Raw genomic sequence first — 446,049 nt, forward strand, 5'->3', positions numbered from 1 at the left:
ACTAATTCAGTGTCTGCATGAGTGATATTTTATTGAAAGTAAGACGGAAGCGCAAAGGTCATCAATTTCCTGAGGCAGGCCTCTGTAATGTTTTCTTCGTGACAAAGAACCGACGCTGTCGTGAATAATTGAACGCGTCTGAATCATGATAATGATTCTGATGTCTTCTCTCTCCCACCGGAAATATGGCGTGGCAGATTTCAAAGCATTCCTGAATGTCAGCTTGGGTCATGACAAGGGTAGAGATCTGCTATTTGAATTAACAGAAAGCGAAAGATTCCTGTGAGGCTCGTCGGCGGTGCCTTTTATTGTGAAGCTAAATGAAGGCTAAGAATAAGCGTGCACCCAAATCCCAAGCATTCAGCAGGGATGTCCTACCTCCCAGGCTTCTTTTTCTCTCCGACTTGCTGCCTCCCTTTGCCCAGTGACATTTGGCTTTTCTTTGAGTTTAGTTCTGCTTGTTAGGCTTGCAGAGCGCAGGGATCATAGTTCTATTGCTTTGTTCGAATGAAATCTTGTATCCTCCTTTGAAGAGGCTTTGAATCTTGTATCGAGACCCTGCTGGAGCTTTGTGGAAGAATGCGGGTCTCTGACTGTGTGTGTTGGCTGGATTGACATCCTCATTGATGAGTGTTTTTTTTTTTTATTCCCTCTGATGGTGCTCACTCTGCTCTTCTCTCTCTATTCCACAGCCTTGGCCCTCAGTGTCCAACCTGGCGAAGGACTTTATCCAGCGACTGCTGCCGCTCGACCCAGCCACCCGCTTGATGGCTGACCAAGCCATCCGTCACCCCTGGGTGGCCACCATGGCAGCCAGCTCCTCCATGAGGAACCTGCATCGATCCATTTCCCGGAACCTGAGGCAACGGACTTCCCGCAGCTCCTCCAGGTGCCTGAGCAGCACCGCAAGCTCGGGCAGTTCCAACAAGTTAACGTAACAACAAAAAGCTGCAGCCAAGGCAGGGCATCTGGAATGACTCAGCGTGCCATGCAGCACCCAGCCAGAGGGCTCCAGGAGCATCATGGCCATCCAGCTGAAGCACCAGAATCACAAGTGGGCTAATGAGGGGATCCAGCTGCCCTTAGCATAGTGTGTATTGCCGTCACAAAGCCAAAGTGTCTGGGACAGGTGTTGTGACAAAAAAATGCTTCCTCTCTTTTTGGACTTTAGTCAGAAATCTCCCCCCAAGGCTGAGCTCCATCCCCCATTAGTTTGTCGTGCTTGGGTTAAGCTGTTCGTGAATATCACTCAGTTTTAGAGTGCAAGGTTGTATTGAGACAAAGCTGTCCTCCTCCACAAGGCCTCTGGTTATTCACATAGCTCACACTAATGGGTTCAAGGTCTCATTTACATCGTCATGAGTCACCATATTACCTGCCTGGGAAAAAGGTTTGTTTCACAAATGAGAAATGGAAGCGAACTTTGTAAAGGAGGCTGTAAAAGTTGAGGAAAACTCAATGATCTCTTTCTTTGTTTGAAAAAAAGAATTTGCACTCCCCACCGACAAAACAAACAATTCCATTCGTTAACACTCGGAGGCAGGATGGAAAAATAAGCTGTAGTCTTTCCTTTGGTTGTCAGTCCTCCTACACAGCAGCACCCACAGCCCTGTGTAACCAATGAAAGCACAATCCACACACGATGACAGGCCTTTATCAAGTTACAATGAAACTCTGAGTTTAAGGAGCCCCTGACTCTCCCACAATCATTATGAAAGAAGATTTAAAGCAACCCAATTTTTTAGAGGAGTATAAATGGTGTAACTGGGAAGGGAATAAAGTTCTGAAAGTGCATTGAAGTATATAAAATATCGCTGAAGCGGTGGTAAAAGGAGAATAAAAGGAATGGAAACATCTCACGGGAAAGGGACAGGAATAGGGTATTTTGTCTAAGAATAATATTACATTTTATTCTGCCCTTTAGGGATGACTTTAATATTTTGATGTGTAAAAAGAGAAGGTGTGAAGGAATATTTAAAGTGAAATGAAACAAAACGTTTTCTCTTTTTCAAACTTCATCTCCTTTTTGGATCAATATAAGATTTTCCGTGCTATATTTTTTTGTCTCTAATGCAAATGTAGCTCTTTTAATAATTGAATTTGATAAGTTCACGAAATGAATGATGGGTCAGCTAGTTTCTTCTTCTTTGAATATATAAAGATAGTTTTGGAGGTCACTCTTTCACACAATCATTTAATGAAAAAGAAAAAGAGAAACAACTTGTGTTCCTCTTGCTTTCTTGTGCTCGTCAGAAGTTTCCACTCGATGCAGTCCGTCAGCGCTGCGGTCCTGCTCTTTCAGACGGCGTGCGCCCCGGCCACTCTGGATCCATTTTTAAAATGCGAGCGCAGCCGTGAGCTGATGTACACACACCACAGAAGAACAAGATCATGCGAGAATAAAGAGAAAAAAGTTCAGACAACATCTTACCTGTGACTTTGTCTTTGACTGTGACTATGCCCGTTTTGACGTCCCGTTGATAAAATGATGGACAATCTATCCTGAGTCTGTATATTGTTCATGTTCAGTCCATCTTGACGCATGCCTTCAGCATACACCGCTGAAAATAAACTTGCTGCGTATTGAAGAGGAAGCCAAGCGTAGAGCTAATGGCGCGCTCCAGAGAAGGGCCGAGGCGCTCGCTGTGGGAACACCATCATTGACTTGAGCGGCAGCGAACAGCGGCACAGTGCACAGTGACATTCCACGAGTTTAGCTGGACCTTTGCAATGAAAGATGACGAAAACAAATATGTGAACTTGATTGGCCAGTGTTTTGTTTTTCCAATAATTCCAGTGAAGTTTTTCCTCGTTAGCTAAATAATGATGGTTAAGTCCAGGGGTCTCATTTATAAATGGTTTATATGCACTAAACTGAAATAAGCCATTTCCAAGCCAAAGTTTTTGATGGATTTTTGATTTCATTGCCTTCATTTACATACAGAGTTCTGCTGATTTACATCTACAATTTAAGAGTGTGGGATGGAGCTGACAGGATCAGAATATAAGATAGAAGATGGCTTCTGTCTCTTTTTTATTTTCTTCTCAAACTTGTTAATTAGCATAAAAAAAGAAAAAACTTTCTCAGTATTTCAGGCTTTGGTTAATTACCTCCAAGAACAACTTCTACTCTCATCGGTGCAACAAGCCTTTATTTAGTACCTTGCTAAATTGTGAATATGGAAGATGTCATTTGGATGTGGCTCATGCATTATTTCTCCGGCAGGGTGCATTGGAGACTTGTTAAGGCCTTTCAATGGCTGCCCATACTCAGTGACCTGAGATCAGTGTCCCTCTGGGTAGGAGCTGGGAACTGCTGGTACTTTTTGGAAGCAACGTCAGCAAGCAGAGAGGCAGAGAGAGCACAGGCAGAGAAGAGGGTGTTATGGTGGGCAAAGAGCAAATCTGCGTACATTGCTGGAGTTAACAGTGCGTGGTCTTCCGTCTTTGATGAGAGCTTTTTATTTTCGCTGCGAAACGATCTTGTTGCACATGGAATGACATGTGGCTTTGAGAGAAAGTGGTTGTGCAAAATAACTCCATATCTGGTGTTATCAAATGATGTTTTACTGCACGGCAGTTGGGAGGTGATTCGTTATGCATTTGTATTTTAATTTCTGTCTGCAGACAAAATTCAGCTCGCAGACTGATAAAGAAGTTTGAGAAGTCAGAAATAATGGAAACTGGTCCCCCTCCCCCCCCTTCCTTTTTTTTCTTCAAAATGTTATCATTTCATTCTCAGTGCCATTATCTTTCAGAATTGGGAATAACAAACCAACTGTCGCTTCTACAGTCTGTCCATTTCTGCACACAGACTAATTCCATTGTCTTCTGCGGTTACAGTCGGTTTCGAGTGGGCAGTGAAAGCTGCTTGATCTTGAGGAAAAACACCCCATATTCCAGGCTTTAATAGAGTGCTACAGATAATCCCTCTATTATTTTCGCCGGTGATGCTATGTGATCATTGGCACAGTTTATTTACACGTTGCCCAGGGAACAGACTCCTCTGTGAGTTAAAACTGCAATACCCACAGATGGATGTAAATGTGTTTACCTGTGAATCAGCTTTCATATTTGTTTTACTCCTCCACCTTTTTTACAAAAGGACATTGTTTTTTTTTAACCAGGCATCAACCACCTGATCTATTTCCTGTAATAATACACTGTTTTTTTTTTTGTTTTTTTTTTGTATAAATCATCCACTCTGACATCTTAAAGTTCTGCATCATTAGAAGATTATAAGATGCTAGCTGCATGGTGCAATGGGTTGCATCATGATGGCTGCTTCCATCATTTGTATTGTCCAAGATCTGACTGTTGAGGTGCAAATAAAAATCAGAATTTCTTCTTTTTAAGGGGAAAAAAAAGCATCTTCTAAAGTCATTTAGTTTTAGTGCAGAATCTTTCTTTAAAGTATTAGTCTCGTACAGTGTTCACTGAGGCCAGATAATTGAGAAAGCAAAGCAAAGATTGAAGGAGATACAACACTTCCTTTCTTACACGAGCGCTACACTTTAAATTGGTGGACAAGTATGACAGGAAGTCTCCTTTTTTTCTCCTGCCTCTCTCAGCAGAAAACCAAAGACTTATTCTCTTTATCTTCGGCCTTACTTGGAAAGATCATTTGCTGCTCAGGACCCTGAAACATAAGCTGGCAGATCCACTTGTGGCTGCTATGAGAAAGAGGATAAGTGAAGCAGGGGGGAGTAGTAGTGGTGGAGCCCCCCGTCCCCCAGTTCATATTCTGTAGAGGATGTTAAGTGGAATTCTCTGGTACCTCCCCCCAGAGGATAGAAAACCCTTCTTCCCATCGCATTGAGCCACAGAACAGACGATGCAATACGATATGATGCACTTTGTTGTCCCCTTGGGGAAATTTGTCTTGGACTCAAAGGTAAAAGAAAAAAAAAAAAGGGGGGGGGGGATTGTAGATTGTGTAGAAGAGGGAATCAGGATTTTTTGGTACAACATACTATTGAAAAAAATCAATTAATGATACTATTTGTTGAAAAGAGATGAAACTAAACATCACACAAAAGCGCATTTATGTGCATTTGCAACACAAAAAGCATAAAATATAAACCACAACAGTCAATCCAATCCAACAAAATCCAGATCACAGAGCCTACAAAAAAGCAAATAAACCAAACTCTCTTCAAAAATATTCTGCCAAAAAAAGATTTGTCTGACATTATTGAGAAGTGCAATATCAGACTCCTGTTAGTTAGCAGCTGCCTGCCAGCAGTAGCTAACGTTAGCCGCGGGCGCACAGCTCATGACCGAAGCCGGCAACCCTTCTCATTGTCTTTCTTATCCATCTAATAATTTCATCTAACTCATTAATACCTTGTAGCAAAAAAAAAAAGTGTCAAACTAACTTCAGTTCAACATATTTACATCTAATCATTGTAAAAATTATACAAACATATATCAAACACCAGCAAATATTACAAGACTTTAGTTTTGTATAAGGCGGTTCAGTGACTTCATATGTATGAATTATAATTTTTTTCCTTCTAAAAATTACTGGCAGCTTATGGAAGGCTCAGCTTTTTTCAAGTGGGGCTAAAAACCCTGTTATTGCCTCCCTTTCAGCTGCTGCTGGATCCACACTGTCGAGTTATACAATCTTAGTTCCACTTCTTCGTTGTCTACTTCCTATTATATAAACCAATCAAATATTGAGCTTTTTTTCTGAGCTGCTCACGGTAGAGATTATTTTCTTTAAACAGCAATTACAACTCCTCTCCACCTTAATGGCTTGAGAGAAAAGAAATGCTCCGCATTTTTAGTCAGCAAATTGCTTTCTTTCCCCTTCTTTTTCCAGATGAGTCTGCTATTTACCGCTGTCCTGTTATTGTGCCGTGGATACAACGCCACAGGAGCCCAAGGTGGGTCAATACTTTTCTCATTGAGGATGCAATAAAAGTAAACCATCTCATTACTCTTCCTACTCAGAAATTCTCATTTAGATTGTAGCCTGGATGCCACCAGTTGTTTGCCACTTAAAATCTGCGGTTGTCATCTCCTCGGGGCTGAGTGGTTCTGTTTGTAAATGCAGTGTTGATGCAGACGTGATCAGACTACAGGGGGGATTCTCACTGTGGAGCTAATTAGCATATGTAACGGGTTTGGATTTGAAAGACAGAGAAAGAATAGTCCAACATTCTGAAAATTGCGCTTATTTGCATCCTATTACTCATTGGTTATATGTAAATCTACAGATAGCTACAAGAAAGCTAGTCAAAGTTTTATGAAAAAAACTAGCTTAGATTTGTCAGAGGGTACAATTTAGCTAACGCTTACACTAACGCTTACACTAAATACAAAAACTTACTTGATTTTACCCATAGCAGTAAAAGTGGACAGTCTTTTTTTTCTCAAAAGATACTTTCATGGATTAAAGATTGTCTATGTAAAGAATCTGCTCTCCACTAACTTACCTTTTAGAAGGCTGAAGGAGATTTTCTCAAAAGTTACCTAAAATTGGAGTCTGTACTGCAAACATCTTCTGCTATAGATGTGCATTGATTGTTGATACGACTCGATTTGGTTCAGAAACTTTCAGCAGTACAACTCAGACCACGAGCGTCTCTCAAATAGAATTTTTGAGGTTGTGTTTCACATTATGGAAAGTCAAGTAGTGCCTGATCTACATGGTTTTCAAGTACTAAATTGAGAGTGCACTGTTGCCAGGAAACTGACAACACATGCATTGATGATTGATGTCTTGTTTTTTTGCATTTAAACTGAATAGTCAAGAAGCATAAAATGAGAGGAAAAGAAAAACTAATCTAAACTTCAGTAACCTCTCTTGTGAACCGTTTATACCAACCCAGGAAGTAAGAAGGATAAAAAAAAAAAATCACATGCACAGATATGAGATGGTACATTTAAGTGGTAGAGAAAAGTACAACTTTCTGGATTGTTTTTGTTCCCCCTGCAGACCATTCAGATCACGAAAATCAAAGTCAGCGGGGTCAGGAGCCGTGGAGAGTATCTGGCAGTGGGGTCACACTGTATTTTGTGAGCTGAGATTAGTGACCTCACAAAAAAAACACTCTTCAAGGTATCACTGATAGCTGCTGTCACAAACCCGTTAAGAAGCCTCTGAATGCATCAGCTCAGTGCATTATCAGTCATTTTCAAAATGGATATAGACTCTTTGTGATGTCATTCTTTGTTGTCATTCTTTGTTGATGTGTTACAGTTAGAATAATTGACGGTAAACATCACATTATAGTTGTAGAATTTGGGAGAAAACAGATTTTAAGAGGAAAGGAGGAGCCCTTAGCAGACATACGTCATCCATGTTATTCGCTTGGGTGTCATGGGATTACACTAAATTAAATGTATTGGTGGATGTCTCCTTAGGGCTTTCGTAGGAGGGTTTAAAAATTGTTTAGGTCGCACATAATTCAATAAATCTTGTTTCATAAGATTATCTATTGCAAGAAAAAGTGTGAAGGCAGTGGAGAGTTCAATAAACTTTTCAAGCATCATATGCAAAAGCATATGCCAATATTTATTGTTTATAAGTAATGACAGACAGTTTGAATGTCAAAGAAAATGAGAACATAAGGATGCTTTAAAGCGAGCAAACCCATTTTGTTCCCAATGTGTTCAAGTTAAAGACCATATGGTTGGTATCTGTGATTGAAATTATATTTCACACATATGTTCCTGTTTCCGTGTGTGTATAGAAGTGTCACATTAGCGTGTTCCTTATTGTTCCGATGCGTAAACACCATAAAAGCCTTGAATAAATGCGTGAACTTATCAGAGTGTTGAAGCATGTGCCATTTTTAATTGCATGCATTTAAAAGATGGAGCTGTGTTTTCATCACCCTCAATTTCAACGAGAAAAATGTGCACACTGCTTTTCTTCTCCACCTTTACATGCTCTCTGTATTACTGGGATTAACTACATCACATACTGTATATGCGTGCAAGTGACTGTTCCCCATAAAAACACCAAGTTAGTAATCTATGCAGCATTTTTTATCTTGACTTTTCTTCTTCTTTTTTTTTTTTGCACGTTTCCTTAAGTTAATGCTTATTTCAGTTTAAATCATTCTTAACTGTGTCACACAGTTCTCTAGAAGTGGGTCACCACATGTGTGGGAGCACTGTGACACACACAGCCAAGGTGCTACTAAGGAGGGGCTGTCCTTTAGTGCGCCTGGAAGACCCCAGAGGTTTCACTGTCCTTCAAGAACAAAAGCACCAACAGCAGCACAGACAGGTCACGCAAATGCAGCCACAGACTCTCCCACTGCACCTCAGGCAGGGTGGGGGTCTCTTTACTCACTTAAAGGAATATGTACACACCACCTTTTACTTTTGTATAGATGACTACAACGTTTTGGGGTTTTTACACACAGGATATATCTTTCATATTCAAATCTTCTTCTGTCTGTCCGGTAAAATTCAAGTTCAAATATGTCACTTAGAAACGTGGGTGGGAAACAATGACGGGCGAATTAAAGTGCTGCAGACTGTGCCGCTTCAGGAATTGCAAAGTAATGTTTGTGCGATTGTTGGGGAAGTTTGTCCAGACCTTGGTCACGTGAAGGATACTGTTCTTGGAGGTCATAGTGGGGTTTTTTTTATTTTTACACAACAGAACTGGAGGCAAAGGACCTGAATGCAAACACAAGCAGAAGGCTTTTTTATCGTATATCTAAAACTTGCACTTCTGGTATAGATGGAGGTGAAGTTTTAATAAGCTTAGCTCTTAATTTTACTCCATCAGTATGTTTACATTAAGCAGAGCTATGGTAATAGCTTCATCAGGTCATTTAATTTAACTTACTTGACACAAGTCTATTTATATTCATAGTGGCTCCACAATGGTGTAACGTTGGTATTCGAGTCTGTCACTTCACAGTGTTACAACACTGTGGAAGCACAATGTGTGGAGAAACAGCAGGAGCTCCACATACACACAAACTGGACCCGCCACTAGCATCCTCTTGCCCTGTAACAAATCTGTTAATACCTCTGATGGGGGTGCCCATGGGTCCCAAAGCAGTCCCCACTTTCTTTGGATGACCTGCCCAATTTTTGAGCTGACATAATGGCAAAGTCTTCTTGTACCTGAAATGCAGGCAATTTATCTTAACCTTCTATATCTCCATCCTCCTTTTTATGCTATACTCCTGTGTCACATTCCCACAGTCGCACACCTGGGAGCTGCCCGGTGCAATAATAATCTTACCACTGGCCACTGAGCAGCATCACTGGAGCGATCGGGGATTAAGTGCTTTTGCTCAAGGACAACCGGTAGCTTTTCAGAGAAGGAGGGAGCATTAGTTATTCACTTTTCCACCCTTCAGTCACAAAATCACTTCCCAAAACTTTACACTTCGTATCACTCTTCTCCATTCAGTCCCACTCCAAAGGGATTTGGTGCAATTGTGGACAAGAGAGCGACACGGTATGTCAGCACTGCAAAGGACAAGCTAAAAAAAAAGAAACCTGTAAGAGGACGTTCTTTGCCCCATACCTCACCTTTCTTCATGTACTTAGCACCAACAACAACTGAAGCCTCTTCACACAGCTTGCCCAGGAGCGAGAGGATCCTGGGGAACCTGGATTTACCAGGGGGGCTCTATGGCCTGATGCAGAACCTGTGTTTGAGGTAGTGTTAGGACACTCGGCAGGGGAGCAGGACTGCAATATGGAGATTGCTGTTTTTTGCTCTGGTAGGCGGTATGTGTAGGAAGTGGAAAAAACTGTGGACAATAGATGAGAGGGGGGTTTAGAATACTGAGCTTCCTTTGGGATACTGCAGCAGACAGTTTTGGATGTATTTTAAAGTCATTATGAGTTTCCAAATATGAACATTTTACTTCAATAATTTCATTATGGCTGGTTTTAGTGATTTAAGCCCAAAAGAGCATGAAAACATAAAGTATGACTGATCCATAATCATTTGATTATATACAAAAACAGAAAGGTAATTTTTTTTCCAAAGCCTTTCAGAAATTCTTCAGTCTTTCATGTCTGCTTCTAATTTGCATTTCATTGACAGATGAATGTGACAGAAATGTTTGTTTTTTGATGGGGTTTTCTATTGATGATGGCTTCTACATTGACGGAGACAAACCAAGCATCATTGTGCTTGCCAACGGAAACTACCTCATGAGTGGGAACTCCGTTGGGTTCAGTTTTGAACATTTTTCTTTTAATAGCATTGTTTTACATTGCATTGCAATTTCTTTTATCCTAATTATGAAACTCTACTCTGCCCCTGGTGAGATGGTCATTCAAATAAAATCCTCCTGGGCATTTAAAATGTATTTCATTGTTAATGTTAAAATGGTGACATCACAAAGGGCAGTAACCCCTCCCCCAGGTGGATGACACTTTCACATGTAGGTGTTTGCTCTGTCGTCTAAGTGTGCCTTTTCACAGTAAACAATAGGGCTTAGTGCACGACAGGGGGCGTGGTCAGACACAGCTCATTTACTTAAAAGCTACAGACACAGAAACAGCCTGTTTTCAGCAGGGCTGAAACAGGGGGGTTTATAATACAGGGTCAGACCAAGAAACTTCACAGACATGCTTTTGGAGGCTCTGAGACTTATTTAAATTTGTTGAAAAGGTTTATGATATTTGACCTTTAAAGCTAAAAGAAGACAAGTTATGTGACTTAAATTCATTAAGTTGGACGGAAACTAAGTTTTGACAGAAACATGCTGTATGCAGGTACTTTACCTGCCTACAGTAGTTACTTTAGACACAATTTTTAGGGTTGACAGGGTGTACAATAATCATTTAGAATAGTTTATATTTAAGCCCTTTTTCTCCCCCTTGTTGGCTTCTCGAGCCTGCTGATTGAAACAGACAAATGCTTAAGATTTATCACAACAGAAAGAGCCATGTTCAAACTGTGGTTGTAGCATGCATCGGATATATAGCTACAGTCCCAAGGAGCGTACAATGCTTTTCCCATGGACCAGATATTGCTGCGTGTGCTAAATTGATTCCCGTCTGCAATCCTAGCTGAGAAATAGAGGTCCAGGCTGCAGCAGACAAGAGTCAAAGACAGTGATTTAAAGGTCAGAGTCAACAGCACAGATCCCTGGGTAAAGAAGATGCTGACAGGCACACCCTGATGGGAAACAGCTGGAGAGTCTGTGGAGTAATCCAAACTGGAGCTTTCATTTATTCATCTCACAGGGTTTGTGTATAGACCGCGAGGTTGGTGTCTGTGTGTGTGGAATTTATTTACCTGCTTGTGTGTCTTTGTCGCTGTGTGTTTCACATCCACACAGCTCCCTCATTAGATACATGGGCGTGTAATGTCATGACCTCTTTGCAGTCCAGGCAGCTGACGGCTGGAGTAAATATAGATACATGATTTATCAATTTCTGTCAGGATAAATGACCCCCCCTAGGCTGAAAATAAATGTGTTAGATGGGCTCTTCACTGAATGGTACTTATTTATCTATTTGGACTGAATGGAGAGTCTGTCAGGGAGAGAGAATGAAACGAGTCATAGAAAGAGAGAAAGGGGGAGGACATCCATAGGGGGGGGAAAGAGAGCGTGCTTAACTACTGATTACACTTTTGTATTCTCACCTGAGTTTTGCGCATCACAATCGACATCTGCCCTGACTCCCTTTCTGTGAGGACAAGTGGCCCACATCTCTAAAACAGAGAGAAGAAATTTGCTGTGGCTGAAGAAAGAAGTAAACGTACAAGTGTGATGTTTTTTTTTCCCCCTCAAGAGCTTGAATTGGTGTTTTGGATGATTTGGTTCTATTTAATGTTCAAGAAATACCGACATCCTGCCTTATCCTCAGACACCCAGAAGACCCAGCCGGGGGAAATCAGACCCCTGACTTGTGCCCAGATAACATACCTGCCAAGTGTTATCCCGTTATCCCGCTTTAACCAGAGCCATAGTGAAGCCTTCTAATTTGCTTGCACAATGTTTTTGATGGCTCTCCTCCTTCGCGGCATTTATACATGACGGTCGACTCAATCAAGACCACTGGCTTGGACCCAACGCACATCAAGACCATATCAGGCCTGAAGCCGGTAACAGCTATGATGTCTGGGAACCTCAGCTGTGTCCCATGTCAACCGAGAGCTGCCAGTCTCTCACTGGTGTTGATGGTGGGTGTTGATGGGTGCTGCTGTTTATTGTGGCTTCTGTCACAGCAAAAGTTGAAGTACAACTTAAAACTGAGAGCTTCTGCATTCAAGAGCTCTGCCAAGGAGTTCTTAAAATAAACTCTATTGCAGGTGCATGGGTGCACGACATACAGGAATAGGCTTTAACAGGCATACAAAAATAGCAAACACTTTTTTTTAAAATTATACATTATACATGTATCTTGTGGTCAATAAAATGGCATGGTAACATTTACAAAATATATTTTTTGTTTCTCCTGGATTTGCTTCATCCATCAGAGGAAGTGATTTTGCGACCATGCATGACCAATTCAAACATCCAGTCCCTGATGCCACATTCAGTTCCGTTTCCAGAAAGGGTAGCGTATAAATCAGCTGGCGGACTTTCAATAAGCACACATTCCTTCATCTATATCGAGGATATTGTTGCTTTGCCGCGGGGCAAAAGAAGAAGCATCATCCCAGAATGTGCAGGAAAAATGCTTTCCAACAACTCCCACAGCATCCTGCAGATAATAGCCGAAGCATCCAATGTAAGTGAGGCGGAAACTCCCTTCCCACAAAGGTCATTAGCCTCATGTGTATATTCTGCTGACACCTCCTCATCTTTAAGAGGTTAACTGCGCAATTGACTGAAGGCACTGACCTCTGGGGTTGTTTTGGAGAACGGCAAGCCGCCAGTGGTCTAAAACCATCGCCTATATTTCACACAGTAAGGACCACAAGCCAAGTAAATGATCTCAGTCGTAGACATGCGGCTTGCTCTGTGTGTGGTAAGTGCTGCTGTTAGCATGTGGCCATCAGGAGCTGAAGTAACGGTAATGCTAATTATGATTTCCTCATTAGCGGAGCATTACATTCATGCTCAGGGAAGTTTCACCTCCCCTCTAGGTGAGCTTTAGTGTAAGCATAGCGGCACCTCAGTGCGTGACCACGACACAGAGGCCACACTTGTGTTATGATGAGGCCCTGAGGCTGCAGTGGAGAGGGCTGATGCCCTGCTGAGCCATGTATGTGAGGGATCCTGTCAAAGGCATTTGGTCCCGGGAAGCCCTCTGTGAAGCCATGGCAACAGAAGTCTCGAGCATGGCACATGCAGGTAAGTAAAGTAGCTTGATGGCATCAATTTTGCTAAGAAGTTTGATCACAGGTTATTCAGGAAGGAGTCAAGCAGGAAGCATTTGTTCTTACACGCGTAACAGGAGGAGAGTTAGAATGATGTTAGAATGCGATTGAGCAGGGAGGGGGTTTACTCATGTCTGGCGGTATGATTACGCGTCAGATGTGCAGCGGACAAAGAGACAGTGTCCTTCATAAGATCAAGTGTTAAACAACAGCTGCTCTGTGATTTCGGCTAACCACTTCACAAAGGACTGCTGTATGAAGGTGCACTTTGCACATTATCCAACTTTACTAGATAATGTCAGCCAAATCTTTTCAAAATAATATTTTATTCAATATCATGTAATATTATGTTTTACAATTCCATACTTCCTATAGAAACCCCAGAACTTTGTTTGAACCCTCCCCCTTTAATTGATTTCGCAGCGCTGGATTTATGAGCTATTTTAGTTTCCAGAGCATCGTTTAGAGGAGCGCCCTTTATAACTCCGGCTGCCAGTGCTAGAGGGTCTCTGAGTGACGGAAGTGCAAGGTGATTGGTGCTTATGTCAATGTATGTCGACTGGTCGAACACAAGAACCAATCCACAACCACTAATTGGCTTTTATTCGTGTAAGTCGTGTGGACAGCGTTCGTGGACACAGTTGTAAGTCTCATGTACAGCACATGCACGTGCACGTCTGTTTGCCTGAAGTTGTATCTAAGCAGAGATTTGGGGAAAGAAAGTGGATTCTTCTTCGGATTGTTTGTAGTGCGCTTCAATAGACTCGAATAAAGCGCTTTTGCATCATAGTGTCTCTTCGGGTGTTTACTGACGCCATTAAAAATAGCTCATTAGATTGTTATCAAGTGTTTGTGACAGATTCCGATTGTTCATCTGGCACAGAGAACTTTTTTTTTTGCAACAACATGAGCTTCAGGAACCAGCTGGTAGAGACTCCCTTCAGGGTTACTTTTAACTTCTTTACTTTTAGTATCATTCATAGATTGAGCTTCTTGAACGCCTTAATAAAGAAGTTGAATTAGTTTGTTTATGTGCAGGCAAATGTTAACTTTGTGTGAAGAAAGTGTGCTTTCAGCTCGGGGACGGTTACCCTTCCATTCGTCATGGAAACCGTTTCCACAGCACAATGTGCAAGCTCTGCCCTTCATGCCACAGCATCTGTCCCTGACACTGGTACCACCACCTTTTACTGTTCTAGCAAATTATGTGGGAACTCCAATGGAGTGTAGAGGTGTTAAGTATTTATCGGAAAAGATAATTATCTGCATACATAAAGTCATGCAATGCGTTCCTGCTCAGCTAGGCCTGTCTCTGCAAGCTCGATTCAAGTGTCAGCCGAGGTGTGACCAGCAGAACCTCACTCTGGAGGGTCAGAACGGTGTCCTAGCAACCGTGGTCCCCTCTCCAGTCCTTCACATGTGTTATGGTGGCCCCGCAGGGCTGCAGGGTGCACTTTCTGCTGAGGACTGAACAACAAAAGTCTGTCCAGGTTCACATCTCTCTCCAACGTGGCAGGAAAACCAGATACTCCATCTTTCTTATTGTAATGTGATGATTTTGCGCCCCCTGTGGACAAAGAGGTTGGTCTCATTTATTTCCTTAATTAGAAATCATGTGTGGTGTTATTTAAAAAAAAAAAAAAAAACAATAACCTCATCTTGGCTGTTTAAGATGAGTTAATTACTTTGTTTGAGCAGTTTCTGGCATCCAAATGAACTTCTTGCTGACAGTGTTGCACGTCTTTGTAGCTTATAAATAGTCTTCAATAATAATTTCATTCTATTTCATGACCAAACTCCAGACACGAACTCTGAAATAGGAATCAAAAAGCATATTGTTCTGTTTCTGAACCAAATAAAAGATTACAGAGGTAGCATCATGCTTTCATATCCACTAATTGACTCCAAACTTTATGAAATATATCTTCCCTTCCAGCTACTCTATAGATGACCTGCTTACAGCTTGCCATTGAGCTTAGCACTTTTATCCATTCGTTAAAGGTGGACAAGGTGGGAGATTTCCAGTGGCGTAAAGTTATCCTGCACCCTGCTCTTTCCAATCATTTTCTAGTATCTCTTGGGCCAGATCCCTATGTCTCAACGTACTTTCAGACCATCCAGTTTTGGTACTTATGTACTTGAAATAAATCCATAACATGTTGCTGCTGCTCTGTTTTTATCTCTTACATTCTGTGACATTTCCTGAACTTCAGTTTCAGCTGAAATATGTTCTTTGTTTGAGAAAATGCAATGTCAGATCTGTTGAATTCTCCTCCTGTTGTCTTTCTTAAGATTGCAAAACTGGGCCTGAGCGAGGTCTCGATCACCGCAGTGATCAGCCTCTGTTGTGGTGCTGTGTGCGGCTTTTGTTTCTGCTATGCTGTACAGTAATTGACCGCAGGGAGTTCCCCACTTACAGAGAGGCTGGACCCTTCTGTCGATGGCTGAAGCCGGCAGCAACTGCACAGTAAAAGGCAGGGATTTGTCTCTGTGACATTGCTGCAGGAATATTTTTGACTACTTGCACTGCACTACATGCAGAGAAAACAGGAACATCGTTTCAGAAAAAGGGAGAAACTGGACAAAGGCAGCGGATACAGCTTCTTCTATGCAAATAAAGAGGCAGGATTGGTTATGGAGACCTCATAAAACCTCTTTGATAGTCAACTATTACTATTGTAATTAAATATCAATCAGCATTAATGTGAAATAAAATAAAGGCCTAAGGGTGTATGACAACACTTCCACTTGGTTGAACCCAATCTAAAAGAAAACTTTGTCTTTGAGGTTCCCTGTTGTGCAGCACGACACATCCTTCATCTGAACTGTCGTCAGCAGTCTGTCCAACATGTCCGTATGTTGCTGTCTGACTTATACTCCTCTGATCTTAATATGCAACCCTGCTCTGCCACTCTTCCCTTCCCTGCATGCTCTGCACGCACACATATTCAAACAACCTCTCCCACTTAATGGCTGTCTGTTGGATACATGCAAATCCAATGCCCTGGCATTATTATAATCCACAATAGCTTATTATATATAGCGTAATAATTTGCAAAGCATGTGCCAGGAAAAGCTCCCATATTTGCTGACGGTGGGCTCAACTGTGTAACTTGGGTCTCAGAAGGCACGAGATAGTGAGGTGAGCGTTCTGCATTATGCATTGTAATCCCACAGGAGACACGCGGGTCTATGCATGGGTGTGCACTGCCCTCTAGATGACAGAAGAAGAAATTGTCGTCCTGCTGGGAATGATGAAGCAACTCATATTGATTTGCAGTACACAATAGTCAGAGATGATGCTTTTTTTGGACACCTATATGAAAGCCAGACCCTTGGTGATTTAGTATTCTCACAGACACCTCTGAGTCGAGCACTGCAGACTCAATATGTTGCAATGTGGAGTATAATTTTAAGGGAGTAGCAAGTGTACGGTGCCAGCCACTTCACCAGAGCACTGGGCTGAATCATGTTAGTGCAAAAGAAAAACAATGGGATGTTCAAATCTAAATGGATATTAGGGGTTTTCCGTTGCCTACAGATGGCTGCTGATGACCTTGCTGGGAGAGTTGAGCAAAGCAATATCAATCATTGCACAGCCTCCTCCACTCCCAGAGTCACTGGGCAGGCGTGCATGCAGCCTTAACAGCAAGTTGGGGGGGGGGGGGGGGGGGGGGCATGTGAGAAAATGACTCCATATGCTTCCACTATGCAGCATTCTCTTTCATCTGTGTCTGATCATAACAAATGAACAGTGCAAAGCATCACAGCTTGCAGAGGAGGCAGCAGCACTGGCCAGAATGTAAAGGGGCAGAGACGGGTGGAAGGGGAGGGGGGCGGGAGGAGCAGGAGGGGGGACACAGTTACATAACAAATGCTGCAACCATGTTGATAGTGCTGCTTGTCACTTGTTGATCTGTAAGTGGCTTGGAGTCATTAGTGTCATTTTGTGTAGTTACAACTTTAATTAATAGAAATGTATGGACAAGGCATGTCTTTAACTTACACCACTCGCCTCAGCAATATGGCAGTATTTGGCCTTGTGTATATTAGTATTTGCTGACTGTTGATACATTATGGATATCATTTAATGAATTTACTTCAGTAAACTGGTTTGTTGTGTTTTTAATACGACAACACTAAAGGAGGAAATGATTTATATAAAGAAACAAATGCTTATGACAAATGTTAAAAATGAGTTTGTGTACAGAAAACGATCTTTGTGAAATAACTTTAATTAATTTTTCCTTGCATCTTATTATAAAACAATTTAAAACTGCAATATGCAGAGAGAGAGAGAGAGAGAGAGAGAGAGAGAGAGAGAGAGAGAGAGAGAGAGAGAGAGAGAGAGAGAGAGAGAGAGAGAGAGAGAGAGAGAGAGAGAGAGAGAGAGAGAGAGAGAGAGAACAACCTTTGATTTACAAGCACAAACTGTACAGTTACAAAGACAATATAACACTGAAAGTGTCCTCCAAGTTGGGTCTCTTTAACAAGGGATTTGGGTTATTTTGATGGGATTTTTTGTTTTTTCGCTGAAAGCTAAACTTGGTTTTAGCTTTGAAACAGTACACAAATTAAAAATGTACTTTGCTATGCAGCTGAGACATGCATCGTTATTCTCACTTGGTTATTTAACTTTTATTCATAACAGAATGTAAGCATGAAGATAATGCAAACATCAATTAAGTGTATTTATCAAATGCAACACAATACAAAATAAATGGGAATACAATAACAATATTAATAGTTATAATTATAAATATAGCATTGTGTTCACAACAAATCTGGAGTGCATCCAAACTCTGATATATAAGGCAAGGTGCATCAACAAACACAAGGAAATATAAGTTTTACACGTATACACTGTGTTCCTATAGGCTAGAACTACCAGCTATAATACACAGGGGCAAAAGAGGCAACTGTAAAAAATATGGCAGATTCTCTGGGTACATCTCAGACGCCCATGAAATTGATCCTGTTTTGAGACAGTGGCCTGGCGTTGAACAAAACTGTATCTACATTATTATTTCCTTTTAACTAATTACTCAATTTCTTTGTTTCTTGTCATTAAAAAGCTTATTTTGACATGCATACTGTCTCTTGTAACTGTAATTATCTTTATTTTGCTCTGTATCAAGATGTATGCAAACGTCAAGAAAGCAAGAATCAGAAATACTTCATTAATCCTATCAGGGAATTTACACTTGCTCTAAAACACAATACAGCAGTAGAATGTAAAAATAACATGGAGACAAACAAAGTTATGTACAAAGCGCAGTGACTTGAAAATAAAAACACATGAAAACGATATTTACAGTTATTAATATTTGCAATGAGTTAAGCATGAAGCGAATGAAGAGTTCTTCAAATGTTATTGTTTTAATGATCAATGTTGTTGTTGTTATTAGGAGTGGGCGGGGGTACTGGTGAGCTCTCCACAGGTGATTGGTGGCGTTCATCCTCCAATCACAATCCGCCTTCAAAGTGGCTTTTTTTTTTTTTTTTTTTTTTTTGTCGAAGTAACCTCAGAAACTCTCCAACTTTTACCCTCAACGACAGAACACCCCTTTCTCTGCGCCGGTTGTCGTCTCCATTTGAACCCCCTCTTCGTGAGTTGTCTGCACTTTCACAGATAAAAAAAAAAATCTCAATACTGTTTCCTCTTGAGGCGTCCTGAAGGGAGCTAACCAGCGTTAGCATTGAGCTAGCATGACAACCATTAGAAGAACTGCCATCATCATCATCTTCATCTTCATCCTCCTCCCCTGTGGCTTTGCTAGCAGCAGGTAAGTTGCGACTTCGACTCGGGATAAGTTGTGCTCGCGTTGTCTCGTTTGGAAATCGAAAGGGACGCATTTTCGTGTGCTTTTTTCAGTCCAGCTTGTTGTGGGTTCAGATGAAAGTGTTGTCTCTGTTGTTGGTAAATGGCGCAGGGTCAGTGGGCTAAGCTATCGTTAGCAGCCTGTCAGCTAGCCTCGGTGTCTCTGTGTGTGCAGACACAGCTGTTTCTGATCTCACGGCATCGACACGGATGATTTTCTTTCTTTCTTTCTTTTTTTTTTTTTAAAAGCTGCTGCTGTTTTATCAGCTTCGTGTTTGGTCGTCTACATCTGAAGAAAAGCACATTCAGATAACATGTATCCGTCCTCTCTTCTCTGTGTGTGTCTGCGTTAATGTGACATCCAAACTTGATCTACACCATGAAACACAGCCTGTGACTATTTGAACGAGTGTGTTGTAAACAAATGTCAGTATACGATTCGCATTTGATCCCTCATAACTCGGATTACTGCTGGTGTTAACATGACTCATATATCCTCTGCCTCTTGTACTGTTTCATCTACTTAAAAATGTGCTTATATGTACAGATGAATTTGATGTGATCCATTTTTAATTGAAATATATTGTACCCTATTATATAACATTATACTGCATTATTCAATATTGTAATGATAATGATATATGTTCTTTATTGCACTTATTTACAGTATATATATTTCTATAGCTGCTCAGCATTTATATATTTGTCCAGTAACAGAGTTAATCCTTTCTATTGTGTCTGTAATATACTGTTTACTGTTTACTTATGGATGATAATTACTGAACATGCTCACCTTGAGACTCTCTCTGTACCTTTCTGCACTCTTTTTCATGTTTTTATTTATTTTAAAGTTCAGTTTTTATTTGTTGTTTTATTGTCGTTGTATAATGTTTCTGTAAAATACGAAGAGGTGCTGAACTATGGCCTGTTTCTTTGTCTGACGGGGCATATAGTGAGCGTGTATTTGGAGTAAAATGACACTCTGATGATGAAGTATTTCACACTCCTGTGTCTGTCTGTCCACTATCTTTCTCTCAGGTCTCCATCATGCTCTGCAGAGGTGAGCCCGCTGCCCCCGAACGGATGATGATCATCCCGTCAGCCTTCAACAGCTGTGTCATTCTCTCACGCCCACAGGAGCTCTCTCCCACTCCTGCAGGTTATTGCATTTTTGTTCTTCTCTCTCTCTGGTCAGATTTCACATTGAACTGTGCGTCATCTGTGTCCCTGTTTGGACTAATGAAGAGGTTGTTTTATTTGGTGACTACATCTGTTAGGCATGTGTGTGGCTGCAAAGCTTTACTGAGCTCCTCACATCATTAGCACAGAGACATTTTGACAGGTGGAGTTAACCCACGGTTTAAAAGGGTGGTGGTTAAACCCCAAAAATGCAAAAATCAAACTTTATGATGCCTTTTTTTATCATGCAGAAACAAGAAGTCAGCATCAACTTCAATCTGAGGAGTTTGTCACTGTTTGCACAATCAGACTTTGAATTGCCTTATATTATATTTAAATTCTTGTTGGATGGATGTACTTGCTTGGTTTTGATAAGTGCTGAGTGTTTAGTAACTAAAGTTTCAAGAATTTCACTTTTTTTAAAGATGAAATCCTCCGGGGTGAAAGTTCAAGCTTCAGTAAGATGTTCAGCATTTTATATTCAGGCCAGAAAATAGCTGAACAAAGCCATCCCATTTAGTTAACCTAGAGTGTTGTCCAATCGTTTGTCCTGAAGACGTAAATGGGTGACAAGCATCGGTAGTCTGTGACTCATGAGACAATTGGGACATTAACTGGTGGTTGAGTAGAAATGAAGTTGCAGAGCATTAAAAGAATTTTAAAAACAGCCGCTGAATATCTCACGATTTTGAAAGTTGGGAGTAAAACGCTGAAGCTACAACATGAAGATACTCAACTATGTAATCAACGTTGTCATAGATCGATATCCCCCCCCCCCCCCCCCCCCCCAAAAAAAAGTAATTATCAATTTTAATAACGTAATTACATCACCATTTTTTTCAGCTTGATTGGATTCTTATTTAAGATTGTAAATCTGTTTTAGTCTATAATAAGTGCTCTCTGGTGCTTTTCAGCTGTATATTCACAGAAACAAGAATCTCTGGGTGGCCAAATGTTGTAATGGAGTTAGCTGTCTGAACAAACATGGCCACCGTCACTTAGTAATCTATTTACGTTTCCTGCATGTTAATATTTTGTGCATTTAAATCATGTATCGTATGCACTCACATGTTAAAAGCAACTGTATCTATACATGTTAAAGATAAGGCAACAATAACAAAGTTGTTGAAAGCATTTAAATGTTGACTGGCAGCACCGTCTGACTCATCACCAGGGGAGAAGTGCCTTGTTTATAACACAAGGGGGCGCTATTTGCAAAACAACTGTACCCATTAAGCAGAACAATGCATTTTTTTAATCGTATCCAATTAAAACACGTTATAAGTGTTGTTGTTTTTTGTCCTCGCATGGCTAAAAAACCCCCCACCCTGACTCTGTTCATGAGAAGCAATAGTGTTAAGCACATACACAAGATCTATTTTAGTGCTGTGTTGCAGCAGACAGCCATTCACTTTTTTTTTTTCCTTCATCACTTTTTTCCACAAAGAGAATAAATGTGTTTTCGTGCGTCAGCATCAGCCTGGCGTTTTATAGGATGAGAACATCCCGAGCCGGGAGAACTTCGCATCCCTTCATCAGCATCCAGCATCTCGCCCCCACCGTCGGTACACCTCCCTCCTCCGTTCCTCCTCCCCCTGGTACCCCAAGGGTCTCGCGAGCGCGCACGCGTGCTAAACTGCGTGGGAATGGCTGTTGGTGAGATCGAGGGGGTTGGGCCGGCTCGGAGCGAGCGCTGAGCTGCATGAGTTTGTAATGTCCGCCATGTTGGCCATGGCGTATTGAACCGTGGAGGAACAGCGGAGCCTAGGAAATAAGAGACCGACAGAGAGCGACCGAGACCCGGGCCTGCCCGGCTCTGTTCGCGCTTCTACGCCTGCCCTCAATCGACCGGCTGACTCCTTGAGACCGTCACAGATTCATCCATGAGAACTCGAGGCAGACCTGCTATCATTCCTAGCAGATCGAATACATTTATGCTGCATCTTTTCATATAAAAAATGAGTAAATTGTCGTTTCGGGCACGGGCGCTGGATGCTAGTAAGCCTCTGCCCGTCTTCCGCTGCGAGGATTTGCCGGACCTGCACGAGTATGCCTCAATCAACCGGGCAGTGCCGCAGATGCCAACTGGGATGGAAAAGGAGGAGGAATCGGTATGTTTTTTTTAATTGCTACTCGTTTTTCGGTGGATCATTTTTGGCGGTGTTTTCACATCGTGGAGCGCCGCTATGTTGCCTGCGCCAGCTTGTGCAAAATGGCCGCCATGTCTGCTTTTTTTCGTTGCACACGACGAAGCTCGACGAATACTCAAAATTACGAGCCGATTCTACCACACGTGTGTTTGTTATGTGACAACGCTGCGATATTGGGTTCGTTAACCGGGTTGTGTCCATTTGTTTCACTTGAATTTGCGCCCGAAAGCACAAAGAAGTCACGTGACTTGTTTCGGCTCCACCATTTTGTTGACTTTCTCCTCGGTGAAGGCAAAGCGGGACAGGCCTTGAACGGCGTGCACGTTCCGTGAACGAACGCCAGGGGGAGACACCGAGGCCCTCCCTCCAAGCCCGTTTTGACAGCTTGGTGTTGCGTGATGACAGCTCCAGAGCCCGCCATGTGTGCTGCACACGGCGGAGAAAAGAAAAACAACATGCCGTCCATTATCTGATCATATTCACCTGCAAGAGTTGCTCAACAATAGTGAATCATGATGTGTTGTGACAGGCATGGTATGGTGATATCACATTCATGATTTCAGGATAACGTGTTTCGTTGCTGCATGCACGATAATGAGAGTTGTTAATGTATGGAGAAAGTGAGATTTTGGTGCTAATATTAAAATAATGACTCCAAAAGCATGCAGCAGATAGAGGCACCCTTCCTCTCAACGTAAAGCTTGTAATAGTAAACATTTGAATGTTTCGGTAATTTATTGTGTTCTATCTGAATACTGTTGTAAGCAGGATATAGATAAAGAGCTGATCTTTACTTTAGTTTTTTAGTTTCAATATTAAGGCTTCAGTTTTTTTTTGCTTTAAGCTGGTTTCTTAAACTTGGGCTGTTTGTTTCTCCTTTAAGAGCTTTTGACTTGCACACACTGATTTTTTTTTATTTAGACATTTAGTTTGTTTTTCATGCGATCTGCTTCATGTCCCCGTGTTGTGTGAAAGAGGTCTGTGTTGCACATTGTTACCCGCTTTAAAACCCCGTTTGAATATCCAAACGATGTGCATCGTGCTGTCCTGATACTAGGATTTTAAAAGTTGATACCTGCTTCAAGATCACAGCAACCCAAAATAGAACAACTTAATTATCAACACTGCAAGTCAACTTGACAATGTTTTTTTTTTTATTTTTTATTTTTTTTTAAATTAGATTTAGACTGCGAGTGTTTACCACCAATTTTTGATGGATTTGTTTCCTGTTTTTAGTGGTTTTCAATGCTATTGATTATAACATTGACTGATAACCCTTTCATTGGGCGTTATCTATTGATTTATTTATTTTTTTAAGCCATCTGAGTGCGTCTGGTTTAACTGCAAGCTCACTGGTTGAATCCAGTTAAGAGGTAAACAGTTTGACGCTCGTTAGTCAAACTGGACTTTGGTCGGCCTATCCCACCGTCCAACAGGTTTACTAACGTTGTCTTGGATCGTTTGTGGTCAGTTGAGAGTGACTCTGATTGCTGATCATCGAGGGGTAGAAGTTGCTTGTGTGTGTTTGTTTGATCCCCTCCCCGGCCAGAACTTCTCCCCGTCACCTCATCAGCGGGAGACCCTCTGTGAGACGCCGCAGCAGACACAGACGCAAGGAAAGCCCATTACAGGGCCCCTGCAAAGTCAGCAGAAATCCTGCTCTCTCTCTCTCTCCCCCCACCTACTGTACACACATACACACACACACACACACGCACAGCGGCATTACATAACAGAGTGACAGAAGAGATAAAGAGGACAGTTTTACTACAAGGCTGTGCTTAGCTCCCTGACCCACTTCCTGTCCAGCAACAAAGGAGCGTCGGCTGCGCTGTGAGGTGACTGAGTGACCGCGTGTTGACCCCAGGGATGTTTTTTTCCCCTGTGATCTTTGAAGGTTCATCTTTCTGAACGGAGCCACACCAGTTTTCCCATACAGACGGTTTTGTGGCTCGATTTTTTTTAATTCGGTGCAAACAATGAGTCGTCTCACCTTTTAGTCGTTACAGTGGAGACGACACGCGTTCATCATGTGTGGCTTTCAGCAGACACGGGAAGTATTTTTAGTTTTAAATCTTTACATTTCTTAGAGGCAGCACACAGTCGACGTTGTACTAAGCTGATGGGAACATTTAGTCCACTCGTCTGAACGCTGACATTCGTGGATCTGAACGGTCTGTCAGGCTCGTCGGGAATCCCAAAGACGACGGCTGCAGTCTGTGATGTCAGCACATCTAAAGATCGTCTCTCACTTACTGAGCTGCTCTAAATTATCGGGGAGGTTGTAGAAACCACCAAACACACACGATAGACACCAATTCTGTCTCAGACAAACATCTTATAAACACAACAAGGATAAAAGGCCTCGCAGTTTGAATTTCCATTGTGCATAAATAGTGCATGGCATGTTTCTGCTCCTGAGTTGTCACCTTGGTGTAATACGATGGTTTATTTGTTGGGGTTTGATCTCTCTTTGAATCGTCGACGGTAACATGTTTATTTATTTATTTATTTTTTGCGTCAGCTGTTGAGGAATACAAACGGATCCTGACTGCCGCTCCCTGCTCTTAACCCTGAAAGCGTGTATTTTAGACAGCGTGTGAGCCCCAGAGCTGCTCTCCCTCCTGAGCTGGAGAGAAGGAAAAGAAACACCTGCTGGAGGCCACTCTCTCGTCGCCATGGCGACTTTTATTGGAGTCATCTATTTTTCCTGGGGAACCTTAAATGGAAGGAACACGTGCTGTGTGGAAAAAAAAAGGATCTCTCATTTGTCTCTGCTGGATCTGCGTCTGTGGAGTCTGAGCGGCCTGTGAATGGGCTGCGTGGCCAGAACCAATAGAAACGAGGCAGAGCAGATGAAAACCCCCTTTAAGGTAGAGGTGTCAGTATTTATGCCCACATTACTTTCCTATTATATTGTTTCTTAAACATTTTTTTTATTGGAGTAGATGGCATACACAGCTCTGCATGGTCAGACCTTTTAAATCTGGACTTTTTCCAAAACGTCTACCTCTCATTTTTTTAGATAAAAACCAACAGTTGCCTGCCTTCCTGTATCCAGGAATACTTGTGCCTGTTTGCCATTCACAAAAGCCCATTTATCCCTGCTCACCCAGTTCCCCAGGAGAGGAAATCCCAGCCTGTGAACCGCGGCTGCGAGGATCACAGGCTGCCAACGATGGCGACGTCTTGAGGTCAAATGTAGCCCGGGGAGGCGCGCTGCAGTCTGGCTGATATCTCCTCTGCATGAGCGTGCCGAGGGGTCCGGTCTGGGCCCGGGCTCGGGTTTTTAATTGGATCCGTACTCTGGCTCTTCTTGAAGGTTCCCTTCACTCTCCAGGGCTCAGGGTTCATCAGCGTGTCAAGACAGCGGGGTTCACACAGGGCCGGTGTGTTTGACAAATCCTGTGCCGTGTCGGTGACGCTTTGGTTTAAAGATTTAAAAAAAGAGAGAGAGAGCTCCTCGGTGAAATAAGAAGGCGTCCTTGTGTGGAGCACAAACATGCAGCTGGCTGTTTGTTCTTCAGCGATGCTGTCTAGACGTTTAGATGATACATAATTCACATTTCAAGCTTTAAACCGCAATGACTCAACAGTTGGAGGAACACAAAGACCCGGCCTTCGATCCACTGCGAGGTCAGGCTGTCTGTGTCATTTTAAAACTGTATTGAAGTTGGGTAAATGACTGCTTTGGTTTCCTCCCACTCTGTGAAGTGAGTTTAATATCACAGCCTGTATGCGTGACCTCTCGATCCCAAACAGTGGCTGTTTATGTGAGCGTTGTCTTTTGGATGTAGACGCCAGAGAAAACCTTCATTCCCCTGTTTTACCTTTCAAACCGCTCTCCGTTTGAAGACGCTGTGATCACGGGACGCAAAGCCCTCTTCACTTCTGAAACGGCGAAACAAATAAAGGCTCACATGAAAGCGCTACAAAAAACGCTGGCAGTTTTGTGCGTTTGTGGGCAGCGACGAGAAAGAAAGAGGAAAAAATCAGTGTGAAAAGTTTGAACACGCTCGGCTGGTCAGTCTGCACACATTGGAACAATCGAGGCCAAATGTGGCACTTTGTTTTTGTCCCAAACCCCGTGGTGTGTGTGTGTGCGCGCCAACATGCTAAATTCAGCTGTGTTTAGAAGTAATGAGTCGGCTCAAGTTGATGACACATCTCTCCAGCGCTTGTGTGTTTACATCCCAAACTTTCTTTGGAGCCAGCAGTGGAGCAGCGGCTGACGGCTGTAGTCCCTGAAGGTGACGCTAACAAGAAGAATCTGGGTTTTTTTTCTTTGTGTTCTGCTGGTAGAGAAAGTGTCCGACACGGGGCCTGTTGATAAGCTTACCGGGTGGGTGGGTGTGTGGGGTGGGGGGCAGATGGTTCAGCTCTGGACACACGCTGCGCCCTTTCAATGCCAGCTCACAGCTCTCATACTCTTCTCCTGTTACTCCACGCAGAGCTGCTCAGGCTCTGGGATTATCCTTCCATATTCCCTGAGCCTCTCCAAACTCCCACGCCGGCGTGTTGGCACCCCCCCCCCCGCCCCAACCACGCGATACACTCGCATGGTTTTTAATGGTCATAGTTTTCGTGCCTTAATGAGCGCGGCGTTAAACACTGACCCAGATATTTGCAAATCCACGAACGAAAGTGTGGCTGTGAAAAGAAGCGTGCGATGTGCAAAAAAAAAAAAAATCCGAGTAGGAGCCTTGTTGGAGTACTTGTTAGAGCAGAGACGCTTCTCACTCCGTTTGGCTGGATTGGCCATCTGTTGCATCAACCGCTGAGAGCCCGGCCTTCAAAGACTGTGTACTCTCCAGGGTGAGCATGCATTCGTCATGAACCGCAAGGCCTTTGATGCACATTTTATTTAGAAGGCTGAAAGTGGGAGGCCTTTGAAATGCATTTGAATGTTTTGCAGAAAACATTTAATTTCTCCCAAATCCAATTTTTTTTTTTTGCCCCCATTTAACTGGATTCTGTGCATTTTACAAAGCCAACCTGTCATCAGAATATGTCTACATATATGATGAAGTAATGTCATTTAACCAAGAGGATAAGACGTAAATAGACAAGTTTTGATTGGACAAGATGTTGACATTTCCATCCCAGGGATTGGTTGGAAAGTTTTTATTAGTTTAACTTGTGACTTTCACAGCTGATGCTTCACACGCTCAATGAGAGCTGCAGCATGCCTTCATGTTCTTGTGCTAAACCGCCTGCAGTGCCATCACTGTCTCGGCTCAACTTTGAGTTAGTCTGAATCTCTTTCAGACGTCTCGGAGGACCAACAGAGCACGCTCGTGTCCTGCCGAGGAGCTGACCCTCGCCTCTTGTAGAACACCAACAAATAAATCAGGACACTAAAAAGTGATGTTTGTTTTCGGTTCATTCGGCTTTCTGTGCTGTGAAACCTGGACATTCGTATACTCCTGTTGTTTCTTTAAGGCTTACTGTGTGCATGTGGTGTTTTGTTTTTGACTGATGTGGGATGTTTTGGTGTGGGATCACATTTTGGTGACTCCAACAGATTACATAAAGTAAAGTGATCCTCAATGACTCATCACTTTGTTCAGCCAATAAGATGAGAACAACTTTTAGGTATTTCCTCTACGTGGGTCGAAGTGCACAAGTTCATTTTTTATTTTATTTTTTTGGTAAACTTCTTTATTTTCATTCAGACTCACTTTGAGACGCTCTCAGCGAGTGAAAGCAGTGAGTCATGGTCGTGTCGGCACGGCAACCCGTGGAGAGCTTTTAAAAAAAAAAAAAGAGATGTCATACCCTGTGAGTGAACCAGAACACCTGCTGATGCTCCCGAGTAAAACATCAACATCAATACAAGTCCTCCTCACACAGCTATGCTGTATGATCTCTCACATGATTCATAGCAGCTTGCTTTGATTCGACAAACCTACAAGAACAGCGGAAAAGGTCACTGCGACACGTTGAGATGAAAAGTTTTCAGAGAACACGCGACCGAGCTGCCCAGTGCTGAACTGTTCTCCATCCTCTCTGCACTCATTGGACAGATACTGACATGTAATCCACAGCACACAAACAGGAAATGGATTTTTTTTTTTTTAATTCCCCCCATGGATTCAGGTTTTATGATTGATTTGACTAAAGCTTGTGCAGAAGGCGCTCAGCTCTTTGTATTACTGTGTGCTACAGGTTGATGTTGGTAATCTTTAGTTCTGATTATTAGTCCTCCCCTCCTTTGTTTGATATCAGGAAACAACAAATGGAAAATGGAATAAATGATGCCAAAAGGTTGTCTCTCCCCCCCCCCCAAATTCATAAGGAACCTTTTTCATTTTGTCCTTTTTCGTTATGCCCTCGTGTGCACCATTCATCGCCCTCTGGTTAATGAATTAGACGTTCAGTCCACCGTGCTTACAGGAGCATGTCTCGTGGTGAAACATAATGCAATACATTAAATCAGGGGAAAAAATCTGTTTCAAATGTTACTTAAAGAAGTTCTGCTTCATGTGCAGCATGCACAGTGAGCCTGCAGGATTTTTCAGTGTGGAGTCTCATGTTTTATGCAGCAAAAAAAAAAAAATCCAAAAGGAGGGACTACGAAGGATCATGAATCAGATATCTAAGATAGATCCTTTAATTTAGTGCGGACACGCGAGCAGAGTCCGCGTTTCACCTGCTTGTAAACATGCACGCTATGCTGCCGTCACAGATCGTGCACAGAGACGAAGCGTGCACGCTTTTCCCATCTCCATGCTCATCTCTTGTTGCAAATTAAATTGCTGCTACACTTCACGGCGCTACTGTGCAGCTTTATTTATACTTTCAGTAGATCCACCTGCAGCGTTCATGAGACAAAGATGTCTGAGTCCTGGACAAACGCTGGTTTTAAAAAGCTGTTTTTTGCAAATCTATTTCAGTGTGTTTGTTTTGTTTACAAGTCATTAGAGTGTACAGCAAGTGAATCACTCATTTTAATTGACCAGTCTTTTTGTAAACACCTGCTTCTCTTGTCTCTCCTCCAGGAGCACCATCTCCAGCGGGCCATCTCGGCACAGCAGGTCTACGGCGAGAAGCGGGACAACATGGTTATCCCCGTCCCCGAGGCAGAGCGCAACATCACGCACTACGAGTCCCTCTACCCCGGGGAGTTCAAGATGCCAAAGCAGCTTATTCACATACAGCGTGAGTACCAGCAAGGTCGCTCGCCACCAGATTGTCCTCAGGGAGCTGTGTTGGTGGTCTGTCGGCCACGCGGCGGTGACGCTTCACCGCGCTGTCGTCTGGCGGCTTCAGAGGGTTTATGTTGCTGATTGGCAGTCGTGTGTGTGTGTGTGAACTGGGCTTTGTGCATCAGTGCGTTGTTATTGTGGCTGTAATGTCAGTGCAGCTGGCTGATTTATTAAAAAAAAAAAAAGTACCAAGAAAAAAAAAAGAGCAGGGATTCTGTGTGTGGAAACTAGAAATGACTTCCCTTGGTGCACGCTGACAGCTCTGCTTCCTGTATGTTATCACACATGTCATGTTTCGCTGCGTTGTCCCTCGAGGGTCTGAACAGTGACAAAACATGTCTGCCAGACAAAGAGTCTGCTCTCCAGCGGGGAGAGGAAACAGGGTCAGTGGGTCATCTGTGCGCCCGTGCTGTCAAAGAGTTCCAGCACGCTCCTTCACAAACATGGAATTTGGCAAACTCGCACAGGTGAAACGATGGCTTCGCAAACCAGAACTGAAAGAGCCGCATCTGCTTTCAAACACAGCAGTGTTACTGTTCACACATCCCTCTGTGCACATATTTTTACAAACATGTCACCTGTGCAAGCAGCCTGCAGACTGTCCTGAGTTGGTGTGCAGTCCTTTTAGTAAGTGTGGTTAGCTTGTTACTTTATTTATGTGGACAGAACAGCGTCAAAGGCAAAGACCTCGTTTGGTTTTTCCTGAATAATTAGTAGCCAGTTGTATCTTTCTTCAGCAGAGGTTACAGGCTCTGTTGGTGCTGGAATAAAAATGTCCATAAAGCTGCTCGTCTTTTGGTTCACTCGAGCTGAGCTCTACACACCAAATGACTCTGCCAGCAGCCTCATCTCCGAAACAACCCCCCCCCCCCCCCCCCCCCCCCACTATTACAAGCTAAAGACATGCCACCATGTTTACATTGTACCTGGAACTACGTCCCTGTCCGGATGTTATCAATACATTACCCAGCTCAGCTTGGGATCAACGTACGTCTGGTTTGTTTTCTGTTGTCGTTGATTTGTATGTGGATGGAGTGGCAAACAAAGCGCAGGCACAAAAGCCTGAAAACTGAACTAAAGCTTTCTGGCTGAGCGGCAGGTGCGAAGCCTTTCTCTGCGCCGATTGTTTCCTGCCATGATGCCAAATAAGATTTCCACTTGACGTCTCAGTTTTTCTAGATTGTTCTCCAGGAGGGAATGAGAAAAGGCTCTCTGGAGTCAGTTTGAAGTGTTTCTCGATAAATAGGAGAACAAACTTGATGAGCTCCCTGTAGCCTGAAGATGCACTGCAGACGGCTGAAGCAGAGGGACAGCTGTGGCAGGCAGTTTCTACAGATGCTCTGCACCTCTGTTTTTGATCCTTTTAATGCTTCTCACAGTGACAGTTCAGTAAATATTGTCAACAGCTGATGGATTCAAACTGACTGCTACTGTCCCATCTCACCCGACTAATCTGCAAGTGTCTGCGGAGTCTTCGGGGCCGTGGCTGCAGATTCTGGCCACACTTACCGATATGGCAAAAAAAAAAAAAAAAGCACAAAGCCTCAGGCAACGTTTGTGAGCAAGTGGCTGCTTTAGTTCCCCGTCTGGATGCTTGTTTTTATCCTGAAGCTCTGCTTCATTAAGTCAGTGGAGGCAAAGAAATAAACACGAGCACACTGCTTCTATCGTGAGAAAGAAGTTTGACAGCAGTCGTCTGATGATAAACACGTCTCAGACCCTGCAGCTCGTCTGTAATCATAACATAACAAGTTTTTATGTTATGATTGATTATATGGTGGAATATATTTGATCTGTAAACATTTTGTGTCATGAAGTCCAGCCAACATACCGAACCCACTAACTTTGCATACTTACTTTGCATCATATAAAAGTGGATTTTGTTAAACATGCAGACTTTGGTGTCATACACTTGGTCGTGCTCCTCTCGGCTGGTAGTGGGGGAAGTGCAAGGTTCAGACATTGTCCTTTTGAATGAAGGTGCCCATCTCTGTGGACTAACTGGTGCCTTCTCATGTCACAGCTTTCAGTTTGGACACGGAGCAGCCAGACTACGACCTGGATTCAGAGGACGAGACGTTTGTGAATAAGCTGAAGAAGAAGATGGAAATCACAGCCCTGCAGTTTGAAGAAATGATAGACCGGCTGGAGAAAGGAAGTGGCCAGCAGGTATTTGTGTGTGGGGGTGGGGGGGGGGGGGAAATGACCAGTTTTCAGTGAACTTTGCACAAACACATCTGAGTTAGAATAACACAAAATAAATCAAACCCGCTGAGTCAGATTGAACCTTGTACTAAAGTGAATAATATCCTGCTTCTTGTCACGGATCGTTATATGAAGTTGGTCATCGACTTAACCCCTTGACGCCTGTTGTCGCGAATTTGCATCAAACCGCTTCCGCTCCAAATGCAGCCAAAACCGCAGTCCGTATTCCTCCACATACCTCGGAAACTTTTGCAAGCATTAGTTTGTCATAGGACCAGTTGGAGACAGAACAACATCAGTTTGATGTGCTATTTTTACGCAATATCTGTTTATGTGCTGTTTCCTAATAAACGATCTCAACTTAATCTAGCATCAACTTGAAAGCAGAAACATGTTAAAAAATTAATTAAAAAATGTAATACTTGGAAACAAATTCAGGCGTCAAAGGGGTTAATCTAAATTTTCTATAACAGTTATGGAAAGCTGCTTTTCATCATCGTTTTTAATAACGCAGCTTTCTTAACTTGTGTTCGTGGTTGTTTAAAACATTGTCCTGTAGTCCCTGTATCTATTTCGCCCTCTGCACACTCTGACCAAATTTTTCTCTCCTCTCGTTGCCTTTGCAGCTCGTCAGCCTCCAGGAAGCCAAGCTGCTGCTGAAGGAGGACGACGAGCTGATCAAGGAGGTTTTCGACTACTGGAGCCGCAAGAGGAAAACGTGCAAGGGCGGCTCCCTCATCCCCAACGTCAAGCAGGAGAAGAGGGACGGCTCGAGCACCAGCGACCCCTACGTGGCCTTCCGTCGCCGGACGGAGAAGATGCAGACCAGGAAGGTAAGAATCTGGGAAGAAGAGGAGGCCACGTTGTTGAATTTGGCGAAGGAGTCTTTCAGCTATGGACCCATAAAGTTCTCTAATCTAATCCTGTTGTTTCAAATTGGTTAAAGAAGTGTCCTCCAGTCTTTTGACATTTTTAATGCTAATGCCTTACTTTCAATGCTTCAATCCAAAACCTGAAGAAGAATACAAATGTCTTACTTGTTAAGTCTGTAGATCTGCTGACATCGGTGTTACGATCCGAAAATAAAATTTTGAGAAACAAATTGAAAACCTCCACTTCACAAACTCCGTGTTTAAAAGCCTCGGCGTGCGAGGGAGCGCGTGTGACTCCGTGTCTGAATCTTTACCGCTCCGTTTTCAGAACCGGAAAAACGACGAGGCGTCGTACGAGAAGATGCTGAAGCTGCGCAGGGACCTGAGCCGAGCCGTCACCATCCTGGAGATGATCAAGAGGAGGGAGAAGAGCAAGAGAGAGCTGCTGCACCTCACACTGGAGATAGTGGAGAAGAGGTATGAAATGGGCCACGAGCTCCTCTGAACGACCCCGTTAGGGAAGCAGCCGGTATGATGCAGGAGATGGACGTCTATGCGTGATTGCAAATGTTCCCGAGCAGATGTATACTCGGGTAAGAAATCTCTCCCGGAGCGTCTTGGGATTGAAGTTTTAAAGCCGGATTGTTTAGTTTGAGAAAGTTGACAAAGTCAGTATGTCAGTGTTTCGAGCAGCTCTTGTTTGATTTACGCTTTAACTCGTTGAGTTACAGTCTCAGGTTTGAGGCTGTGAGGACGCGCGTCTTCACGATTGATGGTGTCGAGGAGCCGACCACATGTTTCTGTATAGTCGGGCTCTGCTGCTCGTGTTAATTGGGAGCATGGCTGTGCTTTATCAATTAGTAGATCAGCCTGTTTATTCAGTATGGCAGGAGCAAATGAGCTCTTTGACGTCTATAATCCTGCAAGAGTCTTACACCCACTCTGCTAGGAAGAACACAGGACATTACTTTGTTTTTGTATGATTTATTTTTTCCCCTTGCTATCTCTCCCCCCTCCCCTCCCTTCGCCGTCAAGCCCACGACCAGCCATCCAAACATGACGTTGGAATGAAATGAATTAGTTCTGAAAGCAGCCGTCACTGTGAGCTTAAATTGGAGCCTTCTCCTCGAAGTGCTTTTGATTTGTAGTGACATTTCAATTTCCTCTCGTTATCCCGGCCTGCTTTTCTGCCCGCACTTCAAAGCCAGTGTTTCCTCCCAGACTGGACCACTCTCCTCTCAGCTGTGATAGCGTCCCTGCCCCCTTCATGATACGATGCTGCGAGAGAGTGACCAAGGTGGACTGTGTGTGTGTGTGTGTGTGTGTGTGTGTGTGTGTGTGTGTGTGTGTGTGTGTGTGTGTGTGTGTGTGTGTGTGTGTGTGTGTGTGTGTGTGTGTGTGTGTGTGTGTGTGTGTGTGTGTGTGTGTGTGTGTGTGTGTGTGTGTGTGTGTGTGTGTGTGTGTGTGTGGTCTGACAGTTGTTTATTTTGTCCCGTTTCTATGCAAGGGTTATCATCCTTTGACCACAGCTGCACGATGTCGGAGATTCAGCTTTGTTGTATAAATCATATTTAATGCACATAATTCATTTTTTAAAATTCCTGCTGTTATTTGCCGTATACGTCTGGCACTGTTTGGGAGGCGACAGGTGGGGAAACAAAGTCGGGCAGTAGGAGAACAGACTTTGGATAGATTCCTGAATTGTCTCTTTTCTTTTTTCCCCATCAGGAATGTGATGCCAGACTTTGGCAGCGAGGTGATGGCAGAGGCCCTCGTTCAGCGAGCTCTTGTGAAGCCCGTCTACACGATCCCTCTCATCCCTCTGTCGAGCAGTAACCAGTACAGACACCAGGACCACTTGGATATGAAGGACTACAAGAAAGTAAGGCCGGCTGCATTCCCAACACGCTCTGGCTCCCTCATGATGGTGTAGGGACACAGATGGGGGGGGGGGGGGGGGGGATGACTTCCATCCTCCTGGCTCGTTATTTGTGTGGGAGTTTGAACACATCTGCAGAAGTGGCAGGAAAATGTTCTCGACTTCCAGTCAGTGGCCACATCGATGATGAATCAACGAGCTGTCGAATCTAGAAAGCTGCTCCTGATGATGAACGAGCGTAACGCTTGGCACTTTAAACGTCGACGTTCTTAAATGAAATAACATCGACGTCAGTGGGAGTGTGCTGCAGCTCTATGACGGAGAACCAACGTTACACTGAATCCTCGTCATTTAGCTTCTGTCTGTCTTTTGACTTTTCAGACAAGACGATGATTTATTTTTTTCCTTAGAAAACAGAAATTCAATAACAATTCTTCAAATCTCTCTAGATGGATAGAAATGGTTTTATATCATTTTGCCTGATCAGTCGGACTTTATTTTACAATTACTGGAACCGTTCTCACACCCATTATTTGAGTAGAAAACAGAAGTTCAGTGTTTTTGCTGTTTTACACGAAAAGTGTATCAAGTTTATTTTTGATCTTGTGTTTGAATCCTCATGACCTTGACTACTGAAAGAATCCCACCCCAAAACAAGCACGGCTATCATTAAGGGCATGTTGGCTCATTGCCTTAAGATCAGTTCCTCATTTTTCCTTTTGTAGCTCCAGTCACAGACAAACTGTCTCTGCTGTGAGTGTTAGCAGCTGTTTGGATCTGCTGAGGCTAAGTTGTTTGTTTCAGGTGCTGTGTTGGAGGCACACGTGAAGCATTGATTGGACACTGTTTTGCAGTGATCAGGGAGCCTTCAGCTCAACAACAGAGTTGACTTTAACATCACTTTATTTGTGCCTCATCATCAGGGTTCTGTCACTGCACGTTGCGCTCACGCTGCGTCGCCACACGCTCCCCATAATGTAGAACTTCATTACCCAGCACTCTTGTGAACTCTGTGTCACCTCTTCTCATTACAACTTCATTAGCTGCAGTGTCCAACAGCCCCCCCCCCCTCCCCCCAGCCCAGCAGGGACACAACTACTTCCTCCTTCCCCCCCCCCCCTCTCCACCAGCTGGTTGACTTTCCCCTTTTGTTTACAGGCAATCAGTTTTTGCTTTACCTCCAGCCCCTCCTCCCCCCGTGACTCTGCCCCTCGCTCACTCCATTGATTTGACACATCACCTCTCCACCATAGACTCCCTGCCTCTGTTTGCACGCCCCACGTCCAGGCGTCTGAATAGGATCTGACTAATCCTAGTGGAGTTGGAGTCTGTTCAGACAGGGAGGGGTCGTCCCACTGGGGGAAGTCCGGGTGATCTGGTGGCACGGGAGGGGGGATTGAGGAGAGGGGGAGGTGGGGCAGCAGCCATCTGGCAAGGCAGTGGCATCTGGCACACGCTGCCATCTGCATATCAATGCCTCCTTTACTCACTATTGTTTCTACACTCTTCCTCCTTGTGCGTCCAACACCAGAGCCGCACTCACTCGCAGTGGCCGCCCCTCTTTTTTGGATTACACAGACTGTTGTCTCAACATTAACCGCTGTGTCTCCTTCCCATCTTCATAGCCGGAGAAGACGGAGGCGGTGCGAACCAAAAGGAAATACGAAAAGAAACCCAAGATTCCCCCTCTGTCGGCACCTCCACATTCAGGACCATCAGTGTTCAATCCCAAGGACCTCAACCAGTACGACTTCCCCAGCTCCGACGAAGAACCCTACTCGCAGGTAAACAGATTTCACATTAGCAGCAAGGAAGAGGAAAGGCCGTCATTGGCAGGTGTGACACAGGCATTGGTTCTGTTCTCCAGAATTGATGAATGTATTTTGTTTTGTTTTTTTCGTTTAGATTCATTCAGGTTCCTCAGAGGCCGAGGAAGAGAACGACCCCGATGGCTGCTACGCGTTCAGGAGGAAGGCCGGCTGTCAATACTACGCTGTGAGTGCGCTCCTTTGACTTCAACGCCTCTATCATCGGTGCCATCACAAACACCCACCTGCTTCTTTTCACTCGTTTTCACCTGACTTCATGTCCGTTTTCTCTTTGCCTCTTTCAGCCTCAGCCGGAGCAGAGCCGTAACTGGCCGTGGGCGAGCCCGTCAGAGGGCGGGCTCGGCGACCCGCGCTTCCGCTACTGTCTGACCTCGCTGAACGTGCCGCGTCGATGCATCGGGCTCGCAAGGCGCCGTTTGGGCAGAGGTGGCAGGTGAGTTCAGTCTGGAAATTTGAGCGCTCAGATTAATCTGGAGAAGCAAAAACTGAAACGTTGTTTTGATAACTAGAATCTTTGATTGATTTATTTTTGTTTTTTTTCACCCTTAATTTCTCTGTGCATTAACCTAAAGAGATTCCACAAGCAACATTTACACAAATGAAACCTACGTATCTCGAAAATAATGAAAATCAGATAAACAAAGCAAATATAATAGCAGAACAAAACCCACCCTTCTAATAAAAAATGGCCCTTAAATAGTAGAAGTAGACCTGAACAAAAACAGTTACAACACTCGTCGTGTTGATGATTTCAGTTGTGAAGCTTTGAAACAACGCTGGTGTTGTAAAGATGAGTTATTGATCAGCATGTCCGCCAGGTGCTGCGTGCTTCCGTCGTTTCAGCAAACACAGCCGGAGGGGGGGGGGGGGAATGTTAGAAATGTGAAATCAAATATGTGTGCAGGAATGCTGCCAGCGCCGACGCCGAGCAGGTGAAGCCGAGCCAAGTGTTGTCTGTGTCCGCCGAGGCTGTTTACCATCGCAGCTCTTTGGCAGGTCACCAGCGATCATTTGGCGGGCACGTTCCATTATAAATATCAAGCTGGCTGCGTAGATGATGAACACGGCGGCACATGCACACACACACAGTTCGGGATTCACCTGCTCCTGTGGCTCACAGACGAATCTGGAAAAACTTCCGCTGAGTGTCAACAGAACGGTGTCCTGCAGCTCTGTCTGATATCTGCTCAGTAATTACACACACGGTTGGGTCAAGCGCACTGATTGGAGGAGGTAGCCGGAGGCTTGCCATGGCGCCGCCTGATGCAGAGGAGAGAGACGGTATCTGCCACACAGACGCACATGCGACGTGTTCCGCATCCGACGGCCCCGAGGGAGGCGGACGGAGCCCGCCGTCCGTCTCTCTGTCTCTGTCCTCTTCACTATGACGTGCACGTGTGACAGCGACATTCGATCACGTTAGAAAAACACGGAGCGCCATGTGATGGTTTGGACAGACGTGCAGCGCTGGGTCAGTCCCGTTGTTGTTCTTGGCCGCAGGTGGGACTCCACATCTGAGCGAGTATCTCCATGAAATCCTGTACAAACATGAGTCAGCGATTCCTGACGTCTTCACTTAATCCCTTGTATTTGTTTCCACCACAGTATTTGTTACCAAGCAGCAGTCGTGCTTTTTTTTTTTTTCAAACCAATGTTCAAAAACACGCATTGTTCAATTGCAGTTTTCTCTATTTTTCCTTTCGAAAACAGGAAATACATCATGAACATTATCTTCAATTTGTATTTCAAATAAACCGGCTCTTGCTCAGTTAGCAGCAGCAGCAGGCTAAGTTTAAAGTGGTGATACCTTCTGAGTGCTAAGGACTTAAATTAGCCGAATCTTCTGGATTTAACAAACGCATGCGGCCTCGTGAATCTCCAGCACGGCTGTAAAGTTTGAGTTTTCTTTGTTTTTCCTCAAGTCTTGTGTTCTGTACTTTCTGCAGCACTGCACGTATTTGTCCTGTTTGTGCAACACTCGGCTGTAATTGGAACCACTGGCCCAGTGGGCGTTGTAATTACATGGCTGCTATTCACAGAACTTGAGCAATACTCGGGTCGCGACCACAGGATGTTGATGTTGTCATGTACCGCTCATGATAACGTGACCTTTAGTGAGTCACCGAGGGAGATTTCTCATTCTGCTCTTTGCTTTTGTTTCCAGGAGCTTATTGGACCGAGCGCACACGGACATAGACGGCATCTGTCAGGGCTTGGACTCGGACCCTGAGCCCGAACCACTCTCCTCGCCACTTCCAAGGTCTCCGCTCCGCAACTCCAACGCCAGTACCTCAGAAACCAATACCTCGGACCCAGCCAGCTCCTCCCGCCCTCCGTCCTCCTCATCGCCCCTGACGCCATCATCGACACCCGTGGACCTCCGGCAGATTCTTTTGAACATTAAAGCGTGCCGCTGGAGGCACTTCAGACCACGGACGCTATCCCGTCACCCGCTGGGTGAAGGAGACTTGTCTCGCAGAGGATTTAGGGATTTAAGCCGGACCATGTCAGGACTAACTCGGACCCTGTCTGGAGGAGCCGCCTCGCAGAACCGCACCGGCCCAGCCCTCAACCCGGTCAACGGTGAGTCCGGGGGTTTCCTCCGCTGTGCTGCTCGCTGCTTTTTCTTTCGCCTCGTCAACATGTGACATCCTTAATTTGTACAGCTAAATATTGACTTTGGTCTGAGCAAAGAGTGGACCTTATCTTGTAGATTTATTGTGTTGTTAGTGAAAGTTTGTTGGCACGACCAGGAGCAGATTTTAATCTGGTTTCATTAAACGTCAGTCAACACGGTTTGGCATTCTGGCAGGAAGTGGAGAAAGTAAATTGACTGGAGCTGGGCGACCGTGTGTTCACTCCTGGCTGTGATTAAAGCACTAACTGAATCCTGCCTGAGCTTGAATTAAAAAATAGTTTGACGTTATTTTTCAGCAGCTGGTTGAAAGTTTGTGGTCGAAACCACAAGAAAATCTTGTGATTTTTTTTCCTCCTTATTTTCCCCCTTTTGTTCAGCTTATTTTTTATGGCAAAAAAAAAAATCAGTATGGCCCACGTAGCAAACTGAGGAAAGCCTGACTCTTTATTTTCCTTGATCATAATTCCGATAGTTATGATGTGTTGCTGGACGTTCGTTGCTTTCTTGTTTTTGTCCCTACAATCATTTTAGAGGAAGATAAACGGCGCTGTAATGATTCCATCTCCTCGGTGCGTGTTTGGAAAAAAGTGTTCAAAAGGACTGTTGGTCATATCGCCCGACGTGAAGAGGTTTTAATGGACATAGAAGGACGGCCTCGGAGCGTGTTGTTTGGATCCATAGTCCAGGATTCTTTGCCCGACTTCAGCGCGTCATCGTTCAGTACAGGAGACCAAATAATGAGCAGAATTGTCTTTGTATCAGGCATGCAGAGAGGACCGTAATGGAAAAATTTATTCATGCATAAAATGACATGAGGTGCTGTTGAATAATTGATTTTATGCATGTTAAAATGCCAATTTGAAAAGGTGGGCTCTGTGTTGATGAGCGGTCTGCTGCTTGTGATGAGACACCTCAAAGGTAGACGGGCCGGGGCTCCCCACGCTGCTGGTAAATCAGTCACTTCCTGTTTACAAACCTCTCTCCATATTATAATACATGAATTCCTGCTCCCTTGGCCGGGGGGGAAGTCAATTAGAGAGCGTGCTGTATAAATAGATGGAGACGAGCTCGACTGTGTCTGAACACATCGAGTCAGGAAGAGAAAATTATCTCCCAGAATATGGATCAGAAACGTCTTTGACTGGATTCACAGCTTGATTTGGTCTTTGTGGTTTCTGCTGGGTTTTTTTTTGTTGTTTTTTTAAGCATTTCTTCATATTAGCTGAACTGAACAAAGTGCTGATGAGACATTTGCTCAACATGTCTGTTTGTTGTCTTATTAAAAAAAACCGATGGTACGAAAGAAATGCCCTGAAACGAACTGAAGCTGTCGAGCTCTCCCCTCTGATCGATTCCTGTTTGTGGAGAAATAATGTTTCCACCTGTTTGTTCTGGGGGGGGGGGGGTCGTTGGTCGTGAGGGGGGCATTGTTTTGCTTTTTCAGATCTAATCTCAGCACACTGATTCAGAAATTCACTGTTTTCTTTGCATTTGTTTCTTGGTTGGAGCAGCTGAATTCTTGTCACAAAGCCCCCCTCACACACACAAAACCTAATCAAACTCTTAATTCAGCTGCTCTCCTCAGGGCCATCAGTAAAGGCTTTTTCATTAGTCGTCTGTCTTACTTCTTTCTTTCTGAATCCGCATGTGGACGTGCACTGCTGAGAAGAACAGTAACAACTCGCTCTTCTGTTACTCGTCCTGATCTTCTTTCTCCTTCTCATCAGTGGTGAACTGGAAGAAGGTGCGGCGTTTAATGGCTGCTTGTACTTTGTTCAGATACTAGTGCAGCAAAGGAGTGTTTCCTGAAAGACATGCTGATGCTCCGCGTGTCTCTTCTGCATGTGCGTTTAGTGTTTGTCAGAGAAGACGAGAAATGTGGCTTTAGTTCAAAGGTTGACAACGTGATGGTCAGAAACTTTTTGTTGTGAAGACTTTTGGAGCTTTTTTTTTTTCATTAAGAAAAGACAGCTGACAGGTGAAGAAATCAGGACGAGAGAGAGAGAGATAGTGGGGGCTGACATGCAGGATGGAGCCGCAGGCCGTCCCGCTGTCTCATACCAAGCCATAGTTGTGATTCCATTCTGAAGAGTCAATAAATCAAAATCAGATGCGTCCATGTTACTCCTGATTTGACCGACTCCACAGATCGTTGACGGCAGGTAGAAGTCCTTGTTGCAGTTACCTTGAGCTGCACAGTGAAGCTTCAGGAGTGTTTCCAGCATGTAGTCTCTGTTTGATAATTCTTCAAAGTGGACCTCGTTGCTTCTTTTCACCTCTCGCCCACATCAGCCCGACCCGGCCTCGTGTTATATAGTGCCTCTGCTGTTCTTTGGCTTACTCTATCTGAATGACCGTGAAGTGTGATTCCACTTTATTCGATTGTCCTGTCTGTGCTCGCGCCTCACTCGCTGCATTGTGTCGGCCATGATTTGAATGTCATCATCATCATCAGCAGGAAAAATAAGCTTCTGACAGCTGTCGTAAAAGTCTCTACAGACGAGACTTCTACTAGGCTTCATAAAGTTTTCAGCCTGCGACCCGTGATGCAACGCTACAGACTGAGGACCCCCATCGTCCCCCCATTTAGCGCTGCACACAAACTGCCAAACACAATGTCAGACCTTTCCAAACACTGAGGCAAGGCAAGTTTATCCATACAGCGCTGTTCAGACACGAGGCAAATCACAGTGCTTTACAGACAGAAAAACATGAAAACAAAGACGAAAGAAAGACATCATTAAAAGACTCTATAAGGTAACAACTTTTAAAAACTATTAACTAGAGATAAGAAAGGTAAGAAACACTCGAAGCCGAACACATGGAATCACTTGAACTTTTCGTTCTGTTTTCATTTTCCCAATAATTGATAAAATAAGCAATTTTAAGGAAGCTTGAGGACCCCCCCCCCCCCCCCCACTCTCTCTCTCTCCCTCCCTCCCCAACTGGCTTAGACAACCTAAACTGAACTGAAGGAATTACTTAAGTATTGAAGTGGCTTTAGTATTTTGTTTTCTGAATGAACTCCGAACATTTGTGTGTATGCTCGTGACTTTGTATTCTTTGAATCTCCAGAACTGTTGCAGCCTTTTAGCAGATTGCAGGGCTCTTATGAAAGTGTCGCCTTCAGTAGAATTACAGCAGCTAAATGACATTTGGCTTCTTGGGAAGTCTTTTTTTTTTTTCTTCGAATGCTTCATGACCCCGCAACGTGCAACTCAAATGTTTGAATTCCATTTAGTTTGTGTTGACTCTTCTTCTTGCTCTGAGAGGACGCGTCACCATAAAAGGGCAGGCTTTGATTGGTCGTGCAGACGGGTGAAATGGCGTTCTTTCTTGACGCTGCGCTTCCAGTCGATAGTCATGTGAGGATGGATGAAGGACTCCAGAGTTCTGCTTTCATTAGAAAATGTAACCTCATTGTAGTTTATAACCAGCAGCCACACAGATGTTCAAGTGTTTGCATGTTTACACCTCACCAATCTGTTGTAGTTTTTGAGGAGCCATGTGCACGTTATTATTAGAAAAAACATTTAAAAATCACTTTCCAGAAGTTTTCTCGTGTGAACGTGACCTCAAGCTGATTCAGTCGTAAACCAGAGCGCCCAGTAAAGCCTCCTGTCCTGACTCTGACCTGTTGCATCCTCTCCGTCCTGTCCGCAGTGTTCACGGCAGAGCAGTACCAGCAGCACCAGGAGCAGCTGGCACTCATGCAGAAGCAGCAGCTGGAGCAGAGCCAGCAGCAGCAGCAACAGAAACCGCAGAAACAGCAACATCAACAATCCAATAACACGGCAACAACTACCAACACACAGGTCAGCCAGGACCAACACACAACCTCAACTGCATACAAGATGTCGACGTATCCAAAGAATCAGATTCAGATCAATTTTTAGTCGTCTTCCTTTTCTGATTTGTGAAAGCTTTCTCGTTAAATAGGGCGCTGTGAGTTTTTTATTAGTTATTAATTTTTTATTAATGTAGATCTACTAATCTGGAAATTATTTAAAGTGTGAAGGTCAGTTCACACGTCCTGAGCAAACGGGACACGTCGTCATTCCCGCGAGCGTGTTCCTGTTTGGCAGCAGGAAGTGCTGAGCGCAGCACATTTTGTCTTTTGGCTCATGACTCTACCTGTTTTTTCCTTTTCATAACCAGGCACTTGGGTCCAAGACTCTGGACCAGGCCAGCGCCCAGTTTGCTGCTTCGGCCCTCATCACTACGGACCAACTGCTGACCTTCAAGCCCAAAGAGGAGCTGGTGCTGGCGAGTGGAGTCAACGGCGTCCTGGCAAGTGCAGGTGAGAGACGCATCTCTAACCTGAACATGAAAAGGAAGAGGACTTTTGTTTAAATTCAAACTTTTCAAACTATAAACTTGTGGGGTTATTTTTGTGTGTTCTGAATTCCCGACTCTGGTCGGGTGCTTTTACTCCATGTTGATTTTCAGGGGTGTTTCGATCCTTTTTTTCTTTGCATTGACGACAGCGTTCTCTTCCTCAGGTGTTTTCAAAGGCCTGCACCTCTCCAGCACCACCGCCACCCTCCACCAGACCAACCAGACGACACACACCACGGCCCCCGCCGCCCAGACTTTTCTCCAACCCTCCTCCATCGCCACCAACCCATCATCGGTCAACGCCATCCCCACCTCCCTCACCTCCACCCCCAGCGCCCACGCAGCGCTGGGGATCCTGGGATGCAGCCCCGCCAACGCCGCCGCCGCCCCCGCCACCACTCAGGTCCTCATCGGGAACAACATCTGTCTGAGCGTGCCATCGGCCGCCACCCTGGCCGGGCGCCACATTCCCCGGACCCTCGGCAGCGTGCCGCCCTCTGCCTTAAAGCTGTCTGCCACAACCAACATGCAGATGCCCAAAGTGTCCGGAGCATCACCCATGGATCTGGGCTCAAGGTGACACAAGCAGAGAAAGTTTGTTGCCATTTCTGACAAAAAAAAAAAAAAAAAAACTTAAAAAAAAAAAAAAGAACACGTGTTTAAAATATTTATTTTAACAACTTGAAATCATTTTTAACCTCTGATACTGAGATAAAAACTTATGAGAGACAGTATATTCAGTTTACTCTTGAATCAAGGGAACATGTTAAGTTTCCTGCGTGGCCAATCAGACCACATGTTGACTCCTTAGCTATCATCAAATCTATCTATAGGAACACTTCTATAAGTCTGACCCTCCTCTTTCAGCCCTTATAGATGAACTTTGAACTCATCAAACAAACTGGTTTAAGTACCGTAAATTCCGGACTATAAGCCGCTACTTTTTTATCACGTTTTGAACACAGCGGCTTTTACAAGGATGCGGCTTATTTATGGATTTATCTTGGGGGATAATGAGCTTCTGCCGCAAAAAAACATTTGACCTCGTCCCGTCGGATCTTAAAATCAGTCATTTTGCGCTTCATGCATGCACCCTCATCGTGGAAAACACACGGAGAAATGTATATGACGCAGCTTAAAAGCGATCGAGCTGGCTGTCAACGAAGGAAATAGAGCCGACACTGACGGCGACAACGAAAAAGAGACGGAGGAAGTGAGTAATGAAGTCATTCTGAGGCAGTGAATGGTTGGACTTTTTCTTGTGAATTGTATTACGGTAATCTTTTTCATCAGCCGTGTTACAGACACTGTTCGATAAAGGATTTCCAGAAGGCTTCGTATTTGTGGATGTTACCGGTAGCCTACATATTTAATAACTTATTTTTAGCCGGTGCGGCTTATATCCATGTGCGCTTAGTAATCCGGAATTTACGGTAATCAGTATTCATATTTACATCCACTTGAATCTCTCTGAAAGAGAAGCTGATCCCCTCCGAAGGAGAAGAAATCTAAGACAGTTGAAGATGCAGTTTGGACCCTTGCGATTAAAAACACGCTTACAGGAGTTGAAACGTTAAATCTTTTTTTTCTCCCCCCCCCCCTCCCTCTTTCTCCCACAGGGATAATCACGACGAAGACAAGCCAGCACTGAACAGTATAGCAGACAACACAGTGGCCATGGAGGTGACGTAGTAGCGGTGCGGCGAGGAGTCCGCTCATTAGGTGCTGTGCATCGTAGCATCGGGAATGCAAAAGGGACAGCAGGACTCTGACGCAGACGGACAGAACCAACGAGAGGCCGCGGCCGCTCGCTCGCAATTCTCATCTCTCATACTTTTTAAACTTATTTTTGTTTTGTTTTTTTTGTTACTGTTAAAAGTACAAGATCGACATGTGTAAATTATGAATATGGCAAATTAGTATCTGTACAGTAACTACATATTTGTAATATCCCCCTTGTATATATATTACTTGAATACAGAACTGTCCATTTGTGATGTTTTGCACTTGGGAGTCAACTTAAAGGAAAAAAAAAAAGATAGCCAAGTAACTTGTGGCGAGTGTGAGAGATGTGGGAGTTGTATAGACAAAGAGTTTTTATCACATCATGTGCATGGTGCGGAGCCTGCTGTTTTTATCTATTTATTGTGCTGTGTTTACAGTTTTTTTGTTTTCGGTTTGTTTTTGTTATTTTTTTTTTATTTGTACACTGTACCTTTGTTGGTTCCTGTGCTGTAGTAAATGTTAGGTAGCTACGGACTCCTGGGTATTTTTGTATATTGTGAACACAAAGCAGGTCCCCCACCCCCCACCCCCTTTCTTTTGGGTCCCTGTGCTTCTCTCTCTCTGTGGATCATGTGAACATCAATGGTGAAAGACAAACAGACCAGGAGAGCCAGGAGGAGGATGAAGAGGAGGAAGAGGGTGACTTTGGTTCACTGAAGGAGAGGTGCTCCTCTCTTCCTGGGAGCTTCCATTAACATTTTCCCAAACACAAGTAACAAAACAGGGATGAAGTCTCTTCCCAGAAGCCTTTTCTGCTTCTGATTTAAAGCACTATATTTTTTTTTTTTGTGATGTTTTTTTGTTCATGGTTTTGATAAATATCAATGCTGCTTTTGTATCTTTTTTTTTTTAAAGGGGTAGTCCTTCATTTTTTCATGCAAGCAGAGTCTCCCCTTTCTATTTGATTTATCCCACCAACATTTTTGTAAAAAAGAAAAATCAGTTATTTTTGTATTTTTTATTTCCTCGTTCTTGTGGTAATCTTGATTGTAAACTCTTTGTTTCTTGAAAGACTTCATTCTTTCTGTTCCTTTGTTACTTGGTCATGCATAGGTGATAAGGGAGGTGAATGGGCAGTAATCGCTGTACGTGTTTCATCATTCCAGTTTTTAAAAACAACAAAAAATGCTAACGAGAGGACGGAGGGAGGGATTATGAAAAAAAAAACACATGAGTTTTCTCCCCTCTTTCCCCCCTGTTTGTTTTTTCTTTTGATTTTCTTTTTTTCTTTGAAAAAAGAATCTCCAGACGGCTGCAAGGCCAAAAAACCACAAGTATTGGGTGCCTTCCTTTGGGGAATTTAATGTTCTCTCTTCTGTGAAGAGTTAGGCACAAAGGCAGCATTACTTAGTAGTGCCTCTCGTCTTTGTCTGAATTTGAATGCCCAGTCCAATGGCAGGATATATCCTTGAGGTTTACTTGTCCCACCTGGAGGCTGAAAAGACTAAAAAAAAAAAATATGTGACAGAACTCTCACTAAAATAAGACAATAAAGCCCAGGGCATTAAATGTGAACTGTTCGGACTCTCGTGTCTTTTCTACTCCTGTTTGTGTTTCTGTGTTCGCTGCAAGGATCTAAAATTATAATCTTATATAATGTTAAGAGATATTAATATTTGTGATTACAAAACTGAAGATAAAATGAAACTTGATAACAGCGGTTTCATTTAGACGAGTCATTCATCCTGATTCATAGTCAGTGTAAGAAATCTCTTCCGTGCAGGAACATTATTTGGATAGGATTTCAGTGTCTCTTACTTCTTTCCAGTTAAAACGCTGTCATTGCTTTTGTTTTTTATTTTAGCTTAGCATCAAGGCTTACAACGCGGAGACGCCAAGGTCCATGGCTGGCTCATAACCTCCAGTAAAAACCACACGTTTTTAAGGTTAACACAGCATCAGCCTTGCTGCTATTCATGTGGATGGAAGCGCCATATAAAACATTTCATCACCTCTGTTGTTTTAAGATTGAATAAATGTCATTTATATCCTTCTAATTTGTATCAACCCGTTTTTAATGGAGTCAGTAAAGCTGGACTGGAACAGTTGGTTGTAAATCTGTTTCAGGAGGAGTACACAAACTACACTCATTCACAAAAGTCCAAACAAACCGAAATGTTCAATTCATCCTGCTTGAGCTCATCCAATATTACTCAACCTCCAAATATTTACTCTGCAGAGGAGAAATCCCTCAGCAGAAAGACGACTGCTCCCCCGTCACGCTCTGCAGAGTGGGCGTCCATCTTTATCAGATCGTATTCTATCATTACCGACGGTGGGCAATTTCTTTCTGCAAGAAGTGAAAGAAAGTTGTTTTTCTCATCAACTTTTCCGGGTGTTAACAGACGCTGTGTGTGCCTGGATTAAATCATCCATATCGTCTGGGAAAGTTTTCTGCAAGTTTAGCTCATATCTATTTTTTTCTCCATTCATCATCACTTTTTATCCCACAGACTTACTGGTTAAATGTTGAATAAACTAAGTTTATGAAGGCAACCAGCTTTGACTTCTTTCTCAGGCCACGTTCTCACCAGGAAAGTTTATCCAAACCTGCACGTTTACTCAAAGCCCCCTGCATCCACCACGACGAGCCTGGCAGTGGCAAAAACACAGTGCAGCTGCTGGTCACCACTGGATCAGATGACATGCAGAGAGAGAGAGAGAGAGAGAGCCAGGCGTGTTAACACTGAAGTCTCAGACAACAGGTGCAAGGCCGCCGCCCCTCCCTCCCCCCCTTCTGGTGCGCCTGCCGGGGTCAGCTCCGTCACTCTGACGTCTCTCCATCGGCGCATGTTCTTCTTCTTTACTCTGCTGTAGATAGAATCTGTGATCTACACGGTGGTCTCAATCAGCGCCTGAGATCGATTGCTTCTGTCTCCATCCACGTGCCTGTTGAGAAAAAGAAATCGCGGTTCTTTTTTTTAAAGATTAAAGCTGTTGCTAGGAAACGTCATGGAAGTTTACAGGTATGTTGTTGTAGTTTTGACCAGAGCACTTTGGCTTGGAGACTTTCAAAGTGTTCAGCTAACATTTAGAGTAAATTAAGCTGCATGTTAGCTGAGCACGCGCGAGGTCACGTGCTGAGTAGTGAGTGAACTCAGCCTGTTTTTCATTGACATAAATTAAATTAAGGTTATACAATGTTTTACAATTGTTGTCATGAAACATTTCAAAATAATTATTTTGAGTAAATACGGAGCTACTGTACTTATTATTAATAATAATAATAATAACAAATTAGTTTTATTTCTTTAATGTTTGAGAAGAATGAAGCAAAAAAGATAGCAATACCATACAAGACAGCATTTATAGCTGCAACATAAAAAATGTCCAAATCCCTCAAGTCCCAACAAGACTAACAAAGACGTAAACAAACTAACCCTGACAAATAAAAAAAAATAAAACCCCAAAGTAACATACCTCTCTATCTGAACAAATACAGGAGAACACAAGGTTGAATAAACGCAATCAAATCTCCTCTCTCTGAAGTAAAGGGAAGTGTGGCGTGGACAGTTGGTCGAGGGCGGGGATGTGTTTCCCCTCTGTGCTGCGCTGGCATCATTGTGCTTCTTCAATAAGGGAACTACCTCCTTTATAGACTATCACCTAACAAATCACCTCATGGGGCTGACACACCTATACACACAGTAAGAAAGCATATACAAACATACAAGCACAGCCGATCTGTTAAACAAAAGAATAAACACTATAAACAGCGGTAACGTAGTCAAAGCTACTTTTTCGCATTTCCTCCCTCTCCAGATCTTTGAGCGACATAGAAATAAAACAAAAAACAAAGACACGGTTCAAAACAAACTCATAAATCCTAAAGAGCAATACTTTGTTCTGAACAGTAATATGAGAAAAAAACTGATGTTTCATTTAAAGTGTAGAGGATTATAACTTCCAGTAAGTCTCCTCACTTGGCTCCTTTGTTAACTGACTGAAAAGACAAAATGCAGCTAGCTGTCATAGAGGAAACATCTTCCTATAACGCTTGTGATCTTTCCTCTACATTTCTCAGGTGTGTAACACACGGTGGCTGTGGTTGTGGAGCTCCTCTTCTACGCAGTCTTTCAAACGGTGGCTGAAGACCTCAGACCCTCTGCAAAGGAAATGAGTCATGCAGGCTGTGGAACGCGAGGTGCAGAGCGGCTGCAGAAAGGTACGAGTACAGCGGTTCACAGTAAGTCGAGGGTGAAGAGCTGCTGATAGGAGCTCTAACCACAGGTGACTCATCTCATCTCGAACGCTGAGAAGCACAGAGAGATACGGTGACAGTTCTCTATTTATATATCTATTTATATCATTACCAAGCAAACCCTACACAACCACTCACCTGTATCAGTCATAGACGTATCAGACACAGAGCTACATTTTGATCATGTGATATGCTGTACATCATCAAGACTTAGATGAGAAAATGTGTGTCGTACTCCTTTAACTCAGACAGAAGCGTAGTACCCAGTATTGAATCTGTAGTCATTGGGCTGGTGAAAATGAAATGGCTTTTTAGATACAGAAAAGAAAGCCAGTTTTTAAGACGGAGACATTTAAATTAGAATCAACAAACATTTCACCAAACAAGTAGGACACATTGCATCCGTAAGTATAGCTATCTCAGCTATGAATAGCTTAGCTTAGCATAAAGGCCAGATTTCCGACATCAATCATTTTTGATTGATTTGTGAAGCACCAATTCATAACAAGTGTTGTATTAAGGCGCTATCCAAAAGAGCAGGTATCAAAGTCAAAAATACTTCATTAATCCCAGGGGGGACATTGGGCTGTTGCCATTGCTCGTCCTTACGAGGAACAACCAAAAAAACACGCTTGTTAAGAAACTGGGATAGGGGGAAATAGAATAAGACCTCCTTAGTATTCCTCACCTTCCTGTTGTCCACACTTCCATGATGCTGAGTGGAAAGTCGGAGCAGGCCGGCCATGGTTGAGGACGGCGGGGATTGTAGGGTCGACAGAGTCCGATGGTGGCGGCTGGTTGTCAGGGACGCCGGGGTGCGAGTCGTGCCGGATCACCTCGCTGAAGGTTATCGACTCACTGTATGTTGTTCAATCCAAGAAGTCTCAGCCAATACTGTACCAAACAGGGTTGTTAATATCCCCTAAACATGGATTTATTATTTTATGATAAGGAAGTGCTCTTCATTTGATCAAACATCCTCGTAAAGCCCTCTCACTACCACTCAATGTATGTGTGAGGTTGCTGTGGTAGTGAAACAGATATCAGTATTGTTTGATTTTAGTAGATTTGTATCCAGTTTATGTGGTACCAAGTCATCAGATACATCACAACTATCAGTGACCTTTTTGAACTGTGTTCTCCTGGTACCAGTATTTTTCTCGGACCGTTGTCCATCCCGACATTGTGCCCAAAAAGATTGGAATGCGTCTTCAGATCTTCTCCTCTCGCTTTAACCGAGGCGGGATGAAGCATCCAAAATGTTCGCAAAATGTTAAATTGTTGTTGTGGTAAAGCTGCTTTTTCTTTACTTTTTTTCTTTTTTCTTTTTTTGTTTCTTTGAGGAACCCAGTCCAGACCCTGTTTGAACAAACCACCATGTTCAGCCTCTTCACTTGTTCTCTGCTTGATTCAGAAAAAGGGAGCCCACCCTCTGCCTCTCACACTTCATGCACCCACCGCCTGTGCTGCAATCTCTATTTTCATGCCACCGCCAGCGAAGTCTACAATCACTGCGGCGCTCTGCCTGCCTCCGAGTCAATAAAGTCTCGTCTCAATTGCTTCTCGTTTCAAACGGTGGAGGCAGTATGCTAATATCATCCCTCAGACACACTTCTTGTTCCAGTGTTTGGCCCGGGCTTAGTGTTTAGCTGTGCCAGAAATGAGCTGCCACTTTGATGACACATTAAAATATTCTGACATGAGTACAGGGAGATCCATCTCCCCCCGCTGAGCGCTGCCACTCGCAGTCAGGAAGGCGCATTGTTCAAGGTGACTGTGGGGAATGTTAATGAGAGCGAGCTCCTTTAGTTCTCCTCCATTATGCATCCAGAGGACTTTGAAGGTTGCTCCTGGAGCTCTGCCTCTCTGGTTCTTCATCTTGTAATTATGTGTTAGTTTAGTGATCAGGTCACACGAGTGGAACAGTGGATGTTGAGATGGAAGAAAAAGACAAACGTGGCGATGAGTTGAACGTTTTTCTTTTTTATAAACCTCGGTGCTGCCTTTGAAGCACCAGGGAGGAAAAAAACGAAAACAAACTTTTAACGTTGAATTTGTGGCTAAAGTCGCAAAACTCAGCATTAAAGTTGTGACAAAGAGAAATTCGTGGACAAATTGAGACTCATTTTATTCCTTCAGGCTGTCGACTTTTAAATGATAATCAAGCTGTGCGGCCTCTCCTTTTTAAAGCTTTCAACTTTTCAGAAAGGTGTGTTTGTCTTTTCCAAATGTAGTTTTGCCGCCTACGGATCGTGTCTTGTACTCACATTCTCTTTGCTCCGTGTCTGAGACAGCATGTGCATGTGACGCTGTTCATCCTGTTGCACAGCCATCGCTTTTCTGTCCAGAAAAAAAACAAAAACCCCAGAGAGCTTATCCCCCACCTTGTTGCAGAGAAATCTTCATGCAGCTCTCAGGAAGATAACAGGAGCCTGCTGTCCAAAAGTCAAAACTGCTCTACTGTATCAGTCCACTCTTTGCATCAGACCACAATCACTTAGCTTCAGGTGTGGTCACATCACATCTCTGAGTGTCCAATCACAGAGAGATCTCTCAGTTGTGTAACACTCCCCCTCCTCCAACACCCCTCCCCCGCTGTTCTCCTCTCCACATGATCCTTAACAGCTTAATTGAGCTCAGCATCATTAAGAGACAACACAGTACACATGATGGACTGTAGGTCAGGATGAACTTTAATTTCATCTCCCTCCTCACCATTCCCACAATCAATCACTCCTTCCACTCTGATTTCAAAAATATCAAATAGACTTTTTGACTAAAAAAAAAAACTTTTAGTTTCAACCTCTTACAAACTAAGCTGACAGCATGTACAGAAAGTGTGTTACTTGACTTACTGGCTTGATTTTCTTTGACCAAACTAGTGAATTTGTTCTTGTCTATTGAAGCAGCTGATGAGCTCACCAATACTGCCATGGAGTCTTGTGTGTCCTGTAAGTTTAACATCATATATCGAGACAAATCCCGAATTGTACATCACATCACTGGTGCCCAAAAATGATCTCACACTGATTTTCTAATAGTCGGTTTTAAATCCAATTAAATTGCAAGCCAACAAACACGTAAGCATTGCGAATCAAATCGAACCAAAATGCCGAACCTTGGAACTCAACTTCCACCTGCTTCGTCCCTGAACAGGCGGCAACAGTCGCAGCAAAGCATCACAGGACATAAAAATGACTAAACCCATTTTAAAAAAGCCAACACGGTAAAATGCAGCATTTGATAAACAACAGGGATCCTTGACTGAGGATCTTAGCAGCTTCTATTCAAAGAAACTGCTGAGTCAACATGAAATACAAACATCAATTTTAAAAGATCTGTATACTCTTGCAGCAGGTGCAAGGAGCATGCAGACACGTGTTAGCTGCTGCAGCCTCATCCTCCACTCAAAGCCGTGGTTAGCGCACCCAATCGACGTAATCAACTGTGAGATTAAAAAAAAAAAAGATCCAGGTTTGAAATCCCTGTTAAAACAGGCAGGATCAAAGTGAGTCATCTAACTAAAGGATGTGACATTAACTATCGCTCCCTTTGGCTGTGAAATGACTACGAGTCAAAGGTCAATGAGATGTCGTCATGATGCGTTCAAATGCAACAACATGAAAAAGAGAAGGAATTGAATATGTCTATTTAAGTGTTTTCATAGAGAAGTTAACTTTTACATGTTGGGGAACAAAAGTATCACTAAGTGGAAGTTCTCAGGTAAAGTCTCCTGTACTCAAAATCAATGCTTTCTCAAATCAACTCAGTTTCAATCCAACCCATAAATTGTCAGTTATGTGTACATACGACTACTCTGAGTGTGTTAAACAGCGTACAGGATCTATATTTGTCTTCAAAACCTGCCGCGCTCTCCTGTGGTTCATCCCGTGGGCTCCTTTCTGAAGCTCTTTCAAGAGTCGCCAGCTCGTTCCCACGTCTCAGCATGAAGTGGGTGAGTAAAACCCTCGTATAATGCCTATTTAAAAAAAAAAAAAAAAAGGTCCAAAAATACAATACTATGACCCAGTTTGTAACACAGATAAAAAAAGATACTTTTTCTACTGCATGACTCCACAGGGCCTCCGACCTTTTAAAAAAGAACAACAATGGAGCGGTCCAATGGGGGTCACATTCAGAACGGGATGAGGAAAGTGTGGCCATCATCGATCTGTAGAAAACCCTCCCTCCTTCAAAAGGTTCGATCGCTAAGTCTGTAGAGAGCAAACTGCTTCCACTCTGCCCACTCATCACTGAATGTATTGTACCCAAAGTAAAAAAAAAAAAACACACACACACGCTCTCCATAGAGTTTTGAGAAAAGACAATCTGTGTGCTGTCAGACACGGCGAGGAGTGAAGTGACCTTTCCATCATTCCTCCAGGGACAGAGAGGGGCGGAGCTTCTGCCGTCTGACGGAAGATTGGAAAAACGACTGCCAGGATTTTGTTGCTAGGCAGCCAGGCCTCGCAATGACAGTGTGTCAACAATGAGGAGAGAATGAGAAATAGATTGCGCCTGGTCGCGAGAGATGAGAGGGCATGTGATTCCTCGCTGTGCACGAGCTGGGCTCCAGTGTGGGATATTTGAAGCAGCTCCCTGACGCGCTCCTTCTGTTTATCACATCGGTAATTGTCATTTCTCCGTAATGGCAAACGGCCTTCAAATTACTGAAGTGTGAGTCACATCAAGAGTCAGCCCTGTGAAAATACAAGCAAGAAAACATGGCTAAAATATAAAAAAGGGAGGGCTTTAATTCACCTGAAGCTGAAATTCTTTACAAGAAAACAATTCATACACATCCATTATCCATTTTGTTTACCGCTTTTTCCCATTTTGGTTCGCAGGTGGACTGGAGATCCAAGCTTTTTATTGGGCGATAGGGGGGATACATCCTGGACTTGTCGCCAGTCAATCACAGGGCTGACATATAGAGACAGACAACCAGCCACGCTCACATTCACACCTACAGGCAATTCTAGAGTCACCAATTAACCCTAAGCAGCATGTCAGCAGCCACAGTGCAAATGGGAGAACATGCAAACTCCACACGGAGTCCAGGCTCCTGTCCAAACAGGGATTCAAACCAGGAGCCTCCCCCGCTGTGAAGCAACAGTGCTAACCACTTCACCACCTTATGTTACGTTGTGTGCTTATACATGTATAGGAAAAAATCCCCAGAGATAAAAGTTACCGCTTTGTCCACATGGAGCCAAAACTGACACAGAAATAGTTCCTAAGATCGAGAGAAACACATAAGTGCTTCATAAAGTCTCTAATAAACACTCTCAGCTTATCAGTTTCAAAGTCCATTGCCCAATTGTACCATCTCACAGCAAAGGTTTAATATGCATAATTGAACAATTTACCTCCATTGTTGAAGGGAGTATTCTGACATTTACACAAAATGTCAGAACGACTGCTTTGACATCACATTATTTTGTCCTAATTAGATTTTGCATAATGCATGAAAAGTTAATGATTCTGTTTACACTGATTAAACAGGAAATCAGTAAATAATGTATGTCAAATACATTCTGCACACAAGCCAACGCCCTCCTCCAGAAAATAAATGTGCTATTGATTTTCTGATGTTAAAATGTCAAACAACCTTTGAGAGAAAACAAAAGGACACTTTCTGTCCCGGAGGAACTCTGAGCTTTACGACGGCTTTGTTTTTGCAGAGGCATCCATCTGTGCTGAGACAACGCGCAAAAAAAAGAAAGAGCCGTACTGATGTCCTAAATGGGAATTTGATCACTTCTTAATAGTTCAACACCTCGTTCGGAGCCCATTACCCTTGAGGGAACCGTCACAGAATCATCTGTAGAGCAGGTTTTGTACATCGGCGATGACAGAACACACAGGGAATGATTGAAATAATATCTCAAGGAGACCTGAATAACAACGCTGAATCATTTTGGAATCTAATGCATACACTTTCATGCTGCGCTGGAGCAATGCCCTCATACCATTTTATGCTTGATTTTTGTCTAATTTTTGTTGCTGCTTATTTGAGTTTCATCCGCAGTAAAGACTGCATCTCGCTTAATGTATAAAGTAACTAGATTTCAAGCATAGGCTGAGTCACACATAGGCTGCAACCCTCCTTCACACCATGAATTCAAATGAGACTGATTAGTCCCTGTGTGTGCTTTCAATGCTCATACAGCGTCATATGTAAATGAACAAATCAGAATGTGTTTGGCCATAAATTGACTCTGTAGGTAAAGGTTATAAAAAGAAAAAGAAAAAACGGTCAGTGAGTGGGAGAAATCGACAGGCAGGGGGCAGGGAATCAAGCTCACACCTGTTTGTGATGACGGTGTGGGGTTAAAGATGAAGTGAATGTGGGGAGATGGCAAGAGAAATGGTGAGTGTGGAGAGACACTCAACCAAGCCACAAGTGGCCCACTGTTCCCCCGGCGGCAGCACCTGCCTCGCCGCCTCCCTCCTCTTCATTACCGGGCAACAGAACTTCTCTTAATGCCGGGCCATGGGCGATTCAGGGGGAGGGGTGCTGGTCGTATGGGGTTGTGTTTATACACTCAGAGGAGTGTGCATTGAAATTGATTGAAGTCAATCAAACTACCCTAAATGATTGAGCTTCATTCACTGCTGCATCTGTTTTAACAAAAGTAAATGTTTTCATCCTATATGTAGCTAGCTGATTTATTTTTATAAATCCTAAGTATTGTTTCAAGTCATTGCCCCTTCATTGCAAAAATAATATTTTTTACTTTGAATTTCTAGCCACCAGCTTTGAGTCTTTCTACTTTAGCAGTGTTTTATCTCTAGATTGCTAGCATGCTGTTTGAGCTAACACTAGCGCAAGCCACTGAAAACAGAACTGTGTTATCAGTTATTCCAGCAAACACCTCACACATTAAGCTACATAACAGTGCTATGACATTAAGACTAATATTAATGTGGTCCGTCATGTTCAATAAGTATCTTACTTTTATCAATAAGCTGTTCTTAGGAGGTTATTGAGGGCAAACTAATTTTAGCTATTAGCTAAAACGTTTTTGCATTTATTGAATTAGGACAGTGTTAATTTCAAATTCGACACCATAATGGTACTAATTAGCATGCTAACAAGCAAATAGCTAATGCGTGCCTTAATTTAAAGTGATATCATAGATTATTATTCTTATAATAACAAGCAAACGAATACAGTCTTCCGATTGGTCCAACATTTAGAACCTTCGTCCATCCATACACTTTTCTGTGACAAAAACTGACCTTGCAGGATTACAGCTCTTAACACTCGAGTAAAGCACTTCTTTTTGTGTCTCATTCTCCGCGTAAATCAGTGGTTGTTAAACCTTAGAATTGTTATTGACTTCCCCATTGTCCCCTGAAAATCAATGCGAGGAGGGAGAGGACGAAATTTTGAAAAAGCAATTTGCCTCAAGGGCGAATCCTGCCAGTCAACGGCCAATCAATGACAAGCTGAGTCTCTCCACATGCTGCCTGTTGAAGGTAATTATACTAACAATAAAAGGGTTTGTTGATTCAGATGCATAAGAGAATCAAAAAAAAAACTGCCTATGAATACATCCAAAGTGGAGTGTAGTTTGAATTTTTTTCAGTTATGAAACGTTCTCTTGAACATTGTTCTGGGAAACATCTGTAAGACTGTCTACGTGTTCCTTTGTACTCAGGCTGTGAACAGGTGTGCTTTAAAGAACAGGAGGGATGGGAAGCAAAAAAAAAAAAAAAAAAGGAGAAGTAAGGATGAAAGAGCTGCTCAGGGAAACTCAAATTTACAATTTTACAGAAGGCCCTGTACGTCAGCTTTTTTACAGAATAGAGAAACAGATTTCAAAATTGTAGTGGAAAAAGCTCATGTCAATCACCGTACAAAAGCTGAAAAATGGATGTGACATGCCCATTAAAAAAAAAGGTCTGGCTTTCATTCAAATTCTAGGAAACGACTTTAAGTGCGTTTAAATCTATTAGTAGAAACAGAAAGTTCTCTTTGCTCACTTGCACCCACGTCTTTTATCACTGGAGCCTAAACATCATGTATGTTCCATATAGCCTGCAACCACGAAGGCACCCACTCTGTACTTCTCTCAGCTCCTTCTTGGAATAACAGCCACTATAGCAGCTATAGATGCACTGATAAAGAGGCTTATGTAACAGCTATGAGTCATTAAACCTGACTGATGTTTATGCAAGTAGGGAAACCAAAATAAATTGTGAATTGATGTACAGTATCTTATTTGAAAGTGCCCAAATGTAAAAGAAGTGGTTTCGTATTCTATATCATTTTAACCCAGGTTCTTCATCTTGAAATGTTGAGGCGTCTCTCTTTTAATGGTCATCACACTAACGCAAACAAGTAATACAGAAACTCGAAGAGGACATGCTTTCATACATTTTAAGTGTCTCCATTTTTTTTCTTGATCAGGAGCACATTTCTGTTGTTTTCTTTACATGTTGACTTATTCATCTCGTCATTTTGGGGTAACAACGCTGTTTTTTCCCATTAAAACAAGCTATTATAGTCATTTTCTCAAGTTCTACAGAATTAACCCATCCCGTTGTTAGCGCTGTGATAAGCAGATTCATTAAACAGGATCTGAAGGAGGCATCCAAAATGTCCTTATTATCCCAGGAAAAGGGAGTAAAGTCAAATGTATGGATGTTTGTCCAAAATGGGCTTCTGTAAAGTTGTCCTTGTTTTTAAATGTGGTGCCGACCTGAAAGTCATGAGACTGAGCTATAGTCCATCTTCAGCTTTCTGCTAACTTTACTTCTTCCTGATTTTTTACGCTTAAACAAAGTTTTTTTTTTTTTTTTTTTAAGTTAAGTTGCTGAACTAACATATAAACTCGTGTCTGCTCCAAATCCAGTGGATTATTTTTTAAGGATTCCAGGATGATGCTCACTACTAGGTAGGCTTTACAAACATCCTTACAGTGCTGTATTTATTAGTGAAGTCAGGTTGATATCTGTTGAACTTCAATTTGAGCTTTATTACCATCCTATAGAAAAATGGCTTAGTGGTCAGGTTCACAAGAGTTCATAACAGACCTGTATTTATGATAAATATATTTCAGATTTTCAATTAAATGCAGGTTATTCAATGATATACTTTAGCAGTATAGCCTGCAGTCTCTGTATAGTTCAACGTAGGGTAATACTTATAATCCGTTAGTTTCAAAAGAAGGTTTCTACATTTCTCTTAGTGCCAAAGTCACCATGCATGCTTTGCATAAACACATACATTCACACACACGCCTCCTCAGTTAATGGGAAGGAGGACTCAGCCAGCTGGTGTACTTCACACACACACGCGCGCACGCACACACACACACACGCACCTAATCCCCTGTTCGATTTGTCACCCCTCCAAATCCTATTCACCCAACTTCCTATTCAGCGCTGTAGAGCCTCTTCAGTGGAGTCTCCTCTGTCAGCCCCTCATCTTTGTTCTACGTCTCAATAGTTTGAGCCTCACAGTCAGCGCGACAAGCAGTACAGGCGAACACATCATACACTGCAAAAAAACAAAAAACAAACATCAGACTTGGTCACTGAATCTGGTATATATTTCATTTTGTCATCCTAATTCTGATGCATTCAGTTTTACTGTGTTTCAAAGTAATAGGTGGAAATTATGATTTAAAAAAAAATGTGAATTAATTTTTTTAGGCTCATGTAGTCACTTGACAGGTTGCTGGTATAAATAAACACAATGACAATTTCCTGCATGGTTAAATCAATGCTGCTCTCCAATCAATACATCGAAATGAAAGCCTGTGGCAGTAGCTGGTCAGTTAAGTTTGGCATTAAGAGTAGGGACAAAAGGAAGAATGGCTTGCTCAGGTTTAATTGAGCAAACAAAATCTATCTAACTGAATATGCATTAAACTCACCAATAGAAACGATAACGCTCCAGGTGATGATAACACTGAGGCTGTGCTGGATTATATTCCAAACGGCTGGAATTAAAAGAGGATTTACTACTTAAGTAGCCAGAGTATTTACCTTGTGTGTTGCAGTGGAAAAATTTAGGTTTCGGACCAAACACTATTAAACCGGACTTGTTAGGTACAATTACATGCAATTGAAGCGTTTTCTTCTCCTTTTATTTTAGCTCACAAGGCTTAGTAGCTAGCTAGGTTGGCACCATTTGAAAAGCACCAAGCAGTTTCCACTGGATGTCTCCACTGTAGTTTTGCTCCATACGATGGTGCGTGCCGCTCCTCTGGAACCTTTCTGAAGCATACAGTCAAAACACTAGCAATGACTAGAGAGGGAGCGATTGGCCTCGCGCTGATAGCACTCTGTGCACTTTTGATTCGTGTGGAAACTGAGGGGTTAGCCTGGCACCTCCCTCATTAAAGGAAGTTCCGGCAGTAATGGCAGAGAAACATCAATGTGCCAGTAGAGACAAACGTGGATTTGAACATCATTTAAAAAACAGAAATGTATTCAACACAACATTTGTCTGGCCTCAGAAATGCATAAAAAACTAAATGTAAACATTCTTCTTTCCCCCCTAACCACAGGGCTTGTTTAACCCTCGCTTAAAGCTTAGCTAAAGCTAATTTTCTTTTAACCCCACCTACTCATGTTTAAGTCACCAAGAAGATTAATTATGCTGTGCTGCCTCTCAGAAATGTTCAACTCCATTCTGTTCCAATCTACACACTGTCTCCACAAAGCACTTAAGACTAATCTCGCCCCACCTTATGCCCACTGCTCTAAGACAGTCTCAGTCTAGAGGCTAATCGTACACTGGCACAAACTGCAGGCATGAGTGACCAATGGCAGCGCTCCAAATGAGATTGTGAATGCACTCCTGTGACCTCTTAATATCACACCAGGTTACCCACAAATGCCTTTCTGGGCGTTATTAAGATGCAGGCCAAAAAGAAAGAGGGCTGAGATACACACACACACACACTGAGCCAGCAAAATGTTTTATACATTTCCATATTTTTTCATTAAGATGCACTTGGTTAAATAATTGATAATTAAATATCGTTAACTTGTTTTGAGCTGATGCATAAAATTAATGTTGCTTTTTTTTCTCTTAATTTAACCAATTAAAAAAGTCTGCAATGTCATCAAAACAATTTTAATTTGACTCAAATCCACCAATTATTAAGTTCCAGTTTTTGAGATGAACATAAAATTTGTAACTCTTTGTTTTGGAATTTTTTTTTTTTTTTTTTTTTTTTTTTTTTTTCAAACATTGCCAGTCCTGAGTGTTCACGGCGTGTGATAGCATAGATTTGCAGCTCCACCACGTGGTAAATGTGGGTATTACACTCTGTTGACTTCTTACACAGAATGAATGTTGCACTTTATACTAATTTGTTCAGTCATTGTCATTTAAAATGGCATCATTGAATAACATTGAAAAATGTACTAATCAATGCAAACAAATATAAATGTATTTTTATTCACACAGAGCGATTCAGCCCGTTAATATTCACTCGCAGTGGGCTTGCAATAAAGTGGTTCCAAACATCAACTTCAAATAAAGACAAATGGTGATAGTACATCTGTAAGGTAAGGTAAGTTTATTTGTATAGCACCTTTCAGACGGCAATTCAAAGTGCTTTACGCAGGCAAAAAAAGTAATTCAAAATTTCACAAGCTAATAATAAAAAAATAATTTTGAAAGGCTAATATCTGTGATAGGGATTTGGTTATAAAAACTAAAGTTCACACTAAAGCCGTATAACCTGTGTGTAACCGGCTGTGTCACGAGTCCCGTGTTCGTCTCTGTTAGATTTTTTTGTCTTTCTGGAGCCAGCCTACAGTAGGAATCCATTTACCAACATGTACATTGTAACCCAACAGTTCATCGCTGTCATGTGAGGTCACACCCCGACCTGGCAAGCAAGAAAGGCTTTCCGACTGCTGCTCTCTACGGAGAAGTTATCAGTCTCAGCTGCAGTGACCAAAAGAGGAGACAATATGAACGAACATGAGCAAAGATCAGTGAAGTGATGTTCTGGTGTTACGGTTTAAAGAGTGATCATGTCAACTGATGAGTTTCAGACTAATGTGCCCGAAAGGGTCCCAACAAATGCTGCTTTGTTCAGTTTTTGTGTAATCATCAGACTTCATAATGGGCAAAAACACACAAAACAGGCAATGAACAGCATGAAAGTGCTCCTGTAGAAAACATGAACTGCTTTAGTAGAGTTAAAGAAAGTTTAATTTATTTTAAGACCTTTGAAGTATACAGATTTCAGATTTTCTCTTAACTAATCACAAGCATACCAGACCACACACACACACACACACACACACACACACACACACACACAGGGCAGGAAGAGCGTGTCTTTGCAGCCAGTAGAGGGAGGTGCTGTTTCACATTCACAGAGCAGAACAACGTGTCCCGTGGATTTTATTCGGCCCCCCGCCATTGTTCATAAAGTTCAGACACAAAAGAACTCAATAAAACATCCCGGGGATATCACTCCTCCTGGCATACGCAGAACGGGCTAATGCACATTCAGTTCATCCACTTTAATCCCAACACACGCAACATCATCTGCCACTCCTTTCCAAATCTCATGTTGTCCATTAAACTTAAAACCTTTCCTTTCAACAAAATGTAATCTAAGCCTTAATGTTTTCACATTGCTGCTTACACCAAGTTAGACCTCTTTGCTATACTCTCTAAATCATTTAGTTGCTTTAATTGTAAGCCCTCGTCCTTCCATTAGTCCCCTTGCCTCTGATCCTTTTATATTTCTTTCTTCTTCTTCTTCTTCTTCTTCTTCATTAACTTCCCATCTATTCCAGGTTTCTTCATTTCCATGCTCTGACTTTTTAATCATCTTTCTCATTTCACTTTTCCCCTGAAAACTTCTCTTATTCGTCCCACTTCTCTGCTTTAATGTCTCTGTTCCCTTTCTTATTCCCTCCACTTAATTGCCTCCTGTGACCCCTTCCTCCCGCCGAGTCTTTTTCTCTCCCGCTCTGACTCATCCCTTCTATTTCTTCTTTACTATTCCTGGACTCATATTTTTCTCCCTTCCTCCCCCTCCCTTCCTCCCCTTTCAATCAGATAATGACTCATCAATGCGAACGCTCCTCCATCACTTCCCCACTCCCCCCCCCCTTCCTCCTTTTATCCCTTTCTGTGTTTGTTTTGCCTCCTCTAAACGCTACTGAAGCTTTTATTCTCTCCTCGTCTTCCCTTCATTCTTTCCAGAGTGTGACTCATCCATAAATCTCTCGGTTTTTTTGTTTGTTTGTTTTTGTTTTGTTTTTTTCATTTCATTGTGTGTGTGTGTGTGTGTGTGTGGGGGGGGGGGGGGGGGGGGGGGGGGGGGGAGATTTATTAACACATAACACATATGCAACGTGGGAATAGATGAAAATGCGAAGATAACGCAGATGACTCATCTAATAGCCATGTGAACAGAAGTGGAGCGACGACTTGAAAATGACAGTAAAAACAGATGGGAATCGAATGAAAACACAAGCCTTTAAATGGCCTCGCAAACCGGAGCAAAATGGTTTTATTCTTATCACATCCCGGGCAAACCCCCCCCCCCCCCCCCCCCCCCCCCCCCCCAAACCTCCATTCAAATCAAACGCGTATCAATCAACGAATCAGCTCTCTTCTGAATTTAGGGGCTTTTATCCTGGAATGTGGCTCCCCCTAGTGGTAACACAGTTGAACTACGCCATCTGATCCCCGGTCTGTTTTGGTGGAGATGACTGCCATTTGTAAATATCCTTTCACTCCAGCCAAAAAATACATCTGTACAAAAGATGTTGGTGTTGTGCAAAAATACTGACATGAATCCCTTTTGTGGTGTAACAGCTGTTAAAAGGCAGCATTAGTATGCAATCAGCATTCTACATTGATTTTAATAGCAGATATTAAAATAGGGGAACATTTATTCTCACAGCTTTGCATGGCTGGTACATATGAAGAAAACACAACTGGCAAGTCAGCGAGGAAGCTTGTTTAGGGCTTCAGTCACTCAGGGGACTAAGCTCTTTTTGAAGCGTGCCCTCTTCCAGGTCAGGGCTCTGTATCTCCGACCCGATGACAGAAAAACAAAGAGTGGATTGAGAGGGGTCCTGGGCTTATGGTGAGTGCTCTGTGAGTCATGGCTGTGTAGTTGAGTTGTAGGGAAAGGAGGGCCTATGATTTTTGCAGAAAATACTTTATGATACAGGTGAGTTTATTTTTAGTGAGCGTGTTGAAGAAACAGTGTGAGCAGTGGAGGAGGATGAGTTGGATGTGTGCTTTAAAACAGAAGTAATAAAAGGTGAGGTGAGACGGACGGGGCTCGAATTTTTCGTAAGGCCGAAATCTGACGAGTTAACTCAAAGTTAGTCTCACCTGGAGTCTCTTGGCAATCCTCTCGGGTGAGGATACAATCATTTTTCAAAGCAGAAACAAAACCTGAGAAGGCAAAATGTGAATATGAGCTCTTTTACATACCTTTTACTTTTACCCAACAGGACTAGAGCCACCGAACTTTTGGGCATTTTAAAGCTGGATCACAACTTAAAAACATCGTAATGATCAATCAAGTTTGAGGACAGCATCCAGTAAATGAGAAATGCTCTAGAGGATCATGTAACCTACAGAAATGGACTTGTGTAATGTAAACTCCAGACTGTGACCCCTTACATGCTTAGTTGTACTTTAGTTGCACTTGTGCATCTTCCCTACTAATCTATTGTGACTACTTCTCCTGTGAGGGTCTGTTTACAGTTCTCTTTTCCAACCCCCGTCCATTTGGAAATGTTTTCGAGTGCTGTTTTGTCTGCAGACAGCCAGTGTATTCAGGGGTAACTGTAAGTGCTCACAGAGGGTTGGATGCCACCCAAGATTACAGAGACACCCTCGTTGTCTGCCAGCCAACTCTTTGGCTGGTTTCATTTAAACTGCCAGCTAGAATAAAGAGTTTTCATTGACAAACAAATGGACACTTACAGTCACGTAAACACACTTAGGAGTAAGAGCACATAGTATCCTTTAGTTGAAAGAATTATTTTAGCTAATGTCCACGGATAATGGGGAATGTATACAATGACCCGCCTTGGTTTCTTCTCGCTCCTTGTCCCCTGAGTAGTCCACCATGAGGAGAAACCAGAGTTGTTGGGGAACTGCTGCTAACAAGGTTTGTTAATTTGGGGTGACAATTTCCAACATGGTGACCTCCTTTGAAATCAGTGGTTGATGTTCTGGGACTTCCTCCATGATTTTTACCGTAGACGGAATTAAAAGACAAGCATAAAGATAATGAAACATTGCAAGAACCCAGAACAATACGTATTTCTCTCTTCTAAACGACGCAGCAAGTCCAGCTGTTGTTTCAAACTCAAGTTTTTGAGCTTCAAGAACGTTCTTAGCGGAAGGCCCGACTCATGTGGCTTGGCGAGTTGATGGCCGACGCTCTGTGGCAGCTCTTGGTTGCCATGAATACACAATCCAGAGAGAGTTGACAGTTTTGGGTCCGCATGTTGGGAGGTTCTTTCTGCAACTGTTGATGGTGATGGAGGTCTTAATGAGTGTGACATAACATTGTGAGAATGTATGAATTCACTGGGCTTCCTTAATAATTTCCATCTCGTTGTTTTTCTAAGTAGATGATGGCGTGCTTCAGCTGCCATTTGAACTGCTGGAAGTTAACGTCCCTTGTGTATCTATAGCATGGGCCAAATGCTTACTCAGCATGATGTAAGGGGTTTGGATTAATAACTGGATAAACAAGAACTCCGCTTCAAGAAAGGAACTGTGTGGCGTCGTGGCATTTTCTTGGCCTGTAGTGTTGTGGTTTCTTTGTTTTAAAGCCACAGTTGAGGCTGAAATCCAGGGATGACAATCTTTATTGTTCAGTGCGCATTCTGATTAAGTCCAGACCCATCTATATATATGAAGAACTATTGGAAGGATCGCCTTTAAAGTTTGTCTTAAAACTCATCGACCCCAAGGCACGAGTGCAACTGATGTTGCAGATCTCTAAAAATCTTCTCCTTACCAACATTTTTGTTTTGAGGTCAACAGTTTTGATAGCTGCTGAACACATTGTAATGAGCGTTGGTAAAGTCATTCAATGGTGACACCTTGACGTTTCCTGTATAGAATCTCAAATTGTTTCTTACTTTTTTTATGTGAATTTTTGCATCTTTTTGATGGAGTGAAACATTTTGTGTGCATACATTCATATTCCCCAGATGGTGTATCCCAAAGACTCTGCTCAAGATCTGCATTTAAAATGAATCTGGAAAACCTTGACGCCAAACTAAAACTATTTTCAGCTGCTGCAGTAAAAAATTCAAACTATGCAAACGTGACTTGTTTGACTGAAACTGGCATAAAAAAAAATCTTATTACAAATGTTGCAAAAAAAAACCTCGAAAGATTCAGGGACAAGTTTTCAAATTCTGTCAGTACATTTCCTTTACACCACTTTGTAACCCCCTCATTTACTTTCTAGATTTGCAGTTTTCTTTACATCACACTGAACCAATAAATGAACCATTAGTGAGTTATGATGGGAAAGAAAGTGGCTAACAATGAAAAATAAGTGGGCATTATCGGTTGCATCAAATCCCTGCATTATAGTTTCAATCGTGACTTTTGGAGATTTCTTTTTGATTCAGATGTGTAAAGCTTTCCCAACACCTTTTCTGGTCTTGTTATCTTTGTGAAAAGAATGTCTTTTATCTCCCATATAAGATGTTTTTCTTTCGTGTGAAGTTGCTCCCTGTAGGTTGTCAAAAGGTTCCCATGATAGGTTTGTATGAGCAAATCTTTCATCTTTAATCGACTCAGATTGGGTCTCAGAACAGGGTCAGAGAGTTGAAATGGTGCGCTGGTTCGTCATCCTGAAAATCTATTATGTTCCCTCAAAGGACCAAAATTCAACAAAAAAAGAAAATCATTTTCACATGAGTTGACTCCCTCACTTCACGCCCGGTCAGGGTATAAACACTAATTCAACTGGGTGGGGTCCACAAAGCTACACACAAACCAGCGACAGTGACCCTTATACATGCCTATATCTTCTGTTCAAACACACACAAATAGTCAAGTGGATACAAAGACAATAGAGGGATTCAACACAATAAGCAACAAAATCTTCTTTGGCCAGTCAGCGCTTTGGAGAGCTGTCATGGTTAATGTGTAATTTCCTCCATCACACACACACTAACACACACGTACTTCTCCTGGGTTCAAGTGTATTTGTGGTCATTAGTGTCATAGCAACACTGGAAAGCCCCGTACTAAAGGACTTCCTGTGTGCAGCTCTGTTTCTCTCTCCTCTGGCTAAGTGTTAAAAACCGTGGCGTGACGTTGATCTTCCACTGACCTTATCTGACATATAATTATCCATGAGAATGGTATATTTCATGCTCTGCTAATAGCGCTTGCTACAAACTTTAAGTGCTGTACAACATCTGATCTTTAGTGTTGCAGTGATGAAAAAATGTGTGCAAGTTTCCGTTTTTGAAACACGTCTTTTACAAAATGGAAAGAAAATTATAACCCAATATGATCAGTCCAATTCATCCATCCTACCATCAATCGTTAGGTCTATCCATCATTCCCTCTATACATCCATCCATCAAGTTCATAAGTATAGTATTAATTACACAACCTGCAACTACACATGCTTGGTACTGACTGTATATTGTTAAAAGTGCTCTCTTAGTGAATTAGGTAACTTGCAGTTTAATATCTTAAAGAGATTTGACCTTAATTCACCCGTTTTATTCCTCCTCTTGCTTTGTTTGCTGTGTTGTCATAGCAGGAAGCATCCTACAGACATCCTTGTACAGTCCACGGGAGGATTGGGTCTCTTAACTTGAGTTCCATTGGTCTTACACTGAACTCCCTCCTGCAGAGACCTGACCCCTTTTAGGACATTAAGAGGAAATGTTTACACAGAGGGTGAATCACGTATGATACACTGGAGGGAATTGGCTCAATTTTGAAGGTATGATATGCGGTCATTCATGCCATGTCTGAACATTCCCATTTTTGGTTAAAAAAGCAACTGTTTCTCTTAAGAGTCACACCGGGATGATAATAACCAAAGTCAAACCAGAAGCCCTTTTTAAACCAGTGCTGGAGAAATTGACTAAATGTAATGAAGACCTTCACATCACGTTGGATTGTTGAGGTTATGTCCTCTGAGGGAGGATGTTGGGGAAATGGGTGAGGAGGGAGAAGGATGTGGGGATTAAGTATTAGAGGGAGGATGGAGCACAGGACAGTTAGTCTAAAGCAACTTTCTTCATTCATCTCAGACTGCACACATTGTCCCAGTTTACATCATCCACCGCTCTAAATGGTGCAATTATAAAACCCCAGCACGCACGCTTACAAAATACTGACAAAACACTTTCTACTCAACAAACGGAGATACTTGGGTCTTTGGGCATTAACGCCAGTTTGTGAGACATTCAACTAGCATGAGTCACTCATTAATGCAGATCGCACTTGAGATAAAAATAAAAAAAAGAAGATGAAAAGAAAGCCAATTCATTTTTGCTTTTGAAAGATTAACCTTCACTACACAATGAAATACTAGTAAAACTGTATCTATGTTTCATTCCAAGTGATGTCCTTACTCTGAGAGGGGAGACAAAAGACTGACTCTGTCAGATGAAATGAATGGACTGACTTCAAGCCTGCGTGTGATGTTCAGAACGACACAATAATGTTCCTGTGGAACGCAAACGATTCGAGGGTGGTACGCTCGTGACCTTGAAACTGCAGCACTTCAATGCTGCTCAGGCTGACAGGAAGGTTACTGTTCTTTGGAGTTTTGAATGTAGGCAGGAACAGAGTAGTAGCCGTTGTTTTAACATGAACGTTCTTATTTATTGATAAAATGCTTAAGTCGAGTTTTTCACAGCACTTCTATAAAGCAACACTGGTCTGATTAAAAAGTAAACCAACTTAAAACAACACAGTCTGCTACAGTTGTGCAATATATTCTATGATTTGTCAAGGTTGTAAGGTTTAGCTTCTGTTTAAAATGTTTTAGAGACGGGCTGATTCACATTCACTCTTTCACTTTTTCAGTAATGTAACGTTTTTATGATTCTTTGTGTACTTAAAGAAATCACATAATGCAAAACAGTTCCCCCTCTATAGAGACTGATCCATGTCTTTGGCCTCTGACGCTCTCAGTGTACATTGAAGCATTGTTCCTGACATTGCACAGTTTAGCTGCACACCCGCCTTGAGTACAAGTATCCCATAAATGACATGACTCATTTTTGATTTAGCTTTCAGCGAAGGGTTCATTGTCACAGGGCTCGAGGCCTCCCCAGCTCCCAAGGAGCAACAGCAGGAGGAAACACGAGTATATCAGGATATTGGCCGGGAGGAAAGGAGGATGTTCCTCAGCCTGGCCTCTCTCTGTGGATCTTGGCGGTTTGAATGGGAGGTTTGTCTTCAGACCTACCACACCAGCTATACCACACATCCACAGTGTTGGGTTGCCCCAATACCACAAATATATCAGCCCTCTCAGAGGTTAGTGATATCCAGTTGCAGCTAGCGTTCATAGTTCAGTCTTAACTCTGAATCAGCCAAGCATTCTCACAAATACTTATGTGCTTATGCAATATTATAATATTATAATAAAGATAATCTATCTTTGATAAACTGGGATACTTATAACAACCCACAGAATAACCCAAAATGACTATTATCTCTGTACAAATCACTGTGTGAGTCATGCAGTAACACTGGGTGCTGCATGAGACAAAGCAAAAATGCTAAATTGCAATCGAAGATGTTCTAATGTCTACTTCCCCTTAGTCTTTGAAGTTTGTCTTGGGAAAGTACGCATTCCTTGCTGCTCTCTGCACTTACATTTGCACGCAATGTGTAAGGTCAGTGTGTGTTATCATCCTAATTGTGTTGAGTTGCATTTTCTTTCTTTCATCTGTAAATCTACCATTAAGGGCAAAGTGTGTCCAGGAATGTGCATCCCTGAGGCTGCGCTGGAGTTCACTTCGCTTCGGTTGGGAGTGATGGGTATACTGTTGGATGGTTTAACAGTGAATAACGACGAAATTACACTTTGGCTTTGACTAATGAATCTCACCTATCTTCTCATCCAATCATCAAGAATCAGGTTCAGAATAAGGCAGTGAGGTGCTTGGTTCTGGACTCAAAAAAAAACACTGACTTCTTCTGCAGTTTGGAGGTTTTACAATGGTATGTTTTGTCAATCAAACACAAAAGTGCAGAAGATGGAACTTGAGTAGAGTAGGCGACTCTCTGCCGATGTCATCAGGACGTCCGTTTACGTCTGATGGAGTGAGAGCTCCCACGCGTCCCTGTAACTGGATAACATCCGAGGCGGGAGTGAGCCCCCACAGGCCTCTTAAAACTCTTGATTTGTATTTAAAAAGGGAAATTATGCGCGTCTGTTCAGTTTCTTTGGATCAGAGTAGGCAGTTGACAGTTATTAATCCCACAGAGTGGGTGCATTCAAGATGGTGTCATTCACAGAGAGATATACTGTAGGTGTGTTTCTTTACCTTCAAGTTCAGACTGACAGACAAAACACATGTCAAACTCAAGATTGTGTCTGTTCAGCCCGTCAGCCTATAGGTTTAGTAGCTGCGAATCATCGCCCACATATTGAGGTAAATGTCAAAAACAAACGCATATAACAGGAGGATTGTTTAGAGGAACTGTTTGACATTTTGGGAAATACATTTTAAGAGGTTCAGTTAGATTAATGGTTCCACCTTTGTTTTTGTTAAAATCAATGTGGAGTAATTCACACCCTATCCTGGCCCTGACATTGTAAACAACATGCCATTTTCAAACTTAACCTTTTCTATTTGTTCCACAGAAAAAAATAACATTTAGCGTGTTTGAGAGGTCTCTATTGAAAGACAAGTATTTTAAAATGTGAAGCTACGCCCTGCAACAATATGACAACAACAAACAACTATCCTCTTTTGCCAACGTTTGCTTGTTGCGTCTTCGGCTAAATTATTAACAATCAAAAATTTGATTTACAATTTAATTTCCATAAAATCTTTTTTGTAAATCCGACCCTGTGGTTGGACGGGATGTGTTAGGCACGCCACTTAGAGCTAGACTATTCACACTTCAGCATACAGTGTTAGCAAGTTTCACCATGCCTCAATGTGAAGACAATTTTTACCATAACATCAACATATTTCTCCAGACTAGCACATCCAATCTTTGACAGACAGTTTGTGATATTTAATACAACTATCAAGTTATGAGATTCATTTAGTTACAGCTAAAAAAACATTATCTGTAGACGTTTAAAGGTGTGATATTTAACATTTTAACCAGTATTATCACAGCTATCCAATAAATCGTAACTTGTATAATGAATAATAACTTAAAAAAAAAAAGAGTGAAGTCAAACTCCCTCTGGGTTTGTTGTTCTCAGTTCTGTGTTTACATAGACATGATGGCGCTTACTTCAACTCGTTTCAGTTTCCCCCTGTCTAACAGATAACCCAGCCACAACATTGGGGGAAGAGAGACTGCCCCGCCCACTCAGGGAAGCTGTATATAGAGTATGTGGGGTGTTATCACAAGAAGTGTTTTTTTTATGGAGAACCAACAGACTTTCCGAACCAAAGAAAAGACATAAGAAAAGAAACAAGAAGTGAAACATCTTTGAGCTTCAACTCTCACTGCTCTCTGTCAGAGCACTAAAGGAGGGGTTGGGGGAAACGGTGCTCTGAAGGACAGAGGAGGTATGGCTAAAGAAAAGCTTAGTTTTGCTCTGAGAGACTGGTGCTAACGTGTGAAATCTACTGGACATCGACTCTGAGCTTGCATAGTATAACTTCATTCTGTGAAACAAATCAAATCAACCTTTGCCAGTGTTCAAGCAGCTGGTGTTTTTAGGTTATCAGATGTAATTTAATAGGAAAAAGAAATGACCTTCTCTCTGTTCGGTCTCTTAATTTCTCAGCAGAAAAATTAATATTTAAAAACTTTGAATCTGTCAGCTCCTCACATGATTCACCCCAGAAGTAGGACGACTTTCCAGAAGTCATTCACTGGAGATAACTCCGCCGTGCTGTTAGCCATTCAGACAACAGACACACACATGGATCAACACACACACAAACCTGGACACACACAGACATAGTAATCCCTGTGGGAAAGGAGGCAGGGGTTTATGTGGAGGTTTCGGGAGATAGGGGAAGCATTCATTACCTGTAAACGATATCCCCCATAAATGTAGCAGAGCAGCCACACAGGTCAAACCAAGCCCTTCGGACAGTCACAAATGACTTTTCTTGAGCTACTGGCTTTCATTTCCCTTTTTTTTTTCTTTCTAGAAAACCTGCAGTAATGCAAGTTTTACTATTCTTTAAACTTCTAAAAAGTGGATGATAAAAGGAGGAACAGTATGTCTGTAGGAGGGATTATTCTGCCCTTTAACATCCGTGCAGTAACATTAAAGAATGATAAAGTGAACGATGAGAGGTCACCTTTACTTCCTCCTTCCCAAAAGGTTTTTTACACTCTCTGGACCACAGCCAGGTCCCTTCTGTAAAATCGACCAGCTCTGGAAACTGTTTCTCTTGGAGAATTCCTTCCCTTAAAGGCCTGTGCTCTTTGCCTGCTTTCAGCTTGATTCATTCGGAGCGGGAGCTTACGTAACTTTGCTCTGAGCTTAGCAAAAGGCCTGAACGGGGGAAACCTGTCCTGATGACTCACTGACAACTTGACCGGATGTTCTCAGCAGCAAAAATTAAAAAAACAGGTTGATGACAAGGAGGAATATGTGACAACGTTTTCCATTACTTTAGATGAAGTGACAATGATTTTTTTATGAGTTGAAATCGGGTCAGAAAATACCCTTCTGAAAGAGCTCATTGTTAACAAAAGGAAGCAGGTCAACTGATGTGAAGACCAACAGGAAGTAAATGCCTCCAACATGCTAGAGACGCTACATTTCCCGACTCTTTCCTATCTGCCACTATCTGAGAGAAAATAAAGCTCTAATGGATTTCCTGACTCCTCTCACTACAGTTCATAGTGCATGTAACAGCCCCCCCCCCAACCCCAAATCACGTTTTAACTTGGCACAAGTGGTCAGAGGAAGTTTTGGATCCAGGTTTTTGGATAAGTGCTGATGTGCAATCTGACGGGTTTTTTTCCCATTTTTAGTTGGAGACATAAGTTGTTGGAAAATATGAGAAGTGTGTGATTCCATGTAAGTCAAAAATGATTTGAAGATATAAACCATGTGTTTCCCTTCTCCAGTCTCCATGCACTTAACAGAAAACAAGCAAGCATTTCTTCAACCCCATGATCTCAATTTTAGATGTTACGCAATCCTGATTTAATACATACGTGTTCAGTGCAGCATTAATATTTAGTATAACAGTGATCCATGAGTTACTGGGATCTCAAATTGAACTTTGAAAACAGAGCTCTCAGGGCGGCTGTGGCTCAATTGGTAGAGTCAGCCATCTTTGAACAAGAAGGTCAAGGGTTCGATCCCCAGCCTCTGCAGCCACATGTTGGATATGTCTTTGGGTTTGGTGTTTGGTATTAGTATTATAGTAGCTGTCTGCACTCGCTTTAAATGTAAAGGTTACATACATTTTATCGTGTTTCAGCATTGTATATAAAACTGACCAAGAAAACATCTGGATTCATCGAGTACTATCGAAGGCCACTGTGCTGCAGCTTCTTCCTTAAAAGGCATCTCAGCTCGGAGACGCTTTTGGGAAACCAGATTTTTCTTAATAGGAAAACTGCTAAGTGATTTAGGGCAGGGAGATGGTGGTTTTATCTGTTTTGCTGAATCCTGTCCAGGTGTTTGCAGCAGTCTGCCTTTAATGGTCTGTGCTTTTGGAGCTGCTCAGAGAATAAACAGGAACAAACAAAGTGAATGAAAAAAAAAAAAAGACAGAGGCTCAGCCACACTAACAGCAACACACACATGCATGTTGCTCTGCATACAAAAGTAAGTCAACGTTTGATTACAAGGAATCGTATTTGTCCCAGTCAAATTCGGGGTTAACGCAACAAAATAAAAACGCAGATTTTGGGCACGATTTCTGCAAAATCAAACAACGGCTGGACGAAGATGATGATTGATGGTTGTTAAGATTATCTTTCCAGATTTTCTTGCAGTGTGAGATCTCGTAAGAGGGCTTTTACTCCCCCAGTCTGCTCGGGGAAAGAAGCTGTTGCCGCAATGGCGAATGCCAAACACGTTCAATATGATCAAATATCTTGTGGAGTGATCGGAACCTCGACGTCAGGTGAGCACGCACTCGGTTGGTTGTCGCGTGAATGAAACGATTGGCATCTCGGAGTTGAGCTGGTTGTAGTCGGAAGCACAACAATCATAACGAATCAATCTTCTCTCACCTCCATCTTGAGGTCTAACGTATACAAATGTTCAGCAGTCTCAGAGACTTCATCCAGAAATGTCCCTTTTTTGTTTTTTAAAATATCTCACTCCAAAACTATTTTCAACTTTTCTTCCAACCCGTCGTCCATGTTAGTTTACTCCTAATTAGATCTTGACGCATTTAGCAAGATTTAAGTTTTTATAAAGTCAGAACTCTGGTGATGGAGAACTCATCTGTTAGCAGTGGTTTGCTGTTTTGGTCATATCCTGGCTCTCCACTCACTATACAAACAAAACCGTTCAATCTATCAGTATTTGTAGTCATGCAACGGTCTCTCATTTTCAACATCTGTTAATCTCTGAAAAATGTGAGCCAAGCTAAGATTTAAATGTGAAGACACGCTAAAGTTGAGCTCTCGGCTAGGCTAGCTGAAAGGTAAACATTGGAGTTAAGAGCTTATTTAATGAGTTCAGTCATAACATGATACACTCTACACGTGTTTTTGTGCGCTGTATTTCCACCCCCAGTCAAATGGAAGCACCACCTGTATCATCCCACTCTGTTCCTATCAGCTGCAGCTGTTTCCTCACAGGTTGGAAAACATCCAGCTGAAAAACAGGCAGTCCGATAACCGGGCAGTCATGAATGCAGTTTCCTCTTCGAGCAGATTAACCCTTCTTTTTAATAGAGCCTTTATTCTAAGTGTGTCCAGCTGCAGTCGTTTCTATTTTAAGTTCACCTCTGAGAAGATTATAGTTCTTTACAGACGACCATGTGTGAGTAAACACGAGATTCAGAGGTCTTTCAAGTCATTTCTCCATGATATTCTTTCCTCTCTGCTTCCTAAAAGAACAACATTTGGAGTCCTCTTAATCCCCCTCAAGAGGAGTTGCTCCTGAGGTAGATTTTCCACATGTCACATGTCCATAAACATCACTTCCAACATCACCAGTTTGTGCCTTTGTCACTCTGTTTTGTTACAAAGTGATTAACAGCACAGATGACAGTTGGGTCTTAAACCCAGCCAAATAGAAGTGACAGTGTTTTCACTCGTTAAAGTTGAGTCTTTATTACGGCTGCCAATCAATTATTGATGTATGATTGAATCTCCATAAATATTGAATTAATGTCAAATAAAAGTGTCAACATTTTACAACTCTTTAATGGAAACAAAAGCGACCCATCCTTGACCCCCAATAATCTTTCTCTCTTTAAAAAAAAAGCCTCCCTCCAAAAAGTCTATCTCAGCTGGCATGCATTATTTCCACTTATTAGTCTTAATGGATTTTTTTTTTTTCTTTGCAGTTCTTGGATTTGAGAACGCCGTGAAGACCTTGTGATTCACTTTCAATGTCATTTAACTGGGATTGAAAGAAGGCTGTATTCTGCTCTGGTACCAATTATGCTCTTCTTTTTAGTCATTGAAGTGCACTGAAGTTTTAAGGAGAAAGTGGGATTGGGCGCAAGAAGGCTTCTAACATAGTTGTACTCTTGAACTCAGCTGTAATTAGTGTGGGATATTTTTCTTGAATGAATTGTGAAGAAACGCTACTTCTCAGTTTTTTTTTTCCAGGTCTTTACAGTTTTAACTCTTCATAGAATTTCTTAGGATGGGGTCCATGCTTGTGTATAATCCTTTCCACATAGAGTACATGACTTAGTCCTAGAAATGTATTTTTTAGGGAATAAAAACTTCAGTCTGTTTCCATCACAGTCAAAAGACATCACAGTGAATATAAATTAGCCTGCTGATGTTTGCTCATTTGAAAAGTCACTTTGACAACAGTTACACTTTGACTCTATAGTAATATGGACAAAGCATCTCTGTCTCTTTCTGTTGTGCAAAAGTGAAGCCAAAACACCCCTGATACAGGCGGTGACATAATGTGCTGGTGACGTCATTGGCTAAGACATTGAAGGGATCTAGCTGGTGGAGCTGCAGCGTGGACGCCATGCTAGTTTAAAGCAGAACCTCAGTTCAGTTCAATGACTGTATCACATCTTCTCTCTCTCTCTTCCATTCTGCTCTGCTACCCAGCAGCTGTCAATCAAGACGATATAGCCGCTCTTTCCCCTTGAAATGACTACGGTATATATAAGGCCGGAATGTTGGGCCTGATTGGTTGAAACTGTCGTAATGTCTGTGGTCTCCCTCGTTTTTTAAAATCACTTAAGATTTGAACATTGTATTGTATGTAGCCAGTTTTAGAAAAAGTTTTAGTTTTAGGAAAAATACAATTTAAAAAAAAACACTTGGTTATAACACAGCTTGATAATAACCATCCATCATGGCAGATGCAGTTTAACCGAAATGTACTGATGGACATCTCATCTGTTATTATGGAGGAGGCCAGTCAGCAGGAGGAGCTCTAAATCTTTTGGCCTCACTCCCAGGTGGCTGTAGCTCAGTCCATATTACTATATAATCCATACTCACTCCTGTTGGTTATAATCATCACCTCAGTCTGGACCAGGCAGAGCTATAAAAAAGGGGACCAGGTTCCTCCAAAAGCTCCAGCTGCCTGGGGAAAAAAGTCTGCAATAAAAACAGAGAATTTATCAGATATCACAAATTAAAAAGAAGTAATATGAGCAGAGCAAAGACAGGAATGAGAATCAGCTCGATCTGTAAAAAAGTAAACCCACTTCAGCCAGCCTATTCCCTCTTCTTCTTTTACTCGTCAACATGAACATCAAAGCAAAGTTAAACACACAACCTTTGTTTTTGTCTGCCGGAAGAGGGTCCGTCCCTCCTGCAACCCAGCTGAGGTCTGCTTTACATCTGTGTGCCACCACTACTGCAGGCCTGACACAAAGGTGTGTGTGCTTGTATGTGTGTGTGAAAGTGTGCGTAGATTCCCTGGTGTTCTCAACAGTGGAGATTGTGTTTGTTCATGGTAGCAGCTTCCTAAAATCCTTAACACCCCCCCACCCCCCCACGCTCCCCCACTGAGGCGACCCAGACCACTCTGGTCGTTTGATATGGGGAATGCTTTCACCCAGACACACACACGAACACACACACACACACGCACACTCACAGCTTTCCCAGCACCCACAGCTTTAAACACACAATACAATTTTCTTCACTGCAGTGAAATGTATAACAATAACGTTAGCGAAGAGGGAGTATGGAGCTTTTCAGAGGAACTCCTGAGACATGCTTGTTATCTGTAGAAGCACAAGTTGTTCGGCAACATTGACGTCTTACATCTTCGTACATGTGCAGGAAGGTTTCCTGCCTGCAAAGCTTGCAATCCAGTGCAGCTGGGTTTGGACTTTGGTCCTTGGCGCTAAGCTTCACAATATGACGATCGAGGTAGTGTTGTCATCAAGACCACACCGACGGAGAACAAGACTTCTGTATTCAAATAACATCCTGGCATTTTGACCGTGCTACTTTTGAGACGGACGTGCAGGAGAATAAACAAGTGGAATCAGGGAACAGAAAAAGGATTATTTTAAAGGATTGAGTGTCTCAGAAGAAATGAGGGAGAAAAGATGGATTCACAGAGGTAAAAGGAAAGTCTGAAGGTGCGTCCAGACGTGATGAAGTGTTTTTTACTGATTCATAGAGGGATTTACTTTATGATCGTCATTTTTTAAAGGATTTGCTTTTGAGTCATATTCAAATGTAAAACAGGCTTTAGCTTTATATCTTATAGAGAGTGAGGAGGAACTTTTGTCCTGACTGGAGCTTTTGTTTCTAAAAATCCATTTTACCACTTCATAACAGAGTTGTTAGAGCTCCTACGAAGCAGTGATAACCTGACATTGCCTTTTGTTGTTTATATCCTTGGGAGTCATCTAAACTAAACCCTCAGGGATTTAAACAGGACTTCGGTTGAGTCCCTCGCGAATCGTTTGTTTCGTTTCATGTCGAAAAAGAGACGGCGCAGAGTGGGTGAAAGTCTCCGAGGAGTGGATTTGATGTTTCTTCTGTAAACAGTAAATGTTTTCCCTGTCGTAGGTAGGATCCCTGGAGGACAGGATCAAACACCGAGGAGGTGAAGCATTATGGGTAATCCTGTCACTAAGCAAGCAGATGTAGTGTAAAGGATGAACTGTAGAAGACTGTGAAATGGAGTTCATGGGAACAAATATGTTTCCCAAAGAATTCCCTTCTTTTCCCAACACAAGAAGGAACAGTTTAAGAAAGAAAGTCAGACGACATACAGACTCCTGCTTTTGGTTTGATATCTTCGCTAGTTTGGAAATACGATGTTTGGAGGAAAAATGAAGCTAAAGAAGCAGTGCATTAAATATGAACCTTAAGGATGCCATGGGGCAAACCCAATTGTTCCACTTAACGTTGGTCAAGTCTCTGGTAGTGACTGTGCACTTTTTCAGGGGCTGCTCATGTAGCTGCCGATTGTTGAGGGCGTCCAGCCATGACTTCCTTTTTTCCATTTATTGTCATTCCTCACAGTTAAACTTAAGCCCGGGTTATAGTTGTGCGTTGAAGGCATCTACGCCGTGATGGTCTCTTTTTAGATTTCAACCATGAAATTGAACCTTGAACTGGGGTGTAGACTGTTAGCATCCCTGAGAAATACACAACATTCATCTTTGGGTTCATCACAGATGCTACAGTTACCTCTCAGAACTCACTTTGACATCTTCAATTAATGAAATTAGACAAAGTGCCATATTTGATCTGATTAAACGATTCAATTCAAACCATTTGATTTAGTGAAAATTAAACTTCAGAGTTAGAGTTTGACAGTGAAAGTCCTTTTTGCAAAGTAGATACAGTAGAAGAAAAAAAAACATCGTTTTTTTCCCCCTGCTCTTCATCTTTTTCCACATCAGAGGAGCATGGTAATCTGCGGCAGCCATTAATGTCCTCATACACACACACACAGACACACACACCTACACTCACACACACTCACAATAGGTTATGATGACAGGACATGTTAAACATCTGTCTCAATACAGAGATAACACTGACTGATGATATGATTCCTGCCTAATGGAGATAAATAGCCTGCAGTTACAATAGCAGACACCCCATCTTTCCCTACATGCACACACACTCACACACACTCACACACAGCAGGATGTGGACAGTGACACATGCACTGAGGTATCAGCTTGTAGTGTGTGCAGTGTGAGATAAGATGGGATACAGGAGATTAATGACTGTGTTATTGTTAAAGCAGTGGAAAGTCTGGGTCACAGCAGGCGGGAACAATCACTCCTCTGTACCGCAGGTCCATCTGTATCCCTCACTCCCCTAATGCCTCCTTCAAATGGACTTAATTAAGTTTTAAATCTCTTTCCACTTGAGGAGGATTAGATAATAAAGGCAGCCTTTTTTTTTTTTTGTTTTTTTGTAATGAATACAAGATTGCGTTGAAAGGTGAAACTGGATTTTCACTCCACGTTTTCCCACTTTGATGCTGTTCAATTGACCAATATCTGAGACTGACTGGGCGATTGAACCACTTCAAACTGTCCCTTTCTTCACGATTTTAAACCTCTCAAGTTCTGCAGGTGGAAACTTAACATTTAACGACAGCGCACAGTGGCCTTTGCACCAAACATCTGTTTCGGTGTTACTCTGTGCCGGACAGGAAGAAGAAAAATGACAAGAAATCAAACCCCAGGCCTCAGTGATTGTTCTTTTTATACAGCCTTGTGAATTTCTGCTCACTAACTGGGCCCATGTGTGCTCGTTCTTAAACAACAGCAGCCGCAGGAGCTCTGTTTGATCAGCGCAGGAAAAAAGCATCAAGCCTTAATGTGGAGAAAAGAACGTGCAGAACCAGCTTCGGACCTGGCAACATGGCTCTCCCAACAAATGATGCCCCCCCCCCCAAAAAAAAGGAAAAATGAGGAAGTTTTGTTTCATTTGATTTACCCGAAACAAAAATATCCAGCTGACTGGAGGCGTACGTTCTCTCTTCTTTTATGAAAACACTCAGAGGAATCCAAATCCTTGCAAAGCAGAGGTTTAAATGGAAATATTTTTACATAATCCCAGGAAAAAAGCACGACGTCTGGCAGCACAGAAGCATGGATTGATTGGATTTGTTTGGGTATGTACGCCCAGTTCAATCCCAGACCTGGCAACTCAAAACGCAAAGAGTATTGGTCTAGCATTGAAGCCTCTCTGGGAAAGAGCTGCATGTGAAGCCAGCAAGACAGAGGAAAACTCCTGATTGAGACTGATGATCTGCAGTTTAAAGCGTTTCTCTGCTCGGAATCCTTTGACAGTACTAACGTAGTTTGATGCTGCCTTCAAGTGCTGACAAAAAAACAGCCCCAATGCAAGGAAGCAGTAACACAAGTGCATAAGTAGCTAAAAAGAAATGCAGGTTTAAACAAAACTCTGTGGATAAAGTAGGTACACTACAAGAAAACGGGCAGCAGATTTGTGGCCAGATTCACCTTCTCCCAACAGACCAAACCCAAGTTTTTGAATGGCTCCAAAGGGTCGTCTCGCCAGAGTTTCTTGTGAGGTAAAGTGTTTCAAGAAGGATCCAGTCTGCTCTGAAGCTTGTCTGGGATTACCCGATTTCAAATCCTAAACATTAAAATGGTCAATATTATCTTTAATTTTCCTTTATTTCAAAGCGATTTAAAGGTTTCTCATTCATCTTCAAGCATCATTTTTGCAGGAATGCTGTATTTGTGCTGTGATGCTTCTAAAGATTCAATTTAAGATTCAAGATGCAATCCCCCCCCCCACCCCCCTCTCTCTCTCTCAAATGAACTTTAGAGGGATATTTTGAGGAAAATAATATACAGCTTTAATTACAATCCACTTAGACAAAATGCAAATGTTGATCTATGATGTCAACTGTTAATTTGGACACCTTTTAAAAACAACGTTTTCCTGGTTCATAGATTTTCTCTGCAGACAGTAGGATAACTGTAAATAACTTAGAAGTAGATTAGCTTCATTGAAGTTTCTTTTGCTCCTTTTTCGGTAAAGGCCTGTGATGTAAATTTACGAGCACACCGGGCGAGAGGATTACATTTCATTACCTTTCCCTCTCGACATAAAACATGAACTCCACCGAGAACTTCGGTCCAGTGAAGACGTGTTTTCTTGTGTCCCTCAGTGAAACATACGAGAGAAGACAAACCTAACCTACTAAACCTGAGAATGACGTCCACTGAAGCTCTAAATGTTTCCATGTCCTGCCTGTTTTGAGTCCCTCTTCCTGGGATCTCTTTGTGTGTTTGTGAGTGTTTGTCATGGAAACTTAAAGCAGCCTGTCAGTGATGTGTTCATCAAGGAAAGAGGAGGTAAGTCAGCCACAGTGAAAGGGGCACAACCGTGTGTGTGTGTGTGTGTGTGTGTGTTCTCTGTGGAAAGAGACAGTCAGTTGATGTTAATTAAGTGTGTTAGTGTTATTATACATAAACATGGGTTACGTCAGGGTCATAATTCTGTTGCAAGTCCATCAACGGCTACGAAGAAACAAACAAGAACAATGTGGAAATTGTTTTGAAATTCAAACAAAACTCGAATGAACTCTCTTCTACGTCTTGTTTTGCTTTTGGTTTTCAGAATGTATTTGTAGAAATGAAACAGTAAAAAAAAATACTACAAATTTCATTCCGTATGGTGTCATGATGGATTCAAATAACACTCTAGTAATGGCTGGAACTATGACGATCTGTACGAGCCCAAATCGTTGTCTGTTAAATCTCGCACATTTTTTTCACAAGCTTTCTTTTTTTTTTTTTTAAATGGTCAATGATAACTGAACCTGCTTGTCTAGTCTTCTGACCACTTAAAGCGCATGTCACACCTACCCATTCACACACTGATGGCAGTGGCTGCCATGTAGTGAGACCATCAGAGGTAGCTAATCCCATTCATACGCCACATCGGACACATAGTTCATAGTTCACAAGCGTTTTACTGCAAACATGACATTGTTTTAACTCAACCTTTTATAAGTGACAACACTCTCAGTGAGATACCATGCTTTAGTTTGATGCTGTGAAAGTTCGATTTGGACTGTGGATACATTCAGAGATCTCCGTCTGAGTTTGTAATACCTTTGAGAATAACTTCCTACTTCTATGACCTCACAATGAGCTGTGGTTTGTGGGACTTACACAGACATCCCTCTGTGGTGGATGATCTACATGTTTAATTGGCATGTCCAACTCATGAAGTCATACAGTATGTGGTCCACCAACAGATGATACAGTGTTTTCAGAAAATGTTTATCAGAGTCCCCAGAAAGGAAAAAAGGGAAATCTGGATGTTTTGAAGATGATCTCCTTGCCATGAAACTAAGAATCTCCACTTACAACTAAATCACATTCATAGTTAACACTGGTAATTCCAGACTAAGTAAAATCAAGAAAATCTAATCTCTAATCTTCTGACCGATCAAACCATTATATTTTTTTCTGTCAATGAGAGTCAGCTGCGCTAATGAAAACCTTGATCCATTAGGGACCTTTATTCAAAAAGAAACCTTTGTCTGATCCTCCCACAACCAGACGTCCACTGTTATTGGCTGCTAAAATCTAAGACTGGAACTTCTTCACGTGCCTGTTGAGTGCATCAGGTCTGAGGTTGAGTGTCTTTTGGTGGGTTCAGAGTGACTTTCATCATGCTCTTACTTCACAGCCTGCACAATAACAGGCCACCATATTCACTCAGGCATGTCCTTGAGGAGCGATGTGGAGATAATGGGGTGTAATATGGTGCTGACAGTCAGCTGAATGCCTGTTAAGGTTTCTGCACTGTCTCTAAACACAACGAACAAAGACGACATCAGTCAGGGAGGTTGAAAGAAGAGGCCTCTTTGTTTCTGATGAGTTCCAGCTTCATCATTCAATGAACAGGTGTGTGTGTAGGTGTGTGTGTGTGTGTGTGTGTGTGTATAGCAAGCTTTTGGGGGGGCAATTTCTTCACGAACCCTGAGCTTGAACTTGTCTAAATCAATTACTTGACATTTTCTTCGATCAACACATTGCAGCATTCATTTCTTTCATTTTGCAGAAAAAGTCAATGTCACTGTAAATTTCTTCGACTGCAAAAAGGAATCCAGTATCGTAACATCTGCATCATAAAAGATATTATCTTCAATGAAGGCATCCCAAAGAAATTTCTAAATTGCCCGGGGTTTCCCCTTTGACCCGCAACTGCTTTCTCCTGTTGGGAAAGTTCTTCTCGTACGGTTACTCTGGTACTTATTACTCCAAGAATTTGACCACTTAAGACATTGTTTGCATCCACCCTTTGTTAACGTCATGCCTCCTACTTTGACAAGTTGTTGAATTCTTGCCGAATTAGAAGTAGTGCTGCATAACGCCTTCCCGGCCATAAAAGCCAACCACAGATGTAGATGTGGTGATGTTACTGAGGGCAAACTTTGTGGATGACCTCAGTTTGTGTTTCTGTTGATCATCAGAGTTCATTGCTTGGCAGGAACGAGAGTGACCTCCTTATTTTTCTTTTTTTTTAAGTTGAAAAAAGTAACTGCAAAACCTTTAAGTGAGGGAAATTTGGTGTGTCATTCTTCTTTCACTCAGTTTCAACATCACATATTCCATGAGGTGAAGGGTGTTGGTGGGTACTGAATAGAGCTAAAACTGCCCTCTACGTCAGTTTGGAAATACCCCAGAACTATGCCAGTGAGCTGATATTTGCCCAGGAATGAAGTAGCTAGTTCATGCAGAATCTTCACCAACACTAAAACCAAACCATGCATCTTTCCTGAACCAAGATTTTCTTTCCTGTCTTTCCTTTTGGGTCTTTTTTTAAACAGCTGGTATAAATGTGTTTTTATGTACTGGACAACAGCTCATGATGTTCCATTTTGTGCACACTGTGTTTGATGTTTTTCCAAGTTTACAAGTAAGTACGGTATGGTTAATTTTATCTAACCTTGAAAAAAAAAAATGAAATGGGACTGGGTCTCATGTATTTTAGAAAACGTGCGCCAAATAGTGGTGACACAGATCACGCTTGGATCTGTGGTCCATTGGGATCAGACGCCAACATTTGGGGCTGCACGTTGTCTGGAAATCGATGTAAAATATATCACTGTGGCTTACTGTTATTACGCCCCTGTATAAACCTCAAAACGGTCATTTCAAGTTCGAGTCAGCTCATTATGTTCTAAATCTTTTTATGCTTTTCAAAATGACTGTGCTGCAGTATAAAATCTTCATGAAGATTTCAAATGACCTTTTATATGAAGGCCTGCTCCCACTCTGGCTCATTCAATAACTCCCTCTTGCGCCCAGCTTCACATTACACATCACTGCATGGTGTGGAAGTCTGTCCTGCGTTTGGTTCTATAACAAACCTTTCAGAGAAAAGAACCTATAATATTTACTGAACAAGTGGAGGTTTTTTGGTTCAAAATGTGGTTCCCCATCTGGGGAAAAAAGGCTATTGATTGATGCTCAAAAATGCGATCCACCCACTGCTCAGACGTCTATCCTCAAAGATGTGAATGGAAACACTGGATGCAGCGATGGAGATTATTTATGGTCCAAAAGGGGCTTTTGTCCGGGCAGCAAACACGATAGGAGGAGGCTGGCTTGTTCCCGAGTCAGATGTTAATACCAGACATTTGGATGGGACGACACTGAGCACTCATACTTTGCACGCTTTGAGGAGAAAAGGTTCCCTGTAGACAGTTCCTCACATTGACAACATTTTAACCTCTGAAGAGTGATACGAATGATGCAATCTGGAGCAGCAACGACTGGCTCCAATCTTTTGTCTCTTCCTGAGCATTCTCCCAATTGTGTGTACAAGGATGGCTTCCCTCCCAAGATAACACATTGTAATCTCTGTGCTCTGTAATTGATTCATCATGTCTAGTTTTTGGAGACGTGGATGTAACGTCACTAGGTGTTCAGATGCAAAGCAGAAGAGAAGTGAAGGAAGCATGGAGGCAGTTTATTCTCCAAAAATCTTCTAGAGAACAAACTTCATGGCTCATTATCCCTTGATGCATCCGTTGAGATTATTGTTATGGACTCTTGTCTCCCCGGCATTATGAAAATTAGGAAATTTCTGGGCGTTAGAACTTGCACTGTAATTCAAAAATAAACTTCCTGATTGCACTGTGTATGACACGAATCCCTGCAGCCCAAACTTGTTAATGACCATGTTTACATGTGCTGATGTAGAAGTAAACCTCAAGCAAAAGGTTGCACTGAAGCATATTTTACATTTGTTTAGTTTGTAAATGATATGTGCAGAAAGTTACATGAACAGAGACACGTGAGAAGAAAAAAAAAATCTGATTCTGAATGCACAGTTTTACTCTTGGAGATTTCAACAAACTTCTTGACCCCGTTTCTCGCACAGGGAGGTGATGATGTAGGAAAATGTTTGAACAGTATTTGCTTTATGAGAAAAAAAAAATGGGGCAAATGTTGAACTTCTTGGCAGGCAGATGTCAGTCCGGAAAAAAAAAAAACAGTGAATATATTCTGCTGTCCACAGGGTGAAATATGGCAGCCGCTAAGTTGAAGGCCTTACCACGACTCTGTGTTTTCTTAAACATCTGAGGAATGGACCGATGCCGGGGGGCTTTAGGTGTCAGCAGCACCTGTACACACACACACACACACACTAACACACACACCCAAACATATGTATACATGTGCACAAACAAGCACCCTTGGATTTACTAAACACACAAAATGGTGTTCCATCAAAGTGTTAATATTGTAGTTTATCTTCCCAATCAGCCTCTGTAAGTACTCATCTTGCAGAGGTCAATATTTAGTTTTCATGCGCTGCTTTTGAGGAGTTTTCTCTGTCGCTGTTTAAGCGAGAGCTGGTTGTTTAACATAGGATCACGTCTTGTGTTTGGACAGCTCTTATCTAGCAGAAGTAGCATTAGCGCTAAGCTGTAGGAGGTACATGTGATGCTTTGATGAATTAGCTTTCTGGCTAGCTGGTAATTATTATATATCGCAATTTAGCATCAAACAAGTTATGATTAGCTTCATAAAACTTTAAGATGGGAGCTCCAATGAATCTATTTTGCAAACTGATTGAAAAGAACATTTGGAAGAAAATTTAAAAAACAAAGACAACTTTGGGACCTGCCCAAATTGACCCTCAGCACTTAGAAGTGATCATCAACACTGGTGTCATTTGCCATGGTAGACTTTAACCTATGTGTATGTTAAAAAAGAAAACCACACACTTTATTGTTAGAGTGAATTGGAGAGGGTCTTAGTTGCAGCCAGAGCTGGAATGCATCCATTATTTTGCTACTCATTGAAAGCAGCTGCTGCTCACCCACGCTCATCACCTACACATCTGAGTTTGATCTCATAGATCATCAAAAAAAAAACAAGAGGAACAACTCCCTCTGGTCACTGGGGACCTCCACAAAACAGTCTGTATTCCATGCTTAAGGCAAAACCCAACCTCAATTCATGTACATTTTTATCTGACATGCTCTACTCTTGTATCTGGTTCCAATCAGATGTTATGAAATTGCTACGTTAGTCCCTTATGCAAACTGGGAACCCACATCCCAAACAGACGTTTGGGTGTACAACTTACAACACAACTAACTCTTGAAGAGACATATGAAAGAAAATACCACTGTTAGGTTTCTATTTGTACAATTAAATGACATTATGCCTTATGTTATGTATCCTGTTTTAAAGATGTTGTTAAACTATCCAATATGAAGTGTTTGGAAAATTAGAAGAAAAAAAATGATGTTGAAAAATCACATGTTTTTATTTAAGAATATTAAAGTAAGATATTGATATTTTTTAAATTTTGTTCTAAAACTAATCTTGATTTTTCTTATCCTGGACTGAATTTGTATCATACAAATGTCACAATCCTCTTCAACCCCCATCATGTGAAGAGCTTCTTATTTTTCCACCTTATTTTCCCCTCCTTGCTGCAGCTGCAGCCGAGTGCACAATGAATGAACAATGTCTGGCTGCTGCTGCTGCTGCTACTGAATCCCTCCCTGACTGACGGTTCCATTACACACACAGGCTGCTTACATTTACCCTTTAAATTCCAAGGAGAGCGCTAACACGGTATGACAATTTAACATCATAATTACCATGCGGACTGCTGCCCAGTTTTATACATGCAATCAAACCCATCATCACCCAGAGTTTATATACAGTCAAAAAAAAGCCTTGTGCATTCTTTCAGAATCAAGGGCAGCCAGGTCAGAAGTCAAAGTTTCTGTATTTGGAGCCAGGAACACCTGTTAGGATGATTTCACCTGGAGATAGTAATCGCATCCGCACTGGAGCAGTAAATTCAAAGATAAATGGGATTTAAAATGCAACCTGACAACACTGGAATCTCTCCCTGTGTTGGCACGCTCTCTGCTCCAGCAGTTTAAACACCTGTAAGCACAGCCACGTTCCTATAAAGTAACAGGAGTGGAAAGGAAACATGGGAGTGGAAAAAACGCAATTTATTTGGCCTTATTTAAATTGCCATTTAAAATCTTGAGTTGAATATCTGCAGAGTCTCAGCTGACAATGAACGTTTATAATGATTAAGCTGCTTGTGTTTATTGCTGATGCTGAATGTGGTTAGTCAGGTTTTTGCACTTCCGCATCAACCTCAATTTTCAACACCGCTTGGTCATGTCTGACAATGGGATCTTACAGTGTGGACATAAATTGTGAACATTGATCGTGCATCGTAAACGATTCAGTCATACAATGTGAGCTGACTTTGGAACACAAATGTTAAATGAGTGTTCTGTGTACAACAGGCATATGAAAGAAAATTGCGTTGAAAAAATTGAAGACAGTATGATCTCCAAAGTATAAATATTTGGAAAAATGTTCAATTAGTTTGTGGTCTTGATAAAAAAAAATTAACCAATCATAAATGATTATCTAGGTCTGTGTTGTCTTAAGCTTATTCAGTGTCTAACCCCCATGCATTCAAAGCTTATCTTTCACTTTGAAAAGCAGCTTGACCTTGTGGCTCATGTCCCTGCCAATCACTCTGAGGCTCAATGGTGGATTCCGTGTTTGTTTTCAGTAGCAGGCCTCCCCCCTTTGTTAACACTGTTTTTGAAATTCAGCCTTAAAAACAGCAAAAGCACTTTTTTTTTCTTTTTTCTGTGCGACCACCTTCAGCAGCTCCACCATCATCCCACCCTCAAAGACCAAGAGTGACCTTTAAACCCACAAAGTCAACCTCCCAGGCTTTGTGAAGAGGCTTTATAAGCCTGCTGAATCCTACTCCAAATCTTGAGGGCTGGGGAGTCTGTGTCAGTCACTCTGCTTAGAGGGAGAAGAGCAGCTACAATACACGAAAGAAAGAAGATATGTAGGGTTTAAGATTGAGTGAGCACAAATGCACAAACTCATTTTCATTCTGCAATTGTGTAAAGCTGGCTGCCTTTCATTTTAGTCACATTTTTTAGAAGCTGTATTTTATACCCAGAACACCCTTTCCAGCAAGATTAGTTGTTTTGCATGGGCATTAGCAAAAGGGATAAGACCCCCCCCCCCCCCCCCCCGCTAATAATAACTAATCTACCCTACAACGAACTGAACCATAGAACTGTAATCAGAAGTAAACTATTATTAGTCAAGCCCACCAACAACAACTCACCAGCAACCACAACATTAATCTACACTTTAAACACTGCAGAAACTCCAATCTTATCCAGTGTATTTGTCAAACTTCGTCCTACATCTATCTCATTACACGTATTGTAAGCCCCATTCTCCTGACAATGTATTCCAAAATATATAAAGCATGGGCGCCAATGGCCTCGAAGTAAGTTTGTCATGGGAAAGGCCCCCTGTCGACACTGACTTTCAACAGATTGCATCAACTTGGTGTCGCTTCTTTGATGTCTTTTGAATGGCGGCATTGATTTGTGTGAGTTGAGCAGGATTATCATTATTCAGTTGGATGTGTCATGCTTTGAAATGTAACGGTCCCTGTTTTTTTATTGCCATGTACATTTACACGTTGCAGGAATTTGACTTAGTGTTTTGGTGCAAAACAATGAGCAAGCGTCATGGCGGCGTCAAACCTGCTTAATCTTACTTGTTAAGAAACTTCAGACATTGGAATACAAGAGGTTAATGGGTGAAAAAAGAACTTTTCAGGGACTATGAGATACCTCAGGACAAGACTTATTTCATTTCCTAAATAGTTGGAATTGATTCTGTCCAACAAAGCAGTATAAATTAAAGGCATAGATTTGAACATAATAACCCACTTAGATCTGCTCAGCATCCCTGTTTTCATTCTCCTCCCACAGCCTTTATCACTGCTCCTCTGACTGTCTGTTCTGAGTGATAATAGACACCTACACTTGGTCAGACGAGCTGTGAGCAATCCTGGCCTATGTGATAAGAAATATTTAAAATATGAGCGTCTGAAAACGCCTCTTATCTGGAATAAAGTTGATGCTTTGGCGCCTCATTCCTTGTACTTCATTCTCCATTCATCAGCTGTTTCTGACTCATTTTGCTTTGCTCTACTACACCCTAAATAATCTTCTGTCGAGATCAAATTAAACTGCAAATCCAGGATTGAGAGATCCAATATAAAAAAAAGTAGTTACCAACAAATGCTTCAAAAGACCACATTGTTTTGACTGAGTTTAATCGACTTAACTCTTTGGTTTGTCTTCAGCGACCTCCCTGATTGACTGTTACAGCCACAAGCCACTGAGGTCAAAACATGGAAATCCCCTTCAAAGAAATGCGCCCTTTCAGACTCAAAAGCGAGCACTGTTACAGATGTGTTTTCTTTTGGTGTGTTGATGCTTTTCAATGCTGGCTGGGGCAGCTCCGCCTGGCTCTCTCGACTGTTAGCGCAACAGCAAAGAAGACATTCATCCTGCGATATCATTACTGACTCACAGCAGCGAGACCTCTGACTGGACCCCTTTTAATCTGCTGCCACCCACAGACTCAAAAAGCCTCCCTCTCTTGTCTGTGTTACTGTTTTCTTTGCATAGACGCGCTAGTCTGTTTCTCTTTGTCTCCTTGTCTCTCTCCTAACAAAGAGTGGGGTCACTTTGTTTATCTCCAAATACACAGACTATGGCGATCATGAGGAGAACACTCATCAGACGAGTTGTATCGAGGGGGCGTAGAGTCATCTTTTTTAAATCAATCAATCTTTATTTGTTTGTCACAGATTTATTACAAAAGTTTTCTCAAGAGCTTTCTCCTTGTTATATTATTAACAAAGGCCCAACATTAATCTGTCATGAACACATCACCAACTAACAATTAGCAAAGTTAAAGTGGCAAGGAAAACTTAACAGGCTAAGCAAAACTCTTCGTATTTTAGAGTTTTAAAACTAGTATTATATCACCTTTTTTTTAAACTAATGAGACTTTTCTCTGGTAAATGTTTCCTAGGATTAATCTGTAATTACTGCTTGTTATAGGGAAACTGACATTGATAGTTCCAATGCATTGAATGTCACATTTCTTGCACAGACTTTACCTGAGGATGGATAAAAGTCAGTGTTTGTCAGTCATCATGAAAGCCAAACAACCAGGACAAATGCAATACGTGCATAAACACATTACATCAGCAACCAGCTGTGTTGGTATATATTAACATAGACAAGAGCACTGACTCTTCAAATGTGTGGACGTCTCACTCGAAACCTTATTTTGACTAAAACAGACCTCCATCATCAATCCTGACTCAAGAACAGTGACTGAACTGGACACCTGTGAGTCAAAGTGAGCACCTGCATCCCTCTTCCATGTTGGGTCAAAAAGACCTCCAACTGATCTAAACAGATTATTACAGGAAGGACTTATTGGTTGTGCAACAACCCCTAATAAGGCCAGAGGTCAAGCTGACAAACTCCAATTCCAACATTCCAGTCATCTAATTCACTGTGGAGAAGTCCTTTTATAATGATGGCCTACTTAAAAACACAAAAAAACTACATTTAAAGAGACCAAAAGTAACACCTGTCTGCCCGTGTACTAAAAAGAAACATGGTAGTCATCTGCACCAAGCAGGAAGACCTTACTTTGTTTGGTCTAAAATGGGATTGTGGTTGCATTTCTGATCGTCACTTCATGATAACGTTTTAGTGAAAAAATCAGTTTGAACTCTTTCCCAGTGGGTAAGGAAAGTCATTCAAGTAAGTATATTTTCCACTGAATTGTAGTGGTGTGGAACTACTTCCTTTGACTGAATATCTACCTTCTTAAATCTGAAGGTTGTCAGACAAAAACCTCCCCAAAGATGACTTCAATGACACCTCCTTTGGTAAACTTGCAATGTAGAAGGAATGTTACTTGACAACAGCATTGGTCAGCTCGCGCGAGGTCAGTGAAGTGAGGATGGCTTATCACTGATGCCGCCTCTCAAGCAGCATCCTTCACAGGCCGTGAAGGCTCTTATCTGCCTGAGCTGTCAAAGACAAGGTCTTAACACGTCTTTATCTGTCCTCCCCTCTACCACTCTGGCTCCTGAAGCTAGACTGCTGGATGACTAAGGATGTTTGTTGTCTGCAGATTCCATTTGGTAGCACTGCGGTATGCTCTTGAGTCCAGACATTGAGGCAGATTAGTCAGGGATGGAATTATCACCAGCAGAGATGTCTAACTTCCCCATATTTTTAATCATAATGTTTTTTCTTGGTCTGTGGGAAGCTTAAAAAAATGAGCTGGATACAATCCCAGCTGTCATTGGGCGAGCGGCTGGGTACATCCTCGACTAGTCGCCAGTCAAACACAAAGCTGACATCCAAAAACATGTTTCAGCATTTGATCAGTTTGCTTCATTGATGCCTATTTGGGGCCACAAGAAAGCCCTAAAGAGAATTGCAAACTCATATAGATACAATTTCCAAAATCGAATACCTCAAAACTTTCAGAATTAAATGGATTGTCACATTTTGGTTGGGTTGAAGGAAGTCACCAAAACTTGGATCCTGAAAAGGATCCATCAATAAAAATAGACAACATCGAAGTTTTTCCCGATGGTACATACAATACAATGATCATCAATCCCTACAAATGTCACTGCTTTTATTGACTAAACAGACTTCCAATATATCAAACCGTTTTATGACTGCAGAGCTTTATTACAAATTCACATTTCAAAAGTTGGAAGAGATTGAAAGTAGATGTCGTCAAAATTAAACACATTCCTGTCATACCATTGAGTATGAGCTTTGATCCACAAATGATTTTGATCCAATGATAACTTTTCAATTTAAGATGTACTTAAAAGAGAGTTTTGGACTCGATGTTCTGACGCAGTTCTTACCATCGGTCAAGGCCACACAAGAGAAGAGCCTTAAATCACAGAGAAAGTGAGAGAAAACACAGCAGCGAGGCGGGAGCTGGAGGAGCAAAGGGGAAGGAGGACTCAGCCAGAGTGTGTTAATTTGTATTTTGAGTTGTGGTGTCTGAGAGGGAGGGCCGGATTAGAAAAGCGGTGGTCCATAGAGAGACACGAGGAGTCAGATTTCAGCCAATGCCAGGGCCTCTGGAGTGGAGACTCACTGAAGCTGCCTTTGTTTGACTAGGAACCAAAAGAGAGAGAGAAAGAGAGAGCAAGGGGGAGAGAGAGGGGGGAGAAGGAGGAGGAGGAGAGTAAGAGGCTTTTAGTTTGGAGCTAGTGAGAGAGGAAGGCAGAGTGGGATCCATCTCTCTCTCTGGTACCAAAGCTCTCACACATGAACAGGACAAGTTTGGATCTAAACTCACTTCATCACTAAAGATGAATTCACGGTAAATGAAACACACCTTTCTTTTCTCTCAGCAACTTATTTGAGTCCACTTTTAGTAACTTTTCCAACTCTTTACTTTTGTTTTCATGCAGCATTCCTCCCTGGTTCTTTGGATTATTTCTACTCCATCTGCAGCTCAGCGTCCATTGCTCCTCTGCCTATCAGCTGTTAGAAGGTATGTGCTCCTCTCTCCATGTATTCCTCGTTGCTGGATGAGGTGTGATCTCTTTCTGTGACTGAACTTTTTTTGCTGGCTCATGACTTTTCAGCAGCCGAACGGTGAACTGTTGCACTCTGGTCCCGGACACTGTACTTGTTCCACTCTGGCTCGGGATGATGTAACTTTGAGAATGATGCTTAAATGGCAAAATTGCAACAAAACGTGTGCTAATATTGAGAGACCAAGACCATGTTTATGCAGTTTTGTCAGCTCTCTGTAAACTCTTCGAAAAGTCTTGATTCTTGATTTACATTTGGGGTAAACCTCTTAATCTTTTCCATCACAATTCCATAACATTTGTGCAGAGAATTTCAAAACATTATGAAGTTTAAAATACTTAAGAAATGAATACATTTTCTAGCAAAGGACATGTTGAACATATTTAAATTTCGAAAAAAAAAAAAAGTTATTGCAAAAAAGTTTGGCTCTTTATTCTCATATTAAACCAATTTCAGGTATGCAAGTTGGTCTGAGCTGCAGGCTCATCTTAAATTAGAGGAATGTTTAACTTTGGAAGATTTTTCACTCAGGAAAAACGAGTGAAACGAATATCTGACCATTGAATATTCATGCTTTAGTGCTGAAAGGGATTCAATTTTCTACTCCATTGTGAAAGAGATTTGGTATCTCAGTGGGAATATTTCTGGTAAAACTGAGGTTAAAAAAACAAAACATTGTTATGACATTGGGATTGTCTTCCAGGATTTTGGAGTCTGCGGTTCGAGGGAATATTTGCAAAAGACCCAGGTTTGATAACATCAGTGCACCTCTTGGGATTCTTAATGTTGTATTGGACTTGCTCCAAAGCCACTGTTTACACATGCAACAGCATGGTAACAGTGTTCAGAGAGAACGATGGCGTTCCCTCTACTATTTGGAAACTTTGGCAACTTTTGAAAGCTACTGTTTTAAAGGAGTTTCATGACATCACAGCTGAGATACCTGTGAGCGTCTTTGCAAGACGATGGTTTCGATTTATATCCTGACGTCTTTCTCTGAGCCCCTGTGTGCTGCGACGCTGTCTTTGCAGAGTGTTTTCACAGCTTAAATCTAGATTTTCACCCTGATGAATGAATCAATCAATCAGGGGGCTTCAACATGTTCCCAATTACTGTCTCAAGATGTGGATTTTCTTTTCCATTGCTGTTGGAAGCTAAACCTCTCAATGTGCACACTGCAGGCAGGCTGACTCTGTAATCAGTAGCACTGCATGATTAAGGTACAGAAAATGATGTAATCCTGCAGAATAAAGATGAAGGTCATTGTCAATTATGACTTCATTTAGTTAGGCCGTCACAACTTTCGTCAGTGTGCTGGAATCCAGATTGACATTTGCAGCTATTAGTGTGTGTTTATGTGTGTGTGGGGATATTTTGACCTAGGATCACCACAAAGGACCTCCATGTCACAGAAGCAGCATTGTGTGGGCCCACTGGAATAATTACAGGGTCTCTTTGGGTAATGTGGCCCCATGGAGCTTAACTGACAATTTGAATTAAACGCCACTTTGGATGTTTGTGGTACAGAAAAAAAAAAGAAAAGTGACCGCTTTGACAGAGTAATATGATCTTGTTGGAAAGTGTTTAGACCTCAAATCTGTATTAAATGATGGTCACAACACAGCAGAACTTGATATTGTCTATCTGTGAGGAGGTGGATACAGTTTGATGTTTGAGAACTTTGAAAAACGTGATTTCACGCTTTAGTTTCCTCTTCTGCGAATCTTGCAGATGCTTTCAGAACGCAGGCTTTGTTTGTGCCTTTGCCATCGTCATAATCCTCCACTATGATTCACTGTTTCAAGAAGAAGGGAAAAAAGAAATGTGTGTGCTGGCTCACTTGCCAAAAAGAGAGAGAGAGAGAGAGAGAGAGAGAGCACTTGGGACAAATATTTCCAGGCTGCATGCTGTAAATATTCTTGAAAACAGAGCTGTCGCTGTGGCAACATTCACATTTCTGTGCTCATGTGTTGAAATAAAGCTGAAATAATCCATTTCCTTTGTGTGGAGAGTGCATGCTGCAGTGTGTATGCATGTTTTGAGGTGGACACATGAGGACTGAAAGCTGGATCTGTTTTTTGTCACATTTTCAATTTAGCTGAAAAAAATGAAAATAAATGAAAATCAGCATTGGTTGGTGTCTGCCATATTGGGTTATTATATAAGCGCTAAGAAAAATGTCTTGGATGGCTCAAAAAGCCCAAGAACAATGCTTTACCTTCTTTCAACATATTTATTGTAGTGTTTGTATTGAAGATGACAATGTTGTTATATTTTGTAGCTAGTTTGTGTGTTGAACGACCGGTTACTTTAGTGGTAGCAGTAGACAGCTGAAGCTTGTGGTGTAGTAAAGGTTTCCATAGTAACAGCAGCTCTTCAACAGGAGCATACTAACATTTCACATTCAGGTAGCTCGTGGTAAGGCTTGGAAAACTTCAACACTACGCTAATAATCAAATCCGCTATGGAAATAACAAGAGTCATTTTTACTTCCAGTGTCACACTGTTGAGCTCTATATGACCTATGTGAGGGATGCATATCAACATGTATACATATAGACAGCACTTAAGAAACAACACACACACACACACACACACACACACACACACACACACAGCAGTGTAACTCACTATACTGTCGCTCTCCATCTGCTGCACACATGGTCATTACACACTAATTATAATGGTTTTAATTATGATGCAAGGACAATTTCAATATGGGAACACAGCTGCCTGTTAGGAATATCAACTGATGAATGACTTGATGATGTGGCTGATGATGAGAGTGTGGGAGTGTGGTGTGATGATGAGGATAAGGAGGGTGAAGATTGGGACCATATAAAGAAGGGTTATGATGTGCGAGTCCCACGAGGTCAAAGTCCTTGAAGAAGCTGTTACTTTAAAAAAGATGTCGACATGAAAGACCTTTGATTCACAAGAAGAAAAGGATCCAAGTTCATTTGTAGTTTTATTTTGAAAATAAGTCTCATGCTGGTTTGAGAAACACTTTTTTTTTAACCTGACCTTAAAGTTAAACAAAGTCTGTGCCATCAAAGGGAGGGCTCATTATTCTCTTCTTTTTTATCTGCTGTTTGTTTAGGGAAGGTCAACTGAGCGTGTTTGTTCTTCCTCTTTAACCTCTCCTCCCCCTCCTCAAGTTCTCAGATTTTCCCGCCATTGTAGGGTTCAGTTTATGGACCAACATACAATCTAATTCCCCAATCACTGAACTAAAGAAAAATAAGTGAGTGAAGAGTTATGTGATTGTTTTTATACAGGGGGAAATTACATGATTATGATAAATTATGATATTGTTCTTCAATCTATCTTTGATCTGTAGAGAGAGACTTCGATATACATATTTTATGTGTGGGTTACTAAAATGCAGTTATCTTGTACTTGGCTCCCCACTTGTCACTGGAGTTCACAAGGTTGCTTGTTGTAATCCATATATTCTGCACACTTTGCTGGTAAAACAGAGTTTTTAGTGAAATACAATGAAACAATAAAATGCCATTTGACTGGTGAATACATCTGATCGGCCCAAAGCAGTGAGAAAAGTACAAATGTAGCTGATATCAGCTTGATGTGCTCATATCAGCTGATATTATTGTCAGGCTGATTGATCAGTCAGGCTGTAGTTTTTTCACTGATATTAGTTACATCACATTTGTACCATGAATACACCTAGTTGGCCTATGTTTCTTGAATGTAACACAAAGCACATTGATTGTTTAACCTAGCCAAGTAGTAATGGTGCCAAAAACCAAAGGCTGAGGCCCCGAAACTACAGTTTAGTTTAGGAAATGATGAGGTTAATAATCTCGTAAATGATTCATAAGCTTTCTAAAGAGTATGACAGAAGACAGTCAGAAATGTCTTTCCAAAGCCATTATTCTCTGAAATATAAATGTCATTTTATATATTTATTATACATTTATAGGTCTTCATTTGTTTGTTTGTTTGTTGAGAGAGATGCAAGCTCTTCGTGTGTCCTTTTACACTTTAATATGTCAGCAAACACAAACTGATTCAAGATGCATTGCTGGATGTGTGTTGCACATGTTTCTCTGATTATCATCTGTTTACTTTCACCACCTGCCAAATTTGTTGCAATATGACAGCTGATGTGATCCTCATCTGCATCCTAATTAGTTTCTTTTAGACTGAAAGGATAGTTTGTTGTTTTAGTGACTAACTTCTAATGTTGAGTGTTCACCCAACCTTGAATAAATTGGCTGTATTCATTTATTTTCATTCTTTGTGGTCTTGAGATATATTGAAAACCTTTCAAATGGAAACAAAAGACGATATAAAAGCAGAAGGATTGACCCTCGGTTCTGCTGACTTCACTGCTCTGTAGTCTCAGGGCCTTTATAGTTTAATCTGAAATTTGAAGACAAAACTTGTAAGCAGAAACATGTGGGTTGTCCCTGAGGGAAAACAGGAATAGCTAAATATGTCCTGAACAAAACAAGTGACTATTTCGAGTGGTGGACACAGTGTGAGCACAGGCCCTGTTTAAAGGAGATAGGTGATTTATTTTAAAGCCTGAAAGCAGAGGACAAACACAGGATGTGTTAAATACAGGATGGATTCTGTGCAGGAAGTTTAAGGTGTGACGCAAAATGTCACTCTGACCTTCTTTGTACTCTTAATGTTATTTATGACAGTCCACTTTTGGAAAACTCTTACAAGTGTGCTCCTGATGACTTCAATCGAAGAACAGAAAAGGCACCAGTAAATTGTTTTCTTTCCAAATCAAATGGGATTTTTTTCAAAATAAATAGCTTTGATGGTGTATTGTTGCTCCCGAGATGACTTAGTTTTACTAATGAAGTCCTTATCTAATCATTCAATATCACTCAAGAAAATCAAAGCTTTTGCCTTCAAAGAGCTATTTAAGCCGATGTGCTGAGCACTTAGTTTGATGTCGACGACTGTTTTCTTTCGGCCTCCTTTAGTTTCATGTTTGATGATGCACATCAAACATAATGCTATTCTTTCATCCGGATGTTTTGGCTTGTCTCTCCCTTTTAAGTTCTCATTACAAAATATGTTGCATCTTTGTATTTAATTTTTTTGCTATTTTTTGCTATATCAATCACTTTTTTTGCTGCGTTGCACCTTGAAAAGATACCAACACATATCAGAATCAGGTTTTATAGCCAAATGCATTTACACATAAGGAATTTCACTAAGAAATATAGAAATGCATGACCTGTATGTTATTGACAGTGATTCACAGACCTCTTTCCTGGTTTGTCATGTAATTTATCAGCACATACACCATATGACATGTTATCAGTATATCACCAAAATGTATTTACATAAACCAGATGGATCTATGTGTATGAAATTGATTTTCTTCCGTTTAAGCTACTCCTCTTCTCATTTCCCGACATTTTGCTACTTTGTCCTTGAAATAAGCACTGTTAACTCTTAACTGTTAAGCTAACAAAGTAAAACAGGAATATGTTTTTTTTAGCCTAGTGTCATAATTGATTGATGATTGATTGTCCTGGTAAACCAAACCTACATAACTTTTGTCTTTGAAGTTTGGTTTGACTTTTTGTTTGCAAAAAATCTAATTGAGTCACGAAATATTTGTCGGCAAGTCGCGACCTCCGGTTTTAAAAGCTGATGCTAACGCAGAAGCACAAGAAAAACAGTTTTCCTCAAATGTCCACTTGAGGCCACCGTTTAAAGCCAAAGAATTCCCTTTGCGTCCCATATTAAAATGCCCATTTTTACACCAGAAATAAAAACGTTTACAGGCTGTTTAAAAAAAATAAATGGTTTCAATAGCTTATTTCTGTATTGAGGCATGGCTGAGCTGACTGACAGGTGGTAGCATTAGCTGTTTGCCTAGACGGTCAAGGCATGCCTCAGCTGTCCCTTTGCCTGTTTTCGACTGCATTTCCAAAAAGGCAAGAGACATTGTTGGGCTTCATGAAATGGGTGTTGTCACTGAGAGAATACGTTGATGTTTTATACAATATAAGGTCATTGGTCAAGCTAAAGTTTGCAGCAGACTTTGTGATAGTGTCTTCAATAGAGCATTTATGTAACATAAATCCCAGACCAGCAAAATTGTCTATCCTTTCAAAATCCACTGATGGTTGTTGCGTATGTACAGTAGGGCTGTTTAATGGCCAAAAGCAAACCGTTGAAGTTTTTAGAGAGTGCAACTGTAAATGGTACAAAGGATGAAAAGAACATTCCCCTCTGAAGCTGAGTGTTGGAACATTGCAGCACATAAACATGGTTACAGCAGTAAAGGGCAGCGTTGTCACTGAACCACAGTACAGTCTGTGTGCTCTGAGGAAACTCACTGAAAAAAATGTGACACAGTTATGAGTCCTTCTGCATTTCTGTAGGAAATACTGTGCTCACGCAGCATGTTTGCCATCAGAAGGGATTAAAGGTGCGTCAAAACTCCAATTTATGTTCATTCAAAGTGGTTTGAATTAGCTTGTTTATTTTTCTGGGAGTGGCTTGCTTCCTGACTATTTTGCACCACAGAAGCCTGGTGGGTAAAAAAAAATGGAATATCTTGCAGTCTGGAAAGTGTCTGTCAGAGAGGAAAGATGAAGTTGAAAGCAGGTGTGTGTTCAGCTGTGTGGAGGACACACAGAGAGCAGGATACATCGAGTAGAGCCGCGGAGCATCTGAGTGTCCGATGAGGTCATGGAGTGCACAACAGCTGTTTGTGGCTCTTAAAAATTAAACAGGCGTAATAAATTGATATTTTGGTTTACTTTTATATCTCGTCTTCAGGCTCTATTTTAATATTAAATAATTGAATATCGCCAAAAGTATGGGGGACATCTAAACATTAAATCCATATTTCCTTGTTGAACCTTTCATGTTAACATCGTATTTATTATCACGGTCCAATAACAGCCTCAGCTTTTCTTGGAAAGCGTTCTCGCAGTCTGTCTATTATTTGGCTGTTCAAAATCATCCCAAAGATGTGGGTTAGAGTTGAAGCCAGGAGTGACAGCGAGTCAAGTCGTTCCACCGCTAATTGTCCAACATATCTCAGTATGATTGAGATTAACATGTGTCCACATGCTTTGGCCCTGTAGTTCAAGGGCTGACAAGTTTTCCTTTCTGATTATCTTTAATGTTACTGTGTAAATCATAGGTTAACTTTTAATAAGCTGGGCCAAAACGGTGCATCTGTTCTCATACTTCCACAAGGTTCCCGCAGGTCAGAGCTCAGCAGGGTTGCTAGCATGTTGACCCAACCTTGAACCTTTTATTGCTATGGTGTGATCGCCTGTCCAGCTGACGGATTACTTCTGCTCATCAGCAAACCAAAAAGCATACTTCAAAGAAAGCCTGAAGTTTAGGCTTTTCAGCACAGAAATGTGAACTTTGTATAGTTTGATGAACTCCACCATGTCTCATTAATATGTTTACCAAGTCTGAAGAACACCAGCTTGAATCAAGGAGGAAGTATGAGTTCTTGTATGGTGCAAGTTCCCTTATTTTGTACACAATGGGTGTTGTCTAAGCATCTTGAAGTATGATAAAGGAAGACATGACAAGGACACGCATTTGCTGTTTGTTGTGAAAGTTACCAAATGGGAGGTGAGATTAGTGGTTGTATTTAAGGTGGATTTTTTTTTTTTTCTAGTTTGTCCCTGCGTGTGCGCTCAGCTGGCCTGCAGCTGTGTTGGTTTTTGAACACACTGCCAACTCAACTTCCTGAAACTCCCATCACAAATCGAATGAAGGGTTTTGCCTCCGCTTACCTGATTGGCTCACCACCACTTGTCAGTGACTTCAACAAACATGTTTGTTTATTGCTTTTTCTTGCTTATTTTTTGGGGGGGTTTCTCTTTGTCATACACTTTACTTTCTTTGCTTGTAAACTCATGCAACACCGTAAAGCTCAGTGGTGTTTATTCTTTGTATTTATCTTTGAAATGAATGAAACTACATAAAAAATCCCCAAATCCATTTCTCACATTTGTTTGTGGTGAGCTCTTTGCTGCTGTTTCTGCTGTTGGCTTGTCATTAGCACTACCACGTAGTCTGTGTGTGTGTGTGTGTGTGCGCGCGTGTGTGTGTGTGTGTGCATATTGAGTCTTTCACTTTCACCACTCCAAAACCAAAAGTATGCGGCATCTTTCCAAGAAAAAGTGGTGAATGTGCTTTTCTTTTTTCAAGATTAGACTTTTATTGTCACTGAAAATGTCTTACTGTTTCTTTTGCAAGTCTTGTGAACTTAACAAATCTTTAGGCGGCCACTAAAAAAGGAAAGAGAAAATTGTACTTTATAAATGTACTTTAAAATCTATTGCTGGTATATATATTTTTTTTCTCAGTTTTTGTCCAGTCTTTCTTCTTTTTATTCTTCTTCAGTCTTCTTGGTTGAGCAATGCTGTCATCAGTGCGTCCATCATTGTGACACCAGACATCCCCATCCAGTGCTCAGGACCATGAAGCTTTCAGCAGCCCCTTCTGACCAAAGTAGAAAGAAAAACAGAGCCATTTCCCAAAGAATTTCAAAGTTGAGAGTCTTAAAGTTCTAAATGTGTGATGGTCTGATGTTTTTATTACACTTTACTGGAAGCATATGGTTATAATGTGATTTTTTCCCCCATTTTTTGAGAATAAGAAATGGCAAAGCTAGGAGAATCACTTATTGGGATCAAGAGATAGCTTTTCAAATTAAGGACCACCCTTTGTTTGGATTGCCACCAAAATGTTGTGAAAAACCATCCTTCCTTAACCTCCCACAGACTTCGGAGTATCTATCCCTTTTTCTGAAAATGTCTTTTCAGTTCACTCAGCAATCCCTGAGGCATGGCAACAGCACCAAACAATGGGATTTGGCACACATTCTTTTAAATAGACATTGCAGCTTAATATTTTGACATACTCAGCAAAAAAAAAAAAAAATCACTATTTAGCAGAAGCAGTGCTGGTAGGAAGTGGTTTCCCTCACATAAAAACAGCTACTTTCCTCGTGGCTTGGTGACGTGGTACCAATTAAAAATGAATGAACTTTGGCAATGAGTAGTTGAGGGCTGTAGTTTTAATGGAAAATGTTGGTGGTTAGAAGCATGTATCTGGCAAGCTGAACCTGACATTAACAGCAATAAAACTTTAAAATGCTGGTAAATTTTGTCTGTGGTTTGTCTGCCAATGCTGGAGGTTTCTCTAGAACAGCTGATTCTGTTGTGTTGTATTCTTAATCCTTTGCAGATGAAAAGTACCCTCTTTTTGTTGTTTTGGTTTCAAATATTGTATGAACGGAAGGTTTACAACTGTTTTCATGTTTCTCATCTCTATAGCATGAACCCTGCTCAGAGGTCACATCCTAGGTCACATTCCCAGCACTTAATAAAACGTGTTTATCATCCTAACAATGCCCCCAATATCCCTTCAAAATAGTAGCACCTGGCAACATGGTCAAAGGCAAGGGAATACATTTAAGATGGTGTGGTTGCCTGAAGAGACTACTGATTGCTACAGCCAATTCTGCCATGAGAGCAGATACAAACAAACTCTGACTGAGCTCCCTTTCAGATATTGCAACCAGCTTGGAAAATGATTCAATTTTGTTTCATTTTTGAGCATCAACTCACTGCGAGTACTCGTGGTATAGCTTAAATTTTGGCCCAAGTTTTTCTTTTTCTTTCTTACTTTCCATTTTCTCCTTCAGGCTTAGCTAAACGCAACAAGACTTCTAAAGTGAATTTAGTTAGATGAATTGCAGAGTGGCGACGATACTGCCAGAAACTGAAACAATCTGAGTTCCCTTTTTGTCAGCAACATCCACTGATTGAGGTATAGGTCTGTCTTTGGTTGTAGGCAACAAGAGAAACCTCAGACAACTGTCAGTATTTCTTTAGGATTGTGTCTACAATGTGTACAAAGAATTAACACGATAAATAATGTGGGTTTAAAAATAAATATAAAAGTTTCCTATGTAAGAGTGATGATGCAGAGACTGTATAACTGGATGAAAACAGTGTCCTGGCAAATAAACTTCAAGTAATACCAAAAGTGAGTACCAGTGATTCTGAAAGACAGGTTGCTGTTACTTAGCGATAAATTGGCTGCCTGAAATGTCAAAACATGTACTCCAGCATTTTCCTTTCACCCTTCTTTTTACTCATCTAATTCCTGGAGACATGTTTTTGATGGTGGGATTTTCAACCTGACCGCTGACCTGACCAAGATAAAGGCTGCCTAGAGGCTTCATGGCCGTCATGTTAAGTTTCCAACAGATGATGTAAGTAGATGTAATGGTCTGGAACAAGAAAAGGGGGACATGCTGTATCATTATTATTACAGCTTTGGCGTGTCCTGTAACCCTGGAGCGCCAAAGTGGAGGCTAAGATGGACTTTGTCATGGTTCATGACTGTGGGCTTTGCTACTTTATGATGGGAAAGGATTTTGGTTTCAGAAATGGTTTCCGACATGTTCATTGAGCTGCAGCGCTCAACCATAACTAAAAAAGTTGTCTAAGAACATGAATTGGATTCCTTATGGACCTCATGAATTGTGTAGACTCAATCAAACATTATACTATTGGACGTTAACTTCAGCAAATGTTTGATTGCTAAAGGTTTAAAAATCCACCTCCTTATTCAATTTGACATTGTTTTGTGAAGACAACTCGATCAAATCCTACTTTGATTTGTAAAATAATATACACATGATCAGACTTGTTATTCAGTATAAATCTTGGTTAACACGATATACCAAAGAACCAGAGTCTATATAAGAAAACTGTAAACTAGACATTTAGCATTTTTAAAGTTGCATGGCATTGAGTTATCAGAGCAGTTGAATTGTTTAAAGGATGGATCAGTCCCAACTTTCATGGCTTCTAAACTGGTTTTGTATCTTAGCTTGATTATCACTGTCTTACCTGAGCTAGGCTTTGTTACATGTCATACCACTAAGACAAAAAATATTTGGGCTTGACGCTCTTTTAGTCCGAAATCCTACACGTCTGTTGAATTCGGGCCATCCTTCATCACGATACATTCCTTTTAGTCTCATTGCTGCCTTGTAGGATCAGTTCAGACTCTGGAGATGAGAAAGTCTTTTGCAAAGAAACAGATGGAAAATGGACATGTTTATGTTTAATCATCCCAGAATTAGAGTTGTACGATGAGATAGAGGCAGTGTCTGGATTATCTCACAAAGTCTCAAAGACATGGGCCTGTCCACCCTGAACTATCTCAACAGGTGTTTTGGTTTTTCAACATTTGGTAATGATTTGTACAAAATGTCAATACAAGGCAGAAGGACTGGAACCAATTTATTTTGAAATATCACATTTATATACGGTAAATCATGTAAACTGTCTCAGGAAGGAGTTTGGTAACGTTACAGCAACACTAATAAGAAAACAAACAAATCAAAGTCTACATCTTCATCTTACAATATCTCCAAAACAAAAGACAACCTGAGCCAAGACCTGATTATCAGTTATTGGTTTTTTTTGTTTTTTTTTTAAGTTTGTTTTAGGTAAATGAACTCCTGCTCAGATAGCTCAGCTCAAAGAGCCTGTCAGAGTGACAGCAGGTACTTGTTGAGTATTTTTTATGGAGGTTTACATCTATGTGTGATTTCCTCTGTTAGAGGATGGCTGTTAGCAAGGAGAGAGGCCAGCTTCTAAATCTGGAAAGCTTGACACCAATGCCAAAACTCTCACACATATTACCACATTCAGACGCACACCTCGAGGCTAACTGATCCCAACTGGATTTTTTTCTGAATTGCAGGACCCCAACCATGGCTCTGTACAGTTTAATTTGAAGGCTTGAATTGCAGTTGAATGACTGATATTTGTTGACATTTATATGATACAATGCAATACAATATGATTCAAGATAGTGCTATGTGGTGTAATACCACACCATACCATGCTGTTTATGTTTTACTACTGAAACATAATAAATCCACCTCCACAGATAGCTGACTAGAAATGTAGTTTCCACACTTTAGCTTACTGCTTTTAAACACATTTTGCATATTAAAGGAGACATGAGGATCAAGCTCTGACTTGACTGAGATGTTGGATTATTGCTTTCAGAAATAAATAAGTCGTCGTGTACATCTGTGTTGGTAGTCAAACATCAAATAAAGACAAGTCAGGCAAGCCTCACTGACTTTTATCCATGTGTGCCAATTACTTTAAGATTTATGGTCAAAAGAATAAAAAGCCATGTGTTGGAGCCAGTAATAACACAGTACTAACTTTTACTCCATTTGTTTCATCTTTGCTGTGAAAAATGTCAGCAACTGAAGTGAAGCAAACACCTCATGGTGTTGATTTTCTCAACAGTTTTCCAATCTGTCAGGCCAACACCCACGGAAAAACTTCCAAATCTGTCATCAAGCTAAAGGGAAAATTCACTGGAAAATTAACATTGTGGGGATGCACTTGTCAAAGATGTTCTCTGTGGAGATCCCAGTTTGAATATGGCTGAGATGATGATGTTGGAGACTACCATCAGTGACTGTAAAACAGTGCAGATGTTTCCAGCAGAGACCTCAGAGGGTCCATAGGGCTGCTTAGGAGCTGGACCGTTATGGAATACATTATAAAGTTATAGGACTTTTGGGAATCTGGGTTTAGATAGACATAGACTATTTGTCTGGGTTATTTCATGTGCTTGCTTTAAACCTCTGACCCTTTTCAATCCTCTTGCATTAGAGATGTTAATATCTCACGCTTCAAGTTTTCACCAGAATGACATGTTGGAAAAATGTATCTTTTAGTCCTCCCTCCAATTCTTCACTGGATTATCATTTTTACATGATTGATAAAAGCTGGCCAACCTACTGTAAGTGTTTGACCATTTAGATCATTAGTTTTTGCCTGAAACAGAACCAATAGTTCTGCTTTTATTGTCTTTCTCTTTATATTGATTGGCATTGTTATTATTGTTATTCATTTAACTCTAATCATTGCTGTCTCTTACTTCTGCTAATCTTCTTCATGCCTGTCAAACACAATGACAAGTTCAACACACCGCAGATCTGACCAGTTCTCTACTTTGCTTAGTTTACCCAGACAACCAGAATTTAGCATGTCCATCTGGTCCATTAAAAATCTACACTAATCTGTAAACAACTTATTGAATAAAGCCCTATAAACTCTAAATGAAAACTCCATTCAAACAATCAGCATTTGTTGTGACCACAGCACTCAAATACTTGCAAGATGAGGAATTTCAAGTTGGAGTAACGGACCAATGAGCTTGACCTGTTTTTGGCCTGACGGATGATGCTAACAGCTGCTGAGTGTTCTAGTTGTTGTTGGGCACTGAGGTCAAGGATTGGGATCATTTCCTTCTCCAGTGGTGAACCTGCAGTGCATTAAGCAACTAATTGACCAATTATCTATGAGACAGTGTGGATAGAAGACACATTGCATGATTTGCTCAGAGATCTTTCGTTGCGGCATTGTGCTGGGGGTTTGGAAATGAGGAGCAACTCCCATGGGTTTTATGTCCCAGCAATATCATTCGTGAGGCATTGAAGTTCACAGTTCACATTCCTATACATTTGAACAATTATTCTTTTAAAGAGTACCAATCAGCAAAAACCTTAACCCAAGATACTTTACATTTAGCCCTGGTCCACAGCTTTTGCAGTAGCATTTCCAGAGACCCATTGACATCCACTATGAACAAGCACTTGGCAAAAAATGAAAAGACAAATTGAATTTTTCAAGGTAAAATCCTTGAGGTAAACCAGGTTCATGTACTGAACAAACAGAACTTGAAACGAGGACAATGACCTCAGGTCATCCAGGTCATTCTCATCTTAGCCAGCCCTACAGGTCAAGTACCTTTAAACAGGGACAGTCCAGCGGCGCCGTCAAAGTGGCAACACTTGAGTCAACGAACAGCGGGGCGGCAAGTGGGTTGGCTGACAGCTATCTCTTTATACCGCAGCAAACAACTCACAATGCAGAGCCAAAGCAGATGTTATCACTCAGACTCCTCCAGCCCTCCGCCTTCCACGAGTAGGAACAGTTTGGATAAGCTACACGAGTATCTCCTATGTGATGAATGCAAACATGCCAAACCATGGCCTGCTTGCAAATCCTTGGCATTCATCACTGGAAAAGAGGGAAAGTGGATCTTAAAGGATTTTTTTATAGCTTAAAGAGCTACTATGGATGACGATGAAAAGGTCACACTGTGATGTTCAGTCGCAGATGTTGATCCCTCAGTTGCACCGAAGAACATTCGCTATGGTTATAGCTTTTCTCTCTCTTTTCTATTCTTTTTTCTTTCCCTCTCACTCAAGCAGTCAGCACTTTTCCATTCCTTTTCCTCTCCGTCCTTTTTTTTTTATCTTTTGGAAGGAGCCATGTCAAAAGGCGTCAGTTGCTTTTTTGATGAGCTGGAAGAGATTCTTTGCTCCATTCAGCTCCTTTAACTCATTGCCTTTTCCTTTCATCACTGACAGCCCTACCAACCCCACCTCATAATGATTACACCCTATTGTTGTATTAACTTATGTAGAGATATCCCCAATTGATCATTCCATCTTTCCATTGTTAAATAAAAAGATATGTTTCTCTCCAAAGGTCTCTTTGAAGGCTGGAACGAGTGGCAAGCTGCCAAGAACAGACAGACTTTGTTTTTAGTCAGCCAATGATTCCTCTGACACTTTGGTCAGAGGGCAGTTTCTACAGCTGGTTAAACACAGCTTGGGGTAAGCCGAAACAACGTGCCGTTTACACGGAGCCCCATGACATCTGACCCCTGTGGACATCCGCTTTTACCACCAGCCTCTCGTTGCTTTAATTAACTTGAAGGCAGAATAAGATTCTTCCCAACACCCTTTCAACACTATTCCACATCACATCATATATCTAAAGTTTCAAAGAGCAGCAGAGACAGGTTGAGAATAAAATAACCTTTTTTTTTTTTGAGGATGCAAGACCCTCTGTTTAGTGCTGTAAGTGAAGTGGTTAGTCCTATCCTATTGTTAATGTACCTTTTGTACCTGAAGAAACGTTTACTGTTATTCAAGTTTTTTTGTTTCCAGTAAGTAAAATGAACTCTTTATAAAGAGGACAACTGGTACTGGTTCAAAAGTGAATGTTCTGGAAAGACCAGCGTACCTCATTAAGCTGCATAAAATCTTATTCCCACTCGTAAGGATTCTACTTTATTTAATAAGCAACTCTAGATTTGGTGTGACCGCTTTGGGAATGTTATCACTTCACTGCTTTATCGTGCCTTGTCTAATTTAACCAATCTGTTTTAACTTTTCTAAATCATATTTAAAAGTCACAGCAGAAAAAAAAAAAAAAACACAAGTTCAGGAGAGCATAGGCCAAGGATGTAATGGGTCTATACTGATACAGATATTTCTGTATACTAGCAGTAAGATAGAAGGAGAACCTTCAACCCTTCTGTTATTTAATAGCCAATACATGCATCTAAAAACTGTGTGTAACTCAAATATTTTGCTGAAAAGTGACCTGAGGGGCTTTAAGTGAGAAATCAAGAAAAAACATGGCAAATATTCTGCTCCACAAAGGTAGCACTGTTCCCTCGCCGACTGTGCCAAGGTGGTACTCCATATTAAGATGGAAGATAAGAATTCTGAAGGAATGGGGAGCAGGCAACAGTGTGTGTGTGTAAATGTGTGTTTCAAGCGACACAGACAGAAGGAATACTTGGCTCCACTGGCTTTGCCGACTGAACTATTTGACCTTTGGCTCTCGGCAGCCTCGGTGCTGCCAGCTTGTCCAGGCCCAGAGAAATAAGACCCTTATCAGTGACCCCAGACCTGTCCAGGGTTGGCTTATATAGGCACACTCTAGAGCCACTTAAAATCTGCAGGACCAGTTTGGGTTTCAGTATTACTGAGCACAAATATTCCTTGATTCCGTTTTCACATTTGCTGAAGTGATGACTTTACTTTGTGTCTAACAGGTCATGGGAGGAGTGTGCAAAAATGCACAGTTAGGAATGTAAAGTTATTCATGGGTTATTTGTAAGAGGAAACATCCAGCTGGACACCAAATAAATCCAAACAGTTGGCCCATTCATGTTTGTACAAACTATTCAAAGACATTTAAACATAGACATAAATCTTGGCGCTACAAGCTTCTTCTGACCAGACCTGTAATGAACCCAACACTCCTGGATGCTCCACTTACTGTACGCTGTTGTCATTAGGAAGTCATTATATGCTCCTCTTCCACGCTCTGCTGAAGTCACACAGGGACCTTTAACCCCTCGTGAAACCTACAGCAGTGCCGCAGTTATTCACCTCTGTCGAATCAGCGAGTCTTGTCGGGCAGATCCCTGGATACAAAATATTCCATGTGTCAACAAAATGAGTATACAGCCATCCTTGGATGGAGTTTTCATTTCCAGTGAATTTACATCTGGTGTACGACCTTAAACTGCATTTTGCACAAAACCATGTCTACTATTACAGAAGGGAAAATAGATAGAAGACTTTATTAACACCAAAAAAAAAAAAAAAGTATATGTAATGGCTTTTAATTGTATAAATTTTCATACATTTAACCAACAGTATTCGTAGGGACCACCGGGTAAGGAGAAGCTGGTTCGCATCACTGAGAGACAGTCAACCCTGCTCCCTAAGATGAATGTTGGAAGGGACACAAGAATGCGCTCTGCTTACCACTCGGCCCCCTTTCAGCCCGGTCCAGACCTCACTTTACCTGTCCCACATAAGGCTCCTGTTGTGTGTGTGCGTATGTGTAGTGCAGTGTGAGAAGGCTAAAGAAAATGTCAGCAAACAGCAATATTTCTACGGAGTAATAAAAGCATTGTTGAAACTTTTCAGGTTTGCAGTCTCTGGTTGCCATGGCACAGATCATCAAGCACAAGAACAGTAGAATGTTCACTCGAAAGAGAAAAAATACAAAGACCTCATTTTAGGAAAATGTAGACGCTTTAAATGATGGATGAAATGTCAAAAAACACTCCCACAAATCATCAATAAGAAGAAGACAACCCAACATAATGACTTGTGATTCCTTAATCCTGTTGACGTACAGCTGCAAAGCTCTCTTACCTCTGTTGGAAGATTACCAAACATTAGGGCTTGCCAACGCAATCTCCGGACAGCAGCTGTACTGCTTTAATCCTGACAGTAGATCGATCAAAACAGCCACGTAAAAAACACCATCTTCATCATCTTTTGTCCACTGGAAACCAAATCAGCATCTTCCCTATTATGCTTAAAGCTGTGCACACGGAGTACAGGCAAAACGTCTTCTTCTCTTCATGGGTGATCTTGAGGAATTGCCTGGTCATATAGGATATTTAATCCCTCTATTGTGTTCTTTGGTTTCATAGGAGGTGTCTTTTTCCAGAAAATTATAGCATGCAGGAGCCTTTATGATCAGATGCATGAAACAACCAAATGCCACTTCCCTAAAACTTGTTAAATGATTCCAAGATTAAACTTAAACTTATGACCATAGGAGAGGTTTTAAATTATAATTTGGTGGGTATCGTTGAGCCAATATTGGCCTATCAGGATGTACTTTCCTAACATATGTTGCAGAAAACAATGCTTGGGGTGCATTGTCTGTCAATTAGAATGTGCTTGGTAATCTACTGTGCTTTAGAGCCAACAACACTGTACTGTATCATTGACAGCAATTAGATTAAAAGCTGAGGTCGCAGAACAGCTCACTTCTCAAACAGAGTCAATTACAAACCCCAGGATCTGTGCAAAAAATAAATCCCATACATCTTCTCTCCTGTCGCATTCGGTGGTTTCAGTCCTGCTGCTGACATCAATAACTACAGACAGGGCACTACCTCATTTGGCTGCGGTGGGTAAAGGGAGTCATTTGTTGGAGCGGAGAATGGCAGATGGAACCAGATTAGTCTCACTTGTCCTACAACAACACAAGGAGGTGGGCCTGATTGGACGCTGATTATATTTTGGTGCTCCCTCATTATTTCAAGGTGGGTCTGAAAGTTTTGCAGAGGAAACTAGTTGAAAAGAGTGTTCAAAGTCGATCCTTTGGCAGATGGCTGATGTTAAACCAAAGCATTACATTATACACGTGTAATTATTGCAAATAAAAGAATCGAGGTTGTGCAGAGTAAAGCACATTTTGCAAATTCAAGGTGTAAAAAAATGACTTAAACTGGGTTTTAAAATACTTAAAGAAACTCCTTAGTAAATGAGCTTTAAAATGTCCTAAATCCTAGAGTTTTGAAGATATTAACCATAGAAAATTGTCTCACTCGTTCTGCTACCAAGGCCACTAAACATTTACTCTGAATCCAGCTTATCATTTCCTCCCTGAAGGATTGCGTATTATTTAAAGTGCTTTAGCTACTGTGGAATTTCCCCTAAAACCTTCAATGTTTAGTATTCGTTTCCCTCTACCCGACAAAGTAATTGCACTTTTCTTGTCTTTTATTTATTTAATTTTTTCACCCTGGGAACTAATTGCTTGGGCCTGAATAATCAGCCCCTGGCATAATGCTGAACTGGCCTCTATTTTCTCAGTGTTGACAGGAAATCTGTGAAATGGGGTTAACTGGGGACATGGACCGAGTTTGGTTGAGTCATTCTTGGCTCTTAAGTAAAGCAGCTCGACTGAGCCAAGAGCAGAACATGTCATGGAAAACTGATAGAGTAATACGACGTGATGGGTGGTTAATGTCTTTGGTAACGGTATATTATGACGTAAAGCTCTTTCCCTTTCCTTACCTTTATCTTACATTTCATATTGTTGTCGTTCGTGTTCTCAGCAGCTGTATGTGGAGTACTTTGTTCAAGTGCATCGACTTTGCATCAACTGATAAGTAAGGCGTGCAACAAGGGGAATGATGTCATTAAGTTGGAGCAGGAAATACCCCAAAAACGATCTCCCTGACCGTGCAATGGACGCTGATTTGCTCCACAAATTAGAGCAGCTTGTTTTTAACTGCCAAGGCATTGATAAGCCGAATCTGCTGATGGATTTCAAAAAGTAAGAGAAACAACAGAAGATTTTATTTCAAATTTGAATTAAAACACCTGCTCCAGCAGAGACCAGAGAGATTCCCATAAACCCTCTGGTTCATAGCACGAGCACTTGGACTCTACATCTCTGTGAAAAGCTGTTTTTTATTTAGTGGTTTAATCAGCTGTGCTGTGTTACGTTGATGTCCTGTTGCAGGCCTCTAAGAGCATTAACTCATGCTGGCTTTATTGTGGAAAATGTCCTTCCACTTTACGAGGACTGCTCCAGCCAAATGTTTGCACTCAATGACACGTTAGGAACCAACTTTTTATACTGTACTTTATAGAATGGAGGGATCTTCTGCGTAACTCAAACTCTCTCGAATGTCAAAGCAAACTCTGTTCAAAGACTCGTACCATCTCTGCACGATAAGTGAGCTTCCTGGCGACTCTGACAGTTAACCAACACGAGAACAAGGTTCTTTTATACACCTACTGAACATTAAAAGCTGCACATGGTTAACTTCCCACTCTGGAATCCTGACATGGCAGCTCCTGATATGTATTTGCATTTCTGAATCTACAGTATGAAGGCCTTCTTTGTAGCTGTGCTTTCTGAGGAGTAAATTCATGGCTGTATTTTAACACTGTTGTTAATCATCGAAAGAAATGCACCCTTAAAACACAGATAGTTGTAGTCATCAGGTTTGTATAATGTCGGAAGTTTTCATAGAGAAACTGTCGTTTGGTAAAAAGAAATTTCAATGAATAATATCACATTATGAACTTTGCAAATAGAAATGGAAACTTACTTCACAACCAAACATATGAAGACATTCACAACTAACATTATTTTTATCCAACTTCTCCATGTCCACAGCGCTGTCTAATCGCCTGTTTACTGCACTATGTAACTTTAGCAGCAGGCCAAGGTCACTAGTGAGAAGTCTGAGCAGCTTTACGGCCATTAGCTCAACACTGAAATTCAGTTTTCAAACAAAGCTAATACGGTTTGATTGAACTGAAATTCGGTAATATTGCCCTACCTCTCCAGTGGACATAATAATAATAATAAATATTATTATTGTTATTATTATTATTATTATTATTATTATTATTATGCATTTTATTTAAAGGTGCCTTTCAAAACTCTCAAGGCTACTTTGCTCAGCTTACTCAGCTTCTCACGTTTTTTTTATAGACTTCACACCATCTGTTTGTAAACAGATGCACAGTGAATGAGAGGTGGATTCAAAAGCAATGTGTCTTATAACAGTGCAGTTACACGCAGAGACCTTCAGTGGGGGCCAAAGTGCACCAAACCAAATTACTACGTATTGTTGCTTTAAACAGTCATTCAGACTTTCCCATACAAATCATCCTGAGTGATTCTCCACTGTATCTGTTGCCATGTGTGGCTCATATGATTCAGTTGCAGCAGTAAGGTGCTTGCAACACCATGTAATCCGTTTTCCCCCACTGGGATCAATAAAATGATGCAAATATCAACCACAAACTGTCTGTTTCGGTTAATGTGTCACTGAAAAGCTGCCGCATAGTGAGAAAATGTGGTTGCCTGCTGACATCAAGACATTTTTGATGTGTTAGACTGTTTCCTTCTGTGCACTTGGTAGCACACACAAGCCTCGAAGTCGTATCTGAGCATGGCTATCACATTCCTGACATACAAGAGAGTCACACATGCAGGTGCGAATTCATTCCTGAAATGCACGAGTCTTACATTTCTGCTTAAACTTGACGGACACATTCTCATGCTCTTTTCTTTGTCTCGTGCTTTGCGATTGTAAAAATCATCAACATTGTAAAAATACACAAATGAGATTAGTTTGAACAATCTCACAAGTATTTTTTTATTGCTTAGCAGGTTTTTACACATTTAATTTTTCCTAAAAAGTTTCAAACTTGGAGTGCTAGTTTCTCTGATGTCAGACGCTCATAGAAGTGTTTGTGTCTGACATCACCCTGAACATTATCCACCTATCACTGACCTCAGTGTTGCGAGTCTTTGATCACAGCGAGAGCGTTCACACGTAAGTCTGTTCTCCTCTCCTTAACGCCCTCGCTCCACTTTAGCTCAGCGCTGACAGAGCTGCTTTGTGCTAAACGGGAGGCCAGCAGACTCACCTGGTCACACACAGGCTTCTGTGAGTATACTCAAGTTAAACACAAGCTGTGTGGTCTTTGCAATTTACTCAGAACTTCCTGCTTCTCTCTAAAACACACGGCTGACATCACCACCGCTCTGTCAGTCAAACACTGAATGAAAGGCTATGAGGTGTCTCTGTTTTGTCTAGCTGAGGGAAAAAATGACTTGGGGCCAATGTGGAAGAGATTGAATCTGTTGTCCGACAGAGAGAAAGAATAAAGAAGGAAATGCTTGTTTAAGTGTTAGCATTTATTTAAGGTTACTTATTTAAACACACAGATGTGAAAAGAAAATTTGGATGTCTGCACTAAGCTTTTTCAATTACAGCTTATTTTGTTTGTTTAAAGCTCCTGTGAGAATCTTTCACTTTGTGTCAATTTTGGCGCCCCCTGTGGACAAAGTGATACCTCTTTGCTGATTTTTATTTTTTTTCCCAAACAACCTGCTTTCTCTTAACAGTAGAATCATCAATCATCATGATTGCCTTGGCTAATGGCTAATCATTATGCTGATCTGGTCTTGTTTAGTTTTAGTTGACATTTTAACTCACAGAAGCTTTAGCAATTTTTACTAAAATAGTGCACGTTATAATTAGAGTCGATTAATCGTTGGCAACTTTGTTGTAGATATGTACGGATATTGCTCGATTCATTCACCTGTCAAAAATCTCATTACACTAGCAATTCTCTTTCACCAGCAGGGGGCTGATTACAACACACATTATTACTCTGCAGAGTCATGTTTCTTTCCAGTTTAGAAACCATCTTTTCTGCAACGCAATAAATGTGTATGACGATATCGATCTTTCTCTGAACATCAAAGACACATAAAAAGGATTATTGTCCAAAATATTTGTATCAGATTAATTTTTTTCCCAATATTGGCCCAACAATCTGATATCGGTCGGGCCCTAGTTATAGTTAAGTCCTGCTTTGTTAAAGTATTTAAAAGTTTGAGTTTAGAAGAAGAATCCCGACTGTGAGGCATTATTAGGTATTACACTGTAGAACATATTCAACTGTGACGATAGAGTTAAAGCAAGAAGACAAACGTTTAAAAGAAAACTCTAGAGATCAAATAATAAGAATGGTAAAAGATGAGGACAGACAATGAAAGAATAAATAAATATAAAAAATATCCATAAACTTAGAGATTTATTTCCCTTCCACCCCAACAGCCTCTACAAGTAATCACATTCACATGAAGTTTAGTTGGTTTCGTATGTTTGTCAAAAACAAGTTGTTGTTGCTTGGTAAAGCAATTTGTAGCAGGTGCACTCCCATGCTGATGCATTCAGGGACACTCAGACATTCAATGTTTCAAACTCGGCAGACAAGATGGAGTGTTTTCTCCAGGAAATGAGAAAAAAAAAACCCAGTTGGATCCTCTTGCTTAATTTGACTTCAATCATCTTCTCAAATTTGAATTCTCAAACCGCAATTGTGACATCCGGCTTTTTGGCACTTTGGCTTTTGCGTGATTGAACATTTCAGAGTAGAAATGTGGAGTGCAAATGGTTAAAAGGATCCCACAGTGATGAAGTCTGTGAGAGAGAGAGAGAGAGAGCGAGAGAGAGAGAGAGAGAGAGAGAGAGAGAGAGAGAGAGAGAGCGCAGTGTTAGTAAGATGTGGTGTGCCCAAAGCCACAGTGAGGTTTTTCATCTTTAAACACTTAGAGAGAGTTTATGAGCCATTTGTTCTGGATTTTGACTTTTTGTGTTTGTGCGAGAAGGACCATGCTCATGCAGATGTTCCTATCTGAGAATCTGTGGAGTCACAGATTATTGAGGCTGATTAGATTCCATTTATTTGTACTCTTATTAGATGTGACAGCTCATTACAGAACTGCTGGGGACTGACTGACTGACAGCAGAGGGACTTCAGCCGGCACCATTTAAAGCGCTCCAAATACTGTGTCCATCATCGCCACATTATTATGACCTTTCTTATTTTCCAGAAACTCGAATAATGAATCTTTACGTCTGAGCCAAGTCGAAGCAAAACAGCACAATGTAACCTTATGTTATGGTATACACCTCGGCCAGTCCTACAACTATTGATTTTGTTTGACATGGTGGTGATTGTGCATTTGACATTCTCCCTGTATCATGTCCAAAACATCAGGAACGCTGAACTTTAGATCACCTGTTCAGAGTGCACAGTTTGTGTGAAACAGAGGCTACCTGCCTTGACCAATTTATCAGTGCAAGTTCATCAAAGTTCAAGGTTTTTGTCCAATCGTGTAATATTCCAAACAAGAAGATGTCCCGGTTTGAAAGTTTCTTTGAAGTGTTTCTCATGTAACAGTGAAGAGGTGCACTTTCTGCTCTTCATAATCGTCCGGATTTCGCCAAAACTGCGTGGCACTCTGGCAGTCAGACTCGCTCCAAGTAAACACACTGTCCCATTTAGGAAGCAGGCAGCAGTGTTTGGATCGACTGTTGCACATCTGCAAAGAGAGCGGGCATAACAAACACTAGATACCATGTAAACAGAAACACTGAAAAATGCATTTTTCTTTTTGTGCATTGGAAAGAGCAGTCTCCCCTCATCCTCTCCTCCCTAGAGTTCATGTGCACACAGGTTGCCATGTTGCAGAGACGGAAGCTGTGCAGTGTTCAGCCAGCTCTGGAGAGAGTATTTCACCAGCCTTTAGTCAAACACGACCTCCTCTCTCTCTCTCTCTCTCTCTCTCTCTCGGAGTAAAGGGAGTTTACCTCACAACAGTAAGCATTAGTCCTCAGAGACTCAAAGTCTGAATCACCTGGCAGCGTCTTGTCCTTCTTTACAACCTCTTCGAAGTTATCTTCAACCCTTAGAGGACACAGAGCTCAGGATCCCTCTTCTTCTTCTCTGCTTTCTTTCTCACCCGGTTCCAGAGCAGGTGGTGCTCACGCTCAGCCAAGCCTGATTACACAGAGGAGTCACGCCCTGACCCCAATACACTGTCTCCCAGCTGAAACTCACTTTCAAGGGGATATTTTACATTTGCACTGCTCTACTTTCATCATTCAGTGTGTTCTTAAGAAACCCACAACAAACAAGGCTGTAGGATGAGGGCCTGACAGGACAGACGGTGAGTCAGCGAAAGCTCTCGTGTTCTCGTTGCGTCATGAGAACCTGCGTGATTTCAGAGAGTGTGTTTTAGTTTCCATGGCGATCTGTCCAGCTGTTCGGTCTCTGACTCAGTGGAGGAACATCTGCAGTGAGGTCACTTTCGGGCAAAGATAGAGCAAAAGCGACAGTCTGAGCTGAGGGACATTTGGCAGGAACTCTTTGGCAGGTCTTTAACAATGACAACATTAAAAAGCTTTTGAGAAAGAAAAAAAAATCTGAGTCTGGTGGCGAGGCACCAAGCGGACCAATCGAGAGAATCGAAGTCCAGGTTTTTTTGGAATCTGAAATGGGTCAAAGAGCTTTTGGAAAATATTTCCGTGAGTCTTCTTTAGCTTGCTTAGATTTCACTTCACCAGCTTAATGCTGTAAGATGAGGGCCTGAAAGTCAAGTCAAATCATAAGACGTACGTCGTAACGGTCTTTCTCAGCGTTAAATTTGATTCAAAAGAAGAGAGATTAAAATGAAACGCGCTCTTGATCGGCAAAAATGTTCACTGTTGAAGTGTTTAAAAGACGTGCACAGTTAAATCACAATCACATCAAGATGTTGGCTCCACTTTTGTGAAAATAACAAACTCCAACGTTATTGAAAACCCAAGCTTTTCAATGACGTTTTTTATGTGTTAATAATTTTAGAAAATTCCTGACTAGCATGGAAAACTGAGCTTTTAGAAACATCAGCTCAGCACTAAAGTTTGTTTTTCCAGTTTTTAACCTGCACTCTTCCTATCTGGATTACATCGTTTGTGTCAAATATGCCTAAAGTTATTGGTTGGGGGTAAGATGTGAAGCTGCAAAATGTGCCCTCCTTTTTTGCACAAATTCAGTGTTCTGTGCTTTTTAGAAGAAAGGACTTGACTGTTAAAGCTCAGATGTCGAATGTTGGTCTTTGATGGTCACACAAAGTTTCTGCAAACTCACTGCAATCAACTTGCTGCTGCTGTTTTGCTGTTTTAGTGATAATCATGGCATCCACCTGAAAAAAGCAGCTTCACGTCACCTTTAAGTTTGACTGGTTGTAGCAAAGGAAGGAGAGCATTTCTAAAAGTCTTCGTGCTGCATTGAAAATGAGTGGTGGCAAAACAAAGTTTAATTCCAGAGATCAACTCAGAAATCACGGTGTGGGTCGGATTCATGTGTTTTAATTGCCCTGTCTGTGGAGGTTTTAATCCAATTAATGCACGGGGGGGAAGAAGTGTTCCTCTCTTCCTGTGGGAAGCCGACCAGGCCACACACACACACACACACACACACACGCACACACCTACACACACACACCCAGAGCTGCACTCGTTGAAGGCTTCATGTGTCGATTCTCTGCCTCTTTTTCCTTTTGTTTTTGGTCCCACACACACACACACACTCACACACACTCACACACGCCTACACAAACGCCACGCGGTAAGCCTAATTAACAGGAGCTGCCACTGCGCAGCACGTGTGTATTAGTCTAACCTAATGCCTTCCAGATGCCCACCCTCTTCATACATTGCTGCCCATACAGCTCTCGGAGAACAGACGACTGTTCCTGGGGTCTGTTCACTAAGGAGAACCAGCTGTGGAGGGTGTGTGTGTGTGTGTGTGTGTGTGTGTGTGTGTGTGTGTGTGTGTGTGTGTGTGTGTGTGTGTGTGCGTGTGTGTGTGTGTGTGACAGAGAGAGAGCAGATGTTGTGGTAGGTGGGCATTCATATAGTAATTAAGTGTCTGTTGGTTACAAACTAAGAACACACGGTTTTTGGCATGAGCGAGGATTTGCAAATATTCATGTGGAAAGAAAGACAACAAGCAAGCACGAGTTCAGCTGTATTTACAGCGATGGTACTTGTAAATAATATCACTTAGACCATTTGCACACACTTGTTCAACTTCGTGGTTTACCAGTCTGGTTTTTGAACCACCCTTGAAACCGTTTCTGCATTCGCTGTGTTGTTTTGGAACCAGAAGTGATGCATATGCATCAACTTTATCTTTAACCTGGTACACACGCGGCCTTGCTAACTACCTGTCAGATAGAAGTAGTAACACCTTATGGTACTCTAAATGGGGCTGTTGGATAGTTTGCAAAATGATCATGCTGTGTGGACCAAAACTTGTCTGGTTTTGTACGTTTTTATTCTTTTTCTAAGCAGTGTCGTCGCCCCCTGCTGGCCATTCAAACTCACTCCTGTAAATGCCTCAGTTTAGCAACTGATGGTTGCGACCATTTATCTAAAGTACAACCTTTGGTGACGTGACAAACTTTACAATGTCTGAATGCACAAAACAAAGATGGCCGTCCATTCTGTCTATCAAATAGAATCTGTGATGGATCAACAATCAGTAAAAAAAACCAGTATAGATAAAATGTAATACTCCAAGTTACTACTGATGTTCAGAGTTTGATTTAAAGAGGCCTCCCGACTGCTCTCAAACTGTCTGTACTGTGGAATGCTTTAATTTCTAAGATAACACACGAGCCCTCTGACCCGCAGCTGGATTAACCCACTAGGGGGCTCCAGAGCAGAGATGAGCCGGGCCCCTCTTTCCTCTCTATGGATTGTACCCTGTCAAGTCCAAGTACACGTCAAACACTGAGCACACAGCACATTGCAAAAAGCACTTTGGAAAGTACAGACTGTAGAAGGATTCCTACTGTGCTTCAGAGTATGTTTAAAGGTTTACATAGAGCTGTAGGGGCTTCTAGTAAAACATCATTAATACACTTATTGCAGTGATTTGGATCGAAGAGGTTCTTTGTGTCAATAAGCAGTCTGTGTATGAGATGCCAAGTTCTGCACCAGTGGCGCATAATTCACCCCTGACATTACTCTGCGTATGGAAGCAATCACTTTTTCTGTCTGATGACTTTCAAAGCTTGGTTTATTTTATTTTGTTAACTGTTCTCCACTCCGTCTCACACTTGGTAGTATGCTTTATTTTTCCTTTACCCTCCACTAACCTAATCTCCACCTGTGTGTTTGTTTTCTCCCAGATCGGGGTTCTCAGGGAGCCTTGGACCTGACCGAGTTGATCGGAGTCCCCCTTCCTCCCTCCGTCTCCTTCGTCACGGGTTTTGAGGGTTATCCCGCCTACAGTTTTGGCCCGGACGCCAACGTGGGTCGCCTCACAAAGTCCTTCATCCCCGACCCTTTCTACAACGACTTCGCCATCACTGTGACAGCGAAACCCACCACAAGGCAAGGTGGAGTGCTGTTCGCCATCACAGATGCTTACCAAAAGATTGTACACCTGGGAATAGCCTTATCCGAGGTGGAAGATGGTTCCCAGAGAGTCATTCTGTACTACACCGAGCCAGGAACGAGAGGGACGCAGGAAGCAGCGTCTTTTAAAATGGGAGACTTGACGGGGAGATGGGCGAGGTTCACCCTGACTGTTCAGGGGGCACAGGTGGGTGTAAAGATGATTTGTGTGACCTTGATGAACACCAACACTGTATCCATAACTTTAACAATGTGGAGGTGGAATGAATGACCACATGTGTTTGTGTGGGAGGTGGCATCTGGGATTGACACATGCGATATTTTTATACAATACTACTTTTACTCAGTCCAATGATAGATAGATAGATAGATAGATAGATAGATAGATAGATAGATAGATAGATAGATAGATAGATAGATAGATAGATAGATAGATACTTTATTGATCCCGAGGGAAAAGAACGCTGAATGAAAAGTATGAAAACTGATTCAGTCTTTGTTTTGTCTGCAGTCGTTTTGTTGTCCACATCTGCCACACTCGTTTTTTCTTTTTTTAAATCATTCCAAAAAAAGTCACCAAAACAAATCTTTCAAAAAATCTCACACAGCGGTGTGAAACAGATGTTTATTTACTATGTCTAAAGTCCGTCATAATCTGAGAGGTTAGATCACTTAACGCTGCACATGTACCGAGAGAAAATAACAGAAAAAGAAGTTGCAACAAACAAGTCAAGTAACGGATTAGTAAAGTATAAACCAATGTTACAAAGTGCTTTACTAAACACAAATACACAACAATGTGGAATAACACAGAATGACCCACAAAATATAGGACAGACAACGTTAAACTTTGTTGAAACTAAACGTCTGTGTACCTGTGCCCGTGTCTCTCAGGTGCGTCTCTTCATGGACTGTGAGGAGTACCACCGGGTCGACTTCGTCAGGAGCTCGCAGCCTCTGACCTTCGAGGCCAGCTCGGGGATCTTCGTGGGGAACGCAGGGGGGACGGGCCTGCAGAGGTTTGTGGTGAGTCTGGAGGACACTGGATTTATTTTAGTCTCTTCTTGAGGGTTTTTCCTGATCTGGCTCTCATTTGTCTTCTCTTTATGAGAGCTGCCTCTCTGTGTAGTTAATCCCTCGTTCCTGATGTCATTTGGGTTTGGACGAACGAGTCGACAAAGGATGTCAAATCCGTTTCTCGCTGCAGAAACAAAACGTGGCGTTTTGGGCGGCTGCCTGTTTCACATTTGACACATGAACACAATAGTCTTTGTTGGCAGCTTTTACGACCGCCACAGGAGACGAGGAATGAATGACCACATGTGTTTGTGAGCGCTGCCTTTTTCCTGTGAGAGCTCATAAATGACAATCTGCATGTGATTTACATATTTTGGAATATGGCGGATGTCTAATCTCAAATGACTTACAGTGAGTGCAACTGTGAGTGTAAACGCCAAGACTGAATTAAAAGGAGCAGACTCAGACAAGAGTTCGAGGTTCCAATCACATGCAATTATTGAAAAAGTCCCTTGTGTGGTTAGAATCGGTGTGTTTGGAGAAAAAGTGATCCAGACGGAGTGATAGCAACACACCCAAACGCTGTATCTCCTCTCTGTGCTCTTGTAAAAAGACAATAAACCAGTCAATGCTTCGGCGCTTTCCTCCCAATCAGCCCGTGATTTGCTGTTTTGTGAATGCAAGAGAACGGCTTCGTTTGTCCCAGTGAAACAGAAGGGATGATGAGGAGAAATTAGTTTAGAGGAAAGGGAATTCAGAGTCATTATACACGGGATAAAAGTAAGGAGATGGATCTTTTGGCGCGCATGAAGATGAACGAAGTAACATCTGAATCATGTCCAAGTAGTTCTCAGAATGTCAAAATATAAGAGGACAAGAGCCAAAACTTCTCATAAAACAAGTCAGAAAAGTGTTTCTGAATAAATCAACCCATGGCTGATGGCTTCAAGACTAAATGTTGATTGTAGCCCTTTAAAAAAAAAAAAAGGGTTGGCTTCTTCCACGCTGTGCCTTTTCCTGCTCCTCTTTGCTTTGATTTGTCGTTTTTTAAGTTCATGCCACGGAAACGAAAAGATGTTTCAGACAGTGGAAAGACGTTCTTTCTGCCATGCAGCTCTTTTCCTCTCGTTAGGATTTTATTGGAGTAATGTGAGCAGAGTTGCAGAGAAATACGATGATCCAGCGAGGGAGAAAGAGTGTTTATTCTGGATTTCTGGGTCTCAGAGGGAAGTCCGTTTTTTTGCTGCTGGAAGAAATTCTCAGTTTTTTGGGTTTTTTCTGCCTTCGCTGGTTTCAAACAAACTAACAAACTTTGACATGGAAATTCAAACGATGAAGAGCTGAAGGTCAAACACAACTCCCTTCCTTTTCTTGCATTATTCAAAATTGAAAAATGCTGTCCTGTATTTCTTGTAAAGATTGGCTTTTTGGACCCATTTCTTTCGAGGATGGCTCGTCTTTTTTTTTTTTTTTTTTTTTTTACAGTCGAGGACATTGACAGACGTTTCGTGACTTGTTGGGGTTGAAGGCGACACTCAAGCAGCAGACAACAGGAAGTTAGTTTCCCCTATGGTATAACATACAGTTTAATATCATCTAAACTAAAATGAAATCACGATTACTCATCCCATGTTTCCTAGCCGTTGGGAATGTGTCTCAGTGGCCTGGGAACACTTTTTTCTGTCTCCTTGCTTTCATACGAATAATATTTTTTTATATATTAATCTAAGAATGAGCATTATATTAAATGTATTAAAAAGTAATTATACTGTGTTTAATGCATTGTGATTAAGGAACAATAAGTAGGTGTGCTTTTTCAACAACAGCACACCTACTGGATAGTTTGTTCAAAGCTCTTTTGGCTCCAAGAAAAAAAAAGATTCAAATGCAAAAGAGCTCCATTACATGATTCAGAGACCCTCTTGAGTCTTTTCTCCTGGATCTTTTTCACGAATAGCTCCATCCTTTTTCACTACTCCCTTCCCTCCTCCATACAGTCCTCCCTCTCAGACTGTGAGCAGCGGTGACCGTCTGTTTCCAGCTCCTCGGTGTTTGAACTGGCTGCTCCTTCGCAGATCTCCTATCTCAACTCAGGGAGAGCAACAACAGACCCCGCAGCTGCAGCCAAACACCCCCCAAATATACTCCACGAGGACGTGTTCACTCTTTCTTTTCTGCTATCTGAAGTCTAAAAAAGAGTTGTGAAAGAGAAACAACAAGTCAGTGAGCGAATGTGCAAATCATCTCAACTCTCTGATCCACCCCTCTGCAGCTGAATGTGTTTTTTTGTGACCTCAAAACATGGAGGGTGAACAGTCACATAGACTTGTGTTTCGTGTGGGTTGAGTTATTGTTGCCACAGATTTAAGCATGAAGCCATTAAGGTCTTTCAAATTCTGGATGCAGACATGAAACTGAAACTTTTATTTTTAAGCGATGGAAATGAAGATGAAGCTTTTGGACTCTGTGGGTCCTCTTTTCGGCTTTTCAGTCAGAAATATATAAAAGGTTGGCAGAGGGAGTAATAAAAACAGCTCAAGCATCGCCATCTGAGGTTTGTGGTGTATGGGTAAAGGTCTGTAAAACATTTATATGACAAAAGAAGGGGTATCTAATCCTATCGCACTGCAGTACACAACTCATGCTACATTCTTGTTATAATCAAATTTAATGGCGTGTTTGTGGCTAACGGGTTGACTGAGTGTGTGTGCATCTTAGTCTCTTTTCTCAACTCTCAAGGTGTGTTGACCTCTTTGTTAAGCAGTGACATTGTTCACACATACAAACACTGTTGGCCACTCATGGCTAGAGTTTCCTCCTCCCTGTTTCTTGGCAACACTTTTCTCAACATGGTGAGTGCCAGCAGCTGCAGCCACAGAACAGCACCGTACATGTACCTCGCCGTTTTCTTATTCACGTCTGACATCTGAAAGAACCTGGCCCAGTCTGAGGACACTAAACAGACTGCAACATATACACACCCTCTTTATTTAAATTCCAAAGACTACAGTTATAAGCTAGAGCTCAGAGTCATTGGAGCTGAGGTGAAGCCAAGAGAATCTCAGTCAACCAGTTTGTGGGGCTGCAGCCGAGCCCAGCAGTCATTGGGCAGAAGGTGAGGGTACACCCTCGACTGTCCGCTTGTCAGTCACAGGGCTTACATACAGAGACAGAGAACCAGCCACTCTCACAAATGACCGATCAAGCATGTATCTGGACTGTGGGAGGAAGCAGGGGTATTCAGAGGAAACCCACGCTTTCACGGGCAGAACATTCAAAGTCGACGCCGAGAGGCTCTGTCCGACGAGGGGTTTCGAACCAGGAAGCATCCTCGCCGTGAGGAAACAACGCGAACCACTGCACATAAGCAGCTAGTTTACCTTTGTAATCCTTCCCGTTATTATGTATATCTTATCATGTCTGAATTGATTCACAATGAGTCACATGTTTATGGTTGCATGGCCAAAATCGAGCAAACACAAACACACAGTTTTTTCCTGCCGCTCAAACAAATCCTCCCAGTGCCTCCCAGTGCTAACATAACTTACCGTGACAAATCTTATCACAATGCGTGCACCTTGTTGTGGCTCGGTTTACAGGCGAACGACATGATAAACTGTCTAGATGAAGTGGAAAGGTTTAGGTGGTGCATTCTTTGTTTATTTCAGATGTGTTGTTTACTGCACAAACAGATGTCTCTGATTTGGTTGATACGCTCTCTCCCTCTTCTCTTCTCACTCCTTCCACATGATTTAGTTTCATAGACTGTTCTCCACTTTATATAAAACAGGTGTTTGATCTCATGCCTGAACACGAAGATAAATAAATGTTGCTTAAATTGAACTGATCTAATAAGACAACAGGAAGACTGACTCTCGGATCTGCAGTATCGTTCACAGTTTTATGCGCACACACTTTTACACAAAGGAAATCATTTGAAAACATGTTTTAAATTTACGCTCAGCTCTCCATTCTGCACTTTAATGAACCTATAAATGGACTTTAAAGAGCAATATTTAACTAGCATTTAGCATTTAAAATGGGTGCTGCAGTCCAAATTCAATCGCTGGAGAGAGCTGTCTCCTGCGCCTCTCCACCTGTTGATGCTCACGCTGGTTGTCATTTTGCAGACACGGTAGCTTCAGTGTTTAGCCAGCTCTGCATCTGTCCTAAAACCTTTTCTCCTTTCTAGCCTCCCTCAATTTTCTCAAAAGCATGTCCGACATTTGTCTTAGTACAATCACGTTTCTGCTCGTTAAGCTGATTAGAAAAATGCAGAGGCTTTTTATGCCGTGTAGAATCAGAATCAGTTTACCTGGCAATGTACGGGACGTCCAAAATGGCCATGTGGGGGGTAGGTTGAAACCATCTCCCCCTTACTCATCAAAACATATACAGACCACACCACACCAACACTTTAACACAGCGTGTCTACCTAAACTCTGATGAAGAAGTACAGTCATTTTATGATTTAATTCACTAGATATCTTACATTTTGCGCCTTTAGAAATCGTTGTAAAACATTTCAGTGAACTCAGTCTTGAGTTAGCAGGGTGAGACGGTGCTTGGTGCTCTGACTCCAATGACGTTACAGAGGGGGGACTACTTCAACCCCTTGATTATGCCTCAGCGACATTGTGATTGATTTTGAAATGTCACAGCGGCGTAAATATTGCAGCTTGAAATCGCAGTCTGAAAAGGACTACTGACTATGGCCTGCTGGTGAGAAAGTCCAAAATCTAGTGGGCCTAGCTTCCCAGGCAATAAACCAGTATGCATGGTTGCAATTTTTAATAGGGAATGGGGGTTTTAAGAGATCATTTACCAGCATAACGTCAACTTGCAAACACTGGGAACATTACCAGGATTAGCCATTCCTGTCCATCTTATTCATACTCCCTAAGGAACGCGTACTGGCTTTCTGTAATAGCACCAGAATGATCCAGGGATGCTGGGAAACGCATGCAGTTAAAACAAAAATATATAAACAAAAATACAGATAAATGAAGAAACAGTCACATTTTTCTTTGCCAGTTGGAGCACTAATGTCTGTATTGTCAGATCCGATGCTGGTAAACTGTGGCCGGGTTGTGAAGTGTTGACACTGGCAGAGGTAGAGTTCCCTCTAAGTTAGTTCCTTTTGCTTTTAGTCTTTATTTGATAGGACGGTGGATGGAGTAGGAGAATGGAGAGATAGGGGTTTATGACATGCGGGATGGGAGCCACAGGTCAGAACAGTAACTGCTAGACTGTCAGCGCCCCTGAGTCACCTGTTTTAATCTGCCAGCTGGTTGTGCTTGTCCATCTGAGAGTTCATGTGAATGTGCACAGTTATCTGTGTGCTGGATAATGTGCCGGGTAATGATGGACGGAGAGAAAGATCAACTGTTATCATGCTGGTGTGTGGGAAACTCACAATATATCTGCTATAAAACGTAATTACACAGAATGAATTAAATTATCATGCTCTCTCTCTGTCACACACACACTCTCTCTCTCTCTCTCTCCTCCCTCCAGGGCTCCATCCAGCAGCTGGTGCTCAAGTCTGATCCCACGGCCCCAGATGACCAGTGCGAGGAGGACGATCCCTATGTGAGTGGGCCGGTTGCACACATTTTTCCAGTCAGAACATGGAAGTATTCCTCCCTCTAGCGGTGCAAAAAGTGTACTACATAAGCTTAAGTATGTGCGTAGCACTTCATTCACAGTGCTTGGTCCTTTTCTATTGCTACAAATATAGTGAAATTTTAACAACGATGTGCTCCCAATGGTTTTGAGAAATCCATTTAATCCAGTGGCACGAAACACAGGTCCACTTAGGACTGTGAGGCAGTTTTTTCATCTAACAGAAGTGTCAAAAACATAGGTAGGAAACCCTGCGTTTATTTCTGCCTTCATTCTAAAAATTAGAATGAGTGCAAACTGGTGAGCTGATTTCTCTTGATTTTCTTTTTTTTTTTTAAGTTTTATTTTACGAACAAATTTGGTCACAGCTCAGTTATTTATTTACATTTTTGAGCTGCAGTCACTGCATTGTCCCAAAACGACCATTATATAAAAAGATCAAGAGGGTGGCTATATCTCTTTCAAATGAAGACATAAGTCATTGAGCCACTTCTTTAACCAGTGCACTGTAAAGACTGGACCTGGGTCTCATATGTCAGAACAACCTCAACCTGAAAGTACTGCTTGTGTGTACAACACAAAGTAGTCCAGTCATCGCTAAATATCAACTCTCTGCATAAATATGTGTTTACATTTATGTCGTCTTGATCATCCATAATCCTTCTCCTCAGATCTGCTCTGGCATTTTTTCCTGTCATTAATTGACTCTGATATCTGGCATTTTTTAGAGCTAAAGTTGGGCTATAAACATCATTATCAGTGCCATGACAGAAAGTGTGGGAAAAAAAACAAACACTTTGTACTCAATAGTTTCTTTTATTAAATGGGCGTAACTGCATCTTTGGCAACCTTCCTCCTTTGGCTGTCTAATTGCGCAGCTTGGAGGGAGCTTTTAATCATCTCTGTCTCTGTTTATCTTCTGACTCTGTTTGCCTCGGCTCTCTCGATTTGCCTCCAGGCGTCTGGATTTGGAAGTGGCGATGATGCTTATGAAGACATGGAGGGACGACATGAAGTGAAGAAGATTGTGGAGGAGAGAGAGTATACCATGGTGTGTATATCTGCATAAATAAATAAATATATATATATATATATACACACACACATTTATATATATACACACACACACACACATATGCTCTTACTCACACAAGCATACAGACCACCACACTTTATCCCTCAGTCCTCGGTTCACATTCAGCTGGGTTGGACTTGGACCAAAGAAAACAGCTCTTATCCTTACAGGCATGCTGGAGACTGGAACATGGTGATATGAGCAGCTCCCTGCCAGCTCTGTGCTTTCTGAAAAGAAAATGAAAAATTAGGGACAACAGTCGAGGGGCAGAGGTGAAAATAGCGTGAAATTATTTTTATTTTGTTTTTTAGAAGGCGCTGACCAGCAGGGGGAGCTTTCCATCATCCAGCGGAGGCTGCAGAATGACAAATCTCTAATGAACAACTACTTCTGACTTTAAATCAATATTAGAGCTTTTATAGTTTCATTTGTTTAAGAATTGAGAAAAAAACACAAACTATCAAGAGCAATCTCATCTTCATTGGTCAGCGAAGCTGCGTCCGATTTGAATACTTTAGTTTAGAGGCAATCAGAAAGACTCTGTCAGGAGGTATCCAACAGATTTGCTTCACTTCTTGATGCTACCTGATTTATCCTGAGTGCTTTGTCAGCCAATATACGGCCTGTACTGATCTAGTTAAATGACATATAACTCTGCTGAAGGAAAGGAGGTGTATTGATGTTTAATTGCTCATCATTTGTAGATCATTCATAAACAGGGAAGCAAAACAATCACTCCAGATGTTCTCATGAAATATAATGCAGAAATAATGTTGATGTTCTGCAGCAGAGTGCGTCAGCTCGGTGCAATGTGAGGAATGTGTGTCTTTCTATCACTGCACTTGGCTCTGCTCTGAGAGAACACATTTCCTGCCATCTGTGGCAAACACTCACTTTGCTGCTTTATCTGGTTTTTCTGGCTCTTGAGACAAAAAGCTGTTGATGCAAATCAAAAAGTTAAAATATCACAATTACAGAATATTTGACATCAAAACATGCTGAATGAAAACAACTAAGCCCGAGACATAAATGTGTAAATGTTTTCCAGTGAGGTTGTGTATCGAGGATCATCTGATAATCTGTCGTTATTTACATTATAGTGAGAAAATAAAAGTATTTCCCACAGATGGTGAAATATTGCAGAAGAAATTAAATCATCCTTCTACTTCCTTTTTCAATGAGGTGACTGTGATTATGTCATTGTTTTAGCCCCTCCCAGAGCTGGACCCCACCTACAGCTCCCCTGTCCGAGCCCCGCCCACTGAGATGTCACAGTTTGATGATGAAGATATTGAGGAGACTTCTGGAGAGGAGGCAGAGATGACCACAGTAAGAGGTAAAAAAAAAAAAGATCAATTAAAATCTAAAAAAAGGGAAGAAAAATGGCAGTGATCCAATCGCTTTGTCACACACACTTCATTTTACTGTTTATCTAAAAGACGGAGAAGTGACGCCATAAGCGATAGCTGCTCCTCCTTTTGGTTAATCCTCAAACTGACCAGCAGATGGTGCTAGAAACGTCAGTCTGTCTACTGTACGGAAGCCATCTCTTTCTCTTTTTTCCTTTGTTCCTTTCATAACCCTTAATATTGTCGGGGTTTTTTAAGTTACTTTTTTTGTTAGCTTCCACCTTCTGTATAAAAAATACATGTGTCATCTTTTTAATCTAAAAACTGAATTTTTGATTTACTCATTTTACTCACTTTTTTTGTCCATCACAGTAAAATCATTTCAGACAGAACATTCAGCCTCCATCAATGACACTGTAAGTGGTATTTTTTCAATTAAAAGGAAATTTCAAAACGTAAATATATGCAATATTTAGCTCAATATACTCACTTTGAGAATGTGAACGTTGATGAATGAATAAACTGATTCATATTATTAAGTCAAAGAGTGTTGACCCTTAAGTCCCTGCAGGTGTCTCGAGGACAGAAAGGGGAGCGAGGTGAACCAGGTCCAGCTGGTCCCGCTGGACCTCCCGGCCCTCCAGGACAAGGCTCAGGAGACAGTCGGGGAGGGGAACCTGGACCCCGGGGTCCACAAGGACCACAGGGAAATCCAGGTACCCCTGGACATCCTGGGAAAGATGGACAGCCTGTGAGATTTTTCAACCTTGTTTGCATTAATATTCAGATTTTCCCACATTTTACCTGTGCTGTCTCTAAAAATATCTAATTAGAGCGCATCCTGTTGTTAAACTCAGTCCTACATCTGAAGGATAAATGGATGGATGATGGATTGTTTCTCTATTTTTTCTTTTTTCTCCAGGGAAGCAAAGGAGAAACTGGAAATGCTGTAAGTAAAGTCTTTGCTGTCGTGTAGATTTATAGTTTTGTTCATGTGGAGGTTGTTTTTTCTTCTCTCTGGAGAAAACTGAAGCAGGAAATAAACCCACATGCCGATCTAGAAAACTGTACTTTATATTTGAATTTATATTTTATACGTATTTACAGACTGGGGTCACACATCTGATCAAAGACAAAGTTTTTGTTTGGTCTTATTGCTGCTTTCAGTCTTGAGCACTGGGCAGTCTTACATTTACTCTGGTGTATTATTGAGCACAGCTGTAACTTTACTTTTCAAAGGGGGAGACTGGGATTCCAGGATTTCCAGGATTACAGGGAGAGCCTGGTCCAAAGGGAGAAAAGGTAAACACAAGTTGGATTTGTTACCAGGACACCTATCACATGTAATTTCTGATTCATGAAGACATGGCTAACATGTTGTTTGATAGGGAGCTAATGTTTTTTTTGGAGCCCATTTGCCTTTTTTTAAATAGGACACAGCTGTAGAGAGACGGTTTGAGCCCTCTGTCTCTGCGATGAGGACTGCATGTGTAGTGTGGCATAACTGCAAGGCTATTTGGCCCCCACTTATGTTTAAACTCTAAATGTTTAAAAAATAAAATAAACATCTGTCTGTTGTCACCCTTAGGGTGATTCTGGTGTTGGTCTTCCAGGTCCTCCTGGACCTCCAGGTCCTCCAAGCAAGTCTTCCAGGTTCCTGGTAGGTTTTTGTTCTTTGAATGACCTTATACTAGATGTCTCACTCCTAGAACTCAGCTAAGAAAAATGTAAAACAAGTAGTATAAAACACTTCTTAAAATGTCTTGTTCATAGGTCTGAGCTGAAAGAAAAATGATACCTTTGTGAATTCTCAACTTAGTCTCAGCATGATCTGAACCATAAAGAACACCAAACGTCTAACTTTAAAATGTATAATGGTTTTCTTCACATTAAGCTTCATGTTTCAGCTTCATATAAACATAAAGCTTCAAACACTCTTTAAGCTTTTATATAGCTCAGATAGAAGACATTAACCAAAAATGACTGAATCTACTGGTAATGTGGTGTGTTTATTAGGAGGGCTCAGGATTCGGAGACTTTGACAGTGATGCCGAGATTATGAGGGTAAGTGTTTTCTCTCTCTGGAGCAAGGTTTTGACAACACAGGACATTCACTTACATTGGACCATAAGTTAGACAGGTAATTCTAAGATACTGTCTACTTTTTTTTCTAATTTGTCTGACTATAATATTCCGCGTGGTTTCATCAGGGGCCTCCAGGACTTCCAGGACCTCCAGGGCCTCCTGGAAACCCATCTGGGGACTTCTTTCCTGGACCACCTGGGGCTCCTGGGAAAGACGGGAAGGATGGACAGTGGGGTGAACCTGGACTGCCTGTGAGCCAATCACTATTTCTGTCTTCCCTCCTATGTTTAATTTCACTATATATTCACATGGAGGCTTTTTTCTCTGATCCTTTACCCCCGGGTGCAAAGCTCAAACGCTGCAAATCTTTCAAACATTGTCTGGAATCTGAAAAACTGTGTTAACATTCAAGTTACTCGTAAGCATTCAGACACTTCAAAGCTTACACCACTGTTAAAAAGTGAAACAGGACAGGTTTAAAATCTTTGAAAATGGCAATATTAGCTAGCTAAGGGTAACTTTGCTAATTAGAAAGCATATATGTTATCCAGCCAAGGATAATGTTAACAAGCCAACAGTTTTAGCCATATGTATGTTGGTTTGCTGTTATGATAGCTAGTAAAAGATGGCATAGCTTGTTTACGAGCAAAAATAATATTGCTCAGAAAATGATTACACAAACTAGTGTTTGTTACAACTATCTTTTGGTAAGGATAATGCTATTTAGCTAACAGTAATGTTAGCTAAGTTATTTTATGAGTTCAGTAGGCTGTTTAATGCTCATTTTTAGCAATATTTTGGCTAACACTAAGTTTAGCTTTAACTATAGAGATCCCATATCTTATCACATATCTTGTTTAACCTTAAAAATCACTTGAAGTTCCTCCTGATTTTTCTTAGCTGTTGTCTTTTTAGTTGCTGGTCAATTCAGAAGGGAATTTGGGAGATTCATGCTACAGGATTTAGCTTTGAACATCTCAATGAGCACTTTATTTTTTTTAAATGCGGGGACATCAGAGAAAAACAGCCTCCTTGTGAGCTGTTAGAACACAAGAATAAATCGACGACAACATTTAAGAATTGGTTAATTTATTCTTCAATATAAAACCAGAGATTCATGCATCTCTGACTAAACTTCTTTTTACAGGTGATTGAGGAGTGGTTTATTAGCTCTGGCTCTGGCTCTGGTTCTGGTTCTGGTTCAGGTTCAGGGTCTGGGTCTGGCTCTGGTTCTGATTCAGGGTCTGGCTCTGGTTTTGGTTCAGGGTCTGGTCAGGTATTAACAATTGGTCCCAGTGTATTCATGGGACCGAAAAGGCAGTATTTCCCCCAACTTTATTTTGAACCCATGTTCTTCAACTGCTTTTCCAGCCTTTGCTTGCAACATTGCAACATGAAATATATTAAACGCATTGTGTGTGTGGTTTCAAAGAGAATGTCTCTAGTTGGGAACAGTGTGTATTCATTTAGGAAATAATGTCTGTGTAAGTATGTGCCTGTTATGCAGGTAACACAATTTCAGACAATTATATCCTGAAAGCCCTTTGGCAGAATCTTCTGTTCCAGCTTCAGAACATGGTCAGCTGCAGCATCTGTTGGGGAAATGTGTCTTTTTGTCTTTGAAATGTCAGAAGCTTTCTAATAACTTATAGTATGAATGGATATAATACTCAGGTTTACAGCCACTTCCTGGATTATCTTCAGTTTCCGAGAGCCTAAGTGGAGCTTTTTTCTCACTTCCATTTGGCTTGCATAGGCTAACTGTGTAGTGAAAGTACAGATTATTTATACTTGTGTAGCTACAGTAGATGCATTAAAACGATATATGTGCCTCTATCTTACATGTTAAAGGTTTGTTATCCCTCTTCAGGGTGTTGATGGAAGAGATGGAGATCCCGGGCCTGCTGGGAAGGAAGGAGACAAGGTAAGGCTAAGAGTAGTCCAGATGTATTTCTGGTAAAGACAGAAAAAAAACATCAGAGTCAGAACAGACTATGTTAAATCCATTTGTCTAAATATAATTACACTTTTATTCTTTGAAAATATTGAATTTCTGTCACAACTGTTGAATCGGAAAATGGATTTTCTAATTATGGGCGCAGGATATCAGGATTACAGCTTTGTGTGTTGTGTATATGAGCTCATTCAGATTTCCTCTGAGCAGGCCTCTTAGTGCTCTGTCAGTAAAACCAATTTAAAACAAGCATAATAAGCTGCTAACACACAGGGCCAAGTGTTAATGAGGCGACCCCCACAGGCTAATAAAGCTAAAGGGATGAAGTGTAAACAGGTTTGTGTTGCAAAAACTGTTTTGTGCAAAACAGAAAGCGATGTTGCTCTTCTGTCACTGTTTTAATTGGTCATGTTCTAAACAGGGACAGCCAGGTGTCACTGGACCGCCAGGACCAAAGGTAAGATCTTATAGCTTTATGTCACACTTTAACTTTATTCATTTTGTGACTCACGGTACTACTTACTGAATGAACAACATGACATGCTTTGTAGGGGGATCAAGGGCCTCCAGGGTTTCCAGGCCTATCAGGCGCAGATGGTTCAGAAGGGCCATCTGGTCCCAGGGGTCTACCCGGCCCTCCTGGGCCCCCAGGTCCCCCTGGAAAAGGCTACTCCTTTGACTTTGAGGTACAGTGTCTTTCCCCATGACGACTCAGAAACATTACCACACAAAATCAGAGAGAGGAACAACATAACAAACATCTGCAAATGTGAGAAAGACATTCACAGTAAATCAGGGAAGTAATTAAAGTAAGCAAATGAATACATAGTTCATTAGAGTAAATAAGAAAAAACTATGGAAAGAAAGTAACAAGAAAATCCTCATCATAGATCTACCAGCGTTAAGGACTCCAATCTTTTGTCAACCATAACCTGGCCTGCCTGGTTCATCCTTAAAATTGCTATTGATGAGTTAACCCACTGAAGAAAGAAAGTGTGTGGGGGCTTTCACCTTAATGCCAGCAGTACACACTGATAACCACACATAAAGATATAGCTCTATGTTTTACTGCTGACTACATTTATAAGATGATGTGCACCGGAAACCTTTGTCAACAATAAATTAAAAGTTGTTCAGAAAAGCACAGAAAATCCATATCCAATTTATTTGAATCAAGTCATTTGGACAGAATGCATTAGGATTGTTTTGGAGGCAATGACTTGTCAGGCATTTGGAGTTTGATTATTGATGACTTAATTTGTCAATTATTTAGGACTTGGAAGGATCTGGAGTGCTGAGTGGTTTAGGAGCTGTGCCCTCCAGAGGCCCTCAGGTAAAACTGCATGTGTTTATATGAAGAGCATTATGCGTAGAAATATTTAGCTTTCATACTTTTACATACCATCGATCATCATCAAGTGTAATTGTATCATTGCTTCTACTGTTATTTATGTCAGCTTGTATTCTTGTACTTGTATTTATTACACAGGGCCCTCCAGGAATCCCTGGACTTAAGGGACCAAAAGTGAGTCGGTGATATTTCAGTTTCCTTCCTTGGGCAAAAAGCTGGTTATAATGACATTATAGTGCATTTAAAATTTGTCAATTTTAAATAAAGGATTGGCATGACGAAGACGTGAAACACTATATTTTCTCAGTTTATATATTTTGAAATTCAAGTAAGGGATCATTTTTCAAACCATCTGTTTCTACTTCTTTGCTTCTCATAGGGTGAAGATGGTTTGAATGGCTTACCAGGAAGTCCTGGGCAGAAGGTGAGTTTTTTTTTTCACTCAGCATGAACCAGAAAAGCTACTGAAACATCCACCATGTCTTTTCACTTGGGTTGAAATGACACACAAGTTGTATTATTACAGTGCTTTATATAAGTGATAAATGTTTATGTTGTGTCTCTAGGGTGAGCCTGGCATCATAGGACGACCAGGGTTTCCAGGATTGGAGGGACTTAAAGGGGCAGAGGTCAGTAAATGGAATATCTGAAAATGAATGTTGAAGATTTCATTTGAAGAGTAACAGATCTGTTCTGGCACTTCAGTAAATAAAATAATTACAAATATGTTCTTAAAAGCTTATTGCTGGATTTAGAACAATTAAATTGTCTCGTTAATTTTCTTATTTCAGCTGTAATTTACCAGAAATATTCATGAGATACAAAATGTTCTTTAAAAGAGAGTCCTGGCCAATACACCAGCATTTAAGTGTCAAAAGAAAAAAATCAATGAATCAGCCATTTTCAACAACCTTTGCCATCATTTATAACACATGCATTTCTACCTTTCAATCAACAGTGACAAAGACAAAAAGATTATTATTGATTTGAAAGGTCAATACATTAGACTAAAATTCTCTCTAATCCTGTATTTGATCATGCCTATAACTTCTCTATTTCAGTCCTGCTCAGAACAGGCTGTTTCTGTGTCTGTAGCTTTAAATCAAAAGTGTCTGACCACGCCCCTCTCTGGGAGGGGATGTGGCTTGGGCTTTCAAGCAACATGCAATTGTTTACGTTAAGAAGGTGGAGTTAGAGGTCAGAACAAACACCTAGCTGTAGGAGTGTCAACCACCTGGGCAAGGGATTACTGCCCTTTGTGATGTCATGAAGGGAAAATCTTCAAACGGCCTGTTTCAGCACGCATTTTCTGAAAATTGAAGCAGGAAAAACTCAGAGAGGATGGACTTTACTAGGCCTATGAACACACATTAGTATTCAGAAAACATGATGCTGTATTTTGCATAATTTGTGACCTTTAAGGTTATCAGAGTGAAAAAAAGTGCTTATAACTGAATGTTTAACTTTGTGTCTGATCTTGGTTCTTCTACAGGGACAAAAAGGCAACAGAGGGGATCCAGGACTGAAGGTAAAACCAGCCAGTTGTGGATATGTGATGACTAAACTCACACGTGTACACAATTGACAAAACTTTTTTCAACTTCAACTAGAACATTAAAACATTTCCAAATTGTTTTCTAGGGAGAGGTGGGACGGGATGGGAAAGGCCTACCTGGCCCTCCAGGACCACCTGGACCACCAGGACCTATTATCAACCTGCAGGATGTAAGTGGTACCTGAACATAGCTTTTTTAAAGGACCACATTGGCTAAAAGTGTTATTTCTCTTTTACTTACAAACCTGCTAAGGGAGAAGAACACAATCTGTCTACCTTAATCATAAATCTGTTGTGATTGACTTGCTCTGGGAATTTGATTACACTGACAACTTCCTCATTCTTTCTCTTAACCAGCTTCTGCTGAACAATACAGATGGTGCTTTCAATTTCTCCAGGATTTATGGAGCTCAGGGAACTGCAGTGAGTATAAAACAAGAAAAACATCAATCACAAACCAGATCATGGAAACAAAAATTGTGTTTGTCTAACTATTCTCGCAGAGTATAGTCATGTGATTCTGTCAGGTTTGCAAACAGATATAAAGGAGTGCACAAACATCAATATGAAAACAATAATTCTGTTTCTAATTTTATTCCTGTCTTCATCGAGTCGTTCATTTAGCCATGGAGTAATCCTCATATTCCTCTTTGTTTGCAGGGTCAACGAGGTGACGTCGGGTTGCAAGGAGTTCAAGGAACTCTAGGACTGAAAGTATGTTGATTCAGTGTTTTTGTGCGTTCCACCCTTTCCATAGCACTTTCCATAGAAACCTCTGCCATCAGAGTGTGTGCAGGAATGGGTGAATGTGACATACAGTGTTGGAGCTCTTTGAGTGGTCAGAAGACTTAAAAAACACTGTGCAAATCCACTTCCCATTATTAACTGTTTTTATCTACACATCATTTTTGAGTTGGCAGACATTATTATAGAAGCGTAAATTGTTCACATGCACATTTCTCTGTAAACCTACATTTCGTTTAATTGTTATTAACTTGTGTTTGCAGGGTGAAAAAGGTGAGCCGGGACTTTTCATGGCAGCAGATGGAGCCATGATGTCAGGCGTGGCTGGTCCTAAAGGAAACAAGGTTCTTTCAAATTGCGAACTTTAACCACTTTTTCACACACATAAATTACAAAGAAATTAAATAACAACTTTTTTTTTGTAAAACACAGCATGACGTTTGTATTGAAGTGTTTGAATCCAATCAAAATGTGGTCTTTCTTTTTAGGGAGATGCTGGTGTAGCCGGACCTGCAGGAATTACAGTAAGCATCAATTCCAGTTCAATCAAAACATTTGCAGATCTTATTATTGCACTGACTGCTCATCTCCACTGCTGTGGGTACTCGGGAATTTAAAAAGCACTGTCATTCATCCGTTTTTGTTCCTAACAGGGGCCAGTTGGACCAACAGGACCCAAAGGAGAATTTGGTTTCCCTGGAAGACCTGTAAGCAACATAAGCTCGCCGAACTAAACGGGCAAACTGACACTGACAGCTCTTGTTAATGCTGATCTTTTAAAGCTCCTGTCAGGATGTTGGTAGTTGGTTCTAAAAAAAACCCCACTAAAATAAAATCTGATTTCTTTTTATGGCTTAAAAAAAAAAGCAAATGAGACAATCAGCAGCAAGATTGAGAGGATTGACCTTTCTATATAGTCATGTTTAATGCCGGAAACTGCTGCTGCAGGGTAGGTGTCAGATGAGACGATTTAAAGCACTCTAAAGAAACAGCCTTCTTTTTAAAAGTGTTGATCTCGTCTAAGATTCTCCCTGAGTGATACATGAGTGACTTTCAACATCCAGCAGGATTAAATTGTTTTTGTCAGAAAACATTATTTGCATTAAATAGATGAGATGTACCACATTGTCCACAGGGGGCGCTAAAATCGACACAACAAAACATCCTCACAGGAGCTGTAGATCAGTACAAAGGTGCTTGTCTTCTGAAAAAAGAAAATATTATTAACTTACAGTTCAAGTTGAATACTAATATACATCTTGTTTTTAATGTTAAATTAAAATTGTGGGAATCTTTAAAGTTTAATCTTGTCTAACTTGTGCCGTTACTCCTATTGTAGCCTTGATGCTTATAGATGATTTCTGCCTGTGTAGGGTCGTCCAGGTCAGAATGGACTAAAAGGAGAGAAAGGGGAGTCTGCTGGCCAGCCGGTGAGTCTAAAAGAACATGGAAGAAGACTACAGATGTAAAACAATAAGAGATGCTAGTCAATGCGAAGAGAATTGTAGTTCAGAGTCTGTAACTGAAATATGTGCTAATTAAAAACAGCAATATCACTCAACTTTAAGTTTAATACCATTTCTTAAGTATTTGCCCTCCTTTAGTTACTCTTTTGATTGTTTCACCCATGCTCTCTTTCTACCATTATTCTTTCCCCTGTCTGGTTTTTAGGGACTTCCTGGTCCTCCTGGTCCACCAGGCCGCCCAGGACTCTTCAGCTGCCCCAAAGGAGTAAGCACATACACACGTTTGAATCCCCTCTCCTTGCTCATCAGATGTGTTTTATTTGTCACGAGGTAACTCTCCCCCCTCTCTTCTTCTGCTTACTGAAGACAGTGTTCCCTGTACCTCCCAGACCGCACTGCAAAATGGCCGTAAGTATCTGTTCATACCGACATACAGCTGATTAATGATGTCTTAATGAAGCCTTTAACTGAGTCTTTTTTAATTATATACTCAGTAACTAACAACAGATGAACCCATACATGAACGGCATCCTCCTTCTTTGACTTGATCCTGTATGATACCCTAATTTTCCTTATGGTAGCCTGAAGGTTTAACGAAATAAAGACACATTAGCGCATGTGCTTGTTCTACCTGCCTTTAGAATCAGGGCTGCATCCTTTGTGTCTACATTAAACCTAAGCTGCCTGCACAATCCCTCTAACCACAGACTGTCTTAACTCTCTGTGTGTCTCACACACATCCCTCTCCTGCTTTCCTTCTCCGTGGGTTACAGTGCATGTTGTCTCTTTAACGCCTGGTACAAACTCACCTTTTATCACTCAGAACTGCTCGAGACTGACTCTCAGGTATTCCTGCTCGCTGCATGTCCGGTCTGGAAAGGTGAAGGCTCATTGCCAAAACAGAAATGAGGTAACCACAGAAGATCTGCATGTGTGGTTTGCATGAGGACAAAGATATTAACGGTAACAATGAGAGGGTTTCATATCTGCTCCTTAATGTTTCCTTAGATAGATCTGTGGAGAAAATAACTAAATCTGGTGATCCATTTCTCAGTGTGATCAAAGTTATTAACCCTGTGTTTAATTTATTTTTTTAATCTCTATTGGCAAGGAACATTTTGTAAATGAAAGGCTGTAATGAGACGATAAGAGAGCTGAGCCAGGTTTATAAAAACAAAAAAACGAATCACTTGTCAGATACTTTTCAGACTGTTAGTGGATGATACACTGTGGCAGGGTTCACCGTCATTAAGGCTGTCGTTGACTTTCACATTTCAAGACCTAAAAACTGCTCACCGCAAATAACCACCGACTGGCATTCATACTCCTGCCATGTTCCTTCAATAGTAGTACATAGCAGGCGGTTTGTAAAACAGCCTGTGTCTGTAGATAAGGACTCCAGTGGGCCTCTCTCTGGAGGAAACACAGAAAAAGATTCTGGAATCTCTATTCCTCGAAATTGTTCAGAACTGGGGACAAATACGAGGTGCTTTGTAGACCTCACATAGAATATCTTTCTCAGTCTATTAGAAATAGACAGCAGAGAGAGAGAGAAAAAAGAGCTTTGGTCAGACTTATCACATGGACCATTAATGTCTCATTCATCTCACTCAACCATGTCTGATCAGGCTCAAGTTTTTTGTCATCATTGTGATGTTTGTGCTTCTTTTCCAGCTTAATCCAGATGGAACCATTGCAGCAGGTAGGACAGGTCACCTGCTTTGTTTTACCCGCTTTTATCAGAACAATTCAATTCAATACCAATGAAGAAAATACTCGCAACCTACTTTAATATCGGTGGACGAATTCTAATGTCTTCATCACAAATAAAAAAGAAGGGGAAGTAATCCTCTTATTTTTTTTCTGTCGCCAAGGTAACTGTCAGACAGGAATTAAAGGAGAGAAAGGAGAGAGAGGCCTTCCTGGACTACCAGCAACACCGAGTGAGTCGAAACTTCAGAGTGAAGTGAAAGGACCGTAAAAATAATCAGTGTTTAAAAACATGGAATCATCAAATGTCTGAAAATACAGATGCGCAAGAAGAAAGAAGCTGGGTGAAATTGAAGTCACTGTTTTATCTACAGAGGGACTTTTATAATCTCACTCCTGAGAATCAACCTGTACTTAAGACTTCTTTTAATGGAGCTGTTGTAAGTCGTCTGTTTTCTCTGTTGCAGATGAGTTTCTTCCCGGGGGAGGCTGGGTGAGTCTCATATTAAAGTGCTTCTTTTAAATTTAGCTCATCCAGGCTTTTGCAATCAGGTCTTATACTTTATTTTGTCTGCGCGTGCTAATGCAGGGAGCGAGAGGAGACCAGGGCGTTAAAGGAGAGAAGGGAGACAAAGGGGATGCAGGGTTGTCTGGGCAACCAGGTATCCCAGGGAGACCAGGTCCAGTGGTGAGTCCATGAATACACAGTGTATTCTTCAGAATGAAGTGAACCAAGACTATTGATTGAGATGAATACTTCACTCACTTCTTATTACAGGGACCAAAAGGAGAATCAGTGCTCGGACCACAAGGACCCCCTGGGGTGCCAGGTTCACCGGGTGTCCCAGGCTATGGCAGACCAGGATCTGTTGGCCCTCCTGGACCACCAGGGCCTCCAGGACTGCCAGGGTCATCATCATCAAGACATGGCTCAGGTACAGTTCAGCAGTCATATGTCACCCATGTATATTTATGTTCTGGTAGCTTATTAGTTCAAACCACAAGCTTTAATGAGCCTCTTTTAAAGAAAGGTGTTGGTATCTTTTTGTTGCAGCGTTAACCTTTGCCGGCCCCCCCGGACCACAAGGACCTCCTGGACCACCTGGAGCTTCGGGCAGTGCAGCACCTGTCAGTAGACTTTTGTTTCCTAGTCATATTTTAACACTACAAACATGTGCCTGATCAAATTTTTTTTATTTTTTTTTTATTTCCAGGTGAAAACCTTTATGAGCCGTGAGAGAATGATGCAGCAAACGGTCAGAGACGCAGAGGGAACCCTGGCGTTCGTCACAGAAACAGGCTGTCTCTACCTCAAGGTTTCACAGGGTTGGAAAGAGATACAGGTACTAACAGACTGAAGCTGAAGCGCAAACAGACAGAGTGCTGTCGTGACTCTGAATATGAAGCAAACATGGAATAAAACAAATCGTCTGATTGAATTTTCTCATGTGAGACATTTCTGTTTTTTTCTCCCGTAGCTTGGCAGTCTGATCCACCTCTCTAATAACATTATCCCACAAGATGAGGTACTCCTCGTTCTTTTCACGTCTCTTTGCTCAGTTGTTGTTGAATGTTGCTCTTATATATGCATTGATTACTCTTTGAGTGTCACCTTTCCATGCTTCTTTTAGCCTCGAGCTGCGTATCAGATCCGAGGAAGCACGCTGGAGAGAGTGCGTTCGGTTACAGAGAGGGTGAGTGTCAATAAGACCGTGTTATTGAATATTGAATATTCTCGTAAAAGGGGATGCTTTTACACATATTTTATACCAAAAGCCTTGATAAAAGAAATCTAAAAGAAATCTCCTTCCATCTCCTAAACTCAGTAACCTAGCAGGGATCATGTAGGCCAATCACTGACCTGTTTCTTCTCTCTCTTAGCTCAACCTGGTGGCTCTGAATCAGCCTCACTCCGGCGACATGATGGGCTTGGACACTGCCGACCGAATGTGTTACGAACAAGCCAAGGCAATGGGTTTACCTCCAAACTACCGAGCATTCATTTCCTCCCACAGGCAAGACCTGGTCCATGTGGTCTATCCTGGTTTCAGGGAAACTCTACCAGTGACAAACCTCAGGGTGAGTCTGCTCCTTTGCTGCGTTATTAAAATGAACTCAAACTAGGAGAAACAGAGGAAGGAAGCATGCAGGAGTTTGCTGCCATTTTCTTTGTCAAATTTTCCTTTTACTTGATTTTCACATTTTTGCAACTATATTTTCTGTAGTTTTATGACGTTATGACCTTTGTATTTGAAAGCTTTAAAAAAATTTTTTGGAATGTGTCAATGGTCAAATTAACACTGAAGCATCTGTAATAAAGGATCCTTCTGGAGAAAAAAAAACAACATCTGGCAGCTTCTGACGCTCTGTGTGTGTCTTCTTTCAGGGAGACATTATGTTCAGGAACTGGCGGTCAATTTTCATTGGTGACGGAGGACTAATCGATTCCAGGATACCAATCTACTCTTTTGACGGCCGGGATGTTTTAGCCGACCCCTTCTGGTCTGTAAACTTTCATGCCTTCCTTTTCTTTTCTTTTTTTGCTCTTTTAAAATCTTTTTGTAGCTTATTTTTTAAAATGCATTCAACAATGTTGATAATTTGCATCATCCTTCTCTCAGGCCTCACAAGAACATCTGGCACGGCTCCACCAGCAGGGGTCTCCGGGTGTTGGACAAACACTGCGAGACGTGGCGAGCGGACCACATGTCTGTAGTGGGCCAGTCATCGAGTCTGACCTTAGGTCTGCTCCTGGGTCAGCAGACTCGGAGCTGTTCCAACCAGTACATCGTTCTCTGCATCGAGACACACAAAAACTATTAAAACGCCGCTCATACCACTCTATCAAAGAAGCCACCACGGCCACCTTAAATGTTGAACACTCGGGGAACAGTTTGAGTGCCTTTTTATTAACAAAGTCGATTTCAGCAGATCTTTGGTGCTTTGTGTAGCATTTTGTGATGTTTGTTTTGAAACGGAGGATTACATCTAACACCCTGTCTTTCAAGAGGATTTAAGGGCTTGTTTCTCTTCCGTCTTCTGGGTTTTTTTTGCCGGAGGAGCAAGAAGATTAAGAGGCAATTACAAACTCTTGACATCAGGCTAGTTTTAATCTGGGAGTCTAAGCTAACGCGACGATGATGCTCTTTGTGTTTTGAAGCAATCTAGAAGATTTCCCCTTATATTCAACCAGTTGGCACATCATTTAAAATGCAACAGACAGGCCGGTCGATTTTGTAGCAGATGTGCTAATTTGCAAAAATGTCAACATCTCTAAGAGAATGTGATAAATATTGTCTAACGTTAGAACGATAGCTGCAGCACCTTTCACCTGTTTGTTCAAGGGAAGTGGAGTCATTGCAAAAAGACACGCCTGTGTCATTTAAAAAAATAAACAAATGACAAAATGAAGTGACACAAATGGCTTCTTGCACAAGGGTAGGTATCATTGACTGTATAGAAGAGGTGGACATTGGTTTGCTCACTTAACTTTTTTTTTAAAACCTTGAATGTGGCATGTTCGCTTTTCTCGAGCTTGGTTGCTGGAGAAAGGAGCCAGTAATTCTGGAAAAAAGGGAGGATATGCATTGCTATGCCTACATCACCATTGACAGGTTGCCATAGTTGTAATCTGTTGATCAACAAATAGCCACACTTTTCCTGCTTAATTGTCCATTTTATTCAAGATGGGACCATATTTAACGCAATTAACATCATTGAAAACACTTAAAACGAGAGATCAAGAACATAAATTCTTTAATTTAATGTTACTAAGGGAATAAATAAAGAGGAAGTATTTTCTCATTAAGTGGTAACCTCCAGTGGTGTTGAAAACTGAAGCCAATGGGGATGTACTAAACAACTGCAGTTCCTTGACTGTCCACTTGAGGCTCACTGCAAAAGCCCTTGAAGTCCCATTGACACCAATGTTAAAATGCTGATTTTTACAGCAGAAATGTAGATGTTTTTCAGGCTTGTGCACACAAGGTCTGGACCTACAATCTAACTGTATACACTGTACCGGATGATTTTTTTTAGATGATTTATACTCATCCATTTTAAAAATATATAGGCTAAGAGTTATGCAAACGTTTACAAATTGAGAGGAATGGGCGGACGACTACAAGCTGTCCTCTTTGCCTGTTTTTAAGTTAACTGAAAGTTAGTTGGAGATATCATTTCCAATATGGCAACCTCCATCATTGAGTTTCAAAACTCCACCTCAGAAACCAACGAGTGACGTTGATGAAACTACGTCCATGTTTCATGCAGTCTGTGATTCTCATTAGATTATATTAAATCAGACCCCCTAATTATCTGATGGAGTTGCCCCCTGATGGTCATTAGCAAAAATGCTGTTTTAAGACACTTTAGTTGTCGCTTCCCTTTTTTACAACGTCCACTTCTTATATACAGTCTATGATAAGAACCCAGGTGTGTCAAGGATTTCTTCGTAAACATTGTCTTACTGTCTTTTTGTCTGTCAATAGACCGACAATGCAGGGATTCGCAGCTGTCCTGAAACGTGGTTGATTTTACCAACGAAACCTTTCCAAAGACTTGTGATGGACGCAGAACGTGCGACTTTCACTGTATTGTTTACAGAACAGAACGAGTTTCAAACGTTCAAACGAGTTTACTCAATATTCAAAGACCATTTTTTTCCTAACCTTGAACAGTCCCATAACCAGCAGTGGGACAAGCATACAGCCAGTGTTGCCACCAAAGTAATTTTTGATGCACTGTACTTTATTATTTTTTTAAACATTTTCTAGTTCTAACATTTTATCCTTAAAGTGTTGTGTTGTAGTTTTTCCTCAAACATCTTTGTGATCTCACGTCTTAGCAGTTCTTTCTCTCAAACGGCTATTTAATTTAAATCCAATGATTTATTTATACCGTCACAGCACATAACATGAAATCAGATGACAGAATTTAAGAATGTAATTTATCGTTTGTTGTTTGTCAGATGATTGTCTCTTCTCACTCTGTGCCTCTTTTCTATTCTTTGTACAGTTTTTGTGTAATGTTACGTTCATAGATTTTTGAAGAATGTCGTCAAAGCAGTCCAAACTACACTCTCACCTAGTTTAACAAATAAAGTTCTGAAACAAGTTACATATTTCATGCTGAATAATACATCCTAAGGGAAAAAGTGAGAACACTTGTTTTGTATAAATATTGGTGCTTCGTTGAATAAAGTTTTCTCTTTTCGTATACTTCTTTTGTTTCTCATTCGAATGCACGATAAACTGAAATCTGACATGACGAGAGAACCGGAAAGTACCCTTCTGAGGAATACACAGATCTATAAAAAAAACAAACTAAAACAGTATATCATAGGCTACAGTTTTTGTTTGCTGCAGAGAACTTTCTACGTTCACACAAACAGACTGATGTTTGTAATATTCCTACGACAAATTCTTCAGATTAATTTAGTTTGAATCTGTTTCAGTATTCCTGCAAAGATATATAGATAGATGGATAGATAGATAGATGGTTAGATGAAACAAAAGTAGTACATTGTACTGGATGTGAGACGACTGTGCTGCACACTGAATGTGAAAGGTTCTAATGTCACAATCTAAAAATAGCTCCTCAAACACATTTACTATCCAAAGGTCACTTTTTCTAAAAGTTTTCACCTTGTACTTGTGGTAATAAGTTAGAGTACATGATAGAGTACAGTTAGAGACATTGAGTTCTTTCACTCTTCTTTAACTTGCTCATCTTTTTCGAGATTTTCCTTTTTTTACATCAGAAAAGATTTTTGTGAGGTTTTTTAATTTTTTTTTTAATATTTGGACATGAAGACCTTCCAGGTACTGTGCCTTAAAGTGACAAATATGTTAAAAGTCATTGAATGTCTACTAATCATACAATATTGTGGTTTAACCACACTAACGGTTCACCTCTTGATGTAAAGGTCCTGTTTGTTCTTCTCCTGACTGCTGCAGCAGCTGAGGGTCAGTCTTTCCACCGAGGCGACTGTCCACAGCCGTCCGTCCAAGAGAACTTCAATGTTACACAGGTTGTTCACAGAGTGGTTTTCAGATCCATGCAGTGTTGCCTTTCTGAACATTTTGATACACAAGTTTGAATTTAATGGGTTGAACGTGTCATCAAAAATCACCTGTACTAATTTAGAATCATTGCACGTTTCATTCTAGTACATGGGCACCTGGTATGAAGTAGAGAAGCTACCGGCCATGTTTGAAAGAGGAAAATGTAACCAGGCTACATACAGTCTGCTCGATGACGGGACTGTCAAGGTTCGCAATGCAGAGCTGCTGTAAGGATCTAACTAACCTGCTGCCTGAGAACAAATAATGCTAGTTTGTGGTCATAGCTGCTCAACATTGTAACCTGCATTGGGATAAGTATGGAAGGAAGATATTTCTTGCACTTTCGTTCTGTGTTTTTCACAGGCCGAATGGGAAGATAAGTTCAATTGAGGGTGTTGCCAAAGTTAAGAACTCGTCTCAACCTGCTATTCTGGATGTCAGCTTCTTTGTAGGTAAATATACTCTTTTTGTAACTCTTTTTTTTTCTAAAAAGATTTTCTAAAACACTACATTGCCGAACATTTTTCTATGCGACCTGCGTCCAGGTGCTCCAGATGCTCCATACTGGGTCCTCTCCACAGACTATCACTCATATGCTCTGGTGTACTCTTGTTCTGATTACTTTGGCCTCTTTCACGTCGACTTCGCCTGGATACTGGCTCGCACTCGGGTGTTGACTGAGGACATGGTCCTTCAGCTGCACGATAAGCTGGCTGCTGCTGGTGTAAAAGTGAATCGCCTTACGGTCAGTAATCAGACAGGATGTGATGTCATGACCTAAGTTGTTTTCAGAAGTTAGAAAACTAGAACTGTATACATTGAATTTAACCATGCAACTTCTTCATGTCCTAAATCAGTAAAAAAAAGCATACTGTATAACATCACTGTCAATAAAGAAATGCTTTTGATGAAGTGACATTTTTGTGCTTCATTTTCTCTGCTGTATTATGTACACACAACAATGAATGTTGCTATCTTTCACTTATTACATTTTAAGGGGGAGTTGTAAATGGTGGTTGTATACTGAAATAAAATGTGTTTGCAGTAAAATATTTTAAGCTGTTTATTTGTATGTAAGTACATTCATACACAAACATACATGCATACATACACATACTGTAAATACATACACATACATGCATGCATACATACACATACATGCATGCATACATACACATACTGTAAATAAATACACATACATACACATACATACATACATACATACATACATACATACATACGTATGTAAACTTTTATCGTCATCATCATCATTATAATTAATTTATGACTACTGTATTTCTTTTCTACATCCAATACATGCCTACTGCTTGGCCAATATGTCAAAAAATAAAACATTTTCCTTCATAGACAACGACACACGTTCAGTCAAATAAAATAAATAAGTAGCCCTCCATAAACATTTAGCCGAAATACCTCGGAAGCGTCTTGGACAGCAAATAACAGGTAGCCTCCTCGGTATGTTAGCCTAATTCTTTGTCAAAAAAAACAATCAAAAAAAAAAAAAAAAAAAAAAACGCTTCCGTAGTGCTAATCAAATTAAAATCACGGTATGTCTCACCTCGTCTCAGTTTATTTGCACGTTCTCATGCTATATTGAAAAAAAAAAAAGGCAACGAATGTAAGTACATTGATTTAGGGGCGTGCGTAGACTACTTAATAGGGGCACAAGACTGTCCGGCAGCACTATTCGCCAGTACACCAGCTGAAGAAGACGAATTTACAACCAGCTCGCGTTTGTTTTACATTCAGACAAAACCATGTTGCCATTGATTTGCTTTATTCTTTTATGTACGTCGTGTTATTCTTCAGTGACGAGGAATGACAGACCAATTATCGGTAAGTTTATTAACCTTCACTGAGCTCTCTCGGGGTTTGTTAAACGTATAGGCTACGTTTGGCTTTCTTTAGTTTTAGTTTAAGCTTTAAAAAAAGTGACATCGTGCTCACGTCGTGCGTTTAAACTGCTTTTGCATTCTTCTATGAAGGTGTTCTTGCTCAAGAGGTTCGCAGGCCTCAACTCAATCAAAACTCCTACATCGCTGCCTCTTATGTAAAGTCGCTGGAGTCCGCAGGAGCGAGGGTCGTCCCTGTCATGTGAGTTTTTATCTAAAGTAACAGACACAGTACAAGCTTGTATAAAAACACGTAGAACAACCTAACCTCTTTCTTTGTATGTTTACAGGATTAACCAGACACTAGAGGAGTATAAATCACTGTTCAACTCCATAAATGGGTAATAAGTGTTTCTAAAGCAGTAAACCCCTTACTTAACGTTTTTTTTTTTAATGATGATCAAAGCAAGCACAGTCTGGGAGGGCCACAAGTGTATCAAACCAGTTAAAATATATCTACTTTCTTTTGTTTATGTAATCCACTGATCACACGTCACTCTAAAATTTTCACTGGTCACTTTAACCTGCCATTCACTGCACATTATGTTTTTCATTGTCCTGTTGAGCTCACCCCACTGTAGTCCTCTGTATATATCCCCCCCCCCCCTTCTACTTTGGAGTTGTATTTATGTTTGTGTTACTATTTTATTTGGTTTTTGACTTTTTTTGATTCTGTACTGCTGCTGCTGTAACGCCGGAATTTCCCCATTGAGGATCAATAAAGTTATATCTTATCTTATATTTTAGAGTTAGGAGGACAGTCGATAGAGCTACTGACTCTATCGACTGTCCTCCTTCAGGGCGAGAGAGTGAGGAACAACAGCAGAGGTCACAATGTGGCCTGGGCCGCCCACTCTTGAGGACTTCTACACATGGTGCGCGCTGCGTCACACTCCACTAGACTACTGGCGCCCCAGTTAATTTTTTTTTTTTTACTGCAATACCCAACCTGCTGTATTTATTCTTTGAAGGGAGCACACAACATTGTGTACATGAGCAGGTTTCAAGGTGTGTCGGACTCACTTTCTGCATGTTGTTCCTTCGTTTACAGGATCCTCTACCCGGGTGGATCGGCCAACATTACCTCATCTGGTTATGCAAGGGCTGCAAAAATCCTTTATGAGCTGGCAATTGAAGTAAAAGCTTAAAATACTTGTACATAGCTGGATTAATAAAGTATCAGTGTTTGATTATGCCTCATTATGCGTTTTGTTTCAGGCGAACCAGAAAGGCGACTATTTTCCGGTGTGGGGAACTTGTCTTGGATATGAGCAGTTGACTGTTTTGACAAGTGGAAAAAACCTTCTTGTAAATACCAACACAAGTAATGTAGCACTGCACCTGGACTTCACTAATGGTTTGGCTTTTTCCTTATAAGGTTATGTACGTTACTTATCAATAACATAGCTGCAGTTCTCCTGACATATTTGTACATATTTTATCTCATTTAGGGCTCGAAACCGAGTCAAGAGCAAGACGATAAATACCTATTTAAAAAATCGTCATCTTTTGTGCCATAACTGTAACACCTGAAATGCTGCGGCCGAAACCTGCAGACAAAAATGTCATTTGGAATATAAGAGAGAGTCGTTTACCTTCTTATCAAAGTAATGATAGACAAATAGCCAATTAGTGGTGGTCTTGATTTAAAATCCAGTCTGCTTAGTCTGAGAGCAAAACGAGGCAGATTAAAAATGCTCATGAGACCGAGACAAGACCACATCTTTAAAAATGATACCAAGACCCATCTCAAGTACAACACTAGAAGCAGTCCTTATATATTGTATGAAAATGTGAAAGTGTCTGAAATGAAGGACTTTGAAAATATATATTTATATTTATATTTTTTTTTCACAGAAACCAGAGACAGCCGTCTGTTTAAAGGCTTTCCTGCAGAGCTGATGAAAGAGCTGACATCTGAGCCGCTGACGGCGAACGCTCACAAGTGGAGTATTGCACTGTCGGTATGTCACTACGCTGCTTCGATCTCAAACTTTGAATTTAAGATATGACATTTTTCTCCCTCCCTTGATACATTTTTTCAAAAACAGAAAAAAAAGAGGAGCAAAGTGGGGTTCATTTAATGAAAATAACCTCTGTTTCTTTCAGACTCATGAGACTAATGAGGAGCTAAACAATTTCTACAAAGTCCTCTCCACTAATACAGATGGAAGAGTTGAATTTGTGTCAACAGTGGAAGGTAAAATCTAAGTAAGACACAAGTTTACGGTGAGAAATAGCACAAAGAAATACTTTTCTTTGTTATTTCTTTTCGGCAGCTTATGATTATCCAATTTACGGGACACAGTGGCACCCAGAGAAGAACGCATTTGAATGGAAATTGGCTTACATCCCACACTCTTCTTCAGCGATAAAGACCACCTTCTATGCGGCTGAATTTTTTGTCAATGAAGGTATGAACACAGCATTATTTATGGTTTATAACAGTAGTTTTTTTACAGCATGAAACCATTTTGATCTGTAAATCTGGTATTGATTGATTTTTCTTCTTACAGCCAGGAAGAACTTGCACAGATTTGCCTCAGAGGAGGAGGAGAAACAAGCCCTGATTTACAACTACAGTCCTGTTTACGCTCACTCCAGCAGCATTTTCGAACAAATTTATTATTTCTGATACGGATGGCTGTTTGAATTCGCTTCTCAGCCTCTGATTGGCTGTCTCAATCCTGTGACTTGTGAATGTTTGCATGTGATTTGCTTTGTTTGATTTTGCACTTGCTGCACACAATGTTTAACCTGTTACCAAAGAGGTTGGAGACTGTGACTACATTAGATGTAACGTATAAGAAGATGAGTTTTTTCAAAAAGGGTCAAGTGATGTGATGAAATTAAATGGCATTTTGTTAGCAGCTAGCTTGTGAATACAGTGCTGCGTTTGTATCTGAAATGCCAAATACTAACTTCTACATTTCTTAAAGACCAAAGAGATGGTTAAGAAGAGAAAAAAACAAATCTAAATCGATCCTTACTGAATGCTAATGTAGCTGTGTAACACATGTACCAGGATACACTTGTTTTTAGATGGCAGGTAACATCTTATTACAGCAATATTCTCCAAAGCCACCAATCACCACCACAAGAGCATCAAAAAGAGACTGAGGGCTGATAAAATATCTATTGTTTTATTCTAACATTGACCTTCATGCCACAACCTGACATCAATCTTCTTCTATGCTTTGGATTACAAAGGTGAGCGCCTTGAAAAAGTCTTCGATAACTGGCAGGAAAGTTCAATGTTATCCGTTTGCATTTGTAAAGTCCAACATCAACTGAATTCAAGGACAGCAACAGGAGAACAGAAATGAATAGTCAGATGTATCTTCCAAAATGCTTTATGCACAAATAACACTCAGGTAATATTGTTTCTTTTTTTTCAGAATAAAATGATATTTGAATAACATTTACACATCAAACTGACGAGACTTGGATCTCAATCACAATACCACTGGAAATGTAATTAATGCAATCCAGTAAGGAACATTCAAGATGTCAAAATTACCAAGTGGAACTGAGCTATCGGGGAGTGCTGCAATTGACCTAGTAACATGCACTGAAAAGCAACACAAATGGCCATTCTAATAAGAAACTAAAATCATGGAAAACTAAATGTGCCTGAAGAAATAATCATGTTACCTGTTTGCTTATTTGATTCTTTAAGTTCATACATTTTCTTAAATAGATACATCAATTCTCAGGGTATTACACTATCCTACCGGCTTTTTGCCCTCAACCTTAAAGGTCACATATTATTCTTGTTTTTTAACATGTTAAAATACGTCTTAAAGGTCCTAAAACATGTCTGAGGAGTTTCTTGCCCGAAGTCCACTCCTATGTTGTGTTTTTTCACATGTATAAGCCCCTCTAATTTTAGCCTTGCTCAAAATAGGCCTTTTCTGTTTCTATCGCTTTAAATGCAAATGAGCTGTGTCTGACCACAACCCGATCTGGAAGGGGATGTGGCTGGCATTTTAGTGTTTACAATGAAAGGGCGGACTCAAAGGTGCAGAACAAACTGTGGGAGTATCATCTACCTGGTGGAGGGGTGACAGTCCTTTGTGATGTCACAAAGGGAAAACGACCTGGAAAGGATGGACTTTTCTCAAACTTGGGGGGTGTGAAGACCGAATAAGGACATATTAGTGTTGGAAATACATGGTAAATAGTACAATATGTGACCCTTAATCAATGTATTCTCTCAATTAAGCCAGTTAACAGTAAAGTAAGACCACTTTCATTATCTAACCCTGCAGTTTCTGTACTGGTTACAAGTTCCTTCACCTACCTGTCTTACAAATTGTATAAGCAATGATGCATGCAAATTCTGTACATTTTGGTAAGGTGTAATGTTTTAGGGCAGAGAATTAGAATTTTTAAATTAAAAATCATTGTTGTTGTTCAGTTCAACAATCAAATGATTGGCTTTTTAAAAGTAACTAACCACATATAGGCCATTTGTACCAGCTATTAAATTTTAAATATAGCTTGCATTTTGGGAAACTCGTCCAATAGCTTTCTTGATGAGGGTTAAGTGAAAAAAGACATTTAATACGGTTAAACCTCTCCATAAATGTATAGTTAAAACCAGGGAATTGGTTAGTTTAGCTTAGCTTAGCCTAACATAGACAATGCAAACAAGCTAAAAATAGCCAAGGTCATAACCTCTGAACGGTCAAGAATTTAAACAATTCAGGATTAACTGACGATACATGTACTGCTGGTTAAAATCATGACTAGTATAGTGTAACAGCCAGGCTAGCCAGCTTCTATTTTTATGTTAAAAATCAAGACCGAAGAGAAGCTAAACTTCTAATCTGTCAACATGAAAGCAAATAAACGTTTTTCCCAAAATGTCAAACTATTTTCTATAAAGTTAGCGTCATTGTGGTTCATAAGTGTAGTCCTGCAGCAGGATGTTTTTCTGACAAAGTAAGGCACGGTGACTAAACAATGTAATGTTTTGTTTTTTTTAAAGACATATGCTAAAACTGACGCTTCACAGTAAAACCGTCAGAAATTAACTTCAAGAAACCCAAGACATATTTCATCGTCATCATCTGCCTTCAGTTAAAGGCAGGGTTGGTAATTTTCTCCAGATGCACTTTTTGAGATTTTGGCTGAAATTGTCTTCAGGTCCGGACAGAAATGAAAAACTCTTGCTCTGAAAAAGGGAAGTAGAAAATCGATCATCTGTAGCAGTTATAAGCCTGTAAAAACTTTGACCAAGTTCTGGGACGAGGTACCAATCTGATGGGACAATCATGCCTCCCTGCTTGTTCTCTATTCCGTGTGTACACAAGCCCAGACTCAGAGAATTAGGTGAGGTCTGCTTCAAGACCTTGATCGAGCACAGAGGGGAGGGGTTGGGTGCAGATGGAGCAGTGAGGGAATGCTGCTTTCAAAATCACGCACGTTTTCAAAAATTACCAACACTGCTTTAACCTGTCACCAAATCTTTGCAGCTAATCTGAAAAAAAAAACAGAACATAAAGCTACAAGATGAAACGAAGATCAGGGTGAACATGAACAATGAAGAAAATATATCCATAAGAGCCGAGTGAATGTTCGTGTGCTATTTTACATACTGTAAGAACAACTGACACAACCACAGTCCAACATGAAAGTTCTTCACGACTTTAAAAATAGTTACATTTCCAGAATCTGCACAATTCCAGACACGCAGTATGAACACTGGCAACCAGTGCTTTTTCACCAGGCGTCTGATTTTCAATAATATACAAGCCCACGAGTTATGTGCTATAAGGTTTTTCCCCTCACAACTGAAAAGTCTGTGTGAGAGCAGATGCTTCCTTCTGCTTTTAAGGAGCTTCGTCCATCCTGCTGTGGAGGACACCACCATGTTTTACCAATCAGTATATTCCAAAACATCACGTTAGCTCTTCGGTCTTTGTCGACTCTCTGCAGGGCCTTAAAGTTTAAACTCAGGGCAGAGGATGAGAGGATGGATGTAGAAATAGATCGCCGTCTGCTGGAAAGGCAGTCTCCGGTTCAGCATGCGGACAAAGGGAGCCCAAATGCAAACCAAATCAAACTGAGCAACAACAGGTGAGAGTTGCATATTGTGGACAACTGTATGCTTGAGGTTGTGCTTGAGCACAGGGACAGGATGAAGGTTTAGGTAATCGAACGCATGGGTGGGGAAAAAATATTCTGGGGCACAGAAGCCTCGGGAGGCCAAGCTAACCCTCGTCTTCACTCTCCTCTTCCAGCACCTCCTCGAACACGATCTCTGGTAGTCTGAAGCATTCCTCGAAGAAGTTCACCAGGGACTGACTGAGGTGCTGCCTTGTTGCTTCACTGTGAATGAAGTGGCCCTCATCCGGGTAGATCTGAAGCACAAAGAAAAGGTGTGCAGGAGTGTTTACAAGTTTACAACCAAAAATATTCTATTGAAATTAAAAAAATATATCAAAGACACGTTAGTTGTGATTCATGTTGTGGTAAATGAATAACCCATTTAGCACTTCCTTTCTAAATTGGGATTTAGATTTATTATGGTTACCATGTCTACAGGCGTTAACATAATCATATTAAAGCAACAAGGAACCAGGTTAAAGCACACGTGAACAGTAACCTGTCAGTCAGCCAGTCAGTCAGCCAGTAATAAGCTCCGATGAACATTCAACTGAATTACATTGTATCTTAATTGGATTAGCCCTGGTGTTATTGCCGGATGCCCAAGAAGGTCTCATAATCTCATTATGTGGAATGAAGGCATTGTGAATGAGGGCTAATCCTCCGCCTGCTCAGGGATCCCTCCTGGATCATAAAGCTCCCAGAGGTTTGAGGAAAAACCGAACCAGGCGAAGAAAGACAGCCGGAGAAATCGGACCAGGAGCTGATATTACAAAGAAGGAAAAACCACGTACCTGTAAGGTGTAGTTGGCTTTCTCATTGATGAGCTGGGAGATGAATTTTGCCGTGTGCTGGAAATGGACTTTTTCTATGGGAACAGAATTCAATAAAAGACGAATGTTAAGGACTGAAGTATTTTCCCCCCCCCCGTTCATGTGACATTAAAATGATTTAGTAAGGTTGTGAAAACCCTACCATCAGCTGTTGGATGGATAATGAGAAACTTCTTATCCATGAACTGAGACGCTCTGTGGGCTAAATTTGCCATCTGAGAAGAAGCGAGACGAAGCAACACATCAGATTAAGTGAGACACTTCAATTTCTTTCTCGAGTGGAATTAAAAAAAAAAAAAAAAGCAGAAGAATCAGATCGGATCTTACTGTGTACGCTCTTGGATCAGGTTTAGGCAGTCCCAGATATCGCTCGGAAAATGCAGAGGCTACAGAGGAGAGAGCGTCGAATTAGAACGCCGTAATCGAAACCCGCCATCATTTGATGAACACGATTGCTTTCTCCTTTCTGTCCAACCATTTTACCGGGGAAAACCTACACTTCTCCACATCACAATTTATTCACCAATCTACATATTTTTACGACTTAACGTCCCCTTCATTTGCACTTCCAAACTTATACAGTGTCTCTTTTCCCCTCTGGCAAAGCAAGAGGAATCAAATAGGCGAGAAATCATTCACACCGTGACGCCCAGCTCCTACTTAATTTGCAGTTTCCTGACTTGGTGAAACTGCAAGAGCACCATCTCTCCTTTTACATCTCTGTCTCTGTACTCTGCACTGGTTCTATGTTTTAAACATATTATTCTTCTGGTACTGGAGGCCGCTGTGGTTAGTTCTGTCTGGTTCTGTTATTATTGGGGTCTTGGTTTATCTGAGAACTTCACAATATTCTTTGAAAGATTTTTTATTTTTATTTTTTTTACAGAACTGCAAACAAACTTACCATATAATTCAAAGTCGGTGATGGGTGAAAGAACAGCGCCGCACTTCACAGGCGACTCCTCGCCACTGACCAACAAGCTGGTCACAAAGCCTCCGTACACCTGAGGGAAACCAAAACGCACGTTCAGGTTATTCAACATTTCTGCAAGGAGTTGTGCTGTGCTCCTTGTTTACGCGTCATCAACATGAATTCAAGAACAAAAGCAACTTAATAGTCCAACATGGATGTTAGGCGAATGCTCACACTAGCCCCCCCTCTCCCATTTTCCCCGCTGGCCTGCACTCACACTGGTCCAGGACTAACCACGCCTGAGCACGGTTACCTCTTGTAGTTTTTCTAATCACACTTAATGTTGTTCCTTGCTAGACAGCTACATAACTGACTTTTTTTCTAAATCGTCTGAGTCAGATACAGCCGGAACACTCCGGTAATTCCTCGATATTAGATCATTCCAGATGTGTTTGTTCACCACCTTATTTGCCTCTATGAAGGTTTATTCTCTGATGGGCCCACTGCCCAACAGAAATGTAGTTTTGCTTATGTAAATTATGTAATCTGAATTTATGCCTGACCTTGTGCCGGAGAACATCTTTTCAAAAGCGTGCCAGGGCCGAAGGCCGAGGAAGTGAACCGCCCTTGAGCAAGGAACTGAACACTCAGACTGGTCGAACTAACTGGACTTTAGGTACCAAGTGTAAGTGTGTCCTAACACACACACACACACACACACACACACACACACACACACACACACACACACACACACACACACACACACACACACACACACACACACACACACACACACACACACACACACACACACACACACACACACACACACACACAGGACAGACAAAAAGTCTACTCACCTTTCCAAAAGCTCCAACTCTGGTTTTGTCAATGTAGGGCTCTTTCAAAAGGAAACTATAAAAGATGGAACATTATTGAAAAGTCACAAGCTTCAAACCAAAGCAGCAAAACAAGACAGAAACTTTGAGAAGTTTGTTATTGCTTCTCTGCTTGATGCTACAGTTGTTTGTTTTTCTCTCCTTCTTTCTCTTTCTATCAACCTAACACAGATGGAGCCGGAGGAGTCTGGTTCTGCTCGAGGTTTCTGCCTGCCTAAAAGGATGTTGTTGTTGTTGTTGTTGTTTTTTTCTCGGCATTCTGACTTTTGTAAATGATGTGCTCATGGTGGATTAATGTTGTGTCTTTGTAAATAATAAAGCAAAGAGTCCGGTGTAGACGTTATGAATTGGGGCGGTACAAACAAAGAGATTTATTGATATAAAGTGATGAAGTGTTGTTAGTGTTAATTTATTTTGTGTCAACTTCTAGACCGATTTAACGTTGGACATGATGAGTAGAAGTATGTCTCATACTTGAGTGCATCCTTCTGGTTCTGCTCCTCGTACACGCCCAGTTGTTTCTGGATGCGATGCAGCAGGTTTGTCCCCTGGAAGCCGCTCCCTCGCCCGTCGCACCGCACAACCACAGCGCCGAAGCTGCTCACCAGCACCGTGGCCCAGTCCATGCTGAAGCGCTCCGACACCATCTGGCCACCAGGTGTCCCGTCTCTACATAAACAACAACAGTCAACCAGACAAAAGCGATGCTAAATTTGCTGAATGTGTCATATATAAACGCAACATAATCAATTCTTTGGCTTTCTTTTCAAACACATTTGGCTATGCACTTTTTACTGTGGGTATCTCTGAACTCGAGCTGAGTTAAAATGGGCCAAGAGGTCCTGCAGATCAGAGGCACAAGGATAGCAAAGTGCTTCCGTCTTTTTAAAATGATCATCATTTTAGAAAGTCTCTGCTCCATGTCGAATTATTTGAGACATGCTAGTGTTTGAGCTTTCTCCGTTTAACTAATGTGGCATACTGTAGCTGTTATTGAGGCACACACATTATACAAGCATAACAGAAAAGCCAAATCTCTTCATAAATTTCAGCTGCAGACTAAAGCATATGAATATGAGTTTTTTTGATACTTTGACATGGCATCGGTTGCACTGGATTGCTCTAACAGCATTTTGTTGTACTTATACAATGACAATAAATATATCTTATTTTATACCTGGTGCCCTGAGGAAAGACATGTTAATGAAAGACCGGGCTTGGACAGAAAGAAATCCTCCTGATCTAGCTCGTGTCAGAGGGAACAACAATGCTCCAAACTTTTTCCAGGAGGCCTCCATTGATAAACACAGCCATGTCCTCATAAAGTACAACATGGGGTTCGGACTCTGTTTAGGAAAGGTGTGCAGTAGAGGCTCTACAAAAAGGAACAAAAATGTGTTCTAATACATACACAAGCAGGAGAAGTGGATAGTGAGACGCTTCCATGAAGCTGGCAGGTTTGAGGATCTGTAAGGACAAGGCTGTAACACAGAGGCAAACACGTGTTATCTGAAACCGAATACAGTCAAGACACAATGAATTCACTGCTGCTTTTACTTTTACTGTAGGTTTCGCTGTTATAATAAACGTATGAATACGTTTGCCCTATCCTTTCCTCGAGAGAATCTTTAAGTGTAGAGAAGTGTGGCTGTGAGAGTCAAACGTCTCATCCTCAGAAAACAAAAGTGACTATAAAACCATTCAAACAGCCATGTGGATTACTCTGAACTGTGGATCACTGATACAGAGACTGGGAGTTTCAGAGACGAAAGCTTCACGCATATCAGCTTTATTACTCAAAATGTTCGCCCACTAAGGACAGTTTTTTTTTTTACCGTTTCACAATGAAATAAAACCAAACAATGAAAGTTTGGTTTTCCCGAGCGGATGAAAACACAACCAGTGACTAAGTGTAGCAACCTGCTGCTGCATGTAAGACTGTCCCCTTTAAAGATACTGAATGTGACTTTGTCGCTGCTTACTGTAGTCGTCCATGATGATCTCCTTGTACTCGACCGTGGGCATCTGCATGGAGTCCAGTGTCAGCCTCAGGTTCTCGTTGGTCTCCAGTTTGTAGACTTCTGCGATACCTGCAGACAGAACGTCAGTGAGCAGAACAGTTTAAACGCCTTCAGCTTCTTCATCTTGGTCTTGTGTCAAATCAAATTCCGCCTATGTTTTAACACGCTTGTCGACAAATCTGATTTTGTGAAGGTTAAATAAGAAAAAAAGTAAATGAAACAAATAACATTCAGTAGCTCTATTTCCTTTTCTGTGTAGCTGTAGAGAGCAGAAGAAAAAACATAGAGCACAATCAACAAAAATACAACGTCATGGGTTCTCCACCAGCGCCGACATTCAAAAGTACCTCTGAAATACTTATAAATATTATTATTAAAATATCTGTGTAAGATTGTGGTCAGTTAAAACCAGCATCCTGTTTGCTCTACGTTTGTAATGACACTTTAGAAACTTAACAAATATCAGGAACTTAAAATAATTGTCTTTTTTAAAAACCAAAATGAATCAGTTTGGTGGGTGAAAATAAAATCAGCTTTAATGCACTCAAATAAAAAAAAAAAACCAGTTAAACAGCTAAAGGATAAATGCTGATTAGATTTCAGTTGCAGCATTTACTGACTGCTTTTAACATAACAAGGACGGGGACATCCTATTGGCTAAAGATGACACAGCCTGTCGCTTTAGAAATCACATTACAGCCTGCTGATGTGGCTGTTGAGCAGCTCATAATTTCATGAGAGTGCCCACCTCTGAGGAGTAATGTGATCACTGACATCATGCAGGGCCGGGCTGATGGACAAACAGTGACACATGGTCGTTCTTCACGCTCACTGTAACACGTCGCTCCGCTTACAGCAAGGTCGTTTTTACATGTAGCCGATATGCTAATGTGCACAAGGTCACCGGTAATGTCTTTAACATTATTCCGAGCCGTGTTAATGCTAATGTGCGATTGAGTCGTTCCAGCACTTACTCTCTCTGTCCTGCGTCTCACTCTCTGCGCCTCTCTGTGTCTTGTAAATGGAAACAAACGGGATGTCCCGGCCTGGAGAGGAAATTAGAAACTTGGATCAGCACGATTTTAAATGATCCAGTTTAAAAAACACACACACACACACACAGGTATAAGAGCATTTTTGTTCCTGTTTGTGCAAAGAGCTAAACCTGTCATTATCCCATCTCGAATTATCTCAACTAACTGCAAAGGACAGGAGGGAAAAACAGAAAACAAAAATACACAGGGACCATTCTTTGCTTATGTAATGCAAAAGCTTAAATAGTTTTTTCTCTATCTAGGCCACAAACAGAAGCTAAGCCTCTGACGCTAAATACAGCCTAAAACCTTGACTGTGAAGGAGAAAGGATATAAACTTAAAAAAAGGGATTGATCCTTTTGGCAAAATTTGGTAATAATGTCTCTCTCTCTCTCTCTCTCTTCTCATTTTAACAACACCACAGTGTCATCACGTTGAGCCCTCTGTCAGGCTTGGACGATAGTTCGATACCAAATGTTTGCTGACTCAGCGATTTGTTGGCACGATGGTCATCGTCTCCTGGGCCTGAGCTCAGTTCACATATCCAGTGATGAGTGCGTTTGCTACCTTGACAGTTGAGCAGGAAGTAGCTCATGTTGTGGCTGAAGGAGCCGCTGACGTAGCCACAGCTTTCGGACAGGGCGCACGACAGACAGCGGCGGTTGAATGAGCCAAACGTGTCGGCGCTGCGGACAAACAAAGTGCACTCACGTTTATTATTTTACTTTTACTCGAGCACAAAACAGAAAGCACAACCGATATAGAAGCTGTTTAAACCTGTACAGATGTCTTCGCTTCGGACCGTCCTCAGTGCTCAAGAAGTATCTACATTACATGAAAAAAGAAAAGAACAGATGTCACGACAGGGATTTGAGTTTAGCTTTCACATCAATATAGTCTATTTTTGAGAGTTTTGCAGAGCTGTAGGCCTGGACGAGGGGGGAGAATAGCACCTGGAGCGAACGAGCAGCACCCAATCTACTCTCTGGAATAGATGTTTCATAAATGATTAATGGGGGGAAACGGGATTAAGTCGCTTTAGAGCAGAAGTAGGCCACATTGTTATTTTTTTGTTTCCCTTGGACACCTGGGGAACGATGAGTCACTGTGTTTCTACAGTTGATTGTGTACATGCGAGATCACGTTCGTGAGAGCACAGCTGCCGTGCGGCCTGCAGTGAAGTCGTTAATGATGTGGGAATGATGGCGATGAGTCACATTCCTCATGGGTGCTCTGAGGCGCTTTTTGTGCTCGGCATTTTTAGACCTGTGGACTATGTGTGGCAAAAAAAAAGCTTCTAGAACGAAACAAGACTCTCTATATTGGGACAGCGGTGATATTTATTCATATCATGATAATCAGTGCACAAATTGACAATGAACAGCATCATTTGTCTGTTTGACAGGAACAAACAATTTCTCTCCGCTCTGTTCACAGTGCTGAAAGAACGAATGTCTCTCTGCAGTGCTGGAACATTTAAAACGTCCATGTCGCTGTCCAGGGTACTTAAACATTTGAACTATTTGTGTCTCAGTGTATGGTGCGAAAAACACTGACTACACACTGTACTACTATCAAACGTAGCTCTGGTGCGATCCCTGCAGAGAAGCAGCCTCGGGCCTTTGTGTGTGAGAATCATGTAATCTCTAACATAACAGAGTTTAAACCAGAATTTTCCTCAGGGATTAATAAAGTTTATATATATATAAAAAGTTGCTTAAAAATGTATTTGAAGCTTTGAGTTTAAAAAAAAAAGATACATCTGCAGAAAACCCTTTTACTGGGTGGCGAATGGTCTGTGTTGTGTTTTGAGGGTTCTCACATCAACTGGCTGTCCTCGTTGTAAGCCAGGACTTGGGTGACGTCCCAGTCTCCAGACGTGATGGACTGCAGGGTGTCTGTGCTCGTGTTGGGCTTTGGAGAGAAACAAGCAGGTGTCAGATTGATCAGAGCATGATGACGAGTGTTTAAAGGCCTTCAAAACAAAAACATATTGAGCCACGACAAGTGTAACTGTAGAGTGTAACTGTGGCTGTCTGCTGTCGGGATTATTATTAGTATTATAAAGGAAGAGAAATGATATAATATATTAAGAAAAACAGGAACATTTGCCTACCTGTGAGATAGACATGGAGATGTGGAAAAACTTCCCCCTTCCTCCTTGCGGGATGGCACGAATGAAGAACAGCTTGAGCCCATCTTTGGAAAACAGAGGCCTCTCATTCTGGAGACATAGAGGAGCTTATTCCAATACCTCATTTCACAAAGCACTGAAGTAAAACACCAAACATGGCCACAAGAAGTCCTCCTGACTCCAGTTTATAAAAGAAATAATTTACATCTTTTAGCTGCGTAACAGGAAGTAACAAAGTCTACATGCTGTTCGCACGTTTTAGTTATCAATATCTCCAAAAACACATTTTATTTGTCCGTTTTCTCACCTGTCTGTGCAGCCATCTTTCACTCTCATCCTCGTGTTTCTGTAGAAACAAGTCAACAGGGTTTAAACATTTTAAACGTCTTTGCATTCAACAGTGTTTTCACAAACACACAGGGCGGGGGCCTTTCTGTCTATGTGTCTATGTGTTTTTCTATCGTCTACAAGCATTCATTCGAGTGGAAGCAGCTGAATGTTTTGCAGACGTATGGTATCGTACCTTTGTGCACACTCCCGTCGTGGCCTCACACAGCGTGAGGATGGAGATGTTCTGGGCTCTGTTTAGCCAGTTGATGGCCAGTTTGGTGGAAGTGGCCCATTTCACCATGGTCACATAATACTCACTGAAAAACACAGGATTTATTACATACTTTACAAATACTTCTCTTGACTCTTCAGTGTCTAAATTGGTGAAAAAAAGGCCAAACTGAGATACAAACACAAGACTACTGAAGCTATTGAAACTACGCTATCACTAGTGACACATTTTTTCCTAAGTGTAATGATGACAGACTTCTCAAAATAAATGAATCATTAATGATCTGTCTTGACAGTTTAGAGCAGGATATAATGAGCCACAGCAAAAGGGCAACACCAAATCGAGTGTGAAAGCAAAGGGAGCAAATGGAGACATTAAACTTCATAAAGTGGGACCACACTTTGCAAATATGCGATGCCGGGGTAAAGCAATTTAGAGGATCTTTGCAGGAAATGCACAATAACAGGGGAAGGACATACAGATGGAAAACAAATATAATTTACAAGATGTGCACCTAAATTACCATATAAAATATGTACAGTACAGATGAATACTGTACATGCAAATGGGAAGATGTATAAGTTAAGAGAATAAAAGCAGGAGGAGGAAACTATGCATCATTTGACAGAGCAGACAGATTGATTGGTTAACAGTTTCAGTTTTTTGTCCCTCACCCGATCCTGGGATCATCTGGTCTCCTCATCTCGATGGTGTGAAGAGGACCGTTCAGGTTCACCACGTACAGAGTGATGATCGGGTTCTCTTCACCTGCCTGAAAGGGATGAGGGAAATGGAGAAAATGAGCAAAAACTAAAATCTTAATAAAATATGGATACCAAGGTTATCAATGTAGTGTTAAGAATAAAACTGCACCTTAGGGTAGTGGTACTCCTTCCCCATTGGGTAGGGTGTTCCTGTGAACATGGGCAGCTCCATCCTGGGCACCAGGGTGTCATTGATGGTGGCGTACGCCAACCTGGCCCCATCTGGAGACCACCAATGAGCAACGTGGGACTGGAAAATCTCCTCTGGAAGAATGAAGACAAAGAGACCGTCAATCAAACTGACTGAGAATACGCTCTGTTGTTGGTCATTCGTGGAAGAGATGAACAGGCTCTTTTTCTATGTTTTAAGTGTGTAACTTGTTCGCTTAAAGATCCCGTGGCTGTCTGTGAAACCTGTAAAGTAGAAAATCTAAATGAGGCAGTTCGCCTAATTATTTACGACCTCAATGTGTCAACCTTCAAAGATCACACTCAGATTGGTGCTATGATGGTAGTCCACTGCCTATAAAAAGTTTAAGGTCAAAACTCATTTTAGCCAGTACCAAGTTACAATGCAGTACATGACAAACCATCTATTGAAAATAAAAAATACACATCAATTTAAAACTTCGCCAAAAGAGTAATAATTCACCTAAAATGTAAGCTGAGGCATAAAAACTTACTTTCCGGCCCTTCAGAAACAAAGTATGTTGCCACTTTCCGCACCTGTACACTTTAACTCACTTTGTACCTTTTTCCTTAACCTACACAGAACACATACCGAGCTCCAAATGTTGAGGTCATAAATCACAGCAGCTTTTAATCTTGGTATAGCCCGTAAATAGAGCTCAGGTACAGTTCCTTGAAACAAACCAAGTAGCAGCAACTACACTCTGTTATCCAGATAACATTTTGAGTTGTTGTGCGTGTATGTGTGCTCCACTTTCACCAAGAAACTCCCTCTAACCCATTTCAGACCTGGAACCCAGAGGGTTACCTTGAGGCCCATTGTGTCCATGTTAATGTTAAGCGATTTAGCCATCACACAAACTGTTGTTGAGCAGACACAGAACACAATGATGAGTACAAGAGCAGCATGTGCCGTTAATCTCTCCTGCTATACAAATACTTAAATATTTAGTGGAGGCATCAGATACTCAAGGTCTTAACAGAGTCGCTAATTCAGAAGTCTCATAAAGCTGCATTATTTATAGCAACCAGCAGGGGGCTGCTCCACAAGTTTTGATAAAACTCTCACTTGGAAGCTTAGACTACAAAAGAATAAAGTAGGGTTGCTATATGAGCTAGGTAAGTCGCGCTAAATACTCCTAACCATAGCAACCTTAAACATTACAAAAGTAACTCAGAGTAATTGACTGATTATTTTGTTTAAAGGTGAATAAAAAGTTGCTCCAACTTAGCTGGCCCTAGCATTAGCTTACACTGGCCAATGCTAAACATCAGCTTCAAATCTGTGTTTAACAAACCAATGGGTGAGGTCACTGAGAGTTGGCTAGATCCACTTTTTAAAGGAATGAATTGCCCTTCGGGGAAAAATAAAGTTTTTTTAATTGATTTTTTTTTTCCAGCCTGTATAATGACTGAACCTAACCAACAAAGTTAAGTCTAGCATTAGCTCATACTTTGCCTTTGCTAACCTCTTGCCATTTCCAGCTCCACCACTCGTTCAAAAATTGCAAGAATTGGCAACAAACCACGATGGCCAGGGCCCAAATGCATCAATCAAGCATTTAAATGTATACTTCATAAAGCAATAGCTGACAGGTTGCTGTGGCAACGGTTGCTGTGGTAACATTCCATTGGAACTATCACCTTGTTTACGGCCATTTTAAATTCTCATGCATTTTGTTATTGTTTGATTTGAAAACGTGAATAAGTTTAGCAGGGTAAAATAGAGGAAAGTCTGGAACTCACATCAAAGGGAAACAGAACCTGACCGTGTCATCAAAGCAATGATTAGAGTATATATATGCTGGCTATCAGCTCTTCAGTCATTCGGATTTCAGATTTGTCAGAGGTAACATTGCTGAGACAAGGAGATATCTTCAACTCATAACTAAGGCAGACAACTGAACCTTATCAGAATCAACTGCAACTGTTCACGTCAGCTTTCCTTTAACACTGATTCAACCAGCCGGTCAAAATGCCCCGACAAAGAAAATCAGAAAAAACGGCTCAGACCTCAAAAAAAGTGGTCATTGGAAAATGCAAACGGCAGGAGGACTTTGTTGATACATTTGGAGAAGATGTTAAAGACCTGAATACGGAGAAGGAAAGCTGCAAAAAGAAAAAGAGAGAAAGAAAAAAGAGAATCATGGTTTGTGATCAGTTGGAGAAGGAGTTGACAAGAACACAATCCGAGGAAGAAGTGGATGTGGAGGAACAGCAGGTTTCCAGTGATGACACTCCTGAAATCACACAACGAAAAGCCGAAGAGATGGAAGCTGTGAAGAACATGCCAAGGGGAGAGGACGATGTCGTCCAAGAACAGCAGGCCGACATCCTTCAGCCAGAGCTCGAGGAGAAAATACAGTCTCTGGAAGACGAAGAAGTGATCTCTGACCTGAGAGCTGAAAAAGACCCCTTGAGTCCACTAGAGAGACATCTCTTGGGAGAGCAGGAGCTCCTCAGGAAAGAGGTTGAGAAAGAGGACAAGCAGCTCGAACAGAAACAGAAACAAAGCAAGGAGAATGTCGCTGCTGAGCTTCGGGTAGAAAGAGAGAAGAACAAGCTTCTTCAAGAAGAAATGGAGAAACTCCACAATTCTTTCACTGAGCTCAGCCAACGTTATGAGAGAGATGTCGTGACTGTCCAACATCAGGCTGACACCCTGCAAAGTAAACTTGTGAAGGAGGTCCAGTCGAATGAAGACAGGTCGGTGAAGGACCAACATGTTATCAAGAACTTGAAAGCTGAGCTACAAGCCCTCAATAGAAAGATGGCAAAGGAGAACGAAATCAAGAAGAACAAGGCTTCAGAGGAGGCCATTAGTATCAGAGAGCTTGAAGAAGTAAAAGCTCAGCTCAGTCTCCAGACCTCGTTCAACTTTGAGCTTTCCAATGAGCTCAAGGCTGAGAAAGAGAAACGTATGCAGGAGGCCATTTGTATCAGAGAGCTTGAGGAAGTAAAAGCTCAGCTCAGTCTCCAGACCTCGTTCAACTTTGAGCTGTCCAATGAGCTCAAGGCTGAGAAGGAGCAACGTATGGAGGAGGCCATTTATGTCGGAGAGCTTGAGGAAGTAAAAGCTCAGCTCAGTCTCCAGGCCTCGCTCAACTTTGAGCTGTCCAATGAGCTCAAGGCTGAGAAGGAGAAACGTTTAGAGGAGCATCAGACTGAGCTGGGCGAGCAGGAGCATCCCTCTTCCGAACTCCAGGCTGAGGTCCCAGAGAAGGCTTCATGGTTCAAGAGGTTCAGACATGCTATTGGACTGAGAAAGCCAAAGTCTTGGAAGAAGAAGAAGGAGACCAGCGCCTAATCCTTCTGACTCCACCTTACCACCCAAAGAACTCCTCTCCTCTCAACACCATCACCGTGGGTTTTCCCCGGCTCGCTCCGGTTTGTCCCACAAATAAAATAATTGGAAAAAATAAATATTAATTGAATATTAAGAACTGTATCAGACTAGTTTATAAAAAATCCTGTTGTCAAATGTTGGATGTGCTTTCATGAGATTAATATCAGGAGTAGAAATCTTGTTTTTTGGTTCAGAGTAATGTCAGAGTGACGTGAAGAAAAATGAAATAATAAGATCTATCAGACCTCCATTTTAAGAATCGTGTGGTCCAGTTGGTTTGTTTTTCATACAAAATTTTCCACCTCAAGGGATTCAAATCTACGAAACATTTTAAATGAGAAATGGTCAAATCAGGAAATATTAAAGAGGAAAACAGGAAACAAGTGTTCATATATATTAAGAGGAGAACATCTCACTAAGCAAACATTTGTTGGTAATGAAACTCAACACTGAAGACATTTCTGTTCGTACCAAATAGGACATGATGCAATCTAAGAAAGTCATGAAGAATCCGTGTTTGCTGAATGAAAAGATCATCGACATATCTTAGATTTTCTTGGTTTCATTTGAAACCTGATTTCTAAAACAATCCTGAATACATTCTGATGTAGCTTAATAACAAGATGCCTCAATGATGCAGCTAAAGGAGCACATACAGAGCTCTACGTGTGTTAGCTTTACTACATTAAACAAAATCAGCAGCTTTTAGGACAGTCTTCTGAGCATGTTATTTCAAGAAATAACTGAAGTGGACGCCACGCAGGCAATGAAAAGCACTAACAGTACTTTGTCATAAAATACATAAACTCACGTATGAGCTGTAATTAGCTGGGGGGGAAAGACACCAGCTCACCACTCAGAAACGCACCGTGTCAAACTAAAGCTAAAAATGCAGGCAGAGGACGGGTTTCTCTTTTTCTCTCCTTCACAGGTTATGTACATTTATGCTATATAAGTTTAAGTCCAATGCTAATGCTAACTGCACAGGTTTAATCTGTAATTAGTTTTACTCTTACTCACATAGGGTTTATTGTATACAGAGGGGAGGTGGGACAGCAGGTGTGTATTGTAACTAATGTCTTGTGTCCTGCCTGTCTGTATACTGCTACTGGATGCCTTGAATTTCCCTCGGGATCAATAAAGTATCTATCTATCTAACTATCTACCTACCTACCTACCTATCTCTGCAGACACACAAAGTTCTGGTATTCTTCCATCAGATGTGTGTTCGCTTCGTCTTTGCTCTGTAAGCAGCAGGATAAGGATAAGTCGCGCTTTATCTAATGCAAGACAAGTTAGCTATCAAACATGCACATCTGCAGTGTAAAATAAAAAGTTTAAAGTTTTGTATATTCTGATAAATATTGAGTGTAACTAATGATAACTGGACATCTTCATGTGGTGGTGGCTCTGTGGTTATTTTTCATTTTCGTACTCGATATCGTGTTTGAGCACAAACTCGAAGCAAAGTCACCGCCTCACACGTACGGAGGCTCTTAGGTGATGATTGAGTCTGTATTTATTTTTCATGTAAAAGTCACAGACTAACTTTTAAAGCTTTCAGGATGTCACACTGTTACATTTTGGTTGAAATATCAAAACACAGCGACTCAAGAGAGGAGAATGTTTGGCTTGCAGACAGGTTGCTGTGGCAACGGTTGCTGCGGTAACATTCCATTGGAACTATCACCTTGTTTACGGCCATTTTAAATTCTCATGCATTTTGTTATTGTTTGATTTGAAAACGTGAATAAGTTTAGCAGGGTAAAATAGAGGAAAGTCTGGAACTCACATCAAAGGGAAACGGAACCTGAACGTGTCATCAAAGCAATGATTAGAGTATATATATGCTGGCTATCAGCTCTTCAGTCATTCGGATTTCAGATTTGTCAGAGGTAACATTGCTGAGACAAGGAGATATCTTCAACTCATAACTAAGGAAGACAACTGAACCTTATCAGAATCAACTGCAACTGTTCACGTCAGCTTTCCTTTAACACTGATTCAACCAGCCGGTCAAAATGCCCCGACAAAGAAAATCAGAAAAAACGGCTCAGACCTCGAAAAAAGTGGTCATTGGAAAATGCAAACGGCAGGAGGACTTTGTTGATACATTTGGAGATGATGTTAAAGACCTTAATACGGAGAAGGAAAGCTGCAAAAAGAAAAAGAGAGAAAGAAAAAAGAGAATCATGGTTTGTGATCAGTTGGAGAAGGAGTTGACAAGAACACAATCCGAGGAAGAAGTGGATGTGGAGGAACAGCAGGTTTCCAGTGATGACACTCCTGAAATCACACAACGAAAAGCCGAAGAGATGGAAGCTGTGAAGAACATGCCAAGGGGAGAGGACGATGTCGTCCAAGACCAGAAGGCCGACATCCTTCAGCCAGAGCTCGAGGAGAAAATACAGTCTCTGGAAGACGAAGAAGTGATCTCTGACCTGAGAGCTGAAAAAGACCCCTTGAGTCCACTGGAGAGGCATCTCTTGGGAGAGCAGGAGCTCCTCAGGAAAGAGGTTGAGAAAGAGGACAAGCAGCTCGAACAGAAACAGAAACAAAGCAAGGAGAATGTCGCTGCTGAGCTTCGGGTAGAAAGAGAGAAGAACGAGCTTCTTCAAGAAGAAATTGAGAAACTCCAAAATTCTTTCACTGAGCTCAGCCAACGTTATGAGAGAGATGTCGTGACTGTCCAACATCAAGCTGACACCCTGCAAAGTAAACTTGTGAAGGAGGTCCAGTCGAATGAAGACAGGTCGGTGAAGGACCAACATGTTATCAAGAACTTGAAAGCTGAGCTACAAGCCCTCAATAGAAAGATGGCAAAGGAGAACGAAATCAAGAAGAACAAGGCTTCGGAGGAGGCCATTAGTATCAGAGAGCTTGAGGAAGTTAAAGCTCAGCTCAGTCTCCAGACCTCGTTCAACTTTGAGCTGTCCAATGAGCTCAAGGCTGAGAAAGAGAAACGTATGCAGGAGGCCATTTGTATCAGAGAGCTTGAGGAAGTAAAAGCTCAGCTCAGTCTCCAGGCCTCGCTCAACTTTGAGCTGTCCAATGAGCTCAAGGCTGAGAAGGAGAAACGTTTAGAGGAGCATCAGACTGAGCTGGGCGAGCAGGAGCATCCCTCTTCCGAACTCCAGGCTGAGGTCCCAGAGAAGGCTTCATGGTTCAAGAGGTTCAGACATGCTATTGGACTGAGAAAGCCAAAGTCTTGGAAGAAGAAGACGGAGACCAGCGCCTAATCCTTCTGACTCCACCTTACCACCCAAAGAACTCCTCTCCTCTCAACACCATCACCGTGGGTTTTCCCCGGCTCGCTCCGGTTTGTCCCACAAATAAAATAATTGGAAAAAATAAATATTAATTGAATATTAAGAACTGTATCAGACTAGTTCATAAAAAATCCTGTTGTCAAATGTTGGATGTGCTTTCATGAGATTAATATCAGGAGTAGAAATCTTGTTTTTTGGTTCAGAGTAATGTCAGAGTGACGTGAAGAAAAATGAAATAAGATCTATCAGACCTCCATTTTAAGAATCGTGTGGTCCAGTTGGTTTGTTTTTCATACAAAATTTTCCACCTCAAGGGATTTAAATCTACGAAACATTTTAAATGAGAAATGGTCAAATCAGGAGATATTAAAGAGGAAAACAGGAAACAAGTGTTCATATATATTAAGAGGAGAACATCTCACTAAGCAAACATTTGTTGCTCCTGAAACTCAACACTGAAGACATTTCTGTTCGTACCAAATAGGACATGATGCAATCTAAGAAAGTCATGAAGAATCCGTGTTTGCTGAATGAAAAGATCATCGACATATCTTAGATTTTCTTGGTTTCATTTGAAACCTGATTTCTAAAACAATCCTGAATACATTCTGATGTAGCTTAATAACAAGATGCCTCAATGATGCAGCTAAAGGAGCACATACAGAGCTCTACGTGTGTTAGCTTTACTACATTAAACAAAATCAGCAGCTTTTAGGACAGTCTTCTGAGCATGTTATTTCAAGAAATAACTGAAGTGGACGCCACGCAGGCAATGAAAAGCACTAACAGTACTTTGTCATAAAATACATAAACTCACGTATGAGCTGTAATTAGCTGGGGGGGAAAGACACCAGCTCACCACTCAGAAACGCACCGTGTCAAACTAAAGCTAAAAATGCAGGCAGAGGACGGGTTTCTCTTTTTCTCTCCTTCACAGGTTATGTACATTTATGCTATATAAGTTTAAGTCCAATGCTAATGCTAACTGCACAGGTTTAATCTGTAATTAGTTTTACTCTTACTCACATAGGGTTTATTGTATACAGAGGGGAGGTGGGACAGCAGGTGTGTATTGTAACTAATGTCTTGTGTCCTGCCTGTCTGTATGCTGCTACTGGATGCCTTGAATTTCCCTCGGGATCAATAAAGTATCTATCTATCTAACTATCTACCTACCTACCTACCTATCTCTGCAGACACACAAAGTTCTGGTATTCTTCCATCAGATGTGTGTTCGCTTCGTCTTTGCTCTGTAAGCAGCAGGATAAGGATAAGTCGCGCTTTATCTAATGCAAGACAAGTTAGCTATCAAACATGCACATCTGCAGTGTAAAATAAAAAGTTGAAAGTTTTGTATATTCTGATAAATATTGAGTGTAACTAATGATAACTGGACATCTTCATGTAGTGGTGGCTCTGTGGTTATTTTTCATTTTCGTACTCGATATCGTGTTTGAGCACAAACTCGAAGCAAAGTCACTGCCTCACACGTACGGAGGCTCTTAGGTGATGATTGAGTGAAAGTCCATAATTAAAACCAAAAGAACCCATAATCAGAAGAAATGATCTGTTCATCCCAAAGCATAGTAATAAACGTGAATTGTGAACTAACTCCATACTTATTCCATTATACTAAGAATAATTGGTCTGCTAAAACCATGTTACAGTAGTGAACATAGCTTCATGGACTTATCAGACAGGACTTTGCCCAACCTGTTTGCTACAAAGGGGGCTCTATAACTCCCCCAGTACTTCTCTATAAAGCTATGCACTCATAAAAAACATGCTGAGTTCCAAATGCTGAGGTCATAAATCACAGCTGCTTTTAATCTCGGTACAGCCTGTCGACCAAAATAGATAGAACACAATACAGATACAATTCCACAAAACAAACCAAGCAGCAGTAATTTCTCTCCAGGTACAACTACACACTGTTCTCCAGATAGCTTTTGGTTTGTCATTGCTTTTTTTTGTTGTTGTTGTTCTTTTTCATTTTCAGCAAGAAAGTCAGTCCAACCTATTTCAGACCTGCGACCCAGAGTGTTCCCCTGAGATGCACTGGGTGAAGGTTTGTTTATTTAAAGTTATGTCGCAATCACACACGCTCATGTTAAACTGACAGGGAGAACACAAGAGGGGGAGACAAGAGCAGCCCGGGTCCTTCAGCTCTGCTGCTACACAAACACACACTCTGTCAACACACAGTGAGTTGTTAAGAAGTTATGCAAATAAGATGTCACTGAGGAAACTGTGCGACAACATAAAGCAGGGCCGTGACAATTCCACTTCATTATTGAATCTGTTCGTGACGACTCAAACGGCTTCAGAACACTTGGACTTATTGTTACGGCGTGCCTAAGGCTACATTTAAATCTACTTTTGCAATTAAAATTTCATTATTGCTGTTTATCTAAGGGACTGGGTGCTGGCTTTGGGGAATTAACAGACATCAACAACCAATTAGCATTTTCATTAAGCGTGCACGCTTGGCAGAATGACTTGATATGCAGGAACAACAGACAAACAGCCTTAGCGCAGACACTAAAGTACATTTGTTTTCTGATGCATTTGTGCCTGTTGTTTCTACCCATTGGACATTGCTTAAGGTATCATAAAAACAGACATCCTTATACCTGTGAAATGATCAGGAAAAAAAAAGCTAATAGTAGCATTTTGCTCCCCTGCATCCTGCTGGCAGAGCTCAGCTGGGTATTATTGGATCTCGCTGCCTGATGATGAAGAGAGCAGCATGGTGCAGTATTATGCTTGCATTTGCAAATGACAGAAAAAAATAAAATAATAAAAACAATTTCCCGCATGGGCAGTTCCTCCCCTGACGCCTGCTGACTCCAACAGCGCAGGCTTTAAAATCTTTCCACAGGGAGTGGAAACACCGGGCTGTCTGATCCGCTTGGCTGGGGACGTCCAGTCACCTTGGCAAGGCGAGGAAAAAGTATTAAAGTTTCTAAAAGTGTCCCGATGTGTGCGGGGAAAGAAAGCGAGGCCACACACAAAAAAAAGTGATAATGAGAAGAAGGATTGTAAGTGAAGCACGTTCTCTCATTTCTCTCTCTTAAGTACTGAGACTCTTCTTTTTCCAGACGCCTCATCGTGATGATTACTAAAGCTCCTCTCCTCTCTGCGTGTTCTCCATCAGGCTGTGCAGACTACATTATTCACTTAGTAAAGGTCATTATTAATGCATGAGACACTATAAGTCAAGGGGCCAATGTGAATTAACGACTGCTTGGCCACAATCACAGACAGATGAACTGATAGGAAAAGAAAAAAAAAAAAAGAACCAAATGCTGCAGGTTGTATTTAGTTCATGTTGTGCTTTTAGTAAGAACATTAAATCCAGTTAAGTTTGTGTTGATGAATTCACTGTTCACTGTGTAAAAATAACCGGATGTTTCCAACAGAGGGCAGCAGTGTCATATGCAAAAAGCTGAAAGTAGAGTTGAAGCACTGCACACAAAGACATGCAGCTCTTCCCTTCAGATTTATTTTCAGATGCTGATCTCCAGTTACACTTATTACAAGCTTTTGCTGCAAAGCCTCGTTCCTCTTGTGCAGCGCGAGCATTAAAAGCCTGTCGTCAACTCTACAAATCCCAGGTGACACCTTCGTCTATCCTCGTCATGTCTCCTAATAAAGTAACACAGAGCCGTATTCTCAAGGCTGGCTTTTTGACTATCATGCTAATCATGCACCAAATCTTTACAACATAGTGAACTCCCGCCATGTATGGGATGAATCAGAGAATTTTTATTGATGCTGAAAATTCAAAGCAGACACAAACCCACGAGGCTGGTTAGATTAGTTGGTAATCATGTTTTTGCTGCCAACATGCATGGGGGAAAAAAACCCAAACCAGAGAAGCAGCTTGTTCTATAAATACTGTACAGTCTCCTCAGTGCTGACAGAGGTGAAGTTGGAAGTGAAAATTGAAGCAGGAATAGAACATACAGTACATGATGGAGGGGAGGGGAGGTTTCGCTCAGCCTCTTCACAGACTTGCATGGTGTGTGTGGTAACAGTGACGTTAATATTAATAATGACTCAAGGTCCCCTTCGACACACGGCAGTAAAACAGTGAGTAAAAGCAAGAACGCACACACATCAACTACTTCAACACAAAAGCAGCAATAGTAATAAGGGGCGTGGTCAGACAGAGTAAGCTAATCTGAAAAGGTGAGTTTGAGCTGTGATTTGAAGGTGGGGAGATAGTAAATGTCAAATGCTGGGAGGGAGTTCCACAGACACAGGTGTGTGTGTGTGTGTGTGTGTGTGTGTGTGTGTGTGTGTGTGTGTGTGTGTGTGTGTGTGTGTGTGTGTGTTGCACGGCTCAAGACCCTGAGGGTCATAGGTGGGCAGGAGGTGTGGTGAGATGAGGAGCATGTAAGAGGCAGAACGGAGGGTCCATCTACTCCGGTAAAGGCATCCATCTAGTTTTGATATCCTGTACCAAGGCACTGCAATGACAATAAAGGTATATATACACTAATTCTGTCTCTTGCAACCTCCCCAAACTTTATTGAAATGCAATATTAAATTGTACCATTTAATTCTGGACTGTACACTGGGATTTTCCCAGAAAAAACGATTATTTTTAGTCGTTATTTTTTCTCTCGTCTCTCTTGTCCACCTATGAAAAATCAAGAAAAACACACACACACACACACACACACACACACACACACACACACACACACACACACACACACACACACACACACACACACACACACACACACACACACACACACACACACACACACACACACACACACACACACACACACACACAGTTCCATCTGGTTTGTTAATATGGCATCAGTGGGTAATAAATAGAAAGTGGAAAAAAGTTTGAGTGTAATCATGAAAGTCTTTGGTTTCATATTTTCCATTGAGAACTAAAATAACCTCACCCGATTTGATCCTAAAAGTGTCTTAAGTGACACGTTTGATTACCTGCATCTCCGAATCACTTTCCTGTGAGAGTGACAATAACAAAGAAAAAGATACCAAATCTTCCAAAACAAGTCATTAAGTTTCCTATCGTGCTGATACACACTTCCACAAACTCAATCAATCTGCCAGCGAAGCAGCTTTGAAGCACAAAATACTTCTACAAAACCGCTTCCAACTGTGCGTCTCAGCTGCACTCGCACCAAACTCAAACCAACATTTTTATTCCCTTTCTAATCTGCTCTTTTCCAGCACGCGAGCGTTGATTATGTGGTTACTCCACACCCCGCAGGCTGAGCCACAAACGGGCCGATAAACAGAAACAACTCGTCGGAGGAGCTCTCTCGATAAAAAGCAGTCATCTAACCAAACATCTACGGGGCAAACATGACTCAAATGAAAGCAACGCCGGGTTTTTATCTCGCCACGCCAGAGCCCAATAAACAGTTGTCTCTTCGGGCTGCGTCACACTGCAGGATGTGTCAGTATCATTGCGACCGCCATAATCAGACAGCCGGCAGATGACAGAACACTCCAGACTCTCCAGAGGCAGTTTGGACTATTACGCACAGCCCACAGGGTCTCTTTAATTGTTTTTTCTCTCTCAAAAACACACACACACATCCATTGGATTCAAACTGCAGAGTGAGCCAGAGGATATTCAAGCCTGGGAGATTATATACCAACCTTTCAACCCCTCGGCATCAAATCTGCCGCGCAGCGACAGCCAGAGATTAAGACCTCATTTCTCCTCCTCGGCGACGGTCTGAACTTCAGCTTGACCTTGGCTCGAGCGCAGTCTGAGTCATTAGTATGAAAATCTTCTGCCCCGCAGTCTCACTGATGAATGTAAACATCGCACAACCTGGCGCGGCTGCTAAGCTCCCCTGCAGATGCTGGCATCAACACTGGGTCGACGCCAAATCTATTTACAGGCTCAGAGAGTTTGTTAAAAAGGGATTTGTCATTAATTGGAAGGAAAAGTATCGGCAAAATGATAGAAATAAAACCCGTTCAAGACTTGTAATTTTTTAGATATTTGGACTCTTTGGTAGCTAAAGTTAGGACATTATCACTAGGACATGATGTCATTGTTTAAAACATCTTTTAAAATGATCCTGTCCTCTTTTATTTTCCGACAGACTCTCTGCAGGGATTCGCACCCCTTCAGCCTCGGGAGCATCAGTGCGGTCGGCCACAGGTGACGAGGTCTGGCTCACTGTCGGAGCTCTTACTCCAGGTCAAGGCTCTGCACGAGCCAAGTACGAGCACTTGGTGTGGACCTGGGATTATTGTGGGAGCACTTACAATGACTTCAGGGAACATAAAACATCATCGAAAATCATCAGTACATATAATGTAATGATGTAGCTTTTTGGGGATATTGTTCGCAAGGATTTCCTCGAATTCGTTCAGTTTGGTAACTCTGTGAATGTATCATATCAATCTGTATATCATATAAGAGTAACTGACTCTAGGTTTAAGTAAGCTGTAACCACATCTAGGTACCTTCACTTAAGTCTGATGGATACTCACTCATCTGTCACATCCATATGTTCAGCTACATGGAACTATTGTCGCCTCGAACAAAACGGCTGTAAAACTGTACAGCTGACCACTTCAGAATCTGTTCCATAAATATTATGAAGTCACTTCTGTGTTTATCTCCTGATCTGGCCAGAAAAATAAGGAGCGTAATTTACCCTCAGTGGCACATTAATACAAGTCAGGGGTCAGATACTGTAATAACGCTCTGATTAATGTTTCAGTGGCGGAGAACAGATATTGCTTTTGAAAAATGGACACGGTGTCTAATGTCAGGCTGGCTAACGCAGAGATAAGAGGAGCCGCGTGTTGATAATACTGAGTAAAAAAACAGAGCAGATCTGAGGAGGAAACAGCGTTACAGATCTCGTCCTGGTGTGCAGATGACCTCAGATAGCCTCTGAGTCACGGCGTATAAATACTCAAAGGCCTCCAAGGTAGCAGCCATTTCAATAATAAATACAAATGTTTCGTTTTATAGGGGTTTTTTTTTTTTTTTGGGGGGGGGAGGCGGGCTTAACGGCTTATATCAGATCAAAAGCTGTCTCTATTTCTGCTGTCTCTATATCCAGGAGCCCCCTGTCTCCCTCTCGCTCTGTTATTAAAACTCTGTTCCACTGGAGCAGAGAGATCACCCAGCGCAGCAGATAGAAATTCATTAGCTGAATGCTAACACATCACCAATCTTCGTTTTTTAAACTGCGAGGCACACAGGTGAGCTTTGATCGTCGGCGCCTGGAGAGCAACCTGACATCTGTATCAGAGTGTGTACAACACATGCCACACACTGAATTAATGCAGATCAACCCATGTAGAACATTTATTCATTTGCAGGGCTGTGTAAAGCAGACGCAAACTGACAGAGTTTCAATTTTTAATTCACCTGCAGGAAATCAAGAACCACGCACCAAAAATACTAACGTGGCTGCTGACGCTGCAGAGGAGAACTAACTTATGTCATAACTCCTCGTACATCTCCATTTTGAGTTGCGCCCCCCCCCCCCACCGGGGACAAATAAAGTTTTTTGAATTGAATAAATCTGTCACTACAGAGGGTTCAAATTAGAGTGATGGGATCAAAAAGGGAGGACAGCGAGAAAGGGGTTAGTTTCTCCAGCGAACTGACCATCAGGCTAACCGTTACTCCCTATTACCAACATCTAAATGTGCAAAATAACGCCTGCTTATGTTTGCTATGGAGGCGAAGATTTCAGATAAAGCTAAATTGTTCAACATTTTGAGAAATAAAGGACAGATTGAAATACTTCCATTCCTTCTGTAGGGACTCGGGTCAGGAACTGGAGCGTCACCGGTTCATGTCCTGGCAATTTCCAATAAATGTAAAACATTCTTTCACATCTGGCACAATGGCAACCAGCCTTACCTTCATACAGCCAATCACTGAGCCCATTGAAGATGACGCCTTCCTTTCCAGTAGACACCAGACGAATAGAGCGGCTCTCCACTGTCGACCGGTAGTAGATGTTATTCTCAAAAATGAAGATCTGTGAAAGTGGAAGAAGAGAGGAAACACAAATTTAGACGAACCAAGAAAAGTTTGTTTTGAAGCAGCTCCTGTCCTGCTGGAGTGACCCTGCACATGGGGAGCTTTAACTCCTCAAGCTCTTTGGAGTCCGATGTGTATCTGAACCTGACTGACAGCCTTTCTGTCGTGGATTAACTTGTAACATTATCCTTTTTATCAACAGGCCCAAGAGGAAACCTGTGGACAGTCTGGTTTTTATACAAACAGGTAAGCTGCAAGTGGGAGACCTGTGAAGGGCAGAAGCCACACTATCACTGTTAAGATCAGCCCAATGGTCAAAACAAACAAAGCAGGGTGCTTTTTAATCTGACACCTTAAAGTGCCAGGACACACGTTGGCATTAGCACCTTTTGAACGAGGAAGAAAAAAGTAAAACATTGAAAGGGGAAAGTCTTCAGTTTCTGATAGGAAGGAGAAACCTTGGGTCCAAAATTTCAACTTTGCAACCTCTTCCACAGGCCTGCAGGGCCTTGAAGATAGCTGAAGGTCAAGTCTTTCATTACTGAGAATAATAGATCATCAGCACCCAGGGTGAGCGTGGTAGGGCGGGTCTGCTCTCGGGGCTGGAATTTTAAAATGTTACAAGCCTTAATGCCATGCTGAAATCAATCCCAGGCTATTACAGAAAAGGGTTCGCTCAGTATCTCAAGGATTATGGAAAATCTTGGCCTCGAGCTGGTATCGTGGTATCAGTTTTTGAATGATTCTCAGAAAAATATTCACCCTGAGAAGGCTAAATGAAGGGCGATGTACAGCAGGAAATCCAATACCAGAACTGCATTTGGAGTAAAATAGGTCAACACTACAAAGAACACACATAAATGTATAATAATAACAAATTTTGCAATCTTTCACTGTGTACCTTCTCGGCAATATGACGTGAAGTACACACAGTAAAACCAGAAGCTTGTGAAGGATTCCTAAGCTAACCCTGCATCTTTTTTTTTAAGGTAACACAAATCTGTCACTGTTACTTTCTCTTAAGGAGACACAAGCTGGGGCCCAGGTGGTTTGGTGTCACTTTGGAGCAGAGTCCCTGTATAGAAGCTAATCTAGGCCACAGCACAGAGAGAAGACCTGGCCCCGTTCTCTGAAGGAATGCGAGGACTCTGACAGGGATGGTTGGCATCCACATTTATCCTTAGTGAGAGAATATGGAGGAGGCGACACAAACTTAGCTATACTCTAGTTTTGTTTGCGTAGGTTTTTGGGAACACGGCATGCAACTCAAACTACACAAACATTTTTAGAAGACTTTTGTACTTTTGAATTGGAGAACATAAACGTTACATATCAGACAGAAGCGACATTTAAATAGTTTTGAGCAAAATATTGATGTAGGCCTACTTGAGTGGTACTGCAAGCACACATTAGTGTATCCCTTGTCCAAATGTAGTTTTATGTGAAAATTGTTATATGATGTATTCTAATATAGAAACCTGAAAGTCTGTGAAAAATAGAAAGAGGCAGAGCATCGTCTTTTGATTCTGAATTGGAGACCATTTTTAGCAGGCTAGTCAAAAACTGATTAGCTTGAGCTGTTGTGTGTTGAGTGATTAAGCTAATGTTTACTTACACATGAACATGTGTTAAAGATAACCTTTTTTCCAAGTCTATTTTTGGATGTGTTGCTTTTTTGTCAAGCTAATGTTTTATAACTTTCATGTGTGACTTACAGTAACTCTACTGTGGTTTGTGTTATGTGCTATTTAGCTAAAATGTTTCATGTTCCCAAAATATACACAAACATGTAAACAAGTTAACTTATTCCTGTTGTGTTTTGATGTGGTGACAATTTTCAACAGCCTAATCTTTAGCTTTTGTTTAGGACTAATTAGCCCACATCTGTTTTGTGTGGTGCAGCAATGATAATTCTTTTAATTCTTAAAAACTTTGGTATGGGATTTATCTCTGCTGTAATTTATGTTTAGTGCCAGTTAGCTAAAATTTTGCCTGCACACTAAACTAGCACATGTAGAAAAAAGGACACTTTCCTCTTTTGTATTTTGCCCATTAGTTTGATGACAGCTGAGCTCGGTAATCTGTTTTTAGCTTTGAAAAAAGCTTAGCTGCTGTTTCTTTCATGCTATTTTGAAAACGCCAAACACCTTTAAGTTAAACTTAAATATTTAAACCGGTTCTTCTCTTTAAAGCATGTAAATTCTACCTTTATGTGATTAATTAAATGTAGCTTTAAAGTCTGCTCCTACAGCATAACAACACTTTTTGTAATGAAACATGGAGGACTAAAATTAGAGATTCTTTCTGGTTCCCCTGGTCTCTTTAACATACAGAAACTGTCTCTCTCTATTGTAATGCAACACAGATGACAGGCTCTTGGGGCAAAGCATCCAAACTTTGATAGTCAATATGTGTAAGCCACATGTTGAGGATTAGCTGCCTACTGGGAGCAGAGAAAATAACTTTTCTGTTCACAGGGGGTTTTACTTTCCACCAAAAAAAAAAAAAAAAAAAGCGTAAGAAACACGTACAAATAAGATGACACTTTTTTAGTCAATTACGTTGACTTGATGGCCTAATAAATAGCAACATGTGGCTAGACAGCTGTGTTTGCACGAGTAATATAGATGTGCTCAAACTTTTGGGGGAAGGAAAAGGAGAATTAATTAAGCGCATAAAGGATTTGGGAACAGAATAACAGGTGCGCTGATTTATGTATATTAGATGCTTAAATATGTTGATGCATGCATTGGCTTACAGACTTTGCTTGCTTGTTTTGGCTGATGGACGTCTCACCTTCAACCTCCACCTCTGCATCAGAGGACATCTGAACCTTCAGGGAAACCAGCTGCTGCTCAGTTTCATGCCAACATAATTTGCCTGATGGGGGTAAAACCACTTCATGACTAATGGTGGGAAACTTGAGGCTATATCATTCCTGCGACAACGTTAATTAATCCACCAATGAGATAGCAGGCAATTAATAGCACTGTGCGTCTGGATGTTATCACTTACAGTGTGTGTCTTCCCTGCAAACCAACCAACTGAGGCTCATTAATGTTATTGCAAGTTTGACTGCGCCATGATGGAGGTGGAAAATGACTCATCTTGGAAGACTGGCAAAGGACCATTACTTGTTGTGATTCAAACAAAAGTGTTTAATTTGAGATTTGCTTACTGGAAAGCATCCATGAATCATTAGAATCATTTGCATCCTCTGGGACATAAGAGGTTCAGGAACACAGTTTTTAAGGACTGAAAGTAAAACTATTGACTTGAGGAAAATGCTGCCTCTAATATGATTAATAAGTCCCTATGGTTTCTCTAGGTAGTCAATGCAAAATATGTCTTAATATGCAAACAGAACAATTCACATTAAATTGGCCACTGCATGTTTTGTGGAAGACAAGCTGTCTTCTATTGACTCTACACTTTACAAACATGGCAATTGTTCAGTGTTACAGGGCAATTTAGTTGGTTGAGGTTGGCTCGAAAAGTCTCATCATTTACTAGTAACTCTAACATGTACAGTAAATAAATAAAAAGCAATTGAAAGTAAAGTAAAAGTGGAAGTCAGACAAAAACTTTGTTTGTTTTTGTCACATCCTGGATATCTCACAGCAACAGGTAAACAGAAGGCATGTGGATACAATTTCAAATTCACTGTTTGTACCTTTTCAATAGCATATTTATCTGAAATGTCACAGCTCCAACTGTAACCTCAGGTATGTTGGAACTTGTCCATTTTCAAACTGATATTCACCGAGCTGTTTCAGGTTAATTTCCTGAAATATATGACTCTGTAATTGGACAGAGATCGCTTGAATGCATCGTTAGTTTTGCTCTACCTAAAGCTCGACCCACCTTCACGGGCCGCATCCTTCATAGAGTCTGACATCTGTATAAAGACTGACATTGGCATCTGCATGTGATTATGGAATGTGAATATGTGAATACAGTAACCTTGAAGTTGCTCTGATGAACAGTTTCCTATTAAACTACTTATTGCATGTAAGTTAATTGGCATTGCTTGTACTGAGGAACCCACTGAGTATTATTGCCTGAATCTTTCAGTTCCATTAAATATGTTGTTGTATTTCAGATTAATGTTTTGATTTACAAACCTCCTACTTTATTTGCTCTAAAAAAATCAGCTGTTAAGAATGAACCGACAGACAGATTTTGTGACAAGTTGGTGATCATTATAGCAAAACCGTTAATATTATAAATAGGACATTTGATTTTGGTCAAACCGCAGCGAAGAGTTGAGTATGAATGCTGGTTCTGCTTTTCTGTCTGCTTGTTGAATAAATGAGCAAACAATTGAAAACAATTTTCAATATCAACCGATCAAATGGTTCCCGAAAAACAATCCCCAAATAAAAGAAATCAATTAATGAAAGAGGAAACACAATTACTTTTCACACTCTCTTCATTACTCATACCAGATGCATCGAAACAAATTTCCCTTTGAATAAATATTCATGCTTTCACAAAACTGGCAGTAATACAGGCTATATTCTAAGTCTCTGTATATCTTTTGCGACTGGATACCCCCTTCATGGCTGTATTTATTCTGTTTTTTGAGCCTAGTATGATTTGTGTGTTCGGCTGTTCATTTGTTCTTTTCACAAAAAACATCTCAGGTCAACAGGCAGTGATGAGACCAGGGACGTGATAGAAACTGGAGTTCTTACCAGTTGCTGTCCCTGGGGTCCCCAGCCTGCGTACTGAAGTTGAGCGTTTCGCACCTCTGGAGGGTTCAAGTTCCACGTCTCCCTGTGGTGCACACACAGGGGGGAAACAACGTCAGATAGAAGTGCAAGCACATTACGCACGGTAACTGTCTACTCCCGGCTCTGCTGCAACAAGGGAACAAGTGTATAAAACCTGGGAACAAAAGGTTTAAGTGTACCCATAAATACCAGCTCTCCATAACAGTGTCACCTCTCCTTATTGGGGAAAGTGCTGCTTAGTGCAGGCTGCAGAATTAGAGGTGCCATTGCCTGTATGTCTTTGTCTGCAGCTCAGGATGAATGAGGTCATCTGATGAGAGGGGTTTGTTTGGCCTCTCACCACTGGGTGGCAGCACACAAATAGATTTGTGATCAAGAGCAGCTGAAATGTCATTTGATTTAATGGTGTGACCTGGTATGAGAGTTATTTTGAAAGGAGAGAAGGGATTTAATCTACTTTCTGATTAAAGTCAGTTTTGTGTGATGTTCAATGCCAGTTGATTAGGGTTAAAAGTTCTGGCTCTTAAATGTACTGTTTTGAAAACATGTGTCATGGTTTGTGAAATGTGCATCTTCTATACTACTCTCTCTAGTTTTCAAAACAAATTGCAAAATTAGAGGGGTCAAATTGGAGCCAAGTGTGCAGAATCAATACACTTTTCAATAGACAATAGAGTTAGAAGAGACAGACTGAATTTGAATTGACCATCCTTCTCAACTCAAATCAAAAATCAGTGTTATTAATTTTGGAGTGAATTTTACAAACCCTACACTAAGCAGTCTGATTGACCATTACTAACCAGACACCCAACTGTTAAAATATGCTGCTTTAAAAGCTCTCTGTTCTTGTGCAAAAAACGTAAGATTTTGTTTAGATTGAAAAACCTTTGCTGTCTGTTGGAGCCACACAGCACAAGCAATTTCACTTCACAGAGCTCATGTGTGGAGGATTTAGAGTTAACAATGGAGCTGATGTCAGAGGTGCTCTGTAGGAGGTGCAAGTGAGAACAGATGGGAATGAGACGCATTTTCAGTGTTGCAGGCAGAAGGACAGGTGAGATATTAGAGGATAATGAAATACAATATAAATGGAACAATGCAGCCCTGTCGCCTACTTACGGAGTCTCCAGACTGCAGATGATGTAGAAGGCTGTGTAAGAATGCTGATACACCTGGAAGAAGAGGCAGATAAAAGAGAGTCACATAATGCTAACCTTGACATCTTGACTGACAATGAAGTGTTTTTTCTTATATTTTGTAAAATCATTTGATCAAAGCTAAACTTTCCTAAAAACTTTGGAAAATAGAAAAAGGAAATTATATTTTAAACTAATGAATTGTGGAGCTCTTAATGGGTATTCTTTACTGGCTAGAGAGTAAATTGAGAGATCAGGATTTTGGAATTAAGGTTAAGTCACAGTGAATTTCACCTTCGAATATTAAACAAGTTTACTTTACTTTTAAGTTAAAATAGATCATTGTGCTACATGTTAAGATAATCGCGTAAAGAGTTTAGAAGGTATACTATTAAGAAGAAGGGGGTAGAAAGACAGACCATTTTGTCGTTTATCTGGGCCGTTTTGGTTTTCGATAATGATTCAAGTTTCTTGTTGACCATCAAATTCTGATTATTTCATTAAAAACATATTTTGATGCTGCTACAAATTTAATTGACATTTCTGTGATGGTCATGAAATAAATCTTACATCAATTCAACACGAAGATCTTGAACAGAGCTTTCATCTTTGAAACTATTTAAGAAAAAAAGTTCAACATGTTTGCATAGTTTCATCTCCTATAGCCTACGCTTCAAATTCAATTTCTTCGAACAGTGCAGCAACGACCTTAAAAGGACATTCCCATCAAACTGGGAATGTGCAGATACAGTATGCATATGATGAGCATCGGTGAACCATTTAACCATATTACAGAGATGAAAAGTGCAAGAGTGCATTTGCCTGCGTGTTCTGCTACAGGCTGCATAAAGGGGCAATGACAGTCATCTTTCAAGGAAATGGAGGTTTGGATGAAATAACAAATGCAAATACAAGCACTACAACCCACTAGACCATCTCTAGTGTGTCGTTACAGTTTCTATTCATCTCAGGCAATAACATAAGGTTATATCTTGCGGCACATTTTGCCAACGAGTGCAAGCTCTCTATAGGAGAGTGAGGTGAACGCAAAGACACCAGCTATCAAGACTATTCAGTGTATTCACCAACCTTCAAAGCTTTAATGCCTAACTGATGGAGTCACTCAATTGTACAGACTCTATGCCAAAAAATAATGAATACGCTAATGACCTTATTCACATGGCAAAAGTTTCTCTTTTAAAGTACTCTTTTAGCAATCAACTACCTCCTTCTTAAAAAAGGTTAGCAAGCCATTCCTAATGTACAACTCATCATTCAACTTTACTAGCTAATTAATCACTAAGCTAGTTAGCTATTTTTTCTACCTTTTCACATTTTTTATAACTCAATATGCTATGTGTAGTAATATAGGACCAGTTTTTTTCAGTCTTTACTAATGTACACTACCATATTACTGTCAAAACAGTAATGCAAGCATTTCCTTATGGTAAAGTTAGCCATGAAACAGCTGAATGCTAACATTAGCTGAATGTTTGAATGTAGCACATTCGTTATGACATGTTCTTTTTTAAATGTTGCCCTGTTGGCACTTCGTTTTTTGGTCATTCCCGTCAGTCTGGAAGTGATGAAATTGCATTATATACCTTAAAATACGCTTTTTTAAAACTACATTGTGACATTATTTTTTCTTTTCAGGCCTGAGGTAAATGTCACAGGTAATGGCCACCATGTGAATATGGTCAACACTTCCTCTTCCTTCTGTGAATCTCATCTCCCTCCCTGCGAGCCTTTTCATTGCCGGGGGATTTGTTTGTGTTCCTTCCTCCCTCACTACAGTTCCACTCTGCTGCGTTGGCCCTCGCCGTCATCGCCGACAGGCAGCGGTGTGCGACAGGCCTTCACACCCTGCCATGATTACTCTCCTCTTTCCCTCCTCTCTTCTCTGCCTTGGCTGCGCTACCACCAGACCACAACAGCCACCCTCAAGCGGAGGCGTCTGACATATTTAGCTGTCAGTTTGCTAATTCAAAAAACAAGCAAACAAATGAGAAGCTCACCGGTGCAACATTGTAGGCCAGCAGCACATGCTTCATGTCAGGAGATACCTCATACTTGCTGGCTTTATACATTTCCTGCAAAACAAAATCAGATAAGAGGGAAAAAAATTAGACAAAAAGATGAGATCTTTAACCATGCATGGTATTTTTTTCATTAAACTAGTCCTTAAATGACTGCGTTTGACAGATTGCTTGGCTCCTGAGGCAAATGGGAGTTGCATTAATCTTTGCACTGGGGCTTGGCAATTTGATGGCGGCCATAATGCTGTGTGTCGTCACCCAAGCTGCTGTAGCGTTGAAGCTACATTTCCCTTTTTTTTGTCCCCACACAAGCGAGCCTGAAGTTTTAAGAATGCAGCTCACATTTCAAAGTACAAATGGATCATTTGATTCAGCTCTGTAACAAAAGAAGCTTTGGGTGCTTTGATTTGATGACACTAAAAGAGAAGTTATTTCTCTCTTTGGCAGCCATGGTCAGCTCTTTGGTCCTGTGATTGTAATTAAGTCCGAGGGAGGAGAATGGGAAAAAAAAGACTTACAAACTTCTTGTTATGCACCAAGATGGTCTTTTCGTCTGTGTCGATGTTAAATTTGACGACATCGCCATCACGATTACGGTACAACAGCTCGTTACCTGAAAGGAGACATAGAGGCATTTAGTTCAGATATTCGCACACGTCTTGTGTAAAATCATGTAAAATAAAATGTACACTCGTCACAATAAAACAGAATCTTTCCTGGGGATAAAAGTGGACAAAAATGACACAAGACCCTATGTTAACAACTTAGTTTCTCCTATGCATCAAATAAAATTGGTGGACAAACCCATAGCCCTTTTATAGCCTGGACACAAGAGAGCAATAAATATACTCCTTACATAAATTCCTGCAGCAACTGAAACTCGGCATGCAGGGTATAAATGTTACTCAGTGAAATGAGACAGAAAGAGCGAAGGATCTTCTAGTAGTACAAAGGAAGTTATGAACCTTGTCCCCCGGTGTAGTCGATGTCCAATATTTTTGTTGTAAAACAAAGCATTGTCTGGTTGTCTGCATACTTATTGAGAGGTGGGAGATATAATCTAATAATAAATAGTCTGGTGTCAAAGTAAGAAAAATACCTTTAAGACGATTACAGAACCGCATCTTGAGGAATAGAAAACAACAAATATTCAATGTTTTTGGGGGTTATTAGTTTTCTAAAGCACTGACAACATAATTACATGTTCAGGGGTGCCTCCATTTATTTCTTTTTTAATTTCAAAGGCTTATTAAATTACGCTTCTTTGACAGTTTTTAATCATCAAGCAGCCACTGAAAAAAGTACAAATTTAATCAACATGTGCAGCATTGTTTGTTTGGTACCTAAAAGCACAACAATGTGTGGTTTAATAAAAAAAAAAGTTAAGAAAGCAGGGCTGTAAAATTAACTGTGAAATAATTCTGAGGACGACCAATAGCCTCTCTTCTCTCTTAACCCAGTTTGTCTGGAAAGTAATATTCAAACTGGGCTCAGATACAGATGGGCTGCTTATCAGATCTTGAATTATTATTATAACTTTAACATACATCTGAGGCACTGGAGCTCAGTACAGAGGAGGCAACTGATTTACAGATACAGCTTCAACCCCCACTCACTATATTTCCTGTGTATCTCCTGTCTATCAAGCTGCCCCATCAAATGAAGGCAGAAAAGCCTTGTAAAGAGACTATAGTCGGGGGTTCAAATCTTTGCTGCTTGTCACGCCCTACTCTTTCCTCCCAACAATCCCTCTCTCTCCATCCTGTCCTGTCCCAAGAAAAAGAATAAAATACGAAAACATCTTAATTCCTGTGCCTGCATGGGAGAAGTGTCCCAAAAAAACAAAAGACACTGATTGTCGTAAAAAGAAAGTATATATCGATGAAATTAGTGCTGCTTTTTCTCACTGGAGAGTGTTCAAAGGTGACGTAATCTTCAGACAATGACCGAGATGCAAAATTGCCAAAATAGAAAACCAAAAGTTCTGCACTTTTTCCGCAGTTTAAAACTGAGTACCAATCAAAACCGAAATCAAATCTGATCTTGAGGACTTTTGAGGCACAGTTTATTAGATTTGATTCATTGAAACACATCATTATAGAATAATTTAATCAACTATAATGTCATCCTGAGTGTTGCACAGAAGTTGATGACGTCGCAATTTTTCTTTGGAGCCTGCGGGCACGTGGAAGCAATGAGAACGAGCTACAAGGACAAAAAAGAAAGAAAAAAGAAAAAAAAAGATGAAACAAGAATAACTTTTCAAAATAATTTGTTATCATGCAGATTCCAATCAAACGTTCTATGAATCTCATTAAGGAAACAAGTTTTTAAGGCGTCCTTTTCACCATACTCTGGACTACTGAGTGACATCTATCCGGAACAAAAAATCAATTTTTGAAGAAAACTTTTTGATCTTTGTAATTCCGTTTACCCATGTGCTCGCTAATCTGACCTACTCGTAAAAGCATGTCTCACAAAGTGCCTGAACACAAAAGCTTCCTGCACAAACACAACGGCGAGCTCGGGTCTCTCGAGGAAACCCGTTGCATGGAAGCCATTTTTTGACAGATGTATGAAAGTTCATGCAGCTCCTCATCCATCAGGCTTTTATCAGGGAAGGATAAGTTTAATACAGCAACTGCCCCTTTTCACCTTCAATCTATCTGCGCTCCTCGGCCTTATTGCTTTAGTGATCTATGGGCGCACGAGCAACCACGCCATTTGGCGGGGTAATTAAAACCCGGCGAGTGTTATGCAGAGTGCTCTCTATCTGCTGGCATATCTAATTGTCCATTAGAGGTGACAAAATTACCATCACAATGGCTTTAATACAGAACGTGCTTCGGAGAGCGGTTTCAGACATTTTTAGATTGGCATAGCTGAATGGGCCTCAACAGCTTTTGTCTCCTTGTTTAAAACCATCAGCATGCTAACAAGGGAACCAAACACACTCCATGGAAATCTGACTGATAAATAAAACATGCTGCTTCCTTTTGCAACATTATTCTCGTTTGACTCCGTTTGTCATCTTGATAAACGCTTCACTTTCATATATGAAATGGTAATTGCAGATGATGTGGTGTGAGTGCGTACAGAGAAAGGCAATAAGGTGATACATCAGCGGTCACAGAGATTGACTGGACTTTATTTGGCTTCGTGACTCACTCTGTTTTTCATCGTCAGGCTTCATTTAAACTCAGAGACCTTCCTGCATTTCTTTAAGGCGTCTTTTCATCTTCTTATTCCTCCCTGAATCACTGATCTCCGTCTCCTTTATCCACATACCCCCAAGACTCCTCAGATCTCTCAAATCCTTCCCATCACCAGCCTTTCATAAGCCCTCCTGCTGAGCCCATCATTTTAGACCTTATCAGCCCTTCGTCACCTCTCCGGCTCTTTGTTTTCTGCTCTCACTAAGACCAGGAGCCATCATTTCTTCAACAGCACCCTGGGCGTTATGTCCACCCTTCAATCTTTCTCCTTCTTTTTCTCTTTCCCCTCTGCTGTGTGTTAGCCTAGGGCACTGTTTCCTCCTCTGATCCATACCTTTCCAATGCAGTATGTCTTATTAATACAGCCAACTGCCCTCGGCACAACCCTCACCCAGAATCACTCCAGGGACGCAGAGATGCGAGGTAACACACTCGACTGAGTCACAAAGTGAGAGAGAGAAGAGCAAGGCTATACAACATAAGTTTGTCCATTTCAACTCCATGGACCTCTTTTTTTTTTTTTTTTTGTTGAGACCTATTTTTGAAAGAGAGAGCCAGGAAAATGACATTTTTAAATAACTTTTGTTATCGGATATTTACAGTCATTTACAACCCTGTACTCACAAGCTTCAGCTGTGAGATCTGAAAGAAGCGCAGCAGCGTTCAAACAAAAATAAATGCAGCTGGAGACACGGGCAGCCAGACTATAATAAAGGTTGTTATCGAGACAAGAATATTTTACGAGTATATGTCTCATTAAAAAACAACTGCTGTGTAGAGAAGCCTGTGAAGCAGGATTTAACTACAATCCAAACATCTCTGCATGCACGGATTAAAGAAACAGGCAGATTAAATAGACTCCCTGATGAGAAAAGCAAAGTTTTCACAAGATTTAGACGTCATTCCTTTTCATTCTATTCATTTGTTGATGTTTTTTATGCTGTTTTCCCAGGCTAATCTTTTTGGCTAAATGTCTGTCAAACAATAGTCCACGGATGTCATTTGTGCACTCCTACTACATTCAGTAATACACACAATGCGTGACTTGCATTTGCAATGTGGTTGGCTCAATAATGTCTATTTGGGAACTGAAGGACAAGAACTCATCCAAGCATCACACATGAATAGTCCTTGTTGTGTAAAATGTACTGAGCTTGGATTTTTTTTTTTTTTTTTAAAGGTTTCCTGCTGTTATTTTTCTTCATCTAGCATCTCGACATTTATCAGTCCTAATGTATGTGGTGAGCTGAAACAGTGCAGAGAAAAACAAAAACTGAAAAGTATAGCGCGGTGAATTGTTGAGCATTGCAGTCGTTTTAGCTCCGTGACCAACATCTCCAGTGGCTAATACACTTAACAAGTACCTCACGTCTCCTCACTTCAAAAATACAGACTTAAATATTTGAATTACCTGCTGCTATGGAGGCCAAGCTAAAAGTGAACTGTGGATAATTATGGTAAACCAAAGATGAACTAGCGGGTAAATTATGATGGATATTTTAACAACTGCCCTTTGGGGTGATACTATTACCATCCTTTGGAAGCTAAGCTAACCCTGTGTATGTTTAATTGTCTAGCTGATCATGTTCTTTCCTTTCACTGGGATCCCATGTCAAGGCAGTACACCTTTCATTGTTTAAAAATATACTTTCATTTGACCCGACACTGATCCTCCACTACACCCCTTATACTCCACCCTATATAGGCTTATAGGCTTCATTAACCCTTTAATCAAGCCTTCTTTCTTCCCTGTATGACAGCTTTATTAAATTGAATGAAAATTACATAGAGCCAAGTTAATGCTACTCCAGGTCTCTTGAAGTGACTTTTACCTTCCACCGCAGAGTAATCGCTCAGGTAGACTCCTTACAACGCTGCTCATTCTACTGTCTTCTAAATCCTCCTTATCCGTTTCCTCTCAGCCTTATCTCGGGAGACAACTGAAGTCGCGGCATTGATTGCATTCAGTGTTACTCTGAGTACATTTACTCGAGAGGACTAAAAACACTCATCGGTGAGAGTCCTGCCTTGGCATACATCTTCAAACAAAAGAAGTGTAACAGGCTGAGTCGTTTTATGAGTCGGGAGAAAAATGTCCATCCTTAAAAGTCCTTAACATTAAAGCTTAACACAATACATCACTGTGTGGTTATTAAAGCACACCTTAGGCAATTGAAAAGATAACTTTTTGTCGGATTTATGAAAAGAGATGAAGCGTGGCAGGGTTTGGTACTAAATTCTAGATGGTTCTCTTTTTAGAACGAGGTCATTTTTTGCCACTTAAGCTTCAGGTGTTCTCATGAAGCTGATCCAAGCAACAGGGCAGGGATTTACTGTATGTGGCTCAAAAAAAAGAAAGTTAAATGGTCTTGAGCTCGTACAGTATAGCGCTTTTTTTTAGCCGTCTGACAATTAAAAGCACTATTACATGGCAGGGCACACCGACAAATTTACACACTGATGACAGAGACGGCTATGTAAAGTGTCCTTTAGTATTATCCCATTCATACACATCCACATGCTGACGGAGCAGCTGCAGCAGCTTGGGGTTAAGTGTCTTGCCCCAAGGACACATCGGACACGTTGGTGCAGGAACTGGGGATCAATCCCCGCCCTTCTGAGTGAGAGATGACAGACTCTCCTCACTGAGACACCAGCAAATTATTCTCCAAAGCCCTAAAACAGTGTTAAATCTTGGACACACCTTGGCTTGGATTTGCAGTGAAATATAGGGTCATAAAAAATTCATTAACACTTTTAATTAAAAATCTCACTCTTGTGTTTCAAAGTATTTCGTTTCATGGTTTCTAATGGGGAACTCCACATTTGGTGTGCTTGTTTGTCTCTGATTTTTTCAAAGCTAAACTGGCAACCCAATTTGAATTCTTGTCCTGGCCACCTTGATAAATGAGCGTGTTATTGAATGAATGGCAGAGCAAATAAATGAGCAAACACCTCCAATATGAACCCGCTGACAGAAAATGAAACCACCCAGGGCTGCTGCCAACCTGCTGCTGGTCAGTCTGCACTGGGGAAGTCATCAGGACGGCTGATGAAAACGCTCCTGCTGCCTTCATTACTGGTCTGACTCTTTTTCTTCACCATGTGAAGAACACAGCATGTTGCCAATTATTTGCCGTTCAACGTTGTTTTCTTTTTAAAGACTGATCACGTTTGTTTCATGTCTTGTTATTTGACTTTGTTTTGACATTGCATAGCTCCTGTATTTTAATGCTTGAGCGCTGCTTTAGACATATTTTCAGGGTCTAAATAACTAAAAGTAACAAATGTCTTGGGATTTTAACCTTTTGCAGCAATGGCTGCACACTATCTTTAAAGTTCACCTCTTATGTTGGTCCCAATTGGAAACGATTAAAAAACTCTCACATTAAGTGTTACAATGCTGGATGGCCATACTAGATGTTTGCAAAGTTGTAAACATATGTTGGCGTAATGACAGGATTAGTCTCCCCAATATGAAACCAAGATTTTCTTGCGATGGCTTCAAGCCTCTATATAAGCCATTGAAGCTGTTTATATGGGTACTTGAGAGCAAAATTACAACCACAAAGTTTCCAAGATGATTGAATACAAAGACAATTCATGTTCACAATTTCCCAAACATAAAACCGGAACACTTGAGTTTAGCATCACACTGCTTTTCTCAACTCAAAAATGCAGCCGGATGTACAGTATATCCTAGAACATGAGACTGATGCCACAAACTGCCTGGCCCAGTTTGACAACCTTACAAGTGAATTACCACTTAAGGCAGTCGAGTAGACGATTAGCGCCACATTAAGTCCCCTAGAACTCACCCACTGCTCATATGACTCCAGTGTTCTCTGAAACCCTCCATAAACTCTCTCGAACCCTGAGCTTTATGTGATCTGTAACCCTCGTTTGCAGTCAAATCCTGTGACATTGATTTGTTATAACATGCTCATTATACAGATAGAACCTCTGCTTGATTCACCGTCCGCAGTCCTCGTGTCTTCAGCTTTTCTCCAGCGCGTTAGTGTAGCTGTGTTTTGTTTCCTTACAAACCAATCACGTTGAACTTGAAAGGACCTGGCCCCGGCTCATTATAATTAAGATCATTAGGCAGGCTAGAGCCCGTAAAATACCAATTATAACAATAATAATATGACAATAAACATCACAGCAGTGAGCGGGCGCTCTTGTTTGGACAGCAGGAAAGCCTATTTCCATCTTATTATACAAGCTCCCCAAGGAGTTCCCTCACTTGTCAAATACTTCAACGTTTAAGCAATTTGTAGAGGGCTAATTATTTAAAAATCCCAAACCATATCCAACAACCATTTGAGTCATAAATATCTACAAGAGCATAAAAACTTACATGTGGATCCTCGAAAAACAAAATCCTCAAGAGGGAATTGAAAGTGTTCAAGGAAGCGCCGAAACAAAATAATCCAGCAGGCTCTTGCTGTGAGGGGATGCTCACAGCCTCTTTTGCTGTATAACGCAAACACAGTTGAGCAATATATTCTCTATGATAAACTGCTGAAGTGAATTCAAAGGGCTGTATGTTTGCAGCAGGCAATACGGGGATGGGAATCGCAGACGTGCTCGTTAGTTCTCGAGCTGCAAAAGAAACGCGTCTGTCTGAATTTAGCAGCAAATTAATATTTCATAGAAAATGTATGTGTAGATATTTGACGGCACAGGAACATCACAAGCAAGACAATGAGAAGTGTTAAAAAATAAGACTGTTGCTCTGTGCGTGTGGAGAAGGGTGGGAGGTGTACTTATGTTGATTATTAACACCGTCTCTGTCTCCTCTCCTCTCTGCAGGCACACACAGACAACACAATCAGCACTCTTTGAACGCAGACTTTCTCGCTGCATCTATCTGGGATTGTGGGACTAAAGTGGCAGACTGTGAAGGACTGTGAAATGCTGAAAAGGGGAACAAGTAGGCCCACTGCTGCCCTTACTCTTGATACAGCAGTGGAAATATGTTGTATTATTATTTTAGTGGGGAAAAAAATGAGGCCGACTAGAAAATAAAAGTTGATAAAAGGAAATAATAAAAAAAAAAGGCTCAGTCAGCTGCAACTGAGTAAACCAGCTCAAAATGTAAATGATTGAAATGGCGATTCATTGCTGAATTTCATTGTTAATCTCATGTTTAACATCCCAATATGTTGCACTTTAAAACCATGTTTTGGTATGCTTTTATTTTGTATTCTTGTCTTTAGGTAAGGGTACTTTAGTTCCTGTTCGGGCATTACACAACCTTGATGGGGTGTTGCCAACAAAGAGCTCTGAAAAGTTTCCAGCTACACCTTTGACCTCGAAACTGTAGAGAGACCCTGCTTGAGTTCTGGAGGCTCAAAACAGATTAAAGTATAAAAGGTCTGACTTCATGTGTGCAAGTTTTAACAAGAAACTGGACTTACCACCCTGATGCTAAATTTAGAAGCTTTTCTGAGAGCGTTGCACAACATGAAGCTTTGCCATTGAGTCCTTGCGAACGGAACAAACACGAACAGCATAGAAGTGTCTCGATACAACACGCGTTATGAATTTGCGCTATTCAAATAGTGATCGACTGATCCACAATTCAATCATAAAGGCCAGTTTGAGTCATGTAAAATTTGGCATGTAAGTGACACAGTCTGATTTTAGGGGTCAGAGTCTGTGGAGCTGTGGGTGTCGTTTAGCTCTTAGCCCATGCTGACTTTGATAGCTGTTAATTAAGGACCCACAACTGTCCGTCTCTGCCATTATCTGTCTTTAATTCAGGAGGCTGAAAGGTTGCATGCAGTTGATGCTGCTGGTGGCTCCACCTTTTGTCCTGGTAGTCAAACTCTAAAAATATAGGATGCAGCCCATTTTTTTAGATTAAAAAAATGACGGTTTAAAGTGGGTCTTTTAGACCCGATTTTACAGCATCGCTCCTTGAGCAGGAGAAAGTAGAAGTCTCAATCGTAAAAGATTCTTAATTTGGATCAAATGTTTACCGAAAAGATTTGTTCCAAAATGTTGTTGCTCAAACTTGGATCAAATGTGACATCGCACACTTCAGATATTGCTGGAAAAGTCAGCGGCCGAGGCTCCGAGAGACTTGTGAATTTGTCATGAGACACGCTGAAGCTAATGTACATTTCCAAAGTCTGCTTCTCCTCTTTTATCTACTCCTCCCTTGACATTAAACACTCGTCAACATCAATGTCTTTTGACAGCTTGTTTTTGTCCAAAAAAAAAAAAAAAAAGTCGTCTCGCCACTTCTGCTGCTTTCTTGAGGTTAAAAAATGTAGCCAAACTGGAGTTTCTGCAGAGACGTCCTTTCAGATTAAGCATCCGTGCTGATGTGGTAAATCTGGGTCATCTCAGATGGGGATATTTTGCAGCTTCTGCTTCATAAATTGGTAAGATTCATTGGTAACATTCTCCGCAGTCTGATTGTCTGCGACATGGACTGAACACTCGATGCTTACAGTGAGTGTATGGGCTAATTCGATACGTCTCATTGGTTAAAAAAAAGACCCATTCCAAAACTCCATTAACAAATGACATTCAAGTCATTACTCATGTTGTGTCATGGGGGCAGAGCTATGAAAAGTCAATAAGAGAATGGGACAACTGGCTAATCTTCTCTGAAGTGATTCCGTTGCATAAACATCGGCGATGAGAGGCTGTGCATCATCGAGGAACGAGGCAATTCGCCGACATGCAAGAAAGAGTGCACACACGCTGAAACAACAAACACCACGTCGTTTCACTCTAATCTACACCACAGGCACAAGTCCTCTTCAAAGTCACCGGTGATAACACTCTGAGGTGGCACCGATCGGTCCAACGTTTTACAAATGGCTCCCCCTCCGCCATATTTAACAAACATCAACGAGACAAGAGGCCTCATGGCGCGGGAGACAAGAGGAACGCGGCCATTAAAACGCCAAGCAGCTGTTGCGAGTGTGGGCGTTTTGTCGCACAGGGCTCGCTTCAACCTTGGTGCCGTGAGAGTGATGTTGATAGCGTGTCTGTTTGATTCAGATGGAAAGGTAAAAAAAACAACAACAAAAAAAAACAGGCGTGTGTGAGAAATCAGCGGTGTCTGCTAACTGTGCAATTACCTAACCGGGGGAGATGTATAGTGATGTCTTCAGAGCATGCTCAAGAATACTGATGCAGGAGGGAGAGAGTTTTGGCAGATTAATACTTCACAGGGATAGAAGGACTATCAGAGAGCACAGAACTACGGCAAGCCCAAAAGAACACTCTTGTATGATATGTGTTGATATGTGATGTAAACAAAAACTATGTCTGTCTGGACAGGAATACAAATGTTAATGGTGATGGAGCATAATCGACATACATTTAAAAAGGCAGGAAACACTCAAATGAGGGGATGTAACACTATCTCAACACTGAAAAAAAAAAAGCAGCAGGTGGCGCTACCTGGCTTCTGTTTTGTTTGCCTTTAGTAGCTGAAGCAGGAGGACTTACAGGTGTCACTTTGTGCAAAGCTTTGTTTTTATTAGTAACAAACTTCCTGACGTAAAAGAAATAGCCTACTTACATTACTTATCACTCATGACTGTCTTCGAACCGTGAGCCCGGTGTCGTGATACAGTGTGCATCGTATCATGTGCTTCATTGCATCCATAATTAATCGTCACGACGATGTGGCATGTGTTCATATCGAATGCTGAGACTGAAATAGCATTGTTGTCATGGCAACTTGTCAGCCAAACCTTTTGTCATGGATATTGTCGAGAGGTCAGACACGGTTTCATTAATGTGCTGACAATCTGACACGTGGCATCAAAAATACTCCTTGGATGAAATAATTAAAGGATAATTGTCTTTTATTTTGAATCATAACTTGAATCAAAAGAATAAGAAAAGAAAAACTGGGCCACATGCTACAGTGAAGGAGCAACTAATGATACTTTAGGAAGTAAGTACGACTTTATTTCTGCAACCCTCACGTCATGAAGTGCTTCATAATCAAAAGCAATTAAACTAATCGCACAGCGAGGAAAAATGTAGATGAATAAATCACGACGACAAACAAGGCAAGGTTAAGATCAGGGAAAGGCACGTAAGCACACACACAAAAGAGTAGGCACAAGAAAGGGTTTAATGATTACATGAAGGATGAGTTTTCTTGCTGTGCCGATCTGAAGGTGTGTAGGAGTTGATTTCAAAGAGTTGCGGCCAGAACAGCAAAGGCACGATCACCTTTTGTTAAACAATTAGAGCGGGGGATGGAAATAAGGCCAAGATCAGAATGTCTTCATACTAATTAAGCTGGAAAAGGAAGCAATAGGATATGATGTGATCAGTACATTTTTAAGAAGTTATATACAGTCTGACTCAGGGGAATTGGGGCGCAACGAAAGCAGAGGGAAAAAAAAAAAACCTGAAACAGAGGATAAATTAGGTTTAAAACAAAATTCCATTTTAGCCCGAAAACCCGAGCAGCCATTCTCCCAAATCATCCAAATCATTCAGGCTGGTTGGCAGACAGGTGAAGGAAGAAATGAAAACACTAACAAAGCGGATGGATCCGTCTTCCTCCTCCCTTCCCACTTTCTGTCCTCCTTGTCGGTTTAACGGACCGACTAAAAGCACCCCGAGATCAAGCGGGGGTTCTGTTTTGTTCGACGGCACCAAAAACAAAGACGTGATGAAAGAGCAGACTTCTCGCTGCAGACGAGTCGTGATTCGAGGCCTGCTGTTGTCGTTTCTCCAGCGTCTCTCTTTAAATTGTGCGGTGAGGAAGTCGTTCTTTAACACACTGAAGTGCTGTCACTGTCGAAACCACAAAATCGACAATGATCATTTCTTTACACTAATTTGGATGCTTAAAAATGCTGCTGCGGAGTAGATGACAGACCGAGTATTGTTCTGCACACTGCGGGGACAACTTCCAATAGCAAATGTTTTTTTGTTTAAAATACTTCTCAAACATGTGCAGGACGGGAACATCTTCAGAAAGACAACGCTTTGTCCAAAGGGGTCGCCAAAACAAACGCACACTAAAAAGGAGGCGCTTTTAAAGACGTGAGGGAGGAAGAGCTATCTCGTGTGGGTTTTGTTTGACCCCTGGAGTTCGGTCGACTGTGTCTTTCAGATATTGGAATCACTATCTATTGAGGAAAAAGAAGAAATTGGAGCATGTCTCTCTCTTTTTTTTTTTTTTTCTTTTGCTGTAATTAAACCCCTCTGGTAGTGTAAGAAACACACTTTGTATGTTTTCCCTGAGACCGCGGAGCAGATGTCGGCTTCCAGATGTGAACAGCGCTCTCACAGTTTGCGATGTTTAACAGGGCTCGTTGAAGCGTGATCGATTTGTTTACAACTTCCGTGGGTCACAGCGAGAATCGGCGGCAAATACGACCCCTGGGAGACTCCTCATCCTAAAGCACACATGCCTAACCCCCCCTCCCCTCTCCCCCCTCTCCCCCATCTAAAACAAACCAAGCCAGACTGTAAGCGAGCAACGTCCTGTCACTAATATAATAAATACGGGGTTTCAGCTTTCTAATTACAGCCAAAACACGGTGGGGAAGGCTTGGAGATCTCACGATTGGAATTACATTTAACAGCTGTGTTATTTCTAGGAGTCATCTCGCATCCTGTGATTGGAGGAGGCAGCCTCGTCGGGCACCAGAGAGGAAGAACATCCAGCTCATTAATCCTTCAGCTGTAGGAACTCGTCACATCTCCGAGCTGTGATCGTTCTCTTCAACGCGGCGCTGAGACGTGCTGTTTGTACCTTGATATGAAATATGGTGTATAATTTTCTCTTATTGGCGTCCCGCCGTGCTGTCAATGTCTGTGCCGTCGCAGCACGCTCTTATTAAAAAAAATAAATAAAACAAGCCTTTGAGATCGCTGGTGATGAATTGCAACAACAGCGGCATCCACACGCTGCCATTGATCTCAGGAAAATGAGGGTTGTGGTTACAGGTAATTGAGTAGCTATTGAAGCATATGGAATAAATCGTTTGGAGGAATGTCAAACGGCAAGGACACACACACACATACGCACACACATACACACACAAAATGTACATACACAAATCTGCAAAGGCAAATGAGGGACAGATGGTGTGAAAGAAGACAATAAAGGAACAATCAACACTTATTGTAACGGTTAATGATGTTTTTGCTGTTTCAATCGAGATGTGATACACATTTGTAACAACACTATGAGAAAATGTATCAATAACAGCCACATTTTTCATTTCACAACGAGGTTTTATGGGCCGTTTTTTTTTTTTTTTTTTTTCCAGGTTGTTTTATTTCATTATGTGTGCCTCATGCAACTGTCTTCTGCTTCGGTGCTTGTTTGAACAGACTGGATGTGTTTTTCTTTGTCTGTGATACAGTCAATCTGTTCTCTTGCAAACACAACTTAACCACTGATGTTAGCTCTTTGCAAGAAAAGAAAGAAAGAAAGAACATCCTAAAAAAAAAAGCCACCTGCTTTTCTTCAGAGTGTCTTCTTCTGGTTTGACGGCCCCCTCATTGATTTAGCAGACTCCAGAATTGCCACAGCCTTTCAGTCTGGTTTCTGTCTTCCTCCCACTAATTAAGAATCTTAACTGACTGGATCAAATAACAGTAAAAAATAAAAATGTTGCTTGACATTCAGCCTGTTTGAGGCTATGAAGTAACCCGGACATACGTAATGACATCTTCATGAAAAGTTGCAAATGGACAAAACATGAAGGCTAAGTTTGCTCTGATTTGATCTGCCAATAAGGAAACATGTACGCTCTTTGTTCAAATCCAGGTCTTATTGAACAGCACACACAAACTTTACTCACTGCTTATCCATTTGGCGTTGGGGTCATGCACCCTGAAGTCTTTACTAAACAGGTCTCCAACAGTCACCTTTCCTTTCATAGCCAGACGGTCGTCCTCACCTGCAAAGGAAACAATCACATCGTCAACATAAAAAGACACCGAGCAACTTTCTGTGCATCAGTTGCATAAAATAATATTTCACTGGATTTTCTTTTCATAAATCATACAGGAGAAAAAAAAAAGGTGGAAAAAAAAGGCTTATACAAATCCACAGTACCAAGGTACGACTTGACAATGATTCCTCTTCATGTGTGACGGAGGCTAAAGAGTAGGAGCTTCAAAATAAAGTTCAAGTTCATGTCAGCAGGTCAGGTTTTTAGAGTGAGGCTTCAAAAAGAAAAGGAAAAAAAAACAGGTAAAACACAACAGAAACCAGGCGTTTTCACACGGATAGAAAAGAGAAACGAAGACACAAAGATGTTCTGGCTACTTCTGACAACAAACACTGAGAGAATATTTCATATCCTCTTGACAATTTTTCATCTCCTGCTCTATCTTCTCTAACAACTTTTCCCCCCTGACAGGCTGCAACCGAGCACCTTTGAAGGAACAACAAAAAGAGCATGGCTAAGACAGAGGATAAAAACACGTTATTACAAAGCAGAGCTTCATCTCAAACTCCCTCAGGCCTTTGATTAGGACGAGCGCAGCTTCTTATCATCAGACAAGGCGCACATATTTATAGCACGTGCCTCCTGCAATTCATTTCAGCTTAATTTCATCCATCAGTGCTCATCGTATCAGCTCCTGCTACGTAACGTGACTCATCTCACCTCTGTAGACATGGTGGGAGGATGACAAAGCAAAAGGTCGTGTACCAGGAGATTCTGTGTTTCTATGTTTCTTTTCTTTAAGGCTTTTATTTCTTGTATAACAAACTTTTTGTTGAGCCTTGCTGTAGAGAGTTGAAATACAAGTTTTCCCATTTAAGCCTGAAGTTTCAGTTTTATGGAACTTTAGGCTCAACTCTGACTTCAGAAAGGTTTTGTAGGATTCACTCGGGGACCCATTGAAGAGACATGGCAGTTGACGGACATGCTGGTTGCTACGAGGATCAGAGCTGTTATATTCTAGCTGCAGACTGTCTTTGTAATGTGTGATGTTTAATCCCTTTGCTGAGCCTGTCTGTGTCCAGGCCAAAGCTTCTTTTTTTTCTTTTATTTTTTTAACGTGGGAGGTAGATGATTCTCTGGCTGCAACAGTATCAGGATTTTTTGTTTTAATGATATGCAGCTGAGACATTTCAAGAATCAGGCAGATGGAAATTTAGCCTTAGAAAATTCAATTAAAAAAAACGCTATTATGGGGGGCAATTCAAAGGCATACCCAATATTTCTCTTATTCATTTAGCAGACACTTTTATCTAAAGCGATGTACATCAGAGAGTCGGTACAACACGAACACGGATCCAGAGAGGAGGAAACAACATCAGTCAGTGCAAACCCACAGCTTTAAGTCCGATCAGACGCAGGTGTTCACAACATCGACAGCTGTTCTAATATAATCATCAAAATCATCCTAAAGTCATCATTACCAAGCAAAACTATCATCATTCTCACTATTCATCAATAATATCGTTAAGGTGCGAAGTCTGCGAATCAAACGGAGTTCAGACGTTTGTTCCCCCACCGGGGGGCGACAAAGGAGAAGAGCTAGAGTTGGAGTTCTGGAAACAATTTAAAAACATCAACCACCACTGCTCTTAGCTAGTGTTGTTCAAGTTGGGGGTCCTGACCCCCAAGTGGTCGCCAAGGATTAATTAGTGGAATTGTGTAAAGTTAAAGGTCAAGTTTAAATAATCCTCAGAGGTCCTCAAGACAATTTCTGGAATTTCAAAAAGACTGAAGACAAAGAGGATGGACTCATAATTTGGGGGGGGGGGGGGGGGGGGGGTGTTGCACAGTCAAGGGACACAAATTAGGGTCAAGCTGAAAAAGACTATTGTAAAAGTTGTGATGCAGAGGCTTGGTAATTTTATTCACCTCTTCATGAGATATGTGCCTGCCAGCAGCTCTGTGATGAAAATCCTCGACATGGAAGTTTCTCACAGAAAAATGTCAATGATTGGGAAAAAAAAAGGAGCGCTCCAAATGTTTCCTCAACAACAACTGAAGTGTGAACACTTCATCTCATTTTAATTCGGCACATACTTTGATCAGTGAGTCACAGTTGTCACAGAAATCATTTTTAAAGAGCAGACGGAGGGAAACTGGGGAGGAGCAGAAACCTAAAATGGCACTAAACATCTTGGTCTCGCCAGTTAAACGCCGTCACAATACACAGTTAGAAAAGAAGCAGTTAATATTTGCCATTTTTAGCACATCTTAAATACTAAGTTCTATTAGTAAGACGTCTGATGTTATGATGACATTTTAAGATTTTATGTGACAGAACTTAAACTAAAATTACAGTTTCTGTTAATTTTGGCACCCCTCCGTGGCCTAAACAGTACATATCCTGTACATGTGTATAAAGTGTTTATTTTAATTTGAAAAAAACAAAAAAAAAAAAAAAACTATCCTGATTTAATTTAAAAGAGAAACATCAAATATTTTGATTTGTTTTTGGACTGTAGATAAAAAAAAGCATTCAGTGACACCTACCCTGCAGCAACCGCAACAGACAATAAAAACAACTGCATAAAAAAAGTTGGTCTTTATGCTTAGTGTCTGGTTTGTTTTTGTGGGTCATAAAGAGGCACCAGTAATAATTCCAGTCATCTTCATGACCAGTTAAAACATCCTTACTGGAACTTTATTGACTCAAGAGAATCTATAAAATCAGATAATTTGCTACATTTTGTGCACATTCAAGCATTAATAAACAGTTCATCATAGAAACTTCCAGAGCCTAAACTGCCCTGAAATTGTTTTTATCAGACCATACGCATCTAAAGATGTTTGATTTACAGACACATATAACAGAGAAAATGGGGAATATTCCCATTTAAGTAGCTGGAACTATTAAATAGTCATTCCCAAAGTGACTTTTATCTTTTCAATATCAGAAGAGGCAAGGGAAGTTAATTTGCCTTGCACCTTTAAAGACTGAGACAATAAAACGTGTTTTACATTGGATATAAAAAAAGACTTTACAATTAGATGCAAAAAGTGCACAAGGCCATTCAAAGAGATATATACACGGGAAGAAAATAAAAGAACTTACATTGAAGGTTAAATAGAATAAATTACAGTAAAAGACAAAAACAAGTGACCGTGAGGGACGTAAAACTAAATTATTTCATGAAGAAAAACATGCACATGTGATGACCTGTGATGACTCACGACTTCTTGTTGCTGTCCCAATACCTGTTTTGTTTGGCAGTCACAGGACACATGAGCATTAGTGAGTCATTCATCATGCTCTTTCATACAAGAGGCTCCACTTCCATGCACATTGTACCTTTTAAAACTAGACAGTATTAATACGAGTGAGATTATAATGACTCACCGTCTTGCGCTCTTAATTTAGTCCTACCACTCATCAGTGCGAGTTTATATAAAATCAATGAAGTCTGATAAATGATCTAAACTTCTTCATCAAATCCAGCAGTTAAAAAAATGTGAGTTTTCTTTTTCTCATTAAAGGCTTTACATTTTTAATAAAGTGCGTCAGCTGTGCGGGAGCAGCAGGACGCATATTGTTCCTGACAGATGGACGGACAGCGAGTGATCCTCAGTTCCTGCTCGGTGTCGTCATCGGGGACAGAAACACCTTTGAAGGCATCTGCTCGGAGCCTCGCATGAGTTCGGAGTGCGATTATGAGAGTCAGCAGACTGTGTTCAGAGTGCACGGAGGCTCAAAAGTGCACATAAGCTGCAGGCTCCCATCAGATGGAGCGCTTTAAGGGGGATAAATACTGTGAGTGTTTAATCAGTGATGAACACAGGGGCTGCAAAAACACTCGTTAAGGTTTACATTTTTTGTTGTTGTTGTTGAAAAGGCGCAGTGTTTTCAAGAAAAAAAAAATCAATTTTTCTTGTCGTTAAGCATGTCTTTATCTCAGTCTCGCAGACTGCTGCGATCAATGACGGGAACTTTTGAAAAAGTGGACGGACGAAAGCTGACGGCCGGGTCGGCACAACTCAGCAGTTTATATGCTAATGTTGCTCCAACTTTTTTTTAATATAGCACAAAGACGGAGGGAGTTCAGATGGAGTACTCAATCTGGTGAAATGAAAGAGAACTGGATGGCCTCTGTGCGAATGCACTGTCACCTCACAGCAAGAAGGTCCCTGGTTGGAATCCAACGTCGCACAGGGCCTCTCTGTGGGAAGTTTTGCATGTTCTTCCCGTGCATGCGTTTCCCTATAGAGTCTCTGGCTTCCTCCCATCATCCAAAGACATGCTTGTTAGGCTAATTGGCGACTCTGAATTGCCAGTATGTCAGTGTGAGTGTGAATATGAGTCTCTCTCTAAAGGTCAGCCCCCCCCAACCCCCCGAAACAGGATTAAAGGTATCTATACTGTATGGATGATATCTGACCAGATCATTCTAATGATTCTTCCATTCCTGTAGTAGCACCAGGGATGCTAAAAAATTGGCCAGTGGGCAAGAGAAAAAAAAAAGGGAGCGGGATGTAAAGACACAATGTCGCGCTGATGATGAGAGATATATGTAATTTTAGAATCATTATAAAGGTCATATGGGGACAAAAAATGACTAAAGCTTTTGATCACATTTGGGAAAAGACAGATTAGATTTTTTTCTCTGAATAAAAATGGGATAGTGAAGCGGCAGTTTCATGCAGTAACACGACTGCGTTCATTGAGCTGCATCTAATCAAGATAACATCCTCCCACAGAGTCAGTCAGCTGTCAATCTGTCAGTCATCCTGACGTCTCAGGCTGATAAATACTGATACTCGATGTGAACATCTGACCTAGTTACATTGACGAAGGAAACAGATCAACCTCTTGGTTCCACTTAGCTATCAGTTAGCAGCAGAGACTCTGTGCTCGTGTTCGTGTGTGAGTGTGAGCGAGAACATAGTGGCTGTCAGGAGCAGCTAGATGCTGGTTTGCGTGTCTGGCAGGGGAGCATCCATCAACGAAACCCTCCAAACTGATTTGAGACAACATGCCAGCTCATAACTCCTCACATTAGCCTCACTGACACAGCTTGCGTCTCTTCCCTTCGTTCCCAGAATGTTTGTCCTTGATGTGTAATTACAGCAACAACACTTGCTCTGAACAAAAACGGAATTAAATAAGAAAATCCTCCCAAAAGATCTCACATTGTGTTACAAATTGTTAGTGATGTACCTCACTCTCCTGGGCCCATTCACTCTGTAAAATCAGTTCCTATTCAGTGGTTTCAAGGCTCTAATTAAACGTTGAGTGTCTTGTTTTTTTTACAAGGCAATCTTCAGTCTTCTTACATTGCCGTTTCAAGATCTAACGTATCCTTAAAAGACGTTTCCTTATGGACAGAATCAGGACATAAACTGTCTGGATAGCATGTTAAGCATCTCACAGTAGTCACAGTAATGGGAAAGATCCAACCCTGTTGTGCCTTTGAATGTCTCAGTTCACTTTCAAAACTCCAAGACGGCTGAGCTGATGAGTCAAAATTAAAATCCACCTTGTGGCAATAAACATTGTTTCATCGTTTCCTTCAGCTGATTCGTTTACTTTCCCATCTTGTTTCGTTCTTTTTTTTATGGTTGATTCTTATAACTGAAAGTTCCTTTTTTAGCAAAAGAAATCCAGGTTTTTATCCAAACATACCAAAAGTGTATCCTAAGTTAAAGACGGTAGCAAAAAAACAAAACACAAAGCATAACAAAAACTGTTTTGTAATGCAAAATGATGACATTTTAAACAAACAATGAAAATCAGCTATTGAAATTCAGTGGATTTTTGCAGGAGATAAAACATTGTTTGACAGCCCTACTTTTAATTCATCTTCCTTAAGCAGAAAGTCATCGGCATCGGTTTTTAAGACCAATTTATGAGTTTTGAAAAAAAAAAAAAAATAACCAGCAGTCGTCATGTAGTTATATCTATTTTCCAAAAACATGAAAGGGTTTGTTTTTTTTGTACGTATTTAGTATTCATTTTGTTCACAATCATACATGGAGGGAATCTTCTGAAGAGGCACAGATAGACATCTCTCCACTGACAGCAGCCTGAATAGACCGCTTCAGCAAACAGAACAGAGAAGAATACTGCCACAGTCTGAATCTTTAGAGATCATAATCTGCAGTGTGTGACACACAAAACAGCTTTTCAGTGATTTCTTTGAATTTGAATACCCTTCAAACTAAAGCTTTGTTGGAACAACAAAGAAGAAAAAGGATTCTCCTTTTACGAGAATCATTTCATTAGACTGTATCTAAGATGTGCCCATAGCATCTGTTTTGGGACCAATTTTATTAAGGCTTTCATTTGGCCTTTTAGTATCACTATCTAGTTTTATGGAAGCACAGGTAATGAGGAAATGCGGAGTCTGCTTCCTGATGAACAGGTCACTTTAAAACACAATACAGTACTACAGTATTAGACCACAGGAACTTTTCCTGAGAAGAAGGGACCTTTTTAAGAACTGTTAGAATTTAAATGGCAACATCATCATTACTTGTATTTTACCTCTAAAAGTCCTTTGTTCCTGGTGAAAATTCCTGCAAAAGGAACACAGCCTGAAACACGATAAACCAATAACAGGAAATCCGGGTTGTCCTGATGAGAGTGAAATCTTTAACACCATTTTGGATTTGTTCATTACGTGTATGCTGAATAGCCCCAGTATAAATGTAAAGAAGAATAAAGTGGGAACCTTTAAACTTGACTGAATCTAGGGATATAATTAACAGGTCTGGAGCAAACAACATAACTCAAAGAAAAGGTGAAATAAATCGTCTTGGCACTAACAAGCCACTATCCTTGAGGAATGATTCATGGAGCTGCATTATCCTGAAGCTCTTCTCTTGGTAAGATACACCTCATTAATCCACACCAACTTTTAAAATCAGCAACTGGCAAGGGTATATACATGTTTTAATATCCCAGAATCCCAAATAATACCAAATATCCTGTATAAACAGCCTTTTTCAGAAGGCAGTCTGTTGGAGGCTTTACAGTTTGAGAAGAGCCCGGCCTGTGTTGAGACTTGGAGCGGAACAGGGGTTCTGCTCGAGCACCCAGGGAGGGGACGGATTAGGACCAAGCGCAAGCTGGAGACGCCACCTGCCCGGCCTCCATTTTCCACCTGACTCCCGCCGGCCCGCCTTGTTTGGAAGCGGCACATTAAACAGAAAGAGAATCATCTGCGTCCATAACAAACACTGAGGGACAGGAACGGGTCACAGGCGGGAGGTGACGAGGCGTTTTAGGCCTGGCTGCTCCGACACCTGCCGCTGTGCTAAAGGTTACGCAAGCGATATTTTTTGCTCTGACACCTTTTTGGATGTGTTAGGATAATGCAAAAAGAGGACTGAATTTCCTTTACAACAGCTGACCCCACTTCGCTGCCACACCTCGAAGAAAGATTACGTGCTATTTTCTCCCTCAGAGTATCATAAACAGGGACACAGTGATTACTGTTTTTGTGTCTGAGTTACAGTGCACACATCACTTGTACTGACTCTCTGGCAGCCCATTAAACTCTATCAAGCAGCTTTATGAGCCTTAATACAAACAGATGGCTTGCTGATTAAACTCTCCTGTACATTTACAAACTGAAGGTCAAAGTTAAGATTCTTTAAAATACAGAAGAAAAATGCAAAAGTCAAAAATGTGTGCGTGAAGGGGGGGGGGGGGAGACAGTGAAACAGACAGATTGGGACAGTGTTTACAAAGGAAGCCATGTTGCGTGGGCTGACTACAATGAGTTTTACTGACCTTGACTAAATGTGGCGAGAAAGCCATCCATGCTGAAGTTTTATTACAGCAAGTGACACGGCAAATATTGCACAAGAGTATGAACCACACACAAGGACAGAGATACCAGCAAACACAAGTTCTTCTTTGCTTTGTTCGTGTCGAGACTGATTGGGAAACCTAATGTGCATGTCTGTGCATAATAATAGCCGTGTAAACAGAGGGATGTGTGGTGTATGGTCTATTGACCCCCCCCCCTCTCCTTCTTCGCCGTGTACCTGGTGTCAACAGGATGACGGAGGTGACGATCAGCGAGCAGATGACCAGAATGACAAGAAGGGCGATCGCTATTCCCTTCCAGTTCCTCTGCGGAGGGTTACTGCCCACCAGCTCCTGTGGGAAGAGAGCAGAAGAGACATGGTCAGAAAGAGTAAAAGAAGAATAATGTCGGAAAAAAATCAGGAACATTTATGTTGGAAGAACAAATTTGAGATACAGAAAAAATTAAGAGGGAGAATGAGAAAGTAGGAGATACAGAAAATTTCAAAAGAGACTAAAGTGACGAAAAGAAAAAAAGAAATGAAAGGAAGCTTAAATGGAGAACTGGTGAAAATCAACGGAGAGGTGTCAGTCAAGGACGAATGTGAGTCAAAGTCGCAGCCTCGCTGCTCTCAAAGAGACACTGTGACAGAGGCAGCAGCAGGAGGAGAACGACGAGAAAAAGGAGGGGTAGGAGGGGGAAAATTCTTAATGAGCCGAGCATCAGCAGCTATCACCCGCAAACGAATGTGACAGATAGAAATGGAGCTCACGACACGTTGGTGAATTGCATGCTTGACAACAGCTTGGCAACAGCAGAGAGAAGCTTTGGGGGCTGGGAGTCATAAGAAACCTTGAGGCATTTTTTTTTCTTCTCACTGATTAATTCAGAAACAAATGAACTTATTGCAATGTAATCGCGCTATGAACGAAAACTGAATATTAAAGAATGAATATGGACGATGACACAAGGTAACACTGCAGGATATAAATAACTACAGTGTGCCAACAGCTTTCGGCTTCTTGATCATAGTCAAATCAGATAATGTGAGTCAAATGCACTGGACAGATGGGAATACGCAGCAGGTGGCCTGATTCAGCAAAAAATAAACGAGCCCAAGTTTGAACAATATATTACCTTAACTATTCAAGACAGCCCATTCAAAAGATGTGGATGAGTCAGCATGATCCTACATTAAAACTATTCAACAGCAAAATACACCGACACAGTCCCGAAGCTGGCTATGCTAACAAAAAGCAAAGTATGCGGCCTGCTTTGTCGTCAAGATTTGAACAGGATTCACAATAAAGATTTTAAAAGTCTAGGAAAGTACAAGATAAGAATTAATAAATGAAGAAAGACATCAACAAAAGCTCAAGGTGACACATTCAAAGAACTCGGTCTTCATTGCCTGCTAGCTTGCGCGATCAAATTTGGTTTTAAGTCCCTCACTTTACTTTCGCTGTCTATTAGTTGTTGTTTGCTGTCTGATGATAACTGCTTTGGGCAGAAAGCATTTAATGATTATCAGAGCATTTATTGACCACAATGTTGTATACATTATAAACTGCTTTGACCTTTCATAAATGCATTTGAACTGTTTCAAATCATCCTTACTAATTACTATAGAGCTGCTAAACTTTTTTCACGTGTACCACCATTTTGACTAGATTTTGTCAAAAGTTTTACAAACTTATCCATGATGACCTTAACCATGATGGGGCCATAACTGAAGCACAAAAGGCACCCGTGATAGGAAGGGGAATAAAAGTCCCATGACAATAAGGACAAAGCAAACCCTGAAAGGTTTCCACCTCAGTCCTGATTGGTGTGGCTAACACAAGAAAGAAACCACCAACAAAACCACATCCAAAGGGGACTGGCTCAGAAAGGGTCCAAAGCTCATGCTATTAGCGAAGGATTAATAAGTTCTTAATTAGTTTATGGAGGACAAAAAGAGCGAGGCAGAGCGTCTGCTTTGGGGATCTGTGGCTGGGGCATTAATGAACACACGCTACGACTTTAATGAAGCTGAATGGCTGAGCTGTGAAGAAAACCCTTTAGTGACCTCGTTCTCACCTTAATTGAAAGGAGCCCAAGACATCATTAGCCTGAAGATAAGAGCAATCATGGCTATTTACCAGACTGCCCATTACACATATTCATTAAAACAGCGACCAGTTAGTTAGCATTGTGGCCATATAGTAGAGCCGTGACAGTTACAAGGAAGAGACAACATGAATATGTAATATACCTATAAGTTTGTGAGTGTAGATGATGACAGGTGATTTGCTCTCAGTAAGAGGGTTCAATAAGATTGTGAGTCATACTGAAGAGGTAAACATGAGAGAACATGAGTGAGTGAATATTGTTAACATAGTCGAGCTATATACCGACATACAAACCCTGCAGTTGAAGGACTGTACAATAATACACTACAATATATTATTAGCTAGTCTTTAGTATTAGATTTCTTACATTAGATTACACTGTTTTGGTAAATTTCTCTAAAAATTTAAGATACCACTGAGCCTACTCTCCTCTGGAAAGTTTGCTGGGGACACAAACCTCACAATAAATTCTGTACTTTTCTTTCATTGTTGGAACCTGAAAGTGAAATAATTTCTTAGGATATATGTGGTTTCAATAAAGCAGGGTATTCCACAGTTTGGACATTATTCAGTAGAATTGCGTCCAGATTTCATTGACAAAGGCTTGTCATTGAGCCGTTTTTATTAAAAAGACATAAACTTAATCCAAAGGCACTTGAACTAGCTCTTCAACAGAGACCTGGATGACCACAAACCTACACAGATAATGAGACAGATATTTTCTCGGGTTTGGGAGAATTTTCCAAGTTTAAAGTAAATGCCTCAATAGCAAAAAGCAGACTTTTAATGCTAATCAAGCTAACGTTACGGGCTCGATCCATACACATGCAGATTCTGCAAACCACTTTGTATCAAACTCAGCTTCATTTTCATCGCCATTCTTTGATCTTCCTCCTTAGTTAGTTTCACCAGGTGCATGTTGTATTATATTCTCAAGAGGAATCTATTTAAAGTCTTGTATATAATGTCCCGCCTTTCTTACAGTATTGGTAAAAATAGATTTGGGCTGGTGTATAGATCAGTGTTTTGAAAGTTAATTTATAGCCGTTCATATTCTTTTGTAGGGCAGACATACAGTAAGTCTGTCAAAACGCTCAAAAGAACGATCCATACAAAACACACCCAGTCATGAGAACAGTTGTTTCGTTTTGGAAAGTATCAGCTCACAAAACATCATTTTGTTAGAGATGAGCTGAGACGATATGATGGGATTTATTTCCTCTAATACGGTGCGGAGTCATTTCTCTTGAACAATCTGCAGAACTGAAAATCCCACTGGAGAGTCTTTACGAGAGAGTAGAATGAGCCCACTGCTGATTGTTTCTGCAGACACAGTTTGTGACTGAGTGGGATTTACAGTCAGAAAAGTGGTGACGAAATGTGCTATAAAGAGGACCTACTTATGCGCAATGATGGGATGTAAAGTGAGCAAGACATGGTGCTCAGCGTGAGCGATACAGTTAAGGAAGACAGAAACCTTCATGCAATTTTGAGCTCCACTCCATTGTATTTTCTATGTAAACGGCTCTGCACTGTAGATAAATGCAAACTAAAGCTGGGCAAGAATCCATCACAGGAACTTATATTCAACACTGCTGAGCGTGTGTGTTCATAATTGGAAATTGATAATGTGGGTATAAGTTAAACAGATTTACCCTCATTAAACACACTGAAGTAGATGTGTTGTTGTTTTGGTGGGCGATACGATCTCATTCATATCACAGTATTTTCCCCCGCTGCATTTTGCAGTAACTGTAATAAAGTAAGGGGATTGCGTACATATGAATGCCCCCTTTCTTGCAACAGAATTAGTGTGTTTTTTTTGTTTCTTTCCTGCAGAGGTGTGTTGAGCTGAGGCACACCTACTTTGTGTTGCTTTGTATGCAAAAAATTGGAGAGGGGGGGAATACAAGTTTTTCTGATTGCTGTACCACAATTAACTTCCATTGTTAAAAATTGGCATCTGCTCTGACAGATTCCAAAATGACTTTTGGCCAGAGATCGTGTCAAGCCACTGGCTCTGAGTGTCAGAGCGAAAACAAGTAGAAGACTGGGGGACTCAGTCTGGACCGTTGTGGATTACAAATCCATATTTTACTTTTATTGACCCTCCATTGTAGCTAGTCAGTTGAGCAATGGGCATCACCGTCTGTTTAAACTACAACCCAACGCCTTTCAAACTGGTGCCAAATCGATGCACACTCCAAATAGAACAGCCTTTATTTTTGTTCCAGTTGAAGAAATCATTATATCTGCTATTATATCACTAGCCAATGACTTTCCCCCCCTCTTAAACTGAGATTGGTCCTGTTAAAAAAATGTGTTCATGACCCAAGGATATTCATTTATTACTTCAATAGAGAAGTGAATAAAACTAGGGGAAAAAAGAAATGCTTGAGATGCTTGAAAATACTATACTTTTGATAGTTCGACTCAGTTAAGCATCAAAAACGCACAGTTCATCACAGATCACCACAGTTTCAAGTTGAAAATATCTCCAATACAATCTCTCTCGTTCTGCATTGAAAAATCAGTGACCTTTGGTAGACAAAAGAACTCGACAGCCTGTGCTTTTATATTTACCTCTATCCAGCACAAGTTTGGTTGTCCGATGGCAGTAAATGCTCAGCTCTGTTATTGTAGGCACACACAAACACAGACAAACACACACACACTGTACAGATGCTGCAAGTCTGCAGCGGCTGAAATTGCTTCTGCAACAGTAACATCCGGGCTGCTGAACGATCTATCGCGCTCTTACAATGACTAAAGAGTCAATGTCAAACAGTATTTCCATATAGATCGCCATCTCCGTGGGAACATATTGACATTGGAAACTCTCCAGAAAGAAATACCTCTAAAGCTCCTTCTCAGAGAGCCAATGAGCTGCTTCATATGAGGAACCATGCTGCGCCGGGGTTGCAGTGTAATAATAATCGGATCCCAAATAAGGCAGCCGAAAAAAGAACAAGGACACAAACGTCACAGAGTAATGATGTCACGTCTTTTCTATTCCAGGCCTCGGAGGTGTTCGAGCTCATTCCGAGCTGGTAAAAGGTGCAGACGCTGGCAGAAAAAAAACAAAAACCCTTGCCTATAACCTTCCTGATCATGTCTCTCTGATCTGTAATTATAATAATGATTAAACTAATTAGGTAGACCTTATGTGCCGGAGTAATGTCGGGGTGATTACAAGTGACTGTGACAGAGGAGAGATGAGGTTTAAAACAAGCCGAGAGGAGATAGAGATCAGAGCTTGCAGCAGGACCAGTAAATAAATAACATATTTTTTTTTGGAGTTTGCAGGAGGATTCTCTGACAGGACAGCTTGAGGCGTGACCAAAACATGACAGAAAGAGAGAGAAAGACTGTGGATGGATTCAGGTCCAAACTGGAATGAAAACAAGATCTTGCTGTTTCTTGGCCTCAGTAACTGTCATGTTTAAGTCTGCAGAGCGTGCAGACGAATCATGAGTGCTGATTCCCCAACGAGCTTGTAAAACTCGGCACTATGCAACAGTCTGTCTAAGGGAACAACAAGGAAACACTTCAGACACTTTAAGAGTTTTGACTTACACCGTGTAAACTTCGGAACCAACAGATTGTGCAAATATGGAGGCGCCACGCAGGATGACCACACACAGGTACAAACCAAAGGGAGTTTTAAGCAATACAAAACCAATTTTCTTCAGTGAAAGTAGCCCTTCAATCATCCAATGAATGTAAAACATTTATATAAAAAAGGAAAAAAAGAATAATTTCTCCTCCCTGTGAGGTCTAAAAGAATTGTCTTGCTGGTTATTAATGCAACATAAAAGCCCTTCAGTCACGTCAGCTCAATCAAAATGCAGCCGCCATCGTTTGAAGTGGCAGGGGCAGAGGTCCTTTGGATAATATGGAAAGTACCAGAAAGGAAAAGCTGCTCTTTACAAAATTATCTTTGATGGTCTGGGAATTCTAATTTATTTTTTGAAAAGACTGTTGACGAAATAACATATAAAAAAATATATATACATATATCAATATATATGTATGGAAGATTTATTTCGGTCTCAAAAAAATCATGGAGCTATATTATGAATTATACTCGTCAACTTTGCCACAAATAGAACAAAATTAGATGTGGCTCAAATTTTGCAATAGTGGCATTTTAACAAACATTGTACAATTTTTAAAAAAGAAGGAAAAGAAGTCGCCATTTTGAAGAAAAACAAAGAAAGGACAAGACGGGCTGTTTAGTGTGACTCAGTGGTCAATTTGTTCCGTCTTTATGGGACACTAAACTGAAACTTGGCCTATCATCCACCTGTGTGTGTCTGTGCGTGTGAGAGCGTGTGTGTGTGTGTGTGTGTGAGAGTCATTCTGTCATGTGTTCTCCCTGAGGATGATATGATAATGCCTCTTGGCTACAGCATTAGTGACGCTATAGGTCATTAATTTAATGAATATGTTGTAGCACTCAGGCTATCTATTATCTAAGAGCCTGTGCGCTATTGTGTGCTTATTTTCTGTGGGTGCATGCATATTTCCGTGTGCTTAATTATACTATAAAGGAAGTTAATGGTGTTACCAAAAATATCTTTCTCTCATTAGGCATGAATCATAATAGTATTGGAGATAACATAGGCAGGGAGCTGTAATGTACAGAAAGCCTGAAACATGATGGAGCTGCAGAGACAGAGTGAAAACAGACTGCAGCACAGAGCAATGAATCCTGCTAAAATCAAACTGACTTCAGCACCAGAATGTAATGAGTGAGTCAGCCCTGATCCACAGAGACCCAAACAGGCAGACAGAGGTTCAGAGGTTTGTTCACCTGCTGTTAACACAAACTAGTCTGCAACCCAGGTGGATCCGACTGGTAACCTGAGGTCAGACTCATAACAGCTTCTCTAACCACAGACACAAATCATAAAACAATTAGAGTGATGTCTCCCAGCATGACAGGTCTGGCATTTCTTCAACACTGCTATCTTACAAGACTTCAAATGTGAAAGCAGCTGAAGGCTGAACAGTTTGATACGAGGGTTGAAAGGAGCATAACAGCTAAAAGATACAATGGTACAATAAGACTTTGTTGTTTCACTCAATTAAAAACTGCAACAGTACTGATTATAACCTGGAGACATGATGTGTAATAAAAGGTTTTGTTTTTGGATTATTTTGAAGATCATTTCTGAGGGGTAAACACATACTGTATATGAAGATGGACAGAGAGAAATGGCCACCTAGGAGTGAAGCCAAAGCATTTAAATATAAAAGTACATGTGTAAAAATGCATCCTTGTTTACGTCATTAAACCCATGAGCCACACAATGAGAGCCCGTTTGTTGATGACATCTGATGCAAAGAGCAACTCAAGAAGAAATCTAAGTTTAAAAAAAAAAAAAGGTTAACTATGTAAAAATACTTAAATACAGCTTAAAAATCTAATTGTATTGCATGATTTTAGCAACAATTACTGCATTGGCCTACTTTCTGATCTGTACTTAACTTTTGGTAAAACTTGACAGTAAATGTGTCATTTCTAAGTGCAGAGATGCAAATCCAATCCTCAAATAGAGGGATTTGGAGTCTCTGAATCTTTTATCTACCTCAAACAGACTTGATTTTTTGCAAAAAAATATGAGCAGATTATTCTCAAATCCAAATCCTCTTTCATTGTTTAAGTGGTCTTAAGTAGAGATGGATTTTCTCCCCTGCCTTTCTAATCAGTATTTTAGTCTCCGAAATGAACAAGTCCAAAAATCCCGCTCCTCCTCCCGCTCTGTGCTTCACAAGTCATAGCACATAAACTACTGTGCAATTGCATCCTGACCCATTTGGACAATCTTGTTGTTGTTGTCGTAGGAAACAGCGGGAGTGCTGTACATAAACAACTTGTCTTGTTTGTTATTTCTAGGCAGGAGAACTCATTTCCGACTGACCAGTGTGAGAGTGTGTTGTCTTTGAATTTCTTCTGCCTGATTTGTTTGATTTGCGAGGGAATCTCTTCCAGACCATTAGAGAGAGAGGAGGAGGGAGGGCGCCATCGCCAGCAGACCTCTCTGCAGAGTTTGTACTAAATCACATCCCCATAAAATATCACATAACACCAGTAGTCAGAGTCACTTTTCATAGACAGAGCAGCTGCAGAATGGTGGAAATAAACGTGCACTTAACTTCTTTAGTTTGGAGTGAATACTTGATTCTGGTTGGCCGCGGGGAGTTAATTCATTCCTAACAATCGACAGCTACGAGGTAGTTTAGTTTTTTTTTACACTTTTCTAAAATGAGCATGTTGGCTATAACAAGGACAAAGTCATAGCCTCCTCTTGCAATTGCGGCAACTTGTTTTTAAGTTTCGTCTCATAACAAGTCGAGAGATTTCAACAACTGTTTTAACAGTTTTGGAGAATGAATTAACTTCAATGACTGAGATGCACACATGGAGGCAAGAAGGCCAAACTTATTTCAACAAGCTGAGCTAACTTTCATTTAATTGCACATCGCAGAATGATGCCTGTATCACACTAGTTTCCAAGTGCACTATCCGACTGAACGGACTAATATTTTAAAGGAGACATATTACAAAATCCACTTTTACAGGTTTTTAAACAGATATTTGGGCAACCTAAGTCCCTCACACAAAATGTTAAATAAATCCATCCAGTCCTTTGTTTGTGGTTTGAATAAGCTTTACCACACAGAGAAAAATGCTCAGTTTCAAATGTGCTCCCCTTGTGACATCACAATGATACTTTAGTGGACTCAGCTGACATGGAAGTTGGCTAAATATGAAGAACCTTCCTGTACTTTATACAGATTCATAAGACAAAAAAAACTGAGCTTATACCCAATATGCATTCATGGGAAAATAAGGCCCATTTACATGCATGCAAGTGAAGATTCTGCACAGCCAATTAATCACACATATTCTCTATTATTCCCCCACGTCACTATTGAAACAGAGCAAGAATGATTAGGGTTCTTATCAGTGAGCATCCCCTATAGCCACCGCTCTTCTGCTGGGTGAACGTGCGTTATGACACTGCCAAATGAGTGATGAGGCGAACACACATGAGGGAGAACTGTTTCCTACCTGGTTCCTAATGCATAATGCATGACAGCAACTTATTTTCCCCCCTTTTTGTCAGCCTCCACACCTTCTTTAGAAAACAAGAACAACACAGAAGACTGCCAGAGTTTCTCCTCATTTCATCACTTTTTCCGATGGCGGTGTGTGTCTGCACATCTGTCAGGGGAGGCGAAAAGTATCCTCAAATGTTAGTGTGGCTGCACCGAATCAAAGATTTACCTTCATCTTTTAATTTAAGCAGCACTACAACTCCAAGCCAAAGATAAACGACTTGAAGAGGGAGTGCGGTGCAGGTGGGAAATGATGAACTTCGTGGTCATCCTCCTGACTGATGTGTGCCGCTGTGGCTTTAATGAGAAGTATCGTTTCAAACTGGGAAATGTTCCAGAATATCATTAGCATCTGAGGCTGTACCCTTGTGTGTTGCTGTGTGATGTGCTGACTACGTGAGGCACAAACAGCTCCAAGAACTCAGACTCAAAAATGAAACTCAGATTTTCATAACATGGCTTCAAGCCACTAGCTAGCCGTTTACATTGGCTGTTCTACCAGCACACGAGAGCAGCAGCTCCCCTGGCAACCCTACAGCGTTCTGCCCTTGTAAGACTCTTCAGACATACCTTCTCCATCCCTCAGCTCCCCCCCTACCATCGTGTCTCTATACACCTCCCCTGCCCCTCCCTTCCTGTTTTACCAATTATGCGATCAATTTGAAGTATCAAGTTTGATCCGTTTGTCTTTTTTGGCGATTGTTCCCCAGAAGAGACGGGGCTCTCACTAAAAAGGAATAAATCCAGAAACAGCCCTTGCCAAAAATGCCTCATGCTGACCCAGGATGCTCGTGGACTCAGGCAGTTGTTGTTCTCTTCGCTAATGGAAAAGGCAAAGATTAGGATGAAAAGAAAAAAGGCTGCTTGCAGACTTGTAGAGCCACATTAGCTTGTCACTCCAGGAAGGCAATGGGCACACACACAAAAAAAACCCCCCAAAAACAAATCAAGCTATTGGGGTTGCTCTTAAACGCCCAGCGTGTAATTTACATGTCTTTCATTTTAATTTTGTAACACTGAAAACCCTTTACATCCAGAAATGAAGTGCACACAATCAATCACCTCAATCTCTGTCAGCCTTGAGGTTTCCTCTCTGAAGTTATAGAGATGGTTTGAATGAAGAAGTTGCTTGTCTGTAAAATAGGAGTATTTGCAACCCAAGAAACGAGCTTTGTTCACAATTTCATAATGTTACCTGACCATGCTGGCTGTCGATCACATGCAAATTACTAGAATTTATGAGATCCTTGTTTGCTGCGCAGCTTGACTTGACAAGGTCAAAAAAAAAGTCTGCACAGTGCTTTGCATGGAAACTTTCCAGCAGCCAACTAACTAGAACAACATTTGAGGAGGTGGAGAGATGGAGAGAGAATACAGAAAACAAGAGAGAGAAGTGGAAAGCAGAGAGAGAGAGAGAGAGAGAGAGGGAGAGAGAGAGAGAGAGAGAGAGAGAGAGAGAGAGGGAGAGAGAGAGAGAGAGAGAGAGGGAGGGTGGAAGTCGAGGAGCAAGACTTCAGTGCAGAACGCTGCATGTCCCCTCGGCCCACACCCAGAGACATTGGTATTCACTGCGGCCGCGCGGCACTGCCAACGAGTACTGCATCCTCAGGAACATTACGAATTGAAAAGTATCTTTCCTACTGTTCTTATCTATCAGCCTTCATTCCACAGTGCGCACTCTGGTCGTGCCATTCCGGCAAAAATAAATTGCCATCATGGAAACAATATGCACCAGCACACTTTTGCACTCGCTTCCTGGAAATGAAATGCCCCACAACCTACTGCTTCCAGGCACAGGGGTCTAATAAAAAGAGGCTGCTGCTCCTATTGATGTTTACCCTGGCTAATGTATTCTGGCCTGCTGTTCATTTTTATATTACTTTTCCAAACCAAAACTATAAGCATTCGTGCCTCTTATCATTGGCATAATATTGGCTCAAGTGCTCTCATGATGAAACATTTCTGATAGTCAGGAGAAATATTCTCTTATTCTGCGCTCTTTCTTTCTGCAGAACGAAAAACCATCTGCTTGGGGCAGGTACTTCTCTGGTAAACACAGTCGCTGTGGCTCTGTGTGGGATAGAAAAAGCAGGACACTGATGGGCACTTTAATGTATCATGAACACAACAGCGCCCTCAAGGATGTTCAAATACACTCAACGAGTTCCCTCATAAAGCCCCTGAGGGTTTAAAAAAAAGAAAGAAAAAAAAAGAAAATGATTTGGAATAATATATGAACTCCAGTGGGCACATTTCCATCTTTCCATCCATCAACCCTGTTTGTGTGGCCTGTTTTGTTTCCATAGCAACCCTTTCAAAAAGCACAAACCCAATGCACCGCTTACCCTCTATCAGGCCACCTGTTGTCACAGCCGCAACCCGATTGTTTATGCTGCTCCGCCGAAAATGGGCTTTGTGAACGTGCTTTGTATGCTAGAGTGGCCCCTGAATGATTTAACAGCTTTGTAAGTACTATATTTACTCAATAATTAGCAGTTAAGGCCTTTGAACTCAACATATCTGCACTATATAGCTGCATATTACATGAGCTCTCATTCGGTGCCGCTCTAAGTGCTGCATGTGTAACTAAAAGGGGAAAGAAATGCTGCATGTTTTTTTTTCTATTACAGGCTATTACTGGACTCTTACCTGTGATTGCAGCCTTGTCCACGCAATACACATAATGAAGGCACATACAGTACTGAGTGATACAGCATGCCTCGCTTTGCAGAGTGCTCATTCTGTTACTCAGTTCATTCAGCAATGTCACTCATGTACAATTCCTGTCTGTTTGCAGATTCAACATAGAAAGGCTTTGCATTTGATAACATAGCCTAGCCACTGGATCCAGTAAACAAAAAGCATGGCACACACAATGGCAGCAGGACAGTCCAGTGCTCTTATAACAGCCATCATGTGAAAGCAATTTCACAAATAATTGCCCACATTCTCAAAGAGGCTATTTTACTAACATGCTTTCATACTGCCAACCTTCAGTTGTGTTATAATACACATGATCTGGCTGTTTCCAGCAACTATAAGTTTGAAGGCTTGGACTTATTATTTGATCATAGCAGAGGCGCTGCTTGTCAACAGGCAAGGCAGGCAGCTTGGGGTCCCAGGCCAGTAGGGGGCCCTGACAAACCTTAAACCACAGCATTGCCTCAAAATGTGCACATTTTGCAATGACAGTAGGAAACCTCCCTAATGGGGCCCCCATCTGACAGCATTTACTCTTACTGTTGCATGCATTACTGCTGTGAAATTATTAATGGACGTTGGTTGGAGGGGCCCCCAATGAATGTTTACCTATAGGGCCCCCAACAGACCCTAGAAGCGCCCCTGTCTCTTATCATGGTCAGTGAGTTTCCAGGTTGTAGTACAACAAGGTAAAAATGGTGGACAGTGGAGGAAAGCGACAACAAAGGCAGGATCTGTCTTCTGCTGCAGCTGCTGCTCTGAGCCTGTGGAGGTTTTATAGCTGCTGGTTCCCTCAGTCTCAGGATACATGCTGTTTGAAGGTAGACAGCAAATCGTGTTTTCAGGGCATGAACCTAACCAACTGAAGTGAAGAAGAGCAGGACAAACCATCCTACAGCCGCCATGAGGAAAAAAAAAAAGTTCTGTCGTGTAACTTTCAATCTCTTAAAGTAGATATTTTTCAACCACATACTGAGTTCTTCTAAAGCTTTTTTTTGATTTTTTTTTGATTGATAAGACATCTTTCATCAAACCAGGACATAACACAAATAATGAAAAGGCCTGTGTTTTAGTGAAAAGATTTCCCCATTGTGAGTTTGAACCACTCGCCCCCTGTAGAGTTCAAAGGTGGATGTTCAAGGTTTTTTGGTTTGTTTCATCACGGAGCATTCCGGCCGGAGTCAGATTTGATCTACAGCAGTTAGACAGGATGAAATAAGATTTCACAGAGGAGGAAAATACTCCATGGAACTGTCTCCCAGAGCAGAATTCAATTGTTTAAACGTCATATTTTTGCCACTATATACAGTTATATACTACTTGCACCATATCAAGTAATACAAATAATACAAAACTACAGAGAATACGATAAACATAATGCCTGAAAAACATTAAGATGTTAGTAGCATGCTAACTTACAATGCTGTTGTGCAACAGAATCACACGGCCAGATAAGGCAGGCTGTATCTGTTTTTAGCTAAATAATCATTTTGAGCATAAACTCAGCTGTTTTAACACATAAATAAAACTACAGTAGTGTCCTGAAAAAAAACAAAAAATGTTTCAGTAAAGTAAAAAAAGGCTAAATGGACTTGAGCTTGCTTTTTAAAGTGATCATCAGAAGTAACTAATCCCACACATACACATTCACACACCACCAACAAAGCAGCTGGAGCAACTCTGGGTTGAGTGTCTCGCCCAAGTCGGACATGTGGCTGTTGGGAGATGACACACTCTACTAATAGAGCGGCCACCACCCATGTGTGAACCAAGCAGGAAATACTCACAGTATGCTAGTAGCCAACATAGTGTTAATATCACACAAACACTGCAACCTGATAGTGGAGTCGCTTCCTTCTCTTTTGTGTTCAATCAACTCTCACAGACTTTAACACTGTTGCTTACTATGCCCCTTAGATTCAGTAGTACAATAAAACTGTGATATGTGTAAACAAACAACTCGGGAAGATTTCAGGATCTGGCTGTGTTAAAGTTTCAGGAGTGAATTTGTAAAAACAGCTTTGCCAGTTTTATTTACAGATAACATTTAGTTAGATTGTTGTGTTTTTGGATTACGGCCGGCTCCCTGCCGCCTTAAATCCCAGAACTGTGTTCAACCAATGTGTGAAAACAGTGAATTAAAACTGACCTTTTTACCTTCAAGAGCTGCAGCAAAGAAAGTAGGAGTCAGAGACTCCCACTGCCTGCTCCGTGCAGAACAGCTTCAGACTATAGAAGTAAACCGAGCAGCTCCCAGGTGTACGGTGTCTGTGAATGTGAATCTCAGGCTGGCAAAAGAGCTGAGCGGCACTTTCTGTGTCTGACTTCAGGGGTTAAATAAAGGCTGAGACATGAAGACGAGTACGTGGAACAGTATAGATAAGAATCACTATAATATACACAACAGGCAACTAATAGAGCTTCTACTCTTTTGCGTTGAAAATTAAATTGAAAAAATTGGACAATCTTAGAAACCAGCATCTTGATACATCACGTATTGTGAGTGGTGTGTATCACCACAGCCCAAATGGAAAAATCATTAGAAGCAGCCATAGTCTTCACATAGTCACAACAACTACCTTCATGTTGCTGTGGTTATGGATGTTGTTGCTCTGTGTACAGAGCTTGACATTTCAATTTGAACCAGGCACTCCTGTGTCTGCCGAGCAGACAATTACTGGCATGGAGGATGCACGGAAACATAGACAACTCTCAAACTACAGCCACCACTGAACCAGTCAGTGATCCCCAGCGGATCCTCAGGTGTGCCAAAAGAGTCACGGCAATCGAACAGAGAGCGAGGAGGCAGTCGGCTCTGACGGACATGCTTACTGGGTCACGGCTAATGAGCCCTGATGCAGAGGCTTGGGGATCGTTGGAGAGGCTGTACAGAGTCGACTAGATGACACTCTTAAGATACCACATGCGCAGATACAGGGGCCTCCAGTTCAGCTTTTACGTCAAATTTGTTCTCCAGTTCAGGGAGAGGAAAGCTAAAATAGGATAATATACTAAGCCCCATTACAACCAATCCAACTAAATCCTTAAAAACTGACAGACATTCACATTAAGTCAAACCAAACCCAGACACAACAGGGTTTTCTAGATGTGATGCACTTTTTTTTTTTGTATCAAATATCAAAAGGAATCAGGTGGAAGTGATACCAAAGCAGGATTGAATTCTCAAAAGAAAAAGATGCATTCTCTCCCTTTTCTCTCCTCCCTCCATCTTCTAGCTCCCTGTTGTTGCTCTTCACCTGAAAATAGCCCAGAGAAAGTGCTCTCTCTCCTGACAAGCGGCGAGCGGTTTGCACTGCTGTCAGGCCACAGTGGAAGGAAAGGTCGACGGCGTGTCTCCAGCGAGTGTGTCTGAGAGAAGAGGAATGTGCGCATTAGCCACCTCGGGTGTATCAAATCTGATCAGAGACAGAACTGATGGCCAATCTGGTTTATAATAAGGATAATGTGTCAATAAATCAGCGAGGGGAAGCTCACACTGTAAGAGGCTCAAAGAGACTGGAAAAACAGTTTAGAAGACACTGATACCGCTATCATTACTTTGTGGTGCATACTGTACTTAAGATGAGAGGCAATTAGCCTAGCATAGCTTTTACACTGATGGTTGTCTTTTATGTGAATTAATGTGCTGTATCTCGCCTTGGAAGAGCAGTTGGCACATTATCACTTTTTACAGTGAGTGAAGCCACAGCGGTAGTTGCCTGGAATGGATAACAAAACTTGAGGAGGTCAATTCATCCAGTAGTTGTTAGCTAGCAAACAATTGATGCCCCTTCAAATCACAAACTATCTCATTTGCAGACCTTCAGTTGTGGTAAAAAATTAGCACATTTTTTGGTTGATGCGTTGGCCGGTACATTTTTAAACTTGGGATCAACTTGCAGTCGAGCTTTTCCCTCATACAGATAAGTTGTAAACTAGGAGAGGCAAGTTTATTTTCATTTATATAGCTAGGCTAATTAGCTTCTGTTTTAAGCACACAGATACACATATTTGAAAGGAAAACTCAACTAAAATGTCTTGAAGGACCGTGAGGTTGAATGTTAAAATAATAGGAGGATAGTGGTTAGTGCTGTTGCCTCACAGCGAGTACGTTCCTAGTTTGAATCCCCGTCGGACCAGAGCCTCTATGTGTGGAGTTTGCATGTTCTCCCCCTACACTGTGCGTTCTCTTCGGGTACTCCGGCTTCATCACACAGTCCAAAGACATGCTGCTTAGGTTAATTGTTGACTCTAAATTGCCTGTAGGTGTGAATGTGAGTGTTGTCTGTCTCGCCCTGTGATTGCTGTAAAAGATCTATAAATAAACATGAATTAAATAAATACTACGAACTCAATGTGACATGATACGTGGTCTGAATAGTCTAAAATGGGGTTTCACACACAGCTTATGACTTTATATGCTGCACTCTCTGTTCATCAAATGTTGATATAAAATATAGTACATGATATATCTCGTGTGCTGTAAAATATTCCTCTCTGACAAATGGTCCACTGCAGCCACAAGAAGGTATTTTTGGAATCCTACAGCCAGAATTGGTTGTCATTGGCAGGGACAGTGACTCTCCTCCTTACCTCCTTTCCTCCAATAACAAGAGCAGCAGAAGGTGAGGGGAGAATTTCGAGGCAGGTCATGAATTGAAGGTGTCCGGCGGCAGTGGGTAAAAGACAAAAACTAGTGTGTGAGAGAGCCTGAGATGGACTTTTGCGCATGCCATTCAATTAAATTCAAGCCAGTAGGGGATTGTACGCGTTCATGTGTATGCTGATGTCAATATGCAACAAAAAAAGAACAGTTAACAAGGTTTTTGTTCATGCGGAAATGCCTCTTGCACTAGAGTCAATGGTGTATGTCAATTACTTGAGGCTCAGGCTATCGACGCTGCTGCTCTGTCAATTTGTCATCTAATTATGCCTGACTCCATTGCAGGGTTCTAACTAAAAGAAGACTTCATTGAGTGTTTGTTGTGATAAAGTAAGAAATACAGTTACAAAGACGGCATGTCATGCAGCTCCTGTGGGGAACTTGAGTTTTGTAGCGGTTTTAGCTGCATGTCTTATCTCTTTGCTGTGCATGCCTTGTACATAGATACATAATTGAAATGTCCTCATGCTGCTGTCAAATCTATTATTCACAGTATATCTTTCCCATGATGAATGTAAAAACAAACGTGTTTCTAGCAGTACATCGCCACATCTGACATGGACACTGCGGAAAACTCAAATCTTTTAATTCCGATAAAAATCTTTTTCTAAGATATGACGAGCAAAGAATAAAACCTGAATGCTTGTAATGATCAATTTCACTTCACTTATTGCAGTTCAGGCCTTTTTTCTTTTTACATCTTAATATAAAGTGTGTGTATTATCTGGACTTATCAGGCGATTATCATGAGAAATTGATGACATAAAAGCCAAACCTGAAAGTTTCAACATAATATTTCCCAAACCACGGAGGAGTCTTCTAACCAGAAAGATTTAGTCCTAAAAACACCAGTTCTTATATTAAACAACGCCTCAGGTCTTCAATCAAAGTAAGCTTCTTTGGATCTAGGGAAGTTAGAGTTCAATATGTGAAGCCTTAAAGCCCTGCCATGATAAAACATGTTTACAATATTTTAAGTGAAAGCGCAGAACCTTAAAGCGATCTTGAGAAACCATCAACTGGAAAAGTACTTACTGGAGAGTTGTCAAACTTTCCGCCTGAAAGGAGCAAAGTAACTACTCTACAAAAGACACCATTGATCTCCCAACACTTCCAGTCTATCTTCAGCTGTCCTGCCAAAATAAAGGCAGGAATTCCCAACAAATAATCTTTTAAAAAAGCAATCAACCCTGAACTGAAATAACTTATTAGTACATTCATTTTGAATATTGAGAGCCTTTCATACATGATGAGTAGTTGAGATTCACAACAAGATTACAGCTTCAAAGACGAAACCTGCTCATGAGTATGAACCAAGAGGGAACGCTGGTTATCAATGTAATGATCTTTTGGCCATTTGACATTTCCTCGCAGTAATTGCAGCACTTTTTCTGATTTAGCTCAGTACAAATTCAGTTTGGTCATGACCTTGAATGAACAGACGTGCACTAAACTCTAATGGCTTGTTCAACCGGCGAGCCCACAAACCATTCTCTTAAAATCAATGTTGCCTCACCAACAGGGGAGTGGAAAGTACACTATGTCCAGATGCTGAGAATCACACACACAGTGATGTCTTTATGGAGAGATGCATCTTTCAGGTAGAATACAGACCCTGTATTACCATCAGGATGCTGTCTGCGTTCAGCACGCACTTAGGGTGGGATTATGGGTAATAAAGGGGGGCCGTTCACGTCATGCTCCTCATAATGGCAGCGAGAGAATGTGTCTCTAAAGTGCAAATTAAGTTCCAGGAACACGGCTAATGTCATTTCATGTGTTGGGGGATTCAATTCTTCTGAAAATGAAGGAAAACAATGTTTTTGGAGTGCCATTGTGTGGCATCAGAGAGCCCGTCATCCACTTTAGACATCATTTCAAAGTGAACTTGTGATCTTTTCAAACAGAAAATAAGAATGTGTCAGAAGCCGCATGATTCAAAGCTGTTTCAAGTTACGGCAGCACCTTTCATGCCTAAGAAATGGTAATTTAGTAAACTATATAGAGAGCTTTTTTTGGATGAGATTCATATTACATGTCTTGCAAGAAAGTTGAGAAATCAAACTGCGTTGTTGCACAGGGACATGTCTTTCTCCTCCTACATTGTATTATGGAGATGTTATGCGCGCTACTGTAGCTTCAGCCACCATTAAACCAACCAGGCTGTTCTCATTCATTATTCCTACTTTTACACACAGAAAGTAGTGCACTCAAACACCAATATGACTCCCAATTTTCAGTTTCTACGTGAGGGAGAAGGAGATTTTGTGGCAGGAGGATTTATGAAGTCTGGCAGGGGTGACAGACGGGGTGATTGACGGGTCCAGCACAGCAACATTTTCACCCACGAGACCAATTCAAGTCCTGTGTTTAACTAAAACTCCCTGGTAATGATTTGACAAATGCCGTGAAGTGTGACCTTGAAAGTTAATATGCCTAAACTATCCAAACAGTGCTTTATGTAAAGCACTTAAAAGACAGTGGTAAAAAAAATAGTAGCTATTGAAAGAGCTTTAAAGCCAGGGAACTCCATATCCCCCGTGTCCTGATCTCTTTTGTCCGAACATGAATTACCAGAACATGCGGCACCGAGTACATTAAAACTGACCTTTAAACAAAATATAAAAAACTCACTTTTAAACATGTCTAACCATGTGGAGGTGAGACTGGGTACCTCAGAACAAACTTCAATAAGTGAGAAATATATAGGAAACTAATAGGACACTTAAACCAGCCCTATCAAGGTAGAAACAAAACATACACTTAGAGGAGAAGAAAGAAGATGCTGAAGGGTTTTATAAGACAGACCTAGGCATGTTTTTCTAAGGAAAACATAATATGCCAAGGGTACCTAAAAACAGTAAGACCTTACAATCTAAAGAAGTGCTTAAAACAGACTTGAGTACATCTGAGAGACAAAGGAAAGTAACTTCAAAATGTTGCATCTCTGTATGTCTGAGCAGAAGGCATCAAATGCTACAGGCTGCCGTCAGAGAAAAGAACCCTCGTCTGTTCGTAGCGTGGTAGAAAGCTGCCGCCAGAGGGTACCTCAAAACAGACGTAATAACATGTGAGGGAGAAAATATACAATTTGGTGAGCACCTTAAAAGAGGCTGGTGAGAAAATGAGTCGCTATGGGTACCTCAAGTCAGATCGTACATCACTTTAAATAAACACGAAAGGACCAATAACAATAGGTATGAACATGTGTTTGAGAGGGAAAACTGCAATGTGTGCTGGAACCTAAAAAAAAACATCTGAACAATGTGAGTGAATAAAAATGAGGTAATTACAATCGGATACTCAAAACTCCCAAACAGTCGAACAAATACCTAAGAAATAAAACAGTGAATGCTAGCCTTAACTACTTGTTGGAAAGGAAGACAATAGACACAGATTCTAAGGGGCTCCATGAAACAGAAAATACCTTGTACAGTAAATGTTTCTGTGAGGACATGGGGAGCCTGTGACAAAACACACATAAAAGCCCATAGAGTAAGACAAGAATGTCGCTCACCTTGTTGTAAATTAGTGGGTGAAGTGCTGTCTGAGGACGTATTGAACCCCTGGATGTGTCTACCACAGTGCCATATGAGTCATTGCACAGGAACGCTATCAAACTCACGACTGTGTGAAATATGAACAGGCTGGCCGGTTATCACTTGGCGTCTAGAGGTCACCTGCACACCTATGAATTAATAACGTTTGTGATTGTGTTTATTAGAGTGTGCATTTGTCGGAGGGAATAATTCTCAGTGGAGCTTCCTTTTACAACAGAGGCCAAACTAACTCAAAGGCTTACACATTTCTGCTGAAGACAGGGAATGGTAATCTTTTATGGGAGCTATGAAAAGGAAGGGCCACACGACTCTGTGGGAGTCTGTTATCAAGGGAGACCGCTTGAGAAGTCTTTTATGCATTTTTAAAAGGGGACGAAGCAAAGACTCCTGGAATATTTTTTTTTATAACTTAATCCCAAACACAAACTGATGAAATGAGCCTTCCTTGAAATCTGATCTTCTCCTGGATGGCTGCTGGACGGAGACCAAATATAGGCCCCCTGCTTCGGTCATAATTGGGAGCGTTATTGATTTCCGGGCCTGTCGTCACGCCTGAGGTGACCTTTTGTTTGAGAATAATTGCTCTATTAGAGGGTTTATTCAGGCACCTGCTGGGTATCTCAGACACTGTTATTGTCCAATAAGAATATCCCGGCAAAAAAAAAAAAAAAGCAGTGACCCTGATCTGATAAGTGGGCTGGACATAGGACATATAGATTGTGACTCGTCATACGTGAACACTGAAAAACCGCAGGGAAGCTTGATCAGATAATACAAATCTGAAAAGCAGCAAAAATCAGTCTCCGCTTTGTTCAGCACACATTGCTATCCAAAGAGAGCTCGTACGAAATAACATATAATATATATATATTTTTTTATCAAATGTCTCATTCTTGACAACTGTATATATTTGTAGAAAAAAAAGGTTGTTTCTCTGCCACAGCTGAAATAAGTGCAGCCCCTATTCAAGTGTAGCTGAGGTTTTCAGTGGGTTCATCCCCAGTGTGATCAGCAGTGGAGAGTTAGAGGGGTTTACTGAGGAAACTTTCTCAGGCTGCAGCGGAGCTTTAGTGTGGCTTTGGCTAAAGCACACTGGCCCGAACACCCCCTCAACCTCGACAGGAAGACATAAACTCCCCCTCCTGAAGTGAATAATCCTCACACTATTACCCTCTGTTTACACATGTGGGTTGAGAATAAAAGGGGAAATGTTAAGAACAATTGCGAACAAGAAAGCACTCAAGTGTTCTTTTAAATAAAACGCTTTTTTGGTGGGCTTGTTTTGAAGCTGTTTCACCAACCACTGTCATCCTTGAAAAGCAGAATTTAGTTGGCTGGAAATATTCGTAATTGTGTGTTTGTTTGTTATTAAGCCAGATGTCTTGATCTCTAGTACCCAGAGGAACAAGCTGAGCTAGCTAGGAGCAGCTAGACTGTGAGCATGTTTAGCCTCAAAGAAACATGGATTTTTAGTATTAAACAGCTGAATTCATTGTTTTATCTTTTTTATTCACTGGATGTGTTGGTTAAGAAGAAGAAGAGACTTTTTTGTTTTAAATTCACAGCTTTGTGAACATTGACCCCTAGGGGTGGGAAGTGGAGGTTGATTCACGATACCTGACGTGTGAAACATGAAGATGAAAATACTACGATCCCGAGATTCTAAAAGACAATCACTTATGGATACATCGATATCTTATATTGTGAAACATAACAAATGGACCTAAAAAGGAAAAAGTGAAAGACTGTTTATTCACAGAAATGTGGTGTCAGTTTCACCTCTTTCTACATGTTGTTTATCTTTATTCACAGTTTATCTCGTTCATGTTGTGAGCGTCACTGTGAAAGAGTCATTCATTTGTCAAGCAGCGACTAAAATTGACAGGAAAATCTGTTCTGAGCAGCCTTTTTCCTTTTCCTTTGATATTTGTTTGATAGTATTGATATTTGGCACCAGGATTTTGATTATTCTATCACACAGGTCAGGTCAACTGCATATTACCATATCGATAGTTTGTCCCACCCTTAACGATTATTTACAGAGCCCCTACAGTTCCTTCATATCTTCTGCGCACAAGATCGTTTTGTTTGTTTGTTTTGTTCTCAGTCTGCCATGTTTTTGCTTTTTCATAATTCTGTACAACAAACAACTTGAAACTTAAGCACATTGGTTTACACTCCTTGGTCTAATTTTTTTTATGCAAATGCTTTTTGCATCAATGTCATGGATATTTATTTCACATTAAGATGTGAAAGGGGAATATTAGTCTGAAATGTGAAGTGGTTCAGCTTCACAGTGTGTATAGATAATGCATTTTCTCTGCTCATTATCCCTTCAAAACGTCCTGATTCGCCCTCGAGTGGTGGTGTTTGCATCTCACATAATTAATCTCCTTGCCTTAAAGCATGAAGAAGGCGTGCGCACTGTATAATCATACGAGAGATGAAAGAGCTTTTTTCCCATAATCATCCTCAGATCAATCTGAGGATCTGATAAACAGGAAGGTGAGTTTTTTGTTATTGCCAAGCTTTGCCTGTGTCTCTGCTACGGAAGCGTCACGCTCCATGTTCCCTCTGGCACTGAAACGTATTCATTAAGTCTGGGCATAAACAGTTATGACTCACACTTGCCTGCTTGTCGCCATGCCATCTCTCTCGCCTGCTCATTTCTTCAGAGACTTCTAAAAACCTTGCAGCCTGTCCACATCTCAAACGTATTAACACTTAAAACAGCACCACAACAAACGTGAATGAGAAAGACGTGTTTTTTTTAATGCTCCATTGAACATCGGTGGCATGGCCTTTTTTTTTTTTTTTGGCATCGAGAAAGCTCCCGCTCAATGGTCTGAATGCACCTAATGCTCTCTAGTGCATCACAGTTCCACTAAGCAGACATCAGCGCCCAGATTCTAAGTGTGATGACATTGATTTTCTTCTTTGTTCCTTATTGGCAAAAAACACATTAAAGAAGCTCAAAGATGGTGTTCATTCATTGATGCTAAGTGTCCATGCTTGAAAGAGTGTGTAATCCGTTCTGACACATCAGAGCAGGAGGTTTTATTTTACCTCCAAAACACAACAGATGAAGAAAACCCAACAGTCCAACTTTAAAAAGAAAAATCCCAGGAACATATCAGGCAGATGTTCTAGTGTAGAAAAAAAAAACGTTTTTATTTCAAAATAAAATTAAAGACCAGCCTCACAGAAGAAAAGATGTTTATCAAGGCCACAAGTCAACCGCCTAAATACATGAGCAGAGGGGAAAGTTCCAAACACAGTGCTCAACTGAAATATGTTCTCATGTGTCAGTAAGAGGTGCCATGTTCACAAACTGTGAAAGAAAGAGACAAGAGTGCTACGTAGAGAAAAACACCCGACGAGACGGAGGTCACAGGCACTTCAAAGACAGCTCCCGTGTTAAGTGCACTTTACAGGAGCTGTCCATTCAGCACCACAAAACAGGGCAGGGTCTAGTCTTAAAATAACACTTTTTAAACATTGAAAGTCTTTGATTTCATTTTCTGATACTTGGCCCCTTGGCTTGAATGTGGCTTTTGCTTGCATTGAGTTGAATGTAGAAGGCCTATAGTTCAGTTTTAATTTAGGTTTAAAACTCTGAAAAGGTCACTCGTAGTTTAAAATCTCTGGCTGTTTGGTTCAGGTAACATTTTGTGCGAGGAGTGAGCTAATTACGGGAAACAATTTCTTTTGTTTGGCTGCTCTTGTGCGATAATTGAATGCTCCTTTTAACGTGATGCTGATGTTCGTGGACGAAGCAGGATATCGTCCTGAACATGTGTAGGTAGTTTTCTACGACGAAAATCTCGTTGTGCGACGAAGATGTGTCAATCTTTAGAAATTCTCTCCTCAAAGTGAATCCCTCGTGTAATTATTGCTGTTCATTTTGATTTCGGCCGGAAGCAAAGCAAGGGGTCATTTACAGCTGACTATAAAAGTGTGATCAAAAGATTTTTTTTTTTTAGATTTAATCAGACTCAAAGGTTACCCTGGAGTGCAGTTCTTTGTCTTTGTCTCTGGGAAGAGGTAAGTGACTGAGTGTGGGTAGAAGCTGTATTTCATGGGTATAAGCAGGAGTAGAGCAAATAATTCAGTGGCAATTGACAGCACCCTGAGGATCACTGGAATTAAATAATACTCTTCAAAGTGCTAAAAAGGGGGACTGTGTGGACTTGTAATCTCTGACATGGTAGCAAAGGAAGATTAAATCACGCTGTGTAACTTCCACTTACAGTAAAATCACTTGAGTAGTGTGATATTCGATTTATTGTCATTCCTTCAGCAAGCTATTTTTAAAAGCAATTTTGTTTGTTTTTTTAAAGGAAAATGATGTAGGGTTCAAATCTGACCATGGTCAGCACTGTCTGTCTCTCTCCAGCTATATGTTCTGTGAAAGACCAAAAATGCAAAACAAATGAGTAAAGAAAAACTCTTCTGAATCATAAAGAAGTAATCTGACTTGAAATCGTCTGCATGCCAGTACAACCAGGCGCTAAATTAAGGAATTTCAAGGAGATGACTACATTACTAAAACACTTTGCAACATATTTTTTAACTGACTTTCTGTAATTAGCACCCCGCCTGGAATGGCAATCTCGACAAAGTGTCAACATAACACATTTTGATATCAGCAGAACAAAAGCCAAAATCAGAAACCCCAATCAAGCTTCCTGTGGCGTTTGATGTTCGAAACAAAGTCGGACGCTCATTTGCTGGAACGCTCTGGAATTAAGGCTGCATGCTCGTTTTCCAGAATGAGACGCGCATTAGCTGAAGCATTTGATTCAATTTTGGTTGCCAGTTAAACAAAGGGGACGCATAAGCAACATGGTGACACAATTTACTGGATTAATATTATTTCACCGCCACTCACTTTGTCTGTTTTAATCTATGTGTGTTCTCTTTGCAAAGAGAGGCTGCAGCCACAGCGTCTCCATGGAAACGAGGCTGCCACTGGGTGTTTGGAGTGCACCCAGCAAATGTCATAATGAAAGTCAGTGTATCGGGGATGTGCTTTAAACACCACTGAGGAGACATGTAATGGCTGCCAATATTTTGAGCGTGGAAAATCACAAGAGGGTTGACATTGTCACCTCTGACCAATCCCTTCCACCCAGACTTGTTTTTTTTTTTTTTTTTTACAGCCGGAGGAAGCAGGAGCAGGATGGATGCTAGCTCAGGACAGAGCTGACAACACGCCTGTCAGACTGATGAGAGGGACGCAAGCTTCTCAAGTATAAAGGGGGGGGATATTGCATCAGAGCCGCCTACTTTGATGCTCCCGTCACCTTAATGTGATGAGCTGTCACATTAAAATCCTTGAGTTGGTCAATTCAGGGCACCATCAGTAGTCGTCGGCAGTGAGAATTATTGCAGCCATAACAATAACACTAAAGGTTCGAGGCGATAAATGTCAGCAGGAACACTGGCTGGAAGACCGAGCCAGGCTTTGAGAAGCAAGTTCATTCCTCTAGGCCCGTGCCAGGCGGAGCAGCCAGATGCCAAGATTTGGGTGCAGCCTTTTGCTCCCCGCAGGCTAGTGAGTGGCTTTATGCGCTGCCTCATCCAGTGATCCGCATCAATAAAGGAGGAGGGAAGGAAGGAATTTGTGGACCTTTTGAGTCGTTTTATAAGAAAAAGTAACAACTCAGCAAAGTCTGAAACTTTATTTTTATCCTTTGAAAACCTACTTCCAGGAGGTCTACTTTATTAACATGACCCTGCTTCAATCAAACTGAAATTACAACAGCCAAAGCATTAATTTTAGTGTGCACGCACACAAGAGCTTAGATTTCTGTTTTTAAGGTATTGTGAAGGTATCATTTTTTATTGTTGTTACATTTTCTTACATTTTATTACAAGAGTGGCCTTGGGAGATAATTTTACACATGGACTACATTGATTAAATATAAAAGCTACTATAGCTAAAGCCTCCATTCTTTTTTGTTCGATTTGCAGCCTAGGCTTCTGTCTTATGTCATTAAGTTAAATTATGGGTCAAAATTGTGGTGGAAAAACACAGGTGGGACAGTGGGTGGCATGCCCTGGCAATGGAGGATTGTTAATTGCAAGATCCTGTCTAATTTCATCTTTAAAAAAAAAAAAAACAGCCACAGACGGCAGGATCATAACGAAAAAAAACCATATGTAACTTTTAAGATGTACAGATTGAAAACAAATGTGTATGTAGTACACAGATGGACATTAAAACAAGAAACAAAAACAATGTAGGCACCATATTTTTCTTCCGAATTTCCACTCTGCTCATAAGAATTTGAATATTTCTAAAGTATAATATGCACACAGTTAAAGTGAGAGTCATTTTTCATCTAGCTAAATCTAATGAAAAGCCATTCAAATGAAGGTGCTTTTCATTCATGACACAACTTCAAATATTTTATCCTTTATCATAGTTTATGAACTAACACAAACTCAGAGTCTTGGTTTTTAAGATACTAGGAATAGTATTCACTCAAAAATACTCTTCTACTCTTCTCTTGCAGAGATCAAAGGGTTAAGTAAGACAAGGCTAATGACGTTCCCTGCTCACCTAAGATGTGTGAATCTTTTTGAGCTGTCACACTTCCCCGACTCTGGCACAAACAACCCCGAGCTGCATGTCCAATGAATCTTCAGCACCAGCGTCTGCTAATTCACATCTGAGCCTACAGGCAATTACCTGCTTATCGTTCGTGACTAGCACTCGCTCTTCTGAATGTTTGTCACCGACGTGGAGGTGGCGTAGAGATGACAGCGGGACCCGAGGGGGGCTGTCGGTGGACCTGGCAACGTTCAACGTTTCAATTAGAGGCTCGGCGGAACATGGCGGCTCCTGATCACCTTCTCTGCTTCGAAGCTCTGGGTCCCTAATTACTGTGGGTCGATAAGGGTGGAAAACACAGCTCAAACGGACTGAGCCGAAGCACGGATAGACACACAAGACACAAGGACAAGAAATACAAAGATATGCAAACTCCAATTGATCCACTCCAACTTTGTATAGTTTCAGACACAGATACAGACTGACAAACTCCTGACAGTCAGTGTTTTTTAGACAAAATGATGGGAAGAAGCTCTGGAAGCTAGGTCTGTTAGCAAGTTTGCTAACCAAGTTCTGTAGCCTACTTTTGCAGTAACTCCTAGCTAAGTAGCTACATAAACTTACTCCACTTTAGAATTGAAAGAGAAACTCATTATTTTGTAAATGTTGAGTTTGAAAAGCTAACCAAGCTTTTCACTTCTTTCTAAGCCAAAGTATTTACTGAGTTAAAGTGGGGAAAGCACTCTGAATGCTAGCTTCTCTAGCCATTTTAAGCTTTGCATCCATGATACCTTTAAATACTTAATACCTTTAAATCTTGATTATCAATTGATTACAATTTTATCACGATGAGCCAGTTATGTTTCCCGGCATGTTCTTATCAGCTTTGTAAATTATTTCATGATTAAACTTTCAGAAATAGACGCAAACAGATAACAAGCTCATGAGCTAGGCATCTAACCACGGTCTCACAGATGAAGGGTACTTTTCTTATCAATGCCTTTTTTCCTTAATGCCTCTCCTTTATAAAAAACTTTTTCATTCTCTGACAACAAAGAATGGAAGAGCTAATAGACCAATTAAGCATCCTACATTGTATACATTGTACCTGAAGCCACAGAGACTGAAAATATGTCCATCAAATACCGCTTGCATTTTATCTATGAGAACATTTGTTTGTGTTTTGCCTGAATGCTAATACGAGAGGACTGTTAGCTTAAAATTCTCAGTAAGTTCCCTCATTTATGGAAATGTTACCACTCAGGTTGCTATAGAAAGATAAACAGTAAAATTGGATGTATATGCATATTTTTAGCAGACTTTTGTAGCTTAGAGACACAATTAGAGTACAACAAAGGAAAATGCCTGCTGGAGAAAATGCTGACCTTTTCCTTAAATGAGGCGCCTTTACACATCATTTAGAAAAACTCCTCGTGAGGTGTTTTCACTCAGACAAGCAAGCACAAACGCACACACCTGATGTCTACACCAGCTATTAACGAGATGGAGGACTGGTGTGACATTTAGTTTGACCGTTGCTCCAAACACTGAATATTTATTGCTTTATTAAAGAAACCACCTCCCACACGTTATGAGCCATTACGGCAAAGAACATTTAAATCATGACAACAATCATGATGAATCACAGTGGTGGTTGCATGGCAATCTTCAGCCTAATCTCTACTTCTGAAGCCAGCATCACAAGCATCAATTGTTCATAATTGCCCTTTAGATGAACTATGGCAAAAACATCAGAGGCTTCCATTTCCCCTCTAAATCAATCTCCCATTGCCTCTTATCAGTCAAGGGCACTCTGCAAACACCAGGAATTGGCCTATCATCTATTTGCATTCTAAAAGTGAATTATCTCGCCATTCTTTGCTTTTCCAAACCTATTTTGGCCACACAGCTTATCTAACTTATTAATAAGTGACAACTGACAGGTACGAGACAGTCAGAGGTAAATGACCTGAAACTATACATTCCTTCTCTTCCTCTCTTCTGATTCACCAGAGAAGAAAGAGAAGACGAGATGAAATGTGATTGTGAAATGTGAAATACATTTAATAAATTTGGTTTCAAATTAAAACTCTATTGCCTAAAAGAAAAACTTTTAACTTTTAATAATATATATCTGAAAATAGACATGAGCTCATAGACATGAGCTATACATACCAAATTCATTTTATTTTAGTGAAATTCTGACTTAATAACCATACTATATTCTCATTAGTGGTACACACCAGTCTAGTTAAATGCATTGCAGTTGCAGCAAAGGTAAAAACCTGTGTGACCTGGCCTTTATACTTGCTACACAAGACAGAGCAAATAAGCATTGACTTTGGTCCCAATTCAGGAATTCCTGACAGTTCAACGGTGACCTTGACGCCGGATTTAGCAACATATTGGGCCACTTTGACAATGAATCACCTGTCAAATCAACAATTAATTGGCTCATTACTGATGAGTAAAACTGACATTAAAAAAGCTGATGGACTTGTAAAAAGGAAATGTAGGGAACCAAAACCCCCATCACTGTCTGCACCAATTTGTACTGCATAGCACAGATTGTTTGCGACTTCACATACAAGACCACAAAAATCTAGCAGGTGTTGTGCAGATGATTTCCTTGCCATCCCATTGGGTTTCTGTGCAAGTTGCTATTTTAATTAACATCTGTTTAAGCACTTATCACTCAAGCTACTCATCAGCTGGCCTCTGAGGCAACAGCTCTACCACAGTGAGGTGAACGAAATAAAACACAATTGATTTTAAATTTTTTTTTTTTTAAATGCTTTCACAGAACAAGACTACAAAATTATAAAATACTTAAATATTCTCATCAAGTGTGATCAATTCTGCAATATCAAAACCTTTCCACATCAGGGAAGAAGACATTCTCGTCCAACTTTTTCCACGTCGATATTTTGTTTTGACTTTCAAGTCAGCATCTTCACATTTTATGCTTGACTCTATCAGCTCAGAGCAGACATGCAGGGTTTCAAATAAACAACATTTTATCCATTTTTGACATTAGCACAACCTCGGAAACCTTACTTAGGATTTATATGACACTGAGTGCACTCCGATTTCTAAGAAAAAAAATCATATATTCTAAGAAGCAGCAGTATTAGTTAAAAAGAAAAAAAAACTGCACTGAACAAAATGCTCTTAGGGAGTCGTGCACCTACATAAGTACGAAGAGATTTATTAACTCCAGTTTACTGAAGCTGTCACTAATTAATGTTAGCCTGGTGAGGAAGTAGACAGCCAATAACTTTGGTAGAAAAATGCCAAAAGACCCTGATAGTCACCTGCCAATATATAGAATAAAAGGTTGAAAATAATTACAACAATCACCAATTCAAAAAAAAAAGACAACAGGATGTAAAAGGTTAAAAACAAAACAAAAACACCATTCCTGTTCCGTTCAGGGAGGCTATAAACTCAACCTTAACAGGACATTTAAGTCTAACTTTAAGTCCCCTCCTTTAGCATTCCTTAGACACCAAGCCTTGTCACGTTCAGGAGACACACTGAATGTGAAAAAGCAGTAAGAGGACGATTACTGGACGAGCTGTCCACTAAAGTCTTCCCCATTAAATGTCTGGGGAGCTGTGATGCAGCTGTACTGGGCTCCAAATGGCTATTAAAAGCGACTTGTGAAACCCGGACTCGGAAAATCAAAATCACTCGAGTAATGTGACACTATGTCACTACTCACATCACAGAAATGTATTCCATTTCTGAAATATAAGGGAAGTACCCCCAGATCAGCACATAGTATGGACTGAAAAACACTTTATAGAGATGACAGTCCATATACGACCATTTTGGAAACACTGTAATAAAGCAAAAAAATACAAAATAAAACAGCAACAGAAAAGGTTTTTCAGCTATGTGAGTATATTTGTTAAGCAGTGTCCACACATACAGCATAGTGTAATTATTGTTAAGAAAGGTAAACATGACTTCATCCTGTTTAATTAGACAAAGATAAGTGTATTTTAGAACAAAGGTTTTGTTGTCTTTCAATTGGTCTCGCCTCTGTAAGTTCATTACTGCTCCTCACCCTGACTTGACCTCCCACACCTTGAGAACCTGCAGCCTGTTGCAATAATGAGGGTCAGTGGTGTCTCTCTCTCGCTCTCTCTCTCTCTCTCTCTCTGTCTCTCTCTCTCAGTGGTTCTGTGTGTCGCTGATTACTAGAGGACTGTTGCTGCTGCTATTTGCTATCTCTGGTGAGCTGCCCTCTATCTCCGTCCTCTGTCCCTGGACCATAAGCCCTGCCGGCAGACCATCAATCAGTGGGGCCACAACAGGACCTCACGTAATCACACAGCGCGGGTATGTTTGTGTGTATATTTGTGTGCGTACGCGATGTCATATATGAGCTGGTGTGCATGTGTGCATGTCGATGTTACATTGCTGATTTTACAACCCTATATATGCTCAAAGCAATTTCTCACTTTGCTGGAGCTTCACGCCTCAGGAAGAGCCTCAGACAGCCAGTACTTACTCTTAACTGGAGTTCCAGCATCAGCAGCTCACCGCTCATCTCATCAGAAATTAGATGAAAAAGTCAGTTTGCAGTTTCCAGGTTTTAGAGAGCAATGTTGCTGTAAATTCTTCAAACCAAGTGATTCAATGAAGATGACAAATCCCATGTGCAGCCAATGACCGATTAATCAAAGTAAGTATGTGCAGGTCAAAGTCAATTTTTTACCAGAAGGTCTTACATAGGACGTGCAAAAAGGAAATTTGTATTCAATGTTAAGCTACTGTTTTTTTTCACTTTTCTGTTTAATAATAAAGCTCCAGATAATCTAACAAATTATCTTTGTTATTATTAATACACACAAACATCTTATTGGATTTAATATCAATGATATAGGACAAAACAGAATTACCGCGGTACTTCACTGAAGACACATTTTTATCTGTTTTTGGATTGTCTTTGTCAACGAATTAATCAAGGATTTTTTTTTTCTATTATCAGTCTATATCAAAACTTGATGTAATGGCTTTAACGTTTTGATGAACCAGAACTCCAATATGAGATGTTAAATTGATGATATGCAACAGACGAGGCAGATAATCTTCTCTTTTGAGAATCAGAAACAATCACATTTTTACCAACACTGAAACACCAGCCAGAATCCTATGAGAAATATCAGTCATTCATCAGCAGTTTAGTTTGACTAATTTCTCCTCTGATCATCTGAGCATTGTGCTACATTTCTCGCCTTGTGTTGCACAAGGTTAGACTGGCGGACCTTTGGCTGCGTCTGAGAATGCGGCTGACAGTCTGAGGCTGATTCACAGCGGGAGAAGATTGTCTGTTTGGCAGGATAATGCAAAGTGTCCCTCTCACCTTTTCTGTCATCTTTAGACAGGTGCAGCACACAGGTGGAGGCCACAATGACACATGCCTTCTACAGTTACTTCATGTGTTGATAAGAGCGGCTCGAAAACCAGGAAAAGTTGGCAGTATATAGCCATATTATTGCATTTGAGACTATGCAGCAGGTCCAACACTTAGATACTGAACTGGGGCAGTCACCATGCTTATAAAAAGGTTTAGTGTTTAAGTACAAGGTCCTAAAAACCTTGTAGAACACCCTTTGAAAAATGCAGACCTTTTTCAAGTGATTTGTCCCCTCAATATGAAGAAATTCTACATCGTGACAAAACTGTTCCAACCTTATATTAACACAAACATCAGTCAAAGGATTCCCCCCCGAGAGTGCATGTTTATTGCTTTAGGTGCTACATCATTGTTTATTAAAAAGTTTTGCCAAAAGTTATTTTTCTACTGATTCACAAATTCACATAGATGTTTGATGCCTTCAAACACCCCAAGAAACACTGTCAATGTCTGCACGATATTGATATTTTGGGTTGCTTTTTGGCTCACATTGTCTAACAAATATTTATGGAGCAAGAGGGATACATTTTTGAAAGAATGCTCAAGAATAACAACAACATTATTGTTCCTCTCTGCTATGGTTCAACAGATCCTCTATCAGCACTGGCTGACTGCTGGAGGTCGCAAAGAAAACAAGAAACCCTGCACCACACTCAAACGCAACAGTGTTGTTCAGCCTTCATGGGCTTTTCTGGAGAGGTCATGCGTCTAACACGCATCTTTCGCACAAGATAACGAAATGTTATTAGTGTTGTTATAAAAAAAGAGGGACACATTTCCTGGCAATGATATCTGCAAAATTCAAGTTGGGCTAATTTGCGTGTCCTACACTGCAAGGTGACGCGCACCGGCTGCAAGGGAAAACACAAACTGCTCGTTGTCTCCATGCGCGTTAAGTCACTTCATATTTATCACTGTTTATTAGTGATGATCTTAACAGGCAGACAAATCCTCCAGAATCAGCCACACTTCCATTTTTCTTTCAATGCAAACGTCCGTATACGTATGCATTTAGTCAGTTTTGATTATTGCTGTCAGAAAAAGTCACCGCAGCACTGCATGCAAACACCATTCAGCCAACCAACCAAAGCAGCGCCACACAGGTTCATATGCGAGGACTAGATAACTGAGAGCAAAGCTACCTGTTCTTGCTGGTGAGCCGTTTTCGACGGAGCGTTGCCTTCCTTTGCCGTGGTCATGACTCCCTTTACAGCTGGCAGGCAGGAAGAAGAAGAAGAAGAGGAAGAAAAAAAACGAAACTACAGAAAGGCACGCTGGTGCAGCAAGGATAACAGGCTTGCACAAGAATAAGAGAGGGAATAAAAACGGTCTGAAACGGTCTATTCACTGCACCTGCAGGCTGCGTTTGCAGCGGCCAAGGTGTGAAATAACAAGTGGTGGAAGGACGCGCAGCTCGGGATGAGGAAAAAGGCGAGAGATTCTCAGTGGAAGCGAACAAAAAGAGGAGGTGGAGACAGGAGAGAGAGAGAGAGAGAGAGAGTGAGAGAGAGAGAGAGAGAGAGAGAGAGAGAGAGAGAGAGAGAGAGAGAGAGAGAGAGAGAGAGAGAGGGAGGGGAGCCGCGCATCACTTCTTTAAACGCTTGATGCGGGACTCATTCAATATTCTACAGGCGCGCACTCCGTTCCCACGCGCACACACGCGTTTGGCTTACAAGTCAGCCAGCCGTGTGGATGTCTGTGTCGCGAACATCGTGTGATTGGATATTAATTAAAAATGCATACTGAAATTAAGAACTGAAAATTTAATGCTGGATTCATGAGGAAGATAAGCTCCTTAAATATTCATGTTCAAGCAGAGGGACGATCCAACACTATTTCCAATACATTGGGCTGTAACACGTTTCTGATAAATTATCCTAAACATTGTATATGACACAAGAGATGTCTTTACCATGCAATGTAGAAAACATGGTATATCCTCAGTGACGTCAACAATTGGTTAACTGGAGCATCACGCAGAACTCTTGGCTCTTACGTCCACTCCTATAATGAAAACATTCAGTTATGAAAACACTCCCCTCCATATAGATTATGCCAGTAGGTTAACTAAAGACCATTTTTTGTGTTTGTACACAATGATGACGCACATTTGTGGCCAAACCCTGACTGGTGTCGGAACATTGGCTATGGACAGCTTCACCATCAATTCAAAAAGTTCTGGACCATCCAAGTTTGTCAGCAGAAGACAAGTTGTCCTACGGTGACAAGCTAAACCAACTCAAAAACAAAAATTCATTGCAATACACTGTACGTCTTCCCAGTTCAATATTGATTCACTTGAATGCACTTTGTGCACCTTTTTGTGGTGCGGCTGTGTCTGCTGCTCTTTCATGTCACCATTGTGTCTTAATTATGTTCTAGTAGTATTGCTTTTGTTCTTGTTTTTACCCTGGAAAGCACCTTGTGCACCATTTGGAACTGGAAGGTGCTGTACAAATAAAATTTGATTGATTGATTGATTGAGAAAATCCTGGAATCGTTTGTTTTCTTTTTCCAGTTGTAATGAAGCAGCACACCTGTGGGGATAGAGCATAACACAAGCAAGGATCGAGAGGAGGAAAAAGCTTTGCTCTAACATCTCAAGCCCTCGCATTCAAACCTGTGTGGCGCTGCTTTGGTTGGTTGGCTGAATGGTGTTTGCATGCACTGCTGCAGTGACTTTTTCTGACAGCTTGTGAGAGGAAAATGGTGTGTTAGGGGCAAGAATAAAAACTGATTAATAAATGCAATTTCAATTGCACACAGGTGCTGACAGGCAGCACACAGAGGATAAACACTTAAAAATATGCAGTGTACATATTAACATTAATTTATCTCATCAAAGACAACATTGACAGCTTGAGAGTTTCTAATCAGCGTCAGTACCATCCTAAATAACGGCATCATCAAAATGAAAACCCAGTGTTGATGAAAGACCCGAGTCTTTAGCTTTTCTTAAAGGTGCAAAGGGACTCTGCAGATCGGATTAAGTTTGGTACTTTATACTGTAAGCTTGAGCAACAGACATGTCTAAACTCAATGATAACACATCTGTAGTTTTCAATAATTGGCTCCTGGGAGTCCCCAAAGCTGGAAGTAAACCGCAGAGAAACAGCTCTATTACTTTTACTGTAACTGGAAAGGGTCGATGGAATCCAATGACGGAAAAGAATAAATAATGAGTAAAGCATTTCTAAGCTCGAACACGCCAGTTCCAACCCAATCGAGCAAGTCCACGAAAAACATAAATGAAAGGAATTCAACTAGATTTCAATTGGCACAAATTATTCGTTTTGTGTTGTGTCCAATTAAGGGGCACATAAGTGATAATTCTATGTGGATTTGTTTTTCCACTGGTTTCATTATGGCAGCAATATGGTCATTTGTACGTTATATATCATTCTTTCAGTAATTAGGAACCAAAGTGCTAATGCACTTCTGCATTGCTGCATTCATGAATTGTACATTACAAAGTTTGAATGTACGGTGACATGATTAAATATAACACCCATATTGGTCCTGCAGACAGTAGAACACTCAAGAGTCAATAGCAAAAATGTCTGAAATTATGTTAAAGACAAGAGCGGCTGTAAAAAGTTATGAGCCAGGGGATGAAATGGCTGTAATAAAAAGAGAATTGGTTAGAACTGAGGGGAAAAAAAACTTGCTTTAAATAAAGCTCAGTCAGCCTGACATTTTTTCTCTAAATCTCTGAGACTGAAACATAATTAGAATACTCAGTTTACTGCAGCGGCTATGAAAGGAGCCTCTCATGTTATCTACGTTTCATATTAAGGGGCCGGACTTCTTTCATGGGCTTGTTCAATTACTTCCATCTAAGAAAGTGTTGCACTATCTCTGTTCAACACCACAAGGAAGTGGCTCACTTTGATTTGTCCTGAGATGTACTTAATGTTAATTAATACTTTAGTCTCCAGGTTGACTCTTTCTATTACAGGTTTGCTACAAATGTGCTGTGCTGTTAATTAACATTGGTTGAAAGCTCAGGGAAGTCAATTATTCTGGATTCCCACATGAACATCTGCAGCGTTGCCTCATGTGGACAGCAGAGCGCCATAGGCAGACACAAAGCATATCCCTCACAAATGTAGCCTCACAGGGGGAAAACAAAGACTGGTGGATCATTTTATTGGTCCTATTGAGTGTAAAATATGCAATAAAGCAGGGTATTAAACATGACAACGAGCATAGACGCTTAGCAATATGTATCCAGCGTCATGTCTACTTCTGGCTCCAAAAATCCAAAGATGGTGATGACAAAAATGCCAAACTCAAGGCCTAGAACACGAGTCAATAAAACATGAGGTAATGTCACAGAAGGCAAGTCCACTTCTGACATACCACGGGTCTACTAGATGCTTGCATACAGGTTTCCAGTATAGCTCTCCTATAGGTTTTCTGACTGTGTAGACAAAATAACAAAAAATGACAGTAAATGCACCTCTTCCCAGAATTCAGTGTAAAGTATTCATGTTTTCTTGGGCATTGATGTTCATTTTCAGCGACATAGCTGACAATGTGGCACACGATAAGAAACGTAAAATATATTTTATTCTTTCTTGGACCTTGATGTAAATTTTTTTAATTTTTTATTTATTTATCAGTTTATTGCAATTTCCCACAGTAGCTTAATTCAGCTGATGCGTGCATTGTACATAAAGTGATGTGATGCAAGTAGCTCTTAGCCACTTTCATCTTTTCAAAGTAGCTCTCAGGTGCAGAAAGGTGGGAGACCCCTGTTACATACAATCGTTTGTGTAACTGAAGATTATCGAACAAAAGACGTTCCTCAGATCAACTGGTGGAGGGATTCAATACTAATTTAATGGTCTTCTATTATACAATTCACAACACATCTGCAGTGATGAAACGTGTGTGACTGCACTGTGGTGAAGTTGTGGGTCATGCTCTAACAGATATTAGCATGTCCGTTTCTTCAAACGATTGAGAACGCTTCATCCTCAGGGTATAATCTCTGTGTTTTGATTATCGTTAAATAAAGCTAGCACAGCCAAGTGTTAACGTTAAGAATGAAAGCCCCTTACCCCATTTTCACTACCCCCTTGTGGCTCAAAACTATACAAGAGCTCCTTCACCAGCAACTCTGCCTGTGTTTACCATCAAGAAGATGATGTATGAAAGAGAAAAAGCTCTTCAACAACCAATCAATCAGCTCCAAAGTAATGACGGCCACTCTAGGCCAAAGCCCCATTGGCTTGTGACGGATGCTGTGTGGTCCGACCGCAGCAGCCCAGAACACAATAACCACCTTATTGTGGCTGAGTTACAGAGTGAGCGAACAAACCTCATGTCTCTGATATTGACAAATGGACAGGAGAGTGCTGTGATGAATGAACGCTCCTGTGGGTTCGTTCTGTTTAAACACACATTCCTAGAAAGTCAGGTCAATTAAGTGACTGACAGCCTGGCTGAACAGGAAACAACATTTCACAGCTAATGCTACGCTAGCAGCCAATCACACGACCTTAAAGCAGGTTTTTAACAAATTAAAACAGCATAATCAATACGTGCCATAATCCTCAAATGATGACGCTGATGCATTTTTTTGAGGCACGGATTAAATTTCTTGTAATTACTGGAAGCAAAAATCATGGCCACTGGGTGATTATTAAGTTGATAAAAATAATTGCAACAGTTAGAGAAGCGCCCCCAATTAACCCTGCAAACATAGTACAATAAAGTTGCTTTGATGCAGCCAAGATGTGCACAAAGTGAATGGCTGAGAAAGGTTTCTGACGCTTATATTTTCATGAGCATCTTTTAAAAGACTCACCAAAAAGGCTTCAATCACGAAAAGAAAATAGATGAAATTCAAAAACCAGTGAAGTAGAAACTCTGACAAATACCCCGATAACACTTCTCAGGTTCTTCAAAATGAAAAGAGGTACAAAAAAAAAAAAAAAAAAAAAAAAAAAAAAAAGTGCTGCCTGTCTGAGAAGCACTCCATCAACAACAAAAAAAAAGTAGTTGCACAAATTGAATTTCTGTTTTCTTTCTTCAATTGAATTCTAGAAGCACAAACAAATAGCAAAGTCTGTCCAAGGATTTGATTTTGATTTTGGTAAAGCAAACAGTTGTTTCCTCAGGCGTTCTGGCTGCACAGCTTTTTATTAGAGCTATTTGGTGAAGAAAAGCGTTAAATCCCTGTTAACACCAATGGGTAGGGGAGGTGGGGGATGGGGGGGATCATGCATATCACATGGAAATCTGGAGTGATTTTGATTAAGTCTCTTGTTGAAACTCTAGGAAGTTTGAAAGCAGAGCCCAGCGGAGCAGAATGTCGTGGTATGTTCTGAGAAAAGACGTAAAAGCACATAACTTTTCAATATATGACCAGTTTCAACCAAGAATATTCACTGTCTGAACCAACATTCATAAAATACCCTCCCTGTTTGGTGTTAAGCTTATGCGTGCACACAAAATGCGTCCCAACACACCCATTTGTGCAGAAACCTTAAATAATGTATTTTCTGAGTTATAGCCAGCTCCACTCTTGCAGAACATATTCTGTCATTGCATTTGGCCAAAGCCATCTATCAGAGTTACATTATGTCCTATATCAGAGCCTTCAGTGCAGACAGTCTCCAGTGTGCGGGATAGCCAGGGGAACAAGTGTAATGGGATGTTTCAAAAACAAAAAGTTGTTCAGCTCCAAAGCAGCCCGTAACTTGTTTTGACTAAATACTAAAAGGAGGTATCCATTTCCTTCTGTGCTGTGGTGTTATTTCTTGGAAAGTACATTTTGAAACAGACAAGTCTTGTACAGTGTATGATGGAAGAAGCTCGCCCACAAAATCAGACCAATATCTCCCCAGGGAGAGGTCGAGGATGGATAAGTGATTACTCCGGTGTTGACACAGAGGAAGACCAAAGGTTTGGGGATTCACACTCCGAGACTCTGCTTCCCAGCTGGAGGTGCACCGCAGGACAGGAAGCCTCAATTTCTTCCGCTCTTATTTGTCTGACACAAGATGACGAGCATTGGGATATTGGAGGGGGGAAAAAAAGTAATTGCTTTTCCATCTCCCTCCTCCAGCTCCCTCTTCCTGTGAATACTCGATGTGAGGTCCTTACATAAATACAGCTCTGACCCATCATCCTGACAGAGAGGGGATGCATCGGGATGCACTCTCTCTTCTCGCTTGCATACAGCACTTTATGCCAGGTGTGACTCATCAGTCTTCACACCACTCAGCCATGAAATGTCAACAGAGCCAGATTGCAAAACCATGGCAGCGTTTTTAGCATCAGGGTTGATGTGTGCTGGTGTGTTACGGCTTTGCCAGATGCTTTAATTATTGGCCAATGCAGAGTTCCTCTCCAGTATAAAGAAGATTTTATTATTCATGTTTTAAAAATGTTTATACTTGGACTGAATAATGTGATATGGTTTGATTTTTCCCTTTTAGCAGAGCAAACCAAAGAAATGCATCCAAATACAAGCTAAGCATCTCGCAAAAAGCTAAGCTAATACTGTTCTCTCATTCCTGCAACTTAAAACCCAGATTCTAAGCATAATACTGCATGTTTTCCTGGTCCAAATAGAGGTTAAAATAAGTAGAAATGAGATACAAAAACACTCTTGGCTGAAATTTGGCTAGCAGTGACAAACCTAACCACTTTCTGTTTGCACCCCACTGATGTTGATTATACTACTTATTAGAAGAGGAGGAATGAAGGGGCTGTGATGATCTATGGCAATGACAAACTCAACCAAGAAGGAGGGATTACTCCCCATGGACTTAAATCAGCCTTCTTAAAACCCATCGAAACCAGTGATGTAGCCCCCTGCTGGTCATTAACAGAATGCAGGTTTAAAATAAAGATGTACGTCCACTTCCTATTTACAGTCTTTGAAGAAAGACTCTTTATTCCATTACTTTTCTTCTAGGCCCTGAATAATACAAGAGGTTTTATGAAATTTATTGGACTATTGCAGATAAACGTCTTTAGACCAATAGGCTACACAATATCCTATTTTAGGCTGCATCAGAGGCCCCTCATGTTCTGGTATCAGTATAAGAACAACTGCACACAATTATCTGTGTACAGTTCATCCATCCAGATGGAGACCTGCACTGAAAGTCAAAAAGTAGAGACAGAAGGGATTGGGTCATTTTCTTCGACTATACTTTTAGTATGTAGGCCGAAAACCTAAAGTTTTCATTGCAGTATTGACAAACTGCATGAATGCAGACACACTATGAGGGCTTTTAGTTAAAAGCATCAAGTGTTGATTCTGCTCCTGGTGCTCACTCCCTTTTCTCTGCCAGAGCTAATAAATGCTAATGACATATTCGAAACAGGTGTCACATCGGGCAACATCTTGTTTTTAAAAGGCTCTGTTGTCATGACAACAGTGGTTGCCTCATGCATTTAATGGGGTTTGTTTCAGGTTTGCTTTAAGTCACTGCTCTGCATTGCATAATAAGCTCCAAAAACTGATTGGACTGTGAATAGCTTTTGTGAAATATAATCTTCAGGCCTATTATGGGAACAAACCTGAATACATCAATGATGGAGGAGATAAACGACTTAGTATGCAGCACATACACGCCCAAAAAAGAAGCTTTAAAAAAAACAAAAACAAATCGATCAAAGGACCCATGACAAATACTAACGTCTCACACTCTCTGTGAGATGATGCCAAGTGGCTGATTTGGCATCATATCACTCCTTCAAGGTCTAACACTTCCTGCTAGAATAATAGCAGTCTTCCAAACAGCCCCTGCTAACACATTTAAGGTGCCTCGCTAAAAGGTTCTGTGTACTGTTGCACATTTCAGCACCATGCTAAGAAAAAAAAAAGAAAAAAAGTCTGCACCCGATACTGATCCCAGACACCATCAAAAAGCCTGACTGAACTGAAATAGATTTCAGCACCACTTAATGGACAGCTCCAACAGTGCATTCATCGCCACAAACACCACTCCTTTCAGCCAGAGAGAGGGAACCTGGAGGGAAAAGTAGAAGCACAATGGACTGAGAAAGTGATGGGAGACGGAGTGGAGTCAGGAGAAAATGATCCTAAATGGGCATCCCATGTCATCAGGGTGCAATCATTATTATTATAAATGGACACAGCTGGTGAGCATTGAGCTTCCTATGACAGTTCTTTTTAAATAATGTCACATCATGATACTTAATTGTGGTGCTGAGGAGCTATTATCTAGTCTACAGGCTGACAGTTTTACTGGAGGTGAAGAAGCAAGCAATTAAGAGAAAAATGTATATTTTTGTACTTAATGATTCTTCAATTTTGCGGTTACATTACATAACCAGGCTTTTACTGGTTTAAGCAGCATATTCAAATTGAATATTAACTGGTACATTAGAGGAAAAGCAAATGGAAACGTGTTTGACTTTGAAGTAAAGATACACGTCCATTTGTGCAGAAACCAATTATAATACTAAGGTTTGAACTTGACTTACTTACAGATTCTAACCACAGTGAAGCTGTCACTAAAATGGAAAACTGAGATCTTTTTTTTTACAGGGATCCAGAGAGCAACAGAAGATGACGAAGTCTGTACCCTCACTCGTCACGATATAGTGCCGATAAAGTGAATACGCCAATTTATAGTGGTGTCAGAATTCTGATAATCCTACCCTATGAAGTCTACTCATTGTATCCCACAATGCATTGTAAAAAGCAGTGTACAACCGATGGTCACTAGCCAAGCCATTTGGACAGAGCCTTGTGGGGACTTGTGGACAACAGAACAGGGAGGAGTACAAAGGAGAAATCCGGCCTGCATATTATCCCATGTCTCGAGATAAAACTTAGATACACTTTAAAAATCTTTCTACTGTTAGTTTACACCATGGCTCAAAGACAAACTTTTTTTTCCCGATCATTTTGTATGTTCAGCACATGTTGAAAAATTGACTTTGACAAATGCATGCAATTTATAGTAATGTATCATATTATATTGTATTGCTAACAGGTGGAATATTTCTATTGTGGAGTTCAAAGTAGTAAGTACAGTGTGTGCAATAGCTTAAATGTAATTGTACCATATTGTGTTGTAGAACTTTCTTTTGCATACTTTGAGTTGGTACAATAACTAGTTTAAACGTATCCCATGAAAAGGGCACACAAAGGCTAAAAATGCTCCTTATTTTCTCGAAGAAGAGTCATCTGTATTAAACCCCAGCTGCAGAGGTTGAGCTGCAGCTGCTGCGTGTTGCTCCCCTCAGTCTGCACACCGTGATAAATCACAAGTTGGGAGAACATTTGTCACAGTGGGCCACATGTCCTTTCATCACACAGGTCCCCCTCCCGTTCCTTCTCCCTCACTCACTCAGTCCCACTCCTTCAACCTCCATGGTAGCTCCATTCCTCACAGAAAAGCTTTGTTGTGAATTTGTCACTGCCTGGGCCTATATGCTGTGTTAGCCATGCCCTTGGGTTTCTGATGGAGGCCACTACTGCATGGTGGTACTGAGATAGCAGCAGAGCTTTAGTGGGGGGGGGGGCTCTCTAACCCAGGCGGAAGAAGAATAGCCGATTATAGGGTGATGTTTTTCGACAGGTGGGATTCTGTAGCCACTGGGGAAATTTGAATACAGAAACTTTACGGACATACGTCACACTGATGTGCTGTTTCAGGTGTGTATGGAGGGCTAAAGCACTGCAAAGAGATGTATGAAACATTGTGCAAGAGTGAATCCTGAAGATGATGCCCAGAGAGGAAAACGCAGTAATTGGATATTCTTTTACAGGCCCTGGTACTCGTATTCTTCTTGACACATTCAGCATGAAGCACATCTAACAAAAAGCCATCCTCACTGTGATAAACAGCACGTCACGTTATGTTACTTCACAATAGAACAGCAGTGGGGCAACACACCAGGAGGGAGGAGAGTAAAACAAAGTATAATGTTGATCTTTTTTGTGGCCAGCTTTTTACAGAAAGCTGCAAGTACTTGACCTTGTTTCTGAAATGAATAATAATCTTTGTGACAGACAAAATTTAAACACACAACGTGAAAGAGACCATCAGTCACAAGACTGATTATTTCTCGACATGAATTTTCAAAGCCTGAAACACTGATGGGGGTATTAGCCTGCAAGCTGCCAAAAGAGACTTTTTTCACATCTCCAACAACTCCATCAGCAAAGAGCGAAATCCACTCATTTATCCACGTGGGGGCGCCAAAATCGACACAACCCAAAAGTTTCTCACGTGAGCTTTAATCATTTTTTAAAAGCAATTAATCTGAATACTAAATGTTTGGTTTCCGATTGTTTCATTCTTTGTTGAAGTTTTTAAAAATATTTAGAAGAATACGTAATATCAGTAATAATCCTGAATCATACAACATTTGCTCTCTACCTATAAGCAGTATTTTTTTTAACAGAAAACCCACCCCTGCTTTCCTTTAATAGTCAAATGTATTTATGAATGTATTCATCATTAATAATCTTTAGACACCCTTCCCACTGCAGACTTTTCATGTATTTTAATATAATATAGAAACAATCAGTCTGTTGCTGATGGTCTTGTTTGCCTTTGTTGGTCATAACAAGGCATCTGTTTAAATTTCAGTCTGTTTCATAACCAGCTAAAAGACCTCACAGGAGCTTTAACTCTGACATATCATTCATTTGTTTTACGTATGTGGTTGTGATTTATATTTCTTATATACCAGCTGCTCCAAATGGCCCCTTGTGGGAATAATACATTTGTTTAAAGTCCATTCAGTGGAGTAAAGCTGGTTATATCTGCATCCAAGACTCCAAACAGATCTATAATATTACAGTTAAATGTGAATGGCTTCATCTGGAGCTTTGAAGGCGGGACAAATGGTCCTAGATCACAAGCTGGTTTCAAAGGTAATTATAGAAGTAGAAGTATTCCAGATACGTGGCTTATACCCGTTGAGTATTGTTTTGTGTGAGGAAGAGGCGAGATCATTTTGAAATATTAAAGGTGAAGATTGCCAGCAGGGGGATACCTTCTCGAAGCAGGCAATAAAATTACTCATTAAAACTTCATCTCTCCTAAGACAGAAGATAAGCAACGTGGTGAGGATGGTGGATGCTGAAAAAAGACAAACTGACTTACCTCGATGTGGATGATTCATTATCAAACACGACCTTTATCGAGCTTTTCTGACTCACTGTCAAAAGCCTTGAATATTAGTTATGATGTACATTCAATGACGAGGATTTTTTACCTGAATAGAGTTGATTATATAGTGTAAAAAGTGAAGAATGTGTGTCCACGGATGTACATAGAATGGGTCTTAAATTAGATGTCCAGCACTGAAAAGCCTTCGACACAAAATATTAACGCTGAACTGAGAGCTAACAGAAAACCAAAATACAGAGAAGGGAATAATCAAGGTCAAACATAGTTTCAGTAAAGACACAAAAAAACAAACTTTCAACAAACAAACACATACATAGTGATTTTAATAGATGAACATGTGAAACAGACTATTGAGTTCCTGTCAACAGACTTCCAAGTAAATGGAGAAAAAATGGAAACAAAGAGCAAGGCTGTATAAAAATGGATGTAATCTCAGCGATGTCACCCATCGGTTTCTGAAGAGGTCCAACAATGGCGGTGGGCGCCATGATGGGAAAACTGATTCTACCTAACTTTTGATCGATCTCAAAAGAAAAAAGGTTCCTCATTAGAGGAAGTTCAGGTTATCTGAGAACAACCAACCAGATGTTTCATAATGCATTGCATAAAAAAAAACAGCAACATATGTGCATCATAGTAATTTTGCTACTTGCACTATTGCACACTACCTCACTTTAACTTTGTATTTTTAATCTGCACTCTGTCTATATTGTTAATACTGTAATTTATCTACCTCATAGAAATTTGCTATTTGCACTATTGCACACTACCTCACTTTTAACTTCGTATTTTAATCTGCACTCTGTTTATATTGTTAATACTGTAATTTATCTACCTCATAGTAATTTATCCACATTCTACCTCAAAGCGAAACACTCACAAGTGCCTTGTCTGTCGATTGTCTGTTGTTCGTTATTTGTTGTCCAAATGTCTTTAGTTAAGTTATTTGTTGTCTGTTGTTCGTTATTTGTTGTCCAAATGTCTTTAGTTAAGTTATTTGTTGTCTGTTGTTCGTTATTTGTTGTCCAAATGTCTTTAGTTAAGTTATTTGTTGTACAGTATTGCTAGTTTTTTTCTTTAGTGCTCTTTTATGCACTGCAGGTTTGCACTGGGGGGGGGGAATGCAATTTCATCTGTGCTGTATGTTTAACATGTGGCATATTTGACAAATAAAGAACCTTGAACCTTGAACCTTGATCTACAAATCCAGCCTGAAATGTATTGAAGTCAATCAATTTACATTGCTGATGTTAAATCAACCTGATGATGCCAAAGAAATGTTCTTTAAATTGATTTACTTATTTCAATAATAATTTAAGTAAACACAACATGTCTATAATAGACCGCCATTCTCAATGGAGGTTGTTTTTGATTCAGAACAAGAATGAGTGAAAGCAAATACTAATTAGAAAACAAATCCTCAGTGTAAATAAGTCTCAAATTAGCATTTAATGAACTTTACTCATGCATTCATGAGTTGGCGGTGCTATGGACTGCTCGATAAAATCTTTGTGGAGTAACATTTGCTTGGATTATTAATTGCTGTAAAGTTGTCCAACACAAACACGAACATAATGACCTGTCTTGTTTTTAGCAGGAGAGAACACAGGGTAAGTGGCAAAGGAGAGAGGAACACTGACTGCCAGGAGCCATCTCTCTCTCGCTCTCTCTCTCTCTCTCTCTCTCTCTCTCTCTCTCTCTCTCTCTGGCTCTGGAAGTCTTCCGATCAAATAACAGGCCAGCTGCTCAATTGCCTGGGGTGGAGGACTTGACCTTCCTTCTCTTCCCCGGCAAGGGACACAAGCTGCAGGGAGGGTTGGCCAGGGCAAAAAACCTGCCTAACTCATTTACTTGAAACACATTTGTGAGCAAATGTATTCAAAGACTAATATTAGGCCTGGCAGGCAGGGCTCTGTGGGCTGAAGGGTGAGGAAGCTTAGGACAGGAAGAAAGTGTGACATCAGGAGGTGGAATAAATGAAAGACAGATAAGAGGGAGGAAAAGAAGGCGGTAATGGCAAATGGAGCAAAGTCATGGACAGACTTTCCAATAAGGATAAAGGTATTTTACGGTCCCACACAGAGCTCATGAAAAATAAATGAAGCAGATGGAGCTTTGCTTTGTTTTCCAAACTTCCCCTTAATCCAGGCAATAGTGGACTTCCATCTTTCTAGGCCAACTGTGAATGTATGAGTGCAGCGTTTAGGCTAGATAAACTACTTTAAAAAACAAAACACATCGAGGAAGCTTTTCCACAAGGTCCTTCACCCCGGCTGCAGGAAACTTCCTCATTAATGCTACCTATGTGACCAATGATGTTGGCAATAAAGCTTGGCTTGCCAGTGGTATTCATCCCAAATGTGTTGGACTGGGTTAAGGTCAGGCTTGGAGCTGACACATTAAGTTCTTCCATGCCAAACTGGGGAAAAAACAATACTTTGTGTAAGCCAATACCAAGTACCAACCCTAGTTCAGTATGATAAGAATGCAAATTCTTATAACAGATACTGAAGCCTGAAACATTGAATTCCAAACACTGACTACATTTTTTTTTTTTTAGTATTTTCTAGTGCATCATTGCGTTGTATGCTGTTTTGAAGAAGAGGGAAAAAGTGAATTTCTTGGGGCTAAATATATTTGTGGTATAACATCAGTGCATTGACATATTGAATGCATTGAATATCTGCCGCCAATACCTAAAAATGTCCACTCTTTTAACTCTACTTTTTGTGAACCAGTACGTCCTTTCAGAAACTCCGCTGGCAGCACAGTGCAGCTCGCCATCTTAAAACGATTTACGTAAAATTGACCCTGTTGCTTGAGAATTGCTTTGCATTTTTGGGCTGCTCTAGTGTGTGTCGGGGCTGCTGACCAAATGACACAGTCCTGTTCACTCATCACAGTTTGTCAGGTCTGAGCTTTCAGATGGAAATAAAAACCACCAGTCATCAATCAGAAAGTAGTATTTGAAACTAAAATGACAACTTCAGCCGCATTTGGACAGCTCTGCCGGCCGTCTGAGGAGAATGACAGGCTGGAAATACCAATGCACAGCTCGTGTCAGTGAGTAAGGTGTGCTTCTGGGGGGGCGATGGTGCACTCAGACTGTCAAATCAAAGGGAAATCAAAACAGTGCATGGTCGGTTGATCAAAGTGTCAATGAGGACCTGTGAGACTCCACCGCCACTTGCTGAGCAGAAATACAAGCTGTTGGAAGGAAGACGCAGCCATCTGGGGAGGAAAGACAAGCTTTCAGATAAATGCTTCCTGCAGAAAGTACAGAATAATGGCAGGGGAGGAGATAAAAGAGATTACACTGTACTGTATTATTTATCACATGAAGGGTGAAGCTGGAGTGTTTTCATTCAATTGTATTCGTACACTGTCGAGGTATTTTCTGCAGCAAAATAATTTGGTCAAAAAACAATCAGTAGGAAAAACATCTGAAAATATTTGCTTTTAGCTCCAGCTCCAGCAGTGGAATTCAACTTCAAATACATCGTGGCTCAATGCCTCACCTACAACCGCATCTTCAAATCCAAAGAGAGAGCAGCCAGCGAGATGATGATCATGTGAACGTGAGCAGCATCATCTTCAAGAGACAAGCGCTCCAATGTAGTTAAATGTGAATGAATTCCAAACCAGCCTAACAATGTCAATGGCGCTGCTCAACCAAAGCCTTTAAATGAAGGGACAGACTACAAGGAGACTGTAAACACCTAAAGTGGCATCAAAGTGAGAATGAAAAAAACAAGCAAAAGAGATATAAGCAACAAAGTGATTGAAAAGAGATGTAAAAAATACAACAAAGATATTCATACAACCACAAAGAAACTGTAAACTACATCCAAAACAACCATGAATTGACAACAAATCCAAACATCTGGGATCAAAACATTTAAAAAGAAAAAGTAGACAAAAGCTCCTTCAAAGGGATCAAACATCACAGCAAAGAGGTTAAAAACAAAGAGACACAAAACCACTTGACTGCACGAATACAAAGAGGCACAGCTGTCTCTTAACAGGCAGAAAACAACCACAAGTGACTACAAAGAGACACCTAACAGTTACACAGACACTCGAGACTAACACAAGAGATCACTTCTTCAAAGCCACATTTTAACCACAAAGCGACATTGATGGAGTATAAAGAGAAGACTAATGACACACCACAGAACCATGAAGATACTGGGAACAACTACACAGAGATGTGAAACATATAATACATCTGCAAGGTACATAAAACAGATTAAAATTGAACAAATACAAAACAGTCTATAGACACTATAAGAGAGACAATAATAGAGACAAATGGGAAGCGGAAAAAAACTAGTGTTAAGAACCAAATATGTTCTTAACGCTTATATTAAAGATTCAAGGGAATTGGTTTGAGTGAAAAAGCCTTTAACTGGTAATACATGGACGAACTTCTCGTTTGCCAAATTTTAAAGTTTTGAATTGGTTCATTGAGGCTTCCTTTGCTTCCTTTAATTGTGTGTGTCAAAGTGGGCGAAGTTTCAGATCACGAGGTAAACGTGTGTTGAAATAATCTCAGGATAAATCTGCAGAGTGTGCTAAATGGTTAGTTCTACTAATCATGGGATTGTTCTCCGAAATGAAAAGCTTCATGAGATGGCTTTTAAGCCTCTATGATAGATAGATGGATGGATGGATGGATGGATAGATGTATAGATGGATAGATGGATAGATTGATTGATAGATTGATTGATTGAAGCATGTAAGGAAGTGAAGGTCTTTACATAGGTTTCCCTTCTCCCAGCACTGGAGAGAAGCACTACCCTGGCAGCTCGTTCTACCCCAGAAAGTCTTCCAGAGTTTGTTAATTGGACGAAAGTGGCCACGTTGGGAAGAGGGTCTATCGATACTGTATGTGAGAGTTTTAGCTTCAAGTCATGCAAAGCTACCCTAGTGGCGTTACAGACTGAAAAGATGAAAGTTAAAATGGGTACAGAATAGGATCTGAATACAAATGACTTCATGGAACACTTCTAAATCATTTAGGTGTCTCAGACTTTGAGGGTTCCAGTTCGATTAAAAAAAAAAAAAAATGAAAGAAAGAAAGAGACAAAATTATGTCTATAAGCTTCAGTGTCTTGTTCTTATAAAGAATGGTTATGGGATCCTTTTATACGTCTGTGCACAGGGAATTATTATCTCATAATTTGTACATTGCAACAAATGGATGCCATTTACATTCCAGAGTATTAGCATAATCATGTTCAGACATACAAACCACACTTTTCCCAAGCCTGGTTGGCAAGACTTTCTTTATGATTGCCTGGCCAACCACAATGTTTCATTGACGTAATTATGAAAATACCATTTGGCAGCTGGGATCAAGAACAAATCATCGTTTTTTGGGGGGGTTTTTTGCAATTGAAGAACAGATTATCAGGAGCAAACAGGCAGAATTTCCATGTTGATTCAGTGCCATTGAAGAGAACGGAAGTCCTCCTCCCCTACCTCTGTTACTCTTCCCATCAAATGGATGCAAAGCTACACCGGGAGAGCAATAATTAGCAGCCATACAGAGAGTGCATAATGGCGTTGTAGGGAGGCTTCGAGCCAATTGTACATATTATTCCCTGGGTGCTCAGGGTGCAGCTGTGCAAGGGGATCAGAGGGGAGATAGATTCCTAGAATAAACAGCAGCAGTGGATAAGCTCTCAGATGACAACTGATGCTTTGTGCGCACACTTCTTAGAATAACGCACAGGTAAAAATGCCCTCCTTTTTGCCACTGCAATAACGTGATAACATATGGATGCAGGCAAAAGATAAATGAAGAAAAGAAAATCCAGTAAGAATCTGTCCATCATAAGGCTTTAATTTCTCTTGAGACAGCATGAAAGAGAGCATCAAATCCGTCAGACTTGTCTCAGTTTTTTCATTTTCCGTAGAAGCATTCAACAGTGAGTCATGCATCCTGTTTTAATCGGGGGAGCTCTCCGAATCGGCAGCCCCCAATCCCCCCTTCATTCGATCTCTTTGAGGTCGTCTTCTTATCACCTCTCAGCAGTTTCATGAAGAGGCCTTTACAGCTGTTGGCCTTCACTAATTTCTCTGTTATCTGCTGGAGCACAGTCAGCAGACCGGATCTAACACCTTTTGTACACGCATGCACACATATCCTCACTGGGATTTGGACCACAATAGCAGCCTGTCAACAAATCAGCACACTAATGGTCTTTTATTAAATATGAATTGTTATGGGATTATGGAGGTTGCTCTTGGACCCAAGCAACATTAACACAAAGTAGAACACTTATTTTCAACAGTTCAAATGATTGTTTTTTTTTTAAAGATGTCTTAATGAAATATCTCATCGCAACTTCTCCTAAAGACCCTGAAGGCAACTCTCTTAAATCAGCTTTCAACTATGATTATATGGGTCTTTGGTGAACAACATTTCTGCCAATGTTTGAATGTTTTGGCTTTTCGAAAATCTCAAGTTTTCATCTGGGCCATTTCACTGTGTAAAAGAGGGAGGGCTTGTTGGCTAAATGTAACTTCCTTCAATCAATTGGTCTTTGGCAACATATGTTTGGACCCATAGACGGAATGTAAAGGCAGATTTAATCTCAGTTGCTTCACCTGATGAATTCTGAAGATGACTTTAAAGCCGCCGCTAGCCACAATAAGCATCCCTGTCAGATAAGCCACAGCCTCTATTACAGATAACCTTAATCCTTCATAGAATTTTTGGACACACAATTTTTTTTTTTGTAACAGGCTGTAAACACGTTTATTATCGCTGTCATATTGGGCTTTTTTTAATGAGTGTGTACAGTATGTGACTTGCAGGACTTTTGCAGCCAATGCCGTGTGGGTATTTAAGGAACAGCCATTTTACAACTCTGCTTTTGAGTTTACCGCTTTGAGTTACCGCTTGTTGACCTCTCACTGGACTTGACTTCTTCCCTCCTAGCAATCCAGACAGTGTAATTACACGTGTATTAGTCAGTATTGCTTATTTCTTAATCAAAAGTTCTGCATTACATTGTTAAATTCTTCCCAATTTCAGCAACACTGGCTGTGCTCATTGAAACAGTTAACATGAAGAATAAAAAGGCGGAGCCTGTTGTTTGTCTATGTTCCACTGTCTTCCCCCACAACTGATAGGAGATACATCAGGGCCCACTCGTGGATATGGCTTTATTTTGGCTCTGACTAAATTTGAACACTGGAATCTTTTGCACTTGTTGGAATCCAAAAGCTATCTTAACGAGGCCCCTCAAGCATTGGGTCAACAAAGCAAAGGTTCTTAGCGGACAGTTATTTTAAGAAAAGCCAATATGTGGACTGACATAAAAAACACAGGGCACAAAAGCTCAATCAGAGGCTGGAGTATCTCTGGGCTTGAACAAAAATTAGTCCAAAGCAAACCCCAACAGAGCTTCGAAGCAAACACTCGTTTCACCCCAGAGGACGCTGGCATTCGATGACAGATCTCCGACACTAACATGGGGAGCCAGTGGAGTTCGATCCAAAACCACGGCCAAATACTCAGTGGCTTCAGCCGAGACCAGGACAGACTGCGTTATTTACCAAGCTCTGCTGAAGTCCCATCCCTTAATATTGCTCCCATCAAAACACCATGTAACCATTGTAAACTCAACACTTTGGAGCTCTGTTGGCGGCCCTGTCCAACAATGTGTTCTCCAACTTTCTACAGCTTGTCTCATTTTCACACAACAGAGGCACAGGAACAGACAAATGTGCCATTAAGATTGCATAAAGACAGAAGCTTTGTCATCCAAACCATTACAGCATCAATATTTGATTACGGCATAAAAAGGTCCCCGTTGTAAGTTAGCTTGGCGATGCATATAAAGAGGGCATTTAAGCCGTAGTGTGGCAGTGAAAACATCAAACTTTTGGAAAAGCTGAAAAACAATGTGTTCTTTGGGGCTCTTATAATATTAATACAGCTGTTTCCAAATCGTATAATCTACACTCATTACTGTTGTGTTGAAATCTGTGCAAGAGCACGCCTAATGAGGGTACAACAGCAGAGTTGGGAAGTATTCATCTCATACTGATGTTAGCGTGCGTGCGTGTGTGTGTGTGTGTGTGTGTTCTGCACAATAAAAAAAAGAGAGAGCACACACAAGAACATCTGAATCGTACACACATCAAGGCAAATTTCACAAAGTTAAACACGCCGCGATCAAAAGGACGTTATTCGTAGACAGAGTTGAAATGAAACTCACACTCTCTGTTATCGTCACATGTTCACAAAGAACCTCATTAGCGCTTTAACAAGAAGGAGAATAAACCATTAGAGTGCAGGAAGATCTCAAAGAAAATGTCATTTTTTTAAACAGCGATAAGAATGACAGACAAAGGCGTGGAAATCATTTTCACGCCTTTGTCCGTCCTTCTTATCAGCTATGATCACGCTGACCTTAAGAAGAAAATCACTGCTAAAACATGCAAAACTTTACAAGTCTTTTGAAGAGAGGAAGTAAAAGTGAACTTGTGAGTTTCTACCCGAGCTGCCCAGTATCAATGCATTTGTAAACGTACATTACTTTCATTTTGACCCAAGGTAAACTGGACTTTCCCTCTTCACTGGAAAATTGAATCCATATGTTTCATCGCCACAAAAGCATCTTCTCTTGCATAAAATACGGTACCGGTTAGCACAAAGGTTAAAAGGTTCAGCCGATTCGCAGCACACTTTGACACTTTATGTCACATTCACACACAGAGGGTGCCACGTAAAATGTATGAATACATCTATATGTATTCAAACTCCTCTGGCCGTGCCATTGAAAGCAAGTGTGATCTGCGCTAACGTGACCCAAAATCTTCAATGATTTGTTCGTCAGAGCTTCAGTCAATGGGCAGTGTACAAATCAAACCCAAGGATCATTCAATTCCAGCTTGATGGGGAGACTTAAGTTTTACATAGATTTTCCTGTTTTATACAAATAATTCCTGGATCATAGCTGAATCTCGGTGTGGTTGAGTCTGGCTTTGTGCTGCATGGGCATGTCAGATGTGTTCAGGGCTTTATTGCTTCCAATCATAGCCACCTAAAAATATGTTTTATATGTATGATAGAGCTGAATGTGTTAGGGGCCAAGTGTACTGAAGAACACTCATATTTGCTAGAAGTAAACACACACACACACACACACACACACACACACACACACACACACACACACACACACACACACACACACACACACACACACACACACACACACACACACACACACACACACACACACACACACACTCAACATGATTCACACCCTGAAAGGAACTCTCCTGCTCTGTTTTAAGGTTGGAGCTGTAGCCCTCTAATAAATTTCTCGGCAGTGACCACACTCTCCTGCTCATGAATAATAAAAGGGTTGCACTGATCCTATTCTTCATACAGACATATATCTCATCTAACACCTAACACAACAACATCACTCTCACCGTCACCGTCAGCCTCAGGCACACACACACACACACACACACACACACACACACACACACACACACACACACACACACACACACACACACACACACACACACACACACACACACACACACACACACACACACACACACACACACACACACACACACACACACACACACACACCATACGATAAAGTCACATCCAGGTAAGGTTTCATCACGATGTCACTTTCAGCCAAAGTGAATGTAAATTAATTTACTTTAAAGAAGTCAGTCTGCTTGTCTGGCTGCTCTGTAAGCTCATGGATGTAAGAGAGAAGGCTTTGTGATAAATGAACAAAAAAAGTCCAAACAGAATTTTTTTTTTTTTACAGCAGAGACACAAAGACCATTTTGAAAGTTACATAAACAAAAGTTTGGTTTGGTTTCCTTTTAATTAAAAAAAATAAAATAAATTGTTGTAAACTATGTCTTCAGCATTTTTTTTTTTTTTTTTGATGTCACACGTTGATCCAAGCCCCCCTTATCATATAGCTCTACTGGGTTATCAATAGAGATGAGACCAATCCAATCTTACACTGGTATCAGGTCTGATATTGAAGTCATTTACACATCGCACTGACGGAGATTGCCCGCGTTGGAATCGGCTCCAGACCCCAAACAGGAAAAAGCAGTTTGGATAATGGATGGCTGGAGTATCCACGTTGTTCCTTACGCCTTCATTTGACACTAGATTTTAGAACATTATGTCTGAGATTAAATTACAGAGATTCATGTAAAAGAAGATAAGTGGAAGACAAGTTCAGATACTCAGATTTAAAGAAAGAGAGAGTCCAACAATGCAGCCCAAGGTGAAACCTTAAGAGAGCTGCGTGCTCATTACAGATCCATCAATACCCACAGACCCTGTCATACTGGTGGCTTTATAAATACTGGATGAAGCTATAAAGATCCTTGTCTAAGTGGGTCATAAATTACCTGTACACATACATTCGGAGACTTAAATCAGCTGATTTATGGCCTCTGGTTCAGTACAGGGGAGAGGAAAACAACCCACAAGCGAAACCCTGAGAGAGGTTAGGGAGTTTAGACTTGTGCAGAAAAATAGTGCTTTAAGCACTTTGGTGCACCACATACTGTACATATCCCTCCGTTCTTTGTCTTTGTGGCATATCCAAATCTCAAGCGAGAGCACTTTCTTTCACATTGCCCTTCAAGACTTTGTTATTTGGGGCTGTAGTCATTAAACGTCAAAACTTGACTTGAAACACGTTTCCTCATCGGCCTCTGTTATACCTTTCTGTGCTACCGTGTAAATAGTGCGCTGGCAGACTGATTACAGGTGGTGAAGATGTAAAAAAAAAAAAAAAAAAAAAAAAAAAAAAGACACATGCAACACAACCACATATACTAATAATCAATGTGATGAAAGCCCTGTATGCTGACATTACCACTTAGCTAAAAGGACCGCAGTGCATAATTAAAGCCTCACATACAGTAGCTGCTACTTGCTACTTGCTACTTAGCGTGGGCTGTAGACTCTTTGTATTTTAGCCTGATTAATCACCACAATGGAGTCTGAGGACTTATCAGAGACACTTTCACCAAACAATGGTTACAATCAAATCAGAACAGATTTTGGATAGAGACCACGAGACATTTAAAGTGCTTTTCTGGAATAACTATTAAGTTCTGATAACAAAGCTAATGGGTTATATAGTTCTAGAAGCACTCTTTCTTTCTAACTTCGCTTTCAGTGGAACCAATGGTATACCTAGCTTCCATTTTTACAACCATCAACCGTGTTCACCTTTCTGGAAAAAAAAGAACCAACCAAAAGTTTTTTTTTTTTTTAACAGATCCCCTGCAATCAGACACACAATACCTTCCTGTCAGCTCCACAGCTCCGACAAAAGATGGGGTGAGTTATGAAGAAAGAGAGCCAGAGAGGAAAGAGGGTGGGTTGGGGGGAAAGTGGAGAGTGTGGGGAGGCATTGATAAATGAGGAAAAATGTATTGTTCCTGTTTCGTGAGCTGATGAAAAAAGACAAGACAGGCTACAAGGCAGACGACTCGGCATTCTGCTGCAGTCAAATAACAGAGAGCAGCCATGCATAAAATGCTCACATCTTGGGAGAAAAAAAGGGGTGAAAAACAAGTTGGATTTTCAAATCAGTATCTCAGATTTTCTACTGAATACAGTGTTTATCTGCAGGAATATGAATCACTATGACTAAAGCATTTTTTCCATTTCAGCCCAGAAGAAAGAGGTTTTTTAACAGTCTGGTGATCTTGCCAAGGAAACACTTCAAGCATTCTGATCTGAAGTCAAGCTATGATTTTAGATGGGTCTAAAATTCCAGGTCGTATCAAAAAGCATCACTAAAGTTGAGCAGTTCGGCCTCTTGTAAGAGATGAAGAGTGGTAAGGCAGTTCCCAGCTTTGATGCTACATTTACCTGCGTCACATGTTGGATGGCTCCATTTGCTCTGGTTCCTCCGTCACTGTCGTCCGCCAAACTTCTGCACTTTCATTCGACACTGACCTCACACACTTCATTCAGCAAGTTTCGACAAGACTTCTTGAACTCTAGAGTTTCCTTTCACAGCTGCACTTCAGTTTAAGAAGTGAGGCAGGGGCATCTCCAGGTGAGTACACTTCACTCCAAATTGTAACTGCAGCGAGACACCTAAGACTCAGCTCTTTTTTTTTTCTAAAACGCAAAATCCAAAACAAACTCCAAATTCGAAGTCGAAAACAAACTTAAAAAAAGAGACATGAATGACCAAAACTGTTCAAAACATAAACTAGAGGTGATATATTAGTCAAAAAATCCATTAGGTTCCATGTTTAAAAGCCCATTTATACAGCCTGGTACAACAACAAAAACAAGTTTTTGCTCGTTTCTTCATTTTGCACACACTGTACGGGAGGAGTGTGTGGATTGAAAAAATAAGAATAAAGCTTGGATTACATTAAGGCCAAGACGTATGCATATATTTGCACAAAATAAGGGTATGACTGATAAGTGGGTGTGGTTTACCCCATCTTAACTCCAACTCTTTGTTACTAGATCTAAAGTTTGGTTGCATGTCCAATACAGCATCCGTTATCGTTTGGCTTCATAACTCCCCCCCCCCAAGAAAAAAAAAAAGAGGTGATTTAGGAGACTACATCCAGGTTTTTAGCATGTTGAAATTCTTATGTTTTCAGTCTCTGAGACAGCAGCTATCTTCTGACAAAAATAGCTGCGGTCTCAATAACATGTCACAAAATCAGTTCAATACACGAGTAACTCAGGAGCCTAAGTTCAACTGTGCAAAGAATATAAAAACAAGCAAATTTATAACGTATTTCAACTGACGTGGAAAAAGTTTACTCCAACAAACTTCCTGATCTTACTCGACAAACGGTGCGCTCGAAGGACAGAACTTTCTGTTATGGGAAACTGCAGCCGTAAGTGCTGTTTTCAACAACATGCTGACATGACAAGGTTACAACAGTGATAAAAGAAGTCTCACAAATTGGTGTGGCTAAACAAACTGAACATTCCTGGTGCATTTTCTTCAAGGAGGGACGAGTGAAACACAGAAACTGCAAACGTCAACAAAATTGCTGTTGACTTGTTCGAGGTAATGACGGGGAAAGCCTGCTTCAAAAGCTTTCTTCAATAAAAGAGGAAGAGAGGAAGAGGACGTTAGATGACCCTGGAGTGACTTGTATGTTGCCTTGGCAACGTTGGATATGACCAAAGGTAATATGGAGGAAGGGAGGCAGAAGCTGCTGTGAGAGATGGAGCGGACAGAACTTGACTGACCCCTGAAATATATATTCGATATATCCAATTTACACAAACATCGGTACATTAAAAATAGGAAATTCTAATTACTGAACCAGTAAAAGGTTAAAGTTCAAATAATAATTCCGGTTAAATGCAAAGAAGAACTGTAGAGGAAGAACAACCCCTCAGATATGGTGTGTTATGTTCTTTTACCCATAATATTGCAGATGGAGAAATTCGGCAAAATGTTCACTGCTTCGCTGATAGTCATGCAATACCACATGCCAATTACAAAAATCAAGGTATTGTCTTTTGATTGAACACAGTGAAATGCAGACAAACTTCCGAACAATAGTGTGCTGTACAGGAGAGAATTCACCCTTCAACAAGGATTGAATTTCACCAATAGCCAAAAAGCCCTTTGTTAAAGCTTTACACAAAGAACTCAACAGAATTCATTGCTACTCCAGCACAAAGGGCTTTTTGACAAGTTCAGTAATCAAAAAGGATGTATTATGCTTAAGTGAAAGGAGACAGCTTTCTTAAAATAACCGAACAATGTTCTGCGTGAGGGATTTTCAGCACAGCATCCTGAAATATTCGGCAGCAGGCCTGTGAATGTGCTAAAGAGCCCTGAGCCTCAGAGCTGGGCCAGTTGTCCATACAGACCTGTCCTGATTGACACTCAACAGAGTGGAGTCAAGTGAGGTGGAGCGCTACACAGTGCCGACCAAATAGTGGAGAGTAAAGGTCGACAGTATGAGACTGGGGGAGTTTAGCCTCGCGCACACATGATGAGTGATCGAGATTAAAGTGAAGGGAAGGCTCCTGGGCTTTCTGTAAGATTGATGCAGGCTGCGGGAAAAGAAAACAAAGCTACGGAGTCGAAGGGGATCAAGACACACTCCAGATTTAACTCCAGATTTCACGAGGAGACACATAGAAGTAGACCTGCATCTGTTTTAAGCTCTTGACTTTTGGGCAGAAAGGAGTCTTCACCCTTTCAGTGCCATCGTCCTCGGGGGAGAGCAATATTGACTGGCTCCTGTGGGTGCTCCAAACACCCTCTGTAACATTTTTTGTTTTGTTTTTGTCGTATCCCTGCAGACAGCATGGGCTTTCATTAGCTTCTCTAACCTTTAAGAAAAAAAAAAAGAAAAAAAACCTGACAAACTTTGAGGTCGGCTTCTCTCCCAGGCAAAGCTGATCCGTGGGATACTTTTCCTTTTTCCTCTTGTCTGAGGACAGCTATTCAAAGGGAAGAGAAGTCGCTCCTTTACAGCCTCATTAGACTGATGTGCTGAGAGCGGTAAGGACAAGCCTTCCTTCAGCTGGGTGGGAAAAAACTCTCTGGACACGGTGAAGCTTTCAACAGGATTTGAAGGGACATGTGCTGCAGTGATCTTTCATTAAACAGCAGTCACCTTAAAGCTGTCTTTCAACTCTACAATGCTTTAAGACATAAACCAAGGGCAAACATGTTCTTAACTACTCAAGTATGGTGGTGTGATAGTCTTTTACATTTGATCTTTTCAAATGTTCCCAAACTCTACAGAACTGATCTCTCAAAAAATAATACAATTTAAAGTATAAAAAAAAATATGTCTGTTCTTTTCATTTGCTGCTTCAAACACACATTCAGCAGGGAGCACAACAACACACTCCGATCCCTCGTTTAATTTAGGACTCACCCTAAGGAATCTCTTGGCCGTCTGCACCCTCGAGAGTTTCCTGCCGAGGCCCAGCGGCGTCCCCATAGGATGATCGAACATCATTCTGAAGCAGCTTGTTAGCCTCTGGCCGCCTGCTAAGCATCGGGGATGACTATAGCTTGTCCACCAACGAGCCACTGTCTGCTTCGACAGCCCACCAGTCCAGCCGTTCCCATTTAAGAGGCAGCTGCCACACCCAGAGCCATTACACCGTGTACTTCCCGGCAAGTGCATGTAAACAAAAACAAACCGCCAGTCCCTCTGTCTCCAAACACTGGTCCTGCACATTAACGGACCCTAATGGAGTCCGGAAACGGTCACGGCCAAGATTAGCTCTCAATTTTTTTTCCCCCGCACCAGGAGAGACCTCGTAAACACAAACCTGACTTATTCAAATTGCATCATGCTTACCGCTATCAGCAAAACAACGAGATTAGAGGGCTTAAGCGAATGATTGAGAGGAGTTTCGAGGTACAGCTACAGAGGGTGTGTGCAGAGGTGACCGAGGGTGAACAGAAGTAATTCAACACCTCCATATAAGATGCCACTGAGGGAACAATCAGTGCTAAACTGTTTATTCAGCCATTAGAGCCAAAGCATCGCGGGGTGTAAAGACAGGTGAATGGCTGATTTGAGATCAGAAGTCTGCAGCTTCAAGTGTAGGTGCGCACAAAAGGCATTGTAAGGTGTCATTGGATGATTTAAACAAATGCATACATACAATTTCGAACAACAACTAAATATTACTCTAAACCTCCGTCAACACACAATATTGATGAATCCATTTTTAAGCAATACATTCACAATCATGTCTTGGTTTTCCTTCCAGCCAGCTGCAGCAGACATGATTAATCTCCTCAGCAGAAGCTTCATTTCTGTCTCATCGGGAACTGATCTCAAACAATGACAGGGCCAATAAAATATGACAAACCTGCTTTTGATGTCCGCTGCAATCATCATTAAACTGCCCACATGCATAAGAGATGAGACTCTTCATATATTCTAAGAGCTTGGAGAGTATTATTTTTCCCCCTGCTTGTAGTGTGCACCTGTGTTCAGTGGATGTTTATGTGTAATTTTGTGGGCGTGTGCACAATTGCTCTATTTTCCCACCCGAAACCACTTGATCATACTTTAATATTGAAACCCCACGCAGTCAATTCAAACAAAGCATCCTTTCTGCATCTGCCCACGCATATGTTATCAATAACAATACCAGTTGTCATTAAGGCGCAAGCTTTGATTTTTAAAGAGCCTGAATATTATTAATCCAGAGCAAACACTGAAATGTAAATACTTTGGAGATGTTATTGAAGAATGATTTTATCAGGGACTTATGTAACACTTTTTAATTAGTTTGCAATAACAAAATAAACACATCTAATTACTGTGAAAACATTAATAAATTTCTGCCAATGCAGTCAAGTTATGAAGTCTTCTGAAAGTCTGTCACAAAACAAGTGGATTTTTTTTTTTATGAATTCGGCTAAAAAATATGAAACAGAACTTCAACTCACAGCCAGTTTTGTTCATAATAAACTGTTTGCTGCGTTGACTCAGAAGGATCCAGATTACAACCTGGAATCTTAAGCTTCGTAAACCTCTGTTTACCAAACAAGCTAAACTGTTGCAGCGGCAGGATTTGTCTGTACCGTGTAGCTGAATCCTAGAATGACACAGGAGCAGAAAGATTGTTCAAAAAAAGACGAAGACGTATACAAATAATTTGTTTAAGGGTAAAAGGACAAAGGTTGATCTTATAAAAAGTTTTCTGACCATTTATTTCTTTTCAAAAACAGAAAGTCAGACTACTGTAACACTGCTAAATGTTAGCTACTGTGGCTAATGGTGGTTATCCATCCATCCATTTTCCTACGCTTATCCAAGGTTCCCAAGCCAGATGGGAAACATAACTCCTCCAGATAACTCTGAGTGTACCAAGGGGTCTCCTGCCAGTTGAGCATACCCAAGGTATCATGATGTATAGTACAAGCACTGATTAGGCTGAGCATATATATATATAAAGCTATCTGCAGCTTGCTCTTAGCTAACATTAGCTAACAGTAGGATTAAAACTCCCAGGAGTTTTTCATTTAATGTCTGTTTCATCTTCGTGTTGGGTGAACAGTGTTTTATTGTTGCACAGTTTCAGTCATTAGCAGATTGAAGTTTATGAGAAAATTAAGTTAAATGCCATATTGAAAGAACCAACATACACTGACAGTATAGGAAGTTTGCACATATTGCTAATGTAACACAAGGCACATAGGTTCTGGAACAGGCTCAGTCAAGTTAACAATAAATCACCTTTAATTCAATATCACAATGTACTGAGTGGCAGTGGTAGTACCTGTGTTGTAATGTATGGTATCAAAACCAATCATACAGTAAAATGCTTGCTAATACACAGGCTGGATTTACTGCACAATGTATTTTTAGAAAATAAGAGAGAGAGACAAACGGTTAGACAGAAGCAAGCAAGGTTTCAAAAAGAAAATTCATCAACAGTGTACTGTCTGCATAGAGAACATTTAAAACTGCGCTTGAAAAAAGAACCAGGTCACAATGAATGGAACACAGGTAATGCTAACACTTGTCTTAGCACCTTTAGCTTACTTTTCCACACCCATTCCCCTTAATACAAGTCCTCTCTATCACTTTAACTTTGACATATTGGATATCAGTGGGCCTATTTATCTGCAGTGTGTATAATTCAAACTGTGTCCAACCACTGTTGCAGCCTCATCCAAGGTCTTCACTGGTCAGTGCAGGCCTGACAAACAGTGACAGATAAACCATGCAAGTTGCATTCTTCGGCTGCTATATGGCTGACAGCGCCTGAAATGGATTACTAATGGATCAGACGGAGCAAAAAGACAAACTACCGCAGTGTGAGGGCCTGCATGCTGGGGAGGCCGCAACCTGTCTATGTGACTAGAGATAGATAGATAGATAGATAGAGAGAGAGAGAGAGAGAGAGAGAGAGAGAGAGAGAGAGAGAGAGAGATTGGGGTTTAGCGTGAGAGAGCAACAGAGGACACGGTGATAGGCAGGGAAGGAACAGGGGAAGGGGGGAAAATAAATAGGAAACCACAAAAAAGTGACACTTTTGAAAGACTGAGAGGCACTATGGGTGAATGGTCGAGTGAAAGCTCAGCTTGCAGGCCCTTGGGAAGAAGAATCCGCTTGGATGGATGGGAGTAGTGTGCCCGGCAAGGCAGAAAAAAAAAAAAAGAGCACATTGTGCGCTTGCTATGCTGCTACCTCAAAATACCTCAAAAGCATCACACACACGCAGAATTCAGAGAGTGACATTAATGCTCTTTATTTGTGTCACATCAAAGGTGACAGGGGAACAGCATCCTCAAGGCCAAACATGGATTCAAAGTGTCTCTGAATGAAAGACAGCGAACATTTCTAAGCAAGAGCCTGTGATGGTTCAGTGTACACACATGTCCCTGTGTGCTTCACGCTGTGTTGCTTTGCAGATTGTGCCGACACAAACCGTGCGCCCATCACATGGGAGTTTTAGCAGTGTAATGATCTAACCCCTGCGGCTCCAAGTTGCACAAAGCTCATTTACAAAATCCTCATCCCCTGATGCCCCCCCTGCACCACACAGACAGGATGCTATACCCCGTTAATAACTGTCTCATTTGCGGGCCTCAAATTCTCCACGGCGAGGGATTTAAATGCGATATTTTACTTTTTTTGACCTTTACTGAACACTGGGAGTACAATAGCAAATCATGCTACCTCTGCTTAATGTCTAATATGTGCACAGATTAATTTCTGGATATGCTATATATTATTAGACCATTATACCGAGCAGAGCATCTCTCTTTTTATGTTCATTTATAATATCCCAGACAGCCAAAGGTTTAGCCTGCATTTACTTAAGTTTGCTTTAAAATGTTATTTTGTCCTTAACCTCTCTTCTGCTTTTCTTTCATTTATATTTTCACAATGCTGTCTAACTTTTTTTATTAAATATATTTTTTTCTATTCACATTGTACAAAATAAAGTTCTTTTTGGATTCCAGGCAGCCTCTCTCTCAGGGCATACGTCTCTGCAGCCATAGAAAAGCAATATTCCTCGGTTGAAAATAAAAACCAACAATTTTTCTGTTCCCTTCGGTTCATATCTGAAAGTAATTCTTCACACACACACACACACACACACACACACATACACACACACACAGAGGTGTATTTGTCTGGAGCCCAGACACGGCCTCACAACGTCCTTTTAATGGCTCTATGGATTCAAAACAAATAAAAACAGCTCAGGTCATTTGTTACAGGCTCGACCTCACAATGCGCGTCCCTGCTCTCGACATGGCGTGTGTGAGTGTTCAGACATGAGCTGCGTATGTGTTCTCTGCGGAGGGTGTGAGGTAGAGAGAGGAACATACATTAGCGGACTATCGGAGAGAAACAGAGCTCTCGTGACGCTGTAGTTACATTAATAACTCGTTCAGAGGCGCTGCACGTCCGGAGAGAGGAAACATGGGAAACAAAATCCATTTTTGATAAGATCTTGATCTATGACCGGGTCAAATGTTCAAATAATATCATTGTTTCGCCATTGAGCTGGCTGTGTACAGGATGTGAGAACAATCTCCAGTGTGTTTGCTAAATTTGTAAGGTGCTTTATCACGGGTAAGACATGCCCAACTAAAACATGATATACTACAGGAGCGCCAAGTCGACTAGCATCCATACATTTTATTTACTCAATTTCCCTGCGATAACAAGTCATTTCAGGTTGTACTCTTGAGGTCTTAACTAATTCATCTCACACTGCCATCGAGGCAGAAGCACAAAACAAACAGATATAGGCTCTACTTAACATTTAGCATGGACAATAGCAGCCTGGCATATCACGGTCCAGCTTATCACAGAGGACAGCCGGTTGATTTTTTTTCCCCAGATTGTCAGAAAATGGTCCCGTTATCTTGAAAAAAACAAGCTAGTTCTCTCAACATAATGATTAAAGTAAGTCAAGATGTTGAGGAAAAATACTGGAATAACTTGTTATCAAGGTAGATTCAGTGTTGTTCGAAAAATAAGATCTTGAGAAATCATCAGAAGAGGATAGAGCACATAAAATGTTCCTCGAACATTTTACCGTGTCTTATGATTGTTTCGTATCCAAAAATCCATCAAACATTAATAGACGTTAACTTCACAAGCAGTCGCCACTTCTTATTTGGAATCAAACCCTCGTCTCCACGCCAAAGCCTCGAGTTTATTTTACCCATGCATCAACCCAAATACTTTGCCCCCTCACTTAAATACGTGACTAAAACAGTTAAATCCAAGACAGTGAGATTGTATTTGAAAGGTACAGAAAGTGTCATATTTTGACATGTTGGTTTTCTGTCCTCTTGCTGGTAAGCGAGGGCTTCTATTTTACGACAAATAAGACCAAACTGAGATGCATTTTATTTATTTTCCACTGAGTTCTGGCCTGGAGAAGATGTCTGTTAGCCAATAAGAAATCCAACTGTGTCTTACCCTTGTCGACATATGTTTTGTCAAACATCCTGATTCATCAAACCACTGAGCATAAATCACATCTGAAACCTGCCTGGCATGAGCCTGTGGGCACCGTTTGAGTATCACTTGTATAGGACATATCACCGCTTAAATTAAGCCCTTCTGGAGTATTTCTCTCACGTGCATTTGTTTGCCTTGTGTCTCCATTCCAACTGACTGAATTCTGGCCTGATTTATGCAACAGCATGCAAACAAAAAACATTCACACTCAGTCCAAACAGCTGAGAACTGAATGTGCCTCCCTCTCGCCGTACTGTGCCAGGGCTGAGGGATTAGCATTTGGTTCTAGCTTCTGCTAAATATGAAATTATACAAAACTTGGAAGGGCGATGAAACACACTTGCCAGACAGAATGTTAAGACTAGATCATTTTGAAAGTCAGATGTTTTCCACAATTGTTTTTTTTTTCTTGAATGCCAATGAAACCAAAACAAACTGTTGTTGTTTATCAAATTGGAAGACGCATTAATTAAGAGCTAAGTGCACGCGGCGGACAAAATTGTCCTTGTGTTGAGCCGCTTTGTTGTGTCAGTAGGCTAATGATCGCGCTCTTTAGTTTGCTTGTAGCTGCACGTAGCATGTCAAATTACACGGAATGACCATTACATAAAAACACGAACAAATGAGCAGCGACTATATAAGGTTATTCTTCTTTTTCTTTAGTCCCTCACTCAAACAGCTTTAATACAGAAGGGGATGAGTCAGCCGGCCGGCCCGTCCATGTAAACACGGCTCAGACATCACACACCATCTCATTTATTGTAGACAGCCGTGACTCAGAGAGGTATATTCAAAGGATACACTGGATTTCTGCCACATTTATGTGTAAGATTCTGCCTTAAAATGAAACAGTCCTACCATACTTGCATGTGGCAACTAAAGTATTGTGTCAGGTTATGGAGGCTAAGGTTGGTGTTGTTAAGGTTGGAAGTTGAGTGCAGCTCAGATATTGATACTATTAAAGTCAAGAAAGAAAAAAATAATAATTCATCGTTTCACTATGTGGTTATGGGACATAGACAGTTAAAAGGCCACTAAAAAAGAAATGGTACAACTCTCCCAGATCACTGATAATATAATGTTTATACTGTATGAAGACATTAAAACCAATTTTACCTTCATTCTCACTGTTTTCCCTGAGATTAGATGGGGTCTGGCATACACACTTTATGTAATCCCCCGCATTGTTTAAACAAGGCACCAAAGTTACTAAAATGCCCAAAGTTAGCGGTACAACGATTTTTCTGCTGCCCTCGAGGCCTCTCAAGGTCTAGGTTGAAAATGAAAGTTTTCTGGGTAGAACAACATGAATGAAAAAACGAGAGTCGAGAGTTGAAACATCACAGCCTTACACCTAAAAAACACAACTCCCTGCTTTAGATTGAAGGTTGGCACCACAAGTTCTGCAGAATTGTGCAGCAAATCATGTGACTTTTTAAGGTACTGGTGCTCTTTAGCATCAAGCTTCGGTACAGCATGCTAATAGGTCTGATGGCAAGCCCACAGTTAGATCTCAGACCTTTTAGATAAAGATCTCCAGATGATGCCTGGCTGTCTACACAAGTACAACAGGGAATTGTACCATCCAAGCCTCACTTAAACAACCACAATGAATTTTAGATTGTATCATATACTGATAAGAGAAATGGAGTTGCTAAGAGCTAACAGCGCTACATGATCCTTTAAAGATTCCCGACACCCCAAGAGGCTATAATGTATTACTGTCAGATGAAAGCTGATGGGAGACCGGGCTTTCCAGCTGGTGTCATACAAGCAGACTTCTTAATGTTAGCAGTGGAGTAGCCCCCTAATGGTCACAGGAAAGAATGCGTGCTCGTACATTTATTCTCTATCTGCTCCTCTACTACTCTAACTAAACCAAGAGGCTTACTTTTGACTCAATGCAACTCATTTGAGCTGATATACAAAGACGTGTAAGCTCGGTCCACACGGCCGTGACCTGAGCCTGACACCAGACAAGGTTGCTGATGTGATGTCACGCTTCAGTGCACCGGCGCCGTTCAACAGGAGACCAGGTCAAAAAGGCAGGCGATAAAAAAAAAAAAAAAAGGGGAAAGAAAAGGAAATAGATCAGAGGAAGCAAGGGGGGTGTTGGTGATGATCAGGAGGGTGTCGACTCTATTCAGACACTCTGAACAGGTCAGCAGGAAAGGAAAGGAGCACAATTCTAGCTTGTGAAGTACCACAAACGACCCCGACTCAGTAATGGACCAGGGGAGAAATAGATACCGGCCAGCATGGATGTTCTACCACAACAAAACTCAATTCCTGAGCACTTTTTTCTTCAGCTGAGTATCAATTTCACAAGAGAAGAGAGAGGCGCTTCTGAAAAATTCTATTTGTGGGATTCAGCCCAAGTGGACACTTACCTCTGAGATGTTGGTTGTAATTTCAGCAGTTGTACAAGCAAAGCATATCAGGAAACATATGAAACTCTGTTTATCAAGACCAGCAAATACAAAGAGGCAGAGCAGGTGAATATAAATGTCCCTGATGTGCTTTTTTTTAAATGTCCTGCGTTGGCAAAAAAAAAAAAAAGTGAAGGGAAAGGAGGAACAACAACGCTTTAAAATAGTCACAAACAGAGAGTGATTTTCAACACTAATATGATTCCATACCGTACAATACCAAACCATACGATAGGAAAGGATAGCTTCCTCTACAGTGATCAGGTGGAAATCAAATTCAGCATTTCACCTCCCATATGCTCAACTTGCACCCAGCACTGACACTCACAACTCTTTCCTGTCTCTACACCGTTCCAACATTTTGTTTTCTTCAGACGCCCACATTAATAATGCACGTCACACTCCTCTCTGTCACAGAGGCATATAGAACTGCCATGTTCAACCCCCAGCTACCTGACAATCACACACGCCACTTCCCATTTCTACCCCACCTCTGAACTGCGGAGATAAACCGCAGCAGCTTCCCAATTTCGACATCAAAACACGCCAACACGTCAGAAAAAAAAAAATCCAGGAGATATAAGCGTTCAGGGGTTGGGGCGGTTAAAAGCGTTTCTGCCGGAGACACCTGGCAGAACGGATCTGCCTGAGAAAAGAAAAGTTTGGAAGAGACGACAGGAAAGTGTTTTTGTTCTCTAGAAAGCGCAGAAATAACAGCACCGAGATTTGCTTTGTTCAGGAGTGGGTGTGAAAACCTGTGTATCTGTCAGCAGTCATTACCTGCCGTGAAACTCTGCCCTCTATGGTGTGTCAGCTAGAATAATAATCAGTTTGTTTATGTGCTGAAATAAGTGCTCTGACTATAGTTGGCATGATTGTCTGATAAAGATAAATACAAGCAATTATCCATCATGCTGTCTTCTCTACAGACTGAGAGTGAAAGGCTGCGTTCGAATCAGAAGCTGTTAGGAGAGACATGTTGACTTGTCTGAAAGTAGATCTGACTCTGATACAACATTGGATTTTTGGAAATCAGCCCTTTCCTTTAAAGAATATCCATTCACCTTCTTCGGTTACCTCTACGACTAGACACTGTCTTTACTCGGTTCCATATCTGGTCTAGCTTTCCACAGGCCAAGGTCGACATCATCAAATGCCTTTTATCTATCCAAGCCAAAGAGGCTCAGTTTGACTTTTACAAATGTGACAAAGAGACGCAGCAAATCCTTTTAAAAAAAGCTAACTGCCTGCAGATTTCTTGGAGGAGAGACATCGCGAAGAAAGTCTGAGTGTCTGATTGAGGGGAAAAGCTTTTACAGTACAGATGTTGATGTTTCCACCCGAGCTGTCAAATGAAAACTCTTATAACATGAAACACTCTCAAAGAAACCTACTTTCACTTACCCATCTGGTACTGTTAATGTATGAAAAGCAAATTGCCCCTCGGTGGTTAAAAAAAAGTACCTTCATATTATACAATTTACACAACAACATATCCACAGCTGTTTCACCAGCCCCCTCACTTTCTTTTACAAGCTAAAAAGCATGACTTTGAAATTTACATTCAGGACCTACTTGGATATCTTTAATATATTTTTTCTCCATATATTTTTTTCCTGGCCACAAGTTTTTTTTTTCCTGGTTAAATCAAATTACATGTGAAAAAATAGTAACTTAGCTTTGCACGGTGCAAACAGTGACCTATAGTTTTCTAGGTATCAGCTATGAACGCTGATAAGCCATATTGGCTTCAGTATTTAGGTTTTCCTAACCTGAGATAGGAGGATGAAGAAACAACAGATAAAGTTCCCTTGGGATTCGCTTCTTTAATACCAAATCTGGGAGAGAAATCCTATAACAGACTCTTCTTATCTTAAGACCAAAGATTGGAGGTCTCTTTAAAAACACAGCACCTGATCACTTTGCAGGCAGGTGTTGTTGAAAAGGTCACACACTCAGAGAGAAGCAAACATTCAAAACATTCCACTTTGAAAGGAGTAAAGCAGACAAAAGCAATAACCTTAAATCCAAGTGATGATAAGTTAACTTTTATACCTCTGCCTTTAATCCTGACTGCAGTTATTTCCTCCCTAACCTGGAGGTGGAATCAGGTCATATTCTTTCTTTCATTCAATATTTCCTTGCAGGGTAGGTCACATCCTCTCTTTAATGTCTTTCAGATACACTATCAGGCTCTTTTATTACATCGGACGCTACTCAATTATCCGTCTCTGTTTTTGATCAAGTGTCTCCCTTTTGCCTTTAAGGCAAATGCATCATCTAATCCGTCTCTCCTCCCTGCCGCTCTCCCTTCCTCTGTACTTTCTTTGTATCATCCCTCAGTCTCCTGTATCATTGATTTAACCTCACTTTGTACCACCTGCCTCCATTCCCTTCAGACTCCACTTCCAGAATGATCCGTTTCAGTTGGCTCATACCTCTGAAGTGATACACCTCAGTCAGACGCAGCAGCAGGACAGCCTCTAGTGGTGAACCAGCGTCAGTTCAACTGACACGTTTATTTATCTCAGTGACAACCTTATAATACATTGGGAAAAAAAAACATGAAATTCAGCTGTTAATTTTCCTTTCTAAAGGCAGGGTTTTTTTTTTTATTTATTTAAGGACTGTCCCACATCAAAACATACCATAAGAAGTCTATTTCTGGCTCCTCACTTGACGGATTTAGTGTGATGTGCCGCAAATATAGGAGAATACTCTTTGTCATATTGCATAAGACATTATTTTATGAATTTTCATCAAGGAATAACTGTTAAGATCAAACCAAGCATTGACAGTTTTTCACACCAGGCTAAATTTATGCAATTACTTTGCAAACTTAAAAAAAAGACTCCCATGAGAAGATGTTCAGCTTATAATAAAGTGCAACCAAACTGCATCATGTATACCTCATATCCAATGCTGACCTGAGTTTCCTACAGTTCATTATGGATAACATGCTTGTTGTTATTGCTGGTGAGATATACGCCTCTGCTCTGTTTTCTCCCTAATCTCAGAAATCCTGCATCCAGTCATAAATAATAACTAAATCAGCACTCTGGTTTTCTGACCTGTAAAAGTAAAAAAAAAAAAAAAAAAAAAAAAAGCAGCACAGCTCTTAAGGCCAGTGCTTGTGTGTGCGTACAGCTGTGTGCATGTGTCAAAGAGATGGATAATAGGAGGAGGGCTCTGCTTTAAACCCCAGCAGAGGAGCATTTCTGTGACTGCCTCCCCCGCCCTCCTCCTCCTCTGCCTCTGCTCACGGTGAAAACGGCCGGTGAAGGGGCCGGATATGAATTCATTTTACGCTGAGATGAAGTTATTAATGCCCACCATCTGTTATCGTCAGCTAGCTGCCAGACAAGCAGCGGCAACACAAAAAGGGAGACAGCGCCGGTTGGAGAGTTGCTAACGTCAACAGCGAGACACGATGCCACCCCAGTATTGATGGATAGTCTTTTTAAGGAGGTTTCCGTAACCTATTATCCTTTTACTGAAAGTTTGTTTGTTTTTTTTACATTTTTCACACACAAAAACAGCCTCTGAAAAAGATGAAAGAAGTCTGACAGTGATGGGGAAGTGAGAAGAAACTGTTGTATTTGAAAAATGACTGCTGTAGCCCTCAGAAAAAAATAAATAAACAGCACATCGGCTCGGATGAAGCTAAACCGTTAACTCCTTTCCAGGCTATTCATCTCAGAAACACTGCCATTATTTGCTGCTGTTTTGTTTCTCGTGAAATCCAAAACAGGTTCCAGGCGTTCGTTCAAATCTGGCCCAAAAGACACTACACACACTTGTTGTAGATATCAGTGAAGGCAGCTTGTGAATGACTTAGCAAGTGAAAAAGGTTTTTCTTCACATTAGCCTTCAGTAAGCTAGGACTCTACTGATAAAAGGCTTTTCCATAGGCTGGAGGCAGGCTTAGTGATGTCACTCCTTGGTTTCTGAAGAGACGTAATGTAGCACATCAATGGTGGTCGCCATATTGGAAAGGATGCTTTAAATGAGCTTTTAGCCAACACAGAAACAGGCGAAGCAGTCGAGCCTAGACGAGCCATTATAACTTATTTCAACGTGTTCAAAGACTAACGTTCTCAAAGTTAGTGTAACAAAAAACGGCTCTTCATACCAGTCTGTAAACACTTTACTAATATGGGTGTGAATGGGACTGAAGGATTAACAGACAGCCTCCAGTGGATACATGGGGAACTGCAGTTTTTTGCACTTTGCATCAGCTTTATTTTTTACATCTGGACGATTTAAAATTTGCACTGCTCTACCCCTGCACTTCCTTTAAAATGCTGCCTAGTATTCAATATAATGCACAATTACACTATTGCTTTACAATATTGCTTTCTACCTATTTTATGCATTCGATATATTTTAATTTGGTGCATGTTTATTTTAATCATACAGATAAATCATCTGATCCATTACATTCTATTTTCACATTCATTGTTTTAACTTTTTACAATAGATTGGATACGACTACCTCTTTGCACTTCATCCTTTTTTTTAAATATTCTTTCTGTCCGTTTAAAACAACACTTAAGTGCCTTATTTAAAGAACTTTAGGCTGATTTGTTGTTTTTTGTTTACTTTGCAAAGGTTCCAATCACATAAAAAAGAAGACACTTTATAATTTGGATGTTTGTATATGATTTCATTGTTTTTATTTTGCAAATCCCTCGAGTGAGTGGGACGGGATTATCTTCTCATGTTGCTTCCCCTCCCTGTTTGAAAGAATTAAAAAAATGTAGCAGAGAGGTAACTAAAGGACTATGAAGCAATAATTGTAATACAGCAGTCTTTGCTTTTGTGATCTTGTATCTAATGCATCGCTCCTAAAAGGCACTGTAAAACTATTGCATGCTTTCACACTAAGAATACAGTACATGAAACATCTCTGGCCTAAACTCTGCTCCATCATTTCATGTGACTTCCTCTCTTCTGCAGCGATTGGGCTTCATATGAGGGTGCCAAAGAGAACGTGTAGTTGATTTGTTTGGCAAAAGCTCCCTGATGATAAATAAAGCATATCGCCGTTTTACACCCCGCTGGCTGCATAATTCATCGCTGGGGGGGAATGGTGTGAGCGCGTCGTGTTTGATCAACCTGAAGTGTTTGAGCATTTTTGTTGATGAAGGAGAAATTAGCGAGATGAGGAAACAGAGCTGATGGGGGTCAAAAGGGGGCTCGTCACTGACGGTTTGGACCACAGAGTGAAGGCGCTGTTCATGTTGACACAATTACATGTGCTGTTTGCTGATTGGACAGTCTTTGTGCCAGTGATTCCCTCAAGGAGACACTGCAGGAGTCTGGAAAGCACTCAGCATGCACACACACGCACATGCGCACGCACACACACACAGATGCCACCATGAATCCAGCTCGCAGACTGATGAGTCAATCTTTCCAGCACCGTTATCGATCACTCACTTACCATTTAGTCATCAACACAAATTAAGGTAAAACCTGAGAAACATTGTATCTGTAATCAGATAGAACTCGACGAGGAGCACTTCATTATTCTAAACTCATTAACACCAGTTTCCAGCGAAAAGGAGGCGGACACAGGATGTCTTTATACCGATGCAGTCTCCTGGATGTTAGCTTGATTAATGGTTAGTTTGCACATACAAACAGTTAATTAAAGTCACTGAAAGAATATTATCCAGCATGCAACCAGGCATAAATTATTGTCCACCAGTAGAAATGTTTCAATGTATAAAAATATATTTAGAAAACCATAAAGAGAATTACTGAAAAATCCAAATTTGTTGAGCACTATTGCTATGCTAATGCTAGCATCTTTGCGAGGCTGTGCACAATTTTTCTTAGAATTTAATGCTTATATTACATGCCTACAATGACAAGCCTAACATGCTGGCTGGCTGGCTTCGTTTTCACCATATATTCAAAGTGCCCTAATATGCTCATTACTTTAAATGCTAAACAACATGTATGCTAAACCCGGGGCAGATGGAAATGCTATTTGTTTTGTAGCCATAGATCAAAAGCAGTGGACACATTAGTCAGTTTAATCTGAAGATGGCTACACCTGTCAGCTGTAATTCAGGCAGACAACTCAAGCTACACTCATTACACACTCGACATGTGTGTTCTGTGAAACACTTCCTCCCAAATTGGTAGTCTATTGAGGCTGCACGATTAAACGTGTCTCAGTCACTGACAGCGTGCACTGCACCAGTACTGAGCTCCTACTTTCAGTCCCACCATCCCTCCCCAGCATCCCCCCGCAGAATCCAACCAAGGGATTTAAGATATCTCTTCACTCCTCAGGTTTCTGCATGTTAAACAACACGAGCTGCGAGGTGTTGTGAGGTTGGAGCCTCGATTCTAAACTCCATCTGTTTGTGGCTGCTGACAGAAACGTTTCAAACCATTTGTAGCTGTCTGACTGAAGATTAATAGTCAGACTATCAACAAATTCATTATTTAATATTGTTGTTGGGAGCATGAAAATCTGCAGATATTTGCTTCTAATGTGGCTAAAAACAAATAATCAAATCATTATGAAGTAGTTTTTATTCTCAATTTTCTTAAAGGCAGGGTTGGTTGGTCATTTTCTCCAGATCCACTTTTTAAGATTTAGGTTGAAATTGTCTTTAGGTCCTGACAGAAATTAATAACTCATGTGCTCTGAAAAGGGAACAAAGACAATCCGTCATCTGCAGCAGTTGTATGCCTGTAAAAACTCTGACCAGTGTCTGTCATGAGGTACCAATCTGATGAACCAATCAGGCCTCTCTGCCCGTTCTCAAAGCATGAGCACGAAGTCCACTTCTGGACCAATGGCGCTTGTGCATGCAAGTTAGGGGCGTGGCTTTTGAGGGAGCACAGAGGGGAGGGGGAGGTTGCAGATGCAACACTGAGAAAATGCTACTTTGAAAATCATGCTACCTTAATAAAATAATCAACCGTGCTTTCAGGTAAGACCGACGACCTTTGGTCTTGAAAAAAGAAGCAAATGTGAAAATTCTGCAGTTTGTCAAGTGTCCGCTTGAGGCTGGCTCCAGGAACAGCAGAAGTCGCATACACACAACAGCCACATCTCTCTGAGATATAACGGAGCCATCAATGTGCATCATGTGAGAGTCAATAGAAACATAACAATAAGCAAAGCAGAACACAATGATGAGAAAGTGAATGTTATTTATCTGCCCAGTGGAGAAAACAATGATTTCTCTAAGTTACTCAAAACATAACACAACATAACCTCTATATCTGCTGACAGAGAAAAAGAACACAAAGCATATTATACAGGACTTTCCTTTCACTGTCTTTCATCATTGTTATTTATGTTCTAATGAAAAGCAAATCAGATATTGGCCAGCTTATTAAAAGGCCATTTCAGAGCTTGGCTGTCTCATAATCCATAACCAGAAAAATATCCTTGTGCATTTGTGTGTGTGTATGCGTGTGTGTTGACAGAAAGATAAAGCAAAAAGGAGAAAGAGTGTTCGTGCATAATGTGCGCCGGTGGATTTGTTTCTTTTCTTTTTTTTTTCGCTCCATCCTTCTTAATGCAAAGTGCAGCTGCAAAGCCATTAGGCGGCAGAGTAGGCAAGATGAGTTGGGAGAGTGTTAAAAAGTAGAACTGCGGGAATACATGACTCAAAGCACACACACACTCACGTTAGATGTCTGAATGTTAGTAATTTAGCCGGATATCTCCTGAGTCTCATTACGATCGGGCTGATCGGAGCACACAGAAAACAGACAAAACAGAGATGTTTACTCTTGCACTGGAGTCCGCAGGGAAAAACAAAATCACACCGCAGGGACGAGGCTTTTTTTTTATTGTTAAAGTAAAGATTTGTTCCTGTTTTTGTCTGGCTTTTCAAAAGTTTAAAGCCACTGGAGGGGATAACTAATTAAAGAGGCTGAAATGCGAGGACATGTTTACCTTTTACTTTCTAACGGAGCAGAGAGGGAAAGCAGGTGGGGAGCAATAAAGTCTTTACACGCGATCTGAGTAGTGCAGTGGAAAATGACCGGCCATATGATAAGCATCAGGATACAGGGGTTATGGTGAGGTTGCCGAGATACCAGAAAAGTAAGAATTTAACGATATTGAAACCTTTTTCAAATTCTAAACAGCCAAAATTTTATATTGTGTTGTTTTTAAAAACCCTTAAAATCAGATGAACTCGATTTAAGTTTAGATTAGTTTAGGAACGAGGACGCACCATTACATACATTAAAACTGGACAGTAAACAAGCGTCCTGCAATCACAGCAGTAGTGTCTGTACTCATTAATGATGCCTGAAGTTGCACAGCACGACTTTATGTGAAGGCAGAGAAAAGGAACGTTTCAGAATAGGATCATTTGCACTGCTGCAGTAACAAGAAAAAAACTCCAAACATATCAAGCTATTTAGAAGAAAGTTGATTAGAGTGTTTGAAAAAGATTCAAAAAAGAAACAAAAATGAAACTCATTTGTATTGATATGGTCTAACAATCTCTACTAGTGTTGCGGTCAAGACCACACTAACCAAGACCAAGACATACCTGAGACCAGAATGGCCCAAGTCCAAGATACGACCAAGACATCCAGAGATCAAGACCGACCTCGAGTGCTACAACACTGAGCCCTCCTACTGACAGAGGTGGACTGGCCTGAAGGAGAACGCCAAGCTCCACGATGGTGTAAATAAAAAACAGATAGGATGTTAGAAGAACTTATAGGATCACAAATGTACCCAGAGAATGCAGATAACATGGACTATCAGAAAAAAAGAAAAAAAACAAAACCCTGTTTGATCAGATTGTAATGAGTTGTTCCACCAGCCGGGAATCATCATCAGGGAGGATTTCACACTAAGATCACAATCAAATGTATTGACAGAGAAGGATTAAGCTCACAATGGAGAGTAAGTCGAGCTCATTCCAAACAAAAGGCCATAATGACTTGTTTAAATGCGCTGTCGATTTGAGTGAGGCTTAAACCTTTTGTCTGTACGCTACATACGAAGAACAGAGCCCGATTATTAACCCATTTCATGAGTGGAAGTTTAAACAGAGCAATCTGATTCAATTGTATTGTGCTTCAGCGTCTCTGTTGGAACAGCATCACTTCAGTGTATACATTACTATAGCCGTGCTGTATTCATAATACAGGGCAGCAGGTTGCTGCAGGGGTTGCCCTGCCAACGAGGACGCTTCCTGGTTCTCGTCCCCAGTCAGGAAGTTGATTTTCAGTGTGGAGTCTACATTTGCTCCCCAGGTATGCTGGGCACTTTGGCTTCCACCCACAGTCCAAAGAAAGTCAAGATAACCAGTGACTCTATATTGACTTTAGGTGTGAGTACGACTGTGTGTAAGAGTTTGAGTCTGTCGTTTGTCTTTGTATGTCAGAGCCCTGTAAGTGACCGGAGAACAGTCCAGGGTGGAGTCTGCCTCTCGCCCACACTGGGATTGGCTCCAGCCTCATCACAGCAGCATAAATAGTGGATGAACAGATTTATAATACAACACATCCATCCTTAAGAAAGCCCTCAAAGTTAGAAGCATGTGGCACAGATTGTAGAAAGGAACTAACTTTCAGACCGCGGCTACAGTCCTCAAGTGGGCGGCCAAGGTTCAAATGCAACCTACGGCTCCTTTCCCACATCTCATTCCCCCACTCGCTCCCCAATTCTCTGCTCTATCCACGGCCCTGTCAAACAAATGCATTCAAAATACATAAGCTTGTAAAAGAAGAGATTTGGTGAAAGATTTGTATCAGTGAATCAGTGAGTCTTCTGTCATGCTCCAGGTCTCTTCAACGTGTTATCCATTCCAGAAAAGAAGACTCCTGTCTGAACCACTCACGCGGTTTGCTTTTGACAGATGTTAAAAGCAGAATGAGGTGCTGCTGTGTCATACTTCACAAAAAAGATACAAAAAAAACGACACAGCTCCTCAGATAGAAAACACAAAGGCATGCAGCATATCTGGACTTTTTCACTTTCCTTACCCAAAAACGAACTCATAATCGCTCATATACATTTGTGCTCTTTACGTATACATCAAAACAAAACACATTCAAAATAAGTAAAAGTATACACCGTAACCATCTACGTGAAACATTTTTGATAAAACATTAAAGAAGTAATTTGACATTATGTTCTTGAAACTACCCAATCTGTACTTTTTGACCTTTTTTAAGCACACGACTTGAACACTTTCTTCCCTGTTGGCTCCTGATGGGGAATACAAGTTTGGCAAGTCGGCATGTGAAACTTGGCCGTAGGTTTATATGACTGTAATCTTGGAGGAAAGTCACACCGCAGAACAAAAAAATTAGAAAGTGATGATAGAGAGAGAGAGAGAGAGAGAGAGAGGGGAGAAGGTGTTAGACAGGAGTTAAAAAAAAGGAGTGTTGGACAATATGATGAGGTTTCACCAGCACTTTAATGGGAAGAGAGCCCTTTAATGTCTTGAATGTAATACTGCTGAAACATCTCGGCCTTAGCTTTGAAAAGAGAAAACCATTCTAACGCTGCCTGTGAGTGAAGTGGTCGTGTCTGATGGAGAGGGGCTGTTTTGCTGGAGGGAGGAGCAGCCGCTGAGGACAGATGGGTGGATAAAGTTTTGAAGTGGCAGAGTGAGGTTGTGTGCTGCCGGCCCTATAGGGAGGCTGAGTCAGTGGATGAGCTCTTCATCCCAGTGGGCTTTAGATCTCATCCAAGCAGCGTGAAGCAAATGTCACCTCCACCACGCGCACTCATTAAGGCCGCGCACAGCTGGATCGAAGCCAAAGCTTGGATTGACATTAAAAGAAGAGCACAAGGCAAGACTAGAATAAGAGATATAGAAGTGTATTATGTGCACATAAACTAGGAAAACATGGGGGAGTAAATATGAAGGCTTTTAATGATTACACAGACATTTTCTTGACCTGCATTTAAAGCTTTTTATGTCTGACTGAGCACGACCCCCCCTCCACGCTTTGTACCTTACAAACAGGGACCATACATCACTGTTTGTATTGATTTTAGTTTACGTGGGAGTTCTCTGCACCAACCAACACAAAGACAGGACCCCCGGTCAATAAATCAACCTCATGTTATATTCATGTAGACCTCAAACAGTGTTTTTACCTGCACGTTACTGTAGGGCACTACAGTTTACAGCTTTCAAGTAGCTTGAAAGATACTGTAGGCGGAAGTCTAATTCCTCAGCAGGTTACACATAATAATATCAAAAACACAAATGATGCTAAAGGAAGGGGCACGCAAAAATGTTCAAATGAACCACAATAGAGTTGTTGTTTTTTTTTTAATCCCCAAAGTCAACTGACAAATTAAAGCAGCCCCATAAAAGCAGCTTAGCCGAGTTCATGTTTCAGCACCATGGAGAGCGACAGCAGCCGATAATCCCGGCCTGGATTCAGCACCACGGTCAGCCTGCACTGCAGCTTCTACCCCTGAATGTTTGGTAACATTTCCTGCTCAGACAAGTGCTTCAAAGCAATTCAGCTCAGATTTAATCAACGCCGATCCACAGAGAGGGGAGGTGACCCTGATTAAATGCACGACAATCCAATCTTAGGTCGATCGTTTGGGGTAAACAAACAAGAGTATATGGAGTCATATGTTGCACTTCGACAGCACGGCATAAACGACTTGAATTTCCACTTAAACACACACACAAACACACATAAGCACACACTGTGCATGTTAGGAAAAAAATCACACTCAAAGGAGGGATCATTATTCAGGCAGATATTGAGAAAAGCCGGTCAGAGTGATTTGGAAACATGATTAAAACATTGGTTCTGTTCTTTCCTGGTCAAAACAGCATCGTGACTCTTGTAAGAGCAGCACCAGATCAACAATTACACAGTGATGTGTATTGTCGGATGCTTAACACTATGTATAATATGACTACACAGCGCCACTGAGCGAGCATTGCTTTACAAGAGACGTAACCGACGCGTCATTTATTGACGTTTAAGGCAACCAATTGAGTCAATGACGCAGAAGTTTCAAAACTTTGCCTTTAAAAGGGTTATTTTTTTCTTTAAAATACTTTTGAATAATATTACATGTAGCAATTTTAGAGTCAAATCAAGTAAGTCCAGTTTAGACTGTTCAAATATCAGTAAGGACAGTTTCTTACGTCCTCGTCCTCGTTGTGACCCTGGTACTGATGCTGGAGCCGGGGTGGCGTGCTCTCCGCCGGTCTCTCCCCCTCCACACCTTGCCCGAGGAGATGGCTCGCCTCTGGCGGCTTGGGGAACGAATTGTTTGTGTTGATCTTTCCGGTGAATCTCTGATACAGTGACGCCATTTCGACTATTCGTCAAAAAGAAAAAAAGAAGAACTATCCGCTGTAAATCGATAAATGCAACCCCCCCAAAAAAAGGAAGTCCAAGTCAGAGGAGGTCAATGATTTGTGGCTGAGGTAATTCGTTTAGATGTTGCTCGAGTTGGGGGGAGAAAAAAAAAATCACTCAGAGTTGTGTTCAGGATTCACGTCACGTACTTCCAGGCTCACCGCTGCTGCTGCTGCTGCAGCGACGCCGTTTGCACACTTTCCCCAACTTGATGCAGTGACAAACGAGCTGTGGTGTCTGGAGTCTGAGCGGAGCACTCCTGATCCGGATCAAACAGAGGGAGAAACCAGCCTCTGTCGTGTCCCTCTCCCTCGTGGTAAGAAACCCAAAGTGACCGCTGATGAACACTCAAGAGACTCAGAGGTGTTCGCCTTACAAGCGCAAACAAAGAGCCGCTGATGTAACAACAGCTGCGAGCGACACAAGATCAACACAGCAGAGGAGATATCACAGGTTGGAGGAGGAAAGTTACCATGACTTTGCAGATGCACCGAGCCAACGTGTCTCTACTAGTTTATTTTTGCTTTGCCTCCATTCGGGTCCACAGAGAAACCACACAGAGAACAGAACAACAGTGCCCCCATGTGGTGGGAAAAAGACAGAAAATGGAAAGAGAGAAGGATTTAGACGAACCACTAATCAAGCAGATTAATCTGTCTGACATGATTCTGGGAGATTTAATCAACAAGAGTTTTTTCCCCCCCTAAGGATCATGGGACAGGTGACAGGTGAAACAAAGGCTCCACTCACACAGCAACTTACTGATGAGAATTTCAAACGACAATATCACTGATTTGACTTTCAGTATGCGTTACCTTTTTTATTTGTCATGCACTTAGAAACATCCTTGTACGATAAAAGCTTTAAAGGTAAACAAATAGTGTTATCAAGCCTTTTATTTAATTCCATATTATATTATTATATTACATTATATATTATTACCATTATATATATTGAAATAACACTTTATTTTTAAGTTTCTCCTCCAAATGTTGTAGATAAAAACTGCCCCCTAAAGTATTCCTTAATTAAAAAAAAAAAAAATCTGCTGCCAGATCTTTTACAAAATAACATATACCTTATGTCATAAACAGGAAAAAAGAAAAAAAAACAGACACCACCCTCAAACAAGTCAACATGAGTGTGCACATACACTTACATACGGAGCTTAGATATCCATTTAAATGAGGATGTATGTGAAGTGTTGCTGCAAACACGACTGTTCTCTCGTACTGGGCAGAATGAACCATGATCACATACAGGTGAGGAGCTGCATGTGGATAAGGCTGAAATATATCGCTCTTTTTTCAACTTGTATCTTTGGGCTCTTTTGCCTCAACTGGACACAAGACAGCTGAAGAGAGACAGGAAACGACTGGAAGACTGAGAGCTGGAGACGACACGCCGCAAAGGGCCAGACTCAAACTCAAGGCAGGACGAGGACCACAGCCCAAAACACAACCACCAGGACACTGGCATTCCCAATAAATAATTATTTTATGAATAGTTCATTAAAAAATTGTTGTCAAAAAGTTGTCATTTGAACATCTGGGGCAAACAGGGAAGATATTCAGATAGTTTTTCTTGTGAATAATATGAGAAAAATCAACCCTGCAGATGTTCAGCTTATAGTTTCAGTAAATCAGAATATCCGCTTCAGTTTATGTTTGAGTTACTCACTATACTATGACCATAATGATTTCTCAATTAACAAAATCAACCAATCTCTTATTGGCCAAAGATATGTTCTCCACATGTGGAATTATTAAGTAATGAGACTCTAGTTGCATGAGGAGAAGCTGACATAAAGACAGTCATTTTCAAATGGCATAGCAGACAAACACAGAAGCATCATACTGTCTGGTCTGGTCATCTACTGTCAGCTTGGTTTTCTAACTCAGCAACGCAAAAGTTCTCTAAAAACTGACCTAGAATCTGTTACCTGATTTAAATGTCAGATCACCTCAAAAGATACTGAAAACTCATATATGCTGTCTTAACAAGCTGAGCATGCTGGGACTTCAGCCTCGCGTCAGTTAAAATAACTATTCCACATTTCACAGCCCGAATAACAGACGAGCTCCGGGGGAAGATGGATTCAAACACACTCGAGCACTCAGCTGCTTGCAAAGCCACATACAGAGAGGACGCAGACTCCGGCTTCCCGCAAAATATTTTACCATTGATTTCCAAGAAAGGTTTCACAGAGGAAGAAAGAAGCTGCCACGTGTTTGTGCACATCAAATCCATCTCAGGGTCTGGCTCAGCAGCCAGGGATGCAATTCAATTTTCAGCCAGCGAGCTGATGTGATTACGTAGAAGACGTAGAGGAAGAAAGGGGCTGCGGGAGCGAGATCTGTCAAACAGCAGGGACTTCTAAGGGTACTGATGCTGGACATTTTAAAGTGGATTAAATATGTGGGAGAGATTGAAAAGCGGATTATGTAAAAAATGAAAGTTAACACACTTCCTGGTCCTGCAGAGCGTTTTGCCTCGCCTTGGCCATCCTGCGATATCACCTTACCGGCTTGCTTCATCATATCGATCGGGATCATAAAACGTACTAATTGGATTCTAGACCTTGAAATGCTTCGGGGTTGTGGCTCCAAGATGCCCGTGCAGATCAGCAGCAACTGCAAAAGTGCACAAGCAGGGGTACAAATACTGATGTTGAAAAGAACATTACAAAAGCAGAGTATTGATTCCAACCCTTGAAAGATGTACCTTTTATTATGGTATAATAACAATGATAAAACTATCATGTATTCACCTTGGATGAAGTGAAGCTAAAGATAAAGAACTCTTTTGAAAACTAGAGGTAAAAGTAAGACGTTGTCAAACAAAAAAGTATAAGCATAAAGCATAGAAACCTGAAAGTAGTGTAGTTGAGAAAGTATTTGTTTTATTTCACATCCCACATCTGCAAATCAGCCCTGCAGCCGGGCAGCAGAGGGCAGACCTGTGTGCTTTAGTCCCTGCCAGAGTCTGCTTTGTTAAGGGTTAGAAACAGAAGGTATCAGCTGAGAGGGACAAAAGAAATGTGTGAAATGTTAAATACTGATCCTAAAACAGAACAAAAGCTGGATTTAAAGTCGCTTCAGTTGCCTTTTTATTTGGCTCATAACTCTCACTGAGATGTGACGTGCTCATGTATGAATTCAGTCTCGATGTGAGGGAATGCTCGAAGCTTTAGGAGCCTCAGCTCCACTTTTGTCCTCATGATTTAATGAAGCATATTTAAAAGTCAAAGACAAAGCAGTGTTAAAAAGCAACAACTTAAAGTTTAACATTTACACACATTTAATACGGTTAAATACAGAACAGGCCATAGACCAACAATGGACTGAAACAGGATAAACACTGCCACCTGGTGGATGGATTCAGCTTCAGTTTATGTGCAGTTACTTCTGAATGAACGGCTCACGTTTGCAAATTTAAAAAAATGGCGTTGCTGTTCTGCGTTCATGCAAAACCTCTGCACACACACAAAACGAATCACATCTTCCTTCAGAGTCGACCACCGTGACTTCTTTAACAGATCGTTTCTCATTTCATGCCACTGTGCCAGAGCTTTTACTCATCAAGCCTCACGTCTCTCCCTGCATCTGAACTACTGTACTTTGGCGGGCTGCAGTCTCTAAATCCTCTCCTCCATCATAAAATGACAGTGGTGGGGTGGAGGAAGAAGGTTCCACAAATAAGGTTTTAGAAGGAGCAGTGTGCTCAGTGTCTAAAGGAGCTGCATCAGTGCCAGCAGATTTTAGGCTGCCAGAAGGTAATTAATGCACCGTGAAGGGTGGTGGTCCATCATTCTGATAAGCTTGAAGTAACAGGAATTAAACAACAGGATTGATATCTTTAGCGCAAGAAAAATGCTCTACATCACAGATCAAGATTTAAAGGGTCAATTCACCCAAAATGAAGAACGATACAGCGTCAACTTCCAAAGAGTTATTGTCAACACCTCACATCTGTTTCTAAAACAGCACCATGTGTTATTTGTGTTTAAACCACAGCAGCAGTTTAGGTGCCTGAAAATGTTTGTAACGGCTTCCAGAGGGCAAACTTTTAAAAACGGCGTCAACTCTGCCATTATCTTAAATGGAAATACGCTGTTCCTCTGACACTTTACAAAAATGTGCGTTTCACTTCAACTCCACAGCTGCACGCAGGAGTCATATAAGAACTTGAACTTGGAGGTCTGTTTGCTGGAGAACTTTCATTTAATTTGGAGTGAGCAGCACAAAGTGTGATTTATTGCACCATCCCTCTGCTCAGTGTGGAGACACATTATTACATGCACCAAATATCGAATCCTACATTTACACTGGCAAGGTTTGACCAAAAGGCGATTAGTCACTTGCCTTTTTCTTGTGATAACACTTTACCACGCTATAGAAGGGGCTGAGTATAAATAAGTCAGATCGCCAACTACTGGTCCGGCATGTGTACTGCAGTGCTTTTAGTAGTTTAAGTGTGCACAGCAGCTTGTATCAATTTATTGTGCTTTTTAAAATGTGGCCTCATATGATCTTAGTACATCTGGAAGGAAGGAGGGAATGGAGAGATTTTTGGTTTCAGTTCTCAACTTCACTGCTTGATGCCACTAAACCCTTTACACTGACTCTCTAAAATAAAGATATTTGGGTCTTAGTAATGATTGATTTTAAAGGTAAAGAATATTAAAGGGAGTTTTCGCACATTAAGACTTTGGTTGATGCCATGCAGATGAATTAGACAAATTCTACGTGTGGTGTAAGTGTCCTGTACCTCTATATAACTATAACAGATTTTATCAACATAAATTACTTCAAGGATTAAAAAAAACCTACAGATAACATGCACAAATTCAATCAAAACTTCAAGTGATCAAGGTTACAGGCTCCTTTAAACTCCGTGAGAAAATAGGCTTTTTCAGAAGTCACTCAGAAGAAGTCATGCCGTGTTGCTTCTCTGATCTAACACAAGACATATGCTACTTGAGTAATTACTCCACCTGGAGAACTTGAAAGACAAAAAATACAGAAGGGGAAGTCTGCCAACTCTGTGTGAACTTAAAGTTTGTTGTTTCAGGTCTGACCTTGAAGCTGTTCACCCCTCTTACTGAAGCTGTGATGGGAGCATCGCGTTCTCAGCAGGAGCACAGGTTCATTTGAGAGAGAGAGAGAGAGAGAGAGAGAGAGAGAAAAGAGCGAGACAGCACACGAACTCGTGAATTTATACTGTGGTGTCACGTTTCTCTGTTGCAGTTCATTTCTCACTGGGAATACTGTCATAAACCTCCACCTTCAATCCCGAGCTTCACAGTGGGAGGATCAATCTAGTCATTACCACAGATACTTGGGTCTGTTGGAGCTCCAGTTTATGACTACAGAACCCAATTTGCAAGTGAAGCCAGATTTCACCCCCCGACATCTGTCCCTAAGTATCGCACACATGCCCCAGCAGCATTTTTGGAATACAAGGTTTTAAATCTTATTTACTGCACGAGGGAATCTGGCTTTAAGGAAAAATGTAAAAATGCAAATATGATATGAATAAATGATAAATGTTAAAAGGACTGCACTTATGGAGCAAGCCTTCCGACCCTTAAAAGATGTTTTACAATAGCCCATTCACAAACACATTGGTACAAGATTCAAGTGCCAAGCAGGACAACTTTCACCTATAGATACCGAGCTTGGCTTTTGTGGATAAGAAGTATGAGTATAGTTCAGCATTTTACCCATGGATACTTTAACAGTGGGGTCTCCAGGAACATGGGATCAGCTGATGACCTGTCATATTTAAATAATTTATTAAGACATTGTGGCCATCGCTGATCATATTTGATTGACATCTGCCTGGAGTCAACACAACAACTATGCCACATGTACAATCAGTGTAGTACAGCAGTATGTTTGAGTTGTGAATATCAATAAGCTGTAGGTTATGTTACATACATACACAACTGAACCAAACCACCAATCTCTCACTATGCTAGCATACTAATCTATGTGTTGTTGGATGTTTTTTTATACAAATGACTAAATGGAAATGTTGACTTGGGAGTGTCGCCAATGAAGGAAATGTCCCCGTTAGCTAACTAGCTAGTTAGTCTTCTTTTCAATTTATAGACACGGTTAGGTTTACGTCATTGTCACACAGGATGAAGCAGAAGGACTGACAGCTTAATATATTCCATTTAATTGGTTTAATAATTAGGTGGATTACGAATCGATTTGTTGCTATATGCTATTGTTAGCATAGAAAGCCAGTGTTAGCTAAGATGAGACTATTTGTTCCTAGAGCTATAAATGCAATACTAAATGGCTTTAAAGCTATGTAGCATTAGTTCATGCATTATTAGCTCTTTAGCCAAAAATAGACAATTGTAATTGCCAATAATCACCCATAGACAAAGTCAATGTAAAGAGCTGATTGATTCTGATTCAGCATATCCAAGATAACCAAACTCAGAGAAAAACTTAAATGACAATCTTTCCAATTTGGATTAAGAAAAGTAATTCTTTATACTCTACATCAATGTGTGTTTCCAGTGACTTCTTGTTTCTATGACTGAGCTAAGTTGTAGCTTTATATTAAAAGGTCTTTTGATCCTATTATGTGTGTCAATGTGTGTGTTTGTGGCTTTAGAAGCTTTTTTTGAATGACAGGGGGAGATTGAAGGTGCTGGAGCCTGACGCTGTTGGACTTCAAATTAAATGGACAAATTAATAGATGCTGTCACTCGAAGTGTAAAAACACCTACTAGCGTCAACATCAATCTGACAGCTACACCTTTTTTTGATGGACATCTCCATCTATCCAATGCTGAGGCGCCAATCCCTCATGACGAATCAAAGAATTAGGAAGGAGAAACAAATCTCAGAGATGACAAATAACCAGAGGGAGGAAAAAAGTTTTGACAAATCATATTTTGCTCATTCTGCAGTTTTATGGTGTGTCTATACTGGGTTTGGAATATGGCTGCAAAGTGACATGAAGCATGGCAAATTGAGCCCCAATCCTATTTGAAATGGGGGAGATAAAGTCCCCAGGAAATTTAGAGGGACAGAGTGAGTAGGGAGGAGGGCTGAAGGGTAGAAATAGAAAAAGAACTTGGTGTTGCGAGCCCAGGCATAACAGTGGGTGAAACATCGAGCACATAGAAAGTCTAAGGGGCACAACGGTAATTTACCGATGGAAGTCTTGGAGGTGAGAGAGAAAAAATGCATTTCAGTTGCATTATCTTTCTCTGTTGACTTGGATCCCATTTCCCAGACAGGGCCACCAGAATAATTTCACGTATGGTGGAGATGGCAGTCCAAGTAGAAAAGTCTGTTTGCTGAGGGTTGATTTGTCACTCTGGCAGATCAGCGACAACCCAACAAATCCAGAAGCAGGGAGTGATAAAATGTGAAATACTAGGTTGAAAAGGACAAGCTGTTGTGAGGTTTAAAAATATGCTGGGCGGTGAAACTGCGCTTCCTTTCTGTAGAAATATCATGAATCAAAACATTGTTTTTAACATCATCTGTACAGATACTCTACAAAAACGTTGTTTCTATACAAAGTACACAGTCTTTTCTTTTAGTGTTTGCCACTAAAATTTAAAGTGGGTTCACTACAACCAATTCCACTAAAATACATTTTTTGATCAGTTTCAGTCTAGTTTAAAGTGAAATATTCAAACCAAAGACACCTTTTTTAGCCAAGCTAATAAGCTAGCTCTTGTGATGGGAATGGTTGTCTCTCAGTCCCAAACTTGGTTCAGACTAAAATAGTTCCTAAATAACTTCAAAAAATACATTATTTCTAAATGTATTCCAATAAAGCATTACCTGAGTATTATTACAGGTAATAGGCCATCAAAAGGTTTCAAATGTCTGATGACACAGGGTCAGGATTCTCCTGTAATATGTTGCTGTAATTCTCTATCAAAGTTGTTTACCCTGAAATGTAATCTTCAACTTCCAGACAATCCAAAAGTATTGACCCTATAGCTAGTCTCTAGTCTGGGTCTCCTCTACTCAAAGTAAAGTTGAGAGAGTGTTTCTGAACAATGTATATCTCGTTAGCATGACCCAAAAAGTGGGCTGTTGCCTATTAAGGTGTTTACATACTGTAAGGCTCAAGTTACTTCATGAGAAGACCATAAAGTGATTACCAAATGGTAAAAACTCAGGTGCTTTGCTGTAGCTCTACCTCGGCTACTTCTCTGTTGTTTTCCTTGTTGTTATGCTGCAACAGTGCCGACTGCAGCATGACACACACACCCTTAGCCTGCTGTTCATTTGAACCTCCAGATGTCCTCATATTTTAGAGGTGAGAGGAATACAGAAGGATAACAAATGTGTATGAAGAGCAGCAAGGACAGGAAATGAACAAAGGGTGAAAAAGGAGAAAGCTTGGGAAGGGAAAGAACGAAGAAAGTTCAGATATATTTGTCTCTCCTGAACTGCTGCCATTTGAACTTGCCATGCACGTACAGTACAATACACACACACCTTGAATCCATGATTGTGTGAATGCTTTGTTATTACAACAACGACCTGCTGTCATTATCTGATGGCTTTTTAATTTGTTTTACTCAAGGATTCCAGTCACAGGTTTGACTCGAGGCCAAGAGAACCGGCCAGAACGCGTTGGCTTGGGCTTCGCTTAGCACACACCCACAAAAAAATCCATAGGTTCAATTTCACATTATTCATTTCTTAACTCAGCTGTTTTTTTTTCTCCCTTGTTTGATAGTCTGGCTGGAAAAGTAGAAAGGTGGTGTAAATGACTGAAGAAAAAAAAAGAAATTGAAAACTGTGGATTTAAAGTAATTATTGATTTATTTGAGGAGAAGTATGACTTGAATGCCACAGAGTAGCCGCACCAAAGACAAATGTCCGCAGAGAAAAATCACTTATTCATATTTCAGCCTTTACTGGGTGTTGCAGTCAATCATCCGTCTTTTCAAAAACAATCAATACCAAATCTCATTCTTTCCATTTCATATATCATCTATTTTTACAGAACTAATCTGCCATCGCATACAAATATTTCTTCATACACGAAGAAACTGTAGAGTAAAGCTTGTAATATACACCATTTGAAGTTTATTGGGTTCACATTTACATCAAAATAGCTTTAAAATAGATTCTTACACCCTCACCCCCGGTCCTATTTTACAGAGAGAAGCATTTCTGGTGTTTAAACTGAAGAATTTCCATCAGGGATAATAGCTCATGAGCTGGAAACCATTTGAATGTATCAGAGTGATTGAAATTAGACACATTAGCTGTGAAATGAGACATCTCCACAGTAGGGATTTGTGTGGTCCGCCTGGGGAGGAATGAGGGGACACTGGATGAGCTTTGTAATAAATGTGGAACATCAAAATCCTCTTTGGCTGCAAATCATCTCTAGAACAGATATCAAAGGGCGGACACCTGAGCTCTGGGACACGAGGGACGACAGTACAGAATGGAGAACATCATTGTTAAGACTGAACTTGGTGGTGATTGGGGGATGAAATGGTTTTGAACTTAGACAGGGGAATCAAAACTGTAAGGGGACATAGAACAAGACTTGTCAAAAGGAAGCATAGAGCTTATCGGTACAGACTGAAGTTCTTTAAGTATCAAAGAAGTTACGCAAAAAAGAAGAGTATACTGTAGGGTTTCAAAGCCACATAGTTTTTTAAATGCTTTGGGGGAAAAAAAGCCGAAAAAATACAGGACCAAGTATTCTCAAGTTTGGGATGCTATGAATCAACTTCAAATGTGAGTAATTAGATCATAAAAAAACTGATTTATTCACTTGAGGTTATAATGTTCCTTTCCATCAAGAGGCAATAGCCCCCACCACCATCTGTCAGTCATTTATCACATGACGATCACAGAGGACAATAGCTAATTTTGTTTGTCAAAATTATACTATAACATTAAAAATCTGTGTTTTTATTTTACTTCCATTAACATGTATGTTCAGATGGGCTGCAAGCTGAGCTGCTGCAGACAAAATGCAATGAGAGGGGCTCCAAGCTAAACTGCTGTTGACAAATATGCTCAGAGGAGCTTTTGCTGCCAAAATATGCTTAGACGGGTTACAGCCTGAGCTGCTGCTGAAGTTTGTTGGGCTAGTTTGTACCTGCCCCGCTTGTTATTTCTAGATGAGGAAACCTGACAATCCTTGCTAGCGACTCACGCTGATGAAATTATGTACAGATGTCTCTAACTCCTTAAAACAAAAGTATCTGATGATTTTAACATTAAAACACGGAATATAATAATTTCCTTTAAAAAAAAAAATGCATTTCTCCATCACTCTTTAGCGGAACTGATAGTGAGATGTAAGAAACAAATCTTGTCAATATGAAATGTTTGTTATCCTGAAATTATTTATGCTATTCAGATGTGATTGACTCTCAGACAAGAAAAGAAAAAAAGAAAAAAGAGTTTGTTGTAGTTTATTTATTTTTTTACAAGAGACCTAAACCCTTGAAGCCCTGACAATGGCAATAATCCTATCAAATCCATGCAGGTTGAGTAGTAAAATGTAAATTGTTGGACTAGTACCCTGGTGTTAGTTTAGAACTCAGATTGGATAGAGGAAATAATATCCCCAAACAAAATGATCCACTGCTGATTCCTGAGATCAGCATTTAAAAGGACATCAACCTTTGAGATACACACATCTCTAATCTCCAAAAGCTGTGAAATAGCTAGTTGTTTAGCAAATTGGATCCTCTTTAAATGTCCCTCTTATTTTAATGTTCCTGTTCCTGTTAGCAGTGAGGAGCTGTAAAGCAAAGATAGTCTTTTTTAACATTGTCTGTAGCAGTGGTTCCCAACCTTTGTCCCTGTAGCCCTTATACATGTATCTGAGGAAAACCGAGCTCCCCAAGACCCACATGGAAAAAGTGATAAATTGCTGTCAGAACAAAAAGCAATTTTAACTGGTTTCATTGATAAAATCCCAACAGAACAGACAGCCTTTGTTTAAACTAGTCAAGAAGTGCGTCCTTATATTTTTCCTAAAAAATAAAATATAGTCTAATACTGTGAGGTTTCAGTTTTGTTTGGTTGTTTTCTTTGTGAGGTTTTGTTGTCCTTTCTCCCCCTCCCTTCTCTGTTCTTTTTCTCCTCTGCAGGTATGTGAGTGGCAGGGGGCGTGGTTGGCTCCTCCAGGCAGCAGACGAGGCACACCTGTCGTCCATCTAATCAACCCTTCCATATAAGCCTGGCTGTCACCCTACTCCTGTGCCAGATAATTCCGTATTACTCGGTAGTGGTCACGTATTGCCTTCTAGCAAATTGTTTGATAACCGCTTGTGGATTTTGTGCTCTCGCTTTTTGAACAGTTGGACTGATCGTGTGTTTTTCCTGTTTTCTAGTTTTTGTTGGTGTGCCTCTTGGATCGTCGAGCCAGCCAGCCTCCTGCCTTCACTGCCTGCTCTTTTGTTTTGGAACATTAAATATCTTTTGGTTTAAACCATTTTTGTTCGTCTCCGTCTCTGCATTTTGGGGTCCGCCAAAAACAGAACCTAACAAATACAAAAGTTATGCTACTTAATTTTCATTTATGGACCTTCATACATGTGTGGTGGGGATTGTGTCTGCAAAAACCCAGTCCACTGCATGTACTTTGATGTTTTGGTTTGTTTTGGGTGACATGGGACGTTTCTTGGCAAAGAGTGAAGGATGTCCCCAGTCAATGAAAGCACAAAAGTGAGTTTAGCAGTGCATACAATTCAGATTTAGATTAAACTGGGTGAACGTGGCGGACATGGAAGTCTATCAAGTCTGTCAAGGAAGAAAAATAAAATCAAAATTAGGTGAAATACCAAACAGATCGTCCTCAAGTGAGCGCTCTCAGGGTGGTCAGAGCAGGAGGAGGGACACAGTTTGAATGCTGCGCTTAGAAGCTGCAACTAACAATGCTACTCACGCTACCATTAAGGTGAAAATCTCATTTTGATAAACTGTGAATTCCAAACCTTGTTTTTTGTTGTCATATATCCTCTGCACAATCTCATGTTATTCTCAAAACACACCACTTCCACCAAAGCTATTTGACAAGTGTCTTACAGCAGCTCATATTTTATCCCTAAGCAAGCGGACATAAACACTTCCCGCAACCGAGTCATGTCACGTACAAGAATGTCACGACACCTTGATGGGCTTGTGAGGGTTCAAACTGGGAGTCTGAGAGAGGAAATCCAACCAAATATAACAATGAGCAGAAAAAAAGATTTGTAATGAGACAAGTGGTTAAGTGTGATTTAACATCCACTTGAGAGACCAGGGACCCCTGAGAGAGAATGTGAGTGAGTAATGAAGGGGTGCCCCAGGGGACAGTGCTGGGATATCAAAAGAAGCAGACCGGCAATCCTCATATAAGGACAAGACAACACTGTTGCAGCTGTCCAGATGCAAAATTTAACTTCAGATAGAGATTGATGTGTTGATTAGAAGAAAAAAAAAACACCATGTATAAAATGAACAAAACTTGCAACAATTAAGCTAAAATAGGCCGTAATAACAAGTCTGTTTGGAGAGCTTTAGCATCATAAAAACTCATGGCCCTATCAACACTAATAAAGAAGAAACATTGGCTCTGTAACACTAAGCTACAGATAAATCAAAGACTCAACAGTTCCTCAGAATGCATGCTACAGTACGAGTGCAGCTTCAATCTTACCATTTTGGAGGTGGTGGTATCGATCTGCTGGGTGGCAATTAGCATTGACATGGCTGAAGTGGCACCAAAAGCTCTTCCAAAACTCACCCCCTCTTCTCTGCTTTCCCTCAATAAAGAAAAGTCCTCTGGACAAGTACCGAATGAGTGGGAGGCTTCACCTAAAGTGGAAGGATTAGTGTAGCACCTCTTCCTCGCGTCCTAGACACTCCTCCCCCCCCAACCCCAAACCTGTCAGCTGATTCGCACTCTCCAAGAACACTTCCACGTTAGCCAATCAATCACATTGTGACCAGGGTTCGGTCTGATGCGTGGTGATCCATTCTTCAGAACGGGCTCTTTGGAAATGTGCACTCTCCCGTCTTGCACTCGCTCTGGCTGTCTCCCCTCCTTTTACTCCCCTCTTTTCTCCACGGCACTCTGCCTATCCCTCTTTGACTTTTCACAGCCTCTCGATCTCTCTCATTGACTCTGCTCCCTCGCAGGGTTTATCGGTCTTTGTATCGCCAACACAAGTCGTTTTTCTCTAAAGTCTCACTTCAAGTCGCTCGACTGTCTCATGTCCGGCCACTCTCTCTCTCTCTTTCCCTTATTAATTCTCTGTCTTTCCGTACCTTCCTTACCTTCCTCCCTCCCCGCATGCTTATTTCTTCAACAACAGAGTCTGGGTGATGTTTTTTGGCGGGTACAGCACCTGAACTAAATTGGAGTTTTGTATGTAATCTGTTACGCTGGCCATGGGAGAGACATCTGCCAGCACACAGCCAACCTGCTTCTTTACCGTCACAGCTCTATTTTGTGCGTGTGTGCCCATATATTCTTAGAGTTTGCAGGTGGGCAAAGAGAGAGAGAGAGAGAAGAAACAAAACCATCTGTCCTTGTCAAATGGAACAATGGCATCAAAATGCAATAACAGCGTCATTTTATTTTAACATTTATAGAGGTAGTTACATGATGTTTACATGACTCAAGTTACTGAATATCGAACAAGTGTGCAATTTAACTTAAAGGCTAAAGTTTGTGTATTCGCCGGTCGCCATCTAAAATGAGATGTCTACTGCCATCCCACAATCTGCAGAACAATTCAATCAGTCTCCAAGATGGGCTGTAATAAAGTGACAGTGATATATTCGTGCCACGAATTGCACCTAGTAAATTAACCCCACCTCGCAGGAAGATTGGTCCTGGGCACGGCACAGAACCAATCTTTAAATTTATGTAGAATTTATTGCAACTGCGTGTTTAGCCAAAGTGAGGAATTGGAAAGACTCTTTGTACGGCACCCTGAGAAGCGGTGAGAGAGATGGAACTCTGCGGATCACAGACTTTTTGATAAAGAAACTTTTGAAAGTTTTTCTTCACATTTGATTTTCTTTGTCAACACTGGGCAGACAAACGGCTTGATGTCGTGGAGAAAAAAAATCACTAACAACAAAGAGACAGTTGGTCGGGTTAAAGGCCCTAGACTGCATTAAGTGCATGTTGGATTCAGAACTTGTGTTCCATGCTGTGTACCAAAATGTGTGGTAGTCAATAGATTCATTTTGATTAAGTTAATTAAAGGTTTGCCATGGAGTTCATCCAAAGAAACTGTATTTATTGTCAAGATTTCACCCAATAATAGAATGAACCCAATCTAAAAGTCAACTTTTACACCGTTTAAGAAACGGTATCCCTGCAGTCTTATCTAAAACTTTGAGTCAATGATGTTTGATATTTTCTTTCCCTTCGTCAGGGCGTTGGCTTCAACTTTAACACCAACTTTAGTCAACATTGGGTGACATTAAAGGCACGGTTGGTAAATTTGGAAAACTAGCATGATTTTGGTCCAGAAGCGCATTTTAGCTAAGTCGAAGTTTTTACATGTTTAGAACTGCTACAGATGATTTCTTTTCTATCTTTTTTTTTTTTTAGAGCACATGAATGATTATTTACTGTCAGGACCTAAAGACAATTTCAACCAAGATCTTAAAAAGTGCACCTGAAAAAAATGACCTACCCTGCCTTTAAGGGTTTAGCTGTGGTAAAAGCCCATCTTACACACAATAACTGAATCCTAGCTGCTCAAGCCCCAGGCTGGACTCCGACGTTGCCGGAGATCTCAGCTCTCACTACATCATAGTTCTTGTCTCTATCCACGGTCTTATTAATAGAGGCAAAAGAAACACGTTATATAACAAAGTGCAACAACTACAGTTAGAGTGTTGGCTGTTATGTTTCTTTGAATGAATCATCAAGTCAAGTCTAGACTACAAAGTAAAGTAGAACAAAATAAATGGTTTTATTGTAGGGACTGTCGAAGCAGTGTGTTCAAACAGAAGGAGGTTGTAATGGCAGAGTTCATGCACCATCTTGGATGATTGCCATCTGAAACAGGTATTAACATTTCTGACTTAAATATAGACAACCTTTAAGATTCAGTCCAGTTTCTCGTGTTTGTATTCAACTCATTTGAAGAGGTTTTTTTTTTTACTAGGAACCTAATAAGGAAATGTTGTGAATGATTGTATCTGACAAACAGATGGCTGGTTTCTTCCCATGAAAAATCTTATGATCTAATATCCGCTCCAATAAGTAGGGCATTATTCATACTTTTTGATGGTGATGTGAAGGAACTAGCAGGACTTATTTAACGTTACAAGGGAAATAATTTGGTCATGACAAAGACATGTGAAAAGAGACATTCTGCTGATTTAATCCAATGTCAATCTTCAATTCATTACAGAGCTGAGGGTGCAAAACTCTCTCTGGTTTCATTGTTCAGCACCTTCTTTATCCATTATCTACCAGACCGCCTTCTCATGACTCTTTCTGTGGTAGATAAAAACTTCTAATTCACTCTTGACCGTCACCTCTGAACATAACCGAGGATTTCTTGCCATCACAAAGTAACTGGGAAAACGATCAAGTTATCTTACTTTCCTGTTAACCAAAGAAGCTCAATGGATTTCAGAGGAAATACCATTTATCCTACTGAATGACTCAATCAGAGCTGCCACCTTTGTTTTTTTTCTATTTAAGCTTGTGTTAATGAACATTTTATACAGATGTTTCACAATAGAAATTGGAAGAAAGGAGATACCCTGAAATGCTGGAGGGCTTTAATGAGAATCTAATGAAGGGGACTTGAAGAGGTGTTGAGCTGGCAGTAAAATCAGAAGCAACAGAAACCTGACTGTATGGGCAGATTGGAAAACGGAGGCATCTTACTAGAATATGATCCAAAACACATAAAACAGGAGCAATTTAATTGAAAAGCGTTCCAATAAAATCTTGGGCTTCTATTCAGCTGAAGGCAGATGAAAGGAATTTATAGTAAATACTGGCTATGCAGATATAAAAACCTTGTGTAAGATCTGAGTGACACTTCAGGAAATCATGTTGTAAAATCTCAGCAGGTCCATCTGGTGCATGCAGAGACCTGGCTCAGGTGCGGGAAGAACATTTTTCACCTTGACGTCAGATGTGTCAGTCCACACAGAGCCGTGCTGCAGCTTTCATCCCACATAGGGTCCGACTAAGTTGCTTATTTTTAATGGTTTAGAGACTCAATAGACCATGTGATTAAATGCATTCCAGTCATGAAAGCTAAGTAACAAAAGGAAGTTGCTCAACTGATTTTCCTAGTGAAGCAACTGCCTCATTCAGACAGCCAAAAAACTTCACCGTAGAGACATAGACCTAAACTTTAACCTTTTTTTTAAACCATTTCTGAAAGCAGTAACCTCAAGCTAAAACATACTTTTAACCTCGTTGTATTCATTCATGACAAAGGAAGTTAATGGAAAATGTTACTGAAAGCTATAACTCTTAAAAACAAAATAAATGTTTGTGTCTTTTTTTAGAGAAGTTTGTGGATGTTTTCTGCAATATGTCGTGATTTCTGGATATCTCAAGTTTTGAATTCAACAAATACAACACTCACTAAAATGCCTGAAGATTAAAAATGAAGGCAGTGGAGTGAAAAATCTGAGCTCAGTAGTGCATTCACGGTAGACAGAGAATCAAACAGGAGCCTGATATTGTGTCGGGGCTGTTAGCTAATACCTGGATAAGGACACGGTCCTCCACCTCAACCCCTTTAAACCCATTTATTCCATTATTGAGCCCTGACTTTTCAATTCCCACAGATCCTAAGAAAGGAGTGAAGAGACAAAATGAAAAGAAAAAAAAAGTCCCCGAGGTCTGAAGAAGCACTGAAGGCAATTCCAGCATATTGCCTGTACGAGGGTGAAGCAGGATGGAGCCAAAGTGAGAGAAGTAACACCTGAAGGAACCGGGCAAAAATAAAACTGAGAATCAGAGTTTGAAACACTGCAACAAGGGTAAGATGCAGTGAGGAAATACATGAGCATTCAGCCATTGTGACGCTTTTGATAAGGCAAAAGATCCAAACTGGAAAATCTAATATATGTATCATTTGGTTAAAAATGAAGCAAAACACATGACTCAAAATGACAAATAAGCCTGATGTAATACAAATCCACTTCAGAACAGCTTTCCATTTTTTGATAAGCAAGCAGTTGAGCATTTTGCTAATTTAATCTGGCTCTGAATTGAATTTGTATTACAGCCATAGTTAATAACTTGACATTCAGAGTTCGACTCTGTGCTATTTAGATAAGTGATGGTCTTCTTTGAGCAACCACATGCTTCCATGCCAAATTGCCCCATTGCTCATAATAAAACCATGTGTCTAAGACGGCGGCTGCTGTTATATTTTATTGGAATTGTTATTAATAGAACTATCAGATTAAAACGCAGAGTCCATATGTAGAGATACAATACAGCATGGAGGGATCTTTGGGGAGGATTTGAGGAGATGAAGGAAGTCTGCAGTGGCATTAATGCAACGGCTTGTGAATAAAAGATGAAAGTTTTGACTTGGCTCCAAGTTCTCCCTCTCTCTTGTGGCTCGTCTCAATTACTACGAAGGCAATTTAGTGCAGAACAGAGTCAGTAAAAAAAACACTCTAAAGACAAGACAATGTGGAACGCTTGAGGAAAAAGTCACTTTTTTAAGACATGGAGGAAAACGAGGGAGACTTCACAAAGACACAAAACTCCCTAAACACATGGAAACATGACAACATGAGCTGGAGCTCAGCCTACAGTTTCAGCTGTGCAGAGCATTAGAATAAACTCTGCAGTGTCGTGAAGAACTCATCAATCACGACTGGTGATCAGTGGCCTCAAAGCAGAAAAATGCTCTGTGTAGTACTGGTTCAAGATTTAAATGAGCAATAAATTAATGTACTTCAATTTAGAAACTGTTACACTTACAATATTGGTGTTTAACAGTTTTTAACTTAATTATTTATATCTTTAATTTTGTTAAAGTATTACAGTTAAAAGAGGGCAGTAGCTCAGTCAGAGGGACCTTTCGTTGGGAACTGGAGGGTCGCCGGGTGAGGTCCCGGAGTGGACCACATATGGAAGACACCATGGAAGTGCTGCTGAGTGTCCCTACAAAAGAGACAAACACCCGAGAAGGTTTACGTATTGGGTGCTGGACCACATACATCTAAAGATGGAGAAAGTACTGAAGTCTGCACACCAGAACCTGCTCCAATTAAATTGAATTTAATGTAACATGACATGTAACGTTTCAGGCTCTCACCCTTCATCAAGCATGATAAGTCAGTACTGCAGAGTGCCCTTGAGCAAGGCACCTAACCCCCAAACAGCTCCTCTGTGCTCCCTGCATAGCACTGTGCAGCAGCCTCACTCTGACTTCTCTCCTCTAATGCATGTCTACATGTCCTTTGTTGGGTGTCTAGACCTAAAAGTAGACAATGTACAGCAATTTTCTGTTAATTATCCCAATCAACACAAGTGCTGCGGTTCTTGCTGCCTTTAAAAGAAAGACATGCGGGCACTGAACAAAAAAGTGCTCATTATGTGTCGTGATCTCCTTGAAATTTAAGTAGAACTTTTCAAAATGGCAAAATTGAACGACTAAAATTCATTGTATCTCCGAGTGTTTAAATGAACTGTTTCTATGTTGCATTGCCCCGCAGACCAGGACAACTCTGCATCGATGATGAGTCAGAACATGATCGATATCATTTGTTTATTTTGGTTTAAAAGGTAAAGACATGTATGTTGACATTGATTTCTAAAGCACGTTCTAAAAAAAATCAACTTCATATGTTTGTTGCAGCTTGTCTTCGTTAATTGTATTCATGATTTGATCAAGCATAACTTCCTGGCTTTTCACAAGGACAATAACATCCGGCTTAGGTAAAGGCACTTTCACTTCTTTGGTTCAGCAGTTTAGCCAAGATGGCAGTATGTCAACAATGGCTGAATTGATGGTGATAACATTTGGTACATCCATTTATTGTCCTCGGAGGATCAACCCTAAAGACTTTGGTGATCTTCTGACACTGGAGTAAAATGTCTCAACATCTTTTAAATGATTGGTAAATTCCCAAAGGACACGTTCTACACTCCTACACGCCAACAACTGAGGTGCAGAATCCTTTCTGATTCCTCAAAAGGTGAGAATAATCTCCATGCATCAGCTTCACTTTGTCAAAGTAAACCTTTGGTGTCAGATTAATCTCCTGTTAAACAACATAAAGCTCAGCAGTGACAAACTATTCATTTAATGAGAGGTCTGCCAAGAGAGATTAACTAAACTCAATACTGCACTCAACCAAACAATCTGTCTTGTACAGAGCGGATGACGGACGACGCTGCTTTTGACTAATTGCCTTTAAAGCTGACTTGCGCTTGACGTGAAAGGGCAAAGTGATTCACTGACACCAACAAACAAGTCAACTGCTCACTCAGCCGAGGAGGAGGAGTGTTTTTAACCAAAAACGCTGAGGCATTAATCTGATGCACCTCGTCCATTAGCCTCTACTTGTCAGAAGTGAAATTGGGAGTGAAAAAAAAAAAAAAACACTTCACAGGCATATCGTTAATTTCATGCCATGCTGAAGAGGGACGAGGGTGGGCAGGGAGTAAACGCTTCAGGTCGAGGACTTTACAGCACTCATAAATACTCCCCTATTAGTTTTGGGATTTAATATCTCCTCTTTACAGCCTCTATGGACTTTGAAAGGGAGGGATGAGTCCAAGGTCAGAAGCACTCTCCGCTCTGACCATTGATCTGAACACCAGGTCAATTCAGCAACCAATGAGTCATGACAGCCTCAGCCAATCAGACAGTACAGGCAGGAGAGGCCAATATGGTGACAGATGTAGGAGCATGTGCACTAGTTTAATAATGTTAATCTGCTCATACAGGGACTCAAGGTAAATGACAGCGGGAGCAGGAGGGGGAATGTAATTTACCCACAGCAATGTCAGACCCGACGAGCTGATGTGGTTTCCTGCATCTGCTCGGAGATCAGCCGCACGCAGGACAGATACATGGATTTCATCCAAATATGAAGAGGATTAAAAAGAAGAAAAGTTTCTTCTTGAGTTGACGACGTCAGCAGGAGTTCACGAGGTCACTTTAAGCTCAACGTTAACTTTTTTGTTTTTCAAATGCTAAAACCATCTCCCTCAGGAACAAAAGCAGCACTTCAGACGATCATTTTCAAATACAATTTAAGATTTTTAGCAGAGCACTTTAAAACAGCGATATATGCTGAATCACCAATCCTAATTTTTGTCTTTTTTTATTTGTTCATGTTTTAAAGTTGAAATCCTTGCTTCATTTCTTTTTAACTGATTTCAATGCAAAGGCCATTTCAATAGATTATTTTTTTGGGAATGTGTCCAGAAAAATAACTGCGCCATGCTTCTTCTTCTTCTGAATTACGCAAACTCATAAAATCATTGTGACAATATTCTGGACAAATCCAAAGGTTGTTCCTTTGGCTTCGAAATAATTTCAGCTTCTTTCAAATCTGCAAAGATTTATTCTCCTACAATACATTCTGTGCAAAAGCAAAACAACTGTTTTTCTTCGCACCTTTCTTAAAGTCCAGACCTGAACCTGGTCACCGTATTGCTACCTGAAGCTATAATTTAATTTTGCTTCTGCCACCCTGTGACCACGACCTTATATCATAAACCTGTGAAACCTTTGAGGGCATCTTCGGCCAACAGCAGCACAAAACTAATTCATCCTGCCCTGAGAGCTACATATCCTGCAAATGAAAAACGAGATCCCAGAGACACCTCGAACACCAAGAGTAATATGGTGTGGGTTTTTTTTTCCTGTTTTGTTCCACTTTCCCTAAACCAGTCTCATCTTATTTCACTACTTATGTTTCCTGCCTGCATGAAAAACAAATGGCGCATTCACAACATGTTTGTAAAGAAAAAAAGAGTATGACGGCTTTTCTAGCTGAGGATAATATGGATGGGCATTTGGCAACTTGTGCTTTTAATGAACTATCTATTAAATAAAATAATGACCGCACACATCACACAAAATAACCAATTTCCTTCTAATCTGATTTCCGTGGGTTCGTGTTTCGTAATGCTCTTCAATGGCTCCAGAATCACTATTAGCTGCTGTTTTTTTCTGTGTTTTCAGGTGTACTTTGCCTTTAAAAAAAATGCTATCCGCTCCTCTCTTAACTGATGAGGTGTGTTTTTAAAAATTGGCTGCAAATTAAACAATGTCGAAACTTCAGAGGCGAGCCTTTCGAGAGTACAGAAAACGTTGGCCTAGCATAACAAATGCTGTTCCGCCTTTGTGAGTTTGATCTTGAGGTTCACTGGGGCGCAAAGATAAAGAGATATTGTGTGAGCAGCGAGCGCATCGCACCGGCGAACCTTGGAGATCTCAACCACGGCACGGCTGACAGGTACAAGAGGAAGAAGAAGAAGAGGAGGAGGAGGAGGGTCGGAGGCGCTGCCAGTCAACCGTCCCCTTGTTTCCCCTTGTAGGCTGGTCGGGATTCTCCCCTTCCTGTGCTGATTACATTCTCCGAAAGTCTCCCCCTGAGATTAGAAGAGGGTGGGATAGAGAGGGTACACAAACACCGATACGCTGTGACGGACAGAGCAACAGCCCGTCCCTCTATCTGTCCTTCTCCTCTGTGTGCACAGAGCCATGAGCACCGTGGGGATATTGAGACAGACACATCCCTCCAAGATGAAAGGGCCATTTCAGTCACACGGGCCCCCGAAGGTAGACGTGGTCAGAGTTAGCAAGCAGCTCCTCGTTTATTGTGGAGGCTCAAAGGCACCATAACACAGAGCAAAAGCAATAAAGGGCAACTGCTCTGTTCACACTTCTGACAAGCTATTTGTGGCTCCAGCAGGCCATAAAGACTTATGCTTATTTGCTATTGTTTGTGAAGCGCTCACAAAGTTTGTCCCCGTAGAGGTGACTGTGGTTTCCCCTTCACAGAGTTTCAGTTGTGGATACAAAGCCCTGTCGGTGCGCTCGCCTTATCTTTTATTATTTGTGCAGCGATTATGCAGGAGATAAAGCTGACAGTTGGAAATCTCTGTCTTTCCTCTCTGGAGGTTTGCGTGACAGCCGTTACAGCTGCAATGTTTTGTACAGGCTTAAGTCCTGCACGCCGTACACTGGAAGAAACAAGGCAAATGTTTGCTGATTCCTACGTAGAGCACTTCTTATGCCGCATTCATTTAATCAATCTCTACTGCTTGAATGCATCATTTTCTAGCTTTTTTCCCCCCCCCTCTCCTCCTCCTACAGGAACCAAAAACTGATGCTGTTTTTTTTTTTTTTCTTAACTTTATCCAATGACACTGACAGGGAGGGCCTTCGTTCTTCAAAAAGTTGGAAACTCACATCAAGCTGTAGCTTTGCAGGTAGTGATGCAAAGACAAACTGATTTGATGTTAACATTAAGAACGCCAATGAATTAGTCCGCAGGCGTCTGGATCGGTAAAAACCAGAGACTGTAAATATTAATGGACAAAGCCTGAGTGACGTCACCTGTCTGTGACTGCAGGGGGCTTCGGAGGCTCAGCAGCAGCTTAACATTCAGTCAACCTAACGACAAGCGAAGAGCTGGAGCTGAGGAGGTTTTAAAGCCTCTTGACAAACTGTTACAGCGTGCCCTCCTGTCAATCAGGTCAGCTACTCACCTCACTATGGTAAATGGACTTGATTTTGTGTAATGCTTTTCTCGTCTTCTGAATACTCAAAGGGCTTTTACGCTCACATGTCACACCGAGACATTCACACACTGATGGCACAGGTTTCTATTTAAAGTGAGCATCAGAAGTAACTCACTCCATTCATGCATATGCATACGCCAAAACAGTAGAAGCAAATCATGGTTAGGTGTTTTAACCAAAGACACATGGGACATGTTGCTGCTGACTACAAATTGAGCCACAGCCGCCCCTATTCATAATGCGCATTGTTCGTGAAGTCAAAATGGAAGCTTTATAAAATGATTCACCCCCCAATGTGGCTGCAGGAGAAGGGGAATAGAACCCCCAACCTTCCAGTTGTGAGGAGACCGACTCTACCTACATGAGGACATTTACTAATCAGACCTATTTCGGTTTTTGTACCACGACGTAAACATACATTTATGCTGCAAAAATAGCTTTTTTTTAATGTGCTGAAAAACAATTCTGACGAAAACCAAGCAAACTAACTCTCTACTTCACTATACTTTCACTAATATAACCTTTTAGTGTAGGCAGTACAGATTCTAGTCATGTAAAGAATTTAAAATTACTCCAACAATTGAGTTAAAAATAACAATGTAGGCATTGATAACACATTTCTACAGCAGAGGTCAAAAGTTGAAACATGCAGCCTTCTGTGGATTTTGAATGGACGTGAATAAACATGCAGCAGGAATATCAGAGTATTCACACCATCCTTCACACCAGGGCTCACATTATCTCCAGAATATAAATACAACAATACGGGCGAACAGCACCTTCCCGTAGTGATAACTGAGAGGCGGCACAGTCAAACAACCTCCTCGTACAAACAGCACCTTCACACATTTGTATTCCTTTCTATGCAAAATGTCAACGACATATTTGTCTAGACGCCATTATCTCCGTCTGGATTCCGCAGCAGAGTCGAACCGAGGCAGAGCATGGACGCCCATGGTTCAATGTTGATATATTTCCCCGAGGACACTGTGGATTTACCCACTACAAGAAAAAAAAAAAACATCCTTTTCAGTGAACACTTTTTGCTCGATTTCACCATGAAGAAACTCGGTCCAAAAATCCATCTCCCCAGGCAGAGAATTTCAATGAGCATCTTAGTCACAGTGAAAGTACATGGAAATAAAACTGCTTCTGTAATTATGTTGCAGTTTAGATTGGAGGCCAATTAGTGAGCTGCACATGAAAGTGAAGATTTTGCAGCAAAACGTCACTTCGAACACTGACAGAAATCCCCGAGCCAACTGTTTGTTGGCAAATAAGTTCTAATTAACAAAAAGTTCTGCAACAACAACGAACATTCAGATAGAAAAATCACTTCTGCTTATAAGTTTGGTTTTTTTTGTTTGGTTTTTTAATTTCACTTTTTTAAAATGGTGGTGGTGTGGTTTGTATTAAAACACAAGAAAAACATTTAACAAGAACATCTGTTGAAAATTACAAATGTGAAAGAACCAATTTGCATGGTATTTCTCATTAAAAACATTGAGAATGAATTCATTTTGAAACCACTTTCTGTTGCGACTGTGTCGATGAATTAATAATCTCAAGTAGTAAAGTAGGGTCCTTTTAAAAAAAAATAAAAATCTCCCCTGGTGGAAAAAGTAAGCAAAGTGCTGATTTTTTGATTTCCTGGAGTGTGAGATGTGTTTGGAGTTATTTCCATTCCTCTCGATCTGATTGGAAGAATGTCCCGGCTGGTTCCAGTCCCAGTATGGACCAAGGTGCTGAACCTGATCTTGGGTCTCTCTTTTCAGCTGTCTTACCAATAAAATGCAAAATAAAAAAAACAAATGACTTGAAAATATATATTAAAGGCAGTGCTTCAGTGCTCGGGCAGTCGAGCACTGAAACGATAGCCAATGGGAAGCAAGCTGACTTTACAAGCAAGAGCGACAAACCAAGCAAATGACTTGATTTGTTGATTTGAACTTGAATGACAGATTTCTTCTCTTATTTCTCATCTTATGTGGCTCCTTTTTAGCTGGAGCTTTTTCCACCACCAACTGGTTTTAGAACTGTCTCCAGCATCGATGGCTATTTTACCCCACCGATATACATCCATTGTCACCAGCACAGCTAATAATTCACCCATCTACGCCTTTTTAACTTTTCCTCCTTATTACTTGTGGTAAACTTTTTGAGAGGCAATTATCTTCCTCTGCTTCCATCCTCACACTCACACACACACACATGCAGACACACACACACACAATCTTTCTTAAATTCCAGAGGCGAGCTTTGATCACCAGTACATTAGCTTTACATTAGAAACAATCATTAGGGGGACATCATCCCCGCGACCAATTTGCCTTCGGAAAATAGTGGAGCCAGAGTGTGCCTCAGCCCGCAGAGGACCAATGAGCCTCGGCAAACCTGATTAAGGCCTCACAGTAATGTATCGCTCCTCCTGGCCAAGGCTTTGGAGATGAAGGACTCGTCTTCATATTAAACGGCTTGAAACTGTAGTGGACTCATTTTCATAAAAATCTCTTTGGGGAAGTTTGCTGCTGCTGCTGCAGGGGAGCACGTGTCAAAAGATAAATGAGTTCCACATGTCGAGATAAACCCTCGGCAGGTCTGATATGCAAAGAGCCACGTCTGAGGCTGCGACTGTTTGGTTTAAAGACATCACACTTTAACGAGCAAACTTTTATACATGACTGCACTAAGAGACATGCTGAAAATCTATCACCTCTTTCATCTTGTCTTGGCTGCAAAAAAAAAAAAAAAAAAAACACAGAAGAGAAACCTCACACTCTTTCATCCAGAGAGAACTTTTACTTTGAAGGTTTCACAACAAAATCTCACCTGCTTCACGCCTCCAGTATTAAAATCCTATTTAATGTGCCATGACATCTTAGAAATCAGGTGTACCTGAGGACAGTCAATAAAGAGCTTTGAGCTTCGATGATACTGTCCCATGCAAGTCCAACACAAGCGCACCCCAGCACTCGACCTCGGCGATATGGACCAAAACTATTTTTTCACTGAACGGCGATACTCGATATGTCTTATATTAAAGTCACAGCTTCAACATGTACTAGAAAATAAACTCCCCGTTTATGAAATTAATTCATTTTCTGCATCACAAAGTAAACAGAGTTGTGTGTTTTGTCATCCTTTCGTTTTCTTTTAGTTCGGCTCAGACGGAGAGAGATGAGAGGAGCGTGAACAGGCAGCTCTACAGAAGAAGCGTATAGCGTTATTTTCATGCAACATAAACTATACCGACATCAACAATAATGTCTTAACCTCTATCTCGTTTGAAAATATATCAATGTATCTTAAAAACTCCATATATCGCCCAGCCCTACACCGCACTTTAAATCAAGCTAACGGCAGGCCGAGAGCTGAAGCTGCGGTGGGTTTTAGGTCCTCTTGACGAGAGTCCCGCCCACCTGTCAATCACTTCACGTTTTGTTCATAAAATCAAAACGGGGCCGCATAAAAAAATTCACCCCCCCGTTCAATGTGTGATAACAGTAACGAATCAGACCTATTTCATTTGTTTTGTACCAGACTGTAAACAAGATCATTTATGCTAGAAACAACTTTTTTTTGTTTCTAAGGCAAACTCCCCTCAAGGATTCATTCACTCATTGATTCAGTGTGTACGTGACTTCCAGGACTCTCGCAGCCGAACACTTGCACTTACACTTGCTTCATTGTATTGGCTTAATTTTTCGTGACTGAAGGTTGCTACTTGGTTGCTACTTTTGTGCTCAGCTACAGTAGTCTACTGTCTGTATGTACATATTATCACACACACACACACACACACACACACACACACACACACACACACACACACACACACACACACACACACACACACACACACACACACACACACACACACACACACACACACACACACACACACACAGTGCTACAGACTCTCACACAGGAGCTCAGTGAAGCTGAGTTAACAGATTACAGAAGCATCCTGGGCTCATTTGCTGATTCCCACTGATAGGGCAGATGCTCACTGGCAGGTATCCACCCCAGTACAGTACAGTATGCTCCTCGTGGTTCAACTGTGTGTGATTCATTCAGTTTACAGTGACTGTTTTAAGCGACTCTGAAAGGGATACTTAAAAGCACTGAAATGTACCTTGATTTTGCCGTGTTGTAAACGTGTCCTTATTACATGATGGTTGTGTTTTTACGATCCAAAAGAAAACATTTCCAACCACACCCACCCCGGATGCCGTTTTCAGCCGAGGAGGAAATCATCGGTCTGTTTTGACTTCAGGAAATAACTGCATTTTAATAATGCTTTAAAGCAACTCCGCCGAGCTCGGGTCTGCTTTTATCGTGAGAATAAAAGCATCTCCGTGACTTTAATCTGTCCCCCCGCGCGGCCTCGTCTGTGTGATTATAAACCGGAGCTGGCCTCAGCAGCGTTTTTGTCAGCCTGTATTGATTGTAAAGGAAATACCTGCAGTCTGACACAGCCAATTTGTCATGAACAGTAGAGGCGCACACCCAATGCCACTTTACAGGTCCAATTCATCACAGCGTATTGACTCGCCTCGGCTTCTTCCTGGCCATCAGTTATAATCGGAGGTAAAAGGCATCAGGATCCATGCGTGTTTATCAAAGATGGTATGAGAGCAATTTGTGCCTCTGGCTACAGACTGATCTGTGTTTTAGAGAAAAATCTGTAACTGTGAGGAAAAAAAAAAGAGGGAAAACAGTCTATTTCTTGTTTTGTTTGATCCCCTAACACACCTCCTTTAATCTACATGTACCTTTGGACATTTCACCCCTCAAAGACATCTTTCTTAGTGCGTACTTGTCTTCCACAACCCCATGACATTTCGGTTTCCAGTGAGAAAAATCGCCGGTGCAGATTGATAGATTGGGGCCATAATGATGCGGCTCTGACTCGGAGGCTGTCAGGTGAGCGCGTGTCTCAGCGCCCCCTGGAGCCTCTGAAAGGTCAGCGTGCCTCTTAATCAAACATCAGGCAGGCCATCCTCACTGTCAGCTGGACGCAGCCGCTCGGCCCCCCTCGCCGAGCTTAAAGTTCACTCCCATCTGCTCCCGGAAACTCTCCCACAGAACAGACCCAAAATGGCGGCAGTGATGATCTTGTAAAGCTGTGTGCAAGTGGAGTTTTATCGCTTCTAATGAGTTGGCTTGATTATGCAGAGGCTTTATTTAGCAACCCTTGGGAAACAGGAATGGTTTTAAATGTGTCTAATCTAAACAGGGATTTCTTTTTGACGCGACGAGTCGAGATTCTGTCTTTTTTCCGTTTACACGCTCACAAGTGATGACGATAAACACATACAAGCAAAAATTGCAACTTTTAAAAATGACTTAGAAAATGAATGAATCAAAATCAATGACACAGTCGGATCAAGATAGATACCTTAATTTGTTTTAAAGAAAGACAAGAATATGAAACTGTCACATGCGATGAAGTAATCCTTTTGGATAATCTCGTAAAGATATTTATTTAACTGGTGAATATGTAAAACAGGAGACAATTGGATAAAATCACAACTCTGCCCTTTATCTACAAACCAATTTGGACATTACAATTGTTGTACAACATAACCAATCAGACTTTTTACATTTGTTGTACAAACATCTTTATTTATGCTGTAAAAAAAAAAAAAAGCTTTTTTTTTTGCCAGTCGTGTGTATGTGACTTCTGGTGTCCCTCAAGTGGACACTCGGCAAACTGCAGGATGTTGCTCTTCTGCATTGGTTTCATTTTTCAAGACGGGAGTTTGCCACTTGGTTTACAGATGGAAACAGTGTCCCTGTAAAAAGGCCACATTTTCTGATTCCCTTTTGGATACCAGGTGATGTAGAAGCGTCATTTTGAAGAGAAGAATTTTTTTTTTTTTTTAAAAAGCCCATGCTGCAGTTCTATGATGTTTTCAAAAGTGGCCCTTGATTTCCTCCACTTTTACCGCCCTCCAGCTTTTCGCATTCGTCACGTGACTGATAGACGAACAGCCGAAGCTTCATGTTGCAGAATATTGAAGGGTCCAGTTACCATAACTTGGAATTAACATTTTGTTTTAAGTCTACGTCATAAATCTACACATGAATAGACTTTGTTCGTCGTGCTTAAAAGGATGTGTACAGTGAATAAATCAGTCCTTGTAAAGTCAAAGTGAAACAGACTGACTGCAGCAGCGTTATGTGCTTCAGTTTTGATAACCTCAGCCTCAACCCTGCACACTTACACACTCAGGCAGCAGGAGGGAGTCATAATAAATCTCAAAAGAAATAAATCTGACTTCACGGAGGACACATTTCACCTCATCCTGACTCCCTGCGTTCCCTCCCGACTCCGTTTCATCGCGTCAGCCTGTTCCGCGCGTAGGTAACTGCTGCCCATCAGATGCTAAATGTTTGTCTGTGCTCTCCCATAAAACCTGCGTTTCACCGTTGTTGATTTGAAATGAGGTTTCTCTTGCCTTAATGAGCAGCCTGCTCGGAAGGCAGGTTCTTTTTTTTTTTTCTTTTTTTTTGTGCTTCAATTTAAAAAGAAAAATAAAACTCTCCAGAGCTTGCTTCAAACATGCACAGTGTGGTTGTGCCCCTCAGTGTTACATCTAATGCATGCAGAAAGTGGCACACTGTGAGGCATTCAAGAGGCCTCCAATTAATTCAAATGAATCCCCGGCACCCATATCATAATTAATAATATATGAGCTGCACAAGGAGAGGATGCATAAAGGGTAATTTAGCAGAGCAGAGCGTTCTCCCAATGCACTGTGAGGTAATGTTCCTCTAATGTTTAGGGAATACACAACATTCCCCCCCTTCAACAGGTGCTTTTTCATTTTCTGTCTGGCTAGCTTTAATGATCTCATTAGAAAGCCACTCCAACAGGAGAAGCGCCTTTAGCACCTCTGCTACTCGACAGGGAGTAGAACAGCAGCGAGGCCGGGCATCTGTCTGATGTCACGCCTGTAACAGAAGCTGCTTACTTTCAAGATGGACAAGAGTGAGAGCGAGACAGAAGGAGAAAAAAAAAAAAAAAGGCTAATTGAATTCCCCGTGCATGGCCATGAACAAAAGCCCTCCCTCTCTCCCTTCAATGCCGCACAGAGACCAGAGAGAGAGAAAGCTAAGAAGCCTGTAAGAGTGAGTTGTACATCATTACCCAGAATTCTAGCCGGCAGTTTCCCCTACTTCCTCTGCCAGGAATCAAATGGCACAGATTAATCAAAGATGGCAAAAGGCAAAGAGACAATGGTCCAACAGGCAGATCGTAAAGCTTCTACAGCAGGAAAAAGCTCAGAACACAACCCACTTTGAAGCGAAGCTTTGGAGCTTTCTGAACTGCAGAAATGACTCAGAAGTGTTTCAAATGTGCAGCGTTTATTGTTTTATTGTTTTAAAATACATTGAAAACAAATGCTCATGATTGCAGGGATACAAATGTAAATGCAAATTTACAGTGGTGTCATTTTGGTACGGAAATTTAAAAATGAAATATTTGTATTGGTATCAAATGTATTGTTTCATTTCCTCGGAAAATTACATCAGACTGTGACAACCCTATTATTGCACACAACTAGAGCTGCAGTGACTAATAAAATCGTTTATTACAGTTACAATTTTATAGCTTGGTTACTTAAAAAAAAGTCTAAATCCAAAGGTGCTAGCTTCATTCATGTTCATGTTACTTCACACTTCTATGATAAGAAAATGGAAAACCTTCCACTACTGGAAATAAAATGAGAATGAGTTCGTCATCTTGGAAACACGACTTTACATTTATGGATATTTTATAAACCAAACACCACAACAGTTTATGGAGGAAATGTACTGATTGGTTAACAATGTTAGTGCCCCTAGATGAAATGTGACCTTTATAAGAAGCAGAAACCAACTGAATTTATGTTTGGCTTTTCTCCATCTTCTGTCATTTCATGCTCAATGTATGGGCGATTGAGGGTGTTTTGACAGATTATTCATTCTAAGATCAATAAGGAAAGTTAGATTGAAAAGTCAAAACCTGAAAACACAAGACAACCTGAAAGTCAAATGAAGGGTAACACCAAATGGAAACCCCAAACCCGATCCAGCTGGAGGATTTCCAAATGCAAATTCACGACAGGATGATTTTTTTCCTCTCAGCTCGTTTTCCCTCTGTGAGCTCGCTCGCTCGACTCTGCTACCTTTAGATTCTCGTCAGAGTGAGAAAGATGTGTCTCGGCCCGGTCGAAACAGAATGTGGCTAATCTTGGCTGATTTTTGGGCCCAATTGTTTTTCCTCCGAACTTCGTTTTTTAATAGGTTTCCAAACTCCCTCCTCATGTTGGACTGTGTGGTCCAATTTGAAAGTCAGAAAATTGGCATTGCACCTTTTTATCCTCACTCCATCTGCCTCTCTGTCTGTCACTGTGTAGCACTTGTTTGCCTCTGCTATTTTTCACCTCCACTCTCCTCGTGTTTACCTTTTCACACGGACTATGGCTGTAGTACAACCGGAGCTTTTACATCTCTGCCAATTTAACAAACCTCTTCTACGGTATATGGGTATAAAAAGAAAATTGAGCACATGCTTAAACACACGAGCAAGATAATAATAACTGCAGTGATGAAGTGATTTCAGACAAATTGATTCACCAAGACTCGAGCTTGCTCATTCTGTGCGCACACAGTCTGCCTGTGAAATGCAATTACATTCAATGCCACGAGTAAGTGGTGGAAACCAGCTTATCATGTCAGAGTCCTAACGAGGGGAACTGAGGGAAATCATCGTTAATGCCGAATGCAAACACCGAGTTTGTCTGCACGAGGAGGAAACATGCCTTCATGAGGAGAAAGGGTCTTTCATCTTTTTTTGTTCACAGACTGTTGAAGTCCTCCTCCTCACTGTAGGTGCAGAGAGCACAGAGACGCAAAGACTTATACCTGTGGTACCCTCCATGACAGTCACAGGAGGAATGTGGTTTTGGATCGAGGATGGTACCCATGTTGGGCCAAAATGATCTTACTGTGAGGGGTCAGCAGATCAGATCTGAAGAATCCAGAAAAGCTCATGGACTCGTGTCCCCATAAAATCAAACACAATAGATTTTCAGGATTACATCTTTGATGATAATGTCAGGACTTTTCAAATCAATCAATCATTTATTATTTGTGTAGCGCCTCGTCACAGCAAGTGCTATCATGAGACACTTTGCAAAAGAACATATGGGATAATATGCAGGCAGGATTTCTCCTTTGTACTCCTCAGGTTCCTGTTTTTTACACTTCCTTGCCGCTGAGGTGGAGGGCGGAGCGAGCCGTGCGGGAGTGAGGACAACGATGTCTGTGGGGGGCGACAGAGTCTTCCTTAGTAACATCACTTGGAAATGCTTGCCACTTGGGCCTGCATTAAATTGAAAGCTAAAACTGAAATTGTCTTTTTTTTGAGGGCACAGACAATCCATGTAAAACATGTCTCAGGACATTTTCTAATCCAGTATCTTCTGTTTTTTTGTTTCTTGTTTGTTTCTGCCTTCCTGGGAGATTTTGTGAGATGTTACAAGATCACGTGGGGTGTCAAGTATCCTCTAAGTTTGTATCTAGTTTTGTTTGCACATTTTTCAGATCAGGGAATAGAATATCTGTGTAGTCTCTTTGAAGATGAATCAACCCGCTTTTTTTTTTTTTTTTTTGAAATCACTTTTGGATTTTTAAACTCCCGTGTCCTCAGCCGGACTTCAAAGAAACAGAGGCTGTATTTAGGACATAAAATACACTCGTACACACTGTGAGCGCACTTCTCTGATAACAGACCACCAATTTAGCTTCTAATTTCAGTGCTGTCCATAAATTATGTGAAGTCTGCTTGTCCAGATCCCTGCCAGCAAACATCCTGCACAAAAAAACAGAACCAGACCCTCCAGAGCTCTCAGCCTGAGAGGATCAACTAAAACCTCCAGATTTTTAGTTAAAGCCCCTTTTCCTCAATCTATATCACAATTGTTTTTAAGCTTATAGAACCATACAGATGTTTTAGACCATTAAGTACAAATTGAATACACAGTTAAATCTGTCCAATTTCCAAACTATAACACATGCATTTAGATTAATTTCCCGCCTTGCAGGCAGTTGCCATTAATTTCCGTGCAGGGAATGAATGATCAACTTGCAGAGTTAAATTTGTTTGAGATGGGTAATCCATCACACTAAATGTTTCTCACCTTTATTTTTTTGTCAAGGTTAAAAAGTAATATAGCTGTAAGAAGGAAAACTTGCACCGGAGCATTCAAGTACAACACAGAAAAAAGAAAAAAAAAACAGCAATGTGTGAAGAGGACACATTTGCATTGTTTACAGCATCCATAACACTCTTCTTTGCTGTTTTTCTGACAGTATAGGATTGCTTTGTGGATGACTCAAATCTCTGACATTTTTTTAAAACATCCAACGAGTACAGATCTCAAAGTGCTCCCTCCTTTTAAATGCAAGAAGCGTCGTCATTTATCCTCAACTTGAACTCGTTGTCACACACAATATTTCGTAATTGTCCTCAGTGGCAGATCCAAAACTGCAAAGTCAGACATTTGAAAGTATTTGCATTAATGTGCTTTACTGCTATATAAAGCGACCATCAGAAGTAACTAATCACATTCATACACTGCCGAGGAAGCAGCGGCAGCAAGTTTGGGTTTGGAGTCTTGCCCAAGGACACATTCAACATGTTGTTGCAGGAGCTGGAGATCAAACCCTCCACCTTCCGGTTGAGAGAGACAACTTTAGCAAGTGAGCAGCCACCCTCACGACTGCTTAACCAAACTCAAATGGAGTGAAAGGAATGGAAAAGTACAACAACATTGTTTAAAAAAAAACCTATGACAGCTGGTGTCATTTTCTGGCCAGAGTTTTGTGTTTGTTCATGACTAAACAAAAGTTTCCATGTATCAGCCAGACAGTAAAGCACATGCAACAAGTATTGAGCGACTCAACCGAACGTTCAGTAAACCGAACAGGCTGAGAGCAGGAGCTGAGGCTTCTTATTATGAATAAAGCTCGTGGTTCATGAAATCAAAACAGATGAGTTATCGAAATTGGTGACGTGATCATACTCTGGGTCATGCCTCCATTCAGAGTACATTAAAACACAACACTGTTATCATTATGTCTGCACCATTAGCACGTTGTTGAATATTACTTTAAAGAACATTGCTTCATTAGCCTTAGGGGGAAACGTAATTTCGATTTCACTGTATGTCTGACATATTTTGGAATTGACAAATAAAGAACCTTGAACCTTGAACCTTATCTTTTGTTTGAACGGTCTGACCATAATAAAACCTCTTTTGCTTAAACATAAGGTGCCAACAGGTGAAATCATTAAAAACCATCATGTTTCAAGAAAACAAAATAGAAACAAAAAGGAAATGTAGACCAATAGCATCTCAGCTAACGGACGTACATATGTGTCAAATCAGGTGTGCAAATGTTTCATAAGGGCGAAGTCTACCATCTAAATTAAAACACTTAATTACACCTAGCCTTAAGCAAAATTATCCATCAAAAGCCTGCTACATTAGCAGGATAGAGAAAAAATTACAGGCTGTCTTAGCAATGATAATTACATGTTCTAATGCAGTGGATCTTTTGAAAACCAAAGCCAGTTTTTAAAGTAAATATTAATCCAACAGAAAAATAGGTCGATAGCTGGTCGTAAGGTGAAGTCACAAGTGTCTGAAACCTTCGATCCACTGGTGTGGTTCATGATTCATCAACAGATTTCATCATTCTCCATCCTCATGAAAGTATATTATCAATAAGTGATAATGGTTTTTGCTTGGATTCACTCGAGTGCACTTCATTAGTGTTCCTCTTAGTTTCTCTATGATGAATAACTTCATGTAAAAACAGAGAAGGCAGAAAATAACACGACTACTACTTGAAAGAGCCCAATTACATTGTATTTCATAAAAGAGTAACATCACAGCCATTAGACCTTAACAAGACCGGGTCCTCCATCTCGTGACGCAAACAACGTGAGGATGGATGGGCCGCATGTTTGAAATATTCAGCTACTGTATACTCATTATTTTGCCGGAGCACTCAGCATGGTGCAGCCTGGCTAAGTGGTGATTGATTGCTTGGGGCTAGAGAGAGAGAGCAACAGAGAGTGAGACAGTATACTCTACGAACAAGGAGGGAAAAAAGGGTTTGGAATATCTCAAGGACTTTGTGTGAGCGTACGAGTTGGTAAAAACAAGACACAGAACACAGAGTGATGCAACTGGTTCAAAAATGCATTCATCTTAGTGGTGAGTGGTGACTATTAAACAAAAAAAACTATTTTTTAAAAAAAAGGCTTTTTTTTTCTACCACTGCATGTAAATGGGTTTGATTACTAGCCACAGTTCATTCAAATCTTAAACATCCTTGAAAGGCTGGATTTTCAAGCTAAAATATTACAATTACCCATTGTTTTCTCTGGCAGAGAGCAACTGGAACTGACAACCAAACTTGAAACCAAAACTGGAAAATCCCTTTGGTTTTTATAAACTCTTCATTGCCAAAACTACTCATTCGTTCCAATGGTTGTTCAGTTATTTTTTATTATCATGTTCATTTATATTTGTCGAGAGCACATAAAGGGGATTTACATGTCGCCTGGATACACTATAAACTGTGAACTTGTCACTGAGATTCTGCACAGGTATTTATAAAGCTCAACAGTGTGGTTCCAGGGGTGAAGATCCCATTCTTTATTCTCTGCATTATCAGCCATAATGTCAAAACCATCCCAGGAGGACTTAAGACGAGCCACCCGAGTATGAAACGATGGTATATTCATCTAGAAAAGACACAAAGTATGATTACAATGGATCAAAATCAAATAATACAAATAATGGATTATTTGCAAACCCTCGCCGGGGGGAAAATTACGCTACCCACGATCCCAAAGTACAACAGAGACATCTCTAATTGGTCAACTTCAACTTTATCCTCACCCCGAAGGAAATTAGATCCACAGCAGGCATTAAGACACAACAGATACACAAAGGAAAAAACAAATTTAAAGTTTTGGGTAGCTGGTCGGCTTGGTTTCAGGACATAAAATATTGACATAAGGATTTTCTGAAATGTCAATGGAGGATCCACTTACAGAAACAGAGCTGCTGAAAAAGTGGGCGGTTAAAGTCGGGACCTATTGGCATAAATTGACTGTTCATTGTTTCATGCCTTTTGAAAATGTTCTGTATGGATCATGAATCTATTCATCTCTTGAACCTCTACTCTATGCCTAATTAGTCATTTTGTGCTTCTGTTAAACTTTTCTCTCCCCCTCGCAATAAATGAACAAACAGGTGACCACTTAAATAGGAAGAGAACAATTAGACTTAATAATAATGCAGAACCAAATGAACCACACTCATGCTAAGATTTCAGGTCATATTGCTTCAGAGGCAGATAGCCAGCGTTGCCTGATTTCTCGACAAACAAACGTCGCCAAAGGGGAAACGCTCAGTGTGACTGATTCCAGCGAGCTTAATGAAATGCTGCTGTTGTGAGCTGTCATGGCTCAGAAACTGTGGACCACATAAAGGTCGCTACGAATCAAGTTTTTCTAATTCATTGATTTGGATAGTGAGTTGATGTTGGAAGTATTAATAGTACTTGTGATTAGCTGTAATGTATTTATGTACCGTAAATTCCGTACTATTGAGCGCACCTGGATATAAGCCGCACCGGCTAAAAATAAGTAAATAAATGTATTTGTACATATATAAGCCGCACTTGATTATAAGCCGCAGGTGTCCACGCTATAACAAGAGCTATTTACACAGACGTAGGCTACCGGTAACATCCGCAAATACTGTAGCGTCCGTACGGAAAGGACGACGAGAGCGTTCAAATAATAATTTTTAATAACCCGATCACTGTCGGCCATGACCACGCCGTTTACAGCAGAGAGCAACACATAACTTGCCGTAACAATCCAACTCTCTCCCCCAGCGTTCTCTCATACAGCCACTCAACACGTTCTCGCTGGTGCATTCACTGACTCTCCACATAATCGGAATTATGAACACATTATCAACTACTGACTTTACAACATGAACCGTTACAATACGAAGCCTAGCCGACGGTGTCTGTAACACGGCTGAAGAAAAAGATGACCGTAATATATTTCACAAGAAAAAGTCCATCCATTCACTGCCTCAGAATGACTTCATTACTCACTTCCTCAGTCTCTGTTGTCGCTGTCAGTGTCATCTTAACGTGCAGCAGCTCTGTTAGCTTCTTTGACAGCCAGCTCGATCGCCTTTAACTTGAAAGCTGCATCATATGTATTTCTCCGTGTGTTTTCCATGATGAGGGTGCGTGCATGAAGCGCAAAATGACTGATATTAAGATCCGACGTGACGAAGTCAAATGTTTTTGCGGCAGAAGCTCATTGTCCCCCATAAAAAATCCATGCATTAGCCGCACCGGAGTAGAAGCCGCAGTGCTCGAAGTGTGAGAAAAAAGTAGCGGCTTATAGTCCGGAATTTACGGTATGTATTTTTGCTAATTGTTCTGGCTGTCAAACTGTCTGCTTCTCTGTGACCCAGCTCGTCAGATTATTGAGCTTTCGATAGTCAACTAGGTTTTGATGACGTAGCCAAGCAGCAGCTTCTGGTATTGAAAGAAACCATTGTGGAAGTGCAAAAAACTTGCAATTCCTAAAAAGTCTTCCTAAAAGGCTCGGAAGTAACATTAAACGGCCCATATCAAAATGTCCATCTTGACTGAATGAAGGATGAGAGACATTCATCATATGGGACGTGGCTGATAGAACTGACAAACAGGCTTGCTGAGGCTGTTTGGTCGGAGGTTTTAGCCCCGCCTCCACTACAACTCCTATTTCTAAACTTACCAAAAGTTAGTTTGAGACAGCGTTTCAATATGGCGGCTTTAGTGTCACAGCTGCCATGTTTAAAAACTTAGAACATCTGGGTTCTTCACATTTTAAGATTTACATTCGGCTTCCTATACTTTCTACCAGGCAGGACAGTGGACAGAGAAGAAACCCAGGAGAGAAAGTGCACAACAACATGTGGAAAAGGAGCCGCAGGCAAGACCTGAACCAGGGCCACCTGCCCAGAGGTAAACAGCCTCCCCACATGGGGCGCAACTCAACCGCCAGGCCACCACTGCCCTGCGGGCTCTTCACATGAAATCAATTTGAACAGAGCTTTTCTTTAATGTTTGGGTGTGCGTCTGAAGGAAGATTAGGACATTTCAAATATTATTAGATATGATTTTGAGTCTGAGAAATGCAGAAGAAAAAAACCCAATATCCGAATTATGAAAACATAATATTTCATATTTTTTGGATTTCATAATTACTAAGTAAAAAACTCATTCTGTTTATAATCAATTCTACCTCTCAGTTACTATTGTGCTTTTAAAAACACTCACACAGTCCAGCGTTTATGTTCCTGTGTGTCTTAATGTGTCTTCCCCAGCAGTCAGACATTTTTTGCCCCGTCTTCATAATCAGGCTTTCTGCAGGTTGTTATAATACTTAAAACTTAACTCAAAGGCTCTTGCTGCCCCAAGACTGTGGAACGCTCTCCCTGACCACCTGAAGGCCCCACAGACTACAGCTGCTTTAAAAACAAAAAAGCCTCCTTCTCCTAATTACATTTTTAGATGTTCTATGTGTTTTAACTACTCTTTTATCCTTTTAAACTCTGTAGCACTTTGAGATTCACAAATGTAAAGTGCTTTACAAATAAAATGCATTATTATTATTATTATTATTATTAATTATAATAAAACACGTCTTCAGGATGTCTGGCTGGTTCCCAGGGCACTGACTTGAACAGGATGTCCATTGTTTTAATCTATTTTGGGGCTTTGTATGTTTTTATTTAGAGTCAGCACAGTGGTTACGAGATCAGGGGAGGGAGACAGAGTTGGGAATGATATGTATGAAAGCAGCCAAAGGTCAGATTTGAATCCAGACCGTCCGCTTCAAGGACAACAGACCACAGACTAACCACCAGAGACTCGCGTGCCGCGTTGTCGCTCCTTCCTGAGGATGAACTGTGAATGAGTTTGGTGCGGTGAGCTCTGGATTTGACACTATGCTGGAGACAGCTGAGAGTGTACGGTTGAAGAGCTTTCCACCTGTGGTGGCCTCGATAAAAACACTAAAAGCTCTTCAGAAGAACAACACCGCTGAATGACAGTTATCATCTCAAAGAACCACAGCACCGCACACAAAAAGCTTCACTGAGCCGAATACTTCTCTGATCAACAACAGAGCGAAAGGAAGCAGGATGAAGTCACTTCTCCAGGTGACTGCTGATGAGGTCAAACGCAAGACCGGACCTGTATTCCCCGTACACATCAGCTTCGGTGTCACTGAATTTTGACGCGCCTGATAATGTCCTCTGCAACCTCTGATGGTGTTTGACACCTCTGAAAGCCACAGAATGCATCAACAACACTGTCGAAGAGCCATGTGTGTAATGCTGATTCACTTCCTACAAGACAGCAGGTAACAGGCGCACAGATACCAGATGTCTGTAAAACCACAGTGCAGCAGGCTTTACACAGCGATCAATGAAGCAGCGTTCATGCAGAGGTGGACAAACAGCGCTGGGATTTGTCTTCTTCTTGTTCTTTTTCACATGCTTTGAAATGGACAGGCATAAAACAAGTGCGCTACTGACATAACCCCAACAAGTCAGCCTGCAGGCATGATGTGAGTATTGAGAAGGCGTTGACTGTGCAGTGGCGCACCAAACAAATGCAGGGTGGCCCCTCCATCCGAAATGCACTCCTCAACCTGAAGGCAACACGCAGCTGTTTATGACGGCAAACAGCTGTTTCAGAAACGGTAACCAGTCCAGTATGTAAACAGGACAACATCTGGTTAGTTTAAATTGCCCCGCCACGGGGACAAATAGTGTTTTTGGAATTGAATTAATTTTCTCAGAGGTAAAAGTGACAGGCAGCAAATGAGATCAATTTTTAATAGAAGGGGACAGGAGCTTACTGCTTTTTGTCTGGTGGAATAATGTTAACTTTAAAAAATCAACAGGGTGGCACACTTGAGAAGGGGTTTGTGCTGTCGCCTCACATCAAGACAGTTCCTGGTTCACCAGAGAACCAGGAAGTAGTAGAAAGGGGCTTTTTTTTGTGTGGCAGGGATGCACCCATCTATCAGTTTGACATCAGGAGCAATATTGTCTATCAGAAAATAAGGCAGCATGATTGGATTAACAGGATGCATTATCAGATGTTTATCTGGCAAGTCGACAAACCTAAGAGCTTGTTCAGAGAAGTTTTTTTTAATAGCACAGAGGAAGTCCCCTGTTGGACAAATTATGATTTGATTGCATGGTCAAACATGAGAGAAAATGTTTGCCCAGTGGGGGTCTTACATATAATTGTCTTGAATTTCCCTCGGGATCAATAAAGTACCTACCCACCTACCTGCCTACCTACCTACCTACCTACCTACCTACCTACCTTGACACAAGTTTAAAAAAAATAAACGGGAAAAAAAAACATCCGAATTGGAATTTGGTTTATTAAACCTGTCACCAAATGAAAGCTCGGAAAATATTAGCAAATATTAGCTTACGGTAGTTATATAAAAAGAGGCATAGGTCGACAAATAGTCAAAGTATGAAGTACAGATAGGTTCTGCATTATTCATGTGACCACTTTGAGTCATTAGTGTGAAAGCTTGGTGACTGTGTTTTGCTATGTTGTAGTCCCAAGTAAAAGACTACATCGCTATAGTGACTTCATTGCCAAGTCATGTTGCAGATTCTAACTGAAACTGATAAAAGCATGGCAATAAAAATAACTCCCAGGCACATATCCAAACTGTGACCTTTTAACACTTCGAAAGTCAAATTAAATTGAATGTTTTTATCATGCAGCCGCACAGACTTCGGAGTTAATGAGACATCAGAAGCCCTCATTGGAGGAGAGCCAATTTTCAGTCCAAACTGAGAACTCAAAGCATTCTCAAATATAATAACCATGACAACAGGACTCTTCCCCGTTCGTCTTTTTAATGCTTCTCATCTTTTTTTTCTTTTTTTTTAGAGATAAATTGTATATTTCTTGATATATATATATATATATATATATATATTTATTTTTTTATGTAAACTCAGAGAAACAAACAATTTCTACAACACCACCCTGCGCCCTTGAAGGGGATGTTTGCTTTGTCAGACAACAATTAGATGCAAACAGAGTGAACGAGCAGCTGAATGAGTGTCTAAGTTGTATAATGGCGGTCCCGCTGTCTGGAAAATTGCACATATCAAGCATACAGTCCTACCAACGTAAAGCAAGAAAACAGTGAGATAATAGCACCTGTATCCCTCGGCACGGTTCAAAGGTAATCTGACTGGACTCTGAAGATGGTCAAATCATCAAAATTCAGGTTATACCATTTCGGTTTTAATGTGCACTAAGCCCCTACTACTTTTGATGTTCAAATATTTTGAGTAGGATTGGAATATCAAAACCAAAAAGATCAGGATAATCGTGTTTAAAAACAGAGGGGGTCGATTCAGACTGGTCGGTGGTGAAAAAAAGTGAAGAACAGATCTTTGGATTAAGCTGAACGGAAGAAAATGTTTTACAAAAATGTGGATAGCTTACACATTTGAATGTTTTGCTCTTGAGTTGCTGAATTTCTTCCATGACAAATAAGTTGTTGGGGAAAGATGTCTCCTCTTAAATATTCCCATCAAATGTGTTAAAATCAAACATTAAATACTGAATAAAAAAAAGGGAGCTTTGATTTTGTATGGATTTTGACAACCCTGGTTTTTATCCGTTCAAAACTTATGAGCCAACTACAATATTAATCAACAAAAAACATCTGTACAAGGTAGTTGATATTTAAAGATATACTTTATACATTTCTATTTTGCACCAGAATGAATTCTCATTTGACACAGTAGATATAATATAGGTACAAAATATAAACAATAAATAATGACGTTTTGACGCCCCTTGTGGACAAAGTACGAAGTAGTCCCCTTTAAAGCTTTGGAAATCTGGATTGGTCCATCTTCAAAAGTCTGTACCTGGATCAAGGTGATCCCTATCTTGTTTTCTTTAAAAAACATAAAAGTGAACAAAAAAAAAAGAAGGATCTGGATCATTTTCATTTGGATTAAACCTTTGAAACAACCGGGCCTGAAGTCTGTAATCGACTAATGTTGATCTCATTATAACTCGGAGATGGATTACTTTTTACTGGATACCAATAAAGTGGATTTTCAAATCTAGATCATTCCTATCCTGATTGAACCTTCAGCCGGGCCTTGTTACATCTTTCTGTCATTACCTCAGGCCTCTCGAAGCAGACTTGGTTAGCTGCAATTTTCTGCACATGCACAACACCTCCGGGGTGTTTGCAGCATCCATTTTTACCTGTTACACTTGCAGACAGATTCCCCAACGGGTAACAACAACAATGTCCAACCAACCGTTACATTTGGTGGTCAGAAATCACGCTGTGCAGATTCCTCCCTGTTAGTTAGAGGGCTCCCCGCTGACACTCCACAGTTAGCGCCCGTCCCATGAGTACATGCTCATCATGCAGGAAGCAATCACTTGGTGCAATAAACCTGTCATAGGAAGCCAAATTACATTGTCTGCTTTGCTCTCATGTCCTTTCCATGTTTCCAGCTGCTACATTCCTCCTAGTCAATAAATCAAACTGTGAATGTAAGGAAACACATCAACAATGCAGTGGATAGAATCAATCAATATTCAAATGAGGAAGGAATGATAGCTTCTCCCTGCTAAAGAGCTTAGAGAGCCACACCAAGGCCTGGATCAGTTTTAGAAAATAGTTTTGTATTTTTCGAGCTAAGCTAGGCTAATCAGCTGCCAAGATTTCCATCATTAAAAAGCACAAAAGTCTGACTAATCTTTTCTTCGCCTTAACAATAAAAATAAATTTTTCCTCGTACCAAAAGTATCTTTAAAGCTCCTGCGAGGATCTTTTGGTTTTGTCGATTTTGGCACCACGTCTTTTGCTGATTGTCCTGCACATGTGTGAGTAGTTGGAGTTTTTGTTTGCTTTCTGGACAAAATTTTTTTATATTGATTTGTATTGCTTTGGGAAATTTAGTCAAATCTATTTCAGCTGCATGAAAGCTACTGCTTGGTCTGAACCCTATACCCTGCAGAAGATGTTTCAGTCTTCAAAAATAACTGGATAGAAATGATTATTCCTGTCCCAGACGCTCTTGTTTGCTCTTGTTGATCTTCAGCATAATTTTAAATTTCAAGTTTGTTTCATCATAAGCCAAAAATGACGTCAAGGACAATCAAAGTTACCTAAATATCTAATAGATGTTAGTTTCTTTCTGACACTTTCACATTGATCACATGATTCAAGTGTGTATCTGGTCTGGTAGTTAACAAAAACAAAAGTTGTGTAGGTGCATGAATGACATTTTAGAGGTTGGAATTTCTGGAAAACGTGTTTCAGTGTTTTTCACTCAGTTAGTGCTATTATAAACTAAGTTCTATTGGGTACCATTAAAGGCAAAAGAAAGAAAAAAAACACAAGTCCATCCTTAGCGTCCTTTTGAACTCCATAATGAAGAACAAGCAGCTTGCTGTCAATATGGGCGATTTAATGGAAAAAATTATGTTGTGTTCACCACTTTATTTAATAAATAGAAATAAAGAAAGCGAATGGTACATTTTTCAGATTAAAACAGAAGAATGGTAACCCACTATAAGGAGCAAGAGAGGTTTTAACAACTTCACCTCTGGTGTCGGGACAGCTTCGGGCCCTGGTATGTTTCCATATTCAGAACTTGTAAATGTAAATGGGGAGTGCTGCGCAACTATAGAAATAAAAAACATTCACTTGATATCTCACTCGGTACAAACCATTTTCTAAATTGGAAATTGAGCAAAATCCTCTCGACAAACACTGCTGTTTACTTTTCATTATGCAGGGATAAAACACCCTCTGCAGATCTGCACACAAAACAAGGCCAGGGGGAGTAAGAGATGGTCTTCATCAGAGGAACCATTTAGAAAAGCCAGAGTCCACACACAGCTGTGCCCCACATCTTCTTAAATGGCCTGGAGTGTTTGCAGAGCGTGCCTTATCCTTCTATAAATGAAGCAATCACGGGGCAAATCAAAAGATTAACATCAAACTGAACTGCCCGGAACAAAGTTGGTCAGAAGATCAGCGCGTTTCCTACATTTAAAACATCAGCAGAGGGTCTTTAGGCATGATGCATTTTGAACTATCATATTCACCGGATAAAATAATCAAAAGGCTTTAAAAGTCATGACTCCGGTCTTTAATATCTAAGAGTCCCACAGGACATTTACTATTCACTCCTCTCATACATACATCCACAAAGCAGCCTGCAGCAGGGTAATATATCCTGCACCTCACAGCTTTAGATGCAGTGAAATATTAATGGGACCCTCCATGGGCAAAAGGTTACCTCTGCCCTCGGAAGCTTCAAGAAGAAAAGCCAAAATTCAGTCATTATCGGAGCCATAAAAAAACAGGACCAAACTTTCAAACTCTTTTAACTGAGGTGCACCTCCACCAAGCAGGGTCCATGAAGTCGACTGTTGTCACAAACAGGGAGGGGACACGTGAATTAAAAAAAGGGCGTTAAGTATCTGAAGCCACCCCAGCGGGATAAAACAAATGCCAAAGCCAAATACAGACGTAAAATGCGCTAATTTACTACGCGCCCTTTGTGCGTCACAGCGCGTCTGGATGGAGGAAACGGGACATGGAGATTTCTATTAAAGCGAAATCATTAAATCGGCGTCATGCAATGTGTACCAAAAGCAAATCTTACCATGACGTTGCCCTGCATCTTTGCAGTCTCAATCAGATTCTTTTCCTTCATTTTGGTGCTCTGCGCGGCTCCGATCTGCCTCCGAAAGATACAATTTGTAGACTTTTAGATTGCTTCTGTCAGCTCTCACAGTCCCTCCCCGCCACTTCCAAGCTAGACCCCTAAGGTAGAGAGCCAGTTCATAAGTGGGTGGGCTTACAACCCAGCGGATTGATTGAAAAAAGGGAAAACAACACAGGCACTCCTCGGTTTGGAGTAGAAAATGCGCAGCAACAAAAATCACTGAATGGGAAAATAACCAAAATAATGAGACCGATAAGTATGAGCATTTTCTCCGCAGATTTTTATTTTATTTTTTGATACATAGTAGACTCCTACATGCCTTATCCTTATGCAGCGATTTAGGGAATGGACAGCCTGTGCTACTTCTGCTGCTGCTGCTGCAAGGTGTAATTTTAACTGGGATGAGCAGCACGTGCACTGATGATAGCCGTACTGTTTGTAACCTGCAGGAATAAACAACTCACTCTGGATCAGCTTTTACCATGGAGCTTGAAATTCGCGCGAATGAAGGTCATGATAAGCATGAAAAAAAACTTGCTTTCATGGACATAAGCTGTGCAGATGTCATAAATCTTATCAGCTTTGTCTTTTCTTAGTAATGGAGACTTTTATTATGAAGGATCTAAAACCTTAAAGGTCACTATTGAAGATGAATTAAACATCAGGAGCCCCCGAGGATCTTCATCACTGCTTATTGTAAATTTTCTCGACTCTCTAGAATATTTAATTTTACCTTGTTCAAAGCCAGCACACTGCAAAACTTCCACCATGTGGACCTGAAACAGCCTCAGTTTCCACGAGGTCACACAATGGTCAACAGGTTAGGGAATAAGACAACACATTTTCCTGCCACGAACAGTAATACTTGTTTAATCATTGGTATATATTACGAAAGTACTGTACAATTCATCCTTTTCAGGCTGCAAATAATTCAGAGTAAACACGAAAAAGCCTGTGCTTGCACTACAGTATAGAAGAGTTAGGGTCTAATTATCGGGAAGCAAATCGACTCCAAGTGTAAATTGCTGCTTTAGGTTGTTGTGAAAGCTCCCAAAAAATACCTCCGAAGATGCAGCAAGCATTAAAGTTTTATATTATGGCTTAAAGGGTTCTTTTGAGAGAACAGAAATCTACCATTTCTCATTGTTTGAATAAATAGATCAAATAGGAGACTTTCCGTCTTAAATGGGAGATCAGAAGTGCTGCTGCTGCATCTGACTCGATCTTTAGATTTGTGCAGATTTTAGCTCCCTGTTTTGTTGACTGATTGTTGTTTTGGGGTCCCTCATGGTTTCATGTCAAGTTTACATAGAATGTAAAATGACACCCTAAACTGCAGCTACAAAAATGACCGATATATCACTCGGCCAATAACATCTGCCGATATCGACCTATAAGGACATCTGCAATAGCATTCAGGTTGTTAGGAAAACATTTTAAGAGTATAACGCTGGAAAAAATGCAGGGGATGCTTCAGATTTAGTTTTTATTAAAGACGCCATCAAATCAGACAGAGACTCCATAGTTTACAACAACTCTCATCTGCAGCACATATAGCTCGTAAGCATCCGAGCTAAGCAGATGGCACATTGGGCAAGGCCAGGAAAGTTTATTTATATCGCATATTTCAGCAACAAGGCAATTCAAAGTGCTTCATACGAGACATCAAAAGCACCACGATGAGTAAAAAGAGATAATCAAAGAAGATATTTTGAATTCATTTAAACAAACCTCGAACAAACAAAGAGAAAAATAAATGTAAAAAATATGCTAGCATATAAGATACAATATATAATAAGATATCTTATAATATGAGATTCTCAAACCAAGTCTAAATGCATCTCGATTGCAAGTAACTCATAATGTGGGGGTAGCATAGAGAACTCCCACGCTTACCCGCCAGCCTCAATGTTATCTTTATGTTATTCGAGCATTGATTGAGAGCACCCTAGCGTCAGAATCTACACATTGTATCTTTAAGAACTTTCTTTATAAGCCACAATTATTCTGCCCCATCCAATGATTTCAAAGATCTAATGCCTATGCGTTATGGACTCGAGCATAACTGGGCCTCAATGGATTGGCTCCTCCAACACCCTCCTATTCCTATTTAATTTACAATAAAAGACTAAAAAGTTTCACTCATGCAAGGCAAAAATAAAACAGGTTTTTTTTAAATCCTATGTAAACTAAGTCAAATGAAACAATAAAGCCTCATTGATAAGACATAAAATAAAGCTTTACGTGTTTCTAAATCTTATCAGGATACATAACAACACATTGTGCTTTTTGCCCCAAATCTTAACTGAACATCCATTATGTAACCGCTCCATCTCTGACATGTCTTTCACTTGCTTTTGAAAAATAACAAAGTGGGTTCAAAAGAAACACCTCCTCTAAAAAGACCAGTTAACACTTTTGTTTCAATCCTCAAAGCTGTGAATTTGATGTTCCCTCTCTAAAACAGAAGTGCAGAACTGTAATAGCTCTATGAGGTTCATTAAGCAGCGGGTAAAAGCATATTGATTTCCACTATTATCAATAACGAATCAGAAAAGAAGCAGACACAAATCGGAACTGGTCGCAGATATGTTTTTGAATTTAGATAGCTAAGATGTTTTATAACCTTAAATATCACTCTCTTACAATATTTATTATTTTGGGGTAAAAAAAAAAAACACCCACTGAAGACCCGAGCCCACAGCATGATCTGCCTCCAACATGAAGGCTGCCTTAGTTCTCTCTCCCTCAAGCTTTATAAATCAATATCAGACTCAAAGCATATCTTCACACACTCTCTCTGTTTACTGTACTGCATTAAAAAAAAAAACAAGCGGACTAACTGATGATGCAGCCAGACAGCTGCGTGTCCGAAACTCACAGCAGCGGTTCTCTGAAAGAAGGTGTCTCCAACAGAGACGAGCAAACAGCATGTCTCGCGAAGAAATTTCATCTGAAAGTGCCTGGTATTAATTAAAGCTGTCAAAACAACCTAATGGGGCCGTCGGGCTCCCTCGACTCCAGCTGGACTGCTGACAGAGGGAGAACACAGAAAATAGGTAGCTGGCTCGGCTTCGTCATTACTGCGTCTGCGGTTTTTATCCCAATTTCCTTCATAACTACCCCGTAGAGCTATACACTGTCAGAGGCATGCTTAAAGGATATTACTTTATTTTCTACCTTGCAGCACATAATTCCTGTAAAGTTGGAATCTCTTGAAGTGGGGTTGTGTGAGGTGTCAGTGCACCGTATAACCTACAGTACAGTACCTCTGTTTTGAGATGCCAGCAGGAGTATCGACGTGAAAGCTGAGCCAATTACTGTTGATAGGGTTGTAAAAGATGTACTTCAAACACTTAATAAACCCTACTTTGAAAAAAGCCTTTATTGGCGTTGGTGTCAACTATATATTTGATGTGTTCACTGCTTCACCTTGACATCCACTAGCTCTTTCATCCAGCATGAAGTTTTGTAACCATGAACTGTTTGCTTTCCTTTGATCCGGTTTAACAAAGAGGGACTTATAAAAGACAAAAAAGTAATGAGGGATGATGACAGAAAGGATACTTTTATGAACAATAATGGACATAAAAAAAAAAAACTTTTGCAGATGAGAAGGACAAAAGAAAGCCATGAAAATTGTTTCTGCATGTGTGGGTAGATGTTTCATTTATTGATTTAGCACTATTCTTCTTGATGATGACGTTTGGGTGCAGAAATGCTTCAACATGTGTGCCTGTCAGATGTTACACGTCTGAATGACTTTGAACATTAACATTTCCCCACCAGTCTGCCTCCATGTGTTACACATAGCAGACATAAATATCCTGCCTTTAAGAGGCAACATTCAAGATGTGTTTTTGCCTTAAACCTGCTTTCTTCCCTCTCTCCATTTTTCAAAATAATCTTCAATATTTATCCCAGTTTCACCACATTTCTGGTCCTGGAGCGTATCAATAAAAATGTTGAGGTAGAATCAGTTATACGTGAACCAGCTTGCTTGCCTGCTTCCACACTGCAACACTTGTTGGTTTGTCGTTTGCCTGGGAATCCGAGCAGCGTCCAAAACAGTTACACAGTGGCATAGCTTAGCTACTGTGTTGGTTTTGTTTCCTTCTCCAAACAGAGGTTATGCTAACTGGAATCAACCACATGAATGTTATAGCTTACACAATCCCTCTTCAAATCATGTGAAATATTTAGTTAAAAATTTGTTTTTATTTATCAAGCATGGCAACTAAACTCCCGTCGACCAAATAAACTGGCCAGTACTAAACATCCATATGCAATACAGCAGGTTGCTTATCCCCTGACATGACACGTCATGCCAAATTGGAATTCATCACATTACAGGTGTGTACATGCGACATCTGTAACAACAATATTGGCTGCACAGAAGCAGACAGCTGCTGCCTGATGTTCACACTCTCATGGAAACGTCTGCTCAGAGATGGGTAAGTGCTACAACACCGTAAAGCTCCACAAAAAAAGCCAGTTGACTGTCTGAGAGCAAACAGCAGCCAAAGCTGTGAAGCTGCACGAGCGCTCTGCTAGGGAGAGAAAATCTGCTGCTGTGTGGACAGCTGCTGCCCCACTCCAGTATGAACAACTGCAATACACTGCTGGCAGGCGTGAACTGCAGATTAACATAGATGGTGCAGGAAAAATTGAAATCTCAATAATTGTCTACATTATCACATCGTCACACAGACTGCCTAATCCAAATGGTGTGTGCATAACAGGAGTCTTACACTTTTTAAAGATATGTTTTTGGCCTTTTTGCCTTTATTAAAGACAGAGGTGGATAGTGGATAGGGTCGGAAATCAGGGAGAGAGAGAGGGGATCGATATGCGGGAGGGAGGCCACAGGCTGGAGTCAAACCCGGGCCTGCTGCAACTGTGGTACTGGCACCTCCCACTCTTACACTTTTTAATCTGAGGCTGTGCCAGAGTGGATTTTTGCATGCTGTTGATACACACATTACTACAATTAACGTGCACGGAGAGCAGATGTGTCCAATAATCATGCATGTAAGGTGGTACAGATTAGAATAAAGAGCGAGAAAGGCCATGTTGAAGTGGTCTGGATACATTTAACTCGTCCTATATAGCCAAAACCCACTAAAACCACAGTGTCAAACTCCTGCGTTTCATAGTGATGCATGAATGTGGACACATAGGAGTTCAAGGTAAGGAATGTTGTAACATGACGAGTAAAGTTTGACAGTAAGCAATGAATGCAAGTCGTGTTATATGTACACTGGTTTATGAGACATTTCATCCACATATTGTAAAAGACAATTCTAAATGTGAAGGTAATGTTCGATTTTTTCATTACCTTAAAGCTCCTGTAAGGAACTTTTGGTTTGTGTCAATTATGGCGCCCCTCTGTGGACAAAGGCACCACTTACGCTAATTTTCTCCTGCACATATGTAAGTGGTGTCGACTGAAAAACCTGTTAAAAAATTTCATATACTGTATATATATATATGTATATATATACATATATACGTATATATACAGACATACATACACATATACACACATACATATATACATACATACATACACATATACACACATACATATATATACATACATACATACATATGGAGGAATCTTATTACTAATGGTCTATTTTGCTTTTTGTAGATCATAAAAATGTATCAGAACTTATTTCAGCTAGGGATCCTCACAGGAGCTTTAAGAAGAATCGGTCATTGCCGATTTAAAACAAGTGTTATCTCGGGACTTTTAAAAAAGAGCAGGTAAAACACTGTACTCATTGCTCAGAAAAATGGGATGGGGAAGATGGGGAAAACATGCAGGCAGAATTTCTCCTGTGTATTTTAAGACTCCATAGAAAAGTCTTTGTGACCTCAGATTATATCATTGAGTATCTACAGGATAACAATGTGTGTGTTTGTGAGAATATACTGTGCTGTTTTTCATACTGGATGAGATCCAATGCACCAGTCTTTGACGAGTTGGGAAGCCTTATAAAACAAAAGTGATTAAAACTTGCTCAAAATCAAGCATTGATTGGCCTGGATCCCCAGTGGAGGGAGTCCAAAGAACAAGCCTCATTCTGGTGACGGCAGTCATCCAGCACGATAAACTCAACCGAGACCTTTGCAGCACAAAATCAATGGTTTCATTATCAACTTAATTACTTGATGCCATGATATCCTCTGCACTGCTGTCTTCTGCTGTTATAATGACAGACTGAGAGATACTGGACCTATTTCAGTGAGGGATAAAACGACTGTTAGCAATATCACCATCAAACTAAATCGGATCTAGAAAACTGTCACTAAAAGCCTCTCCTGATACAGCTGCAATGTCTTTAACTGGATTGCAGTGGATCAAAAAAATGGAAAGAAAGAAGTTTAAATGTGGCTTGTGGTTTTGGCTTAAGATTAAAAGAGGGAAGAGATTAGCAGACCAAAGGTATAGTTGAAAATGAAGCCATTACCGAGCGGCAGGAAGAAACTTTAAAGTACAAACAACATTTGCATATCTCAAATCTTCCCATGAGTTTCTCTCAAAAACACCGGGTGCATATCTCTGCTCTGCTGGTGGGGAGCTCCATAATCTAGATAAGAGGTTTTTCTGCTGACCTTCCCCGCCCCAGACTGTCAGCGCGACAGATCGTTACCATCGCTAATGAATTCAGGAGCGGAAAAAAAGTAGCGCACAGGCATGTACGCCGCACATTAATCTTGCAGCCTCAACGCAGGAGGTCTATTAGTGGTATTACTTGCACATACACAGCTACAAAAATCGGAAACAAATGTGGTGTTTGGTTTGATTAATGCCTGTATGTTTGGTGGTATATGTGTGTTTTTTTTTAGGATCATCTCGAGGCAGGCAGTTTAAGATTTGTATTTTATGCAAATTCTGAACCATGTTTCCAGGTGGAAAGCACTCAGATCCTTAAATTCAGATTTCTACAGCTCTGCAAATGCACTCAGTCAAATGCACCATAATAAAATATGTCATACAGTAAATTGCAAACTGTAGCACTTCTTTATAGTCCATCCCTCCGCAGCAGCACATTGCAAGTAAGAGACAGAAAGTTGCTGTAATTATTTTTCAACTTAAGGGCGTCTTTTAGCCTCCTCCACCCCATCACGGAGCGAGTAAGCACGTCTGAATATTAATGGAACAGTTGCCTTGAACAGCAGGCGTTTGTCAGGAACTTGGATCAGATTCATCACTTGAACCTGCTCTGCTCCGCTCGAGGACGGATGATGAGTTCCCGCAGCACAGCAGCTGGCTGCAGCTTCTCGACTCACACTTGACTAGTTCAAAACGATGAGAACACAAGTGTACAGCAAAAGTACAGGCGAGGAAAATTTGAAATGAATGCATGCATAAGTTAATCCAAACAAACATTTTTATTTAAAGTAACGGTAAACATTTTACCATTTTATCCTTGATTGATGTGACACAAATGTGACCCATTCAGTTTGATAAAAGAATGTTCTGGTCTAGAGAGGTGCGATAGGTCTTAGAGAAACTATTTTGACTTTGAGCCCTTTCAAATGGTTAGCACACTCATACTAACCGTAATACCAAAATCAATGGGAAGTTTCACTGATGAAGGTCGATTTAACTGCAGTCAGTATCTAAGTGATTATCAGAATCTGTTTGTAAGCACCATCTGATCCAACTCTCTTTAACAAGGCAAATAATGCAGTTGAAGTGATCACTAAAGCTTAGCATGATAACTACAATAGAAAGACATAGGGCATACGGGCAGGTATCTTGTTAGCGGTGTCACTAGCTGATTTTATCATCTGCAGCTATTATCTTAAGCTAATATTAGCTGCACAAATTGTGTTAGTTTAGCTAATATAAGAAAATGAGGGTTGTGCCTTTATTGAAGATAGAGGACAGTGGATAGAGTTGGACACCAGGAGGAGGAGATTGACATGCAGGAAAGGAGTCACAGGTCGGATTCAAACCCGGAGTCCCGGTTTCGATGACTATAGCCTTTGTACATGGGGCACACAAACCAACCACATGGCTACTGGCACCACTGGTTACTTTGATGGTAATTTTACAGTAGGCCTACTTGATAGCCACAAGAAGACATTTTCGTATAAATGCAGGTTAAAGTCTACATGTAGTATGCAAAAGCACAACACTTGAACTAAAACCTTTTATCTTTCATGTGAGCAAGGTTACTTTCCCTGTTAGTAGTAGGTAAAAATAAAATGTATTGATAATGACCTTTTTCCTTTCAACAAAACCCTGTTTGGCTGCTCAGAATCATGGCTAGCACTGTCTCGGGTTTGAGTGTGAACTTAGCCCAATCTAACATATAGCAGGACTGAAATGTTTCTGTTCACCAAAATAATTACCACTAGAACCCACTTTTACAAAAAGGATATACTGCACCATGAACAGACTGTTACCATATGTTATCAATAACCCTGAGCTTATTAATTAAGCTAATGAAAAGTTTATTGACCTAAGCAAACAGTAGCATTGGTTTTAGGCGACTGTGAAAGTAAGCTAGATAGCTTCACAAGCTAACACTTGTAGCAAACGTTAAGGTCGATAAACACGTTTTAACACATTCGTCGTTTTTTCTTGTGTTTTTGTTTTTGGAAAGGCATAAAAAGTAACACTCTTTAAAAGCCAAGTATTGTTCACTTTATTGACATGACAGATCTAGTTACTGTTATTGTTTTAACTATGATGGATTTTCGCTCTTAGGAGAGGGGCTTAGCCAACCGTTACAGTGTTGATCTGAAGTTTCAGCAGGTGATTAATATTTATGCTTTCTCATCAGTTTCAGTTGAAATCCTCTTTGCAGGTATATCACACACAGTCAGAGTGTGTGAAAACACACTTGTCTCTTCTCACAGATAGTAAACACCTTTTCTGTTGGACTGCTAGTATCTCAGCTTCATCAACATTTACATTTATGTCCCATTCTTCTGTCAACAGACTGTAAAACGATTAGACCTGGTTACTCAGTAATGTTAACAACCATTAAGGTTGACGGATGGCTGTGTGGATCTGGTGCTTCCTTCAAACATGCCTGAGTGGCTCATGTTTATCCATCAGGGATGTGCCACCCACACAGCACCATGGTTTGATTCACTGAACTGCAGAATCTAGTCCTTGTCCTCCAATACCTGAATAGCCTCTCAAATATGATTATTGGAATTGTCTGATAGGCTGGAAACGTAAGTGTCTTTGCAGTGACTTTTAAAGCTTGAGAAAAGTTCAGGCTAAACTGATTTTTATGCATAAAGAGTCTTTTTTTTCTCCTTATGATTTAATATATCCTTTTCAGGGGTTATTATTCAATCAAATCATTGTTACTGTCAACTGGAAGCTCGTTCTCTTTTTCTATTACATATTCAGTCCTTTCACGATGCTTCACTTGTGTTGCATCAGATTACATCTGCTCCCCCCTCCGGCATTAAGATTTATTGCAGAATTAACTCACTTAAATAAAACAACAGTTCCTTATCATGTTGCCATACTTCATTCTTACATGAGAGTTTTTAAACTACATCAGTTAATATAGAATTATGCCAGTAAAAGCCTCCTTTCTGACATCTTTGAGATTCTTGTTGCTTTGGATCAAGCTGCGTTCATACATGCTTCGGGAAAAGGCTGTCTTTCATTACCAGTCAAGGCCAGTGGATGCAGGATATCTTGTGTGCACGCCCATTTAGGAAGATTAACTACAGGAATATGCTTTACTGTCTGATAACGGGAGAGTCATATCACATTGCCCAAGGTGGTTTCTGGGGCAACAGCGTGCCCATCAATCAGCTGAGTGTAATCTCAGTACAAATCGTTGTCAGCATGCAAATTAGTGTCACATTTCACACGCTGCCTGTGTGTACACAGCAGAGAAATTGGAAAATGTCTGGTAAATAACACAATAAAACTGGATCTGTGCTGTGCATGTTAAGAAAGTGGCTGTGTGCAGCGTGTGCAGCAGATGTGTGACGGCAGTGCAGAGACATAACATCTAACTGAAATGGGAGTTAGCAGGGGAAATAAATCTTTGCACTTAAGTCAAAATGGTCAATGTCACAAAGCAACACATTGTTGTTACCTTTTCCTTCCAATAAACTCAGTTGACAGTCAAAGCAGGCATACAGGAGTCATTTATTCTTTATATCTGGGGGGTTAATGTGCACTACAATTTTTATCAAAATATTTTTACGCAGTATTTATTTATTTAATTTTATGTAACTGTCATGCTCACACTATGACTTTGACAAATCTGAAATAAATGAGATAAAACATTATTTATGGGGCAGGGTTGGACGAGAGAAACTTTGTCAGAGTTCCAAGAATGGCTGGATTCTATCCAAATCTTTTCAATTAATTGGTTACTTTGGTTGTCAGAAGCATTCTGCATTTCCGCCAGCCAGCTCCCTCCTGGGCATGTCTTAGCTCCTCATGATATCATCATCGCAACAAGTCAGCACCCTTCGCAGGGGGTGCTGACAATCACCAAACATGTACAACTTGAACTATAAATGGCTTTACTATGAACAGTAAAGCCATTTACACATCTGTACCTATATGCCATAAAGTTAAAAGGGAATATGGTCTTCTTTTCATTGTCACTTAGCATGTTGTAAAATGATGCTGTGGGTGGTGATAACTATGAGCACCAGGGGTAAAGTTACACTTTAAGAAGTCGTCTAAAACTTTTAAATCCCAGCTTTCTAATGCTCCAGCACGCTCATGGAGACATATATTAACTTTATCCTAAAGAGAAAAGTTAATGATGCAAGGAAATTAATCCCCGAGGCTCCAGCTTTCTGAGGAATATCATGCAACAGAGTGCACACTTGTATGCACCACAGGTCTATTCCTCTATACACTAAACCAGGTTAGCTTAAAGAACACAGCTGAGCAGGCGGATTTTAGGACGCTGCACCTGCACATCTGTCCCACTTTCTGCCGTCTTCTACAGCCTGCTGCTGATTTTAGATTTGTAGGGTCTCTGGAGGCACAAAATCCCATTAAGTGAGACTAAAACAAACAGGCAGTGAGGTGAGGCTCAGCAGTAGTGTAATTTCAGAAAGTTAGACACTGCTGTTAAACTTTAATGACGGCTCAAGTTGAGAAGATGGTTTGTGGCCTTACTGAGAGTCCCCTCATCCGACTGATTCCTTGTCATTTCACCACAAAACCGCTCATCATTACCGGCTGACATTGAACAGCGTTGGCCCTTCGCTCTTTATCCACCTGTATTAATGTGCCAGCGTGTGTGTAGATGTTTTGGCATCACAGAATAGATCTGTGTTTGCGTGCCTCCCCAGGATGATTTACAAAGCATTGATTTGGCGGCCTGAAGACTGGAGCACAATAAAACTGTTGTTTATGTTCAGGCGGCGAGTGTTCATTGTCAAGGGGAACAGCCTCATGTTTTAAGGCGATGTAGAGCGCCATGGGACTTAACACCACAAATCATCCCCCTTTAACTGCAGGAGACGCGCCGACAGATGAAGCCTGCAAGATCAGTTATACTCCTGCTTTTTGCAATAAGTCAATAAAATCGCCTCGGCTGGTTGTATGAAAATGTGCCGTGGAAGGGTTGTGCTATACATTTCAATAAAGGCTGCAGATTGGAACTGCAGCCAGACAAGGACAGAGCTCAGAAAACAATATATATATAAAAGTCAGGGCCGAGCTAGCCGAGTGCCAAGCAATCAGGCCAAATAGGGCTAAATGGCTGCTGAGGTTCAAATGATTATGTGCAGAACATACAAAGGGGTTTCAATTCACTTTTAAAGGGGGTAATGAAAATCCCTGCACTATTAAAGTGCCAATTGAAGCACATATGCTGACAACAAATCTCTTTGAACACAATTCCTAATGATAGTTTATCTAATAAAGTACCAAACATGTACATCACTGCCCACTTAAGTGTTTTTGGAAGAAAAAAAAATGCAGTTGACTAAAAAGAGTCTTTTGATGCGTCTTGGTGTTGTGGTGTTATTTCTCGGAGGATCTTCAAATATCATGTAATATCTCCTTTAAGCTGTGCAACCCAAAGATCATATAACAGCTTTGACTCGAGATACAAAATGTATCTTACAGGGATGTTTAACAAAACGTAGATTGGCTGAAACCTACAGTGAAAAACAAAAACAAAAAAAGACACCCAACGTTTAGGCACATAACGTGATGTCAAGGCTACAGACCTTATGTGTATTAAAGTGTAAAAAAAAAAGTTTGAATGCTCGAGCTATTTTTTATCACATCAATTATAGCAGGATTAGGCAAAAACAATCTATAACAGCCTCCAGCCAGAAATGCACCAAAATGAGCACCACCCCTCGAAACAAAAGCCGAAGCATAATGGTGCTCCGTTAATTTGAACCAGAAAACTAAGCCCCTTCGGTGTGCACCATACCTTAAAATTGGAGGGTTCCCAACATGCAAGGCTTCAGCTGATCATATTCAAAGCTTGTACAAAGCTAATATGCTTTCAGCTGAAATGAAGTGAGGTGGCTCTAATTAAAAGATTTGACCAGAAGGTTTCTTTGTTGTTTGGTATACGTCAGTGTGCAGAGGCATGCATGAGGAACCAGGAGCTAATACAAGGTCTTCCAAGAGCTTACTGCTGGAAGGCTGAGCTTTGGATGAGGATATAAAGTGTATTATTTGACGACCTAGATATTCTCTGGAACACTCTTATGATGATAATGAGGAAGAGGAGGAATTATGGCATCAACAAAAAATGGTTTGCTGTAATTGGGTAAGTGTGGAAAGGTCTTCCAGTTTTGTGAAGAGCCCTTCTGGTCCTTTAAGAAGACACTTGAGAGTCTCAGAACTCCAAACCAAACAGCAGAAAAATCTTCAATAGAACAATATCAATGGTTTAATTTCTTCTGCCTATACTAGACTGTAAAAGTCACTTCGATCAATAATAATCAATCAGCTCCAGCAATTGAAATAACACAAATGATCTCCAAATGCCACGTCTCTTAAGCAGTCTTTATGGATTTTCTTTTGAAATTACAAAGCCAAGACATTAAACATTTACCTAATTCTAAAGACAAGGCCTTTTAAAAGCAACAAAGACTTTTTGTTTCAGATAAAATGTCCCTGTAGTAGCTGGACACACTGGATTACTTTCAGTAGCCTCAGCCCACACACTCTGAAGACTGTAGCCTGGGAAGGCCTTAGTGTGCTTTCTCTTAATAAACTAAAAGGCACAGTTATGGATCTCATGGGCAGAAATGCTGCGATTAAACTGCCAAACTTAAAGGTTAGAGGAGAAGTCCACCCACACATGGAACTTACATTGTTCTGCTATTTGAGATACAGTACATCATAAAGCACATTTTCAAATCAGTTGAACTGGACCATTAAAAACATTATACTGACAGCTTTTTAGTCTACAAGCTCCATATAACTGTCTGAAAATGTCCAGAGCTGAGTTTTCCAAAGTTCATATAAAAAAAAAAAAAGTATGATTGTTGTAACATTTCTAGTATGACTATCTGAGAATACCAGCAAAGCATGTTCTGGACCAAGCGGCAGCCGATGGTGGTGAAAAGTGAAGCCAATGCAAAAAACTGCAGTTCCTTTGGTGTCCACTTAAGACTGGCTCTTGATTCTCTACATGCTACATCAGCATTTATTATAGCACCACCAGGATTACTTGAGTGGTCAGAACTACGACAGAAGGATTTGCTCAGTTCAAGTCTAAGATCTTCAACGCTTCTATACCATTGCAGCTACAGAAGAACGCTTTACAAAACATATATCCAGTATATATAGATTCATTTTCTGTCCACTTGAAAACCCTTACTTCTGGAAAATACAGCTCTCCAACTTTATTTAACTTTCTTGGGATACACATTCACTCCTTATTCTCAGTGACAGCAATACACTGACATGATGACATGTTGATGTGTTTAAAGAGCGACACTTTCCGGAAGATGGAGTAATATTTTGAAATATCTGTCACGATGTGTAACTGTCACTTTTGACAGGTCATTAAGTCCCATGCTGTATTCCTCAAGTCTTACTTATTCATACAAAAGACACATCCAGTCAGTTTTTGAAATGAAATACGAGTGAGTTTATGCATTTATTTGAGCCTTTATTGCTATTGTAGAAAGCTTACTTTATATAAAATGTTTCTTTTGATAACTGTCTGCAACATGCAGGACGGAGAAAACAGGCTGAACAAACCAATGAAGAGGTACGACTGCACATAATTATACCCCGAGTGCTGTTGTGTGTGTTAAAGATAGATGAGGTTAAACAGTGTGAGTTCTTTTTTTTAATCTTGATTTACCTATCTGAGCAAACGCACAGCCAAGTCCGACGGCAGGATCAAACACGCTAACGCTATATCCAACAAGAGCCCAAAGGATCTTTGTTCTCATTGATAATTCCCTTTCATGCCGAAGTTAAAGCAATAAGGGAAGGGGGTGGGGTGGATAAAGCTATAGTTTATTTAAGGTAACAGCGGTCCTGCTGGTTTACGTGATGAGGAAGGAAAGTCCTGCTGTGACTCTGTCAGGGAGCACGGTGATGCTAAATGGCCGCTTAGGGAAGCAAACTGCAGCTTTCGTTTTTTTGGTTTTTTTTGCCACCCCAATCCAGACTGTCTTCTTGAAAGCGGAATTCACTGAAGCATAAAAAGTCCAACAGCCTTAACACTTCATAATAAAAAATAAATAAAAACCCTTTCATTTCTTTCCAGCCATTAGGAAACTGTTAATGTAATGCATTTCAGATGCCTCATTATGCCCCACTCTGCTTGTGTGGTTGTTGCAATGAAGATCATTGGACCTTTAATCCAGCAGAGGGCAAACTTCAACCAGGACTCGGGCGTTTAGCTCCTGCACGTCAGCAGATCGTGACACTCTACTTAAACCTCTTTGTTTAGAGTGCTCATTTGCATTTAGAAATGTTCCGATTCCCTTTTTTTTTTTTCCCCTTCAGGATACGGACTACCAACCAAGCAGCAACCTGCAGTGTTGAAAAATGAAGCCAATTTGGAATTGCAAAAAGCTGCAGTTCTTGGAGTTTCCACTTCAGAACTTGAGGCTGTGAAAGCAAAAGAATCGCTGGAAGGTCTATGGCGGATTTTTTTCCGATTGTATTACCCCTCTGGTTGTAGCCGCCTGCAAAGAGATATAAGAAATGCTCCAGCCATTTGTCTGTTTCTGGATTGATCAAAAGTTAATTGGACATGTCTTTTCCAAAATGGCTACGGCCCCCGTCAGGCTTCACAACCAGTCTTCAGAAAGTAATGGCTGACGTCTCTGAGTCTAAGCTCTTGTTTTGTGCCATCCATGCTCCGAGCCTAGAGATGTGTACTGGTTAAAGCGACACTTCCAACAATTACCGGCAGTGTGATCATTAGATTATAGTTTTACCTTTTAGCTGCTATCCAAAACTAACTCAGCATTGATTCAATAGGTCGCCACCAGTGTTATATGAATCAGTACACTGGAGGAACTGTATCTTAAGAACACCATGCAACAAGCTAAACCACCATTAGCAACAGCTCAAGCCACGACTAATCATTTTAATTGTCTTCACCAGTTTTTAGCCGTCTCTACGGCAAACATTTTCAACAAACAATGACATTTCTCAGTTGCAACAGTTGTCATGATGTCTGTGTGGAAATCAAACATGGCTGTTCAATGTGTTGACATTCTGTTCTTATTTACACAACTTCCCAGCTTTTATGAAATCGGGTCGAATTGCGGGTTTGTTTGTGATAGCAAACAGTGCTTGTGAAGAATAAAACAGCACTTTTCTTTCAGCTGGGGCTTAAAACAAAATCGATTAACACTGGTATACTCGTTCACTTGTTCACACTGTGTTTGACACTCATACCTGTATCTTCCTTTACAGTACATGCTCTGACAGCAACACATGCTTTAGATACAGGGAGATGAGACACTTTAGATATCTACTAAGTCCTGTTCCACGGTGGATACGTGCGGGATCAGATGGCTCTATCTGCAAAAATCAGCGGCTGTTTTCTGTTGTGCTACCATAAGTCTCACGGGGCCTTGTTGACTGCCTGTGATATGCCACCAGATGGGCTGTCATGACCTGAGCGTTTTGTCGAGCCAACCACTCACTCAAAGGGTGAGGGAGGTCTCCGTGACTCGTGCAATTACACTCCCCGAGGTGTCAATCAACCCGGGGAAAACACAGAGTTACAGCAAGTTACACAAACGGAGCATTTCGACTCCAGACATGTGCAGGTATAGGCCTTCTGTTGTATGTGCACGTTATTTCAAAGCTAACATAGTGTTGTTTAAGGTCCTGTTTCCTGAAGGATTCCCTTTGTGTGAGTGCCTGCAGGTGGAGGAGCACGACTGCATTACCTAATGATTCACTCCACAAACCGGCGGGTACGGAAATGCCACGACAGCAGAATTAGCTTTCTGCAACACAGTTAACAAAATAAACATTCGACCTACTGGTGTAAAAAGTGAGGAAATCTGTTCTGTGTGTGTGTGTTGCATTATTCATTCCTCAGGGATAGACCTCTCAGACTTGGCTCTGAATGCAATTTCATTGTGTGCTCTCTAAACAAGTTCTCATGCAAATACACAGAGAGGGGCAAGGTGGATTTGTTTTGTTTTTTTTACCAGACACAAAGCAAAGACGGTCTTGATCACAACGCTCGTGGACGCAAAGATGAAGCACTGCGAAGCTACAGATATGCTGAAGGCGGAGGTGGAAGGCAAGGAAGTATAAATCCTCTGCCAATATGTTTTCAAGCACCCTTACTCATCATAAAGCTCCGCTGAGGAGTTTTTAGCGGGTTATGAAATAAACTGAAATAGGTACGTATGCATTTATATGACCTTCAACAGCAAACAAGACCCTCAGAGATTTATTCTTGGTTGAGGTATGATACGAGCTTATACTCTATAAGACTTTTCAAGTCTTCTGACATCCAAAGCACATTTACAACACAACACTGAACACAAGTATCTGGCCTGAGGACACATCAGACCGTTGCTGCAAGAGCTGGGGATCGAATCCCCAACCTTTTAGTTGAGGGGGTCACAGACTCTACCAACTGAGCCCAATGTGCCCCAACTGATAAGTTTTAAGTTCTCCGAAATTCGCTGAGTAAGGCGGATGGGATGGGTGTACTCGTATATAATACTGAGACACGCCACATCACGATCGCTCGGGAGCCTCCACCATCACCCATCGCACACGACCTGATGTGGAACGATAATTCGTCCCGTAGCAACGCAGACCAGGCTGGGTGCACCACTTTAAACAGCTTTCCTCCCACATTGGGTCATAAACATGCATTTAAAGAAAGGACTCTCGCAGCGTCACTTCGGGCTAATTGGTTGCATTGACAACAGTACAACAACCTTCGCGCAGGTTACATAAACATTGAAGATTAAACGACTGTTCTTATTGTCAAAGTGATGAGAGTCCCTCTGGAGACGCACAGTATACTGTAAGATTTTCATCACACATGTTCTCACATTGGAGCACAGTTAAGTTGAATTATTTGCTGTGATGAGTTCATGGTGTGCATGTTTGGTATGTTTTGCACAGAATCAGCCATAGTCTATTTTTTTTATACTGTGACTACGCTGTAGAAGCTGTGTTTTGATCATTCCCCCCACAAAAAAAAAAAAGAATATTTTTTGGTATCTTTTACATGAGACTGTTTATTCATCCACAAGTGCCTCTTTCTACTTAAAGTAAGGATGAGAGTTCTGACACGTGTGGTAATGGTTGCAGTGTGATTGATGTCGGGGCTCGGTCCTACAGAGTCATCAGCATGAGTTAAAGATTACTGGCGCTAATGAGCGGGAGTTCAGAGATTTTAAGTGCAGAGATGATCAAGATAGGCAATCTGCCATTTTACAAAGTGTACAAAAAAGAAGAAAAAAAAAAAGAAAGAAGAGAGAAAATCAATGTTCATTTCCATAGACTCCAGTGAGGGAGTCGGAGTGATAAGCGTGCATTACAATGGGCCCACAGTGTAATGAGAGCAGGATCAATACTTGGCACGTTCAGGCTGCTATTGGCCAACAAAGCTGTGGTAATTAAGAAGTCAACCCTCAATCCAAAGACCTCTCAGCTTCGCTCCTATGCTGCTTGATATATCCTTTTAGATGTAACGTGTGTGAATTAGTGATTTTTATTCTAATGTAAGCTCATTAACAGCAGAATAAATGAGTCTTAGACCGAAAAACACGCACAAAGCCATGTCATAATAAAACAGATAAAGAACAACCTCAGGGAATTTATTTAACAAAGCAAAAGTGCAATTCTTTCAGCTGACACATTCAGTCAATGATCAATTTATATTTGGGCAGCAGCCACTTATAAATATTCATAGCATGGGAGCATCAATTTACTTGTGTTTTTTGTCTGTGTCTCCGACAAATTAAACTTTAATATTCTCATTATGGAACTATATAATTTAGGAGAGTCGGGGGGGATTTTTTCTGGGCTTTGCAGATGCAGAGATGAGCAAAGTTGCAAATGGTGGGGAAACTGGTTGAGCTAATTGGGATTTAGTGTGCGTACGCAGGACTACAGGGCTGTCAAGGGCCGAGATAATCAGAGCAGCCCGCTGTGACCGTGACGAGACAAAAGAAAAAGAGTTTGGAATAAATCTTAATCAAAGCAATGGGAATCATACAAAGCGACGAAAGACCGGATTCATTAATAGAAGGGGGGAAAATAAAGTCTAATCTTTTTAGAATCGAGATGTTAAGATTGCAAGATGGTTGCACGAGGTTGAGTTTAAAACAAGAAATCACTGCTGCAAATATGATACTGAAAAAAAAATGTCCCACAAAGACAGAGCATGCCTGCCAAACAAGTATTAGTATTCTAGTACCACACTGCCCTCTAGTGGCTGTCTTGTAAACACACCATTTTTTTCATCTTGGCTAAGTTGCAACTCAACATTTCCCCCTCCTCTTTCGGGTGTGCAAAAGAACCATTAAAGAAATGTGACCAGTTGAAATTGAAGAGACGTCAGAGAACAAAGGGAGAGTATACTGAGCTTCAGATATTTAAAACAAACAAAAAATATATTGTTTTGCTGCTTTTTTTGTTTTGATGCAATATGGCAAAATTTTAAAAAAAAGGAGAGGTTTGGGATTCCCTCAGGTCACTATCTGTCTTTTTATGAGTGGGATACTTTGAATGTAAACAGTATAATATCTTGGATTTATATAGTGCCTTTCAAGAAACACGAGGACACTTAGTAGTAATAGGGGACAAAAATAAGAAGAACTGAACTGAAGAACAGCTGGTGTTTGAGAAGAGTTTTGAAAATCTCCTGAGAGGCAGCAGTGTAGATTTTGGAGTTGCCTTTTCCAAAGCATTAATTCTTCTATACTCTTAAGTTATTCAGCAGGTGTTAACATGTAATCTTCCTGGTGTGAGATTCAAACACAATGTGCCAGTCTCTCACTGAATGCATCACAGAGATTTAAAGGAAAACCAGACCCTGACAGTAATCCATACAAAAGTAATCAGTGCTTAAATGAGTACAAGTTGTTCATTCATTACAACTGTGCAGATTATTTTCTGGAGGGAAATGTTTTTCGATAAGATGTTCACATTATATGCATCATACTGACTGAACAAGTCGCAACGTCTCTTCTTTTGAAGCAGTCGTAAAGGTAGTAAGCAGTTTACATGGAGTTCAAGTTCGTTACGCGGACGCATTTATCCAAAGGGCCGTTCATCAGAGAGTGAGTACAACACAAGGAAGGATCTGGAAAAAAAGGAAACAATGTCAGTAAGAGCAGACGAGCAGCTTTAAGTCCGATCAGACGCACAGATGCTAACAGGCAGAGCACTGAGGCGAAGACAGCTGTTCCTGAGCGTTCTAATCAGCATCAAAACCGTTTACAATATAGTCATTATTAACAAAACCATCATCATCATCATCATCATCATCATCGTAGTCGTCATTCATCCAAGTGTTAAGGTGTTCATGACAGCGCTTCACAAAAGAAGAGAGTATTGACACGAGAAGATTCAAACCAGACAGTTTGGGGTATTTTCACTTTAAACAAACGACTCTCATCAAACAGTGTCACAGTCAGGCTACACTGACTTGTTAATTAACAGATGTGGCTTCGCTGTTCTGACAGATATTGGCTTATTTTCAAGATATTCCGAGATCAAATGTTGTCTTCATCTTTCATTTAGATCACTGTGGGAGGACAACTCTCCCAGTGTCTGTCTGAGGTGGTGTGTGGCGCCGTGTCGGGCTGTGATGGCCATGTGCTGAAGCAGATACAGAAGTTCTGCGTGTGGGCGGTGAGAGCTGGCATGGAGTCGAAGGGGACTCACTGTCCAGCCTTCCTGAGGTGTCGTGGGACAAATCAGACAGAACACCAGTGAAGGGAAGCTCCCACTCGACAGCCCCAGTGAAGTCCTGGCTCTGGCTGCCCATCAGTGTAGAAAACTGGAGAAAACTGATGAGGACCATGTGGTAGGAGGAGTAGCATCAACATTGCTACCACCTGGTTAGCTTCCAGAAATGGAGCCTCTGTCTGTTGAAGGTGACGATGCAGTTTTGTTTGCGGTTATATAACTTAGTATGGGCAGAATTAGATGAGGGGTGTCTTATCCTTTCATTAGGGCACCAGTACATTGTGTTGATTTCAAGCCAGTGAGCAGATTTCCAGCTCTTTTATAGTGAACCAAATCATTTCACCCAGCTCAGCAATAAGTACTCCCCAATCGCTCTTTATTCGGTTTATCATTTTGGCTTTTAATAAATCCGACAAATTGACCGAGGCTGCACTCTATGATTGTTATAGCTATCTGTGTTGTACGGAAATGATTCATTGTAATTATACTTAACCATATGCAGACTATTTTACATGACGTATAGTGATGGTTGCACGAAGTATTAAACATTATTATTATGACGTTGAACTTTTTACTCATGCAGATTGCTGAAAATGATGGTTTCACTTCAATCACAGTGCAACTTTCCTACAGTGATGTCTTCATCAAACAAACACCAGAAATTTTTTTTTTTTTTAAATCCTTCCCAAACAGAAACCATCCCAGATAAATGTCACTCTGAGAGGATCATGTGGTGTCATACGAAGAAAACGGTTCACATAAAAGAGCAAGCTCATAGAAGGACACGTCACGATAAATCACCTTATCTCTACAACGGCTAATATCTACGTTTCTCAGAAGGCCTTTGATGTCGGACCCCAGACAGGAATGACCTCCCTGGAGTGTATATGTGCAGTTAGACGGAGTGATAATGTTCCAAAAAGATGAGCACAGCAGGGAGTAAAAAGGTTCTCAGAAGAAGATCAAGGATCTCGCTGCACTGCATGCTGGTCTTTGTAGGCTGCAGTCAGTGGACAAACTGTGTCTCATATTTAACCTGAGCCGTGAAAAAGCTGCTGATCTGTGATAAGACGGACAGCACTGTTGGTGTTACAGATAACTGGAACATCTCTCTGCATTTAAAAGCCCTTTAACGCTGCACTCCATCTACCTGGTAAGCTTCGGGAACGCCAAAAATACACGACTGAATGACAACTGGTAACATCGCTTAGGTCTCTTTTCGCAGTCAGTTTTCATTTAAAATGCAAGGAACTGCCGAAATCACAACACATGGAATTTGTATATATCCTTAAATAATCTCACAGCCCAACACATACTTTCTCTATTTTTATTTCAGGGGTTTAAAAACCTGTCACAGACTGTCAGGAGCTGATGACCATGACCATGTGGAGCTCATCCTGCAGGGAGGCCTGCACAACACATTCAGACCTCCTGTAATCAGAGTGCCATTAATCGCTGATGATAAGTCTCTGCGGTGTTTGGACTGTCAACATGACTGAAAATAGAAACTCCACAGAGAGACAGAGGAGTCATCAAAGAGAAGCTCTCTGCAGCACTGAAGCTTAGGACGGGAACAAATAACAGAACCAAAACAGTTTGAAATGGTAGACAAATCCTGCTGGCGGCTCAAAGTGGCCGAGGGGACTGACAATGAAACAGACGGAGCTGTCTGGAGACTGGAGAGGTGTTCACTCTGAATCTATTTTTTCCTCTCTCACTGTGGATGTTTAAGGGGAGATAAACCCCCCCACCCCCCCGCAGAATTAGAACAAGCAGTGAGTGAGAGAACATAACGGAAAATATTAACGGATACACAATCATATCAGCGACACACAAACACAGATACGAAGCGGAGCAGCTGCAAGTCAACAGCGTCTAAAATAAGCTGTGGGGTCTGTGGCAGCAGATCACTAGCTTTATGTCTCATGTAAAAACCTTACAGGCCTGTCGGAGGAGCTAACATAGGTCACCGTGCTGTTTTTCTTCACACGTTCTGCTCTCTCACTTTCTTTTCAACTTACTTTATTCATTACATTTAGCCATCTTCTAAAATTGTCACCATCACCTCATGTTGTGTCATTCGTTTGTTTCTGGGGGGGGGGTTATTATGTTTTTGGTCCATTTCTACCATAATTAGACATCTGAAGAGAGACAGGAAATGTTGGGGAAAGTGGCTGACGGCGTTCAGCAAAGGGCCAAGGTCGGACTCGAACCCACGGCCGCAGCAATGAGGACTATAGACTCCGTACGAGGAGCATTTTGCAAATCTGCTACGTGCTTCAAATCTGTAGTTATCAACACGTGGGGGGTCTCAGAAGTTTGTCCTCTTATTATTATTGTTAATTTGAGCTGTCTTTATTTTTTAGGCTTCCTGAAAACACATCTATGTATATTAAATAAGACCCATGGAAGGGGAGGGGAGGGGGGGCTATAAAGTCTTCAAGTTTGCAGGTTGTGTTGTCAGTCTCTCCTTCTTTATTTATTTTTTGAAAATAAATAAAAAGTTGGTCCAAAAAAAAAGTCTTAAGAGGTGCTTTTTTTAAACTTTTTTTTTTGTTGAGTCACATGTTTTGTTTCACCTGAGGTTCATTACAAATCTGATTGGCTCTGGATTGCTACATTTCTTAATGAAGGAGTTGCGTGGTGGGTCCTGAGGACAGACCCGATGACAAGAGCTTCCTTTAATAAGAGTCGTTTAGTCAAGTCTCCGGATGTCACGTCACACTGAGAAGAAAACGGTATCACATTTAAACAGAAGTGCAAACCCACACAGCGAAACAGTTTGTTTTAATTCCTGTCCACGCTTTTCAGGACTCATTTAGCAGATCATTATAAACAGCTCAATGAGGGAACAAGCTCCTCTTCAGTCGATGCACTTCCTCTTCAAATATTTGTGGCTGAAAAATCCATATTAGTAAACAGCAGAAAATGTGCAGAGGACATTCACAGTGTCGGAGCCGCTGGGGATAAATAAGCTCTCATACTTCATCTCTGCTGATCGGGCTTGTTGACAGAGCCAGATGTGTTGGGATCGACGGCAGCCCCCCCCCCCCCCCCCCCCCACACACACACATACACACACACACACACTCAAACACACACACCAGAGGCCTCAGCTTCTCCTCGAATGGTTTCACTGGATAGACTGTATCTTTTTTTTTCCTCCCACATTCTCCAGCCTTTCTCCCCCGTCCTCCCTTTCATCCCACCTCTACTCTCACACTGTCAGCCTCACACCCCTCCCCTCCTTTCCTCTCCCCATCTCCTCCCTGTTGACTACACGTCCACACAGCAGCAGCAGCAGCAGTAGTGTAATATGGGTCACAGGCTTGCTAAAACAGTGCTGAACAGTGTCATCATATTGGAACAGACCGTGGATCAAATGAATTGCCATTTATGGATGGAGAGATGCGAGCAGGAAAGTACAATAGTATGGAACAAAATGCAAGTTTGAGCACCAGCGTATCCACAGCTTTCATTGTTTTCTGAGAAATAGTTGCAAAATTAGCATTTTTCAAAACCCCACACTGGAATATATTGCCCAAAAGCTTCCAGTTACTTGAAAAGTAGCCACAACCGAAAATTACCCATATGACCTTATGTTTCATGCAGTGTGTAATTGCTTTGAGGGGGGAAAGAATTAGCAAAAACATTCAAATTTTGCATTCATTTTGATTGCTCCCCCAATCTGGATAACTTCAAAGCTGGAATCGTTGTTCAAATCGGCCACGAAAGAGTTAAACCTTGTTTGGCACCTGTTTTGTCAAAAGATTTTATTCCTTTGAGTTTGAAAAGGGGGAAAAAATCACTTTCGTCATTTGCTTATGAATGATCATTTCGGCCAACAGATGCACAGCACTGCATCTGCAGAGCCCACAGATGCGTAAAAACCCCAATATGTTTAAGACAATCTCTCAATCCGCTTTTCCATAGATTGCAAATGTCCAGTATGTCTTCCACGTTGACCAAAGACTTCATGTAACTAATCAGAGCGTGCAATGAGAAGCGAAACTTCTTTGGACAAGTCTTTTCTTACCTTTCCCCCCTTGGAACATCTGCGATACGCATTTGTGGCTCCAGCCGTTTGGTTCATGGTGTAAACTTCTGCCAAAAAGCGTAAAAGTCGATCAGATGTTTATTTCTGAGAAGCTCAAAGTTAGAGGGTTTTGTTTATAAGCAGGAGGAACACGCGTAAATCTGGAGACGTTTGGTTTACCTGGCTCGCTGTTGCTCCTCTTTATGGGCTTTTAACACGCGTGTTTTGACATTCACAGTTGTGTTATATTCACAAGATATCTTCCCAGATGTAATCCACAGAATTGAACGAGAGCCTCTGTTTGTTGGTGAGCGCAAAGTATCAAGAAACGAACTGTAAATCCGATCCAAACTTTCCAACAGAAGCAGTTTGTAAAAGTGTCGATCTCTGTTATATGGGGGTTTAACTCCTTTTAAATTCACGCTTTCCCGGATGATATTTCCAACACTCACCTGCTCACATTGACGGAGATGTGTGTTTGTGTGTGTGCTTGTGAGAGCGCAGCAATTGCGCATGCGCATCCCATCTGACAGTTTCTGTACTCCGGGATGAAGAAGGAGCGTGTCAACATTATTCGCCCACTCCAAACAGGAATAAAGCCTAAAGGACTGAATTATTGTACTATCTACAAATATGAAAAAGTTATACTACTATTTACAAAGGTTTTCATTAAAAACTATAAGTAAAAAGCTCACGTTTGTGAGGACCTGCTTTCTTTTTATCCTACTTTTTCAAAATAAAATGCACACTTTCCCCCCCCCCACGGTTGATCAGTCTCATTAGCCAAGTGCTAACACACAGAGACCTCTGACAAATTCAAATTATCAAACTGACATCAACAATACAAAGCGACAAATTATTTGTGACAATTACAATCATCGTGTCACCATAGTACGTGAATGGTTGGGATTCAATTAAAGCATGATGAATGACCGTGAGGAGGTCAAGCTTCCACTGAAGTGTGGAAATGAGGTGAGCAGAGTGGAGCTGAGCGGAGACTGAGCTGCTGTCACTCGCCATCAGTAAGGATTAAAACATTACAGATTAGCTGCTGCAGTATTATTTGTGTAATTTAGACAGATGGGTGTTGAACTAAAGAAACTGACCTGCTGAAAATATACCTTACTCTGAACACGACAGGATAACTCACTCATAATCATGGCCTTGCTCAAGGCTACCTCAGCAGTGCTCAGGAAGTGATCTGACCCCTCTTGGGCGACCCTCCAGTTTCCAACACCCATCTTTACAGACTGAGCTACCGCATATAAAACTAAACAAACACAAATAGTCTCACAATAGAGTAAGTAAGTAATCTGATGGCTGTGGATATTTGCTGTAATGAACAGCTCAGCTTCTGTTATCTCGCTCATGGACTCTCCGGTAGGAAACATCTTTTGAGAGACAGACCTCTAAAGATGTCAGAGCTCAGAGACGTGTCTCTCCACTTTAGATCGGCCTGTTGACAGAATCTATCGGCAGACCATCAGTCAATACAAACGCCCGCCTGTCAGTGTGTGTGCGTGCAGTGGTGCCCCCCGCCCCCCCCCTCTCTGACAGGTAAGGACGTCTCAGGTTCGACCTCTACACCTGATCCGAGCTGTCACTTTCAGGGTTCAGTCTGACCCGTAGATTGACTCAAAGGGAGATGTCAGGCGTCACTTTCATTTCTTCCACCACCAGATTTTCCCACCATGGAGAAGACAAACTATAATGTCGTGTGAATAAGGAGATCTGCGTCTGCAAGTCACATCCAGGAGCTGCTCTTTTGTTCTTTCTGCTCCACTGGGCACAAACATTAACATATATTCTTATTCTCTTACAGCCTCATTGATACAGCTAATCATGTTTTTCTTTGAGCGCCTTTTATTGTTAAAATCAGTAGGAGCATGTACAGCCTTTGTATTTCATTTATTTTTGTCCAGAATATACCATAGAAACCTGAAAAACTGAAAAAAACTGTTCCTAGAATTTTTAAATAAAAAATAGTTATAGTGACTGATTCAAAAGGTGAGAGAGAGAAGAAAGAAGAATGACCTGGGGAAAAAGGTGAATCATCAGACTCCTGAAAACGTTGACGCTTTTGGAGGATAAAGAGTTTGGAGGTTCTAAATGTAAAAAAAAAAAAAAAAGTGAATCATTTTCAGAAAAGCTTTGTGGTTGATATTCAGAACAGAGAGATCTTCATCAGAAGAGCTATTAATTAGACAAAGAAGCCCAGACCGGTGAATAGACACCTTTGGAAATTTTTAAAATGTAGGGAAAGTAGCTTTAGCATTATAGAAACAGAGTCCTAATGAAAGAATCTGTGGTGTATCTAGTAACAGATAAAAAATGTGAATCAGCTTGCCATATTGGTTGCCATGGTTGCAAGTGCTGTCTCCAACTAACTTTTGAACAACCTAGAAACGGACAAATAGGCGAGTCTCAAGCCTCAAGCTTTTTAGTTTTTAGCAAAGACATTTTTCATTGGGGTGTTTATGTGATTCCCGGTGCTTCTGCTGCTGGCCTCATATATACTCAATGAACGAGCAGAGTTTTACACTTCTTCATCGGCTTCATTTTTCAACACTGGAGGTTGACGCCTCGAATTCAATAAAACTCATCAGGCAGTTGAAATCTTAAAGTGTAGGTTCTTCATTTATACATGAAGATTAGATCATTACATTATTAGATCAGCCATTCTTTATCATTTACAGATCTGTTACAGCTTTAATACCTAACCCCGTAAGGCCCCATGTTGTAATTTTTACGACAACACTTAAGGTTAAAAAATGTCAGTCAATGTCAAAAAAAAAAAGGTAAAACAAAAAATGCTTATGTTTATCTCTATATTTCGGCTTTATAGGCTTAACACTTACATACAGAAGGAGATACAGGATAATAATAATAATAATAATAATTTTGATGATCATCCAAGTAGATATGTTCTAAAGTTTCTGTGTTTTTAGCTCCAAACTCCCTGTCGATGTGTCAGCTCATTCAGACAGAAACACAGCCTGGGTGGAAACCAAGAAGATAATCCTTTGATTGAATTATTTCAGTCTGCAGAAGCCTCGTATTAGTTTCAGATTAACTCTTGATAAATTTTTACACAAGGCGAGGAATTTGATTTTCTTCCCCATCTCTTCCTTTGGATTCACTTTTGAAAGGGATCTTTTCTTGGCTGGTATACACATGAGGAACTGCATCCTTATCCAATTAGCTGTTTCAATGTAGCTCTTCTTGACATAATCCCTTTACCAACTTTAGGTTATTGTGCAAACATTTCAATATTAAAGGAGGTATTTTAAAGATGAGAAAAGATCATTTATATTCTGCAGCTAAAACTGCAAAAAAAAAAGAAGCCAAAAACTTCCTTTAGCTGCCTGAGAATTCACAGTACTTTTCTTATCTCAAACATCCCGCTGAGGATGGCTGAAGTCATCATCCAAAAATCACAAGTTTGAGCATTCACAGATGAAAAACAAGCCTCTCTTTGGGAATAAACAACATAGTTGACATCAATCAAGAGTTACCACGACAGCAGCGCCGCTTTATAAATGCTGCATCCACCCAGATGTATTTTAACTCTGAAAAAGCGAGTTAGATCCAACAATCAGCACAATAAACTGCAGCAGGAAAGCTCCGGAGGACTGAAGTCTAACGGTCAGGAGACGTTTTGAAATACCAAGAAAGTAAAAATCACTGTGTGGCTTTCATACAGGAAGCCTCTACACTCCCAAAATGAACATTAACATTTGACGTCTTAACGGTGCACCTGTGTTAATATTTTTATGTTGATCCTCTTCATTTCTACTGTGTATTGTGGATGTTAAATCAGCATTGCTGCTTTCTGTGTCGCCGTTACCAGATAATGGTCTCTTGCAGAATCGTGTTCTGTGGGGATAAACTCATTTTGGAGGTTTGCAGGTTTTGTTTTCTCCGATATCATCCTTTAATGCCGTTAAAGACGACTTTACTGAGACAACAGACTTTCTGAAATGGTGCAGATTTCAAATCGGAAATATGAAGCCAGTTTGATTGGAAGTGATTTGGTTGTGATGAGTTTGTATAGTGCTTTTCTAGTCTTCTGAATCCACATGGTGTTTTTACAGCAGGTCACCCCTATACATTCACACCCATTGACACACCAGTGGCAGAAGCTGCTATGTAACATGTATATTTTATATCTTTGTAGGGAGTTAAAGACAAGCTCATGATATTTGATAAGGAATGAAATTTCACATTGTTACGTTTCCCGAATTTCAAGGGGATGCAGGGATGAAGAATAATTAATAAATCGGGATCATTTAAAGAAACAAAAATAGAAATTGTAATTAAAATAAAATAAGGTTTTATTTACATGATCAAGTACTAACAAACAACAAACAACATGAGATCTTCAGTTTCAGCACACGAAAACGAGAGAGAGTTCCCCCTCCAGCACACTGCACTTAAACTCTGCAGTCTGATTAGCGCAGGTGAGACCAATTTCCCCGATCATGGCCACCTGCAACAGAGAGGGAAGGGGGGGGTGAGAGAGCACACCATAATGATGAAAAGGAATTCAGCAGAGTTACTAAAATATGAACTGAGACTTAATGGGAAAGAGCTGTGTTTAGAAGTTTTCAGTCTCTGATTTTGACTTTGAAAGGAGTGTTAAAAAAAAAAAAAAGGTCATCCCATAGATTTAGGGATTATAGGGGCTGCTGGGTGAATACCAGTCCACATCTGCTGCCGCCTGCAGTCCTGCCTGCTAACACCTCTGGCTGCTCTGCAACTCATCGGGTGCCAATTAATCCTGGATCAGCGTATAGACAGCTGCTCTTATACTCAGTGTCTTCATGGAGGTGAGATTGTGTTAAATACAATTTTCTTTCCAAAAGTAGCTAAAATTGCATCTACTGTTCTGCCAAGTGTCTGGAAACCATCCAAACGGTATTTAACAAAATAAAATCTCTTAAAGAGAAGTCTTGCTCTAAAATCTACCAGGAAGAACACTTGCAAAATGGTCTTCGAAGCTTACTATGTGTTGTAGGACTTCATGGTCCAGTTTGATTATTTTGTTTTATACTGCCATGCAGCAAACAGTTTTAGGAACAGGAGTCAAACTCAACACCCGGTTTGACGAGGACTGTGTACAGCCTCTGCAGATTGGAAGCACTTGCTCCATTATCAGAGCCAAACTAGTAAAAAAAAAAAAAAAACAGTTAAATACTGTTATGCTTTCCATGAAGTTGTCCAAAACGCGTTGTGAATAACAATCTGAGACTTATGAAGTTTAAACAAGCATTCTTAAGACTGCTTCAATGTAGTTGCCCCAAAGGATTGCATTGTAGCCACAAGAGTCTTGCTGCTAGCTCCTAGCAAGAAGTATTGATGGGGGGGGGGGCAGTTAGAAGACAAACAAAAATATAATTTACAAACTTAATTAAATTCATTAAAAAAAGAAACCCCAGGTCAAGAAAATACACAATTTCCCCTTAAAGAAAATCAATATTTGAAAGTCTAAAGTACTTAATGAGGATTCCTTTTCTTATGCAACATTACTTCACACATGAGGGTGTTTTTTCTTTCTGCTTACAGTATTTATGGCTGATTCTAGCTCAAAGTGATGAGGGAATATGCAATAACTGATTCTGAAGAACTTGATACCAAAAAATTGATCCGATATTAAATGAAAGGACTACTCTAATTAAGTTGATTAATTAAAAAAAAAAAAAAAAAAAAAAAAAAAAAAAAATATATATATATATATATATATATATATATATATATACAGTATATATATATAGAAAGCATTTATTGCATTCTTTCTTCATATTAACAGAATTACAGTGGTGCATAGCTTTATGAGCGCTGACTGCGAACACCTACAGAGTGTAATTGATGCATAAATCTTGTAAACAAGAACAGCACTAATCTAAATTTTAATGACCGCTCGCTGTTCAGATCTCCCTACATTCTTAAGCAGTGTTATAGGTCCAAAGAGGTAATACAATCTCATTCAGTCTGTTGAATATATCATTGCTGCAGTACACAATGTGTGTAATAGATGACTCCAATAACGTCTGATTCAGAACTCCTGCATGTATGATAGATATAGTATTTCTAAAGTTGCCGGAAATGTAATCTTTGTCTGCACTAAATTGTCATAAATGACTATCCGAGGGTGTGTGTGGGGGGAGACAACCAGAAAGGGGAATGACTCCACTGCCATAACATATGGAAATGAGCTGAGTGATCTTATTTTGATTATAGCCCCGGTGTGTGAGAGGATACGACTCCATTCTCTCAGGCGGAAAAGCTACTTGACTCCTATTTCCAAAGAGGAAATTGTTTGTTTGCAGCTAAACTGAGGCCACAATATGTCAGCACTGTAGACATAATTGCTCATAATTATGTGTGCAGAGAAAATACCAGCTGATGGTTGTTTGTTGAGAGTGAAAACGTTCAGCTAACGATTTCAAGTTGTTTATGTTAGTTTATATATATATATATATATATATGTTGTTTTTTTTCTCCATCCTCCAGCAACACATTGTGCTGTTGGGTCCTCATCAGAGTAGATCAAAGTTTAATTTAGTTTTCTCGTCGTAACAGAGATATTTTAGCAACCTGGAGTTCAGATAAACAGCAGAACCAATTTTCCTGTCTGAGCCGGTTCTGTATTCTTCAAACCAAAAACCATCAACAGATAATTGAGAACACAATCACATCTATGCTCTTCAAGCACAATCCTATCACACATTACTGCAACAGACTTGATGCAGAGGAGAAACCCTGTCACACAATGCACTTAGATGCTAACCACAGATAACAGAAGCCTGTGAGAGGGAAGCTGATAACACGTGAAGATGAAGCTGTAAAAGTGGAATTCTTACAAGTCGATGTCATTTACAACTGCAGTAGTATCATTATCATACATCACACACACAACCAGGTGCAGATTCCCCCATTTCACCCGATATGCTGAGAGCCATAATTTGCTTTTTCACTTCACGACACACTGATATCAGCACCATCAATCTGCAGCCGGGCCGGTTATTACTTCAGATCAGTCAGCCTTTTCATTTCCATTGATGGAATATCTTGTGAATTGTCAACACACATCGGCACATTATTGGTGATAACCACCTTCACACTCGAGTGCGTGACAGAGTGGAATGACATCAGGATGGATGGGCTGCGATTTTCATCTCACACCAGATCTTTGCAATTTGTATCATACAGTATGCTTTTTCTTTGGTGCTGAAGGACCCTCAAAAATCTATATTCATCATGTTATCATATGCAACAAAGAAGTAAGTGGTAAAATGAATTAACAATAGTTTTTTTTTTTTTTTTAAAGTATAGTTTGTTTGTTTTTTCATCTACAGGAAAAAGCAACAGCATGCTTCTTTATACACTTCACGAAAATGGAGGTGTTCTTGTGAAGATCAGAAGTGTGTGTCGGCACTTCTGATCTCGAAAGAATAAAGTCTAAAAAGTCATGTTCACATCTATCCAAAATGGCAACTGGGAAGTAACAACAGTGAGAAATAACTGGAATTGATTCTCCTCAAAGAAATGATGCAACCCAATCTAGGATTAAATCAAGACCGGGATAGAAAGCCTCAACATGCAGACTATTGATTGACTGGAGTGAAGGAAGTGAACAAGAGCCCCAAACACAAAGATAAATGATGCACTTCAGAGTTCACTTTGCAGCATGTGAGCTCAAAATTGGGGAGTTAAACAGAAGGTTTAGCGGTGGGAAACGTTATAGTAAAGCTTTCTACTGAGCCACTTGACACTGTATGAATACTCTTCCAACACAACACAAAAAAAAACATTTTTATATATATGTATATTTATAATAAAAGAAAAGGCTTTCAATCAAACCACATATTTTCTGAAGTAAATGTATGTTAATTCTGTAGTCATTTGAGATGTGATAGATCTGTGTTAAGATTTGGATCAGATACCCGTGGTTGTGTGTCTATAAGTGGGTACAGTATATGTTTGCACCGAGAGCTAATCCAATTGCCGTTGCATAATTTGCATAGAGATTATATGAGTTTTCTTTCCAAGGTTTTGCATTTATTTTCTCGCTTTTGAGCTTCAGAAACATGGAATGTGTGACAAAACGCCTCAGCTTGTTACTTAAGGCTGTGTGAAACAGCTGACAACAACACCAGGTTAAGGTGCATTATAATCGGTTCAGTGGGTGAGGTTACACGAACGTCAGCAGAGAAGCAAAATACTTGGGAAATACCAAAATGATTTTCCCCTGCTTTAGTTAAACAATAGAAACATAGCAGTTAAGCTGTAGTCTATGTGTGCAGGAAGAAATATTATGCCCTTTTTAGGGTTCATAAATCTCATTTATGTGTCTACTAAAGTACGTTCACAATCGCCAATGTTCAAAAAAGTGTCTGTTTTCATATCTGCCTGTATTTCTAACGCCCAGAGTTGTACCAACCACTAGAGAGAGAGAAACAAAAACAGGGTCCCCATGTGTGCCAAGTCTGCTCTGATTGGTCGGCCAATCTGCTCTCTCATAATTGGTCAGCTGTTCGGCTTTGTTCTCTGATATGTTCCGCCCCTTTTACCACATTGGGACTGCTACAGTCAGTTCGAGGGGAGCTTTTGCGCTTGCTACAAAGAGCCAATGGGCTTGGATCAGTGACGTCTTTGTCTTGTGACGTCACTCCAAACATTTTCAAGGAGGGGGGCAAGGGACCGAGCGTTTCATGTGGTTATTGCTACTGCTAACAGGAAGATGTAGGAGAAGCTGCCTTTCAGCTGACTTTGAATTTTTGCACACAGATGTGCCTAAACATGCACAAGACGCCTGGAGAACACACTAAAGAGCATAGGACCTTTAGCATGAGGATTTAACAAAGAAAATACTCAAGTTACTTTCCAGTAACTCGTAGTTACAAGTAACTATCTAGTTCCTTATTGTCAGCAACATGCCTGACCCAAAGGTGCCCGACTGACATATGATCAGTGACACATGATGCTGCCGTAGAAGAAGAAGCAGCACTAATGATCTCGTCTTGTGCTTGTGTTGTATTCAGACCAACTCACAGACACCAGCTGAGCGCCCAGGCCTTCTCCTTCTCTGCTTTATTATCAGTAACTTTTCCAGCTGGCACACTAAAAGAAAAGAAAAAAGGCAGAGAATAGAAATAAATGAGACGTGCAGCTTCACTGAGCTTCACAGATCATCAGTGGTTCTGTCGATGCACTGCTGACTCAGTTGTTGTACCATATGGTCGCTGACTGGCTTTCAGGACAGAAAAAGCATTTTCAATTTTCCTTCACAGAAAACAATAAAGGCTTGTTAAATACACATTTATATAAACATTTAGTAACACATTTTAATGTCACTGTCATTGCAAAATGTGCTCATTTTGAGTTTACAGTTTGTCAGCACTCAGGGGCCCCCTGCTGGTCTAGGGCCTCTGGACATCTATTATATTAACCTTTGATGTCAGTGCCTTTAATGGTGCTTTATGTCAACAGAAGTAAGTCCAATAGCTTTTGTAATTTGTGATGGAGGACTGTTTGGTCTGGCACTGCAAAGCATCTCTTCTACAACCTAACAATCTGCCATAACCTTAAAAATAAGACACATCTGTAGGTTTTTAAGTGTTTTGTTTTAGATAATATCAACGCTAGGCAATAAAATATGACACTTCTCGAGCAACTTTTGGCAGATATGTGGGTATGTTTATCGGACCATCATCTGTTGTGATGCAGAATGCTTAGGTTTGAAGACCTGCAGGTATTCAGATCTGTGCCTCATTTAACGAAACACGAAATCAGCTGCTCTCGCTGTGTGGGGGGAGTCCTGATCTCTTTGTGTAAGGGGTAAATGGATTGTGTGTGGGGAGGGTATTGCGTGCTGCGGAGGTTTAAGCATCTTGTGTTTTGTGTTCCGTGGGTAGAAACATTTCAAACGAAGAGCTTTGGGGCTTCCAGGTCTTTCTCAGCTTTGGGAGATGTGTAAACAGTCACGTAGGCCTTTTTTCACACGAGGGAGAGATTGCGCCCTGCCGGGTGGGCAGTGGCTCAATGTGGCGTGATGGAAGGGGCCTCTTTCTCTCCTTACCGTATGAGGAGAGAACGCTGAGTCTGCCTTCGAATAAATATTCATTGAGACCACATCGATCTTGGGGATCTTCACTGAATAGTTCTTGTCACTCTTTATTCTCAGTCTTTGGTAATAGAAAAATCCCACAACACTACTTTTTAAAAAATCTCCCTTAAGTTTGCGAGAGAGTTGAGATCAAGTGTTTCTGACTTGTTCTGCAGTGCGTGGAGGATTAAAAAAAAAAAAAAAAAAAAAAATATATATATATATATATATATATATACACACACACCTTCTCGGAAAGAATACTTTTCTGACTCCACAGGTGGAAAGGATTTGTTAAAAACTGAACTGAAAGTGTTGGGGGGAAAAAAATAGATGTTTATAACAATTTTAGCAAGAAAAGCTTTGGAGGGTTTGATGGCACTCACTTCTGAAATCAAAACACTCTTTCATCAGCGCCTGAAATGGATCCTTTTTTTAAGATAAAGACAACGCTCTATCCTCTCTCGCCTCCCTCCCTCTCGTCCCCTTTAGCTGCGGTTTCTGCTATCATGGCGTTTCTGATGGCTCAGCGGTTCTCATGTATGATATTGATGAGAAATCACGTCACGGTGTCATCAGAGCTGTAACACTGATGGATTGCGCTTTAGAAAGCTCGGCACACTAAACGAGAGGTTAAATTAAACGATCTTGCCAGAAAGATAAATCGCCGCTGGCTGCCGCTGAGTCGTTACCATGGTGCCCAGATTATTGGCAAATCATGATGATGAACCTGAATATGCATCTCTAGGCTCACATGATAATATGGAGATATGGTGCAGAAGGGAGAACCTAGAAAAATACTGGCAGTGTGATAATCTTTTATTTTCATTTTCTAACTAAATTTTTCCAGCTTCTGTAAAACAAAATAGCTTTCACCAGCTGTTTTCCATCTGAAGTAAAATCAAACCAAGTGATACCATCAATCAGACGTATTACCTCAGTAGATTCCGGCTGAGGGAGTGGAAGTTGCTTTATTGCTTTTCCATCCGCCCACACGGGAACTCCATATGACCCACTTGGCAATTCAACTAATTTGGCTCTTTAGTTTCTGCATCGGGATACTTCTGTTGCATAATCAACAAGATTTGCCTGCAAACGTTAACTCAATATTTTAATCAAAAAGGGCCTAATTCTAGCCCCCGGCTCTGAGAAGTGTAATCTTGCTACATAAACATATAACTGGGTGTGTTTAAACAAAATAATCAGAATAAAGACTACTGTTGTTGAAAAGTTGAAGTCATGACAAACTTTATCATTACTACCATATACTATAAAAAGATGGACGACATGACAGGATTTAAAAGTGAAGTCAAAAAACGGGGGCCCTTTAGAAATAAGGATGGGGTGGCCTGTTGTGATAAATCGGAATATAACGGGGGCCCATCGCACCCCTGGTCACCCCTTGAGACGTGCCCCTGCATACAACCCAAATATGTAACAAACCTCTAACACTTTGAGCCTAGAATTGAACAGGGCTGGCTGATACATGTACCCAATAATATCCAGCTTTCACTAAATTATCCCCTTCAGTTATGTTGTCCAAAAACTAAGACATAAAGATGATTCTCACAATATGGTGGTTATTTAATTGTACTGTAGGGGCCTATATGCCGGGTGCATATAGGCTAAAGTTCTTGAAGCAGGCAGCTTGGTTCAATTAACCCTCCACACTTCTTCGCATGTCAACCCCCTATGTCATTCAGGGATAGAAGCTCATAACATAAAGCAAACCACAATGTACAATCTTTTTTCTCAACATCTCCAAGCTACATATTAAAGCAAAAAGTAAGAATAAGTCTCATCCCCATAAGAACATACGTCAAAGACTTCTCCCTATCCCTCTGAGCCACTGTACTCAGCCGCTGTGTTCATTTGGTCTCAATCAGCGTGAAAACATCCTTGGTCACACTCACTCTGATAGGATTAGAGTACAGCTGTGGGCAGGAATGTGGAAAAACCCATTTTTTTTCCATAACGCATTTCTGTGTATGTGATGTGTTTTGAGTTGACATGTTGGCGCTCATGTGACACCTTTACACGAACATATCACACGCTCTCTCATGATCACATGATCAAAGACGACACCTTCCTCCTGCGGGAGATGGCGGTACATAAACAGCAGTGAGAAAAGCAGCAGCATGTTCTGAGCAGTATGTTGAGTCGCTTGTGGCTTGATAACTCTGCTAACTGCTGCTACAGCTAGCAGCCGTGGGACAAAATCAGGAAACTGTGCCCTACTTTTACCGCCCCCCCTCAAAAAAAAAAAAAAAACACACTTATGAAAAGTTGTGTTAGATAATGCCACAGCCTTCCGCAACCACTCTTATCCTCCCTCCCTCCCTCACAATCCCACCCTGTGTTTTTCCCCCCAAAATAAAATGACTTTCCTTTGTGTCCTTGTAATGTATTCATAGCACAGGAAAGCAGGCAGAGGATCACGATCAAGCAGCCCAGAGAATATCAAATGGAATATATTCATGGAGGCTGTGTGCGTTCTTTCTGTTGCAGACCCAAAAAGAAAAGAAATAAAGAATCTTTTATACATATAAGATGCAAGCTGACACTGTTCGGAGACTATTGGTGATGAAATGGGAAAGCAAAGCAACGGCATGTTGCCACCTGCTGAGTTGGAGTAGATTGAGAAAGATTTCGTTGAGGAGATGATCGAAGTATGACTTTTGTTTTTAGATTCATGTGTCAAGATAAAACGTGATTTTTTTTTTTTTTAAATCACTTTCGGCATGACGGAGCATTTGCAATGATAGTCACACAAAACACTAGCCGTTTTATTGTACACAAATCTGCCATGCTGTAGTATTATGACCCCTGACAGGATAAGCAATTAAGTTCGACTTCCTCTTAAAATTGCCCCGGTGGATGGGAACATTACATCGTTGAAATTGATGTATTACATGCATGACAATAGGCAAGGTTAAGGATAAGGGCAGCTTTTAAAAGAGCCAAGTTGTGATGGCCGAACGTCTGTGGCAATTTCAAAACTGCCGGTCTTGTGCTGTGTTTCTGGTCATCAGTGTCTATACCAAAAGTGATCTAAGGAGAGAAAAAGAGTGAACCTGTGGAAAGGGTCATGGGCACCCACACCTCATTGACCTCATTGGGGAGCAAAGGCTGGTCCGATTTCACAAAACAACCACGGGAGCTCAAAAGGCTGAATAGAAGTGTTCTGATAGAAGGGTGTCCACATGGTGCATTGCAGTTTAATTGGCTTGAAATAATGTAAAAATGCCAGATCGTTTTTGTTCCTCTTTGCACAGGTAGTAAGGTCTTTCTGGATGAGCCAAGAACAATGAAACAGGTAGAATTCGTTAAAGATGAATTGTGAAGTTTTCTAGTCATGCACATTCAGTGGAAGAGTCAACTTGACCTGCATGTGTGAATATTTAAGCATTTCAAAATCCGGAACCGCTTACATTTGTATTTTATGTACGAGCAGGCTACTCCTCTTTGCCTTTGTTAACAACCTGAAGCATTGTTGAAGAACATTCAGTTTAAATCAAACCAGAAAGTTGCAGAGACACCGTACAGTAACTCTGGGTCTGCGAGTGTGTGTGAAGGGAACCTTCAGATGCAGAATCATCACATGATTCTAGTAATCAGTCTTTGTATTTACAAGCCACATTTTCCACATTTAACATCTAAGCCTGTTTAAAATAAATTATTGACCATTAAACAAGCTTAAAGTTTCAGCCTCTGCTTAAAATTAGTCAATAAGCCAAAATATTCACTTGAGTTGATGAAGAAGTGTGAAGCTGGAAGTCGCTACCTTACATGGAGTAATGAAGATGATTCTGCACCAAATACTGTATAACAAGACAAATCTCTATGCCAGTGCCACATGTAAGTCATAGAGCCAGTAAACAAATGGGCATGGAAAACACTTCTTTACTTAACTGTTGCCCTGTTTGTGATTGAAGTGGAAACTACAGTTTACAAGAAGCGATGTATAATAAGAATCCACCTCTAATTAGTCCATCTGGGAGCTCATTGATCTGAGACTTACGTGCAGTCTCTGTCAATACCAGGGATCACAGGGGAAACTATGCCAATATACATCTGGATGCCAATTAAGCTTTGTCTGTGAACTGTGATGCTGTGCTGCTCCTGCATGCAAAACGATAAAAAAAAAAAAAAAAACCCAAACCTGTCATATCCTGCTTTCATTACTTTATTTCTGCATTTGAATTATTCATTTATCTATATTTATCGCTCATTAGTGATCCTGTTTGTGGAGGGATTGAGCTGCAGTTGCATTGGTGTAAATGGATTGTGCTTATTTGACGTCTCTGAATGATTTCTTTTGATTTGGTCTGAAATTGGCACCAAAAAGTCACGCTTTGCATATCCCTTGATTAAAGATGACATGAGCGGTCTAAATATAGGAATCACGACCACAGAAGAGCAGTTTCAGAGGGGGAAAACACATTTTCAATAGTTCCTTTGAACTTCATGCCTATGAATTCTTTTCAAGCCATTTTTTATAATGCCGCAGTTCTTGTGGGTCTTTGATATCCTGTTTCTTTGACTCTCAGATAAGCAGGAATGTGAACCTCAGATGGATCAGTTTTGTTTATCATGGGCCATCGTAGCAAAAGAAAAAGGGACTGAAGCCTTATATGCTTTTTTTTGTCACTCTGCAAAAAATAAAAAATAAAAAAAAATCTGCAGCGTGGCCATGTTACTTTCAAACTTCGATCTGCAGGTCCAATGTTTTGAAGCTTGTTCCCTGTATCTGGCATAGCACAATTCAGAGGTATGTTTGGCACGGATGGCAAAAATCCCACCTAATCGTGTTTCAGAAATGTCAGGAAAATTTGCAAGATGAGCCCTGTGTGACCAAACGACTGCAGAGAAAAAGGCTCAGCGGGAGACATGGAAAGAGCACCAAACACGCACCTCAGAAAGGTTACAGGTTTAACAGGGATTGTTGCCTTTCCCGATGTGACATTTCGTTCTGATGATGATGACTGTAATATACGTGAGTGATGTTATAATGTCAAGAAGTTGCTGCTTTTCCCACAACAGTATCCAGGGCTTCTCACAAATCCTCCTGTATCACAGAGGATTGAACAACTCCATGTAGCCTATTACATACAAACGGATGTTTACTTACAAAGTAATAAAGCTGACCACCGTTTTATTTAAAGCCACTGGAAACCCAAATCCAAATTAATTCAACTTGAAATATTCATTAAAGTTTTTGTTAACCTTTTTAATATTAGTTTTCAATATGCGTATTGCACCCTGTTTTTGTGATATAATTAATTCTGAGATTCATTTAATTTCTCAAACAGCAGTTAGTCGGAGGTAATTTAAGTTTGCTAATGATAGCATGCCAAAATTAAGTCATAGCTTTCAAAAATTACAAGACATTTGCCAAAACATGGCAGATTTATGCTAACTGCTGACTAAACTGTATTATAAATGTATTATAAGTAGCTAACGAGCTAAAAATAGAAAAATAAGCATTGCATCATAAGTTTAACAAATAAGCTAATGTTGCAAATTTATGCTAAAAGCTGCAGTGAAAAGGTAGATAAGTAGCTAACTAGCTAAAGATAGCGAGACAAATTTAGACTGACGTTCACCTACATATAACACATGTTGGTACTTCAGTGGCCAATTGATATGAAATATTTAGATGACAGCGTTTCTGCTTTAGACTCACATGACTCAATATAGCTAGCTATGCTCTGCTCTCTATGCTAATTAAAAGCCAGGTGCCATTTTTATTATTTAAATGTGGTTAGCTTTGCCTTCAGAGTTTTTTGAAACTGCAAAATGTGAGTGGGTTTTCTTAAAGCTATGACATTTTGTTTACACTTAGTGTGATGATTTAGTTCAGTTTGGTTTCAGTTGTATTATTAGTGTTTGTTCTTCTTCCCCTTTCTGTTTTCTGTCTCCTGCAGGTATGTGAGTGGCAGAGGGTGTGGCTGGTTTCTCCACTCAGCAGACAAGGCACACCTGACTCCACTCAGTAATCATCTATAGGAACCTGGTCTTCTCTTCACTACTCTGTCAGATAATTCTGTCTTGTTTGGTAGAGGCTCATTGCGCTTCATGTTAACTGAGCTGCGTATAGTCCTGTTGGGTATTTTTGTGCTTCAAATTAAGCTTTTGTCCTTACCTGTGGTCTCCTGTATCCAGACTAGCAGGTGTGCCTCTGTTTTCTTCAATTTTCCTCGCTGGAGCCTCCTGAGTGACATCGTGGAGTGTTTTCTGGCCAGCCAGCTCCCTGCCTTCACTGCCTGCTGGGCTTTATGTTGAACATTAAACTAGTGTGAAACTTGTTAAGTCCTCTGTATTTTGGGGTTTAACTATAACTGAAACCCTAACTCTTGGATTTGTGTGTATCTTTAACAGGACTCACACCCTCGGTATCATGAAATCTTTACTATTTTAAGCTTGATGTCCATAGGCTTTAGAAACATTGCAGTGTGGAGTTCATTACTTGTATTGTTCTGAATCTAAGATTCCCCTAGTCTCTTTTTCCCCTGGGAGCTTTCTATTTGTGCCTTCCTGGTGTGTGGATAAAAGAATTTCTCCATTGTCCCAGAGGACATTCTCAGACAAAAATAGATCTTTTTGTTCTTGCCACCAATTTGCAACAAGAGTGCACATTTTAAAACAAAAACATCGCTCCCCCATGCCCTATTGACTGTGGCAGACCACAGTGGATCTGCTGCAGACTTTTCATGGCTATCCATTTGAGTTAGAAGTAGTCTCTTGGGTGTAAAACAGAACAATCTCCAAAACTAAGCTCAGAAAGGCCACATTGGACAACAAGCTGCTTGACAAGGAAATTAAATCACTGTGTGAAGCTAAATTCCCGCTGAGAAGCAATAATCCTTTGAGATCGCAGTGTTTCCCGATAGAGACGGTTTAACCTTGCAACCGTGTGTACCTCTGTGTCACTATTTGTGTTTATGCATTGTGCTGCCTTAGTTCTTCACCAAGTACTGTAGAGGCACAGGATGTTCTGTTGAAAACTGAACGTGTTTTGTGGTTGCTCCTGAATGGATACACAGCAAGAAGTGTGGCAGCGAGAGGGTGGAAACATGTAACAATTTATGGGGGAAATTGAGAATATTTCAGATGGTCTTTTCTGGAGGAATTGTATATTGTTTTAAAAGTTGTTGTATGTTGGCCTTACACCAAATTACATATAAAGGATCTCTGAAGTTGGAAAAAAAATCCCAAGAGCTTTGCTGGAGTCTGGGAGCAATCTCTGTCGTTGGGTGTGATTTTGTCTAAAACTCAGTCTAAACTGCTTTTGGGGCATGTGTCCACAGACAATCAGCACCCATTACCTCAATTTGAAAATGTGAGTCACCAGCGCTCATTGATGCGAGGTTACGAAAGTTAACTTCTTAACTGTTTAACTAGGCATACAATCATATCTTCTATTGGCTACAGAACACTACCAGTTACAGTATTAAAAGACTGTTTGTTGTAAAACCAACAGACATGCAGCAGTGCACAAGCACACTTGGCCTTTCAGAGCCACACTTTAACCATAAGCCACACTTATTCCATAAGAAACCATCAGCCACTAAAAATATAGCTACACTTTTTTCAGTCTCAAAAGTGTATCACACCAACAGAGAGACTTCTTTTTTGACACTTCCATTAACTCATGATGACGCTAAAAACTTTGCCTTAGCACAAGTAACAATGGCTGATTTAATCATTAAAAATATACCGCAGAGCACTTTAAGGGCAGCCATAGTGCTTTCAAATTAAACAACCCAATTGGGATTCAAACCGCTCTTTAGAAGCATTTCTATTCTTCACATATCAAAGCTGGTGTCCCCAGTAAAACTGAAATGAATGTTTAATGCACTTTAAAAACTTTGTATCAAATTATTCTCTTCATGGAGCAACACAGAGGGAAAACAGGGTGCTTAGAATAGATTGAAATGTTCTGCTTTATACGAGGCCCCTGTAAGGTGAAGCTCATTACTGTTAATAGTCTCAAATAGGCTTACAATTCGCCTCTGCTCCCCTCCTATTTGAATTACATTGAGACAAGTGAACCTCCGTCATTGTAATTGATGTTCCTCACTTACGGCTGTTCAAGGTGAGTAATGGCAATCTTTCTCTCCGTTGCTGTTTCTCTTCCCATCCCATAATGGCTCCTCTGAGAGCGATAATGGCAGCTGAGACGAGCTAACACTCTCATCTCTTTGTTACTTATGGAAACTGGTGTGACATTTGAAGCCCTGCATGAAGAACTCAGTAGAAAAAGTAGGTCTGGCATGGGTTAGATAATGGTAATCTTAGATTTTTCTTCAATAAGCAGGTCAAAGTGTTGGTTTGATTAAGTTAATTATCCTTTCCAAGTACCCTCTACTCTGTTACACTTTCCCAACTTTTGACAGGATATTTTGCAATAAAATAATCCGCAGGGAGGATGGATGATCCAAACAGTTCCGCCTTATTTTCTTCAAGGGTCTAACCTGTGCTCAGAGGACCCAACCTCCAGCACAAATCACTGCTGTTGGCAGGTAGACACGTTTGAAGTGCAAATATCCCACAGGTCAAAATACTGCAACGGGGAAAGTCAGATAACGGCGTATTTTTATCCATGCAAAAGAAAAAAATAACTTTGATTTTTTTTCCCGCACTTTATTCTTCCCAGACTGCAGACAATGCTAGGCATCTGCCCGCGGATGGTATGAGTAATTTTTTCTTATTTTTATGGTGTCAGTTTGAAGCTATATTCAGCAGCTTGAGAAAGTTTCTGAGTAAGCAATGGAAGTTACAAAAGCTGCCCTGCAGATAAAATACATCTCGGATTCATGAGCAAAAGAACAACCGCTTAAATCAGTTAACATTAGCATCTATTATGAGAGAGTCAGGAAGTGGTGCTACATTTGCTTAATGACTAACCAACAATATGAAAGTTGCCTGCTTTGGAATTCTTTTTCAAGAGAGCCCTCATTGATGGTGATCATTCTTTTTAAACTACTACGCAAGCTAGTAAAGCCAATCGTCCCATTAATCCAGGGAGCATGTTGCAAGGCTGTTTTTTGTCGACATGGCTCATTTAGTATTCATTAGAAGGGCTTAATGTGAGCCTAAGCAGCACTCAAAGGCTGGTCAAAGTCAATGTCTGAGTTTAAGGAAATTCAACTGATTTTACCATGGCCTTTGAAAATGTGTTTTTTTAAACCACGACAGCTGATTTAGTTTTATCTGTCTACATTTAATTCATAGTAGGAACCCTGACTACATAACCAATGGGAAAGTAATTTGAACCAAACTTTTCAACACGGTTACATCCACTCATCTGCCTTACAGAAATGGTTAAATACAGTATACTCAACTCCCCTGCATTACCTGATCAGATTGGAGTGTATGTTTCACTTTAGTTTGTCACATAAACATGTGCAATTGCAACTATACTGTAATTCCTACACTTTGTTGATTGTTGCATATATCAAAGCCATTACATTTTCTGCAAATTCTGAAGCTATAAACTAGATGTTTGTTACAACACCATGATAATGTTACCTCACCCTTTTTCATTTGTGTCAGAGGAGACAGAGCCTGCTCAGCACTCTCTGATGCCCACATGTGCACAAAAACATGCTACATTTTACCATCTGCTGAGTGAAATGAGCTAATGTGCATTTACATACTGCACATATTCATGAAAAATGCATTTAAAGCTATGAGGTAATGCATATTTGATTCATGCCAGTCTTTTTGCAGTGTAGGTGTTTTTGTGTAGAAGAGACTTTTTTAATTAAGCTGAAATAAAGTTGCTCCCATGCTCAAAGCTTCATACAGTATTGCAGTGTCCTGGGTACCTGGGTATAACACCTGTACAATAATGCAAGTTAGGAAATGAGGTGGAAGATAACTGTGGAAAATGCCTGCAGTGAAGCTGTTAACAATCTAAAGAACAGAAACAAGTTTGCAAGAAGGAACTGTTGTTACATGTCAGCAAGCTTACAGTGAAAAATACAGTGTACTTTTAATTCAAGGTTCACATCGTGCAATGAGGCTTACAACCATAACAACACAGAGTGCCCTGGTATTAAAGTACCAATGGTCTTCCCAGTGTGCTCTTTACTCTTTGGAGCTTTTGTGGCAGTGTTCCTGCTCCCAAACCCCCTTAGCAAAACTCCATAATGGTGCCGACGTCAGAAAAATAAAGTGCGACCTATAATTAAAGGAGGGAGAGTGGACAATCACTTCCCTGAGGTGCATGTGCTCTTGCAAAGCCCCTGACCCCTCCTTACTGTACCTTACACATCTAACCTCCTCTTTCCCAGTGATTTGTGAAGAGCACTCAAGACAAAAGAGCCCTCAGACCTCAGAGTAGCGTAATTTATCAAATATTCATGGATTTGGTTGGAAATGTGATTGTGTCGCTCTACACACCAAAGAAGTATGACATTTCCGAGCAGCTTTCTTTGACTCTGTGTCGGAGTATGAGGCGTTTACAGACTTGCCTGAACTCTTATAACCCTTCCTGTTGGCATATTGCAGTGTGCATGCAGCAATAGCATTGATTTAAAATTAGCAGGAAACACGAGTCTTCGATAAATCCATGCACGTAGACTTGCACGTATTTACCTCTGCAAAAGTTATATCCTAACATAGCTAATAAAACACTAAAGAAACTGTGATTTCTTTATGTTGCATCTGGTTGTATGAGAGTCACAGAAGCAGAATTGCAGGAAGCAGAGTCTGTATTGCATGTGCTGATCACATTCGTCAAATCCTCTTACTTCTTCCGGAGTTTCATTTTTCTATAGGGGGAACAGATGAAGTAAGGAAGCTTTATCACAGAGCAATAATCTCACAGTAAAAACATCCACTGCAGGGGCTGAAGTGAATTAGTGGATATTGAACTCCACCTTCCGAGAACAGCTGTGTGTGATGTCTTCAGCACAGCCGGAGTCAAACTAAATTTGCATTTAAGAGAAAAGTTAGCAGTTTCTGGTTTATATTTATCCAAAATACATGACGGGCACTGATTTAAATGTTTGAAAACTGAAACACACAGCAGGATAAATCCTCATTCCCAGCAGTAAATATCTTGGATAGATTAAGTCATTTCACAGCTCTTTACGGCTGATATTTGACATTAAAATGTTTTTCTTTAATCAATAAAAAAAACCCTTTGAAGAACTGAAATTATCTTTGCACACTTGTTTTTATTCATGAAAACCAGCTTTATTTCACCCTCACATGTTCGTTTTGGAAGCTCTGCATTCCTCTGGCTTATATTAGACGCTCTCCACCATAATATTACACAACTAATTATAAAACCCTACACACGTGCTGGACAGCTAGTGAAAGTGTTGATCAATTCCAGCATGGCGGATGCATTTTGTTCGATCTAATTGAAGGTCGACAAAGTTCACAGCTTCCTGCTGAGGTTTAGTTTTCTCAGGCAAATTGAATATTTCCTCTACATGAAATCTCCAGGGTTAGTTAAAGATGCATATATTGGTGTTGTGTGGAAATCAGCAGCCAATAAAAATGAAGGTAATTATGGACAAAGTGTCTGCACTGCATTAGACCTACTGCTTTCAAATGTAGAAGCACGTCTTAAAACCCAAATCAAAGTCGATTCATAATTTAGCAGTGGGCTATGGTAAAGTGTATGGACATTACTTCTTACTCCAAAATGCAGAATAAAGCACATAGAACACATAGAACCAACAAACGAGACTCCTCATTGAGAAAGCAATCTGATCAACACTAAGATCAAGTTTCATCAACTGTTACGGTCAGCAGTCTCTCACTTGAAGTGTTATATTGAATTACAAATGTAAAGTGGAACAGAAGTAACTAAATCAGGATATGAGTGTTAACCAAAGGCCATGGAGGTCTCTAGAAGAAATGTATCTTAAACCATCTGCTGAACCCACAGCTCTGAGCAAGAAGCAGCATAATTCATTCAAACTAAAGAGGAAAGTCATTGAAGCCAAAGATAATTGTCTCAGTAATGAAAAGACTTCAGCTTGATGCATTGGAAAATGCTTGGCTCTTATACCACCCCGGCCTCGCTCGTTTTCTATTCCATACCACAGGAAATGCAAATGTTGTTTCCTGTCTCGATGCTGCGATACAGAATTAAGCGCTGCGGTGGAAACCTTAGCCAGGAGAGCAGCAATTACATTACTCACATTATTGTAAACTGATCATGTGTGAAAAGACAAATAATGTAGGGAGGGGGAGTTCAGCAGGGGAGCAGAAAGGCATTCAATGAAAAAGGATCTGGCAGCTGGATCCATATCAACTGCTATTCTTTAAGGCTTCCTTATGATAGCAGAGATGACTTCATCGGCACATTCTCACATATAAAACCATTATGTGGAAACACTCGACCTATTTATGGTGCTTTTCAATACCTGTTAACAGAGCTTTACGCTGTATGCTTTTCACGTAACCTCAGAATGTCTTCAGACAGTGCTGAGTCCTACATGCTCGAAGTGCTCCAAGCCCTGGACTGGAGTACTGAACAATCAGTTAATCTAACCACTCCATTGCTATTAATGCCATCAGTTGAAACTTGGAAGGTTTTTAGTATCTCTGAGTCTCAGAGGTTATGTGATTGTTTTTTTTTTCTTTTAATCAGCCTCCTGCTGAGCTTAAAAGCTGCCTGATTGAGCATTTGAAAGTTTGATTGCCAGTTAAATAAAAAATCAAACAGAAGTATTTATTTGGAGTGGATGATTAGGGGGAAAGACGTCACATGGAAGTACTCTCCAGTCCGGGCGAGCTCATATAGATTCTGTTTAAATAAAGGAACCTGCATGATTATTGTCTTTCCATTACCTTTTTTTTGTACCAGATTACATAACAGTGTTCAATGTATCTAAGGCCTAGTTAAAACGATGACCAGAGTAGTATAGTTGCAAATGAAAGGTTCAGTAGCAACTCTTTTTTTGTGTGCCACTTATGCTATAAAAGTAACCCTGGTTCCAGACGGTAGTTTAAGTTGTATTTTTGTCCTCCAGCGATATCACTTTGAAAGCTCTCAGCATTTTATTGACAACAAACTTTCCTCATGATTCACACATTAAGCTCTGCCATTCAAAGTACTTTCTCAGTTAATGTTGATGAAAACTGTTATGCAAATGTATTTGAACATTTTGACCCCCTTATCATTCAGTGAAAGTGAATCTGCTTTGATTGGTTAAATATTGGTTCAAACTGGGATCTGTTGTTTACCAGCAGACTCTGCTGAGGGGCTTAGGAGGCCGGCGCTGTTTTTTCACAGATAATGAGGCCTGTGATTACCATCTTAATGGGCATTAATAAGAAATGATTGATGGCATAGGCTCATTTGCAAACAGTATACAGAGAATAAAGTATTGAGGAATTAAGAACACTTGGGAAGCGAGCTATAATCTCATGAAAATTCAATTAGCCGACTTTGGAATTGGATTATGCAGGAGAAATAAAATAAGCAAAACAGGTTTGAAACACCACCAAATGTTGAATCAGATAGCGGCGGCCACGCTAACATTCACTAATGTTTGGTATTATCTTACTCATTAAATGCAGTCAAAGCCTAGCAGTAACCACAAAGATTGACTCTTCCAATTTCTTCAAAGGACTTTGCATTTTAAAAAAAGATTGGCAGTGCAGAATTGAGAAAGCCAGATAACCTTTTCTTAATGTAGTTGAGGAAATTGTATTATACCTGCAGAAATATTGCTTCTATGTAAACTGATCTGTTAGACTTTGTTGAGGCTCTATTGACTATCAGGTTTGTAGAAAAAGTGAATCAGAGCCCAGTGACCCCAGAAGTGACCCGTGCTCGGGTGATTTATCATCAGAGCCTTCGTCCAAAACCCATACGAAGGCTCGTGTGACATACCTTGGCGTTCTGTTACAGTCAATTAATAATTATCGACTAACATGGACACTGTCTGTCAGCAAAGTCAACAAGACAGGTCCAGTAAGTGTTTCATTTGATTTCTGCAGGACTCGTGCAGAATCAAAAAGAAAGAGTTGATTGGAAGCCCACATTGACAGCCAAGTGTTAGTTGGACAACCCGAGGTTCAACTTTCTCAACTGACAGTCTAAAGAAGACAAAAAACTAAGTGAGGAGCCCAGATTTGTGTGTCAGTTACTGTATGTGGACTGGGCGGTTTTACCAAATGTAAGTTATCAAGTGCAGAAAAGCCAGATTTTGCAGATTTTAGCTCCTTTATGAAAAGCAGTCACTGAAATTGGGTTTACATTTCTGTGTTTAATCCCCTGTTTGTTTATGCTCATAGTCTTGAATTTCCCTCGGGATCAATAAAGTATCTATCTATCTATCTATCTAGTCTGTGGTGTGATATTGTGTAGCTGTTGCAGAAAAAGGCTGACCGGAGTCTATATGCTTTCCTTTTGGGACTGTGTTGCTCCACCAATGAGGAAAACTGTCATCACAATGACCTTGCTGTACCAGAAAACACTGGCTATTGAACCCACATCAACCCTCTGAGGATAGATTTATAGATTTCAGGAAGAAGCTCTCACCCAAAGGACTTCACTTAAAGTGAAGTCGAAGTGGACCTCTCTTCAGGAGAAGGATGTCTTCTGGAGTTGCCATGATTTCCAGTACATACAGTATACTCGAGGATAAAGTGTCAAGTGCAAAACAACACATTGATGAGAGAGGAATTTGACCATGCTTATGTGGAGATCAGGAAAGGGATGATAAAATATGCATGGTTAGGCCTTTGGTCAGAGAACTATGGAAAAAGCATGAATAATAGATGTGCTATATATACTGTAGCTCCTATAGATTCATCTGTTTATGCCGGCTTTCTTTGAAAAGAAGTGTCTCTCTGAATTTGATATCATTGATGCAACAGAAAACCTGTTCTCACAGCCTCTACTAGCATGTCTTCCTCCTCATTAAAGAACAAGTTTCTCCAGCTTGCTTTAATGTAGCCCACGGTAAGTTAGGAGAAACAGGTAAAGTCTGGTAGTGTTAGATAGTCATGAACGTGATTTAGTTACTAGCTGCTTTAATAGGAAATCAAACTTCTGCAGCCGCGTGTCTTCATGTACAGCTGAGGTAAAATGGATGTTAACGGCTGACCGCAGCCACGTTAGTCCTCATCAATCATCCCACCATTTGGCCTGACAGCTTCTTCCACCATGTTAGAAAAGAAGCTGTTTTTTTTTTTTCTTCATTTGCATGCCATTACAGAGCTGTGCAAATTGGAAGAAGTTAAACTGTCAGTCAAAGAGATACAGTATGTCAAGAAATGGTCAGCGTTTCATTTTTAGATAGTGCCACTTTTAAACAATTACGCTTTTCTTTATTCATGAGCTTCATACTTTGGCTTCTCCCGTTTTAAAAGAAGCCAGAGCCGAGCCGTCCAGAGGGAATCTTGATGACAGTGCTGATTCAGAAAAACGAAGCAAGCCAAGCGTGATGGAGGGTTTGTGAGCCAAACATGAATCACGAAGTGTGTGTTTGAGTGATTTAGTAAGTCTACAGCACTACAACCATGTTTGTATGTTCTTGTCAAACCAGTTTACAGCCCACTGTCTTGAACGGTTTCGACACAGCATATTGAGGTTTTTAATATTTGCTGCAAACTCTAAAATTATTCTTAACCTTAAAGTCTGAAGCACCGCCCTCCCTTGTGATGTTAAGATCCTTTATCTTGGTTTAACGAAATAGGATGTAGGACTATGTGGAAAGAAATAGTGGTATCTGTTTCCTGCTTACAAAAAGAAGACAATAATCTGAAAGTGCCTATCTTTGCAAAGAAGTTGGAGAAATACATCAACTCTGTTGCAGAGAGGGAGACGGCTAATGGACTTTGTACTGAGGATCATTTTGAAGCTTAGGTGCCTCTCACAAGGTGTCCTCATAGTGCTGTTGATTTGTGTTCTTTGTGTCTTGATAAAAAAAAGAAATGGTGTCTAATAAATATCTGACAACATTAAAAACAGCCATTTCAAAGAATGGGACAAAATCCCATAAAGCCCAGAGATAAAAGCTGGACAATAGATGAGAAAAAAAGTGCCCGCATGGCGAGGAATCTGGAAAAAAAACAAAATAGAAAAAAAGGTCTTGGAAAAAAGAAAACCAAATCTGATTAGAGGTAAACCAATCTATCATTGTAGAGCCGCAGACAGATAATAACTCTGGTTTGTCTATGTTTCTTGCCAAACGTAATCTCATCTTCAAGCTCTGTGATATCTTTGGTCGACTGTTCCACAAATATCTCTTCAGCTCTGTTTTTACAGAAAACATTTCTGTTTATTCAGAGGGAGAAATGTGTTTACTAAGCAATTTGAGTGCGAGGCAAAGCCACCCAGGATCACCCGTCAAGAGCGAGAATCATAAATTTCCTCGACTCAGAGACGCTTCCTCTTCAAATTGCAGGTCAAATGATCCACCAGGAGCTGAATCCATTAATAGTAATGTATTATACAAGAAGCACTCAAAAAACACAGACTCATACAGCGGGTTTAAGAAAGTCCTGATATCTAACCTCCAGGTCATATTCGTTGAAAGCGGAAACCATGATTAGTTTGGCTGTGTGCATGCAGAAATGAAATTATCGCCATTGGCAAGGTCTATATGATCAGTACATGTAAGTGTTATTAAACTGTCATTAATCTAAAATGTGCCTTTGGTTATATTCAACTTAACATGATTACAGAAAAGTTTTGCCCTTCATTTAAAACTAACTTGTGATTTTACTCATCGACGCCAAAAAAAGTTTGTACATCTGCATTTTAAGGAGAGCAGGTTTTTTATTCCTTAAGGGAGGCATGTAAATAAGATTAGCTGACACTCTTTCTGTCAGAAAAATATCCCCAAGGTTTCCGCTTACACTTGGGACGAGAAAAATAAAAAACTGTGACAACACACTCCCAGAAGTGCATTAGTAGTTTATAAGAACGGCCACAGGAGAGTTTTAAATCATCCGGGACGACACACAGCCACTTTCGGTAAAATACTCCCCCCCCCCCCCCCCCCCCCCCCATGCAAGTGTAGAGATCTGTGAACACACACACACACATGGTGGAACAACACAGTGGGTAAGGGATGAAACGATCCATTGCCTTGAGCAGGAGTTCTACCGCTGCAGGTATGTGACGTTATCAGGGGCTGATGAAGGCTGACATGTACAAGGTTATTGATCTGAAAGCTGCACGGTAGTTTCACTTCACTGTGAAAGGATGTTCATATGAGTCCTGTGTTTGTTACCAAGTACAGAGGCTCTGTGTCTTTAAAATAATTCAAATGTTGCAGATTACAAGGGGTGTTGAAACTCACTTAAAGCTGCTATAGCCTTAAGCGTATATATCCATGTTGCTTTTTCTGTTAACAATGTAAATCATATAATTCCATTATTACAAATATATGGAACTACAGGGCTACAAAACTAGCTGGTTAACAAACAGACTGAAATTAACCGTGAAGCCTCTCTATAACCTACGAAAGGAAATAAGACCATCAGAAGACTGACTATTTCTGTACCGGCATTTTTAATGGCTATAATTACGGATAGATTTTCATCATTCTTTCTGATTGCGTCTGATGTTGTGGGAATAACCCAGCGTAATGTAACTCAAATCCACCATCAGCATCTCTCATTCAGTCTCCTGTTTGGTTTCTGTGTGTTAAGATTCAAAATGACGTCGGCCGGAGTTCGGTTTATCTCAGAATAAAGACTGAAATCTGCTATTTAGCAAAGCTCTCATTCCCTTTGAGAGCCTGCTGGCGCCTCTGGCTCTCAAAGGAAATGAGAGCTGACACTCTGATTGGTTGGCTTTTTGCAACACTAAAAACACACCTATGTACTGCATATTCAAGCCACATAATCCATCCTCTTTGCATGTTGCATCTCTCTCCATACCTTGTACATACTGCGTAAATCACTAAAAGAAGTAGGACAATCACCAAAATGGTCAAGTGACAGAACGGATCTCCACAAGAGGCAGATGCAAACACGTCTGTTACAATGGCTGCTGCTTTTTCACATCCTATTTCTTGTGAGTGTCACTTGCAGTGTGTTGCTTTAAGGAATAATCTCTTCCATGTTTGATAAAAAAAAATTAAAAAAAGTAAAATGCTGGCAAATGTAAAAAGAAATTTCCACTAGAGTTAATACTCTTTAATAAATACTTTTCTAGACTTTGTTGGAGTTGAATCTCCTTTTCTTTGTCATATTTTCAATCATATTCTGTGTGAAAGAGCATCCTGGTACCTTGCGTCTTTGTTTCGTTGCAGTAGAGTAACATAGGATGGTGACAGGTTGAACGAGCCCTTGACCTCGTGTGTGCTGATTGATTGACATTTGATATGTTCCATGCTGATAGTCTACTTTTAAAAGTGAGGTTTTAAAAGCCGACTGTGGAAAACTGGAGCCAATAGAATGCGAGACATCATCTCAACAGGACGCGGGACAGGTGACGAAAATGCTGCGCTGTCCTGCACAAAGAGGGGCTCCTGGTCACCCGGTTGTTGGAGACCAGATTGTTGTTTAACTTGGCATGTTCCATCAACATTTTCATACCAATGTGCGCTGCTTTTGTTGCGACAAACAACTGTTTCTCTAAGATATATTAATTTATTACAAATGAGTGTATGCATCACATTTTATAAGAATCCATTTAACAGCTGCAAAAATATTTTTGAGTGGACTGAACCAACTGACTGACAAACATAGCCCTTTATACTGACGTAGTGCTTGAATGGTTGATAACAATCCCTCTATTTATACACAGCTGGAGTGTTAAAAGTTTTAATGGAGAAATGTCGATACAAAGAAGCCGCTACAAAGCCTAACATGAAAGGTGAGGAAATGGATTGGAAAACTATTGGGATTAACCAATCATATGTAGCCTTCTAAATTCACATTCTGACTCATGTTTCACACTTAAATCGATTATATGTTTTAAATGTTCTGTTTAAAATATGAAACACTCTCCAACTATTAGTTACTATTTCTTATTGTGTCTACTGTAGGTAGATTGATTGACAAATTGATGTGTATACACGCCGCTGAGAGGACACCTTTGTTGGGAGATTTAGAGAACAAAGTTGGTCGAACCCTTTCAACATGCTTTTTAAATATTTCCAACAGCTCTGATCAGATTAGGAAAGGCAGCCAATCTAGGTCATATAGATCTTGGGTTGTAACCGTACACCAAATCAAAGTAACATGAGACCGACTTTGAACTTCACAAAGAGCCATCTGGATGACCTTGGGATCACATCTGAAATATCCCATTGTTATTGAACATGCAACAGAGATAGCACAGACAACAACTGTTTGTAGTCCAATCAATGGCAGTCCTTTACCGCTCTCTCCTTTCTATGCCAAAGTGCATAGAAACAGCACTTGACAAAAACAGACTGTAATGTTGGACAATTCTCTAAAGAGATTTGAGGCTACAAATAAATAATATGATGTGAGGAAAGAGGGGATAGAGAAGGTGACTGTGTATTTTGCAGAGCTGGGAGCTGAAAAGAAAATAGTTTCATTTTATTCATCACATCGGACTCACTGATGAAAGTTTTTCAGCATGACGAACCTTTGTGGAGATACAATTTACAAAAAAAAACATATTTCTTGGTGTTTCATTTAACAACACAAAACTCTTCCGCCCCAACTTCTTCATTGCAATGCCTTAAGGCCAAACATAAGTGAGGTTTGTAAGCATACAATAGTTAGAGCCACATCAGTTTTTTAAAGCTTTAGATTTCTAAACATTGTAAAACAGTGAGAAGAGGTTGTGATAAGAATATGAGAAGTAACCTTCAGATAAAGTGGTAAGACGCTGAGTTTTTTAACTTAAGTTTTATGTCTTTTTTTCCAACATCATCAATAAGTGGACGCCTCACTGAAGTATATCTAGTTTTTGCTTTTAAAGACCTACGATAACACGGATAATGAGGTGTTAATGAGCCCTATGACAGCAAATCAACAAATACGATGTGCCATGATCAACCAGTGATGAGATAATTACTTGCTTTTAATGAAGTGCTCCTCGACCTAATTTACTGTCCTGGGAAAACCATCGCACACACCCAGAGCATCTCTACAGAGCGTTATCTGCACAATATCAGATCAGGATATTTGATACGTTTCAAGTTATGAGTCAGTTGAGTCTCTTATCACAAAAAAAAAAAAGCACAAGTGTCCTATCTTAGCATCATCAGTACTTCTGGCCCTGGGAAATCAAGTCTGAACCAGTTACAAAACAAACATGACAGGCTTGGAGTAAAAGCTTACAAGAGGAAATAAGAGGGAGGAATAAAGGATGGTCCAGTGTTGAACTCTGCAATCTGCTGACCTTGGTTTTCTTATGAAGACAAGTTGAAACATGAACAGACATTAATGGAAAGTCCCAGGGAAGCAACGCTCCACTCTGTCTGTCTGTTTGACTTTAACTAACTCTCCTCTTCCTGGTCTTGGACCAAGAAAAAGATACTTCCACTCTCAACACACATCAAATGGAAAGTCCTAGTCTGAGCTCTAATGAGGCCCCTGAAGGTTTTAAGTCAGGGGCCTAAGGGGGCCGGCTCTACCTCAAGTGCGAAAGACCCCTCTGTATATGAAGCACAATGGGCAGACACTGTGCCAGCAGGGTGTCATAAAAGATGAGCGGTGCAAGTGGTAGCATCAACATTTCATAAAGCAGCATAAGTAGTTTCAGAAAAGTTTGATAATTTTGAACAAAGTGCAAGTGAAATGAAAATTACAAAAAAAAAAAAAAAAGATTTGCAGTGCTGGGGATTCAGAGAAGGCCAAAGAAAATACATGATCAATATCACTCTCAATCATCCATTAAATAAAACCACATAAATAATGCTTTTATGTTAACAGGAAAACAATCCTCTCAAAATAAAACAATTGTTTTTATTTTCTAAACCGTTAATAACAACATGGATCAGGAAAATGTAAAAACTGATGAACCTTTAATGAAATGAAATATATGGAGGCTGTGAAGGAACTGGTCTGAATCAGTACAGTGTGGGCTAGTTATATAAATGACTTTATTACATTGATTTAACATTCCCACAGACTGTCAGGTGTAGATTTTAGTGGGTCACCTCTACCCTGCAACGATGCCCTTTTCTGTATCCTGAAAATGCCGTTCTTTGTAATTATGAACCTGGCTGTTCTCGTATTGATTGTGCCTTTGATTGGAAATGTTAAAACCTTCATATAGACTAAGCTCCCTATTATATTTGGTACACGATATGGATAACTGAACAGAAGGAATCAATGTGCCTGCCCCCCCCCCCTGCCATTTTGTCTGGATAAAATGGCACAAAGAGGATGTGTCTGGAAAATGAAACTCTTTCATCATCCGAGACAGGAGTTTAGTCTGTTTCTTCATGCTATCTTCTTTCGAAAAAGCAAGACTATAGAGTTCTATAACTTTTGTATCTCAAATTAGTTATTGATATTAATATTTTTGGATTCTTTATTTTGAAATAGGGGGCAGTTCAGGAGAAAGCAGGAAAGAGATCAGGAGGTCAAACTTATAGAAGATGCAGCTTAAAGAGACTGTTTTACTTCACCTTCTTTCGACTGTGTGTTTTAGTCCTCTCTGCATTAAAACTAATACGTCCGCTGCTAACTGACATGGCAAGCATGTGAAATTGACGTGCTATTTTTATCTGAAAAGCGAAGCACAAGCGAGGGGACGAAGTCCATTGCAAAAAGCTTTGCCTGGAGGTAAGGCTTTCAAGGGACACGAAATGCAACTTTCTCAAAAGCGGAGGTTTAAGCAGCTTTTCATTTTCTTTTTTTTTCATCCAAGCTTTGTTGTGTCAGAGTCTAAACTTGAACTCAAGGTTTGCTTAGAAGTCAACGCAGAGCTCTGAAGCTGCTGCCTGCAGTTCTATTACAAAGTCCATTTAAGTGGTTTTCCAAGACGCTGGTTCAACCATGTGTTTGCCCTCAAGCTTTTTCACAAAGCGTACACTTCTTCTTTGAAACATTATGTAAGAAAATAATCCAAATTCTGTGCCTAAACATCCAACTATGGGAGTGCTGCGAACAGTTATGAAATAACACATTTCACTCATTTTGAAAATGTTTCAGTATAATACTGAATGGGTAAGGTTTTCCTTGAACCAAAGTACAGTATTTCTCAGTAGCTTGTCAGATGGAAATAATTTACCTGTTAGATTGACTCCTGGTTGGAAACGGTAACTCATTATGGACGTTTGGAGTCACTTTCATGTGTGTCATGTATTAATGTTAGCTTAGCATGACTAGCAACGACTCCTTTTTGTGAATAACTTCTGAAAAAACTTAAGAATGACTCATTGACAAATGACTTCAAACATTACATTTTCAACCAGTAAACCAAGAAAACACAGACTACTTTTACATAAAAACGTTTTATTCATTGTTTCACATCAAACATATCTTGCCCGTCAGCTGTTGCTCCACAGACTTGCCTGCACTATTCTCTCTCAACCAGGAAGTGTCAAAGAGAGCTGACCCCAGCCTTGGGTTCATATGGGGGGGGGGGGGGGGGGGGGGGGGGGGGGGTGTCAAGTGGAAGGTGCCATGCTTGGTAGAAGTGGAGGGATGTTTAGATTGTTGAGATTAAAAATGTTGTTTAAAAGGCTGTTTAAGTATTTACTTAACTGAAATGTATTTTGACATGCTTTAGCTTTATTGCAGATAGTATGCGTTGTTTGTAGAACAGGTAATACTCACCTGAGAGTTAAGTGATTTAACTTATGGTTGGTTCCAGCTCCTATATAAGCGAAGGCTTGAGAGCCTCTTAGTTGGAGTTTGAAGTTGAAGTAGAACAGAACTGGTAAGTTTCAACAGTTTATTGAGGAGTGTACAGAGCTACAAGGGCCCAGGCTGGTATTGTTTAAAGCTCAGTCTCTTCATTTGTTTGGCACTTTTTGCTTAATTTAATAACAAAGGAGGGCCTACAGGCCTGGTGAATACACAGGAAAGGTAAATCTGCAGTGGTGTAAGAATACTAACATATTAGACTCAAGTAAAAGTACCAATCTAAAAATGTACTCTTGTAAGAATACAAAAGTAGCTCAAATTTAAAAGAAACTTTAAAAAAGGATTTCCCCCCCTTTTTTTAAACTGGAAGTATGTTTTAATGATAGATCATTTCATAATCAGGGCTTACTGTATAATGTTAAAATAATCAGCTTTTTTATGACAGGAAAAGTTAAACTATTTAAGAAAATAGTGGCAGGATCTAAACATAAGAATGTATAGAGTATTTTATTATATTTATTTTTATTATTCTGATGCTGCTTAGTCTCAAAGGCTGATGAATCTGCAACTCAACCTGAGATGAAATATAATCCATTTATTGTTTATAAAATGAGCATATATTAGTTTGTATGAGATGTTTTAAGAGGGAACTGTGTGTTCGCCTCTTAACATGCCAAGCAGGAGCAGGAAGCCGAGTTGGACATCATAAGTGACGAGTGTATCTTGCATATTGCATCATCAAGGATCAACAAGAGTCAGCGTTGCAGCTGGAAACACTATGCCTGCGTTGGGACCATCTGGGCAAACACAAACAAGGCTCGCATTAAAAACATTTCCACTGGCCTGCGTAGAGATGTTGCTCAGTTTTATAAACGTGCCAAATAACACCTGCTTAAACAACCCAAGAGCTCCACTTCAACCACTACTCATTATTGGCACCACATTTTAGCTCCTCGGGATGGACATAGTTGGTCCTGTAGAGATGCAAAACAGGAAGCCATTATATGGTGGTTATAACAGACTATCCTACCAAGTATCCATCTGCTTCTATTTCGTACAAGTCTTTTCAAATATGTGCTTCCTTTGTGAAATTAGGGAACTAACTTTATGTCTACTCTGCTGAAACAGGTGTACCAGTTACTTGGAGACTCGGCATCACACCAGATCATCCTTAAACAGAGGCTAACGTAGTCCTTTAACCAGACCAAGTTTGTACACAACACTGGTACAGACTGGAATCAATGGCTGCCCTACCACTTTACATGCAGGTAAGTACCACAATCCTCCACTAGTTTCTCTTCTTTTGTATGGACACGAAGTTTGGAGCCCATTTGCACTGTTAAAAGAGATCTGGGTGGGAGGCAAGGGGAGGGTGGGATCTTTTAACGTTGTATTCTGTGTCATCCAGATGAGAGAGCGGCTGGAGAAAATGGACGAGCTGGACCAATCGTACATGGCGGACGCCCAGCAGCAACAAGTCCTGTTATGACAAGTCTGCCAGGTCGAGAACCTTCAACCCAGGACAGAAAGTAACAGAGGTGTGCTGGATGAAGAAGTGGATGAGCAATACTTCACTCTCTAGAGACCTGGTAGACCATGAGCTCAGATGGCAAACTGCTTCAGGTAAGATCTATCTGTAATTCAGACTCTGGTAGTTCACACAGGAGCAAAGAACTAAAATAGAGTCCTTCCTTTTTCCTGAAGTCCAACACATGACAATCTGGTCACAAGATGTTTTTTAAAACGGTCTAATGAAGCTTAGCTAACAGTGACAACAGACTTACCACACATTTTCTGACCTAAATGTCTCCCTCCCCCACCCCCCCATGGGCGTGAAGCGGGTTCTGGAGAGGTCGGCAACATTTTTTTTTTAGTATTTAAAACAATTACAATTTTCCTCTAACATGTCTGCATTAATAACTGTGTCACAATAGTGGCACATGAGAATGTATACAAATTCACTTAATTTAAATTTTAACAATGTTTCGCTGTGACCTCTCGCATCATCCCTCCCTGCTTTCTGACGGTGGGAGTGGGAGGCAGACGGGACTCGCATGAGGTCGTGATACATATCGTATCGTCAGGTTGTGGGAAAGCAGTAGCTACTTGAGATTTTCAAGGGATGCAGTTTAACCTATTCCCCTCAGTTTCTCAGACTAATAATTTAATTGTACCTTGATGCAGCCCTGCTGCTGCAAACCGAACAATGCAATTTCAGTGTTTTCCAATCAACCTGCCAACAGTTAATTACTCATCCTCGTCACAGGACAGCTGACAGCTATCATTAAGGACGAAGTAAGTACCTCCCACAGTCTGTTACACAAAAACTGTTTTGACTCCTTTCAAATCTCAGCGCTAACTATAGATTTCAGTGTCTAAAAGGACACATCTAGCACACAGTGCTTAGTAAAACAGGAAACACAGTCCAGTACGAACACATCCTCCCCATAAAAACTGTGGCGCTAAAGCTAGAAGAGAAATGTGTGTTTATACAACATGCGTTTTGAAGATATGTCTTTGCATTTCTTCTTTTAATTAGTTCTGCACAACCACTCGTTTGCAGTACAATCTATCCAATGCATATGGTACAATGTCAATTAATTGAAAGTATTAGCTCTTATAGCATGAACTGCTGATTGTTCGTTAACAGGAAACGCAGCAGTGACGGGATGTCAAACGTGATCATGCATACAAAACCATCTGTTCTTTAAATAAAACAGATTTTATTCTAAATATTGCAGGATTTCTTTGCTTTGTTGAGGCAGTTTCTGTAAATTCAAAAGATTCTATGTGTGTGTGTGTGTGTGTGTGTGTGTGTGTGTGTGTGTGTGTGTATATATATAGTGACAAGAGTTTGAAATAAGCAACAGCTACTATTGCTAAGCAGCACATCAGTTTTATGCTTTATGTTGAAACCTTGTTAAATTGCATTGTCCCAATAATATGTAAATTGATAACTAAAGATGCAGTTTTAAAGATCTGTGACAAAGTCATTTGAAAATGCTGATTTTTTTTAAATAACATTGCAACCCTTTAACATTGAAGCATCTTGCAACAACAGAGCTGCAAACATCTAACAAGTCACCATTCAGAATCAGCTCATTAAAACCAGATTTATATCCTGTGCATGGCGCTAAAGTTTCAGCTTTGAGACATTAATTTTCTTGTTAGTTCCTTCTTTAAATCTCCTGCTGAGTGTTTGATTTAAATGTCACCTCTCTGACAACGGATGTGGTGTCCTCTCGAGTAGAAGGATTAATTGTGGCGTTGGCTCAAATATAGGCGCGTCACTGTGACGCCTGCAGTATAGAAGAAGGCTGATTTTGATGTCTTACCTTCTGACTGCTCACGAGGAGCTTCTGATAAAACTTTCAACAGCTCGTCTTAAGACTGCAGGAGCTCTAAATTCCTTTTATCAGCTGGTATGAAAGAAAGGGAAAAAAACGTGTTTATTTACAACCTGAAGTACACAAGCAGAGCTGGTGAGACAGCGTTGTTGATGAACAGTGTGAGTGTGCTGTTCGTCCCTCCTGCTGAGACTTTCATATTGGACCTTCAAAGCTTTAAAGTTTGTTGTAACTGCGCAGTTTTAAGATTCGGGTTCTGTTTGTTCAACTCGAGGATAGGGGTGAGAATCACAGGGTTGGGATAGAATAGAAAGCCCTTATTGTCATTGTGTATTTGAGTAACGAAGTTAGAAATGCTTCATTTTAGAGTGCACCATATTCAGGTATCCACGGTTACAAACAACTTGCATTCAAGTAAGAGAAGAGGGACACGACATGTTTTGCCACATTTTTTTTTTAAAAATTGAATCCCTATAATACCACTTAATCCCTAGTGTGTAAGGAATCCATGTGACGTGTTCACAAGCTCTTATTTTGTCAGTGAAATTCTTGTTTCTACTGCAGGATAAATCTCAAATCCACAAATGAACGCACAATTAACATGTGAACAAATTAAGGACGCCTGATAAGCCACACGACCTAAAGATCATGAGTACGATTTTAACTTCCCAATAAGCCAAGCAATAACAACGGTGCTGGTTCAGTGGCCGCCTTCAATCACGTCCTGATGGAGAGATTTGCCTCATTGATCTGACGGCTCCCACGGGACACCGATTATTATTCCTGCTGATGTGAGGACGGAGCATTTTTATTGGACGTGCTGTTTGGATTCAATTAAACAACAAAACATTTTATGAAGGTTAGACAGCAGTGTACAGCTTTTGTTAAGGCTGCCATTTCATTTAAAATAAACAACACCTGTTAACATTATCAACGTGTATGTCAAACTTCATCACGGCAGAAAAGGAACGAGGAGAGTTCTGGCACTGACACTTTTAGAAAACTGATGTCCAATGACAAGTATTTATGAATACACAGATATCCACTGACAACACACACACGCATGCAAGTGAGCTTGGTTCTTTGTGTTTTACTACCCTCCGTTGTCGCACAAGTTTATACAGCCAATAAAAACAGACACACTCCTTTATTGTGCTGCCGCCATATATATGATAATAAGCCACCGATGGAAGACACGCTGTAAAATAACTAACTGCTGGAAGCATTTAACAAGCCTCACTTACAGCGCTTTCTTCTAACAATGCTTCTGCTGTGTTGTCAATAACAAACAAGGTTTTTTTTTTTTAAACATGGTTAACCGACTTACCTTCCCCCTTTTCTTACAAAACAAAGTTGTGCGTTGTTACTGTTGAGCCTCTGGACATAAGTGTGAACATTTTTGGGGAAGCTTTCTCATTTTTTGTGTGAGAGCAGACATGCAGTAGTATTTTATTTGGAAATAAATTGATGTAGTGTCCTCATCTCTCAGCGTTTATAAGTCAGCTGTGTGATGCAAACTGAAATACCTTTCGCAATCTGAGGGCTGCAAGATGCAAGATCTCAGAATAAGTGATGTGCATTCCCTTAAGTTAAGAGTCACTTAAAGTTAGAGGTTATGTGTTGTAAAAAGATGTGATAGCACATTTGCAGTAAGGATGTACCTCTACAGTGACATACTTTTTGTAAACGGCGTGCAGGGATGTATTTAATTCCTGCTCACATGTTTGCTTTGATATATTTTCCCTAAAAGGCTCTAGCATAAACAGCTGTTACACCCGGCTGCGATGCGGAGTGAATGTTCAGACCAGCTGGGAAATGAGAGTGGAGGAAGTGATTGAAGGAGCCAGAGCTCAGCAACAAACAGCTGCTGTGGTGCCAATGATCAATACCCCTGAACTGTAACTTTACGATCAGGGTGTCTGCGCTCTTAAACTTAAAAACTACTATGAATAAATGAAGAGCATCAGAGAAAAACATAGATTCTTCAGGCTTGTATGCGCTCTTTTCATCAAACAAAAAGAAGAGACGGCGGGCGTGACTTGCATACAAAATGCTGTCGAGGTGTTAAACTGAAGGAATAACCCCCAGGGAGAGGCAGACCTTTCCTGTGACCTGGATTAAATATTGATGGCCTGCGATAATAGAGGATGGGGCACAAATGTCGGTGTCACAGCAAATTCAGGAGGAGGGTCAATCCTTTGTAAATGAACTTTAGGATGTGGGTTTATTCATGCATGTTGTCCCAGGCCTTGAGATGAGTCATAATTTACCATCCATTTGGAAATGAAATGTTAATCGATTTTGATGCAACACCTCCATCCGTAGTGATGTTGTAAAAGCGCGCAGGGCGTATACACGCACAGCTGCACTTTAAGTTAACCTTCAAATTTAATTAAAACTTCAATCACGGGGGGGGGAAAAGCCTCCGCCCTTGACTGATGTGTTATTAGTTAGCACAAATTTGCAAGTAAATTAGTCAAATGAACCCGACAGCCACATTTATTCTGCAGGATGTCATTAGGAAACGCTTGTGTTCAGCATGCAAAAGAATGACAGAGATGGACTTTTAAGGTTCAGAATGGCACTCGAAAAAAAAAAATGAAATGAAAAAAAAAAAGATGGATTATGTTCTGCTTGTTATAGTGGCATGCTGTTTTGCTGTTTTGCTTCGGTTTATAGTTATGTTTAGATGAGATCATATTTAGGGAAACAGCAGTGTCAGGGTTTTTTTTTTTTTCTTGTTCTCCCGTTTCAGAGATTTAATTCCTTAAAAACCAAACATTATATTACTGAAGGAAAGAAACCCAAGTGTCTACAAGAACAAAAGTGCACTTGACTTGGAGGAATCATTCCGATAGTTTTCTCTACCTGTCTGAGTAAAAGTTACTGTGGTGGAATTTAAGTTATGGGTCTCCACTGACACCTAGTGGAAGAAGTATGGCATTGCAGATGACACAATATGCCGTGCTTAAAGCCGAGGCTGCAGGTGATTAAGTCACAGTGTGCACAGTTTTTTTTTAACCGTGTCAGCATGTCGGAGTTAAACCTGAACGTAATATGGGTAACCATATGTTTATTTTTTTGTTTCATTTTGACATTACTGAACTGTTTTACTGTATTGTTGCAATCCAAACTGGAAGAACAATGAACTTAGTTTATTCTTTTAGAGTTTGAAATAGCTTCTGCATTCTTTCCTCACATGACTTTTTCAGACAATTTTGGGTTTTTTTGTGGGACGGCCTGCTGCTTTGGACCCCCCCCAATCCCGTTTGTCTCTAACCTTCTTCCTGCATCTTCCTCTATCCCAAGCCCACTGCATTTTCAGTTGATGGCTGTTCATCATAAGTCATGTTTTTCCCAAGATGTTTGCCTCTTAAAGGACTTTTTTTTTCTTTTCTCGCAAATGTTGAGTGTTAAGTGCTCATGGTAGATCATTACTGGGTCTCTGACACAATAACTAAGGTACTTTACCTGATCTTTCCTAATATTGTCGTTGATTGATTCTTACATACATATACAAAAAGAAGTCATGCATTATTTTTACATCAGAAGTTTTTTCACTGAGGAATTTTTGATCCTGATGGATAACATCTAGACTGATAATTATTTCAAAGAAATGAAATAGTCAGCATGACCTGACATTGAATTTAAATGACTCTGAGCTCATCACTGTAACATCTGTGTCCCCACAATTATTCACACAGCATGCAGTCTTTTTCTGGTTCACGTCCGAGGTCACGCTTCTCCCAGGTCTGAACTTGTGTAGAACTTTTAATAGGTAAAATCTGCCAACCTTCTGTGCCGACCTTCACAGGCTGTGATTGAAGCGGCTCTGGATGTGGGGGGGGGGGGGGGACTCTGCTGAAGGTTACACAATGCTGAGGTGTCTGCTGGGAGCATAATTGGTAGTTCTTTTTTCCCCTCTTGTTGAATAGGTTTGATTAAAGATGTAAAAATGTCATGCAGATATGAGCCAAAAAAGACAAACTGGACAGGTAATGAATTAAAGTTATATTAGCTCTGCTCTTAGCTCAGGCATTTAGCATTCTCCTTCCTCATTGAAAGGCCAAGAAATAAATCACAACTCTCCATTTTGTTCCACTATCTAATATTTTTTTCATTTTAAAAAAACATCTCATATAAAGAATATAGGCACCTATTCTGAGTAAAGTGTCAAAACTGTGCTGTTGCAAAACAAAGCAATATCTAACAAAGATGGATGAATACACCCTTAAATACTGTTACAGTGACAGATATAATCAATTTGTTAAAAATATACAAAAAGTTTTGAGCATCGGTTTGGTGTGTGCTCATTTTTTTTCTTCATTTCACCTTGTTTTCACAAAAAGTAGAGAATGCCTTCCTTGAAATAGGGGATTTCAAATCACAGATTGTGACTTTTACAGAACAGAAAGCGATAAAGGTCAACAATGCTTTAACACATGTAAGAAATATCTTCATTTGTTCCACTTGTTTGTTGCCCAAAAAAGGCCTAAAATAAGTGCAGTTTTGGATCTTTAAAGAGTCATAACTTTTCTGACAGACTTACACTAATGTCTTCATGTCTAATGCATACAGTCAGAACTCTCAGAGCTTTGAAACAAGCTAAACAATCTGCAAAAAACAACAACACTAAGTCACAGCTGTAACTGTGAAATAATGCAACATTCAGTCATAAACAAATTTCCTGTACACTTCTCCGTGCTTACAATACCATACATGTTCACATGTTCTACTCTCATGTAGAGAAGCACATGTTGAACATTCTTCACTTTGCCTCTTGTTTCCTTCATTACACCGTTAAATCCTTCATTTATTAATGGGATTTATTTGGACCCTGTGAGCATCTTCTCCTGTGTTTTAGTGTTCTTGTTTCATCAAAATGCAGGAGATCAGGTATTATATGAGACAGTCCTTTCAGTTGTTACAAGCCTAGATCATTATTGTAACCATTAAAGCTCGACATGGTTGTCACTGCTGAGCCGCTTGCAGAGCCAGATTTCTTCTGTGAATCTCGTTGAGTAGGACGTCGCTGCTCGAGCCGTCAGATATTCCGCTGTCAGCAAACACAGAACCTGTGATGAAAGAAAAATAAATATAAAATTATTTTCTAAAGGTCCCATTGAAAATAATTTCAAATTTCAAACATTATGTGTCCCTAGTCTGTCTACCATTCCCTAATTATTAGTAAAATCAATCCTGTCATCCTCTGCCTGCTCCACTTTTCAGATAATGTGTGCATATTTGGAGAGTTTCTCTTTATGACATCACAAAGAGCAGTAACCCCTCCCCCAGGTGGGTGACACTCCCATTGCTAGGTTTGTTTGTTCTACCCTCTGAGTCTACCTATCCAGCGTAAACAATTGGGCAGTGCGATAATGCTCAAGCCATCCAAGCCTTTCCAAAGAGGGGCGTGGTCTGACACAACTCATTTGCATTTAAAGCTACAGACACAGAAACAGCCTGTTCTGAGCAGGTCTGACATAGAGGAGTTTATAGATTATAGTTTGTCAAATACAGGATCAGTGGGAATTTTTTGCAAAAACTCCACAGAGATGTTTTGGAGAACTCTGAGAAGGATAATACTGCTGATTGCAAAATACCGCTGATTGTTTAATTTAAACTTACCGCCACTGTTAGTGCCATCACTGGCAACGGAGGAGCTTCGAGAGGTCAAGTGAGGAGCTGTGCTGGATGCTGTAGCAAGCGACAAGTTTCTGTTGTTCTGGGTTGCTGTTCGACTCCATTCTGTAGAAAAGTGGGAAGCGAAAATTAGGCAAATATGTCAAAACAATTTGGCAGATGTATTTATGGACAGCTTTTTACGCAACTGCTTTAAATAATTATATATTAAGATACATTTATCCTCAATCTTGAGCCTATTCTTTTAGTCTGCATACGCTTTCTGTCTGGCTAATGTATGTTAAAAGTTTGCAGAATTAATCATTAGCAATTTGTGATTTTTCTTCTTTCTTCTTTCTTTAATTGAATCCATCATAGTAACCGCTTTCCTGCCATTGTTCTAACTGCTGACTGTCTTATTAAGAAGCCATATCAATGTCCAAAACTGCAATGAATACCCCCCTCCTTGATTCTAATGGGCCTGATTCATGAAGAATGGATTGACCTCTAACGGCTACAAAAATTTCCCAACTTTTTCTTCCACTTTCTGCTTCGTCTCAAGGTCTAATTCACAAAGTATATCTCACTAAAGACATCCATGCAAACACATGATCCATGTAGTTTGTGCTTGTTTTGCATGTGAAAGTGGTGAAAAGCTGTCTGCTTGTTAACTCTATGCAGAGCTGCACTCTCATGCTGATGGAGCTGTTCAACTTTTGAATGCTTGAGGTAGCTACCTGAGTTTTGAGCCAATCGCAGCCTTCCACAGCAAAGATACGTTCGCCACTGTCTACGGACATTTTCTTTAACAGCACAGTGGAAAATGAAGACAAAGAAACCTACACAGGACAAATGAAACAGCAACAAATCAGCCTCTGTGATCCTTTCTTTCTTACGTTGTTGCTTATATAGTTAGTCCTCAGTCTCACCTTGCAGAGTGTTGAATATAGAAAAAAGGTAAACAAAGGGTAGGTAGAGGGGACCCCAGGCGAACAGGGCGAACCCCCAAGTAAGGCCGAGCAAGATGACGAGGCCGGCGATGCTGCGCAGATCCGTCAACACTCCTCTGTTAGGAGACTGGTTCTGAGGGTTCTGCTTCTTTATCCGGGAGAGCTGAACCATGACCATGATAAAGACTATCAGGCACAGACTAAAGATCAGGAGGAAGTAAGCCACCACGCCCACATAGAAGGCGATGTCGTTACGCAGCCAGCAGCTACAGGGTGACAAATAAGGACAAAGAAATGTTAGCACTGCATTTAGTTGTTCCGAAACTGTGCAAATAATGCAAATCGGAGGTAGATTGTTATGTTTCTGTAAGGGGGTTGACATTTTTTACTTTGGTTTTGTATGTCGATTCTTGAATTATTTTTTTGATTGCAAAGTAATGGTGACATCTGTTTGGTCACATTCAGTTTGGTGTGTTTCTGTGAGTTCTCAGCAGAAGACAACTTTTTCACAATAAAGACAAAAATTTCACGCTGCTTCTTTTGAGTACAGGTTGGCCATCGAGGCATCACCTGGAAAGGCAAGTCCGAAGATCTGCCTTTCATCTTTCTATTCAAAATTTATAAGCAACAAGAAGACCATGGAAAAGGACAAAAGTGCTGATTTAATACAGACGGTGGTAACTTCTGAAAAAAAGAACCAATCGTCATAAAAACTCAAAAACTAATGTCTTAAGCAACAGCTCCCCCTAGTGGGAGTCTGCTACACTACCATTATTCTATTTAGGGGGTAACACTTTTTTAATGTTCATGTTACAACATATGGTGCATTCATTTGATCTTGGAAGTAGAAAACTCCAAATGGCCGGTCTTATACGTAGTCAGGAACGCCATCTGAAGTCGGAATTCCACAATAAAGTGGATTCAAGTACAACTGTGTGTATTTTGGCATAACTTACAAGTCGTCTGATGTGCCTTCTCTGTTTCTCCCGTATGTGACAAGGCCGTAGTTGTCTTTGTCCACTGATATAATAATAATCACCACAATCAGGGGAATACCTGCAAACACCAGGATGTTCATTAAAAACGCTCTCAGTATATTCACTTAAACCTGGAGTTACACCTTTTTATAAGTGAGTTCATGCATGCATGAGTTAAAAAAACCCCACTGTGCCTCATTAGTTGAGAAAAAAACCTTAAAAGATTCCTTGTACAGTACATTAATAAACTCACCCCAGCCAATCAGGGAGAACTTGAGCATGTATCTGCTGAGGTAAGGAGTGAACACTTTGACCACACTCAGGTACATGTGCAGGGCCTCAAGCCCCGCCCAAGTGAATGATGTCAGTAGAAAGTAGTGCAGGAAGAAGGCGGTGCTGATACACAGGCCGATGGCTGGGTAAAGCGCCAGCCAACCATCCAGCAGGAAGACCAGGTTCAGGAGGAGGAGGGACGTGCAGAGCTGGACCAGGATCTTGGCAGGAATGTCTCTGAGCAGTTTACTGGATAGGGAGGGTTTGTTATAAGTTTTTTTTGGTATAATTAGAAGAAGCTTAGACAAAAGAAGTTCCAGTTCGGTAAAGATGTAGATTCTTACTCGAATAGCAGATATGTCAGTAAAGTGACAGCAAGGAAAATCGCAGAGATTCCACATCCGATGTAAGTGATGAATGTAAGAATCTGAGCGTGCTGAGGGTCTATTATTCCCTCTCTGGACAAATCCTGGAGTGAAGACAGGGTACACACAAACACAAGTCAAATTAAATACACATTGTCCACCAACAGGCAGCTATGAGGTTTACAATTCTCCCTTACACTAACTATAAAAACTATTCTCCATAAACACACACATTTATGTTGGCATTACCATAAATCAACAGTTCCAGTTCTTCATTTAATTTGAATATTTTTTGATAAAATAATAACCAAAATATCCCAACACATTGACACACACCAGCAGTATTGCAAAAGATGTGAGATGGTTGCAGCTGCAGATGGTCTCCTCTGCTGTAGTGTTGACTACAAAGCAGCCGTCAGAGCTCCAGCCTCCTCCGCCCTCTAAAAAAGAAAACCACAACAATCAGCAATAACTTATTAATACCCGTCGACTCATGCCAAACTTTTATTAGTCCTACACGGACCTACCATTCTGAGTGAAGTCCCAAAATACACAGGAGGCTGAGTGGTTTTCCTGCAATCACAGAGAACACGTTAAAAGTAGCGCAGAGGGATTTGATGTGCTCAGATAGAGTAACACATTCTAATTTTCTACGTTTACTTTAAAGTCGTGCTTTTTTTTTTTTTTTTTTTTAAATTTACGATACAAAGAGCATATTTACGTGCATTATGCATGTTCCCTTTCTGTATCTCAAGAAGAAGATATGCCTGCACTCTTGCTCAAATGCCACATAAAGCTTTTATTCCAGCCAAATCACAATGTTTTGACCAGGGGTGATCAGAAGTCTTCTTCAGGTGATCAGAAGTCTTCTTCAGGTCACAAAAATTGGCATTTAAGCAAGATTGTGGACAAATCTTCTTCCTCTGCCTCCTTTTTTATGCTCGACCCTGCACCTATGTGATGTGCGTGTAACTACCCCGCTTTCTGTATCTGCTCAAAAAATATATATATATTTCAGTGTGCACACTTACATGTATGGGTTTGATGTTTCTGATGGTAAACTGGATATTCTCAGTCAGTTTGCTTATTGACAGATTGGCCACACTGGAGCCCAGGATTGGACTGACCATAGTTTGGTTATTTAATGTTGCGTCCTGCAAAAAGAATGAGATTAATTGAATGTTCTCGAAAGCGCTGTGCTATTAAGATTGCATTAAAGTTTCAAACATGAAACGACTTCCTCCACTTTTATCTGGCTTGAAACTAAAAACAGATGTATGAACTCATCTTACAAATTGTTTAGTCATTACATCTACACAAAATGTAGATTACCTGGAAGAGGGTAGATTGGGTGTAGAAGGTGAACTGGACCCTGCTGGCCTGCTGCTGTTCTTCAGGACTGAGACCTGAGGTGAGGGAGGAGGGCAGGAAAACAGACCCCAGAGCTGACTCTGCCCTCTTGGACCGGGATCTTCTGAGAGCACGAAACTGGATGCACAAAAAATTGACATATGAATCAGCTTATCTGTCATGAGTCTGGACGTTTATTTTCAGTTTCAATCACAGTTTTTCAAGATACATAATACAGGAAACTCTCTGACTTTATTCTGAGTGGTTTAGCCATGATCCAACTCTGTTTTACTGCACAAACATGTGGTACACTGCTTGAATGAGTGTCACATTTTTAGACTAGCATTAGCAAAATATACGCCCCTAAAACTTCCAATAATAGCTGGCTGCTGCCTGTGTTGAAGACGCAAAAAAGTCACCAAAAGGGCTTCAAATTGGGCCATTTGAAATCTAAAAATAAGTGATGCATTTTTGAAATTGCGATAAAAGAGAACTTAGTGACCCCTTTAAAAACAGTAAATGCTAATAATATAGCTGTCTACACTAAAAAACTAAAGACAGAATAATTGAACATTAGAGAGAGATAAATTATCTTCCATAAACAAACGTTTTATTACAAAAGTGAGTGGTGTTTCCCAGAGATTTTACACAAGATAAGCTAGGCTACTGTTGGTTAAAGTAGGTCAATTTATTTATTTTTAAATAGGGACAGTACACATGAATGAACAGAAATATGGGACATGTTAATGCGCCAGATTGCTGCAATAGAGGCTAACTGCCATCTGCAGTCCCTTGGCAGGTTGGTGGTACACATGTAGTACAGTACAAACTGTTGATGCAACACACTTAATTCAAATTTGGCTTACCTCCACATTATCTGTGTTGAAAATGTTCACAGATGTTGTTGGAAAGTTGGTCCCATCAACAGTCCTCACAGCCAGAACCAGCGAATTTGAAGAGAGGATCGCTCTGTCACCACTGACAACCAACTTCAGACCAAGATCATCCACCACCCGAATCAGCCTGTCGGCAAAATCAACAAAAATCATTTTAGAATGAGCTAATGGACATGTAAATGTGTGTCTCTGTGGATTAGGTTTGAGTGAGCTGTACCTGTTAGCAGATGCAGAGAGGGCCTCTGAGTTTCCCTCCATCAGGTTGGTGACAATGTTGATGGCCCTCTGTCCCACTGATTGAGACACACTGGGGCCCTCCAGAAGTTTCTCCAACTGCCCAACCAACTGTTCCACCTGCCATCGGATTAGATTTAACATTCAAAACATTAAAAAAAATGTTACATCTTCAAATTCCAATGAATCTACTCCATGACATTAACTTCAATGTAATCCCTTTTAAATTCATCTCCTTATTACCCCCCACATAAATCATAAATCCATATCAACGTCATTGTGTCTCTCAAACTCTCTAAATAGACCTTATAGCCATCACTTATTCTTCTTAACTCACACCTCTATTCATATTGAACAGTAAAAATTACAAATGAATTCTTGACTGCTTTGGTTTTGGTTAAGCAATCAGAACAGTAACTTTACCTCAGAGGAGGTGAGTTGAGATGCATTCTGTGCTTGATTCAGCAGCTGGTTTGCTTGTTCCTCCTGGTTTTGAGTGGGGGCTACAGTGGTAGTTTGGGTGCCTTGGAAAGGAGTACAGCAACTTGTAATTTAAATGCTCATGTTATAATCGTATTACAGATATAAAAGTAATGAATTGCGCAAAAGGTAAAGTTAGCCAGAGCAGCATTATAATAAGTACTCATTTAAGATCATCCAGTAAATGTGACTTAGAAAAGCACATTGCCCATAGGGATAACCAGTTAACACCAGTGATTATTTAACTGTTAGGATGCATTTTTACAAATTCAAGCTATTCCAGACAATTTGTTCCAGCATACTGCATAAGCTTTAGTAGCAGCTTCAACCAAATTGATTTGTAAATCATGTTTATTCATCCACTCTACGTACCAGGATTTGTAGTAGTAGTAGTTGAAGAGGTTGTGGAAACGCTTGCCGTAGCATTGTTTACCTGACCTGGTACCACAGTACCATTGGCAGGTGTAGTTGCTGTGGTGATAGAGGTTGTAGACACTCCCTCAGCTTCTGTTGTTGTCAAATTGACTCCTGGTATGTTAGTTGTTCGGTTGAAGACATCGGTTAAACTGCTTACAGTTGAACTCTGTTGAACGCTGATTCCTGTTGTTTCATTGTTAGTACTAAGGACAGGACTGACAGTGGTAGTTGTGGTGGAGTTAGTGTCAGTGTTGTTGGTTGCTGTGATGCTGTTAGTAACTTTCACTGTGGTGTGGTTTCCAGTCTGGTTGTTGAGTTGAGCCATTGTTGGATTTGTGGTGCTGGCGATGACAGACGTTGCGGTTGCTGTTACATTGTCCAGAGTTTCATTACCTTGTCTTGCATCAGTAGAGATTGTTGTGTTTGTGTTTAAAACAGTTGTGTTCTGCTGTATTTCACTAATGTGTACAGTTGTTACATTGTGTGGGGATGTTTGGTTGTGAAATACATTAGTAGTGGTTATCTTCTCAGCTGTTGTGAGATTCACAGTGGCTGTAGTTACATTGTACACTACTGTGGCATTCATTGTTGTAATTGAATCAGTTCCTAGGGTTCTGTTGCTGTCTGCTGTAGTCAAATTGTACACTGTGGTGTTATTGTTTAAAGGTGTTGTGTGGTTGTTGAAGGCTGTAGTTTCAATATAGTGTACTGTGGTATTAGGAGTAAATGTTAATGGGCCTACTGTCGAGTTAGCTGTTGTAGTTGAACCATTTCTTAGGGATCTGTCATTGTCCTCTGTAGTTGTTACATTGTACACTGTTGTGTTGTTGTTGGTTGAAGCTGTTGTTAGACTGTGGGAAGCCTCAGTGACATTTTGCACTGTTGTCTGATTGGGTGAAAGTGTAAATGTGCTAACTGTTGCATTACTGGATGCAACGGTACTGTTGTGCAGCTTCTGTATATTGTCTGCTGTAGTTTCATTGTAGAGTGTTGTTTCATTGGGAGAAGTTGGAAACATGGCAGCTGTAGTGCTTACGTTGAAGTATGTTGTCTCGTTTGGAGAAGGTGTAAATGTGGCTGCTGCGCTCACGTTGACGTTTGTTGTTTCACTTGGAGGTTTGAATGTGGCTGCTGTAGTGGTGTTGAAATTTGTTGTATTATTTGCAGAAGGTGTAAATGTGGCTAATGCGCTTACATTAAAGTGTGTTGTATTATTTATAGGTGTGATTGTGGCTGCTGTAGTTACGTTAAAGTATGTTGTTTCATTTGGAGGTGTGAATGTGGTAGCTGCACTTATGTTGAAGTTTGTTGTTTCATTCGGAGAAGGTTTGAATGTGGTTGCTGGAGTCACATTGAAGTTTGTTGTATTATGCGGAGAAGGTATGAATGTGGTTGCTGTAGTTACATTGAAGTTTGTTGTTTCATTTGGAGAAGGTGTAAATATGGCTGCTGTAGTTACATTGACGTTTGTTGTTTCATTTGGAGGTGTGAATGTGGCTGCTGTAGTTATGTTGAAATTTGTTGTATTATTTGCAGAAGGTTTGAATGTGGTTGCTGTAGTTATATTGACGCTTGTTGTTTCATTTGGAGGTGGGAATGTGGCTGCTGTAGTTACATTGAAGTTTGTTGTCTCATTTGCAGAAGGTTTGAATGTGGCTGCTGTAGTTATATTGACGCTTGTTGTTTCATTTGGAGGTGGGAATGTGGCTGCTGTAGATACATTGAAGTTTGTTGTCTCATTTGCAGAAGGTTTGAATGTGGCTGCTGTAGTTATATTGACGCTTGTTGTTTCATTTGGAGGTGGGAATGTGGCTGCTGTAGTTACATTGAAGTTTGTTGTCTCATTTGCAGAAGGTTTGAATGTGGCTGCTGTAGTTATATTGACGCTTGTTGTTTCATTTGGAGGTGGGAATGTGGCTGCTGTAGATACATTGAAGTTTGTTGTCTCATTTGCAGAAGGTTTGAATGTGGCTGCTGTAGTTATATTGACACTTGTTGTTTCATTTGGAGGTGGGAATGTGGCTGCTGTAGTTACATTGAAATGTGTTGTCTCATTTGGAGAAGGATTAAATGTGGCTGCTGTAGTTATATTGACGCTTGTTGTTTCATTTGGAGGTGTGAATGTGGCTGCTGTAGTTATATTGACGTTTGTTGTCTCATTTGGAGAAGGTTTGAATGTGGCTGCTGTAGTTATATTGACGCGTGTTGTTTCATTTGGAGGTGTGAATGTGGCTGCTGTAGTTATGTTGAAATTTGTTGTATTATTTGCAGAAGGTGTGAATGTGGCTGCTGCACTTGCATTGAAGTTTCTTGATTCGTTTGGAGAAGGTGTAAATGTGGCTACTGCGCTGACATTAAAGTTTGTTGTATTATTTATAGGTGTGATTGTGGCTGCTGTAGTTACATTGACGCTTGTTGTATTATTTGCAGAAGGTGTGAATGTGTCTGCTGTAGTTACATTGAAGTTTGTTGTTTCATTTGGAGGTGTGAATGTGGTTGCTGGAGTCACATTGAAGTTTGTTGTATTATGCGGAGAAGGTATGAATGTGGTTGCTGTAGTTACATTGAAGTTTGTTGTTTCATTTGGAGAAGGTATGAATGTGGCTGCTGTAGTTACATTGACACGTGTTGTTTCATTTGGAGGTGTGAATGTGGTTGCTGGAGTCACATTGAAGTTTGTTGTATTATGCGGAGAAGGTATGAATGTGGTTGCTGTAGTTACATTGACGCTTGTTGTTTTATTTGGAGGTGTGAATGTGGCTGCTGTAGTTATATTGAAATTTGTTGTTTCATTTGGAGAAGGTTTGAATGTGGCTGCTGTAGTTATATTGACGTTTGTTGTTTCATTTGGAGGTGTGAATGTGGCTGCTGTAGTTATATTGACGTTTGTTGTATTATTTGCAGAAGGTGTGAATGTGGCTGCTGCACTTACATTGAAGTTTCTTGATTCGTTTGGAGAAGGTGTAAATGTGGCTACTGCGCTGACATTAAAGTTTGTTGTATTATTTATAGGTGTGATTGTGGCTGCTGTAGTTACATTGAAGTTTGTTATTTCATTTGGAGGTGTGAATGTGCCTGCTGGAGTCACATTGAAGTTTGTTGTATTATGCGGAGAAGGTATGAATGTGGTTGCTGTAGTTACATTGAAGTTTGTTGTTTCATTTGGAGAAGGTGTAAATATTGCTGCTGTAGTTACATTGACGCTTGTTGTATTATTTGCAGAAGGTGTGAATGTGGCTGCTGTAGTTACATTGAAGTTTGTTGTCTCATTTGGAGGTGTGAATGTGGCTGCTGCACTTGCATTGAAGTTTGTTGTCTCATTTGCAGAAGGTTTGAATGTGGTTGCTGTAGTTACATTGACGCGTGTTGTTTCATTTGGAGGTGTGAATGTGGCTGCTGTAGTTACATTGAAGTTTCTTGATTCGTTTGGAGAAGGTTTAAATGTGGCTACTGCGCTGACATTAAAGTTTGTTGTATTATTTCTAGGTGTGAATGTGGCTGCTGTAGTTATGTTGAAGTTTGTTGTTTCATTTGGAGAAGGTGCAAATGTAGCTGCTGTAGTTATATTGAAATTTGTTGTATTATTTGGCGAAGGTGTGAATGTTGCTGCTACACTAACGTTGAAGTTTGTTGTTTCATTCGGAGAAGGTTCAAATGTTGTTGCTGTAGTTATATTGATGCTTGTTGTTTCATTTGGAGGTGTGAATGTGGCTGCTGTAGTCACATTGAAGTTTGTTGTTTCATTCGGCGAAGGTGTGAATGTGTCTGCTACAGATACATTGAAGTTTTTTGTTTCATTTGGAGGTGTGAATGTTGCTGCTGTAGTTTTGTTGAAATTTGTTGTATTATTTGCAGAAGGTGTGAATGTTGCTGCTACACTAACGTTGAAGTTTGTTGTTTCATTCGGAGAAGGTTCGAATGTTGTTGCTGTAGTTATGTTGACGCTTGTTGTTTCAGTTGGAGGTGTGAATGGGGCTGTTGAAGTCAAATTGAAGTTTGTTGTTTCATTTGGAGAAGGTGTGAATGTGGCTGCTGTAGTCACATTGAAGTTTGTTGATTCGTTTGGAGAAGGTGTGAATGTGGCTGCTGTAGTTATGTTGAAGTTTGCTGTTTTAGTCGGAGAAGGTGTGAATGTGGCTGCTGCGCTCACGTTGAAGTTTGCTGTTTCATTTAGAGAAGGTGTGAATGTGGCTGCTGTAGCTACATTGAAGTCTGTTGTTTCATTCGGAGAAGGTGTGAATGTGGCTGCTGTAGTTACGTTGACGCTTGTTGTTTCATTTCCAGAAGCTTTTTCATTTGGAGGTGTGAATGTGGCTGTTGGTCTGCTGTTGACTGCTGTGCTATTTGGAGATGGTGTTGTTGTGTTTGCTGTAGTTACATTGTAGAGTGTTGTCTCGTCAGGCAAAGATGTTAATGACTCAGCTGTTTTTTCACCCACAGTTGTTTCATTATTACTGGATGGTGACATAGTGTCTGTTGTAGTAGCTTTAAAAAATGTTGTGTCATTTAGGGAAGCTGTAACTTTGATAGCTGTAGATGAGTTGATGATTGTTGGCTCATTTGCCAAAGTCGTAAATGTGTCTACTGTGGTCACATTGACTATTGAATCATTTCCAGTAGTTACAAACATAGCAGATGCAGTTACATTGTAAACCTCTGTATCATTGGTCAATGTTGTTAGCACTGTTTTACTGTCTGGGCTGCTCCATGTTGTGTTTTGTGTGCTATTTTCAAGAGCAGGTGTTGTTAAAGACTGTGAGCTGTTAATGGCTGTGAGTGGGGTGGTCATGTTAAGATGATCTGTTGCTTGTAATGCATTTGTCCATGACACTGCTGCAGTACGTCCAGTAGTTGTGTGAGATTGTCCTGTTGTGTTGGTAACAGATGGTGGTAAGGTGCCAGGAGCTGTAGTGATGTTACTGCTGGTTTGAGGAGGTGAAATTGAGCTTTGCTTGGTTGTAGGAGGCTGAAGAGTGCAGCTGTCAGTCAGCAGGACAGCAAGGCTCTCATTTCTCTCACTAAAAAAACAAATGAAAATGTTTTTGTTTAACAAATATTAGGTGTTCACAACTTGTTTCATATGAAGCCTGTAAAAACTGTTCAGGGTAGCTTTTTGGTTCTGTGTCTCCCTTCTTTTAGCACAAATGAATGCAATCCCCTTGTCTAAGCACACCTGATATTGATATGTTTCGAATTTCTTCATACATAGGATAAAAATGTAAAGTTATTGTTAGCTGTGTAAATGTTTATAATTTTTTGTACATGTAACAATATCAGTTTTAAAAAGCAACCAACAAAGCATTTTTTTTAAATAACTACCATTTAAGCAGAGTGGGATCAGGTTGGCAGACATCAGTGGTCTGCAGGTCACTGGCAACCCAGGTCAAGTTGGACGCCAAGAGAGCAGGGACAGTCAGTCCAGAAGCACCACAAACCACTGTGGATACAAGACATCATTAAAAATACATGTATATAACAAATGCATATGTCTACAAATATATGTGAAGTGTTTCATAGGGTAAAAAAATGAATCTGCAGATTTACCCATGCGTGTAAGTGGCCTCTCGTTTGTGATGTTATCCACCCCGTTAATGACATCTTGGACAAGGCTACTCAGGAAGCACCCATCAACAGGATTAGACATCTCCAGTATCACCATGCAGCTGAACAACCTAGTGACCCAGAGCAAGTGGGTTAAATAGCCTACCCTTTTCATTTTTAGTTACATGTACTAGGTATATAGTGAAATCCTTAAGTTACTATGGTTTGTTTGAGAAGCCAGGTTTAGGACATAAAGACATCAGAAAGAAATACATCTACCTCTGTTCTGTTCCATGGCATTCAAGATGAGCTTCCTGAAAAAAGACAAATTATCATGAAGCAGAAAGAACAGCTCTAGATCTGTGATTAGATATAGAATATATAAGTGTCCAGCTGTTATCTGCACTTAGATTTACCTTGTAGTAGTTTGAAATATCCTGACAAGTTGACCTGGAAATAAAGAATTATTCACATGTGAGAATTATCGTATTATAATATTTCATATTAACTGCATCAATTCATGTAAAGTGATGAATACTTGACAAAGTCATTCTGCAGTAGTATGTAAAGGTAAACAGTTAACTAATTATTTAACTCTTATCGTAGCTCAAACACAGTCACAAAGACCACCATTGAAAACAAAGCAAAGTTGTGATGTATCATTCAAATAAGAAAGAGACTTACCCTGACAATTTGTCACACATTTTGGTGAGAAAAGGTGCAGACAACTGTCAAAAAGGTAAGAGATTTAGTAAAAAGCAGACATAATCGGATAGTTCATTTTCCTCGCTTTACGTACCAGCATTCGTAGGAAGTCAATATCTATAACAGCACTGTCAATATTTAGTCTCATGGCATAAAATTGGCCTGTAGGGGGAGAGAGGAATAGAAAAGGTTTCAATTTGAGACATGCTTCTATTTCCCGACTTCTAAGAGTAATCAAGTTTTTTTGTTGTTGCATGAACTTAAGTTACAAAGATAGGTACCACTATCCATCTGTTTTAATATGGAACTTCAGCTGCAAGACAGCTAGCTTAACATTAGTTTAGTACAATGGGTTATACGTGTTTTAAGCTGGGGCATTACAGTATGTTGTTTAAGCCAGAACAGCTGTTTCCTGTTCTTTCTAGTCATTGTGCAAAGATAAGCGAACTGTTTTTGCGCTTGCTTTGTTTATGGCAAACAGTCATGACTGTGGTATTTATGCTTCCATTGTAGGCTACTCTGTGCATAATTATTTCAGTCAAAGTCTTACATGAAAGTCTGTACATTTGATCAAAGGTGTACGCAGTTAAGGTATACACAGATATGGAGACCGTATTCTGGCTAATTTCCTACCTTCAGCGTCACAGAAAGCATTGCAGTCACAAAAGTGAGGGACTACACCTGAAGCAAAAAAAAAAGAAGAAATTGATTGACAATTGATAGACAATTGTGAAGAAAAACAACCTGTTTTTGTTACTCACCGCTGCAGGAGCCTGTCTTACTCTGTGGAACTGGGTCTGAGTTTGGCTCTATGATGGAGCTAAGTGAATTAGAAGATTAGACATTGATTATATATTATATAATAACATTGTTTAGAAGAGTCTACACGTTCAGAGATACTCATTGGATATAAACTGAGGTTTACTCACCATGTAATCGTAGGTGGGTTGCTTGCCTGACAGATATAATCCAGAGACAACGTGGATGTGCATCTCATAAATCCACCCGTAGAGGGCGGCACATTCTCACAAAGATTTAGACCTGAAGTGAACAAAATCAACATGAGGAAGCCTATACTTCAAAGTGTGTGGCTCTTGGAGGTTTTAAATGTTGAATGGGAGAATATTTCTGTCTGTCTTTACTCACAGAGGTATAGCCTATAAGAGTTCAAATCTAAATTAATGGGTTTAAATTTGAATTAGTTCTAGGTTAATGTTGAGATTTGGGTTATCAGAGGAGATTTAGGGGTATGTAATTAACCTGTCAGGAAGGGTCAGTACAACGAGGAAGACATAATTATATTTCAAGCAGCAGTGAGGGACTTTCCTTGCTTCCAATGTAAACACAAACTACATGGTGTATTTTCGATCTGGACCTCCATAATGGATGCATTTTTTTTAGTGGCTGGGCGTATCATTTTTATTTTTTTTTTTACTGTTTATCATCCCCATCCTACTGGGTCTTTCTGGGTTTGCACATTCTCCCCATTCATGCCTAGGTTCCCTCCTGGTACTTCGGCTTTCTCCCATTCCAAAGGCTCGTTAGGCCAATTAATGACTCTAAATTGCCCCTTGGTGTTAGTGTGAGTGTGGCTGCTTATCTGTCTCTCTATTTATAAACCCTGTGATTGACAGTCCAAGATGTACCGCCTCTCACCCAATGACAGCTGGGAGTGGCTCCACCATCCCCCAACCTTGAACTGGATAAGTGGTATAGATGATGGATGGAGGAATAAACTTGTTAACTTGGCTTTAGCTTACATTACTTTTGTTAGCCAAAAGCAATGTGTATCAATATTTTGTTGACATAGCTGCAGTTTTTAAAATTCCCTTTAACCAGTCCGTCAAATCTCAGTACAAATCTTTTATTCCTTATGTTTGGATGGCGTTCAGGATGTAGTCTGGGCAGGTCGCCAGGTTAGCATCTGCAGCTTCTTTAGTATCCTTGCTAGCTTGCTGGGAACAGTCTAATCTTGCAGACTTTAGTGCTTACTTTGCTGTGTTCTGTGGCATTTGGGACTTCCCTTCACCTTTGGTGATATAGTATGTGGTCATCAGGCTTCAATACGGTCATTTGGTTGACCCGGTTCTAATTTTCCCTTTTAATTTCATGTCTTAATGACAACAAGTGAAACACAAGATATGGCTCGGCAACAGAGCCAAAATGATTGTTAGCCGGTTGTTTTACAAAAAATATCTGTCAAAACTATGTCTATTTTTCAAACATAAAGAAATCTGATCTATGGCTAAGTAAAAAGAGAGTTGTGTTTACCTGATTGCTAATTTAATGCTAATTTATTGAGTCAACTTTCGGATCTTATCTCATCTCTTAACCACAGACTACATACCTCTTGTGAAAATGTAAAACTTTAAAGTTATACTCGTTTATAGACTTTTTATTTACAGGCTTAAAGAAAACCTAATTGTCTGTAAAGATGTTTTTTGTGCATGTTTGTAGATCAATAGGGATGAAACACTGCTCACCGACTCTCTCCACCTCTCCAATGATTCTTGCTTGTATGTGTTTGTCTCCAGCCTGCTGCAGTGCAGAGACTCCAGCGAGCTGCAGCTCACACGCTGTCACAGCCTGACTGAGCTGTAACAGCACATCGCAGTTTGTTTCTCTGGAAATGAAATATTCACATTGACTATAAGTGTAATTACATGAAGAAGCTACACAAAATCTGATAAACATGCAGTTACCTTATGTTACTTTTTGCCTTACAGTTGACCTCGACTATCTGTAGAGGGAGACAGAAAAGTTAAAGTCACATTACTGTCTTAAAGGAGACGTTTTATTCTGAAAAGTGAAAGGTAATGCTTGTTTTTGGGACGTTTTGACCTGAAGTTGTCCATCATTTTGACAGATATGCTCTAGACCTGTTACTGGGCAACCAAACGCACTTGACACCTGTGTGGAGGATGGAGAAACAGAGACAGTAAAATGCTGAAAATGTATGTCAGGCAGTTCGGCGGTTGCACCTGCTTTCAAAATCACTAAGAGAAGCCCTTAACATAATAAAACTTTGCCTGCTTGAAGAAGGCAAACAGCAACCACTTGAAGGAGTGCTTAAAGTTAAAAGCAAATGCGTAAAGTGTCAAATAGTAATTAACAGATTTCAGTATGCTACAGCTAAAAAATGTTAACTGTATTTAACATTAGGCCGTTAAACAGCCACACACAGAGTTATGTTTAAAAGTATTTTGCAGCTAATTCAGTGTTCAAGAGTCACTGTTTGAGAATGGCATACATCCCTATGTGGTTCTGACTTGGGGAATGTGGAATGACACCCTGTTGTGAAGATAAGTATCTGAGACATTCAGAATTAAAGGGATGAAATCTGTAGTGGAAGAAAACAACCAAATAGAAGCTTTTCAGATTTAAAAAAACACAAGGTTAACTGGCTTAACAAAACATGGCCAGAAATTATGAGCCATGCTTCAATACATCAGTCATAAAACCACGACTTAGGTTTAAATGTTGACCTTTGGCTTTAACCAATGATTTAAAACTGTACTGAGGATAGTCAGAAAAAGGAATTTATACTCACAAAGTCTTTATACTATTGTTAAAACAGGCTATATTGAATGTTAATCATGCTCATACAGTATACATATGTGCTCTTTGTAAGGTACCACCCATTGGCACAATGTACAGTTTTCCATCAAGTGCTGTGTTTCATGATTCTATAACTTCATTTTTGTCCACATTTCTAAACAACTCCAGAAAAAATGAGTCAACTAAATGTCAACTGATTTGAGAAAAAAGTACTACAAACAAGTATTTGTGTCATCAAACACATTTTTGTTGGAGCTCCTTCAAAGAGAATAATTAGTAGTTTCCTGGTCATGGTTCCTTTTTTTTAATTTAAGTCTGTTTTTCTCTTCCATATTTAAATGATCCTTGTGCTTTCGCTTTAGGGGGAGGGGCTAGAAATCCTACATAGATTGTCCAATGCAGATCTAAAAAGCTAAAAGTCACAAGCTGCAGCCTCATGACTCCATTGCTTCTCATTTGAGCTACTGTACAGAAGCGGAGAATGAAAAACAATGTGTTCCTCTTTCGACATGGACGAGATTGATCTGACAATGGACATATTTCAGACAGGAAAATGATTCAGTTTTAATACTGTAAACAAAGGCGGCGTGTCAGTGAGCTCACAGTGACGCTGCTGTTAAAAAGCAGAAATTCTTGGCAGAGTGAATCTAAATTAAATTTCAGGTGCATCACAGGGTTGGAATGTGCTGCTCCTAAGTACTAATGTTTCGCTGGTGGAACTTGTTTGTGACTGGTTAACATTTAAAGCTATTGAATGCACGTCATTTGAAATGACTGGAGACTTTGAAGTGCACAGGGAGACAATTCCATCTCACCAGTCCGTGGACGTCTTGTTCAGTTTTATTTCCCTCCACAGCCTCCACAGTTATGAACATCCAAAAGTAAGCGTCTGCAGGAAGAAGTGGAGTTTTTCATTCAAATTTATGCAAAAACAAAACACTCCGATGGGACAAAATGAGGCCTTTTCTTACTTTTATCAGAACAAAGTTTGTTGACGTCACAGTTTAAAAATGAGGATCCTGAAAAAAGGAGAAGTAAAACATTGAGAACAATAATGTTATTCTTAAAATGGTAACAAAAAGCTCTACAGTGCGGGGAGAAGAGAACTATGTAAGAGGTTTCAGAAGCTTGAAACCGTCTCTGAACTATCTCATGATTTACAGAACAAGCCGTTTGCACTCTGCTGATTTATTTCAGGAATTAAACATACGTTTACCTCATGATCTGAAACTTCACTCGGGCATCCAGCTTAACACTAGGTTTGAGTTTTAAAAGAGGGATCAGCCTATTAGGGAAACTTTAAGAATTTATGTTTGTAAAATTATGGCTTTATAATCTCAACAAAGGCTATAAAAGCATTACAAGTCCTGCGTGCAGCATTGACTTCATGGTTTCTTTGACAATTTGTCAGTATGCCAGTTTTACCTGCCCTCTTTTCTCCCTGGCATTAGATCGACGGTGATTATGTAAGAAATAAGTGTTACAAAACCATATCACGTACTGATATTCAGAGAGTTTGTATGTATTCCCACAGCTGCTGCTGCAGAAGCGTACAGTAAGAGATCTGTTGAGCACACTTGGCTCTAACAATGCCAGGCACAAAGTAAATGTAGTTTTATCATCGACAAAACACACAAACATTAAGTCTCTTTTTTTACTCACTTTTGTTATTTTTCAGTTTATAACTCCTTTAATGATTAGTGATGGTGGCTAACAGTGAATAATTGGTTAATTGTATGAGTGTGGGACACTGATATTGTCAGAATCAATCACCTGTGGCCATTGATGTCTGGGTAGTCGTGTGAGTGACAGGTGCTGCTATGATTGGACTGGAGGTAGTTGTGGTTGAAGGCCCTTCTGGGAAAAGAAAGAAGTAGGTCTAATAATGATCAGAAAGAAAAAGAAGATGTATTAAATGTTAGATTATTGCTTACCAGGTGGAGGTGAGAATAATCGTCCAAATCCAAACGTTGTTGCTGAAACAGTATATGCAAGTCAGGAGTATGGTGAACTTTTTTCTGTCAGTCTATTGATATATCTATTATTATTTTCATTTTCTTACTCTAACTATACTTTTCCTTTTGTGCTGTCTTAAAATCAAGATGTTTTCATCATCAGATTTTCTTTTTTAATATAATTTTCTCATGTGTTTAATTTCTTTTAATAGAATAAAAGAAAAACACAGACATTCAGACAACAAGACACAACATGAATGTAAGTGTTTATGTCACCTGAATACACACCATTAGTAACGTTTCTTTTAACACGTGCCCCACGTCTCAACCGTCTGTGGTCTACAAGACAAATAAAGACATGCAACATTCAACATCCAACATGCTCTAGGGACATGCACAACTACAAGGGTGTAAGAGATAGAGACACCGCTAAAATCATGCAAGTAAAGTGTCATCGAAATGAGCTTGAGTAAGTGTTAAAATAGTTACATTCAAGAAACGTCAAGCAGAAAACGGCATTCTTAAACAGGATAAGACGTGCTAAAGGAGGTGTACATGAAGATGTGCAAACATGCTGTGCTATGATCCTATTTGACACAAACATATCCCACATGGTTCCAGAAATGTCCCTCCAAGTTTACATTTGTTATGCTTTGGTGTAACATGCATGTAATACCCCATAATGATATTATAACCACTTGAAGTAATATCATTTTGGGAGTATTTTAATGACCTTGAGATTGCTGGGCTCCCTGCCGGTTACATTTTGAAAAACAATTCTAAAGACTTGTTCACACCTCCACAAAACTCCTGAAAATCAAACGTTTATTTGGGCCGAGATGCATGTGTGAATGCAAACAGCTGAATTTTTCACTTCAGAGTTTCTCCTGCCAGCCCCCGAGTATTTTTTTTTTCTTCCACAGAAAGTCTGAGCGACCCGATTTGAGAACGCAGCAGGACACAATCAGGAGAATTCACCTCATAGACTGTCTACATGTGACTTGTGCGTTCTTCTCTGCTCTTTGGTTGATAGTGTGATTATTTTGAACTACACATATATAATATTCTCGTTATAGCCTCGAATAGTGGCCTCTGTTGCTTCGTACGCCACTTCTGAGTCGTTCTTTTGACATCATGTATTGCCTCAAGAGACCCCCTTCCCTGTCATGTCTGAAAGGGATAGTGTCACTCTGTGATGTTGGCTCTATTGTTTTTTTCTGAAGAGGATGCTAGGGAACACTCTGTAACACTCAACTTTTCTACAGAAAAGTGTGCTTGTTCCAATTTTCTCCGAGACCTCTATAATTATATCAGAACAACCAGCCATTTTTGTACCCAAGGGAACAATAACTGATCGTTCTCGCGCTCTTTGAATTCTAGTTAAGTAACTTTTCAAACTGTTATGCAAGAATGAAAAGAATGAAAAAAAAATGTGAGACTCTTTCAGGGATAGTTTCCCAGAGCATACTATGACTGTCACAATAATGTTGGTTTAATTAGAAAGTTAAATCTTGAGAATGTTGGTCAGGGGACGCTGGTTGAGCTCAGTGGTTTCAGAGTTGTAAGAATGACATAGCCCTCTGGTTTAACTACCACCCTCCGCTATTTACTGCATGTGATCCTCTGCTCCCTCATCCCTCTTTCTGACTCTATCAACTTACCCGTCATCTCAATAAAGACATGGAAAGCCCCCGAAGTATTAATTTGGCCAGCTGTGTTTTAGCCAGGAAAAGTCTTTTCCATTCATTTACTATGAATGCAAATTTATTCCTGCACTAGTTTGAAAAAACACTGAAATATTGACTATAATGCTGTATTAGATAGAAGGAAAGGTTTGTGCATGTGGGTCTCACCACACAGAAGGTAGGGGTCTTTCTGTCTGGCTTTAAGACTTGTAATGCCCCAGTACTGAGCGTTCCAGCCAATCACAGTGCCGTCTTCACAGAAGCCATGGTTTCCCACGTCCGCCCACATCCGGAACAGGTACAGCTCAATTGTTCCGAGTGCTGCTCTCGGGGGTCGTTGTCTGGGCCGGCAGCCCAGCCACAGAGAGCTGGAGGGCGGGATGGCCTTAGCAATGACCGTCCGCTCTGCTACTAGTTCCCCGTCCACCTAAAACATAAACCAAGCTGGAGTTGTAAACAAATGAAGAGGTGACAGGAGGAGAGTTGTAGTAAAAGATAATATAGTAATGTGTTAGCATAGAGTGTGGCTTACAGTGTGTTTGGTATATAAGGACGTGTGTTTATGTGTTGATTTGTATGGTGAGGAGTGACAGGGAATGACACTTTTATCTGCCAAACGGGGGATCAGCAGAAGTAGTTGGTAAACCACTTATTTAGACACTTCAGAGCTTATTTTCAAAGTTTAAGGCATCAAAATATGCTAATCACACTCGTTCCTGTCATTGCTAAGATCTACAAAAGTGGTGACACTGCAGCATAAATATTTTGGGAGTTCAAGAAACTCGTGTAACCAGATGATCTTCTTGGATTTTAAACCCTTGGATCATCCCAACATGCTATCAAACATTTTGTTCACTTCAAACAAGAACAAGCGATGAAAAGAAACCAATGCAAGCCTGTCATTTCACATCCAGATTAAGTGCTTTGATGTCTTGCTTCCTATCCCTCCAAACGGGAGTTATAGTGCTTTCCCAGTGATCACAGATTTCAGAAATATAATGAGATAATAGTTACTATAAGGCATTAGCATGTTTGTTTTTTTCTTGAGCAGTAGAGCATATTTGAATGTATGGTGCACTGTGTAAGCCAAAAGTCTCTCCTGCTTAAGCACACAAGAAAAGAGTGGCTCGGGCCTGTTTGTTTAGCACTGCTTTGTTTAATCTATTACGGTATTAAACCTCACCCATAATGTGGTATTTGTTGCACAACACACTTCTTTTGCAAACTTGATTTGGCTTTAATTTTAGTAATCCCCATTGTATATTCAGTGGAAGAAGGTGACTAACTTTTTTTTATTTGACTAACTTGTTTTACCATTGGGCTAAACTTTAAAACAGATTTGCTGTGCTTGCACTTTACTTTTTCAATTCTACTTTGTTAGAACTCAGAGATTAATATACATTGCATGTATTAAGCAGTTAAAAATAAATTTTCAGATTTATATAAAAACACATTACACCATGAGTATGAATGTACATACAAGGAATATGTCTTGATCTATTGATGCAAAAACACTTAACATGGGAAATAAAGCCAGAATAGCAATAACTTAAATAAAATAAAATATTAGACGTATTTACTAATATATAAGATAGAATTTAAAAAATGTTGAATATAAAGAATAATAAAAAAAACACAAAAATGGAAAAAAAAAATGATTGCATGTAAGAAAATACGTTTCTGCAGTGGAAACTTATTTTTTAACCATGCTTGGAAAACGTTTTTTCCTCGTACAACCTAACCGCTAGGCCACATGCGCCCCATTCATGATACATTATACTTCACTGCAGTGACATTTCTAAGGAGGATTTTTTCTACCTCTCTGAATAAAGGAACAATTCTTACCTCCAGGCTGAAAGAGTTGCGTTGTACGTCTCTCCTCAGACACACTCGATGCCAACGTATTGGGGACAGCCGGATAGGAAACCTGTGTCTGACCCTCAGCAGCCATCCGTACAGCGCATCATCATCTCCTTCCAGACCCAGCTCAGGCCTGGGTGCGTGGGCTGAACTGTACGAGAAAGCCACCCAGGGTCCGGGCACAACCACACGGATGTCGACACACACAGTCATCTGAAAGATCCTCGGCATGGTGACCCTGTCCTGCAGGGTCCAGTGGTCCTCACATCCCGATAATACTGCTTTGGTGTCGCCCAGGAAATATCCAAGCGCTGTCACGAGCAAAAGAAATTAAGATTGAAAGCTTAAACTATCACAGTAAAGCATTGTCGTTTTGATAATGTACTAAAAGCTGCTACTGTATGCAGTTCCCTTTTTGAGGCAGTGTGTGGTAAGGTGATTTTGGACAAGCTAAATTCTCCTTTCGCTGAATCATATTTAATAATTTCTGTACTAGGACTGCATTGTATAAGATATGCATGCAATGTGGGACAACATTGTTCAAATATGCTAAAAGATATAAAGTGTGATATATGAACAAATATGTAGGAGTTAGTGAAACCTTTTTGTTCCTGTTGCTGCTGGTTGTCATGGTGAACACAACACTTTGTGTTTACAACATGTCTCTCTGGAATCCAAAAGAAATCAAACCCCCAAACAGGCACCAGTTAATCTGAGGGGAGCCGCTGGCTAGCATCTGACTGCAGAGGTGGTTTGAAAGCATGGTCATTATACCCAGGCTCCCATCTGATTGGTAAAATGAACCCATGCTCAGTGAGAAGGTGTATTGTTTGTTTCTAAAATAAATGATCAGATTTATCCAATAAATTCAGACTTTTGTAATGTATTTATTACACTTGCTCCTATCAGGATTACTACGAATTTGGAATTAATTGCCCAGCCTCCTCTTTTACTCCTTACATATGAATTAGTTACCTTTTGGTGGATCAGCTGCCTGCAACAAAATCAGAATGACTAGAAAGAGGCGTTTCCACCGGCCCCCTCCATCGAAGTCAAGGTTATACATCGTCCTGGAAACAGAAATGTACAAGTAATGACACGACATCTTCTCTGAAAGGTTTGTTTTTCATTCTTACTCACACTGACTATCACAATATTAAAGTTTCTATGACAGGAAGAATGACAGTTGTATGTCTGCCTGCTCTTTAGCTTTCATCTATTTCTGCAACACTCTTCCCTTGCGTGCACATTGTGTAATTTAAGTGAAGACGTGATCTCCCAATAGCATTGTGTCAGTCAGGGGTTTTTATAACTGATCCCTGTCTAGGTTGGTAAACTGAACTCTGTAATGTTTTCATATCTTTGTCTGCGCTGACAGAATGACTGCAGGGCAAGGGCGGACACACAGTGTATTCACATTTCATAAATAGCAGCTCATGGTTGCATTGGTCTTTGATGATACAGTTTTTGTTTATCAAAGGAAGATAATATTTGATAGTATGTCTTTGACAAAACTTTCAATCATTTACTGCAGTAAGCGGGACTGGTAGAAATATCTTAATACATCAAAATCTGGTATTTGTTTAAAATATCTGCAAGAGAGACCTTTGAGTTATACATTTCTTTTCAAATAGAGAATTTTATGACGTGTCAATACTGATTATTGCAGATATCTATCATAAAATATCAGTTATTTATCATATACTCTTATGTCTAAATTGCACCATTGCCTCCCAAATAAACACAAAATCTTAAAGAAAAAAGTTTGGTCTACTCTAAATGTTATTTTACTTTGTTGTCTGTGATAATGATAATGAGTTACTTCCGGTTGTTTTGTTGAGAGCTCAACTTTGTTGTTGTTTTCTCAACACTTGTTTTCCTGTGATAAGTTAATTACTGAAGCTCTGGGGTCTCATTTCAACAGCTGCATCCAAAAAAAGGGTCCTAAAACCGGCCAACGCCAATTCCCACAAAAACCTAATGTGTAAATGTACGCACCCACAACTAGGGCTGTCAGCATGAATCTGTTAATCCTTGTTGGCACAGTGTAGGTGAGAACGACACTGCCGTGCCTTTGAATGTCTCATTTCGATGACGAATCAATAGTCAAAGTCCGTAGCAAGTTCCTTTATTTTTTTCTCCTTAAGTTAATCACTTAATATATGAGCTACTGGAAGTTACTTGTTTTATTTCAAAATAAAAGCAGATTTTTATTCAAAAAAAGAACTCATGCATCAACAGCTGAAGAAGACTGCAATGATTTTTAATAAAAGCCAAACGATAACTTTTTTTAACGCAAAACAATAGAATTTTAAATTGGATTTGGCTTTAAAACATTTCAAAAGAGTCAGATCAGTATATAAAGGACAGTCGTCTTTGTGGTCATATGAAATGGTTTCCCTTGTGGTTTAACATTCTGTCCCTTTAGCATCCCTGAAGTCCTATTTTGAATATAAACGGATGCAAATGAACAACCACACGTACGTGTTTCACTGTCCTGGTTGCCCTATATGCAAATTCACAGAACCTTATTAGAAGAAAATGCTGGTCTGCGAGGTTTCCTTGCTGACGTATGAAGCAGGGGGGTAATTGGGTCATATACCATTCAAAAGAGAGTCCTTGTAAACGTTTTCCTTTCCAGTTGATTTTTGTCCATGTATTTTTTGATTCCCCTGCCATTCACATGTTTGTTTTTATGTTTCTCATTTTGTTTACACTTATCTGTAAATTATTATTATTATTTTTTTTTTTTAAGTTATTTTTTATTTTAGGCCTTTATTTTGGAGAGACAGGACAGTGGATCAAGTGAGACATTTAGGAAAACTGAATGACATGTGGGGAAGAAACCACAAGTTAAATAAGAAAGCTTAAATAAAGCTTTTCTAATGCTGGTCTAATTGATTTTGTTGTTGTTTACCAGCTAATGTCTGGTGTTATTTACTTGTATTGTTGTTTTTCTTCCTTTATTTACTAATGTAAACATGCTTGTAGCTGTTTTCTTTTTACTTCTTGCTTTTATATTCCTCTTCTTGAGCTGCTGTAACAACTGGCAAATACTTTCTGGATAATGTTTTGATTGTAACTACTTTGATTAGATTTAGATTGAAAAAAGTACTGTCTGATCATGTTTGAGAAACTATTTTTGACCAGTATGTAAGGATGTGATTATCATGTCAGAAAAAGAAACATTACCTGTTAGTGCCTTCAGGCTTCACAGAGCTTTGTGTTACTGTCATTCCTGACCTCGGGTTCCCACAGTCCGACTCTCTCTTTTAAGTCAAAGCAGCGTCAAAACACTTCTGCTATTGTTTTTTCTTTCTGTGTTCATTTGTTATTGTCAGGATAGTAACTCTCGACAACCTTTCAGACATTTTTCTGACCCTGATTAAGGCTACGAGTTGAAATGCGGTCTAATTTGTTAATAAAGTTAATCTTCTTTCTACAAGTGTTGCTGGAGCAATTTGACTTCTTCTAAGCCGTTTTCTCTCCATGCACATTGTCACTTGAGGAAGTTTGTGCCAGAAAATCCAGTGTTGCTTCTTCTTAGGAAAACATCCTCCATTGTGTTCTTTCAATGGGTGGAGTGTTAAATACCTTACCTGTTGCTTTTCAAAAGCACCTGCTTCTGAGTGTGTTCAAGTTTACTCGTGGGATTCTGTTTTTGTGAGTCCTACGGAGGACCACTCACACAGTGTCCCTCCATCACCCCTGTGTTGTCGTAAATCCTTCAAACATAAAATCCAAAAAACTGCAAAACTTGAAAATCGTCCTCCTCATTGATTCCTCTCGTCTGCCTTTAGTCACCCTTCTTCGCTCCGAGAGAACCCACATGCGTCTTACACAAGAGCATCATTGGCAGCGTCAGGTGCCTCTGGTGTCTGTGTGTGTGCGTCAGTAAGACAGTGTGTGAAGGTGTGTTCAGGAAATCAGAAATTCTGAAATGTGAGGACACGAGATGAAATGATGACACACACCCGCTAAGAGAAAGGAGGAGGGAAGAGATGCATGAATAGAGATAGTACACAATATTTCATTAAAAGTGTCAAAGTATCTATCTATCTATATATCTATCTATCTATCTATCTATCTATCTATCTATCTATCTATCTATCTATCTATCTATCTATCTATCTATCTATCTATCTATCTATCTATCTATCTATCTATCTATCTATCTATCTATCTATCTATCTATCTATCTATCTACCGTATCTAGTATATCTTTCTATCTGTCTATCTGTCTTGTATCTCTGTCTCTTGTATTTCTGTGCTTTGTTTTCCCTCAGTATGACTGGAGGGCAGCAGCTGCTCTTACAGGATGCAGATCCAGACGGTTCCTGGATAGAGTATTATCTTTTGTGTGTATAAATGTGTATATGTGTATTCGTGAGTGTGTGTGTGTGTGTGTGTGTGTGTGTGTGTGTGTGTGTGTATGTATGTGCGCTTCCACAAAAGACTATAAAACATAAGGGAAATTGCAAATTTGTATGCAAAAATTCCACAGAAGGCACTGTGATATGTTGGATTCAGCTTGACAAACCGGTCAAACATCTTCTCACACTCACTGTCTCTGTCTGTCTCACACAGACACACACACACACACACACACACACACACACACACACACACACATGCATGCACAGAGACACATACAAACTGCTGTGATTATGAGGAATGGTATCTGAAGTCAGATGTAAAATAAAGCAAGCAAGGCAAGTTAAGCCTCGGGGCGACACAGCTTTTCAAATCTCAGAGAGACTTTTTGCTGTTCTGCACTGTCTGCGTGCAAGTGCTTGCGTGAGGGGGAGGGAACAACGTAATTGAGCTGTTGAGTTTGACCACAAGGGGGCAATAAAGACTACTGCCATTGTTTACCTCCGGGGATTCAGTGTCAGCCTTTGTTCGTTTTTTCAGTCCTGAAAACAAAACAGTATCAGATCAATGGAGCGAGGAGAGACTGCAGCACGATATTGCTCTTCTTCAGTGATGCAGCACTTTAGGTGGAAGTTAATTGTTAGTGCGTTTGCTTGTGTAAGTGAATTTATTTAATCCCACTGGCGAGAATCTCTTTTTTTACTCTTTCCTTCAGACAGCCAGAAACAACAAATTAGTCAAACTTAATCAAAGCTTGGCAAAAAATGTTCTTCACGCAAAGGAGGAGTTTGGACCATCTGGACTGTTTACTGAGTTTATCAAAGTGTTTAATTGTGTATGTGTGATGCAAAGAAAATATGTCATCCCACCTGTTCCAGGAAGTAGTCTATGCCAGGAGTTCGCTTTCAGACAGTTGCGTAAAGAAAGGGCACCATTTGGATACACTGAATTTCAGAGCGGCTCACCAAAATCTCCAGAGTTAGATCCCAAAATTTACTGTGCATCATTTTGTAGGAAGGTTGTGATTCAGTAGATTTCTTGTCAGACATTTTGGCGTTTCCAAATAACACACTTCCAGCGAGGGAACAAAATATTTTTTTAGGAAATAATTGAGAGCGTGTGGGTCAGCCAGTATGCTGCCTTTCAATTTATTCCAACAACACTTTGGGTCCCAGAGAGTAAGTGACTTAGCATTCGCAGAACCTCATATTTTGTTTTCCCAATTTCAGAAGCAGGCCGAAAACCACTTGCTAGCTAGCGACGTGTTTGGCGGATTATTTTGCCTCCCGCTATGCCCCGCAAACCAAAAATCATTAGACTGTTTACTAACACTTAAAGGGTCTATGAAGCAAGTTCAACATACTAGTGCTTTCAATGCTTAAAGGAATTGTTCTGTAAATTTGAAGTGGGTACTTGTAGTGTATTTGCCACGGGAGATGTTAGTCAACTCAGCTCCTCTATTGAGGAAACTGCAGGAGTGCAGGCATGGAAGCTAGGATATATTTTGTAGCAGACAGAGTACATTTCCACTACGAAAATGACGAGCTAAAAAATATTAGATACATGTATGCTATATTGAAAAGCCGCTTCGCTTTAGCCCTATATTTTTTCTTCAAATTTGAACGTCTACTGCTGGAGATACTTCCAGCTCGGAGGTCTAGCATGTGCTCTAAAGAAAACCATTCGGCAAAGCTGATGGGAGGGATGCAGGTGAGGGATTGTGCCTTTGTCTTACTGATGGTTGTGGAGCATGCTCAAAGCCTGAACAAGACTTTCATTCAGGGGAAAGTGTCAGAGAGGAGAATGGATTTACAATAAGAATACCTCCCACACACACCGACCTTCAACCACAGAGAAGAATCCAGGAATAAAAGAGAAGACGGGAAACATGCCCTCTGACAAGCATTTCCCTGCAGGAGACAACAACACTTTCATTCCATAGGGGGGTAGAATAGATCAAAGGATTGGAAAGCAACATCTATTTCAATCTAATATTAATGGTCTAATATTTCTTGGCTTTAAAACAGACATTGAAAATATTTTCCTTTAATATATCATTGCAATCATACTGATCCAAGGCCCAAAAACTAAGAGTTAATTTTGAAGCTAGGATGACATTTTCTGAGCTCTTAGCTAAGCTCAGCTTGAACCTTTAAAGTCAAAGCACTTTGCATGTTCTGTGCGTATGTGGCGGCGTCTCATGTCCTGTTTGCCGTTGTGTGCCCGGGGCTGCAGGCTGAGGGTCGCAGACTCAAACAGACTTGACAAAGTGATCCGCAAGAGCACTGATGTTGTGTGGGTGAAATGTCAAAGTTGTGTTTCATCTCGGACGTTGTCTCCCACCCACTCAACAATACGGTGATTCAAGACAGCACATTCAGTACAAGACTGATTACGCCGCGAATTGATGCACCACAGAACGCCACAGGCAGTCATTCCAATCTGTGGCCATCAACCTTCACAACTCCCCCCTCTGAGTGTCAAACATTGTCTGACCCTGGACTTTTTCATACTGACAAATGTGAAACCTTCCCCATGATTCATTGTTTATTCTTTACTCACACTGTGCAATACTCTCATTAAAACATTTAGTATTGCACTTTTGTATTTTTTGCGTAATTGTCTTCGATGATGCGCTTTTTATATTTCACTATATTTCTTAAATTGTTTTGTTGTACTCGGTGTAGACAGATTGAAGTCATTAGTATTATGCTGATTTGACATATTGATTAACTTAATGATATGTATCTGCAATAAGTGCCATAAATATTGCAAAGATATATCTGCCCAACGATTGTATCTAAGATAAGATATATCTGCCCAACGATTGTATCTAAGATAAGATATATCTGCCCACTTTCAAGTTACCGATGTCAGGTCCTTCTCAGAGCTTGTTTTAATGTTCAATACCCACCATCGCTAACTTGAAATGCAATAAAATTAAAAACCACTTCAGACCACATTTTCTATCGGTTTGACTTTATTTTTCCAGCATTTAAGTAGAAATACTTGAGTCTTACAGATGATTGCCTGGTGTCATTGTAGCTGTGTTTATGCATCTTGCCATTTTGAACAAAAAGCAGTAGCAAAACAATGCGATCAGGTCTAAAGCAAGTATTGGTGAAAAATGGTGGAACTTCTCTGCATGGTAAAAATCACATGGAGGCCTGACATTGGCTGACCCTCATCTTCTAATCGACTGTTTTCTCATTTACATGCCACACAGCACTTACAACAAGCAGGTAACCATGGATACACTGCGCTGGAAACATCATTTTCACTCTATTCATCTTCAGTAGACTCGCACCTTCATTTACCTGGTCCTTTTTTTCCTCTTGACCTTCTACCTCTTTCTTTCTTTTCTTTCCCTCAATGACAATCTCCTTTTCTTTATTTTTCTACATGGATCAGCTTCTTTTCTGCAGTACCGCAGCTCTGACTACTATGGGACAGTTCCCAGTGGGCAGTCACCATGGAAACCAAGAGGCCTTCTCTCTGGAAAAAAAAGGAAGAAAACTCAAATCATCCTGTGCTCAGACAGTGGTAATCTGATCCACTACTCGGGTGCTGTCGTTCATTTCAACACACTCCACTTCTTGTGTCTGGCCCTCACCTTCAGGTCCGTTTCCCCGGCTCTTGGAGGGGGGCAGGAAGGTGAGGAGGGTGGGGAGAAAGGCAAGCGTGTGCAGGGCCGAGCAGCCGGCCGTGAGGGTGAGGCAGCGGAAAAGTGTGCGTGTGAGGTTTGAGCGGACGGAGCCGACAGGCACCAGGGCGGCGCTGTAACAGATGAGTGTCTGTAGAGAGGGGACTCCGTGTCTCTCTAACGCCACTCTTACCCAGCGAGTCCGGCTGTCACCCCGACCAGAGGCGAAACCACAGAGGAGGGGGCCGCTGCAGTCCGCTGAGTGCCCCAAGGCAGATATCAGACACAGCACAGACATGCAGTCAAGCTCCACCCCCCATAAAGTCATGAAACCCAAAACTCCAAACTGCACAGAGAGAAGGGTGAGGCCAAGCCACACAGAAACAAGAGGCTCCACGACCGCCAGCGAGGACAGACCGAGAAGGAAGAGCACCGCCAGCAGTGAGTGTCTGAGAGGGGAGCTTACGGCCGCAGCATAGCGGTCTAGGTAGACGAAGGAGGGGTTAAAGATTAAGAATCGTACACGCGAGGTCAGTGACAGACGTCGCAGTGTGTCCAGCAGCACTGACATCTCCTCCCGCTTGTTCTCTGTGGTTTTGGCAACAAGGAAGATTCTAGACGCAGCCACATCAGGCTCCTCCCCCTGACCCCGCTCCGCAAATATAATGTCATCTGCGAAGTGTGCAAACTGCGGCTCACGGAGGAATGAGTGGCGAAGCGTGTGGGTGAAGTTTTCCCGTGGCTGGCATGTGGACTGGTTGCGGTCAGACAGGTAGTTCAGGTACGCTTCCAGCCAGCTGATTCGCTGGAAGCCTTTGGCGTATTCCAGCAGGTCCCGCTGCACGGAGGAATTCCAGTAGGGTGCGCTTTCATAGATATAAAATCCAATGACGGGAGAATAGGAGCTGAAGTACCGCTGCTGGGCACGGGTGTACAATACTGTCGCTGTATCCATGGCAACCAGTGCGCTGGGGTCTGAACCTTGGGTTACCTGTCGACAAGAGAAACATTTTAGAGTTGATCAGACATTTAAGGTTTTCATAGAGCTGCATCGGAAAAAAATAATTCTCATCCTACTCACCTAATAAAAAACTATGACACCTAAGCGTGCGATGTCTGCAAACACATGAATGTTTGATAATGTTTCAGTTCGTTATCTTACCTGGAGGAAGCCCATCAATCCAAAAGAGATGTAAACCAGATAGAGCAGAACCACAAATGGTTTGACATAGGTGTTAGTGATCCAGTCTCCATAGCAACGTCTCACACACCCCAGCAAAAGGTGAGAGTCCTGCGGATGATGCTCTATGTTCGTGGTTGAATGTGCGTTCGTGTGTTGGTGTGTGTGTGTGGAGTTAGCCTCATGGCCGTGTCCGTGTGCTGCAGGATTGTTCACTGTGTGCGGGTGTGTGTGAGCATGCGTGTGCGCTAGGTTAGCATTTGGTGAGTTAGCGTGTCCATGAACGACCCCATGTTGTGGGTTTGTGACATGAGTCTCGTCCTGGTAGCGCGTGTACATCAAACACCTGTACCAGGCCGGTTTAGAGTCCAGTCGGTCTGGTTTTGGGACTCTGCGGCAGAAGCAGCCGTGTCTGTAGCCTGTCTCAAGATACCCTGTAATCACCAGACAGGAACTGTAGAAGGACAACGTGTAAATGTAGCTAATGGTGATGGCCAGGGCGGCGGTTCGACAGAAGAGACGGACTGCCTCCATGTTGGTGAAAGGCGAGGCGGCGAGACCGAGTGTCATCAGGTGGAGCATGGTGGAGCCGGAGAAACGCAGCATGACATCCTCAAAGACGCTCGCCACACGCTCTTTAACATGCTGGTCTTCCCTGGTCCGTCTCCATGATGACAGCATCTCAAAAGAGCCGAAGAGCCCGTGGCCTTATGGGAAACAGAAATGGGCAAGTAGGTTAGATTAAATTTGAAATTACTTAGAACATCACTGTTTGGGTGGGGGGGGGGGGGGGGGGGGGGGGTTGCCCAGTTAAAATAACACAGACAACTTCTTTATGCCTCAGTTCAAACACTTGTACCTCCCCCATTGTTGTTGAAGTCCGTATTATTTTTGTTCATAAAAAATGTGAAATTGACCGTAGGCCTATAGCTCGCAGCTAACGCTAACTCTGCTAGTAGCCTACTGGTAGCTCTCTTTAAAAATCTGTCTGCTTTTATCTGAGCTAAAATATTCATGTTTTGTTTTTGTTTTTTTGCTGTTGGTTCTTTGTATTAGGCAATGATACTCCTAAAAATGTGGCCTTCATGTAATAGAGAGGTTGTAATGAACCAACACAGAAAGTTCTTTGTCACCCATGATAGCTGCTTTTTCAGCTCATTATTTTGGTTCAACAGACAACAAATTAAAGTTATAGTGTTTGACTTTAAATTCCCAGTGGTATGAGAACAGAGTAGCCTAATTTCAACAACTTGTTTCCTTTGCCATAACATATCTACCACTCTTTGCTTGGCTTTGACTCATTCAGAAGAATCACAACGTTGCAAGTCAAAGTGTAATAACTCAGTGTGCTTGATTTTGAAGTCCTCTCTGCAAACATGTCACATCTCACTCCTGTTTGAACTGGAAATGTGTGATACTGCAGATCTAAGATGCTGGAAATGCAGATTTATGATGAGTACAATCCAATCTGAGTAGTTGGAACATTGCAGCACAAAAACTGTGAAATGTAACCTATTTACAGCGTGCAATGCAGATGACTGTGAGAAATTGAACACGTTCTGAGCATAATTGAAGAGTTGTGCAATTACACGTTTCCATATGGAAGAAATTCAGGGCTTCAAACATCATGTAGACAATTTGAATAAACAGTTGGTGCTGCATCTCCTAACATACTTTGATCTCCAGTTGAGCTCAATGCAACATGCATGTCCAGTTTCATGTGCATGTACATACATGTTTGTATAATTGCAGGAGACGGTTTTAAACGGTTCCCTCTACCATGGTAGCCATGGTAACCATGACTCACCAGTGACACTGTCTCACCAGTGACCTCACCATGGCGAAACACTTAACACCTCAGCAGAGGCACAACGTACCGGCACTTCAGGCGTGGGTGCAGCTGAGAAAGTCTGCAGATCTGTGATTCGTGTGTGTGTGTGTTTGCGCGTGTGTGTGAGAGATTGAGAAGGAGGGAATTAGACAGTGAATGACAGGGGAAGATGTGTGGAAGTTAATGTTGCAGAGAAAGGAGAGCAGGCTGAGGACAGCACTTACTTGAGGATTTGGGGATTTTACCAGAGCTTGAGACGGACTAATGTCTGATCACACACAGACAGACACACATTAAGGCTTTGAACAAGGAGAAAATACCCATTAGAAAAGGAGTTGTCCTTTTGCAATAACCCTTTCTGTCCCTGGCGTGTCATAAATTGGATTAAAGATACTGGAAACCTTCAATTTAAACTGTCGGGGTGAGAACATTGGGGCTACATCAGTATTTCTAAAACTTCACATTGGAGGACATATTTTTAAAGACGAAAACAACTTCTTCAAAGGAGAAACTAAAGAACACAATCATGAACATTTATGTGAGGAAAGTTTTTATGGGATTTTGAAATGTCAAAACAATTGTAAAAAAGAAATACCACAAACCCAGGGAGATGTGTTATATTTTCTTACTACAGTCCAGAAGACATTAAACTTTACCTGTCATAAAAAGGAGCACAAGAGAAACTGAAAGTAAATTTGCACTTTGTAGCACGTTTGTAAATCCTGCTGACTAAAGATGCAACGATTAGTCCAAACATTTGTTATATTTTTAAGTTGTGATGCTTTTAAACATTTTTGATGGTGAATCCAAAAGCATGGGTTTTTTTTGTTACGACTGCTGGTTTTTGGACAAAAACAATAAGTCACTATGGGCTATGTGAAACTTTTAATCATTTCTCATGAAAATAATCTGTAAGTTAACCAAAAATAATGGACATTTAGTAGTTTTGTAGCCCTCCTGTACAGTGCCTGAAAGGTAAAAAGGGTTTAATATTCAGTTTAATGCATATGGACCATGTTATAAGTCAATAAAAACATAAATAACTGAGAAGTATTGATGTCCAATAATGTTCCATTTTCAATGTACCCCTCCTTGTAAACAAACACTGTCCCAAAATAGTAGTAACCTGTCTGAAACGGGATCGATGATGGCTTCTGGAAAAGGGAATTATATGATAATGTTTCATTATAAAGAATCTTTTCAGTAAAATACATGCACACATACCATTCAAAGGTAAAATCATTTGTTATCATGGCTGACGAAACAAAGAAAACAAAGTACTACTGAGCTGAGCCAAGTAATTCGGATCACTAAGAGCCAGAATCTCATCACGACAACACATCATGTTGTCCTTCTTGCCAGCTTTGTGAGCTAATAGGTCCTGTGTAACAACATTTCTGTCTTATTATGAAAGAAAAAGATGAAAACAGTCCAGAAGAATCCACATTTTTCTCCTCTCTCGTGCTCTTTTTCCTCTAATGTGTAATTGCATCCTTTCCTCTCTCCTCACACTTCCTCCCACCTTTTTCTGTCTGCCCACTTGATTTCGGAGAAATCCTTCCCCCTAACTTCAGTTTAACTTTGTTTTCTGCAAAGACAATCCTTCTCCAGACCCCACTTTGGAGTGATATTTCATCGAGCCCTCTTTTAGTCTCCATTCCCCGGTTTCCTCGGCCTTCTCTGCAGTTATTTTAAGCCCAACAGCAGCTTTTCCTCCTCCACATTTACAGAGTAATTATGGTATAGTCTGCATGTGTGCGTGAGTGTTTAACTCAACCGTCTGCATGCAATCCAGATAAACTACATATACGCCTTCGCACACATGGTATTTAGTTTCAATTTCTAAACTAAACTAGAAAGAGTTTTATATTGATACATGACATCCACTTGGAGCACATCAAGTCTTGCAGATTAAGTGACACGCCACCATTTAAGAAATTTATGGTAAGCTAGTTATTAACAAATTCTTGAAAAAAAGACAACAACAGTATTTTTTTTTCAAACCACCTTGAATATATTCAAGAACAGAAGGATCAATATATGACTTAGGTTTATCGGCAATGGAAGGGAACGCATTTTTTAGAGCCCTGCTGCAGCTTCTGTAAGACTTATGTACTCAATAAAGACTTTTATTTCCTCTCATAAACTGGAAACGTCCAACCTATAGATTTGTGGCCCCTTTAGGGGTTTGGTCATTTGACGTCAAGCCTGCATTGTTTCCAAGAGTTATGCTTAGATCAAAGTCTGGTGAGGTCTGCTGAACTTATTGGGTCAAAGAAGTGATCAACCCACATTAAAACATAGTTAATTAATTGCTTTATAAAATGTATTTTTTTTTCTGCCTTAATTTACAACCACTGAGTCATACTTGGCCACTGACTCAGTTTTAACAGTTAACCCTGGCCTTGGGTTGCCTTCCATGGAAAAAAAATCGATTCTTTTTTATACAGTGAGGTTTTTACAGACATTGCCATATTGCGTCACTTTTGATCCAGGAGCTCTCCATTTATTTGTTAATTCAAAGATGTTTCAGCTGAAGTTGCAAAGAAAAACGCCTACGGTCGCTGCAACTAATCAGAGCAGCACAATGCATGACAGCTGTCAACAGTTAGGCTGCTAAACTAGCTCCAACACTCAGTTCTTATGACTTCTATTTCAAAAGTAAAATGTTTTCACATGGGATAATTTATTCGCCATGTCCAATATTTTTACATAACACAAACTACCACCATGGGCATCAGATTTGGGGTTTCAGAAAGTACTGGATGCAGTTACTCAATCCAGTTGTCAGAAATATGATAGCAGACGCTCTTGAAAACCCAACAAGCTCCTACTTCAAAGCATACCATCCATATTTTTTCACTCCAATTCAAGTAACTCTTTTGAGAGATTTTGATTTAGTTGCTACCCTCAGTTTAAAAGTTTACTTTAAGTTCCATCATCCTCCCCTTAGAAAGTGGAGTTCGCTCTCCACCCGCTGTCAGTCATTTTGACAATCCGTCTACTTTGAAATGGCATTCAGCCTAAGGCTGGCATCTGCAACACCCATCACAGGTTCTGAAATAAGCACACGGCGAACACAGGCAGGCTGTGATGGAAGAGAAAGCGCCATGTTCACCTTGGCTCCCACCTGTACATGCAAGCATTGCTCTTCCTCTGATTTCTTTCTGCTTTACGGTCGTTTTATGTTGTTTTGGTTCAAAAATGTTCCTACTATTTGACATGGCAAGCATGACTTCCCAAAGGAAGAATACTGAATGTGCTGAGCTGAAACGCCAGTTACTAACACAAGGCGAATGAAGACACGGACAAACAGACTCGTCATGACTCAAGTCTCAAGTTAGAAGATTGCCATAAAGGTGATCATTTTCATGTTTTTTACTAATTGATGCCAAATGTTTTTTTTAAAGATACAAACTCCATTATTTTAATGAGTGATGTTATCAAAAGGTGCCCAAGCTTTATACAACACAAGTACTTCATATGACAGGTGCTTAAGACAGGCACAAATCCATCCTAAAATTGAAAGCCAGCTGTTACATGTGGTGTACATAATGTAAATATGTACAATTTAGACAGCAGATTTGTGTAAAGAAGTTTGCTTGAAAATTTTAATCACAAATAACAAGACAATTCCAAGTATTGGGGGCCTAGGACTTCTACTTTGATATCAATCATGATATCAAACTAGAAATCATTATTGTTTCATTTTTCCAACTATCATATTGAAGTTTACAATTCTGGTATAATGGCCACTCCAATGCTTTCATGTTAAGCATTTCAAGAAGTGTCAAGAAACATTCATTGACATTTGTGCAAAACTATCCAGTGTTAGGCTCAAATTATTATCTATTGATAACCTTCCAAATGTACCCAGGATACATTAGGCCTGTGCCACACAGTGTTGTGTGCCTAATGCCCATTAATGAGTTTCACTTTGTTATTAAGTTACAAAAACTGGAGCTTTTAAGTAAGTAAAAGACTGAATATGTATTTTATTTTTCTATCAAAAGTCAGTGTTCGAAACTTACCCAGCATGACGAAAGGGATTCCCAGGTATGAAGAGTTGTATGTTGCCCCAGTCAGGTTGAGAATCCCAGCAGCAGTGAGGCCTGACAGAGTGATTGACAGCAGAGCCAGCAGTCCTAACCAGGGTTTCGACCTCACACAGTCCCTCATAGAGCAACACAGGATGGCGAGAACGCCACACGCCCCCAAGCTTGCCAACAGGGGGCGTCGTGCCAGCACTGACGAGAACTGGAAGTCAGTCCTCAGAGAAGAGGAAGTGGAAGGGTAGAGTCCCAGCTTTGGGTGCAACACTGCAAACGTTTGTAACTCCGCACAGAAGGCCTTTTCCCATTCGCCAGCTACCCGGTCCATGAGGTCGCCGCGTGCTTGGAGGTAGTAGGTGAGCTGCAATGCCCTTGCAGATCGAACACCCTCCCCCCTGCTGCCCGTGCCAGGACCACGCACTGCCCCGCTGGGACCCCAACCCTGTACTCCACCCAGTTGGTGTCCGATGTACGCCTGCCTTCCGTCTCCCAGCTGTGTGATTGGGTAGCGCAGGATTGGGACAGTTCGGTTGGAGGTGCGAGCTGTCTGGATCTCCTCCATGGCACGTATGATGTCATCAATGATGCAGATGTTCTTTTCATCAGGGAGACAGAGGTAGGAGAAGGAGTAGTTGAAGCTGTTGAGGCCTGTGGCCGGGACTGTCACCTGCATCTGGTAAATCTGCCTGTGGAGCTGTGTCCAGAGAAAACACAAACAAGACAGAAGTTAACATTCCGATAGGCTTATATAACTTGAACACACTGCGAAAAGTAGAATAAAAGAGAGGTCTGTCAAAGTTTCTCAGTGTGTAGAACAGTGAAACACAAAGTGTGTTTGGCTTTACTCTGGGCTTCAACTTTGTTCTTGTGAATAAGAAGGACAGATATGTGGGGGAGTGTGTGTGCATGCGTGCCTTTAGTTGACAGAGTAACAATAGTGGTCTCAAAACCTCCTCCGTTTCTATGTCGAGAGGACAACAGTGCCAGCAGCATCCACAGGGCTGGTTACTAAGCAACAGGCCTGATGCCAGTTTCTGCCACAGTGAACATGGGCAGAGCTGTCTCCCTGCTCAGAGTACTGCATTGACTCAAAAGAGAGAGAGAGGGTGTGTGTGTGTGTGTGTGTATGTCTCTTTGGAAATTGATTGGTTTTGAATGATCCTTTCTTGTGCAGTCCTGTTGTGGGATTTACACAAGCACAGTTATATTCTGAGCCTGTCGAGTACAGCAAATAGAATCTACAGCATAACGAGAATCAGGACAGTGTTGTAGCACCTTTTCCATGTGCCATGGGTTTCATGAAAACAGCAAAGTTAGAAAAGAGATAAACACATTTCGGCTATTCTGATAGTCTTTCAAAGATTGTGTCTCTAAATAGATCAATCAGCTGACAGAACTACTGAGAACCTATCTAGTAAATGGGCTTTAAAATCTCTCCAATTTGTTGTCTAAGAACTACAGTCACTCAACGGCAGTCAACTTCTTGGATTGTAATCATTATCATATTTTATGTTTTGGGGATGTTTAATTAATCATAGACCTTATATAAGAAGCAGATGAATACTGTTGGTTTTCCAAAGTGAAGTCAATAACAAGCATGGGGAATCTAAAAAAGGAGAGTTCACAAACGAATGAATTAAGTCCACTTCTTATATGAAGCCTATGACTTCAGATTTTATGATTTTGTTTGCTTAAAACTTTCTGGTTCAAGAGAATTAGGAATAAAAATCAACTCCTACAACAAGTCATTTCAATCCACTATTTAAGCATCCTAACGTTTGCTAGTCGGAGCTAAAATCCAACATGGTTGTTTTTTGGGGGGTAAAAAAAGTTTTGCAGATATTTGGTTAACATGTCTACTTCACCACGGCAACATCAACTCAGCTACCTCCCACTCCTTGGTCAACTGCCTGTAAAAAATCAAAACCTGGATGTCAAGCAATTTCCTATTTAACCCAGCTCATGGTTGTGGTCCCCAAAGCGCTGCTCAGGAAGACACAGGAAGTACACAGGTTTTCCATCCGTCAATCCTCCGAAATCCACAACCTGGGCATCATCCTAAACTCAATCCTCTCATTCCACTCTCAAAACGAATCTGTCACCAAATCTGCCTTCTTCTATGTAAAATCTCTGTATGGACTTGGGCCATCACTCACTGTATTCAGAGCAGAAACCTGCATTCTCGCCTTCATAACCCCCTGCCTTCGATGACTGCAATGGAGTCCTGTCTAACCAGCAAAGCCCTAGACAGGCTCCAATATGTCCAAAACTCTGCAGGCAAAGTCCTGACCCGCACCAAGCACTGGCAGCACATCACCTCAACCCATATCAACCTCTACGGGCTTCCAGTCAAATTCTGCATCAAATCAAAATACTTCTCCTTAGTTACTAATCCCTCCACGACCTCTCCAAACCCCTTTCACCAACACAACACATCCCAAAACCATCCTGCGTTCCATTTGCACCCATGGAGACAGAGCCTTCAGTGTCACAGCCCTCGCCCTCTAAAACACCCTACCCCCGGACATCAGCAATGCCCCATCTTTAGACGCATTCAAAATATCCTCAAACACCATCTGTTCTCCACAGCCTACAAAGTCTCATAGCTCTGCCTCCCCATCGGACTCCCATCCTCTCTTACTTGTCTTCGTCTTATTCTTGTTCTTTGTTTGGTCTCTCCACTTTTTAAAGTGTCCTTGGGTCCCTCGAAAGGTGATTCATATGTTCAATCTATTATTATTAACATTATTATTAACATTCATCTTCTGGGAACCATGAAATTAATTGCAAAACTTGCTGGATAGTGGATCACCTACTGTATGTGTATAAGTATCCATGATAGGGAAATCATATGGGCGCTCTTAAATATTAATGACACCGATATATCATAGTTGAGATATTGGACTAAAGGAGTTGGTCGAATGAATATGACTCTTGCATGTTTAAAAACGTTGGCGATCACATGAATAACTGTATCTCCAGCAGAGAGGATAATCCAGGTTTATGAAATAAGCTGTTTTAGCAAGAGCATCTAAGGTGAGGCTGTGTTCTGACTTCTTAAAAATCAATAAACAAGAGCATGATTTGAATCACAATGCTGCACAGACACTAATTAATCCTGTTAAACACTATTTCTATCATAGGAGAGAAAAGGTCACCATCGTTTTCACTGACAGAAGCTGAAAAACACAAGAAAAACAATCCAGTATTTGGGTATGACTCATGATTTGTACAGTTATAAAGTGGATATCCTGTCGAGTATCTGCTCTTTTTGCTGACTCTCTTTCACAGAACAAGTTCATTCTCACAGAGGCTGTTTGGGAAAAAAGCAGGAGCTCACAGACTGATGCGCAACTTAACGAGTCAGCCGTGGACACAATATTACAACAATGTAACAAAGGTGTGAACCTCACAGATGAAGAGTAACAATGTAAGACTATGTAACAGTGATTTTTTTTCTCTATCTCAGTGTCTCTCTCTCGCTGTAAATGATTCACAGCACTAAACTCCTCAGTCTCTGTTGCAGTCCTCTGAGGACCAGCACTGTATTCTATTTTAAGTGGGTCACAAAAACTATATTTGATAACCACATGTAACAACTGTGATAGAAAAAAAAGAGCTTGATGCTTCTTAGTCAGCATACTTGGATTTGTTTTACTTTATGAAATCATTTGGCTAACTGCTTTCAAAGATTTCCGGCTGATACTCATAAACCTGTTTGGGAATTGACCAACTCGGCTTTGTAATTAAAAAGTTTGGATTCATTACTATAGAGGTTTTGAGGTTATTGGCTGTGGGGCCGTGTTAGTTTATGTAATGACTTATCAATCACTGTGAACAAGGAGAAAGACAGCTGGCATACATGTTCTGCAGCCAGAAGAAGAGGATCTTTAACTATATGAGTGCGTCTGAAAATGATTAAATTATCCATATTTACATGGTGGCTATTTCCGTAGAACATCACACACCAAAGGCTTAAATCCAATTAGACTATAACGTAATTTGGGTGATTGATCTACAACTGGAAGAAAATGTAAAGTGAATTATCTGAAGGGGACATTGTGCTGTATTTCAAAAAATTTTTATTCCCCAATAGATTCTGAAATCTTTGTCACAACTGCTAGTTTTGAGGATTCATCCTGGCCAATAATGCTTTTGAAAAATAACTCTAAGCTGGTTAACGTAGCCTTTAGATGGCAAACATTTCCTCTCGCTTGATACCAATTAAATTAGCGTGCTAACATTTGCGCTACCAAGCTAACAAACTAACTTAGCTAAAGTAAGCTCTGGTAGACAGAAGCTGAGTGTGACAACAGAATAATATGGCCATCATGAGAAATGTGATCTATTATCATACTCTCATGTCTTTATACCATATTACATTTTAACTATAAGGTCTTTGGATGATAATGTTACCTTTGAGCAAAGTTAGCTAACGAGTTATAATTTTTTTTAAATTATACTTGATATAAGATACTTGAATTATTAAAGTATCTATCTATCTATCTATCTATCTATCTATCTATCTATCTATCTATCTATCTATCTATCTATCTATCTTATAATTATCTATCTATCTATCTATCTATCTATCTATCTATCTATCTATCTATCTATCTATCTATCTTATAATTATCTATCTATCTATCTATCTATCTATCTATCTATCTATCTATCTATCTATCTATCTATCTATCTATCTATCTTATAATTATCTATCTATCTATCTATCTATCTATCTATCTATCTATCTATCTATCTATCTATCTATCTATCTTGCAATGTTGCAGGAGTATTATGAAATCATTGTGTGTTGTGGAAGGATTTGTTTTTAAAACTAGTTCCTGAAGTGCAAACAAAAGCTCTCAAATATTCTACATATAAAACGCAACTAGGCTACATGTTAACATTACAATGCTGTCAAAAAAGTGGGGGAAAAACAAACTATGACTTGATGCTCACTGGGCTCACTTCCTCTTACTGATGTCTTTAAGTCTTAAAGGTTGTTTATTCAATGTTTCTTACTGATGTCTTTAAATCTTAAAGGTTGTTTATTCAATGTTTATTTCCCATTCGCCATATATGTTTATTTTAGTAATTAAGTTTGTACTGATGCTTTAAAAATATTGGAATTCCAACAAAATTATTTTTAAGTCAAATCAAAATCTTTTTACACATGACAGAAAACTATTTTTACATCCGTCTATTTTTAAATGTTTATGAAATGAAAGTTTATTTTAAGTGTCTCTCAAAAGCAGTTTTCATTTATTCAACTTTAGCCTCTTCATGTTTGTCAGGGCATTATTGTACTGTTTAGATATGTGAACTGTGCGCGTGTCCGTACTTTTAGTATGGTGTCCAGGTGACCCGGGTCCAGCACGCTCCCCTTTCTGGTTGTCACGATCACGCGCCCGTAGCGACCAGGAGTCTGCAGGTCGGAGTAGAGGGCGTGCTTGGAGCGGTTCACGGGGAACAGGCTGTCCACCAGGTTGCCTTCTATCTTGGCCAGGCTGTGCTTGGGCGCGAGCAGACTCTCCACGTCCTCCTCCACGCGGTACCGACTGAAACTGGCCCCCAGCAGGATGGAGAGGAGCACTGGCGTTGAGGCGAAGAAAACCGGATGGCTGGCTACGAACCGGCCCAGTGCGTGGAAGGAGGTCCTTAGGCCCGCGTGCAACACCTGGCGCAGCATCCTAGCGCGCGGCCGCGGTTCGAGCCTCTCCCACCGACCGGAAAGCCCCGGAGCACTGTCGAGCATCAGGAGCTGCAGGACGCATCGGTGGTATTCTTAGATCTTGGGCTGAAAGAGCAGAGGGGAGAACAGGTGATTGGGGGAGTTTGTTCTCGGGAGCAGGAGGTCACCAGCCTGGGGAGAGTCCAACCCTCCCCTGCTTACAGGTGCGCCTCTCCCCTTGGAGTTCTCATCCGCTGGAAAAGCGCAAAGGACAGAACTGCTAAATGCACCAACATTTCTCTGCTCTGCGGTTAGGGAGCATACTGATAGCCTACTTTACATTTAAAACCCTGCTGCGCTGATGCCTCCTGCAAACTATGGATCTGTGCGCAACAGGGGAAAACGCAGAACCAATTGGATTATAATTAGACACCTTACTGAAACTGATTCATGATTAGATCCGCTTCTTCTGTTTGTTCACTCGGACAGGTTGCAGAGAAAACTAAAGTTGCACTGAAAGCAAGGCTGTACATACCTTAACAAGGGGACCGACGCTCTCATGACAGAGATCTTAAAGATGCAGTCAGAAGCAAGATCCTGTCGGCTGCCGGTGCGTTCAGCTCCACCCTTACATCCCCGACGCAACCTGCTGGGTGGTCGAGTTGGGTGGGTATGGTGGGTATAAGTGGAAGTCGCAGGATACGTGACGTGGTATGTAGTCCTACACCCCGGGGATGCCGGTAAAGCCGTTTGTCATATCAGCCTAATCTGGGTTTCCTCTGCGGCAGAAGGCTCTCTGTCGTCCCTCCTCTCCGCTCCTCATCACCCCGGAGGTTTGACGGAGCCCCCGTTCATCCTCCACCGGGCTGCTCTCACAGCAGCGACTGCTCTGCTTGCAAGAAGGCACGTCACTAATTAGCGGCGTTCAAACCGGGGTACAGCCTCCCTCTCTCTGCCCTTTTTTCCTCGCTCTTGCACCCGCCCTCGCGACCCGCTCTCAGCCCCCTTATCTGCCCCGCCTCTCCGCTCCGCGCCGCTTCAATGCAGAGAAACAAACGCACACATACACACACACACACACATTTTACACGAAGTGAGTGACAGCGTGTATGACACAGGAAAAAAAAGACAGCTAGCTAGGAATTCAATATGATGCAAAATAATTGATATTTTTGTTGCCTTATGAGATATCTATGTTATAAAAATAAAATTAATACAATAGTAACGTGTAGGCCTATATGCAGTAGACCAGCCTTGTTCTACTTCTGTTAAGGCTTAATGCTGGATTTGAAGCCTCAAGAAACATTTTTAAGATTGTCAAAACACCTGTTGATAGGAGGATTATTTCATATTTGCATTTTATTTGTACTCAAAATATCTGATTCTGCTGATTCGTTTATATAAAGAAAGTGTCCTTAACCCTGTTGGAGATTTATGAAACATCCCTGTTGTGTAGCCAATTGCTATGGGAACCAGACAAATTACTTTCTTTCTTTCTTTTTTTTTTTACAAGGATCGGTTCCCAAGGCAACGGAGATGCCACCCATCCCCCCAAAACACACAACTTGTCCATCCACACACATGCACACACACGCACAAACACACACACACACACACACACACACACACACACCTGCTGACTCCCAATCTGCTGATGGTGTTGAGGTGTTTGACATGGTGGCATAAAAGCAGGAGAGGGAGGGAGGAGAAAAGAGAGAGAAAGATGGAAAGTAAATATGCAGACAGACAGATATCAAACCCTCCCCACTGTCTTTCTGTCTCTCTGATCGCCCGTCTGTCTGTCTGTCTGTCTGTCTGTCTGTCTGTCTGTCTGTCTGTCTGTCTGTCTGTCTGTCTGTCTGTCTGTCTGTCTGTCTGTCTGTCTGTCTCTCTCTCTCTCTCTCTCTCTCTCTCTCTCTCTCTCTCTCTCTCTCTCTCTCTAACAGCATTTGGTGTGCCTGCATGGGACTTACTTACGCTCTCCACTCTCCCAAGATATCAAAACTTAAAAGCTTTTTTGACACCAACAAAAAATGAGGATACTTTCTCCTCACAGCATGCATGGAATCATGAAAAGGAAAATATCCGTAACTCTAAGCATTTTGTTTTGGCCTATGTGTTTATTATAATGAAATCTTAACTCCTGAACTATTGTTTTTTTTCAGTAATTGCTCATTAAAAATACATCTCAGCGCCTCTGTTGCCAAATGATATCTCCTCAAAGGATGTCTCCAGCAGGAGATGCAGGCTGTATTTTGTAAATCTTTAAGTATAAATAAAATCATGCTGGGTCAGTAAATCTGACACTCATAAGAATTACAGCCATGATACTACTCAATTAGTGTGTGGCTGCAGAGAAATGAACGTTATCCTAAATGAAGATGCTTCACACCATCGCAGCACATATGATCCAAACATTCAACATTATTTTCAAGTTAACGCCCAGAATATAAGTCACTTATTCAGGAACAAACTAAACGTACAGTATAGTTGCAATCTCCCCACCATGTGTTATTGTGTGACACGGTGAAGTTGACCTTTTATCCAATTTGTGCAAAAATGCCACTTCTTCACTTCATCCAGACTGATGCATTATATTGACAAATGTATGACCAACACATTCTCAATCCATGCAGGCGTTTGTCCTCGATTTCAATCATGGCTGTGTAGTTCTTTAATACAAAATATAATGGCTGTGGCAGCTGCTGGCTCTGAAACAAAAAAACATTTGTAACTGCTTAAAATGTCCAGAAGATAAAGGCATTAGACACAATAAATGTTTTGTTTTGTTCTAGATTCATTCTTCTGTGAGAGGCTTAAATGTTGTTTGCTCTTTGGAACAACTTATCGATTTATTGCTGCAGGTCTGACACACATTTACTCATCAAAACTAAATATCATTAATGTTCTTCTTTGAAAGCAGAACAATATCAGATTTTAGAGTCCTTTGGACTCACTATGGTCCCCTCCAACCAGCATCAATCACCATTAAATGATAAACAGGGGTGTGTCCAGGGGTGGCATGGGCCCCCCTTGAAATTGTATTGGCCACCCAAGGTGCCAACCCAAAATCCTTAATAAAATCCTAACCCAATAAGATTGGCAGTGGCACTGCGCGTGTCCCCATGTACCGAGGTCACAGCCCTCGCGCGGGTTCAGCCCGTGGCAGCTTCACTGCATGTTTCTCCGCACTCTCTCTCTCCCCACCTTCCAATCCAATCGACTGTCCTCTACAATAAAGGCTAAAAAAAAAAACCTTTGGAAAAAAAAAAAAAAGTTAAAATACACATTGTGTTTAACCCTTGAAGAATTAAGCTAAGAAGATGATGTTGCCATTATCTGGTGTTAGCTGAAGTCGATATGTGATTAGTGCAGCCAGAAGGGGTAAATAAAGACCTACTCTTTCTGTTAAGAGTCTTGAGATAACATTTGTATGGCACAATAAAATGATTGATGGATTGGCCTTAGCAATTGGCTACACAACAGGGATGTCTCATAATCGATCAATCTGAAGAAGATGAATATGCAGAAAGGTATTTCATTTGCAATAAACCATAAAAATACGGGCTTTGTTTGACTAATGGTTAGTGTGCGCGCCTCATATATGGAGGCTGTAGTCCTCCAAGCAGGCAGCCCAGGTTGAAATGAACGCGGCTCCTTTCCCGCATGCCATTCCCCACTCTCTCTCTCCCTGATCTTCAACTCTATCCACTGTCCTGTCTCTGAAATAAAGGCAGAAAATGCTCCAAAATGAACACATAAAAGTACATAAACATTCAATTCAGGAAATACTCCTCAAGGTGCGTCTAGGAAGAAAGTAATTCTCATAACATCCACTGAAGGTAGCCCCTCGAGTTTAAGGAATACTTAATCCACAGCTGCTTCAACAAACTGAAAATCTAACCCCGAATTGATTAGAGAAAAACAATGCTCCTATGACAAGTGTTTCCTTCAAAAAGTCTGATAAAAATAAATGGAAGGAAAAACATCTGGGCACATTTTTCTATGCGTGTCCTAATCCATTATTCAATTAAGCCTCAATTAGCCTTTAATCCCCATTAGTAGTCCAGAGAGAGGCGAGCAGCTAGCGAATGAATGAGTGAGTGTCTCCCAGAGGAGGAAGGAAGAGCAGGGGAGAAAATGAAGGGCTTCAGAGATACAGGGGGCTCGGGGCGGTTTCTGATAACAAAAGTACTAATTAGTGTCGCTACAGGATTTATAGGAATCGGAATAAGGTGTGTGTTTTAGAGTGTGTAAATGGAATGGAGAGAGGAAGTGGGTGAGAATAAATGGAGTCCTCTAAAAGCGTGCTAGGCTATTTTCTGCACCTTCAGAAAGTGGAAGGAGGGCAAAAAAAAGGGAGGGGGGGAACCCTCCAGAGGTTCAAACTGCTGTTAACAAATACACTTATAGACTTGAAAACATGCACACTTACACACACGTGCACACAAAGCATGGGCAGCAAAGAGAAAACCACACGTCTTAGGACTTTGGACCGGCTGTCAGTCTGCGTGATGCCACAGTTTGGATGCTCTCTCCCTTATGTCCATCTTTCGTCCATTATTTAAGAGAGTTACACGGACACAGAAATTCATGTTTAAGACCCCTTCATACCGGACACTCCTCCCATCCCCCAATCCATCTGTTTTGGTGGAGATCATCCATTAATAAAGAGTCTGTCCTTTCATTTTCTATTCCCCCTCCTTGTGTATTATTTATTTACCCATATCCACGGTTATGACGAGTATACGGATGTTGGGATGCAGCTGATCCACCGTCCTTCAGGATGAAAACTTTAGTCCCAATGGAAACTTGGTTTCTTACTCAGAATATCCGTCACTAGATATCTAAAATTGAGTACAACACATTTTCTAATTGAATATGTCGTTTTTACATAGATTTAAATAATCCCAGCACAGTGTCCTTTCAGAAAAGCACTTTACCGGGCCTTGATTGGCAGCGCTTCAGATTTGAACCAGTGTAGGTGTTAAAGCAGCTGAGTCAGAGAAGCTGTCTGATTTTGTACACTCCAGCCAGAGGAGTGATAAAGTGTTGGCTGACGGGGGTTTAAAAGCCTGTTAAAGTACTTTTAGAATGCAAATGAATGGCATTTACCAATCACTCACGAGAAGTTGTGCCATAATGAAATTTTTACATATATTTGAACAATTTATGCAGTAAAAGAGCACATCTAAATGACTCCATCTTTTAGACAGCAGCATTTAACCTCAGGACTGTCTGTCAGAACGGTCTGAATATATTTACATCCTAAGACTGGGAAGTCCACAAAGCACCAGGAAGGCCTGATATGTTTAAAGGTCAGAGTGTGATATCTGAGAGTCTGAAAAGAGCCATTTCACCTCTCGGAATCTACATTGTGGTGAGTAGGCATACTGTTCCTCAGAGCTTTTTTTCTATTTTATGAAAGTTTTGGATTAGATTATCAATAGCATTTTTTGGTGATAAGCATCGTGGCCGACAGTTGCAAGCACTCTGTAAAGGCGCTAGCTCCAGGCAGCAAGCTATAGAGCCTCGTACTCAGCTAGCGCTGCCTAAAAATCCAGACTGGACTCGCATTTAAATGTCCTTCATGCTGAAATAACGGTGACGCTTTAAATTAGGATCACAATATTCACCGTTAACTAGTTACTTATTAGCATGCTAATTAGAATTAACTGGCTGTTTATTAGC

The 446,049-nt window shown here is 40.7% G+C and overlaps 8 protein-coding genes and 5 long non-coding RNA genes across 30 annotated transcripts in view; 9 read left to right on the forward strand and 4 right to left on the reverse strand.

Moving 5' to 3' along the window:
• The window catches only part of LOC306835183 (serine/threonine-protein kinase H1-like), a gene marked incomplete at both ends in the record, with an annotated part of 13,572 nt that extends 12,634 nt beyond the window's left edge, over positions 1-938 (forward strand). Inside the window, one exon of the mRNA XM_079361610.1 lies at positions 693-938. Coding sequence (XP_079217736.1) covers positions 693-938 — 246 coding nt within the window. The remainder of the gene's footprint in view (positions 1-692) is intronic.
• Positions 939-18,780: 17,842 nt separating this feature from the next.
• On the forward strand, positions 18,781-46,692 carry LOC306834743 (enhancer of polycomb homolog 1-like). Of its 2 annotated transcripts, XM_079360886.1 has the most exons (15): positions 18,781-19,059; positions 20,133-20,253; positions 29,425-29,584; positions 31,655-31,800; positions 32,463-32,669; positions 33,037-33,185; positions 34,437-34,590; positions 36,213-36,371; positions 36,493-36,582; positions 36,701-36,849; positions 38,581-38,999; positions 42,718-42,869; positions 43,213-43,354; positions 43,557-43,968; positions 45,012-46,692. In XM_079360886.1, the coding sequence occupies exons 3-15, from the start codon at positions 29,485-29,487 to the stop codon at positions 45,082-45,084; spliced, it is 2,352 nt and encodes a 783-aa protein (XP_079217012.1). In that variant the 5' UTR covers positions 18,781-19,059; positions 20,133-20,253; positions 29,425-29,484; the 3' UTR covers positions 45,085-46,692. The 2 variants fall into 2 exon arrangements, with proteins under 2 accessions (XP_079217012.1, XP_079217011.1); XM_079360885.1 differs by lacking the exons at positions 18,781-19,059; positions 20,133-20,253 and adding an exon at positions 21,754-22,384.
• Positions 46,693-47,489: 797 nt separating this feature from the next.
• Positions 47,490-145,234, forward strand: LOC306834742 (uncharacterized protein). 5 transcript variants are annotated; one of them, XM_079360883.1, is made up of 44 exons: positions 47,490-48,143; positions 49,202-49,342; positions 119,856-120,271; positions 120,979-121,110; positions 126,619-126,693; positions 127,685-127,777; positions 129,011-129,137; positions 129,523-129,566; positions 129,713-129,901; positions 130,073-130,099; positions 130,390-130,452; positions 130,739-130,810; positions 131,167-131,214; positions 131,361-131,486; positions 133,106-133,159; positions 133,611-133,646; positions 133,741-133,875; positions 134,463-134,522; positions 134,679-134,714; positions 134,920-134,964; positions 135,107-135,169; positions 136,033-136,068; positions 136,182-136,265; positions 136,453-136,518; positions 136,756-136,809; positions 137,103-137,183; positions 137,328-137,363; positions 137,493-137,546; positions 138,213-138,269; positions 138,511-138,570; positions 138,672-138,713; positions 139,129-139,215; positions 139,980-140,007; positions 140,180-140,248; positions 140,483-140,508; positions 140,605-140,703; positions 140,794-140,950; positions 141,070-141,143; positions 141,230-141,358; positions 141,494-141,541; positions 141,647-141,709; positions 141,897-142,094; positions 142,402-142,517; positions 142,637-145,234. In XM_079360883.1, exons 2-44 carry the CDS (start codon positions 49,294-49,296, stop codon positions 142,836-142,838), a joined length of 3,756 nt encoding a protein of 1,251 aa, XP_079217009.1. In that variant the 5' UTR covers positions 47,490-48,143; positions 49,202-49,293; the 3' UTR covers positions 142,839-145,234. The 5 variants fall into 5 exon arrangements, with proteins under 5 accessions (XP_079217009.1, XP_079217008.1, XP_079217006.1 ...); XM_079360882.1 differs by having other exon boundaries at positions 48,143-48,213; XM_079360880.1 differs by lacking the exons at positions 47,490-48,143; positions 49,202-49,342 and adding exons at positions 92,125-92,428; positions 92,520-92,602.
• On the forward strand, positions 52,073-54,383 carry LOC306834746. 2 transcript variants are annotated; one of them, XR_013780532.1, is made up of 3 exons: positions 52,073-53,590; positions 53,763-54,055; positions 54,226-54,383. It is a non-coding gene; the product is annotated as an uncharacterized lncRNA (long non-coding RNA). The 2 variants fall into 2 exon arrangements; XR_013780533.1 differs by having other exon boundaries at positions 53,763-54,006.
• A 456-nt stretch (positions 145,235-145,690) lies between the features above and the next one.
• Positions 145,691-146,998, forward strand: LOC306835323 (apolipoprotein D-like). Of its 2 annotated transcripts, none has more exons than XM_079361791.1 (5): positions 145,691-145,837; positions 145,942-146,046; positions 146,186-146,307; positions 146,444-146,532; positions 146,626-146,998. In XM_079361791.1, the coding sequence occupies exons 1-5, from the start codon at positions 145,823-145,825 to the stop codon at positions 146,859-146,861; spliced, it is 567 nt and encodes a 188-aa protein (XP_079217917.1). In that variant the 5' UTR covers positions 145,691-145,822; the 3' UTR covers positions 146,862-146,998. The 2 variants fall into 2 exon arrangements, with proteins under 2 accessions (XP_079217917.1, XP_079217918.1); XM_079361792.1 differs by having other exon boundaries at positions 146,444-146,528.
• Positions 146,999-147,757: 759 nt separating this feature from the next.
• ggh (gamma-glutamyl hydrolase (conjugase, folylpolygammaglutamyl hydrolase)) lies at positions 147,758-150,867 on the forward strand. The gene is made up of 9 exons (XM_079360893.1): positions 147,758-147,937; positions 148,087-148,195; positions 148,284-148,334; positions 149,045-149,129; positions 149,212-149,350; positions 149,851-149,957; positions 150,103-150,193; positions 150,273-150,407; positions 150,510-150,867. Exons 1-9 carry the CDS (start codon positions 147,859-147,861, stop codon positions 150,626-150,628), a joined length of 915 nt encoding a protein of 304 aa, XP_079217019.1. The 5' UTR covers positions 147,758-147,858; the 3' UTR covers positions 150,629-150,867.
• Positions 150,868-151,330: 463 nt separating this feature from the next.
• dpp6a (dipeptidyl-peptidase 6a) lies at positions 151,331-357,059 on the reverse strand. 6 transcript variants are annotated; one of them, XM_079360889.1, is made up of 27 exons: positions 356,731-357,059; positions 356,551-356,615; positions 208,175-208,289; positions 200,036-200,134; positions 186,528-186,622; positions 185,989-186,063; positions 183,954-184,006; positions 182,796-182,877; positions 177,976-178,096; positions 163,381-163,535; positions 163,182-163,279; positions 162,469-162,592; positions 162,253-162,291; positions 161,928-162,035; positions 161,634-161,725; positions 160,589-160,636; positions 160,379-160,497; positions 159,751-159,822; positions 158,738-158,845; positions 158,167-158,236; positions 157,230-157,424; positions 156,717-156,771; positions 155,845-155,944; positions 155,268-155,326; positions 155,083-155,155; positions 154,902-154,975; positions 151,331-154,361 (listed from the first exon to the last, which is right to left on the reverse strand). In XM_079360889.1, exons 2-27 carry the CDS (start codon positions 356,605-356,607, stop codon positions 154,212-154,214), a joined length of 2,436 nt encoding a protein of 811 aa, XP_079217015.1. In that variant the 5' UTR covers positions 356,608-356,615; positions 356,731-357,059; the 3' UTR covers positions 151,331-154,211. The 6 variants fall into 6 exon arrangements, with proteins under 6 accessions (XP_079217015.1, XP_079217014.1, XP_079217017.1 ...); XM_079360888.1 differs by having other exon boundaries at positions 356,551-356,618; XM_079360891.1 differs by lacking the exons at positions 356,551-356,615; positions 356,731-357,059 and adding an exon at positions 332,090-332,303.
• LOC306834748 lies at positions 252,932-253,416 on the forward strand. The gene is made up of 2 exons (XR_013780535.1): positions 252,932-253,161; positions 253,265-253,416. It is a non-coding gene; the product is annotated as an uncharacterized lncRNA (long non-coding RNA).
• Positions 298,542-298,970, forward strand: LOC306834971. Its single transcript, XR_013780550.1, has 2 exons — positions 298,542-298,763; positions 298,873-298,970. It is a non-coding gene; the product is annotated as an uncharacterized lncRNA (long non-coding RNA).
• A 3,807-nt stretch (positions 357,060-360,866) lies between the features above and the next one.
• On the reverse strand, positions 360,867-367,339 carry LOC306834747. The gene is made up of 3 exons (XR_013780534.1): positions 367,045-367,339; positions 365,605-365,673; positions 360,867-361,039 (listed from the first exon to the last, which is right to left on the reverse strand). It is a non-coding gene; the product is annotated as an uncharacterized lncRNA (long non-coding RNA).
• Positions 367,340-397,548: 30,209 nt separating this feature from the next.
• Positions 397,549-420,759, reverse strand: adgrg2a (adhesion G protein-coupled receptor G2a). The gene is made up of 33 exons (XM_079361611.1): positions 420,580-420,759; positions 419,590-419,915; positions 417,913-418,171; positions 416,348-416,398; positions 416,039-416,080; positions 415,878-415,961; positions 415,076-415,123; positions 414,920-414,993; positions 413,388-413,456; positions 413,249-413,286; positions 413,030-413,169; positions 411,476-411,587; positions 411,308-411,366; positions 411,180-411,227; positions 410,641-410,708; positions 410,258-410,291; positions 409,620-409,737; positions 409,143-409,318; positions 404,322-404,666; positions 403,827-403,927; positions 403,387-403,523; positions 403,140-403,296; positions 402,256-402,411; positions 401,955-402,077; positions 401,451-401,496; positions 401,260-401,363; positions 400,903-401,027; positions 400,539-400,807; positions 400,265-400,364; positions 399,288-399,574; positions 399,096-399,197; positions 398,365-398,484; positions 397,549-397,811 (listed from the first exon to the last, which is right to left on the reverse strand). The coding sequence occupies exons 1-33, from the start codon at positions 420,707-420,709 to the stop codon at positions 397,708-397,710; spliced, it is 4,152 nt and encodes a 1,383-aa protein (XP_079217737.1). The 5' UTR covers positions 420,710-420,759; the 3' UTR covers positions 397,549-397,707.
• Positions 406,369-407,862, forward strand: LOC306835068. Of its 5 annotated transcripts, XR_013780571.1 has the most exons (4): positions 406,369-406,679; positions 406,734-406,784; positions 406,836-407,471; positions 407,526-407,862. It is a non-coding gene; the product is annotated as an uncharacterized lncRNA (long non-coding RNA). The 5 variants fall into 5 exon arrangements; XR_013780567.1 differs by having other exon boundaries at positions 406,369-407,363; positions 407,415-407,471; XR_013780568.1 differs by having other exon boundaries at positions 406,369-406,784.
• Positions 420,760-426,840: 6,081 nt separating the features above from the next.
• ptchd1 (patched domain containing 1) lies at positions 426,841-441,358 on the reverse strand. Of its 2 annotated transcripts, XM_079360694.1 has the most exons (5): positions 440,894-441,358; positions 440,029-440,484; positions 434,664-435,378; positions 428,784-429,508; positions 426,841-428,612 (listed from the first exon to the last, which is right to left on the reverse strand). In XM_079360694.1, the coding sequence occupies exons 2-5, from the start codon at positions 440,440-440,442 to the stop codon at positions 427,512-427,514; spliced, it is 2,955 nt and encodes a 984-aa protein (XP_079216820.1). In that variant the 5' UTR covers positions 440,443-440,484; positions 440,894-441,358; the 3' UTR covers positions 426,841-427,511. The 2 variants fall into 2 exon arrangements, with proteins under 2 accessions (XP_079216820.1, XP_079216819.1); XM_079360693.1 differs by lacking the exon at positions 440,894-441,358 and having other exon boundaries at positions 440,029-440,436.
• Positions 441,359-446,049: the final 4,691 nt, after the last annotated feature.

Source organism: Symphodus melops (assembly GCF_947650265.1).
Source record: "Symphodus melops genome assembly, chromosome: 14".
Classification (NCBI taxonomy): Eukaryota; Metazoa; Chordata; class Actinopteri; order Labriformes; family Labridae; genus Symphodus; species Symphodus melops.

Bases quoted from the DNA above. Each gene is read 5' to 3' on its own strand.
- LOC306834743 (XM_079360885.1), top strand. From the start codon at position 22,232: ATGAGTAAATTGTCGTTTCGGGCACGGGCGCTGGATGCTAGTAAGCCT. The intron at 39,000-42,717 runs GTGAGTCCGGGG...TCCTGTCCGCAG, and splicing joins AGCCCTCAACCCGGTCAACG to TGTTCACGGCAGAGCAGTAC. The intron at 42,870-43,212 runs GTCAGCCAGGAC...TTTCATAACCAG, and splicing joins CAACAACTACCAACACACAG to GCACTTGGGTCCAAGACTCT.
- LOC306834742 (XM_079360880.1), top strand. The intron at 136,266-136,452 runs GTAAGTGGTACC...TCTCTTAACCAG, and splicing joins CTATTATCAACCTGCAGGAT to CTTCTGCTGAACAATACAGA. The intron at 137,364-137,492 runs GTAAGCATCAAT...TGTTCCTAACAG, and splicing joins CCGGACCTGCAGGAATTACA to GGGCCAGTTGGACCAACAGG.
- LOC306835323 (XM_079361791.1), top strand. The intron at 146,047-146,185 runs GTTGTTCACAGA...GTTTCATTCTAG, and splicing joins AGAACTTCAATGTTACACAG to TACATGGGCACCTGGTATGA. The intron at 146,308-146,443 runs GTAAGGATCTAA...TGTTTTTCACAG, and splicing joins GTTCGCAATGCAGAGCTGCT to GCCGAATGGGAAGATAAGTT.
- ggh (XM_079360893.1), top strand. From the start codon at position 147,859: ATGTTGCCATTGATTTGCTTTATTCTTTTATGTACGTCGTGTTATTCT. The intron at 149,958-150,102 runs GTATGTCACTAC...TGTTTCTTTCAG, and splicing joins AGTGGAGTATTGCACTGTCG to ACTCATGAGACTAATGAGGA. The intron at 150,408-150,509 runs GTATGAACACAG...TTCTTCTTACAG, and splicing joins TGAATTTTTTGTCAATGAAG to CCAGGAAGAACTTGCACAGA.
- dpp6a (XM_079360887.1), bottom strand. From the start codon at position 287,461: ATGGCGTCACTGTATCAGAGATTCACCGGAAAGATCAACACAAACAAT. The intron at 162,036-162,252 runs GTGAGAAAACGG...CTATGTCTCCAG, and splicing joins AAAGATGGCTGCACAGACAG to AATGAGAGGCCTCTGTTTTC. The intron at 156,772-157,229 runs GTATGAGACATA...CATCTTTTATAG, and splicing joins AACCAGAAGGATGCACTCAA to TTTCCTTTTGAAAGAGCCCT.
- adgrg2a (XM_079361611.1), bottom strand. From the start codon at position 420,709: ATGTCGTGTCATTACTTGTACATTTCTGTTTCCAGGACGATGTATAAC. The intron at 418,172-419,589 runs GTAAGAATTGTT...TTTATGTTTTAG, and splicing joins GCAACTCTTTCAGCCTGGAG to GTGGACGGGGAACTAGTAGC. The intron at 401,028-401,259 runs GTGTGTGTCAAT...TCTTCACTCCAG, and splicing joins CATCTTTTGCAATACTGCTG to GATTTGTCCAGAGAGGGAAT.
- ptchd1 (XM_079360694.1), bottom strand. From the start codon at position 440,442: ATGCTCGACAGTGCTCCGGGGCTTTCCGGTCGGTGGGAGAGGCTCGAA. The intron at 435,379-440,028 runs GTACGGACACGC...CTCTGGACACAG, and splicing joins ACCTGGACACCATACTAAAA to CTCCACAGGCAGATTTACCA. The intron at 429,509-434,663 runs GTAAGTTTCGAA...GTTTCCCATAAG, and splicing joins AATCCCTTTCGTCATGCTGG to GCCACGGGCTCTTCGGCTCT.